Source organism: Meleagris gallopavo, chromosome 29 (genome assembly GCF_905368555.1).
Source record: "Meleagris gallopavo chromosome 29, MGAL_WU_HG_1.1, whole genome shotgun sequence".
NCBI lineage: Eukaryota > Metazoa > Chordata > Aves > Galliformes > Phasianidae > Meleagris > Meleagris gallopavo.
In genome coordinates this window covers 1427116-2003831 of record NC_139432.1, presented here as the reverse complement: position 1 = coordinate 2003831, position 576716 = coordinate 1427116, and the positions used below count along the sequence as shown (strand labels likewise).

The following is a 576716-nucleotide window of genomic DNA, read 5'->3' as shown; positions in this document are numbered from 1 at the left end:
TCTCAGCATACACCAAAACCCCCAGCTGCAGCTTATCACAACGAGAAAGCCTCTGTGGGAGCCTTGGGGCTGCGTGCCCAAAGCTGGGAGCAGCATTCTGAACTGCAAAACTCAGGGGAGCCCTGTGCCTCACTAACATCACTCAGCAGCACTGTGACCCCTTGGTTGGGATGGAAGAGAGGTGCCCAGGAGCCTCCTTCCATGCTGGGGATCCCATTTTCTGCCTGATTTTGGCACATGGGACCACAAATTGGGTGCTCTGCCCCATCACCAGAGTATGTTTATGAGGATGCAGGGCTTTTCCCCATCCTCCAGCACTGTTTTGAGCCATTCTTGGTGTGCTCAACACACAACTGGATGCAGCTCTGGCCCACTGGGAGGAGCCCAAATCCTCCAGGCGCCAGCAGTGCTTAACACAGGGCCCTTATCACTATGTGAACATGAAGGGGATTGTGGCCAGCCTCACCTCCTGCCTTGGGAAATATCCCTATTTTGTCATCTACAGCTTTGTTTGCATGGCTGGACACAGTGGGATGCGTCAAGGAGCAAAGATGCTGTGGTGCTGTGGGCACAAAAATGGGCTGGAGGAGAGCAGGAGATGCTGAAGGCTGAGCACAGCCTGCTCTCAGCCCTCAGTGCTGCCTGGCTGTGAGCAGGTTAACAAGATTCCAGCACAGCCTAAGCTAATAAACTCTGTGCATCTGATTTATTTTTTTTTCCCATTCATTTTTAGGTCTTGGCTTTTTTTTTTTTTTTTTTTTCCCCAGCCATAAAAGTGAACCAACCAAAGCACAAAAGCTGTATTTATTTGTTTTCATTACTACGAAAACAGCTGGCCTCCTAAAATGAGCTGCTCCTAATTACTCAAGCCTTCAAATAAAAAACAAGAAATCCCAACACATGGAACATGGGGTGCTGACATGAGCAGTATGGGAAGCACCGTTGAGGTCAAGGAGTGTTCAGACAGCACACTCCAAGTGATGCACTTGGAATGCCCCAACCCATGTCTGTGGCTGAGCATCCCCCTTCCCTGGCTGGGAAAAATTACTCAGACCTCAGCCTACACCCCACGTGCTGTGTGAGCCAGCTTTTCCCCCTGCTAACATGCAGAAATCTTGATAAGGATGGTTTAGAAAACTTGGTGAAGATACAAGCTGTTTTGACATCATCTCTGGGTTTTCTGCTTGACTAAGCAATAGGGAGCTTGGCTTTTTTTTGGCCGCTCCTGCTCACTCCATCCAAGGCTACGTCATTTCTTGGAATATTTCCTCATTTACCAGCATCTTCCTGCAGAGGAGATGGCCCAGGCTGGTTTTGGGATGGGTTAAATGCACAGCCCCAAAAGTGTAGCCCTACAAACTCAGACTCTCCCAGGGGTGAGCGCATCCATACAGCTGGCTCAGCACATCCCAGCCTCGGGCTGTTCCTGGGCACTCACCGAATCCAGCATTCTTTAACCAAAATAACATTGACCCAAATCCCCTCGGGTCGGGTCTCTGAAACAATGGGGCTGATTTACAGACCGGGAGCTGAACAACACCCCTTTGTGGCTGCAGGATTTGCTTTCTGGAAACTTTGAGCTCAGGAACGCACCTGGAGAGGATGTTCCCTTCCCCGGGCTGCTCCTTCACAACGCATGGAAAGTTCTGAACAAAGCAAACTGTTTTTGTGCTGGTGCCAGAAATCGGGGCTTTGAAAGACCAGCACCAAAAGAACAGGAGAAAAAAGGATGTGATACATTAATGCTGACCCTCAAAATGAGATGGATATGGAACTGCTGGCCCTGTGCGCTGCCATTGCTGCCTGCTGGCAGAGCCCACCCCAATGCTCCCACTACAAACCAGCACCACAGCCAAGCACTGCATAGGTAGAGGGGCTGAGATCACTCTGCCCAAAGTGAGAACAAAGCGGGGAGCCCCGAAAATTAGGAAAATTCAGAAATGGGGATCTGTGCTGAGGTCACCCTCTGCCCACTGCCCCTCTGAGCGATTTCCCCGACAGCGTGGGAAAGAAGAGAATCCCAGGGTTTAGGGATGACAGCATGCAACCCAAGCGCTGCATGCAGCGTCAGGGCAAACCCAGCATTCCAGCCCCACACCTACCCCAGCTGCCAGCAGCGCAGAGCACCAGGATGCTGAAAGCGACACGGAGTTCCTCCATCTCCTCCTCCGAACCCCGGCTATAGGGATGTGGGATGGCCCCGCCGTGCGATTTTGAGATGGTTTTGAGCCGTCCAAGGGATGAATCATGCGCTGGGTGTGTGTCACACACATACACACGGAGCGGGCCGGCCGGAGGAAGCTACGCTACACTGCTTCGTCACTCGAATTGGAGTCGGGCAGTGCCTCCTCCCGTCCTGTCCCCCGGGGGCTCCCGGTGCTTATTCCCTCTACTCGGTTCATAAAAGGGCTTAATGAACCTGGGCACAAAGTGCAGGGCGCTGCTGACCCGCTGTAACAGGCTTGTTCCCATAGGCTCTTCTGCTGGGTTTAATTGCTTGCAAAACCTCGCTCCCTCCCTCCCTTCGTTAACCCTTTCGGCCGCGGGGGTTTTAAACTTGCTGAGGCTGAGCTGCTTCAGAGCGTGAGGATTTGAGGGAAAACAGAGCACATGCATATTGCAATGAAAGTGGGGGTTCTCAGCAGCCTTTCAGGTGGGAAAATCCCTGCTGGAACGGCTCCGGAGCTGTGCAGGAGGATGGGTACAAACCCGACATCACGAAAGGAGGGAAATTCAGACTGGGCTGCGTGATTTGGAGCTGATTCTCTGCTGGTTGTGCTGGTTTTCTCTCAAAGCCAGCAGGCACAGATCCGCACAACCCCACCCGCTGTGCGTGCATAGGGCTCATTGCATCTGCCCGGACCCTCAGAAGGAGACAACACGGGGACCGAGGCTTTCTCTGCTCCAGGAGCGGCACTTTTCTTGGCCAGAAAAGAAATTTCTCAGCGTTCTCTCTTCCCCCCTCACCCTCCCCAAATCCCCCTCCCTCCCTGCGGAGCTGCTGCCCTCCGGCGGCCGCCAGGGCTCTGTTCTATGGGGAAATTGTCCTGCGATCTCCCCTCTGCCTCCTTGACGTGGATTTGCTATGGAGGGGCCCAGAGAAGCCCATCGGCCCACACGTCGTGTTGACAAAGTGCTGCTTTTCAATTGAAACTGGGTTGCTCACAGCCCCATCCAGCCTGGCCTTGAACACCTCCCAGAAGGGGCATCCACATCATCACTGTTCCAACGTCTCACTGCCCACACAGCAAAGGATTTCTTTCTAATATTTAGTCTAAATCTCCCCTCTTCCAGCTTAAAACCGCTTCTCCTTGTCCCATCACTACCTGCCCTTCTAAAAGGTCCCACCCCAGCTTTCCTGTCGGCTCCCTTCAGGTACTGGAAGGGCTATAAAGCCCCCATAGAGCTTTCTGTTCTCCAGCTGAAGAGCCCCAGCTCTCTCAGCCTGTCCTCATAGTGGATGTGCTCCAGCTCTCTGACCATCTTTGTGGCCCTCCTCTGGACCCTCTTCAGTAACTCCAACGTGTCCTTCTTGTGCTATGAGCTCCAAAACAATGCAGTACTTCAGGTGGGGTCTCATGAGAGCAGAGCAGAGGGGCAGAATCACCCCTCACCCTGCTGGTCACACTGATCTTGATATAACCCATGGTTGGCCTTCTGGGCTGCAAGCACAGATTGCCAGCTCATACTGAGTCTTTCATCAAATCACCCAAATCCTTCTCCTCAGGGCTGCTCTCCAAGTTGTCAGTCCCTCAGGTTCTCTTAGGGTAATAGAATTGTAAAAGTTGGGATGCACCTCTCAGATCCCCAAACCTAACCCATCCCCATCGTGCCCACTGGCTGTGTGCCTCAGTGCCACATCCCCTTGGTTCTTGGAGTCCCATCCTGCCAGGCAGCTGGGTGCCTGGCCTAGAAAAGGGACAAGGAGACTGTGCAAGGAGAGTGGTATACTCCAGGTCATGCTTCCAAAAATTTAGAAATGGGGATCTGATTCTTCTAAAAAGAAGGAAAATGATACAGAATTTTGTATTTGACTCCTTGAACCCTTTCCTGGCTGGTGCAGGAAGGTGCTGCTTGTCCTGCAAGCACTGCTGTGATGGGGATGTGGGGCACATGAGGATGGGAGGCACTGGGCAGAGTGTGGGCTCTCATTGCTGCTCTCTGGGGGTTGGGTGCTGCCTGGAGAGCTGGACAAAAACTGAGCTGGGGGGAATCAATTGTGGGATGCTCTGCATTCTTCTTGGGAAGCCCTTCTTGGGATTAAGGTGAAGTGCAGCCAAGAGCCAAGTGTTCCCATGTCCCTATGTCCCCAGGGGGGCTGTGATCCCAATGTGATGCTGCAGTGCCCAGATCCAGCATAAGAACACGTTGGAGCTGGATCTGGAGCCAGCAGAGGGAGCAGAAACTCCTCCAGCCCGGAGGCAGCAGGGAAAGGAGCTGCCCCTGGGATGCTCTGCTCTCCCAGGGGAATTTTTCATGGCCCAGGGGTTGAATGCAGGGGGTTCTGTCCCCTTGTCCCATCCAGGCTTCCTGCTTCACTCCTTCTGCTGCAAAATGCCCCTATGGAGCAGGGAGAGCAGTGCCACCAGGAGGAAAAAGCAACAAGTAAAAGTCAAAGCAAGCTGCTTTGCACCCCTAAAAGCCGCAAAAGCAAAATAGGGACTCTGCTCTCATTTGTTTAATAGCGAAATCATTGGCATGTTCCTATCAAGCCATTCTCCACCCCCAGCCAGCCGGCCTCCTGCTCGTGCCTTTAGCTGCAATTTATCAATTCTCATTTGGGTTTATTAAAATCCCCTCTGGGGGCTGTGCAAGCAAAGTGAGCTGAGACGTACACAGATCAATCAGAGCACGGTCCCCGTGTCATATTTCTTGTCCTGCAGCACCCAAACACATTTGCACCCACGTACGGTGCACGGACTATGGCTGCTGCTGCTGTAGGACCCTGAGCTGGGAATGGGGGTGGGATGCAGAGATCAGGGTGCAGCATCACTGTGCTCTCTTCTGATGGGGATAAAGGAGCACGGGAAGGGGGAGATGGAGGCGCCTGGGTGTAAACACCCCCCAGCCGGAGGATGATGATCTGGTTGTCAGTGTAGGACAGAAGAGCAGAGCAGAGCTGGGGGTGGACGGGGCTGGATTGGGCCAGCGCTGCTCTAAGGAAGGAGTGGGTGAGTGGGTGGCACAGAGCAGCAAGCAGGGATCGGTGAGAGCAGCACGGACCTGAGGCTCACAGGAGGGTGTATGGGGAAAACAGGGGAGCTGCCGGTGACCCAGGCCCAAACTGATGGGGTGGGCTGCTCTGGGAAGCAGGTGGAGGTCTAGGGGAGAGGATGCTTAGGGCAGGATCTCAGAGGTCAGCGCACAGCCAGGGGGTAGCACAGGTGAGGGTGTGGGCCCCCATAGCAGGGTGAGGGGCTACAGCACCGTGGGGAAGGGGTGGGCAGCCTGGGTGAGCTTGGAGGGGGGAGGAAGGCGGTCCTGGGGGGAGGCTGCAAGGGGGTGGAGTTGCTGGTTTTTCTTTGAACACGGGGAAGACTTAAGCTGGGAACTTGCATCCGTGGAGCTCCCAGCTAGCAGGCGTCAGCTCCCTGTTCCTGCTGAGGGTCCCCATTGCTTTGGGGTGGCAGCAGGGCAGGGAGCATGAGGCCACCTCCTGCTGCCTTTCTCTGCCCCGTGCCCCCTTCTCCTTCCCTCTCCGTGCTCGGGTGACCGCGCTGAGCTGCTGGTGGCAGCTGGCAGCCTGCCACCCCTCTCTGCACACCTTTCCTTCCCTTCCAGCCCAGACGTCGGGAGCAGGAGTTGGCACGGAGGAGCCTGCGGGATGTGAGCGCAGCAGGGGGACCGCCAGCTCCATCCCACCTTCCTCTGACGGTTGGGACCTCGCATAGACCATGAATGGATCCTTCTTCAACCAGAGCCTCCTGGATCAAGGAGCATACCCCAACAGGACCCGGGGTTTGGGACTGCTCCTGGCCTGCTGCAATGGGACCGGCTCGGTGCTGGCACCTGACGGTGGCTCCTCGGTGCTGGCACCCGACGAGCGCAGTCTGTACATCACACGCGTGGTGCAGATCGCCGTCCTCTGCGTCCTCTCCTTGACTGTGGTGTTTGGCATCTTCTTTTTGGGCTGCAACTTGCTCATCAAGTCGGAGAGCATGATTAACTTTTTGGTGAAGGACCGAAGACCTTCCAAGGACGTGGGAGCTGCAATCATGGGGCTCTACTGATGCCGTGGGGCAAGTGTAGGCAAGTGGCTGGAGCTGGTGCTGAGATGCACGTACCCATGTGTTCGGGGCAGCTGGGGGGAGTGGGGAAGGGGGGATGATGTCTTTTTGTATGTCTGTGTCCATGGGAAAGCAAATCGGTGCTTCCCAGTGAGCAAACTCAATCGTGGTGAATGGGGAGATGTCCCCAGCATTGCGTGAAGTGCAACGACCAGCATCGTGTTGCATGCAGAAATGGCTTAAGTTTTGCATGAAACTTGCAGAAACGGTGATAATGTGCAGATCTGGACTCTTGTCTGCTGTTACCTTGGATACCGCCTCTTGGGATTTAGGGCTAAAAAAAATAAAAAGTGAAGAAAATGAAAAAAGAAAAGAAAAAGCAAACTCACTACAGAATGAAAAGAAACGATGAGGGAAGTGGAGTGCGTGGCATAGACCACATCTTTGTCCATGGGGTAGGGGAAGGGAAGGGCCATGTGGGTCGGACAGCAAAGTCTGCATGCTATGAAACGTGTCAATCTGTTGTGTTCCGGACCTCAAGCATGCACCGCTGGGTGGTTTTGTAACGGGGAGAGCATGTTCCTCCTCGATTTCTGAACTGTCCTGTCAAATAAAATGCAGATTTCCTCTTTCACACTGTGCCAGAGGAAGAAAAGAAAACCCCCATAAACACCAAAACCACTCCATCCTCCCCAAAAAAGCATGTTCGATTTGTACGTAATGGCTATTTTTCCTCCCCAAGTGCTGTGTTGTTATGGTCTTTGAGGTTTTTGTAGCTTTTCTTTGAGAACTGGTGAACAGTCAGGGAGAAAAAGGGAAAAAAAAAGAACCTGTTTCAAAAGAATTTGGTGTTGTCTTCATTTTCTTTCCCTTTGTGTGCAGAGCTCAGGTATTTCAACCCCAGTTCCAGAGGTTAAATATAGCTGTCCCACCTTCCAGCTGAACTCCAATTAAAGGTTGTTATTTCAAGCAGAAACTAACATGCTTTTTGTTTTCCAAAGGCAAATATCCTCTTCCTTAGCAAATAAATTTGACAGGAACGATGTGCTCTGGGTGTGTGTTAAACACCTGCCCAGCATGAAAACACAGAGATGCGTAAGGACGCACCGAACACCTCTTGCAAAGCATCATTTCTGACTCTGATTGAAATCTCCATCTCCTCTCATCCTGGTGAGCTGTCAGAGCTAAATTGTATGAGAGGAGGAAGACTCCCAACCTTTGTTCTGTGATGGAATTACAGCCCTGTCTGTGGGTGTGAGATGGAAATAATGTGAGTTTTGTTGCGCCAACAATATCCCTGCTGGGTCTGCAGCTGTAGTGGGAAAGCACTCCCGTGTCCAGCAGAAGCTGTTGATTTGATGGACGTGGATGTGAATCCAGAAGGACAACTCTCTGCCTTTCCCAGTTGCAGGAGCAGGATTATGGCAGGGTTTGTAATTAATCAGTGTTTACTGAGCACCTTCCTCAAGGTTCCTGTGGGTTATTGGTGGGGCACAGAGTGAGATGAACGCAGTGCTGTCGCTGATTGCTCTCAATGTGCAGAGGCAATGTGGCAGCAGGACCAGATTTTGTAGGGTCACAGGAGCAGGAGGTGGAGGAGCAAAGCCCCACCAAGAGGGGAGACCTTCTCTTTGGATCCCAAGGGATGAGCCCAAATCTATGTTGGTTTATTCATTCTTACGGCCCCTTCTTAACCGTAAGGGCTATGTCTACACAACCAGGTGTTGGGAACCAGCAGAAGAGGATCTGCAGGGTGGAGCACTGCTGGACACCATCCTCGTTACCTTCCTCATAGAATCAGAAAGGTTGGAAGAGACCACTGAGGTCACCAAGTCCAACCATACCCCACAGCATGTGTCCCCACAGTGTGGCTGGGGTTCTGTCTTGCTTACAGTGAGCTGAAAGCATCTTTGAGCAAATCCCCTTCCCTTGAGATTCCCAATATAAAGATGATCGCTCCATCAAGAGGGGGAAATATTCGGGGATTCTGGAGGACTGATGTCAGCACTGAGAAAACTAGAAGGTAAGAGACACCCAGACAGCAAGGTGCTTGCTCCAGGGCTTGCATAAGGATGGCAGCCCACAGTGGCTCCTGCAGCCCTTTGCCCACAAATAGCCCTTCTTCCTCATCCCACCTCCTGCCCACCCATTTAGATGAAGCTTATGAGTGGGTATTGACTCCTACGAAATTTTTAAGCAAGTTTTTTTTTTTATTTTTTTATTTTTATATCTTCTTGAGAGAGGACATTTTAACATTATTTTGCTATTCTTTTTTTTTAATAGTTCATTAGCTGCCAAAACATCACTGGTGTGCCAGGAGTTGTGCAAGTAGGACTGAGAGACAGTGCTGGTTGTACTGTGCAGGGGAGAGGAGAGAGAGGGGACCAGCACATCAGGGGCAGAGTGAGGATCAGACATTGGGACTCATTTAAACTCATCTCCTGGCAGTAGAGCTACCACACAACCCACAGTCACACTGACCAGTGGGACTGGTGGGCTGAGCCACATGCCCTCCTGGGTGGCACCTTTTTGATGAGAACACTTTGAGTTTTATCATAGAATCATAGGATGTCCTGGGTTGAAAAGAACCACAATGATCATCTGGTCCCAACTCCCTGCTGCGTGCAGGTCACCAACCAGCAGCCCAGGCTGCCCAGAGCCACATCCAGCCTGGCCTTGAATGCCTGCAGGGATGGGGCATCCACAGCCTCCTTGGGCAACCTGTTCCACTGCCTCACCACCCTCTGGGTGAAAAACTTCCTCCTCATATCCAACCTAAACCTCCCCTGTGTCAGTTTAAAACCATTCCCCCTTGTCCTATCACCATCCACTCCCATAAATAGCCATTCCCTCCCCTGTTTAAAAGCTCCCTTCAAGTACTGGAAAGCCACAATGGCAGTGCATGGGTGATTAAGCAGTCCTGCTAATGGGAAACTGCATGAGCGATCTGCTCTGACCTTTGTGGTCCTCCTCCAGGAGCAATCCCCATCTTGGGGACTCTGTTCCAGCTGGAATTACTTATTTCTACACAACCATCGGAAGAAAGCAGGTGTGAGAGCATTTCCTCCTGCAAACAGCAAGCCTCCACCTGTTTGCACCACTGGAGAAATGAAGAGATGCCTTGACCCAGTGGTGGCAACCAGCAGCCCTGTCCATCCCATCCTGCCTACAGGTGCAAGAAACCCAAAGCAGCTCCCAGCCACAGCCCCAGCAGCTCAGCTTGGGGGCAATGAAAGAGTTAAACGAGATGAGACAGACAAACAGATTAAGGGGAGGGAGGATCCCTACCTGAGCCTGGCACCAGATGTACCAGAGCACATGCACCAAACATACACAGTATTTAATAATTCCTGCGAATTGCCATGGTAATGAAGCGCAGAGTCAGGTTGGCATGGCAACCACCTTTTTTTTTGAGGCAGGGAGGCATTACTCAGGTTGTAACCTCAATCCAGATGGAGCACATTTCTGAGAGGACCCCCACTCTCCCCCCCAAAAAAGTTAAAAAAAAAAAAAAGAAAAAAGAAAGAAGTGAAATAAAATCAAATTAGATAAGTAGCAGTTTCCTGTCTCTTGTCTGGCAGTTCTGGGCTTGTTCTGTAAGTAGGTGGAGAGGTGGAGGGAACCAGGATGCTACACAGCTCCCAGAAAAGCTTTGGAGCATTTCCACAAACAGAGTGCTGCTGGGTGCTGGGCTGGGACATTCCCGTGGGGGTCTGGGATACTCGGATACCCCCTGGTTTCCATCCCAGCCCCTGGCATGGCTTCAGGGGTCTCCCCATAGAGACATGGAAGGTCCACGAGTATCTCTCCAAGTGACAAGCCCCCATCCCAGCCAAGCCCAGTGAAGGATCCTGTGGTCCCATCTCCCTGCAGGTGAATCATAGAGTCACAGAATGGCCTGGGTTGAAAAGGACCACAATGCTCATCTGGTCCCAACCCCCTGCTGTGTGCAGGTCACCAACCAGCAGCCCAGGCTGCCCAGAGCCACATCCAGCCTGGCCTTGAATGCCTGCAGGGATGGGGCATCCACAACCTCCTTGGGCAACCTGTTCCAGTGCCTCACCACCCTCTGGCTGAAAAACTTCCTCCTAATATCCAACCTAAACCTCCCCTGTGTCAGTTTAAAACCATTCCCCCTTGTCCTGTCACTATCCACCCTCACAAACAGCCGTTCCCCCTCCTGTTTAAAAGCTCCCTTCAAGTACTGGTGCTTGCATCCCAGCACTGAAGATCTCCAAGATGGGACATGGGGGCTGGCAACTGGTAGCAGAGCACCCTCCCAAAGGCACATCTCAGAGGAAAGCACATGTTTCCTGAGCTCTGGCAAGGTCCCTGAGCTGCGGGCTCTCGGAAGAGGCACCCGTCAAGGTGGAATGGAAATCTGTGTGCTCATCCCTCCTATCAATGGGCAAACAAACGCCACCTCCACCTCCTCTCCCCAAGCTGCCACTCCATGGAATGTATTCCAGGTTTGTCCTGCCCCTCGTATTGAATTTTAACCTAGCACTGGGCAAACCAGCAGCTCTGGGAGCCTTGTTCTTATGAAAGAGGCTGAAGCAGAGTGTGCAGGGTTTACTTAGTAGGGAGATAGCCTGAAATACACAGTGTAATGACTCAGGAACATTGGTCCCTGCATCCCCACTGCTGCCCAGCGTGGTTCTCTTGTAATGTCTATGAGAGAGCCATCAGCCCCCAGACAAAGCCTCTGTGGTTCATTAGCTCTGATGAAGGGACAAGTTGATGCCACAGCAATTTGTGCCCAAGGGAGAACTGAGATCAAATGATGATAAAATTGAGGAGCCTCACTGAAGTGAAGGCTTTGAAAGGGGTTTCTCCCTCTCGCCGAAGCAGAGCCCTTCTAGAACTGCACAAGCATTCAGAAACCTCAGTGCAAAGCATGGACCTTACAGCTCACTGCTGGTCACTGGGGCTTGGCTGATGATGCTATTAACTTGTGAGGGTGGTTCAGATCCGCATTGACAGCTCTGACCCACACAGTCCCTGGGCAGTGGCAAAATAACAGATACAGAGCACAGAGCTCTCAGGGATATTGCTTTGGACAGTGCTGCCTGCGAGGAGTGAGATCTCATTAGGTTTGACGGGTTTGCAGGGGCCACATGCCAATGCAGGCATCTCCAAAGCAGTTTTTTAGCTTTCTGAATCCAAGTATGGATGAGGGGTTGGAACAAACACTGAGCCCAGTGAAGCACAAAACAGCCTCAGCATCTCTGACAATTGCCTGTTTACGGTGTGGGACGAACCTTTGGGTTTTCACCAGTTTCCCCATTAAGATAGCTTAGCCAGGCCATTCCCCAGCAGTGTGGCCAAGTTTGTTCCTCTGATTTTACAACCAGATGTCTTCTTGGACTTGTTTATTCCATAGGGACACAATGATGGAAAATGAAGTTCAGAGAAAATCAGAATATTGCCAACAATCAGTACGGTTTGGCACATCCCTGAAGATATCATATCACCATCAAAGTGCTGGAAGGAAGAAGGGGCACTGGCAGTGCTCAAAGACATGAGGAAATGTAAAGTGGCTGCCTCTGATCTGAAGAACACTGCTCTGCATGCGGTTCGGGTTGTAAGTGTAACAGAAGTCCTGCTTCAAAGATGCCTTTACAGCTCTCATCCTTCCCAGAAGCTCGTTAGCGTGGAAGGCGTTTTTGCATAGTTAATTTATGGTGGGTTAATCAACAACAAAGCAAAAACGTGGGGTTTTTGTAATGACAAAGATTTTAGAACAGCAGGGTGAGAAGCAGAGAGGTGGGTCCAAGGCAATCTCATCCACCTACTCAGGACCACAATCCTTGGCCATGGCAAAGTGCTCTCTGTTGGGGTGAAGCTATTAAATTGAGTTTCCTCATCTTGAGCTAATGGGAACAGTGCTGCTCAGGTGAATCAGTACCTAAAGGGAGCCTACAAACAGGAGGGGAATCAACTTTTGGAAAGGGTAGATAACAGTAGGACAAGGGGAAATGGTTTGAAGTTGAGGAAGGGAAGATTCAGGTTGGATGTCATGGGGAAGTTCTTTGCTATGAGAGTGGTGAGGTGCTGGAACAGCTGCCCAGAGAGGCTGTGGATGCCCCGTCCATCCCTGGAGGTGTTCAAGGCCAGGTTGGATGGGGCCCTGGGCAGCCTGGGCTGGTATTAAATGGGGAGGTTGGTGGCCCTGCCTGTGGCAGGGGGTTGGAGCTTCGTGATCCTTGAGATCTCTTCCAACCCTGGCTATTCTGTGATGCTGTGGTTCTGTGAACGAGTTCTTCCTGTCCCCAGGGATGAGCTGTGAAGGCACCATCACTGCAGGTGGGATTTCCATCCTGGTGAGGAGCTGTGGGGATGGATACAGGTGTTGATGAATAGCACAGCACCTTCCAGGAACACAAGCTCAGAGCATGCTTCCCTTTCCACGACAGCTGCCTGGCTGTGCTGGCTGCTGGATTCCTGCCCTGGCACAGCTTAGGTTTTGTGCACACAGGGTTTAATCCAGAGCCATCCTTGCTGGCAGGACCCACGAGTGTTCACATCACAGGTTTCTGTGCAGCTGTGAGCGCTCCCCTCTTGCCTCACTCAGTCCCAAAATGCGGGTTTAATGGGACAAGACAGCAGAAGAAGCGAGCAAAATGTAATTAGGCTTTAATTAGCTAACTCCGTTCTTTCAGATAATTGAAAATTGGACTAATTGGTTGCAATGAATTCCCGGTACAGCTAGCCAGCCAGCTTGGTGTGTGCTCTGCCAGCTGCCACACACTCCTGTCCCCAACAAGCACCAGCCTGGCAGCTGAACATGGCTATGACCACTCACTGCCCTGCTGCAATGGGGTGATGCATTGGCACAGGCTGCCCAGCCAGTGGGGAAGTTCCCATCCCTGGAGCTGTTCAAGGAAAGTGGAGATGTAGCACTGAGGGATGTGGTTATGGGCATAGTGGGGAGGGTTGGAGTTGGCCTTGATGATCTTAGAGGTCTTTTCCAACCTTCATGATTCCATTTTGTGCAGCCAGAGTTTTCTCAGCATCCAGGGATGGCTTGGGGAGGCTGAACAGCTCGAAACAAAGGCACAGCTACTCCCTCCATCACAGCATGTGATAATCATGCCTAGAAAAGTGCTGGACTCGTTCTGCAGCCTTGGCTCAAGTTCCACTCCTCGCCCTCTGCTAGCAGCATGCTGCGTGCCAGGTGGCTGCATTTCATTATGGAGTTTATAAAGCGCCTTGGGAAACGAGACATGGGGGGGATGAGGAATTACGCACACATTTCACTCAGCAATGACTGCTCATCATCTCCTTGTACAGCAGTGTCATAATCACTGGGGAGGAAGGAGGTACTAATCACATTTGCACCATTCCTGCAGTTCACAGCTTTTATTTTCTGTGCTTCCATCTGCCCAGGCTGAAGCACTGGGGGTATTTCTTTGCTTTGGGGACAGAACCAATTTCTGCCTAATGTGCTTCCCAAATGAATGGGAACACTGCCTGTGCTTGGAGTGCCAGCACTCCACAACTATCCCAGGTTTGTTGGCATTAGGTGCACCAGCTGAGAACCTGGGAGGAATCTGTGCTGCTCAGGAATTAGTCACAGCCCTGCTGACCCACAGGTGTCTTACAGGAGGGCTTTCAGATGGACTGCTCCATAGTCCACTGCAGCAATGTACCAGGTGATCCTCTAACAGACAGCTGAGAACACCTGGCACCAAAGCACAAAGGGACGCAGCTGGATGCACCCAGCCATAGCTCCCTACTCATCCACCAAGGCTGCTGAGATGGAGAAATCAAAGAACAGCAATGACGAGGCTCAGCATCACTGCCTCCTCTTTGTTAGAGGGCAAACACCCCTCTGAGCCCTCCAGTTGTGGCCACTGCTCAGCAAAAGCTGTAAGGCTCATGGCAGCTGCAGCACAGAGGATCCCTTGCTGTCTATTCATGCTTCCCCAGTTCAGACACACAGGAGTCATGCTGTGAAACACAGCAGGGAACCTGGAAAAAACACCATCAATTAACCATAGAATCAGATTTACACATTGGTCAGTTCGTTCTTTGCTTCACCAAAGCACAGCATATATCCTCCCTACTGCAGGGAGGAAGGGGGAAAAGCTGTTGCATTGTAAAGATGTTCCTCAAGCTCCCCAGAAAGTGGGGTTAGATGGGTGCTGGCAGGTTGGCCTCCTGCCCCACTGCCCTTGGTTAAAGCCAGCAGTGTTTTCATGTGCACCGGTGTCTCCTGGTTCAGTTCCATTTGGTCTCACACCGATGGGTAGTTTTGAAGCTTGGGAAATAAGCACAGAGACAAAACATTAAAATCCTGTGCTAAAGCTCAGCTCGCTTTGCCATAGTCCAGCTGCCACACATCACTGCCATTTCACAGTTGTTTTTTTTTTTCTCCTTCTTTTAGTCTCCATTTACTGCAACATGACATCAGAAGAGCTTCTTACAAAACAGACGTTGTTACCTTGGCTGTGTCAAAACACCCAACCTTTTCTTATGTCCCTCCCCCATTTTTTCCCCTTTTCCTTTACATGTGCTCCCCCTGCCCAGCTGGGAAAGTCTCCCCGTGAATCCAGGCTGTTCCAAGGAAATGCTTCCACTTCAATACAATCCAAAAGGCAAACGGTTCCAAGTCACCCTGCCATGGTTTGCTTTGTGTGGGTCTCCTGCAAGTTATTTCCTCTCAAAATCTCAAGCTGAATGCAAGAGAATCTCCTGCGCTTTTAAATAAGGAATAATTTCAGCTGGGTCATGAATTGCGAAAGCCCTCCAGCAGAACAGCTTCCAGTTTTGTGCTATTAATGCACCTTATGAAACTTGTCGAATCTCAGCCAGCCTTTGCTCTGGATCTGCTCTGGGGACTCTGATTCGTGACTGGGGAAATGCAAAGGCAGAGAAGGAGTGAGGAGAGCATTTCCCAAAGGGCAGACAGCGGCTGCTACACCAAAAGCAACTTCAGGGAATCCATACTTTGCTGGGGTTGCACGTTGCTGCTTTGCCTGCAAACCACCAGAAACCAACTGAGATGCTCTGAGCATCACAGCCCTTTGCACACATCAGGTCCTGAGCTGACCAGTTTTACAGGAGACACAGTCAAGGTGCTGCTGGAGCTCCTGCAGTGCCTGTATCCACCGGTGGCTCATGGCACAGAGGGTGTGATGTCCTGTCCCTGTGGTCCTGATGCTGAACATCACCCTCCTGCTTGCTCCACAGGATGCATCCTTCCACTGGGTGCTGGATGCTGAAAAACCAAAATAACTCCCTGTTTTCCCCAGCCAGTGCTGAGCTGTTTGGGAAGGCGTCTGTAACACCACAGCAGATGGCCAAGCAAGCAAACTGTTTTTTATGTCACCTCCATGTTTCCTCCTCTGCTGTCTCCTGTGCTGGAGGTGGTGTTTGGGGCTTGTGGGAGCTGTTGGCTCACGGCTGGCACCAGCACTGAGAACACAGCTTTGTGACCTCCAGCAAGGCATCCTCCTGCAGGAATCTGTGCCAAAGACAGAGCTTGGATAGGACTGGAGCTTGGGGGGGGGGGGAGGGGGGTTGCTTTCACAGGTCCCACTGCCTTCCTGCTGGCCCAGGCTTTTGGATTTTGCCTTGAAATGCCATGGGAAGTGGGCCAGGGTCTCCCTCTGCCAGCTGGTGCCTTCTCCTGGCTCCTCTTCTCACAAACCTGTCACCAACTGCACACAGAGGGCTCCAGGCTAGCCAAGGCTTTGAAAAAAGCCAATTCCTGATGCTCCTTGATCTGCCACTGTCTTTGTGCTGTCACTTTGCATCTCCAGGCAGGGGAGCTCTGAGCTCCCTTCTTAGGACTCAAATGTTTTCATTATCCAAGAAAGAGTGAGCTGGGGAGAAATGGAGCCCCACATCTCTCCACATACCATGGAAATGCAGCACATCTGTGAGAGTGAAGGGGAGTACTGAGGAGTTGGTGACATTCTGTGCTCACTGTACCTTGGAGTGGTCCAACATGGGGACACATGGTTGTGTCCTCTGTCCTATGGCAGTGACTGCAGCTTCGTGCCACCGTCCCTGCTCCCATGGCAGGAGGACGCAGCCTGGATGCCAGCTCCTTTTGCAGCCCTCCTGGTGCAGGAGGAGTGACTGACATCTCCATTTGGCCCAGTGCCCATCTGCCTCCTGCTCCTGCCTTGTTGAGCTTGGCACTTCTCCCCCTTCTCCCTCTGTTTTTCTACTTGGAGATCTCACACTCCTCTGCCTTGGCAGCAAAGAGACAGACAAGAAGGTGTGGATGGATGCACAGACCCAGAACAGCTCAGCCATAGGCTGAAATAACAGTCTCCCAACTCAAGGGCCTGGGAGGGGGAGTTTGCCTCCAAGCTCCCATCTCATGATGGTTCAGGAAAATAAAGCAAAAAGAGATGGTGGTGGGTAGACACAGGGTAGGGCAGAACGTGGGTGTGATGCTAGGTAAATTCTGTAGTGGAGAAGCAGAAGGTAGGGAGAGGCAGGGAGGAGCTGGAGGGGTCTGCACCCACACACCCAGAGCACTGCCATGGAAATAACTTGCTATTTGTGGTGCCAGCATCCTTTCTGCTCCCACAATGAGCCAGGCTGGGTATCTGCCCACCCCCAGCTGCATCTGTGCCACCAAGGTGTGCCACATCAAGGGTCCCCCTGCCCCATTGCTCGCATACTTCAGGAAGCAGCACTGCAGCTGCTAAGCCTCATTTCCTTTGAGGTGATCCTTGTTGGGTCCTCATCCCCTGCTCTGCTCCACAGCTGGGACAGACAGACAGGCCGACACCGCCTGCCTCTGCTCAGAGTTATTTTGGGACAATGTTTCCATGAATAGCTTCCCCCATCTGCCAAAACCCAGCTAAAATCTGAGCACTCCCCCCAACCCTCTGTTTTTTAATTTAGTTGTGTTTTTTTTTTTAATCAGAATTTTCTTGCATTAAGATAAACCAGGTTGTGCATTAAACACTGGCCCACGCATTCTGGGAAACAAAGAGGATGAAGGAACTGTGATTCAGACTTGTTAGCTGGTACACACTGGGACATGGCAGCTTGCAAAAGGATTTTCCAAGTCTGCAACACACGATTGTGTGAAAAAGCACTACAGCCTGCAAATGTGCAAGTCCCAGCCCCAGAGATGTCACAATGACCAAGAGCCAAAAAGGTCCCTTCCAACCCAAACCATTCCATGATTCTATGATGTGTCCATGTATAATGGAGAAGTCTGGTTAAGGACTGGAAGATCAGGGCAACACCAAAGGTCCCAGCAGCCAGCTTCAGTGCTGCTCAGGCTGCTCCTTCACTCTTCCTGTAGTAGCTATGTGCATGAATGCAAGCATCTGCAAATGAAAGGAATAATAAGAGAGCATGCAAGTGAGGAAATAAATCACACCCAGGCACTGGTGTGGGTGCTGTGTCCCAACCCCTGGCAGCTCAGCCCAGAAGGGACAGCCAGCACATCCTGCTGGGATCCATTTCCCATTACCTCCACCTGCTCTATTCTAGGAGCCTGTCTGAATTCATCCCCTGAGGCATCACACTGCTCAGCTCCGGGCCCTTCCCACGCAGAGCTCAGCCAGCAGTTTGCTTCCTTGCCATGAATAAAGCACTGCTCCCCTACCTGCCCCTCTGCACCTGGGGGCCCACAAGCAGCCCTGCTCTGAAGGATCAGCAGAGGTTACCTCCATCCCCCAGGGAGGATGAGGAAGGAAGGATCCCTGTGTAGCACCAAGTTTGCATGGCGAACCATTAACAGCATCTGGGAGCAGGGCGATATGAACATCATTAATGTCACGCTGACCTTCGGCAGCATCCTGCTTCCCACTAAGGGAAGGAAAAATGCTATACTGTTGTCTTCACCCTTTGGGTTCTGCTTCCAACCAGGGTGAGCAGGGATGGATGCTCCTGGTGGGAACACCGATGGCTTCAGTGCCCATGACTGAACTGATGATCTGGTCTCAGGCAGATCCCAGCCCTGCTCTGGGAATCACCCTGGTGCAAAGCCATAGCCAGACGCTGGTTGTGAGGAGCACGGGTTGTCTGTGGCTCTTTGGAGCAGAATCTTCACAGCCCTTCTGGCTCCTCGATGCTAAGAGAGCCAACAGTGCCCTGATGCCCTTTGTCCTGTGGGATCTGACCCAATCCCTCCTACAGTGGAAAAACTGTTTCCTGAGAGCTCCCTGTCAGCAGAACGTGACAGGGGTGGTAGAGTGGGCGAATCTCTGCTCTCCTGTGACATCTCAGAGGTAATAGAGCCCATAAGCAGGTTCAGAATGCCACCTGCTTTCAGAACTCAGGCCAGGGCTCCATTACAAAGGAGATGTAATGATACAGAACAGAGGTTTTCAAGGAAATGAATCTCCCACTTCTGGGGGACTGATAACGTGAGATGGGAAGACCCAGCAAAAAGGAAAGAGAGAAGTGGCCGCCTGGGAGGCACACACATGGAGAACTCAGCAAGCCCAGAGGCAGTGAGACATTAGCATCACCAGGACAGACTCAAGTGGTGAGATATGGAATATTCTGTCCCATTTCAAAAAACTGCACACAGATTCCTACAAGCCCCATACTCAAGGCTCAGGTGGAATTATCCAACCCATTGCCTCCTCTAAGGGCTTCATTTGTGAAACACTGAGCATTTCAGCTGCTTGTAGTGACCTGCTCACTGTCAGCAGGGCACACCACGACCTGCATCCCCATACACCTCTTTTGATGCCATTTAATTTCTGTCATTTGAGCACTGCTTTTCACAAGCAGATATCTGCATAGCCTTTCTTCTGATAGCTTCCCATTTCCCAGATCATTTCCAGACTCATGCAGTCTCATTGAGTAATTCTGTGGATTTTCCTTCCAGGAATGTCCAGTTTCCTTTTGGATTCATGTAAACTTCTGCCACCCTCACATCCTGCAACAAAGCCTTCCACAAGTCAGCTCCCCTTGTATGTAAGATGTCCCCAAGCACACATCCCTCCTCTTGTCTCCCAGCTTTGGCTCTGATGGCTGTGCCACCACTGCAATGTAAGCAGAACAAACCATGGTGGATGGTCTGGCCCAGGGTTTTTGGCAGGTGCTCCTCGAGGCAGTGTAATCACTCGTTTAAATCTCATTTATTTTTACTTTAGAAAGCTCTCCAACAGCACAAAATATTTCTTTCCTGCATCTCGTTGGAATGGTGTGCATATTGCCATGGCAACCATGCCAGAGATTTTTGTGGTCCCAGACCCATTTTATTGGTTATTAGGTATCTGTGCAATAAAAAAATATATATAGCTCTGCTCTCCCATCTGTCTGCTCCATCTGCTTATTTCCAAGTGAAATACAACCGGTTGGCTCAGCCACAGCATTCTCCCCTCCCTCATGGGAGTGGGTGAAGAAAACAGAGAGACGCATCTGTAAGCAGTCAGGTGATGGGATGGAGGAGGAACAAAGGACCTCATAGTGGACATAGACCTGACCATTGCACATCTGCAAGGCCAAACCGATCCTTTTTTGCAGTTCAAGCCTCTGCTCATGGTAACCAGACTCCCTGTTGCCTGTGATCAACCAGGTGTGAAGGAGCCCATGTGGAGCATGGCCAACACGAGGTTGGTTTGCTGCTGGTGGAGCTGCAGCCCAGCCCCAGCCGGCTGTTTGCCTACTATGGGGTCACAGGGAAAGCGAAGTCAAACATAACAGCATTGGGAAGCACAGAAAACTCATCCCAGCATCAGGACGCACAGCCAAGCTGCATCCATCAAGGTCTTTTTGCCTTTATTAAAAGGAGAGAAACCTCACTTCATTCCAATACGCCTTGCTCAAGGGAATGGGAAAATATCCATAACAAGACCTCTGTGCTGAACCGGCCAAGGTCTTCCCTATGGTCACCTGCCTTGGGCTGGGGTTCACACCAAAAGCCGTTGGATGAGTCCCACAGATTCCCAGCGGTGTCTCTCTTTCCTGCCCACCCCCACAGCCGCAGTGGGAGGGAGGACACATTCCCAGCCTCCGGTTCCCTTACATTATTTAAGCTGTCGGTGGTAATTATAGTGCTGCGTTTCAGTTTGATGCCTCCCAGGGGTCCAAACCACACTGAGAGGCTATAACAGTTCCTAAAGGAGTACTTTGGGAACCTCTGCTAGAGCTGAGTGTGTCTCCAGCAGCCAGGGCTGAGCCCCCCACTGCTCCAGCTGCTTTCCTTCTGCTGGAAGACCCTCATCTGTGCTCTCTTCCCCTACAGAATGCGCCTTTCTGCTCATCAGATGGGAGCCACAGCTTTCCTGCAAGGAGTGGCAAATTGGCATTCAGGTTCTCAGTGCCACCATTCCCTCACCTGCCTCCAAGCTCTAAATTTCTCCACTTGAAAGGAAGGGGAAAGGGCAAGGAGGATGCACAGCTGCATCTTGCTCAGGTGACCCTCAGTGTCCTCTCCCACAGCTGCATTCTGCTCCATCTGTCCTGCAGAGCAAGGCAGGGTGACCCTGTCCCACTGCTCGAGCTCCCTAATTCTTACTGGCTGTAAGAAACCTGCTGCCCTTCTCCCAGTAGGAATCAACACTTGTGGTCACAGCACCTTGACCACAGAGCCTGGAGAACCCAGTACAGCCCTCTCAGCGCAGGAGGTGTTGCTAAGCAAGTGGTCAAGCCAATGCAAAATGAGCAAATAAGCAGCTGGTTGCCTAGCTTGTAGCAGCATCCTCCAGCCAAGTTGTCCCTCAGGATAAGAAATGAAGGTCTAGCATCCTTCTGTCCATAGCACCTGCTCCAGACATTGGATCCATTTGCTGGATCCATTGCTGTTTCCATTTGCTGGTGGCAAGAGAATGGGGGAAAAAATACAAAAGAAGAAAAACAAAGATGAGTTAGATTGCATTGAGCTTAGCTATAGAAGTCTGGTGTTAAGAACAGCCTTTAGACCAGGAGATATGAGGCTGCTGCTGCTCAGCTCCTATGTGCTTTGCACAATTTACATAATAAGCCCACAGCAATTATAATTTCATCTTGAATAGGTATTATTTTAATTGCAACCGCCTTTGCAGCGCTAATTGGAGAAGTCACAAAGGACCAGCCAAGCAGGAAGGCTGCTGATGGCTTTGGCCTGTTCACACACCCTGCAGACCCCCATGCTGGCCAGCCATGCTTTGTGCAATGCAAAGCAAACCACATGGTGCCAAAACAATCTGTCCTTAAGCAAAAATGCAAAGAAACCAAACCTTTTCATGACAACTGCAGCCCTCAGAAAATCTGTTTCAAGACATAATCCCACTGCCTGACCCTACAGTTGGGCATCACAACCTTGGGTGGGTGCTGTACCACTGCCTTTCCCCAGAGCTGGGCTCACCCATGCTGGGCTCCGTGCCCCACAACTGTTTCTTCTCCCACCAAAGGAGGTCTGGGAATAACAGATGGCTGTTTGCTTTCTAACAAAAACAACCGTATCACGTTGAGTGCCTTAATTCCCATTGTTTGATAGCTTCATATCCAGCCTACACCCTTTGGGCTGCAAATGATGCTGATTTGCTCACTTGCTTTTCTGTGGGCACAGACAGCCGTTTCTCACCACCATTCCAGACACCAGCAGCCTTCTCTCCATACATTCCAACTCTGTTCTCCTGAAGCTGTTCAGGCCTTCCACGTGTCCCTGCCTGCTGTCATCTGCCCTCTCTAATTTATTATCCACTAAATCATGATGCTCCAAAGTGGACACACATCAGCCAGCAGTGAGCAAGGCACTCTAATTATCTCCTGCATCTTGGCTATGAGAGTAAGGATGTCTGTTTGGAGGAGAAGGAACAGACCAAGTTGACAGTAGTCTTTTTTTGGGCTTGAAATAAATGCTACTTAGAATTACACAGGAGTGCTTTTAATTAATTGCCTTACACTGACAGCAGTTGGCAAGACGTCCCTTTGCCCATCAGCACTCAGACAATTAGTTTGCTCTGTGCTCCACCTGAGTTGGTAGAGTGGCTCTATATTTATCCAGCTCCTGGATCAGCTCAAAGTGAATCACTTCCATGAGCGACCATCTGCAGAGAGAAAGCTTTACATTTCTTCACAGATCACATCCCCCCAGCTCAGGGAGTGGTGGCAGGGCACTCTGACCTCTAAGGAAGACTCACTGTGGCTCCTGCCTAAAGTTACCAGTCTTGCTCAATATAGGGAATCTGGGGGCTTCTCTTTATATTTATGCTCCAGCTTGCTAAGTTTTCATGCTTTGGGATGGGGCATGTTGCATGAAGCATAGGAAAGCACTCTTTCCTCACTTTGGTCACTGGTGAGTTGTGATTAAGCCCATTTTGCACCATATTAGCAGCAGAAATAGCACAATTACCCGATTAGATCTTTGCCTGCAGGCTGCTTGCCACATGTGCAGTGAACAGCTGGATCCAGGATACACCTGGATGCAGAGAATTAACACAAGACTGATGCCAAAGCATCTATCCATCCATCAGAGCAGGCAGCTTTAGCAAGAAAATCCCAGCTTCCCAAAGCAGGGCTGGCTGAAGGCTGAGATTACACCTGCAGGGAGAGGAATGGTGTTTAGAACTGACTTGCACTTACCTTGAGAGAGGAAGAACAAATACTAGGGGCTATCACAAGCAGCAGTTATTTGCTTAGTATTTTGTTCTACAGAAAAGCCTCTAGCACCAAGGGGTGACAAGATATGCTTGGGGACTGGCTTTATTGATCCATCCCGACTGGAATTATGGAAATACAAGTCCAGAATTTGGCAGTGTAACAGTCAAGTAAATCTGCATGGCTTATTTTACAGCGTGCCAACAGCAAAATAAACAGTACAAGCCTGATAATAGCACTGTTGAATTCAGCAGTGTGCTGTCATCTTAAGTGTGTGGGCAGACACACAAAACAAATACACAGAGAGAATAAAATAAACTAGCTTTAAACACAGCGACCAGAGAAGTGCTAGCAGTACTTCAGCAGGTAAAAGCTTGAAGACTTGTGTCTTAACCATGTGTGTTTGAAAGCTGGAGAGGAGAATAATGCATAATCTTATAATTGAATTGAGATGGACCTAACACTGGAAGCCACGAGTTAACGCTGTGATGCATGATTGGAAGCAATATGTGATAACAACAGGAGTCTGGGTCTGCAGAATCAGAATATAATTTTAATTGACTGCTGGCTTAAGCTGGATTAAGCTAAAGCAAGTTTGTGGTTATCAAGAAAATAAGGAGACAATGGATCTCAAGTACAGATGAGATCACAAAGTTAAACCAGAGCAGCATGATTCCAACTTAAATTTCTTAAGAAACTGTAACTTAAGATTATTAATTAATAAACTTGAGAGAAGAAGAGTGAAAATGCAGTTAGCTACAACCTTAATGTAATCAGAGATGCCTGCAGGGAATAGACACTGCTGTGGATAAGTGACATGTGAGAAGCACTGAGACACAGGTGTCCAAAACAATGAATGAACAGGCAGGAACACACAGGTCTTGAGCAGCTAAAGGGAGAAGAGCCTAGAGAGAGGAGCGAGGAGAAAAGGGGAGGTGGAAGTGGATGAGGAATGGGAAGGTGTGATGGAAGATACCTGGAGAAGGATGAAGCACAGGGAGAAGATATAGTGTCACATCTTACAGCACAGCTCTTCCACCACAGGAGCTGGGAAGGACTCCTACTTTGCCCAGAGGTGGATGGAGTAGAGCACAGCCCACTGGGAGCTGTGTGCAGGGTCAGCAAAAATCCCTTCTCAAGTGTGCAAGAGAACAGTCAGCTCCTCACCAGTGCCTTCAGGCACTGCTCTCCCCTCCCACCCACATGCACTTCTCCAAGCAGCACCATATGCTAATCAAAAGCCAGAGCTTCGTTTTTCTGCCTTTAAACACATCATCCCACCCCAGGATGTGGAGGCTGTGAGCAGTCTGGGGGCTCTCGTGTTGTTCAGCAGGATTGGTTTCTCCAGCATGAATGATTGCCTCAGAGCTGCCCCGTTACTGGAGCTGCCATACAGCATCTCCAAGACATCCAAGAGAATGACCTAATGAGACATCACAGCAGTGGTCCTGCTGGAACTGACTGAAGAAGGGAGCTGGGCTTCAAAGGATGCCACTGAGGAAATATCCCCATTTCATTAAAATCCACCAGCCCCTAAGTCTGCAGAGCTCAGGGCTGGGAGAGTAGCCTGGCCCAGAGGAGTTCATGGCAAGGATCAGTGCTGCACTGAGGGGCTTCCACACTGTCCCCATATCCTCATGGGGACAACATGATCCCTTGGTCCTCTCTCAGGTCCCAACAAGGGCTGCATCCTAGCAGAGGGTGCTCTGGTGCAGGAGAGCTTCAGCAATCACTGCCAGCAACCAGAAGTTGTCAGTTGTCATAGATACCAATATGCAAACAAGGGTCTGATCCTGCTCTGCTCATCCCTGCCCCTCCAGTTGGGTGAGATCAACAAAAAGTGAAAGCAACAGGCAGGCTGAAGCTTTGCCTTTGGGGCTGTGACTTCCAGAAGTTGTTACCAACACAGGCAGGCTTCACCAGGCTCTCATTTCCAAGGAGAAACATCTCCCCAGACATAAAGCTGAGGCATGGAGATGTTACGGATTTCCCATTTGAAATCACTTTTTCTATTTATCTTAAACCTTTTCTGGTTTTCCTTCTGGCCAATGTTTCCCATTTGGCGTTCTACTTGAACTTCAGGATTGTCAGAAAATGAGTTCTTGACCAGAATATTTTCCTTTGAAAATTGGCAATTAAAGATGGACCTTTGAAAGATGAAACTTCAATTCCCAACTTACTTCTGAAAAGCTTCCTTTACATGCACAGAATCACCCTGATTTAACTTAAGACCTTTTAGGATACAGCATAGCTGAGATCTACCACAAATAGGAATATTTTCAAGATACTGCTTGCAAACATAACATAATTAGTTATAACAATCTGGTCAAATAGCAGTGTGGGCTGATGATTACAAATGATTACACTGCTGCCATTTACTGCCTTACCACCCCACGCCAACAATCCCTTTGGTTTTCCAGAAACCCAATGACCTCTCTCTTAACTCCCAGTCCAGGGAAGCACCTAAACACATGCTGACACAAACATCCTCAAGTGTTGAGAATACCATGTGTGCTAACACACTTCTGTCCTAAATGTAGTGCAGAAGCAGCATGGTTCCCGTGTTCTCACGGAGAAGCAGTCCTAAGAAGGCAGTGGGACATGCAGAAATCCCTTGGAAGGGGCTTTTGACCAACTCCAGGACAGAGCATGTGGGCCAGACCTCTGTGCTTGATACATATGTGCTTGCAGCTGAGCCCAAACTCCCTCCATGGGGAACTCTTCGAGCCTTGCTGGAGGACCCAGACCTTGGCACAGGGAATTTTTCTCCCATGCTCCTTGCCCTTGATTGCAGGGTCAGCCCATCTCCAGAGGCAGCTCCCCCCACCTTTAGACAACCATGACTCCCACCCCCAGCCCTCAACACAGACCTGCTAATTACACTCATCTCAAGATCAGTCAGAAGGAATTTGTTCCCTCCAAGCTGGGCTGTAGAGCTAAGTTGGGCAGCAGCAGCTGCTGCCTCCTCATCCCTGACCGTGCCAAGGCAGCAGCCTCCTTACATGTTGCTGGATGTCTCTGACATGTACATAGCAGTGAGTGGGCATTAGTGTTGCCTCATTAACTTGATTGTGTTTTGGACTGCAGCCCTTCGGGTTCATTCAAAACAGGGCTGCAAATTCCTTTAGGGTTTTTCTGAGAGAAGAAGCTGAGAGTGACTGTGGTAGCTGAACGTGTCCATACTCTTAAGAACTTCAGTGATATCCTTTGACTCAGACAGCCACACACAGCCTTTCCCAGCACCTCCAGCCTGGTAGAGCAGCCTGTTCCCACCACCTCCTCCAGCTTTACTCCATGTTGCTGCTCTCCCTGCCTCGCAACCCAGTGTTCCCATCATTGTTTTTTTCCCTACCTTCAGCATGCTGACACCCAAGCTGCGTTCAGTCTCGTAGAGCATCCTAAAAGCTGGAAAAGGATCAAAGGACAACACTACTGAGCTTTATAGCTGACCAGCAGCCCTCCTGCCTGCACCTCCCAGCTGAACACTAGCAGCCTCAGCCCCACAGACATCACACACCTGTGCCCCACTTTGCCTCTTCCCTGCTGGGCTCTTCTCCCCATTCTCATCTCTAAGGCAGTATCTGATATCCCTTCCCAAGTACTGCTGGGCCAACAGGTCTGCTGGCTGTGGGCTTTCCCAGCACATTTTCTGCTAAAGAAGTTTCTTGGGATGGCTTAGTGCCCTGAAACTACTGTACAAAGCACAAGATCTGGAGTGGAACCAATGCTCCTGCTCTGAGTCTGCTGCTTCTACTCCAAGCAGCAGAGCCAGCCCCTTCTCTTGTGCGATTTTTGAATCCAGAGCTCATTTTTGTTAAAAACCACCCATTGCTGGAGCGATGCCTCTCGCACTGCATTGCTGCCCTCTCCTGGAGTACCAACAGCTGCCAGGCTCAGAAAAGTTTTAACTAATGATGATCTCTTCTCTGAGGCCATGAAGTTGGGAATCCTTTCAAAAGATCTGCATGCTGAGGTTGGCTTTGAAAATGAAGAGATCTGAGGCTGAGCTTTCTCCTATCCTAAGCCATGTAACATTGATGCCAGCAAATAATTTGGATTTTACAAGGGGTAAAGAAAGAAAGCTGAGTGCAAGGTACAAGTCTGGCTCCCTGCCTGGGGAAGGATGCTTCATAGGAGTAAAGACAAAGAGTTCCTCAATCTGTATGCTAGGTTCCCCTTTTGTAACCTCCATGTCTCTCTGTGTCTGGCACATCCAGTGTCAAAGAGAGATCTGAATAAAAGCCAATACTTATAGCAAAGGGGATAGTTGTAATCAGAACAATTTGCAAAGACAAATTAAATGAGGAGAAATGTGTCCCTCTTCTTCATTGCTGGATATGTTAGCCTGTGTGGACTGGGTGGAGGCATACGCAGAAAGCTGTAAGGATGTTCTCCCTCAATGATGTTGGCCTGCATTTGTGGAGGGAATCTCAAAAACTGAAGTTTTGTCCTCCAGTTCCAGCACAGCAGGTGTGTCATCACTCACAGCAGCAAGGCTTGGGGTCTTGGGAGGGGTGAGTTCTCCATGCAAGGACTCCTCTTCACCCTCCTGAGATGTGTCAGTTTCGCTGGTGATGCTGAGAGCTGCAGCAGAAGGGCTAGCCTGAGGGCTCTGCCTGAAGATCCCACAGAACTTGGTCATTGTCTTCACTGACTTGGTGATTTCTGCCATCTTGGAAGTCACTGGTGATGACAGCTGGTACTCTCGGTACCAGTAGCAAGAGGCACTACAAAAAGACAGAGATCCAGAGTGAAGAATGGGATCCCCATGCCAGGAACCAGCAGCAGAGCCATGCAGCCACCCAGCACCACTCTCAGGGCCAGGATTCCCCAGGGCCATATCCAACAGCCTCCTTTAGCAGGGGGTTGGAATTAGATGATCTTAGAAGTCCCTTCCAACCCAAACCATTCTATGATTCTATGAGGCTCTGTAAACTGCTGCCAATGGTTATCCCCTCTACAGGTATTCTGCACCCCTGTATTAGCATGCTGTCTTTTGCTGGTGTCACGGTGATGGGCTCAGGAACTCCATCTGTTACAAAGAGTAACATAGAGCTGGGGAACCAAAAGCAACAGAATGACTCAAAATACCTCATATTGAGAGAAGGAGACTTACAAGATGAAGAGCATGTTGGTGCCTATTACTAGTGGCAAGATGATGAGGATCAGAAGCGGGATCTTGCGAATGATGGTGTCAACTGAAGAGAAAGAGAAATGGATTGATTTACCTCAAAGGGAGAAGTCCCATTGGTGCAAGCTCTGGGAACAACCCTGGTGTTAGTCTCCCCAAGTAGCAGAGATGATGGGACCTACAGTACTCCTAGCAGTGAAGTTAGCAGAGCTCAAAGGGAAGTTGGGAACAGCAAGGTGAAGGGAGATCCGATTGCTCAGAGCCCGGTGAGAGGGGCAGTGAGGAAGATGGGGTCTCCTCAGAGATAATGATGGAAGAGACAGTAGTTTCCTGTTTCCAAAGGGAACTTTAAGGTCAGTAGAAGTTGCCGTGGCCAACATATCTGGGCATCTGCTCTGGGGTCCCACTACATTGCCTGCCCTGCATTGAGCCATCTAGTCCCCGCCCTGCCCTGCTCCAGCAGCAAATAGATGTACCCTGCTTGGTCCTTTCCTCCTTCATGCAGTCTGTCGTGGATCTGGCACCCAGTCCCCGGGTGATCATGCCATCCTTGCAGTGAGTGCAAAATGCCCTCCCGTAGCTCATACTGTAGGTTCCCATGGGGCATGGTGAGCACTGCCTATTTGTAGGAGGGCTGAATGTCCCTGGTGGGCATACAACTGAGGAGAGAACACAAAGAAAGTTCTTTCTGAGCAGCAACACCAGCTGCTCAGAAAAGTATACAGATATACTCAAACAAGAGTCAAAAAAAAACAATCCCTAATGATTTATGGCTCGGAATTATCCCTTATAGCACTTTCCCCAGGCTCAGTGTGCATAGAAGGAGCAGCAAAGACCCAGAGACAGAGATTTGCATGAGAAGGGGAAGGGGCAAGCAGGGCTGGAAAGCAGAGGGAAAATCAAAAAGGGTGGCGGACTCTTGGCTCACTGCAACACTCGAGACATTTTCGCAGTTGCTTGGTCTGCCCGTAGCCCTTGCTGCACTTCTTGATCTCCAGGAAGCCAACAAACGCAGTGGTGAAGACAATTCTGGAGATATCAGGCCCAGTGATGTGGAAGGTTATGTGCTCCGTGAAGAATTTGCTAATGGCAGGCTGGACCTGGGGAGGGGATCGAGAGAGGAGCTGAACCCTTGCTGCAGAGGTCCTCTACACTACAGCAGTTGCAGTGGTTCCAGGGCTCACCTTTTCGAGGCTCTGCTGGACTGTTTTGCGGTAGCAGTATGTGTCCACCTCCACACCTTGGGGTTTGCATTGTTCATCCCAATTGGGCCCGAAGAAGGATACTACAGTACAGAGAGTCATCAGCACAGCTCAGGCTGCTGCAGCTCCAGTAGGAGGCTGGCAAAGCCCTGAACACCTCTAAAATTTAGCCATCTCTTTCTCGCAAGAATGCGTAATTTCAGAAGCCACAGAGCTTATTTACCTTCTAGATGTACTTGGACAACAAACTCATTCGAAGAATTGTCGGCTGAGGGGAAGCAGGCGGTGGTCTCGGGATGGATTTTGCAATGCTGCTCAACCTCCAGCTGCTTCAGCCTCTCCTGTAAATCCCACAGGAACATCTTGGTCCACTCGTTTTCACAGAGCTTGCTATGGAAGATCAGCAAAACCTCCAGGCCTCCAAGCACATGGTAGCCTATAGGAAAAAGCCCTAAATGTGTCTGATTCTTCCTCCTTGTCTAGAGGGAACTCCCTCAACCAGAGAGCTGAGCTCTCTCCTCTCCCTCCATGGCTCCTCCACCCCTCCTGCCCTCACTGTGTTGCCCTCCTGCTTTTTAGCATAGGACTCACCAAACACTCTGTAGTGGAAAGTTTGGAACACAGGGAGCCCATGCTCTGTGTAGGACATGGTGCAGGAGTAGTTCCCACTGTCAGCTGCTTGGAAGTTCTGGAACAGGAGATGTCCTTCTTCAGTGACTGAGAGCAGCTTGGGGTCTAGTGCAGGAAATTGAGGGGTTGAGAGATCTCCAGGAGCTGTGCTGAGCTGTCCCAGTCCCTGGGTGGCTGTGCCATGTTCTCCTGGGCTGTCCTAGGGTTACCCTCCTCAAACCACAACAAAGACTCTACAAGAACTCCCAAAGCTGCTCGTTCCCTTCCTTCTCTGATGAGGTGTTGAAGAGTAAGGAGGAAGAAATTTAGATTCACCAGTGCTCTCTCCTCTGCTAGAGATAACCCTGTCTATAAAAGACACATCCGAAAGCCTGAAAATATTCCTAATGAAACCTGTCAGGACCTCCAACACACGCAATCTCGCGAGGTCCCAGCCCTTACTTGCTCCTCATTTGCTCCACAGAACTTTGCACAGCTCTTTCCCCTTCTACCCCTCTCTTGCCTCACAGTAGCAGAGCCCATTGTGGCTGAGGGGAGTGAGGACCTTACCTGGACTGTCCCGCACCCACTGGTAGGTGGGATTGGCCACCTCCAGCTCAATCGTGCTGCAGGGCAATGAATATAGGCTGCTGTCCATGTGGATGAAGACGTCACCTAAGCCAGAGAAAGAGAAGCAAGAGCTGGAGCATGTTTCAGGTGTTTCAGGGCATTGAGAAGAAACAGACGTGGGAATGAGGAGAGAGGAGGATCTGAAATCCTTTGAGAACCTGTGGGAGATCTGAATGGACCCAATTCCATGGAGGACCATACTGGAGGGAGACCTGAGGATGCTTGTGGGGTTAGAGCAAATTAAATACCAGGAGCTGAAGGAATAAATGGCAAGAAGTGAGGCCAGAGCTGATAGAGAAGACAGAGTCAGACTGGGATAGCTCTGCTGACTGTAACTTGGGATGCCACATCCTCTGCCCGGGTTGTTGGCAGAGCAGGCAGTGGGGAGAGGTTCCTCTCATCAGAAGTCTGAACGTGGGCTGGGAGGGGTGGCTGTTCAACCCAGGAAGGAGACCCCTGGAAGGGTCAGGGAATTCCTGCAGGAGGGCTTGGAGATCTCACCCCCATGGTACTCCCAGGTAGAGCGGGCAGGTGGGTCCTCAGACAGGAATGCTGGCTGTCCTAGGAGTGAACAGAGGGGCAGTGCTCAGTGCAGGGGGTTCTCACCTCACTGTGTTCTCCTCTCCCAAGAGTCAGAGCAGAATAAATCCACCTCCGTGCTATCCATTTACCTGAGCAGCTCCAAAGGACCAAGGTCAGGATCCCCATGGTCCCCAGCAGCCCAGGTGCTCCAATGTCTGGCCAGAAGCATGGAGAACAGAGCATCCTGCCTGGCTGTGCAGTATGGGGCATCCAGTTGCCATGGCAACGAGGAATCCAGTGCATCCTTCATCACCTTAGTGATGGTTCAGAGTATGACAGCATGAGGCCTCTTGCCCAGTGCCAAGTCTTCTGCCCACCTAGATGGCATTCTTTGTGACTGGAGTCTGCAGGAAACATGGACCTTCGTGGGATCATCAGTAGACAGGGAGCACCTGAAGGAGTACAGCTGGGAATATCCTAGAAGAAGGGCTGTGGATTTGCAGGGACGTGGCCAAGAGTGATAATCAGAGGAAGGAAGGAGGAGATAGAAGATGAGAGTGCTATGCAAAGCTTTTTTGTTTTTGGTGGAAATCCTATAAGAACAAGAGGCGAGTATGACCCAGAAAGCCTAGATCGGAGTTTGTGCTATAACTCAAAGCAATCTCTTGGTTCAGAACTGAATGTCTTAAAAGGGGTGTGTTTCCTTAGTGCTCCTGTTTGTCTTGAAAATGAGATTTAATTTCCTATGATTGTACTCTGAGAACTAAAATGAGCTGTTAAACAACATGGAAGATGGAAACTTGGGAAAAGTAGGGCTGAAATCTCCTATTCACTTGTACCGGGGTTTCTGGGGGTGAAGGGTGGGGGAGAGATAAGTGATTTTGGAAAGAAATATGTTCAGTCATCCTACTGTGGTGTGAAAAAATAGTATACTTGAGAAAACAGCACGAGTTAAAAAAATAAGAGAAACCTGAAACCCACTTCACAGACCTCCCACTTCAACTATGGCACAATAGAAGCTTGGAGCACTCATCAATTTGAAAGCAGCAGAGAGCACTGATAACTATTCTTGGGGGAAACCATGACAAGCAAAGGCGGCCTTCCTTCCCATCCTCCTCCCTGAATGATGAAATCATGAGAAAATCCTCATCCTCCCCTCCCTGTGGTTTGAGGGGTGGGGGCCAGAGCAGAGCCAAAGGGAAGGGCAGGGCTGAGCGATGGAAGCTGCTCATTTCCAGGCTGTGACAATGGAGAAATCTGCACCCTGATGAATAATGAGATGAATGGCTCCTTAGTGTTTCTAAATAAAAATTTTAAAAAATTGAAATCCCCCTACGCCCTAGAGCTCAAGTTTCTCTGACAGTTTTAGCAGAAATAAACAAAGTCTGGCATGGAATCACTTGGGATAGAGCCACATACATGTACAAGCAGTGAGATGAAACGAGGGAAGCTGCTTCTCTATGCACGGTGCTCCCTCCTGGCTGGGCTGGGTTGAGGCACAGCACTTCTCTCCCCCATCACATCTCCTTGGGAAACACATGAGAGCCCTCCACTGTGTCGCACTGGAGTGACACTTGTGAAGCAGTTAGAAAGAGGGCAAGCAGCCAAGCCAGACTCAGTACTGCTCTATGGATCTCATTTCCTGAGGAAACCAGGCTAAAAGTACGTATGATCTGAGGCAGGTGTGACATTTCTGAAATGATCCTATTATTTTTTACATTCCTCAGCTCACTGCGGGGTGTGTTTGTGAGTTCTCAGGAAACATGCTTAGCAATCACAGCAGCATCAGGAGATGGCACCTTTATTGCATAGCAAAGTGCTCCACTCCCTGTTTGAAATGCAAAATTCAGGCTCACGGATGACGCTGAGCTTGGGTCAGCCATAAAAAAGTGCCATGAATACTGATTCTCACTGTCCTGTGGCACTTGTTATTCATTTACTTATCTGGTGGAGAGTGCAACAGCCGCATCCATGAGAAGATCATTCCCTGCATTGTTCTGACTTAGAATTAACCACTGCTCCCTCCAAAATAAAAGTTGATTTTGAGTAGTTTCTGCATCCTTGCATGGCTGGAAGAAAAGAATCTGAGATTTGAGGGCGTTTTGTATCAAGAAGTTTTCCATTCGCCCTTGGTTTACATGAACTGCAGCAGTGCCCAGAGCTGGAGGAGCATCCTATCATGCTCCATCCTTTCCTCTGTCCCTCTCTGAGCCCTGCTGGCAGATGTCAGGATCTCACAGTCTGTATTTCCCCACACTGATCTCCTGCAATTAGCTTTGCATGGGAGGCCTGGATTACCGGAAAACTGAGTTTAAGCTGAATAATCATAGAATCATGAAGGTTGGAAAAGACCTCTTGGATCCCCACGTCCAACTCCAACCCACCCCCCACGCCCACAAATCACATTTCTCAGGGCCACATCTCCACATTCCATGAACACCTCCAGGTGACTCCTCCACCTCCCTGGGCAGCCTGTGCTGATGCATCACCACTCTTTTGGAGAAGTTTCTCCAAAACAATCTGGCTAATGCTGGGCATGTCTAAGTCTTCGATCCACAAAGAAAGAGAGATAACTAGCTTTAACTTTGGGAGAAATCACCATCTGTGGCACTTCATGAGAAGAAGCCGTGGTATCTTGGGGACTCCCCAAGGGAACCACGATGTGAACAAGATTTTTATGATGCTGTTTAGCAAAAAAGGAACATGCATCTTTCTGCTGCCATTGAGTGCTTATGGAAGCTCAAGAGGTGGATCTCTTGAGCTGCTTCCTAAAGAGATGCTTTGGGCTCTCAGAGCATCACCTGGACATGCTACCATCACCTCCCCATGGCACCATAGATGCTCACTTAGTCCTTTGGTTTCAGACCAGAACCCAGGCTTTGGTGAGTCTTCCGCTCTAGGAATGCAATCTTCTAAAGGCAGTGACCCTGATTATTGTAGCCAATTAGTTGTGTTAGCAAATGCAGGGTCACATCCATCTCCCTATGATGCTTCTGAAATGCAGCAATGCACATCTCCCCATAGGAGAGCTTTGCAGCTGTGATGAGAGAAAGGAGCTCTGCACTTTAGACCCTATCTAGAATCAGTTGAACATGGCTCATTAGGAAGGAATTATGCCCATACCTCTCTCCGTGATTAATAGTGTTTGTGGTGATAAATATTCAACACAGGCACCAAAGCAACACAGCTGGCATTTATCTCTTAGGTTGTTTTCTTCTATAAAGGGTCAAGGGTTGATAATAAAGGCAGGAGCTGCTCTGATGCTACCTCTGAATTAACCCCAGTGATGCCAGGCTGTTCTCTGAGACTTGCAGAAGGGCTTTGGTGCTTTGGCAGGTCAGAGCCCAGCTCTCCTCGGAGCTCTTCCTAATTTGTGAGCAATGCAGAGGGAGGAACGGCCCAAGCGTAACGGCAGGGGGAAAAGAAGAAAGGGCAGGGTGGAAAGCAGGCTGGGAGATGAAGGGAAGTTCAGCTGCTCTGTGTGTGGAGCTGATGATATTTGGGAGAAGGGGGTGGGGAGGCTGGGGGGAGCAGAGAGATGGAGAGGGCAGCAGGCTCAGCATCTCCTGATGGGAAGGATAATGATTTCTCTCTGCCAGATAGCACGGGGTCATAAAGGAAAGCAGAAAATAGTGTTGAGTTCTGCTAGAGGAAGGTGATGTAGCAGGAAGAGAACAGCAGAGGGTAGCAAATACCTGGCTTCATGAGGTTGGGGTGAGCCATAGTCATGATGGGTGGAAGAGTTTGGCACAGGATTTGTTTGAAAAAAAAAAAAAAAAAGACAGCAAAGCGTTTTGATAAGGTGGCTATGTTCTTATCACAAAGACTTGTTGTACAAGACATTTCCTTTAGAAACTTCCTGCTGAGATCTGCAGGGTGACCCCACCACTGCTAGGGAGAAGGTGAGGCAGAATGAGCTGCTTTGATTATAATCAGAATGGAAGGTTCTGATCAAATGAAAAGAATCTTCTCTGTGTGAGGATTTCACTCACCAGGAACAGAAGCATCCCTGCATCTTGATTGCTCTTTGGGTAGATTCTTTCTTGCTTTTCAGCTGTGAGCTTTGCCCAGCTCTGCCTTGGCATTGTGTCACAGTTATAAGGTCAGAGATCTCCAACTCCCAGCCCTGGGTGTCCTCCAAAGGCCACCCCTGCTCTCACTGGTTCAGAAGGACAGTGTGCAAATCAAAAGCACAGACATCCTTTTGGAAGCAATTCCCTGTGCTCACACTCCTTCAAACCAGCACAGAGACATCACCTCAGCATGTCGGGATCTTCTGCTCTAGGTGTCATTAGCACCCAAGCCTAATTAGCTGGGCAAACTGTCTCCTTCCTTGCCTGCAGATGCTGATGATGTCTTATTCTCCATACCAAACTCAAGGCTTTGGTTTGCCCTTATAGCAGCTGGGAGGCTGCCCCAGCTGCTGTTCTCTGTCATCACATCAAATGGGATCGTTTATCTTCATAAGAGAGCTGGGCTGAGAGGGCCACGTGTGCCAGGCCATTCCCAAGCTTTAGCTTGGAGCTGGAGGATGATGCTTAGGTGATGGAGAAGAGTACACAGCCCTGGCTGCTAGGAGGGGGCATAGTCATAGCATCTGGCACGTTGAGCTCAAGGAGAAGGAAAGAAGGAAATGATAGGAAATCAGCTGGGAGCAGTTTGGGCTGACAGCATCCCACTGGCTCCATATGACCCATTTAGACTGGAGGTTTACCTCTCTGCCCTCCTTGCACAGGACCCCACAAGCCACATATATACCCCCTCTTGTCACAAGCATCCCATCTGCCTGACTGGAAAAGGGACAACTTGAAATCAATGCAGGAAAATAATAGCGTTGCAGGTGATCTTCAGAGCTGATTTGTCTGAAGATTTGCCTGCCTTATTGATTTACACGCTGCATTTTACACCCCTCTGTTCTGAATAAGTGGACCAGTTCGTAGGGTGGCAGTGCTAGGACTGGGACCAGATCCTCAGGATTATTTCCTCTGCAGTTTTTATTCTGAATACGATCCAATGCTGCAGAGCTTTCAGTTCTGTTTTAGAGAAGGATACATCTCTATTTCTCTCTTGAACATAGGAAGAGGTTTTCCCCTCAGTTTTATATTTCTGAGTCATTCCACATTACAGCAAATTTCTGGCAAAGTTGCAGTTATGGCTAAATGGTCACTTCAAATTTAAGTCTCTTTTCCAACAAGTTTATACCTTTATAAAGATAACAACTGTGTTTCTGGGATGAAGATTTCTCTCCTCTTGGCCTCACCCTGAAGTCCAACTACTCCAGAACACGGAGAGCAAATCAGTCCAAACCCCTGGAAATAACTGATGGCACTTTGCCCTTTCCAGCTGATTTTCCCCATGGTGAGGGCTGAAGGAATGATACTACCTCTAATCTGAGTTGCAAGCAGGGATAATTTGGCCTCTCTTAAAACAAGAGCAAACAAAACCATGAGAGCTGGCAGAGTGAGCCATTGGATCTGCAGTTTGTTCCTCAGGGCTGGAAAGCCTGGTTTTGTGTTTCTGTTTGAGAAGAGCTGGGTGAATCCAGGCAAGCCCTTTCTCCTTCATGTCCATCCCTCCTCAACATGACAGGGATAAGGACAGTGACCTCTTCCAAAGCCACACACCAGATGTTGTCCTGGACAACATTACGCCCTGTAGCAAACCCCAGGGAGCATGGGAACAGGGAGACTTTGACCACAGGGCAACGTGGGAGCAGTGTGACCTCTGCCCATCTCAGCAGCATTGCAGTGATGCTTTCTTCCCTTCTGCTGCTCTTCATGAAGGAAAGCTGGCAGTGAAAGCAAAGGCACCTTCTCCTCTGCTGCTTGCTGCAGAGGCATCAGTCAAGAGCTCAGCTCTCTCTGGGCACTGAGGCTTTCCTTCCACAAAGCTTTTTCACATCTGGTGCTGTCCAACCACCGCCAGCCTTCAAGCTGCCCATCTCAGGATGGATGCTTTAATCCTTGAGTGTTCTGAGAAAGGCTTTGGATTATTTTCCAGCTCCCAACAGGCATCTTGCCCCAGAAACTCTGGCTCTCCTTTGCTCTTTTTCTCTTCTGTCATCCATCCCCCTGATAACACCCACGGTGCCAGAGGAAGGGTGATGCCAAACTTCTTTGCTTATTGTCCTCAGAAACTTGAGCTTGTGGTTGGTTGCCATCAATGGCAGCATGACAGCTGTGGAATCCACTGCAATGCAGGGGCTGAGCATCCCTCTTTCCTACACATAGAGTTCAACACAACAGCCCTGGGAAAAACCAATCTGGCAGGGCCATTGCAGCTGCAGTGAAAGGGAGGCAGCACACAGCCACTGGGGAAATTGGTCTAATAATTTCTAAAGTGATACCCACAGTTCTACAAGAAAACGTACTGAAAGGCAGAGGTGAGAAGGCAGGAGAGATCTGTCTCAGTTGGTGCAGGATTTCTCCCTGGAGGAAATTCATTCAGATCTTGTTTAGTGCAATTCTGAGCATCCCCAAATGATGGAGCTTCCACCTCGCCTGCACTCAGGAGGCCAAATTGACAGGCAGATACTTTTCCTTAGCGCTCAGCCTGGATCACCCCATCTCTGCTTTCACCCCCCCCACTTTTCCCACCATAAAGATTTCCTTCCATGGCACCAATATTGTTCAATATTTGTGGGTTGCAATTGTCTCCCTGAAGCAGTCATCCCAAAGCCAGCTGGGTCTGCCTTTTCTTGGCTTCCTTCACCTCCCCCCAAGCTTTTTCCTGCTCTAAACTAAGATTTCAAACGAATACATGGATGATTTTAAAGCTTTGCCAAATGTCACCTTAAAGGCAGAAATAGATGGAAGAGCCGTCTGCTCCTGGGAAAGGTTTGAATTTAAGGAGAGAAATATTGTTTGCTGAAAAAACAGGGAGGTATAAAGCTGAAGAAGGGAGAGGTGGGCATCAGTCCCAGCAGGTATCTGACCCCGATGTGAGAGCCATGGCATTTCTCTGGGATTGATTGGCTTTGAGCTTGTGGTAGAAGCACTGCTAATTTTCCTTCCTGTTTCATTATCGACTGAAGGGATGTTTATTACTGATCCCCAGGAAAGCATAAAGTGCAAGGTGAGTAACACTGCTGTTCAGAAAAGCCAGATGGGGTTGTTCAGCAAGCCAAAGCAAAGCAGGGAAGAAAAACAAGCCAAGGCACTCAAGCTCATGCATTTCAGTTTCCAGCCTTCCCTATTCAAACTCCAAGGCACATCCACCTATCCCAAACACCAATATTCACCACCTCAGGGCTGGGCTGATGACTGGACATGAGCAGCAGTGTCAGACTGGATCTTGGGATTCTTCTCACCGTGCCCTGCTGTGATGTTTGGGACCAGGTGTGCAGGTGCCAGGTTTGTTGCTTCTGGAAAGAGTTTTTGGATAACTAACCTCAAGGTTGGCAAAATGTTCATCCCACCGAGGTACACCCAGCTGTTACACATTTACAAGGGATCATCAGCTCTTCTTATTGATGTAGTGATGAGCACAGAGCAAGGAGCAGAGCTTGTCCCTGGGACAAAGCCCTCATGTATGTCCAGGACCACAACTAGATTCCACTGAACAGCAAAATAAGATGTGACAGCAGGTCCTCAGTCACTCTTGCACAGCTCCTGGGGCAATATGGGGTCAGCAGGTCTCTATATTGCCACAGTGAGCCACTGGTGATAATGCCTTCAAGCTCTGCTAGGAGGCATGACTTCCAGGCATTGGGCTTCTCACTATGCCTTCTCCCTGCAGGATGAGAAAAGCTTCTCAGATTCTGCTATTTTCACCTTTGCAGATGCTTATCCACTGTATGCAAGTCACCTCTTTGTCTTCAGTGACAACTAAATTGTTTAAATGACAATGCCTGGAACCAAAGCACTTCTGTTCACAACACCGCTTATGGAACCATCACTCTCTGAACCTGACGAGCTCTCCCAGGGACAAGTGTACAATAACAGCTTTGTGATGCGCTGGGTCTGTACCTTAACCCACAGCCCTGAGCTTCTGGTCTTCCTGGGCTCTGGGAGGTCATTCAGCCCAGGCAGAGCTGGGGGCAGAGGGACCCTCTGGGCAATTTACTTCGCTTACCTGCTAATAAAGTCAAGCAAAATACAGTATTTTCTGAACTCGGAGCATTTTCTTGTTGTCAGTAGTTGTTACTCTATTAAGCATGTGACCATAACAAGGAAACTTGTGCCAGACCATCATTACAGTGAGTAATTCTGCTTTTCTAGGTGTCTGCAGACAGCTCCTGTCTGGCAGCACGGATTTCATAACGACCCCTATTTTTCAGGGAACCTCCTGGTGGGTGGCTGTCAATGCCCTGCATGGGATGGATTCATCTTGCACAGCTGGCATCCCTATACACAACCAGGTGCCCCCAGGCCCTCTGCAGGTGGAGCAGGTCCAGTTAGTGGGCCTGCTTCATTCCCCAGGATTTTTCTTCCACTCTAAAGAGTGCCAAAGAAATCTCTCCCAGCACAAAGTATTACAGATCTACTGTGATAGGATGGGGAGGGACACTGCACTGAAACTTTGAGGATCAGAGGCGTGCTATTTGCTCAAATAATCTTTTCTTTGGCTTCAGGGAGAGCTTCATGCAATGCTTTTACCTCACTGTGGTGATCCAAGGACTGCTGTGCACAGAACAGAGCCAGCTGTCAGGGTCAGGAAGCACCAATAAATCAAAGTTGTGCACTGGAGGGGAGCCCAGCACCATCCATCCACCAGCACACCCGTGGTTAATCTGCCACAGGTAGTGAGAACTTCTCAGTCCCAGTGGGAAGCAGGTTGGTTGTGAGTGGGATATTTCTGGCTTGCAGACACAGGATGACACAGCTGGTTGGACGAGGAAGAAAACTTCATTCTTAAACTTTGCACTCACGTATTTCCACTGTGGAATCGATAGAGGCAAAGAAAGAGGGGCCTTAGTATTGAAGAAAGCCTTGCCTGATCTCAGGTTATTTTCAGTACATTTTTATAACCCGTTCCTGTAAATAATTGGATAAGCTTTGGTTCAGGAGGCATTAAAGGTGTACCCCCACAGCCTGCTTGTGCTATCAAGATCCTGACTGCACCTTAGGTGATATCAGCTGTGGGAAGGAGAGATATGCATTTGTGCTCCGCTGTTGTATAAGGCCCTGAATCCAAAAGAATGCTTGTTTCATGGCATGGAAACAGGATTGGGGTTTGCCTTAAAGCCTGGTGTGGAAGCAGGGATGGGGAGAGTGATGGGAGTGCATGGTTGGGGCTGGAGCCTGCTTGTTGCAGTAGGTGGACATGGGATCCTCACCCTTCTTGTTGGGAGCAACTTCTGCCTTTAAGTTTGAGCTGTGGAGTGGGGAAGGGGTCTGTGTGCTCTGATCTCCTCTACAACAACAGGAAATGGTCCAACAATTCACCAGTGACAGAAAGATACCCACAGACACCAAAAGGGAGAAACTGAAAACTGGAGGACACAGAGAACCTGAAACCATAGTTGCTCATACAGTGATCCATCCTTGTGCCTGTACACTTATGGAGGTTTCCCAGTCTCCGTGGTTACCTAAAACTATCCCTATACACACAGGGATCCATCCTTGTGCCTACATCTTTATGGAAGTTCCCCAGTCTCAGAGGTTTCAGAAAACCACCACTGTACATACAATTGTCCATCCTTGTGCCTAGACACATACAGAGGTTTGTTTCCAAGTTTAATACTGTAACACAAGAGAAAGCACAGCAATGACAGCAGAGCAACAAAGTCCTAGGCTGCAGCAAGCGAGGACTTGCTCAAATGCAAGACCTGTGGGCACAGAAACAAAGAAGCTCCTTACCTTCAGAAGTCCTCAGGTACACAGGGATCTCCACCAAGATCCCCTTGCCTCCACTGCCAACCCTTAAATGAGGTCTGTCAAGGGGTGGGTCCTGGCTCCAGCCCATCCAGTCACTCAGGTGCATTGCATTGCATTGCACCCAGCTGAGCTCCCCTGGGTTGGCCCTGCCTTCCCACCAGGTGCTCAATCCCTGGTTCAAGCCATGGCTTAGCATTTCTGCTACACCCAGCCTTAGTGTAAAACCATCATCATACATACAGTGATCCACCTTTGTGCCTACACATTTATGGAGGTTCCCCAGTCTTGGTAAGGTTTGTACTCCTGTCCCCCAAACACAAGCAATAGGGCAATTTCCCATCTCTTTCCCGTTTCTCCTCTCTGTGACTGCATGGGATCCCATCCAACTTTTCCCTTGTGCTGCAGCACTACCAACAAACACTGCTCTGCAGATGCTGGGCATCACCACGCTGCCAGCAATGGCTGCATTCCCCCCGGCCACTCATCCTGGTTATTGTCTGACAGTGCAGAAGCACTGAAATCTAGATGAGGGTTTACAATCACAGCATTGCTCAGGAGCTGATTGCATCAGCATATTTGGTAGTGGAGAGGTACTTTGGCTCTGAGCATTTGGGTTTTTTTGTAATGAAGTGAAATATTCCTGTTAGATGTACCCTCCCTTGCAGCAACTAGCTGCAGAGATCTCTGCAATCAAATGTATAGGAGAGCTCCCTGCTGTAGTTTTCTTTTGATCACCTTCAGCATGTCCTTGCACTGAGAAGTTGGAGAAGTTATTCTCGATGCACACCACAAAAATCTTTTTTTCCCAGCAAATTCTGCCTTGATTGGATAATTGTGTCCTTCAGCAGAGGTATATTTTTGCATTTTGTGCTGTGGAGCCAAATACACGGGACAGGACAGATCCATTGCTGATGTGAATCAGCCTTGCACCACTGACAACTCCTGGGAAACACTGATTTATTGCCTGCAACCTGGTGAAGGTACAGGATTGCAAAGAGGAATGCACAGACAAAAAAAGAAAGAAAGGCAAATGCTGCACTTCTAACGAGAAACTGCTGCTGAACTGCTGCTGCTGAACAACCTCCAGACTTTATTGCCAAGGCAGGCAAATAAAACACAGCCTTATGGCATAAAGAGCTCAATGCCGATCATCCATCCGTCTGTTGTAAGCAGCTCTGGGTCCACAGGAGGGTGTTTGCATCTAAATGACTCTTAAATGGAGATTGAAGATCCTGCAGCAGCAAGATTTCGGGGAAGTCTTGCAGCTTTTGCTGAATCAGAAGGGATGTGTTCGTTGGAAGCAGTGGAATGGCAGCTGAAATGAAGTGGGGTTGGTTTTAGGACTATGGGTGCAGGGTCAGCAGTGGGGTGTGAGGTGGTAGCTGCAGGGGAAACCGTCTCCCTTCTTCTAATACAGGCTTTGTTTGGAGCCTCTTGGCTCCCTGCAGGGGAAGGACAAAACACAGCTTAGAGAGAAAACAGCTGCAATCCCTCCTATGTCACCAGTGGGTTCCTCAGTGCCTCGCTCACCCCGGGACACACACAGCACAAGCCTGGGAAAGCTCTGGACAAACATCTGCCAGGATTTGTTGATACCTTTCAGGAAACATCTCTCTAGCCAAGCTGTGCATCTCCTCCTGGCTGTGATAATGCATTTGCCAGACAAGTCATTTTTAGAGACCATTATTTTGAGTGCAACATACCCAGCAGGCAATTGCAGGAGGATTTGGAGCATATCAATTTCCTCTTGTCTTTTCATAAAAAAAAAAACCTAAAAAACATTTTTCTGCCTTGGTTTCCAGTGTCACCTTGGGCAGCTCCTGAAGTCACCCATGTGTCCCTGCAGAACTGGGGCTGAGGATGGTTCTGCTGAGTTCTCCCCATACAGAGCATCCTCAGAGAGCTCCAGGGTTGAGCCAGCTGCATTTACTCACTTCATCCCCAAAGTCTGCTTGCTCTCTCAGGGTGTCCGGCATGGCTCAGACACAGCTCATTAGGCAGCCGGAAGGAGAAGCTAATTATTGCTCATTAGCATGGTACCTCCCTCTGGGCATCTCAGGCAGCACTCAGGTTTGGGCTGGCAGAGCAGCACTGGGCAGAATGCACTGACTCCATGGGGCACCAATATCCCTCACCTCCAGGAAGGAGTGGGCAGTGGTTTTGGCTGCTTCTCGTAATCACGCTGCTGAATTGCTTGGCTTGTGATTCATGAGCATCTCCCCGGCTCTCCTCCTCCCTGCGGCTTTGTTACCATCACTGAACTATTCTCACACATATTTGATTGATGTCAAACACAGGCTGGGGATCTTCCTGTCCCTGCTCCCCACCGTTTCCAGCCACAGAAGATTGATCCTGTCTGCCTGAGTTATCACCCAGATGCCCGAAGGCCTGTTAAGACCAGGAGAAAGATGCTGCTATCATCTGAAAGTCTAAACACGGCTGCTGGAGATGCTTCTGCATGGCATTCCTCCAACAAGCTCACGCTACTGCTCACGCTGAGCCATGAGCTCTGGTCCCCGTGTAGCAGCTGTGCTCCTGCCCAGCCTGAGAGCTTCCCAATGGGTCACACCTGGGCTCCTCACCACGTAGCATGTTGATGGAGACTGAAAGTGAGAGCTAGAGAAAGAGCAGGATGAACACATAAAGGTGTGTTCTTGGCTTCCAGCTCATCGTGTTATGAGACAGAGGTAGCTTTCTTTATTAATAACTCTCTGAATATCCCTTCCATGTGGTTACTGGGTCCCACCACTGCAGATGTAGGTGAAGCTCCTTGTCATAAGCCCTTGTGGACATCAGGTCATTCCTGGCTTCCCCAATACCAAGAAACTGTTGGGACACAGCTATTGTTAGATAAGCCTGGGCTTAACCTCTCTGCAAGCACTGGCTTTGACCCGAGGTCCAAATAATCCCTAATATTACCCCAGTTTTGAGTGATGAGAATGGGAAGCAGCAGCTGCCTCTGTAGTGATTCAAGTGGGACAGCACTGGAGAGCTTCACCCAAGAAGCACTGCAGGACTTGCAGGGCAATAGCACGTATGTGTAACCACACACTGTGAACTGGTGGGCATTTACTGCTGCAGGATCCCTCTTTAAACCTTTGGGAGTTTCTCATAGCTCTGATTACACTTCTGGAATCGATTCCAATTTAATGCAATTTATTAGCAGCTGGTGGGCTCTTTTTAGCCCCAGTGAAAAAGAATGGATAATAGTGGAAAAATTAGGTAGAAGCCATTATTGCTATAGAGTAATTAACCATGTCCAGTGAAGCGCACTGATAACAGAGTAAAGGTAAATTGAATCTCTGCAACACGCTGCTGCTGATAACCTGTAGAAAAATGCACTGCATTCAGCATATTTTGGTTTCCCCCCTTTGCAAATTACTGACTGTGAACAAAGAACCCAGGATGACAAAACACCCATAAAAAGGACATGTCACACAAAGGCCTTGGTTGGGTCTAAATAATTTCTTGTGATGGGGAGCTGCACTGCAATGGCCTCTGTGTCTGCTCCTCCTTCCTGTGTTAAAGTCTGCCCGCACAGCCCATTGTGAGATGTTTTAAAGGTAAATTAAATCTGGAAGAAATGGAGAATGGGGAATTGAAAATGAGAAGGGGTCATAAGCTAATATATTCAGTAATTACAAAGGAAGGTAGAGTTATTAGTACTATGTCCTTAAGATGATGCTGCAGGTGCTGAGTCTGGCTTTCCACTCCATCTCCAATTTATCACCTGTCCAGGAGGTGTTTTAGTGCCTTGCCATGTTCACCTGTGTATCCACACACCTATACACCATACATTTCTAAGTGGAATTTCACAGATTCTGAGCAATGGCATGTTTGGGTTTGCAGATCTTTGCACTTCTGTCACATTTAACCTTCTGCTAGGAAGAGGACAGGCTAACAAGAACAATCCTGACAATCAACATCACGCTGTCCCTCTGCAAACAACAGGACAACTGACTGCAGCAGTGATGTCTCCAGGCTGTCAGAAAGTTGTCACCATTCCCCTGCTGCACCCATCACTGATGGAGTGACAAGGCAATCTCTCTCTCTTTCTCACTGCTTGCATCCCTGCATCCCAGAGCATCCCCAGCACCCTGGCAGCGCAGGGGGATACGGATGGCTCTGCACATGATTCTGGTTTTGGTACTGCAACATGTAGCAGTTCCCTGGCTTGGTAGAAAGATGCAATTCACACTCAGTGCTTGGAATCCAGCACTCGTGGATAATCCAAGCTGGGAAGGAACATTGCAGGGCTTGTCCGACAGCTTGGGGATGCGATGCAGCAGCTTCAGCCTGCAGGGTGTAGAATCCTCCTTGCCAAAGCCCTGCTATTCTTGGGGGAAAAGATAGGCTAGTGTAACCTCGACATATTCATATGTGACAACCATGCCTGGGGTGGTGGGATCCCAATTGTGTCCCCATCCCATCCTTCTTAGGGTCATGCCAGGATTCCTGGAGTCACTGGTGCCCGCCAAGAGCCAGCAGTGGGAGCACACCACATTGCCTGCTCTGATGCTGCTGTGCAACCTGGAGGATTTTACACTGTGCTATGCTGCTCACAGATGGAAGCATCCACATCCCCCAGCACTCGGGATGCTAAATTAACACCATGGCTTTAATCTTGCAGGTGTACAAGCACAGATCCCCCAGGAGCCTGCTGCAGAGCAGGAGAGAGTTCATAGAGATTGACTTTGCATGTTAATGAAATCAGGTTAGAAAACCTGATTATTCCACAAGGAGTTAATGAGCTACCAGGATAAAAACATGGCTGGTTGTAATCCTGGTGGGGATTTCCATCTGATACCACATCCAGCTCTCCGCAGATCTCCTTTCTGTCTCCTCCATCCCTTTAGTGGGATGGGATTGCAGTGCAGGGAAAGCCATCAGCCCACTGTACTGCTGCTCTTCTCACTCCAAACCACGGGGAGTAGCTCTGGGAGCTGCCTGAGCTTGCTGAGATGTGGTGATCTGTGCAGTGCTCAGAGGAATTGAGCCAGTCTCACTGTGCTGGCAGGAGCCCAGCTGCCCATGTGCAGCCACTCGGTCTCTCTGCTGTCACTTTGAGCCTTCTACGGGGTTCTGACACCCAGAGGGCACCTATGTCTGCAGTGAAAAGGAGAGGGAGGGAGATCTCCAAGGGAGTTTTTAGCAAGCGTGTAGGAAGGGGAGATGGAATAAGAAGAAAATATTGTATTGGAATTCAATAGAAAAACAAAAAAAAACAACAAAAAAATGGAATGGGGTCACATCCGCACAGGAGAGAACTCCTTTATGGAAAGCAATGCTCTTAGAAGTTCCTTGCACACTCCAAGTTCAATAAGGAGTGTGCAAGCAAAGCTCACCTCTCCTCTCATTTCATTTTCACAAAATGAGCAGAAAAACTCCAGCAAAGGCACATTGATGGTGTCATTAGTTTTCAATTTGGATGCATTTAAGCTGTCAGTGCTGTGCGGGGAGGTGCTGTGTGTGTTGAGGGGCTGGCAGTGCCACAATTCTGGGTTCCAACCATTGCCTTCTTGTTGCAGGAGGAGAATTGGAGGGATGGGGGTCTAGGGAGAAGCTGTTTAAACTAAATCTTTCTTTCTTTGCATTCATTCTCAGGAATGAATGAGGTAAAGAAAGAAAGAGGATCCAGATGTGACCACAAGGTTCAAGATTTCAAAAGCATCCTCAGGAACCGGGGGAAAGGCAGAAGACCCTCAGCTCTCTGCATTTCTCTCTTCCCATTTTATTCTTTGGAGATTATTTTTCACTGATGTTGCAGAGAGATGCCAAGTTGAAAGCCACTTCCTCTGAGACATTGCTGCTACCTAACACGGTGCCATGCCAATATGTCCCACCCTGTGCTCTCTGCTTGGGTGTAGGGGCAATAAATTGCCCCGAGAAGGGATTGTGCAGAAGGAATCAGGGTCAGGAAGGCACTGGGGTTCTCAGCTCCAATCCTGCTGTGACCAGGAGGAGGATGCAACCTGGTGGCAGATGTGCGACACATCCCAGATCACATCTGTCCCAGTGGTTGTTAAAAATAGGACTTTTCCCCTTGGAAAATTTCAGCTGAAAACCTACACAACCACAAGCGGTTCTGAGGTTTTTAAAATGTTTCTTGGAAAGGCTTCCATGATTTTGGTTCCAGGCCAAAGTATCTTCGGTTTTCGGCAACAGCAAGTGGAAAGCTTTGCCAATAAAACAACATTTGGGGTTTTTATCTTCCAGTGGGAGAGAAAAACAAGAAAGAAATAGGTACTTTATTAAGGAAGAAAACAGCCATAAATCCCCAAATGCTTCTCAAGAAAAAAAAAAAAACAAACACAAAGAACAACAACATTTTGGATTGAGGATTTCATGAGCCTTTGCTGTAGGGAGGAAATGGTGGAGAAAAGAGAGAAAGCCTGGTCAGGGCATTAAAGGATATTGTGTGCATTTATATTGTACATAAATATTATCGAGCTGCTGGAAAAAAAAAAAAAACCCACTCCTCTGGGTGACCTGAGCATTGCAGAGGTTTTTAAAGTGCATCTCTTTGGAAAAGGAATGGCTATTGACTGGAGGGGGGAAGAGCACACGGAGCTGTGAGTATTAGGAACAGACATGGAGAACATCAGCCCAGCTCCAAAATTCCCATTAATAAAAGCTCGTACATAAATAAGGATGACAGCTATTGATTTTCCTTTGCAAGCAGCGTGCCCTGCCCTGGGTAATGAAATGCAGCCCCTTCTTTGGAGAGGTGTCAGCATGGCATGGCTGCAAAGGTTGTGATCCAGAGGGAAAAAGAATGATGTTTGGCTGAGAGGGAACCACGGCTGCTCTGCTCAGGGTGTACCTGCTGGAAAATGGCTGCTCTGGGCTGGAAATAAGAAAGCAGAGGAGAGAATGTTGAGTTACGAGCAGTGCTGGTGTGGAGTGGTGTGCATGGGGCTGCTGGTGGAATTCGTCAAACTCCCCTCAAACCCAGAGTGATTTTCTTCTCCTTTGAGACTGAAATATTTTACTGAGCTATTTCAGATGTGCACATTGAGGATCCCTCCCAGGATACGTTTGAATGGAAATCTGCTTCCAAATCCTTTTAAAAATTCTTCTTATTTATTTATTTATTTATTTATTTATTTATTTATTTATTTATTTATTTATTTATCAGTGTGTTCTAAGAGCCCAAATTGTGCTTATCATTGGGATTTGGATGATTTTTTTCCCTCCATTCCAAGCGTACTTCACTTTCCCAAACACTTTGCTTCCAGCATGGGGTCAAAGGGGCAGAGTTAAGGGTATCTGTGTTGTTTCTGTTGACTAATAGCTGTGTCTAACTATGCAAAAAGCATTTCCTGACCAACCTGCCTTTCAGTTGCAGGGTGCTGCAGGAGACTGAGCATCCTCCAACTTACTCCAATCCTAAAAGGACAGCTCATTTTCTCTAGGCTAGATTTGACACCTGGCATCCCTTTACCCAACCCTCCTATTTCCCACCCCTACTGCTGCTGCTTTGTCAACATCATCAAGTCGAGAGGCACTAATTACCTTCCAGCGAAGGGCACAGAGCCCTTGGGAAGGAACCTGCGTGACTGCCCTGCTTGCTGCCTGCTTAGCACTGGGCTGCGATGCTGTTAGGAAGAGGATGTGCTGTTGGGGCCGTGTGACATTTCCAGCTCAATTTTCATGCACTGGAGCTGGAGGAGCTGAGGGATGGGTATTAGCAAGGTGCTGTGAAGTGTGGGGCCAGACGTCAGGAAGGGGAACGCAGAGCAAAACTTGGTGTTGGGATGGTCCTCTGGCTCTTGAGCATCCCCTGAGCAGAGTTAGTGCCTTCCCCAAATACTTGGTGTTCCTTCCAGGCAGGAATAACCTATTTCCTGTCCTTTCATGGGGAATATCAGATGTATTCAGGGTGATATAACCACCTTTGGACATTCTTAGTGTGCTTCTGCTGCTGGATGCAAGCAGCACCCTTCATTATGAGTCTTGAACACATGGTCAGAGATGTCCCCGTGTTGGTGTTTCCAGGTGTGTGATGACAGCTAAACACATCTCCCAGCTAATGCCAGGGGTGTAACTTACCCCAGGAAGACTCAGGGAGTGATTCCTGCTAGGGGAATATCTGTCCCTCAGTGCAGTGATCTGCTGCAGGGCTGCCAGCAAGGTGCTCCCCAAGCGTTGCTAAGACAGACAGCTGTGTGCTGAGCCCAGTGTTGTGTCAGGTAATTAGCTCCCATTTATATCCGTTAGGTGTGCAATTAGCCTCCTATTAATGCAATTAACGCCGTGGCATTAGCTTAAGTATGTAATTGGCACAGAAGGTAGCTGCAGTTCAGCTGCTGAGTGTGGCATGGCATCTACTGTGTGGTTTCTGCAAGGATGGTGAGGAGGGATGGGGGTGGTCAGCTCCCTAAGCCAATGACAGGTTTTTTTGGTGCAGATTGTTGCACTGTGTGAGCCTGGCTGTGCACCCACTTGATAGAATCATAGAATCACAGAATACCCCGAGTTAGAAGGGACCCATCAGGATCTTTGCTTCAGCTGCAAAGTGAAGAAATTCTCCATCCTTCTTCTACCTTAAAATCCCCTGGAAATGCTTGGAGGAGCTGATGAGATGAAGCCCACCTCCTTCCCAGTGCTGTGGGACTCTGGGAGGGGGAGGGGGTTTGTCTTTTTAGGGGGTCAGATCTGATCTTGGCAGGATGCAGGACTTGTCCTGAAATCACTGCAGTTTGCTCCTGCCCTCCCTGGGACTATGCAGACGTCAGAGGTGCTGGTCCATCTGGCTGCCATTCCGGGGAGTAAGGAGTGATGGAGAGAAGAAATAACACCTCCATCCTCCCCGAGCCATTCCTGGCACCCGGCCCCTCCTGGCAGCTCTCAGACAAGAAGGTCTGACAAGCACCACGGCACAGACACAGTTGGCCTTTCAGGATGTCAGGGATGGAGAAGGGCTGTGGGGATGGGGAGGGATGGAGGCTTTGCTGGATTCTACCCTGGTAGAGATAGACACACTTCCCACGTGTCCCGCTGCCCTTTGGGTGCACAGACAAGCCACTCACCTTCAGATGGTGTCAGTGGTTAACAGCGGAGCAGAGCGAGGGGTCACACTGAGACTGGCCCCAGTGAGAGTGTTTGGCTCGGGGAAAGCTTCTGACAATCTTGATTAACAGCCCCCTCATCTGCTCACAGCAGCGGTAAGCCACGGGAGATCTGGGCTGATGCAGCTCTATAATCAAGAGGGTTTCAAAGAAGTAATTTTCTCCTCTTGCAACCCAGTTGATCCTCATTTAATTGCTGCTCGTTCTGCATAGATTTCCTAGAATTGCCACAGCACTGTCTGCACTTCATCCTCTCCAGTAAGTCTGCGGTGCTTGACTCCTGTGTTGTTTTGCCAGGCTGGGATGTGTGATGCTCTGGGGTCTTGAAATCCCTCCATACAATTTTGGCACAACACAATCAAGATGCAGCTCAGAAAACAGAAAATCTCTGTGGACAGAGCCACACTTTGCTCCGTGCCATCATGAAGCGAGTTGGGTTAAAAAAAAAGAAATAGAAAAGCACAGAAATCAGATGCTGAAACCCTGCTGTGCAGGGAGCAGGTCCCTGACGTGGTACTGGCCCACTTTGTCTTGCTGTCACTGTCACAGGCTCTGCTCAGTGTTGGCTTGACAGGTTTTGTTGCTGGGGATGGGATGAGTTTCCCTTAGCATTGCCTTGCACAGAGGAGGCGGCCAGAAGCATCCCTGCACACACAGTCCTGCAGAACACACAGCCACCTGGAGCAAAGAAGGGCCATTTCTTATCTGCTGAGCCTGCCTGTGGTCTCTGAGCACTTCTTTAACCTTATTAATGCATTAAAATATATCTCCCATTAGCCACTCAGATCATTTTCATCAGACTCATAAGCATTTCTATTACCGTGCCTTTGGCTTAGTGATACATTACTGGTCAAACTTCAGCCTGGACATCATCATTCCAGCTTATCACACAACATTTGTCCTGTATATCTCAACTTATTTTCCTTTCTATCTGGTAGACAAAGTCACACTGCTTTTTCCTGGCTTGTACCAAGCTCTTAGCACTGTCCTTGCAGTGCATTTCATTCACATTATGCTCTCATAGTGAGGTTTTCTCACCTGTGTTCGACCAGGTCTCCTGCTTTTGCTATGCCAACACTTCTGTGATTGTGAATGCTACAAATACAGCTCCAGAGGAACTCAATGGGACCATCTAGTTGCCCCACCCCTGTGCTCCTGTAAGAAGGGCTGCATGGCAGCAAGCAAAGCAGCCAGGGAGCAAGGGAGAAGGAGACCTCTGGGTCTTGAGCAGTTGTCCCCTGTCACTGCTTAGGAGAACCCACATTGGGCAGTAATCCCCACGGGCATGGTGCTGAGACCCTTCCCCTGGTGCACATAAATTAGGGTCTTCCCTTCGTTGTATCAGCAAATGGCTGGAAAAAGATGCACCTGTTGGGGCAGAAAGGGATTGTGTTTGGGGAATCGTTGGTTGGGTCTGGATGGGCACCTCTCACTGCTTCCACCAGGCGGAAGGATGCTGGGGGATGCCAAGTAGGGCACCAACCCCCATCACACTGATATCTCTTTGCCTGCTCCTGAAGCAGGGCTGGATGCAGGAGCAATGCAGCAGATCTTTCTGCAGGATGGCACTCGGCAGAGCCCAGCATCTGGTTTTGTGACACAGTGCAATCCGTGCCTCAGTTTGCCCAATTACTCCCGGGCTAACACCAAGGGTTAATGCAAGCTTGTCTGTAGAAGCTGCAACCTTGTCAAGTGCACAGGAGACAGCGATTGGCAGGTCATTCATCTTGGAATTACTTGATAACTTCGAATACAATCATGTAATCAGCGGGAACGTGTAATTATTATTTATGTGCATGGTGCTTACCAAATTACAGCACTTTCCAAGGCTCAATGAGATGAGCAAATTAATTCTGCAGCAGAAGAGCTTGACCAGAAAGAGGTGTTTGTGTCTGAATTTCACTAGTAAACACTGATGTATGAAATGAACTTGGAGTTTAATTGCACATTACCTTTACTCTAGCTCAGCTGTGAGAGGGAGCATAGGATGCTGCGTGGAAAATTTAGAGAGGTGTTTCGTTTTTCTAGGCATGGTGGTATTAGTGTGGGAGACCCATAGTGGGGGTCCTCACCTTCTTTAATGGGACGGTGCAGCATCCTCATGGAAAGCTGTATCCCTCCTCTGCCCTATGGGATGGACCTGGGGACACAAAGCCCCCAGATGGGAAGTGAAGAGGGGCCATGCTGGGGGTGCTTTCTCCAAACCATAAAGATGCCCCCAAAGTCCTTGAGAGAGGAATCAAAGTCATTTTAATCAAAGAAGGCTGAGAACACACACACACCTCTCTGTACGGAAAGCAAAGTCAGAGCAAACCACCGAGAGAAAGGAAAAACAGCAATGCAAATGCAAACACGTTTGGGTTTCTCTCTTTGCTCTTTTCAGTTTGCAGCTTCTTCCCCACCAGAAATGACAGCTTTAAAAAAAAAAAACAAAACAAAAACCCAAGGGAACATAGAGCACATCGCTTGTTGGAACACCTTTTGTATGTACAATGAAAACACACTTCTTGGGAGGTTCTCCCTTCTCTATATTGCCAGAGCATCCCATGGGGAGTCCATTCCTACAGGATGTCACCTGCTGTCACTGGGCAGAGGCCTGGGATGGGCTCTGGCTATGCCTTAAGCAGTGCTTTCTCAGCAATTTCCTTGGGGTTTGCACCATTTTTACACATCTGCCCATATGGGAATAAGGATGGGGTTGGCTGGTTTTCCCACTGTGTAACTCCAGGGTGTTTTTTGCTTCACCCACACTTGGGATTGAAGGGCACTTTCTGCTGGTGATAGGTGAACTTTGCCTGCCCCATATGAAGGAACTGTTCCAGTGGTGGTCACTGGGTGATGCTGGGAGCTGCTCCCACCATGGTACTGGGGGCACTTCTGGGTTGGGCTGCACAGTAGACATGCAAGAGGGAAATCTCTGAGGGAGAAAGAAAAATGGAAAGGCAGTTTGCTTCAAACTGCTGAATGTTGTAAATGTTTAAGGAAAGATCCTGAAGGTTTTAGCCTGAATCTTTTTTTTTTTCTCTTCTTTAACAGAAAAGAGATTTTGTTCCTTTTTGGTGGTGCACCTTGAGGAAATCACATCCTACAAATTCTACAATGCTTAAACCTCCCAAGGAGGGGAAGTACTTATAGCTGGTCTTTACAGGGGGGCGGAACTGAGGCACAGAAGTGTGAAGTGACTCCTAGCAAAGCCTGCGGGGCCTCGGAGGCAAAGTCCTGGGATGCAGGAAGCAGCCTCAGCCCACAGCCCCACTGTGTGAGCATCCCATGGGGGGTAAAGCTTGGCTCTCAGGTCAGGTATGGATCCTCCACTGCACACAGAGCTGCATTCTGTGACCACGTGAAATGGGATGCTGAGGGCAGGCCAGGGACATGGTAGAGCCCAGGAGCTGGTGTGGGGATGGAGGCTGCCACTCCTCCAAGGCACTTAATCCCAGCATGGGAGGGATTCGGCCCCGGTCTCTACATGAGGGCAGGGAGAAGCTTTGGCACTGAGCTTGGTGGGAACAGGGCAGGGAGGGACAGAGCCACACACATCTCCATAGGGCTGCTCTTCCTCACCTTTCCCCAAGCAGGAACAGGGGGCCAGGTTGAGTCCTGGGGTTCTGACTTTGCGTCCTGCCTCCCTGCCCTCTGTCTCACGTGGAGAAATCAGCTGACAGATGGGGCTCCAATAACCCCAGTGCTTTAAAAACACTGCGTTGTAAAGCAAAGTCCACAATCAGCCCCGGGCTCTCTGCCACCTCCATCAGCTCAGAGGCTTTTGCCCATCCTGAGCAGCATCCTCAGCTGAGGGATTAATCCCTGGGGCATCCCTGCCTTGGTGTCACCTCAGACAAGTGACAAACACAGGGCGAGTTGGGACACAGGGCATTGTACTGGGATGGATGCAGACAGAGCAGCTGCTGCAACCTCTCTGGATTCCTCCTGCCACCCCAGTAGGTCACACCAGGCCAAGCAGGCAACAACACATCTCAGATGTCCCACATCCTACAGATCTGTCCTGTCCATACAGGAGCTTCTGCAGAGTTTCCTATTACCCACTGCAAGTTCGTGCATCCTCTGCAAGCAGCACACCCCGCTCCTGTACCCACACAGCAGGGTCCCATCGGGCAGCTGCCTCCTCCTGCCTCACACTGCTGAGGACTGCTTGATGCTGTGGAAGCTGACCCGGGTCGGGGAGGTGGGGATGGACATGGCCCGAGCCACCCGAGCACGGATGGAGTGCTTGTCCTGCCATCGGTGCCACCGCTTCCGCACAGCCGAGCGCACCTGGGGGTGACATAGAGGAGGGGACAATTAATATCCATCTAGCTGGCCAACGCTGAGCTATGCACACTGCAGAGGGATTATCTGAGCTCTGCTTGCAAAAGGCAAGGGGAGGGTTGTGTGATTTTTCCCAAAGGAGGAACGGAGATCTCCTGATTCCTTTCTTTTTTCTGGTCCTGCTATTGAGGGTCTGGCACCAAACGGGGCTCTGAAAGCTGTTCAAAGACACAAAGATATCCTCGTGGAAGGTGTGAGGGGCTGAGAGGCAGGAAAGTGACAGCTGGGGACTTCTGTGGCTTGTCTGGTCCCCAGCTGGGATGGAAGCCATAGCAGGACCACACGCTGCATAACACAAGATGCTCACCAGCGAGTCCTCGTCCAGACCCTTTTCCTCTTCCATCAAAAATAGCAGCATCAGTGAGTTACTTAGCACATCTGAGCCTGTTATGTCAGGATGCTGCCAGCTGCCTTTTGTTGCTGAAAAGCAGTTTGAAAAATAACCCAGAGAGGGGTCTGCGTCTTCTCTGGAGCTTTAAAATACTTATGCTGCTGTTCCCTGGGGCTTTGCTGGTTGCTTTTGTGCATCACAGCCAGTGAAGGTGTGAGAACATTAAGGAGGAGGAGAAGGAAAGGATCAGCTCCTGGTCTTGTCTCCTTTGCTTGCTGCTAAGTTTTAGGTTGGACTCTGAGAGGTGCCTCTTTTCACATGCATGTGGGAATGGGATCCTGGGCTGCACCAAATCCCACACGTGCACCCCCAAAGCATCCATCTGCAGTGGTGTATTTTCCTTCCCCAAATAGGAAGAAATAGTGATTAACTGATATTTCCTATGAGATGTCCTGCTTTGGCTGAAATTCCTCCCCAAAGCCTTGCCTTGCTTGCTACATGTGAGATAGGCAGCAAAAATTCTCAGTTTCTCACATTTTTGGAGGCTGAGCATCTCTGTTAAATCCAGCACAGCGCCCAAACAAGCCATAACAAATGTAAAGTCTGGGAGGAGGAATTAGTAAAGGCTGGAGACAGTATTCCAAACAGCAAAGCCCTGGAAGCTGTCAGCTGTGTTTGATTTGCATGGAGTGCTCATGGGCAATTCTCACCAAAAACAAACAAAACAAACCCACAGAACCACAGCAAACAAAACCAGAAGGAGCTAAAACTACATTTTCTATTCCCTATGGAAGCAATTCCCATTTTCTGTCAGATCCCCCCGGCAGGACAAAGCATAGAGCCAGAGAATATCCTGTTCCCTGTGTGGGTACAATGAGAGGTTGTGGATGTGCCGCAGCTGAGGGTAACTCATCTTGCAGCCCCTCTCAAGGATGGGCACAGACCCCCCCAAGCACCCTCACCCCAGTGCTCACCTCACTGTTCAGGAAGCAGTAGAAGACAGAGACAAAGAAGCCCTGGAAGGAGACAAATGCAGAGTCACAGTAGAGTTACCCCTAGGTTGAGCATCTCTGAAGCAACCCCCAGGTCAATTTTTGGGATGGAGGAGGAGTGAAATAAGACATCAGCCACACCATGTGCTCCTCCACATCCCTTGGGCCTTGGGATGGCAGCTGGAGCTGAGAGCCATACCTGGAAGGACTCCAGGAAAGAGTTGAAGTAGATGAAGACGACCCTGGAGATTTCATCCTCCCCTGGATTGACGAAAAACAGCATGTAGGTGATTCCCAGCAAGGGCAGCAGCACCAGTGTGGCCTTGACTGCTTTTCTGAGGAGAAACCATGGAGATGAGCTGCCACCAGGCAGCGCTGAGCATGGGGACTGCCCCCATCCCACTCTCAGCACCAACACGAGCAGAGTTGGTTTCCTAAAGCAATCCCCAAATAGTTGGGCTGGCTTGAGCATTTTGTTTGGCCTCTCATACAGAAGGGGTGGTGGATTGCAGAGACCTGACCTTGAGCTGCTGAGCTGAGCTGCTTGGCTGAGCGAGGTCTTCGTTAAAAAGGAATTAAGGAGGGTAAGATAATTTACACCCATCGAGATGGGTTTATGAAAAACTTATCTCAGCTAATTAATTTGATATCTTTTCTTGATGAGATTACAAGTGTGGTTTGTGAAAAGTGATTGTGCTGATGCAAGAGAGCACGGGAAGGATAGGGGCTCACTATCTCATTTGTTTTGATTAGGGAATGAGCACAGTGCCAAGCTGACAGATTCCACCAGTAACTTAATGACAGAAAAGCCATCCTTGGTGGGTCGGGGACCTGCAGGAGGGCCCCAGCCACCAGTGTAAGCTGGCAGATGGCACGAGTGAGCTGACAATAGCTGAGGATGTGAGGCTTCAGCTGGCAAACTGGAATATAGCTGGAATATAGTAACCACAAATTGGAGACGCCATCATACTAAGGTGGTTCCTAGTTCTGCTTTACACTCCTGCTCTTACCTGTACTGGATTGTCTCTGACGTGGTTGATGCTCGGAGCTTGGTCATGAGAATCCGAACGATGTTGAACAGAAAGATGAAGTTGATCTAGAAAGCAGAGGGCAGCTGGTAAGTGTCTGCTCTCCCGTGTTCTCCTCTATTTCCACAGTAGAGGAAACGTGCTGAGGGAATTGGGAACACCTTATGAACCCAAACCAAGCCTGGGGTGAACCTCAAAACTGAGAAGCAGTGGATGCAGTATGTGTGGACTCTGTTTCTCACGAGGATTCACACTGTCTTCCTTGCCTGGGAGAAGGCATCTATGTATATATTTCAGCAGTAAGATATAGGAGCTTATTTGCAGGACCGAGGGCTGAAGGATGCATCAGAAGATGAGTGAAAAAGGGGTGTAAGCAAAAAGTGGATGGAGAGGAGGATTGTAAAGCAAACAAAGGGATGTGGGGAGATTGGTTGCCGTTGTGGCAAGGAGCTGCTCTCCTGGCTGTCAACTGCTAATGAAATTGGGGGGTGGTGCTGGGGCTGAGCACAATTGACACAGATTAGAAGTGGCCAGGCTACCTGATGGGCTGGGAAATGAAAGCAGCTCAATTATCCAGCGAGGTGCAGGGAAGGCTGCTTGGTGCCAGTGATTAATGCCCCCTTGGTTTTTCCCAGCAATGGGCATGGAAGGGGGAGAAGCTGCAGGGACCTTATGCACAGCTTTTGTCCTGCAAGTGCTGATCTGATACTGGCACTGCTGCTTGTGACCTGCCAGCTCTGCTCCTCTTTGCCCCTTCCTGAGAAAGTGAAGTCCCAGTAAATTGTTTGACCTCAGGATCAAGCGTTGCTGCTCAGCCAGTGGCCTGGAGCAAACTGCTTGAGAGCAATGAATGAGGTTGAGGCAACTCCTGATGTTTGGCAGAGCACTCACACACAGACAATGCCTCAGCAGTGATGGGGAGACTGATCAGTGCTTGTGGGGTTCTGCTAATAGAAGCATCCCTATCAGAGTCCCTTTCTAGCCCACCTCAAGTTGTCAGGATCCATGCATGATGTTTGTCATCACAGCTGGGTGCTGTGTGAGTGGGGGGAGCCAGGCTTGCAGGGCACTGCTGCCATGGGACAGCATAGCTGGCGAGACCCAGGTCCACGTACGGATGGGAAGGACCTGATATATAGCAAGCAAGGTCACTCTGCCCTTACCAGAAGCACCAGGATCATGGGACCTTGATAGATGTAGTCAGTATAAACTCCTGCTCGCTTCCCAAACCAGCACCTGCAAGGCAAAGGCAGGCAGTGTTGGGAACATGTAGTGTCAGGGACAGGAGGTGACAGGGACAAGCCTGCAGCACAAGTGACCTAGGTTGACTACTGCCCTTGCACAATGTCCCTAAGTCACTGTCATAGTATGAAGGCACTAAGACTTAAGCTGCTGTAGCTGAGAGTGGGCTGCTATGGAACAGCTTCTCTCACACACCAGACTACATGGGAAGGTTTATACTAGTCCTGCGTGAGTGTGGGAGCTGGTTACTGTGGAGCAGGGAAGGAAAACCTTACACAGATAGGTCTAGGATAGCTCTATCCCCGGCAAACCTCATGAGAGCTAATGGTAGTATCAGTGTCCTGAGAGCACCTGGTTGAATTTTAGTTAATCATTCCTTCTTCTGTGCGCAATAAGGATGCTCAAGTCACGAGGCAGAACTAGTGCTGCAAAACAAGGCGAGCTGCATTCATCGGAGGAGGCTCTTTTCAGTTCCACCATCCCCATGATGAACTCATCAGGTTCCTGTTAAGTCCTCCATTAGCAAGTCTCTGTGAAAATGGCTCAGGTGGTGGTAGTTTATATCTCTACCGGTAGATTAAATCCCAGCTCCACTTAGCAAACACTTTGTAAGAGCTGTGGCTTAATCTAGCTTTTTCCCTTCTTAAAAATCTCATTTGCAGTTTGAAAGGAAAAATACAGCAGCAGGCAGGGCTTGTGCTGAGCGAGCCTAAAGGCGGGATAAAAGAAAGAATGGAAGGATATCATTTTTCCTTGCACCATTTCCATGTCCCCCACCTCATGTGATCCCCTGCAGGCACATCCATGCCTGCTGTGTGCTGGATCCTAGCACGACCAGGGAATTGGAATAGAGAAGGAGGGGGAAGGAGAGCAGTGAGGCTCACTTCTCATTGTCGTAGTACAGCTTCCCGATGGCCCAGGCGACAATGATGGGAAAGGGGATACCTGCAGATGAACACACAGACAGGTCTCAGGAGTGCAATACTGCAACCAGTGATGGTCTTCTTGCACAGGGCAAGCTGATATGGACATGCAACTACTGTTCTCATGCTCCTGAAAGGGGCTGTTTAGAATGATAGAATCATTAAGATTGGAAAAGACCTCCAAGATCATCGAGTCCAATCATCAGCCCATTCCCACCACACCCACTAAAGCACATATTTAAATGCCATTAGGTGAAGCAAGAGCAGAGGATAGGCGTGAGTATCACTCACTGCATGTAGGGGAGGCCCTGGTACTTACACCAGCCAATACAGATGAACATCCACTTGCGGAGCTTGTCAGTGGAATAGGTGAGGACGATGGCTGTGTGCAGGTAGCAGCCCTCGCCAAACATCCAGAAGAAGTTGGTGACGTGGAAGTAATTGTAGGCAGCTGTGACCAAACGGCACCAGACCTGCCAAGAGTTTAGGAGACACAGTGAAGAGCAGAACTACTTCAAGGAGACAACAAACAGATCACCATGGCTGCTTCTTGATGATGCCACAGTAAAAATCAACATTAGCCCTGCGCTACAGTGAGGAAACTGAGCCATAATGTGACACAGACCCCAGCAGAGCAACTGAGCCCATAAGCCTTGATTGCTCTCCAGCCACCAAGCAGCACTATTTGACCTCTGAAGTAGCTTTTGTGGCCTCGTCTCTAAGATCCTTGAGCTTCCCACCTACCACGTTGCTCTCGTGCACCTCTGGGTTCATCGTGAGCTGCACCACAAACCATGTGGCATTGCGTAGGATGAAGGCTGTGATCAGGTTCCAGTGGATGATGTTCCTCAGGCACCGGATGCTCCTGCAGAATGGGGGGATTAAGGATCATCAGAGCACCATGGGTATTTGGGGACAGACCCCAGATGGGCTGCAGGGGAGGACAAGGCTCTTTGTGGAACTGATTGTTTTCAAAGGAATCTAAAACCCAGTGTTGAGATGCTGGGGCTGTGCCCTGAGTGACACAGCCAGGAGATGGAGGGCACCAAGTAGGACCCTCTGCCTCTATAAGCCATTGCTTTAAAAAGCACAGGGAAGAAAATAACTCTGAGACAGGCATTCAGACTGGAGAACAGCTGGAGAACAATGGGCTACAGAAGGGACGTAGCAAAACACCAGGTCTCCAGGTCTGTGCCCACCCAAAAGGACCTCTGTAGGCTCATCCCCCCAGCAGCAGGTCGAGTCTCTCACCGCAGGCGCATGAAGAGGACGAAGGCCACGAGGAGGGCCCCCAGTGAGACACAGTGCCCCAGGTAGTTGATGATGACTGCGATGTGGTAGTGCAGCTTGCTCTTCTTCTGTGGAGAAGAAGACAGAAGGGGGTCGGTGAAAGCCCAAACCCTCCTCCTTCACCACTCAGAGCTGCTCTGCATACTGGGGGCCTGTTTCCAGAAACCTATTGGAGCTCTCCTGGTGGAGAAGCTGCTGGAAAATGCAGATGGGGCTAACTTAGGCAGGAAATATACAAACCTGTCCAGGTAATGGGCTTGGGCACTTCACATCTTGCTCCTACATCAGCCTTGCTCAGCACTGGGGCATCCCTGACCCATCATCTGAGGGAAACCCTGCTGCAACTCAGCCAAGCTCACTGGCAGCATGATGCTTGATGTCTTTGTTCATTCCCTTTAGCCCTAGGGGCAGCTGAGAGGCTGGAATGAATTTGGGCAAAGAGAACAGGGGATCACAGGAAGGCATGAGTGATAATTAAATTAATTGATTTCTCCTGCTGTTAGGCACTCATCCAACCTGTGAATTAGCAATTAACTGAGTGAGAAAACTATTCCTGGCAAGAGATATCAGCATCCTAAATACCAGAGGTGGTTATCAACTGCAAATGAGCAGCCTGTATCTCTTCTCCTTTGCTCTGAGGGGTGGCTTGACCTACACAGAGGCTTATAATTTTTGCTATCCATCCCTCTCAGCTTCCTAAATATCTCCTTCATTTCACTGCCAGCAGGGAGATATGGAGTTTGTGTTGTAGCGTTTTCCTGGTAAGGAGCTGCAGAAGCAGAAGAGGGTAATAGATGTGGAGGATGTGCTGACCTGTACCATGCAGCCTGGGACCAGGAGACCTCACATTACAAACCCTCTTGGCCTTTTAACATGGAAGGAATCAGAAATAGTTTTGCTTTTGCAAAGGAATGAAAATGTACATCTAGTACAGAGTCAAATACGCTACCCACACCCCTATATAGAGATGGATGCTGATGCATGCCCAGCCCCAGAGTTCCCTTGGGCCCTTCCTGAACCTGGATGCTCTTGCCCTTCAAAATTCCATCATCTATTCCTCACCTTCTGCCTTGACCCCAAAGCACTACCAATGTCTTACCTCCTCACTGAGGATCTCCTGGCACTGGGAGTAGTTGACCCGTGCTGCCCAGCTCCCATTAGCGAGGCACTCCCTGTAGCCATTGTCTGAAAGAGAGGTGCACATTGAGGGGTTAACAGTGCCTGGAGTTGGGCTCAAGCCCATGGATGTGACAGATGTGACCTGATGATTGTCAGTAAGGAAGGGGTCTCTGGTATCAAGCCAGTGGCATCTTTCTCTTTGAAGTTGCCTCAGATATTTCTTCAGTTGATAGATAACACAGGATCAGATTCCTGGGGTGCCACTCCTGCTCTACAAAGCTTTAAAGTGAGAAAAGGAAGAGTAGGAGTCTTTTCCAGAAAGCATCAAGGCTTAGGAAAGTGCTTTCAAGATGATCTGTCCCTTAAGAAGCTGCCCCAAGCCTCCCAAAGCACTCATGGGCCAAAATGTGATATGGGAAAGCTCAGAAGCCCATCCTTGTGCTTCCAGACCTGGGTTGAACTTCTTTAGAAAGAGCTCCTTTGTCCTCATTTTAGCAATCTGGAAATCAGAGGCAAACAGCTTAAAACTACATAGGAATGATTCAGACCTGCTCAAAAGGGCTTTGGGTCTCACCAGTGCTGCCCCTCAGTGCCCACCAAGCAGCATGAGTCCAACTCCTCCACCTGCTCCAGCAATAACCTGCACATGCATTGTGGGGTTGGCTGCATTAGGAGCATTCTTTGCCTCTCAACAGGGATGGTGAGGGGCAAGGCTAATCAGGAAGGCACAGCTGTGCCAGGCCTGGAGCAGCCTCCGATTTGCATCAGCATAAGGCAGTGCTGGGCTTCTGATATTAACAGGAGAGACCACGGGCCTCATCAGGGCAATAGGATGAGACAGGGATGGGATGGCTCTTGGGTAGGCATGAGAGGGAATTAATGCAAACAGACTCCTGCAAGGAGGCACTGTGAAGCAGGATCTGCGTGCATACAATCTTCCACAGCAATAAAAAGGTGTGGTGCAGAAAAACTGATGCTTTCTGCATGGCATAAGATGTTTCTTTCACCGAAAGTAGTGCTCAGGTGGTCATAAACTCATCTGTGTGCTACATATTGCTCTGGGGGCATTCCAAGTGCCCTCACTTCATCCCCTGTTCCCAGCACATTGTTGGCAGTGACATCTCAGCCACCTGTGTTGGAAGGAGATAACAGTGAGGTCCCTATGTCCCTGCTCAGTTGGGGGCTATAGACCGGAGTGCCACCTCCAGCAGCAGGACAACTCCTTCTTCACTCCCTATCCTCCAGATGGGGACATCCCCTGTCACCAAGATGGGGACGTTGGCACCCTTCTCCTTCCAAGTGCCTGTCAAGAAGCACCTGCTTATACAACCGTCTTCTCCAAAATGCGAGATGCTAGATTATTTCATTTTTAGATGACATGTCCCTCAGAACACCCAAGCAAACTCTTTACCCATTGATGTTCTGTCAATTGTGCCCCATTCCACTATCCACCCCATCCCCACTGCTGCTGCTCAGCTTACTTGTGGTGTTGTACCGTACGCCGTAGAAATACTCAGGGCAGGGCCGAGCCACCAGTTGTCCCACTGCACTGCGGGGCCAGCACGTGCCAATCAGGTCCACCGAGGCGTTGCACTGAGGCCCTGGTGGGAGAAGGGTAAAGGTTTAAGTGGAGGACCTAGAGTGTTTGTGGTCCTGGTGGAGCTGTTGGGTTGCTGTGTGTTCTTCTCCTAGGAAAACTTCATGGTGGATACTAAACACTTCCTGCACTGAGGTTCTCCAAAGAGCTGGTTGATCCATCCTATTCATAATCGTTGCCCTGCACACTCAGATTAAGCCTGGTTACAGCATAAGCCTAGTTTCCTGACCCAGCCTTCCACCTGAGCCTAGGGTCCCCTGCTCTGGTCCTTCAAAAAGGGAAGTATCTCTTATTCCACATTTTGGAGAGGGTGAAGGAGGGAGAGTCATTTCCTCAGACACGACTTTGGCATCTGGTCCCACAACAGCCCTATTTTCCCATTCCCAGTGCTGGCAGGATACTTCTCAGAGCCCTCCTGGCTCCAACATCTCCTTCCCAGCCATCCCTGTTGGTCTGTTCCAGCCTTTTCAGGAAGAAAACTCCAGATTTCAAGCAGGACTTGTGTGCTTTTCTCAGCTACACAAGTGTGCTAATGTAGACATTAGGTAGGCCAGATTGCAGGCTTTTTTATGTATAATTTGTGTATATTTAGAACAACATGTACTGTAGCTAAATATGTCCTAGCTCCATCTCAAAGCGAGGTAGGAAGTGCAGTGGGTGCAATATCAACACAATGCCACCCCCAGCAGACAGCAGAGGGGTGATGGGCAGCACACCTCAGGAGGGCAGAGGTCAGTCCCAATCACTCCTGGGAATCAGAGCTGTTTGTGCTGCCAATGCAGAGCCAGACATCGCCATTCCCTAAGGCAACCTCCTCCAATTAGAAGCTCATTGGGTGTAAGAACACATTTTCCTCTCGACCAGGACTTGTCACAGTGCAGGCTGTTATTCAGAAGCCTTTCCCAAGTATGGATAGAGCTGGCTGAAAAGCAACTGAACAAAATAGCAAAGCATTGCATTATGATTGTGATAAAAGTATTTTTTTTAGGGGGGAATATTTTTTTCCATTGCTTATCTGAAGAATTGGCTCTGTGGCTTCTTGGGACATTCTCAGTGCACAATTTGAGTGTGAAGGAAAGGAGGGTTGTCTTCATTCCTCTTTTCTAGAGAAAGAAAGCTCCAAGTGTGTGAGCTGCAAAGCATCCGAGCGTGGTGAGTGCTGCCTTCTGCCTTCCATAGCTGGTAGTGAGAAATTAATTTTAACACTGACCTTTGCTTTTAGCTTTCTTCATGTGTACGGTTGCTGTAGCAACCTTTACTTTATGTTAACTGTTTTAATGTAGCTTTTCTTAGGGAAAAAAAAAAAAAGCGTTTAATCACACATGTAGAGTGCATGTCTGTCTCATCTGCATCCATTAGGAATTGCTGTGCTCCTTAGGTGTTTTGACCCAAACTTGGCAGAGAAATAGAGGGTCACAGGCAATGAAATTCCTATTTAAAATTTTATGATAATACACATCCAGATAGAGAAAAGAGAACTGGTAATTGCTTCCACTGAGGACAATGTTAAATTGTGAGTGCTCTCCCTATTAGTCACCTGGGAATCCACCCAGGTGAGAAGTCACATGAATACCTGGAGCATGAACGATTAATTTGGAATAACCCAGCATGGGAAAATGGAACTTGCACAGTGCCAATGGCAAAAACTCACTCTGGGACTCTGGGACTGGGGCTGAGCACAAGTGCTATTTTCTCTTGGTCTCTTGTGCCTCAGTTTCCCTTCCTGCATCCCAGGGGCTGTGCTGTGCTCACAAGGCTCAGCAATTACAAGTCAGCAGAGCCAGAGGCTGGCAGCAACGTATTCCACTCAGTAAAGCAAAACCACTGCAGGACCATCAATAACAAAACCCGTGACACACTCATGGAAATTATGTGGTCAGACAAAAGTGGCCCTGTTTGGTTACAGTTCTGCTCAAGTTTGGATGCAATGCCTCCACTTTTCTCCAAAGCACTTGATTCAATGTTGCTTGGCACTCCACTTTAAGTGGGAGGCTATAATATCTCTCCCACTTTCTGAATCTCAGAAACGTTGTTCTCTCCAGCATGTAGGGAAAAAAACCTCTCAATCTGGGGAAGGGTTAAGTAAAGCAGTAAGAAGGGTGCCATGGGGGCTGTGCTGTCCCCTTTGCCCATCATACTATGTGCTCCAGATGTTCCCCAGTGGCACACAGCTCCCAGCACTTAGAGCACTGTTTAGCATGGAAATGATATGCATCAGTGCTAAAGGCATTCAGATCTGCTTTGCAGCCCGTCCTATTTGCAGGGGATTATTCTCCCAGGTTCTGCAGCCGCCTGCTCCAGCTTCCTCAGCATTGTTGACTTTGGTCTTTGCAGCAAGAAAGGTCAATAAATATCCTATTTGCATCCAATTCCCCCAGTTTTGCTCCTTACTCTGTGTAGAAACACAGGGTAGGAGAGAGCTGGTCCTGCTTTAAGACAGAAAATGTGGCACTGGGGAAGCCACTCAAATCCCTTCTCATCCTATTTCCTTAAGGGTTTTTCTGCTTTGAAGCAATGTAAAGCATTTCTGAAGAAGTGCTTGTCCAGGGACTTACACTGAGACGACTACTTTACAATAACTGCATCAGGATAACTATAGCAATATCCTTGCTGCTTCTATAGAACATAGCATTATCACTGCCTGCACTGCTCACAGAAGCCTGAGACAGCTCCAAGATAAAGCCATGCAGACGTATGAAGCCTGGCAGCTAATCTATCAAAAGATTTGGAACAAATGTAAAGAGGGCAAAGCACATCTACCCTGTGCCAGCACCACCAGACGTGTGGCTGCAGTGCTACAAGCCAGTGCCAGGAGGTTTGGAACAGGTTTGTACCATCAAATCATTGCTTTGCTCAAGCAAAGACTGTGCTGATAGAGTCGTGTTGGGGAACACATCCCCATCTCACACCCCAGTAAAGCTTTGTAGCCATGCAGAGCCTCAGCTGGATGCTGCATCCCCAGCAATGCTACAGCTGCTCTGCAGATGAAGCCTTTTTCAGTTCATGCAATGCCAAAGGGGCAGGAGAGATGATGGGAGTCTGAATCACACACTTGTCCTTATGCTGAGTGATGCAGTTATTTATCTAAGGTATCTCAGGAGGCTGAGTAACAGCTGAGATGCGTTAGCTCATATCTCTACCAATCTGGAAATGTTACTCAACAACTATCTTTGTTCATCCCTGATGGCCTCAGTGGCTGTTTCTCATGCAGGCTGAAGCCCTGAGCTCCTAAGGGACGTTCCTTCTGCAGCACTTGTATTTAGCAACCTGGGCTCCATGTCTACATCTAACCAGAACGTACTCACTGCAACCAGTATCTAGGGGTACACAGCACCATAAAGCATCACTCATCCCTCCCAGGCAGCTCCACTGCACTGGTGAAACAGGAAGAGCAATTTTACACCTCACTGTCCCCAAACTAAGAGCCTTGGTGAGAATGCTCTTATGTAAAGGCTCTGACATGTCCATGAAGTGCAGGTGCCAAATGCTGGAGGCAGTGAATGAAACAGCACTGGTGGGCAATTTACTTAAACACAGGGCTGAAATTGGGGTGGTGGAGTTATTTGCCTTCCCTTTGAGTTGAGGATGAATACTTAACCAGGCTGGGGACACTGAAATTGTCTCAAAATAACCTGATCCTTGCTCATTCCCTACCTTCAGCACTGACTTGGGTGGTGTTGGATGTTCCTATTTACTTCTGTAAGTGTCCAGTCCTCAAAAAAATCCCCAGAAATCCTCCCAGGCATTCAAGTTGCATGATCCTCAATGAAAAAGTAATTAAGCGGGCCAGTTAAGTGTTATGATAGCAAAGTGCCTTTGTAATAAATTTCCAGCTTGTTGCTATTCATGCTCACTGACCACCCCCTTGGGTCTTGCTGTTATTCTGGAGAAGGATAAACAGGAGGCATCACGCCAAGCTTCTGCTATTGATGGGATGCATCCATGCTGCGTCAGCACCTGAGACAGCTCCAAGATAAACTTAGGGAGACTTTCATAGCGTGTTGGGATCATATATACGTATGGATTATGTAAAGGAGCGGGTTGGTTTGGGCCACATCTTGTTCTGATATGACACACGATGTGGTTATTGTGTTATTTCCAAGGGTAGCAGTCAGTGTTTATTCCCTACTATCCCTGGGCTTTGTGCTGGGTGAGCAAGGAAGCACAACCCCCCGCTGGCAAAGGTTTCCTCTGTAACGTGGTTAAAAGAGAGCAGAGCAGTTGGCAGGGATGTTAGAGCATCCAGTCCAAAGTGCAGTTTAACAGCACTGAGATGTGCTAACACTCTGCTTCCTACCAGAAAACCTCAAACTGTCACCATCTTCCCTCTTCCACGATGACAAACAAGTGAATAAAAGCAAGTTTCTATCGACATTCCCATTTCCCAGATGATGGAGCAGAATGGCTTTATCAATACCTGCATACACTTAAAACACTGTGATTTTTCCAAATAGGTGAGTACAAATTTATCAGCCCCAGTATCACTGCTCTCCATCAGTGCTGAGTCCCTGCCAGGATTCCCTGCTGCCTCTTTAGCCCTTTTATTAGTATTTCTGCATCGGTAGGAGAGATGCCAACCAGGCTGAAGGGAGAAGAGGCGCTGATGTTGTTAATTTGACCTTTATGAATTTAAATTCCAGTCTCTTCCCCTGGGGAGGCAGCAAGTGAATAGAAGAGCTGCAGCAGGGCAGGGATGGCTGTCGCAGTGCCACTGGTGTGGAACTGGAGAGGGTGGAAGGCTCCTGGTTCCAGTATCACCTGCTGCAAAACTTGTCCCCGCACCTGTTTTGCAAAGCACGTGCAATGAAATGTTCATATTGCTCACCGCTCTTCTGTGCTTCTCAGTCCCAGGCTTTTGCTGTATCTGTCCCAGCTCAATTTGTTTATTTGAATGCAAAGCTATGCTCCCTTCTCCCGTTGAAGAAAGCTCAAGTATTTTAAAAACAAACAAACACACATTTTTATTCAGCTCTGCCTAGCTTTGGTGTCACTTCCTTTTGCTTTAGGTGAATGTGCAGTGGCCCGAATCACTTCTTTCCTGGAAGGAATCAGCTGTGCTTCTTGCTCTCTTCTGGGCACGCACAGGGAATTAAGGATAACAATTTATTGTGATAACAATTTAACAGCTTGAAGAAGTGAATCGTGCAGCCAGAAGCACCAGAGCTATTAGCAATTGGGTGCCAACTCCTTGGGCTGATCCAAGCCTGAATGCATGAAAGGCAAAATAACCCCTCAAGCACTTGCTCTGCTCGAGTGCTTTCTGCTGGGCTGCTCTGGAAAAGCCTCACCTATTAGTTAGGAGGAGGCTTTCCCATCTACTCAGACTCCCATTTCCTTCCCAGTGCAAAGGCTGCAGTGAGAAGCATTCTTTTGACAATGGGATGCTTTGTCCCCATGGGCAAAATGACCTCATCCCTCTGCAAAAGCTTTGTGGCAAGGGGAGAAGCAGCTGTTTACAGACCTCAGGGAATTGAAATCAGGAAGGTAAATTGCTTTCTGCAGCATTCTGAAGGCTGGGCACCCTTGGGACAGGCACCTTTCAACCCCGAACAAGGTTATCTTCATTATTTCTCTTTGATTAAGTTCAATTAAGCTTAATTTTTTGGTTTCCAGGTGTTTGAAGGTGCAAGCTGACCTGACTTCTAATGCACCTTCTTGGTCTCAAGTCCAGCTTAACGATTTGGAGGAGCAAACAGAAAAACAGCCTTTGCAATAGAGCAGCCAATCTGAGTGCACGAATACCCACTGAGAGGCACTGTTGATGCCTACAATAGTAGGTTGGACCATCATGCCTATGCAGACGCCTGAATGAGGCTGAACACCAAGGGACATTGTCCAGTGAGCATCACCTGCATCTCTCTGCACCTCTCTCCTCTCAACAGAGATCTTTTCAGCTCAGTGCATGCACCTCAGAGCATGGGGGAACCACCCAACCTTGCATTCTCATTAAGAAGTATGACATTTAGTAACAAAGGGACTGGCAGTGTGAGAAGGGTGAGAACCTGGGTTGGGATGATTTTTGGAGGAGTGATGCCATACCGGAGCCTCTCTGTGCATCCAGCTGATGCCCAATGTGCTGTGCGCTGGAGGAGCCTTGGGCTCGTGTTGCCAGCATGTGCCATTTCCCAAGAGTTATGCAGACATTAACAAATTAAGTCTTGTAGCCTTGCTGCAATTCCCATTAGCATCATCCTAACAAGTCCCTGCTTCAAATAGCCTCAAAACAAAGTTGCCGGTTTTGTGAACATCGCTTCCTCAGAAATGCTGCCTAAATCAGGCAGGGCTTAAACAGACCCCAAGGATGAGGGCTGACGCTGAGCTTCACTTAGCAAACAACAGGCATAGGACAATTAGTTTCAGCTAAGCCCCCTCCCTGAGCAGGGAGCAACACTCACGTGCATCATCCCCATCCCATATCAATAGTTACCCATGCACGACAGACAGGATGGCAGAGATTTTGCAGATTTAAAGCCTGGCCTGTTGTGCTCTCCATCCAGAGTGATGGATGCATAGGTGCACTTGTTCCTGAATGGCTTTGCACTGATAAATCCCAATGGAAGGAAGTCCAGTGCCTGCAAAAAAGCAGTGACTGCTGCTTGGAAATGCTCCCTGCTCTCTACCCCAGGCTTAGGAAGTGACAGCAGAAGTGATAGGAGCCATGAGCTGAGCATAAGGAGGCCCCATACCTTGTGCCATGGGCCAGCTCCTCCATCACAGGAAGGTCTGAAGGTGCTCCCCACAATGTGTGAGTCAGAGCCAGAGACACAGAAAACCAATGCCATTTATCACTGCTTAACTTGGCCAAGGACAAATACCTCGTGGAGTAATGAAACCTTCAGGGAGCAAAGCCCATAAGTGATGGCCAGGCTTCTCCTCTGCATTGGAGAGACATGCAGACATTTCCATTTCTACCACCAACTTTGCTTTACCCTTGGTTTTCTACCCTCATGTTTCAGGTTGGGGATGCTCCTTGCCAAGGTGCCCTAGGCTCTGCCAAACATCCAGGCACTGAATTAGTCAGTGCTCACCTGGAATTGTTTAAAAAAGACTTTTTAATGTTGTTGCTAATGGGAGCGGCATGGCAGGGAGCCATCCATCACCCCAATGGAAAGATGCTCTGCTGAGCAGGGACTGGGTAAAGCTGGGCAATTGTTTGATGCACGCTCTGTTCTCTGTCAATTACAGAAAAACAAGTTCCGAAGAATCCTGGATCAGGGAGGACCTTCCTCCTGCTGCCTGAAAGTTCCTCTCCTCTCCCTCAGCCACCATTCCTCCCCCCAGATCCATCACCAACCCAGATCCATCACTGCTGTGGTGACATCTAAATCACATCTTTAATGTAGGACAACACAAAATGCTTTGTGGGCCTGACCTAGATGGATACAAACCCTTGCAGGGGTGTTGGATATGAAGGAAGTGCCCATCATCCTGCTGGTGCCACCCAGCTTGGCTGAGCCAATCCCAGCCACATCCCTAAGAGCTGCTTCCACGTCCTCAGCAGTGCTCAGTGGCACAACATAGGGAGCACTGAGGACAGAGGGCAGCTGAGCCCTGAACACACCATGGTCGTGCTGCTTTGGTGACGTGGTGTCTGCAGAAAGCCACAGCCTCTTGTTGTCACCTTTGGGCACGGATATGGTGCAGGGGTGCAGACATAGGGGACAATGGTTCCTGGTTAGCAGAGGGCAGTCAATACTGAGGACACTTTGGCTCCTGATGTCCTTGGGTGCAGTAGGGAAGGGGCAGCATGGCAGCAGGAACAGAGCAGGTGTCTCTTTGCCCACCTCTCCTCCTGCCCAAAGCACATTTATTTTTCCTATTTTTAGCTCTCCTGAGCTCTGCATCTTCCACCTGCCTCAACTGACACTCTGCAAAATGCTGATGCAGTGTTCACCACAGGGCTGCAATGCAGCCTCAGCACATTCCCACCCCCAAAAAGGGGCTCACCCTCACCTGGCCACCCCTGCCTCCGCATGCCCTGAGCATGAGCTGAGGACACAGGACACTCACCTGTGTGGTTGGTGGTGGGCAGCAGGCTCTCACAGTACTGCTCTTGGATGGAGGCTGCAACAGGACTGTCCCAGAGGAGAAACGCCTGCACGGGGAGAGAGCAGATGAGAACAGCTTTTCACAAGCAACATGCAGCTTCCTCACACCTTTGTTCCTTCCTAGATGTGGCAGCAGGTGGGTCTGATCTGAGCTTGCCCGTGTCTTGTCCCCAGATCTGCATGCACCCATTTACAGGACTGCTTTTCCAGTCTTGGGGACTCATATTATCTGTTTTTTTTCCCCACCCATTGTTCTTCTTCCCCAAATATTCCCCCAGTGACCCATGCTGCAGCCCTGCACAGCCCATGCTGAGCTTCAGTTTCTCCTGTTTAGCATTTTAATCACCATTTTTAGCATCTTTGCATCCCAAGAGCAGGCAGAGGAAACATGATGAGCCTGACACCACGTTCAGATTTGTGATACCTTATTAAAATCACAGCCTTGTAAGCTGTCAGCAGGAAGATGCTAATATGCGTCCTTAAGGGGATCTGATCCACAGGGTGGGGATGAAGCCTTCTCAAGGAGAAGGGCTTCTGCAAGCATTGCCATTACCCTTGCATGGGTAAGCATTGACCACAAACAACACCATTGGCACATGCTTCTCCAGAACAGCTCCTGGGTGGCTCTGCAGCTCCTCTAGAAGTGAGAACCACTGACTCCATCTGCCTGGGGAGCTATTTCAGATAAGTTGCTGCTGAAGGATGGTTTCTGGCAGAGATTGCGATGACCTCTTCAGCCCTGTGTGGCAGGAGCAATGAATGGATGCGATGAATGGATGGGATGAATGAGGGATGGCAGAGGCCAGTCCCCGTGCTCAGTGAATGGCCATCAGCAGTAGGTGAGGCTGAGGAGGCTCCTTCCCCATGGCCAGGCTGCTCTCCAGCGCCCCATCCCCCTTCCTGTGTGCCATTTACCTTCAAAATCAAGCTGGGTAGGGAAGACAGAAATCCCCTGCACTCTACTGAAGCATGAGCAGGATGTATTCAGATGGGGAGACGAGCTCCGCACCCACTTGCTCTTTTCCAAACAACTATTTACTGCCTTGGGAAGCTGGTTTTGACAGCAAGTGAGATGTCAGGCAGACGTACAAACAGAGCTGAGAATAGCTCCCTTGTTATGACTGCTCCAGATGGCACATGGGATCCAGCAGCACAACCCTGCCCCAAATGCATGCACTGCAAGGGCTCCCATTGCTCAGTCCTGCAGGATCCCACCACAACCAGTGATGCTCTGAGTGAGGCTGGGCTCTGGGATCAGTGTTAGTGAAGCATGACCCCAAACATGAGAGCTCCCAAGATCCAGAGATAGGGTAATTGAGCTGCAGGGGTCCATCCCCTCTGCCTTGGTGCCTGCCAGACCTGTGGTTCACTGCATGGGCAGCTGGGACTCAAGGTTTCTTCCCAAAAGGGTTTGGAATGATTTCAACTGAAATGATTTCAACTGAACAGGCCTGCAAGCGTTAATTGGATGTGATGGTGCTGATCGCAGCCTGCTCAGCCTGGCAGTGCCCATCCTCCTTCCAGACACAGGGAGAGGTCTTGGCACTGAGCTGCAGCATGGGCTGAGCTACAGCTCGAGGGGTGAGGATGGAGCGATGGAACGCAGGCTCTGGACAGGCTTTGAAAATGGACTAAAATGGCAAAAAACAAAACAAAACAAAATCCTCCAAATAAAACAAAACAAACAGCTTGTTTTCTTTTTTTTACCTGCTCCCATCAGCCACGCTGCTAGCAGGGCTAAGGTGGTGACTCCAGGTGCATTTGCACAAGCCAAAAGCATCCTAGTACCCTGCTGGTCAGGCTCTCATGTATGCTTTGTCCCCTGCAGGTTGCTTTAACCCCTCCGCAGGCTTTGCAGAAGGAAAGGTCAGAGCTCTGTCCTTGCATCCCCACTGTCAGCTGCCACATGGCACCCAGCGAGTCCCAGCCTGGCCGAGCTAGAGCCACACACACCCCAACCTCCCCTTTCCTCAGCCCTCCCGCTCTTGCTCTGACACAGAGTACAGCCAATCCTGCTCTGCAGCAAACAAAAACCTTTGTGATCTCTCTTAGGCTGCCAAAAATCACAGAGCGCTTCAGCTGAGCATTCAGCTGTGCAGGGGAAGGTAAGCAATCTGCTTTTGCAGAAGCAGTTGCTCTGCATGGAGATCCTGCTCTGCCGGGGCATGCTCCTGTGAGCATGATGCTCTGCCAGGAGTTGCATGGCTCTGTGCTGGAGCAGCTTCTCCATCACATGCAGCCAACCATGGCTTCAGCACTGCTCCCCCCAGCCTATACTAATGTCTCTGTTTCACACACCTGGAGGCATCACACTTGATGCTGAGGATACTTAGTTAAGCCTGGAGCTTGCAGGACACAGCTGAGACACCAAAAGGTGACACTGCCCCATCATTTCTGCCCCCTATGCATCGCAAACACCCTCTGTGGTCAGTGTGTCACCCCCCAACAGATCCAAATTGGGTCAGAAGGGAAACTGAGGCACTTGGGACAACTTGCCTAGGATTGTTCAGGCTTTGTTACAGGTTGTTTGCATCACATTCCACCAGCTGGGCTCTGAGCCGCACAGGTTTTTGGGGAGCCTCGGCCCAAGGATGCTCACTGCTGATACGAGCATGAGGAGCAAGCTCTGACACACACACAGGCATATGCACAGGGCATCTGTCTCTCTGACCTGCCTCTGACCTAGCAGCAAAATTCAATTAACAACAATTAGGAATTAATGTTCCCCTGCAGTGCTTTCTCTCTCCAAAGCAATCCACAGATATTAATTAATACGTTAACATCTGAGTCAAACATCACCCCCCCCCCCTTCCCCCCATCCCATACTGCCCAGGGACAGGCTTGTTCCCCCTCGAGATCTCCTTGCCTTAAACAAGATCAGATCTGCATGGCAGAAGGGCTGACAGACAGCTCAGAGCAGCGAGAGAGATGGTTTGGAGTCTAATTAGCAATCTAAGTCAGGGTTTTCCACGGCTGACAGAGCTGTAATTGGAGAGCAGAGCAATCAGCAGGATGCGAGCCAGTGGCTTTGCACAGAGAGGTCAGTGGGACTGATGGATGGGTGGTGATGGCCTCCAAGACCCCTGGGAGGGCTGGAGGGGGTTTTGTAAGGACAAAGCAGCAGGACTGGCTTGGTTGGTTTGGTCAGTGCAGGAAAATCCCTCAAGATGAGGGCAGCTGGGTGGAAGGGTGTCACATCCTCCTGCGGGTACCATCCAGTACAGGAGCTGGGCTGGAGGGACACCCCTCTGGAGACACTTTTTATGGCCTCTTCTCTCAGTCAGGTGCCTCCAAAGCTTGGTTTCTCTGCAGGCTGCCTTTCCCATGAGGATGCACCTGTGGTTGCTCACCATGGCTCAACCATGCAGCAGCCTCCCTGCAGGTGTTCCTGCTGTAGAAACCCTTTCCACCCCCGGTGCTGCTCCCCAGCCCAGCTGGGCTCCCTGCCAGGCTGCAGCAACAACTCACACTCATTCTTCAGTGAGTGTGGAAGAAGAAAATCCCTCCTGAAGGAATTCCTATGTATGGACAGACTGATGCCCAAAGCAAGAACCCCAGGAGGGGTTTTCCTATGGCTGATGTTACTGTGCTAATGTTTCCACCTGGCATTAAAACATGTGAATTGATGAGTTTAGCCATGCTAGAGGGCCAGCCCGTGTCCCCAGGCAGACAGAAGCTTCGATGTGAGTATTTATTACATTTGGAGCCTCCCTGAGCACGCTGGATGGAGAACATAACAAAAAAATATCAATCAGGGTTAAGTGAATGCCTGTAAAGCTTGATTTATGAGAAATTAAACTGTTTCCTGGATTACACTCCCATCTCTTGCTTCATGTAAATAATTTCAATTTGGGTTATCTATCACAGGGGACATGGATTTTTGGGGGATGGGTGAAAAAAAAATGAATGATACCATACAGATGTTAGAAGCTAAAAAGACAAATGAGCTGGTGTAGGGGACACTGGGAATCAAAGCAGCTCCTAAGGCATCTGAATGGGCCAGAAAAAAGGGTGCTAAAGGAGATGAGCACAGATGATGTACAGAACTGCTTTCCTGAAGTGTTTGCATTAAACTCCCTTACAAACTTTAAATATGGGAACTCTGAGAATTCAAATATTTTCACTTTGGGGCTTGGAGACTTCTTGCTTCCATCTGCCCCACAGTCCTCCCTCATGTTTTGAGGGCCATGACCTGGGCTGAGCAGCTGCCATTTAACTCACCTCTAACTTTCCATGCTTATCTCTATTCACAGCCTAAACCCCAACCACACCAAGGCAATGGACAAACTTCCGAGCCAGCTCTGTGTGGGGTATCTGGTGAGCAGGGCTGTATTTTAGGACAGGGCTGAGCCTTCTCTGCAGGCTATGCTCCCTGCATTTCTATATATTCATTCTATGGCAATAGAGCAGCTATTCTGGGAACAAGCTGTGCAATTCCTGTTCAGCTTTCCATTGAAGATGTGAAACCACAGGGGGTGAGCTCACACACACTGCATCAACTCCAGCATTTAAAGAAAGCAAGATACAGAGGAGATCCCCAGAGTCAGAAGCACATCCTACGTAGCAAAGGGTGGGAAGCTGGCTTTGGGCTTATAGCTACTAAGGAGGGTCAAGGACCCTCATCACATCTTGGCTTTCCTTTATTATCAGCCCCAGTAATGCCATCAGTTCCTGACACCACTGCAGATGAACTCATTCTTTTTCAGCCACTTGTTTGGTTTGTTTAAATGATGTGCAAGATGCCAGAGAGTATTCTGAAGCAATTTTGGCTGCCTGTCTCATTGTCTGTCCATCACCCTTGCACAGCGAGATGGACAAACCAATCAATCATAGAATGATTTGGATTGGAAGGGACCTGAGGTTCCAAACCTGTTGGCCACACTCAGGGTTGCCAGCACCTAGATTTAGGACTAGACCAGACTTCCCAGAGCCCCATGCACCCTGGCTCTGAATACCTTCAAAGATGTGACATCCATGACCTCTCTGAGCAACCCATTCCAGCACCTCACCACCCTCTCAAAGAAAAAACTTCCCCCGATATTTAATTTAAATCTCTTCCTTCCTTTAGTTTAAAACCATTCCCCCTTGTCCTATCACTACCTACCCATGTGAAAAGTTGATTTCCCTCACATTTATAAATTCCCCTTAAATACTGGAAGGCCATAATGAGGTCTCCCCACAGCCTTCTCTTCATCAGGCTGCTTTTTTTGTGATTTCAAGGTCTAGAAGGATTTGGAGGACTCAGCCCCATCTTCACAATGATACCATGCTTGGGGAGAACACATGGGAGCAGCTAGAGAAGTCCTCGAGCCTGGGGGCTCAAGGAAGGCACAGGAACCTCATTCCAGAGCCTTAGGGCTGGTTTTGAGACCCACCTTTGCTCCATACTCCCCCATCTCAGACCCTTCCCCTATAAAAGCAGGGCAGTAGCTCTGCCAATGCTGTCCCTGTGATGACAGGGGGAACCTGGGGTGGGGCGGGGAGAGGTCCCACTCTATCCCACTTTCATTTCTCACATCAGAGCCAAGCAAAACCTGCACCAGGCAACACAACTGCAGAAAGAGCTCTTATAAAACAGGACTGGGGCTGTGCACTTAAAGGAGCGAGGAGCTTTGCAACGCAGCAGCAGCTTGGTAGGGCGCTCAGCAGGCACAGATCAGCTCCTCTCACCCAGGTGAGAACTTTTCATCCCAAAGGAGAAGCCAAATTTACACAGTGAGAACCCAATCCATGGGTACGAACTGCAACGGTGCTAACAGGGTGAGCTGACTCTGTTTTTGCTGTCCTTTTAACTCTGCAGTCACAACTGGGCCACTGAGACAGCATTTTGCAGAGAGCAAGGCACATTTATTCGTTTTTTAACCCACTTGACACAGAGGTTTAACCATAATTGTGGTCACTGTTTAGCTGCCTGCTCAGGATATCACTGGAAACCTTTCCATTTCTCATTCCTGGGGTGTGGGGTCTACCCATGCTTTGGGCTGGGAGCATTTGCTTAACAGATGAGCCCTCAGGGAGAAAAAGAGTATTGCTTCTGACAAAGCATTTGCATTTTGTGCAGAGCTGCAAAATTAACAGTGGCTCCAGTTCCAAAGCAAGCAATACAGGGAGGAAAGTCTTCTGCTTTGCAGGTGGGGGGTTGGGGAGAAAGGAGAGGTTTCTTTAGGAAATCAATAAAAGAGTGGGAAGAATGAAGCTCTCCACTTGTGCTGTCCCCATCCATCACACCCCCAGCACAGTCGCCCCCTCCCACAGCCAAAGGGAAACTGATGGCACTGGGAGCATCCAGTGACGGAGGAGGACCTGGTGAAGAACCTCCGGCTCCAACCGCCAACCTCCCCGCTGTGAGCTCCTGCCGAGAGCCCACGCTGAGCTGGGGGAATCCCCGGGGGTCGTTGCGTTGCCTTTTCCCCTTTGACTTTTCCTTCATAGAAAGGGAAAAGTCGGAGACACGGAGAGGGTGGGTGCGAGGGGAGGAAGGCAGAAGAGTCCTTCTGGGATAAAGGTCTGGCGAGTATCTTACCTGCAGGAGAAAGAGGAGGAGGAGAGCAGGACGCGGACCGGGCACCATCCTTAGCTCCCTCCGCACCCAGCGACCCGGGGCATGGCCGGCTCTGCTGCCGTCGGAGCTCCAAATCCTCAGGCTCAGGTGCGTCCGCCGTTCCCCACTCACCGCCTTTTATAATCTCCTTGCGAGCCGCTCCGGCTGCCAGCCCACCCCGGAGCTCGCCGGCCGATGGGCTGCACCCCTCCCCACCGCCTCCCACTCCCCCTTCCCTCCTCCTCCTCTTCCTCCTCCCCTTTTCCTTCCTCCACCTCCCTTCAGCACCCCCCAGGATCACGGTCTCTCCTTTCTCTCCCCACCGAAGCCAGAATTCGGTGCTGCTGCTCTGGGCTCTCCTGCAGAAGCTGTGGGCACCCCTGGCTCCGTGCAAAGGGATTCGGGCTGCAGATTGCAGAAGGGCTGCTGCATTCGTAGGATTTTGTTCTGGCACACGGGTAGGGGAAAGGGAGGCTTCCCCTTCTGTCACTGCCACAGCCTGCAATCCTGTGCAAATTGGCTGGTGAATCAGCCCCTTTCTCATAGGGATGTGGGGAATGGGCTTCAAGACTCTCCTTGTGATGGAGATGCTGCAGGGCTGTGCTGGGGACATTTGACTGCAACTGGAGAAACTGAGTCACGGGGGGAAGAGTCCCTCCTGAGGGCGGTGTTCTGCATAGGGTGGGTGGTGGAAGGGGCAAAGGCAATGGGGCAGGAGTTGTGGGCTTAAATAGCCAACAAGGGTACCCTGGTTTAGGGGAAACATCCTGGGGTGGGAGGAAGCAGTGGGGTGATGTGGGGAAGCCTGGACAATGTTCCTGGGGCTAACAACACCCTTCAGCTTAAGGCTCAGTTGTGAAGGGGTCTCTGTCTTGTGCCAATCCCTGGCAGCCTCCAGTCTGAGCTTCTGGAGTGATGTACTGTAAGTCCCCATGTCTTGGGTCCACCTCTGTGCTAGATCAACCTCTGTGTGGGTGAAGCTGAGGCAGATTCTGGGCATCCCTTCTGCACCCACCTAGGGGGCCTTGGGCAGCTGTGGCTGATGAGATACTTTGGGAACTGGCAGCAGAAAACCAGGCAGTAAGCTATGGTTTGTTCTTTCCTGAAGGGAATAATGGTGTGCTGCTGGGAAGAGGACAACATGAGATGTCATCATTGGGGTGTCCATCCCGGGGGGACTAGAGACATTTACCATTCCTAATATCAGTGCATCTGCTGGCAGCAGGACTGTGCTCCCCTCTTTTTCCCAGCCACAGCCTCCAACCCCAGCTCTTTGCAGACAGATCAATAGGAGGGCAGTGTCCTCTGATGGATTCACCGCCGAAGCCTCCATCCATCTTCTCTGAGCCACTTTCTGTCTCTGAATCATGGGAGAAGGTGGTGGGGGGGGGTGAACAAGGTCCCACCAAACCACAGTGAGTGTCCAGCCAGACCTGCCCCTCGGACTCCAAAGGGTGAACCCTTCCAGCCCAATCATTAACGGGAATAAACAACACATGCATACGTCTTCCGGCATTAGCTGGATTTAATCAAGTGTGTCACTGCTTTGCCAAAGATATTTGAAAATATGTAAAGCTCTGATAAACGGAGGAAATTCTTTGTCTCTTCGGTCTCCTGATGTTCTTACCCTTGACAGTGACAGGAGACAAACTCCAGATCTACCTCTGCATTACCTTTCCCTTCAATGCTTTCTAGAAGGGTCTTGAGAAAGATCCCTCCATGTGGTGGGGGAGTGGCAGAGCGTGAGTCTGGGGCCAATGCAGGCTTTGAGCTGGGGCATCCACAGGAAGGAAAGCTCAGCCCTTCACTGAGAGCACTGTGGGGTTGGGGTACAGCTCCACGCTCTGCTTTTGGAGTCTTTTGGAGACTCACAGGGCTCACTTTTTTCCTACCAGGAGCACCAGGCACCATTTCCACACTATGCCCCAAATCAACTCAGCTGAGAAGAAAGCATCGCTTTCAGCCTCTTCCAGCCTTCGGCCATTCCTTGGCCATCTCAGCTTGCCCAGGGCTCAGATGTGAAATATTCACTGTGTTCTCAGGTGCCCAAAGTGTAGGGTGAAAACCAAAGGGAACATCAAGTATTTTTAGTTAAGGAATTGGTTGCCAGGGACATGAAGATAATTCCTTCCCTATATATCAGGGAAATGACTGTGGTGCTGTTTTAGAGGCCTAATTGAGGGGATTTATAGTAAAATGCAACTTGTCAGATGTGGTGAAGGAAAAATAAAGCAGTCCCTGAGACAAGGAAATCAGTCCATTCGTCATGGTTAATCTCAAACTCCTCGGTGCGACGCAGAGACAAACGTGGGAGATGGGTATTAGGGATGGGAAGATGAAGAGAAATATCGGAGCTCCAGGAAGGAGGAAGAGGAGCGATTTAGGCTGACTTTATCTGCCTTTGGGATGTTATTATTTTATGTAACTGCACACGGTTTGATGCTTCTGTTTCTGAGCAGCTCTGGAGCGGCTGCTTTTTGGGGCTGTTTGTGTGAGTTACGCCACTGCAGAGCTCCTCTGTCATCTTGCCCTGCTTGGGGCTGCTCTGTGTGTCCGTCCTGCATGGCACAGCCAACAGGGATGAAACCAGGGCTGGTCCTTGGGAACATGGCACACATGTCCCCCATTCACTCATGGGACATTGGTTCCAGTGGTGGCCCATTTGTTTCCAAATGGGACATAACAATCCCCAGTGCCACGGAGATACAGTTTGAGCTGGTAGAATAGTTAAGTCTGGTTTCCTGGTTGCACACAGAGCCAAGATTGGCAGTGTGCCTCTGTTTCCCTTCTGGTGAGCTGGGGATGTGTTTTTCCTGTGTCAGTCAAGCAAAACAGGATAGTTTTAGCATGGTGCTTGGGGAGGAAGGGCGTCAGAGTACGGAGCTGCTTTCAAATCCAATTGCAGGCTCTGTCTCCGGTTTCTGACCCATTTTCCCTCTTCTGGAACTGCCATGAGCGCAAGATGATGTTCTCAAATGCTTTCTTACAAAAAAAAAAAAAGTGATTGCTGGCACCACGTGTTCCTCCCCCAAGTCACCACGTTGTGTAGTTATGCCACAGATTTGGGTAGCCTTGTTTTGGGTAGCATGTTTTGTTCCTGTAAGCCTTAATGCTGCTCTGCAGGGAACAACGTCAAAGCTTAACCTATAGACCAGCTAAATGTGTTGCAGGAAGGGAGGTCAATGGCTCGTTGCTCAACCAACAACATCCCTTAGCAGTTACTGCCTTAAAGTTGTGACAGCAGAGGGGTTTGTTTGTCCTGAAGACCTCGATAAAGCCTTGGGTGACCTCCAGGCACTTCAGACACTGCTCATCCCATCCGTCTGGAAGAGATGCTGAAGTTGTCCATACAGTCATGCAGGGAGAGAAACCAGCATCCTACTGGGAGAAGGAACCCAAACAGCACACATGCTGTTCTCACTGCTCCGTGCAGCAGAAGACTGACCCTTTCAGCACACAGATAATTTCCTCCCATGCATTCTTTTTCCTTTCTCGGTACATCATGTTAACCAGAACCCTGAAACAGTGTCTGCAAATTAAAGCACGCAAACTGGAAGAAGCTGGGAAACCCACGAAGATCTGGGATCTGACTGAACATTTGATTTCTGAGTTTCTTAAAATAGCTTGTCATATTTTTCAAATTGCTTTCGGGAGGAAGTGTCAGTTTTGAATAGAACAGGAACAGAAAAGCTTTTGTTTTACAGCTAATTAAACCTCAAGGCAGAGCTCTAAACTAATCACAGTAATAGTTGTAATTATTATTTTCCTCAATCAAAACGCTTTTAGTGAAGTCAACCCAAATTTGCCAATTGCCGTGTTGGCATTTCCCATTAGACAAAATGCCACCGTTTGAGATCACGATAAAATCCCCAGTTTTATTCTGGAGTCTGATCCCATCAACCCAGCAGACCGAAGAGTTCTGCCTTTGTGAGCTGTTACTGCACTGCTGTTAGCAAAGTTGTGTGGCACTGATGGATGTGGTAGCATTGCACAGGTGCACATGATGCTGGAGATGCTTTGTGGACATAGGGACATGCCTGTGCCCCCAGGGGACACGACATCATGGGCATGGATTTGCCATTGGTGATGGAAACATCCTGTAGGGATCACAGAGAACTGTGATTTCCCCATGGCAAAAATCCCTCCCTCTTCTCCAGCCCCATAAATGCCACTCAAGGCATGTCTTTCAAATCTGGTTATTTATTCCTCTTACATTTGATGAAATATTAATCTTCTCCTCTCCAAAAGGCAATCAAATAAAACGCAGAAGGAATGACGCACAGGGTCTCTATGCAGAGAGAAAAAAAGCAGCAAAACTGAAATAAAATGAAAGTCTAAACAGCATGGAAAATTCAATAAAAAGCATCATCATGGTGGCATGAAGGATTGCCCAGTGCCCTCGGGGCAGAGAGCCCTGGGAGGCTGAACAAGGCCATGCCAGAAGGGTATGGGAAGGACCCATATCCAGCAATTGCTTGGGCAGATCTTGGGATCTCGGTGGGATTTCTTTGAAGGTGAAGCGTTGATCAGCTCTGTACCCCCTCCATCCATTTTTCTACGTCTGTGGGAATGGTGGCACATCTTTTCCTTTCAATAACCTCACAGGCAATCTCCTGATATTCAGTGGGCTCTCAGGGGTTCTCCAGCCACGGCCCGTGGACAGATGAGGTGGTTATTCTGGAAGGTGATGGGAGAGCCCACTCACCTAATCAGTTGTGGAAATGCAATAATTTGGCCACATAGGCAAAAAATTTTTTCCAACTTTATTTTTCTCCTGGAACGTGATAACTGTGATCCTGTAGGTTCCCATTGGGGAAATACAAGAAAGCCCAGCCATTTATTGGGTATTTCTTCTGTTCTGTTTTTAAAGTATGGAGAATACTGATACACCTCTAATGCTCCATTCATAGGGTTTAAGGTCTCAGCAGCCTGTTAACTTTATTCCTCATGAATGTTTTTCTCCATCGTTACTCAACTAGGAATTTGTCTTCATTAAGTAAAATTAACTGCTGAATGAGGGTCAACCAAAGGACTGCAATTTATTTAGGGGGAAAGAAATAGCGAAGGAGGTTTGCAGAAAGGGATGCAGTTTGGACAGGTGCTGTATTTCTTTCTCTGGCATCTGTTCTAGAATGTCTTCATGGTGGACAGGGTGTGTGAATGGGAAAGTTTTGTGTGGCAGCTCACTCCTCCTCCATGCACACGGGGCATTGCTGTGGCAACTGCAGCAATTGCTGCTGCGGAGCAGTTTATAACAAGGCAGAGCTGCCTTTGGAGCAGTGCAGTGCCATTTTCTGTATGAAGAAGAAAAATAGAATGGAATGGAATGGAATGGAATGGAATGGAATGGAATGGAATGGAATAGAATAGAATAGAATAGAATAGAATAGAATAGAATAGAATAGAATAGAATAGAATCACATTTCACTTTTCTTCCTTCCCCACCCCAGGCACCACTTGCAGAGGATTTCTGTTGCTCATAACCTGACTCCTCTCCCTCTCCTGTGCACATCCCAGGCTGTCTGGGATAGGGCCATGTATGAAGCCAGAAGCATTCTTCATATCCAGGCTTCTGCATGGGCAGTTTTTGACCTCAAGCAAGCAGGGATACCTTCTCCCATGGGTCTTTTACCTGTGGTTTTGTTGCATCCTGGGATGGCTCAACCCAAAACTCTGCACTCCCATTAACTTTTGCATATTTGGCTCAATTGAATTCATTTTGCAAGTTTTGGCTCCAGCTTAGCACCTTAGTACACCAGTGCTCAGAGCTATCTGCTGCTGGTATCTGGTAAGACACAAGGTGCAATTTTTGCTGTGCTTGAGCTGAGATGCTGCTGCCTTTGGCAGCACTCTGTGCTTCAAAAGCTTTGCTGCCACTCAGAAACTCATTGTGGTGGTGTTCATGAATTCCTGCCCCAATTCCTGCTGGGAAGGTTTTATTGGCATCCCTAAAATCCTGGTCTGTGTTCAGCCTCCAGGTCCTCAATGGTCACCTCCTGTTCAAACAGAGCAACTAGGAAATGATGGCTAAAAATGCAGACCCCAAAGCACAAACCTAGAAGGCTTCAAACCCCGAAGTGATTCTTTCCTAATAAAGCACCTGGAAATTTGAGCTATTTAACAGCTCAGCCCCTATAAGCAGCACAGATGCTTCTCTAATCACCGAGTGGGGTGCAGTGATGCCCAGAAATGCCCTTCAATATGTTTGGGAGATATTTTTCCCCAATCCTCCCGGGGCAGATCACAGGCACTCTGGCTGCATTGTGTGGAGGTGAAACTTCTGCTGCCCTCACAACGTCTCCAGTATTTCCCTCTGGAAATCCATGGGGAGTAGGATGGTTTCTTACAGAGTGCCTGGAGCATTCTGCAGGCTCAGCAGCCAATGAAATCCCTTTAACCTCAAATGAGCAGAGAAGCAGCAGAGAGGGGAGCAGGTCAGTCTGGGAGTATGGCATGTGCTAGGGCTGCTCCCCTGTTTCTGCTGGGTGGTTTTGCTCCATTCCTGGGGTTCTTAGCTCTGATTTTTCTCTCTTAATAGCTACTCCCAGCCTAAAAGTGCACTGGCTTGCCCTATCTCCTCGACCCGGTCGCAATTTCATTGATTTATTAAGAGGTGGGCTCCTGATGTACGAGCACCACAGGTCAGGGTGCCCTCCACTGACTCCTTTTGCTCCTACAGACCATGCCATGGTCACAGGGACCAGTGGAAAGAGCAGCTGGGCATCCACAGCAGAGGATCTGTGAGAAGATGGGAGCATGCTCCAGCCTCAGAGAGGTGCTCCAAGGCCTTGGTGCTCGGACAAAAAGGACCAAGAAATGCCTGAGCAAGAAAAAATTCTTAAAAAGCAGAGATGCATCCTTGTCCTTGACCGATATATGGCTTCTGCATCCCCAGCAAGAGGTCAGAGCTGAAGGCATTGCTGATTTGTCACTGTCTCCTGGCAGCACTTGGATGTTCATTATCCCATGCGGTGCACCCAGAGAGACTGTCCATCCCTCACTCCCTGCAGGGGAAGCAGTGCTGGTGATTTACGGCACACTACAAACCGCTGAGCCGGCGCTGCACCTCATCCCTTCCTCTGCTTCCCTAGCAAATCTGCACGTGTGCTCTGAGGGTGGGACATCCAGGACAACCTCCTGCTTTCCAGCAAGGCAATGTAGGTCACGGCTTCTCCGAGGCACCTCCATCCTTTTGACAGATCAGAGATGAGCTGACCCATCCTGTTGTTGTCTGCTCCCTGACACTCATACACAGGACCACAATGGTTGCTGTTACCAAACTTGAGCCCCAAAGTCCTTCTCATGACTCTCTCTCCTCCAGAGCAGAGATGATGAAGCCCACAACTACTTCTAGGGTGATGCAATGTGACATTGCTGTGTTTAATGCTGCAGATGTTTGCTTGAAGGGTCTGAGTTTGCCTGTGATTGGTCCAAAGGCCAGTCTCTGCATCATGAGAGGGACCTGGACCAGCATCATGCCATGTAACTTTCTCCACTCTGAAGAGCAGAGGCCATTGGGAAACCAGACCACTTTCCAGTGCTTTTCATCCTTTTGCTATCAATCTCCTTGGATCTACACCTTTGGGTATCTCTGTGTTCCTCTTTCTGTGGTTACCTCACCCATACTGCAGACAGAGTTTAACCCTCAGTTTGTAAAGGATGTCACAGAGACAAAGCAGAACATATGAATGCTTTTAACAGAGTGAGTTATTAATCAGGATCTCAACGTGATATTCATGCAGCAATTCATAGGGTGTCTCCACCAGGAGATGCAAGCATCGGGGGAGGGATGATGTCCAGCGAGAGCTGATGGAGGTGTTGGTAATCCAGAAGATGTGTCCAGGGAGGGCTGATGGCTTTTCAGAGCCTTCACTGCAGAAATAACTGCAAACCCAGAGGGAAGAGTTGTATGGGATTTTGGAAAGCAGCACCCCAAGGGAACGCTGGGGACCATCACGGCACAGTCTGTAGATGCCACCTAGGGGACACACACAAGACCTCACTCCTCTGCCTTCTTGTTTGCATGAGAATAGGGGAAAAATAATAAATAAATATCACAGCTGGCTCAAAATAGAAGGGGCAGAAGCAATCGATGTCCTTCCCCTGCCATCGATCAGTGCCTGGCTGCTGGAGGAGAGTTATTTGCTGCTCCATGCGTCTTTTGATGAGCTCTGTTTCAGCTCGGGATGCTGCTGAGCAGGTTTCACCTGGGCTGGTTGCATAATGCTGCCATGGGGTTGTCCTGCTGCACTGAAGGAGGGCAAAGAGACCGGAGAGCAAACAGCCCCCAAAGAACCTCTGCTTTGACCTTGGGATGCACTGAAAAATGTTAAAATGTACAAATGCTTCCTGAGTTGTAAAGATTGCCTGAACCAGAGAGTTTTTGACATGCTGTGGTGTTTTTTCTGCCAGCCTTCAATGCCTTTTTTCCCCTGTTCTCACTCTGTTGTCAGCATTTAGTGTGCTCCACTGGCCTGGCTTGGTGGGAAGAAAGAACTTGAGCATTTTGTTAGGGATCAGCCCTTCTTCCCTGTGACCCCATCAGATGCTGGGCTTGCTCTTGTCTCTTCAAACTGCTTTAATCTCATCTTGTGAGAGCCTGATTGTGCCCCAGATTTTATTCTAATGCAATCTTTATAGGGCTGCAGTTCCCAACAGGGGAAACCCCACTGATGTGCACCAGGGCTTGGCCATGGGATGCCAGGCCTCTGGTGATGTCTCAGCCACATTTCCATGCTTTAATGCAATGTCTGGAAGCTGAGATAATCCCCAGCCTCTTTTGGTCTTGTTTCCCAATAGCAGGATGAGCCCAGGGCCTGCATTTCACTGGGGTGTGAGGAGGAAGAAGCTTCAACCCAAAACTCAGGAAGCTAGCAGTGGTTTTCAGATGATTTCTGCTCCTTAATGCCATCCCAACCATTTCATACTGCTGTGATGAAGGTGTGTGGGGAGCTTGAGCCGCAAAAGTAATCACTGTGAAACAAGTTTGTGTGATTAACCTCGTTATTCCAGCCAAAGGACCTGGATCAGCCCCCAGTCAGCTTAATGGCAGCGCTGCGGATATTACCCAGCCCATACATCTTCCCTGTAATCACCACACTGTGGGATGAGGCAGGCTGATCTATGGGTGTCTGCCTGTCATTTCACCGGCCCTGCAATGGCCACTGGGATTATTTAATGCAAAATAAGTCGGCGGTTGGGCTGGGAAACACTGCTTGGTGGAAAAAGGCCTAAGGGCATCCTGGTTTTGGACCTGAGAGATGCTTTAAGGCACTGAAATATTCCGTAAAATAAAACCATTTCTTTCACATTTGTTCTTTGTGTTCATCTCATTTTAGCCTTTATTCGACTTGGTGGGGACGATGCTCATCTGTCACCACACCGGGGCTCAAGCTCCCTCCTTCCCACCCACATGAGGTATCAGTTAGGTCAGGTCAATTGAGCCTTCAGCAAGATAAAGCTCAAAGAGGGAAGAAAGTCATCAGATACAGGAAGATCTCAGCTCAAGACATGCATCAAAATCACCCGGTGAGGGACCAGCCTGGCTGTGTCACAGCTCTGCAAAGCAAGTCAGAGCTATTTCCTGTGCCTTGTTACAACACATAGCAAAGATTTTTAAAATATTTCCAGAAAGTGAAATGCAGTTCAGCCAATGGAAGGGAATAATCCAGAGATACCCTGCTAATGTGTTGTGACAAGCTCCCTGTTGCAGTGCATTAGATCTACACTTAAATGCAGTGACACAGAGAGAGAGTGAATGAGTGAGAGCCACAGAAAGGTTCCCTGTGTTCAGCTGTGACACCAACAAACCTCAGAGAAGGAATAAAACAAGCAAAGACGTGGGCCAGACCCATGGCAGGAGACAGCCTGGCCATGCAGGTGAATACTTTGTGTCAGCTGCTCTTGACTGGGGAGTTCAAACCAACCTGGGCTGGCTGGGCTCAGGAGAAATGAGACATGGGGTGTGGGTTAGAGAACCCAGGGACTGACTGAAGGCAGTTCCACTTCTGACAGTGATTACACACAAGCCAGGATCCACTCCATCTCTGAGAACAAATCTGGACAAGGCTGGGTTTGTCCCCCCCCACCCCTCACCAGAAGTGCTGTTGATGCAGTGGGTGAGGACAGGGCAGGTGCTCATCACTGTTTTTAGCATCTAAAGTGGCACGTGGGATTTCCAAAGACTGGACCCCACTTTTACTCTGCATGCAGCTGGTGATGCCAAACTCCCCCAGTGATGACGGGACACCACGCTGTTCCCAGGAAGACTGGGGCTGGAGGGACCCTTCCATTCAACTGATTCAACTGAGAATCAACTTTTTAATCAGGTAGACAGTGATAGGACAAGGGGAGATGGTTTTAAGCTCAAGGAGGGAAGATTTAGGTTGGATGTCAGGGGGAAGTTCTTCACAGAGAGAGTGGTGAGATGTTGGAACAGCTGCCCAGAGAGGCTGTGGATGCCCCATCCCTGAAGGTGTTCAAGACCAGGTTGGATGGATAGCCAAGTCTAGTACCAGATCTGGAGGTTGTGGCAGAGGGGTTGGAATTTGACAATCCCTGGGGTCCCTTCCAACCCAAGCCATTCTATGGTTCTGTGATATGATTCAGCTGTGGCTGCCTTGCAAGCAGTGCGGAGCTCGCTCATCTCAGCCGAGCTGACAGCACAGCCGCCGTGTGGAGGGAATTGCCAGAGGCAAAGAGCAGATCTAAAGGATCAGCTTGAAAACCCTGAGTGGTGCCAGGCTGCAGGCAGAGTGCCCAGTCCAGGTCTGCAGAGCCCTGCCTGCCTGCAGCTCTGATAAGTGTTCTGCTCCACGGGGAACTGCCTAAGGGGACCTTCGCTGGATCAGAAAGCGGAGAAATGCAGCACCTAATTGCCTTGACAAAGACACGCAGTGCCAGAGGACGTGAGAATCCCAGGTGTAGCAGATGAGTTCCATCACCCCTGCGCTGCAGCTGAGCCGCCTCACACCTCCTCGCTCCAGGCAGCGTTTCCAGCCGAGTAGTTCCTGATGGCAGCGTATGCATGGTCAGTCCATTCACACAAGCTCTATTTCTTTGGCTTTTTGGAAAGGATGTGTAGGTTAGCACAGTGCCAGCACTAAGGCTGTTCTCTCTGTTCGAGCGCACAGGGAGGGAAGCAGAGCTCTGCTCACTGCACCCCACTGACACCTCCATCCATGGACCGCTCAGCATCACCACTCTGATTTAAGATGCTATCTACTGAACACAGTGGAAACCAGTACAGCAGGTTCATAACCCAGCTCTCATTGTAGGAGGAGCGGAAAGCTTTGCTTTAATTCATAGCAGACCCCTATGATCCAAAAGGTCAAGATTTATTCATAGACAAGTCCTCCTCCAGCACCAGTACACTCACTTCTGGACATGAGTGAGCTGGCATAACACTCAGCTACATAATAAGAAAGGCACTCCTGCAAGACTATGGCTGCAAGCATTAAGCTAGGGATATCACGGAATAGTTTAAGTCAGAATTAATCTTTCAGTGACTTCTAGGGCACATCTCATCTTGTCCTAGGGTTGGAGCCTGAGACAAAGGAATTGCTCAGACCTCTCCACAAATAGGACATCCATTCTGCCCCCACTAAGCCCAGACAGAGCTGGGCTTGGGTTCACCAGCTCAGTGCACATCATGCCACTGGGAGCTGAGCAAGGAGGTGACCCCGATGTCCCCTGTGGAAAAGCCACCTACAGCTGCCTGTTCCCCAGCTGGAGATGGCCCTGCCAGACGTTTGGCTCTGTCTGTCTCTTCCATCCAAAAGGTCAACGCTTCTCCCACTGCCTTTGAATTTCTATTTCTTTTCTTTCCTCACTACATTACATTTCATCTTCAAATCCTTTAGAAATGGTATCTAGAAACATTTTGTATCTTCAGTCTTCTCTTTTTCTTTGCAGTCCGGCCATTTGCTATTCACACTTGGTGAAGATCTAATCTCATTGTCTCCTGACAACTTCCATTTTCACTTGTGCGGGTACAGAGCTCCGGTGAGGCTCACGCTTCAGCTTCAGACACGTTTCTGAAAAGCTCTTTCAATTGGAGGCAGATTCCTGGCTTTGCTGCAGTTTCAGAAGTATTTGGAGATGAAATAAAACAGGTTTCTATTCAGGGAGAAGTGCCAAAGGGCTGCAAGTGGTTAGGGCCAAGTCCTGAAAGTTGGGAGCATGTGTTCTAGGGGAAGGAAAAGAGAAGAAGGTGTTCTGGGAAGGGGGTATAGAGAGAAAGGGAATAACCAGGGAGTTAAAAAAGGCATTGATATAAGAGGCAGAGAGAAAACAGTGTGCTGCTGTGCCTCCTTTCCATCAGCTGCAGGTGAAATCTGGAGATGTGGCACTGAGGGACGTGGTCATTGGTCATGGAAGGATGGGTTGGGCTTGGAGTTGGGGATCTCAGTGGCCTTCTCCATCCTTCATGATTCTATAATTCTAAAATCCCACCCTGACTGCAAACCTGCTGAGAACTTCCAATTTATCATTCTTTCAAATAGCGTCTTCCAAATCAAGAGTCAATTGCAATACATGGGAAAGGAACAGAAATGAAAATAACCCGGGAGTGACATCACTTGGAAGCTGCTTGGAAGTCTCTTGGCCATTGCAAAGGCACTGCCATGGTTTGCTCTTTGCAGGGCTGCTCTAATCTCCCATGCTCTAATGACTGTGTTGGGTTATAATTGCTGCTTTTGTCTTCTGCACTTCTCATGCTTTTTTTTTTCTTCTTTTCCCTGAACTAAGTTTGTAGAGCAAACAGAAGCAGCTGTAAAATAAAATAATAATAATGGAAAAATTAAAGTGCTAGAGGCAGTCCCAGCACTGTCGAAGCCCCACTGGTCTAAGTGTAGCAATTAATTATAAAGCTCACTGGTATATGTGTATGCATGTGTCAGGGTTGGGATGAAGGGGAAGAGCAGTGCATGTTTGAGAATGTGACCATAAAAAAAAGCCAACAAATTTTGAGCCAGCCAGGAACAAAACACATCTTATTGCTGCTGACTGTAGCCTCAGCCCCAGTGGCACCTCTCAGTGGTGAGGGCAGTTGAGTCTCCCAGCTCCTGTTGGACATACAAAGGCTTGCAGATGTCATTTGCAGAATAGATGAGTATCTATTACATGTTCCAGCCAGATTCTTTGTAACGATTCTACAACCTCAGTGCAATCAATATGATTTTCTGCAGCTTTCCAAGCAGAGTGTCAGTCAAATAAAAGAAAGTTCCTCCTTCTGATTCCTCCCAAGTGTCAAACTGAAGTCTTCCTCCCATGGGAATCTATTAAATCCTAACATTATAAGCTACATTTGCTTAATAATGTTCCTACTTTCTCATTATGCCATGTGTGCATGGAGGAGAAACAATGGCAGCACAAAGCTTTTGTGAGTGCAAATATATTGGCATTTCTGCTCCACGTGTGCTTGGATGTGTGGGAGCAGGAGTGCATGGGGAGCACGGAGGCAGGTGGGGAAGAAGCCTTGAGCTTTCCTAGAGAGACTGTAATGGAGATTAAATTGTATTTGATCTACTATGATGAGCAATGTGAGGCAGGCCAACTGATGATGCTCATGGGAGAACCTCCTTCTGTCCCTTCTCCATATTATTTAAGTCATTTGCAGGCATCATTCCTTACCATTGATGCACTGGGTCCAGCCTTCTACCAGCACGAGTACAGAGAAATGTGTTCCTTTATGCCTTTCCTGCACCAGGGGCAGGTTTGACCGAAGGAAGTTGTCTGAATTCAGAGCAACAGCATCTCTTTATAGTTTTATTACACAAACAAAGATCCTCCGTGGCCAAAGGGTTTCTCACTACACTGAACTTGCAGAAATGCAACACTAAAACAATCATTTTGAATCCTGAGGGAACCAACTCTTAAATAATTCAGTCAGGGAGAAAAACGATTCCAGGATGTTTATGAGATGGATGAAGGGATTTTAATTAGTTGGCAAGCTTTCATTTAAACTCCACGGCACTCCAGAAGGGGGTATATTAGCTCCTTTATGAAGGTTTTTTGCTGTTCCTAGCACACACCTGGTGAACTTGCATTCAGCACTGGGCTTTCTGGGGAATGCTCAGCACTAGGAGAGGTGGTTGGGTGGCTCCTGGTGGGCAGAGCAGTGCTGGGGAGCTGTGGTTTCCCAGAACCACAGACAGGTGCTGCCTGAGGGCTGTCCTGGGCAGAGGCTGCAGGAATATCTCCATCAATCCCAGGTGCTGCTTGCAATGAAATGAAGCCGACCCTGCCCAAAGAAGGCTTCCATTCCTGCTATTTCCAGTCTGGCCCACTTTTCCTTTTCACAAACGGCTGAGAAAGGTGTAAAGTTGTGCCTGATTCATATCATCCCCCAGCTCCAGGGGCTTCACATTCCTTGCTGCCTTTGGACCTGGAGCCCCTGTTCCTGCACTGTGAGTCATTTCCCCATGCCACGCACTCAGCACGTTCTCCCACTCAGGCTGAGTCACGGCATGGTTCTGCATTCCCCTCCAGAATGGCACTCACTCAGCAGGAGTTAACGTGGTGTGTGCATTATTTGAGAGGAAATCTGGGAATAAAGTTGGGATTCAGATGAGATAAAACTAATTCTTCTTCAGCTCTCTGCAAGGGGCAGTTTCACTGTAGTTTTGGGGTAGGTGCACATATCTAAGCCTGCTTCCCCACACCTGGACCACTACAGGTCAGGCAGCCAAATGTATCACACCTGGAGGAAAAAAAACCACATAAACCAACCTTTTAGTTTTCCAATATTTTCAATTTTCTGCAGAAAGCCTATGTTTGGACAAAGGATGTGTACTGAGGACCTGCCTTTCTGGTGGACCTCCAGCTCTGCACTGCTCCATGGGCTCATCCCCATAGCAGAGCACATGATTTCCAGCTCTCCTGCTGCTGCAGGACCTGTTACATGCACACCATTTGATTTTCACCTCATGAACCCAATCATTTCCATTGGATGCAGCCAATGTGCTGGAAGGGCATCCAGCCCTGCTCTGGGAATAACAGAAGGATAGTTGTTGCATGGATTAGTCATGGTCGTTGCAAATAAAACTTGTGCCTCATTTCCAGTGCAAAGCTGCCTGGGTTCTGATCCTCACTGCAAATTCCTTCTCCTATATATTCAAGAGCACTTGAGTACCTTCTATTTTCTCTGCAGGGAAACACTTACTCCCTGTGAACAAATCACTTCTCAATCCATTTCTTTTTCTCCATTTCTGATCAGCTATCCAGACTGAGCTCTTTAAATCTCCCATGATGTCATATTTTCTTGAAGTCTCCAATCACACCTGCTCTTTGTTCTCGGTCTTCCCTTATTTTTCACCTTCTCCATGGACAGGAGTTGCAGCAACACCTGAGCTGCCTATGCAGGCACTTTGGCAGAATGGGAATAGCAGACATTTATTTGTCGACCATTTCTGGCTGTAACACAGGCATGTAGTGCCTGCAGTGTTTGCAGCCAGCCTAGCAATCAGTACTTACATAGCCCAGTCCATTTTCTTCCAAATTCCAGAATACAAACCCCCATGAGTGAGCCTGCTTTGACCTATGATGCTGGGCTTTGCTTCTGGGAAGAGCTGAAGGGAAGGAAGGGCTACAAATGCATGGATTGGAACAAGCTTATCCCAATTAACTGGATCCCATGATCAATTTCCCCATTATTTTGACTGTGATTGTGAATGTGTTGTGCGCTATGACATCCTACTTGTTCTCTCTGCACAATGCTCCATTAATTTCTGCAATTTCCTCCATAAGGAGAAGGACTCATCACTCATTAGCATTTAATATCAGGATGCTTGAGAGCCCCTTGGCCAGCTTTTGGAAGAATCCTAAAAGAAAATCATCCAGGACCACCTGTTTGAAATTATATAAACATGGTTTTGTTCATATCATACACTGCTTAACAATCTCCTCAGTTGCAAATGGACTGAAAAGTGTTTTATTTCTCTCAGGTCATATGGTCGAAGTTATTTTTCTGTTCCTTCACAAATATGGAAAACAAATATTATTGGAGATCTTTCAGGGCTGCCAGTATCCGTTCCTCAGATATGTACAACAGAATGAAACCTCATCATGGGGCAAGCCTGGAAATAACCTTGCTAATGTTCTTAGCGGAAAAAATGACCACTGGTTTTGTAAAGGAGGAAGCTATTTCTTAAAAGACTTCAAAAGAAAAAGCCAAAGGCAACCTCTGACTCCTGCTTTGAAGATAACACAATTACATGAAGCGCATTAATGCCTTGAGTGATCTTTTATAGTGGATGATGTGAGAACCTGAAACATCCAGGAAAAGCAAAATGCAAAGGGAAAAGGGAAGTGATGGCGTCCTACCAGAACTCAGGGACATGGCAACACTCAGATGCCCTCCAGCAGAGCTGGTGGATGGGCTGAGCATTCCTCACATCCAAGGCTGCCAAAATAATCCCTGTGCTTCGGGATTGTGGCTCTCACTTCCTCCTTGAAACATTTCTCAGTCAAAAATGCTGTTTGAAAAAGGAATCTGAGCTGCCCCATGCACCTCCAAGCTTTCCTCCCTGCCTCTACTGATGACTTGAGTCAGACTGAAGGGCTCAGGGTGAGACTTGAAGGACAGAGTATGAACACATCCCTCCTCCCTTTTCTCTCTGCTGTCTTTTTATCCCCTCCACCACCCCGCTGACATCCCAGCCCCATACCCTTCTCTTCCTCCCACTTCTTCACCCTGAGCAGTGCTCCTGCAGCAAGCACACACCTTGGAGCCCAGTTAGTGGAGGAGGGATGCTGGATGTGCATAGCGGGGTGGAAGGTGGAACACAAGGGAGTGGGTTCTGGTGCACAGAGAGAATAGAGGGTAGAGACTGTACCCCTTCCTAAAATACACACACATACGGGCACAGGAATAAAAGAGCTCCAAAACAAAATGGAATTTTGTCACCCAAAAAAGCGCAGTGTGACGTTTAGTGGCAGGATATCCCAGGGGTCCCTTTCCAGTTCTGTAAGCTCTGATTTCCACATTTGTGCAAAAAAAAAAAAAAAAAGACGACTTCTTTTCTACCTGTCAATGACCTGCAAATGCAGTCATGGGAAGCAAGGTGCTCTTTAGAAAAACCCTTGGTGATGGGCACAGACATGCCCCGACCCTGCAGGTCTGCAGCAAGGAGCCCCCAGCCTCACGTCCTGCTCTGTCGTTGTCAGCTTTCTCCTAGGCTTCTCACACATAGTGCTTGGAGTAGGCAACAAAATCCCATCTGTGTCGCTTCTATTCACAATCCTTGGTGGTCCCGTCAAAAAACGATCTGGGATGGTGTTGAAAATCCAGTTACATTTTAAAAGAGGGGGCTAGGATTTGTGCTTGTGGTTTTGCTTGAAATCTCTACTTTTCCAGGCTCAGAAAATCTAGAAGGAGCTTGAAAAGACACCAAAAGTTGATTACTATTTCCAAATGTTGTGACTTAAATCAGTCACCTTGATTTGATGGAGCGGGTGGAGAGGGGAAGGACGAATCCCAATTTCTCGTTTGGATGGGGGAAGGGCACTCCTGTGCTTAAGGAAACCAAAATGAGACAAGAAGGAGGATGCATCTTTGTGAGACGCAGAGCTCAGCCAATCTCTGGGTAAACTGCATCCTTATTACATATTCCACAAACAACTTTCCACTCCGCATCCAGACAGCCGCCTACCAGCCATTGAGTGTGAGGATGTTGCTTGCATGACAACCACCACTTTTGGCAGCTCAGAAGTCGTGGAGCACAAACCAAAAGGGCCATGATCACTTTGCTGGCACCTCACCCAAGGGACAGCTGAGTATGAGGTCAAGGCATCACTGGAGATGAGGGATATGCATCCAGAGCCAGGGCAATAGGTTTTTCCAACACCATGTTTGGAAGTTGGGAGGGTTCCAGTTGTAGAATTAGAGTATCTGGCAGAAAATCGGAGTACTTCAGCAAAAGCTTCAGTTGTTTTGGGTCAAGAATGCTGTCCTGGTGCCAAATGGCTTCACTAGAGGTTGCCTAAAATAGATGCCTTGAGTTCCTTTCTGCTGCCCAAACACAGGTGTCTAAAGCTGTCTGAGATGCTCCAAGCTACCTTGAATGTAGCTTGGTCTCTGACACTGGAAAACAAGACACAGAGTCATAGAATCATAGGCTGGAAGGTCTTCTGAGATCCCCAAGTACAACTCCAACCCACCCCCACCATGCCCACTAACCATGTCCCTTGGTACCACATCTCCACAGCTCTTGAACACCTCCAGGGATGGTGAACATTACGCCCTTACAAAAGAGACAGCCCAAGGCTGACAAACCCTCTGTTGCATCTACCATGGGGCTAAACACCATCATTTAGGCAACCACAAGCTGCTGCGGCTGGTAAGCTGACTCACTCCTTTTGCTCCATTCACTTTCTGCTTTTCTGCTGCTGAAGGCACGTGTGAACACAAGCATCTTGTGCCAGCAATTGGTGTTGGGGCTGCAGCAAACACTCCTTCTGCAGTAGGTTGCCCGAGGTATAAATATCACCAGGAGCTCAATGGACAAAATCCCTCGGTGTGAGTTTGGCAGCCAAGAGGAGGAGGATGACTCAGGTTTTCAAATGCTTGAATTTGTGACACAAGCAAATGCAGCAAAATACGATGGGATGGAGGTCCTCTTCCCAAGCACGCAGCTCGTATATATTCTGGTCTGTAGAGGAGGGTCTGAATGCTGCAGAGCATTCCTGCTGGAAGCTGCTGAATGTGCCATGAAAGCAAGGGCGGGTTTTGAGGTGGAATAAATAGGACTTCAGTCAGCTCCTCATCAGGGCAGTCACGGCTCTTTGTGAGTCTAATTGGGACGGAGGTACCTCTTGCCACCAGTTCTTTAAGCTGTAGCAGTGACAGAGGTCTGACAGCTGGAGGAGGTGCCAGAAATGGTGCAAATTAGCAAGGTGTGAGTGAGAAAAAGGTTGTTCTGGTAGAATTGTGCCTGAAATTGAGACTGGAGCAAAGAGCTTGGAGGACAGATAGCACTTACCATTTGATGAGCTACAATCAATGGGCAGTGCTTTTCTCTGTTCTCTGTGCAAACTCCTTTTGCCTCATCTTCTCCCTTAAGTCAGGCATCTGCAAGGGAAAGAAATGGAAAAGAACTCCTGCTTATCAAACCAGCGCATTTTCTCATCAGATATACTTGTCCTCTTATTGCAAAGTCCTGCACATTGACTGCAATTCCAAATGATAAATATTTACCCCTTCCTGCCCCATCCACCTCCTGCCAGAGAGCAACAAGAGAGAACCAGAAACATTTCAAGCATGGAGAGATGAAGCAGGGAAGTTACATCTCTGTATCGAGGTGGTGCTCAGATTTGCACTTCATCAAGAAATCCAAGGAGTATCTGCCATAGGGCTGAGCTCCTGCCCACAGATGTATGCCTATAGACTTAAGTACAAATAAAACTCTATTTGGCCTATTTGGCGAGCAGAAAAAATAAAACAAGGACAGCGAATGTTTGTTTGTTTGTTTGTTTGTTTTTTGCCTGCATAGGAATTTCCCCGTAAGCCTTCACCAGCTTCCAAAAATACCTTGATATGTTATTTTCTCCTTTCTCCTACTGATTCTCCCAGCTGTCACTTTGATAGACTGAGGAAAGTACTCTGCAAACACCCTTCTCCACAGAGAAATCTTTCAGCTGCCTTTTAATTTCGTGTTTAATTTTTATTTTCATACCTTGAATGTCTTTTCAGTACGGCTGCTTCAATTCAGAGGAGGGGATCATTAGTCTTAAGCCCAAATCTCCGACTCTCTGATTTTCTCATTATTGTACATTCCGTAATTCCTCCCTCATATTATTCCTGAAGCAGTTTTCAGCCTGAGGATTAGGCACCGAAAGCTAATAATGGGCGTTCAGAAATTAATTTGTCCTCCTTCTCAACTAAAAACAAACAAATGAATAAAACTAGCTGCTACCGAAACACTCACGTAACATATCAGTGCTTGTCTGGAAGCCTGCCTGGTGAGACAGGTATTCTGTAAGCTGCTCACATCATCTGTAGAGGTAATTTGTCAGGTTTGCTCCATATCTGTTTATACACACAGTAGAGCATTTTTCCTGTGCATCATTTACCCGTCTGCATTTGGATAAATACATTTATGAACCAATTGCAGACTGATCCTTGGTTTTACCTTTTGGCTCTGAAAGCTGCTTGATGCCTCTAAGTCCAAGCAATAAACTCTATGCTTGCGATGGTTCTGATTTGGGGTGCTTCACTTCAAGCCCAGAATGACAAATTTTGAATACAAACTGTGAGGAGCAGAGGAAAGAAGAGGGGTGAGCTGGGTGGTGGGGATTGGTAGCATAATCCAGTGTTGATTTCTTGTCTGTGTGACTGCAGCTGTTGAATGGAGCTGGATAAATTCACATGAAAAGGATCAGTGAGTATCAGAGATGTCTTGGATGGCCTGGTTAACAGTTTGTGTCCTGTGGACTTGATCCAATGTGTGCTACAAAATGAGCTGGTTTTCATTCTGGGAATAACTGTGGACTCAGTTGGATAAATTAGCAGCTTTCCTCCTTTTATTAAGACATGGCGATCAACCATTTATCCCCTCTTAACCAGCCCAGAGGAGAAATAGAATTGTCCCCTTTAGCCCCTCTTCATGGTTATTGTGGTCAAGCCCTACAGCTCAGCTGGTGGGCAGTAATGTTCTAATTCATCTTAATTCAGCCTGGGTGAAAGACCATCCCCTGCCTGAGCCTCAGCCCTTCTCCCCCTGGAGAAGGAGCCTAAAGGCAGAGTGATGGCATGGGGAGGAATGGGAGTTGGCCATTGAGATATATTGAGGTGGATGGAACAGGACCAGGGGAACAAACCAGTTGAAGCCATTCCTGCCCATAAGATATCAATGAGAGTTTCTCTTGTGGGAGCCAACCCTCAAACTAAGGATGTCCTCCAGCATCTCTCTGTCCTCTTTCCTGCAGAGCCACACTGAATGCAACGTATTTCTACAAGCACGATAAAGGGAACTTCTGAGGGACAGAAAAACAACAGTAATTTTGGGGATGTCAAAATATTTTAGTGTGTTTTGAGTGACACAGTAGACCTGAGCATTGTCAGAATGGAAACATCTCTTCTGTGTTCATTGCAAGACCACAAAGTGTTGTTTCACTTCAGCTCAGAGGAGTAATAACTATGAGATGACAGGTCCAGAAAGGATATTAAAGAGAAATGGCTCATTCCATGGGATTCTGAAATCCTGTGGATTATAAAGGGGGAATATACAATGGAGGCTTAAAGGAGCTGTGTAATTGTAGGAACGCTTTGTTCATGCATCTTTGCACAGACTGGCCACAGTGGCCTTCAGATCACAGCCTTCCAACTTGTTTTACCTCTCACAACCATGCAAGACAGACAGCTTTCAGGAATTGTGCCTCTGACCTTTCTGAAGCTCATCATGTATTTACAGAGGATCCTAAGGGGCTCACTCAAGAACCAATGGCAAGAGCATTTGCCACTGAAAGATTTTCTGGGTGGGTTTCTTGCAGAAGATGCTTTCATGTCTGAAAGGAGATTGAGCTGCTCTCCCTGCTGCCGTGCCTGTCTCTGAGAGCTCTGCAGTGTAATAACCAACAAATTACAATGCAGTGTCTTGGGCAGTGTGGATGTGGTGTCCTGGCATCAGCCCATGTGCTCAGCCTCGTATCAGCCCAAGCGAGAGCCTTGGAGAGTTAGAGAGAGGAACCAGGAAAAATGCTGCTGCCAGCAGAAGATGCCTATTGCTTGCAGATATAACCAGGCAGATGGCCTGCTGAATTTCAGTCCTTAATTAAAAGTTCTTTATTCTCTAAGCTAATTATAGTATAATCTCTGCTGTGGGAGGGGCTCCTTTAACATGGAGAGGATGGTAATGAACAGCTCCGTCTGCCTCCTCATCTGCCTTTGTCTGCTGCTTTGTGGGTAAAGATACCCCTGGCATTAGCTCTGAGGTGGGCCTGCAAAGAGGAATAAAAGGAAAGAATATGAGGTCCCAGTCAGTCCTGGTGTGATGGAACAGGATCTCTCTTTTGTGTCTACCAAAGAATGGACAACCCAGTGTTCCCATGGCACACTGGACCCCAGATCAGGCTGTGATGAGCAATGAGCTAATGCAGGTACATTATTTCCTCCATGTTTTCCCTGGGGCAAAATCAGTCTCTGGAATTTTGATGTGATCAGCACAAGCTTCACAGAAGAGGTTTCAGCCAATGCTGTGCTTCTTTTCTTTAGGATTTGCACCATAAAGTCACCCTGGCCTCCCCACTTCATATGGGGATGGACGCAACCTCACCACGCATCCCACTGCTCCATCCATGAGCCTCTGGAGATGTCCAACTCCTGCTCCACCTATGAACACCAGGATCCAAGTGTGACACACCTGTAGAATCGCTGAATAATTGAGGATGGAGGGACCTTTGCATCCATCTGGTCCAACCCCTGCTCAAGCAGGGTCACCTAGAACCACGTACCCAAGTCCATTGCCACGTTGCTTTTTAATATCTCCAAGGAGGGGACTCGCAATCTCTCTGCACACTCTGCTCCAGGACTCAGCCATGTGCACAGCTCAGAAGTGCCTCCTGGTGCTCAGACAGAACCTCCTGTGCTCCAGCTGTGCCCACTGCCTCTTGTAAACTTGTGACCGCTTTATCCCAGGGAGATAGCCTCTGCTGGTGCTTCCTGTCTCCAACCTCATCATCCATCACTGCAATGGCTCTACTAAGTACTGAAATATATAGCAGGCTTCTTGCCCTCCTTCCTCATCTGTCTACTGTGACCCTGCCTAGAATGCAAGGCAGAGAAGTTCATCCCATCTGCTCTCATCCTTTGCTGAACACTAATTCTCCTGGACAGCCTTTGTGATTTCCCCAGGTCCTTGGGTTTATTGTCCTATCTCCAGCTCAGCTTTGCAATTAAAGAAAGAAAAATCCAGTGCCTACAATGCAGTGTTTGACCCCGTGTGAGCAGCTTGGGCTGCCTTTGGTTATCTCTACAAAAGTGGGACTTATCTGGGAGTGTCAGCAGCTCTGTGCCTTGCAGGCAGAGTTCAGGGAATGGAAATGCTGCTGATCTCTATCCGCCTGGCATTTCTCCTTCTTTTCTCCTTCCAAATCAATGTAAGGGATCTTTTTCAGCCCCTTTCCAAGTTAAGGGAGATGGGGGCAGTTGGGATGGATGGAAAAATACTCAGCAGATGAGAAACTTTTCATGCGATTTCTACTGCCCGCAGCTGCTATATATAGGTTTAATTAGATGAAAGGTGCCTCAGGATTATGCCGTGAGATTTGTTTCCTTAGCCCTGTAACTAATGCCCTGTGGTTTCAATAATGCTGCCCGGACTTCGTTAGCTCCCAAGCAAATATCTGCCTACGGAAACTGCAGAACTCTCCCAGGGCTGTCCAGGCTGAGAGCACCACATGAGCTTGGGAGTGGTGGAGGCACTGCTTTAAATGCTCTCTAATTATCTTCAGCCTGGGTTATGGAGGAAGCGGTTTGGCACCTGTGAATTGAATTCTTGAGAGAGAGCATCTTGAAATGAGTTTCTTCACCTGAGACTGGAAAGTTTTGTCTCCTGCTTTCCACAACCCTCTGTGGTGGAGGCAGGTTAATTCCTCCTCACCTGCCTGGAAAATACCTGAGTCTTTTCTGATGGCTGTGGAGGGGATGCCAAATTATCCTGCTTCATTCTTGCTTGCTTTGCCTCTTTCTATTTGAGTTATGCTGGAAAAGGGACGTGGCTGCAGAGCTCAGAGCTGCTTCTAGGAGGGGACCTATTGGTTCCTGCCCAGGAGGGTTTCCAGATTGTAGGGCACAGCCCATAGCACACTGCCAGGGTCCTAGAGACCCCTGATCCCATGGGGCTGCCACTGGGCATAATCTAAATTGTTGCTAAACAGGAGCTACGTGTCACTGAGGCTTTCTGCCCTGTGTGGCATAGAACTGAGGCCAGACATCATGGGGATGGGCAGGGCTGAGCTCCCTGCTGAGACCTACACTGAATAGGTGATGCTGCCCACCAGGAAATGGGTTGGCACCTTTGGCCCCACAGCCAGCTCAAGGAACACAGATACAACTCTCCAAGAAGGCCTTCAAGAACAAAGGTATTTCAAGCTAAAACCTAACTACACTACTTTCTTTTCTTGTTGTTGATTTCAAACCACAAAACAGACCAAAATGCAAGCATCACACCATGTTACCAAAGCTTTCTGCAGCGTACTTCTTGGGGAGACAGATTCAGTTTGCACACTTTACCAAGGAACCCTCAGAGTCTGATTCCTACTACCCTTCCTTAATTACTATCATCAAAACAGAGCTTTGCAGAGAGTGGGATGGGGGAGAAAGCACAAAGCACATCCAGGCTGCTCCCTCCATCAGAGAAGCACTTAGGAAAGCTTTTTGTGGAGCAGGCGAGTGCACCCTGCTTTTCTTCCATTCCCCACCATGTTCTATTTACCCGAGCTAACTGACAAAACTGCTGCAGCAGCTTTTTTCTCCTGTCTCCCAGGATTATTATTATTTTTTTCCCCTGCCGTTATTATTAAGGGCACAACAAGATTTATTTTCTGTAAAACAAGCCATGTTATTATGAAGACAGATTTAAAGGACTGGATTAGGAAGCGGCATTACAATACATTTTGCATGAAAATGAAATATCATAAGCAGCTCCTTGGCAGACCTAATGTCTTTCAGGGTTGTTCTTTGGGAATAGCAATTCCAAGCAGGGACTCCAGAAAAAATACAGCGTGGTGGTATAATGAGAAGATGGTATTGGGATGGATATGCATGAGCTGAGCAGATTAATATTTAATGAACTCTGAAGTCTGCTATCCCCTAAATATCGAGGGCCTGGGATTTGCAAAGTGGCTAATTTTAAAGTATTTTGTAGGAAATTATTCATGCTTTAAAAAGTACATGACTCTCTTGCAGTCTAAGTCACTGAAATGGAATTAAACTCAATGAAATTTAGTCATCAAAATGTCAGGCTGAGACAACAGTGATGAGACAGGATGTAGTTTTCTTTAAGGGACCCATTGAAGGCTGGGAAAGACAAGCTTTGAGCACAGAGCCATCCCATGGGGCAGTGGTGGCCTCATCCCAATAGGGAATGTTCCCAATGGGAAAACATCCCCCTTTCAGCTTTCCAAAGCAGGGAAGAGGCAGCAGCAGAGCAAGGCAGCAAGAGCTACAGGGGAAGAAGATCACTTATAGGGATGAACTCAGCATGGGGTGCTGGTAGTGGGGCAGGAACAGAGCTGGGTCCAAACCAGCAGCCTCAGTCGAGTAGCAGTGTGTCTATTTTTATTTATATTTAATCTAGAAGGATTAATTCAAGCCTACTTGTTGACCTGGAGTCTAATAAGACTTTACTTTGGCCTGGAAAAGTGTTTTTTGGACCACAACTCAGACAGTTCTTCTGGCCTCTCTTCCAGTCTTTACCCCAATTATTTCTGATAAAATAATTATGCTCCAAAGAAAACGTTTTTACTCAGAAATTTATTTTTTAACTGGGGGGTGGGGAGGAAAAACTTTCTTCTCTGGCATCTTCTCCATCCCATTTATAAGGTTTCCACTCTATCTTGCTAGACAGCAGTTTGCTGGAGTTAATGCACCTTCTTGAAAGGCACTGCTTGACCCGACCTTGTGCTTTGTGCAAAAAGGCAGAGGAGAATGGTTCTTCACCTCGCATTCTGTGAATGCAATAAGATCACTGACTTAATGAGAGGAGATAAAAGAAACCAAGTTAAAAGCGTTTACAGCTATTTGAATGCTACTAATTATGCCAAAGAGCATTGCAGAACAGGGAGAGAAAAAATATGGCAATAACCATAAGGGAGAGGCAGAGCAGCAGAAGATTCATTTTCTTCTTGTGTGCCTGCAGTTCCTCATATAGAAGATCTACGTTGTCAGTACAAACAATAATTATGACACTGGCTCATTAGGAAGGTACAACAGGTAAACACTGCAGTCAACAGGAAAGTCACACCTACCTTAGCTGTGACCCTCGAAGCAAAATGACTCTTCTTAATAATGAAGGAGGAGGGCAGGATGTGTGTGCAGCCTCTGGTTGGATCTGCATGGAAACAGTTGGAGCGTTTTGTTTTGTTATTTTTGGAACGGAATGTTGACTCAGAAATCAATTTATCCTTTCTCTGGATAAATTAAGACAAAAGGTGAGCCTGGAAATGAGGAGAAAACATTGTGCATCAGCTTGAGGAAAATGCTTTAACCAACATAAAGTAAGCAGATATTTTTGTTTGTTGTCTTGTGAACTGAAGGAGGATTTGGCACAGGACCTGTCCAGAGATAATTGCCTCCTTCCTCAACTTTTTCGTTTGATCCCTGAAAAGATCCATTATTTGCACAGCAATTATTGTAAGTACAGCTAGAGAAAGCCACATTAAGCCCCAATTTGAATATTAAGCATAATTAAAAGGCTTTTCTACAATGTGAAGTGTTCTCTGATCTGCATACCAATAAATGTCAATGTATTGGTGGTCACAATATCTCAGGTGTAGGAAATAGCCTTTTTCTTCCAGTGCCTTTGGAAAACAAACACAGCAGGTGATGCCCACACTGCCATGCTATAAAGTTTCCAATACAGTTTTGTTTCAGCTTCAATCAAAAAGCCAATCCCTTCTTGCTACCTGATTATTTCTGTGTTAAAGCTAGCAATGCTATCTAGAGGCAGAAACAGGGAGGAGTGTATTTTAAAAGTCTCTAATTTATTAAACTCCAAGCCAGAAGAAAATTGGGAAACATAGTCCCTCTTTCTTCAGACAGCTGGAGAGATGGGGAGGTGGAAATACCCCACTTTCTAACGACATGAAGGAAAGGTTAAAATGAACATTTGTAAGCTGCTGGATTCTTTTCTTCTTATTCTTGACCAAAGCTTTTGGAAACACCGACTGCTGCCCATCACAGCTTTCCAATTCAGAGGGCTCTCGCTCCCTGTAATTGACTTCCATGGGCTTTGCACATCATTATCAGTCTGACAGCCATTCCTTATTTATTTCTTTGATTTGATTGAAAAGCCGACTCTGGTGGTGTGTGACACATTTCTATTAGCATCTACACAATGGGATGGAAACGCCACTTGCACGTTCAGTGGTTGCATCGTGCTGTTTTTTTGGGGGAAAGGTATTTCAAGAACGCCTAGGCATGCATTTCAAGAAGCCAAACACAAGCATGAACACTGGAAATAAAAGTATCAAGGACCAAAACTTGGTGATCTAAAAAAGGGAGAAGAGAAAAGAAAAGGACATGACATTTTACTCTCCATTAATGACACCCAAAGATGGTTTTGGGAAAACTGAGCATCAGTGCTCTTAGGAAAATTTGGGACAAAGTACACAAATGTTGGACCTGAGCATTGCTGTGATGCGGATGGAGACCTATGAACCTGCCCAGTTTAGTTGTGCAGGATATTTATCTGGCAAGACACTTTGCCAGGTAAGCATAGGAGTGCCTTCCTCTGCTTTCCAAAGGAGTTCCTTCTTAATTTGTACTGCTGGCTAAAGGCCCCCACTGGTTCAGCTTTCTAGCTGAAAATAAGGATTTAAAGAAACTAGAATGTGTCCCAGAATTGACTGATTTTGTCAAGAAAAATATTGAAGTGGGAATTGAAGCCTTTCCTTCTGATTATATAAAATTCATGTGGAGAGCTGAATAGCTGCTGCTGGAATGGACCCAGCTGACCACATTGAAGAGAAGCATTTGAAGGTTTGTCAATTCTTGTGACATTTCCCAGAGGCTTCATTTAGAGAGAAATTTCCACTTGTCCTCAGCACTGGAAGATTACAGGATGTGTTACAGGAGGTGTGAGTTGGAGAACACCAGATAAAGCAGTGGCCAGGATCTGAATGAGCAGAGCTGTGCCCTGAGGTCCCCCCCAGGATGATGCGGTCCATCCTTTCCTTATCCCAAACGCATTCATAGTTCATCTTCCCTTATCCTCACATCCATTTACTCACGTCCCTGTCTTAGCATCATTAAAGTTGGGGAAGCCCCCTAAAATCACCAAGTTCAACCCCCACCCACCCCCACCATGCCCACTGACCATGTCCCCAGGTGCCACATCTCCACATTCCTTGAACACCTCCAGGGACTGTGACTCCACCTCCTCCCTGGGCAACCTGTGTTGATGCATCACTACTCTTTGTGTCCCTCTACTCTGGAGATTACAGCTGTGGGCCTCCAGAACAGCTGAAATTGAGGGAGGTTTCACTGCCATGGAGCAGGGCACAGTGAGACTGTGCCAGCAGCAAGGACCTCCTCTGCTGCCTGCCCTGCAGAGCCTGGCTGCTCTCCTTCCCACCTGCCAGAGCATCTCCCCAGGAAGCTGTTTGGTTCTGCATTATCTAGATGCTGATGTTAGCCTGGCAGCAGCAACAAAAGCATGGGGGTTAATTAAAAACATAAGAACATAATTGCAATTAAACCCAAACAAACTGCTGAATCAGGATAGCAAATAGCCTGGAGACTGGAGGGAAGGCTAGTTTGCTCATTATTTATTTATTTATTTATTTATTTATTTATTTATTTATTTATCATAAGGGCTGATGAGGCACAGAGCAGTCAAGCAAACCTTGCAACATGAGACGCATCGACGGCGAAATCGTTTAGCCTGCTGAATAAAAGATAAAGCTGAGACTGGGAATGGGCAGGCTGCTCCAGCCAATTTAGGTTGGTTTCATTCTCGCGGAATCCCAGGAGTCTGCATTGAGCAAAGATCTTTTTGTCTTGGCTGGAAAACCTCTCTGGCTGCTGCTAGCCCACCGACGTACCCCACTCCAGGCTCCTCAACTGGGTGATAAAAATGCATTGGGAGCAATCTGATGGGCAACGCAACCCCTCAGTCCTCTCCAAAATCTGCTCCAGGACAGCCTCCCCAAGGGATCTATAGAGAGAAGGATGATTTCATAGAATCATAGAATGGTTGGAGTGGGAAAGGATCTTTAAAGGTCATCTCATCCAACTTTGCAGCACATCCACGCTTCAAGGAGAATCTCATGGGAACATCAAGGACCACCTGAAAATGAAGCCCGGGACATCACAATACCAGCAGTACCAACTCCAGGGTCAGTGGAGAAAGTTTTGCACCTTCCCACCTTCACTAGCTGGATTTCTGCAATACTTCTTTGCAGCAAGCCCATTTATTACTATCGCTCTGGAGTTGTGTTGTGCTGCTTCAGCATACCCCACGAAAGGCATGAAGTTGGGTAAAACCAGTGAAATATAGGGTCCCTGACAGCAGGACTCAGCAAGCAGGCCGCTGTTAATCTTCCCTTTGCTACTCTTTGTTCTGCTTGCAATAAATCCCCACAACCTTTGCTCTTGAAATTACAGCCTTGCTACTAAAAAAAAGAGAAAAAAAGCACCAGAGATGGCCATGTGCAGGAATAAAATAACGGATTCATGGCTTGGCTTGGCTTGTACTTTTGCTTGTCAAGGTCTCAGTCCTAGCACACTAAGCTGACGTTCAGTATAATGCTACAGGAACTAATGCTGGACCACAGCAGATTGGAAAAGTTGTTGGATTAATGCAAGAAATGGGACTCGCAGTGCTGAGCAGGGCTGAAGGGGCAGCAGGAGACATGATGTGGGGATGCTCCTTGCAGCTCTGGAGTTTGTTGATGGCTTTTCCCCAAATGCCAACTCTGTGGATTTAAAGATACTTGTGGGAAAAGGTCAGCTGTGATGAATTAGCTATTTGTAATAAAAGCTGGGAAAAAAAGAAGTTGTTTCTGAAGTTACTATTTGCTTTTATATGATCAAAGTAATAACTTCCGTTTTGGTTCAACATTAATTTCAGTCCATGAATTCACATAAAACAAGTGTTAAAAAATAACAACATCACTTGATAGCACTCAAAGTTCTGAAACTATTTGCAGGGTCTTTGTTGGTGTAGAACATTACGAGTTTTGACAATTCACCTCCAACTGAAGCAGGAAAAGTATGGAGAAAAATCACTGGAGCCCATTGCAGACTCATGCTGCATGGAAGAACTGCAGCAGATCTGATGGCACAAGAAGCCAAAGCTTGGTGACAGTCCAAGCCATCCCAATGTCCCTCCTGATGGTTCCACTCACAAGCTGCTGAGTTCCATTTCCTGTGGCACAACAAATCTCTAATCCCAGAACTGATTTCATGGTCAGGGGTTTAGTTAACCTGTAGCCCTGATTCCTATAGTCAACAAGATAGCTTTACATTATTTGTCAGGCAAGGTGAATTGAAGAGGGTGCAAATTTGTATTAGCTTCCAGGCAGGAGCTGTGTAAGACTGCCTTTGCATTGCTGAGAATTGCATCTCTGGGGCAGTTCCTGGGCAGTGCTTCTGCCTGATGCTATGCAACAGGCAGTCCTTCATGGTGAGACCGTAAACACTCTGACAAAGGTGGAGTGTGTTTAAAAGGGGTAATATCTTTTATTGGGCTGACAAATATAGATAGAAAATGGAAGAACTTGGCACACACCAACTTCTTTGGGTCTATAAACGTTGAACAGATCTTCACAGCCATATAATGGCAAGGGAGAGAAACAAATGCCAAGCCAGCACCATCCAGCAAAGCAACAGGCAATGCTTTCACCCTCTGGGAGAAAGAACCAAGCTAGAGGGCATGTCTGAAGAACTTAAGACCCCAGCAGTTGTGGATTTCATAGAGCAGCACAGGAGTTGTCTCTACCTGGGACTGGAAAATTCCCATCAGAATTGGTGTAAAATGAGGTTTTCAATGCCGTGCTTTCTGTCCCTACGTAAATCCCCAAGACCTACATGCCTCCCCAGCCCCAGTTGCCCCCAAGGAGGCCATCAAATCATTTTCTCTGAGGACAGCTCTATTTTGAATCATTCACGCCTGCAAAAGCTGTGCATTGGTCTGAAAACCTCAAGTTTTGGAGAAGCCTGAGTAGGTTGATTTTCACACGTTGAACTTCTCTGGAGTGAAAAACTAATTCTTTTTTGAGCAGTTCCACTGTTTAGCTCACAGCAGAAGAGAAGTCACAATGAACTAGCCTTGAGTAGGAGTCAAATATGAAAAACAGACTCTTGCAGAGGAAGGGAAGACGTGAACTCAGTGCTTCAATCATATAAAACAGAGCAAGAGAGCAATGTCATTGCTTCGCTGACAGCTGTGTTGCTGTTCCCAAATATTTTTTTTCTCATTCTGACTATGCTAGCTAATCTAATCAAATAAATGACTTTTCTCCCCAGATTTTGCCCAGTGGATGATACACAAATGCAAAATTTTATTCTTTGCTAGATGGAAAATTTAACTGGGATTGCCCCCATCTGCAAGCATGTATCTGTTGGAAACATTTTATAGTAACACACCAGGTTGGACAACACAGCACAGGGGAAGAAGATGAAAAAGAATTGGGTAGACTTTCTCCCTCAGAACGAAAATCCCTGCCCTCCATGTTCCGTTTACATTTTTGCACTGTTTTATTGATGTTGGTATTTTAGATACATTTTGTAGGAGGCACCACAGTGTGTTTTAATATACTCAGATATTTGAGAGCGCTGAAGGCTTTTTTTTTTTTTTTCTTTCCCCTTCTTTACTTAAACCTTTACCTTTAGATATTATTAAAACAAAACGATGCAATATTGCTGAGGTAAATGCCAGGAATTTTGGAATTGCAGAAACGTAATTTCAATCCGGAGTGAAAAGTTAGGGCAGAGATTTGAGACTTCTGTGCTGGAAGACATCTCTACTCTGAGTGTGGCCATAGGAACTGACCACAGTGTCATAAGGGTATTTCTGGTAGATCTTCTTCCGGTCAGTTTACATCCAAACATGACACTTTCCTCCATTTCTTCAAATGTTTGCTTTTTCCCTGTATCTCAGCAATTGCTTGTGAGTCATTTTCATGAAGAGAAAGGAAACAAGCTGGGTAAAGGCATCATCTGTGTTGTCATGGAATGCTCAGACCCAGAGACACATGAGCACCCATATTATTGCTCCTGGCCACTGCAAGCCCTGGTCTTTTCTAGATCTTCCCAGATGTTTGTTTTTGGGATTTCCATCCAGATCCTTTGGTGGGCATTAGGAATGGTACCAGGCACAGACCCACACTTCTGCCATTCCTCTGTGGGGCAGCACATTTGGGTAAAATGTCCATTTTCTTTGCAAACTGTTCATGTTAGGCAATATTATTCATTCTGTCCTCACTGGAGGCCTCAAGGCTACAGCTGATGATAAAGAGTTGAAAAGCAGAAACTTTTTAAACTGAGATTCAGCATCCACAGGAAAAAAAAAAATGGTAATGCGGGGTGACTGGGAGCCCTTTGTAGAAAAACATAGGGGAAATCTGGAAAGCAGACAATAAAATACTCTTTTCCAAGTGAATTATTAATGTCGATGTAGGAGGGGATATATCCTGGGAATTCAGCTTTGCTGATGCAAGCTTTCCTTCTTCTATCACCCCACCCCACAGCTCTTAGACAGGAGGGCTTGGGCTGAAAGGCAGCAATATCTGCTGTTCGACAGTGACTCCAGAGCAGTCTAACTCATAATTTTCAAGAGAATTTTGCCTTTCATCAGCTCCCATGTCCAAAAAACTCAGCCTGTGCTGCCAGAGTCCATCTACTCTCTTCCTTTATAAGAAACAACAGTTCATGCTGCTCTGTGTGATAGCACCAATACCTGCATCTTCAGCAGGGGATGGGTGCCTGTACTTGAGCTTTCTGTAATTGTATTTGGAGTAAACATCAGCACAGCCCAGGGACTGCCACTGGCCAACACCAGCTGCAGCTTTTCACTCACAGCTCTGCTTTGAGCCCTTTCCTACAAGAAGAAATAACTCTTTCCACCCAAAAAATCCCAAATTCCTGCACCAGCTCCAAGAAGAGCCAAAGAAAAGACAATGCAGTCCTAGATACAGTGTCAAGCAACACTTACTATTCCTCCCTTGTCCAAGCTATGCATTTCATGCTGCTAAGTCTGCTGGGATCAGGAAAAAATTCCTTCTGCATCACAGCCATCAGACAGAGCATTCCCAAGGCAATCCAGAGGACATTCCAAATGCAGCAAGACTTCAAGATGCTGCACCGATCTCCAGAAAACACACAGGACAGATTTTCATCTCCAGCAGATGCCCAGAGGACTTGCTTCTGACGAAGCTTCCTGGTGAAGGTACCAGGGGATTTGGTGCTCTGCAAAGCAGCCTTCCAACTCTCCTCCTTTCCCACCACAATGCAAAGCCAAAGCACAGAGCTGGTGACCTAGCAGGCAGAGAGAGGCCAGCAGGATCTGGGGGAGGCACATGCCTTAGTATTGTGGAACTGTAGAAACCTTTGCTCACTAGAGCCCTACATTACAACCTCATCACTTACATCCTCCCCAGGTGCCCTGCCTGTCATTGCATCACCTGCTTTGCCTCTCACCACCTGCTTTTCTTCCATTAGCAGCACCTTGCAAAATGGAAGGAGCTTGGAGAGCCTGTTTACATCAAGGATTGATCTCCCTGTCCTCCAAGAATGACAGCAGCAGCACAATCACATCCCATGGGAAGGTACCTCCCACACCTTCCTTCCCCATTCCTACAACAGAGCAGATGCTCCTGAGTGCTTTCTGAAGACCTTGTAGGTGTTCTGCTGAAAAGTGCATCCTTTCATCTAGGAATGGTTATTCTGTATTTGTGCATTGTGTGTTTTGCTGGGCAGGGTGCGGGGGGGAATATTTTGCTAGGAGGTTTCTTTTGCCTTCTCCCTAGATGCACAGGGCTATTTGCTTTCAGAATGCTGATAAATTTCTCTATAGCAATGCAGGACCAGAAGGAGAAAAACCCCATCCCCTCGCTTACAGCAGGAATGTGCCTCTCTTACACACTTTAGCTTAAATTTGAGGCAGGGACCTGGAAGAGCAAAGATGTGCTGCTCAGCACTGAGCATCCCAGAAAGCACCTTTAAGGTTTTTGCTTTGTATGCACCACCATCTAGCGCAGCACACAGGAACTTCATGTTTTCCCCTTTTATTTTATTCTGCAATTGTACTCAATCACTGGTGCTGGTGGAGTAATTAGTGCTTAATAAAGTCCCCACTTCATAGAGCTATTTATACTTCTTGATCATTGCAAGCTGCTTTCAGAGTGGGCATGGTTGCTATAGTCATGGTGATGGGAATCTCCCTGCTGGATTCAGCCTCTAAAGTGATGGTGTTGGCTTTCCTGGAAGGATGGGACTATTCTGGCTTCTGGAGCAGCAGGGCAGCATGGCCCAGAATAGGATCCACTGAGCAAGGGAAGGGAAAGCCATCACCTTGAGAGGCTGATGGGTAAACAACTTCCCAAGCAAGTTAAGAGCATGGACACTTCTCAAGAATCTCAAGAGCATCAGATGAGCACCTTCCATTGGGTCAAAGCCTTTCTCTGGGACAAGCCACTTGTCTGGGGTGGCCCTTCATCCCTGGTGGCTGCTTTGAGACAGCTGAAGTCTCAAAGAGTGGAAATAGAATTACATTATTCCAGGCAGAGCTGATTTCATGAAAAATGTATCATCTTTCCACAGCTTCAACAAAAATGTATTGGTTTCTGCCAGATTTAATTAGAAGCCATCTATTCTCAAAACCTGGGAAGAAAAGGCATGAGGGGGGGAGTGAACACAAAAGGTTTTAAATACTTCTGCTCTACATCGGCAGCTGAATTATCTGACTTTAACCCTTCGCCTGTAAATGACAATAAAGCTGTTTCCTCCTCCTGAAAGCACACTGGAAAATAATCATATGGAAACAGAGTAAAATGTTCATTTCTTTGTGATCTGAGTTCAAGAATTGCCTCTTTGCTTTGTTTTTGCTTTGAATGTATTATTTTTGTCCTGAAGGGTGAAGAAAAGCTGCTGTTTTTGTAGGATTTATGATTAAAACTGTTAACCCCATCCAATAATGGTGAGTCCAACAGAAACTCACATTCAACAAAATGCAATATTTCTGTTGAACTTGAAGGCCCTTCAAATCTTGTGGATTTTTTTTTTTGTCATTTTTATTTGTTTTGTTTTGTGTTTCCCTGCAGTATTGCATCGTGTCAGTCTTTGAGATGAAAGCCCTGCCATGGGAGAGCAAGACGTTTAATTTTGTAAATGTCAAGATGAACAGTTTCAACTTTTCCAAAACCTTTGTCCCCATTTTATATTGAGCTGAACTCAGCAAATCCATTTAGTCAAGTCTGCAAAAAACGATAGGGATTTCGGAACGGAACTGACTTCTTTTTTCAATTCTTCTTTCAGGAGAGAACTAAAGCCCTGTGTTCAGTTCATACCGGGACTGCTTTAGAAGTCATTCCCCACACTGATGAGTTTTGGTTTATTCACTGAGCACACAATTTCCTTGCCATTAAGACAAGCATCAAATTTGCTCCTGTGGACCAAAAGGAGGAGATGCAGTTATTATGTCATGCTGAAGATGCATTCATCTTGCTGACTTGCTCCCAGGCCCCAGTGCTCGGGCTTCTTCCCCACTATCTTACTCCTGCTTAAGGGATCTGAGTCCCAGCCCATTCCTGGCCAGCAGCGAACATCCCAACCTCTTATCCAAGCCAGACCTCAGCCAGCCTGAGCCATGGCAGTGAAATTGTCTGTACCCTCTTTGCCATTCCATTAAAAGTTGATTTGTTGCTGTATTAAAATGTGAATAACCAAGAAAGCAAGGGTTGGACTTTTTTCCTTCCTTGCTGTTATTAAAACTCTAAATCAGATTGCATGCTGAGCCATCTCTGTTACCTTCACAAATGAAAGCAGGGAATTGGCTTTTTTCATCTTTGACCTTCGATGCAAACAATGTAACAGTGCACATGGATTTCTCTGAGCCTGTTGTGTGAAGCTGTGTTAAAATAAACAGGATCCTGTAGGAAAAGGGCTCGGAGACTCCTCTCCTTGGGGGCATCTCTGCTGCCATTCAAGCTGCAGAGAAGGCAGTGGGCAGGCAATTGGGCTGTGCCTTTGCCTTGTTGTGCTGCTCAGATCTCATCTGATTGCAAATCAAGTGAAGGCCTTTGTAGATGATGATACTGTTATTACAGAAACTTTCATCCAGATGGACTTTATCCATAGAACTCTAACCCAGAAATGTTGGTCTAGTTGGAACATGGCTGGAAGAAGGGCAGAGAAGATGGTGGGGAAAATGAGATTTTAATCTTCTGTTACATTCAGACTAATGTAATTCTTGTTATTTGTCCCAAAATGATAATCCTGATGTTTTGTTTTTGATTGGACTTTGTACTGCTACTACACCAGGTTTATGCCTGCTGTTGTTTATTTATACTGTTTTCTTTTATTTGATTCTTCTGGCAGACGATTTTGCCCAGATATCGCTCACCAACATCACTACAAATAGCTCTGGCTGACCTGAAAACGCGTTTCCACTGATCAGATAATTCATCTTAAATGCTCTGCCAAGTGAGAGCAGTGACTCACTCATGTCTGCAGACCTGGGGACAGCCTGCTCATCATCCAGGCCAGCAAACTCACATCACACAGAGGGCTCAGCAGCTTTTATTTTGTCTGTGACACAACTAACCGGGGAAAAGCAACTCCTCTTTCATCTTCTGGAATGAATTTTCTGTCCCTCCTATGACAGGAGACCAGCAAAGACACGGGGTTGAAGCCAGAGGGTAGAAAAATGAGAATAATCAGCAGAGCACGTAGTTGGGATGCAATGCCAGCAATGGGCTCATCGAGGCGAGCTGATGAGCACTGCTGTCTGCTTGGGTCAGAGTAAACTGGCAAGGCCTTCTGCTGCTGGGTCATGAGCTGAGATTGCACAAGTGGATTTTTAATAACTGACGCCAGAGGGAGTTTTTTTCACTTCTTTGGGATGACTGAAAAATCAGATTGGAAGAGTTAACTGCAGATGGAATAGAGCAGGTTAGTTTAGGTACTGGGTCTTTCCCCTTCTGGTTTTGATTTGTGGCTTTATTTATTTATTTATCTTGTAAATTTGAATGAAGTATTTGACAAGGTAGTGATGAGCTTTGAAAAAAAAATCTAATGAGAGCACTCTGCAATAGTTTCCCCACTGAAAATAGCTTTCTCCCACAGCTTTTATGAGCCTTTCTTTGCACCCAATATTACACAGTACATCAGGGAACCTCCTTGCCTTCCCCTTCTTTATCACTGATGGAGAAAAGCAAGCAGAGCAAGTGCTGGAGTCCCTGAAGCCACCACGTCAGTGGCCATGATGTGGTTCATCACGCAGCCCATTCCAACAATGCTGTATGATGATGCCTTCAGGTGATGAGCAGTGCAAGTGCACATGATTCTTCATCCCTCCCCAGCCAACCACGACTTCTCGGCTTAGAAACTTCATGAGGTGGATTCTAGGTATTCAGTGTCCCTCAGCAGGTCTTCATACCATGAGCTTTTCCCATGTCCTGAATGCCCACACACCCCCATACAGTCCCAAAGGGTCTCTCCCTTTGCTCATCACAGATGGAGGCCATGATGAGTGAATGCAGCTTCCATGGCAAGGAGTTGTAGCCCCATTTGGTGGAAGCTCAAGAATGATTTACAGTGCTCTACACTTTGGTCAGCTTGCCCTTTGGTTTGCTAGCACCAGATGTTGAGACCCCACGAAATATCACACGTGTGAGGATTTCTGCAAGGACTGTGCAGAAAGCAGTGCACTGTAGTGATTGGTCTCCAAAGGAGCAAATGGCTCAAGGTAAGGCCCTTTTCTGTCACATACTGCATACCTGAAGGGAATCTGGGCAGTCCTGCAAAGCAATAAAGCCTGTGCTGCTCAATTCTGCAAAGGGAAACTGCTCTCTGCAGTTATTGCTGCGTCACTTTGTGCTAACTTAAATTATATTCAAATGGAATAAGGAAATTTCATGTGTTCTTCCCTCTCAGAAAGGGCAAGGATTTAGGATGAGACTTGTTCTGTTGGTGCAGGAGCAGCTCCTCTACAGAGTGGAAATAATCTTGCTGAAGAGTAAATACCATTATCTGGTATAGTTCCTGTCCCCACTGATGCTCAAACCATTAAATAAACACTAACTAACCAGCACCCCTGGGAAGAGGAAGGATTAGGCTGATTCAGCACACTGGGGGCCAGAAGCAAATTAAATGACATGTGTGCAAGCAGCAGCATCAGAGCTGGGAACCAGCCACCTCGAGCCGACTTTGCCTCTTCCTAATTCCACTGCTCTAATTTCTGTAATGAAGGGTCTACTGATGCCAGAGACACAGCCTGGGTGTACAAATCTGTCCCCACAAAGCATAGAGGCATGATCTCAGGTTCATACTGTCCTCAAGTGCATGACCAGTGCACCTAATACAGACTCAGTAGAGGCAAAGGCCAAACAAAACTCATAATATAGCCTTGGCTCAGCTCCTGGCTTTGCACCACTGGGACCAAACATCACTGCAAATGGTACATCAGCAGAGGGAAGATGTATTGGATGTCTCTGCTCCCTCTGCAGCCCTTGGAGATTTGGCTGAGTTAGCCACAGAAGCACAGAGAACAAAGCAGCTGATCTCAAAGCAAATTCTTAATGGAGCCTTTGTGTTGTCTTTTGGGATTGAGGACCCCCAGACTGGTTGGGAGCTTCATACTTGGTGCTGTGCAGTGCTCAGGCTGATGTACCTGCATTGCATTCCCAGCATCTTTTCAACCTACGTGTGCAAGCCAGCCTTGTGACCAGGGTTTTATAACCCTTGCTCATGGGAGCTAGAAAAATACTTTTTAAGGTGCTGAAGTCAAATGGGAATGGCACAGAGAGGTGTCTCTCTATGGAGTGCCAAGGATGGGCCATCCCAGCTCACATCCCAGCTCTGCTCTTTTGGCAGCAGGACAGCAATTACTTTTTAGATTGTTTTTCTCATTTTCTCAGTTCATCCACTTGAGGAAAGACAATCAGGGTTGCCATAGCAATGAAAGGCTGTCTTCTTAATTTGCAGGATTCTTTGCCTTAATTGTTCCTGGAATTATATTCCTGTGAAAACTGCCTTCTTGGGAGAGTTTGAGCTGGGAGCCACACCAGTACTGAAGGAGAAGTTAAAAAGAGGGAAAAGATGATGAAGACACTTTTGGATAAAGAATTAAAAGAAATATCTTAGCCTGTTTTGTGTGCTGGCAGGAGCAGTGCCTGCTGTTACCCAGAGAGAAGGGCCTGGAATGGGCCCTAAACTTCAATTATTTATGAATAATTTAAGATACTTTCCTAGGCTTTCCAATTAAGCAAGAGTATCAGGCAAGAACTGACACACACAAATCAAATTAAAATTGTGTGATGTTTAACGGGGAACAAGTAAGCTTTCAGGGACTATTTAAAAGGGGGTGATGGGGTGCCAGAGGAAAAAGCTTTTCTTATATCTCATTTTTCATTCCCAAATCTCTAAATCCAAGAGACACGATAGAAGCCGCGTCGCTTGCATTTGACATATAATGAAAAAACGTGTTGGATTGCTCAGGGTCACTCAGCACAGCAATGGCACATGGGGGTGGAGATGGAGGCCTTGTAACCCCCCAGCTCACTCTGTACCTGCTTGGAACATCTATAATGGGAACATCTTCAAATATCAGCTGATAAACAGAGCCCTGGAGAGAGGGCAAATAAATCTGTTATTGCAGAGATGCTGGGAATGTCAGAGCAAGTGGGACAGGCTCCGACTGCAGAAAAACACTACTGCAAATCCAATATTCCCTTTCTGTAATAAAATCTGTGCATGTAACTCAGTTGGTTTGCAGGCTCACGGCTGGTTTGAGCTGGGAGTGATCTCTGTGTTCTGGTGAAGTCTCTTCCTCTTTTGCCAGAGAGGTCTGGAAGATGGAATCTGCCGGCACAGAGGAGAAGGAGGAGAAGGAGTGGAAGGAATGTAGCCCAGAATGTCCTATTGCTCCAGGACACCTTCAAAGTGAAGCTGGATCAGGTACTGGGCAACCTAATCTAGCTGTGTTTGTCCCTGTTCATTGCAGGGGAGTTGGAATAGATGAAGGTCCCTTCCAACTCCAAAGATTCTATGATTCTATGCCAGGTATGGCTACTGGAGAAATCTGCCTCTCAGAGTAGTGCTTCAAAATGTTGATTCAATGGCATCTCTGTAAATACAGTGTTTTTACTGGCACCTTATGTGGAGCAGGAGTACTGCAAAATCACTCAGAATCACTAAATCACAGGGGTTGGAAGGGACCTCTATAGGTCATCTAGTCCAACCTCCTGCTAAAACAAGTCCTGTAGGGTAGGTTGCATAGGAAAGCGTGAGCAAACAACCTGCTATGATTTGAGTGCTTGGTATAAAAAGCAAGCCTGATGTACAGATTGCCACAAACTTGTATTGCATCCAAAAACAAACAGGAATAAAGTGTTGAAGTTTCAGAAACTGTCAACAGTTTCCAGAAGATGGATCATTGTGGAGATAGTAAATGTGCAACTTTTATTTTCCCATATGAAGGCCCAGGATGGTGCTCAAATACCTGCAGCCATGAACTGTGAGGTCACCAACTAAGGAAGGGGTTGTGACATCAGCAAGAGATGACTGTGACCTCCCTGACGCTCGTGCATCAATTGGGCACCGGTAGAGTGCAGCGAGGACTCGTGTCTGGAATCCGGTCGAGCTTGTTTGCGAGACTTGGAGCGCCGTCCGAGGACTTTGTTTGGGTCGTGCTGTGTGGCTGCCGGCAGCACTTCTGGGTGCCCAGCCCACAGCATCGCCAGTGTTTCCCCGGCCCTGCCTGGCTCAGGCAGCTGGGGCTCCGCCAAGTGCGCTCGCAGCAGCAGAGGTGAGCGGTGCAGGGACACAGCCCTGGGGTGGGATTGCTGCTCACGGACCGGGCGTCACTGCTGCCAGCCCCGGGGACAGCGAGTGACCGCAGCCTCTCTCTCTGTTTCAGTTTGTGACACCTTCTGCCTGCTGCGGCGCCTGTGAGGGGAGCAGCCTCCTGACCTCGGCTCTCCCAGCCCACAGCACAGCCCAGGGCCATGGAGGTGCCATCGCCCTGGACCTGCCCCATCTGCGGGCACGGTCGGGACGATGTGGCCTACGTGACCCCCTGTTTCCATCAGCTCTGTTATGGCTGTGCGCTCTGGTGGGCCGGCCAGAAACCGAGCTGTGTTGTATGCGGGCAGAAGATCAGGACCATCGTGTACTCGGTGAGGTCAGACGAGGATTACCTTGAGTGTGCCGTCCCACAGCCCGCAGCACGCTCAGCTTCTGGCCTGCAGGGTGAGCAGGGGCCTGCAGAGCCAGCTTTCATCGCTCCGGAGAACAACTTCCCTCCGGAGGTCTGGGCTGCCTTTTTCCAACAGCAGCCCGACCTCAGACCCCTGCTCCGGTGGCTCGATCGGGAGTTCCGGACCATCTCCAGGAGCACGTGGTGGGTGGTGCACTCCAGGCAGAGCATCGTCCTGCTCTGCCTCTGTATGTACGGGCTGGACGAGGCGGTCCTGCTGCAGGAGCTGCAGCCATCCCTGGGGAACCTCACGGAGAGCTTTGTGAGGAGGCTCATCACCATCACCGCAGCCATCTACGGCCCGCAGCTCCGCCGGCAGCAGCGCCACCAGGACAGCCGTGCTGCTGCTGGGCAGCAAGAAGAAAGATCCGCAGCCGCCCCCAGCCCCACCACTTCCCACCAGGGGCCTCCTGCCTCCAGCCCAGGCCGCTCCACCAGTCCTGCAGGCCCCAGTGCTGAGGAGCTCCCCAGTGACCTTCAGGGGGGTCCCGGGCACCGCACCACCAACGCTGCGCCCTCAGGGGAGGAAGCGGGGCAGGCGGTGGCAGCGGGCCTCTCCACCCAGGGCAGGGTCCACTCTGCTGGGGGGCACAGGCGACCTAAGAAGAGGAAGGCCAGCAGCAGCCCCCAGGGCTCGCTGCCACCCCACAAGAGGCAGCACCAACGGCAGCGCTAGGCCAGCACTGCACTGCCAGCCACAACATGGCTTGGGGCTGGGAGGCCAACATCTGCCTCTCGGTCTGCTTCTGAGAGGCCAACATCTGCCTCTCAGTCTGCTTCTGAGAAATAAAATCTATGATTAAAAAAAGAGACCAAGTTGAGCAATTGGGGTTGCTGTCCCTGCCCATGCTGGTTTCTCACTTTTCTGGTCCCACAGAAGGCCACAGAATCACGTGCTCATCTCCACAGTCAGAAAACAGCAAGCCCTGACAGTGGCAATAAAACAAGCGTGGGCCCCAACACGCACAAGATGGACCTCGTGTCTAATAATAATAATCCACTCATTGGCCTCCTCCCATTCTGCCAGCTCCAGGCCACAGATAATTCACTTATCTGCAGAAAAGATGCAATCCTTGTTGTCGTTGCTGCTGCATTTGTTGCCATTGTTTTAAGAAAGTAATGAAACCAGAGCAGCACAGAACATGAAGCTGGCCTCGTTTGTTCCTTGCTGAAGATTTAATCCTGTTGTATTTCTTGCCTAAGCAATAAGATGACCAGCAGGATGATGGCAGGCAAGGAATGCTGTGTGTTACACTGCAGAAAAGCAAACAGCTGCAGCAAAGGACCAGGAAGATAGGAAGTAAAGCATCTGTCGGAGGAACGGCCGTCAAGCAGGATCATTCAGCAGCACTTGCTGAATCAGTGTGCACAAGAAGGCCAAAAATCACTTCCCAATGGGACGGTTACAGTCCGGTGTTTCCTGCTGCCCATAGGGTTTCATGCAGTCCTTCCTGCACCTATTGGCTGGACAGAAGGTGGTTTCCCCAGTCACCTTACAAAGGAAGGCAGATAGATACTGAAGAGTGGCTTTGACAGCAATTCCTACAGCTGTGGAGTTCAACTCTCACATGTTTCATCTCTCACCTACAGTCTGCTGCCAAAACATTAAAAAAATATTTAAAATTATCTACTGAGCAGCTCTGTCATAATTCAAACCCACACCTTAGCACCCAAATAACTAACACAACTTTTGCCATTTCCCAGCAGAGTCCCAAGAGCTGCTGTCCCAGATGCTCTGTGAGCATCAGAGCCACCCTGATGAAGACCAACCTATGTGTACCAGAAAATTAAAACTAAATTAAAACTTCCTTAGAAAGCAATAACATTTCCATTTCTACCAGGATGATAAATTGAATATTTTTCTTTGAAGGATGAGCCCCGCACATATCCCAACTATATCTGCTGACAACAAGAACCTTTTTTACCCGTCATCACCATCAAGGCAGCAGCTCAAGAGCCACCATGCCCTCAGACTCAGGCACTCACAGCACACGTGTCAGCAAGTTTCTAATCCTGGAGCATTTATTGCCAGGGCTGGGGCAGGAGAAGCAGCACAGCTTGATTCATTAGCTAACATTTGTTCAGTGCTCTGAAGGCTCCAAAGTCCTGAATAAGGTCTACAAGTTACTATTACTGTTTTTCTGATCTCAGGATGAATTCCCCTTGCTGGTGGTTAGATAAATTTTGCCATGTAATTGAACAAATCCAAATGGGAATAGCAAAGATGCTCAGAGAAGGGACATGCTGGCATGCTCTTATATGCTTACATTCCCAAGCCTGCAGGCAGTTAAGAAACCTGCCCGTAAGCAATTAATTATTATCCCTCCCCAGATCTGCGCTGAATCAGAGCTCACTTTCTTCTCTGCACATTCCTGGCCTTTTTGTGCCACTGTCCGACACAGGAGTACAAGTGTAGGTGCCCACTCCTTACACAAATGCCTGCAGCAAAAGAACCTATCAAAGCACTCTCTAGGGACAATTCGGAGTAGCTGCAGCTTCTCCAGTCAGTCTGATACCTGATGGCTGAACTGACAAGTTGATGCTTCTCATCTGTTGTATCATACAGCCCGGTACAGAAAAATTGCAAAGGTCCTTCCTAGAGGACACATCCCTGTGCAGATCCATACTGCAATAACCCAGTGATGGGTCTAAATCTAATACAGAGTAAATGAAGCATCAGCGAGCAAGCACTGATACCCCACCAAAGCAGCGTGGCCTCACTAAGAGCTGCTGTGCCCTGAGGTCCTCAGCTCCAGCCGCAGCACCGCACACACAGCGTGCAGGTACCAAACAGACTGAGGAGGAGAAAGGTCTCTGTGCCCTGCTTGCCAGCCCTGATGACTCACAAGCCCATTGTCCAAAAGATTAAACAGAACTGAAAAAACCTGGTAGCACGATCAAAATATAAGCAGCCGTGGCTCAGACACACACAGAGCTCAGAGCCTGCGCGCTGCTCTGACTTCCCAGGGCTGGTAGCAAACATGGGCAGTGTCACCGGTCACATCCATCTCCTTCAATCTTTGCCCTGCCCGCAGAGTTCAGAGGCAGGTCTGCGCACCCCTAATGCTCGTGGGGACCCGAATTTCCTTTTCTTCTCACAAAGCTCTCATCCGACTCCCAGAATGAGACTGTGAATCTCAGAGGCAGCTGCCAGCTTTTGCTGGTTAATGGTAAATCTAGACTTTCCTGTTCTAGCTTTCTTGATGCTCGTTTGCCAAATTATGATTCGGTGCTTGAATTTATGTAAAATTTAAATGAGCAGAGCCCAACACACTCGTGTGCTAAAATGCTTCAAGTTAATTTGATCAGACTTCTGGGTCCAGAGTCCCAGCAGACCAGCATAGATAGACTGGGGCTCGTTTATATTCATGTACTTCAGATGGAAACAAAACAAAAATAGAAGTTAGGTCCAGCAGAAGGTGCTTTTGAGATCTCTTTGCTGGGCTCAACAAAACTAGAATATCTGAAATATTTCCACATCTCCACAGCAGCCTGCTGAGCCCTTGACTGGCTGTAGTGGGGCTCTGGGTTGCTGCCCTAGGAAGCTGCTACACAAAGATAGAAGGCTGCAGTCCCGCCGCTTCCCATCAGGGAAGGCCTCCTGCCTTTGGACCAGGCCCCTCACTGCTCTGTTGTCCTTCTCTGCACACACTCCAGGGCCTCAATGTCTTTCTTGTAACGAGGGGCCCAGAACTGAACACAGCACTGAGGTGTGGCCTCACCAGAGCTGAGTACAGAGGGACGATCACCTCATGCTCTGCTGACTGCTCTATTACTGACACAACCAGGATGCTATTGGCCTTCTTGGCCACCTGGGCACATTGCTGGCTTGTGTGCAGCCAAGCATCGACCCACACCCCCAGATCCTTATCCTTCGTGCAGCTTTCCATCCACTACATGCAGCCATTTGAATATTTCATGTTTTCTTTCAGGGAGAGTTTTTATACTCTTTAATGGCTTTCATTTTATAACCTATTAAAAATCCAAGCATAATATTAAGTACATCAAAATCCAATCATGTTTTTTTAATTTTCTTTCGGTAGTAAAAAGCCTTTTAGCCCAGCCAAAGCTATCTTGGAAGGGATCAGATTTAATTTCAAGGGAAACATCAGCATTCCACATTATGTTCCCGTTTGGAAAGGAGGACTATTTTAATTAGCCAAGGTCTCTCAGCTAAGTGGAGCTGTGTGTTCCCAGTAGCTTGGAGCTATTGACAATATGCTGATAGGTGATAAGGGTGTCCAAAATTTTAGGGAAAGGTTGAGGAATAGAGTGAGACTTAGGGGACCACAATCACCTTCAGCAAAGCCCTTGTTCCAGGTGTCAGTTTGGGCCCAGAGCAGTTCAGGCTTTGCCAGTGCAAATTGGCACATGTTTCTCAGCGGGGCTGCAAAAGTAGAGGGGCTCCCAGAGGCTGAGACCTCCCCTTTGCCTCTTTTCTTCCCAGCAAATCCATTTCCCATCTGTTTCAGGGCTCTGTGCACTGCAGCATGTTCTTGTGACACAAGAGGGCAGGCACAGGCTGTGCAATGAGACAGGGTCAGGCTCTGTTCCCTGCATCCCTTGTCACCCTGTCCTTACTGCCCCCTCCATCACCACATCTCTGTGGTCCCGATTCCCCTTGCCATCCCTCCCAACCTGTGTCCCCAACCCTGATGGTGTCACCCCCATGCAGAGCTCCAGGTGGGATCAGAGCTGCCTTTCCCAGTCCTGGGGACACCCTGGCCACCGCGGTGACAACAAGACTGCAGGCTGCCCGCATGGCACCGTTGGGCAGCATTTGTCTCCACAGTCCATCTCCAGCCCCAATGCAAAAAGCCATGAGCATTTCTGGTGCTGTGCAGCACTGCTGGAGATGCTGCTTCTTCCTCCAGACTGCACCCGCAGCGCTATACACAGTCAACTAATAAAAGGCAGCAGATGGTATATGGTATGAATTACAGAAAACAGCACTGTAAAGGCAGTGTGCATGGTGAATAAATGAAAGCATTAATGCATCAGGCCAAACAGCACAGGCGGTGGAAGAGGAGACAGATTTGGAGCTGGGATGGTGATGGGTGGGAAAGGGAGCCTATTCCTGCCAGGCATTTTTAAAGGGGGGGAAATGGTCTTATCTCTGCTCTGGAGAGATGCTTAGCGCAGGAGGAGGCAGCTATGGAGCTGCAACCACTTCTCTTAGCTGCTTTCATTCTGGTTCACACCTGGCTCTGCTCAGTGCTGTCCACCCCATCTGGAAAGCACAAGACAAGGTGCAGGAGATTTCTAAGGTGTCAGAGTGCCAGCAACCCAGAGACCAAGTGGTGTCTTCAACTCATGGCTGCAGTGCAAACTGTGTGACTGCTCACACGTCCTTCGGCTTCTCTTTGCCTCAGTTTCCCTGGTGTAGAAGAGTGAGAGCAGCACTGCATAGCCATATAGCAGTGCTGGGTTGAGTAGTTCAGCCTGAGAGATATTCTGGCTGGTTAACAGCACAAGACTTTGCCCAAGATAATCTTTGGGTCTGTTCTCAAGGTAATTTCACAGGAGGCTGATAGTCTCTGGGCATCACACCACAGACTGTGACAGCCTGTGGCTGTTCCTTGAGCCTCTGCTCTCAGCTGACTGTCACATCCATGCCACCATTGCCCCAGGGACCCTCACCTGCCATAGTGCTGTATGGAGACAGAAAGTATTTTTTCCTTCTACATCTGAGATAAAACAGATAAAAATACTGCTGTGCACAGTCAGTGTGAAGAGGAGCTACTCCTGACCCTTCTCAGACCCAGGGCTACACCTTGCTCCTTCCCACCTCCTGCAGCATGCGCTAAGAATGCTGTCACATTAGAGGCTTCAGTGTGCAGGATTTTGCAGCATCTCTTGGCTAGGAAATCTTTCCCAGTTTGCCTCCCCAACATCCCCACCCCTCCAAATCTCCCATCTGAAGACACAGCTGGGAGCACCTTCCCTGCACGCATCCATCACAGCTGCCTTCCAGCAGCACCAAACATCTGGCAGTACTGCTCTCGCCTGCCGTGGGGCTCAGATCGATGCATGACTCACAGCTCTCGGTGCTTTGCCTGCTGGAGTCCTGAAGTGCAGGGAAGCTGAGATAGAGAGAAGGAAGGAGAGACACAGCAGCCCCTCTCTCCCACTACCTCTCTTGCTTCATCCTTTTCTGTCTTAATTTTTTTTTGCTCTGGAGCTGCTGCATGGCAGATAGTCTTCATGCTATTGCTTTTTAACGCTATGTGCACACATGGAGCTGAGAAGCTTTTTTTCCCCTTTTCATTTTTTTTTTAATCCTTTTCCCTCCTTCCCCTTTTTCCTCTTTTACTTCTCTTGCATTTTCTTGCTGTATTCGCTGCCCAGCTTTCCCTGAGAGAAACTCTTGCAAAATAATACCGGTGGGGTTTTAGGGAGGGGGCTATTTCCTAAAGCCCTGCCCAAAACAGCAGGGTGGGGAGGAGAAGAGATGCCCAAATCCGGCAGCACCTTCAGAGCACGGGAAGGATGAGTCTGGAAGCCTCGCTGCCAGCCATCAGCTCTGGGTAGCGGCATCCTTGGCTTCACGCACCAGTTAACAGGCTGCGAGCTGCTCCGCTTGTTTTAAGCTCTCCCTCTCGCTTAATCTCATCTTGTTCGGCGTGTGTGTGTGTGTGTGTGCGCGCGTGTGTGCGCGTGTGTAGGGGGAGGACTTTATTTCCATTGGCTCGGCTTTTGCTTCCCACCCACATCTCTTCCACATCACCTTGGTGTCTCCCTAAATAAAACCAGCCCTTCTTATCACACCGAGGAAATCAAGAGCTAGAGTTTGAATGGATGTTTGTATAAATATTTACCCCTACGAAGCTATTGCTGAGCTGGTGGGATAAGCTCGTGGCAGCTGGTCTGAGACTGTCTTCGCTCTCTCTCCTCTTAAAGGCTCTAATTACTTTCCAAGGGGAGGGGAAGGATCCCAGTTCCGGCTACAGTCTGACCCAAAAAGCAGTGCAAGGATTTCACCAGCTACTCCCAATGGATCTGAAGGACAGCACCAGCGAGGGCAGCATGGGGAGCCTGCAGCCTTCCAGCATCCAGATTTTTGCCAACACCTCCACACTCCACGGGATCCGTCATGTCTTCGTCTATGGGCCAGTGACCATCCGGCGCCTGCTCTGGACCTTGGCCTTTGTGGGCTCCCTGGGGCTCCTCCTTGTGGAGAGCTCGGACCGGGTGGCTTTCTATTTCTCCTACCAGCATGTCACAAAAGTGGACGAGGTGGTGGCAAACAGCCTGGTGTTCCCCGCCGTCACCATCTGTAACCTCAATGAGTTCCGCTTTTCCCGGCTGACCACCAATGATCTGTACCATGCTGGGGAGCTGCTGGCTCTGCTTGACGTCAACCTGCAGATCCCCAACCCTCACCTGGCTGACCCGGCTGTCTTAGCCATCCTCCAAGAGAAGGCCAACTTTAAGCAGTATAAACCTAAAGTTTTCAACATGCAGGAGTTCCTGGCGCGGGTTGGCCACGACCTGAAGGATATGATGCTGTATTGCAAATTCAAAGGCCAAGAATGCAACCATGAGGACTTCAAAACTGTGAGTATGAGCAGATGCTCTGCTTTTCTCCACTCCGGGCATGTGGATGGTGGTGGTGCAGGACCAGGATAGCCCTGGATGTCACTGGCTGTGTTGCGTGGGCACAGTATGATGAGCATGGGTTGTGGTACAGCTGAGAAGGAGCAGGCAGCCTGTTGAGTTTCAGTTTGCTTGCTAAAGCCCTTCCTGTGCTGCTTCTCAGCATGGTGTGGGGTGATGTGGGGGCTGAGCAAAGGGCTGGCAGCAGGTCCAGCACCCACCTTACATGAGGATCTTGGAGGGTGCTTGCTGTCACACCAAGTTGAGCAACAGAGGGGACCTGGGGGTCTCTTGCTATGGTCGTTGAATTTTAGCCAGCTGAAGGAAGAAGGCAGGGCTGGAGAAAGGCCAGCAAAGAAGCACGCACTTGGGGATGGTCTGAGCAATGTCCATCAGTCGGTTGTATCTCCCTGGGTGTTTGTAGCCTTGATGAAATTGTGGCTTCTGATCAAACAGAAGGGAAATTTTTCTGCCTGTTCCTGATGGTTGTGGATCATAAATCCTAGTTAGCTGTGCAGTGTGGTCAGCGGCTGAGTGTCTTCATGGTCTTGTGTTAGAGGAAAGAAAAAAAATATAGAAAAAGGAAAGAGATCAGGCTGTGTTCTGATGATGGCAGGGAGCAGGAGCAAGCTGGGCAGCCTGAGGATCTTGCAGGAACAGACGCTGCTCAGCTCATGGCTCCTGGCTGCCACCCGAGTGGCAGCTCGGCTTGCAGACAGCATCAGAGTTAAATAGAATCAAAAAGTAGATTGTTGGAAGAGGAGATGGCACCCGTGCACTGCTGGGTAATGAGGGGCTGCAAAGGGGCTGGTGGCTGGAGTGCTGCCTGGGCAGAGCTGTGGGCACACGAGTTGGCACGGGACTAAGCTGCACTTTACTCTCAGGCCATTCTGGCTCATCCCTTCCCACCAATCTGCCACCAGTCTGCCCTGGTTGGGGGCTCAGCAGCCCTGCAGTCAGCCATGCGAACAGCTCCCAGGCAGCTGTCTGTCTGAGAGCAGTGCTGCCCGTTCTGCAGATAGGCTGGGGCTGAAGCAGACTTTGTGATGGTTTGGTTTGCCAGCTGGATTTGAGTCTGTTTTTAGGAGTATTTTGTGCCTCTGCTGCTTGTGGGTCTCCCAGCAAATGGGTCCAACTGACTCATGTTCCATAGCCATTTCCAACACCTGGACTGTGCTCTTCTTAGATGCCTAAGTAGGAAGGTTGCATTTCATGTCAGTTGTTGCCTCTGCCTGTTTTGGACTGGATACCAGGCAGACTGCTCCTTTCCTTCTGCTCTGTGGGCAGACCTCAGCAGAGGCTGCTGTAAGTTTTCAGAACGTATCAAAAAAGTTGCTAGGGGAAGAGAGAACTAAAGCAAAACCATGTGTGAGAAAGTATGGAGAATGGGATAGAAAGGGAGATGCTAAAATCCAGAGGAAAAGTAAAGATATGCTTGCCAATAATGCAGTAAACACCAGCCAGAAGCAAAAGCCCCAAAGCCTAACTAGCAGGTTCAAAACACCTGCAGGGACTCAAAAGAGCAGCTCTTGTTGTCAGGTTCGAGGGGAGCTCTGGGCAGCATCCCTGGGAAACGGGGCTGTTCGCTCCATGGCATCTTTTTCTATATAATTTCTGGGAAGACAAAACTTTCCCTGACTGCTAAATAAATCCTGGTTCTGCTAAATCAGGTTGGGGTCAGCTAGAAACAGATGGGGTACTACAGTCTGACAGCAGTTCTCTTTAGCAAGCACTGTAGAGATTCAGAAATGGGGCAACGAAACACTTCAGTCAGTTATGCAAAGCAGATGCAGGTGATCCAGGAGACAACATCTTCCCAGTGTTGCCTTCTGCACCTGATACATAGAACTGCATCAGAGGAAGTGCTGGAGGCACAGGCAGGTGTTCCAGCATCACCAACTCCAGGCAATCCCTCATGATATGGAAATCTGGGCAGCAGAACTCAAAAGGGACTCAGAAGCTTCGTTTTCCTTTCAGACTTTACCTCTAGAGACAAAAGGCAGCAAAAAGTGCCTGCTTAAATGATGAGTAGATCTTTCTACAGGGAGCATGCTGTAAAGGTCTGTTAGCTGCCTCCGGGCAGAATCAGAACCTGCAATTCTGAAGGAACGTTGTGTTTAATCATCAGCGACCTGTTGCAACTTTGCACACAGGCTCAGTGACAGCCCATCCATTCTGCTGCATTACCAGCTGGAAAAAGAAAAGCGTCGTCACTGAAAATTGATTTCTTTCCTCCCAGGAAGCAGAGGTGTAAATCCCAGAGCAGTTCTGTAATGCGTCATGCTGGTGAAGAATTCCAGTTCTCTCTGTGTTCCTTTCATGCACCTGGGAGCAGTTTTGCAGCAAAAAGCTGCATCAGTGCAGTACAATGCAATAAGACGCTGAAGAAGGTTGTGCAGCTGTCCCTTGGGGGTAATGTGTGTGTTGTGTGCAGTGCACTCCCTGAATAAAGCTGCTTGCCCCATGTGGGAAAGCAGCAGCTGACAGGGCAGTGTCCTGACACACTGAACACTTGACCATACCTTCCCTCCTACTCCTCCTCCACTCCTCTATTGCTGCTTTATTCACAGGATTTGAGCTGTGCTTCCTTGCACTCCATGTTCCTTCTCCCTGGGATAATGTCCCTGCATTATGGTCCCTAAGCTTTTCTGCAGGAATACATCCATAGGGAACAGCAAGGACTGAGCAAAATATGTGCTGATTCCTCAGTTGGCCTTGCAATGCACTGAGATAATGCCGACCTCTGCTGTAGGCGAGTTAATGAAGAATAGAAAATTGGCAGAACACTCTTTAGCAAACACATTCCTTTAGAGTATTTGGAGGAAGGAAACCTGATAACAGCAGCTGAGGAAATCCTCTCTTCTTTTGTGCATCACTCCTCCCAGGAGGTCTCAGTTGAAAACGACCTCACAGATGGCATCTTTCTGGAGGAGCTGCGCTCCTGCTGCTCAACATGATAGTAAGGTCTTCCCATCCTACGGCTGCTGAGCATGGAAAAGCTGTGGTTTGTCAGCCTTAAATACACTGCTGTAGTTTTCTGGGTTTCTCTATGGGTGTGCTGAAGCAAAGCTTTTCCCCAGGCTTGAAGCCATGGCTTGTGGTCCTTGGCTGCTCTGGAATAAAGGAACAGTAAGGAGCCTTGCAGGAGGTTTTTGTGTGTGGCACAGTAAATGCATGGAATAACAGGAGAGACAAGTCTATGAGACTCATCTGACCTCATCAGACAAATGGAGAATGACTGATGGGCAATGGGGGTATAGATACGTATAATATAAGCGGCATAGGAATGGGATATTAGAGTCCCACCTTGCTGAGAAAAGTAACCCCAGCAGCCAAGCCTTGGCTGAGATATTCAAGGTGGGGCAGTGGATGCACATTCTGGTGTGGGAGCACATCCTTCTGTCATGTCATTTGTTAAATGGGATCTGTTGTGAGAGCTTCCCCTCATAACTAGTTCATTTCTGAGGTAACACAATAACTTAGCTTGTGCCTTCTCTGCTTTTGTTGCTGGATGTCTATTTACGTATTTTCAGTGGCTGTGACAATCAAAGGATATAACTCATGTATTTTCAATACACATTTTTGCTGATAGACAGTGTCCACATAATGGAGACCATCTTATGTGAATATTTCTATTTTGAGATGCAAGTTTCCGTCGATCTATTTGTCTTTACCCATGCATACATTTTCTGCCATCCTTTTTAGTGCGCCCGAGAGGCCACTATTTAGTGAATAGCTTTTGCTTCTTGGACTGATTAGTCCATTCTCATCCCTTATTATACAACTTTCACTTTCCTCCAAACAAAAAAAGTGATAATCATGATGCTAGCTGCTGGATTCAGAATCGTATGACCTCTGTTTCATCTTTTTTTTTTTTGAATTCATGACTTTTTCCAAAGGTTGCCTCAGAATCTGTGAAATATGCCATAATGGGATCTGCCATTTTGTGATAACTTTTACACAAATAGGTTCAGTGGCAGTGTTGTATTGTTTCCTTGTTGTCTGTAGTGGATGAAAGGTAAAATCATGGGAAATATTAAAATGTGCCTGTGCACTTTCTACACGAACCAGGCTTTAATATTGCCATGCCTAAAACTCTATGTGAAGAAACATAAAAAACAATACAATACAAACCTACAAAAATAATACCCCAAAAAAGACCACCACCACCAGCGACAAAAAAACGCATGCACACATACACACAAAAACATGGTTTCCATTTGGAGAGGCAAAATTGGAGCCACATAGCTTGTCCTGACCTACTTCCATACACCTCATGGAAGTCTTCCTTCAGGACTTCATGACAAATAGAATCATAGAATCATTAAGCTTGGTAACGACCTCTGAGATCCCCAAGTCCAACCCCAACCCATCCCACCATGTCCATTAACCACGTCCCTCAGTGCCACACATCTCCACTTTCCTTGAACACCTTCAGGACAGTGACTCCATCACCCCTCTGGGCAGCCTGTGCACCACCAATGCACCACCACTCTTTCAGAGCAGAAATGTCCCTAATATCCAACTTGAGTAGAACAATAAGTAATTTCTCTGATATTCCCTTTTAAAGAGTCTTTGTGCTTATTTGACCAAGAGCAGTGATGCCCGTGCTAAAAAGCATGATGTGGTGCTGTGGTGCTTATTCAAAATGCTCCTAGCAAGGTGCTGGTGGGTATGGTTCAGTGCCTGCAATCCCCATTGAAGGCAATGGGCACAAATTGAAACTGGTGGTCATGAAATGAGGAGAAGGTCACACTTGACAAGAAGAAAAAACAGGTCTGACTTCAGCATGGGGCTGGGTGGCCTCTTGAGATACCTGACAACCTGAATTATTTCATACATATATTTACATATATAATATGTAATGTATTTCAATAACTCTTTCAACTGCATACAGTGTTCAAAAGAAAATAAAAAAAAGAAATATCAAGTGTTTTTTTCCAATTCCATTCATCTTTCTTTTAGGATTGATGAGATACCTTATGTGGCTTTCCTTAAGAAAGGCTCTTTGGGAAAACACATCCATGAAAAGCTTTCTTGCCCGAAAGCAAGCACAGCTCTGAAAAAGCTGGCACTGGGCATGCAGGTCCTCCCTGGCTTCAGAGGGATGAAAACATGAATTGTGACTATATTTGCAGGTTGCAAAAATCAGTAGATATTTTGCCACCTGCATCTGCTGAGAGGTTAAACAAAAACACAACTCTAAATGTATGCCCTGTATTGAGGGGTGAGAATAACCTGAAAAGTCTACTAAAAGCTCTTTGGGATTTCTATACTTGCAAATAGCCATGAGGAAACCTTGAAAGGTTCATAAACTCAACAACTAGGATGGGAAATGAGCTAGATGAGGTGGACAGAGCTGCCTCCACCTGCCATGGATCAATCAATGAGACCAGAAAGAAAGACTGCTCCTTGGAGGTGAAAGAGACTGCATCATTTAAACAGACTGACACCTGTGTGCTCAGAGCCCATCAAGAAACAATTTTTATCCAGCCATGAGTATTATAACTGAAGCATATTAAAAAAAAAAATAAAAATCTGAATTGTTTTGATCATTTGCTGTTGTGGTCGCTGTTGAGGAAAGGATTTATCCTGTGTGTTAAGCCAGGGAGCATGAAGGGAAGAAGTGAGTGGTGGTGGAAAATGCACGTGTGTTTGCCAAGGCTGGGATAGATGAAAGGTTTAATCTGCACTTGGTTACATTTCCAGAGAGGAGCCCAATGCAGAGGGACTTGGCCCACAGGAGTGTTTTCACCTACAACAGAAGTTGCTCATTTACTGCTCCCATCACATGAGCCAATTCTGCACAGAGATTTCCTTCCTCCTCCACAGCTGCTCTGAGGAATTTGAAAAGAAAATCAGAGCTGAAAAAGGCTGAGTCAAACTCAACCTACTCACCAGGTTCTTCCTCAGATCAGCTGAAGACTCCAGACAGAGTGAGCTTCATGGTCAGCCCTTCGGCTTTCCCACCAGTCAGCCAGGAGGTGCTCAAATCCAACTTCCAGGCTGTGTTAAGAGACAGAGTTTGTCCTGAGGGAACCTGATAGGTCTGAGTCTGTCCATATTGCACATCTGGGAAGAAAAAATACAAAAATAAGCAGTTGAAGGTCAAAAATTTTAGTGGGATGAAGTTTTAGTTGTTTTTTAGAAATTTGCATCTTTATATCTTTGTTTCAAAGATATTTGAAACTTGGAAATAAAAATGGAAGTAATAGGAAGGTAGGCATGAAATTAAAATAATTAAAAATCTGTTTCCTTTTCAAAGCTTTTGAAATTATTGGGGGAAGAAAGTCAAAACTGAAACATTGTCTTTTTTCATGTTTCATCTTGTTGCTTGCTCCGGGCTTTCTCAAACCCCACTCCATGGTGGAGGACAGTCATGACTTCACCAGACAGCCGAGTCCCACAGAAGAGACCCAAATGTTTGTGAGTCTGAACATTTAAGGGAAACAAATCCTGGTCCAGGAGATGAGAATAAATAAATGCAAGCAAATGCGCTCTGGTGACTTAGCTGCATGTACTGTAAGCAGCATAATTGAAGGGCTCCAATTTCAGCCAGCGTGAAGAATGTCTTACTTTCCCAGCTCAAGAAGATAAAGATGAGCTGAAACTCTGGTACAGCACAGGAGAAAATAATTGTCAATCATTGGGATAACTCAATGGCAGGAAAGAAAACATCTTTACAATATGCCATGGCTTGGCAGTAAGGGCTAAAATACACTCAGTTGATTGCAGAAGAGAATTAATGACCAATGGGAGGAATTAATGGAAGCTTAATCCTTAAGTCACTGAATTTTTCAAGATGATGCTCTACTGCTCTCTAGCACCAAAATGGGTGGGAAATATACAGCAGAACCGTTAAGCCTCTGTATTTCTTCCACTGCCACCTGCTATGCTTTGGGAGAGCAGCATGTGCGATCCATCTTTGCCTACCATGCATCCCAAGCAGTGTTTGCAGCACTGTGAGCTCATCAGCAGTTTTCCAGTGATGGAGAAACCTGTGACAGCTGAACAAGCATATCTGGCTTCAGTTTGACCTCAAATGGGGGACAGCATTTTGTCTGGGGAGGTGGGAGGGACTCCAGACCATCTGGAAAGTGATGATTTACTTGAGGAAGTCTTGGATTAGAACATATTTTTGCTATTGAGCTTCTATTTTTTTCTGTGAAAATATGGAACAGAAATTTATAGTGAAGTTTGCTGAGAACTGCAGTTCCAGCTCATCATCCACACGCGTCTCTTAGACACACTGGTTGGACTGTATCTCCCAGAAGGTAACACAGTGTCCTCCTCTACTAGGGAGCTGATGGCTGGTTACAGCAGTTGTACAGTTCTGATGTATTAATTTGTTTTCCTGCATTTCATATTTGGGCATTTTTCCTTTTTACACTTAAAAGGTACCAAATGTTTCCAGCAAAGCTTTCTGTAAAAGCTGCTACTGAGCTTGTTTCTCCAGCAATACTCCCACCAAACCCAATCTTTATGTGAAACATGGAGCCAGTTTTCATTAGCAGCATAACCAGAAAGGGTGTGGATAGCATGTCCTCGTTAGGAGAAGGAGTTGTTGAGCCAGATGTTAAAATTCACACTCGTTGATTGAAAAACTTTTTTTTTTTATTTGTACTCCACCCTGGTGATGAAACCCAGTGCCACCATCCGTTTTACAGCTGCTTCAGGAGCACTCTAAGTGGCCATTAACTAATGCTAAATTATGATGGAGCATCTCCTGGAATACATGTGACATCCACATGAAAAACAAATGAATTCATTCCTGTCAAGGCAACGACAACGGATTGCAGCTGAATTAACACGAGTGCTGGTTGCTGCTCTACACCAACTGCAGAGAGTTCCTTGTAGGGTGCATGTAATTACAGGGACACACACGATGTGATGCAGAGGGATGCCATCAGTGTGAAGATGTAGCAACACGAGCAGCTATAATATCAAACCAACCCAACTTCCATTGAACCTTGAATTCCTTAGGAGTTTGCTTCCTAAGGATATTGGTGCAATGAAAACCAAATTCACATCAGAAACCAGCACAGGGTTTTTAAACAAGCCTGGAGTTGGTTAGGTTATCTCCTAACAAACTTTTCATTAGAAAATGCTCTCTGAATGCACACACACAAAAAAAAAAAAAAAGAAAAGAAAAGAAAAGCCTTCTTTTCTGAAATTGCACTGACTGGAATGAGATTTCCCAGGAGAAAAATGAAAACATTTGTCATAAAGCATTTCTATTTTCCATGAAAATAATTAAAAAATTATATATCAGAACAAAACCAAATCTTGAAAGCCTGGGATGCTTCATTAAAAGCTGGTTCATTTCAGCTGGTTCTGAATTATTTGATGGGAAAAGTCCTCCTCGGGGGATTCGTCACCTCTTGGAGTCTCTGCATTTTACATTTATAGACTTGAGGCAAACCAGGGTCTATTTTAAATAAGGTTTGGGGCAAAAGCCAGTATTACCTGGTATTAGCAAAGGCTTACATCTGCCTTTCCCTGAAGGAGGGGATTTTATACACTGTGCTCAAATGAGCTCCCTATTTCAAGGGGCAGGTTTCAATGCCTTCTGATAGACCATCTCTGAGCTTTCTGGAGATGGCTCACTTGCAGCCTTATTTCCTGATAGGAGAAACCTACAGAAGATTGAAAACTGGCTAATTTTGCCTCTATTTGAAAGACTATGAGAATTCTCACAGACATTCGGTTTCTACGAGCTTCATGAAAACTGGCAGCTGAGAGAGACCCAAACTCATGTCCACTGAGGAAAATCAGGGCCACCAATGACATTATGCATTTCATCTGACAGCAACCAGCTGTCCAACAAGCATATGTGCCCCACTTTCTCCAAAGGCAGCCTAGTAGTGACAAGACAGCTTACACTTCTCTGACAGCACAGACAGCGTAACGAACTAAAAAATTAGTATACATAGGGCTGTGTTACCCTTGGGACAGAGAGAAACAACCCAGGGGTAGATGTGTGAAGGTTGGTACATGGATGAGGATGTTAGCTGCTCCTAGAATATTCTGATTTTCTCGGTGGGAGTCCATAGGGGCAGAGCAGGGAGAAGCTAGAAAACAAAATACCAGCATCCTTTGGAAAACAGGCTTCATTAATTTCTGTTTCAAAGACAATGGATTTGGGTTTTTTTTGTTTTTTTTTCTTCCACAAGTTATGTAAAGCACTCGTTCCTCCCTGGAATTTACAAAAAGAATTGCAGAGGCCAGAGCATCTCACTGATGAGAATAAGTGGGTTCAGGATGTGTTTCTACACAAAGCTCTGGTTGTGCTACAAGGGCAGATACAGCAACAGCTGCATGCTTGTTGAGATGCTCTTCTGCTGAAGTGTGAGTAGTTGAACATACATATGTCTACCTGCACATGCATGGATTGAATAGCAAGGCTGCTGCTGCAGTACCTGCTGGGAACACCAGTCCTGCATCCTCAGTTTTAACCCCCATGTTGTCCAGAAAGTCAGCAAAACTTGTATTGGCTTATTATTGCAACATGGCATTGCATGGCTTATATATATTATATATAAATATGAGCTATTATATATAAATATGAGCTATTATATATATATATATATATATAAAATATGAGCTATATAGGGATGACTGGGGGTAGATCAGAGCCTCATGGTTTTTAGAGCTTTGTTCAATAAATTCTCACACACTGATTCCTCAGAAAGAATGTAGACGAAGGACTGGAAGAGAGGAGACATTCCTTTTTTTTTATATTGAGGTCCAGACAAATGGCGTGGATCTGATTCCTCCTTCTTGAGCTTGGGAGAAGACATGGAGAGTGTGGGTTTAAACCATTTTAATACCTTTTCTTGTAGGACTCCCCAATTCTGATTAGTTCCTCACCATTCTTGAATGACTTCTTCTGCACTTTGACTCTCGTGACTCTGCCAAAGAGATGGGAAAAGGCAAAGATCTCTGCTCAGAGCCCTCCAGCCTTGTTTATCATGGTTTCTTTTCAGCCTATGTACAGGAGACTGCAAGCAGAAATATTTCTGTTTCTCTTTGATACCCTGCTTATCTACATGATCTCATTGCATCCATGGTGCTTAGCTCTTGGGCTCCAACCTGAAGTGAGCTAGCAGCTAAGGGTACGAAACATGAGTACTGATGTACTGCCTTACAGCACACACAGATGGGATGGGTGGAAGATGTCTTGCATGGTTTCTCTCAGGGACCAGAACATCACCATAGGCAGGATACATAGGACCAGCCCAGCTCTAAGCCTCCGTAATTTGGCATCAGCACAGTGTTCAGATTGACGATAACATTTGTCAGCACCGTGGGGCAAGGACTGTCTTCCTAGTTTATGTTTATTATTAAGCATTTATTTCTAATATTGATTAAAATTTAAATATGGAGGGGATTTGTTTTAGCTTGCCTCAGAGAATGGCGTGGGTTGTGATTTCGTGCAGAGACAGAAAAATATCTATTGCTCCCATTTGGAAGGTATTAAAACCAAATGCATTTTTTCTCCAAATGTCATCACTCAAAAACCATTTTGAAAGCCTGACTTGCTATATTTGCAAGTCAGGTACGCAGTGTACCTGAGCATCCACAGCTATTCCCAGCTCTGCAAACCCCAGATAGCTTCTGCAAGCGCCTGCAGGCTAAATAGCATCCCTAAGTAAAACGCTGCCTCCCTTTTCCATTCTGGAACACTGTTAAATGTGGAGGGGTATTTCTGAGCCTAAAATTATGCCTCCATTTCGTGTGCTATTAGCTGTTTGTTGGTACAATTAATTGCTGCATATTTTCCTCCCGTGTTTTTAAGCAATCTGTAATGGTCCCCCCTTGCAGGGGGTTAAAGCACAGGTAAATTCATGTGGCAGACTATTTCTAGAGCTCAAGCAAGGACAATTTAGTTAACAGAGATAGGGAAATGAGATCTACACTTAAGTTGTTGCAAATCAGATAGGTGTTTACACAGGTCCCATTTGCAGTGTAATCGAGGAAGCTGGGGAAGGGGCATCAGTGAATTGTTAGCAGTTACTGTTCATCCTTTTGGCTTGTGTATTCTGGTCCTCCTGTGTTTTTCTGTATCAGAAGAATAACTGCCTGAATCGGGTATGTTCTTGTAATCACACTTTCCTCCAAAAAAGGCTCTCACACACTTGTTTCATCAAACAATAAAACCAGAAAACAGTACACACCATCTTTGGGAAGAACATCTCCAGCCTGCCTCTCCTCTCAGCTGTGTGCCTAAGCAGTTCCATCTCACTGCAGCAGTTCATGGTTCCACTTAGAAACATGGAACAGAATATCCTGAGTCAAAATGGATTCCGTGTGCAGGTCTTGGGCTGAATCCAAATAGAAAATGTGGATTCCTCTTCTCCACTTAATAAAAGCAAGATTTGGAGCAGCAGCATCCATATCAAGCCTTTTCTTCAGCTACCACGTGTTCCTGGGACACTGGAACATTACCCCAAATGCAGCACCACATGAATGCACCTAGACTGCTTTGGGATTCCAGGTCCTTCTCTTTCTGTGCCAGCTCGTTTTGGGGTCTGTGCAAACCGTATTACATTGTTCAGCACAGGTGGCCATAGAAAAGCAAGAACAGGAGTGTTATATTCTCCCAAACCTGAGGCCAGCTGCTGCTCTCCTGCCTGTATGATCCCTCATTAATACACAATTATCTTCCTGCTTCCTGAAAATACTGGTGTTTAGCAAGTGGATAATTTATTTATGCTTCTTCAAAACTCTGCCCCAACACGGAAACAAATATTCCTTCCCTCTGAGGAAGCCATCTTTTTGCCTTTTCACTTTGAGCTCCATCATGGATGTTGCCATGCAATGGCAACGTTGTGGGAAAGGAGGTTAAGTGCTGAGGTTAAAACAGGTTCAAGCATAATCCAGAGTGCTCTTGGCAAAGACTGAAGTGTTGCTGGGCTTCACTGCCCACCTGCTTAAAGTGGTGGAGTGGCTCACTATTGTTTCTATATGTCTTTGTGAGAGATGTAAGAGTCAAAGAGAAATACAACATTTTTCTCCCCTTAACCCACATTCAATGGGGAACAATGACATTTAAGACCTCAGAGTGCATAGAAAGGTTTCCTCTGCAAAAACTGAGCTCTGCTCCATCATCCACATGTGGCTCAGGCTCAGCTATTGGTTATGGAGGTACATTCCTCCATGGCAGCATTTTGGAGTTTTCACAGAACCGTTGCCTGCCTCTAAGCCAACTGGTGGCTCCAAGGAGCCTCAGCTACACTTCTGTATTGTTAATCCTATTCGCCTTTCCTCCAGCCTCCCTCCCGATGGGATCGCAGCCCCAATTTCTGCATCAAATACCAATATCAACCAGCAATTTTCATCTTGTCTCAATCCTTTCACACCTAGCAAGGTGTCAGGGAACAGCTGCCAAACCAGGACATTCGTGAGGCCTCCTCCAGCAGTATGAGACTCCCAGGCTGCAAAGTAACTCAACATGCTTTTAGGACCACCTCTAGAAAGCAATTTAACCACCACTAGCACAAGGAAAATGATGCAAGAATGCTTTATATATTATGGGAAGGAATGATCTGCCAGGATCAAGGCAGAGGGGTTTGGTCAGCAATATATGTTTTCAGACCTGTCCTGCAGTGCCTTCCCTGTCGGCACCCTATGCTGCCAAAGGTCTCTCCTAGGAGGGAAGGGCTGAGTAAACCTCTGATGCACTCTGCAATGCAAGATGTCACACAGTCATGGAGCAGCCCAATAATAAAGGCCTGGAAGTACTGAAGAGCTCACATATCACTGAGGAAAGACCTTCCTGCTCCATTCTTGCCTACCCATCTTGCTCCCATTGATCCCACAAGTACACTCAGCGGCTCAGAGTAGTCCATAATTTTGTGCAGATTTAGTGCAGAATCATAATGCTGAAGTCCCAACTATATATTTATATTAAGTCCTACTTTAACTTTGTGCAGCTTGCCAAGGATCTTTACAAAGCTGTATCATGTAGCTGTCAGAAGATGTTCATGCCAGTGGAGAAAGATGCTAGTGTGGGGTGAAGAATCTCAGATGTTAAAAAGCAGCTGAACCCAGACTAGATCAGGTGTAGAGAGACACTACAGGGAGGATTAAAGAAAAGCACCTGTTCTAGGAGAGAAGATTATGAGAATTTAGCTTGTTTAAGCTAGCAAGGCAAAGGCTGTGCAGAGGGATGCAATTACCCTGTAGAAAATATGTCAAGGGGATAAGCACTGAGAGGGAAGTGGAGCTATTTCAGCTAAATGGTGATACTGGCTTTGGAGCAAATGGTATATATTGGTCGTGCTAGAAGTTAGAGGAGATTGTTGTGTATTTTTTTTTTTTCCTTAATGCTTGAAGTATTCATTGAAGAATGAAATCCTGAAGTAACTGCTCAGTAGGAATAATGGGGGGAAAAAGCCTGGCAGGTTTTCAAACAGGATCATCACTTGCAGGCGGGATTATACGATGCGGTTGCTGGTGATGGGAGGATGAGCTCATGGACCAGTTCAATGCACAGCAAATGTCTCCCTTACTGAAAAGGGATGGATGGGTTGTACACCTGCACCATGGATGTTATCTGGTCTGGGTTCAGTGAGCCTTGCTTACTTATGTTCTAATGCCAAGGTGAGGACAGTTGTATTGAAATAGTAGCTGTGAGTATCGTTGTATTAGATTTTGTATAAGAATGGATTGGAATGGTGGTCTCTGCTCTCTATTGCTTAAAACAATGTAATGGGTCTTTCTGATTTAAGGGATCTCTGAGCAGCAAGGGGGGAAAAGGGGAGAAAACAGTGGGCAGATTGATCCTGACCCCTATAGCTTTCCACTGCTCATAATGCAAGGAGGATAGAGAAATGGAAACCCGGTTTGAAAAGACAATAACACAGTCCATCAACAGAAATGAGTTAGTTGGTCTTGACTATATCCACCTGGGAACTCTGATTATCATCTTGTGAAACAAAGCACCTGGTCTATTATCCCGTAAATAAGAGAGAGCAAATGTACAGTGTTTTCATTACAAAGCATGGCTTCCCTGCAGGGCTGCTGCGTGTACCGGAATATGCTGCAGTAGAGGAATGAAATTTGGAAATTTGCCCTAAGGTTTCCTAGAGAGAGAAGGCAGTAGTAGCAGTTAGAGAAATTCTCGCTCTGCCTACCAGGGCTCCCCACCCACGGCTAAAAAGTGATTGTTGTTGCTGTTAATTAGAGCTGTATGGAAACATTCACAGACCAACCTGGAGTTGCATCAGATGTGCTTCTCAGGGCTGCGTTACAGGCTCAAATTGCAAGTCAGCTCCCCTAAAAGGAGCACTGAGATGCTTGAAGGGTGTGGGTGAGTGGAGATCTGGCATCAAATGCCATGGGAATATGTTTAGGACAAACCGAGGTCCAAGTGGGCGCTAATTAAGACTCATTTTCTGATGACTTGGGGGATGTTATCTAACAAATCCAGGAGTGCTGAAGGTGCAGCTCAACCTCCTTTCTTCTTAATTTTAATGTCAGCACTGGGATTTTGTACCAAGTCCATTTTGTCTCCTTTGGAATCCTAAATGTTGTGCTCAAAAGTTCCACCCGAGGCCCCTTGGCACTACAGTCTGACCTTGTGGGATTGAAACCCTTTGGTGCTTTGCAAGACATAAAAGGGATGCTATGGATCAGACCAACTATCTCACCTGGAACTGCTGCAAAAGGAGGGATGTGCTGCTTAATCAGTGCATCCAATAAGGGAGACTGAATAGTAAATCCCTGCCTGTTGCTCAGGTTAAAGTCCAATGAAGCTATTCACGTGGGTGGCTTTGCTGGAGCTCTCTGCAACATTTAAATCAGCTTTCATGGTCAGCAGTAATGGGTTCCTGCCAGTGAATATGCAGCAGGAAAGAAGTGTGAAGGATCTGCCCCAGCCAGCAGCTCAGCATCACCCCCAGTACGTGTCAGACTGGGATGTGAGAGTTTCCATCTCTCTCTGCTGTGTTCCAGATCATTTGTTTTGACTCTGTGCGTATGTTGTCAATTCACCAGCACCTCTACGCAGTCAGTTACAATTCACATTTGCTGTTTTTTTTGTTTTTTTTTTTAATGAACATTTGTTCACTGGAGCATTTTCTGGGGAGTTTGCATGGCAAGCAGAGCCAACACACATCCCAGCAGCCTCCAACACAATCCAAGGTGAGGAATCAAGCTCACAAACAGATCAAGATTATGGGACCCCTGTGGTCTTAGAGGGGGACTCTGTGAATGGGAGTCCTGCAAGGAAGTCCCGACAGCCACATGGATTAAATTCTTCTTGCTGATGCAGTGGAAAATCCCAGAGAGAAGCACTGCCAGCTGAGTCACCTGAAAAGCCAAACACAACCTCAGCCATCACTGCACTGAAGCACCACGAGGTTGTTATCCAAAATGTCCCAGGATCCCCAAAGCTTTGGAAAGAACTGAGAAACAGAAAGGATGAAGACAGAGCTGGGACTGATTGTGATACTTTTAAAGATCTAAAACTCAAGGAAAAAAGGATGCTTATGGGCTAGGTGAATCTATCAGAGACTCTGTTGATGCAGAGCAAGGCAAATCCATAACTACTGGAGATAAATGTGTTCAAATTAATTACTTCTCCCAACTGATGGCAAATGATGCAATGACTAAGTGAGACTGCTTTCCTTTCTGTACTGTGAAAGCCAAATCTGCAGCACGTGCTTGGGAAGGACATGGCAGGAAAGCTAGGGAGAAGATAGAGGAGCGGACACAAGCACTGGGTGGCTCCGAGTCCTCCTGGGATGCAAGTCCATGGCCAGGACACTGGGCTCAGACTGCAAAGTCTTTTACTTCCATCTCTTTGCCCTGGTTGGACAAAATCAGCTTGGACTTTAAGTAGGTAAGATGCTCTAGGATTGAAGTCATCTTGGGATGCTCCAGAGAGGAAGAAGTGCGGGTCAGTGTGACACTGCTTCGTGCAGCAGCTTTTAAAGGAGCTGCTCTCTGTTTACTGATCCATATGATTTAGACAGGGGGTGTAACATAGAAGAAATGCTGCATCCAGCTGGGACACACGGGTCACAGATTCTACCTTAAGGGAAGGACTAGACCAGAGATGAGGACAGTGCAGGAGAAACATGGGAGCAGAAGCCCAGCATCTCAAGGTACTTCCAAATAAGTGGACTTGGAGAAGCACCAGGGTCCCAAGCACCTTTTGAACAAATTAGGAGTCTCAAAATCAGACTTGTCCACTCATATTGAAGTGTCTCACGAAACGATCTCAGGTTTTTGGGGAGTGTTCTGTCAGCAATTCCATCTGAACTATTTTAGCAGTAGGAAAGCATCCTGGCTGCTCCTTTTAGGTCTCACACACTGATTTAGTGGTTTAGAGACTGAACTGCTCATTAGCATTTTGGGAAGCAGCAAAGCCACATCAGTGAATCACCATTTCAGGCACTTACTCAGCACCTGTGAGTTTAGGATCCTGTTAGCAGCCATAGGGAGTTTCAAACCTGTTCCCAGTGAAGCATTTCCATTAGCCCGGAGAGAAAATCACATTTTGTCTCCTGCCATTCCCCAGCAGTCAAACGCTTCTGCTTCATTTTCCTGGGAGGTGGCAGTCCCAGGGACCATGGCTGCTGAGCTGCAGTTTGCCCTGTTTGTGACATGCTCTGAAATCATTTTGTTTAGCACATTAAGCCAATCTGCTTCCCAAAGCCAGCTGCAACCACAGCCCTCTGGGAGAGCTTGGAAGCCCTGCTGAGCCCACCGAGCAGACTTTTGTGGATGGCAGCAAAGAGAGGTGAGAGGAGGAAGAAAGGAGAAGCAGATCAGCACAGCACCTCCAAGCTACTTCCCCTTTTCCCAGAGCCTCTTACCATTCAACAGAAACACAAAAGAGAATAAAAAAATAATATTTACTGACTCTCTGATGAATGCACGTCAGAGGCAGGATCCATGTGAAGGATCTCTGCATTATTTATGTCCCTCTGTGCTGTTTGCTATCCCTGGATGAGCAAGTTTTCTTGTTCAGAGAGATGCTTTTAACCGACAGCCACGTTTAACCCAAATCCCTCTTTTCTCCACTGAGCTGGGACTGTAGGACACAAAGGCATCACAGCTTTTGCTTCATCTCCCCAGGTGAGAGCAGCCAAAAGCATTTGTCAGAGCGCCTGTCGGTGGGATGCGGTCCCAGGAGCCTGCAGAGCACATCTCACCCAGGCAGGGTTTGCTGCTGGTACCCTCATCAGCTTAATTAGAGGCAGCAGAGCAGTGCTGAGCCAGGCAGCAATTAGATCTGCATCCTCTCTGTCTAGACAGGCCTTGGAAATGGTGCTTCTAAGCCGAGATCTTCCAGCTGGGGAGGTTGGATTCACAGCTTTGCTGGATGGTTTCCCTTGGAAATGGTGTTGCTCCTTGATGGGCTCCTGTCCTGTTGGACTACAGCCCATTCAGACCTGCTTGTCAAAGTCTGCTAAGCTCAATTCATGGTTTTTTTGCTCCTTCATGCAACCCATTTCCTCTGCAAGCCACAGCAGAGGCCAATGATACCTCCTTCACCCACTCCCATGTGGGTCTGGGCACTCCCTCCTGCTCATCAGCCAATGGAAGAGGTTGAGCAATGGTCCAGGCAAAGCCTCTGCAAGGTTTGGGATGGACAAACAGATCCCCTCCAAGCAGATCTACACCTGCCTCTTCCTGATCCCCACTCAAAGAGATCAGAACAAAAATCAGAGCAATATGAAAGTGGTAACCAGAACACAAAATTCACACACTGATATGGGCTTATTTGAGTTTTACTTCTGTTTTAGCATGAAATATGAATCTGTATTCTACCATTAGTTTTTTTATATTGTGCCATGCTAGGCTTCATATATTATTAAAAGTTTATGTTAAATATGATATTAAATAGGTTCCTTATGCCCATTTATTAAGTGGATATTTAGTACACATTCAATGTTTCTGTAATTATGGAATGCCATCAATATTTCAGTATTGTTAAAAAGAAAAGGGATTAAGGCTCTGCGTTGGAGCAATTGGTTTTACCTCCCTAAAACGAAATACTGCTGAAACTGCACTGCTGAAACTAAACAAGAAAATCCACGTGACTCATTCAGACCTCTGTCCTGAAGCATTAATTTGATATTTTGATGTGAAATTCTCCAGGGCTCATCTGTGTACAGCAGGAATCCCCATGGGTCCTGACTGGTGCTGTACTAGCTGGCAGCCTCTTCATGCACAGCCACCACCAATCATGCCATAAAATACCCAAATACCCATATACATGGACCCTATGGCATTAGCAGTTCTCTTTTAGGTCACATCCCTGTGCTAGAAATGGGCTTTTTTGTTGTTCTGAAAAACAAGAGTTTTCAGCTGAATGGATTCCATTTCCAGCTGTGCACATGGGCTGGGTGAGGTTGCTCTTGCACGGAAGGCATTCTACAGAGCTGGGAAGGATGTAGTAGCAGTTAAAGGTCCTTTGAACACCTGGGATCTCTCATCTTTCAATCAGTTGGGTAGTGATCCTCCCTGAAATCACAGATTCACACAGTGAGAGGAGGAACTGTGAACACAGGGGAAGGTGCCCAGACAGAAAGCCCAAGCAGGAACACCTGCGAAGGCAAGAGCAAGTGCCAAGAGCTTCCTTTTTCCTCTACACCAGCAACACTCATGCTGCCCACAGACCAGTTCTCCAGACTGGATTTGTCTAATGAGCAACAAAGCATTAGGAAATCCAGGCTAGTGGCCAGGCAATTCGGGGCCAGTGAATGGGAGAGTACTTCAAGGAAGTGATTGAGAGCTCCTCACCTTAAATCAGAGGCTCCCCCAGTGAGAGGGCTCTGGTGAAACTCCAAATCTTTACTGTGACTTCTAAAGGAGGACTAATGTGATTGTGAGCTCTTAATCGGTGGACCACAAACCTTCCTCCTCCCCTGGAGTGGGTTTCTTCTTTATTATCGGTGAGGAAAGCATGACAGAGAGATTTCTCAGGGCTCTGCAAGTGATCTGTCATCAAACAAACTGTCCCCACATCCCAGCCTGGTGGTTTAACCATGGGGAGATCCCCTGGTAGCAGCTACCCTAGGGATGCCCAACCAGAGGGATCGCTATGAAGTGCACAAAGAAATGGTGGCTCAGCTGCATGGAGGGGCTCACAGAAGGGGCAGGCAGTGTCAGAGCTGAGCACCTGGAAGGTTCACTGTCCTGAACCTCTAGAGGTTCCTCAAACACAGCTGCCCCCGGGGCTTTGGGTGAATTCATTCTGGAGGTTGGTGGCCCTGCCTGTGGCAGTGAGGTTAGAACCTGATGATCTTTAGGGTCCCTTCCAACCCAAGACATTCCATGATTCATTAAAGGCTCAGAGGCCCCTAAGAAAAGCACTGGAGATTTGTCAGCACAGCCCTGGGAAAACATCTCATAGGAAAACACAGTTCTTCCTCTCCCTTCAAGGATCCCACGCTTTTCATTCTCCCTGTATCCACACAAGCCAAGGCTCGGATATGAGGTGAAGAACACCCCCATCTCTTCTAGCAGGAGCTCAACGAGGAAGATACACCATAAATAACCTTTCCACTCACAGCTGTGGGTTTATGTTCTAGGCTGAAGAGATTAACCGTCTCCCTGCTCACAATAGAGAGCGTTTGTAGCAGTTATTTCCACCCCTCTCCCCACACACACCCACCTTCCATGGCAAATATGAGGTTGTAATTCTCAGGGAGGCATGATTTATGGGAAGCAATGCATTTTACTGTCCAAGCAGCTAAATATTATGTAGAGGTGCAGCTGATACGAGGTCTGGGCAGTATATTCTTTGGCAGACTCTCCACAATTTTCCAATTCACTGAGCTAATATGGGATGATTAAAATAAGTCTTCTTCACTGGCTACTACTCTAATTTTTCCCCTGCACCGTGTAATTGTTTCTCAATTTATTTTTGCACAAATTACTCTGGTTTTCCCTTTTCCATATAAGCCTCCAGTTTAAATTTTCTTCCCCTTGGGCACCCATGGAAGGAGCTCAGGGGATGCATTCCCACGTGTGTCTCAGTCCTGATCCATTTTGCTGCTCTCAAAACTGGGAAACCTGGAGAATGCAGCCCTGTTCTGCTGGGACTGCCATTCTTTGAGGCACCACAGCACAGACTGTCCAGAAGAACACCGTGCAGCAGAAGACCCCCAGCATCCAACACCCATTTCTTGCTTAATATTGAAGACAGACACAGTCAGTGACTGAATTGCCTACACGGTGCTTTTAAAAAAACATATGCAAGTCTCATTGATGCTATGGTTCCGTATTTGTTAACTTTGCTTTAAGCAGTTGGATTTCTTGTTTAGCTCTTCCTGCATCCTCATGCAATCTCCACTGATCCTAGCATTTAGCTAGCTGATATTGTTGTGACATAACTTGAATGCTGTCCTGCAGCTAACAGGTTATATATATGCCTGTTTTGCAGTACAGATAGAGTCCTTCTTTGGCCCTAGGAAATTACAGCTCCTGTAGGCAATGAATGGCAGCCCATTCCCAAATGTCCCAGATGCTGGCTCTGCCTTCACACTCCCTTGCTGGTGCTACCGTTATCACCAACACAACACAAACTGACTACAGTTTTGCTTCTGGTCTCAGCAAGGCACAAGGAGTACAGTAGGACTGGATGCATATCAAAGAACAGGGAATCTGTTGTCATGATTTTATTTTTTTCTTTTTTGCCCCTGGGGCAGAAAGCATTAGAGGTATTGCACTGTGTTCCCAGAAAATTAAGATTAACATGGCTATTTTCTGCTCTACTTTGAAGTGTAGCATCATTTGAAGTAATCACGTACCTTGGTTCTCCTCTAGTTTTTATTCAGTATTTACTAGAGATGCAGAGTGCAAATAAATGAAAGGGCAGGCTATGTACACTGTGTAAATTGATATGATAGTGTAGGTCTAAGTATAAATTCCCTCTGTACCACAGGAGCAGGTTAATATTCCACACCAGTGGTAATAGTAGCTACGTAGCATCTGAGATATAGAGCACCGTATTACCAGTATAGACCTGATGACTGTTGCTGAATTTAGAGATTGCATTATCCTCTTCATTTGTATTTTACGACTGTGCTTACATTAATGTTATTTCCACTATGTGATGAGAAAACACCGGTTAGAAAAGAAGAAACAGGAGCTATCATTGGTCTGGGGACAAGTGTAGGACACTGCTTGTGATTGAACCAGGATAAGGGCAAAGGCAGAGCAAGGTAAAGCATTTCAAACAGGGACAGGAGAATATTAATGCACTCCTATGCAGAGAAATTCTGGTAATGTGAACAAGAAGACACAGAAGCAATGGATTTCCCTTGACCTTCCTTGGTCCAGAGAACATAAAATTGAGAGGAGAGGAGAAAGATCTAAAAATACACCAGGAGGCCCCTGGAGAGAGGAAAGGGATGGTATGTACTCCATAGCTGCAGTGATAGAAATCATCACAGGAACAAGGTAGATTGAGACTCTCTGTGTTGGGAAAAGCAATGGAAGTACACGGAAGAATCATTTCACTAAGGTGTCTGGGAGCCTGGGAATGGTGCATTGCCTTTAAGAACAGGAGAAACAGTTGGTAGAACTGACTGAAAGAGAAAATCCCTTGTAGGCCCTGCCATTATAGCTGTGCTAACTTCCAGCTAAAGAAATGAGAAGCTTCTATCAGGTGCTTGCAGTAGCCAGGTTGTAGATTTGGAATTTCCTCCATTCATCCATTATTTTTTAAATCTTAGTGCAGGAGGACTGCTGCTGTTGAGTATGTCTGCAAACACCCAGAATACACTGCCCTGACAGCAGCAGTAAATCTTCTGCAATTGCAACACAACACAGGCGAGCAAGCTGAGCACTCTTCATGGTAGGGATGGTTTTACCACAAATAGATCTGACCCAGTGGCCCTCTGCATGTGGATGGCTGCTGCACAGCAAACTGGCCAAAGCTGGGATGGGATGGAAAACAGGAAAGTCAGGAGAGTCCTTGAGCTTTTCTGGGGAGAACCAGCCCACAAAACATCTCTGACCGTTCTTTCCCCCTGCTGGGTGGGAGCTGGGCTGATGGATGGCAGTTCGTGCAGGTCCCAGATTCTGAAGTGACTGCTCGAGGCACATCAAGCAGAGCCCTGGCAGCTGTCCCATGCAATAAATGGTCGTGACAACCTATCACCCAGTGATTTTGCTTCAAGGCCTTAGCTGATACAGAGGCAATTTATCTTTGCTATATACTGTTCTTGTAAATAGAGGGTCATCAACCCCTGTTATAAGCGTGAAAGTGGAGACAGGATCTCTTCAACCAAGGCCTTAAATCCAAAGAGAGGCCAAATCATTCCCTGGCCTTTTGGCAGTAATTAATTTTGTTGTAGGGTGTTCTGTATACTTGGCTCTGGGGATGCAAATTGCACCTGTTCAAGGAATTTGTAGCTCTGCCTCCCCGTGAGCCCCCAGGTACACCAATCACTCATCATTATTTATCAGTGCACAGAGGCTTTCTCCTCTTCAAAGTCATTTCACCAGCCAGACAGACTGCGGGTCTGCAATCAAAGCATTTTGTGATGGGAGATGAAGCTTGAGCTGAAGCTGCAGGATGAAGGCTCAACGTGTCTGTTCTCCATTTACAGTTAATCCTCTTCCACAGCACAGTGCCACAGGCCCACAGCTGCTGAACACTGGCAAGCGTTTGGGTTTGCCATTCACAAAGGGTATGAGGTGAGGCTTCAGCCCCTTGCTAGGGTTAAAACTTTAAGGATAGTACATATTAAATCAGTGCAAAGGTATCCATTGCAATGGAAAAAGGAAATACAGAGAAAACATACCTAGCTTCCTGTGGAATAAAAAGAACTGCTGCATTTTTGCCAGTATCACAGTGGAAAAGCTAGGCATCTCATTTCTGTCAACTAGAAGCCATGAGGAAGCAGAGAGAGGAGGATGAAAAGAGACAACAAACCACTAGCATAGGTTAAAAGAAAAAAAGGGAGAAAAGTATCTTCTGTCCTTGGTGTCGTGCCACGTTAACAGCATCATAGCTCTAATAGGATTCAGAAAGGTATAGATAAAGATAACAGAAGAAATGAATCCCAGCCAAGACAGGGCTATGATCATTAAGGGAATTTTAACTTAGCCTGAAGCGATGCACTGCAAACATCTTAAAACATAACCTCTCCACGACCTTGGAAAAGATTTCTCCCTGCTTGAAAATAAAATTCAGAAGGGGAGAAAGGAAAAAATTGATAGAATAAGCACTCCAGACTTTAAACACAGATATTATTGAATCCAGCCTGTGTAAAGCTTTCTCAGCTGCTGGTATGATTCCTTATGAGAAAGCTTGCGTATTGTTTCACATTATTTGCATTTGGGAGAGTGACTGACAGGTGATTAGGGGCACTTGATTAAGCACCAAGGTTTGCCATCCTTGATATGGGCAGAATGAAAAGGAGGCCCAGGATTAGGGGCCGTGCTGCTCCTTGTCTGTAATGTGGATGCATACACTGCTTTTCTTGCCAACACCTCCAAGCTAAAAATAAAAGTGTGTCTTTTATAGCTGGCCTGCAGGAAGAATCCGAGGCCTGTGAGCAAGGACAATAACATATTTCATGGGAAAATCTCATATGGCTTGTTGTACATGACTGACCAATATCAACGACAGAAGTGAGGAGCAGCATCAACTACCTTGGAGCAGAACGAAGAACAGTGTTGGCACAGAGCCTAGGGATATCACATGCAAGATCTGAGAGGGCAAGCTGAACCTCAGAGCATAGTGTCAGGCAGGAAGCACATGGCCTCTCTGCCACATGGCTTTGATTCCAGCTAAAGCCTTGGGCAGGGTCCCTTGCAGTGTCACATGTTGGGAAGCTCCATGGTGACTCCAGCTGCGTGGGTCACAACCATCTTGTCTGAGTGCTGGTGACCAGTCATCGAGACTGCTGTCTATAGAGTGAGCATCAGAAGATATCACTCACCCACATCACTTACTATGACCAAACACAGGAAAGGAACAGACTTTGTTTTAAGGTAAGTACGTCACAAGCCTCCCTGAAGAGAAGTATCCTGGGGAGGGCAAAGGGACTCCTACCCATCTGAATTTGTATAGAGAAGGGATGGTGGCGAACACTAAAGCCAACTTCTATCATTTATGTCATGAACACTCCATTCAATAGGGTCAAATCACTCATTTCTAACTCTTTGGCCTAGGATCCTGTCTCTAGGTGAGGTGATAGATGGGCTATTGTGTTCTTGAGACAAGACTACCTGCTTGGCAGTGATAGCTACTGGCATCTTGACTGCCCTCCTACTTCCTCCATCTCACTGCCAATGGCCACGTCAACATCTGGATCACTTGATCTCCAGCAGAGAAGAATGCCTTGGGGTTCTGCACACATTCTGAAGTCTTCCACACTCTTTGGAACCTCTGCTGCATAACAACAAACTGGATGACATCAGCAACCCATCAGGAAGAGCAGGAAAGCAGCTTCCTCACTCCTGGAGCTAACAAGCTATAGAAAAAGCACGAGTCCCCTCCTAACTTGCATCAATCAGCCACAAAACCTGCTCCAAAGGAGTTCTCATTGCTCTGCTCCCCTCTTGTGCCATAGGGACTGCAAAGATAGGTGATGGAAGCCTTTAAAGGGGATTGCTCTCTATGTAGTACACACTATTACAGCTTCATTACCTTCTCATATTCATTTGGGGCAAATAATTGGTTGGGAGTAAGTTTTATCCATATTTGATTTACATTAGGAGAGTCCTCTTCTTTCTGCATGCATGTTGGTGAGAAGTCACCACTTCTCAATGACATTTGTAAGCAGTGCAATCATGGTGAAATGCCTATTTACAGCCAGACTTACTCTTTTTTAACAGGTCCATGCAGAGCATCTTTTGCTTCTGGCAGGAACAGCCTAACACCCCCTCAGCAAATGCTAGAGCCAGTAGGCAGCCTACCTCTCCACTTCCTTCTGAAGGTTCAGCTATTCTGCAGCTTGAGTTCCATAAGTGAGGTCCTGACGCCCACTGAGGAGGTGAAAGGCAGTGTGTGCGGTAATGTATATCCTAGGAGTGAAGCCTTGTTATGCTTGATGCTTTCTCAATGGAGCATCTCAGGGGCATGGTTAAAGTCTGTTCTTGATGTGTTAGCCTAGAAGGTTGTGCTAGAGTCAAGCCATTAGTAAGATCAGCCCAAATCTTCTGAATGCCATTTCCTCCAGAGGGAAAGGGGGTGGTGAGGTAGAAGAGATGGAAGGGAAAAAGATCTTTTTCTGAAAAGAAAGGAGATCCTGACTCTTTATCTGTGGATACCCCCACCCTAACCAGGCAGAATGGGATGTTGGCATGGGAGGAGGAAGGATCACATCAGTGTCATATGTTTCCTTTCTCCACAGCTGCCACTGGATGGGAGTAACATGAATCACCAAACACCACAGCTATTTGGTGTGGCCATGCAGGGAGAAGGAGAAGCTTTGAACCTGATACTTGTCACCATCCCAAGCTTGGACCAGCCATCCCAAAGAGGGATGTCGCTACCCATACCATAGGCAATGCCCAGGAGGTGCCACCTTCTCAGTTATTGCCCATAAGAAGAGGACAGTGGTTCAGGAGTGACTGCATGAGGAGAACACCCACACCACTGAATACCTCATGGTCTTGTGGAGGAGAGAACGTTAGATCTTGTTTTGGACTTCAAACTGTCTTCGGATGTCACCTTTACATATTTTCTATGACAGTTGCCATCTTAGTTTTAAATAGTTCCTAAAAAGCACAGTGTCAAATCAAGACTTTCTCCAACTTCTTCCAGAAGAACTGACAGCTGCACAACAGACATAAATCCTCAGTTTCCCAAGCTGTTAGAGAAGCAGACAGACAAATACACCTTCATATTTCTGGCCCATTTGTTCCTGACCGTATCCCTCTGTTCCTCATTTCAGTGGTTGTAGTAGGATCTCTTGCACGGCAACCGTTGGTTGGGTCATAGCACATAAGCTTCAGGTGAAGTGCGTGGGAAAAAATAAATCAGGCTCTCATAGGTTATCTCCTGTGTTGCTCCAAGGTTGTGATATTTGACTGATGGCTGCAAGATGTGATGCTGTTGCAGGAATATATGGTTCCCATTCGTGTTTTCCAGTTCAGGGCATTCTCTGACTCCATAGAACATTTCTGTCTGGGCTGAGCATACAGCCTGCCGAATTAGCTAGTAAAGGTGGCTGAGAATCCTCTTCAGACATGTTAGGATGCAATCTGCTTTTCCTTTCTGCTCAGACACCTATGGTATGTGTTAAACTGGATCAATTTACTTTGCTTCAGTACAAAACAGGCTGAAAGTAGAGAGCATTTATCTATTTATAAATGTGAATGAACACTGATGATAGCTAGAAAGGACTTCACTATAATTTCTCTCCTGGATTATGTTTGTATTTCAACTCACTATATATAAGCTGCTTTTTTCCTTGAGAGCAATTAATTGGTTCCCACTGCCATTTTCAGCCATACTAGAAGATGGGGAGTGTGGTGCTTCTTTGGACGTGCAGATGTAATGCTCGTGGTCTTCTGGCACCTTCCCCCAGCTGCCAAACACACAACCAAAGGAGGATGCATCTTTGATAGCAGGATGGGGAAAACTGAGGATATTTGTCATCACCATTGCCAGTCTCTGCAAGGACCCAGGACTATGCTTGCTAGAAGGCATTGAAGAGATCTCATATTCCCATTCCCAGAAATGGAAAGCATCACCTCAACACTTCACACTTGATTCTGGAAAAGATACTGCTCTGTTTTACATCCTGATTATTTTATTATCTTCATGGAACTCACATCAAAAGAGGTGTCCTTTCATGGCCTCCACATTAGTTGGACCAGATCTGGGAAGTGACCCAAGAAGAGCCATAAGCTCTTGCTATCAACTCTTGGATTCGCAGTACCTGCAGCCAGGAGATGGGAGCACCACAAACTGCTGTGCTCAGTGGGATGCTGAGCTGTCATTCAGTGATTGAAGTATGCTACCTTGATCCCAGTTCCATGGCAATCTTCCCAGTGAAGCAGGTGGGCAGCATAACAAGAACCCAATAAGTGGGTTTGTAAGCCAGATTTGTTTGGTACTCAAAGCACTTCACAGCTTTCTGTGCAACAAGGAGGAGCCTTGGAGGGAGGCGGGGGGGGGTCATGTTAGCAGATGGAGGTGAGTGTTAACACCTTAGGGCACCAACCAACATCCTACAACCCATCTCCTCCCTGCAGGGACAGCATGGGCCAGGCAGCCCAGCAAGGCTCTGAGGAGAGGACTTCCCAGCTCTGTTAGGGAGACCATATTAAAAGTCACATAGCAAAAGCCAATGGTTCCAAAGTTCAGGGATTACCATGTGCCAGCAGGGAGAACGAGATGAGCTAGTTGGGCTTCAGAGCTGTCATCTGCAGAGCTTTCATTGGCAGAGTCCTCCAGCTCATAGGCAGAGCTGGCTCAGTTTTCCAGCCCAATTAATTGTTGTTTGTTTTATTGGAACTTTGGGCAAAAATGCCACGTGTTGCTGTTTGAGAAAAGATGCCTTTAGAAAATAAGTTTCTGTTGAGTAGGGAGGGCCTGTCTGCCCTTGGCAAAGCACAGCTCTGATGGGTTTGGTTTACTTTGGTACTAAACAGACCTTTTCTCTCTAGTAAAAAAATATTTTGGGCAAAGTCGTACTTAAAATAAAACATCTCAAAGCACCATATTCCATCTCAGAACTCTCTCTCCTCTTCTGTTCTCTTCCTCCCTCCTTTTATTTGTTTTTGTAATTAGGGTTTGGTTTTACTTTGTTCAAGTTCAGCAAGCAGATGGCATACTGGGATTTGGGGGATGACTGTAAGGCTGTATCAGCCAGAGCAGCAGCCAGCCCTCCCCTCCCCTGCTCCTCTCCTCCAGGGGCTGAGCCACTTTTTGCAGCACAGTCCATCCCACACCCACACTGAGGACACTTTCTACAGTTCCTTTTTTTTTTTTTAAGCAGGTTTTCAATTAATAGAAAGCCCAATTAAAGGATGCACTGAAACAAAAAAAGTCACCCCAAATTTTAAAATAATTTTTAAAAAAAGGATAATCAAAGCTTGCTTCTTCTCAAAGTGCCAAATTGACACAGGAATAAAGACTGAAATGTTTATGTTCTTATTTCCCAATTCACAGCTTGAGCTCACAACACATACCAGTACCAAGCTATTTTTTATTTTTCCAATTGGAAAATAAATAATATTACATCTCCCCTTCTCCAAATGAATCGAGCCCTAACTCCTATTTCTTACAGTTTTATGTTCCTGCCAAAACTCAGACATAACACAAACTTACTGCTAAAAGGTAATTGAAAGGAAGGAGCAACCAATATATGCTGTTTTCCCTGATTAAACAAGGCAGCAGCTTTGCACATGAAAGACGATGTTATAAGTAAACTTGAAAGTAACATTTCTTCCCAAGAAGCATCAAAAAGGGATCTTTCACCCAAGGTCATCTCTCCTGGATGCTGTGCAGCATGTGATGCCTGCTGTTATGGCACCTCTGCATGGACAGCCCTCAGCAGAGCCCCTTCAGCACCCTTATTAGCTCTGATAAATACTCTGCAAGTACACATTTGGGAAAGCAGAACCCTGAATTCCCATCATACTACCCTGAAACAAAACCACTATGGTGGAGAAGGAAAAGACCACAGCACCAAAGCAGGGGATTAAGGGATATCAGCTGGAGGAGGCTGTGCTACATGCAGAAGCAAACAACACACCACTTGTTTGGACTTCTGATGTTCAGGCACTTAAAATTAAGCAAAGCATTGAAAATTAAGCAAGAAACCTTGTAATATGATGGAAAGGGCAGCAATAACAGCAGAGCAGTAAAGTCCTAAGCTGCAGAAAGTGAGGACTGCTCAAATGCAACAGCCCTAGGCCCATAAACAAAGAAGCTCCTTCCAAAGGCCTCAGGGACCTGGGATCTCCAGCAAGACCCCTTTAGCTCCACTGCCAACCCTTAAATGAGGGCTGGGAAGGGGTGGGTCTTGGCTCCAGCCCTTCCAGTCACTCAGGTGCATTGCATTGCATCGCATTGCACTCAGCTGAGCTCCCCTGGGTTGGCCCTGCCTTCCCACCAGGTGCTCAATCACTGGTTCAAGCTGTGACTTAGCATTTCCACTACACACCCCAATTACAGTGCCTCTGCTCCCATCTGTTTGCTGGAGATAGTGGCAATGCTCTATTTTCCAGTGATGTTGTAAAGATAGATGCAGCCTTCAAGCACACGAGAATTGCAAAAAGGAAGGCAGTAAAGTATTCTCCTTGTCCATGGGGGATAAGATGAGAAATAATGGGTTTAAGTCGTAGGAAGAAAGATTTAGGTTAGACATTAAGAAAAGCTTCCTAATGGAAAGGAGGATGAAACCCTGCAATATGTTGCCTGGTTTTTAACAGCGTTAGATGTATATCAGAAGTGGTTTGGGGGAAAGCTGCCACAGGGGGATTGCAGGGGTGAAAATTACCTGGATGAGCTCAGACGTCTTCTGGGCTCTGTCCTGAAGGTGTTGTGTCAGCAGAAGCAGAGCAAGAGGGAGGAACCCAAGAAAACCCAGTTGAGGACAGAGCAGAACCTAAACAGAGCTGCTGTGACCATGGGGAACAACCATCTGGGAGTGAGGGGGGGGGGTCTCCTTTGCAGGAGATGCTTACTGCATTTTTATGGTTGGGCAGGAAGAGGGGTGCCAGCTCCACCTCCATGCAACCTTGTGATTTCTTCAAGAGACCACAGCCAGGGAATCTCATAGGAACACAGAGCTTGGCATATGTGGGTCCTCAACAAAATGCACTTGTGGTCTGGGTGTGGAATGGCAGCTGGTGTTTGTGTGACCATGCCCTATCGCCCTGAGCATGTGCTTGCCTGGAGATCCACTTTCCAAGGCTTTTGCAATCTGAGCTCCTCTGAATTCCTGGAGATTCTAACATTAAATCCCTTCTGAAATAGCAGGTGTCTGAGAAATGCAGCAGCCCAGAAGCTGGGATCAACACAACTGGGCACTCAGAGCTCACTGACCTGACCAGATAGATGCTGGCTGCTCAGGGATGCAGTTAGAGGGACTGAATGCAGCAGGGAAGCACAGATGAGTGCTCCCTAACCAGATCAGCAGTGCTCTGGCAGTGCTGGAGGGCTGAGCTTCCCATCCCACCCTGGGATCAGCCCAGGGCAGAGGCTCAAGCAAGCAGGTGGATGGCTATTAGCCTTTTCCCTAGCTTTGAAGGAAGGATGGGTTAAAATCCAAAGCAGAAAGATATCTTTCTAACAGTTCCTGAGGAACAAAGGGAGGAGAGGAAGGGTTAACCCACTGTGCTGCATAGGCTGCAGCATGCAGTAACTGCACAAAGACATCCAGCAAGCTTTCATGTATGATTTGAGCCAGAGCAAGCACACACTGCAGCATCCTGTAGCAGCACTGCATGCCCGTAGACATAACCCATCTGGGTGCTAACACATCCCCACAGGAGCAGAAATGCCTTTGGCTGGTTGTTGAGCAGCCCAGCTCTGAGGGAGTTAAGTGCTCAATACTTAAATCCTGGGCTGCTGCATTTTATTTCTGTTTCCCTCCAGTGGAAGCTTGTCTCGGGGATCATTTATTGGACACCAGCAGAACATTTCTTTCCCTCCTTAACATAAAAAGATTTGGGAAGTAAGGATTAATCTCGCACATAAGTCAAAGGTTTGGCACAAAAGCTCTCTAGGTAACTTTGTACTCCAAGTGCCTTTCTCAGCATTAGTCCTTGAGCTGGAAGCAATGCACAGACAGGAGTGCCAGTTTTCAGCAAGGAAAAATCTCTGAGGGTTTGATCCCTGCTTCTCATTGCAGTGACAGGCAGAGGTAGTGCTGGGCTCCCTGATGTGGTGGTTTTGGAAAGCCTAAAAGAGAAAAAAAATATCCTGGGAAATGGGAAATTTGGTGTCTCAAACTTATGGGACAGAATCACTCAGTCTTGGTCAGATAGCAGCAGCCAGGTGAAGAGCCACCCAGAGAACATAACTTTTGTGAAGCTTAGCAAACTGTACAGGCAGGGACCTCCGGGGATGCAGGAAGGAGAACAGTCTCTGCTTCCACCCTCAGGCTCCCCGAGTCCCTCTTTGTTATTAAATCTGGATCTAACTCTGCAGCCTTTAATGGGCTGAATCCCATTACCACCACCCCCCCATTTACAGCTGGGGTAATCAGACCCAACAGAGCTTGCCAGAATTTACAGGGCCTCATTCCCACCTCAGGTCTGTTTTTAAGCTTTGTTAACCATTGCACGAGCAATGTAACCATCCCTAGCCATACTAATTTGCACAGCTATGCTTCAGCCTTGCATGAGATGCTGCTAGGCCAGGCTTGTTATGTGATTATGGCCATGGTAAGGAGGTGCTGAGCTGCTGCAGCAAAGCCAAACCCAGCTGCAGCTCTCAGCACTGCATTAACTGCACAACAGCAAATAGAGAGCTGTGTCCCAGCCAGGCCCAGATGCAGCAGCAAAACACTGTGCCCTCAGCTGCCTTGCAGCTCCATCATCATAACAAGGGCTGCAGGCCTTGGAGCCCCTATAATGCAACCACTGCCATGCGGTTCTTGCAGGAGTAAGCTACAAGTGCATCTTACTGAGTCAGAGCCTCAAACCTCCCTTTTGCAACATCTCTGAGGAGAGAGAGGGCATAAGTGTGTGCAGAGCCAGGACAGACCCTCCCCTCCAGCTCCCAGCCCAGCTCTGTGTTTAGGGCAGGTCCCAAATCAGGCTATTGTACTTGTTGCTCTGTTACAGGCCTGCTCCCCCAGATCAGCCTGTTGTCTGAAGGACTATTCATGTCTGAGCAACGCAGAGATATTAAAACCCCTTCACTCTCAAGGGAAGTAAAAGGAAAGACTTTAATTATCAGCCCAGTCCAACAAAGCAAATACATCTAGGTTAATGAGCATCCCACTGGCAAGCACCTTATCTGAGCAGGTAGATGTATTCCTTGTAATAGAAAAAAGCTATTCAGTAGGTAAAAATCCTGCTACTGATCCTAGGAACTTTTTTTTTATGTAATTAAGATTTCATTGAGACTTCTTAGCCCTGCCTACTTTTCTGGTGAGGCATGTCCTGGGTATATAAGATTCAAACAGGGGCAAGTTTCATTTATTTGAGACACTGATGGGTTTGGGGCTGAGGTCCTGCAGGAAGGATGCTGGCAGGACCTGTTACCTCCTGGGGCTGAGGGTTTCAGTTGCAGGTTCTGATTTTTCAGCTCTGCCTCTTGTACTTCTGAGCCCAGCTACAGATGCTCATATCTAAGCTCTTCCTTAGAATCAACTACAGATTTTCCCGAGCTGCCTATCTCTGTTTAAGGTAACTGTTGTGGTTATCTGTGTTGGGACACATAACGCTCTTCTGCCATTCTAGACTGAAAAATAAAAAATCGCTTCCTGGCATCTGAAAAGCAGAGCCAGGATTTACAGCTCAGCTGGGCTGTGTGTTTGCTGTTCCCTCTGCAGTGAACCTCTCGCTCGCTCCAAATGTTGCTCTCAGTCCTGGTCAATGGCTTTGGGGTTCTGTGGAAGTGCATGAAAGCAGTTGCCATATTTTGAAAGGCACTGAGTCTTGCATGGATGTGACTGGGCTTGCAAGTGTTTAAGCTCCTTAGAGAAATTATATGTCATACTTGGCTGGTCTGCACCTGTAAACATAAAAACAGAAGTGTTGTAGTAATGTACTCAAATGGTAGCTGCTCACAGTAATATCTAAGAGTAGGTGGATTGCAGGGGAAATAAAAGCAGAATTCATCTGTTTTGCTTTCCTTTCTCACCTCTGACTGGCAGGGAAATGCTTTGCTGTCTGCTGCACCCATTGCTTTTAGTCAGCTGCTAAAGCACTGCAACAAAAGTGATGGCAGCACAAAACAGCCTTGACGAGACACTATTAGGATTGATTGCAGATCTAATTATAGGTTCCCTGATATCTGCATTAAAGTGCTGTGAAGCCCTGCTGAAGGGCAGAGCACAGATATACTACATACAGACCACGGCAATCTTTTGCCCAGCACCATCTTGCCAAAGGAGAGGAGGCAAGGAAAGGATGAGGACTGATTAACTGCTACCTGCCATGTGCTGCAAGAGAAGGATGGGTACAGAATGGGAGCTTGGACAGGCTGCAGGGCTGTGCCATGAGTCCATGAAGCTGCCAAGGGGAGAATCCAGCTGGCTGGCTGACGTGGTTTGCTGCGTTCTTTCTCATCAGGCATTGTCTTGGGGTGAGTTAAAACAAGAAGCAACTCCAGGCTGGTAGATGTGTTCTCCTTCACAGCTCTGGGGGACTTTGGCTGGCTGGAAAAAATGATAGACTCCCAAAAATCTGACTGCAGTATTTCCAGGAGCAGATCATACCATTCCAGGTGTCTGAATCAGTTTTGTAGGAACTGAAAGCCAGCCCACTTTGCATCCGAGTGCAGAGTCCATATAGAGATAGTGTTTACATATGCAAACGAATGTCTGCTTATGCTAATGAGCATACACATTTGCTAATAACTTCCACTTAGGAAGCAGTGAGCTACTTCCATCAGCCAGCCCTGGAGCTCCGTGCTACACTCAGTTTTTGCCGTTGCTTCATTCTCTAGAAAAGCCCATTCTGCCCTCCAAGGGAAATCTGTGCTGCATTACAGCCCTCACTTGCAGCCTATAAAGCATCTTTGTCATCTTGAATCAGGGAAGTATGAAATGCTAAGTCTGGGAAGGAGCTGCAGCTGGAGTAGGGTGAAATTCAGCTGAGCATCCCAAACAGCAAGAAGCAGGAGTTCTACACAATTTAAAGCAGATGAGTTCGGTTTGCTTTTATTCCTGAATTTTTACATAGGCACAAAATCTGCAGTACAAGGTGGCATCCTGGGAATGAATACAAAACAGGAGAAAAAAGGAGCACTTGTCCTTCCTGTCCCCCTTTGCTGTCTGAAAACACACACAGATCTCTGTGCTCAGGTCCCAGAGCTCAGGGCTGTGTGAAAATGGGGAACCATCCCCAGTACTGACCCGAGGAAAATGATGGCAGAGAAGGATGGATGAGGGGTAGAGGAGCCGCTAAGGGAATCCCTTTGATAAAAATCAGCACATCAAATCATGCACCATGGGCTTCTATCTCCTTAGCACTTCAGAGCCTGCAAATCTCCTATTGATTTTTTCCATCTCACTTGTCAGGGGATGGTGCTCACTGGAGATAAGGATTCCTCCCTAGGGCTGCACACAGCGAGGCAGGGCGCTGATGGCTGAAGGGAAGCATCCCCTGCTCAGGACTGACTGCAGAAAGGCATTGCAAAAACCTCCTTATCTGGGGATTTATTTCGACCAAGCATTGCAACAAGAAAGGCTGATCTTTGTCCTGAGCATGAGTTTGCAGGGACAGCTTGTCTTGGGGTATGGGCAGGAAAGCTCAGTGCAGGAGTCAGTGCACTGAGTTGGCTGGATTGGGATTGCAGGCGCCGTTATTGCATCTTTGATGTAATCGCTCACTTCTGCTGAATAAAGTCACTTTGACCCAAGATGAGAAAAGGAGATGGTTTTTTGTTGTTGTTTACAGAGCTTGAAAAAAATGATTTTCAATTTAAAATAAATCCTCCCATGTGCATCAGACGCTACCACTGTGATGTGAAATAAAACCTGTGGTTGGTGATGTGACGTATTTTTAATAGCCAAAAAAATGTGTTGTCAAAGGAATTGCTCTACATTCTACATCCACTCAGCAAGTCCTTGTCACTCCCTGGCTGTCAGCATTCCCCTTCCATGGCTTTGTCTCTTTGGGGTGGGAAGAGCTCCATCCAGAGCCACATCCAGCCTGGTCTTGAATGCCTGCAGGGATGGGGCATCCACAACCTCCTTGGGCAACCTGTTCCAGTGCCTCACCACCCTCTGCCTGAAAAACTTCCTCCTAATATCCAACCTAAACCTCCCCTGTGTCAGTTTAAAACCATTCCCCCTTGTCCTATCACCACCCACCCTCACAAACAGCCGTTCCCCTCCTGTTTATCCGCTCCCTTCAAGCACTGGAAGGCCACAATGAGGTCTCCTGCAGCCTTCTCTTCTCCAAGCTAAACAAGCCCAGTTCCCTCAACCTTTCCACATAGGAGAGCTGCTCCAGCCCTCTGACCATCTCAGTGCCCTCCTCTGGACCCGCTCCAAGAGCTCCACGTCCTTGCTTTTCCCTTCAGCAAAACGTGAGACAGCAAGGTGGAATATTTGTGATTAGCAGAAATTGTCTTCTCTTTAATCTACCATGAGAAAATGCAGGAATGCCCTGGAGAGGTGCAGATTAATGACATACTAAAGCAACATATAATGGGCCATGCAACAGGTGTGATGCTTTGGCCACACTCCGAGTTCTCCCCTGCAACTCAGAAGTTATTTACAACAGCATCTTATCCTGTTATGGAAATGGCTTTTTTCTCCTCCATTTGGGTATTCACAGTGTGCTGTGTTATAAGAGGCTGGCAGAAGGGCTGCCCTGTGCTGGGCAGCATGCTGGAAGACTGAGTAAAACATGGGTGAAAGCCCCATGCTATTGAAATGGAATAAAACTTCAGTCGTGTCACTGTTCTCACGAGTCTGACACACTTTCTGATGCACGATCGAAAGCATGAGTTCTGTTTAATCCTACTGCCAGAATTGCTCTTATTTACATGCCCTAAGCATGCCAGGAATAGCAAACTTGCAGTCATCCTCCGATTTCAGCTTTTTTGGATTAGTGACTTGTTTGTGGATTCTCTCCTGGAGTACTTGTGTGTATTTGTTAAATAATCTGGACAAACTTTAGCTTTGGTGGTGAGCTATCAGCATGACAGCTGTCTTTGCTAGCAAAAAGGACTGGAAATTTGCACTTCAGATTATATGGTTGTCAGCTCCAGTGATTTTATTATGGATCTTGCAAAACTTAATGCTTTCCTTAAAGCTTCTGCTCTTCTGATAAGATGTGAACTTAAGCTCTGATGTCATTGCAAAGCATGGAGAGAAAAGGTTGCAGGTGTGACTGCAAAGGCTGAAAAGCCAGCTGGTAAATGAAAGGTACTCATGTACTCTACAGCAAAATCTCATTATTTTGTGGCTAACTAGCTGCCTTGGTTAGAGCAGGGCTTCCAAAGGGGCAGTGAGCTCAGTACCTACCCAGATACACGCAGACATAATTTGCTCATATGTGCCTATAAATGCAAAAGCTGTTAGCAGGAGAAGGGTAAGGCTAGCAGGCTGCTTGACCACAAAACCTATTCAAATCCTCTGCTGCTCCTCAAGCTTCCTGCTGTTCTGCTCCTCAGCTGCTTGCTGAGATCAGTTCCCCCAACAGAAGCCACACTGCAATGCTCGTGGGGCCCTAATCTTTATGGTGCAAAAGCCAGCGTTCATCCCTAGAGATGTGGATGCTCAAGGCTCACTTTTCACTCTGCACCAGAGACTTGGAGAGCCAGACAGAGTGAATGTTTAGCAGAATAAAATGCAAACAGCTGCAAAACTCACTACCCCCAACCTTTGCCAAAGCACTGCTGCCCTCTCTAAATCATCTCTGATGCTATTTAGAGAAACTGTGAGGGCTGCATGAGAAGATGGGAGGATAAGTAACAGTTTGTGCTTTAATGCAGGCTAGTAATCACTGGATGTCATCTGAATGTGCCTTATATGTCAGCAAAGCGAGGCTCTCCTGCCCTATGCTTCTCTAAGCTGCTTCCCCATCCCCTCCAAGTGAGCTTTAGCAAGCAGTGAAAATGTTTAAGCGCTGTGTTTTTGATGTGTCACATCCATCAGTGGTTCAATCAGGAGAGATTGTGTAGATGCTGACAAGATGTTTTGTCTGTGAAACTATTTAGATTGATTTAAAGCACCAGGACTTGTGCTTCCAGGATGTGTGCGTGCCTGGAAACCGTTGTTATGGCAAACATGGGCAGTCAGCGGGGCTGTCAGAAGCAATGAGCATTGGGAACCAGGGGGGTTTTATGGGTGTCCCTTCCCAGTGACAGATTCAGCAGGGTCAGAGTCTGTGTGTTCTGGCAGAGGCAGTGTGTGGGCAGGGATGCTGCCATCCCAGTTTGGCTACGAAGGTGGCACAGAAGAGTATTTTCTTGCAGGCTCTCGTGCCAAAGAAGTGCAGTGATGCACTCAGGTGAGATCTCAAAGTCCTTCAGGCTTTGCCCAGTGATAGGACAAAGTTGAGCTGCCATGTGGGTATGGAAGTGGCTGGGGTAGGGGATCTCCAGCGTGGAAAGCGGCTCCTGAATTTCACCTCCTGGGAACAAGGGGGGATCCTGGTGCAAGTTTCTAGTGCACATGTCCTGAGATGGCTGCTTGAATTCAGCTGCTGCTTTAACCTATTGCAAAGTAAACACCAAGCTGAAGGTAGGGAGACCCCTGAAGCCAGTGGGCAAACAAGCAAACAGCCCCTCCAAAGGGGAGAGCTGGTCAAGAAGCAATTAACTTTTTGAGTCTCTTCTGCTGATGGGAGGAGCAGATATTTTTAAAAGCAGCTGGGTTTCCATAGAAACCCCAGGAAAGGGTCCTGTAATCACATGGGGGAAGGGTGCAATTGTATTCCATCCAAACAACTGCCAAGAAGTTAAATGCTGCAGGTGATGCAAAACCCCCAAACCACAGCTGAGCTGGGGTGGGGAGAGGTGGGGTGTTGCTTTCATCTTATTTACCCTCTTGCTGCTGAATTCAAGTTGTTGTGTATTTATTTGATTGTTTTAGATGACTTTCACTGTCCTGTTCCCAAAAGCAAATAACCCCCAGATGCTTTGTTGTGCCTAATGAAACAGAGTCCTATTGTGGCCCTAATGGTGTCATCACCCGTGGTTACCTGAGACTTGTTAGGTCACCAGCACAGACAGCTGCAAGCAATGGACTTTTTGGGGTACAGCACAAGGAGGAGGTGGGCACAGATTCACCCTCTGCCCCCAGGTTCACACTGCAGCTGTCACCAGACGATTCCAACCAGGAATGTACTGAACCTCACTTCCCCGTTCCCCTGTGCTGCCCCAGGCTTCAATACACACGGCCACAACTTTTCCTGGACTCGCTGTCCCTTTGCCAGAGAGCATGCTCTACTTTCATCTCCAGTTCTAAGCATTTGAAGCTGTAATTACCAGAAGAATTTGATGCAGAGCGCATCCAGGAATACGAATCAAAGCTTTTGCTCAGGCAGGCTGAGAGCTGGTAATTACAGAGAGGGAAGCTCAGTGCTTTGCAGCAACTCCAGCTGCACGGAGGGGAGCTGACCTCCAAACACATCTGAGGTGCTTCGTTATCAGAGATGGAGGGAGATGGGACGGAGCACAGAGGGATGGGTCATAAAGTGAGGGAGATCCAGATGGTACTCACCAGTAATTGCTCTGAGGTCTTTGCCCATCACTTCTGTGCTCTCCAGGCAAGCTTTTTCAAGCTGCTTTTGGGAAGTGGAATTAGAGGAAGTTTCAGCAACCTTGTCATTCCAAGGTTAAAAATCTCAACATCTGACAATATTACAGAAATCATGATAGTGCTCTAGAAGTATACTATTCCATGTTTTTTCTTCTTTTTCTGCTTTTTTTTTCTTTTCTTTTTTTTTCTGTGCAATTTATGGCATAAGAATAAAAGAATATTCTGCTTCTAATAAGAATATTCTGCAGAATATTTAACTTCAGTGAAACATTCAGTGAGAATTTGCTGTTTGTCACTTTCCCATGCAACACTACAGATATATCCAGACTAACAAACTTCCCAGGAAAGTGTTGATTACAAACACAAATATGTCTTTCCTGATGGCAGAAATTTTGTTACTGATAAGAGCGGTAGAAATATTTGCCTCTCCGTTGCCAGAACAATAAACTGAAGGTTGCCAAGAGCCAATAGACTTTGGTGCTTCTCCTGTGTTGGAGAGATGAGGATACTACAGACTATCCTTGTGTTTTGGGAGTCTTTGTATCTTCATTAGCTCCAGGGTGCTCATAAATAGCAAACCATCAGCCTGGGTGCCTTGAAACCCTTCTGTTAGCTAAGCCATCCATTAGCTAAACAGCAGTTTTAAGACCAGAGCTTCTGTTCTCCCCTGGTCAAACTGCCATAACAAGGGATCTTTCTGAAAATCAAAGGCAGACAATCCATGAAGAGATGTGCACGGTGCTCCTGGACTTCTTAAGAACAGATACGTGGCAGCATTTGTCAAGGTTAGGTAGTTCCAAGTTCCTTGAAACGCTTCAGCTGAAGCTCAGATGTAAATAAGTCGCCTGCAGGCAAACCTCAATGGGGATAGTACAGAAAATTCTTATTTCTTCTAGAGTCAGATGGAACATTCCTCACACTTGTGCTGTTTGTGGGCCATAGTTAATAGTGCTGCTTTTCAAGCAGGCCAGGCAATCCGTTCAGGCTGTCATGGAAAATACCATCAGCCCTAAAATCAGCAACATCTTTATTGCTTTGAATTCACTGCGAGCCCAAACCATTTTTGCTGTCACTCTTTAGCATCATGAAGACAATAGCAGGGCAGGGATGGATAATGCACTCTTCTGTACTTGACCCTAATAATGCAGTTTTCTGCTTTAATGAAGCGCAAGAGTCATATACTGGGGGGGAAAAAGATACTGTAGTCAAGCTATCATTGGTCTGGGAGGCCAGATACATAATGTTGAACTGCCCTAAAAAGGCTAAACCCATTGGCCCTATGTGACCAATTACTGAGCATAAATGTGTTGCACCCAAAATCCTTGCTGGATGTAGGAACAGTTTCTTGTCGATATTTTTTTAGAGATTTTGATTTATTTTTTTCCCACTCAGAGCAGACCAGAAAATGCGGAAGTCAACATTCTTCATGAAATGAAATTTCTCTTCATCCACGACAAAGCTTTTTTATTTAAATCACTGTGAAGCTTTCGATTTCAAGTTGAAATGAAAAGAGATATGGAAGGATTTGGTTTATATTCCAAAGCACTTCGATCTCAGACTGAAATTATATTTCCAAAATGCTTCACAGAAAAGTCCTTTTAAGTCCTAAATGAAATATTTGGGTTTAAAAGAGATGTTGCAAATGCTCTGTTTCAGTAGTTTCCACATTCCCGCTTTGTTTTCACCACAACCACTTCATGCATGAACACTGTTTTGAGTTCTGTGCTCAACCACCTGCTAACCAAGTATTTCACTACACTCCTGGACAGGTCTCATCATTGTAAAACGGCTTTACAGGGAAGGTATGTTTGCATTACAGCCATTGCAGAGATTTAACACTGGCAATGGTGAATAAAATCCTTTAAACACTTGTTAACTCGGGGAGAAGAAACGAGTTAAGCTCATTTGTCTCTTTCTCCAGATGAATTTTTCATTTTCTCTTCCAAGCCCATTGACGTTTGCAAAATGATCTTCTGGCATATGTTCAGTCAATAACATTGCTGCTGGTTTTCAAGTCACCACAAAGTAATGCTTGGCATAAGACGTGCGGAGGGGTATGTGCGTGTACGGAGATATGACAAAAATCCTTGATTTTTTTATCTCATTTGGATACACTTTGGGCATTGTCTTTTTGTGTCTGTCATCGTCAGAGCTGTCAGCACGGTTGGGAACTGTGTGGCTGATGGATTGCACTTGTCACCACCTCTGGAAAAGGCAACAAAGAGCGCCGTTGAAGATGTAATGAAATCATCACCATCCTGATAAAAAGTAAAAATCACCTCAGTTTAAATCCACAGCCAATAATTTATGCAAAACTCATTGTTTTGAATTCACAGCCCCAGGCACAGTGTCCTGGATGATGTTTGGAGTGACTGGCTTCAAAACGCTTGTTAAGATTCCAAAGTTTATTTGCCATGTTATAAAAGGGAGAAAAAGTATCCCTGACATCTCCAGCATCCTTTTGAATGGGGAATGTACTCTCTTCTCTTCTATGCATCTCTATTGGACACCACATGGCCTGAGATGATGGCTGGTTTTTCACAACACTTTGGGCTCTTCCTGTGAATTGAGTAAAGCAGTTATTTGTCAGAGAAACAAAGCTTTATATTGGCTCATCCTGTCAAACTGTGGAATAAATTAAAACGGAGCGTTGTTCTGAAGAGTACAGTGCTGAGAAAATGTAGAATTTGTCTCAGTGGACTTTGAAAAGGGAAGAGGGAGAGACAAAAGGGAAACCTCTTAATGACCAGCCAAAAAAGCCTAAAAATTAGTAAGCATGGATCATTTTTATTGGCCTGATCCACGGAAGTCATGGAGAGTCACATTACTGATTTCTGAGTATGTCATCTTCGGAAGAAGAGGCATAAATTGACTTTGCAAAGTCAATGGGGATATATTGACCTGTACCACTACATACCTGCCCCATCTTCTTTACTGCTTCAGGATCACGAAGCTGTGAAGTGAGCAGTCCTTAATTAAGAAGTAAGGCAGTTTGAAACTCTACGCTTCTGTCTCCCTCCTAATTAATCCCAAGATTAATTTTAAAGCTTGTTTTCCTCCTTTGAAAAGTTCTTATGCCAGAGCTGCCCTGTTCTGCAGCCAAGGAGACCCACACAACAAGCTGACTGCAAAAGGCAGCTTGGAGGAAGACAGCAGGCAGCCAAGAGAACTGAGCTGAAATTTTGATTAAAAAAAAAAAAAAAAATTGTTAAAGAACGAAGTAAATTTTACTTCAAGTCATCAGCCTGTAAAGTGGTGTCTCAATGTGTATGTGGAGAGCATTCAGGTGTTTGGGAATATATCTGTAATTAGAATGAGTAAAGCTTGCCATCTGGAGAGAAAATCTGCTTTCTTCTCGACATGGCTGGGGTCGAAGGCAGTTCCACATATGCTACCAACAGAGAATGTTCTTCAGCACTTACCACCTGCTTGGTTATCTGTGTTTAGCAATGAATGAGGGCTACGTTTGTGTCTTGGGCATCAGTTTGATATAGCTTGGGTGAGGGACTTGCTTTCGATACACGAGGAAACTCATGTTCATTGAAAAGAGTATCCAGCAACGTGCTCCAGGCGATCCAATGGCAACCCACCCCTTGTGGGCTCTCATGTTTTATTGACAGCGGGTAGTTGGTGATTTTCTGAATGTTTCTGTGAATCAGTGAGAAGCATTGCTTTTTTCCAGCAGTGAGTTTTCCGCTGCCTTCATTGCTAGGGGAAGCCTGAAACTGAGACCCAAGAATGACCTGAAAATTCAAGCACCAGCAAACAAGTAAGAGAAACCGAAACTCATTCAACAGTATTGTGTTCTGTTGATATGACTGTTGCTTGCTGCAGGTCCACGCTCTGTCTCTTGGTGCTGTGCTCTAAAGCCTTGGGAATGAGGAAAAGATGCTCTGAGTGCACGTGGGGCAGGAGGGCAGGAGCTGAGTTGCCCTTGCACAGTGCAAGAGGCTCTGAGACTTGCACCAGGAGGTTGTATACATTCTGCTCCTTGCATTCCTCCCTAGAAAATAGGAATACACTAGCTGAAGAGCTTTCACTGTAGAAAAAGGAAACCTCTTTCATGTGAAAGCAAGGAGCTTTCACATTCTGATCTTGCAGGAGTAAAATAAACTATAACATGGTCTCCTTCTCCTTGCCAAGTTTCAGGACTTGGCGTCATCATCCCCTACCATCAATATGCAACTAATGACTCGAGTCATTAAATTATCCCTGGTGCCTTTTCTTGCTGAGTAGGAGGAAAATACTTGTAATGGCTATTTTAGGGGCATGTGCCTGTTTTTCTGAAATAACTTTGAGCTTAGAGACTTTAATGCTTCCAATTAAATTATACTTGAAATTATCAGGGTGAGTTGTTGGGTGGTTTCCTTCTCTGTAATTGTGTCCTTGTGGCAGAAGTAAAGCTTCCTTGATTTCTGTCCTTCTGACCTTACTTATCACCATGCACCAGCCCTGACCTGCTGGGACATAGTGTGACACTACTGGTGTCTGCAGTGAGTATCTTGCTGAAGATGTTCAAGATTACTATGGTTGCATCTGCAATATGGATGTGCACATACCAGAGCTGTTATCCCAGAATTACTTGACAAGGACTAAACACATCCAGGAGCTGGCGTAGGTTCTTAGTCTTCATCTAATACAACAATATGTTGACAGTGCCTTCAGCTGCAAAAACGGCAGTATTTGTCAGCTGAGTCATCTAAAAGCTCGCTTTAACTTAGGGCTGGATTCTTGTTTCCTCTGCAGAAGGGACTCTTGCTCTTTTCTTGCCTTGGTTTGGGCCCAAACAACCACTTTTCAATTGAGAAGTCCATCATGAACTTGAATGTAAGTCTTTGGCTCTGAGATTTCTGACACTGTTTCAGACTCCACAGTCTGTGAATACACCCCTGGAAATCTTTGTGTGAATACACATGTTCATGTTCATACATTCACAGCTGCATGAACACAAACAGAAGATGGAAGTTCCCATCACCATTTATCTCAGCAGGGTGCTTCTGGGTTTTGTTGAAGCCTGATTTGACAAAGATCTGAGTGTTGTAGTTGTGTTTTTTTTTCACAGAATGATTTAAGGTTTCAAAATTCCTTCATGAGTCTATTTCTACGCTGATCTGAAGGCAGTCTCACCTTTTCATTTTCACACCTATGCATCACTCTGCATCTGGCAAATTTTGTTTATTTACCAATCATTCCTGGACGTCTTCCTTTGAAAATAAGCAGTGCCTGCTCTCCAGTTTTGTTTAGTGAAAACAATGGAAATTTTAAGGAAGAAAATTCTTTACATGCTTTTCTTGTGGCTTTAGGAACAGCATTTGTGTTAACATTGGGGTTCCTCTGAAAGCTTCACTGGGGAGACTCATTTTCTGTCTCAGACCGCCTCTGATGTCTTTTCTAAGAAGCACCTGAATAGCTAAAGAATAATCCAGATCTCACCGAAGCATTTGAAATGGGCTCTTATGGAAAAGAAGACAAGGATTTATGGCTGGTGAGGACTTGTTGCAATGAGCGTGGAGAACTGCGGCTCCAATAACAGCAAGATTTATGGCTTCCAATCCATCAGCGCCCAACTTGCACGAGAGATTTTTATGACAGGAACTTCATCAAGACAATGCAGGCACCTGAAGGCTAAGTCTCTATTCTCAGGAATAAAAGCCACAATTGGAAGGTTTTTTGTTATCGGAAAAGATTTCTGAGTCATCTGAAGATTAAACGTTAAAAAATAGCTCTTACAAGGGAATTTCTTGGGAGAGAAGCACAGCTGAGGGCTGCAAGGCTGGAGGGGCATAATGAAAGATGTGCTCAATCTGCTCCTTGCAAAAACTCTCCTTCAGGTTTGATATCCCCCTTTCAGTGACTGCAAAGTTTGTAAAAGTGCTGCAGTAGATTGTTTGCTCAAAGATGTCATTGACTGCCACACTGAGCCTGACAAAGGGTCCCTTTGTGTGTGACACCTTCCCCCACTACAGCTCCCTCTTTTTCCAATTAGTGTCATCATCACTTGCAGCCGTGGTTGGTAATAAATGTCACGAGAGCTAAGGATCTGTCCCATTGGCTCTGCCTGTAAGTCACCCTCTGTCCATTTAACTTACTGTCCCTCAGCCTACTCATTGACAAAGACCAGACCTATTTTTCTATTCCTACAGTGTCAAGCACAACTTCATCCTGATGACTCTTTCTACCCTGGAGGCAAGCTCTATCCCTTTTTACCTTTTAGCAAGGGTGACTTCAAAAGAAGTCTTTTGCAATGTTCTCTTTTGCAATATTCTCTTTCTACCTGTCTCTCCTATGTAGCTCCCCATTCAGGGACCGTTTCTCTGCTGGGAAAAAAAAAAAAGAAAAAAAAAAAAGAAAGCTTTGGAACAAATTTAATGGTCATCTATTCTGTCTGCCAGCTGGCCAAAAAAGTGTGTATCAGCTGGTCATAGTACATGTTCATGTCTCCAGCCCAGGAGACAAGTGGGTAGGAAAGCAGGCTATACCTCTTGTTCTTATATATATACATACATACATATATATACACATATATATGGTTCCTATTGGTAAGAGAAATAACTGATTTCAAAACTGTATGCAAGCTAGAATTCTCACTATTTTGTTGTTGTTGTTGTTGTTGTTTTTCTGCAGGTTCACTACAAACCCCCTGTTCCTCCTGACTCCATGCTCTATTTATTCCTAGAGCTAGAGCTCCTTGGCTGCCCTGGATTCTGCAGGTCTCCTCCCCACCTCAAACAAAGCTTGTTTGTGCCTGGAGGAGCTTCAAAGCTGATAACTGCTGAGGTTTTGTCTCTCCAATCTATCCACTCTTTGCTGAGGGAGATCTTCACTTTCATCCTAACCAGAAAGCACTTCCAAGAGGCAAGACTGGTGTGTACCACTCACAGATACCCCCTGTGCCTGTGCTTTCTGCTCCTGCAGCAGCTCAGTGTCACTAGTGGTATTGAAGTGGGCTACCCAGTGCTGCTGTTGCCTTTCTGCCTTGATCCTGCTTTGCTCTGACTCAAACTGAACTCTTCTTGAGTACAGGATTCATCTCATCTAGATGCAGATGTGCGAGTCTGAATGAGTCATTCTGGGCTCATTTTGGTGTTAATGAGGAAAGAGATGCTCCTGATGAGTAATTCATCTGCTCTGTCTATCTTCTATCCAATTCCCAAGAGAGGCATCTCTTGTCCTTCTGGACTGCCCTCCTCTCTCTGCTAACTACAAAGGTGGTCACTCAGACCTAGATGCTGCTTCTTGGCTCATTCAGAGCCCCCACCTGTACAATTAACCAAAAATGTCCCAAACATATTCATGACACTGAGTAAAAGGGGCTGTAAATGTACTAGTTGGATTCCCAGAGGTCCAGTTCAACAGTACACTCCACTCCACCTAAAAGTCAAAAGTTATCCTAAATAATTCCTTCTGACAGCTTAATAGTGGATATTTGACTTTAATGCTTCCTTGATGACATTTGCAGTGGCCCAGTTTGCTGTCTTTAGAAATAATAACTTGTCTTGATTTTATCTTTGAGGTGAAAAGCAAAAAAAAAAAAAAAAAAAGATAAAAAGAAAAAAAGAGGAGTGAAATCTAAACCTGGTAACCTTGTTAGATATTTTAAGTCAATAAATTATCATCATGCATAGCATAGTATTTCAGCTTCCCACTCCAGTGGATGAGGGTTCTCTAATACTTGTTAGAATAGCAGAGATAAGCGACTGCAGTCTGAAGATGGAAGACTGCAAATAATGCAAAGATCTGTGGATTTTGTGATTTTATTTGGGCTAGGGGAGAAAATCCTTGGATTCCTGAACAGTCAGAGCTAAGAAAGGCCTTCATTTCAGTTAGACTGATCCCTTCTTTTGTGCCAAAGATGGTTCTAAAGAACTAAAAATGCTGCAAGTGTGATGTCTGGGTTATGCCAAGCTGTGGACATTTCTGCCCTGTTTAAAAATTCAGGACAGAATGAGGATTTTCTGCATTTTTTCTCCTTGGGAAGCCAGGAATCCTTGTCAGAAACACCATGCAGTGCTCCTGGGTTCTGGATGGTGTTGCATGAAAAGTTGTGGTGAAAGCTGATTGATGTTGTGAGATGTAGACCTGGTTTTAAGAAGTGTTTTAAATCAGTGCTCCTTGAAGCAGAATGATACACCTCAAGAGGAAACCAAGGGTTTTAATGAGCCAGAGATGTTCATGGAACATCGCTGCTGTTTTTCGTTGTATTATTTTCTCCAGACAAATAAAAATCCTCAAAGCCACAAACTTCCTTTACAAGACATCAGAAGGTTCTGGCAAGGAACTAAAAAGCTTTTAATGAAAACTGAATTTGCTGCTTTCTGTTATTTTCATTCCTCTTTACAGTCTTCCGTGTAGGTTGGATTCTCCAGGGTCCCTTTCAGCTCAGCCGTGGCTGATGCTCCCATTTCCTAATGGAAGATTTCCACTGATCCATTTGGGTGTTACAGTGGGAGCTGTGAATGGGGCTAATTCTGTAACAGGAAATTTGGAAGTACTGTCTTAAATGAGGCCTATCCTTACAAATCTCAGTACCCCACAACCACAGCCATGGGCTCACGTTGTTTGTACTGAGGAGTCATTCCATTTCTCCTTTCTGATAAACAGGAATGTATTCAACATTTGTAATAGTTTATTCCTCTGTCAACAGATGAGAAAATAATAATTACACCCTGCTCTGCAGGACTGGGAATTATAATCAACACCAAAATCTGTACTAATTAGAAGTTTGTTTTAGATGCTTTTTTTGAATTTATTGCACAAGAAATTGCTGGTGTCAGCCAGTTTGGCTTGAAGCAGTGAATCTAACAGTGACACATCGCTGTTACAATTGCCATTGCAGCAGCAGTTAAAACATCCACCATTTCTTTTCCAAAGCAGTAAAGAACAAAAGCCATAAAACAAGTTCCACCAGTCAGCCAGAGGCACCATTCTGCTGTAGGAAAAGTTCTTTTTCTCAACCCAGACACAAGAGTTGTGATTGTCTGCAACTTGTTCTTGTGAGGTTTAACACTCTTTCATAGAATCACCAATGCTGGAAAAGACCTCTGAGATCATCCAGTCCAGCCATCCACCTATCACCAATATTTTCCACTAAACCATGTCCAGTACAACATCTGGATGTTTCTCAAACACCTCCAGGGGTGGTGACTCCACCTCATTGAGACACCTACTTTGAGCTGGCCAACCCTACTTGAGCTGGCCAACCCTTCCTCATCATCGACTCACATAATCACCAAGGTTGGAAAAGACTTCCAGGATCATCCAAGTCCAACCATCCACCTATCACTGATACTTGCCATTAAACCATGTTCCTCAGTAGAACATCTACACGTTTCTTGAACACTTCCAGAGGTGGTGATTTTACCTGGGCCATCCAAGGGTGGCATTGGGAGTGCCTAGAGCTGGAGCATGCCTGGGATCCTGCATCTGCATTCATGTAAAGGCTCAGAGCCACAGAGCAGCACTATGGGGGGTTCCATCCTCTACAGCAGAGACCAGAGAGGGAAGGAGAGGAATAACTGAGATTGCGGATTGCGTTCTCTTGATTGAGTAGCTGTTGTTCATATATGTGGCTAAGTGAAGTTTGGATAGGTTCCCTTTTGTGCCTTGGTGCTAAAAGGGGGAAAGAAAAGCTCAGGAGTCCTCTCAGGCTGTTCATGCTTCTCTGTGTCTATTGTAGAGTGCAAAGTCTATGAAGATCTGAAGGAGATTAGGGGCTTCCCTGGCTCTTGCCACTTCTGTTCATGAGAATTGCTCTTGCTCACATGGTGACTTGTGGCAAAGGTTATGGAGTGTTTCATCCATGCTGGCAGCCAGTGGGGAAAGGATTACCTCTGAGATACATGCATTGTGCCTTCTCTTGCTGTGATGTCTCCATATCCTGGCATTGCAACCTCCTGTAAATCTCAGTGCTGTGGGAGGTGTCCGTGCTCAAAGCCATCTGGACTGAAGTCTTGGTGTGCTTGGCTGTGCGCTCGCACTTCCCTAACGTAACGCAGCCGCTGAGCTGAAATAAAGGCATCAGAGATCAAAAGTCTGGAATCTCACAGTTGCTGCAGGTGGAAAAATACCTGAGATGATGCCACACAATTTATTTACAAGAAAAGGATTACACAAGGGTGCCTCAGCAGCCTTCTGTGAACTGGATGCAGTATTATGACTGAGGTCTTTTCTATCCTGGCACGTCACATATCCTCTCACTGACTTCCAGTCTTAAACGGCTGTTAATTTAAAAAGCTCCCTTGTTCACCTCTGATACAGACTCGAGAGCTTTTCAGGCTGAGATGAATTGGAATCCATGTAAGAGCTGTAAAATGCTTTGTACGGCAGTGTTTTAACTGGATGTTTCTTTCTAACTGCATGTTGCTCTGCAGCTGAGATGCAATGAACCCAGACCTCGCAGTGCTGCTCATGTGGCTGTGCTGGCTTCATTAAGTTTACACAATCAAATTGTCTTGATTTTTGATTTTTTTTAAAGCACCTGAGAAATCCAGGTGAATGCGAGACGGCAGAAAAAGGCCTTTAAAGAGCATTATGGATCCTATTTTAACTCGGGCAGTTTTAAGTAGTACACCATCATTAAAACATTGCCTGCGAAAATAAAATAATCCTACCAAACTTCAGTCCTTTGTGTATCAGCGCATTGCCATCTCCAGCCTTCCAAATTGCTGCACTCTTTTATATTTGAAGCCAGAAATACAATGGTTGCAAAGTGCAACCAGGCTGGGCTCCATGGGACCCGTTCAGCTGAGAGGAGAATGCCTCTTGTTGCTGTATACTTCTTCAACTTCTTACACTGTCTTAAAGGTAAGAATAAGCACATTCAAATGTTGGCAATTACACATCAAAATGTCACACTGGAAGAAAAATCCTCATCACATAAAATTTCTCATTTTGAATTGATTGGAAAGTTCCAGCAGGAGGAATGAGAAATGTCGAACTTGATGTCACAAGCAAAGACTTTCTTGGTTACAAGCAGCAGAACAAGCCGTCATGCCTACAAAACAAATGTAACTGTTTCAGACCAGCCCTAACTCAGTCATTCCAAGAGTAATGAGTTTGCTCGAGAAAATATTATACTGAGACTTCATTAGTCAAAGAAATGCACCACGTATGTCAAAGAAAGCTTGAGGTAATATATCTGAGATAAATATACTCACATATGCCAATCAAATTCAAGACCAAAGTTGCTGAATTACCTTGCTTAGTAGCAAGGTAGATGCTTACTGCAGAAAATGAGGGGAAGGATGGATGTTTCTTCATGTCTCTAGGTGAAGGAGCAGCACAGAGTTTGTTGGGTAGATTTCTGTGTCCTGTGTTATGCTAGAGGTCAGGCTAGGTGGTGGCTATATTTCCTTCTGGCCTTAAAAAAAATGCACCTGTGGAAATAAATACATAACTTATGAGCCACTGAATCTGTGTGCTAAGAAATTATTTCTTATTTAGCAGTATAAGTGACATCACCTGCAAGAATGAATAAGCTGCATGTACCAGAGTCAGCACTTGAGCCTGAAAATGGGAAAAGCATGAGGAGAGAATCTCAACCTCCTTAATCACCTCACAAATCAAACACATGGGCAGTAACTCTTGTTGAGAGAAAACTCAGCTGGGAAATATGCTCCCTGCTCTCTGCAGGGAAAAGACAGCAGTTTGACACAAAGAGTGCGTGGTTTTTTGTTTTCTCCCAAGTGATCCAAGTGCCAGGGTTTGACTTGCCAGAACTACTGGGGAAGGTCAAAGCATTCCCACGTTCCAGCACTTTCATGAAGGTCATGGTGTGTCTGCCAGGCAGGGCTCCAGCTGAGGCCCATCTGCCTTTCCCTGAGTATTTTTTTCAGTAGGAGAAAAAGCATGTTTTGCTTAACCTGAATATCGTGAGGCATGCATGAACCCACTGCCTACTGTGATCGGAGTGACGAAGAATCATAGAATCACAGAATGGCTTGGATTGGAAGGGATCCCAAGGATCATCAAGTTCCAACCCCACTGCTGGAGGCAGGGTCAACAACCTCCAGGTCTGCTACCAGACCAGGCTGCCCAGGTCTCCATCCAACCTGGTCCTGAACATCTCCAGGGATGGGGCATCCACAGCCTCTCTGAGCAGCCTTTCCAGCACCTCACCACTCTCTGTGTGAAGAACTTCCCCCTGATATCCAACCTAAAACTTCCCTCCTTGAGCTTAAAGCCATTCCCCCTTGTCCTATCACTATCTAGCTTTGTATGAAGTTGATTCCCCTTTGTTTAAAGTTTATTATCCCCTTTTAAATACTGGAAGGCTGCAATGAAGTCTCTTCGCAGCCTTCTCTTCTCCAGGCTGAACAAGCCCAGCTCCCTCAGCCTGTCCTCATAGGAGAGGTGCTCCAGCCCTCTGATCATCTTAGTGGCCCTCCTCTGGACCCTCTCCAATTATTCCACATCCTTCCTGTATTGGGAGCCCTAGACCTGGACACAGTACTCCAGATGGGGCCTTATGAGGGTAGAATAGGGAGGGACAATCACCTCCCAGACACTGCTGGGCACCCCTCTTCTGATGGAGCCCAAGGACTTGAAGGACATTTTATGTCATGGTCCAGGCTTTGTAGAGAAGACTTTAAGAGTTCTGACTGAGTCCATGTACCAAAGCAATCCTACATAAACATCAAGCTTAAATATTTGGATGTCTGCAGGTTTGTATGTCTTTACATAAACAGTGGGATTTGGTTTTGGCTTTTCTTGCCTTTGGCTCTACACTCGTTTCAGAGTCCATTTGCATCTGTTCAATGCACCCATGAACATAAGACCACAACATGATGGTAATTCAAGTGCTGCACACACAGTAATTAGTCTGCAGCTGTGGGTGGAAGCAGGTGCTGCACAGACCATGTATGTGTGCCAGCTCTCCACTCATTTTGCTCTGTCTTATACCTCTTTATATGTTTTTTTTTTTCCCATTCTGTACCCCAGAGTTATTTTCCTGCTGTCAGAGAGAGAAAATGCTCTATAGCTATCAGCACTCTGAACATGAGATTGGGCTTGTCTGCTGGGCAGGACAAGCTGGGCTCAGCCTGAGCCACGGGCATGGCAGAGTGGCTGCTCCAGGTCCATCATTTCTTAATTGGTGGGGCTGGACACATGCAGAGGTGAAGTTGGCTTTTGTGCAGAGGCTGGAAAGTGGCTGTGGGAGGCTAAAAGTGATGGATGGCTGCAGAGCATGAAGTACAGGGCTCAAATCCCCCCAGCAAGGCGCATAGTGCAAGAGTGGCACTGCTTAGGTCTTTGGTTTCTTTTTTTTTTTTTTTTTTCTTCCTTATTATTATTAGAGGGATTAAGTGGAATTTAATTGGTACTTTAGCCTTCAGCTGCCCTCAGTGTGGGAGCTGCTGAGCAGACAGAGCCAGCACTGACTGCAAAGCCACTGAACTCCAGCCTCTCACCTTCGTATCCTCCCAAAAGCAAACAAACAAACACTCAGCTAATTAACTGCAGTGCAACCCTGACTCAATGAGCAACGCTGCGAGACCCAGGAGAGAGAAGGCAGGAAAAGGAGGAGGATGAAAAAGTCAAAGGATCAGAATAATAAACTCCTCCCAGGTGCAAGGATGCAAAATCATTCTGGGCTGTAAATTCCTCGTTCATCATCATCCAGTGAGCACAGGCAAGGAGGACTGGCAGGGAGGCCTTCTGCTTGGATGACCCATAGGAAGGCTTTCCTGCACTTTTTTCTATTCCAGCATCTGAGCTGGAGTTAAAAGAAACTATGCTGGGCAAAAGGACTCCAACATAGCCAGTGGTAGGAAGGTTTGGACTGGTCTCTGGGTTACTTTTGAACCAGTTCCAGTGGGCTTTTCTCACAGAAATATCTGGTGCAGCTGAAGGAACAAACCTCACTATACTGCAGAAAGCAAAAGTTACGTTTTAGTAACCTGGGCTGCTGCCTGTCACCTGGCTTCAGTGTGAGACCATGGGCTGGGTTGTGACGGCTTTGCTAGTGCCATGTAGCCATGGAGCAGTGCAGGGCGAGGGCCACTCAATGAAGCCAGAATGTGTCTGGGTCATCCTGCCAGAGCAGCACAGAAAGTTGTTTTTCTCTGAGCTTCCCTTCTGCTGAGTAATTGCTTCATGTGAGTTTGTCATCTGCTGCTGCAGTGAGACAGGGCGAGCAGCCACTGAAGTGGCTTCTGTTCCTAAATCTGCCATGTGCTGAACTCGATGGCTTGAATTGATGCCTCTATTGCTCCATCTGTGAAACTGAGACAAGTGCTATGCTCCTCTACAACTTTCCAGGAGATGCAGCCATGAAATGTGTTACATGGGAATTTGCTGTTCTCATTCAGGTACAGATTAGGATGGAGTCTGTTAGGTCCCTGGTCCCAGGATGTAAACCATCAGAAGGCACAGCCAGGTAAAGCATTTCGTGTTAAATACATATTTTCGAGCTTCTTCATCTGCTGTTCTGTGCTGTCAGCAGACTTTGGCTTTGCAGAATACTTGAAGCCCACCTAGCACAGGGCACATCTCCTGCATATTCAAAGCAGGACATGCATATGTTCCTTGCTATTATGGGATGCAGAGAGGTGCTAAAGCCATACAGGTTGTGCTGAGTTCTCCCACGGTAGAGAAACATCTCAACATGCTCTGTGGGCATGAGTTGCCCAGTTAATGTATTAATATGGGAACTCTAACATACCATTTCTCACAAACATTTGGGTACACTTGCCTAGATTTTCTGGAATCTGGAATTGAAATAATTCCTGAGCCCCTTTGCAAGACCAATGTAAGCCATGTCTGAAGCAGGCAGCCCCTGGCTTCTTTTGTAACATTTCTACAGTTATATCATATTTTTTCTGCTGCTGGATTATGTCAGCTGTATAGGTCCATTGAACAAAAGAGGTTTTACAGAGTACCTGATTATTAGAGCTATTATTTTTATTCTCAATTTTGCCATCATGAAATCAATTTCAAGGTCAGCGGGAGCTGATGAGAAATGCCAACTGCCATTATACCCCTCTGGGCTTATTTTCTCAATGAGACTCGCATGGTACAATATTATTCAAGGAAATACCAAAGGTATGGAGACCAATGATACATTTAAGAGACTTAGTGGGAAATACAGCAGCCTTGTGCTGCCACAGAATTACTGATCAAGTAATGCAAGAGCCCAGTTGCCTGCAGTGTCACACCAGTCCTACTTTAAAGTCCTCTTCAAATTTGCTAAATGTTAATGGAGCTGCAGAGGGGTAAGAGCCAGGGAGAGAATGTGCTGAGAAAGACACGCAGCCCTGTGAACTGGTCAGAGTGGTTCTGGAGCTCACAGAGTGTCTCACAAGTAAAGTTCTGTCATTGTGAGTGAGACTAAATGTGCAGCTGTCTGGGTGATGGCAGTTTCATCATTATCATAGGATTATAGAGTCATAGAATGGCCTGGGCTGAAAAGGACCACAATGCTCATCTGGTATCAACTCCCTGCTGTGTGCAGGTCACCAACCAGCAGCCCAGGCTGCCCAGAGCCACATCGAACCTGGCCTTGAATGCCTGCAGGGATGGGGCATCCACAGCCTCCTTGGGCAACCTGTTCCAGTGCCTCACCACCCTCTGCATGAAAAACTTCCTCCTAATATCCAACCTAAACCTCCCCTCGCTCACTTTAAAACCATTCCCCCTTGTCCTATCACCACCCACCCTCACAAACAGCTGTTCCCCTCCTGTTTATCCGCTCCCTTCAAGCACTGGAAGGCCACAATGAGGTCTCCTGGAGCCTCCTCTTCTCCAAGCTAAACAAGCCCAGTTCCCTCAACCTTTCTTCATAAGAGAGCTGCTCCAGCCCTCTGACCATCTCAGTGCCTCCTCTGGACCCGCTCCAAGAGCTCCACATCCTTCCTGTGCTGGGGGCCCCAGGCCTGGATGCAGTGCTGCAGATGGGGCCTCACAAGAGCCAAATAGATGGGAACAGTAGATAGATAGTAGATTAGGATAAATAAGGACAACATCTTTTTTAAACACGCAGTCCTTATAGACTGTCTTTGAGTTTCTTGACATCTTCACTATAAGAATATATCATGCTGATTGCTATTTTTGAATTCACTCCAAATGCACTCTGTTAATATTAACTACAAAGATGCTCCAACAGATGATGTCAAACTAACAAGCATCAAAAGAAGCAGTAAATGCAGACTGTTGGGTCATGTGTGCTTAAAAGAAGTTGTGCCTCACATTCCCATAAGTGATTCTGAAGAGGGCTTCCATCACCAATGAAGACCTGGAAATCACTGACAGTTCCACAGGGAGCAATGGAGAAACGGCACTGAGCTGTGAGCAGCTGATAAAACATCAGCTGAAACACATTACTGGCTACAGGCCTTGAAGGGTAGGTGTGGGATTTGCACAAATAGAAAAACAATCCCAGATTTACCTCTTGACCAATTGCATCTCCTCTGCGTTGTGTCCAGCATTTAACCTTCAGGGGACAGGCCAGACAGAGGTCCAGAATTCATATGATTTTCCCCCATAGGCTTTCACAATAGCCTATTGAGTTAGCAGGGTGGCTGTTGTTTAGATGGCTCACATGAAGAGTGATTTCTTCAGCACGGAGAAGCTTTACCTGGGTTTTATCAAGAGAAGTCAACTGTTGTTGAGTTTGTAAAGAGCTCTGGACAGAGTGAAGCAGTTTTGCCAAGGTAGCAATAATCTTTCTCCCAAACGTTTATTAGCAGGCTATTGCAAATGCCATAGGTGAATTGTGGTGCAGAAGGTCGAGGGACAATTGCTTTCATCTGTCTGAAATATACTCTGAGAGCCCATTAGTACATCGTGTTTAGTGTTGTCCTGGCTCAGTTAATTCAGTCCAGCTCTGGCCAAGTGCCACTATATAAACCTCACTGGCATTTTCATTTCCATTTCCAGCAGCCTTTGCTGTCAGCAGACCCTTTGACTGCCTCCCACTCAAGTTTTTAAAACTTTGGAAGAATCCCTTCTTTGTGCAAAATTGATCTTCCTTCACCTCCCAGAGAGACATATTCTGGCAGAACACTGCTGAAAAAGCTGATGCTACTAACTGCAATGGGACTTTGGCCATTTATTCTGTGTTCTCAGCACCTCCTGCAGACAGAGACCAAACCAACAGGGAATGAGAAGTGAGCTTGTAGAGGACTTTACCCTTTTGTATACATCTAAAGTTTGGTCACCCTGAGCTGTAGGAAGAATCCTTGTATGTCTGTGGAAGCTGCTGTAATTGAGAAGAACATCTCTTACAGAAGTGGACCATCAGTCTCCATGTCTGTGGCTCGTACCACTGCTAAGTTCTTCTGGAAATCCAACTCTCTTCCTTTAGTCCTTCCTCCAATGCAGAATACCTTCATCAGCTGCGTTTGGCTCCTACCTTGTCTTCATCTCCTATACAAACACTAGGTCCATCCTCATTTTATTAGGTCAGAAACCAGGGCACAGAGTTAATTTATCTCCATTAACTTCATGGATCTATGATGACAATGTCACTGTTTGAAAGAGATGTCCCCTCTCTTTATGGTGAGAGGCAAAAATTTCCTGCCTGATTGTCTAACATTTCCCTTGCATTGTGATGAATTGTGTCCTGTGGGTGCTGGTTTTTCTCCATTAACTGTTAAGGGATCCCAGATCGCTTGTTCAGATAGAGATGTCAACACTGAGGGCATATACATTTGGGCAAAATATATCAGTCCAGAATGTCTAGGGGGCGAGATTCATCTCATCACATACTAGGTGTCCAGAGTGTGGATGTGAAAAGCTGAGCCAGACATCAAGGCTTTTTTCTCCCTTTACAGAAACAGCTCATCCTCAGATGTCAGAAACAGTGGATGACTAATCTATCCTTTGGCTATAAAAGGAGTCAATGTGGCTAGCTGAGATGTCGATACATATTTTACAGATGACTCAGGGTAGGATCTAACTGAAGTGCCTCATGCAGTTGCAGAGCCCACATACCAACATTCAGCAGCAGTTTGTCCAGCTCTTCTCTGCAATATTGATGCTTAAGGGAAGAAACATCATCCAAGGCAGGTCCTTCAAAACTTGATGGCTGCATTTCCCTAAATTCCAGCAACAGTAACACCAAAATCCACCACCTTGTTTGACTCTAATGTCCCATCGGAACAGCTTAGCAGCCAACAGATCACTCTCTTTGGGCATCTGTATCTCCAGACGTGCACATAGCTTCATCTGAAAGAAATAAGCCTCCAACTACAATGCTAGGATGAGGGGAAGCTAAAGTTGGCTGTTCCCTAAAAAGCAATCTCCATCTAGTAAGGAATTTGAAGCAGTCTGACATCTGTAAAAAAAAAAAAATGTTTGAAGGTTTAATGAGTTAAATAACTGAATAATTCTAGGCTGTTATGAAAGAGAGTAGCCCGTAGTCAGAGTTGAGCATCACTTGTAACCATAATGGGTGAAGTAAACATGGTCTCCATTTTTACATGTTTTTGTTGGTTTGCTTTTCTCTTATTGCATGTTTTGGTGAGGCTGAATACTAGATTGATGCCCTGGAGAGTTTGTATTACCCTTGAGTTTGCTCCACTGACAGTCTGTAAGAGATCTTTTGGCTGAAGCCTTGCTCAAAAGTAATAGAAAAGAATTATACAGGTCTGCCTGCTAAAAGCACACAAGCTTTATGAGATCCTCTAGAGTGCCATCTGTTGTTTCTCTACCTGCAATTAACTTAGAGAAAGATTTATGTTGGAAGGCCATTTCAGAGATCCATCTGATCTAACCTCCTGCAGAAAGTAGGACTCAAAGCAGGAGCTACAAAAGCTCTTGCCATAGGCATTCTCTTGATGAAGGTTCTTCTACCTGAACCAAAGAGCTAGCAATCCATGTTTCACTTACAAACATGATAAAACTCCTCAAGATTTCAATAATCAGTGATAAAATAAATAACATCACTGCTCCAGCAGGGAGAGGGAGGTGATTGTCTCCTGTGCTCCATCCTTGCAAGGCCTCATCTGGAGTCCATGGGGCCTCCAGTGCAGGAGGGATGTGGAGCTGCTGGAGCAGGTCCAGAGAAGGGCTAAGAAGATGATTAAAGGGCTGGAATACCTCTCCTATGAATAAGGACTGAGTGAGTTGGGCTTGTTTAGCCTAGAAAAGAGAATGATCTGAGGGGACCTCACTGTGACCTTCCAGTACTTGAAAGGAGCTTACAAGCAGGAGAGGGACCAACTTTTTACACAGTCTGATAGTGATAGGACAAGGAGGAATGGCTTTAAACTAAAAGAAGGTAGACTTAGGTTAAATGTTAGGAAGAAACATTTTATTTGGAGGATGGTGAAGTGGTGGCACAGATTGCCCAGAGAAGTTGTGGGTGCCCCATCTCTGGAGGCATTCAATACCAGGTTGGGTGGGACCCTGGGCAGCGTGATCTAATGGCTGGTAGCCCTGATCATGGCAGGGAGGTTGGAACCAGTTGATCTTCAAGGACCCCTCCAACCTAAGCCCTTGTATGACTCTATGAAAACAGGCTGTAATACCTGTTTCTCTTTGCTAACCTTCAACAGAACCCAGGGTAACTAGCTCACAAGCAAGGCCCTGCATTAAGCAACCATTTAATGCAGTGTGTCATGGAAATGGTTTCTTGAGGAACGCTTTAAGCCTCAAAGAATCCTGGCTCTGGAGCTGCCAGAGATAACTGCCAGTGCTTCTAAGATAAAAAGCACTGGGGCAACACAAAGAAAAATATACAGCTGACAGTCAAGCTGTTCCCTTGCCTCCTTTCTGTTCTGCAATTTGCAAAAGGTGAGAAGACCAAAAGTCTTGTTAAACTAGGAGTAACAGCCAACTGCCCACATCTTGATTTCCTCTATGATTTCTTTGCATCGGTGGTTCAGAAGCCCTTATTGGCCCTGATGCATTCAGGTGTGTGACATTCTCCTCACCAGTGCCCAAGCTCCAGGAAAATTATGTGGGTTGTTGTAGTTGAAGTATCTCAATTGTTCCCAAGAAGTTTGCTTTTCCATTTCATAGCTTTATAAGTCAAGTAGGATTCACATGCCAGAAGGACAGCTTTGTATGTTATGTTGTAACTGAAAGATTGTTTAGCTGGTAGAGCCATTCCTTGCCCACCTCATATATCCAGAGGCTCCTTGGAGCATCATCACTCCTTGGAGCATCATCAGGATAGTAACAGGAGGAAGAGGAGAGGTAAGGACAGCTAAATGAGGATCTCAGGATAACTTCAAGGCTTGAGAAGCCTGGATGTCCACGAAGGGGCCTGCTTCTGCATTTCATGACCTTATGAAAGACAAAGACTGAGGGTCTGGGGGACCACTGAGCTCCTCCAGGCAGCCGCCTACCTTGCCTACAGTTAGATCAAGCCCTGCCTTAGAGCTGGTGTTTGGGATACTGGTGCCTGCAAATATCTCACTTGTGCAGACAAACTCTGGCCTCAATCGCTCAGTTCAGATTTACTCCTCTCATGCTATTTATGTAGCTTTCAATTTTCTGCCACAGGTCAGTGGGAAAATTCAGAGCCTCATTTACTCCTGTAATGTAGGTTCTCCAATGCAGCATAAGGTTATCTCTAACTTTTCTGCTATTATGTGTATAAAGGCAAAAAATCAGATAAAAATCAAGATATTGAAAAGAGATTGTGACACGAAAAACCTTTATAAGAGTGTCTTTAGGAAAAAAAAGCCTCTGTTTAATACAGGTTTCACATTTATATAAGGATCAGAAAATTGAGATTTCTTTGCAGCAAGCAAATAGATGACTGTGTGGAGATAAGGCAGAGAGAAGCTGAAAAGTGGTAAATTAACTAAAAGCCTGGATCTTGCATGAGCTCTAGAGAAAGTTCCGTTGATTGAAATGAAAGAATTCTTTGCAACATTTATTTTCACTAAAACTAATCTTGGAATTAGTTTTTGGTCAAAATGATGAAATATTATCTGCATAACAAATATTTTAGCTTTTAGGGCTTGAAGATGAGAAGGGATGGCAATACATTCATCCAGTGATCCCAGGTATCCAGAACAAGGGTCTGGAGTCTCCCATTCCCCACCTGAGTGAGCTGAGACTCAGTCTGTTTGCCACTCTAGGATGGATCAGTCACTTACTGTTCTTAATGAAACTTTACAAAAGACTGACTGTTCTGATGCAAAATGAAAACAAATGTGCAAATCTCCAGGAATTTCACAATCCATCTTTCCCAGCCATGCCAAATTCTTTGAGTTAGTCATTAATCTTTTCCTACTAAGGATTTGCTTCTTGCTTCCTTTGGATCTATATGTCTCCTACTTTCTCCCATACTCAAAGACTGTGCTTCTGATCCAACTGTGTGCTGCTCCTTCTGGATAGGTTCTGCCTGCCTGGTTCCTGGTGGATGCTTAAGGGTGCTTAAGGATGCTTCCCAAACTTGTACAGCCTCATGGCTTTTACAACCTTGTTCCTGAAGGGCTGCAGATGTGGTTTTCTAAATAAGGAGAAATCTCCATCCTCAGTTGGACACAATTTTAGGTCTCTGTCAGTCCATCCTGCTTCATGGAAGATTCACATGCATCTCTAGTTAAAAACCTGTTCCAAGAGCAAAGAGATTCTTCCATATTTGCCATAACAACATGACCAGACAAAATATCCCCATGGGCATTGAAATGTTTCATGTGTATTTGTGTTAGTAATCCAGCTGTGGTCTTTGTCTAATAGGAGTAGAAATACTCCTATAAATTATCTTGGTTACCAAGAAACAGAAGGATGCTGGTACACCAGTTATTTCATTCCCAGATGATGAAGGGATGCTCAAATTGAGCATCCCATTTTTACATGGTTGTATTTCTGTACTGCAAGAACAAGAACCTCTATTTAACCTGCGCAGACAGTAAACAGTCCTGTATTTTTTTCCACATTCTGCCCTTTCAGCAAAAGTTGAGATGCATCTTTGCTTATTTAATTAGTTTTTCTCTCCCTCTGTGTTATTAAACCACATTGCCTTCAGCAGATGATGTTTTATTCTCAGTAGGAAAGAAATAATGGAAAGAAATTATTCCAGATGAAGCAAAAGTTCCCACCTTCTTTGCAGCTGAGCTTCAGAAAAGCAGCAGCACAAGTCAGAAACAGAAGCAAAGAGAGGAATCACATTTGGCAACCATGTGTGCCGGCAAGGGGTGAGCAGGGGAACACCAGATCCATTGGGCAGCTAAGGGAGAGAAGAAATCCCACTGCCTCATCCTCCATCCCTCAGACAAGCAGCAAAAGCATCCTTGGAGGGAAGCTGCCTGTTCCAGCTAACAGATCTCCTCGCTGCCTCAGTCATTTCTCCCACCTGCTGCTCTTCGTCTGATCCTTCTTGCTTTCAGACCCATTTCTTTCTCTGTGGTGAGCAGTGGTTGGGATTTCATCCCATTCAGCTGTTAATATCTGATTCTGCCTCTAGTGAAGTGAGCACTCATTAAGTTAATTTCAGCAACAATATGAACTTCAAAGGACTGAATTAGTCGTAACAGCAAAATATGATGTGTTGGCATCAATGTTTATTTATTGCTCTCGGCCGCATCCTAATGTTGCTGCTGTTGAGGACAGAGATGGCACTGGGGGAACTTTTGGTGCTGCCTTTCAACTTGACTTTACAATTCTCTTACATCAGTAGTGATTCCACTCATAGAAAAGCAGAGGTTTGCAAGACCTGGCATTAGGGCAGGGACTGACTGCCCCAAAATATGCGCTATGGAAAATAATGGACCTGGAGAAGAGTTATATTTCATTGGGTTCCTTATATCTCTCTTGGAGATTGAGAGCTGTCAGCTGCTTTGTACTCACAGGTTCAGACAAGCTCTGGAAGACTTGGAATAATTTCAGCACACCAGGAGTCTGCTGTTCTAATGGAAAGCCACGCTGTTTTGCTTTGCTTTGTTTTGCTTTCCTTTTCAAATCCATCCAATTTCCATGAGAATTATCTCAATATTAACAACAGGTTCGGGTGTTTCAGTTCTGTCCCTTTGTGCCATACTGAAATGTGCACTCCGACCTTTTGGTTTCCTCTTGCTGCTGTTTCATTGCAATCAGCAATCAGAATCACAGAATCACAGAATGGCCAGGGTTGGAAGAGATCTCAAGGATCATGAAGCTCCAACCCCCCACCACAGGCAGGGCCACCAACCTCCACATTTCATAGCAGCCCAGGCTGCCCAGGGCCCCATCCAACCTGGCCTTGAACACCTCCAGGGATGGACGGGGCATCCACAGCCTCTCTGGGCAGCTGTTCCAGCACCTCACCACTCTCATAGCAAAGAACTTCCCCATGACATCCAACTGAAATCTGCCCTCCCTCAACCATTTCCCCTTGTCCTGCTGTTATCTACCCTTTCCAAGAGTTGATTCCCCTCCTGTCTACCCTTTCAGTACCCTTTAGGTACTGAAGGCTGCAATGAGGTCACCCCACAGCCTTCTTTTCTCCAGGCTGAACAAGCCCAGCTCCCTCAGCCTGTCTTTGTAGTGGAGGTGCTCCAGTCCCCTGATCATCTTTGTGGCTCCTCTGGACCCTCTCCAACAGCTCCCTGTCTTTCTTGTGCTGGGGGCTCCAGCCCTGGACACAGCACTGCAGATGGGGCCTCACAAGAGCAGAGTAGAGGGGGACAATCCCCTCCCTGACCCTGCTGGCCACCCCTCTTTTGATGGAGCCCAGGATCCCATTTGCTTTCCGAGCTACAAGGCTTCATTCTTGTTTTGCTGAAATGATTGGCATTCTGTCAATGCCCGCTGCTGTTGATGGTGAGTGCTGCATAGTCATCACAAGCATTAACAATGCAAGCAATACTGTAACATGTAAATGTCGCCATAAGGCTTTCCTATGTAAAAAAAGTTTGAAAAGAAGCAACTGTTTCCATGGGAAATGGGAAATACTGACTTTTCAAAGCTCATTTTCATCCCAAATTGGAACCAATATTAATTACCCCTGAAAATACTATCGTTTCTGGCCATTCTTGTCATCTTCCCCTAAATAACAAACCTTTCTGTGCTTCCTCATGCTGCTTTTACTGGATTTCCCATTTGTTCATTTTGTGTCAGTTCCTGTTGCTATCCACACCGGGCAACCATTGGTCGTTCAGATTTCCAGCAGCACATTTTGCACAGCAGGGCATAGAAAGACTCTGCAATTGGCAGAACTCAGTTAATTGATTGTCTCATTTAGCTCTTTGAAGACTGAAACAAATGCACAAAAGTCTGTAGTTCAGTAACGAATGAGGATTTGGAAGCCAATCATGGTCTTTGCTTGTGTTGGGCATGACATACAGATATAAAAACTGTTGTTTTATCTCCTGTAAATATAATTACCTAGTCAGATGAGTGATTATAGCACTCGTAGCCTTTGCTGTGGAATTAAAGCACTTGGAGGGCTATGAAGCATTATATGTGCTCTGGTAAATCAAATCAACCTGAAAATGACATCATGTATTATAATGCCAAGAGCAAGAGCAGGAGGCAGGGACCCTGATTCACAAAAGATTTCAGTGGAACTTATCTGCCCTGTTGTTCTCACTGGTCTTTTCCTTGCTGGTCCCTCTCTTTGGATTTTGGATTGTTCTCATTCTTTCCAACTTGGTATTGATTCCAAGGTTAGGTCCTGTGATTTGTATGGGAGAATGGTGACAAAATCACTCTGCTTGGGCATCATGCTGCTCTACTTGTTGCCTTCGTCTGATTAGATGGTAGGGATTTCTGTTCCCTCTGTTTCACATCTGAAAGAAGGCACAGTGGGCAAAGAGAGGCAGGGAGAGCTTTGAGCTGATAAGGTGCTTACCATTAAACTGAGTAACACAAAGGAAGGTGCTCACCTGGGACAGATTGATCAGGTGGATGAAGGGAGGTGTAGCCATGCAGTCCAGCCCCCCTTCTGTGCATCCCCTCCTTGTGGTGACAGTGAGGCTGTATCTAGCTCTGAGACTTGGCACCAGCATCCAGTTCTTCCTGCACTTCCAGAAGTGCTGCGTGCACTTCTGTTCAGGGACTGGGGATGGGAAACCACCAGTATCACCAGTCTGCAATGGAGTGGGGCCCCAGCCTGGCTGCTGTCTGTTGCAGTTTTAAACTTAATGCTGAAATCAAAAATGCAATTGAAGGGCATTTCCCTTTCCCCCTGTTAGAGGGGGAAAGATACTATTTACTCCCCTTCTCTCTGTTCTTACAAATGTCTCCTTATATTTTTATTCTCCTTGAATGCATAGAAGCAATTCTTTTGAGACACTCAAAATATTGCTGGCTGTTCCAAGTATCAAGGCAAGTGTTAATGCCTTACAAACGGAACTGCCTGCTTTCTTTTGCCATCTGTAGGGAATTCCAGGAAGAATGCCTGAATGGGGGGCTGACAATGACTTGTGCATGGCTCCTGTTCCCTCTATCAGGCTATTTCCATTTCATGTCTACTGACATTTTAACAAGCCTTTGTAAAATGGTCACGCGTTTGCTATAGTCATATCTCCTGCTCATAGAACACATGTACAGAACAGCATTTTGTAATCACTGGCTTTACTGTAGACAAGCATTAAATCTTCTCTGTTAATATGTGAACTGCTGTGTACTTGACATCTCAGAAATCCCCTAAGAATGCCTGGCTCCACAGGAAAATGCTCTGAGGCAACAGAATGAGACTGAGAACAGCACCTCTTGGGTTCCTTCTTTATCCATTTTCAATTTCTTGATGCCTCAGTTTACCCATCTGAACATTAACGTATTCCTGACAAGACAATGGGATACTTTGGTTATGAAATCCTGTACAGCAAGAAGGGACAGAGATGGTTCGCTTTAGTGTCTGCCTGGCTAAGATCCTACAAAGCTGACCAAATCAATGCTTAATTATTTTCTCATTGCATGAGGTGTTGGCTTTTTCTAACAGTTTTTTGTTTGTTTGCTTTCTGAGAGGGAGATAATAAAATACAGAAAAGATGGTTGCAAAGATATATTAACTGATCCACTGTCATTAATTAAGGTCCTGCGTAAGTGGAAAGTTTGTCAGTTGAATCAACTAAAGCAGGCGCCATAAAACGCACATATTTGATCTCCTCTTCCTCCTCCTCCATCCCATCAACTATTTAACAGCAGACAGCAGGTAAGAGTGGATGCACACTGTTTGTCTCCGCTGCATTTCCAAAACACGCTCGAGGCTTTTGGATGTGCTCTGAAGTGTTAATGCTGAACTTGGCTTGATAAATGAATAAGCCTTGCTAGCTGGGGGCTGCCTCCTCCGTGTTCCCCTGATCTGGTGTGGTTCCCCAGGTGCTGAGTGATGGGGAAGAGCAGCCCCTGTTAGTTCCTATGAGTGAGTGCTAAGCCAAGGGACCTCATCAGCACTCCCACGCTGGCACTGGGATGCTGGCTGCAGAAGAAAAGCAGTTGTCGCCATGGACACCAAAACAGTGAGGACTCATCAGAAAATATCGATGGGGTAAAATGTCAGTGACTGAAATCTAGACTGGGATGTGATCTTTAAAGGAGAACAGTGAATCATCTCTTAGTTGTGAATGGTGAAGTGATCCCTGACTGCAGGGAAGCTTTGGCTCTGGGGAAATCCAAAGGGTAATTTGCATCTTTCTTGTTATTAATAGTAGTGTTACGGTACTGGGGCAGCATCCCACTGTGTTCAGATGATGGATAAACACAAAGAAGGCATCAGGTCTCACCAGTTTGCTGATTGAGTGCCAGGCAGGAGCCGGGTGGGCTGAAAAGACAGAGCTGAAACCCAGGACATCTGGAACCAATTGGAATTGGAACTAATTGGACATTGGAAGTGCCAAGCCTCAATGCATTCCATGCCAACCAAAACTTGGGTGAGGGCCAAATCTGAAATCTGGGCCCCTCTGAGCAGTGCCTGATTTGATGCAGCAAGGGAAGGTTGCAGCTTTAGGTCCTGCCTCATTTAGTCCACGCTTGCAGCTCTTAATGCAAGGGTAATATTTCACCTCTGTTGAGTAGAAGTTAAAACACTCGACAAGATCTTCCTGCCCCTAACCATGGGGCAGCTGTGATCACTGTAGTTTTGGGAACATAAAACATCCTGCTTTCCCAAAAAGCAACGAAGACCTCAGCCCATTTATCATTCCAGAGGGCAATTTTCTCATCCATTTTCAAATCAGAACTTCCTCAGATCCCAGAGCTAATCAGACACTGATTTACTGCTTCGTTTTGCTACATAATTTGCAAAAATATATCCACAGGCTTGGCTGTAATGTGCCTTTGCATTCCGTAGTTCTCTGAGTATATCTGATTACATTAGTCAGCCTACTGAAGCAGTTGTCAAATGGAAAGGATGACTTCAATAGACTCAAGTTTACTGCTTAGAGAAACTATATTAAGAGAAAAGGAATGCCAGTAATTCAGCAGCTAATGCAATTTTAGATTGTATGTATGCCAGGCATAAATAGCTACTTTGCAAACACTCCTTAATGTGTTTCTGCTTCTCTCGGAATATTTAAACGGTCTTAATTTTTTCAGATCATACACTGTCACATTGAGATTTGTCTCTTACACTACCAAGTGTCTCTGAATTGGGTTTCCAGTGATGTGAGCTGAAATTGAATGGAGATGGGATCTGATGGGTTTAAAGGCCTTACCTTGAAAGGGTGTCTTTGAGGGTCCTCTTTGCCCATGTGAATGAGCTTGGAGGTGCAGTCGGATGCTCTCTCTGTGCATCAGGTGTGAGAGATGGGGAAGGAGATGATTGCTAAAGTAGAGATCAGTTTTAGATCATTTCTTCCAGATATCTGACTAGGAAATCTCATGAGAAAAACATGCTGGAAGGATTTATTGTAACTTTGGTTGAGGACAAGAACAGAACCAGTACATTTGTAGCAATGGGTTAATCCCTCTTCTAAAACTTCCAGGTTGAAAATGGGCATTCCTGAACTCGGAAAAGATGCTTTGATTGAGATTTTTATGAAGTGCCAAAGTTTCTGTGCACTGAGGAATGAGATGAAGAAAAGGGAAACAGCAAAGAGAGGGAGGGAACGTGAGCCATCAGTTTGCCAACAGCCTCTGAGATAACTGGCCACTTAGAGACCTGTGGTGAGCAGTTTGCAATCTGACAGGCTTACTAGGCAGAGCAAACCCAAAGCATTTTATTCCTCCTATGATCCTGTTTCAGTAACTTGCTGTTGCTCATTACCACACTGTTAAGAAAGTGTGGCAGACAGGATGGCTATTTATGGTTAGAGACTTGTGCAAGGATTTCAAGCCGTTAATGATTTTAGCTCCAACTCTCATGCAGAAAAGTTGGATATTTAATCGTATCGATAAACTTTTTTTCCCATTTACCTTAATTTGGGGAGATTTTCAGATCTGTTCTTCAAATTTGTAATGCATATTTAAAACAATAGTAATCATTCTGCCTGCCAGACAGACTCTGAAATAACCCTTGAACTGCTTTAGGATTGTTGCATTATTATTGCTGCATGTTACGAAGATTATTTTTTAGAAGGAATTAAAGCAGTGAGTAGGAAGTTAGTTGCCACTAGAATATAATTAATGCAGAATACATCTGACTGTAATCAGGATGTTCTGATTGCAGTCTAGTGGGATTTCTGGATGTCCTTTTTAGCCATGACATCATGCAAACCTGATTTTGACACCATTAGAAGTGAGGAATTGAGATAGGAACTGAGGATACTGGAAGCACTCATGTGCTACTAAGCTCTGTGTGAGAAGGCTCAAACCCATCTCAGTCCAACTCTGCACACAGACAGAAGTCAAGCAACTGATGAGGCATTAAGGGACAAATTTCCATATTCAGATTGCTAGTTATTGAATTTACATTAAAGGCCAGGATGAAATGTCCAGAGGGACCTATCAGACTTGAGAGGTGGGTCCATGCCATCTTCAGGAGGTTCAACAAGGCCAAGTGCAAGGTCCTGCATCAGGGCTGGGGCAATCCCAAGCACAGATACAGGTTGGGTAGAGAATGGCTTGAGAGCAGCCCAGAGGAGAAGGATTTGGGGGTGTTGGTTGATGAAGAACTCAATATGAGCCATCAATGTGCTCTTGCAGCCCAGAAGGCCAACCATATCCTGGATTGCATCAAGGGAATTGTGACCAACAGAACAAGGGAGGTGATTCTGCCCCTCTGCTCTGCTCTCATGAGACCCCACCTCAAGTGCTGCATCCAGTTCTGAGGGCCCCAAGACAAGAAGGACATGGAGTTGCTGGAGCAGGTCCAGAGGAGGGCCACGAAGATGAGAAATGCTGTGAGGACAGGCTGAGAGAGCTGGGGCTATTCAGCCTGGAGAAGAGAATGCTTTGGAGGGATCTTGCACCCCTTCCAGTACCTGAAGGGGGAAAACTGGGGTGGGACTTTTTAGAAGGGCAGGTAGCGACAGGACAAGGTGAAATGATTTTAAACCAGAAGAGGGTAGGTTTAAACTAGATATTAGGAAGAAATTCTTTCTGTGAGGATGGAACAGGTTGCACAGTGAGGTTGTGGATGCCCTCTCCCTGGAAGCATTCAAGGCCAGGCTGGGGCTGTGAGCAACCTGATCTAGAGGGAGATGGGAACTAGATGATCTTATAGGTCCCTTCCAACCCAAACCATTCTATGATTCTATGAATTTTCTCTAATAGCATTTCCAGCACGCAACTCCAGGAGCCAATGTCAGTGTCAGAAAAGTTGGACAGGTTTGGTGGACCATCCTTTGGTGCCTTAAAAAGTTCAAGCTTTCTGCTCTCACGAAGCCTACTTTTAATAGATTGCTGTGGAGTATTTCTCTCAATCTTTGTCATCAATTCTCAAGTGTTGCAAAGGAACGAAGGGTCCTAATTATTGGTGAAACTGTTTTGAAAGAGTCTCATTTTTTGCATTAAAAAAAAGGCAGGCTAATTAATCAGTGCACTGATGAAAAAAGAAATGGTTGAGTTTTCTTAGAAAGGTAGGTCTGAGCAAAAATCCAGAATGTTCATTCAAGTCTTTTCTTCAATAATCTCTCCTCTCATCTTAAAAATGTCAGCGGGTTCTCCAGTTCTTTGTTCCTGAAGGCTTCCAACGAACTTTCCCCTTGACAGCCAAGAAACACACTGATGAAACACTAACTCTGCTTTGCTCCTTTACAAGAAGTATGCTTGGCAGCTTAATGCACCTACACGTTTTCTTGATGCATCAAGCATCAGGACTTGGGATGTAGGAGAAATCTGCATTGTTGGTACAGACTTATTCCGGACGGATTACACAGCAGCTTTTGGGTAACTTTCAATACAAAATATTTCCTAGAGGAGTAGCAATAGTTGTTCCATCTAACAGCCAGGGCAGCTGCCCCAGCTGTACAAACACAGCACAATTTGGTTCAGCTTAGCATTTGCACTGCCTCTTATTCAACCTGTTCACTTTCTCAGACAAATCCTGGCCAGTGATGTGAGGGGAATAAGGTGGGCAGGAGCTCGGCCTTTTCTGCTGAAATATCATTTAGAGACAAGTAGCCCAATTTGCCTCAAGTAGAAGAAGAAATTACTTACACGCACTGGTTGCAATGGGAGAGCAGCACGGCCATGGCAAATGGTACATTCCTTCTCAGGATGGTGATTTATCAACCACCTCTGGGCAGTCAAATTTCCCCTTCAGGGATGGCTGATCTGCTAATCAAAGGTCACAGAGCTCCTGTAGTTCACAGACTCCCCTCCTGGCATCAGGTTAATATTATGGGCTTTAAAGTGGAGGTCCAGGAGCAGCTCCCTGCATAGCTCTGCTGCACTGCTGAGAGCATTGTAAGCATGCAGTGGGGACGTGCAGCTGTAGGTTGAGCCTCATCTGTCAGTATTCATGAGCCTGTGGCCCCCTACCCTGCCAAAGGAAAGCAAATCAGCAAGCTCGCCATTTCTTACGGCAAGAAAGCCACCAACATCAGTAGCAATAGCCGGCAATCTCTCTCACTGCTTCTCTGCTGTCTGAAGAAAAGCATTTTCCACAGGGCTGAAAGAAGGAAATCTCACCTAAAGCCTTCCTCAACGACTTCAGCTCCTCCATGAATTTTGTGTAGTCTTTGATAAACAAGGACTGCTGTACTGACAAGGAATTCTGTCTTTTTTATTGCAGCGTCAGAGCATAAATGAGATCTGACAGAACATCTTCAGGTTGCCTTTGGCGTACTTTTGTGTTAAATGCTGCTGTGAAGTGAAGGTTTTCTGTATGGACAGAACACTCCATGTCTACCCTCCATTTCTGTGAAGAGGACTTTCTTTTTTACCAGTTTGGGTTGAATTTCTTTTTAAACGTCTTCTGCCCTATTTTATGTGGAAGTGCTAAGCTAAATGAGTAGGATTTAGATGACAAGAATCCTCAGTTGCACATTTGTATCTCACAGAACCATCAAGGCTGGATAAGATCTTATTTATGTCCTGAGGTCCCGTGTATGTATAACTTTATGCCATTGCTCAGATGTCTGAGTTTGTATTCCTGCACTGAGGAACACGAGTTGCACCCACCTCTGGTGCTCTGACCTACTGTCACATCTGCTTATTAGGGAAAATACTTGTTGGCATTAGAACTGTGCCATTAATGACACACACTGCTTCTCAGGGAGCTTACCCAAGACCATGGAGGAATATTCCAATCAGGGAATTTGGCTTATGGGAAAATGAGGATTTAGTTTCCAAATTACACCTCTGCTCAGGCAAGGCATTGCAGCACAGAAAACTCACAGTGCTGCTACTTTTTTTGCATGCTTGATAATCTTGACATCTATATCTTTTTTCATGTGAAGTCCCTGTGAAATGTATTAGCAATGCTGTACAAAGCCTCCATCACTTAAACAAAGCTCCTGGAGTACAATGCCTTTTTTAAAAAGCAAAGACAACCACTGAGGTCACAGATAAGAAAAGGATCTGCAGCTTCTTAGCAATTAACAAAGACAATTATGTTCTTATAATAAAGACTTTAAAAAAAAAAGCAACTCTGTGGTTATAATTATAATCAGGCAATCATACACACATCTTTTGCAGCACACTGAATTGAGTTGAACACTTGCAGTAACCTTTTCTGAATGCTTATGTGCAAAAATGTGTGAAATCATGTACCCGAATAATGACAGAATTAATTTTATTCGCTTCATTCAGTGACTTCTTTGTTGTACAACAGACCCAGAATTTAAGGCTGAAGCCATAATCTTGCAAGAAAATAAACGGAGTTTCTGATTCGACCCTGTATTGGAGAATCTGATTGTGCTGGGGAATGGCGCAGTCCTTTTGGAGCTCATGCACAGCTTCAGGAGTTGCTCTGAATGAGGGATTTATGTGGGGTGTTTGTGGAGGTTGCTTTCTTGGGAATCATAGAATTATAGAATGGCCTGGGTTGAAAAGGACCACAATGCTCATCTGGTTCCAAACCCCTGCTATGTGCAGGTCACCAACCAGCAGACCAGGCTGCCCAGAGCCACATCCAGCCTGGCCTTGAATGCCTCCAGAGATGGGGCATCCACAGCCTCCTTGGGCAACCTGTTCCAGTGCCTCACCACCCTCTGGGTGAAAAATCATATCACTGTATTGTAGGGGGAGTGGCATGAGGAAAAGAACGTTGTGGTCACTGTTGCTTCCTTTTCCATTTGCTTGAAAATGTGACTTTGAAGGAAATTTAGCTCATTTTTAGAAAAAGAATATTGCAAAAGACAAACTCTGAACTTAGGCATTTCCAGGGGAGGAGTTCCTACAATTACATGGGCTGTGATTTCTTTATAGCTTTGACCTACACAGATATCAAACATCTAATGGGGAACAACTCCAGGAAACTGGTGAGTGGAGGGATGCTCATCAGACACCCACATATTTATCCAGTGGGTACTGCTTTATGTGCTTCACAGTTGTTTCTGCCATGGATGAAATCAGTCTGGGCAAAGTTCTGCCTGCTGCATTGCCTTCCACAAGGCAAGAAGCCTACGGATTTCTTCTTTTCTTCCTATCTTTATTGTCCCTTCCTCACCTTCCAAGCCCTGAGGTCTGGAAACTTTAAGTACCAACCTGGTCCCAAAGCATTTCATCTGCTAGTAGCTCTGTGCCTGGGCATATTATTGGCCTGGCTTTCTTGGTGTCAGTATTCAGAAGGATAGTGATTATGATAGTGGTATGTTTCTGCAGACATCACTGCCCAACAAGGATTCCCTTCAGAATCCCCAGGGAAGGGCACTGGATTCAAAGCAGAGGGATGAAAAGGGATGAAAAGAGGATCTCTGGACTGAGAAGCATGCCTCACTGTCATTCCTTCTTGCTCATCCTGACGGCAGGGTCACTCACTGGGCTAACTCTGTTCATCACAGCTCCAGGCTGTTGAAGGGAGAAATAAATAACAGCTGGTTTTACAGTCAGCTGCCAGAGCTGCTACATGGGCTGTCCAGAGGGAGAAGCCATGAGACTAATGAATATTCAGCAGCTTTGTGAAATCCAGTGCATCCTCTTCAAGTTGTCCCAGAGATGAACTTGGCTCACATTGGTAGACACCCAGGAGTGACTGCACCACAAAGAGTAGGTAAGGAGACGGACAAACCGACCAGCTTAATTAAAAACCTGTGTCATTTGTGAGTACTGACATGCAGCATTTATAACTCTGATCTCAATCATTCACATGGCATGTTGGCTTGATGTATGAGAAGCAAGCCTAGCACCCAGTGCTTCCCTCCTCATAATAGTTCCCTCATATCTCACCTCAGCAGCTCTTTCTAGTACTGTTTTGTTTTTTTTTTTTTGCCAGGTGCTGACTCTGCACTTGGATTTGTTAATTGTAATTCAAATTATTCACTGCAGTTCAGATAAAGACAGATCGATCCATTAGAATGTGAAAGATCAAAGCACGTCATCCCTTGTTCGTTCTGCAAGGGGAAGAAGCATCCCAGGAGTCTCAGAGCATGCCTGAAAGGCAGCAGGAGCAGCTGACTGATAGTTGGGATCTTCCTTTCCCTGGAAGCATCAGTACTTGATCCTTGTCAAAGGACTGGGGTTTAAAAAGCTTTTAGGACTCTCCCACAAAGAAAATTTTACTTACTAATCGGTTTGATTTTTCAGGCTTTCTTCTAGACTTGATATTCTGCACCTTATTGCCACACATTCCTGCCTTGAACTCATGATTTTCTTTGAGCTGATGCATCAGTCCTGTACTGCCACGGTACAGAGAACAGAGCACGTGGTGTCCATGCTGAAATTCGTGAGGTATCTGATGGACTCAGCATCAGCCCAAGAACCCTTTCTCTATGCTGGTTTGCTTCAGCTTCCCCAGACAAAAATGAGAAATGCAACATTCCCCCCAGAAAAAATGTTGAAACATGAAAATGGAGCAAAACCACATTTTCAGACAGATATTTTTTTTCTCCTGGAATGCAAATCTACTTTGACACACAATCCCCATCCACTTCTAAGTGCTGGACTGGAAGCTCTGGAAAACAGAGTCCCTCTGGTTTTAAGCAGAGCGTTAATGGTCACAAGAGAGGAAAGAATTCCTCCATACACAGCCTCCTTACACACTGGCTGTAACAGAAGTCTCAGATGACTCTCAGCAAGGCTGTGGATGCCTACAATGTAGACATGTAGTTAGATGAATTTGTTCTCAAACTCTCTAGTTGAGCATGCTAGGAAGAAGATGCCAGATAACACCACTTTTGGGGGTGTCCATGGTGAGTTTTACAGCTTGAGTGGAGACACACACACCAATCCCAAGTGCTCCTTTTGAAAGCTTACATTACTGGACCAAAATGATGTAGAATGTCTGTCCACGAGACCACTCCTTAACTGCTTAGTTGTACGTGTCCTGGAAGCAGCACCAGTAAGAGCCAATATCAAGCTGCTGGGAGCAGCTGATTGCTGAGAAAACAACTCCAGCAGCCCAGGAATGTGTTATTTTATTAGAATAAAACAGCTCTGGTAGCAGAGTGAGCCATTTTAGTGTGGGCTACTGAAGCTCACCATCCCTACTAATAAATGTCTACTTGCATGTGAGAAGGAGGACAAATAGGAATTGGCTTTTGGCAGTCTGTAACACTGTTTTTTTCCACTGTTTGTGTAGTTTATAGCAAGGCTGATGGTTTAACAATGCATATGACTGTAATCTATCTGTTGAGCAGCAGATTGTTTGTTCTTAGCCTGTGAATTGACTGTACCTGGCCTCAGAAAACCTTCTGAAAGGCAAAATCATTCCCCGGAGGATGAGAGAGTGAATAAGAGTTAGATAGTTATTCTCTATGTTTGCTTTCACTCACTTTCTTAATAGCAATATCGTGGCTTTCAGTAATGTAAGAGACTAATGAAAGATGCACATGAAAATATCTGTCATAGAGGACTTTTACCACTACCCATCAAAACATCTAAGCTACTCCCACAGGAAATGAAGAGAAATATCTCCTGAACTAGCTTCCATCATCTACCCTTCCTCAGATCAGTTTAGCTCTTTGTCTCTAACAAAAGACAAATATCACTCTGCCAGGCTGTTCTGAACCAAGGTCAGTAAGCGCAGCTGAGGGCTGGCAGTAAGAATGATGAAAGTCTGAAAGGCTGGAATTGTGAGTGATGGAAGACAACAAAATAAAGGAGTGCATGAAATAATGCCTGTGTAAAGAAATTAGAAGAGCTGTTCCTATTTACGAAGGCTGCTCCAAAAGTAATGCCTCCTGTGGATGTCCGGACCCTAGAAGTGTTCAAGGCCAGATTGCACAGGGCCCTGGGCAGCCTGGTCTAGTATTAAAGGTGGAGGTTGGTGGCCCTGCCTGTGGTGGGGGGGTTGGAGATTCAGGTCAGGATTGAGGTCCCTTCCAACCCGGGCCATTTTATGATTCTATGAGGAGGGCCACAAAGATGATCAGAGGGCTGGAGCAGCTCTCCTATGAAGAAAGGTTGAGGGAACTGGGCTTGTTTGGCTTGGAGAAGAGGAGGCTCCAGGAGACCTCACTGTGGCCTTCCAGTGCTTGAAGGGAGCGGATAAACAGGAGGGGAACGGCTGTTTGTGAGGGTGGGTGGTGATAGGACAAGGGGGAATGGTTTTAAACTGAGACAGGGGAGGTTTAGGTTGGATATGAGGAGGAAGTTTTTCCCCCAGAGGGTGGTGAGGCACTGGAACCGGTTGCCCAAGGAGGTTGTGGATGCCCCATCCCTGCAGGCATTCAAGGCCAGGCTGGATGTGGCTCTGGGCAGCCTGGGCTGCTGGTTGGTGACCTGCACACAGCAGGGGGTTGGAACCAGATGAGCATTGTGGTCTTTTTCAACCCAGGCCGTTCTATGACTCTATAATTCTATGATTCTATGATTCTGCATTGGTTCATGACAACAGAGGTGGATGTTGGTGGTATGGCAGCAGAGGTTGAATCTTCCCAACAATATGCTGTTACATGTTGTTGCTGTGCAACAATGGATGGCAGCAAAGGGGCAATCAGAGAAAATGGAGTCTGACATGGAATGCAGATGAAGCAAAAGGGTGGCTCTGAATTCCTCCATGCAGAAAATATTGCACCTATTGACATTCACTGATGATTCCTGAATGTTTGTGGAGGCCAAATGGTGGATGTGAGCACAGAGCGGGGTGGCTGGTTGCATTTCAGCAGTGGTGACAGCAACTGTGGTCACCTCTGCTTGTGCTGATTTTGACGAGTGCTGCATGCAGGCTCCTGTTCACTGCTGGTGATAGTGCATAGCTAATGGTGGTGACTGTGTTCCAAAATACTGTTTTGTAGCTGAGAATTTGCTCTATCAAAATGTGTTATTATGCTTTTCGTATCTGTTATCATTTACATGGAAATAAATAGGATGCATTACTTTTGGAACAACCTATGTATTTTTTGTGCTACCAGATAGAGTAGGCTGCCTGAGCAAATATTTTACTCTTTTTCCTGTTGCTCTGACCAGGGAACAGCTCACATGTCATGGCCTTGGAGTGCCCTGAGGACGGATGGACTCACAGTAAGCTGCTGCTGTCCTAACTCTAGTGGTAACTCAATGTCTTCCCCCCTTCTCTGCTTCTTAAATTAAGGATTAGACCCTGCAGTGCATCATGGATACCTCTGGGCTTACCTTCTTTGTCACCAAAAGTGATGGATGGTTTTGGTCAATGATATTCTTTCTTCTGAGGATAAACCCAAGACACTTGGGGGTGAGAAGGACTGGAGATAAAGATGCTGTACCCTTGTAAGTCTGTTTGCCCCATGTCACCCTCACAGCTGCCTCCTGCTGCAACCTTGAATTGCTCAGCAGGCTGTTTACTGATGCTAGGCTTGCTGAGATGGGCTGCCTCATACCTTTTAGCTAGCGAATTTTGCAGGGAAGAAAAGAGATTGCCTTGTTTCTTTGGTCTGGGAAAACTCGCACTTCAGATGCCATAAGGGAACACACATCTCTGCTTGGCTGACTCATCTGTCATCCCAGTAAAACGGTTTGACAGCTCATGCCTGTGTGCAGACACGGTCTCCAGATCAAGGCACAGAAGGTCATTTAACACAGGGATCTCCCACATTGCTTGCTGCTTCTCCCAGCAGAGCTTTACCAAAGAGTTTCCTTTTTTTTTTCTCTTTGCTTATCTGGATTTACTTTGATATTATCTTCTTCTGAGAAAGGACATGGCAAAACAAAACAAACACACTGGCAAGACAAGCAATTGCAAAAGCAAACCTTGGATCACTGAGATGATAGCTGAGAACTTGACAGAGGAGTAGAGAAAGAAAAGGACTCAAGGACCAGACACTTATCCCAGTGCTGCACCAGTACAAATCTACAGCAATTTCTTCAGTTCCAAATGATGTGCAATACATTTCTCAGACAGCAAATCAAGTTGGGCTGAGAACTGCTGCTCTGCCAGTAGCCTAGTGGTGGCAATGAACACCCAGTGAGCAAAACTGGCAGAGAGAGGGAGAAAAGGTATATTTGGGGGTGAAATGTGTCCTCACCACTGCACAGGATGGTAACTGCCAGAAAGTGAAGGTAATACTGTTCCTTTTGCATTTTTATTTTTATTTTTTTAATATAAGCAAGGACTGCTGAGTGCATTACCCCTACGATACTAAATGTAATGGCAAGCAAACTAGAGTTCATCTAGCTGGACATCTGATCAAACCTTATACGACACACCAATCATCTAATTTCACTAGTCAAATAACCAGCTGGGTCAGTTGAAAGAAAGAATAATAAAGCATTGTATTTTTGTGCCTGAAGACAATCCCATGACAAATCATGTCTTTAAGAGATGCTAATTAGAGCCTTCCCTCTGGGGAACGCTCCTGCAGCAGAGCCTTCTCAAGTGCTTCTATTACTCTCTTCCTTGCCTCGTCCCTCACACCAGTCTATATCAGGTATTTAATTGGCTCTCCCACAAAGTGAGAGGTGTCTCTCACATCAAGTTCAGTGTTTTCAAATCTTAATGAGCCCTTGGACCTGGGTTCACTGCTAATTTTTCTTGGTTTTAGCTCAGAAATTTGACTTCCCAAAGAACAGCAGTGAATCAAGAAGTCCCACCTTCCCAGCTGCAGGCCCCACAGCTCCTGCTTTTATAACATGGGATTCAAGAGGACTTCATTTAACTCCTATGACATGATCAGTCTGATCCTCAGTGTGAAGCAGGTGCTGGAGTATGTGTTCCATGTCTGTCTGTCTGTCTGTACTGTAAGCACATTGTATCTATCATCCCAACCATCTACAACCAGAATGCAGAGGTTGGGCACCACAAAGGCACCAACTTAGAACTGCGATGATAACCATGTGGAAATATTAGGCAGATCAAGAGCAAACCTGAATTTCAGCGTGTCATTTGTGGCTATTACCAGAATTTACCCTCATCCCCAGTGCCTGGCAGCTGGCAATGCTTTCCTCCCACACTTCTGGACACTTGTGTTAGCTCCTGTGTCTGCATGGGGGAATTTAACTCAAGAAGCATATATATACCATATATATACCATATATATCCACTACTGATCTTCAGGCTCCTTTCCCACAAGACGCTCAGAAGCTCCTCATTTGGTACGCCCTTAAAAATGTCTTATCTCCTTTGTTGCACTCTTTCACCAAACCTTCATTAAATGTCCGTTCTGGTGGAAATGTAGTGCCTACCCAAGACAGAAATCTTGCTGCAATGAAAACTGCACATGGAATAAGTGCATAATTGAATTTTTATTATACACTTTGCTTGCATTTTTAATTTCTTTGCACAATTTTATTTTCCCATGAACTAGAGTCATGTTTTTTTTTTTCAAAGGCAGCTATTGTCACACTTCTACAAGGAAAACTTAAAATGTAAAATTTTGCAACCATCTAATTAACTTTCTTTTGCTCTGTAGTTAAAAGGTAGTTAAACCCTAAGCATTCATTCAACTTTAATGAGGATGGGAAAGTAATTGCATATATATTCCTGTATAATTATGACTTAATTGCATTACTAGTAGATTTATCTTTGCTTATCTAGTCTAGCTCAGGAAATAATGTATTAAAAATGTGTTGATGTTTGTTTGGGCCGTGCCAAAAACCAACATGATTAGGAACAGTACTCACACAGGAGTACATACAAGAGATGGATGTAATACAATATTTGACAGGACAGAGTCCTTCTAAAGGCTGACTTTGCATGCTTATTATTAGCTGTGGAGGTGATAAATCTCTCCAAAGATCAGCAGGAATCCAAGGTACAGATCTTTCTAGTGTCCATTTTTCTGACTCTTCCTGAACATCTCAGACAGCTTTGCAAAAGGATCTTGGTATTTATTCAAGCATCAAGGAAGTTAATTTTGCTGGGCTAAGGAAAAGCACTTCGTGTTTGAAGCTGGGAGCTGTTGAAAAATGCAACCTTTTTACATGGGCAGATAGTGATAGGACGAGGGGGAATGGTTTTAAGCTCAAGGAGGGAAGGTTTAGATTGGATGTCAGGGAAGTTCTTCACGGAGAGAGTGGTGAGGTGCTGGAACAGCTGCCCAGAGAGGCTGTGGATGCCCCATCTATGGAGGTGTTTGAGGCCAGGTTGGATGGGCCTTGTGCAGCTTGGTCTAGTCCCTGATCTGGAGGTTGGTGGCTCTGTTTGTGGCAGAGCGGTTGGAACCTGATCTTCGGGGTCCCTTCCAACTCAAGCCATTCTATGGTTCTGTGATTCTATGAGTCTATGATCCGTGCTCCTGTTTCGCTGTCGTTCCATCCTGCTGTCAAATGCATGTTTCTTTTGGGCTCAGGAAGGCACTGTATCTGTCTTGTTTAACATGGAAGTCTGAATGTCAGGGTGATGGAAATGGTCATGCTTTTCAACTGGGTGTACAAATCAAGGTGAAGAGCTGTTTTACAGGGAGATTTCTAGGGGCAATAAAAGCCATTGCCTGAGAAAGCAGGGCTGTATCCATACTGAAAGATTCAAGAGACTCACAGGAATAAGACTAATTGTTACTGAACTCATGGAATGGTCTCCGGAACAAATTTGTTCCATGTTTACTGATGCTCTTTATCTCTTGTGTGCTCTTCTGGTAATGATATTGATATTTTCTAATGCTCTTCATTATAATCCCAAGCCTTTAGCTGTTTGGGAACGCATCTGATTTTGCATTTCAGCAAGGATTTTTCATGCTAGATGCCTTCCTCACAGCTGGGCTAGTTCTTGAGGCTCTATGGGCTGACTCCTACCCAAATGCTGAGCATTTTTGCATAGCTAGGGGGAGGCAACAGGCAGCTTCAGAAGAAAATGAATCCCTCCTATCTCAGGTACCTTCAGGAGAGACATGTTTTTTATTTCCCTCTCCTATAAAAACGATAAAAAAAGGAGAACAGAATTGCTTTGGAGAATAATTGTCAAGTTCTTCTATTTTCTTGCCAGTTGTCAGTCCTTCTCAGCACATTTCCATGATATTTTCCTTTGTCCTTTGCAATACAAAGCTACAAATACCCTTCTAAGTGTAAACTGAGATTCTCACAGTTATGATTCTAAGAGCTGTGGCTGGAAAAAAAACCCATCCTGCTTTAGGCATCGTGAGTCTTATTTAAATAAGTGAAGAGTGCTAGAGACATCAACACAACTGAAATCTGAATACTGATTTAGAAACTATTTATAGGGTGAAAAAAAAAAAAAAGGAAAGAGAAAATAAAACTGAAATCAAAACACTTCGAGAGAAAGGCGAAGTTTGCACTTCAGATTACCCTTGAGGGAAATAATGGAAAAAAAAAAAATTATATTTGAGAGGAAAAAAAAATTATCTGCAGCAAATCCTGGAACTTGGCCCTTAGCAACACTCATCAGTGTGCTGAGAGCCAGAAGAAGGCCAATGTGTCTCAGCATCCTCATGCTGGGGGTGGGGTGTCAGTGATAACACAGCTCCTGAGTCACATCCCCAGAAAAGATGGGTTTCCCTCTCACTGAGCAGATGATTTCCTGGTGTCCTTTTGTCTGTGCAATTTAATTTTTTTTTTTTTCTGATTATGATTATCAGCCACCTATTTTTGTTGAAAATGGATGCTGAAGTGTGACAGCAGTTATCAGCTTGGCTGAATAGCTGTTCGCTCCCAGCTCTCTATAAATACAGAATTTCTGAAATAATCTCTAACACACGTTGCTTAAAAATTCAAGGGCAGATGAATAATGAATATCAATGGACACTCCTGCATTAAAATTTAATACTAACCAAGGAAAATGGAAATAGACGTTTTCCAGGATTCTGCAGAACAATTACAAGCACTATCATTTCTGTCTGGAACGGGCATCCTTGCTGAAGACTCGTGGATTTTACTGAGCAAAGTGAAAGCAGACATCTCAGTAGAAAAAGGTGTAGAATGCTTGGAGCAAAGCCATCTTTTCTACATGGACTTCCTAACAGTGCAGAGTGCAGTGTAGAGTGAATCGGTTTTAGGGAATTAAATAATTTAAAGCCAGCAAAGAATATCAGAGGAATACTGAATAACAGCAAATGCCAATCCATGGCTCCTCTTCTAGGCCAAAGAGCTTTTACATAGACACCTGAACTTGATGTCAGAACCTCATATGGTAACAAGCTGTGAGATCAAGAGCAACTGATTGGTACTGGCTCTGCAAATCCATGCTCTGATTAAAACAGGAACTATTTCAAGGAATTTCTCTGTCATGGAAAAAAGCCTGTTGGTTCACATAGCAGATGGAATCCCCATACAGCAAATTTAAGCCTACCTGCTAGAAGGCTTGCTGTCCTTAATGTTTCTGATGCTCTCTTTGGAGGTAGTCACAGGTTCACAGGATACTCCTCAGAATCTGGACGTCTTTAAAGTAAATTCCAAAGCAATTGCATCACTAAGGGGCATTCTTGTTCATCCTGGGTAGTGAGAAGAAATGAGTCAAAATCTGGGATTAAAGACTGTAAAATGTTAAAGGAGAGACATATTTACTCCAGTTTATTATGCAAAAGCACAAGTTAAGATTACGACAGGAGACAGCTTAATTCTCCTTTCAGTTCCTCTCTGCTGCCTGGCAGAGCAGTGGGAAGCCAGGTATTTCAATGGTACAGCTCACTTGGAAAATTGCATTTTTCCATTTACCATCTTTACCTCTTTGAAGGTAAATTTCCACTTACCCTCCTCCTCTTTGCCTAAGAAGTTTGATTCCAGCTGTCACTCAGAGCTGTTAGTACTTTTAGCTACGGATCCTAAGGAGGCTGAATGTGCCTTAATGACATTAGCATTGTTTAGCAGAGTAGATCAAACGAATGGCAGTAGCTGATTGGAATAATAATATTCCAATCTCCTACTTACAACAGATAAGCCTATTCATTGCCTTCACTTTATTATAGCCCCCTGGTAGTTGTAGCTGGTTGTACTGAGTCCCACGAAGGTGATCTAATATGGGATGTACTGGACTAATGACTTCCATGCACCAGGTCAGTTGGACACAGCTGATAGTTTTATCTGTGTACAGTACATTTCACAGTGTCCTTGTCCTATAACTTTCAAGGATCACTGATATGTTCTCTCCACGCTCTGTAATAGCAGTGACTTTGGTGCACAGGTAAGGAATACAATTTCTGCACATGGGTAAGAGGATCAGGTCCAAGAGCCTCACTAAGAATTTAATAGGTCCTCAGTGTGGGTTTTGATGCATGAATTAAGAGGAATATAACCCTGTTTTCAATTTGGACCTTCGCTTCCCTTGGGAATTTCTATCCTTGTTGTAAGGGCAGTTGATTTTGTGTAATAGATACTACACACCACAACACTCAGCTCAGTACTAAGGTAACTTTTCTTTTATGTTTTAGAGAGACAAGTTCTGAGTTTGGAGCCAGCATTATGAATGGATGTTGTCACAGAATCGTAGAACAGCTTGGGTTGGATGGGACCTCAAGGACCATGAAGCTCCAACCCCCCTGTAGCATGCAGGGCCACCAGCCTCCACATTTAATACCAGACCAGGCTGCCTGGGGCCCCATCCTTTTTTAGTCTAACAAAAGATAAAAGTTTAGGTGTCTTGGATGATGATGGTATTTGAAAGGGTCAAGAGACAACCTCGCCTCCTACCGCCATTCAGTAAACACTAGATGTCTGTTCTGCTGAAGTGTCAGTGGGTAAAAACAGTAGCAGGGTTGGTTTTCTTGGGACTTCCTAATGTGGCAAAATGAAAATGTATCACAGAGAAGGGTTTGATTTGGCTGAGTTTCTCAGGGAACCCTGAACTCTGCGGCTCACTCTGGCTGTTGGGCAGCCTGTCTTCCTGGGGCTGCCTGCCCACTTCTGCAGGCTGATGGTGCATCTTTGAGGCACTCAAAATCAGAGACTCAAAGGAAGATTAAGCTTTCAAGAAGCAGAGGAGTCTGCAAAATTTACAAAGACTGTGGCAGGATAAGTTCCTACACATCACAAAAGGAGAAATTCAGTACAGCTCAGTGGTGTGTCAAAGAGTAATAGAGATGCAAGAGACTAAGAGCGCCTAGTGCTGAGGCATGGCATCAGCTGGGTATGAAGAAAAACAGGATTCTGGGCTTCATTAACTCAGTGACTTCAGCAGCATGACACAGAAATCCAATGGGAAAAAAAAAAAAAAAAACACCTGCTTTAACTTGGCAGCAATTTTGTTTTGTTAGCAAAATATTTTCAAGGGACTCTGGTTGCTAAATGAGAAAGTAGATTGGGTGGGGGTGAAGAGGAGGGTGGAAAATGAAGTATTTCAGCAATTATACACATGAAATCAGAGACTGGCTGGATATGATGCAACACAGTCCAGCTGCCTGACTGTGTAATTAAACTCCTGCCTGTCTGGCTGAAATGCAAGCGGCATTTCTGCAGTGAGGTTAAATTACGGGTTGGTGATGACAAGCAGACATTATGAAAATGTCAAAATTAGCATCTGCTGAATGAGAGTGCTGGATGGCCCTAGCTACAGTCAGGAGGCTTGGAAGGAGCAGGGAAGAGAAAGTTTGAAGAAATAAATAGTCTCATTACTGTGGCTGCTCCTATCTGCCCTCTGCAGAGCAGTTACTCCACCATACAGACAGTTTTGTCCAGTTTCAGTACTTTTTCCAGAGGGATGACATTAGAAGACCAACACCAAAAGTTGGCTCCTGCTCTGAACTGCTCTGTGGCAGTGTCCTCTTTCCCCATTAGGTGATGGGAAGAGAAACGTCCCCTCAAAGAAGGACAGACTTTAAAGTTAAGAGGATAGGAGGGTTCCTGCAATCATTTCTAGAGATTCCTCAAAGTAGGTAGGCTTCGTGTTCGCTCACAGTGCTTTCTGAGCAGCTGCTCATTTACCATTTCCACGTTAACCTTGCCTATGTTGTTGTCAAAGCAAAATGAATGAGGCAGCTCACAGCTGGAGCAGGCATGTCTGTCTTTTTAGCTTTAGAGGGAGCCATGGAGTCCTCCCTGGGTGATTTCTTGCCTGTACAAAATGAAGCTTTGTAGAAAGATTGTGGAAGTGTTGCAGCCAAACCATGGCAGAAGTGAGGAGTCTACGTCACCTTCACTGCATTGCCTTCCTGCAATGCACTGTTTCAGATCTCTTTGGACTTGAACATGAGCCTTCAGCATATGGAAATCTGTGTGCTATTGATATGTTAACTAAGGTGGGAAAAAAGAAAAGAAAGGATGGAAAAATGGAAAAACAAGAGTATTAATTCTGGCCCAGCTTCAATATGCTTCATGAGCTGGAATTTTTTGATAAAATTCATTTTTGTTCATTCTGATGACAAATCCTAAACATAACACTATATTTGGCAATGGAATACAGGAAGAACCATCTTGGTCCCTGCTCCTCTTTAAAATACTGTCACCTTGAGTTCACTCTCAATTAGCCCTGCTTCTGGAGATAGAGCTGTTATCTCCTCTCAAGAAGAGACTTCTCAAGAAGAGACTCCAGTCTCAACACAGACTTCTTCAAACCACATTATGGAGCTACAGGGAGCACCATCATGAAGGCAAACCTCTTTTGCAGAGCTACACTATTCATATGCAGTCAAGTGAGAAGGTACCAGTAGTGCTTCCTCTGACATCTTCTTCAAGTTCATCTCCTTCATGCTAATATGGCCAAAATAAACCCAAAAGGAGAAAAAAATATTTTTATAAGTAAATTAAAAGGCTGTTTTACTCACAGAAATTGCAATGATTATCTGAAATAATAGGAGTAAACTAAACTGTGCAGATGCATATATTCCCTTAATTCTGCATTGTATTAATTTGTTTGTTACCTTCTTTCATGGGCACAAGTGAAAGCAAAGGAAGCCAGACTTGTACCTGTGGGAGAGAGATCAGTAGCAGGCTTTCAGTGAACACCTGCTTGTGTCAAACACAAACCATCTTGTTATTTCTGAATTCAGTAACCTTTGCTGTTAAGAAGATTGGGTACGAGAAGATACAGAAAAAACAGTCCTTTTCCATTCAGGAGGAGATATCCAGCTAAGCTAATATGAATTCAGGGCTGAAGTAGGAAAGTGATAAGCAAGGGATACAGCTAATTTAGCTAATTTGCCTGATGAAGTGCTAAAGGGATGAAAGGGATTTTTTTTTCTCTTGCTTTCCACTACTCTCCTTGAATCTGGATTAACATCATTAATTTCTTTATACAGCTACATTTCCCACGTGGGGCTAAAAAAGGAAGCACGGTTCTCCTCCTCCATGGCTTACTTGGGAGGGGCTGGGAAATTAATTCCTGCATGCTGTAAATTCTGAACCTTACTGGAAGCAGGGGAGGAAAAGGGAGAGGGAGAGATTAGTGAGGGAGCCCAGCACGAGGATCTGCCTCTTGATATTATAGGGAAATCACTGAGCATTTTTTAATAAGATTTTTTAACAAACTAATCAGCAATATTGGATTTTCAAGGATTTCAGAGGGAATTCTTGCTAATTGAAGTGTTTTTTTCCATTAGCATCTCCCAGCAGGAGCCTCACGCACAGGTAGAAGAGCATCACGTATCTTATAAAATCAATAGTGCAGCCAATTAAAAAAAAAACACAATTAGTGTGGTTGTTTCACATTAGAATTGCTAACTCCTAATGGATTCAGATGTCAAGGCTAGGCAAAAATGCAGGAGACCAGCGTGGTTTAATTCAGTGAAAACATTGGCACAGTCTCTGCAGTGATGTGAATTCCCATTCCTTGGCCCAAAAAAAAGCAACCCTACTCGTGCTCCTGTATTGCAGTGCATTTCAAGGGGGTTTAATTACAGCCCAGCTTCCTGCACTGCTGATAATACCATTCTCTCTCTCTCAGATGAAGGGAATAGTCAAATGTGTGATGGTGTTCTTCCTTGGGAGCAGCAAGATGATAATATGTAACTGGAAAAAGGTTCCCTTCGGTTCAGTAGCATTACAGCAACCCTCTGAGCTTCAGTGACACATCCTTCCCTCCCCAAGCTGTCTTTTGGTGTGCAGTGAGATCAAACCTGATCTCTCGGCTGGGGAGGGTGTTAAGGGGAAATTCTGTGGGCCTGGGTTTCCTAAGCCAGGACATTTCTGATAAGAACAGAGTAAGACGTCAGCTGTCAGTATCTGACAAGCTGTTGTTTCAGCATGGTCAGCACAGGTTTTTGTATTGTGGAATGCAGGAAGCCTCGAGCATCACAGGCACTTCCAGATGCTGCAGCCAAACTCAAGCCTGGCCAGAAAATGCAGGTGACTAACAGCACAGCACAGGTACATTTGGAGTATAAATTCCAGCACTGTATGAATCACAGGGAACAGGGAAGCACAGCAAGAGATGGTCTGCTGTGCTGAACGAAGAGCAGGAAGAGGAATGTGCGTTGGCTTTTTGAAGTCATACGAGGTTCATGTTTATGCTACAATCTCCTGTTGACCTGGTAAATCTTCCTCACAGAGAGTGAAAGCACCTTTCTGCACTGTGACAGTGAACAAACCAAACTATTTCTCAGGTACAATGAACAGCATTGTTGCATCTAATACAAAAATTGCAGTTACACCTATGGTCATGTTTGATTTTATCCTTATTAGCCATGAATAAAGCTTGTAGCACTTTGCAAATGAGCTCCAATCTACACCATTTGACTTATACTACCAAGGATTTAGCAAAAGTAGTTTTAAATACAGAGTTTAGTCCTTTTGAGGACATTCATTTGCCCCTGTGAGTATCTGGCAGTACCATTGTAGCAGTCTGATTTCAAGTTGAAAAATTCAATTCAGTGTTGAATTTTGGAGACCTGGCCCTATATTTTCAAGCAAGATGTTAGGTGGCAGCAAGAGCAGCTTCACTGCTGTGATTTTGCAGCAGGTTAGGATTTGCCATTGTTTCTACTTGCTCTGAAGATGGGCTATAATACTTACAGGAGCAGAAAATAATGACTGAAGGTCTGCGCTGATCACACACTGCCTTTGTACAATGCAAGTGGAAGGAATACAAAGATGTTGCATCTCTTTATTCTGTCCATTTTTATCATTTATTCCATTCACAGTCGTAAGGTCCCTCTCTTCAGCCCTCTGCATTAATTATTGATGTCGGAGGTGCTGGAAAACACAGACAAAACTGTTTTGTTAGAAAAATAGATTCACTGAAATCAAAGCATTTCATGACAGCACATTATTTTTTGATAACCGTTTGTCAGAACAAAAATCAGTACAAATGATTCCACTTATTCTTTTTAATATTACAGCATAAAAGTGTTTAATTTAAATACAGTAAAATTGCCATACGCTTCATATGGTTTCTTTTGACTTTTACCCTGTATATAATTACTTTAACCTTAGATTAATTTTGCTGCTGAATTATTTTGTTATTAGCCCATACTCATGTCTTTTTATGGCCGCTTCAGTCCAAAATCCTTAGCTTTCTGAAATAGTTGCTCTTGGGAGACTCCCAGTCTAGCAAACAGCAGAAGTGCAGCAGGTGTAGTGCCAAACTACACTCCTCTCCCTGGTGATACTTAATCCTTTAAATCTCCAAGCAGGGCTCCTGCAGGCAGGGGGCTTTTATGCTGCTGGGCTGAAAATGACAGGTGACCACAAATCAGAGCATGGAGGATGAACAGAGCGAGGTACCAAACTCATACTGCAGGAATTCAAGGTGATGGGAGTATTAAGGTGTTTTTCAGCTTCTATAAAATGACAATGAACATTTTCTGCAGGCAGTCAGAGACGGCACTGGAGCAGCTCTGCTGACAGATATGAGCAAACAACACATTCCCCTTCCAGCGAGGGACTTAGATCTGAGAGATGAGCTCCTGTTTGTTTTACTAATCCACTTGCTCATCCTGCTGGGCTGCCCATCTCCCTCTCTGCTCACGTAACTGCTGTGCCTGTCAGCCCATGCTCCCTACCACAGCCCTGGATGTGCCAAGGGCCAGCTGTGTGGGACCTTCTGTTCTGAGGGCTCAACCCCAAAGTCTGGAATTTGGAGACTTGACTTCCTTTCTGAATCCTTTTCACATCCTCCAGCCCCTTTTCTCTCTGTCCAAGTCCCCTTTCTGTCTCCCCACTTTTTCTAATTCCTATTGTGCTTCTCAGGCTGCTTTTGAAGTGGCAGCAGCCTGCTGACATACACACTGCTCAATGCACTGGCTTTTATTGCTTGTTTGATTATGCAACTGCTGTAGTAATTTGAAACTGTGACCAAGAAAATATCATCCATCCTACAAACTTGGGTCTGAATTCAAGAAATAAAGGAAGAACACTTGGAGTGAAATGGGAATTGATAAGAAGCAGAAAAGGATCTTTCTTTCCAAATATTTTTCTTTTCCTTATAGGTAGTTATTGAACTGGTGTCTCCTGTGAGCTGCATCAGTAAATACGTCAGCATGCAGCAAAAAGTCTGAACGGTGGCCATTGCTAATCTCATTCTTACAGCTAATGAAGCAGTAGGAGATTGACAGTGTGGATTGCCCAGCTACTATAGTATCCAGTATTCAGTTTTGTTGTTGTTGTTGCTTTAAGTTTGCTCTCCCTACTCCGCCACCAACAAAAAGAACTAACCTGATAGGGATAGGTAATGAAAGTAATCTTCCAATGAGTGGAATAGCTAAGGTGATAAAAAGTTTATTATAAAGGAAGAAAGGCTAATGCCTTGTCACACTGATCCCACTGTCTTTCCATACTTTCCTTTTCAAGTAATGTTTTGTTTCCTTCACCAAGGATCAATCTCACTTTTACCAAAGAGAGTTTTCTTATGAATTTGTCATTGAAAGAATAGGATTTCATTAAGTTCTTTTGTTATTCTTCCTTGTTTCCCAGTTGGGGGAAGTTTAGCTGAAATAAGTTTTTCTACCAGCACTCAACTTACTCACAACTTCTTCATTGCACAGGTCACCAGCAAAGGCAGCCTTTCTTCTCTCTACGGAGAGCTGCAGAGTCTCTTAATTGCATTTTAAATGATACCCTGCAATGTCTGGCAGTCACTGATGGTGCTCACAGCTTCCCAAAGTCTTGTCAGATCAGAGGTGTGAGACTGGCTATAGAGAAACTTCCAGGGCAGGCCAGAGGCGTTTTAAGCTGCAGGATGAGAAGCAGAATGCAGGTCTATTCCCAGAGGTACGTGCTCAAAGAGCTTTTTTCAGGGAGGAATCTGGATAGTTTTCAGGAGTATTGCTGTGACCAGGCCAGTCCCTTTAGTACCTCTGCTATAAACATCACTCAGTTCTTGAAAAATGCCCATAACAGCACTTGCCTTGTGTCCACAGCTGCAACATTCCCTTACTGCCTTCATGCTTGGGATTGCAAAGAAGGGCCATCCTTGTGTAGACTTTGAATTTGGGTCTGATTACTGTATAAATATCCATGGGGCACTGCACTACCATCATATTGCACCTTACAGGGTGACAGATCCACAGTCACTGCCACAACTAATCTTAAAGGAGGTTCTAGAAGATGGGGATGCAAGAAGAGGCCTTAGGTTTGGCTCTCCACAGGCAGTGTGAGTACAGCCATGCCATCCTTCTCACTGGCTCAGAAGTGCTTAGAACATTCTGGTAACAGCAAGGCACTACATAAACCCTGTTTCCCACTCACACATCCCACTTGTTAGACATGTGATGAAATACCCTCTGGATCTTTCTCCAAAGCAACATAGCTAGCTAGCTTAGACTAAACTAGATTCCTAGATTTCAGAAAGCTAGAATCAAGCAATATCATTGCCAGTCTATGTTAGTGTTAGGCATCATCATAGCACTTCTCCTTATGATTATCTCCTACTAAAGTGAGGGTAATAGCATTGCTCTGCTGCAAGGTTGAAAGGATACACAAAACAGTGAGTAACTGCTGCTTGAGCATTTAGGATCTATCAGATAAACAGAGCATTGCCTGTATTTGACAATCTTTTATCAAGAATCCTGGACACTTTGTAGTAACCTGATTTCGTATTTGTCTCAAATTCCTGTTTATGCATCACAGAATTAACCCATGAGCCAATTATTTTTGACCGGACGGTGTTCTTCTGAATCTGAGTTTATACTGTATGCTCCTGGAGTATTTGATTATCTGGGGAGACAGAGCTCATGCAGTATGTGCATGGGTAACCTATTAGCCTAAGTAGGAGGGAGTTGGTGAGTCATGTACACAGATTTATTTTAGGTAACATTACCCTGAGTTGTACAGATGTGGTATTGTGCATTACAATAACTTCATTTCTTTTAAATCAGAGCCTTTGGGGCATTCATCTTTTAAAAACCTCTCTTGGTGGCATTACATATTTACTGTTGATTTCTGGCACTTTGGGCTACAGATTGCTATAGACAGATCTATTCTCTTAGTGCCTTTGGGCTCTATGCAAAAGCTGCAAAGGAGAAAGAAAACTTTCCACTAAATATAAACCATGCTCACTGTTTCAAATTCTTTTCACACATACTGATTTTCAGCTTTTTGCTAGCTGATTTAATTACATTCACAAGCTGTCCTCCATCTTCCCTTCTCACTAAAGTAAAATACAACACCTGGGCTTTCTTAGTGGTTTTGTTGTTGTTATGTTTGGTTGTTTTAAAGCACAGCATACAGAAAATAAATGGCCAGGATAAAAACTTCAGAAATCTTATTGTTCAGTCTTTATTTTCAGATTGCCAAGAAGGACAAAACAATTGATGGAGTTGGGTCAAGTTATAAAAGTTTGAGTATTTACACAAGTTAGCTTGTGTAAACAGACAATAGATAAGGTGCTAAAAAACAACACCCAGAGTGCAACTGTTCTTGGAATTTTAAAGAATTGAAAACATTACTTTTTCTTACACAAATGACTTTTTGCAGCTCTTTACATTAAATCTGAGCAGGTCTTAGGTGTGGGGTTCTGAACAAGATGCGCTTGGATTCAGCATTCAGGTCTTTTCTTATGACAGCTATTGATATGTACAACAGAATTTGGCTTGCATGATTATATTAGCTAAGAAATGTGAAAGTACCAAAAAAAAAAAAAAAAAGTCAACTTCCTGGTATCAGCAAATCTGCTAGCATGGACGCTGCTATACTGGCAACAGACCACTTTTGTCAGCTCAACTCATGGCATTTAGGAGCACTGTATAATGAAGCTGGCAACAGCCATGCTACATGAGAAGAGTCTGACAGTGTGGTTATGCCAGAAATAATCTGTTATACATGAGCCACTATCTAATTCCCTGGTCTGTTCTGATCTTCCAGTTTTTTCTACTATTTACAGCCATACAATGTGTTCCCCATGAGTGGATTATCCAGCTTTAGCACAGCATGCTCTGAGGCCATGAAGAGTTTGGCCACGGGCTTCCTATGATGCTGCTGGAGCAGCATGAGGCAGCAAAACCATTATGAATTTCACTCTCTGAAAGTCTATGCACAGGAGTGGTGTCTGTTCAAAGCAGCACAGTCACAACAGAGAACAGAGTGCCCTGCCCCATAACCTAACATTTCCAGGCTGTGCAGTGATTCATTGCACGTGTATTCACTCAAGATTAAATGAAAAGGGTCAAGGCTGTCTGTGATTTCTGGCAAATTGATTTCTGGGGAATACATGGAGCCAGCATTCCCACCAGCAGGCAACACTTACGGCACTCTCTTGAAAGCTCTCCTTTGTGTTCCATGATTTTTAGACCTGGTACCATCAGCTTCAGCCCCTTCAGTATGAGCTGCAGGAGGTAGGAGAGTAGCAAGCATGAGTCTGTCCTCCTTCAGGAGGCCCTAGAAAAGACTTTCTCCGCATTGCAACTGCTGCTAGTTCTGAGATCTCCTGCAAACTCTCCACTCAGTATCAATGCATAATAACTGATGGTGACTGCTCACATTTATGATTCATTTTGCAGTTAGCTGCTTTATCTGCTAATGCTTGCAGGGAGTCACTCATGGGAATATGCAGCCCTCCATTTCTGCCCAGTTATTAATTGCTTAAGCAATTAAATGTCCCAGCAGTTACTCAGTAATGACTCTTAGCGCAGGGATGTTGACAATTAACCTGCAACCTGCGATAATACTGACTTCATTTTGCAGCCATGCTAAGAACAGGAATAACAGCGCAGCAGCTTCATAAATACATGATTTTCCCATGCAACTATATTAATTACATGGAATCTTTCATGCCGCTGAATAGCACCCCGCTCTTCAACACAAACCACACCACTCGTCTCAGATGTACAGCAACTGTGGTGTGTGAGGGAGAAGTACTGTTCTCAAGTTCTTTCCAGGTAGTGTCAATGGTGCAGGTCTCAGCAGCTGCTACATTCACAGCTCACTTCTCTCTTGCAGTGACCATGCTGGCTCCTTCAAGGGGTTTTCAGGTAACACAGAAGGGGTGAAGCACCTCTTTTGTGAACACTTGTATCAGTAGCGTGCTTACATTTTATTCAGTTTAAGGCTTTTCTTCACATTTTATTTGACTTACTTTGCTCACTAGAAAATTCCCACATCCTTTCCAGAGGAGCTGCTTTCTCAAGCTTAACCCTGGTTCCACAAAACACCACCCAAACACAAAGACTGAGAGCAGTGTCCCTATGCTCCCTGAGCTCTGGCAGTTTGGGGCTGTGCTCACTGCCCTGGGCAACCTGCTCCATGCTTACCGCCCTCAGTGGTAAGCCACCCTAACCCCTACCTGACCCCCCAGATATAGCACCGTGCCATTCCCTCAGATCCTATTGAGATCACCCACTTTAAGCGACAGGCATTAAAAAAGGTTTTTAAAAGCACTCAGGACCGATCTGAGCACAGCACAAAGGAGAAAAACTGAGCGCAGATCCAGCTCTGCATCACGCGCTAAGAGAAACACGGCTCCCACAACCGCGCTGATGTTTGAACAGCCCGCCAACCGCCTAGCGAGCGGCTCCGCCAATCATCGCGCTTCTCTTTCAATAGCTCCGCCAATCACCGCGCGGGTTGAACCGCTCCGCCAATCGCGGGGCGGCTACTTGAGCCGCCTCGTGAGCAGCCACGCGCCTGTGGTGCCGTCCTTTAACGGTCGTGCTCGTGGCGCTGAGCGGCGCCGCCGCTTCAGGCAGCGCTGTGGCAACGCCTGGTGCTGAGCCCAGCACCCTGTGCTGTGCTGGCTGACATCCTGTGATGTAAAGCTTGTGTAGAATCCGTCTATTTCAGCTCTTCTCCGAGACCTTTTTCTGTTGTAGAGTGGAAGTGCAAGTCCAGGCTGAATTTGCTGCCAAAACTGTAGTGCTTCTCAATGACCAGCAAGTGTTTTCTGAGGCAGTGTAGGACACCAATGAGCAAAGAGCTTTGCAGGGTGCTCCTGCTGTCCTTAGAGGTTTTTTCACCTCTGCAGCATCACCAGAAGGACAGCCACCCTTGCATCACCTACCTGCCACCAAATGATGTCTCATGACGGACCACAATGATCATCTGGTTCCAACCCCCTGCTATATGCAGGGTCACCAATCAGCAGACCAGGCTGCCCAGAGCCACATCCAGCCTGGCCTTGAATGTCTGCAGGGATGGGGCATCCACGACCTCCTTGGGCAACCTGTTCCAGAGTTACGTTAAAATAAGCAAGTTTTCCCAGAAGTATATTATGTATACAGTGACTGGTGCCAAGCAGGACGTCTGGTTTCCTCAGTACGAGAACGCAGCTGAACTTCTTATCTCCTTGGTTCAAAGGCACAGCTCTTTCTAAACAATTATCTAAACAATTTGCAGGGCAGGGGTGTCCGTCAGCAAACACTAGCAAGCTTAACACTGTTGTTTCATGATAAAGCAGAACAGGTTTACAACATGCTTCCACATCTGCAATGCTACAGCACAATTATCTACATGGAATCATAGAATGGAATCATTGAGTGGCCTGGATTGAAAAGGACAACAGTGATCATCTGGTTTCAACCTGCTATGTGCAAGGTCACCAACCAGCAGCCCAGGCTGCCCAGAGTCACATCCAGCATGGCCTTGAATGCCTGCAGGGATGGGGCATCCACAACCTCCTTGGGCAACCTGTTCCACTGCCTCACCACCTTCTGTGTGAAAAAGTACAGCCAGCCCTCTAGCACGGATACATCACAATTATCTACATCACAATGCTACATACAATTATAACATCTAAAGGTTACTACGGTGGTGCAAGCAACTTATTACTCATGGAACAATTCAGCTTTTAAGGATATATTAACTGAATATTTTGTGTAATTACTTCTTTAAATCAAAATCTTTGTTTTTGGCTCTCTCCCAGAGCTAATTAGAAGGTGTAATGAACTTTGGTTTGAGTTACTTTCTGAGATGCTTAATTTATCACTTCTGGCACTGCAGCTAGAAGTCATGGGGAATCTGAGGTACAATGTGTTTAGATCAGAGTGTGTTTGAAGGTCTCAACCTGATGGTTTCTTTCTTTGAAGTGGGCTGTATAACCATGCAGGAAACTCAGTGTTGCAGCAATGTATGGCACAGTTTTAATGTGAATGCCTCACAGATTGAGAGCAGGCCAGCTACAGCAAGAGGGGGCAAGCTCCAGGCTGGAACTTTAGTAAGGAGCAGACTCCAGGCTGAATGCAAATGCTTAGAAAATCCTAGAAGAAGCCTGAAATGGAACAAAATTACAGTGCTCAAATAAAAAGCAAGCTGGGGTATCACCACTGCATTCTGCACTGGAGGTGGGCTGTGGATACTTAGAGCTCTATGGGAAAAACAATCTTCCTCCCACAGAGAGTTACCTGAAGGTGCAAAGCTGGAACAACGGACGCTTGGGCTGCATTCTCCATGCTGCCTCTTCAAGAGTCAGGGTCTTTGGATTTATTTGCATGAAGAACAGTGTGTGCTGAACAAGGAAAATGGGCATTTCCACAACATCTAAAGCCCGGATCTCAAACATGTAAGCTAATCTCCTGTATATTTAAAGTGCTCAGCAATGATTTAAGAGGGCAGTAATTACTTGACACATCTCTGAAGTCTAAATGGAGTAATGTGCTGGTGTTTTAAGTATGATCCAAAGCTCATCATCTCATGTAAAGAGCAGGAAACCTAGTTCTGAAGGTTGCCAGCTGCAGAAAGATTCTCAGGACCAGTTAAAGCTGCAGGCTGTAACCTGTATTCATCCAGCCACTGGCTGTTGGTGCGAGGATGCGGAGCTGACACAGGAGGATGGCTGGATTGCTGGTATGTATTCTGGGCATGGAGTGGAACGGTGGAGGGAAAGAACAGTCTTGGGTATAGAGCTCTTCTGATGTAAACCTTTCCCTAGTGTATAGTTTACAAGCATTGGTGTTGGGGGATTGCAATTTTTGAATTTATGCATTCATCTGGGCTTTTCCAGTGCATGCTGGAGGTTCACTTTGGGACTTGAGAAATTGTTATTCAAAGATGCTATTATGCTAAATGTTTGAGAGCTTTCCAGACAGCACAGCCACTTAGTCAAACTCATTCAGGCAATGAAAGTCCATTCAAAGTCTGACAGCTTCATTTTCCCCAATAACCATTAAATAATGGTAGAAACTGCCACATGAGCAAAGTAACTGAGGGGTAGGCAGAAGGTTTGTCTGTAAGGAAACAGACAAAGAGATGAAAGCACTGATGGGCTTGTGATTTGACTGCAACGTGACAAGTGTGTGTGAGCTTTGGTAAATGACTTGGGATCCCTGGTGTTGGTTATCTGCCAAATTAGTTATACCCAAACAGCTGAAACTGTATGGGAGGAGCACATACACAATGGAGAGGGTGTAAGCTTCCAAAATGCAGTTTGAAACGTCCATATGCTAGAAAGGGGTCTAATCCCTTCTGATGTGGCCGAGAGCAATATGTTATTGTTGTAAACAATAATGAGAGCACCTCCAAGAACTTTGCCTTGAAACAGAGTGGTTATAGTTATAGTGACATGGTGTGGTGCCTCAGTGCTTGGATGGTGTAGATTCCGATGTTCTGTGTTGCTCATACCTGCAGAATAGCTGCAGTGGTGCTATTTCAAGTCTAGCTCCAGAGCCATATGTTGCATTTTCCAGACTCCAGTATCTTAAAACTTTAATGCTTGAAGGGCTTGAAATATTTAGTTTGTGTCTGCAGAGATGTATCACGAAGTGTGGCCTTACCCATTCTTTCTGTTTACCAAAAACTTCATTGTGATCTGGAACCTGAGGCTTCAGTGTCGTGGCTTCATGTTCTGGGCAGTTCACCCGAGGACACACAGAGGCACTGTCTCTTGTACTTAGCTGATCATATTCTGTGCTTGCTTTTGTGTATCTGAATCACATAAGATGAGCAGTTGATCCCAAGGAGCTCAATAAGGACATGCTGCTATGAATGCTGAGCTTGGCAGTGCCTGCACAACTTCTGCTGTTCCTCTGCCATGATGAGTTTTTTTTTCTGCTCCCATCACTGTTGGTAGAGCTTCTGGGTGTAGAATCACACTGGTGCTTTACTTGGATGACACAGGTTTAGTCTGGATATGAAAGAAGTGTATGCAGGGATGGAGGAGGAGGGCAACCAAAGGGAAGTGATGAAACATTTGCGAAAGAAATGAAGGAAATGGGTTGGTGTCCATAATATTGCAAACTCTGTCGCTATCACAGTGCCTGTAACTGGAATTGTTTCTCAGAGCAGGAAGATTGGGCTTTTCTGGTTACAGAAGTGAGCTTAAGAAAAATGAGATCTTGACTGGCTGATGATTATTAAGTAGCTCTTATTGATTCAGGATGGGTTTTGGGGGGTACTTGAGTCAAAAGGTATGCTGCAGCTTTTCTGGCCTTATTCTGAAAGCAGATAAGGGAGACCCCTCTTGACTGGATTTGTATTTCACCCTCTTCCCTTCAGAAATTTCTGCAGCAGATGTCCTCCAACATGCAATTTTAAAAAAAGAAATATTGTCTCTAATATTTTCTCAGCTCTTTTTTTTTTTTTATATTTGAAATAAAGCGACAGAAATTAAATCACATATTCTAAGTCCCAGCTGCAAAGCTTCTCCAGTATTTAATTTAGAAATGTTATCCACAGGGCCGTACAACGATAAAGCTTTGTGCTACCTGCAGAAAAAGTATTGATGCTGGCTATTTGAAATAACAAATAAATGCCTTTTTTTTTTTTTTTTTTTTTTTGCAAAAAAGGAATTGCAAGATTGAAACGAGACCTATGGCCAATTAAGGCTGGCTTGGGAGGCAGTGAGGGGGATGGAAGACTTCTGCATGTCTCAAAATAGCTTTTAGTGGTGTAAAACCTGTCTATTGCAAGGAGGAGAAACAAGGCAAATTCTTCTGTCAAAAAGAAAATGTTCTCCAAAACTTCAATACAGATGGAAAGCCAAAGGGAAGAGCAACATCATCCATGCAATCCCATCTTTTTGCTGATGATTTTTGCAGTCATTCCAAATTGTCCTGGGAGCAGACGCTATAAACTTTGTTCTATAAAAATTCAACTTTGTTCACCTTATGATAGAAAATAGCAGAGTAAATGCCCTCTTGTATCATCAGTAATTGCTGGTGCTTGGATTTAATGCCATGCCTTGGACTTTGATTGACCTTTGGATGTCAATTGAAGCAAGATTTACAAGAGCGCACAGTTCAAGTGATGCAGCCTCTCAAAAATACTGTAGGTCCAAATTCCTGTTGCTGCTGCTGGAGTGAGAATCCAGGCAAGGCTCTATAAAGTACATTTCAAGGCTGCCTTTTTGCTTTGAACTTACAGACAATGGAAAAAAAATGAACTGAGATGGACTGGGGCTGATTTAATCAGCTTTGTGAAGAATGTTCTCTGTGGGTAGAAATTTTATCTAGGAAGGGCGTAGCTTGATGTTCAGCTGTGAATTTCCAGGACTTCCATGAAAAGAGCATCTCAATTGTATGATCTTGCCTACTTGATGTTTTTGGGTAATGTTTCTTCTTAATGTTATGCTCTGCTTTATGGAGAAAATTCCTGATGTATGATCATTTAGTTTACATTCTGCAGGTGGCTGTAATGAGCCCTGCTAACCTCACATTCTACCTTTACATATTGCTTTCCTGTCAATTCACATTTCACAGTTTTATCTGGGATTTGGATAAATCTGTAATAAAAAAAGAATCCTTATTTTGTCACCTTTTGCTTGTTTCTATACACACATAAAGTTGGGGGCAGCTACTTGAATCTTCTGTTACAGTGCTCAGTCCCAGAGCAAACTTAATCTTTCTTACACACATTTCAGAACCAGCTAGCTCTGAGCAGTAAGCCGGTGGTGGAACTAATCTTTCCAAAGACATCCTTCTCAGAACAGGGGAAAGCTGTAGGGAGCACAGTAAGTAAAAAAAAGTATCTTGAGCAGATCTCTTCTCGGTAAACTTTCGAATGGACCTAGGATGAAAATAAAGGTTTGAGACAGTTCTTGCTAACAGGAGGATAAATGTTTTAGGTGAAGATTAAATCTGTCACACCCCTTCCAAAATGTCATCTTGAGGTTGGTGGTGGACCCAGAACTGCATACCAGAGCTGCAGCTCTGCCTTCAGTGCTGGGAAACCACTTCCCTGGTGGAAGTATTTCCTCCTGCTTTTCACATGGATCAGTGTTTCCTTTTCTCATTTTGCTTTAGTTGTTTTCTAGGGTCCCTACCATTCAGGAGCATATCGAGGAGAACTACCATATCTAGCAAGTTCTTTCCCTACAATGCCTACTGTAATTACTCTGCTAACTTTCTAACTTTCCTTTGCAATGGTGATAGATTTAGGAAAATAAAAATTGCATGTTTACTGTCTCAATACAATCATCTATCTTCTGTGATCTTTTGACACTTTCTGAAACTTTTTTGCCTGGCATCTTTTTTGCCTGTTCAGTTTTGGATGTGATGCAGTTTGATGGCAATCTGTTTGTCAGGCTTCCTTCTTATACCAAGTACTCACATCACAGCAGGTTGTTTGCTTAATGCTCTCCTGTGCAACCTACTCTACTTGTTTTAGCAGAGGGCTGGACTGAATGATCTCCAGAGGTTCCTTCCAACCTCTGCGATTCAATGATTCTATGTGATTCTGTGGTAAGTTCCATGGAGAGAAACCTGAGTCTCAGAATTTTGAATGGGAGAAACTGCTGGACATATGCTCTCTTTATTGAGAAAATTGACAACAAACTAGGCAGTGGCTCCCATGCCAAATACCGTCCCAAGGTAAATCATGGCTCTTTTGACTGTAATTAAAGTACCATAGGAAGCTCAATTTGAGTGGTCTGAAATAAGTGGTAGGCCTGATTCTCCTAAAGCAATTGCTTGGATCAGAAGGGGTCTCTGGATATTTATGTGTGATCTATGACCACGTGGCCTCTATTCTTGGTGATCAGACCTGGTTTAGCAGCCTCCATAGGCATCCCAGGCACCACAAGGGGAGGACAGAGTCCCACTGATGATACCAGCAGTCTCAGGGGAGTGACAAACTTGAGCTGTCACCCCCAAAGCCATCTGTGTTTGCAACTCTTTTAAGGACAAGCGCTGCAATGAAAGCATATGTGTTTTCAATTGGTAAGACAGCTCATGGTGAAAATAGACGGGTTGTTAACGAGACAGGCAGATGGCAAATTTGCTGCAATATCATGATTACTGTACTTCAAAGAGATAATCAATAATCAGGCAATTAGGTTCTTGTTAAATCAGAAGCAGACTTTGAGACACTTACAAGGATGCATTTTCAAAGCATCCTGAGATACAAGGATGGTGCTTCTGTACAGCAACAAAAATTTTTGCATGAACCTCCTACAGATCACTTAATGTCTCTTAATCATAGCTAATCATTCACAAACGTAGCTGACATTAACATTTTATGAGCTATAACTATATTTCCACGTGAATGTTTACACTTTATAGTTTTTTCCTCTTTTTTTTTTTTTTTTTGTAAGTCTCCTTATTTTGTGTTTTTAACTTTTAAAGGCAGTGATTGACTTTCAAGCGACAAGTGATAGAACATGAGGAAACAGCCTTCAGTTGTGCTGGGGAGGTGAATGGTTGGACTTTATGATCTTAATCTGTTGCATTGTCATTTCAAGAAAATTACTTAATTAAGGATAGTGACTGTTTGTAGTAGAGGGATCTGAAACCTGGAAAGGGAGTGTTTGTTACAAAGAGCGTGCTCTGAATGTCTCCAAAAATTGGACTAATGAGTTTACTAAAAGGCAGGAGGGAGAGAAAAGAAAATCCCTCTTGCAAAATGAAATGTTCAAAGCCTTGGAGATCAGTCTTCATTCTCACAAAGAAAGAAAAAGGAGGAGCCAGGACTGTAATACTCAGACACTTCAAATGATTGCTTATATTTAAGTGTTTGGAGAATGAAAGTTCAGGCTTTGGAACAGTTCACTGAGGGTAGCTTTGTATTCTCAATCACTAGCAATTTTTAAGTTAAAAAGGACTCTTTCTCCCATTAAGATATTTTGCAGTTCAAATACAAAACAATTCAGGCATATCCAATGAGTTATATTATACAGAAAATCAGATCTGATGTTCATTATGATTCATTTTGCCTTAATGTCTGTAACTTGCTTTGACAGAACTTAAAATGTGTTTCCCTGCCAGCTGTTACCTGTGAGATTTTTAGTGTGAATTATTTTTCTCCCTGGTTGGTTCTCTATAAAACCATGTTTTGTATGGACTCTCTTCTGAAAGGGTATCTTGCAATTTATTATGAATTCTGTGCATTTAAAGACTTCAGTGAGAAGAAAAATCAAGGCATCTTGCTTTTGAACAGCATCCCATAAGCAACGAGGTTTTCACAAAGATAGCAGAGATCACTGCTCGACTCATTCAGGCTATGGCATGTGAGGCAGACAAGCCTAAAACATCTTTTTTATGGATAGAATGATGGATAAAATACAGACACACAAGCACAGAATAGGGCTGAGTTGATGTTTTGAATGATGTCAATATTCCTACAAACTCAAAAATGAGAATCTGTGAGTCTTTGGTATGTAATGAGAGTCAAGGAGCAGTTCTTTTAACTTGATTAACTCATCACTGACGAGGTTTTTTCTCTGTAATACAACACATGGTCCATAATAGCAGGCTTTTGGTTAATACTAGGTGCTGTCTTGAACCTGCCATTACCAGAGTTCAGCTTGCATTTACTTTTATGAACTATGTAACATACCAGTCGGAAAATACATTAACCCTCTTAGTCCAATTATATACACAGTAGGCACATTATTGGCAACGCAAATGGATGGTGAACTTTGCATCCCCAAAGAAGCCTCTCTTCTGTCAAGTGTTCTTGATTCTTCCATATTCATCATGGATGATGTGCACTCTCACTGAGATACATTTAAACAGACTACTTGTAAATCCACAGGCAGAGTGTATGTTGATCTTCAGCCTTTAAAAAGCAATTCAGAGGCTCACCGCAAAACAGCTTTCCAGGTTCTGTGCACCCTGTCTCAGCTGCAGTAAAGCGCTGTATTACAAACTATGTGTTGAGTGGGTTGAATACTTCAGCCATAAACTGCTAACTCATGGATGTAAATCACTTCAGGCAGAGATGCTGATTTTGCTAACAGCAATAAATGACAATCTCTTTTCATTAAAGAGGTTCCCTAGCCCTGGGAGGAGGCTACTTCTATACACACATGGTTGCTTTTACCTCCGTGTGTGCAGAGATGCTCCTGTTCCTTTTGGGTGATCAGCAGTTCCTTCCCAACAGTTATTTTTGCCTTTGGGAGTGACGTAGAGCTGCCTCTGTACTGTCCTTCCTGCTGTAGGTGATTAAGGTGTCTTTGTAAATGCTTCTTGCTTGCTTTCAAAGATCCCTCCCTCCCCAGGTCAAATTCTCATATTGTCCTGTGTTTCATGACTCCAGGGACCTGGCTGCTATGAGCTCCAGATGCAGCATCTTAATGGAGATGTGGTTTTCAGGAAAAGTTTTTCTTCAATGTGAAGGGAAAGTAAACCAACAGAAGCAGTTGATTTTGCCTCTCTTAGCTATGCTGACTTCACGATCATGAAATAGAGAAGGTAATGGGTGTTTGAGGGAAGCATTACCAAGATGTACAGTGAGACAGAGCTTCAAGAGATGTCTGGTTGCCTGGTGTATTCTGGGATCTCAACCAGTTACTCAGCCAGGAAAAGGGTTTGTGCACTGGGGCCAGCTCTGACAGCTTTGGGACCTCTCAGAATGGGCCTAGCTGAATCTAGTTATTCACACAGCTTGTCTGCAGATCCTTTGTAATTTTCCTTGTTAGGCTGCTTACATTCATCGGGCACAAATGAATCTATCAAATAGGTAGTTTCTTTAATAGCTGAACATGTATTGAATAATGACCTGGCAGTGAGTTTGAGGTGTTACGCTAATGTTTACTGTCTCTGGGGGACATTCCTCTTTTAGATGTCTGATTTAATTATTTCCTTGATCTTTTGTTCCTGTCAGCTTCCACTCCAGTCAGCAAAGCCCACGCTCCAGATGGTTCTTGGAGTATCCCCTGAGTGCAGGAAGGGCTGAGGTCACCTAGCCGAGTTGTTTCTTTCATACACTTTCCCAGTTTAGAGCATAATGCTGTGTTTCATGCAGCAGTAACTAGCTGAGTGCTTTCTCCCAATGTAATAAGCTCATTCTGACCTGGAGGAAAAAATCCTGTGAGAAAATATTTTATGAATATATTGTTTTATATATGCACTGACAGTTTCACTTTTCTAGAATTATATTTTACATTTTTTTTAAATGATATTTTTCATTTCATTGTTTATCAATAGTGGGTCTTAACAGATGCTACCGTTAATGAATATGTAATATAACTATTAAAAAGTGTATAACACTTGAGATGATAAGTGCAGCAGTTACTTAGTGCTGATTGAAAATCTCTTCTACATCCAAATATCTTCTGTTTGTAAAGTGTCAAACTGTTTGATTACACCAAGCTGCAGCCATTTTCATCTAGAAAGAAATGAGACATTTCAATCAGTGCTGAATAGAAGCAGTACTTAATGATGTGAAAAAGCTAAAAAAGACCAATGCAAAACAACAACCAGACTACATTAACTGTTATATGATGTCATATTATCTCTGCCAATCAAAGCATTGTGTTTCATGAAATAATGGGGAAATTATAAAAATAATAAAAGCTGGAGCATAATTGCTATTCTGAAACCGAAGAGTATTTTTAGAAAGCAGATATTTTATAAAATTTCTGTTTAGTGAAGTATTATATCTTGAAAATAAAATGTCAAATGTCATTTTCTTATAAAATAGGGATTCTGAACTTCATAAGACTGCAATTTCTCTAGCCTAGTTTTCTAAGGAAATGAGACTGATGTGTTGGGGTTGCCTTCTCATATGCTCGTCTGTTTCTTTCCATCAGTGTGTTTTGAACCCATTAGTAAAGTTCAGGTGAATTTGGTATGAAATTAGAGATCTCAGAGATGACAAAAGTCCCATGAATTTTGTGAAAATCAGAAGCCAGATAAAGACAGGAGATTCTGAATGTGTCTCTCTACTGAGGAGATGGCATAGAAGTAAATTCATTTCTAATTAGACATAAGAAAATGCTAAAAGAGAAGAAGCTTGCATCTATGTATGCTCTGTGATTGCAAGAAAGCTCCACTGTAGGATGCATATCTATAGGGAGTAAGGCTTACACTCTTCATTTGCTTGTGAAATGGTTTTCTGCTGGAATTTAGATGTGGGAAAGGGATTCACTTTATCTTGCTTGAGATTCCATTAGTAAGGCATCTACCTCAGAAAGATGTGGAAACAGGCACTTCCAGATCCAACAATCCTTCAAACATGTTCTGGATGTATAATTAAGGAGGAGGTGATAGAATCAAGAAGTAAGTATCCAGGTCTTGCACATCTTATGAAAGGTTTTGGTCCTCTGAAAAAATAAAAGTCCTGGTATATCCAGAATGACCCCTTCCTTGCTTGCAATTTTGAGATACCCTGTGCCATCTTCCAGCACATCTCAGCAAAAATCACTCCTGGATCCCAAGCACATCTTCAGTTCTGAAGCCAAGCATGATACTTGTTTTTTTGGATGCCTACAGATAAAAGTAAGGAAAAGTTTTTTTTCATTTGTTTGTTTGTTTTTCTCCAGTAAACACTAAGCCGAGTCCTGGCAAGCTCTTGTTCGTACTAAAAGTTCTCTTGGCTTCCATCTGCTTATTCAGGGGAGAGACACTGAGCTCCAGAGACAGTAAGCTTCACTTTTCTCAGGTTGCCTAGCAGAAACAGAGATTTCTATAAAGATGTGCAAAAAATATTCCACTGGGGCAGTTTTCCGTAAGAGAAAACACCATATCTGTGTTTCATGGCACGATGTTGACATTTGTCAGCTTCTTTGGGAAATCATGAGAACATGTTTTGGCTTTATCATACAGTGACTGCATTCTCTGTAGAAGAGGAAACAAACCATGCATAATTTAGAACATTTGCACAGAACCTCTCCTGCACTGGGATTGGAGTGAATGTGGAAAGCTTTAAATTTCAGGAAAAAAATCCCACCTTTTCAAGAGGTTTACTTCAAAACCACAGTTCTTCCATTCTGGCTATAGAATCGAAGTAAACAGGTTTGTTCCTCTCCAATAATGGGCAAAGACAATCAGGAATGAATTACACAATGCAATGCTACAGATTTCCATCCACTGCAAGTGTGGACGTGAAGGCATATATCTGAGCATTGGATCAACCCACAAACACAACAGCTATTCTTTAAATGATGGATAATAGCATGCATTTTTTTCATTTGCAGTCCCTCGAGGAAGAAGACATTAGTATGATTTATAACTCACCTTCAGGGCAAGGATCTGCATCCTTTAAAGGGGAGGCAGCAAGCAGAAAGGCAGGCAGCTGTTCAAAGCATGCGTAGCTGCAGTGCCTCTTCACATCTGAGATCTTGGGTGTGGGTGGGAGCACATGCATGCATGTGTGAAGCACTTTGCCATGTTGCTTCTTAAAAGTGACCTCATGCATTCAACAACTGGAGAAATGTCTCCTGCAACAGCAAGGCTTTAAGGGTCATCTCTTGTGAATAGCTTCTGCATCCGTGGAGCATGGATGATGATCATTCAAAGCGACAGGAGCGTCTTCTAGCCCATGGCATTGTCAGCAAGCCAAACTGCTCAGAGATGACAACCCCGCTTCCTCAACAGACTCTGAGCTGTCACTCCCCATTTGGATTAAACCAGTGAGGGCTCTGATGAACTGATTTCAGTGAGAATACACAAACTGCAACTAGTGCAAAGGGCACAGTGGAAGTGAGGTTTGAGTCTGAAAACACTGTGGAGGTGGGAAGGGATTGAAGGAACCTTGTAAGCCAAAACCAGAGTGAATTGGTGGGTCATGAGACAGACCTAGCTGACTTGGAGCTGTGGAGTTACAGTATTGGGATGCTGACTGGAAGTCCTGCTGGTGAAGGTCTACCAAGAGATTGTTGTGCTCTGATTCATCTCTGACTACAGGCTGTTTGCAGCCACAACTACATTCTCACTATAGTGCACTCCTAATGGATGTCAGCACCAGTAAGCTGGGACCTCCTGCTTTAGGGTGGCAACCAGTTAAGTGGGCTTTTGAGACCACATGCCCGGATTCATACAATGTCTGTTTTATATTCAAGCAGATTTTCAGGTGTGAACTTAAACTTGGCATTTTGTAAAAAAAAGATGGGCTAGGCACAGTCATGTAAAAAGGAATCTGTGCCAGGCATACAGTTACCTAAAGGTGGTCCATCTCTTGCACTTGGTTTGTGGAACAGGGAACATAGGAGATGCAGTCTTTATATCTTGATTGTTGGGTCCACAGTCTTTGAGCTTTGGGCAGCTTTACTTTTGGGCAACATTTCCATAAGGGAAATGGTTGGATATAAAACATTTTCTTCTTAGATCATCCTCTGAGAATGCAGCCCAAAGATGTGGGCTTGTATCACAGCTGGAATGGTAACTACAAGGTTAGATTAACATCCCAGCAACTGTCAAGTGGGTAATGAGAAGGGAGAGAAGTCCCATATAAATAGGCACTTTTAATGTGCAGATTTAAGATATTTGCTTGCCTGTTCTTCCTGACATTCGAAACTCTGTACATAGATTTTGTAAATAAACAGCTTTACTTTAATTTGACAATGTGCTGAGGGGGCTTTTGAGTGACTACGGAATGCTTGTTAGTCAGAGCAGCTCAAAGTAAGAATAATTTTCACATAGAGTAGATCTCTGCATTCAGTGAGTCACATCAGACATCCCTGTTTGTTGGATCCCACCTCACTGATCAAACTCCGTTGTTGATTGTCTTTGAACAAAGCATGCTGATTTTTTTTCTTTTGCTATTTTGAGTTTCCTATATATGCAGCATTATGTGAGGTAAGACTGTTGTAGAGAAAATATGCTTCAGTAGCGAAGAAAGCAAGTGGAACTCTTGGCTGGAAGTTCTGCAGAAGTCAGAAAATCTATTCTAGTCTTCACATTTTTCAGATAACTGGAAGATTTTTGTTTGGCTTGAGAGAATCACATATTTTATGTGTTTGCTCAGTTGGTGTCTGGCTCCTTGGGAGTCACTCAAGGCAGATGTTTCAAGCAGAGACAAAAACAACTGTGAAGACCTGAATGTTGAGACAGGTTGCCCTTGCTCTGAATTCCACAGAGGAAGGTCAAACACACAGCATTAAACCAAAGAGCACAAAAACTCTTATGGGTCTAACGTTGCCTGAGATGTCTGGAGGATTTATCTCTGTTGGTTTCTGCAAGAATGTTAACACTTTTACTTGTCAAGTTTACCTGCCTCACTGAGAGCTGTACTGAAACTTATTAATTAGTCTTTTGCAAAGTGCTTTGAGGTTTTCAGATGAAAGGCAGTACAGAAGTCTGAAGGATGTAGAGCGTACATTACCAGCTGAGAGCCACACAAAGAGCTGGAGAGCGTTGAAAGGAGTCCTGCCAATTAATTTACACTTAAACAGAAGGTTTTGTTTTTCTGAGCATTAATAAAAAAATAAAAAAATAAGTATGCACTGGAAGGTTTGAGGTCCCCTGTGTAAAATGAGGTATTTATGTTTGGTTTTGTACAGTTTTGCTAATCAAAGCATTAAGACTTGAAAAATTAGTGATTTTCTGATACTCAAGAAAAATACATATGAAATATGTGAAGACTCGCTTGCTTTTGTGAAGGCTTGGTAAAGAAAGCTCTGTTAAGAACCTCAGCTTACTAAGGTGAAAGAGACTGTAAATATGAAAAGTGTTTTTGTTTTTTTTCTGTTTCTCACCTGAGCTGGCTAAAATACAAGCAGTAACCAGACAGCTTAACCCAGAAAAACATCCTTAGACTTTTTAAGATGTGCTAATGCAGTGCTACTTAAAGGTGGGGAAGTAAAAAAGGAGAGAGAGAGTAAAGACAAGGGAAAGAGATTAAACTTTAAAAAGCCAGTGAGACTTCAGAATGATTGTTGATTTTTGTGTCTTTTTAAATGATCAAGAAAAGCTGAAATTAAAGAAAACAAAATTGAGTTGCTGCTGGCATATCTGAGGTGGAACTGGCATTTGCCATTGGATTTACATCATGTCCTTTGTTTTAAGATTGTCTGCTGATTTCCTGTGATGTGACAGCTTTTAGGCTGATGATGAGACCATGTTAAGTGCCAGCATTGTGCATACCTAGAGCGTGTGGGATCCCAGCATCCAGGTGTTGATGGAGACTTTTTCTGCAGTAATCCTCAGCAGCTGCTGGATGACAATTCTGAGAGCCTCGTCCAGCCAAGAGCCCCACACAGAGGAATTGCTGGTTGCCTCGGGTGCAGAGAAGTGAGGAGCAGGGTGCTGGGCAGAGACCAGCTGGTGTGGAGGAAGACAGGACATAGATCAGCCAAAGTGAAGAAGGAACAAAGGAGCCATTAACACCTGAACACATGAATTTGGACTCTGCAATTAAAACTATAGGCCAAGCTCAGTGTAGTTAGCTGGAGAACTGTTTATCTTAATCAGCTGTCCAGAGAGAGAGGTAACTAGTTTGTGATCAGATCAGCACCTGTCTGAAATGTGCAAACTTCACTATCCTTCACAGTGTCCTTTCTTGCCTGTTGTTTTCTATTCTTAAAGAGCAAAATCCACACCATCCACACCATAATACAATGTTATATGTGAGGGGAGGAAGAGATGTTTATTTTTTTTACAATTTCCCTCTGAAAACAAAAAATCTCATCGGAATCATCTAAAGCCTCTGGCTAACCAGACCTCCTGGTTCCAAGTGTTGTGCCTTTGTTTGGATGCTGAGAGGCTTAAGAAAATTAAGCCTATTTGTCAGTAATATTAAGTCTGGGAATAAGCACATGACTCTTTCCAAAGTTTCTGTACCCACTGGTTCTACCCACCTCCTAATGCTGAATGATTTGTGGATATTCTCAAATATAATTTGGTGTTTTTCATGACAGAAAAAGTATATGGTTCCAAGGCAGTGATTTTTCATGAAATTTTTCTGCAGAATGACTTCCTTGAAGTCCCTCTGGTGAAGTTTCTTATTTCTAAGAAATCTTAAAAATAGGATAGAAGGTTTTGTTGTTTCTCTGCACATGAATTTGTGTATGATAAATTTTCAGGACAGGTTTGACTTCTGCCTATTTCTTTCTTCATGGTTGTTGTTACCAGCAGGAAACCATGAAACACTGAAAGCAAGAGCTGAAATAATGGGAAATGCTGGGAAATAGACTATTATACTTAGAATCATAGTATGGTTTGGGTTGGAAGGGGCTTCAGTGAGCATCTAGTTTCAAACCCCTGCCATGGGCAGGAACATCTTTTATTAGACCAGATTGCTCAAAGGCCCATTGTTGGCAAACGTGAGGTTGTACTCGATCTTGCTGTCCGTATCACTGACAAAATGTTAAGCAGTGGTGTCCTAATATCGATCCCTGTGGGTCACCTCCTGTCGTTGGTCTCCATCCAGACATTGGGCTATTGACCACAACTCGGAGTGCAAGCATGCAGCCAATCCATTATCCACTGAGTGGTCCATCCATCACCTCCATGCCTCTCTGATTAAGAGACAAGGATGTTGTGTAGGACAGTGTCAGACACTTTGCTTAAGTCCGAGTAAGGTATACCTTGTGTATAAAGAAATCAATCTCATTGCCCAGAATTAAACAAGGGAAATGTCCTGTTTTCTTTGTGACTTGATGGCATGAAATCTACTCAAGAATTGTCTTTATCCTGAATTCTGGTATTTAAGCTTTCACATCAGTTCATAATTACAGCAAAGGGCTTTTTTCTGATAAAGAAATTCTGATCTGAGAAAATACTGATATTGGCTTCCATCTGCCCAGTGGCCATCTGAAAAATCTGAGTTACGTGCTGCTTCCAGGTACGTCTCAGTGAACTGACTGTCTCCTCTGCTAGGTCAGCTCCTGCATATATAGTACAGATGATGTTATGCCCAGTGACATTTTCCACCAGGTTTCAAAGAGTCTTGGAAGTATCCATCAGCCCTGACCTGAAGTGTGATAGGGATCAGTTTTAAAAAAAATATGTAGGTCACTCCAAAAGTAATGCCTCCTCTTTATTTCTATGGAAACTACAACAGGTACAAAGAGCACAATTGCACTTCTTGATAGAGCAAATTCCTAGCTACAAAACAGTATTTTGCAACATAATCACTACCTATGCACTACCTATCACTTGCTATGCACTATCACCATCAGTGAATAAGAGTCTGGATGCTGCACTTGCCTAAATCTACACCATCAGAGGTGACCCACCATTGTTGTTGCCACTGTACCACCCACCACTTCACTGTGCTCACATCCACTGTTTGGTCTCCATCAAAATTCAGCAGGTGTTGATGAATGTCAGTGGGTACATTTTTTGCTGTATGGAGGAATTCATTTCCACACCTTTGCTCCATCCATACTTCCATGTCAGATGCCATTGTGTCAACCTACCCCTCTGCTGCCACCCGTCACACAGCAACTAAAAGGAATACTGTGGGAAGGTTCAACTTCTACTGCCACACCATCAACATTCACCTCTGACATTGTGGGCCAATTTGTTAAAATAGGAGGCACTACTTTTGGTGCAGCCCTCATAGCTCTATTCTGTAGATTCATAAAGAGCTGCACAGCGGGACTGAATTAAGCAGTCTTCTAACGCAGTGAATTCTGAAGGGTTGTGAACCAGCTGTTCAGCAGAAGGGACAGCAAGTGTCACATGGGAGCCACAAGGAAGCCTGCAATGGCTGGTTAACCCATTTAGCACACTTAAAGGTGAAGCACTCATGAACACACAGCAAGTTCAGTAGATCTCTGAAGCAGGAAGGTGTTTTAAAAGTTGCACAAAATTACATAGACAACTGTGGTTACTACTCCTCACTCAGCATGAATTTTGGGTGGTTATTTTGTTTGCATGCCAGCACTACTGCCCAGAGACAGAAGGGCACAGAAGGGCCATATGAGTAAATGAGCTGCAGCAGAATTTACCAACACAATTTTAATTGACTTTAAGTCCTTTATAGGAGAAAAACCTCTTTTTTTCCTGTAAATGTTTTTGCGTTTTGGGTTTTTTAATGTTTCCTGATTCACTCTTTTCAGTTGCAAGTCTGAGCTGTTTACCTGAGATTTACTGTAAAAGAGGTGCTTTGGTTATGGTGTGTGAGTACCTGCTCAGGTACTTCCCCTTAATCATCAATATTGTCATTTAAAAGGCTGGCTATCTTACTCAGTATCTTTGTTCTCCATCTTTGTGGCTGAGGATTTGGGAAACAGCACTTCATGGCAGTGACACTCAGCTGCAAAGCATGAGAATATGTCTCAATCCAGCAGCCTCAGTAATCCCCAGCTTCCACTTGTTACCGTTATTATACAGTTACATCCTATTTTTTCTTTGTTGTGTTGGACAGATTAATAAACATAACCTGATTAGCTATGGCAGAACTTGGGCAGGTTCAATCCCAGAGTTCATACAGGTGCTGCCACAGGCCATAACAAAGGAAAACAAAGCAGACCTTGCTTTTATGTATTGCCTGAGCAGCAGTATTTGTAAAAGCACAGCACCTTCTAGCTCCATTTCATAGTGTTGATCCAGCATTGATTCAGAAAAAGAGAATATATGCTTCCACTGTCCTATGGCAGCTGGAATGACCTCTTCCCACGTACAGCCATATCCAACTTGGTCCTATTTAATATAGTTTCAAAGAGCTGAAAATGCTTTGAATAAAGGTAGAAAAAGTGCTGGTAAAATGGATCTTGCAAGGCAGAAGTTTAATCCATTCCTAATATTGCCTGACTTCTTTGTACTTGTGAGCCATATAGCACACTAACACAGTCAAAACAGTTTCCTATAGAGAAGCAGAAGTGAGGGAGAGGTGCACAAGTGTGCACATCATTGTGTGCACCTCTGCAAAAGCTGGCTTTTAGAGCAAAGCTCTGACTTCATTGTGTGCTCCATGGTCTTCCCATGGATGCCTGTTATAAACTGTGCAGAACCAAAGAATACTCAAATTTTCAGCATGAAACCTCCCTCCGTCTACTCAGAAATCTGCTTAAGATATAAAGTTAGCCAAGAAAAATGGTACCTTAAAGAATGGTGATATCAGATTATTTTGCTTCTGTTTTCTGCAGATACGGAGACTTTTGTCCACGTGGTGAATCCACCCTTTGTATTCCCTGGTGGGAGCCCATTTCTGTTACAATGGATTTATGGCAATTGAAAAGTGGAGTTTTTTACTGAAAACAGAATAAAAATATTTAGAAAACGTTTTGTGCAGAATTCTGACATCAAGTAAAAACACTGGGAAGAAAGACAGCAATTTTATCTCCCAAAGAAAGAAGATGTCACGTTTCATCTTAATTTCTTAGGAGAGTTGAGTTAGCATTATTTTTGACGGAGATGTAGGATGTTGACTTCCTTTTTAAGAAACAATACTTTCACTCCCTAATCTGCAAATTCTTACTGGTATTGAGTAGTTAAAGCGTGAGAAATAACACCTAGAACTGCTGTTGAGTTTTTCCAGCTCAGGGCAAATGCAGGCTTGATGTGAGTAACAAGGGGAGCGAGAAATAAATCATTCCCCCTTCAGAGAAAGGGAAAGCTTCTGCCCTTATCACTTGTCTCATCTCTTGTCCTTATGCCATGCGACTGGTACAGCTCATAGACCTGGGAATGGTGTCAGTTCTCTGGTAAAACAAGTGGGAGTTGGGAAAAAAAAGAAATCAGAGACAAGAAGCTGCCTGCATTGCTGGGGAAGCCACATCTGTGAGCTCCAGGTGGGTAAAAATGTACAGTCCTCTCTTGCTCCAGGTGTCGTCCAGTGGAAACCCAGCTGGGAGTGGTGGCCTGAAAGCAAGTTAAGCAACCCCTTGTTAGCATTTAGTGCTGTGTTCCAGCTGGCAACAAACTGAAAAAAAAATGCAGATGGGTACATACTTTTCTCTGTGCTTTTCTGATTTGACATTTCAAGTGGGATATTGTTTCCCAGTGGGAAAATTCAGATGATAATTTCCCTGTAAGAACTTCAGAGAGAAAAGAATAATACCCCCAATCTTCAACCCAGCAATGATTCTGACTACCTAGGTTCTAGGCACAATGATCAGCTGTTTCCCAAGGGAATTGAATTAATTTTGATAAGCCTTATTTCAACTTTTAAGAGAGTTTTTATTTTTTTAAACATCTGATTGATACTTTTTATTTTGCTTCATTGTTTCACTGAATTACTTCAAAGGCTTCCTTGATTTTCACCAGAGCATGTTGTATGGAGTGCATCCCCTTGATCAGATTAAACTTTGAATTGTGATTTGCAGATATAATCAGCAAATTGCACAAGTCAACAACAAAAGTCCATGACAAATTGCAGGTTCCCCTAATAGTGAATCATTGCCAAGCATCCAGATGCTGGAGCATGCAAGCTCTTGAATGAAACAGCTTGTAAATCTTTGCATTCAGACTGAAGTTAGAGGCCAATGCCATTTTCCACTGAATATTCACGGTCAAAGATAAATGTTCCGTTAACAGGCAACATCAGGGTGTATGTGAATAAAAGTAAGTAAATAAAGATGATTAATCTAGAAGGCTAACTCTTGCATTGCAAGGAAGAGCCAAAGTTTGCATACATAAACATAGCTGGAGCAGCTTGCTTGCAGACAAAGGCAGTGGTAGAATGCAATGCTGAGGTGCCTGAGTTAATGTGCAACACTTCTCGGAAGATAAGGCATCTGAAATGGATCTGTTTCCTTACAAAAGTTTGGTCTTATTCACACACATAAGCATTGCTTGGAACACTCAAACTTAGAGCTAGTTCTTCCCTGCAGGAAACTTGAATACCTCTTTGGTCAGTTGAGGCAATGGACTGAACTCCTGACTGTGGGCTTCATGCCTGTACTGACAGCAATCACTTAAAGCCATCGCAAAAGCTCTCCTCCTAAACTGGAGGAGCACGGAGGACTGGATGAGTTCAGAGACTGTGGGAGATGTGATACTATGGCAGAAGGCTAAATGGGCCAGGTGAAAGGCAGGCATCTGGACTGAGCGCCCTGCTCAACTCTCCATCCAGATTATCATGGTCTGGCATCTCAGACTCTGGGTGTAAATACAGAGGATCCTGATTTTAGCCCGATCTTTGTTGGTGTCTTCATTTCACCATACAAAGAAAGCTACCTCCTTTGCATGGTGCTTCAAGACGGCAGAGTGCCATCTAGGAAACAGGGATTTCTTTTACTCAAAGGAAGCGCCTCTTTTCACGTGTGTTTTGTTCACACTGAAGGACAATTTGTTGGCAGTGTTTTGGTTCTCAGTTTATGGCATCTCTCTGGTTAACTTCTGCCCTGTGAGTGAATGAAACCAATGCTTTATCTCCCTGTCTACAATATGCTATTTCTGTGGAAGCAGGAGTGTAATGAACTTGCTGTTTATTATAATTAAGAACAAAAAAAATCCCTATACTTTTAAATTAGATTATAAATCTTTCAGTGAAATTCAATACTGCAGTGATTATGTTTTCTTTCCCATAAGAGATTCTTCAGTGATAGGAGCCAGGCAATTCCTGTTCCAAATAATATGACCCTGAGGACTTCTGCTGTTACATATTTGGCCTTTTTTCTGTGACTTCTTTTTTTCATAATCATCTGAGATGAAGCTTAAACACAGTAGCGCTAGGTAGTGAATTATAAAACAACTGATATTTGGAGAGAAGATTGCTTTCTTCTTTTTTAACATCTGCTTGTTTTTGGGGGTGTTGGAGAATACAAAGATTCCCAGTATGTAACGATGCAAGTACAATTTAAGACAAATCACACAGAAGCTTTATTAAATATGACTCTGTATGTCAGAGGTCTTATCCTGGGGACATTTCTCAGACTTGTCCTTTTAACCACCTTGTTTACATCTGCTTCCAAAGTAGCCATGTTTGCCTCAGTCATTTGAACTGTCTGATCCCTGCTTCTTGCAGATCTTTAAATTCTTTGGGCATCCTGGCAAGGTGATGTTTTTAACCTGGCAAAGGCTGTCAGCAACCTTTTATTTCCTTTTACCTTTCTAATGCTCCTTTGGTTTCCCTTCCTCCCTCCCACCCACCAAAAACTGTTTCCTGTCTTTAATTGGCAAATAAGTCCAACACCTTTAGGGCAGAATAAAGCTGAGATATTGCCAGCTCATAAGGAAAAAAGAACACTGCTATCCCAATAGATGAAAAATGAGGTTTGAAAGATCAGGCTGCAAAGGCAGCTAGCTTGTCTTCCCTGAAGAAGAATTTCCACTGAAGCTTCAGTGAAGGGCTGAGCACAATGCCTCTGTTTGTACCTCCCATCCTACCTGGTGATGATTTAGGAGTCAGTATTTGTCGTGTTTCTTTTTCTTTGCCCACTGTTTCAGTATTGAAATGATGTTGAGTCCTGTTTGCCATAAAAGCCAACCTTTTGCATTGCAATATTGGATGTGAAGGGGAGGGTTTTAAAAAAAAATACAGCATTCACCCCGAGACCCTTTTAGTCTTCTGAACTGGGTGCTGTGGTGGTGGGGCACATGGGATGCACAGAGCAGTTCTGCAGGTACAGGGGCTGCTTGTGGAGAGTTCAGCACACGGAAAACTCTCAGCTATGAGTTTGCTCCCCACTCCTGGCTATCATGGAGCACAGAGATGAAATTAACACCTCGTCAGTGCAACAGAACAGATGTTTTCTTCCGTCTCAGAGCTAGCCTGGCAGAATGAGGATTTGTCCTTTTTTGTTTCAGTTCCGAATAATTAAACATTTGTAAAGAGTAAATCTTCAGATGTTTGCTCTCTTCTCCCACACCACCTTGTGACCTAACTGGAAACTATGCTGAACTCTCCTTCTGAGCCAGTAGCTCCGAAATGTCAGAAAAAACCTTCTTTGAGTCGGCAAAGAGGAAGCAGCCCACCTATTTCCAGTCACTTCTGCATTTGTTTGTCACAGCTCAGTTCTCGTTTGCTTCTGTGAGCCCAGGAGCTGCAGCCTTAATAAAGAGCCCTGAAACCACTCATGAATTGAAGTTTTCCAGTGCTGAGCGCAACCCCAGGGCCTTGCGCTGGCTCTGGCCACACAGCTGACTCATGCTTTATATGACAGGAGCAAGCACAGAGAATTCTTGATCAAGTATTTTAAAAGCATTCGTGGAGGCAGCAGCTGCTGTTAGCAGAAGGAAAATTCAGGATCTTCTAAAAAGAATAGATGTCTTTTTTCTTCGAAGTGATTCCAGTGCTGATTTCCTTGCAGGGTAGAGCTGGCCTTGTTCCATCCTGTTTGTCTGGATTTCAAACCTCCTACATACCCCACCTCCTCTTCCAGTAATGCTCGATCTGCTCAAAACTAGGCCAAACCCTTTCACTTGGATTATGGAAATGTTCCAGTTCAGATGCACAGAAGTTTAAATATGAATGGTGCAATGGTGAAAAGAATCTCCACTCCCAAATGTAATGGGAGTATAAAGGGCTAAACTTTAACTCCACACCTGCACTACAACTAACAATTTGTCCTCCTTTTCTGTGGAAAAACAGCTCATATAGTCTTAATTGCAATGACTTTTCTCTCAATATTGCTCAGTTACTCTCAGTGTTGTTCATTGGATGTTCTTCTGCTTTCTCCCAATGGCAGCTTCACCTTTATCTCCTCCTGTGATGTCCAGCAAGACAATCACTTGAGAATCAGTTTGCAAACAGAGAAACTTGAAACTCACAGTAATCATAAATGCCGCTAATTAGCTACAGAGCAAGTTAAATAGTTGATCATTGCCTTTCAGCAAATGAAAGACACAATTACAATTCACAACAATAATTTAAAACAATTAAACAGTTACTGCTGGAGTTATTTTCATTTAAATTGCAGTGAAGTGAGCCTGCTCTCCAGCAAGGCTTTAGCTCACTAGTACACATTTTCCTCAAAAAAAAAAACAACCCAAAAAACAACCACAAATCAAACCAAAACAACCAAAGAAACTCAACTGTATATAGGAAAAAATCAATAACATATCATTTGCAGCCTGCAACCCCTAGAAGATTTGTAGAGTTGAGCAGGAATACTAGATTGTATTTAACAGAGCTTTAAGGAACAATGTGCTTACTAGGTGAAATTTGCAACAACCTAGATTGAGGTTTTCAGTACAGTCCAATGGGACTTTGATTCAGAACAAAGTGAATGTTTAGAAACATGGTACTTTCTCCGTCTTCTCGTGTAGTACTAATATTTGGCAGACATTCCTAACTGAAAGGTTTCAGCAGAAAGGTTAGTTTTGCTTTAAATATATAGAAGCTTTCAAGATTACAAGTTTTATCCATTTCATTATAAGATCAGAAATTTTCCAGTGACAGAATGGAGTCAGAAATGGGCCAGGAGGGGTGTATGCACTGTTTTCCTACTGGCTGCAATTCTGTTTCGCCTCTATCACTCACATCTGAAGAACTCCCTGTCCTGTGTGCTAGACTGCTTTGAAACCTTACGCAGTTCTTCCTTTGTACTTGCCTTAGAAGCAGGTAAGTGAGCTTGGCGGGAGGGATAAGAGCAATTTGCACTTTCCTTACTTTCTGTTTTTCCTGGATATAGATTTGTGATCTCAGCGTTGCAGCAGCTGGAGGTGCCAGCCTTTGTCACTGCTGCTTTGGTCATTCTGTCTGAACGCTGTCTTCTAAACCTGCTCTGGAAATTGCTTAAAGATGGTTGATTTTTTGTCATATTGAAAACAACTGTCTTTGCTCTTTGAAGGAATATACGTGCAGAGGAAGAAGAAACAAAAGACACTGTAACTTATTCCAAGGTACAAGGCTGTAAGCCTGGAAATCTTGTAGGATCCAGAAGGTGGAGAAAATTTTCCTCTCCGTTTGGTTATGAAAGGTCACAGTTGTTACACTTTAAGTCCTTGACCTTCTGTTTTATGAAGAATCTATTTAAGATTTTATAAAGAAGTCACTGAAGCGTGGTATTTAGAAGAGGTTTGAAGGCTGTGTTGGAGCTCTCCATGCTCCATAATCCCTCATAGCCCTGTCTGGTTCCTGCAAAATGGAAAATCCATGCCTCCTCAGAGGCATGTCTCAGCTGGGAAGCTCGTTCCCTCTTATGTGGAGGCATCACAGTAACAGGAATGTGCCACTTCTGTTGAACATTTCTGTTTGTCATTAATGCATGGGTCTTCCTTCAACTTTCGACTTGTCAGGCTTTCATCTTGACACAGTGAGTCTTCAGACATGACTTAATCCCAACGCAGTGCTATGTCTTTGTGCAAGTGGTCTCACAACTCTTTGATCTCTTTTTCAAAGATCTAACAGCCTTCATACTGGACAGCAAGTGTGAGATAAGGACCTAAAAGGTGAGGGAAGTGAGGTGATAAAATATTCTGTAGCCATTCCAGGATTCTATGATTGTAAAAGTCCAGTTGTAGAAGTCCCTGGGAGACTTGTGCTGGTTCACCAAGCACACACACCTTCCCCTCACCTTCCAGCATTTTTACTCAGAGCTGGTTTTTCACAAGTTGAGAGACAGAGGTGAAGACCTTGTTGTGTTATTAAAAACATTGCTACTGAAACCAATTTCAAAACACCTTGTCTATAAAAATACATGCTCCAGAGGAAGTAAAAAGAAAGTGGATGAGATAAAAGAGAACTTCACATTTCCTGGAGGTGACTGCATTTTTTTATGAGTGGATTAACTGATAACAAAATCCTTTGTAGATAGCTCACACTGCTCACTATCAGTACTATATCATCTCTCTGCACATGTGAAGAGGAGGAGGTCATGAAATGGCAAGAATTCATATCTAATTGCTCAGGAGTTGTTTGGGTAATAGGTGAAAAAGACTGAGATCAAAGCTTTTCTGTCACTTTTTAAATAAATTATTCACAAATAAATGTTTTCTTCTGTTTGGCTTTTCCTACAAGACAGGTAAATACTGTCTGCTGAAAGACATTTGCTGTTTCCTATCAAAGCTAACATTATATTTGCTGTGTTCCAGACAGTGGTCTTTGAAGGGACATTCACATTGTCATGCAGTAATACCTAAAATCCGCTACAGGATTTAAAAACTAAATGTTACAGCGTTGTTAATTTACTGCTTGAGTCGAAAACATGGAAAGAACTAGCATCAGTGGAAACTATTTCACAAAACTGAAATGCTATGAAGTGGGGAGACGAGGCTCATGGTTACTCGGATGTTACTCAAGTCATCAGTTACAAAATGAGGGCATGTTGTGGGTTATGGATGAGTAAGGGATACTGCTGCACTCTGAACTGCACAGTTGATCAGTAGATTACGTTACAAGACTAAACTGTCAAATAACCATCCATTGAGAAATGAGTGTGTAGGGATTGTGGTCAGTACTGTGGCTCTTTTCCAGCCCTGCATCGGTGCTCAGAGATGGTCAGAAAAAATGTACACACCCATGGAACAACCTCACAGCCATGACAAAGAGCAGAGAGGAAATTTCAGTCCCCAAATCCAGGCTGCAACAGCATATTGCAGTGGATAAGGCATGCCCTGGGATCTACAGCATATTCTTGCCCTTGCTGTGAGTCACATCACTGCTGTAAGCATATGTTTTCCTGCCTGCTAAATGGAAATAATGATGTTTCACCATAGATGCTGGGAGGTGTGGAGGGAAGGTGCAAATCAAAGCTGTAAGAGGTGAGGTTTGCAGTGAGAGTAACTGATAAATACCAAAAAAGCCTTGCACTCTTTCAGGCACACAGCCCTTGAAGTTTGTGCAAGAGAGAATATCTTTTATTACTTCAACTGATACAGCTGGAAGGAAACAAATCCTTGAAGGTTTGTATACCTGAAAGCTTGTCTGATATCCTCTCCCTCTCAAAATCCATTCAGATAGAAAGTATTACCTCTCTCTGCAAACTTTTCACTCTGATACCCTAAGATTATCACAGTCAGCATTGCTGTGAGAGTTCAATATTACAATGCTAACGAATAACGTTTTTATTACCTACTATCTTTAGATGAAAGACCAAGGTGAAGGCACTGAGGAGGATCTGATTTGAGTTGGAAGCAACACTCCCTGAAGTGCCAAGCTTCTCAGCATTCCACTTGCAAATTGGTGTCTCACCATCTTGGTTGTCTGAATCAGTGGCATATGGTGCCAGTTCATTTTGTAGTTGTCATAAAAGATGCTGCTGGTGCAATGCTCTCACTCCAGGTGAAACAGCATGGCACATGTTGCCAAAGAAGTCCTTGTAGTGAAATTGCTATATAATGAATATACTAATTAATCTGAGAGCCTATGCTAATGAGACCAATGCAAAGGCATCTGGAATCCCAGAGGGTCTGCCATTCTACTTCAATATGTACCATTTTAATACTAGGGAAGGAAAGATTTTGCTAGCAGAGGGAAGCATGAATAATGTATTGCTGTGGATAATGGTAAATAGTCATTACATATTCCTCCTTGCCTTTAGATGTAATGTGCATATGTTAAAGACTTTGTTCAGTGGAAAGGATTATTTTAAACAGGGAGGTGCTGTTGAGTGTCTTGCAAATTACAATCATGTGGACATGGCAGATGGTACTTCAGAGTCCGACAGTTGCCTATGACATCAAATTAGTTACCAGAGTCAAGATGGCCAATTTTTGCTGGATGTGTCTGGTTTGCAAGTAGTAAACAAAAGAGGGGATGCCTTTCTGAACGTAGGGAGCCTGTGAAGGGTTTTGAGTAAAGACCCCCACCCCAGTCTATCTCTTTGAAAAAGCTGAAGTAGCTATCAGGGTAGGGGGCTTTGGGAACATATTTGCTATTGCCAGGCAACAGCAGAGATCTGCTGCTGTCCATGGAGCTCAAAAGCAAAATATCCCTTTAAAAGTCTTGCTACTCCTGGTGAAATTAGCACTGGCCTAGAATGAGGTCAATGGAAGGAGATGCTGAAGGAGGCATCTTGTGGAACACAGATATTGCTTGTGCTCAGCTACAGCTGGCTGTGAGAGTAGTGTCTGCACTGGCACAACCACTTTGAAGTCAAAGCCAAAAGGATTTTATCCAAGTCAGGCAATATCACAGCAAGGACTGCTGTGCACTGAGATCACACTAACTGAACATGTTCAGCAGCCAGCCTGAATGGCGGTTTCTATTAGTTCAGAGTCACTTAAGGATATGCAGATAGAGTCCTACACTGACGTGCCAAGTAGTAACGGACTGGAAATCTGTCCATAACTGATTGTAAGTGCAGCTGCTGGAAAATTGTCACTTAAAAAAAAAATATCTGTCCTCACTTCTGGTTATGTACAGCCAGAAATCTGCTAATCTGCTCCTTAAAGTCTATGTGCTTCAATGCCCCATCTGCAAATAGGAAAATATCCCTTCCACATTTTCTCCTACATAGATTGTTAATTGGGTCAAGTATGTTTTGTAATATAGCCAAACTATTATTAGTCATGGTGGTGGGAGAGGCTGGACTTCCTGTGCAGTATCACCTTGCTGGGGGTCCCACAGCAAGGCTCGGGAGCTGAGTCCACTGTTCCAGTCCTGGGGAGTATGAGCTGATAGGCTTGGACTGCGCTGTGGGTATCACTGAAATATTGAATTATTCAGCCTCATGGACCAAGGGTGAATCATAACCAGAATGCTGCTGTCACCCTGATAATATCTTATAAACCCTACATTAGAATAACGTCTATGGCGTTGTTCACTGCCTTGTCACAACCACACATTCATCTCTTTGTGCTTGCTCCTGGACCACCCAGTGCAGATCTGTGGAGCAGCTGCGATTCCTGGCTGGTTAAAGATGCCTGGGCACAGGTTTGAGGGGCAAAGCAAGGTGTGTGACCTGTACTGACTCATCATATTTGGATGGAGTCATTCTGTGCTTAATTTACACGTGCTCTAGGTTTGACCCTCTCTGTGGAATACACTTTGCAGTAAACTGGGCAGCCTAGGGGATGGAAACAGACTGTCTGAGCAGCCTAGTCAGCAGCCTAGGGCTGCTTCATATTTGGGTGAGAAGTTGGAGATCTCTGCCCTTTTCCACCTGTTCACTGCTGTGCCGCTTGCCAGAGGTTAGCACATCTAGCTGATCTGACAGCTAGAATTGTTCACTAGCCCAATTCTATCAAAATGATCTGGATTAGCTTAAAACATTGCTAATAGTAGTTTTTTGTTTGTTGAATTTTTAAACCCATTTTGACAGAAACAGGTTAGACAGCAACTCTACGATCAATTATGCCAGCTGACGTCAGAGGCTGGTAAGCTCTTAACGTACCTTAGCTGAACCCAGAACAGCATATTTGACAGCAGCCACAGTGCCCACTGTATGTCAGCGTGTGGAGCAAGCAAACATGGCATGGAGGTAAGCAGATGTGTTGAGCATCACCTGACATCCTGCTTCAGGAAGACCGCTGGGGAGATGTGTTTGAAAGGAATAGGAGAGAAAAAGCAATCCAGGAAAATTCAGGCCTGCTCTCTGCCGGGTTTGCAGCTCTGTCATCACAGCCTGCTCTGAAATAACTCATCCTCATGTAGGATTTGTCCCCTCTGTTTACCTTCTTGGGGCAGGAGGGATTACTCTGGCTCTGTTCATACAGAGTAACATGGAGAATGGAAAGGGTATACTCAGTGGCATGGTGAAGTGCAGTGGTTTTAAAGCTGAAAAGAGTCTCAGTGGAGGACATTAAAAGGCCGGGTTGAAGTGCTTTCATTCAGCTGTGCTTTTCTGCTCAAAAAAATTGGACTGACAAAAAAAAGGCAATCACAAGGGAGGGACTGGGTATAGGAAAAAACATCCACCTGAAAGCTGAATTCCTCCTGAAAGGTCAGCAGGATTAACTTTTTAGTTTTGAGAGGAACTAATGCATCACAGGTGAAAACCTACAGCAATGTGTCAGAGGTGGAAGGGAAGGAAATGTAGGTATTTTTCCAGGGGCATTCTGGTTCATTAAATGCTTGATGAAATTTCTGAAAAAGAAATACACCACCCTCCAGGACGTCTCTTATTGAACAATTTGATTGTCAGAATATCCACACTCCAGAGTTATGATCAAAACCAGACTTAAGTTATTAAATTCCTACTTTTGAGCACTTTTACAAATGCCTTCGGTTATTAGATTCGCAGCCTCAGGCACTCATGGGTTGGTTTTCTGCCATAAATTTTATAACTCTGAAGGACGCTGTTCAAGAAGTTTAAAGATGAGAACCAAGGCACAAGTTTTGTTGAACAACTTTCCTCAGTTTTTTTAAGATATATATTCTTGGAGGGAACTTTGTAAGCAGGCAGTGCTCAACATGAATTTGCACATCTGGAGCTCAAGACAGTGATCTTCCAGGATGTCTGAACCCAGGGCTGATAAGCTACATCTTCTCAAACTTCAGATTTGGGCACAGCAGCAGTGGAATAAGGCCTTATTTCCTAATCTCCATCCCTTGGGTCTGACAAGACTACCAGACATTTGTAATGAAACTTTCTGGATTAAATGAACTTCTCAAACTGCATTTCTTCCCTTTGTTTATATATTTATTTTTGACAGCATTTCTTACTATTTTCTCTCTGCATCCACAATTTGCACAGGTAGGGCTGGATTTGGTGCTAAAAACACAGCAGGGCTGTGGGGCTGGCACACTAAATAAATAATGTCAATAAGATGTTTCTCCTCTGTGGAGCTGGTAATAACCCTCCCTCTATGAAGCTGTGCCAAGTTTATTTGTCTTGTTCAAACCCCAGCTCAGAGAAACCAACTCCTTTGGCTTGTTTAATCTTTTTCAGCATTGAGCTGCTACTCCCGAAGTCTCTGACGCAGGGTTTCTAGAGCACGAGGAACGGAGACAAATTTGAATAGATTAAAAAAGTGGAGAAAAAAGGTGCATGGCAGCAAAATTCAAAGCAACAGAAAAGTGGAATCTCCTCAGCTGGTCATCTGTACTTTTGAGTTTATTTTTAGGCTTGTGACTCTGAAATTCCTCATTAGAAGTCAATGGCAGATAAAGGAGATTGTGCTTCTAATCTATTCATGAGGAGATCATTCCAACCATGACCCCCTTCCATCCACTTGATGTAACATTTACTTAAATCAAAGAGGTAATTAAACTCCTGAGATGTGCAATCCCCATGGTTCATGTCCCAGATTAAGTGCAACAAATGTTCTTCAGTAGTAAAAAGACAGAACCTGCGGTTATTGCTGAACCAGACAATACCTAAGGCATAAATACAAGAGAATAATTTTGGTCGAGGTTGTTCTGCTTGCCCTAGAGCACAGTGTAGGAGTCCAGGCATGTAGGAGCCCGAGCGTTTACCTCCGTGCCAATCAGGATTACTAAATGTAGTTGATAAATGATAGAGAAAACCAAAATGATGGACATGAAATTGAACCAACAGGCATAAAATTGAACCAAGTTAACAGGAACTGCATGTTGGTTTGGTTGGTACAGAGCTGGCACAGTTACTGGTAATGACAGAGGAGCCAGAGGAAAAATCTCAATAGTAGGTGTTCAGATCTATGTAATGATTTAGAGAAGAAAAAAAAATACCCACATTTTTTTTTTATCTCATTCAGTTTTATCATCTGAGATTTCCAAGAAAAAATATCATCTCCCACTGAATTGGGCTACACTGTACCCAATCCTTTCATCCTCTCCAAATTGGCTGGTCTCTATTGTCCTGCTTCTGTCAATAAGCCCTGTGATTTCGCATATCTTAGCTTCCTGGTGCAGCTCTTCCTGGGGCTGTCTACTTGTGAACTTCCAGTTTGCTATGGGTAAAGCAGATTACTTGGAAGTGAATCGCAGTACAATGTATTCATTATTTGATTGGTTTTTTTCCAGCCCACACAGGCAGCTGTAAATGGCTGGGTCATCAGTCCCTTGCTGCTCTCCATTCAAGCATGGTTGCATTTGTACAGTTTTCTCTTGCAGTCTGGTTTTCAGCATCAGAAAATGTCACTTGTCTCTAGGGCTGCTCTGACTGCCAGGCTTATATCAGAGACTTTCCATGCCCTGGCCAGTTGTGCTTTGTGCCACCAGAAGGGAGAGCTCCTTTGGATGCCATCTGCTGATCAGCTTATGCCTCAGAGCAGAAAAACGGGGTGCCCTATTAATTATGATCCTGACTCCTGCCACAGCACATGCTCTGATTGTTTGCTGTAAATGGCCTGATCCCTTCTGAGTCTGCATTAAAATGTTGACTGTTGCATTCTTCTCCACTCCGGGTGAGGGATTTTATGCTGCCTCTGGAGGTTTCCCAGGATTTCCTGGCTGTTGAAGCAGGGTCGAGTTTCAGATGACAGGGTTTCAGTGTCTGTTGTTTCCCTAGCAATATGTTTGTTCTTCCCTTGGCAGACAGGGTCTTAAAGGGAGAGTGTCCATTAAAGGGAAAGTGTCTGAGCTTCTTTAATAAGTAAAATTGTGTTCTACCAAACAACCAAGCTACAGGTTGTGCTGTGCCTGCCTGCTCCCTTGCTCCACTTGGAATTTTTCTACTCACAGTTCCTGATAAGGGAGCAGTAGAGCAAAGTTCTGTTTCTTACTTCTTTCACTTGGATGAGGAAATTTCAGTGGGACATGCAACACGTCATGGAGACTGCAGCACAGAGAGATCTTAAAGCATCCCTAGCGTTTATGGATTAGAGCCAGGCTGGAACAAAGATAGGTCAAGCTAGCTGGAATCACAGTCAAACTTGAGGTTAGGTATTAAAACACATCACGATCGGGTTCTGCTTTCCACTGCTGCTACCCTGGCTTCTCAGAGAAGCATCCTTTGGGCTTGACTCTGCAGTCTCTTCCTTTCCTTCCTTTCCTTCCTTTCTCCCTTCCTCCCTCTCTTCCTCCCTCCGTCCCTCCCTCCCTCCCTCCCTTCCTTCCTTCTCCTTCCTTCCTTCCTTCCTTCCTTCCTTCCTTCCTTCCTCCCTCCCTCCCTCCCTTCCTTCCTTTTCCTTCCTTCCTTCCTTCCTTTTCCTTCCTTCCTTCCTTCCTTCCTTCCTTCCTTCCTTCCTTCCTTCCTTCCTTCCTTCCTTCCTTCCTTCCTTCCTTCCTTCCTTCCTTCCTTCCCTCCCTCCCTCCTTCCTTCCTTCCTTCCTTCCTTCCTTCCTTCCTTCCTTCCTTCCTTCCTTCCTTCCTTCCTTCCCTCAAGTTCAGAAATCACCAGGTGCACCCACATGTCCTTCTCAGGATATTTTTCTACAACCATGTGTTATTTCCTCATTAAACTCACGGGAATCATATATGATTTCTTTTAGCCTCAACATGGAGCTGTGATGCTGTTAGGTAACATATGTGCTAATACCATAGCCATGCCCATGCAACCAACGCAACTGGGTTCAGTTGCCTCACAGGGCAATACAGCCCGTACTCTGCTGTCATACACTGGCAGCACTCAGCTTCATGTGCTTTCTGTCAGACCTTCTACATCTCTGCCTTCCAGACAAACATTAAATACTGCCACTCCTTTTTGTGCATATAAAAACATGTAAAATTGTAGAAGTGGTGCTGTTTGGATTAGCGGAGAGATGTGGACAATCTTAAGAAACAGCCAGCTGGCTGCAAAGCCCCATTCTCTTAAACAGGAAAGAGGCAGCTAAGCCTGAAGTGCTGTTGTTTTCCCTGTGAACCTGCAGCAGAGAACGGAGCAGCCAGAGGACCAACTATCGGCTGCTTTCAAAGCAAGAACTGAGAGCTGCCTCTGCAGTCAGCAGGCCACTGCTTCCCCCTTGAGTTTCCATCATACGTTAAGGAATAATTACAATCCCCGTTGAAAGCAAAAAATGGAATGCAGGACTCAGAAGCTTAGCCTGTCACATCCATCCTTCAAAACTGAACTCTCTTGTTTTGAGAAAGAGTACTCTACCTTGGCCTCTGTATGCGACTATTTACCTGCAGAAGAGTCTTTATCCCTCATAATGACCACTTGGCTATGCTTCTCAGGCATCTCTTACATGTTTGAAGGCTGCTTTCTAAGGAGGCTTTCACAATAGACAAGGACTCCAAAGTTGTTTAAAAGATGCAGCTTGCTTCCACAAGCCACAAACCAGTAAAGTTTTTCAAAAGACTTATTGGAAAAAGCAGAATTGCTCCTAAGACAGACAAAAAAATGAAGCCTGAAATAGGAATCTGTTGGGATCTCCAAGGATGGCTGCTGTTACTTTTGATGCCTGCTGTGCCTGGCTCATGCATACCAAGCTATGCCACCAGATGAAAGTTCAGGAAGGAATTTTTTTTTCTTGGGAAATAAAATTCATCTATTTTCATGCATTTCTCTTTTAAATTCCAAACTTAAAGCAACCAGCAACTCTAATCCTTCATACTGGGAATACGAGAAGGAGCCATACTTCTTACAAGTGCAGGCACTGCTGCATCTAGTGGAAAAATTGGAATGGGATTTATTTAACATCTTGTATGTTTGCATCAGATGCTCATGGCTTAGAATCATCATCTCATCACACCATTCAGAATTAATTTTGAGTCAGCTGAGTTGTGGTAGCTGTAAATGGTCTTCTCCTGCAGCAGATACCAGGTCATGCAATGCAATTTAATCCCTTTTCATTGCAAATGACAGTAAATTTTTTCATCTTGTCTTTCCTGTGGCTTGAGAGGAGTCATGGAGAACTCCAACAGTGCTGAGCAGACAGAGGGTCTCTTGCTTAGCAGCTTGGGCTAAAGAATTGAAGTGGCCTTGATTTGCTTTATTTTAATTTGCTTTGGATAAACTCAATCACTTCAAAAAGTTCATTTTTAATAACTGTTGCGAGTGTAGCGTTGAAGAAAAACCCACAGTGTATTAAATTTGCTTTGCTTCACTCTCTAAAAGAATTTTATTTTGTAATGGATCAGCAAAGAGCAATCTGTTGAGAGTGGGTAACAGAACTCTATTTCAAAGCTCCATCTAATTTGTTTCCTCAGCTTCTATCCCGACAGCAGTTGGGCTTCTGTAGCTGTTTACATTTAGCTCCAATAACATAAGATGATGTACTATTAACTGCTAAACTAATGATCCTAGACCTAGCATTTTTATCGGGACCTTACCCCATTGAGCTGACACTCCTCAGATCATTTTCTTTCTCATTAAAGTAATTAAAGTCAACATTGTTGGAAAGGCCTTCAGGCAATCAAGGACAGGGCTGATACTAATAAGCAAAGCAACGTTCACATTTATGTTTCCTTTGATCTGCAGTTTAATTGCTGGGAAGCCAGGCGCACAGCTTTTCCAGATAGGTTTTTCTGTGTGTATGTAACCCCCCTGGGGGGAGGGCAGCAGGCAGCTGGAGCAGAGCCGTTCCCCTCCAGCCACCGTGCTGCTTTGGGGAGGCAATTCTGCCTGACAGTGCATGCCCCCAGTATCCCATTTGCCTCTAGACCTTCTTGTTCCTGCCCTGCAACAGCCAAAGGCTTCTGAGTAATTTTTTCTTCGCTGTAGTAAATGATTTTAACGGTGAAAAAGGCAGAAATTGAAAGGGAATGGAGATTCTGTTCAGCATCTGTTTTTCCTGTAAGTTCCACAAGCAAATTTACATCTGTGATCAAAGGCTGTATAACAGGGGGTGGGTGAGGGGAAGAACTTTGGGTGATCTGAGTCCAAACCTGGCTCTGCTGAGGGATCTCATTTACCTTGACCACATTTCCTCATTTGTGAAGGCTATTTTATAGGACGTTGCAGTTGGAGTGCAGTTCCAATCAGATGATGACGCCATACAAACACGTCGTAGGGCTGCTTCATATTTCTGTGGCTTTTTCCCTCCCGACTGCTGCAAACACTGTTGTTTCCCTCAGGTAATGGCAGTCCTGTTGGGCTCTGCCCTTCTCACAGTCCAGCCACAAAGATCTTGCTTCTGAATAGCAAATGGCTTATTGCAACCACTTACCTGCAGCACGGAGATAGATACTGCAGGTGATGATTAAGACCTGTCTTCTGTAAACATAAAACATAAGTTTTGAGCAGTAATAACTGCTGATGTTGCCTCATGCCTTCCATGGGGTGATCTGTCTCTCAGTTGCCTTTCAGTGTGCATTCCTCACCTCCTCCCAGCCTGTACCCCTTGCACAACAGGAGTGTGCTTCACAATCATCTGGGCTGAGCTCATGATTCCTGAGAACATCCTTTGTTTGCACTTCTTCTGGTGGTTCTTTTTGTCTGATAGGTCAATTCAGCCAACTGAAGAGAAGCTTCTTATTGCTGGGTTAATGAGCTGAACTTGATCAGGGAAGGACTGCACCAGGTTTGGAGCTGGCTTAAGATAAGGGAGAGAGCTAGGAGCAAAGAGAGATGGAGAAGCAGCACCGTTGTTAGGAGCTGTTAGATCAGCTCGGTCCCCATCTGGTGAAACAGAGATTTTCAAAGCTTTTAAGCTAAGTACTGCAATGCTGTGCTTTTCCCTGCTGTTCTTAGAAACTGTGACTGTTCTGCTACTTCTGGATCTCTTCTCTGCTAACTCTTCTGCATGCTGTTCTGTGCAGAACACGGCGGTACACTGCACTGTCTGTTTCAAACCTCAGCTCTTGTCTATCAGTTTCCTGCAGCACAGGTATATGATTGCTATGGGCACCAGGGAGATTTGAAAATTAGGTCATGCCTCTATTTATGCAAAAGCACTTGACTGACTTTACTCACCTCATACTGTTAGAGAAGTAATACACATGACAAAGCCAGAGGTTCCAGCAGCATAAAATACACTTTTAAATTACATAAAAATCTTGCAAGACTTTTTGCTGAGCTTCTTAACTGGTATAAGCAGACATCTTGAAGTGTAGTGTTACATCCTTGTCTTCCCAGAAAGGGCCCAGATTTTAATAAGAATATTGTCCTTTTGTCTGTCTTCTTTTGCTCACCTCTCTATTGAACCTGAAAGCCCAGGAGAAGCTCAGTTAATTATTTCCAGTTGTTCTTCAAGGCAGCTGATTAAAAGTGACTGAGGCCATAATGAAAGCCAACCAGCTTTCCAAGCTCCATATGAAAACCATTTGCCTTTTATTCCCTTAGGCTGGAGAGGGAAGATTGGAGTTAATACTAGGGGGGAGGGGAAGGAAACAAAAATTTTCTCAAGAGGGGCAATTATGGAAATAAAGCAGCTACTATTGCTCACGAAAAAGCTTTCTAAAGAGAGCATGGCACAGTTCATGCTGCAAAGCAGTCTGGTTTGAGGATTGTGAAGAATAGATCATCTTATTGTTGCTATTGTTTTAAAAGCAGCTTCTGAGGCAAAAGGCACTGCTCAAAGGCTCTGTTCTCAATGGATGGCTCCTGCTTAGCTTGGAAAAATGGAACTGACAGATGTATAGTTTTGTGAGAAAGGTTTAAATCAACTGATTTCAAGTTGCAAAGAGAAATCCTGCTCAAGATAGTTGGCACTTCTTATCATTGGAGATTATGTGTCTGCTGAATAATTCTTTCTGAATCTTTTGCAACTGTCTGAAATCGTGGCTCAAAGATGAGCTGCTGTCTTCTATCAAATAGAACAGGAGTTCATGGTATTTGCGATAAACATCTACAGATGTCTCCCAAACTCTGCTTGTTATCAGTCATACACAGTTCGCTTCTGCAGTGATGTGGAAAACATGCAGCTTCACATCCTACGTGTGAGGGATAATGAGAAAATGCACTGTGGCCCTTCTGGCTTCAGGAAGCAGAGAGGAAGACCACCTTGTCCTTGACTGTTTGGCCTGATGTGAGCTACCTTCTAAACTCTCCCGTGTTTCATTCCAGTATGAAAGCAGCACTTGAATAGCATGGCTGCAGTTAACAGCAGTGTCCCTAGGTCAGACCTGCCTTTCCTCCTCAGGTTGGCCACAGCCTGTGGAAAGCAGGAGAAAACTGATGCAGGTCTGGAGGTGATGGTGACCTCCCTGCCCAGCTGCTTATTCTGCTGGTTCGTTATTCCTTGGATTTAGGGAGATGTTAAGCATTCTCTTGGATGTTCCCATTAGGAAATGAAGCTTATTGCCAGGGTGTTTTTCTAATAGCTGATGTTTTTATCTTTCTCTTTCTAGTTGCTCCATAGAAATACCTTTCTTATTTTAGGAGCTTGCCTTTCTAAGACCTGCACAAAAGCAACATGAAATCAGTGTTTTGTGGAGGACTGAGAATCAGAATTACTGTACTTTCCCTTTGCCTTCTGTGTTACAATGGGAAAATTACTTAAATGCTCTGTACTTTGGTTTACCAATGGGAGAGTCAATGACCTCTGTAGTAATTACCTTCAGTAGCTGGAACTGGTGGATATTCAAGACAAAATATGTACTACATGATGACACTTGATTTACACTTCTTAGTGTTTCATTTCTCACTCCGCTTAGTGCTTTTTGGGTTAAAACTGTGTATGTGCCTATTTCCATCTAAGCTGTTTTCAACAGTTTCAGTCATTTCTGAGAATGAGACATAGAGAAAACGTATCATTTAGATAGCTGGAGAGGAAAGGGCGACCACAGTGACCTTACTGCTAGCATTTCTCAACTTTCCATGTTCTGTTTTGAAATATTAATGGTCCCTTAGTGTACTGGCTAGTATGGAATTATCCTTGTAGTATGCTGAATGCTTTGCAGAACACATCAAAAATATTCTTTGCACAGATGCGTGACGTGACTGTAAACATGAGGTTTAAGTTCCTAAAATATCACTACATGTTCATATATTTTAGAATTTTGCATGAATTGGGTGCTCTTCCCATCTCTACAATGATTGTTGTTTGTTTCTGGGGGGGGAGGATATTTGACTCTTCCTATGCTCCAGAAAATAAAAAAAAAAAGGCAGCTCAGTTGCTAGGACTGGATATAGGAAGGTAAGTGTCAGATTGGCATGTTGTAGCAGGGGTTGTGGGTGACTACTAACAATTTATTGACACACCAAAGGCAAAGTCAGTATGTCCTGAAAGGGACGATAAATCTCTTTGTTCACTGGAGCAGAATCTATTGCTCCATCTACTCAGCATTACATTAATTCCAGGAACGTGTGGACGGGGGATTTCTGTCTAACCACACAAATTCCCACTGGCACCAGGCAGAGGAGGAAAAAAGAAGAGACAGGTAGTCTGTGAGGGAGGTTAGGAGAGCAACTGAACTTCTTGATTCTACGATTCTATGATTCTTGGAGCTTGTGGTAGCCAAGTGGGATGAATCATTAGTATAGCTAGAAACAAACAAATAAAAACCAATCCTTTTAAAAGGTCTGTGGTGCCCAGGATATCATATTTTGCTAAGCAAACCAGAAAAGTACAGCAATACCAGCGACAGTATCACATTTCTAGGTAATCTGTGTTGTTTCCTGGGGTTAGAACTGAGCAGTGCTGGGTTCAAAGTATGTATTAAAAAACAAAGTAACTCTTTCCTTTTGTAGAAAAATTGCAAGGGCTGCCATTTTTCTATCTTACTGGTTTCTGAGGGGTAGTGATTAGTCTGTTAAGGACTCGTTGTGCTTCTCTCAACCAGTCATAAAGCAGACTTTCTCCTTTGATGACTATAACAGTGCTGAGCTCTCAACATGGATGTTAAGCTCAATTAATTTGTTAAGTGCTTCGCTGTAAGGATGAAAACTGAATTTTAAGTATTGCTCTGTCAAATTCCATCTTTCTTTGCTATCTGTGCAGAAGGTATGCAGATGCGTTTCATGCTGGTGTATTCTTAGGCTGTTCCTTGCTGTGCTGTTCTGTATGGATTATTTTTACATCCTCTTAATTCCAGCACTCCATGTGGCTCTTATACAGCGTATCCACAAAAGCAGTGGAGCTAAAAGGAGATTTCCTGGCTAAGTGCTGGCCTTAATTAAGGTGCCAGAGTTCTGTTTCAGTTATTCAGGGGTTTGGAGGCTACAAATTACAGCAGTGGAAGAGAAAGGGGGTCAAGCTGTTAGCAAATGAAGTTTGGCAGGCTGGGCTCAGCCCCAGCCTGTGCAATACCTCTGGTCTGACAGTGGGCAAGTCACTTCTTTGGCCTGTAATCCTCATCATACAGAGGGGAATCTCCTGCTGTTTGTTCAGATGATGTAAAGCTTTAGATAAGTGAAATATATTTGCTATTAATACGAAATTGGTTATTTAATTCTTCTGACGTTGCCTTACTATCAGGAGCAGATTTGGCAGCATTGAGGGGCTGGGGTTGTTGCAGAGGCTCGCTCTGCCTTTTCATCTTCCTCCCAGTTTTGGTGATGAAATTATTGGATGTCTGAGGATAATGCACCTCCTGTGGGTGATGAAGAGAAATAACCCATCTGGAGAGAACTTTGGACACCTCCAGACTGCTTGTCTCCCTTCATTAACTGAATATAAGGCTTCTGTGACTAGCTTAGACCTGTACAGCTGACTTTGAAACTGGAGTCTGACCTGCTGTCCCTGTTAAGACCTGTGTTAAGTTCAAGATGAGGCAGGGCCTGGCTTGATCCAACAGCTGGCCTTAGAGTTCCACAAAGACACAGGTTTGTGATGTTCGTGAGTGACGGGGAACAGGAGAGAGATGCTTCTCCAGACTTGTCTGCCCAGTGCAGGATGACTTTGTTCCAGGAGATGCTGTAGCTCCTGCTGTGCTCCCTGCATGCGCTGTGCAGGGTGCTTGCTTGGCAGACCTAATACCCTGCTACGATAGTTGGTTGGAGTCTGCCAACAGGCTGTCATCCTCATGCTAACAGATAGGACCATTCTTTTAAAAGCCATTAGGTAGACTGTCAGTTGTTCTCTCTCCCCACTGAGGCTCTGTTGGAACAGTGCTGTTTCTGGGCAAAATATCCTGAGTATTTCTTCCAGCAAGTGAGGGCTTGACAGGAAAGAACCCAAAATATGGGGAGAATCTGAATAGAGTCATCTTTTGATAACAGTAGCAATGCTTGACATCCTTGCACCAGCTGTGCCCTTCTGCTGCCTGCTGGTGCTTGTAGTGCTGCAAGGCCTAAGCATCTGGCTCTTCTCTAAATACTCAAATCCCTGGCACATCATCCACTGGAGAGCAGAGATGACCCATATCTCTGTGCATGGTAGGTGGATTTCCATATATTTACTGGCCATTAGGGATCTCAAACTCTGGGAGCATTAGGATTGACAAATCAAATCTAAGCAGTCGTGCTGTGCTTCTGTATTTTCTGCCATGCTGAGCTTCATGCCCAAGGAGACTGACAACTGGCACATTTACACAAGGCCTTCATCTTCTTTGCTGGACACAAATAGGAAAGAAATTCCCCCAAGTTTAGGTGTCTGAGTTGTCATGGGAACATCTCCTTTCAAATACTCCAATAATATCTTAATTGCAGTGGAGGGACTAGGTGTGGAAAGTGATGCAGTTTGCAGCTCCTCTCCCCATTGCAGCAGAAACTGCTCACAAGCACGTTTGCCTTCACTAAGGATCATTGTGAATGTATAAAATTGAGTGAGATCACCCCTGCCCTAAGGGTAGCAAGCAATCACTACCTGACATCTTGCATGTTTTCTCCCATCCCCAGGAGCAATTTGTAACCAGGGCTCTAATTCTGCTCACTGCTGAGTGACTCTGCTGATATCATTAGAAACAACATGTGGAAAATCTCATCCTTTGGGACTCAGATTCCTTCTATTTTTGAAGAGGGAGATGCAAACAACAGAAATAAAGAATAATAGACATAGATGTCAGAATTACAGTGCACTTGTTCAAGACCAGAATCTTGCTAGGGTGTATTCTTTGTAGAGAAAGTAAGGTGGTCACAGGATTGTCAGGTTAAATGGAACAGTCCTGAATGAAATTCCATGGAGGGAAGATATCAGTATTTCCATAGAGAAGTGAAGAATTCTGAGAACAGATATTCCACTACCCTCCTTTTATTTATTGCTTCCTTCACTTTACATCACTGCATTAACAATGTTGTCTGCCCGGGGAAAGTGGAATACATATTCTTTTTCAGATAACAAATATTTCCAGATCAGTGGTGATGTCTTAAACAGGATTCTGAAGTGCACTGGGTGGCTGAATGAGAGATTATGTTTGAAAGGTGTAAAGGGAAGCAGCATACATAGCAGTTATGGGCATGTGGTTCCCCTTAATGGACTCAAAGGGACCTTTGGTTGTGACTGAGAGAATTGGCAGTTTGCTTCACAATTCTTCCTTATTCTTGAACAGCAGAGTTTGTTTCTTATCTCATGCTGTCATCACATACTTATGCCTAATGGTGGGCAAACAAAGGGGAGAGAGAGTTGTGATCCCTGGTCATAAGCTGAACGTACCCAGCTTCATTTCAAGACTCTGGTAATTTCAGCAACTTAGCTTAAGGACCATATATTGTGAAGCATAAGCAATCCTTTGAAACTCAGAGGAGGGTTGCTCATAAACTGGTTTATTTGCAACCAGCAGGCAGGCTGAAAGCATCAGCCAGAAAACTGTCTCCCCATGGCCATTGGAAAGATGTGTAATGGAATTCCAGCAGCTCGGTACAGATGATACATGTTATTAATTTGACATCATCTTTTGCTTAACGATATATAGCTTCTACTTCCCCCATATCTTCTGAGATGGAATTCCTTGTATCCATACAAATTTTGTAATTGAACTTCCTTTCTAGATGGGCATCCTTGTGCTATTACTGAAGTCCTGCAGTGCTTTTCTTCTCTTACTCCTATGGGAAACACCTGAACATGAATAAACCAGTGAAAAAATTACCAGTTTTAACAAAAAAAAAACCCTCATGCTGGTGAAATGTCTTAATTCCAAAAGTAAATGAAATCTGTGATCACTTGAAAACATGCATGTGAATTATATCAGTGGAGATTCTAGGGAGCACCTGCCATGCACTTCTCAGATTATTTCTACACAGAACAGTTTGGGTTTCTATCTGCTCAGCTGGTGCTAGAGTTACTCTAAAGACAGAAGTTCAGCAAAAGCAGATGCCTTGTTCAGGAAGGTTCTGCTTCCTGAAGGACTATTTTTACCATGTTAATGAGCAGAAGCTTAGGTTGTGTTTTATGAACCTCTGAAACAAATCGGTGTCCATTCATTCCTTGTTGGTGTGCAAGGTTAACTCCTGAGGTCAACTGTGCTTTTTTTTTGTGGTATCTTTGCTGCTGGTGGATGCCAGGCAATTGATTTGTGTGTGCTATGAAAATGCCAACATGAGTAGAAAATATTTATTATTGTTTTAAGTGCCAAAAATTTACTTGGCTCTAGGAGAAACGAAATGAAGGCAGAGCCTGAGCAGAATAGGTTACTAGGTAATAAATAAAATGAAAGAGCACATTCTAGGAATTCAAACAAGGTCTTCAGTGGAGGAGATGTAATGCTTCACACCAAGTGTGTAGGTTCATATGTCTGCTGAAAGGGGACAGGAAAGGGTCTGTCTCTTGTAGTCGTTGCTCTGTATTCAGCAAAAGCAGAACATGATTAGGAAACGTAACTCTTTTGATAATGCCACTTAGCAGATGGCCCGATAGTGAGGCGGCTGGATCTGCCACTGCACACCTCAAACTGATTAATTTCCCATCCTCTGTGCAGGGAGACAAATTCAAGGAGCAGGTCAGAGGGGGCAGGCAAGGATGGGGAACAAAGAACGTGTTCCATTGTCTGTCACTGGGATAAAATAGGTCTGGGGGATTGCAGTGATACTGAAACCAAACCATCGAGTACGAACAATTTAAAGAAATGACAAATGGGTGGTTGGATGCTTCGCTGCAACTGACTAGTTGATTTCTCCAACAGGGCTATTTGCTTCCTTCGAAACAAAGGCATTAGGATTGCTGCTTTGAATGCTGATGCTTTCAAAGTGTGCCCAGCAAATGAAAGCTTTTGGAAACATGCCTTAAATTCAAAGATGAATGAGCAGTCAGACGGGGCCAACTAATACCTGCTGGGAGGAGACTGACTTGAAACAATGAAGCCCTGTCACAAAAAGGATGTAAATCATAGCTGGAGAATGTGCACTGTTTTAGTTTTACTCACTTCATTGTGACTGCTTCTTAGTGGCAGATGGCCCTGCAGTTTTGGGAGCGGGCTGTCTTGCATAGATATGTGTGTGTTGTAGGATGGGCTTCAGCAGAACATATCACACTTGCCAGAAATAGTCAGAAAAGCCTTTTGCAACTTCATATGTGACGAGGTTGACTTCTGAACGAAAATCAGAGCTAGCTCTGATCTTTAAGCTGTTTAACCTGAGACGTTGGTCTTGCCCTTTATCTTCGTCATGTCAAGGAGTTCTTTTGAGAGTATCATCTTCACTTCACTGTCTGCACTTTGTCATCTGATATTTGAAGAGAACTTCGGGGATAATTCATTCAGTAGTTCAGGTTATTTTAAGCTTACAAAGCTTCCATGAGAAGTAGGACTGAGTACTTTGGTTCAAGTATAAATAAGTCACTGAGTTCTTATTGTAAATATCTACTCCTACAATGCTGCGTAGAGAGCGATAGATTCAATCCTTAAAACTCTCAGTACAGATAGTTTAAACCTCAACCTAAATTGGCCTTGGCATATTGAGAGTGCTGAGGGATGGAGAAGCCAGGAACATGTTGTTGTCTTCCTTGGTGTTGAAAGAAAAAATTCGTAGATTGCAGTTGTTTACTTTGTATCAAGGGAGCAAGACAGACAAGAATAAACCACTTATTCTGATCTTCATCATTGAAAATGAATTCTAAAGGTCAGAATATTACTCACTATTGGAGTTGAAAATAATTTTTTTTTCTAGTTAAAAATCTTTAAAGTAGAGTATTGCTTTATATGAATACAAAATGACAAAAGAGGAGGATAAAGGATGAGGGGAAGAAAGAAGTGTTTGCATCAGGGAATTCTTGTTTTGGGGAAGGGAGTTTGGTTTCTTTTGATCTGAAGATAAATTTCTGTTTTTAAATCAGTCCAGAACATTCAATAAATCCATAACTGGATCCTAAATTGCCTGTTTGCTGCCAGGGACTGCAGGCAGCCAGCAAAGCTGGGACCTGCTCTGGGAGATCCAACAGGCGTGGAGGCCCCTGGATGTGAGATGTGTGCATTCTCCCTTAGTTTGGAGCACAGAGCTCACAGAATGTAACTGTCTGACAGGGCAATAATGCCTTGCAATTGCTATCCCTAAACCCTGCAGTACTGGTGACAAGGGCAACCACCTTTTATTTGGCACAACAAAGCATTTCTGAAAGAGGCACTACCATGAGTTTCTTGAAAGGAAGTCCAACGTTAACATTTTCCTTATTAAATACTCCATATTCAAAGTGAAATAAAATGCAGTAGAAAGCAGTTGCATAGCAAATGGATATATATGAGCTTCCAATTCTAAGTAGCTTCCCGTTCTTTAGGATAAAAGTTATTTGAAGAAATATTGTAGTCTCCTGAAGGTCTATTGGAAATTTCTTGTAATGGCTGAAAATTCTTTTGGGCTTGTCAGCCTGCTTTGAGCAAAGCCATTTTAAAACCCTCACAGTGATGTGGCATAAACTGCATCCAATAATAAAACATAAAACCTTTTTTCCCCCCCATGTGGACGTTTTCCCTCAGTGAGGTGTACAGTTTGAGATTTTTGTTTGCTTTTAACTTCACATTTCTCAGATCCTTCCCTAAAAACAAAACCCAACAAACAAAACAAAAACAAACCACAAACCAACCCACCAGCTCCTGAAAGTGTTCGTACTGCGTGCGATGCTGAATGCTTGCTGTTCTTTAGTCTTTTTTTACTCTTTTTTTTCACAACTGCTTTTGCTAGAGGGAAGAAATCAAAGATGGGTAGAAAATCAAGCTTAAAAATGTAGAAAACGTAACTTCCCTATTTTGTGGAAATGATGAAGGGGAAAAGAAAAAAAAGTGATGAAAACTTTCCATTTATAAACTGGAACTGCTTGTCAAAGACTCTTCAAGATGCTTTTAGACACGCTAGCTCCCTGGCAGCAAGAATTCCCACACATGTATCTATGATGAGAGGATAAAATGCTACGAAACCCATTCTTTTATTCTCACACATTGTTCCATATGCATGTCATTCACTATTTCAAAATCAGCAATTTATTCAGACTTCAGGCTGTTATTGCAGTGTACAAGTTGCACCTGTTGCTGAATATCTTGAAGAAAGGTACTTCAGAATCCCGGTTGAGATATGTTGCACTTCCATATTGCTCCAGAAATCTGTTTAGTCCACCTTTTCAGTTTAGTTACAGAAGTAGAAAGGAATTGCCTGGGGAAAACATCACAGAATTGGCTTTACCAACCCACAGTCCTGGGCATCCTGAGCAGAAGACCTGGATCTGTTCTGGGAGTGAAGGAGGTGCAAGGAGGACTGTGAAGCTGGTTATCTCCCAAGTCTTTCTTAGCTCCTAAACTAAACCGTATAAAAAGAAAGAGATTGGAAGAAACCAAAAGCAAAATCCCAACCTATTGCTTAAGGAGCAAATCTTGCCTCGCCTTTTTCAGGTAAGAGCACTTATAGGCATGCTGGGAATATCTGTTACATCCCTGCCCATGAACTCAGTCCTCAGCCAGCTTTACTGGCCCTTCTGAGCTACCCATGGTACATGCTGGAAAAACAGTTCTCGAAAGTGATGAACCAATGCAATTCAGGTGAGAAGTGAAGCAGAGTGCTGGAAATCTCCATCTTACAGCAGGCACTGCAGGGCTCCCACTTCCACAGCTGGGGCTGCTGGAGTCATTAGTGCCAATTCAGATTCCCTTGGCCTCAGGTTAAATTTCAGAAGCGGCTCACACCTGCTGGATGTTCACTGTGGTTTTGATTGCTTCTAGGAAGAATGATGCTGTATGTACTAACTTGGCATTGGGGAAAGAGACTTTTCCTTAATGTTCTATTCTGTCAGCTAATGAGGATAAATAAGGCTAGAAAGACTTCACTGCTTTCTTTTCTGTGTGTCATGGCCCTGGTAGTCTTCTTACAAATGCAGTGGAAATGCTAACTCACTGCCTGAACCAGTGATTGAGCACCTGGTGGAAGGTAGGGCTCACCCAGGGGAGCTCAGCTGCATGCAGTGCAATACACCTGAGTGACTGGAAGGGCTGGAGCCAGGATCCATCCCTTCGCAGACCTCATTTAAGGGCTGACAGTGGAGGCAAGTGCATATTCTGCACTCCTGAGGCCTTCTGAAGGTAAGCAGTTTTCTTTATTTTTGTGCCCACAGCTGTTGCATTTGAGCAAGTCTTCACTTGCTGCAGCCTAGGACCTTGCTGTTCTGCTGTTGTTGCTGTACTTTCTATTGCATTACACCAAGCACAAACACATATAGCTTTATTTTGTGCTGCTTGCTGGGATCTGGTCATAAGTGCAAGTGGCTTGGTGTAGACCAAAAGCTCATGAACTGTATTGTGCCCTTCTTTGCTATGGTAGCAGGAGACGTGAGGGAGTTTCAGGCAGCCTTATGCAGGGGAGAAGAAGAGTAATTTCAAGTCACAGCTATGCTTCTTTTCTGTGCTGTGGGTTCTGGTCCTATGCTATGGCTCCCAGCTCTTAGTCATGAAATTGAGCAGAACGTGTAATGTTAATGTTGGTTAATTGAAAGTACTTTTCCCTGGAGGCTGCTTACAGTGCAAGCCATTACATCACAATTAAAACCTGTTTGATATCCACGCCTTATGAGTATGATAGGCCATTTCTGAAAGAATGAATTGCTCTACTTACAGTTCTTACAGTTCCACTTTGTGCAAGAATGCAGGGTCTGGTTGTCTTTCTCAACCAGTGAGCTGGCTTAGCACATCCAATATCTACCACCAGCTGTGTCTGATACCTCTGATACTTCTAAGAAAGTCAATTTCTTCTCTGGAAGACTCTGCACCTTCCTAAATACCAAAGTGGTTAAGTGCAATAGATTATTTTATGCCTGCCGAAGCCAGCTGATTCTTCAAAGCATAATGCCTTAAGAAAAGCCCTTCTGACGCTATATTCTGGTGCTATGTAAGGCCACTAGCCTTGCATCAGTGTTTATATGACTTGACATTGGAGAGGAGGTTGTCCATGACCGTGTAACACTGCATCTTGATGATCCTTTATTTACTCAGCCAAAAAGTGGCCTGACATAGAAGTGCGTGCAGCCCCTTGGCTGACCTACGTTTTGTGCGTGGGAATGGACTGTTGTTTCTGCATTTGATATTAAAAAGAGCAATTGGTTTGAAGAAGTAGGACATCACGCATTTGTATTCTGTAACTTATCCTTAGAAATAGTTGATTTAAGAAGTAAAATACTGTATATGTTAGTGGCATGTTTTAGAAACATTATTACTGAATTATGTGATTAATTCTTTCTAGCAAAACTGCAGTAGTTGTTAAATGTTCCAAACAATGCAAGTATAGTGTTAGGGATTAGAAAACATATTGTAAAGTTGTTCTGTTAGGATATGAAACTCCCAGCAAAAGAAAAATAGATTTAGCAAACATCAAAGCAGCCGGGGCCTCTCCATAAGGCCGGACTGTCCCACTCCGTGAGAAGGCTGGGATGTGACAGGCAGGCACCAAGATACTGCCCTGTCTTTCTCCCCAGCTCATCTTTGTGGGAAGAAGGACAAGCAGATATCCGCAAAATAATGATCAGGTGTGGAATAAGTTAATGAATTAACTACAGATTTATGCTTATGCAGCAAAAATTTATGTTTGTCCAGTGTTTCCATGTTTGCCCAGTGTTTGTGTGTTTAATAAAGAGTTGAGAAGATTGTGAACCTAAAGTACTCAGCCAAGGAAGAACCAGGGGAGAAAGAGATCAGCGTTGGGGAATAGGGAATAAAAGATGTAACACTGTTTTTCTGGGTGCCCTCCTGCTTGCAGGAGGCCCAACATTGCAATTGCAAATAAAATCTGCTTTATCAGAGATACTGTCCTAGAATATTATTTGGATATTTCCAACATGTGGGCCTAGGGTATAAAAAAATGCACTCCAAACACATGCACTGTTACCTGCTCAGGCCAGTGACTGCTGGCAGCCAGCAGCTGGTCAGTGCTGGCTGTGGGACAGAGTAGTGAGTATGGATCGTGTACCTGGTGCAAGATGGGTTGGGTTGAACAGCAATGAATCAGCATCTCAGATGCTGCCCCAGCTGGCTTTGCTGTCACTGTACAGGAAGGTAGTGAACTTTTCTTGGAGTCTTCTAGAAAGGAGCATTAATGAGTTCCAAAACCTGAAATTCTTACTTGAATTGCAACCAACCTTTCTATTTGTGTGCTCTGATAACTGTAATTCTCTTTTCTTTTGTGTGTGAAGAGATAATTTGATGGTTGAGTATAGAAAGTTACTTGTGACATGCTGAAGAAGTAAACAGTGGCAGTGGTGATACTGCAAGCTAATTTTGCAGCAGCTGGTGAATGCGGGGCTCCAATGCAAAGGACATTTTATTTTGTATGTGTTACAAGTTTCTGAATGCAAGCCTCAGCTGTAAGAAGTTGCCAGTGACCTGTAGAACACTTTGAAACAATCTGAACCAGAGGCTGTAGAATGGCTTGGGTTGAAAGGGACCTTAAGGACCATCCAGTTCCAACTCCTGCCATGGGTAGGGACACCACCCCCAGCACAGCAGGCTGCCCATGGCCCCAGCCAGTCTGGTATTGGCCACATCTGCAGATGGTGTACTCACATCTCTCTAGGCATCCTCACTGCTCTCATACTGAATAATTTCTTCCTTGTATCTAATCCTCTTCTCTTCTAAACTTTTTATCCCTGGTCCTATCACTATAGTGCCTGACAACCCCAATTTATTGCAGAGTAGCAGCTGAGGGCTGGGACTGTTCATGTTTTCAGTGGCAATAGAAAGCAAATCCTTCCACTGAACCTGGCTAAATTTCCTAGATGGGCTCTTAGTGAATGTCAAATTGGGATGTGATTTTAATTTTCTCTGAGTAACTAACTATACTGCACTGTCACAGTGATTGCTACTAGCCAGGTAATTACAAGCACATTATGTAAAAACAGCATCTTAAATCTAGTTGAATATTAATCTATGTCAAACTTACAGTGACAACGTGCTATTCTTACTAAGGAATATTGATGTAATGATTCCCTTACAAGAATACAACCCTACAGCACAGCAAGCAGACGTTTCCTTTAGAGGAAAGGAAGGATGTAGTTTGCTCTCAGAGCCACTGCTATTTCTGTAACTTCTGTTTTATGGTGCTGCCTGCTAGCAATTATATTCCTTTATTTTCCTTTTGATGACAGAGAAGTTCAAATTTGAGAAAGAAATTTGGAGGAACGTACCAAGCTCTCAGGGATGTGCTTCAAACTAGGATTTGAGGAATTTAATTTCTGGATCTGCTCTGAGCAAAAGGAAAACGCTTAAGTGGAAATCAGTGGAACTGCCCAACTCCCCCTTCCTCTGTGTTCTGTCTTAAGGAGCCCCTTGCCCTCTTTGGCATAGAGGGTTCTTGGGGCTCTGCATACAGAGATGTGGAGTCAGCTGTGTGGTGGGGCTGAAGGGGGCTCCTCTGCTCAGTCTGGTTCTGTAAAGGAGAATTAGTTCTTGCAAAACAAGAGTTTGGAAAACAGCAAAAACTGGGGAGAAACTATACAGCCCAAACTGCAAATCCAATACAGCTTTGATTTTTCTTTTTAATTTTTTTTTTGTTGCTGTTAGAAAACAATTCAGCAAATTGTATTGTGTTGATTGCAGCATCATCCGGACCTGAATTGTCTTGGTAGTGGATGGGAGTTGTGGGGTTTTTTGTTATACCTCCAAGTTCTTGCTAAAAGAATCTCCTGCATTATGAACATGAGCCATCCGTGATGCAATTCAGTCACCAAAAGCATGGTGATGACTCTTACAGAACATGAGCAGTTCTGCTGCTGTATTTGGCAAGGGGACAAGAGGAGACATCAAAGCTGATACGCTACACACCAGCATCTCCAAACAAAAATTCTCATTTCAAGCTTCTCATCATGCCAGGGATTTTTGCATTTAAAAAATGTTAAAATACTGCTGTTCTTTCCACAGGAAGGCATTTTTGTTTCTCAGTTTACAGCTGCTTTTATGTTTGTTTCTTCAAACTTTCCCACATCCTGGTGGAATTTTCTTACGATTTTTTTCTGTGCATGGGATACATTGCAACAAGCCAGCAAGAAAAGCTGCAAATCAGTCCATATGCCATCAAATGTCCAGCTTGTATATCCAGAATTTGCACGGATCCAAAGCTTAAATACTTCATGACCATAATTGCTTTTTCCTCTCCTGAGAATTTGGTTTCGGTTTGTAAAAACTCAGCTCAATAACAACCGCAGTTCTTGATGGTCTTAACAAAAACTAGTATATATTGCTGTCTTTATCCTTTGGTATGACCTTTCTTTTTTCTTTAAAATGAAGTTGAGTTAGGCCTCATTCACCAAGTGTTCCAGGTTGCCCTATATTGAAAATTTGGAGTCATCAATATTTACCACTTCATGGGCTGCCGTGTTTTTGCCAAGTTAGCAATTATTGTGACTTTCCTCCGAGGCAGTGGTAGAGTTATTAGTAGTAGAGTTATTGACTAATGTTTGACAGAACCAGGCTGTGAGGAGATCAGGGATACAAGGGAGAACTAGAAATGTGCTGGATTTTGGCTTCTTAGTCCCATAACACTTCAATGCCTTGTGCAGCACACTGGGTTTGTGCTGTTACTGATCAGTAGATGTAATTTCTGATCAACTGTTTTTATAGCTATATAGCTATATTACCTTTGTCACCCTGCTCTGCCAGTCCTGTAGTCTCAGCAAAGGGAAAAATAAATGTACATTTGCTTGACAAGAGTGAGACCAAAGCCATGGCTGGTGACTGAGCAAGGTCTAGGCCAGCTGTGCTCTTGGTGCTGATGATATGACAAATATTAATGCAAGTATTATTCATGTTATGAATTCAGCTGCACTTTCTTGTCGTAAAGGCATTGTTTTCCATAGGAGCTCCATTGGTATTCCTAACATGTGCTGAGATCCATCCTAAGTATGATCAGTTTTCATTATGTTTCTGTCTAGTTCATAACGGGGCATAGAGCGTTCTGAGTCGTGGTGCAGGTAATGTTTCAAAATAAAAGGAATTAAATACAATGCAGATGTTACAGGATGTCAGTCTCTATTTCAGTGCCTGCCAGAAGAGAAAACGATGAATGATGGTAGGAATGAAAGGTGCTAAAAACCTGGCAACAGAGTTATTGTCTGTGATCTTTAAGGACCAGGAACCAAGGAACTGCAAATCCTGCATGTGGCAGAGCTAGAGGAGGGAAGGAGAACCAGAGATCTTAGGCAGTGCAGTTCAGGAACAACTATTTGTGTGTCAGGGATGGAATAACCAGTGTGCTGTCTCATTCTGATAGGCAGTTAGAATTAGCTTTTTTGTAGGTATGTCTGAGGGCTAACAGTAGTACAGGTTTCTTAAGAGAAAAGGAGTATGTAGGGCTTCTGATTCAGTTATGAAGCATATAAAAAGATGAGTTTACATTTTTGGTCAGCTGTTCTCCATTCAGTTAAACCTGAAATGAGATTGACTGCATTAAAGCCATTCTTTGCTGAGTTCATCCATTGTTTATAAAGGAAATTTAAGAGACATAAGGGGCATTTAAAGGTAATAACATTGGGTTAATGCTGTATTGTATTATCATGCTTTGGAAGGATGCTTCCTGGTCTGATTTTATGATATTGCAGTTAAATGAAAATGAGTTAGCATGCCAGCTTCCCTGAATTGGGTTTCTCTTTTTTTTTTTTTTTTTTTAATTTCTGCTTTTAAAAAGAGTGCCTTCTCAAAAGCAAAGAGCATCTGCCTCTGGTACCTTCCGCAGTGGATGCTGAAGAAAATGAGATGTTCCTACCCTACTATGAAATGAGGTCACCCAGGGCAAAGCGAAATCATGCTGTTGAAATACTACATGGCATTATTTTCATTAGCAGTGGCTCAACTACACAACGCTCTACTTCAGGCTTTGCTGAAAACAAGATGAGTTGGGAAGCTGTAAATATTTCCAATTGCAGGTTAAAGGGTCCCAGGTTCAATGCCTGCCACTGGAAGCTTGGTCTCAGTCTGCATCTCTGCCATCACCAAACAGGACAGTAATCCACTCAGCCTCCTGTTTGGATTGTTGTCCACTTGACTTTTTGGTTTCAAAGATGTTGTCTTGAATCTACCTGTCTGGTGGGCATCTGTGTTAACCCAAAAATCAGGCTGCTTCCTCCAGATCACAGTCTTATGCCTTGACCCATGTGATGCACAGAAAGGAATGAAGCATTACTGTTGCTTTGTGTTCCTATTGATTCTATGAATAAATGATAGGCTCTGTGTAATGATGGAGTGGTAACTATAGTTTCCTTAAGGGTGTAAGTGCCAAACTAAATATTTAAACCCTGTGTAAATAATTGAAGTATCAGCCTCTCTTCAAGGGGAGGTGATGGCGTTATAATTTCACCTCTCCCTCACTTATCTGCTTCTTGGTGCAATCCCCTCATCTGGGAAACACAGACTGTTTAGAAGGCTGCCTACAGTGTTTTTAAACTAGATTTTTCTTATTTCTGCCAGTGTGTCAGCGAAGCATTTTAGCATTGCTCTGACAGCAGCACAGGTGAGCTGGGCTCATACTCCAAGGAATATATTGCTAAGGTTTGAAAACCCAGTTCTTTAATGTTTTGTCATTTGGGCTTTTTATTCCTTTATGGATTTCACGACCAGTGAGGTAATCTGGGAGGTTCTGAGTGTCTCATCTTCATGAAACAAAAGGCAGTTACAGGATTCAGGAAAATGACCTGGAAGAAGGTGAAGGCTGGGGGAAAAAATGCAGGAAGAAGTAAAGTCAACCTGGAGCATAAATATCATTACAAGGTTACTATTTTGCAGCACTTTGCCAAGGACAGCAAGATGCTTTGTTGCAGTGGGCAAAGAAAAAAGAAAAATCGTAGATCCCTCCTTAGCACTTTGTGTAAATTCTGCAGAAGAAGCAAGAGAATTTAAACCTCTGGGTAAGGAAGTGCAGTAAACCTGTAGCAGTTTGCTGTGGCAGAGATCGGGTTGTTCTTGCTAACAAAGCACTTGCCTTTGTAGCTCATTTCTTTGTGAGCTGATTTATGTGTAACACAGGTGATAGCAATGGGTTGGTGTCTCGTGTCCTGGTGAGATGTTAATGAAGGCAGGATGCATTTTCCAAAATGTTGACTGTGTTAATCTTTAGAGTGAGCTCCTCTAGTGATACTGTAATGCAGGGTAGATAGAGCCACTAGAGGAAGATATATGAGAAATACTGCCATGTTCCCAGCCGGCAGATAGCATTTGCTGATGTGTATATAAATTCCCATACTCTGAGAGTACAAACAGTGGTTAGAGACAGGAAAACCATTCTGACACTCATCCCTTAAACAATTTCTGTCAAGCGAGAGAGAGAAACAGGTTAGAAACTGCTAAATGCGTGGCTTGGTTGAGAAACTTGTGGTGAATTATCCTGAGAGGTGCAAACGATGCATTTGGAAATTTTGAACTGTGGGAGTGTTTAATATTCCTTGTCGTAATTATTATAATTTTCATATAATTCTTAAGGATGAGTCTAATTAAAGAACAGATGTTTAACTTCTTTATCATTTTCTTAGCATATATAGATCTGAAAGTCATCAGGGAAAACATTCACATCTAAATACGTGTGGTGTTACTCGATCTCTGACTGTGTAGCAAGGGAAGAAGAGGTTAGAAGATATTTCTTACCTTAAATTAGCTACAAGCAGGCTTAATAAACCTTTAATAAGAAACAGTGGCAATTTATATAAATGCACTGAGTTACAGATTGAGGAGCTGTGCAGTGGGTAACCTGTCTGAGCTTCACTTCTCTGCGGGGCAGATCTGTGTATGGGTGAGGGATTTTGCTGGAGGTGGTGAGGGGTTGCTTGATCCCACCTAAATTTGCTGGTAAACCTGAACTGGAGGTACAAACCATTGCTGCGGGTAGAACTAAGTGGCCTCAAGAGAAGCAACTGAATGACAGAGGGACCCAGCTTTCATGTGCTGAAGGAGATAATCCTAGCACAAAGCAAGCAGAGCCTCCCATGTGGGCAGCATAAGCTTGTTTCAGGATCCTTTGTGTATGCAAAGAAAATTATGCAGTCCATAATGAAAATCTCAAAGCTGTGCCTGTGTTGGCAGCAGTAGCCAAGGCATCCTTGGGATCTAATCTGGGTTTAGCTAGCAGTAGTCATACTTCTAGTTTCAAGGGACTTGTCTACAGGTGAAGCCATTTTTGGTTAGCTAATCTGGACAAGTTGTATGTGATCTCCCTTATTTCCCTCTTTGAAAACAAACAAAAAAGAGCAATAGCTTAGTCAAGCTGTGGGGTCTACTCTCTTAGATCATCTTAGGCCTTCGAAGTACAATGCTAATGATGTGTAATTGCTTTCTGAATTGGTCTCTTAGAGAAAGTAATTGTATTATAGGAGCTGCTGAACCTCCCTGCGTGATCTTGCAAAGAAATGCTAAGTGGATAGATTCCTTTTCATGAAGTGTGCTCATCATTGAGTGTGCTGCTGCTGAATGCCCTTCCTAGCCAAGGCTTTCCACGTTTAATCCTGCATTGCTGCATTACCAATCACTTGTTCTTTCATATTGAAGTTTAACTCTTGATATCCGTATCTCCAGCTTCAGCTACAGAACGAGCACTTTTCCTGCCAACAGCCTCTTTTCTCAGAAATATTATGTTTTCTTACTTTGAACTGCTCAGTAAAGCGTATAGTGGCAAACTTGGCAAATTTCTCTGATGTTATTCAAATTATTTATTGACTCCATCAGAAATGAACAACCTCCTCTTAGTAATAGCACAGCCCAGGAACACAACATAGAAGCCCTTGGAGAATTGATTTTACTCATGGAAGTTTTGCATGCTGTGGCTGCTTCAGAGAAACAGCCCTCTTGTTCCTGCATGTTCTTGGCCAAAGTCTTAAAGGTTTGCTGTTGGTGAGTGCAGAGCTCTGTCCTGCTAGGGAGGGCCACCACAGTGCCCAGTGTTGTTTCAAGATGTGTACAGCTCTTCCTGTGTTCTCATTCATGGATTACAGTGAGCAGGTTTAAGTTCTTCTGATGAGCTGGGGCAGGATTTATATCCAAACTACATGTGATGCACGCTATTCCAAGCAGGATCCATCAGGTGCTGAGCTCTTTTGCTTTTGATTGTCTGCCATTATTTTGTGTATAGATATTTTTATGTTGCTTTGATTTGATTATTCCAGCTGACATAGAGCTGGAGCTTCTTTATTGCTCTGATTGCACGATGTTGTGTTTTCTCTTGCTTTAATAAGAAGCCTGCCAATTTGTTTTTCATGATTCATCTCTGTATGTCTTGAGGCTTCTTATTTTTGATGAGAATTTCACAGCTTATATTTTTGCAGTGTTTAGGATGAATGCTTATTAAGCTTATCATGATCCTGAGGCATCAGCTCAACAAGATACCCAAGCCTGTGCTTCATTCTTATCATGTGAGTAGTTCCAGTGATTCCGAGGGAATTTGCTGCACATCTTTTAATCTAGACATAATTATGTGCAAAGTGCTGAACTGAGGCCTTTGTTCTTTATAGAACAGCTTCTGAAAGAACTACTTGCAGCTTTGGCATTGTCTCAGGAATGGTGTTGTTTTGAGTTCAGATTTGCCAGACTCATTCAGAAACTGTGGGTTTGCACTTCTGCCATTCAAGATGTGGACTAAACAATCAAGATATATTTTTAAAGGTAAATTATTGAATTTTCTCTTTGGTTGAAGAGCTGTATTCCTTTTAAAACCGTCATGTCTAAAAATTAAGTGTTTAAAATGGAATTCATTTAATTTAGTCCCTCTGGAACCAGAAAAATACAAGCTCTGATTCTCAACAGAAGGAACTTCATTCAGGTCTCAGCTCCAGAGAGGCTTGGGGCTTTTCAGTGAAATTCTGAATTGTCAGAGGTAAACATTTCCCAGACGTGCACCCATTTTAGTGAAAGATCATCAAGTCAGAGTGGTTCCCAATGAGTCAGGGAGCTGGCTTGTCTATGTGTGTGCTATAGTTAACATAAAGGTACTGAGAGCAAACTTTCCAAACATCCGCACTCTTGAACCTCAGAAATACCTTCACAGGGTGCTTTGGGGAGCAAAATGGGCATCCGTAGGGAAACTTTAATACAGGCAAAACATCCAAGTGTGCTTAACTCTGTTCCTGCCTGCATGTAAATGTGTTTTCTCTCTGTCTTGGATAGAGAATCAGGCAGTTGCCAATTTGACATGGATATACTGTAGGACGGACCATGTATCTCATGGGGCTAGAGATGTACACAACTTGCAGCCAGAGCAGCATGATCTCAGCTGCATCCAGACCCCCCAAAACTATTGGTCACCAGGACAGCATGGTTCATTTCCAGGTTCTCAGGTGCCTTTGCCATTATAAAACACTCATGCTTGCTATGCTCAGCACAGGTGTCCTCTGGCCCTGTAAGAGAGAAGAAAATATTTTTTCCATCCTCCAGGGGGGGAGCTTAAAAACTGCCTTTTTTCTGTTGGGATGTACCTGAGTCTTTTAATTTCTTTTCTCTTAATAGTGAAATATGTTCACTGATCCCAAAATACAGCATGTTTCTTGGAGATATGGGAAGTAAAAATCTAGGACCAGAGTATTTTAACAACCCTTATCCCAGTTATTTTACAACCATTTCCTATCTTGTCTATCAGAATGAACCAATCCAAACAAATAGTGGTGGCATTTATTTGTGGTTCTTTCATGTTGACTTGAATATGCTTTTTTTCAAATTGCTTATACTTCTGTAGACAGATGTTGGATTTCCTACCATTCTCTGTGATTTTTGAAGGCTGCTGGTTTCATTTTTGCTATAGAGGGAAAACAAAAGGGGGGAAAAATGTAATCTACAAACATAAAAATATTTGTGATAGAACTTGAAGGAAAAGAAAAGAAAACAAAAGAAAAGCCAGTGGCTAAATTGTTAGTTGACTGACACCAATTAATAATATCTTTGGTGAAGGAGAAACAATTCAATGTATTGGGTTTAATTCAAATCCCCTTGGCCTGTCCTTTCTAGGGATGGAACAGTTGGAACAACCGCATCACAACAGCAGTAATAAAAACAAATCAAAACAACTTCCCCATCACAGTTCATGAAACAAAGACCTGGTAAATACAGGCATACTTTAGATGTTTCTGCAGATGGCACACAAAACATGTTCTGTGGAAGTGTTCATAGCATAGCTCATAGTGATGCTGCAAACATAGGCAGTCAGGGCATCTGGGCATTTCCAAAGATTATTTCAATCAGCACAATCTGATTCATCTGTCTCCCCTCCTCTTCCATCTCATCCAAAATGAAACAAAGCCTCCTGGGGAAACGTGTGCCAATGATCAAAGGGAGCTCCATCATAAGAATTCCACTTAGGGCTAATGAGAAGGTAATTGTGGTTTAAATAAATGCCATCTGATTGCTATCTCTGCATATTTACTGGAGGCAATGACAACTGCTAAGCTACAGCCTGTGACTTATCAGCTGGACCCAGGACTAGCCCGAGTAGCACAATTCTTGTAGTTTATTTTGTTCAGACTTAAGCTAATCAGAACAGGGTGCTTTTCCAGTGGTCTGGATATCTTACGTAATTCCCAACAGCACAGAGGTGTTGGGATTCTGGAAGACAGAACTAGTGGAAACCACCCTTTACAATCAGCTTCAGGCCTCTTGGCATTCATGAAATTGAAATTCAGTTGTAGGAGCACTGAAGAACTGGGGAGTTAGGACTATTTTTCTCGTGTTTCATGCAGAAAACAGCTCCTCCTTTGATGGCTGATTGCCCTCAGCTTGCTGCATGCTGAAGCTGGTTGGGCAATACTTGTGAGCCAACTGGGAAATACTTGTGAGCTTTAGGGTCGTGCTCCCTATCTAACTCTAATGGAAACTACAGGATTTCCTTGAACTAACCCCCGCTGGAATTACAGCAGGTTTGGTAAAAAAAACTTCCCAGCTTTATTTTAAGAACCTCAGTGATGAGGAATCCACTGCAGTTGATTGGAACCCATTGATAAATTAATTCTTTATCTTATCCCTTTGTCTAGTAAGGAAAACTTCTCTAGTATCACATCTTTCTTGCATAAATTGTTATTTTATCATATAATAAGTTATTACTTGTTATTATCAACTGCTGCCTTTGGGAGTGTAATCATGTCCAAGAATTCTACAGCAGTTGTTTGCCTGAGCTACATACACTGGTCCAGTCTACAACAGACTCAGCATGGCAGGTAGGTGTATCTAGAGAATTCAGGAGAAAGAGAAGAGGTGCACAGAGAAAATGTTCAAGTTTGTACTCTTCCTCAAATCCTTCCTTCAACTTCTACAGATGAGTCCTGAGTTCCTTTCTGGAAATTGAGATAAGAAAGCAGTGAGAGCGATCCCAAGTCCTGAGAAGGAGAAATAGGGTAAGTTAGGTCCTGCACGTCTCGTGCAGAGGGACTCCCAGGCCCATACAATCCCTTCACACCCTCACTGTTATGCTGTAAGACCTACACCTCTCAGATGTTTCCTTTTCGTGTCCTGTATGGTGGCCCTTTCCTCACTGTGTAATTGAGTGACATTCCCACCAGCAGCACTCCGTGCCCAAGCCCCTGATACCCCACTGCCAATGCACCTCTCACTTATGGAGAAGGAACCTGATGTGGGCTGGGCAGGAGGAGATGGAGCTTCAGTAAAAAGGCACAACTTCTGGAGAGTGAGGGTGGGGAGAGGTCCTGATTGCACCCACAGCTGGAATTCTTTCTCCTGTTGTGCCAAACAGACTGCTCTGTGAAATGTGACAAGTGACTTTTTTACTTCCTAGATGTCTTCCCCCATAGAGTTACAGCTCTTTTACGCTCATGGAATCTTACCTTACATTTACAGGACAGCCCCAGTCCACCTCTGCTACTGCACAGGCTGAGGATTTTCATAGCCCTGGGCGCCAGCATAGATCAGTCTCCTCCCCTCTCAAACACTACTCCATGTGAAACATTTCTCTATTGAAAAAAGCCTTTCCTGTTCTTTGTGCTGTTTTTCTATCTCATTACACACAGACCATCGATTAAGCAACAGTGGAACTCGGGAAAAGGCAAAGTGGCTTGGAAGTAATTGATCTCCATTCAGTCTTGGTGGAAGAAGTCATAATCTATAGTGGTGATGTATCTGTCCTCCCATGCATTTCTTTTTGCAAGGAAACACAAAATTACTCAAAACTTTAGGACTTGTGCATTTCAGAATATATTTGAAAAACAGCTCCTTGTCTGATTAAAAATAATGAAATTGTTGCTAAGCTACAGAATATGAAATTTCGGAACATCAAATTCAATTTCTGAGAGAGTCCTGTTTCTTCAAGCAGAGCCCATTTTCACATGGTAGGTGTCTTATGCACATACATTCTAGGCTATTTCTTTGCCATTTCTCAGCTGTGTTAGGGCTGAGCAGGGATGACCATGTTACAATGCTGTTGTGGCATTTTAGTCCTATCTGCTATGATGTCAGTGCATGGGGAAATCCTCTGAGGTCTGTATCAGAGTACATTGGTGATGGATGGATGTATCGGCTCATTCTAAATGTTCTTGAGCTGGACCCGTTGGAAGGAAGTTTAGTGTCAGTGTCGAGTGGTGGGATGGTAAGAAAGCTTTTGTGACACTGAAAATCTTTGTGGCAATTACAGAGAGAAAGTGAAGATGTGTAACAGGGCAGGATGCAAGGATGAGTACAAGGAAGACAAGGTCTGAGCAGGGACGGCAGTGCTGGGGAATGGTCTGAGAGGGCCATGAGAAGGAGAACAGAGTACTCAGTAAAATATCAGATGCTGCAGGAATAAGAAAAAAAAAAAATAGAAAAAAGATCTAATATTTGGGGATTCAGTATTTGCTGCATGACACAACCTGGAAATCACAGGCCAGTATGTAGCAGGGCTGTGTGTGAACTTAACACTGGGATGAGCTTTTCTGAGATAGTAATGGTTCAGGCATTGCGAACAGCTGTCTGTTTGGGCACTTGAATCCTTCAGTGAGCACAGGTCCTTTCTTCAGCTACGTGGGCTCTCCTGGTGCTATCTGGAAGCTGTTGATCCCAGATACTGAAAATGAGATGCGTGTACAGACTTTAGTTTACCTTTAGAATTGTCAGTGTTAGCTGAACAGCAGTGGTAGAGACAGAAAGGTGGATTGTGGCCATACTGTTAGTAGCTGCTGCTGCAAAGAGCAGGGAAATAAACAGCACCCAAACCTGAGAAGATCAGAAGTGATAAATGATTTGCAGCAGGCAGGAAAGAAAGGCAAAAAGCAAACTCAAGAAACAGAGTGGTGATCTGGAGAGAAATGTAAATAGTCTGAATTGTGGGCACTGACAGGAAAAATATAAATGCTTGTAGAATAAGAAAAGAAGCTGCTCTGCAGAGGTGTGCAATCAATTACTGGAATAGGTGAGTAAGAAGCACCAGCTGAAACTACTTCAGTGAAATGGCTTTTTGACACTGTACTGGATTTGTGGCTGAGCAGATGCCTTTGAGGAAGAAGTGGCTGCTTGCCACACACAAAAAAGAAACAACCACAACCCTTTTCTTTTTCTTATTGTAAGCCTGAACTCCTGAAAACCAAATGTTTCATATGTCTTTTAACACTAGAAATTCTGCCAAGAAAACTTCAAACATTTTTGTGGCAACTCAAGGCAAAACAGCTAAAGTTTTTCTTCCTTTCTTTCCTATTTTCTGTGAGAATAATGACCAGTGTCACAGCCGATTCGTAGTAAGAAGGATGAGCAGGTTGCATCTCTGCAGAGAGCAGCAGCATCTTATGGGCTGCTGGTGTGAGGAGGTAGAGGAGATAATTTGTGGAACTGAAACTCCGACTGTCACAAAGACTGGCGGCTCAAATGTTCCCTGTCAAACTGACAAACTGTGTAAAATGTGAGCAGTCTTAAAGGCTTCTGCAGAATTTGACAGAGTATCTGTACATAAATCACTGGAGAGCAAATCCAGGTAAAAATATCTGTGCTAGCTTATTAGCATAAAATCAGAGAATGGTTTGGGATGGAAGGGACCTCAAAATCAAGTTCCAACCCCCCTGCCACAAGGCAGGGCCACCCCTCCCTGTCTTTGTTGGCCACCCCTCTTCTGATGGAGCCCAGGATACCGTTTGCTTTCCAAGCTGCAAGAGCACACTGCTAGTCGTGGTCAGTTTGTCATCCACCAGGACCCCTGGCTCTTTCTCCGCAGGGCTGTTCTCAAGGATTTCTTCCCCCAGTCGGTATACGTACCTGGGATCACTCTAACACAAGCCTTGCTCTTTGCTGTGTTGAACTTCTTTAGCTTTACATGGACCCACCCATGCTAGCATCTCCCAGGAGTGTGAAATAGTGGAGTGGCACAGGTAGGAAGGAGAGGTTGAGGTACCTCAGGAAAGTGTCTTCTCCACCCCTGCTCAAAGCAGGCCCAGCACTGGATTCAGACCATGTTGCTTAGGTCTTGGCTCCAACTGGGTCTTAAAAATCTCCAAGATGGCACAAAGCAAATAGAGGAGAGGATGCAGTCGTGCAATGCCAGGGCTACTATTTGCCAGCCATGAGCAGAGCAAATACTCTGTCCTGCGTGGGGTGTGTTTTAGAGAACTCTGACGGCAGTTAGCCACAGAAGCAAAGCAATAATAGTAATGCTTGGTGTTAAAACAAGTTTCTTTTTAAAAATAAAGTTCAAAAGAGATTGTGTGTTGTGAATAAAACACAAGACTGACAGAATAAAACAGCAAAAGAAAAAAAAATATTACAAAAGGGACAAATTCTGCCTATTGGTTGATGGAGCATATTAAAGCTGGAGACCAGTATTCCTTGAACAGAAGAAAATTCCTGCTAACATCCACAAAGGGTTTCTGAGCTGTAACTGGCAAAAGTCACTTCGTGGTAGGAGAAGGTAAATGATTAACAGCTGGGTGAGGGCTGCAGCCTTCTATCCTTGTGTAGCAGCTTCCTAGGGCAGCAACCCAGAGCCCCACTACAGCCAGTCAAGGGCTCAGCAGGCTGCTGTGGAGATGTGGAAATATTTCAGATATTCTAGTTTTGTTGAGCCCAGCAAAGAGATCTCAAAAGCACCTTCTGCTGGACCTAACTTCTATTTTTGTTTTGTTTCCATCTGAAGTACATGAATATAAAGGAGCCCCAGTCTATCTATGCTGGTCTGCTGGGACTCTGGACCCAGAAGTCTGATCAAATTAACTTGAAGCATTTTAGCACACGAGTGTGTTGGGCTCTGCTCATTTAAATTTTACATAAATTCAAGCACCGAATCATAATTTGGCAAACGAGCATCAAGAAAGCTAGAACAGGAAAGTCTAGATTTACCATTAACCAGCAAAAGCTGGCAGCTGCCTCTGAGATTCACAGTCTCATTCTGGGAGTCGGATGAGAGCTTTGTGAGAAGAAAAGGAAATTCGGGTCGCCACGAGCATTAGGGGTGCGCAGACCTGCCTCTGAACTCTGCGGGCAGGGCAAAGATTGAAGGAGATGGATGTGACCGGTGACACTGCCCATGTTTGCTACCAGCCCTGGGAAGTCAGAGCAGCGCGCAGGCTCTGAGCTCTGTGTGTGTCTGAGCCACGGCTGCTTATATTTTGATCGTGCTACCAGGTTTTTTCAGTTCTGTTTAATCTTTTGGACAATGGGCTTGTGAGTCATCAGGGCTGGCAAGCGGGGCACAGAGACCTTTCTCCTCCTCAGTCTGTTTGGTACCTGCACGCTGTGTGTGCGGTGCTGCGGCTGGAGCTGAGGACCTCAGGGCACAGCAGCTCTTAGTGAGGCCACGCTGCTTTGGTGGGGTAGCAGTGCTTGCTCGCTGATGCTTCATTTACTCTGTGTTAGATTTAGACCCATCACTGGGTTATTGCAGTATGGATCTGCGCAGGGATGTGTCCTCTAGGAAGGACCTTTGCAATTTTTCCGTACCGGGCTGTATGATACAACAGATGAGAAGCATCAACTTGTCAGTTCAGCCACCAGGTATCAAACTGACTGACAGTCTGGGGAAGCTGCAGCTACTCCGAATTGTCCCTAGAGAGTGCTTTGATAGGTTCTTTTGCTGCAGGCATTTGTGTAAGGAGTGGGCACCTACACTTGTACTCCTGTGTCGGACAGTGGCACAAAAAGGCCGGGAATGTGCAGAGAAGAAAGTGAGCTCTGGTTCAGCGCAGATCTGGGGAGGGATAATAATTAATTGCTTACGGGCAGGTTTCTTAACTGCCTGCAGGCTTGGGAATGTAAGCATATAAGAGCATGCCAGCATGTCCCTTCTCTGAGCATCTTTGCTATTCCCATTTGGATTTGTTCAATTACACGTCAAAATTTTTCTAACCACCAGCAAGGGGAATTCATCCTGAGATCAGAAAAACAGTAATAGTAACTTGTAGACCTTATTCAGGACTTTGGAGCCTTCAGAGCACTGAACAAATGTTAGCTAATGAATCAAGCTGTGCTGCTTCTCCTGCCCCAGCCCTGGCAATAAATGCTCCAGGATTAGAAACTTGCTGACACGTGTGCTGTGAGTGCCTGAGGCTGAGGGCATGGTGGCTCTTGAGCTGCTGCCTTGATGGTGCTGACGGGTAAAAAAGGATCTTGTTGTCAGCAGATATGGTTGGCATATGTGCAGGGCTCATCCTTCAAAGAAAAATATTCCATTTATCATCCTGGTAGAAATGGAAATGTTATTGCTTTCTAAGGAAGTTTTAATTTAGTTTTAATTTTCTGGTACACATAGGTTGGTCTTCATCAGGGTGGCTCTGATGCTCACAGAGCATCTGGGACAGCAGCTCTTGGGACTCTGCTGGGAAATGGCAAAAGTTGTGTTAGTTATTTGGGTGCTAAGGTGTGGGTTTGAATTATGACAGAGCTGCTCAGTAGATAATTTTAAATATTTTTTTAATGTTTTGGCAGCAGACTGTAGGTGAGAGATGAAACATGTGAGAGTTGAACTCCACAGCTGTAGGAATTGCTGTCAAAGCCACTCTTCAGTGTCCATCTGCCTTCCTTTGTAAGGTGACTGGGGAAACCACCTTCTGTCCAGCCAATAGGTGCAGGAAGGACTGCATGAAACCCTATGGGCAGCGGGAAACACTGGAGTGTAACCGTCCCATTGGGAAGTGATTTTTAGCCTTCTTGTGCACACTGATTCAGCAAGTGCTGCTGAATGGTCCTGCTTGACGGCCGTTCCTCCGACAGATGCTTTACTTTCTATTTTCCTGGTCCTTTGCTGCAGCTGTTTGCTTTTCTGCAGTGTAACACACAGCATTCCTTGCCTGCCATCATCCTGCTGGTCATCTTATTGCTTAGGCAAGAAATACAACAGGATTAAATCTTCAGCAAGGAACAAACGAGGCCAGCTTCATGTTCTGTGCTGCTCTGGTTTCATTGCTTTCTTAAAACAATGGCAACAAATGCAGCAGCAACGACAACAAGGATTGCATCTTTTCTGCAGATAAGTGAATTATCTGTGGCCTGGAGCTGGCAGAATGGGAGGAGGCCAATGAGTGGATTATTATTATTAGACACGAGGTCCATCTTGTGCGTGTTGGGGCCCACGCTTGTTTTATTGCCACTGTCAGGGCTTGCTGTTTTCAGACTGTGGAGATGAGCACGTGATTCTGTGGCCTTCTGTGGGACCAGAAAAGTGAGAAACCAGCATGGGCAGGGACAGCAACTCCAACTGCTCAACTTGGTCTCTTTTTTTAATCATAGATTTTATTTCTCAGAAGCAGACTGAGAGGCAGATGTTGGCCTCCCAGCCCCAAGCCATGTTGTGGCTGGCAGTGCAGTGCTGGCCTAGCGCTGCCGTTGGTGCTGCCTCTTGTGGGGTGGCAGCGAGCCCTGGGGGCTGCTGCTGGCCTTCCTCTTCTTGGGCCGCCTGCGCCCCCCAGCAGAGTGGACCCTGCCCTGGGTGGAGAGGCCCGCTGCCACCGCCTGCCCCGCTTCCTCCTCTGAGGGAGCAGCGTTGGTGGTGCGGTGCCCGGGACCCCCCTGAAGGTCACTGGGGAGCTCCTCAGCGCTGGGGCCTGCAGGACTGGTGGAGCGGCCTGGGCTGGAGGCAGGAGGCCCCTGGTGGGAAGCGGTGGGGCTGGGGGCGGCTGCGGATCTTTCTTCTTGCTGCCCAGCAGCAGCACGGCTGTCCTGGTGGTGCTGCTGCCGGCGGAGCTGCGGGCCGTAGATGGCTGCGGTGATGGTGATGAGCCTCCTCACAAAGCTCTCCGTGAGGTTCCCCAGGGATGGCTGCAGCTCCTGCAGCAGGACCGCCTCGTCCAGCCCGTACATACAGAGGCAGAGCAGGACGATGCTCTGCCTGGTGTGCACCACCCACCACGTGCTCCTGGAGATGGTCCGGAACTCCCGATCGAGCCACCGGAGCAGGGGTCTGAGGTCGGGCTGCTGTTGGAAAAAGGCAGCCCAGACCTCCGGAGGGAAGTTGTTCTCCGGAGCGATGAAAGCTGGCTCTGCAGGCCCCTGCTCACCCTGCAGGCCAGAAGCTGAGCGTGCTGCGGGCTGTGGGACGGCACACTCAAGGTAATCCTCGTCTGACCTCACCGAGTACACGATGGTCCTGATCTTCTGCCCGCATACAACACAGCTCGGTTTCTGGCCGGCCCACCAGAGCGCACAGCCATAGCAGAGCTGATGGAAACAGGGGGTCACGTAGGCCACATCGTCCCGACCGTGCCCGCAGATGGGGCAGGTCCAGGGCGATGGCACCTCCATGGCCCCGGGCTGTGCTGTGGGCTGGGAGAGCCGAGGTCAGGAGGCTGCTCCCCTCACAGGCGCCGCAGCAGGCAGAAGGTGTCACAAACTGAAACAGAGAGAGAGGCTGCGGTCACTCGCTGTCCCCGGGGCTGACAGCAGTGACACCCGGTCCCTGAGCAGCAAACCCAGCCCAGGGCTGTGTCCCTGCACCGCTCACCTCTGCTGCTGCAAGCGCACTTGGCGGAGCCCCGGCTGCCTGAGCCAGGCAGGGCCGGGGAAACACTGGCGATGCTGTGGGCTGGGCACCCAGAAGTGCTGCCGGCAGCCACACAGCACGACCCAAACAAAGTCCTCGGACGGCGCTCCAAGTCTCGCAAACAAGCTCGACAGGATTCCAGACACGAGTCCTCGCTGCACTCTACTGGTGCCCAATTGATGCACGAGCGTCAGGGAGGTCACAGTCATCTCTTGCTGATGTCACAACACCTTTTTTGCCTGTTCACTTTTATGTGTGGTGCAATTTGATGGCAGTCTGTACATCAGGCTTGTTTTTTATACCAAGCACTCATATCACAGCAGGTTGTTTGCTTAACGCTTTCCTGTGCAACCTACTTTACTGGATGTGCTTTAGCATGTTTTGCCTTGAACAGCTCTTGCTGTCCTTTTCTTTGCCACTCCTAAGAGGAAGCAGAAAGTCAGTTTCAGCGCTTAATGGCAAGTGCTGAACTTTCTCTTGTTGTCAGTGATTGTGATTTGGGGGGTGTGGGGGGGTGGAGTTTATTTCAGAGCTTCCCCCACAATAGAGGTATGGGGTATGTAAATACTGTGGGGCTGTAGATGATGTTTACAGCCCAGGGGAGAGAATGAAAAGACAGCTGAGTTGTACATTCCTCTTTAATCTCATTAACTGAAGTGTTTTGTGGCTTGAAGGACTTGCTCTGTAATTACAGCAAGATTAAATGCTTGGGGTAAATAATAGTTATTAAATAGGCAGTATATAAATGCTACCAGAATGAGATAACATTGTTTATTTCTTCTATTCCTCACTTTTTTCCCTTCCAATTGCTTATACTTATAAATAGCAGAGCAAATCATTGGATCTGTAACAGCTCTTTGCTGCGTCTGGAACAGATGAAGGGAAAAGCTTACCCACATACACAGTCTACTCATGATTTTTAGGCTCCTTCCAGGAACTGTGATTCCCTAGACTGCCTAAGTGTAGTGAAGAATTTACATTGGCCAAAACAAAGCTCATCTGACTGGGCGAGACTGCAACCTGCTCTCATACTGCTCAGCTTAAGTGCTCCCCTGGTATCTTTTAATATGGATATGTGGTGTTGAGAGTGAGAAATACCGTTTAAGGTAATTATTATAATGTGCTTGCAGGGATTTAGCAGCATGTTTGTAGCCACATGCTATTTGAATTTTTAATTGAAACAAAAAACCAGGGTGGGGGAAATGGAAGAAATTATATTTTAATGGGGGTGAGTAAGTGAATAGTTTCCCAGCTGTTTTGCTTGAAAGATTTGAAACTAAGAGGAAAACTTGTGATTTACAGAGGCAGAGTTGGAGAGCAGAGACATCCAGCATCTCTGACCAGCTGCTCATGTGGCAGTAATTCAGGTGACCCAGGTCTGGGCTGGAGGAGTGAAAGAGGGCTGTGCAGAGAAAGTGCCCATGCAGGGACCTGCTTTCTGCACTGAAATCTACCAAACCCACTCTGCTCTGACAGATGGGATCTGTTCTGTTCCCAGTGGGGTCAGAGATGTTTTAGTGAAAGTGAACTGCTGGAGGTAAGCCTTCTGGTATAGCATCCAAACAGAAGATCTTTGTAGGTCTTTTGCAGCGCATCTCTATGAGAGGGAGGATGCTGACTGAGATGGGTTAAATTAGACTGAACAATTCGGAAACAAAAGAAAATTTTCTTTAGATATTCATGAGCTGATGTTTCTCATTATTTGAGTTCGAGAGAGCTTTTCACTCTAAAAATTATTCCAGTTTAATTGAGAAATAATAAGCTAAAAGCATTTTCAAGTGAATGCAAAATTTTGGTTGAACCTGAGAAGAATTTTTATTTCCAATTTGCAAAAAAAATAAAATTCAGAATGCTTCCTTTGAGGTTAAACAGAATTAAAAGCAGCTTTCTCCTCACCCTCTCCATCTCTCTGTCCATCCATTTTAGACACGCCTAATGAACCAAAATTGCTTTCATTCACTGCTCTGCCCTGATCTGAGCCCTTCGTCTGTACATAAAAGAATGTGGTCTTCTGAGCTACTCAATGTGGTTGAGCAGAGAAAAGCCTTTAGTAAGAACAGGAAGCAGGAGAGCCAGGCTGGAATGGGGATCTACAGGGAGGAGCTGTAAGCCCAGTGTTTCTCTGCTCCCTGTCCTCACGTTCACAAGGTCTCTGACTTTCATGTTGTGACAGTATCTGATTCTCTGCAGTTTGAGCCCTGGACGTTTCTTTTGCACATGTGACCCTCACAAACAGTAGCCCAGAGGCAGCCTGCAGGTTGCAGCAGAGCCAAGCTGAGTGCTTTCTGCTGTCTGGACACTTTCTGTTGCTTTAGGGAGGGCAGCAAACCTGCATCTGTGAGGAGCAGTTATCCAGTGGGTATGTACCAGAAAAGAGGGATCAGGAATTTCTCTGCATGATTATGGGGCAAGATTTAGGACACCAACAAAGTAAGACTCCTGGGGATTTACCAAGCTCTGCAAATGTCTGCAACCCACCATGAAAACCTGTCAAGAGACTTATGGTGCCTAAGAATAGGATAGTGTCACTTCTAGTTGTCTGTGTAACCAGCTTGTGGTGGGGCTCACAGCTCCCTCCAACGTGTCTGCACTACAAGGCAACCCACAAGGATACCAGTTAGTAACTGCAGACATGTGGCTTTCAATCTTTTTATGCAAGTTGCACACATTTTCAGCTCTAGAGATCTCCAGCTTAACTCTTTCTAGGGTAACCATCACAAGCAGCCTGTAGTTCAGCCAGCACTGAGCTAACCCACCTGAAACTGCATCAGGCAAACCATTGGGAGTAATTAGCAAGGTAGATCTAAAGATTGAATAACCAATTTAGCACTGCATAGATAGCCTGAGATGTACACACTCCTCTAATTTCAGGAAATGGTACGTAGTTTTATGCTAGTTTGCATGTCACGTAATACCAGTGATGTACATTAAGTCCAAGAACCACTGCATGCATTGTGCTGCACTTCCATATCGGTGGCTCCAGCCCACAGATTGCCAAGCTTTCTCCATCACCACAACACTCTTTGCTGGTTTGTTGTTCAATTAACTTCTGTCGTGACCCTTGGAACATGCTGAGAAAATCCACACCTACCACTAGGTTTTGAGAAGCCTCTTCAACCATTTCCATATCATCCAAATGCACAACACTTGCAGAATCCACTTGCATAAAGTTTGCAGCTGAGGAAAGAGAATATTTCTGGGAAAGGCTGGCTGCATGGGTGCCCTCTACAAGTGGGTGCTCTACAAGAAGGATGCTTTTAGAAATCAAGAAATAGAGAAGTGATATTAACAGTTCTTTGGAGAGACTTCATAGAACTGAATTAGGTTTCTGAAGCATATTAAGGAGACTTTTTGCATTGATTGGCTACTAAATAGATTTCATGCGTTGCTTTGCTTGGGAGCCAAGCAAGCTCTTGGTACTCAAGTCTTTCACCTCTTGGAGAACAGCAGCAGCAGGCTCCTGTAGAGGAAAGCTGCCCCTTGCTCCACCCACTTCATTTCCCCATGACCCTGTGCCTGGGCACTGCCCGGGGATCTGCTGCTTAAACCCTAGGCACAGTGCAGTACAGGCAGGGCTCAGTGTGGAGTTGCTGATCTGCTGCTTCACCTAAGCTGCAAACACTGCCTGGGGCCACAGGAGCTGAGCTGAGCATGCCATACTGCCCTGTGCCATGGCTGTCAGCTTTAATACCAGCAGGGCCTTCTAACAGCCTCACAAACCCTTGTGCCTCTTAATACCCAGCCACTGCAGCCTGTGCAGAAAGCAGCTCCTTGGCACAGTGCTGGTGCATACAGCAGATATCCCTTCCTACGGCTGCACTGAGGGAAGGGAAGGTGTTTTCCTTGAGAGGTTTAACTCACTGAGCAATTATTCATTTCAGTGGCTTTACTGCAAAACTCGTTTTGTCTCTGCTCAGATTTTAGCTGAGAGAAGCTTGAATAATTTAGAGCCACGAGTTTAGGGGTTATTTGTATTTGATCTCTCATTTTCTTCCTTTCTCTCCCATCTCATTGCAGTCATATATCTTTAAACTCAATTCCTCTTTTCTGTTATGAGTATGATCTTGCTTTCAGTGGGAGAAATATCCGTTACTTTGGGTGAAACTCATCTCTTTTAACTGCAGTCACCTGAAGGTAATGGGAGAGAGCAGCACCATCGAGGGGAGAGAATTTCACCAGATATAGGTTGGTATTTTGAGATGGGATAAAAATTCACCTGAAGAAGCTGTTCTGTTTCCATTTTCTGTGGATAAACCCTAAACAATGGGATTGGACACGATACTTTCTAGACAGATGTATCACAGGATCATTAAGGTTGGAAAAGACCTCTAAGATCCCTCAGCCCAACCCCACCCCATCCCATCCCCTCCATGCCTACTAACCATTCCCCTCAGGGCCGCATCTCTACAGTTCTTGAACACCTTCAGGGATGGTGCATCTACCACCTCCCTGGGCAGCCTGTGCCAATGCCTGACCATTCTTTCTGAGAATAAATTGTTCTTAATATCCAACCTGAATGTTCCCTGGTGCAACTTGAAGCCATTGCCTCTCATCCTATCAATGTCACCTGGGCGAAGGGGCCAACCCACCCACCTTGCCACATTTTCCTTTCAGGGAGTTGTAGAGAGCAATAAAGTCACCCCTGAGCCTCCTTTTCTCCAGACTAAACAGTCCCAGGGTTGTATTCCCATTCTGAGTTACCCATTCTGCAGTATCAGTATAGTCTAGTGATTCAAAATACAGACATAGAACTTTGTGGGTGAGGATGAGGCAGAGATGAGTCTCGTTTTTGCAGTGTGATGGGCTTGACTCTGCACTCTGGGTAAGTTGGATCTCGTCCCCACTTACTGCAGTCTCTGCTAGGAGTGGCATGAGGCAGGAGGTGGAGGAGGAAGGTGTGTGTTTGTGTGCATTGCAGAAGAGTCCCAGACCCATTCCCAAACTTGATAGTTCTGGGAGGATGAGCAGGAAGGACAGTAAATAGCTGCTCCTTTTGCTCAGAAGACTCAGGGAGGTGAGGAACGGTGCTTCCCTGGGCTGTTGGGTACTCGTGCTTCTCTCTGCTTCTCTCCTAGCTAACTGGAGTGGCTGTACCAGCACCAACATCTCTCCTCCAGCAGCAGGGCAGCAAGGAGCGCATCCAAGTGGAGCTCCTTCATGCAGGAGGCAATGAAGATGGGTAGTCCAGCCAGAACCAAACCTGTCACTCAGTGACAGAGAGGGAAGAGAGCAGCAGAGCATCACATAAGCACTGCCAAAATGTATCTAGATTAGCTAATGTGTTTTTCTCCATGTCCTGTTGTGTTTATGTGAGTGACCATGTTCCCATGAGATGGTAATAATACACCTTTCAACTCAAGAGACAGCAGCCCATGGTTTTGCTGCTGCAGATCTCAGACTCTATGCCAGTTAATTCTTTACACTGGATCCTCCAGTTTAGGGACACATTCTCAAGAGCTGAGCATGCTATTGTAAAACAGGCAGTACGAATGCTTTCTGCTAGGCTGGGCTGTCTGCTCATGGGACTGTTACTCAAGGTGCTGGCTTTAGAATGGTAGTAGAGGGCTATGCTATTTTATTGCTAGAGTAGTAAACTTAATTATTCCTAGCCAGCTTGAAATGAAAGATCTTGGCCTCAAGAAGTGAAGAAATTCTTTGCTGAGAAGAATTATCCATGTTTCCTAAGAGGCATATGAAGCAACCAGTCCTCATAGTCATTCAGCCCAGCCATGCACACAGCAGGCCGGGTGTAGGGGTCTGCATATGAGTAGAGCTGAATATTCTCTTTCTGGCTGTGCACTGCCAATCCATGGCTGCTGCTTACACCCCAGCAGTAGTTGTACATGAAGGCTGCAGCAGCACTGCCCTGGATGGAATGTGCCTTGTGCATCTTTGGGATGAAAGGCACAAGATAAATGTGAGCCTCATTCCCTGCTTGCCATGACCTTGTCGCTACATAAATACAGATTGTGCACACAGTCCTATCAGAAGACACTTAGGTTTCAACACCTGGTTTGGGGCTTTTAATCAGACTCTTAAATACTGATATACAATGGCATATGATTGAATTACTCCTGCTTATCTGTTGAACCAGAGGAAGTGACCCCATAGATTTCACTTCAACTGCAAGCCCAACTGCATTAGCTTGTTCAAGTGATTGATTTACCTTCTTCTTCAGAAGTTGGCAAATCCTTGTTTGTGTGGTGGTTCATCTGGACAGCCTCAGAGATCACAGTCTGTTGCATTTAAATTGGGGATTGATAATGAAAGCTCTTGCATTTTAACTCATTGATGTTTTATCTATCCCACACCATTTGCATCAGTTCCCCAAATGTAGAGCTTCAATGCTAAGTGCCTTTTTTGTAGGTCTGGTACGAATTCCTTCAAGCTATGTCCATGCAGACACATCTGTGCTTGAATTCATCCTCATCCTATCCCAAAAAACATGAATGGTGCCAGCATGCTGGGGCATTGCAGCTCAGCCCACATGGCTGCCCAAGCACTTGGGTTTTTGTCCTTGTTGGAACCAACTGGGTTCCAAAATATAAAATATATAATAAAATCTATAATAAAATTTATGAAAAGCTATGATAAGGAAACACAGTTTACAACACTTGCAGAAACAAGCTTTTTCTTGTTTGTAAAAGTATAAACAACTATTATGTTTCTTAATATTTGTACTACAGACTGTAGTATAGACTGTACTAATTAATTTGACTGCTCCTATGTGTTTGGCTTAATATTTAAAACAGAAGTTTTTCTGACAGCATGGCCTTATCTGCAGCCATGGGTAATCTCCATGTGGATATTGATTGAGAAATTTCCTCCCAAGCCCTGGGATTTGAAACTTGGTGCCAAGTACCTGCAGGTAAAGCAGTTTGTCACTGCTGCAGACCAAGAACACCTGACTTTGGAGTCTGTTTGAAGACAAAATTAAACAAAATATCTCTTTCAGCAAAACTCAGGTTTATGTTCTCTATTTATACGAAACAGAAGTAATGTGAACTTTGGGTATAACCTACCTGCAGTCTCTCCCAGGTCCTCATTAAGAATTCCACTCAACCTTTTCAATGGAGGAAGTCCTGAAGGAACTCACTTAGCAGCACTTTACTACTGGAACAACATCTTCTTTTACTGTTCCTTTTTTGCCTCCTGGCCACTCCAGCTATCTCTGGAAGTTATGTGAATACTGCTGCATGCAAATAGATAATGAGTGCACTTCTGTAGGACAACCTTCCCTCCCTCTCTATTACTTAAGGGAGAAGACTTATTACATGGTTGCTTTGACTTCTCTTTGTCTGCAGGAGTGCACATAAAACAATGCTAATTTGCCTCAGAATGATTCACATCAATGCAAAAATATCCTTCAATATGGGTGTTTCCTTCTTCAGGTTTATCCTTCTGCTTAGAAAATAAATTGAAATAGCTTTATGACTCCATCCTATAGCATGAAAAAATGTCATTGGCTTTATAAGACCTTGCAAATCACAGTGAATATATTTTATGACACAACAAGCTGTGTCTCAGTGTTTTTCAGAGCCTGGAAATACAGATATGACTGAGTTGGCATGTTTTGATTGTAAGTTTTCTGTCTGGGGAACTCAAGCTATCAGTTTTAATATGTTATTTCTCCAAAATGAAAACACTTGACTTTATCAAGGAGTATACTGACGTCTGTCTGTCTGAGAAAGTTCATTCTGTGAAACTTTTAAATTTTGGTTGCTGTTTTTTACTTGGAATTAAATTAATATAAAGGTCAGAATTTCCCAAGGAATGCAAATGAAGTCATGCAGTGGACTCAAGTCGATGCTTCTTCTGAAAACAAGAGACATCTGATAGGAAGAACTCGACCCCAAATGCTGAGAAGGCAGTCTTGATAACCTCCCAAAAATTACATTTCCAGTTAAAAAGTTGACATAAGTCATGCTTTTTTTAAACACTTCATTTTTGAAAAATGTAAAGCATTTCAATTTCTTCCTTATCCATGCTAAAGAAACTCTAGTTTTCCTTCAGATAAGAAAACAAGAAGCAAATATTTATTTCCTAACTTTATGCAAGTTTTGAGCTCCAGAATAGGACTGGAAGTGGGTACATTTTTAACTAATCCTCAAGAATGGGAATAAATCTTTTGCCTGGGGTGAAACAACCCAATTAAGGGCTTCTTACTGGATAGTTTAATTAAAAGATGAGATTATAGATTGTGGTGATATGTTGGAGTGCTGTTTGCTAGAGCGTATTTAAAGTCATGGCTGGAAGGTACCAAGCACTGTGTGTATAAAAGCCTAAAGACTTTGCAAGCAGCCCTTTGGCAGCTTGCATGGAGCCGTGTGCCACTGGGAAGAACCAGAGGTTTCTGCTTTCTTTGCTAACCTGCTTGTAATTCAGGACCCTCGTGTCTAATCCTGTTGTATCTACTTTATCTGATCACTTGATTTCTGTTGTTGTTTGTTTGTTTCTTTGTTTGTTTGTTTTCTTGCTGCTCCTTCTACTTTTATCCTTGGAAGCGTTTGCTTAAACCACAAGTATTGAGTGAAAATAAAGAGTGGAAGCAGCACTTACTTGAAATATTTGGGTTAGCTTGAAAAATGGATGTGCACTCACTGTCCTCTGAACCGTGTGAATAAAGCGTGGCACTGAGCAGGCTGCTTCGTGCATTGCTCACATGGCAGCAACCTTCAGTCCTCAGTCTGATTCTTGGAAATCTTCAATTCCTGGCAGTGCCATAAGGGCCACAGAGGCCATTCCTGCCTTCTGGTTTCCTCTCTTGCTTTCCCCTAATGGAAAGAGAAAGCAGATAAGTGGGTCAGAAGTGAGATTTTAGCTACAGAAACATTTAGGAAAGAAAAAGAGCAGAAAACTGATGCAAGACCAAGTTCCTGGGACATACTAGTGGAGATGCTTTGTGGGACAAGGAGGAAGAAGCAAACCAGGAAAGTTTGCTATTGGATTCTCACCAATAGGTAAAAGAACTGGTGAGAATGAAACAGAGGACAGCTGGGGTGAGAATGACTCCATTTCTTATACAGGGAAGAAAGAATAACAGTGGAATAATGATAGCTGTCAGCAACTCGGAAGCAGCAGATGAGATTTATGAGAGGCAGATACACGAGGAAGGAAACTAAGGAGAAGTCAGAGTTTTTAATTTGATAGCAGAGCTGTGAGTACAAATCATCTCAATTTAGAGGAAGAATGGAAAATTCAATTAGAATGAGCTTGACAAAATGTAAGCTCTTCCATTGATCTCTTGTTTCCTTGTTGCACATGCAGAAAATGCAAAGCAAGTTGGATGAGAAAAGCTGGGCTTTATGGATGGTCAGTGTGTGGAGGCTCACAGGCCCAAGGCTCGGTCTTGGGACCAGTGCTCTTCAACATCTGTATCCGTATGACACAGACGATGGCATCGAGTGCACCCACAGCCAGTTTGCTGATGGCACCAAGCTGAGCTGGTCGATACATTGCAGGGAAGGGAAGCCATTCAGAGGGACCTGGACAGGCTGGAGAAGTGAGCCCATGAAAACCTAATGAGGTTCAAGAAGGCCAGGTGTAAGGTGCTGCACTTACGTCGGGGCAATCCCAGGTGCTCATACAGACTGGGAGAAGAAGGAGAAGAACCTCTTGAGAGCAGCCCTGCAGAGAAAGACTTGGGGGTCCTATTGGATGAGAAGGAACAGGCTGCCCAAGCAGGTTGTGGATGCCCCATCCCTGGAGGCATTCAAGGCCAGGCTGGATGTGGCTCTGGGCAGCCTGGGCTGCTGGTTGGTGACCTGCGCACAGCAGGGGGTTGGAACCAGATGATTGTTGTGGTCCTTTTCAACCCAGGCCATTCTATGATTCCATGATACTATGAGAGGCCTCACAAAGTGCTGTTCTGCTCCTGAACAAAGATGTTTGGCTGACCTCCTCTGCTTAGCACTGATACTCTGCCAGTTTGTATTAAAACCAACCTCTGTCCACTGATGCAGTTTCCAGGAGCAAGCTGTGTCAGGCAAAGGGCTACAGCAGAACATTCAGTGGGGAAAAGGAGATTCAGAAACAAGCCGTCAAGAGAAGTTAGCTGAACCAAAGGTACTTTTCTTGTAAAAGACTTTCTTTTGGAAATAGGAGTTGTGGGTTTCAACTTGACCTCAATATCTGGAAAATACTAAGCAGCCCTCAGTATTTGTTGAGCGTAACAGAGGGAGCAAGAGGATGAGTTGCATCCAATCTGGATTAGTAAAGCATAAATCATGTCAAATAAATTGAATTTACTCCTGAAACACAGAAAGACCTTTTGGATGGTAGAAAAGCATATGTCATGGAAGGCAATGTACTTAAGTGCAAGAAACATGACATTTCCATAAGCATGTTAGAGAAATTTAGTCAAGATGAAAGTACAGCAGGGTGGGCAGGGGAGCTTGAAAGAATTAAATGAGTCAGGTTTCATTAAGAATTGTCCTGTGTCCAGTTCTGCTCAGTGCTTCCATTAACCCATCCAAACCATGCCTCAGCAGATGCACTTATTACATTTTTAGAAAGCTGGGAGGAACACTGTATGATTTTGACAGGTAAGAGTGTTGGGGAATGTTTTCATTAGGATACAAACACACAGCCAAGCAAAATAGGCAGCACTCATCAGACACACACATACAGGGGATAGAAGGGGCTAGGGCTATATGTTAAACCAGCACCGTGTCTTAAGTACAAGAAATCCAGAGTGTTCCTTCATCTCTGGGAGAGATCCCAGTACCAAGAGAAGCTGTCAGAGCAACAGCATCTCCAGGCAGAGACTAATGGCATTTGACTGCTGATTGCAGCTGCAGAAATGCCAGTTTAGCAAGCGATACATCAGCTGCAGTGCCTGCCCAGGCTCCAGTTTTATTGCCTTCCAGCCACTTAATTGCATGTCTTGTTGTTAATGGAGATCAAACTGCTCTGTGTCAGAAGTTCAGCTTCAAACATCTGCTTGCATAAATCACCTTCCTTATTTTACATCCCTTATGTATAATTTTTGGTGTATATTCCAGCCTAACTAATGCAAAAAGGTTTTTATAGCCTTCTTGTGGTCTTCACATGAAACAAATCTCTTCTCCGTGCCCCTGGTACGCAGGATAAACTGTAATGAAACAAAATTGCAGCAAGATTCAGCTTAAACAGGAGTGAAATCTTTAATACTAGGAGTGGTGATGTACTGAAATGGATTACTTGACAAATTTTCTCATCATAAGAATGGCGAATTGGTTTTGCCCTTAATGCCTCTCTGCAGACAGGCAGCTGGCTTCCAGTTCAGCACAGGCTGTCAGAAGTTGTAAACATACACTGCTCTCTCTGCTGGAGACTACTTTTGTTACTTGTTTCCATCTATTTTTGAAACAGCCATTCATGCTAAGAGGGTCTGTTGTTTGTATAGCAGAGCAATTATGCTAATAATAATGTGGAGTTATGTTTTATTTTGATGTTAATTTTAATGACTTGGGTATGGCAGCAATTTGAGTGTATGAATGACTGAAAAAAAAGGCAAAATATTTATAGAAATCCATAAAATTAATGTTATGCACTCCATTTTACAAGTAGCTTGAAATGGGCTTTGAATAAGCATTTAAGATGATATATTCCTGTCTATATAAAAATGTCATATCTCATCTTAGGAAAAGTGATTTTAAATAGCTCTTGTAATTAACTATTTATTATTATTAAATTATTTACAGTGGTATGTTATTGGAAGCATTAAATGCTTTTACATCTGAGTGTCTGATGCTACTCCTATGGTTATTCTTCATTACAGACCGTGGCTGCACCAATTCAAAATGTGTTAGAGACAAAGAGCTGTGTGCTCTGTGCTGGCTGCTCACACCCCTCCATGGCTTCTTGTTAGCATCTGCTGGCCTTGGTTATGGTGTCCATTAATTGTGGTCACAGATCCTCACCTCGCCATGCAATTGTCTGGACTATGAGGTGTGGGGGTATTCTGATTCCCAGACTTTCTATCAGATTGTTTCTTTGGTAGGTCCAAAGCAGGCTTAGACCCATAAATTAAACTCTGATATTGTTTTGTTGCTGTGATTCATCTAAAATTTGCAAGAAGACAGGCCTGGAAGAGGTCTCAAAAAGTCATTTAATCCATTCTGCTCCAAATTCAGGTCATTTTTACCCAATGTCTATGTGGTTAAACTCTCCCAGCATCATAGGCTGGTGCTGCCCTATCCTTAGCGCTGGATCCAGTTTAATTCAGCACTGAAGCTAAACCTCCTTATGTCAGACCTGGGCTTTCTAACTCTTGGGAATGGAGCACCAGAGATTCTGCTAAACCTTTGCAGAGCTCTGCTTTGCCTCTTTGAGGAATTCAGGTCCTGTTGATGGCTGACACAGGAGGAGGGGCTGGTGCTTTCAGAGAGATCTGAGCAGCAGTGCTGGAGCCACAGCCCTTCAGCACTGTTCTCCTGCTGTACTGGAGGTGGATAAAAGTGAAAGATAAGCATCCAGGCCTCCCCTGTGAGGATTTATTGAAGCGATTAAGGATAATAATTGATATTTAGTTATTTAAATGATCCTAGACAAGATGAAGTGGATGTCTGCAATACCAGTCAGATGGTGGCTGTAGCACTGGTTCCCTGCTGACAGGCTGTGAACAAACCCCCAGGGAACCCTCACAAGATAAACTAGAAGAACAGTTTGCCCTCTGGAACTCTGTTTCCATTGGGAAAAGGAATGAATTCATTTTGCCTGCACCTTTTTGTGTTTCCTAGTCAGAAATGAAACACAATAAACACAGGAGAGGTTATAGAGCAAGGGCTTTGGAGACACTCTGAGTAGGACAGAAAGATTGTAAAGTGATTTCAGCTTCTTGTAATGCTCATGCTCTTATTTCACTTTGCTATTCTTGCCGTGCTCAGCGTGCATTGACTCTGGTAGGGGTTCTTTTGTTTGTTTTTATTTAAGAATTCCCACTGGCACAACATAGACTCCTAATGAGCAGTATCTTTTGGACCTTGAAGTTCTGTTCAAAACTTTAAAATTAGACCTTAACTAGCACAGGGATTTCCAACCCGTAACAAATCTGGGCTAAGAAGCTGAGCTGCACAGACCTTCCTCCAGCATGGAGGGTCAGAGCCTCAGCTGCTGCCCACCGTGCAGCTGAACCTCAAGAGGGGAGCAGGCTCGGTCAGTGTAAGGCAGCCAGCAGTTGGATGTATTGGCAATGTATTGATTATTCGGTGATTTCTTGCACCTGGTATGGGCTGTCCACTTTATTTTTGCTGTCACCTGCTCACGAGTCCCACCTGGCTTGCAAATAAGCCTTTGTAATTCTAACAATCTGTGTTTCTTTGCCTTTTGAGGCTTTCTAACTGAATTGCACCATCTAGGGTTAGCAAGAGAACTGCAGAGCTCTACTCCTCCACTACTCATTTTGGTGATGGTGAAACGTGGAGACTGGAGGAACTTAATGCAGTCAGTAGCATCTGGAGATTCGAGGACAGGCAGCTATGAATGGAATAACCCCAGGCCAACTGGGAACCCGGGCATTACAGTGCTATTTGGGCTCTCTGTAATAATTTCACCAGCGCTTACCTGTGCAGCACTGCCTTATTTGCCTCTCCATGTTCTCCTTTAGTCTTTCTAATCCAATGCATTCTTTCCAAGGCACTGCCCTATCCACGTCAGCAAAGCCCTCTTGCACTGCCAGGCATGTGATAGAGCACCAAGCACATTCAGTTTGGCCCTCCTTCCTTGTGTATGCCTCATCCCTGCTTCCCTTACATACTGCAGCAAAAGGCAGAGAATGAATCTGGCTGGTGTTTGTGTTGGAATGAGATTTTTTGATTAATCAGCAGACTCCCGTTGGAGCATCTCCTGTCATGCTGGCAGGCTGTCTCGTCCTCAGGCAAGGTTGATGGGAACTGATCTAAGCTGAGCTGGCAGTCACCAACTCTCACAGACACATCCCATCCTTGTCTGCTTTGAGCCAGAGGGAAATGGGAGCCCAGTGGCCCCAAGTGCACTGAGGTCACAGAGCTGGACTCTGTAGGAGAGGATTCAAACACAAAGTGAGGCATCACTTCTGCCTGCTTTTTTTCTTTTTTTCTTTTCTTTTTTTTCCTTTTGGTCGCCAAGAGCTTTGTGTGACCTAAAAGGTGCAGCTGTAGAAGCTGCCTGTTTTAGGGCCCTGTTGCTGTCTTTGTTGCTGTCTTCCCCATGGCCCTGGGGAAGAGTTCCAGCTCTGGGATTGACAGCTGCTTTCCCACTTGCATGTGGAGATGATTAAACATTTGTCAAAGCAAGGATCAAAATTCGCTTCTTCCTGCAGTCCATGACCTAACCAGAAATATATTGGATTTCCAGCTTGGGAAGCCTTTCACCATCTCAGAAGTGATGGTGAAGCATCACTCTGGCGGGTTGATCCTCACTGAAGGGTTGCTTTCCTGGTAAGCTGAGATGTGAGGATGTTCTCCATGCTCCCTGTCCTGGCTGAACTTTGTCCTTCCTGCCTCAGAGCTTGGTCTAGAACGAAGAGATTTCTTTTATTAGAGAGGAAAAGGAGTGATGAAGCCTTTCAGCATCTCTTTTCATGGGCAGCAGAGAGAAATGGGTATTTTTATGGCAAGTTTTACTTCATCCCCAATTGTCTGAATTAAGCAATTTGTCTGTCTTGTCTCCCTCCATTGCCTCAGAGATGAAACTTCAGCTGGCTCTAAATACCTGCAGTGCTTATGTCTCTGGTCAAATCACGTGAGATTAATCCAGTGCACATCTTCTTGCCTTCCTACTGCAGATTGTTTTCTACCAGTGGCATTGTTAGTATCAGGAAGGGAACTGGATCTGGAAAGCCAAATTCCTGCAACATCTGCTGTGTGTGAATTTCCTAACAACTCTCTGGAAGCATTCAAGGCCAGGCTGGATGGGGCTGTGAGAAACCTGGTCTGGTGTGAGGTGTCCCTGCCTATAGCAGGGGTTGGAAAGAGCTGATATTAAAAGTCCCTTCCAACCCAACCCATTCTGTGATTCTGTGCAGAAGGGCAATGGACCACTAAGGCAGAAAAATAAACCCCAAACAGTGAAGCAGCTGCCTGGGAAAAGAAAGCAAAGGCAGGTAAATAGGCCATGTTTGTCCTTGGCTGTGCTGAAAGGATCATTACCTCGAATCGATGTTATCTCCATTCTGCAGTTTCCTGTCAAAACGCCATAGAAGAGCAAAGCAGCGGCACATTTCCCACAGAGCTCTTGAAATCATCTTTAAAGCATCTCTTGGGATGGGCTCAGCTTGGAGATGCTCCTCTATGACAAGCACAGAGCTCCCAGCCTCGATGGAAAGGCTGAGAGAAGCGGGAGGTGCATGGATGGATGGAGAGAGTGAAGAATGAAAGCACCCAAATGTCTTTGCTCTGCTCAGCTGCCAACCATGCAGGAGCAGTGCTAAACTAAAGAACCCCACAGCTGGTTCTTTGAAAAAACTGAGCAGATCAGGTCTTCATTCTTTCTTTTCAATCGTGTATAAATTATTCATTGTATCAGGAAAAAGAACAGCCCCTTGCCCCCCCCCCCCCCCCCCGCCACATACACACACCAAGTTCATTAGCTGTGATCTAAGAGTTTAGTAAGCTTAACAGCACACCCTAAGCTTTCTGTCTCTCCTGCTGTGCAGGACTGCTGACAAGTGATGAGCATCTGCCATGCAGACACTAATTGCAGAAGGGCTGCAGTAACTGAGCACACTGGGAGCTATGGGGACCCCGGGGCACATGTGCACTGATCTGTTCAGCAGCTGGATGGAGATGTACAGACAGGGTTGTGTTTTGGGGATATTTGTCTCTTTTTCTGCTTTCCCTTTTGTTCTCACTGCCACTTTTGCAGCAAATGGGCCATCTTGGGTGAATATGACTGCAGAAGAGAGGTGTAAAGATAATTATGTTGCTGCAACTGGGGAAATGAGCGGCTGAGCAAGAGGCAGAGACCTTGCATTGCTGCAGCTTTGGGAAGAACCACTCTGTGCTTGTTTCCTATGAGAACATGGAATCTAACTCCTATTTAATACAGGGAACTGGGGAGAGAAAGCATCGATTGCAGCTCTCTGTTGTTTGATGAAGAACTCAAAGGACCACACAGCAGAGGAAACCAGGCTGCTGTGCTGCAGGACATTTTTGTTTTTCAACTAAATATTCTGCAACAAAAAGCAGAACTTTTTAGAAAACGAGGAAATTCTGTTCTGCTTGGAAACCTGGCATTTTGTGATGGAAAGTAGAAAATATCAGTGGGTTTGGAATTTCAAGTCAGCTTGGACAGAAGTGGAAAAGCAAATGAATGGATCTGACCACCTGTCCCTTGGTCAAGGACAGTCCCAATCTCTGTAATGCTGTTATAGCCTTGGCAAAGGCTGTTCTCTCAATTTTGGTAACAAATAACCAGGAAAAGCCACAGTCTCTGAACTCAAAATGAACCGAGATGCTCCTGAATTTGACACTGCTTCTCCTGCTGAACTGCAGAGCCCAACAACCTGTTTTGTACAAAATGACCCATCAGTTCTAGCAAGCAGTGCTGCCTGGCACTTGCTCAGTGTGACGCTGTCTGATCGGTGTTTGCTCTTCCTGCAGCCCTTGGGGGTCTGGGAATTGATCTGTTACCGTGCAGCGGGTGCACGACTTGTAATACAAAGCAGCAGATGAAAAGACTCTGTGGTTCTGCTAATGGAAATCACCCTGTGTTGCATGTATTTCTTTGTCAAGCTGCTATTAAATGATATTGTTTCTGGCTGTGCATCCTCTTTGAGCTAAAGTGCAGGCTTTTTATGCCAGGAATCCCTGCCTCTTGACACGATCATCCTCTCAGGTTGCTCTGCCCACTGTGCATGTCCCAGGAGAAAGTGCCCTCAGAGGAGTTCTGTAATGTGAGGTGTGAAAGTGGGGCTCAGGTCCGTCCTGAGATGCTCCAAACCAGGCAGTAAATACACCCCTATTCGAAGGTGAGCTTGGCAGCCTTTCGTGCATTTGCTGTCTCTTCCATGAAATGAACTTAGCTTGTCTCTTACTTCTCATTTCACTGTTTTCCAATGGCTTTGTAGGACTGCTTGAACTAATGAGAGAGGTGAAGGGGCCTTGGGCAGAGCTGTCACTAGAGCAGAGAGAAGCACTGCAGGATGCAGAGCAAAGAACAGCCCCCCTCTGTCTGCTTCTCTGTGCGTGCACCGGGTTCCTTTCATCAGCAGGGGTCTTTAATTCATAACTTGTTGATTCCCTTTAAGGATAGATTTGAATGGAGGTGATTTGCAGCAAGAAAAATTACTTTATTACGCAATTTGCATCAAAACATCCGTTCCACAAAAAGCTGCAAACCTCGGGCCAGGTAGAACTGACAGACAATAGCCAAGCAATGAGATGAGTTTAAAATTGTCCTTATAATACATCTTTTTCCTTTTGTGTGAAAAATGGGGGGAGAATGGGAGCCTTTGCAGCTGGCTTCTATGTATCTGCCTTAGCTAAATGTCATGGATGTTGCAGGCTCAGAGGCTGCATGGAGCCTGGAGGATCCATGGCCAAAGAGGGAACCCAGGGTACAGGCAATGCTTTTTGTCCTGGAAAGAAGAATGGAAAGTGGCAGGGAGTGATGATGTGGGGAATACGGGATCAGTGCTGCAGTGCACCATGTAGAAAGACACTCCAAAGTGAATATGGGGCCCTGTCTTTTATCTTGGCTGTGTGGTACTTCTTTAATGCAAAACTGTGTTTACCAAACTGCTGTTTTCTGTTTGCTGGCTTTTGTTTCCTTTTGCAGGAAAGTATTTCCAAGTCTGCTTTGCTCAGATGTGCAGTTGAGTTTTCTGGGAGGGTTTTCTTTTCATCTTTATATCTTTTCCTGGGGCGAGAACTCCAGCTCTGCTTAATGCCCACTCCCCTGCTCCGCTTCTTGCCCAGCTCCACTTACTGCTCCTTTCTTATAGAAATGAGAGAAGACCTCCTGGCAGGCCCTCAAGCCCTTCTCTTGGATAACTCCTTACTGACAGACTGGCACTGGACGTCCTCTGCTCTCAGCTCATCCTGCCCACTGACCCTGCAATTCCTATTGCTAGCAAGACGAAATCCCTAAGGTGAGAAATCATGGGTTGCAGGTGCTCAGCTGCCTGAGCCATAAATCTCAGCGCCCAGACAGATTGCTGTCTTCCAGCCTCACCTCCTCTAATGCTTTCCCAGCTCTTTTCGGTTTTGTTTCCTTTTTTTTCCACACCTGCCTGCAAAGCCTGAAGTGCTCATCCAGCAGCAAACCCAGCTGCTAAACAATAGCACCATCCAGGGGCCGGCAGGGCTCCTTTCCATTCCTGTCTGCAGAGCTCCCTGCAGGGAGCTGGCTCCTCTGGGCCAACTTCCCAGTCTGCCTTTAATTTTCCTAGCAGTAAAGAACTGAACATGGGGAATTGAGCTTCTTCGCATTGCTGTGTTTGCCTTCTTTGTGCCATGCAGTCAGGAAAAGAATCCCTGTATGATGCTTCTTGAGGGATTTGCTGTGATGCAGACGTCTTAAGTGGCTGGATGTGTTTTCATGGAATGCTCAGAGGCTCATTTACCCATCTCTTTAAGTATAAGCAGTGCTCATGCTAAAAGTTATGCATGGCTCTACATCTCCTATTTTATTCTCAAGCTGAGTAAATATTCCCCCTCGACTGAACCACATAATTTCTAAATGAGGGTAACAGGCTATAACAAGAGTAAAGATGCAAAGGAGAAACACATCCTTATGATCAGATGGGAGTCTAAGTAGCAGAAAAATAACAAATCAATACCGATTTTTTATTTTATTTTATTTTATTTTATTTTATTTTATTTTATTTTCTAAAGTAAAGAGTGTCTCAGAAGAACTTCCTTGCATCTTTTAGAAGTGTTTGATCCCGACCGCAGCTGGAGATGGCAGTATAGCATTCCAGATGAGGTAAACGTGGAGCTCCAATCTGATCTGCCTACGAACCAGTCAGGCAAAATGGAGATAGTAAATGCATTGGGTTGGCTTCTGCTCCTTCTTTGATGTATATCTGGGCTACATCTCTCCACTCACCAGCACTTCAGTGGTGGGTGTTCAGTGCTCATATAGCTATGTTGGGGCCATGGAGGAGAATGGGAGAAGTGATGAAAACAGCAGCAATTCCTATTACAGAATCTAGTTGCATCTTATAATCACAGTATTAAAGTTGAAAACTGTTTTTTTACCCTGCTTTCTGAAGCTTGGGAAGTTATTTTGGTTTTAATTTCCTAAAGAGCACTGAAACTTTTGGCCGAAAGATTTCTTCAGTTAAAAACTGTGGTTCCTAATGAAAACCAGTTTGCCTGGGAATTTTCTGTCCCACTTTGTTCTATGGCACTGCCTGAGCACAAACATTCCTGTCAGCTGATGCATTCGTGTATGGTACTAATGAGCTGGCTGCTTTACAGCAAGATATATGTATCTACATGACCTGCTGCTATTGAAGTGCTTACCCTGGTATCCTACAGATACAAATTAAGTGTGTCTGTCACTGCAGTGAATGATGCTCTCTGCAGTGACTCCAAACCCCCAGTGCCCTGTGTTTCCTGCTATGAGCCAGAACAGTCTCCTGCACTTATTAAATTGAAAAACACACTTCCTTCTCCCAGCTTAGAATGCAGGAGGGCTGAATGGTGGTGCAGGAGCTGTGTGCTTGTAATGTACAAAGCCCTGTTAGAATGCAGCCCCTGAAGCACTTCTTAAGGCACTGAATAAATCCCGTTCATTTCCACAACACCATCAATAAATGTCAGGATGCATTTCAGAAACCAACGAACAAGAGCTGATTCCACATCTCAAAGCCAATGATGCTCCCAGAGACCTTAAGGTGCCACATATTCATGCCTTACTTTGATCAGCTCACGTTAATGTTGCTTTTAACCACCACCTTTCTACAGAGGTCTTTCTGAGTGCACATTCAGTTAAGAAAGTGCCTTTAAAAGCATTTAGGTGCTAAACTTCTTCAATGCTGTCAAGGGCTTCTGGGGGCCGAACTTCTCTTTGGCTGGGAGCTTTGTGCAGGAAGGCTTGGAGGACCAAGACAGGCTGAACCACCTTGTTTCTAGTAGGGATGGATTGGCCTCATTCCTCCCTTCTGAAATCACAGCTTGCCTTCCATATAGCTTTATTTTGGAAAGGGAACTGCCTCAACAAAGCACCAGGGGCACAGTTGGGTGGTGAGCGAGTGAGATCTCAGGAGGCAGTAAACTGGTATTCCAGCCCCCAAGGGGAAGTTTTGTGTTTGGTTTGATCTGAAGGAAGAAAGATTGCTGTGAGTTTCCAAATGGATAATTTGTAGTAAAGAGCAAAATCAACTTTGATCTTGCTGAAATAACCCAGTTATGGCAACACAGAGGAAGATTTTGCCTGAAAATTGTGGTCCTGTTTAGATCTGAGAGAAGAGCCCCTGAGAGCATTTTAGTAACAGACTCTGGAATAAAGGTTTTTTCTTATAAAGAGAATTTCTGCTGTTCTCAGCACTGCAAGGCCTCTAGCATGCCCATGTGAGCTAGGTGAGTTAAGATTTAAAAAGGACTTTTTAGAGACACTTGTAAAAGCTGTTTTATAAAACTGTGATTGCTCTTGATTTTTGGTTCCTCTTTGAAAATTCTGTACTATGAGAGTGGTGAGGTGCTGGAACAGCTGCCCAGAGAGGCTGTGGATCCCCGTCCATCGCTGGAGGTGTTCAAGGCTGGGTTGGATGGGACCCTGGGCAGCCTGGGCTGGTATGAAATGGGGAGGTTGGTGGCCCTGCCTGTGGCAGGGGGTTGGAATTTCATGATCTTTGAAGTCCAACCCTGGCCATTCTGTGATTCTGTGATTCTGTGAAAGGGGTCATCGAGATGCAATTTGTTTTCAGACAACATCCTCTGTCACCAGAGGAGTGGGTTGGCATACAACTAGCATATACCTCACTGCTCCAGCCCCCAAAGCAGACAAAGCTCAGTGGCTGTGCTTTGTCCCTGTTCCCTGTGCTCGTCCTTGTGATGGATTGGTCTCGTAATGTCTGAAGGTTTTGGGGATGGGAGTAACAAACCTCAGCACTGAGGAGTCCAAGTTTCATTTGCAGGGTGGATTGGACTCTTGAGTTTCTCAAGATGGTTTCAGGTTATGGTTTCAGTAATGGTTTCAGGTAATGGTTTCAGGCTGCGTGTTGCTGATTGGCATCCTCTAAGTGATCAGCTGAGGTGTTTTTAGGATCTTCTTCTCCCTCTTCTCATTGTTTGTTGCACATCCAAGGCACTGTGCTCTTATCTTCATCATAGAGCTGGCAGGAGTGACATTGCAATTGTCTGAAATATTTGCATCAGCTCCCTTTCTTCAGCAGTTTGAGTGAATGCACTGAGCTAAGAACAGCAAGGCCTGTAGTGGACAGACATGCTCCTGGTGGCAGCTCTGCTCTGAGATGGAAGAAAAGCCTCAAACTGATCACAGTAGAACTGCAGGAGCTCATCCTGCCACGTCCTGCAGTCACTGCAGAGCCGGATTCAGGGACCCAGCACAGCTGCCATGAGTGCTCATGACATCTGGAGCCATGGGACCAGCGAGGGACTCATTGAATGCTTTGTTTGGGCTGGTAGACGTGGCTTTGTGCAGCTGGAGGAGAGCTGTGGTGGCAGCATATTGAGCAGCTCTGGTGGGTCAAACAGGGCTCCTGCTGTGTAGGGTGGAAGTGAGGCCAAAGGCTGCTTTTATAAAGTTCTCAGAGACTTGAAAACAGCAATGGGGCTTCAAAAATTAAGTTGCCACATCTGCTCTGAACACATTTCTCTCTGGAGGTCTCTGGCTCCAATCCTTGTGTGTACTAATATACTGGCTACATTGGAAGCTCCCAACCTCTCCACTGAGACTGCAAACACAGGGAAAGGAAGCATCCAATTCTCTGCTCAGATAACACATCAAAATGGAGCTGAGCTTGCTTCTGTCTGTGGCCTTTGGCATTTGTGTTTCATTTTGTTTTACATCTCCATCCCAGCAGCTGTAGGATCTCCCTCGGAGCTCTGGTCACCCCTAAGGAAAGTTCTTCCTCAGGCTGCAGCTCCTTCTGTATCCAGAACCGAAAAAAGAAATTTCATCTGACTAGGAATTCCTTTATTTCTGCATTCATTTTTGTCTGCTGACTGGATGAAAAAACAACATACCACCATTTCAGTGGCATTAAACATTCAGGAAAACGTTGGTTTGGAAACATCAACCTGAGAAACGTTGTCTGTTTGGAGCAAAACAGATACCAAGTTTACAAGAAATGTCATTTTCGACAGATTGAAATTACAAAATGTTGATTCAGAAGCTTTAGTTTAGAGTTTTCTCATAGGCAATAGCCGTTTTGACAATATTGTATGTTTTGTCATGTAAACTTGTCAAAAGATTTCCATCATATCTACTGCTTTCCCCGCGTTGTTCACAGCTAAGCAGCCCTCTGTGGAGAGCAGCGCTCAAACCACCAAAACACAAACTTGTAAAACCTCCAGAACAGATCTGACTCTTTGGGCAGTTCTGAATGGGGTTTTTGATATGGCCATGCAAATTCCTGATTGGATTGCTTTTCAAGCTGCTAGATGGGCAGAAAATAAATAGGCAGTGGAAGTTGATGATGAAAATAACACTCGGAAGTTCCACGTTCCAACTTGCTATGGATTTCTGCATCAATTGGAGCTTTCTGGCACTTTCTGTTGTGCCTCAACTTTCATTTCTGCCTTTAAGACAGAACTGTTCATTTCCTCTCCATGGTGAGGATTTCTGAAGATGCACATCGTCTCTCACAGGATACTTACACTGCTCTTTAAGCAACAAGATTCCAGACTGCGTAGGGAGTGAAAATGAAGTTTTATCTCTGGGCTGAAACACCCTTCTGTAACTGTGTTTTTTCACATGATTTCCAGACCAAATGCATCCACACTTCCAAAATTGCTTTCATCCTCGTATTTTGTTTCCAACCTTCAGTTCATTTTACATTTTCTTTCTGCATTTCCTATTGCAATTCAAGAATAAACCCTCTCAGTTTCCACCTCCAGATCCAATGTATGACCTGAGAGCTTTTTACTTTTCACATTCATCACCACTGCATTTAATTAAAGGTGCACAAGCATTACCGAGCTCTAATATCACCAGGTGTTTTTAGGCGCTCATCTTGTCTTACCCAAATCTCCCACTAGATGGTAGAAAGAGATTGAAAGAAAATTAACTTCAAAAATGGAACGGGAATTCGCACCTACCCTCCACCCCTCAAACCCTGAATATCTGTATGATATCTAAGGAGCTAAGAATGGCAGACATAAGTTTGTGTTGGCCCCATGGAAGTCAAGATGCTAACTAATCCTGAGAATTCATCCGAGGTTCACCATTTTCTAGTGAGAGAGTGTCTGATGGACTCCAAGAGTGTCCATCTCCAGAGGACGATCTCAGTGCAAATTTGAGTTTTACCCTCAGTTTTGACCCTGGGAAGATCAGTCATCTGCTCTTTAAATTCCCTTGGCTGAATTAGGAGCCAGGGCTTCAGTGAACACCAACACTGTCAGCTCCTTGGCACACATTTCTTTAGGCCACATTAGCAAGCAGCTGTTGAACTGCACAACTAACTAAGAAGTTTGCAGAAGAAGGGCAGAATTAGAGTTTGGCTTGTTAGCTAGCAGGCATCAGATCCAATGGAGCACTCGGTGCTTTAGTGGGGACCAGCCTATTGCTGGGATTTGGGCATTTCTCATCCAGGCCTCTGGAGAAAAATGGATGCTCGTTTTTCACAAGGTCTCCAGTCACGGACAGAACTAAGAGAATAGCTGGACAACAGATGGACTCCTTTCCCCACACGTCACCCAAAAGATCTTCTCTATCTCTGAAGCCCCATTTTTAGAGACTGGGAAGTATTACTTCTGTATCTAAAATACTCTGAACTGAGCACTCTGGGGGCAGATCCAGGAAAAAGGAGAATAAGTGGTCTGAGGAAGGACAAAAAGAAATGACTTCTTTTGATCCCCAAAGTAAAGATGTGGGATTAGCTCTCAGCTCTCCTATCTCTCACTTATTCTTTTTCCTTATGAAAAATAGAGAAAGTGGAAAACGAGATGAAGGAGAAAAAAGAAAAAGCGTATTTAAATGAAGTGTGAAATACTAAAATAGAGAAAGGAAATAAGAGGTGAGATAATTCCATTTCTTTCTGCTGAAAATGCTCCCAGCGCTAGTTTCCAGGGGGGAGATAAGATGCTGCTTTGCACTTTGTGTCAAAGGCACAGTACATCTGTGTGCTGAATTTGGTACCTGATGATGAGTGCAAATTGCTTGTGAAGACAGAGATGTATAGTCTCTACCACGAACTTGGCCATCTGGTGATTAGCTGGTCTGTCGCCTGTGGCTCCTTCTGGACTCCTGGCCAGACACCCAGCTGGCTCCTGTGCTGGAAAATGCCCCATCATTGCTGCTAGTCAGCAGATTGTGTCCCACTTCCCTAGGGTAATGATCACCTTCACATCCCCATTTTGGCTGGGAGAGATGCCACAAGTCTTGAGATATGGCAGAGCCCCCAGCTTCCCTTCCTCCTCTTCTGCCAAGAGCTCCAGGGCTCTGCCAGCACACTGGGATGGATGGACATCTGCAGGATCCTGGTCCAGAGGGATCCTACAGCTTTCTGGAACATTCTCCTTATACAAAGACCTTTCACTCCCCCTGTCCCTCCTCATCCTCCCTGATGGCCTCTGTCTGGAGGCTCTTGCAAAGTAACTTTAGTTTAGAAGGGAAATGAGCTTGGGAAGTTGGAGTCTTGCAGCATGTCATGCAGCAGCCACAGGGCAGCCTGGGGGCAGAAGCAGAGCCTGGCTTGGCTCTGCTCTCAGGGACATACCTAAAGGAGGGCAGAAAGTCCAGAGGTACTTTCAGGCAGATCTCTTGGTTGGGTAAACCTTCCCTCTCCTAGAGTTTAGACATCCAGGAAAATTTCTCTTGCTTTTCTTTTTTCATTTGTTATATGGTCTAAAGGAACATTTCCCAGAGTCCTGCTGCTGGATCCACAGATGGAACCAGGAAGGAGTTATCATGGCCATTAATTCAAGGAGCAGTTAAAAATTTCTCAGTTCAAGGCTTCGATTTCAGCTTTGTGCTGCCTGGACAATTCAGTCTGAAGGAGAGCCACATCTCAGCACTTTGCTGTCAGGACTCCCCCGTGCCTCAGCAATTTTGCTGTGGACCGAGTGCACATCCTACAGGGTTGCTGAAGGAGAAAAGCAGGTCATCTCTCAACCCTCTTCTCCTTTGCCAGCCTCCCTAAGCCTGTTCCTAAAAAGATGGAGTTTTGGTGTTTAGAGAGCAAGCTGAGAGACACTGTGTTAATTAAACAAGAGGTTCTGTAACGAACAGGCCAAGCACAGAGGTTGTGTGGGACAGTGTGTAAAATGGACAGAAGCAAAAATGTCACACGTCAGCAGCAAAAAAGGTGGCTAAAAAAACACCTTATCTCCAAACCCAGCACACCTCTAAACATGCAAACACGTATTGTTAATTTCTTCCTTGTGTGTAAGAGACAGACAGCCTGTTTGCTGTGTGAGCATCCATGTCAGCCGCAGGGAATTAGCATCCTCACCTAAAAAGGAGGGAAAGGAGGGAACGTGCAAGACAGATGGGCTGCACATGGATGTGTGTGTGTATGTGAGTGTGCCAAACAGACAGTGTGTCTTATTCTGAGTGATAGTGTATGTATGGAAAATCGCTTTCTAGTATAATTTAAATCTGCAGCTATACTTAGTGCTGAGATAGAGAGGAACAATTTGAGATTTTAAGCACAGCTCTCCAACTGAGCATTGTGCTGCTCAGGATCTGTTGATGCTTCCAGGGCATTCTGTCAGCCTTACTTCTGGCACGTGTGTGGGGTGAGGCAGCCCAGAGAACCCATCCAGGCTGAAACTCAGCTGGTGCAATGCAAACTGATGGATGAATGGGAGCAGTTCTCAGCTCACTGCACCTCAGGGCCACCAGTGATGCGCTGGTTGCTGGAGGAGGGCTGTACCAGTGGGAAAGGACGAGTGGTGGGAACGTGGCTCTTTTCAGCACTGCCACGTGGCTGCTTGTTGTGACTCAGGAATGCACAGATTGTGCTTTTGTTAGCAGAGCTGAGCTGAGGCCCTATCTGGCATTAATATACATAAACTTGAATGTATGTATGCGTGTTTTGGTTTGGAAATGGAGAGGAGAGAGGCAGCAGGATCTGTTCAGCAGGTGCCGGTGTTGAAAAACAGGCATGCAGTTACCAGTGTCCTTCGTTCCCATTGTCCCTACACAAGGCAAACCCATTGCATTCAGTGTAGGATGCTACTGCATCTCCAGAATGTTTTGGCCCTCCTTGTCTTCCAGAGGATGAGGGACAGAGGGTCTTTCTGTCGCTTGTAGGAGAATGCTGTTACATTCTCCATTGGTGGCATTTTCCAAACAGTTCAATGGAATTACTGCTCCCCCTAAAAGCTCAGGGTCCAGTGCCAGGAGTCTCTTGTGTCTCTGCTGTTAGCACCAAGGAAGCCACGTAGCAGGGTGGCACCTTGAGCTCCCATAGGGCCACAGTCCTCAGCAGATGTAGGATTTGGAGCTGGAGAGAGATCCTCAAAGAGAGATGCTTTCTCGCCTGGGCTGTCCCCTCCTCCTTTATTCCAGTCACAGAAGATCCTTACCCCCCCCAGAAAAATCCCAGTGAAGTACATCACCTTGTTGTCTGTGCTGCAGGAGATGAGGGAGCTCTTGTCCCCAGGACTGCCAGCAACATCAATCACCAAGAAGATGCTTAGTGCAAAAAACCCAACCCAAACCAAAAAGAATAAAAAGGATTTATATTTTTTTCTTTCAGGGATTCAGTGCAGGATGGAGAACTGTACTGTGGCAATTTTCTTCTGTCTGTTGGCTTTTCAGTCTGCCTGGGATGCTCCCTCTTGGATCCTTTGTTTGAGATTATTATGAAATGCACACTCAGAACAGAGCTGGAAGCGTTCCTCTTGGTGCTGTGAACAGTGAGGTCATAGAGCCAGGATTACACACATTTCCTGGAGAAACAGGCAGGGTTTCAGTCAAGTTTCTATGGCCCTTGACACCCCTTCAGCTTTGAGCCACTTGTGGAGAGAAAAAAAGAATGGATAGAAAAACCCATCTGTGAGACACCCAATGCCTGTGTGTGTGTGAAAAGGTAATCTCAGTGAGCTGGCAGCATCCTGGGAGACTCTTCCCTTCCACACATTTCTATATGGTAGTGGAGAGAGCTTTGTCATCGTGAAATATGCATCCCCTAAATGTCCAGAAAGCAGATGGCGAATGTTATTAAATATCCCCTAAATCCTCATGATTTTTTCTGGGAATATCCTGGTTGCTGGGGAAGAGCTAGCCTGGCATTTTATTCCATGTATTTATGCTTGACACTGGCAGTTCTTAAACAAACCCATCCGCAACAACAATTTCTGGTGTAATCTAATCTGTGTGCCTGGGTATTTATCTCTTATTTACCTCTGAAGTCTCAGAGTGTGTATTTGCTCCTCAGGATCCGGCCACAGAGTGGTAATTGTCCTTTGGAGGCTGAGGAACATGTTTCCTAGCTATAGCCTCCTCCAATTTCAGATCCCCAGCTGGGCAAGGAACTGAAATCAATGAGAAACAATTTGTTGCTCCTGCAGCGAAGCTCTGACAAGTCATCTGCTTGGACAGCTGCCGGGTGCCAGCTCTGGTGAGTCTGTGTTTGAAGCCTGCAAAAGCAAATTGCGTTGTCTGTCATTGTCAGCATTATCAAGAGCAGACAGAAAACAAAGCATATTTGAGGATGTTAGATAGATAAGTCTTTGGAGTGAAGAAGCAGGTAGATAAAGCTGGATCTTAGAGCAAAAGAGCCAACATTATATATCATTACTGACATCAGCATCACCTTATCGTTAGGTTGTTAGACCTATCAGGGAGTCATCATTGATTAGAATGGGGAAAAAAAGAGAAGAAGAAAATGATGCACAACTGGAAACTGAAGGATGGTGTGTGGGAATGAGTGGAGAGCTGTTTGTATGCAGCTATATGGGTGATCCACAGGAAAACAGAGTTGTGTGCTCCGGAAACCTGCGTGGGTCCCAGCACACAGCAGAGGCTGGATCTCCCAGAGCTAAGCTAAACACACAGCAAGTGTCCCCTTCCCACATCAGGACTTCTCTTTTTTCAGTGCACAGTGTCACCTCTTACGATGCCTGTAGTATCCAAACCCATTCTGCTAAGCAAAGAATCTTTGGAGTCCACCTCACCACACATTTGCTGTCTGAAGGATCCATGTAGAAGTCCAGACTGCCTTCACAACCACTGGAAAGCAAAGGTGATGGGCCACAGGTGCTCTGCCTGCATCCCCACCAACAGCAGCGTGCTTTCAATCACATGGAAAGGCACTAAGAATTGTTCATTGATGGAAATGAGATGTGAAGTGGCATATAGAGGAGAAAAAGTGACAGCACAGCCAGCCTTTGGCAAATGCTGATGGCAAATGGCTTCCCACTGTGCTATTTGGGCTTGTTCAGGCAGAACCAAAGTCCCCTTCTTGGTACCTCAATCTGTTATTGACAGACAGGGTGTGTTTAGTGTGGCTCTACTTCTGCATGCTGGGTGAAATGCAGCTTGGAAAAGAAATTGGTATTATCAACAGCTATTTAAGCTCTTCTGAAGTGAGCTTCACCTGAAAAATGTCAGCACTGGTAGCATGGATGGAAACCTGGAAGCCATCCCAGGCCCAGAGTGCAAAGCAGCTTGGAGCATGTGGATATTCCCTCTGCTGCCAGGGGATGGATGCAGCACTGGGGATGGATGGATCCCTCACTGCATCCATGAATCATACAGACATGAGCAGAATTGTCATTGGGACACTGCTCAGCCACAGCTTTAATTAAGACAGCAACTTCTCTGGAACAAAAGTAAGGGCAGGAGCTGATCTCTCCCTTCCACCTCCACACCTGCTACCCTTAATTTCAGGTGTGCTTAGAAAGTAGTTGAGCCTCCTATTAACACTTTGGGAAGAAAGAAAGAAAAAAAAAAGGGAATTATTTTCTTTCAAATGCTCGGAGCGAATTACGGAGCTGCATATTACACCTCAGCATGCTGTCTCTGAGACAAACAGGCAGGTGTTCATTAGGGCTGCTTGACTTGTCCAGTGCCAGAGCTGAGAACATTTGTGTGAATAAAAAGCAATGAGTTTGCTTTTTTTTCCCCCTTTCTGTGCCTGGAGCCCTGTAACCTGCAAAGATTGGTGACAGTCTCAAGAGAGGGGAGTCATTGAATCTAAGTTTAGATGTCTATAGTGTGGGAGTTCAGTTTGCAGCAATTGTCTGGACTTAGTTGAAAGCTGAAAGGGAGAAATAGACACGTCTGCTTTCCTCTCTTGGGGTCACTGACTGAATGTGCAGAGTAAATCATGCTTTAGAGCTGCTTGTCTCTTCCAGGGGAACAGAGATAATTAGTTCAGAAGAGAGCATTTACATTTTTGGTCCACCACAACAAGGAGCTCTTATAACAATGGGCTGTAAGGCACGTCCCTAATCTGGATTTTTTCATATGTGAATAAATACAGAAAATATGCCTTGCATTTTTAACAAAGACTGGCTAAAACCTTGTTAAAACCTGGCTGCATAACCATGGGCCTGCATTTAAAATAAATGTAAGGCACAATGGTGGAGGATCTTTTATCACGAGGAAAAATAGAAGTGAAAGATTTCAGTCCACCTGGCTCAAGCATTACTTCACTAATAGAGTCAAACACTTCTGCTCTGGGATAATTGACTTGCTTGAGCTGCAAGCAAAAAGCTTCTAACTTTCACTGCAGAATGTTTTCCTTTCCTATAAATGGCCCTTTTTGAAATATCTGTTACTGTTTTACAGCCGTCCTCCTGTTCTCCCTTGGATAAAAACAAACACAGCTTCTCTAGCAGTCCGCCACGTTGTCTTCACCTCTCATATCCAACCCCTGGGCTCTACGCAGAGCAGCCCCAGATCTGTTTTTCCTCAGCATCATTCAGCAGAGCCCAGGGGGTGATGAGGAGCAGCGCATTGGGGAGGACGGATGGACACAGCATGCAGCGATTGCTGGTGCTCAGGTAGAGCACTCTGAGCTATCACACTTCTCCCAAAGCTTCTTGCCAGCAGGGCTTACAAAGAGTGTTCAGCAGCCTTGTTAATAGTGTCAGCTCTGTTCCTTCCCTCATCATTTCTGGACCACTGAGAGGCTAAAATATGAACTGAGACGCTGATGAATTTGAGGCTGAATTCTTCTAATTCGTTACTGGCTGTGTTCCTATTTGCATCCATAACTCCACTCGAGTTAATTCAGAGAATTTATAGCTTTGGCTCTGTCAGGTGCTTTGAAAAGTCTCTATTGGCTCCTCATTAATGGGACATTTTTCTGGAGCCTAATACCTAAGCAGGATTTTTTAATAGGGAGAAAATACATCAAAATAAGCGGCCTCACTGCCTTCCTCTGGGCATTCATCAGCAACAGCAGTGGGTCAGCCACAGCCACTCCTGCAAGAGAAGGTGACACCTGGCTGCATGCAACATGGGGCTTTTTTTAGCCACCAGCACTCCTGAGAGCTCGAGCTGATGATCTGAGCAAGCTTTGCTTCTTTTATCTCCATCTTCCTCCACGCTCATCTATCAGCAGATTTGACCTTGCAGCTCCTTGTCGGAGGCTCGCTGCTGCTGACAAGGGAAGAGCCTGCCTTTATTTCTTCTCCAGGTTAATAGGAATCTACATCTTGTTTTATTTTATACCTGAAAATAGTGCATCTCTCAGTCTATCTCAGCCTGTTGTTTTGGTTTTTTTTTTTTCTGTATGTCTACCTGCACTTAAACACTTCTCTGTTGTCGTATCTGAGCATCAATCTGTTACAGGCAAAAGAAGTAAAATAAACTTTCATATCAGCAAAGTAAATATCACTGCCAGTTGAGTGTGCTCTGAGCCAGGAGTGTTATGACCTCCTGTAGCTTAAAGATATGACAAACATAAGTGCAGGGCTGAGATAGAAGTGGGACTCTGTGGGCAGTATGGGCAGTGGTTTCTCACTTCTTGCACAAATTCCTGCTCACATCAGTGCTTTTTTGCCCCTCGTGAGGTGGCTCTGCTTGTGAAAGGTCATGGTTAGGGTGCTGAGTACTGATTTGATTTAGTGCTGGGAGAGGATGATCATTCATGATTAATCCCTATGTCTTTTGCTCCTCTTTGCCATTTGTAAGCAAACACATCTGTGTATTTCTCAGGAATCAGTGAAGAGTACACCTCCAATTCTGAGAAATATTTCTTACCATTAGAAGTATGTACAGGAATACAGCTTCTTTTTGAGAAGCTGAAATTATTTTGCTTTGTTGTTTTCATATTGAAGCATTTTGAATTCCCCTTAAAAGTGTCTTGTCTGGAAATTTAGCTTTTCTTAGCGATTTTCAATTATCTCAAATAGCCAAAAATTAGCTGTGTACTTAACTCAAGCATTGGCAGGAAGGACAAAGGAACAAGAATGAGCAGAAAAAAGGGTCTCAGGCGATGTTCCTTCCCTTCAGAGACACAACAATCAAGCAAACAGCAGTGCTGACAGCAGTATTCTCAAGGGGCAGCCGCAGAACCACCGGATGGTGCATCTTGCCAAGGCAGGAGCACAGAGCACAGAGCTTGTGTCTCTGCCAGTGATGTGCCCTCATTCTGAGGCTGAAATTCAAAGTAAATAATGATTTAATAGGAGAGGGTTTCATTTAAACCATTCTTTGTATTCTGAGTAAGAACCGTGGAGCATTTTGTTTGAAGCATTTGGGAGCAGCAGCCACGTGGGCCATTTATTCTGTTAAGGAATCAAAACGAGCCTCTTACCTTTTCATCTTGGCTTCCTTCCCCTCTTTAATTCTTTTGTCCTCAATGCTTTTTATTGATCCTTTCAATCCCAGAGGAGAACGAAGCAGCACTTGAAGTATGTTTTTCCTCACCTTCTCCAATGGCCATCAGGATGCTTTGCAGAGACGCACAGGAGGCAGAAATTGTTCAATTCCTCCCATCACAATGGCTTTGCCCTCGAGTCCCAGCAGGTTGCCTGGCTCTTTGGATGTATTTGTATTGGTCGGAATGAGAAGTTTAACCAACAAATGCCAAACATCAAATGCAGCACAGAAAATGATGCTGAGAATCAAGACACCGTTGCAGGATAGGGCAAAGTCACTGGTGGTTCCAGTGTCCATTCCAAGGTGGGCTGCTGTAAGCAGGCAGTGCTGGCTCACACTGCTCGAACTGCTGGAGCTGCTTGGACAGCAGGGTTGGTTTTCCATGGAACCTTTCAAAACAATTGACCAACTCCTGCCGTGCTGAGTGGGAAGGTGGGCACACAGCAGGAGGGTGGACATAACCTCGTGCCCAAGGTACACCTTCCCCATGGCAACGCCATGCATTTTCACTAGGAGGATTCCATTCCATTCTCAAATTATTTCTTTATTTTCAGAGAGTACATATCCGTGCGAGAACTGTTTTTTGGCAGCAAAGGGCAGAAGAAAAAAAGATAGCAAAATTGTATGTGGGAAGCAGACACACTTTGCAGAGATTTTTTTTAAGCACTTCCAAGTAAATATTTCCAGGAACACCCAAAATTAAGTTGGGAAAAAATAGAACTGCCTGAAAAGCAAAGGAGGGAATTTCCTAGTCCCCAAATACACATCCTTCATGGTTTCCTAGTCCCCAAGTACACATCCTTTATGATTTCAATTAGTAGGAATCAGAATTCCCTGCTTCAGCTCAGCAGCTCTGTGGGACTGCTCATCCCCATGCACTGTGTACAAACAGCCCTGAGTTCTGTACTGCTGCTTCCCACCTCCTGCTTGGTCAGCCCTGTGGTCTCGCTTCTCTAAAGCAAATTTGTGTGATTCTCTCTGGCCTCTTGCCTGAAGCCTCCTGTAGAGGAGTGTGATTGATTATTGCTGTTAGCAGTGAGGTGTGCTTAAGCCTGAACTGAGCCCCAAATGGGCTTTGCTTGAGCATGCACAGGCTGTCCCAGCTCTTTGCAGTCACCCAGGGGAATTGATAGCTGCACGAGGGAGTTAATCTCTTACTGTGAGAGTAGTGAGGTGCTGGAACAGCTTCCCAGAGAGGCTGTGGATGCCCTATCCATCCCTGGAGGTGTTCAAGGCCAGGTTGGATGGGGCCCTGGGCAGCCTGGGCTGGTATGAAATGTGGAGGTTGGTGGCCCTGCACGTGGCAGGGGGTTGGAGATTCATTGATCCTTGAGATCTCTTCCAATCTGGGCCATTCTGTGATTCTGTGAAATCTGATGGTGACAAAGCGACAGAAAGGACAGAAAGGCTGAGACCTGCCTGCAAGGCTCCCTTCCAGGAATGCACGTGGGCAAGACCTGTCTGCCAGCAAACGTTTCTTTGAAGAGATTTCATATTGCTCGTGCTTATTGATTTGGTCATCAGAATGAAAAATAATGTTTTGATTTTTGGCAACACAAAGCTGTTCTCTTTATTCTGGTTTTATTGATCTATTTGTGCCCCTCCCTCCCTCCTCTTAACACAGAGGATCAAATAAAGATGTAAAAGAACAGGGAGTTTAATGGATAGGAAAGCAATCATTTTTTACTCCATTAGGAAGTTTGATATTGAAATTGTTGCAATTTGGAGGGATAAGGAAGGGCCAGCCTCGCTCCCTTTGAAGCAGTCTGTCCTCCCAGGGCATTCTAATTGATTGTGGGATGAGAGAAATCTCCTTTGTCTACAGAGAAGAATGGCATTGGACAGAGCAATGCCCGTGGCTCTAATTAGCACTTCTGTCGGGGCAGCAATCAGCACAGCAGTGGCTCATGGATGGATGTGCTCCCCAGACACCTGAGCGTGGCAGGGGGTGTGTTAGGCAGTCCCTAGATGCCAATATCCTTTTACCTTTAAGCACTCGCAGCGCCTGTGTTCCCTCTCCCAGTCCTGCAATTGGTGAGCTGAATCCTGAGCTGGAAACCTCCAAGGGAAATAGCCATTATGTATTATGATAGCACGAGTTTAAGTGATCATTAAACAGTAGGAGTTACTATTTGAAATCTATATCCTCGCTAACCAGAGCATTCTGTTTCACCCCAGGTGAAATCCGCTCCTGAGAAGAACAAGGCCAAAGCATAATTTAAGCTCTAAGCCCTCAAAAAATAACTTCACCAATTTTGAACACATCAATCAATTTTTTATTTATTTATTTATTTTTAAGTGGAACATAAATCCTAACAAATCGTAACAGGGCTCCTGTCACTATCAATTCCCTCTGAAATCTAAGCCTGTATATCTCTGCTGATAGCGAGTTTGAGAATATACTGTGAAGGAAAATAAACACATCTTCAAGTACTCAAATAAGAAGAAAATCTCGCTTCCACAGCTGCCAGGTGCTTTGAAAGGAGAACGATAGTACCAGCCCTGCTTTGGAGATGGGGAACAGAAATGTGGTTGGGTTTTCCCACTGTCAGTGGCTGCACTGACAGCTGAGTCCCATCCTGTCCAGCAGGTCCTGCATGCTTCACTTGCAGACAGGAGGAGGTTAGAAATGGAGGCAACCTTGCACAAGGTCTAACCATCAGAAAAAGGGAAAATTCATAGTAAAAAGCACCTCTCAGTCATCTCTGTCTGCAGCCAAGGAGATCTCCAGTGATTTAGAGCAATTAATTAGCTACTCTGTCTTGTTTGTAAAGGGAAGCATGGCCTGGGCTATGGATTAATACATGCAAATGTATCAAAGTAATTTGCTTGCCTGGAGGACAGGAGCCAGAGGCATATGCAAATCCCTGCAAACATTGTGACAGACACATAAGCCCAAATTTGGGGACTGTGACAATCTCTGATGGTGAGCACCAGTTGAACAGTAGCTGATAGTGAAGCAATGTGGGAGGCTATGGAAGCCCTGCCAGCTGACTTCACTCACTGCCTTTATATGCAACCAGGGAGGAGCAGCCTGCCCTGCACCCTGAGCCACTCTCCGTTACTGATTATAGAAGGAATGGGGGAAAAACCATCTGCTTCCATTGGCAGCTGGGCTGTTGTGCTCAGCCAGGACCAGCACCAGCTCTGCAGGAGACTGGGGGCTTCTTTTCTGGGTAAGGGCTTTGTGTTGCATAGACCTAGCAGGATGCAAGCCCCGAATCCATGCTAGAAGCATTTGCTTCTCTGAATTTGAGCAGTAAAAGGGACTGAACAGACCAGGGAGCAGGATCTTAATTTCTTTGTTCCTGGAGTGATGGTGTGACACTGTTCTGTGAGCAGCCGTTGAGCAACCTATGGCTGGAAAGAGCAATCTATAAAGTCCTCGAATTGAATTTGTCCCTCTCTCAGTCTAATTTTAGAATTCAATTATGATGAAGAAAAGATCTTGAAAGAAAAATAACAATGAGAATTTGCTCCTGATATCTGGAGAAGATAGAGCATGAAGAGCAGCTGGAACGGGCTTGGCTTAACTGAGGAAAAGCAGTTTATCTTGATTTGCCTCATGTGAGGACTTGGGGACAAGAATGAAGAAGTACTTGCAAAAAGCAGGAAACTTTGTTTCTTCTTCAAGATCTAATAATTCTGACAAGTACGTTGAAAATATATCAGAGGAGAAAATCTTACTGTCCCCAGATGGAATAAGAGAGAAATTAGCAAATGGCACATTAACATATTTCTGATTATATTCCAGCCTTCCTGCAAAGGGAAATGTTAGGGGGAATTATTGAATTAATTTGTGCAGTTTACAAGTCACCTAATTTTTGCCTGAGTTTAAAGACAACGATCTGCATCTGAGACAGAATCCTTTCAAAGGAAGAGACCTTCACCCTTCTGGCTGATGTGAGCTGTCACCGGGTGTCCTCAGTCACCTGGGGTGAGGCATGGAGAAAGAATTGCAGCAATCAGGTGAGAAGTGTTTTTTGCATCCTGACTAAAGTTGCACTTTTTTCCCCAAGGAATAGTTGTGCTGCATGCAGAGTGCAGGGAAACAAAGAGAGGCACCTGGTCCTCTGGTGGCAGATGGCACAGGCAGCACTAGCTGGCCTTGTTGGATTGTAGAGCTGCTTCGAGGCAGCGATCTGCAAACATTCAGCCAAAGGGCTTCTGAGACATGAGAGAGACCCAAAGTTGCTGGAATTGTAGAAGATGTTACGTGGACAGGCAGCTCTGGGGCAGCATCATGAACCACCACAGCACCAGGGCAGCTGGATCTGATTCCTAAAAAGCTCACGTCTCCAGGAGAATGTTAAGAGTAGATTAACACAAGTCTACCACGGATGGACTCGTCCCCAGTGAGAACAGACTGAGTTTTCTTATTGTCTGCTCAAAGCTGCGCCTTCTAAGAATTTTCACCAAGAATTCCATATGGAGCTCGAGAAAGTTTTTTTTCCTAGAAAAAAAGTCAATGGAAGTTTGGTTTCTGCATAATGGCTTCTCAAAAAGACCTATTTTTAAAGTGGATCAAAAATACTTACCTAACGCTGGTGGATATAAAGCTTAGTGAATCATTAACATGAGTCTAACAGAAGTAATACTTGAAACCTGCTTCTGTGGCTCTGAATTGGAGGAATATTTATGAGTATGGCTGGCTTTGGGAAGTAGAGAGAGATGGACACAGAGGCAGGAAAGACAATCATCTGACTCGTTCTGGAAGCTTAAATTAGGTTTCCGAAGTACCTTAAGGATATGAATTCCTCCTTGAGCAGCACAGACAAAACCTCACAGTAAAGAGAATTAAAATAGAGTTTTGCCTGCAAAGAGAATGGAAAATGTCCGAAATAAATGTTTAAATATCATTATTTCAAATATGCGTTGAAGTTTGTCTCCGGAGGAAAAATAAACTGCAGAAGTCCTGTTTTACAGCAAGCCAGACCAGATGTGCTACTGCTGGACAGCTGCTCAAAACCAGAGAAAAGAGCTAATGAGATACTTAATGAGGCTCAGGTGGAGCTTTGGAAGCCATTGAGTACCACTGCAGATCAGAGGAGATACTCAGATAGTCATTACTACAACACCTATCATCCTATCCTAGTCTACACAGAACACACTTCTTCCAGCAGCTGTTCCTGGCCATTTCCAGCTGTTTCCTGGCCATTTTCTCAGCCTTTTGCAGTTCTGACCTTCCAGGTCAGTGGAAAAGAGCGTATGTTACATGTGCTGGATTTGGCATGTCAGAGAATATCACCTTTCCCTCCTGCAGCTTGGTGTGTGATATCCTTATTAGCTTACTTAGATCCAAACAGAGTCCTAACAGAATTAAGTCACACGTTTTTAAAAGTCAGGCATATTAACCTAAATGGAACAAATTAACAAGGCAGATGTAAGTCAGCGTGCCCTGAGGTTTCTCCGTTAGGACTTTGTGCACCGAAAATAAAAATGGTTCACAATTAATGCTTTTCAAAGGAAAAAAAATCATTTTTTTCTCTTTTGTGAGAAAGTAAAGTGAAAAAAAAATTATAATGTTCTCAAAAACAAAATTCACGTTTTCCATTCAAAAGATTTTTTTTTTTTTTGCTTTGACACATATAAATAGGCAAAAGCTTTTCAGAATGCTCAGAAGTTAAATGGAGCTTTACAAGTTCCTTGGTTGTAGAATGACAGACTCATAGAATCTCTTAGATTGGAAAGGACATCTAAGATCATTAGTCCAACTCACCTACCACCAGTACTGCCCACTAGCCATGTCCCTTAGTACCACATCTGCATCTTTCTTGAACGCCCCCAGGGATGGTGACTCCACCACCTCCATGGACAGCCCATTCCAGTGCCTGATCACTCTTTCGAAGAAGTTTTTCCTAATATCCAACCTGAACCTCTCCTGTCTCAACTTGAGGCCATTCTCTCTCATCCTATTACTGTTACCTGGGAGAAGAGGCTGACCTGATCTCACCACAACCTCCTTTCTAAGAGCTGTATACTGCAATAAGGTCTCCCCTGAGCCTCCTCCAGGCTGAACAATCCCAGTTCCCACTGTTGCTCCCCATAAGATTTGTGCTCACATCCCTCACGTCTCCTTTGCCCTTCTCTGCACACACTCCAGGGCCTTACTGTCTTTCTTTTAACAAGGGGCCCAGAACTGAACACAGCACCGAGGTGCAGCCTCACCAGAGCTGAGTACAGATGAATGATCATCTCCTGCTCTGCTGGCTGCACTATTGCTGACACAACCAGTTGGCCTTCTTGGCCTCCTGGGCACACTGCTGGCTCGTGTGCAGCTGAGCATTGACCAGACATCCCCAGATCCTTCCCCTCTCCAAAGCTTCCAACTACTCTGCCTCACCCCTGTAGCGTTGCCTGGGGTTGTTGTGGCCAAAGTACAGGACCGAGCACTTGGACTCATTGACCTTCATCCCATTGGCCTCAGTCCAACAATCAGCCTGTCCAGATCCCTCTGTAGGGCCCTCCTATCCTCAGCAGATAGACATTTCCTCTGCAAACTTACTGAGGGTGCACTGAATGCCCTCATCCAGTTCTTCAATTAAGATACATGAGCCCCAATACTGTCCCCTGGGTTATGTCTGAGTAACATTAAATTTGAGAGGGATATTTTATAATTCCCCCTATCTATCCATAAATTCTATTTTCCTTTCTATTTTGAAAAACAAGTTTTCTTTTTTTTATTTTGATTTTTTTTCCTGGAAATTAAATAAAATAAAATCATAATTTTAAGCGGCACCTTCCTCATCTTAAATAATTATCTGAATGAGGACGAGAAGAAATACTTCTGTCAAGCTTTTGTGGTATCTCACTCAGTGCTGGAGTTACTGACTGTATTCATAGCTGGAGTGGAGCAGAAGTTCTCATTAGATGCTATAGGGACTTGAAAAAGGAAGCAGTTTGTGAGTACAGGAGCCAACAAGGGTTAACCTGTCCGATGGGATTTGTGTGTTCATTTTTTAATTCATTTTATCGATTACTCTGTACTGAATTCACTGAATCATTCCAATTACTTATCGATCAACTGTGGGCACTTTGGAGCACCAAAATCCTTCTGTCATCACGGGTTCAGCCATTGGTGCCAGCATCCATCTGTAACACATGGGCTCCTTTGTTCTTTATCTCATGGTAGGAACCTTATCTGTCGTGAGTCCTTCATGCTGGGCATGAGCTCCAGCACATTCACCACCATTTCCCCAGATAGAAGCATTCCATCTTCTGTCTGTCCTCCATCCAAGCAATCTGTACCCTAAGAAATTATGAGGAAAACTCCGCTCTAGGAACTGATAACTGAGGTTTGAGACATTCACTGATTCATATCTCACAATCATGGTTCAGAGCTTTTGGAAACACCCTCAGCACAAATGTGGGACATCTCTGCCCTGACTACAACTTCCCTAAAAAGGTCATGGTGTGACCCCACATGGCAAATGCACCGCAGCTGGTTGTGAATCAAAATGAGTGTCCAAGGCTTCCTTCTTCTGTTAGAAACCTTGAATTATTTGTGCTGTGTTAATGAAGTTCATCTAGGTCACCTGAACTGCCTCTCAGTTGTTTAATAAATGACTCACTGAGGGCCTGAATTGCATGAAAGTATGAGATTATTTAAACATGCTGATGGCCAAGCAAGAAAAGATTCAGTGCAGCAGATGAGGAGAGAGTGGTGAGGCACTGGAACAGGTTGCCCAAGGAGGTTGTGGATGCCCCATCCCTGCAGGCATTCAAGGCCAGGCTGGATGTGGCTCTGGGCAGCCAGGTCTGCTGGTTGGTGATCCTGCACATAGCAGGGGGTTGGAACCAGATGAGTATTGTGGTCCTTTTCAACCCAGGCCATTCTATGATTCTGTGAGAGGTTGGGAGGACATAGGAGAGATGGGGTGGGATGGTGGGGAGCCAGGAAGTATTTGGCAGAGTGTGGGGAAGGACACAGGAGCGGCACAACAGCCCAGTGCACACAGAGCCCTTGAGCAGAGTGAGAGCACTGGGAATGTCTCTGGATGTTTGTGGATTAGGTTTTGTGGCCACTGGGGCTGGTAGAAATTGTCAGTTTTCTCTGGGAACCCGTTCTTAGAAATGGAGTTATGGGTGAAAAGTGAGTACACGCTGGCAATTCAGGTTCCCAATGGGTTTTTGCAGAAACCTCAGCATTCAGCTGGAAGTGCTGAAATGGATGGGTCAGCTGCAAGTGCAGAACTGGAGCAGAGTCAGGATATTCATTAACCTGGAGAAAATCTGGATGAGCCAAGCATCACCGTGGTGTTGAGGAAGAGACCTTGCTTTCCCTGGGCTAGGCTGGCAAGGGCAACGCTGGGCTCCTGGTCTGGGTTTCCTGTGCTTCCCCATCTGGACATGCCTTCCTCCAGAAACAACCTTGGTGTTCTCAGCTGCTGGATGCGGGTGTGTTGTGCCCTACCAGCCTCCCCCTGATGAGAGGTGGGAAGGCACAGCTCAACCCAGGCTGCTTTGCAGGTTTCCTCCCACCCTTGTTCATTGGGCTCTGTCCCGGGCTCATCCCTGGAGGATGCGCAGTTCCTGCAATGGCACGGCCAATGAAATGATCTATTCTGTCTGACACACAGCCCAGTCCTTTAAAAATCTATTCAGGTGCTGAAGAAAGGAGGGAAAAAAAAAAAGAGAAAAAAAGGAAGAGTGATACCAAGCAGAAAGACTGTCAGCATCACACCAGGAGAGCCAAGCATCTGCTGATTAGGGCATTCCCTCAGGAGGCTGAAAATTCAGCTTTAAATGCATCTTGTGGCTGAATCACATCTCTTCCATATACAGTTTCTCAAAAATTGTAGCAAGTTCTGGAGTGTTCCAAAGATGCTTTGCTTAATACTGCTGTATGTAGATGATCTGGAGTTGCAGGTTTTTAAATGTTTGACTTGAGTAGCTGTTGTTTAACATCCTCTTTAATTATATTGAACTCTTTCTGTGCAATCAAACATTGCTTAGGGCCATTGGAAAGCAAAGTATTTCATTATCCGTGTAGGATATGAATACATCATATGAATTCTTTTCCAAATGCAGAACTGAAATATTTATTGACACTTCTGCTTGCTCTGTGCTGTGAGGCTCATTTTCCATTCTGTCTGGTACTGGACCCACTGGAACTGATTCAATCCAAAATGTTTAGACACGAGTCACCGTGCTCTTAGCAGCAAAACAAATGTATTTGCTCTTTATGCCACATGTTTTCTTCCCTAGGAAGGAGAGAAAGTTGAGAAAACCCAGGGATTTATGGACGTTTTTCATCATTTTGCTGAAAATGCCAAACCTTACTTTTTGGGCTGCGGACTGTTGGATTGGGTGGGTAAAAGCAAAACAAATCGAAGTCTGTGGAGTTTTTATGGCAAGAAATGGTTAAACTTAACTCAGGCTTAAGGTTTAGAAGGTTCTTAGAAGTGTCTTGTATGTGCAGGTGTGACCAATTCTGTTCTGCGTGGGCTTTGCTGCCATTTGCCTGCAAAACAAGAGCTGTTTCCACACTTTCCTGCTCTGAAAATCACAAACTGCATTGTGATGGTGTTGCCCCCTCCTTTAACAGCAGATTTTCCCACTCGTTGCTTCAGCTCGGTCCCTACCCTTCTATTGGGTGAAAGAAGAGGAAAAACAAACACTTTGTATTGCTTGCAATGTCTCTTTGACACTTCTTTCAGAAGAGCCTCGGAGCTGTCAGAACCGTAACAGGCAACATCAAATTAACATTAATTTTTTTCTGAAATGGTAATTATACCCTTTTGTACTGTGCTGAGTATGTGCTTATTGAAGTGTAAATGCAACAGTGGCATCAAAGTTGTACTGCTGAGACACGGGCATGGGGCATTTGCCCAGGTGTTCTGTGCAAAGGGTTCTGGAGGGCAATGAGTGAACGTGGACCAGTTTGTGTCCTTGCAGCAAAGAAGGCCAACAGCATCCTGGCTTCATTACAAAGAGCATTGCCAGTGTGTCCAAGGAGGCATTTTCTTCCTATGTGACATTGCAAACATTTGGTGTGCAGCCCTCACATGCAGTTCAGTCCCAACAATGCAGCTCAGTTCTGCTGCTGCATCGCATCCAAGGGAATGTATGGAAACAGCTGTGAGACCTTGAGCTCAGAGCAATGTTCTCAAAGAAAAAGCGCACAGAACTGACTGCTCTGCCCTGCAGGAGACAGGGAATTTGCTGTATCTCAGCCGACATAAAGAAATTAAATAGTTGAACGGTGCCACCTCTATAGAACACACTCGATAGCATTCTCCCCTGCTATACCCTGCTGTGATGTGCTCATCCAGCTACAGGTGATGCATTAATGAAGTCAAAAAGGGATGGGACAGACATCAGTGCTGGCTAGAGGGGGATTTATCAGCCTTCAGCTGATCTGTGCACTGGCACAGAGGTGCTGCTCCTCACAGGAGCACCGTGCTCACAAACAGCTGCCGGCAGGCACGGGCATTCTGCACATCAAACTCTCCTTCCTAAATGCTGCCCTGTTATTTAGTAGCTTTTTATTTCAGGTAATTGCTTCCGCTAGGATGTTTTTAAAGCATTTTTATGAGATGAAGCAGAGTCCAAAATTAGAAGCCATACTTAGCTAATAACAATGATTGCTCCAAACCACTGAATGAAAGAACCAGTGTGGAGGTAAGAGGCACTCTGGAGCTGCTCCTTTACATCAGAATTCCCTGGATTCCTGGGGGCACCCTCCTCACACCATCATCCGTTACCTCACGCATGGCTTAATCTCTTCCACTTCCCTGCTGCCAGCTCAGGGACACAGTGACTCTGTGCCTTTTGTCACCACCTCTGTAAGCCTGGACTACACTTCATCCCACTCTCCCCTGCCACCCAGACCCCAGATTTGTTCTGTGCAGTGCTGCTTACATCCAGAAGCCAGAAGCAGCTTTGAGTAGAGAGACATGCACCCGCAAGGAATGCTCAGACTCAGACATGAGCAGACCTGACTGCTGAGTGCTCCCCATAACCCTTGAGTCTGTGAAAGCAGACCTCAGCCATGTTCTGTGAGCTGCCTTCCTCCTGCAAGGTTTGGCATAGGACTGCTGTGGTTCATGGGCAGCTGCAGCTCTAAAATCAATGGCCCTTCAAAAACAACTTCAAGCAGCTGATGGACTGCAGGGTATGGCTCTTGGCACAGCGTAAGAGAGTCTGGAAGCCAAATATTGAAGCTTGGGTGTGATAAATGGGCTGATATGGCACATTGCCTGCAGGAGCAGGAGGCTGCGTGCGGGACATGAATGCTTCCCTTCAGTCTTTGGTCTCATTAACAAGTGAGCATTGGCCTGAAATCCATCATCCGTTCCAGAAGGTGGTAGGGGACACCTGATAAGGTAGAGCAAGCAAAGCCATTAACCTGAAGGAACAGATTGATGTTCTCTTCCTGCTGAAGTCCATCAGGACAGATGACAAGTGGCACAGACATGTCCTGGCTGCAGTCTCTAATCATGCAGAAGGGAAACAACATTGGACAGCACAGGACTGGTTATTTCAGTAGCATGAGGCTTGGAGGACAGCACTCTGCCTACCTGCTGTCCCTGGACGGCCTCCATCACCTTCGTCTCCATAGTGCTGCACTCACAGCAGCTCTGTGAAACTGAGCAGTGCTGTCAGTCCTGCATCACAGTGGGTAAACGAGGTGCCTGCAGACACCTGCTGTGCTGAACACACAGTGCCATATCAGAGTCCCCATGGTGTGAACCTGAAGTCGGAATAGAAGAGGTGGGAAAACCCCTTATGTGCCACATGGTGGTGGGGAGCTGCATGCTGACCAAAGCCTATTGCTGGACAGGAAGCTGAAGGGCACAATATATCCCTCACCTGCACCCTGATATGCAGCTCATCACCAGGCTTTGAGGCATCTGCCTCCTTACATGCACTGAGTACTGACTTTGTACCTGCCCCTGTCTGCAAAGCAAGTCACAGACAGTTCTCTTTCAGGCTCTCTGCATCAATGTAAATGTTAATGTCCAAATGCATCCAAAAATTTCATCTACCGTTCCGGAGCTCATCGCAGGATTTATGAGCTGTTGGACTTCTACCCACAGAGGATATTGCCATAGCTACTAATAATTATTAACGCCCCGCAGTGAAGGCTGACAGCATGCCTCTGGAAGGAGGGAAAGGGTGCTGGGTGGCTTTTGGCTCTGTCTGCACTGGGATTTAGCATCAAACCTGAGGTTTCTTGGTCAGCCTGCAATGGAGCCAGGTTGGTCAGCTCAGGAATGCCACCACCTCTTGTACCCCTGCCCCACTCTCTTCTTCTTCTTATGGAAGCAGTTAAGCCAGTGCCTCCGGATGCCTTCAGTGCTCCCAGGGGCTGAAGTGTTCAGTCTGCTTCCTCATTCTAATCAGGCACAAAGAAAGTCATTAAGGAATAAAGATGTCTATTCGTTACAGAGATCCCCCTGGTGATGCAGACATAGCAGAGGGCTGCACAGATCCTGTTCCTAGCAGCTCTGTCTGCACGGACCTGCAGAGGGAATCTGTTCTCTCTGACTTTTAATGATCAATGCAACGGCAGAACAAGGTGCATATGGGAGTTGTAAGAAACTAGCATGGTTCAGAGGGAAAATATTGTAAAATAATTTGCCCAAGGCTGAAAGGAAAAAACATCTATTGTGAGTTCAGAGGACTGATCAAACGTTGTCTATTGAGTTGCACTTCTGACCCATCCCGTCCTCTCTCTTTCTCTCCGTTGCACTGTGATTACGGCGTCCCTGGCTCAGCGCTGTCATGTCGCAGCGAGCCCGTGATGTGACACAGGGGAATAGGAGGTGACAGGGCAGGAACAGCCTGATGGGCTGCGAGGCTGCAAGCAGAGGTGAAGTGAGTTATTTTAGGATGGGATGCCAGCAATTGACAGCTGATATAAAGCAGAGCTGACAGATGAAAGGGCCAAGCTGCTGCTTTCAGCCCTGGCAGAGGAACTCGCTGACCTTTGGAGGCGGTTTGGCACTTCCCCTCTGCTGAGTCACAGAGACCAGCAGCAAACAGGTTCCTCACTGCCTGCTGAGGGGCAACACTCCCCCATTTGGGGCACGGCATGCCAGAGGGACGGCTCAAACATGGGTTCCAACCGGGCCAGGAGCAGTGTGCTCCAGGCTGGAGTTACCTTGGTGTAGGGGCTGGGAGGATGTCTCAGGCAGGAATCTCAGCTCCTCGTTAGTTGAGAGAGACAAGTGTGCCCAGGGGTGGCCCAGCACAGCACAAGACAGACATCTGAGACACCTGGAGATGAGCTGCCCTCTGGGGCTCCCAGCTCTGTACAAACATGGGGGTTGGAGAAGGGCTGGCTGGCACAGATGCAGACATTTAACAGTGCAAAAGTTAAGTGGGGTGAATCCCACTTTTTGCATCTGCGTGCCATCAGCAAAAAGGCAGGAATAAGCTCTCCTTTCTGAGTTTCTTACAAAAACTCACCTGGAGTGACTTGTATGATGCTTGTTTGGAAGCATGGCCTGAGCCATTTCAGGTGACTTTTTTTACTTCAAGGTGAAACTTTAAGGCTTCGGATGTCTGGAGTAAATCTCTACCATCCTGGCTTGTCTCTCATCCATCCTCCACTGCCCCAGTGTCAAAGCAGCACTGTGTGAACCAGGGACCCAACTCTCTGCTTTGAGGAGCAGGGATTTCTCTGTGTCTGCAGTGAAACAAGGATTGCATCTGGCTCAGAAAGCTCCAATGCCTGGGAGAACCTGGAGGAAACTTGAATAAAGCAAAGGCATGCAGGGCCTTTATGACTTATGCTTCAAACAGGATTGCTGTCTAACACAAGCTACTCAGAACCATGGAGAATTGCTGGAAGACTTTGCAAATCTATTTGCCTTCAGGCATGAAACAACACCTTATACTGTTAGCTGTGTTTTCTGTAGAATTATAGCCATTACACAACCTCTGCAATGCTATTGGGATGTCTGCCCTGGTAAAAAAAAAGGGTTTCTCTGGATTGACAGTGTGTGGTCTTTATCCCACTGTTACTGCTAACCACGGCAGGTTTGTATTGACACATTTCTTTTCACTTGTCAGCTTAAAAGCCAAAATAACAATGAGGATTCCACCTTTGCCAGTGTCATGTTAGCCAGGGCAGAAGGTCCTATCAAATCAGCTTTGGATACTGAAGAGATTCTGTTTTGTCATCTTCTTCATACGGAGTGGTAAGGAAAGGTGAAAGAATCCAGAGTTTTTAAGGGATAGTTTTCTTTACTCGGTTTGAACTCAATCCTGTTTTGAACTCAGACATCACAGGAAATTCAAGCAGTTGTCAGAGTTTACTTTCCCCTTCCTATTTAGAACCAACTTCTTACAAATTGAGAGCTCCAGGAACTTCCCTCATGGAAGAACCCGTACTTGGATAGGGAAGATCCACACAACCCTCCCATCCCAGCCCATATGCTGTAATGCTGCTCCTCTAACAGCAAAGCAGGAACACAGCTGGACCCTGCAGCCTTCCTCCCTGCTGATTCTTCCTCACACATTACCCACAGTGGTCCAAAATGTTTACTGGATATTTATTGTTACTGTGCCTCTGGTTTTACTGGGAGATGGCACTGTGTTTTCTCTTTGAAAGATGACTGAGAAGCATTAATGACTCTCTTTAGGGACCCATATGGGACGTACCCAGGTTCAAATGCAGTTAATATGTGTTCCAAAAAGACAAAGCTTCCCGTGGGCTTCAGCAAATATTTGAAATGAGGTGGAGGAGGACCGAGGGTGTAATATTAGCTATGTTATTGCTTTGTTATATTGCTGCTGGAGGAGGCAGAACTCTTGTTGTGATGTGTGAGTGGAAAAAAACTGATAATGATGCCTGCATGGAGAAACCTCTGCTTGGGCTGTGCCATGCAGGGACCCGGCTCTACATCTCTGGAGTTAATCCAGCTCTGATCCTGGTTGTCCTTCATCCCCAGCATGGAATTTAGGTCAGTTCTTGTCACAGGCTTTGGAAGATCTGCCTTGGGAACAAGGCTTTCATCCTTTGCTCTCTGTCTCGGTGTGTCTCCAGCACCGTATCCCTGCTGACCAGTAGAGGATGCCTTCAGCATCCCAGAAAGTACTGCGCTGGCAGAGGGGTTCTTAAAATGCTGCTTACTTACTTAGAAGAAAAATAATGCTGGAAGCAGTGGATTTTTACATCCTAAGTTTGCTTCTTGATTAAACATTTAAAAGATTGTATAGGTTGAGCAGAAGACCTGACTGCCTATTAGCTTGCAATTGCACTGAATGTATCAGCTAATTTAGCCCTGGTAGCCTGCCAGGAACAAGCACGTGATTTCCTTTAGAGGCAACCTAAAATGAGGAGTTTTGAATAAAAATTCAGAATAATTACCTTTAGCTGTTGTTTTTTGTAAAGAAAATGGAGAAATTATTTTTTTTTTTCTAATTTATACCATATTGAACGAATAGGAAGCAAACACCATCCACGATGTTTCCGTTCTGCCTCTGCCTGTCCTATTCTAACAGAAAATTACGTATGGAAATGTTTTTCTCAAATCTGTAGGGGAATTTGAGCTAATTGAATGGAAACTTGAGCTAATTGATGGAAACACTGGAAGGGTGGAGGATGGAGAAGCGTTTTGGTTCAGAAAGCAGCGCTGTGCCCAGCTGTGTGGCTGCAGGCTGCTACAAGCCCTACTCCTGCCTTGCAGGCCTCCTAGCATCTAGCAGAAGGATGGACAGCATCTTGCCTGACCTGAATCCTGAGAGTACAACGCTTACTTGTTGGCATTTGCACTGTGGTATATTCTGAATGCAGTTCCTTGGGAGCTGCACTGTGCTCTGTGGTGATGCCTGGAAGGGATGGGAAGTTTTGCTGCACTTCACTACATCCAGGTGTTGGAGTGTTTTCCCCTGGCTCTCACGGTGGAGTTGTTTCTGCACTGACCTGTGACAAGCTGCCAAGCACTCCTTGCTGAGCGCCCAAGGAAAGCAGAGCACACACTGCTGTAAATCTGAGCAAAGCTTCCTGACAACACCACGAGTGTGCATTGCAGCAGCTCCTCGCTCGTGTCACACAGAGATCTCAGCCACCAACATGAACACAAAGCAGAGATCTCAGGCCATGTCCTAGCATCTGGCTGAGCAGTTCAGCAGGACTGGGAATCCTGCGGCAGAACTTCTTCCTAAGGTATCATTTTCCATTTTAGTTTTCATGCAGGGGAGAACAAGTGGGAAGTGCCTTTCCACCAGAGCAGCTCTCTTGGCCACTCTGCACACAGACCTGCTGCACTTCCCTGCTTCTGGAAGGCTGGAAGTGCACTGCATGCACAGCACACTTTTGCTGCTGGAGCTGCTGCAGGAGCCAGAGGCTCTGCACACAGCACAGTGACTCTCAGGGGTTAAAGCAAAGGCAGATCAATTCCAGTTTGTGCACAGATAAATCCCTTACCATTTCTTCCCAGGTCTTTTCTTTTTTGGGTATTGAAAGCTAGATGAATAGGAAGAGTGAACTGCATTGGTTCCTGTTGGCAATGAGAGAGTTATTTCAATTGATTTAAAGGAAGGAACAGTTTGGGTAATGATCACAGAAAAAGGCTGAAATTAGTCAATAAATAAAGGACAGGTTTCCATCCTTCTTTCACTTCCATTAGATTACATACACTTTGAGACCATCTTCTCAGGATGTAGCAGGGCCTGTGGATAGCAGCTGGGGGGCTGCCCCCCTCCTGGGTTATGTGGGGCACCTGGGCAGCATGGCTGTGCCAGAGGATGGCCTGCAATAGATGCCCTTCCTACACATTGGCTGCTCAGGAATTCATTCTAGAAAAATCATTCTGCTCACGGTTGAAATAAAGGAATGATTTTAACTGGCCTTTGCTGGTGAGTGCAGCAACAAACCGGAGCTGTGTCTAACTGATTATTTCTAATCCCATTGTACAGATGGAAGTCATTTGTGGAACAGATGAGTGAGATGAACTGCTTCAGGTGGTGGCAATTATGGGCTGGAATCCTCACATTTCCCAGGGAACCCTTCCATTGCTGTGCCATGCTTTCAGCCCTTCACCTGCTAGGGATAGGGTACCAGGAGCATGAGGAAGGTGTATGAGAAACATGCTGTCACACTGTGAATCACTTCGGGACATATCCACCTACAGGCTCAATTAGAGCTATAGGAAATCAATATTTAATATAGTTAATTTAAAATTCACAGACACTGGTGTGTTAGGAAAGGAATAGATTAACATTCACTATATGTCAGAATCACTGTTCTCCAAGATCTTTAACTCCACATCCTCTAGAGGTGGCAATTTATTATGTCAAGTGTGTGAAAGAGAAGGAGGAAGAGGTGGAAGCTGGAGATTTTAAGATTTTTAAATTTTTTATTCCATTTACTTAAGGCCTGTGGACCTTCTTCTCCATGTAGCACATGGTGCCATGAGGTGCCACGTCTGTGTGGTCAGATGGATGTGAGCTCAGATCATAGAATCATAGAATGGTTTGGGTTGGAAGGGACCTTTAAGATCATCTAGTTCCACCTCCTGCTATAGCAGGGACATCTCCCTATAGACTGGGTTGCTCACAGCCCCATCCAACCTGTCCTTCAGTGCTTCCAGGGAAAGCCACCCTCAACCTCACTGGGCAAGCTGTTCCAGTGTCTCACCACCCTCACAGTAAAGAATTTCTTCCTAATATCTACCCTAAGTCTACCCTCTTCCAGTTTAATGAATTCTGCTTGTTTTGTTCTGCTGGGCGTGAAGAGTTGGCAGTGACAGCCAAGGACATCTGCTCTTTGAATCCCAAATGTGAAGTGACCAGAGCCCCACCAGCACAACTGCTCCTGGTGCAGGGCTGGGAAAGACGGCTTCCAGCATCCCAAAGCTGCTGGGATGGGCTCTGCTTGTCCAATGGACCCAAAGAGTGGGGGCACGGTGCCCAAAGCCAGGTGCTGGGAGATGTTTTGCAGAGGGAAGAATGAGACCTGGCTTTATTTTTAGAGCTGGGTGATATTTATAGATATTTTTTTTTCTCCCTCATATTTAGGTTAACTAAGGCACTGTAAAAAAATACTGTCAGCTAAAAAGTCAGTAATGAATCATCCGGTTAAAAAAAAATCCCCAACAATGAAATAGAAAGGATTAAAGATACAATATTTTGTGTTGACATTTGAAAAACAAGAAGTTTCAATTTTTCCATTTCTATTCAAAATAGACTTCTTGTAGAAGAAAAGAAAAAAATATTGAAAAGCTGAAACCTGAAATGAAACATTTCATTTTGGACGATGTGAAATTGAATGCTTCACTTTCATGTTTTCTTGCTGTTGTTTTATTTTCCTCTCCTGATTTTGCCAGGAGCTTGGGAACGTACTTCCAATTGTAAATGATGTCCCCCACCCACGAGCAGCAATTTTATATCCGCTTTTCTTGTGGAAAGAAAAACAACCCAAAACAAAGCAGGTGTTAATCTGGCTTTGTGTAAATGCTTGACCCAACGGCTTCTTCAGGGTGGGTTGCATCTGCAGCTTCAGTGATCCCTTTACAAGAATAGCTCTTGTCATTGAAGAAACCACCAACACCACTACTGGGGGTTGTGCAGATTTATGTCCCTTCTGCTGAGCCCTTCTCCCCTACTTCCTCACTCCCTCTGGAAGCTCTCAAATACAAGCTGCATGGCTGAGCAATGCATTACAGCAAGTTGCCTCCATTTGGCCTACAAGTCTTACTGAAGCACAGAGCAGCTCTTGGGGTAATTGGGGATAACGTGGAGGGGATCTGCTTCTTCCCATGGCAGTGGTTATCCTGCAGAATCCCTGCCTTCTGCAGAAAGGCCGCTGGTGGTGCAGCTGGAAGCCGTGCAGCTGGAAGTCGTGCAGTTGTAATCCGTGGCTGCTGCCTGTTTGTCTCCCATCCAGCAGTCTTTAGCCAGGGATGGACGTGGCTCGTGGAGAACAGCAGTGCTGCTGGACTTGTAACAGCATGAACAGAAAACCTGAACTTTCCCATTTCCCGTTATCAGCTCATTTTATTTGCTTTCGTTTTCAGCAGAGCACCGTTGTCTCTCCTGAAAAGACTTGGCCCCTTTTTGTTATCTCTTTTATACATTATTGGAACCATTTTGACGTTTTTGTTCAAACAGTAATGCTGAAGTTGTTTTCAGTCCTACCAGTGGTCAAATGGCAGCCGCTGTTCAGCTCAGCCAAATCATGTCTCTTTTGCTTGCCAAATGTGTTACACACAAATCTGTTCTCTACTTGTCCCTCCACCTGTGATGTTGCCGGTGATGGAAGGAAACTTTTTTAACTCGTGCCAGGCTGGTTGCTGTCAACTTGGCCATGCTCTGCAGTGCACCCCAGGGTCCCTTTGGCCTTCTTGGCCGGAGGACACACCGCTTTACTGACACATGGTTTAAGTTTGGACACTTCTTTGCCACTTCTGAATCCCATCCATTTCCTTGGGCTTCCTTTATGTCTGCCCATACCTGTAGTGTGCAGCAGCCTATTGCCCACCTAAGCCACAACAAAGCAGTGGGATATGGCCCAGGAGGGCACAGACCTTTGGGTGCACAGAGAACACAAAGAGCAGGATCCCATGGCAGCCTGGAGAGACTTCCATGCTTGTTCCCACACCAGCCCAGCCATGCTGTGCATAGAATGATGGCAGCAATGTGTTTCATCTTCCTTCATTTCCAGCAATTGAGAATGAAGACATCGTCACTAGCACTGCAGGTGCCAGGCTGTGGCCTTGAGTTAATTTGTAACTAATTAGCTGAAGATGGTCAGAAACAGGTTTACAAAGGTTGGTTTGATCATAGCCCTCCCTCTCACTTTTTGTCCAAGCAGGGAACATTTGTGTCTCTGTGCAGGGCAGTGTGTGCAATTATACACTGCTATTAATATACAGGGAGTGACCAGGTTTGCAAATTAATTGGCAATCAATTAATGGCAGGTCAGCAAAAGATCAAGCAAAAAGAAGACTTTGCAGTGCAGGCCTTACCCTGACTGACTTTTGCATTTAATAGAAGCTCCTTAAGTAGAGACAAAATAATGGGGATGACAGAGACTCAGTGCTGCAAAATGCCACCTGGTCCTGGTGAGAAATGCTCCATGGAGAAATCAGGGCTTTGTGCTGCTTTCTTTGCTTGGCTCTTTAACAGCAACCATAGACCACGCAAGGAGATAAACACTCCCAGCCTGTCCAGCATCTCTCTTCTCCCTTAATGCAGGAAGAAGCAAGGCTGAGCCCAGCTGCTTCCAGCTGAAGAAGATGAGATCAGCTCCATAAACACCCAGCAGGACTGGCCCCAGGAGAGTAGAGAACTCCTGTAGTGATGGACAGACAGACAAATAAAGTGGGAAATGAGGGGGAGGCACGGGACCTGACCAAAGAAAGAGGGATTAAGAAATAGTCTCATTTTCAGATGAATTTTGGGAGACTCATAAAATGGTCTTAATGGTTCTCAGGGGGCACTCAGCCAGAATGTCCTTTCCTGTCCTGAATTAATCATCTTTTGTATTGCTCCCCTGAGACAGATGGTCCCTAGAACAGGTGGTTTTGTTATTATTTTTTACTGTGCTAGAATAATGTCATCGTCTTGAAAACTCCAGGCACTGAGCCAAGGAGTCACCACAAAGGTCTGAACACCTAAATGAATGCCCTCAACTGAAACTCCTCAGGCAGAAGCCTGGTGAAGATAAGGAGCCACAAATCACTGCATAACCCAAGGATGGAGCGTGGCTCTTGATGTCTGGGCTGCAGGCAGTGAGGAAGGACCTCACTCTACAGCTTGTAGCTACAGCTCAGACACCAAGTCTGAACAAGGCTCCTCATTTGTACACTTCAGTTAATGGTCTAATTCTCTGTGGAGTGCATCTAGATCAAAACACCCTTCATCCTGAGGTGAAGTAGCCATGCAGTGGGCTCTCTGTGCCCTGTTTTCCTCTTGCACTCATGGCTACAGAGAGCTTCAAAGCAGCTGTGATGTGGAGCATGCTTAATTTGCTCCAGCTCTCGCTCTGCTGACTGGTCTTTAAAGTGACTCCTGCTTGCCATGTTAAAGTCTTCAGAAGTTTTTCAAAGGTGGATGTGCTCAATCTGTTGCGGCAGCCTAATTTGCGTATGTTTTGCATAGCATAAATATTTTGCTTCGGATGTTTTGACCCACTCCCTCATTACCTGAACTAAATGCGAATTGTCTCTATCCAACTTTTTATGTAGAGACCCCTGAAAATACCAGGCTGTAAGATACCCATGAAAACAACAGGCTATAGTACACGGAAAGTGTGCAGAGGAAAAGACAGCATGAGGAAAATGGAAAATTCAGTCAAAGATTTGCAGGGAACCCAAAGAAGTTGTGTAGTTCTTTTTCCTACCTCTCACAAGACTGACTGTGGTGAATCATTACGTGTTTGTCTCGTCCATGCTTATGGACACTAACCATCTCCCCAGGCAATCTACTCCAGTACCTACTGATACAATGATTTAATGCTTTCCCCATGTTTAACTTCATATTTCTCTAGCTGGCCACACAGCAGCTTGCTCCTGTCCTCTCTGCAGCAGCTCCCTATATATTTGTCAAATGTTATTAGCTCTGCCCTTCTCTTTTTATTACGTTAGACAATCTCATTCTTTTTTTTTTTATCTCCTAGATTGGTTTGTAGAGTCTCGATAACTCATGCAGTGCTCTTCTGGATCCTCTCCAGCCTCTCCAGCTTACACAGGGGTAGGGACTTAGGTGTAAGTGCAAGTAGCAGCTGGGAGAACACAGTTGATGCATCCTTCCATTTGGAAAGTGTCACTGAAAACTGTGGCTTAAACATGAGATGTCACCCTTCTACTCAGGTTTGTCCTACACCACTTTGTAGTTTGCATCTGAGAGGTGGAAAGGCATTTCAGAAATTAATCCTGGGGACATTTTCTAGTTCAGAGTTTTGCAACCTGCTGAATGCAAGGGACGTGATTCCCCAGGGTCAAATAATACGGCAAAATGTTAATATGAGAGAATGTTGGGGGTTTTTTCTTCATTTTCTTGCATGGCCAAATTCACTGTTAGTGTAAAATGCTTTGAAGTCATACAGTTAAATCAAGGAAGAGTTTAGAAATAGTTGAAGTGAAAAATGGTGTTTCACGAGTAATTTCCAAAGTGCTTGGGCTATAACTTTAAAAAGAAATAATGATCCAGTCAGCTTGTGATGCAGAATTTGAAATGCTGTTTTGTCTTTTTCTTTTTTTTTCTTTTTCCTTCAACAGTATTCAAATTAGTTAATGTCCCATACAAGAAAGCCATTAATGGAATCACAGAAGCTCCTGAAACCTGAACAGGGCATTCCTGCCAAAGTCCCTGGCAGTAATTATCTTGTTACAACTCCAAACCACTGGAAGAATCTTGAGATATTCCAAAAAAGGAGCTTTGATCTCCTGATCTCCAACTTCATCAGCTAGGAGCTGTTCAATCTTTTATTTAAACACATGAATTAAAGGGAAAAAACAAAAAAAAAGGAAACGAAAAAGGCAGCCATCATGGCACATGAATGGTTCCAGGGCTAAGCTGGGAGTCCTGGCTTTGCTCAGAGGAGAGCATCCCTGCCAGCCCTTCTTCATGGGAACGTCGGCACTAAATGAGCTTCATAGAACAAATGATTTAAAAATGGAAGTTTTGGCCAATTGATCATAGTACCCAGAATGCACAATCACATTTTACTGCCAGTGAGCTCTCAACAGGGTAATGTTTAAACTGCTGCTAATTTAAATTGTATTTCAGACTTAGACATCTTCCTCCCCTAATTCCCCTAATGATGGATCGTGGTGGGCAGGCAGTGCTCTGCAGCCCTGTGTTGGGTTCCCTGGGCTTCCTGCGACTGCAAAGCAGTGATTGTATGGCCATAACAGGTTGATACATTAAATTAAGTAATCAAATAAATAATATAAACATATACAAACCTTCCAATATTTGAAGGGAGCATATGAACAGGAGGGAGAATGACTGTTTACGAGGGTGGATAGTGATAGGACAAGGGAGAATGGTTTTAAACTGAGACAGGGGAGGTTTAGGTTGGATATTAGGAGGAAGTTTTTCACTCAGAGGGTGGTGACACTGGAACAGGTTGCCCAAGGAGGCTGTGGATGCCTCATCCCTGCAGGCATTCAAGGCCAGGCTGGATGTGGCTCTGGGCAGCCTGGGCTGCTGGTTGGTGACCTGCACACAGCAGGGGGTTGGAACCAGATGATTGTTGTGGTCCTTTTCAACCCAGGCAATTCTGTGATTCTATAATAAAGCCACGTTGTGCAGTCACAGTATGTTAAGTGTAATATATTCCTGACTTAAGACTTAAAATAAGCACTGTTGGCTTCATCCCAGTGTGGAAATGTCACCTTTGTGTGCTGACATGACCATTGCCTGCTGTGTGCTGAGAGCACGATCCTTTGGATGGAACCCACCATGGGCTGTATGGCAACTGAAATCATCCGGCAGCCACCCAACACCAAGGGTCCTGCCTTACCCAGAAGATGAAGTAGCACTAGGGCTGTAACAACACTCATTAAACACATGCAAAGCAAAACCCAGATATTGAGGGGTGGCCCCACTGCTCCCCATGTCCTTGAGCAGAGCCCGCAGCACGATGCATCAACGCAGCCCTCGCAGTGCTGGAGGTGCAGCAGTAGCTGAGGGGGATGTTCTGCTTTTCCAGCCGACTTGCTGCTAAGGATTTGAAGTCTGGGAGGTTGTTTGCAACAAATTATCCGTTATAAAACAATACCAGAGGGGCAGGGGGAGGAGGGTGAACAAACAGCTAATTGGGAAGCTGCTCGAGGCCTGGAGCAGCTGCTTTAATTGGTTGTTCAGCTCTGGTTGGTTTAGTGGCTCACTTACAGACTTAACAAAATAAATAAGGTGAGGTGGAACACAAAGGAGACCATGAGCTGCTGGAGAGGAACCATTCTTTGCATCTCTGAACAAGCAGTGGTCTGATTTTTAAGGGCGACCTATTCATTTCTCAGTGCCTACAGGCGTGAGATTAGGGCTTGTTCTAGGAGGGGATGCACTCACATCTGCCTCCTAACCTGCTCCTTCTGATGCTGCTCTTTGTACCCAGAGAGCACCTCTGAGATTGGCACGGCTTTGGGATGAGACAGGATGCCTGCAAGTGCAGCTGCTCTTCCTTCCTTCCTCCCTGCATGCTTTTCTGATGGCACATGCCCTCAGGCTTTGCTTGTTTGGCTGCTGTGGGGTTGGGGTGGCTGTGCCTGTCAGCAGGATACCTTTAGCAGCAAAGCAGCATCAGAGCAATGTGATGTTCTCACAAGGAATCTTTCCAAAGTTTAGTTGCTGGTAATGGTGATACATCAGGAAACATCTGGAAACAACCATAAAAGAATGGTGCTCATAAAGAGGAGCTGGATGTACTCTAGATGCCTTTGTCTACTGAGACCTCATCATCAAATAGGGAGAGCAAGGCTGCGTAAGAGGAGCATGGATGTGACCTCACAGAGAGCAACTCCTGCTCTTTCAACACCTTCACCCTATAAAAATGCAAAATCTGTCATAAAACATTTCCTTGGAACGCTCCCAAGGTTCAGGTAGATTCTGAATTTTCCTTGCAGCACATTAAGCAAACTGCTTTTTCTTAATTACACAGGCATCCTCTTGCTGCAAGCACACCATTTTTCATAGGGAACATTTACTTCGAAGTGATAGCGGTGATTCATGGTCACTTGTTGGCAATCTGATGGCGAGGTGAGCCCTTGGGGTAAAGGCACAGCTGAGCAACGTTGGCTGCAGCCAGCACAGGAGAGGGCAGGCACAGAGCACGGTGGAAATGAAGAGACTAAATGTGAAGAATAATGCTGAACGCAAGAATGAAGCAAAAAGGAATGCAGCAAAAAGGAGGGAGCTGCGACAAGTTTCACCAGAGGCGGTGTGTTAAATATAGCCCTTGGATTTTCTCATTATTTGAATTGGTAGCTGAGCTAAAGACAATCAAATCTCATGCTTCAGTACATAAACTGCTGCAGGCATCTGGGACGGGCCCCCTTTCCATCTTCCATGGCACCATGCAATTAATCAGAAATGTTAGCAACAAGAAAGCAATTTCCAGTAGTTAAATCCAGGAGAGCTGGCTTCTGTCCCCTGTCCATCAATGATCCCTGCCCCAGGCAGGTCGCTCCTTCCCCTTGTACAAAAGGAGCCAGTGCTGCCCATTGGGCTTGGAAAAAGCAGCAGGAGCTGAGAGGTGGGGAGAAGCAGTGCATGTTAGAGACAGGTGAGATGTGCTCCTTGGGAAGCTCCTGGGCCATGGAGGACCTGGCACTGAGAGATCCCAGTTCATCTTCTTGCATGGAAGGGAGAATTCCCCTGGAGCAGCTGCTTGTCTACAGCTGTGCCCTCATCTTTGTGCCTGTAATCAAATCCATTCAAACAAATTAGTTTTGAATTGGGGAAAAAAAAAAAAAAAAAAAAGGAGGGGAACCCACGCTGAATGAATTGTATCAGTTTGGTGAAGGGATGATTGTGTTCTTCATCTGTCAGAAAGAGCTGACATTGGGATTTACGTGCGCTGACTCCATTTTCACCCCATAATGGTGCATCACCGTGCCTGGCTTCCCAGCAGCCCTTCCTGTAGCTGTTTTCCTCCCCTGAATGATGACTTGTGCCTGATGTGGTTTTGCTGGTAGCCCGGAACTCAGTCTGCAGGCAGCGACTGGCTTCTTATTAGGAGCAAAACTTCAAGTTGTTTCCCACTGTTTGCCTAAAAGATGTCAGGTAGCATTATTGTGCTTTCAAGGATATTAATACAATCAGCAGAGCCTGCAAGGATCGAGGCAAGGATATTGGGTCCAACCCCTGTGCATGCAGGATGCAGAGATCACAGGATGATGCTGAGCAGGCAGCAGCAGATCCAGGGCTCAGAGGAGTCCATGCAATCTTTCACCAGTGAGCTGAGCACAGGGAAAGGCTGCAAATCCTTCGATCCATGCAGATTTGTTGCAGGGTTCCCTAATGCTCTCCTATGTAAAGGGCAGAGGCAGTGTAGAAACAGGGAGAGGAACCCATAGGCTGGCAGAAAGTACATGAGAGGAAATTGAGTTCTGCAGAATCTTTCTCAATAGGTGGGTGAATTCATTACAGAAAACCTTCAGAGAGCAATTGTAAGTGGCTAATAGAGTTTGAATGAAGATGATAGCCCTGCTATGGAGTGCGTGGGAATAACAAGTCTTATTATGTTTCACAGGGCATTCCTTATATTCAAAGGGTGATACACTGAGTGCAGAGGGGTGGAGGAGTCACTGATTGAAGTGAGACAAGAAAGACTAACAGGAGAAACTTCGTGGAGTATAATTGCAAGAAAAAGAACTTCATGGAGAGAGCAATTACACCGGGTGTAACAGAAAATGCAGGAGTGCTGCTGATCCATGGTGAACCTGGGGAGCAGGGTGCGTGCAGTGGTGCTGCACCCCTTCCTTATGCCTTCAGTGTCACAGCTGCTGTCCCATTGCCATGTGGTTTTTGAAGATAAAAGCATTCTAACTAAAGCCATGGGGACAAATAGGTTGCTTTTTATGAACAATCTGATTTTCTACAGGCTTTCAGGTGCAAGTATTGTCTTTTATTGGACCGAGTGTCCTTGGATAAAGCAGAGAATCTTTTAGGCACTGAAATAGAACTATCAGATTTGAAAGCTAAATGCAAGTAGAGGATGATTGCTGGGAGTTTAATTAGAGATGTATCAGTTAGTTCATCCCTAAAAGAGAAGGAGGTGGTATGGATGTACAGAGCCAAGACAGGCGGCAGCATGCATATGTCTATGGGAGAAATATGAACATAACTCATCCTGGGTGACAGAAACATTACTGCGAGGACAGGCTTGCTTCAAACCAATATTTCCATTTGATTTTTTGTGTGGTCATATTTCCTGCTGCTGCTAGGGGCTGAGGACTTCATTTCCTCATCCTTCAGATGGTTTGGAGAATGAAGAACCCCAATTTCTGCACAGTGTATCACTTGGTTTGTTCACACCTTGGTGTCCTGCTTTATTTCGTGTTGCTGCTTTGCAGGAAACGTTTCCCCGCTGCCTTCGTGCTGCCTTAAGTACTGTTTTATCCCTGCAGTTTTACAACCACACCTCTTCGTTTATCAGCTTTCCAGTAAGACAATAACCTTCCCACCCCCTGTGCCTCAGCAGCGCTTATTTTGGGAACAGGGATTGATGGACTGTCTCGAGAAAAGAGTGACATATCCTCGAATCCTCCAAAATGTTTCATACCAACTCTCAGATGTTCTGTTCAAACTATCGCACAGCGCTTGTTGCTAATGCTCCTCAGTAAGAAAAGAAGTAATCTATCTGTGTGCTGTGCTGTGATTTGTGGAGAAAGTTTGTCTTTGTAGGGGATGCATTCCCCTGGAGCTCACGGTTGAGGCACACACTGCTCTGAGCTTTGAGCTCCAATCCACCCAATGCCAGGAGCAACAAGGAGAGAAGAGCTTCGGATGCGACTGAAGCAAACCTCTCACATCTAAAGGAATATTTGTTTGCACAAGGCCCAGCACTTGCAGGCCATTAGCTGTTTGCTTCACATTAGGCTTACTTTCTTTGCACACCAAGCTTCTGGCTTTGCTGTAAAAATTCAAAGAGTTCTGATGCATTTTTTAGCACCGTTTGGTATCTGTTGCTGAATTAAAAATGACTGCTAGGTTACTGGCTTCTCTCCTCCCCAGCATAATGAGAATGGCATTTATTTTACAGATGTTTTCTTATTCATAACTTTCTGCCTGATTTTTTAGCAAGTCCTCTCACCTTTTGTTCTCTGATTTCTCTTCTGTTGCCTCCTCAGAGCATAATCTGCCTCCCTGGGAGCTGAGCTCTCTGATGAATTCTTTTCCATGTTACCTCTTTGTCTGCCCTGAACCCAACCCTGATTCTGGGCTCATTCCTGGAACACTGAGTACAGTTCCACTAACGCAGGTCTTCATCAGGCTGGGTTTTGGGGGAAAACATCTCATTATTACTTTTCATTTTCTGCTTGTTTTTTTTTTCATTATCTTTAAGAGCACTTTCCCCAGCTTGACATCCTTTAACATCTGTTTGCAGATTGTTTCTGGTATTTAACTTCATCTCTGATCATAAAGGTGGCTTTTTCTTCTGCTATGTCTTTGCTTGTATCCCAGACTTTCACTAAACTGCATCATGACTTCAAGTCCCCTGCACACAGCTCTCACATACATCAGGTGTCCACTGATGGAGCTGATGAGGAATGTCAGGTGTCCACTGATGGGATAACTCCCAGCTCTTTGGCATCTGAATACTATCAAATGGTTCTTACCTGTCCTTGTGTGGTCCTTAGGCTCGCTTCTCCCTGTGGAACCCGTTGAGCTGCCCGCTCTTGTGTTGTCTTGAGTTCTGCCATACAACACAACACTAAAGATTGAGCACAGTCAGGCAGGACTGGATATCCTTCAGGAACTTTGCCATCCTGTGCTCATGTCTCTGTTGTATATTCCAGGCTGCCATCATTCATGGAGCCTCCAAAACACTGAGCCAAACCAAGCAGGTACCTGCTACCCCCCTGCAGCACCAGGCCTGAGTGCAGGGCAGCGAGCACAAAATGTGTGCTGGCTGAAAAGCAAGGGCTGAGTGGGGTTGGGTAAGCTTCAAGGTGACAGATCAGGGTAAATTTATTAAGATGGGGAATATATTGCAGGTTGCTGTCAGCTTATCAATTAGTTCATGCAACCCATATGGTCATGATATAAGGGATGTCGAGCATGCCTGCAGAAAATGAGGTTGAGGAAAAGTGAGGCAGGATTAAATTGCAGATGGAAAAAAAAAAAAAAATTTAAAAAAGCAACTGATAGTTTGCCCTGCTTCATGTTTAAATTTCAGTCTTTTTCTCCTGATTCCTGCATGTGCTTTAAACATTTATTACGGGTTGATGATGGTTTGCAATTTTCATTTGTGCTTTATTTCCCTGAGGAAAGCTCAAATACAGGCACGGCATGTGGCTTGCTCTAAGTTGTCTGCTGGATAGTTTTGTGCAAAGTTTTCCAGCTGGGCTCACAAAGACATAAGAAGTTAAATGATTTGTTTAAGGTCACCCATCGAACCAGGCCCTGTCGTGGTAATAAAACACAGTGGTCCTTGACTGAAACAATATCAGCTCAGCCCTACAAGGGGAAACTGCAGCACCTTCAGTTACAGCATCCGCTCAGAACCCAAGGAATGCATTTACTGGAGATTAAAGGTAGATGGTGATGGGGTTAGGTTACATATTTGCACATCCACGGTTGTAAATCTTGTTTGAATGTGAAGTGGCCTTAAGTGACCAAGGGAAGTAGTAGGAACTGCACTGGCATTGAAAACTCACACTCTCTTGTTCACAACTCTCCCTTTAAATGGTTTAAGGTACAAAAAGCAAACAAAGAGTCCATCTACTTTCAAAGGCAAGAATTTGCAGGACCAAGTGTGCATGAAGCCTATGAATATTTCAAGAAAACAGATAGAAGTCCTGCTCACATGCAGATGCCCTGACCCTGAATGCTCCTCACCAAGGCTGGGTCTGAAGCTATTACTGCTGGTGCTACTTGTGTATTTCACAACCACCAGCAGGAAGGATCCTCTGAGATCCCCAAATCCAATCCCATCCCATCCTACCATGACCAATGACCACATCCCTCAGTGCCACATCTCCACAGTTCCGAAACACCTCCAAGGATGGTGACTCCCCAACCTCCCTGGGCAGCCTGTTGATATTTTGAGAGTTCCAGCTGCCCCCCAAGGGCAAAGGGTGCCTGAGTCAGTGATGGAAGAGTGTAACCCAGGGGCTGTTCAGTGGGGTTAAGCAGTAGAACAGGTAGAGAGAAAGGAAAGAGGTCTGTGTTCCAGACAGCACGCGATGGGAAGCTGATGGTCATCAGGTATTTATCATTCCTTCGGGGTGTTCAGTGTGGCAATGTGTCCTGAGGTGAAATTCTTCATCTGCAAATATAAATAATTCAGAAATTTTGCAGAGATCAGATGGAAATGAAGGCAGAGAGCAAAGCTGAATGCAAGGCTCAAGTGTTTTGTATGTTAATCATCCAATTCCTGAACAGTTAAGTGTATTTGCAGGTTGCTATTAAATTTATCACAATCATTTCAGTGAAAAAGAAACGTAAAAGTAGAAGCTTGTCATTTCTGCCTTTTCTAAACAGCATTTTGAGTGGGTGGGGTCCGAGATGCTCCCATTCATATATGAGAAAACAAAAAGCAAGCAACAAAACTTCAATTTGAAAGCCAAATGAAATAATTCATCGCAGACAATACCGAATATTTAATCCGACTTCAAAGAAATGCTTGTTGAAGTACTTATCCCACAAAAAAAAAAAGAAAAAAGAAAAAAGAAAAAGAAAAAAAAATATTTGAACATTTTTTCCCCATTTCAGGACTTTTGTTCAGTGAACTGAAACATCAGTTATTTATGCAGCTCTAATCACAGCGCTGCAGACTCTGGTTGCCTCAATCACAGTGATCTGCTCTTTCACAGGTGATGTTACCCCCTTGGATGAAGGAGTGATCCATTTATCAGCTCAAGGTGTTGAGCAGATGTTGTTAAAATCTTGATGCCAAGTGGAAATAATGAGCCTGCTCCCGGATGCATTAGCTGCTCCTCTCACCCAAGTCAAAGGGATCATTTTGACTCATATTTGCTGCTTCATATTATTGCCCAATTACTGTAATCTTGGCTCAGCTTTTAAAGGTCATCTCTGCCTTTTCTTTCAGGTTGGTGGGTAGGGATTGAGCAGGGTTTAGCCGTGGGTAATCAAGGTAGTGTAATGGTCACTGATTAGAAACCATCTCAGTTCATTCCCCATTCAGGTGCTGTATGCCCTGTGGAAGGCATTGCTCCACCTCAGCAGTTTCTTAGGGTATATTTAACACAGAATAAAGGCATCCATATCAGGTTGTAATGGGGTCAATTTGGGAAGTGGAGCAAAATTGCCTTTTTTGTTCCTGTTCCTTGGTCCAGCAGATCCCATGCTAAGTGGCAGTCGGTGGCATTCAGTGGAGTGGTGGAAAGTCACTTGTGTCCCCATGTGGCACAGGGACAGCAGGTGTTGCCCCAGCACATCCACCATGGCTGTAGCTGAAGGTCCCTGGTGGGATTTGCTGATAGAGTTTTTCCTCTGTACTGTGTGCTTTGACTTATGAGGAGGGTGAGATCTCTCCCTCGTCCTCAGAAAGACCTTGGTACTTGTGCTCTCTGGGGAAAAGAGGTGGTAGGAGGAATCTGTTCTCTGTTCCCAGATCATTCTGAAGCACTTTCTGTTTCCAACAGCTTTCTACTCTTTCAAGCAGAATTAATGGAGAAACAGCAGTAAAAAAAAAAAAATTGAAGAATTTTTCACTCTAGGTAGAAGAAAACACATGGCTCAGATTGGCAGATGGCTGTCCTCATTTTGTCCAAGCCAGAGTAGATCACATCAGTTCACCTTCACTTACCACTATCCATAAAACATTTGCCCATGGAAAGCGAAAGGCTTTCAATGGGAGCTATGGGGAGAGAATGAGGATGTTTTGTAGGACTCTTTCTTCCTGTCCTTTCTTTTACTAATAGACTGAGATTTCAGGGTCAGGTTGGACTTTCTGGACCTGTTAGAACTTCCACAGCCTGAACTTCCTCTGACTTGGAAAATTGCCTTTATGTTTGCCTTCTTCCTCAATCATGCCACGTCCATGAGCAGCTAAAATGTCTCCACTTCACTTTACTGCGCGGTGCTATGGGAAATGGAGTGCCTTTGAAAGTGGAGAAGAAGAGTTAAGGTTGCTTTGTAGGCTCCGTGTCTTGTGAAGTGGTTGAACTGCCTTAGAAACTGTGATTTATGACAGCTTTGTCAGTATGAGGTTGGATTGAAAGACATTACACAGTGTTGAATATGCTGTCTGTACAGAAATTATTCAACTAAAATGTTGCAGCTTCCATAGAACGATGCATTTATCTCATAAAACATCCAGCAAAGAGCCATCATAACTCACAGAACTCGTGGTTTTTAGCAATAGAGAGAAAGGCTTTGCAACGAGAAAGAGATAAAGCGTATCAGTTAGAAATTATTGTAGAAATGTGTCTCTTTAAAAGAGTTGACAATAATATGAGTTTGATTATTTCTGAAGGAGCTTAACTGTCCTTTATACCCAGATTCCATTTAAAATGGGTAATTTTCCATTTAAAAACGTATTTTTTCCCCCACAGTGAGTAGGAAAGGAAACTTGACAACTCTGTATCCTTTAAAAATTATCCAGATTATCTTGGGGAAATGTAGAGAAAGAATCTCTTTGCAGCAGTGAAATTTCCAAGTCTGCTAATTTTACTGTGATGCCTTAAAATAAAAAGACAATTAAATTCTCCTGATATAACAGTGTTGTTTGGTTCTTGATTCATCTCAGGTGCTTCTAAAAGGTACTGGAAAATAATGATCGTGTTCCTTTGTAGACACATAAATCAGAATCTTCAGCAGCGTAATTTTAGATTACTCACATAAAAGTTGAGGAAGAATTTCATCTCGCTTCCCCCAGCCTGTCTGCAGCAGTGATCCCTCCAGTGATGTTTTAGTCACACCTGAGCTCACAGCTTCTTCCACCACTTTGTGTCTTCTGGGGCTGACCCTGGGTCAAAGCAAACTGCTGAGCATCATTAGAATCCTCGTGGCTTTTATGGGAGCACGTGGTACAAAATTTGAGAGCAGTGACCTTGGAGTCTCATAGTTAGTGGGTCTGGATGGATTTTTGCTTGGAGTAGCACCTTTCTGGTGATTCAGAAAGTGAGATAACACTTCAGTGATTTACCTTTTGCCTGCAATGACAAAGAGTTCCATTCAAGTCCTTGTTTTTCCCAGGACAGAGCAGAGACTTGATTTAGGGCTTTCATGTCCTAACCCTACATTATCTTCATGTATGTACTAGAAAAGCCTTGAAAAAGAAATTATCACATCTCATAGGTCTGCTCTGCTCTGAGTTCCTCCTTCCCATTCTTAGAATTTCCGAATTGCAGCAATTTCTTCAATGTGCCTCCTTTTACAATTTATTACCAAGCACTATACCCAGCAGTCAGAGAATCACAGTTCAGAATTATGCTCACACAAAGAATTTAATAAGTAATCCCAAGTAATGAAAAAACTCAGAGCTCAGCTGAGGTGCAGATCAAGCAGAAGCTTTAGAAAAGAAAAAAAAGACCTTTTAACTGGAAGGTTGTGTGAAGAGAAAAGTTAACTTGGAGGCTAATGCTTTGAGTTTATAGTGATCTTATAAGTTTCAATCTGTCTTTCATAGCCTGGCAGTGTAGATACAGGAGTTCTCACCACAGGCTGTAGCTTGGGGCCATTCACTGTTTGCTTTTTTGCCATTGTTTCTCATATTTTGCAAATAGCACATTGGCTAAAGCCAAGTGCTTTCCCAGACATAGATAGAAAATTCTGTTCGGAGACAAAATGTGGCCCACATTTAATAATAATTGTCCTCTAAGAACAATTCCATCACCACCCGTTAAGGTCTTTCTTTTCCAAAGAATGAAAGAACGCCTGCCATGAAGTGATGCTAGATGCCTTACCCACCTAAAATATGTTTCTACTTGAGTGGAATGGGGTCAACACGTTCTCGTCACTCTTGCACCCAGGTTTCTCCTCCCTCATGCAGGCACATCTCCCACTTGCAGCACGTCCTCGGACCCTCCCATCCTTGGACACCTGGAGAAGATTGCCCTTGGGGATTGTTGTGCTACTGCTCTTCCTGATTGGGAAAACTGGTGAACCTGGGAGAACTGTACAAAAAACAGTCCATGTCCAAGAGTCCCCATCTTTGCTTCTCTGCCTTGGTATTCATGCTGCAGAGCAGTCTCTTATCTCTCTCCTTTCTCTCATGAGTACCTTTCGAAGCTGCCTCAGTTGAAGCATCTTCTGACCCATTTACCCCATAAGGGTGAAATCATTCTCTGAACTTTCCAGCATCCCAGTTTGCCACTATGCTGTCAGGGCAGTTTGCATCACCAGCATTGCTTTGCACAGAATAGCAGCTACTTTGTCTTGACGATCCATTACAACACTGGCTGCCACCCAATGCTAGAGTAATTGAATTACAATTAATGACATTTCCAGCATAAGGCTTAGAACATCACGATTAAGGCTAATACTTAATTTTCAAAAGTTTCCTTTACCGTATTGAAAGCTGACTGAACAAACTCCTTTTCCCCTCTTTTTAATGAACTCATCCAGATCTTTTGGGTCAGTCTATATGTCCAACTCTGATCTGAATGAATGAATGAATGAATAAATAAATAAATAAATAAAAGCAAAAAAAATCCCAACCTCAGTACTTCATTGGAGCAGTTAGAAAATCACAATAGAAAGAAATGTGGATGACCAGGACCACTTGCACTAAGATGACAGTATGATTTCCTTGAGGCCTTGATCCTTTCCTTTTCTCTCTGAATTCACAAATGATAGAATTCATCTCAGGGAATATCAGTGTGTCTCCAACTGAGCGAGTTGTCCTGGGCTCCCTGGTTGTCACAGAATTCATGAAATGGAGAGCAGCACAAGATCCATCTACCTTAATGTTGGTGTCAGTTTTAGAAAGAGATGAAATGCACTCCTCATTGTGTCTGACATTCATACAGATGGACCCCAACATCATGAGAAGAACTCTTCATGTGTATTTTAGAAACTCTTTGGGGCAGAATAAGTGGGTTCAGCCCTCAGGAGAGGATGCCCAAATGCACACTGGCCACACGTGAGGCATATTTGATGACACAGCTAACACTGAGCCCAGTGATACCCAGGGCTTGGTTGAGTTGCCCTTTTAGTGCTATTTGAGACCAAGATATCTGCATGACGCTGCCCATTGGGCCCTATGAGCTGGGGAAGAGGAGTGTGGGTGTGAGGGATGCTGGCCATATTCAGCATGGTGCCCCAGCTCAGCAATTCAGCCAATCCCCCCAGCTCACATGTAGACAGTCGCATTTCAGTGATGTAATCTTTAAAAGAAGCACACCCCAAATGCCCTGTGTTTTTTGTATTTTTTGTAGTTCTTCAGGGCCTGATGCCACAGGGCTGTGCTCTGTGTCAGGGACATGTAGATGGTGCTGCAATACAAGTGAAAATTAATAGCAAGCAACCTTGGCTGCCTCTCTGCTAGCTGGTTAGCTGCCATTTCTCCGTTATTGTTTTACCTGCTGTATTGTGTTCCTGGTGGTTGTCACTGCAGTCCTGATCAGCGAGCTTGGAGAATTAGTTTCCATCATATTCAGCAAAATTTCCTTTAGGCTATTTCAGTTTTGCATCACAGGGGAAAAACTGACACATCAGACATATCTCAGCACAGCTTTGCTCGAGATAGCAATGCAAGAGGATGCAGAAAAAAGGATATACAGCCTTGCTGAAAAGAACCCGGGGGTACTGATGGTTGGCAAGCTGGACATGAGCCAACAGTAAGCCCTCACAGCTCAGAATTCCAAATGTACTCTGAGCTGCACCCAAAGCAGCATGGACAGCAGGGTATGGGATGGGATTTTGCCCCTCTGGTCTCCATCTGTGAGACCTCACCTGGAGCACTGCAGGGGATTTGGACTGGATGGCCTTTGAAGGTCCCTTTCAACTCAAACAATTCTATCATTCTATGAAAACAGCTCCTGGTGGCAGTCCCTGTCACCAGGCTATGAGGCAGTCTTCCATCCCCACTGCCACCTTAGCCCTGTTGGTAGCTGAGAGGTGAAAAAGTGAGAGCACAGAGGGTGTTGGGCTAGCACAGATGGGAACACACACTGTGTTCCTGCCTTTTCCATGTTAGTTTGTAATGCTTCTTTCTGGTAAATTAGTTCTTTGTGGACAAGACATATTTCAAATTTGAAGATATTTGCCTTTTCTTTAGATTTTTCCTCCTACCGGTTTTTCCTGTATCACTCATAAGAGCTGATGGCTTTGGTGGAGGTGGTGGTATGCTTCATTCACTGAAAATGTTGATACATCATCAAGAAGTAAACACCCCTTTGATTCTGAAACTACTTTTTAGCCAAGAAACGACTTTTCATTTTCCAACAGAACCTTTTCTTGGGTATAACTTGTGTTTTGTGAACATTTTTCTTCGACTAAAAAGCTCTGATTATATGCAAAAAATCATTTTGATGGATAAACTTTGACCATCGAACTTGTTGTGCCAAACCTCCTCCTTTGGCTCCTCTTGTTTTCTTCAGGGTCTTTGGAAAGCACCATTTATTGGTCTCACATCTTTAATGAAGGCATGGCAGAAGCACAGATCAAACAGACACATCCTTTCTTCTGTTTGTCAGATACTGAAATATAAATCTTTTTCTATGTCTCTTCAAAAGCTTTTAGCGACGCCGTATTTGGAAAAGCTGTTAATTCCTACCTAGCCTTCTTCACTTATATCTCCCAGAGTGAAATGGAACACCATTCCCATTTTGTAGATAAAGAAAGTGAGATGTGGAGAAATGAGGCTGAAGTCGATAGCAGACGTGAGTCATCTCCAGCCCCCAGCCCTTGCTTTGCCCTGTCTCCCACCCTCCGTGTGTGTGATGCTGTGGTCCCCTAGGAGGCTGCCAGCTCTGGCATTACACATGACTCCGTATTCACACCAACAACAGTCTACAGGTTATGGGTCAGACCGATGATGCTGCTTTCAGCAGACAGCTAAAGATTGCAACTGCAGCATGCAGGCAGGAAAAGAAGACAGAATGCTGTCACGAGAGGACTTTGGAAGCAGGGACACGTGGCAGCCCTGCTCTCTGCACCCCATCTTCCCGGCCCTGCACGCAGCAGGTACACGGGGACACGTGTGGGAACAGGGGACATCCAGAGCCACCTAACTCGAGGAGCCTTTGAAGTGGGATTACGCAGTTTATCTTGTTTCCTCTTTCTCTTTTCTTCTGATCGTATTCAGGCGTTTTTGCTCTTAGAAGGAAGGTGGAGGCAGAGGGAAGAGCTCTGCACGAGGCACTGCACTGGTCCCATTGTCCACAACTGAAAAGAGAGTTGCTGGTCTGATAAAGGGCATTAGCTCTCTCCAGGAGTCCTGCTTTGGAAAGAGAACAACAGATGTGACAAACCTACGTAGCCTGAAGGTCAGCCTCAGCCTCTAGTTGCTATTCCTCTCTCCTGAGAACTCTTTCTCTGCCCAGAGTAACAAAGCAATAGCTTTAGGGCACAGAACACACTCCCTGCCTGCCTGCCTGCTGTCATCCTTGAGCAAGCAACAAATGAAAGGTTTCCCCAAAATCCCTCTGTTTTCACCACATCAGGAAGCCTGGCTGCAACACTCCAGCCCCAAGAACGATGCTCAAAACATGGGCTGGGTGTTGAGCCCCAGAATGGGCTCAGTCAGTATATTCTGGTGTTTTTTATGAGAGTCCTGTGAAAACAGCACAGGTTGCCCAAGTTACAGCTACAAGCACAGGATCAGCCACAGCTGGGAGCATCATCAGGAGCACGTTGCACAAGGGGTGTCCCCCAGAGTGTAAGATCTCTTATCTCCCGTTCAAGCTGCAAAAGATGTAGCTATATATTGAGAAGAAAAATACCACTTAGCGAAAGGGCATTTTCTGGCAGATACAACTTCTCCCTCCAGCTACAGGAAAAATGTCACATGATAAATGGTAAGCTCGCTGTTTAATGCACTGCTGAGAGCTGCTGGGATCCTGCAGTGATGAGGAAAGAGCAGAGTGTTTGTAGAGCAGCTTGTGCTTCCTTTAGGCCTGTGCTGAAAGAGGTTGTCAGCCTATCTTGCAGGATTAAGCTTTTCTGGGGACTGTCCAGCTGGAGCTTCCACTTCAAAGCTGCAAGAACTCAGGAGGTCTGGAGCTCTCATCCTGTGCTGCACTGGGTTTTCAATGCATCTTTAAATGTGCCTATGGCTTTCTCTTTCAACATCTGCTCCATTGCACTGGCCTGATATTTGGGAGTACTCAAAACCAGACTGATATGTTCCCAGCACTGCTCCTCTCCCAGTCATTGCCTCCAATTTTGCATGAAGTGCAAAGAACAAACTGCCATTTTGTGGTGATTCACCATTCATTTCTTGGCCTTCCCAGTTTGAGAAATCAGAGCTGAAACTGAAAACCGGTGTTTTAAAAGCTCCAGATCTGTTGCCTTCTCTTGGTTTGTTTTCTCAGTTTCTTGTATCCATAGGCTGGTGGGCATTGCAGATCACACAGATAAATTTGGAAGAAACACATAGCATCTTGGCCTTAATTTGACTATGCTCTCTAGTTCCCTGTCTCCCATAAAGAGAGACAATTAAAAAGGATTGTCTCATCATCTAAAATTAAACTTCACACTGTTCAAATATCCCTAGAAATGCTTGCTTCCTGCACTTGATTTCTCTCTCCTCATCTTCTCCAGCCTGAAAAGTGTTATCTGATGGGCTGGAGCCTTGCAGGGCTCTGAATTTCACATGTGATTACCACCTCCAGAGCAAGCATTGCTGCTTAGATAGGGAGTTCCCTTAAGCATCCACTTCTCCAGACCTGAGCGCAAAATGTGATTAACGTTTGCAGCTCAGTATCTGCATGAAAATTGTTCGGAGATACTGACCTTCTCAGGACCTATTAATTAAATTTGCCCATTCTGTAAGCATGAAACATCTTAATGTAAAATAGGAGGCAATAGTCCTACACTCCTTTATTAAATTGTTCCTTATCTGGGGCAAAATACCTCTCCTTCCTCCTTCCTCCCAAAGTGTCTGCATTTGAACATATCCTATAAATTCCCATGGGGCCCTCCTATAAGTACAAATATTTCTTACCTTCTTACCAACATGGTCCTTTTTTCTTCTGTTTCCCTTAACATGCTGATGGGACGAGCAGTCTGATACCTTCCCTGGGGCCACTGCATCACAGTGCTCTTTGTCTGGGGTGACTACACAGAGCCAAAGACACTGAGATCCCTGCCCCTGGCTTTGCAATCAGACTGGAAGAGAGAGGATAAGGCTAAGAAGCCAAGGAGATTTGACCTGAATCACAGAACGTGATACTTTACGCCTGCAGCACTGGTAGGAGCAATTAGGTTGGGTCATTAGCAAGCCCCAGATTGTTTGATTACTCTAACCAGACTGTGCAAAGGAAACAAAACAGGAGGAAATTGGTCCATAGGGGCTCTGAGAGGCTTCTAGTGATGTTTCTGGTTTTATTATTTGTGTGTTGTGCTTAGAGCAAGGTTTAAACACAGCCAAGCAGGAAACATTGGTTTCATCAGCAGGACTGAATCCAGCTGTATTTTGTGCACGTGTCCACAGCATAAAATTGGATAAGGCTAAGCTAATGGGTAATAGAGGGAGATGGAAGGATAAGGTGCTTGGTTGCTTATCCCCCCTCTCAGGGCCATCACACCCTCTTTCTCTCCATAGGGTTCAGTAACATTTCTCAGCTTTATGGTGGTCTGGATCCAGCCTAGCTGCAATCCAGCCCTTGTCCAGAAGTTTTCTGAGTGGTTAGAGCCAGTGCAAGCAGCTGGTTTCAGATGACACTTATTGAATATCAGGAATAAATCAAAAAACAAATACAAATAAGCCTTTCAGTCAGGACAGATCACTGGAAACCCACAACAATCACATTCTAGTGTGATGTCTGAAACCACAAGCGTCGTATGTTTGCACTCTAGAAACAGGAGAAATACAAAGCTGATTTTGGTTTGGACAGTACCACCACACTGGGTTGGGTCGATGCCAATGTAAAAAGAATTGAGGATTTTATTTTGCTGAGCTGCACAGGACCCTGTTATCATTTTGTAAAGGAACTGAATTTAATCACATCTGGCAGACCTGCTGGGCATAATGTGTCCCAATATCCCATTACATTTTCAATTTACATGTATTACCTTTCCCTGGAAAAGTTCCCCACACTTCTGCCCATGGAACTAAACAGCTATTATGAAAACAGAGTGGGACATTTTAGTGGTCTGGATGTTTGATATTACCCTGGGAGGCAATTAGTTCTAATATGTCCCACAGCCAATGCCTCTCTTGGTTTTGTCTCAAAGTAGAGCATGTGAAGAGCCTAAAGTAGAGAAGTGGAATGAAAGTTTCATATGGCAGCTCCTCTTCCACTAAAGCCATCAGTACTGAAGCACAGAAAGGTTATGTCTGAGTTCAGGAATCAGTCAGATCCTGTAACTTTCACGGTGGGTAAGTTACCTTCAGTTACATTCAAATGAAGATGAAACATTCAAAATCAATCCTGGTTTGATCCGTGTCTTGCAACACAAACAAATGCCATCCAGATCATACTTGGGAGCTAATGATGTTAGTGTGGTAAATAATTAAAACAGAAGGGAAAAAACCAGGCATTTAAAGGCTCAGCGAAAGTAAAGGAAACACATTACAGCCCAGATTTGAAAGGAGATGAAGACTTGATCCTGTAATCTACATTGATCAAGGCATTTCCAATATGCTCATCGCCAGAATGGAAAGGCAATGAGGAAAGTGTCATTAATCACACCACAGCTCTGCCTCAGGGCTCGCTCAATCCCTTCTGCACTCCCCAGGCACAGCATTCACATGCAAAGGACACGGTGCTTGCTAAACATTTTACAGCCTGTCTACGTGTTCTACAGGTGAGATCATAAGCCCTTTGATTCCAGGCATTAGGATTTAACAGCTTGAGGCCTTCCCAGGCTGATGCTCAGCAAAAACGTGCCGTGAGGAACGTGGAAGAGGCGGCGGGGCGGAGCGGCGCGGAAGTGGAGCTGTCCGCGTCTCGAGGTGCTGAACTTGGGAGCCCCGTGAGCAGCCGTCCCCTCGCTGAAGCTGTGAGCTCAGAAACGGCTTCCGAGCTCCTAGAAAGCAGAGGGGTTTGAAGTAAGACGATCCTGCTCTGCAGCACTAATTTCAGGCCGGTTTTGCTTCCGTGAGAAACTGCAGCCCTGTGGGGGAATGTGGTGGCCGTGAGCTGCTTGTGGGAAAGGTTCTTCCTAGAAGCAGTGCTGTCCGTTGCACTATATTTAACAGACAAAAATATTCCCACATTTTTTAATTACTATGGACATCTGTTCCAGAAGCGTATTCATCACCTATAGTTTTTATAATAATTGTACCTTCTGAATGTGATATCACGCTAGGGACATAAGCAATAAAACCTTATTTTCATGCAAATATAGCTAGCAAGAAGAACCGCAATCAGGAGGAAGAAACCAAGAAGGAGGAGGAGAATATTTTTTCAGTGGAATAATGCCGAAAGCTCTCTGCAGCACCTTGATTGGTATTTAAGGAAAAGAAGACATGAAATAAAGAAAGTGGCTGTGCCTGTGGTTTCATACCCAGAAGCACAGAGCTGCACAACACTGAAACTGGAGATGCTTGATTGCTGTTCCACACCAGGTCTGCTACTATGGCAAAACAGCAACAGGGAAGTTGCATATAGAGCAAAAGTCGGGTTATGCACTTTGTTCTGTGGGTTTCTGTCTTTCATAGGACATTTTCCAAAGACAAATTTTGAGTGTGTTTCTTGTTCTTGGTTGGTTTTGTAGAGATTCCTTTAGGGAGCATACTTTGAGATCGATTCCTAATGTGTTCCAAAATCCCTCAAGATTTTGCTTTGGTAGCATTACAAATGACATCAGCATTCAGTGTACAGAGGGGAGCAGGAGGAGGGGTCAGCACAGCTGGGCTCACCCTGTGTGTGCCACCAGCTGCAGCCCAATAGGGATCTCCATATATGTGAGTACCATGGGCATGGAGCCTCTTCTGCTCTTTGTCTGCAAGCTCTGCTCACTGTCCTCATCTCAGAAAAGGTTTCTGTCACGTGTGAATTCTTTTCAGTTTCAAGTCGCTGCAGAAAGCAGTTGATAGATTAATCTATACAGATGCTGCACATAAATACAGAAGGCAACACAGGCAGTATCTTCATGTGACCTAGTGCACGTCCTCTCCCTCTCCCCCTTTCTGAAGATGTCATTAAGCATTGACTTTAGGAAATGGAGATTCTGCCATAAACACAACTTGATTTCCTTGCACCAGCCGCTGCCACACACTTGCAGAAATCTCTGGTGTGCCCCAGGTGGCTGTCGATGCTCACAGCTGCACTGCCAGGCAGCCACCAGTATTGGGTACCACCTGGAGACTTTGTTACCTGCATTTCTGCAAAATCTGTTCCTCTGTCTGGAATTTATTTATTTATTGCCTTCTGTTCTGTGTATGAGCAAAGTCATTTCTTCAAGGGCTGTATGGATTTTTTCTTGTGCTGTTTTTTTTTTTTTTTTTTTTTTTTTTTTTTTTTTGCCTGTACTTGAAGGCTTTGGGAGGAAAGGAGGGAAATGCAGTTTCTCAGACTAAAACAAACAACAACAACAAAATCGAGGGGATATTTATGCATTAATGAATTTGTACTAAAAGACTGACATGCCCATAGGTTTTCAGCTTTAGATGAATAAAATCATCTGCAAACAGAAGCAGCACAAGAGAGGCAGGTGGGAAAGTGGATACAGAGAGAAGTCCTCCTTTTTTTGCTACTGAATTTCTGTAATGTAAACTAGTATCCAGGTTTACTCAGCCTATTCATTCTAACTGAGGTTAACATGTCTTAACTCTTCTCTTCAAGCAAACTCTCCCATCAGCTTCTCTTGCTACTCGAGGTGTTTGCTTGGCAGGAGGATTTTGGGCAGAGCTGTGTCTGTCTGGGGCTCAGAACCAGCTTTAAACCCACGGTGTACATTTGTGCTGCTTTGTTGCTGCAAAACCACAGATACAGAGTCCAGCGTGATCTGTGCTAGACTGAGGAAGGATCAATGGATGCTGTTGGAACTGAGGATGGTGTACTGTGCTTAAGGAGGCAGCCCTTGTCATGGATATTGAAGTAAAAAGGAGTTTTGCCATCACATTTATGTCTGGGCTGTCCTGGCCCATGTTCTCTCCCATGTATGTGCTCCTCTTCTCATTTCAAGCATGCAGTACTTGTTTGGGCTTTGCAGGCTTCTTACACCCACCTGGGGATCTTTTCCACTCTCTCTCCTCTTCAGACATCACTGCTCTGAAAAGCCTCCATCGCTCCATCCTCATTCTTTAGTTTCTACCACACCTGGCACAGTCCAGCCATGGGCTCACAGGCCTTGATCATGTAAATAACAGAAACTGTAATAACAACTATGGTACCAGCTGAAAGCTGCTCCTTCTGGCTCTGTGAAAGCTTCAAGTCCTGCTGCTTTGGGCCTCACACTTTTTGAGCACAGCCTGTCTGCAGCGTGCAGATCTGATGCTGCTCAAGTATTGATCCCACCTCTCTTCTCTATTGAATTTCTCTCCAGGCAAACAAATGAATTAGATTCTCTATCCAAATAGCAGAGCCCAGCAGCAAATAGAGTACATCTGGGCAAAGATCTTTCTCTGTTGTTTTTCAGCAAGCAAACAAAACTGTGAATCTTCTGTGCTTGTTTAAAAAACAGAAGTCTTGGAACTGTTGTGGATGCAGTGATCTGTATTTTCATCTTGTGTTTGTATCAGTTTGTTGGCTGCTCAAACTCGTCTCCATTGTCAGAGATAGCTGACCCCTAAAGTGGCTATTTAACATTCCCAAGGTCTGAGGTGATGTTTGGACCCACAGTTCCCAATCACACACTGGTCCCACTCTCAGACTTGTCCTGCAAGGGACAAGAGGGTAAGGAAGATAATTCCTTCTCCCCAGGTATCTGTAAAGCCAATTAATTGCTTCCAGCAGCCACAACCTCCCAGTTCTACTGATTGATGCAAGACTGGAATCTAGACCAATCTAGAAGGGGAATTTCAATCCAGATCCCATTGCAGTGGAGAACAGGATATCCTGGGGTCCCTTTCCAACCTCATGCTGTAAGCCCACGGTCTATAATTCCTTTACACTTGCCCACAGTTTGTCTTTCATCACAGTGAAGTTCATTTTTTCTCCACTAGTGAAGACCTTTCAGGAGAAAGTAGAATTTTCTGTGCCGCTGTTTTCTGATGAAAATATTTCCACTGAAATCTGAAATGAAAAAACTCCATTCTCACCCAGACAGAGGTGTAGGTTTCAAACAGCTAAAACGAAACCTTTGCAGTTTTATCTTCTGTTGCATTTTTTCCACTGTTGCTTTTCAGAAAATACTTTTCTGTCCACTGAAATGTCAAAAAAACGCCTATTTCTAAATAGAAAAAACAAAAACAAAAACACATAGAATGATATTTTAAAGACATGGACTTTGATAGTACCCTTGTGAATTCTCAACAATTGTTCAACAGGTTCCCACTCATCATGGAGTAAACTCCTGACCTCCCTCCAGGGAAGCAGGCTCCTTCCCATTGCATCTTTGGCCTTTATAGGCTGCCTGGTAAAGTTTTATGTTCTCCCAAAGGAAAGATGCAGTAACATGCTACACCAATAGCATATCTTCTATTCCAGGCAGAGTGGAAGCAAACTCCTCTGAGTTATCTTCTGCTCAGGGCTGTGGGTACTATAAGGACCTCTTGAAGTAGAAAGTGAGCAGCAACTTCACACAGGAAGGAAATTATTGGAATCTGTGCTGGGGAGAACACAGCCACCCCTGGGAGACCCACACAAACCTCCTGGGTTTCCTTTAAGAAGTCATCAACTGGGGGAAAAAATAAAAAACAAAAGAAACCCAACAGCAAAGCAGGGAGAGGATGTGGAGGTGGCTGAGCTGTGTTAAGCTCAACAGCCTGCTCAGGGCTGGTGTCACCCAGCAAGGATGAGGAGACATGTCCCCAGCTTGGGGCCTGCAGGACTAGAACCATGGAAGACAGAAGGAAGAGAAGTGCTCTGAAAGTGGTTAGGAAAAATCCTACACAGCTGTAGCTCAGTCTCCTGATGGCTAATTATTGCAGAGCTTTGTAGCCAAGGCTTCGCCATGGCACTGTTTAGTGAATCTCCATTTGCTTTCTTGTCATGGATATATAAAGTACCTTTTCTTCTCCATGTAGCTTTTTGCCGTCATAAAGGGACTGCTCACAGAGATCAGGCTGAATTCTCCCTTACTGAGGGCAGAAATAGTTGCCCATGGGCAGATTTGTGGAAGAATCAGCTGATTGAAAGGGGAAACAAAAGATTCTGGTTAGGAAGCTCTCAGTGTGTTAAACAGAGTGACTCTGACTGAGGGCTTCAGGCAACATGGGCAGGGAATGCTGGAGCTGGGGCTGGGGCTGCAGTTTTGTTCCTTGTGCCATGGTCAAGTGAGCAAAAATCTGGGAGCCCAGGAAACACTTCTGCTTTGGTTGATGATTTGTTACCATTTTTCCAGCTTCCCATGCAGGATATTTGTCCATGTTCACAGAGAGAAAACTGCAGTTTCTAGGAGGCCTTGTTCTCTCCAAGGGTTTGGAAAATGTCCCTCTTGCTCCATGCCTGCTCTGTGGATTGGAGAGATAACGTGTTCCAAACAGTGTTCGACATATTCCTGTGTCTCCGTAGCAATGCTCTTGGGAAAAAGGCAGCGTGCTTTGTTAAATGGATGTCTCCCAGGCAATGCTCTTTGGAGAGGAGAAGCCAGCACCTCACTTGGAGCAAAGGAGCCCAGAGCACAAGAATGCTGATCCTGAGCTTGAGCACATTCCTGGGATCCTGACCCCTGAAGCTGCAGTCCTGCATCCCCTGTGGCTTGTGGGAAACATCTAGGGGGAAAATCTGACCTGAAGATAGTAAAAACCCCTCAAACACTATGAAAAGATACATGTCTACATGTGTGAAATGCATGCATATACCTGCAGGAAGATGATATAGAGGAAGCAGAGCCATTCCCAGGACGTGTGTGATTCCCAGAGATGCTGTAGCATTCAGCCCCTGCACAGAACCCTGCAGCACCATATTTCTCAGCAGACCACCACTGAATGATCACCATCCTTCCTTCTTTATTCTTTGCTTTGCCCTAAAGTAAAATTCAGGTGGGATTCGGGCTGCATAGGAGCTGTCTTTTCATCTTCAGAGAATCTTTATATAGTTTCCCCATTTCTAACTGGAAGCAAGAATCAAAAATCTCAGTTCTTTTATTTCTTTTATCACTAACTGAGGAATGAAAAATTTGAGCCAGTTAAAACCTTGGGTCTTCAAGCTGTTTATTTCCATCTGACCTTTAAAAAACACTCGTAGCATAAACTAAGTTACATTTATAAGCTAAAAGTTATTCCAAACAAAAAATACTGTTTTTGTCAGAAATGGCAAAATGAACTTTCAGCAGTTTTTCAACAATTGTTTTTCCTTCAGGAGGAGATTCATCAAATCGAGTCTTTTCACAGATATTTTTGGCTTCAGCAAATTGGAATTGTCTGAGGAAGAGACATTTTGTTGGAAAGAAAGGCAGATGAGAGTTTTAGACAACCTGGTGTGGCTGATCCACCGGGCAGAGACATAGAGAGGTCAAGTGGCCCAGGGGTATGGGAGCATGGCCTCTGCCATGAACCCTTCATCATCTGGGCAGGGAGCACTGGGTTAATGCCATTTACATGGTGACCCCTCATTGCCAGGTTGCTGATTTCTCCTGATGGTTGGTGCTTTCCATCCATCTCCCCTCGCCACAGTGCAGACCTGGGCACTGATGTGCACAGGAATGTTGTCTGCATGCCAGAACACATCTTCTTCTCACTTTCCCAGGCTCCATCTGTTGACACGAATGCATTACTGACACATTTCCTCCAAAATTTCTGACTGCTGCTTTATCCACTAATCAGTAATGACTTTTTATATAAACATGCGTGAGCAGCATCTTAATTTATACTCTGGGCCATTTCCTATCTCTCTATCTTTCTGTCTATGGGTCTGCCCTGTTAGCATGTATCACCTGGAGCCTCTGGCTCTTCCCCTTCTGCTCCATGTTTGCCTCTCAAGCTATGGAGTCACCTGGAGGTGTTCAAGAAACGTGTGGGTGTGGCACTGAGGGACATGTTTAGTGGGGTTGGCAGGGATGGGTTCGAGTTGGACTTATGACCTTAAGGATTCCATGATCTCTTGAACTCACCTTTTATCACATTCAGGTCCTCATCTTTCCAGCTCTGCTCTTCACACTGGCCTGTCGCAATCTCCCTGTGTTGTTCCTGTATTTTGGTTCTGTTTTCTTTCCCTTCTAACAGTGTGTTTAAGCTCCCCACCTCCGGTTTCCGACCATCCCCAGCCATTTCCATGCTCCATGCTGCTGATCTATGTTTGTAAGCAGATCTGCAAAAAGAGAGTGTGTTTGGTGCACAGAGCACAAGGCGATGCAGGAGAAATCAGTGCTATATTCAAACCTCCCATTCACAGCAAAGATGCGGGCAGAAACCCTGCTCTGTGCACACAGCACAGGGTTACAGGGTGCAGAATACCCAGCAACCAGCAGAACGAGCAGAAGTGGGGAGACAAGGCAAGGCACTGATTTATTTGTGGGATGCAATGAGGGAGCTTTGGGTACAGGTCTGAGAAAATCTGTCTCAAAGCTGACAAATGGGATGACAGCTCTCTCAAGCATTTGCTTTATTGCTGCTATTAGTTATTTTAGAAAAACCATTGTAATCTGCCATTTCTCTCATGCATTATTCAATGCACTTGTTCATTTTTCCAGCCTGTACACACGTATTCACACCCCCAAACACACTTAAGTGTGTATATGTATACACACATATGAATAAATGGACCTCTAAAATGATTTCATGAGAATGCTGAGAGCCAGCAAGACCCAGTTGTGCATTACAGCCCTCTATTTCCACTGTACTTTGTCAATGTTTGGTCATTTAGCAGGACTGCTAAATTTTCAGAAATTTGCAGAAACTGAGTGCAGGGTTTTACCCTGCTGGTAGAGCAGGGAGAACACGAGACCAGAGCAATCCCAGAATCGTTTGAATTGGAAGGGATCCTTAAAGGCCATCTAAGTCCAACTCCCCTGCGATCAACAGGGACACCCACAGCTCCATCAGTGCTCAGAGCCCCGTCCAGGCTGACCTTGGATGTCTTCAGGGATGGGGCTTCCACCACTTCTCTGGGCAGCCTGTGCCAGTGCCTCACTGCTGAGGCATATATATATTATCATAAAGAACTGACCACAGAACCTGACTGCTGTCCTGCTGTGACCAGAGCCCTCCAGCAGAAATACACAGAGAGAGGCAGTGGCAGGAGGCAAAGTCCCCTCTGCCCCCAGCTCGTGCTGCAAGGCTGATGCTCTGTACTCCTGGGTGGGTGTCCCGGGGCAAGTGGGTCCTCATTGGCTCTGTGATTCCAGGAGATTGCTCCTGCTGCAAGGAAAAGCCATATCTTGGAGATAAGCTAGCAGCAGTGACAGCTGTGTTGAAAGACAGAAGCAAGAGTGAACTCCTCTGGAAATGGAATTGCTGGAGGAATCAGCAAGCTGAGGACAGAAGCTTGGAAGCACCTTAGAGGCAAGAGAAGGTCAGACAGCCTCACAAATGGTTGTCTTTCTGCAGTAACACTGTGGCACTGTGGGAGGGAGCACTGCATGGACATTGACATGGTGAGAGCACAGTCGCAGAGGTCTACAGCATCCCAGGGCATGTCCTGGGGGTGGGACCCTGTTGTGTGATGTGATTCCATGAGCCAGGAGGTGTCACACCATCTGCAGAAGCCAGCTGAGCACCCGTGGAGAAGTGTTGAGGCAGAGCTGGCCAGCAGCAGTCACAGCACAAAGCCAAGATCTTGAAAGCACTGCAGGCGCTGAGAGATGCTTGATCGCCATATGGCTGAAGGAATAAATTGAATCTCAGCAGATACCCCACGGAGAAGAACAAACCTCTGCCAGCATTAAAGCTCCCCAAGTACGTGGAAGACCACTGTCAGGCACTGAAACAGTTCCTCTTCTGCTCTCGGTGAATGCTGGATGCCAACAAAAAGGCAGGGAGGCAGGAGCCTTGTTGCTGGCTCTGAGGCACTTAAATGTGCAGAGGTTTCCTGCTCAGGCAGACAGGGAAAGCTGAACTACCAAGTAACACGTAGAGGCTTTGATGCCTACTGCACTCCATGGAACAGGAAATCATTTCCAAGACCTGTACTGGGACATTGCTCAGCAGAATGTGTTCCTTCCCATGTCTGCCCTTGCCAGCAATTACAAGCTTCCCATTCAGGCTAGAAATCATTAGTGCTGGTGATTTAAAGGAGATGTTGTCATCATGATCCATTCCAATGGCTGAAAAATGGCTCGGGTTGCATTTAGAGAAAGGGAGAGGAATCCATCAGAGGAACTTGGTCTCATCTTCCCTTTCATTTGCTTTCATGAGCCTGGCTGTGCTTGGCAGAGAGAGATGTGTGCAAGAGAACAGGGATGCAGAGCAAACGGCAGCCTGTCTGACTAATTGCCCTCGTTCGTAATGCACTGCCTTGTGCCAGCTCACTATGGGAAGAGAGATCTGTGACAGAGGATCCTTTGCTCTCTGACTCCTCCCAACTCCAAAATGTTTCCTCCTCTCAAAGTCAGAGGGTGCCAGCAAATGCCATTGTCTCTTCAGTGCAGGATTGCTCGTTATTGCTGCACACAGGAAGGAGCAGGACAGGCATGCACTGTGCCCAGGGCTGTATGCGTCCTCCAACCTTTGCATGTCAGAATGACATAAGTACCATTAGGTAGGAATTCTTGTCTAAAAAAAATAGTCCAAAGACCGAGAAGCTCTCCAGCTCCAACCTGTCGTGCTCTCATGAGAGCTTTGCCTCAGTTTCCCAGTTCAGGAAGTGGGTGATGAAAGTCAAAGACCAAGTGCTGTGAGGTAGTTCAGCTTGCAGGAGCGACCCGAGCATCATGCTGATCATATAAATTATTTATCTGAGTCAACATTTCCTGCACAATGGGAAAAGTGGTTTGTAACTACCTCGGTGATTCCGAAGCTGTACTGTGCTGAGCTACCTTTGCAGGGTCTCTTAACTCAGCCTTGCAGAAGCGCTGGCAGTGGCGGATGTTTTTTTCTGGTTGGTGGCTTTTGCAGGATGTGACCTACAGCCTGTGAGACAAGCTTCATTTAATCACGAAATGAGATTTGTTTTAGCTAGAAATAAAATTAGGTTGAAAATCTTTTCAAGTCCCCATCCAAAACAAGAGTAAAATTATTGAATTGGAAGCGAGGTTGAATGCAAAATGCAATAACCTACTCAGAAAGCGTTGGGGGAGAGCAGTGCAGGGATGAATAGAGCTAACCCACACTACTACAGGAAATTCAGAGTGTGCTTAGATCTACAAGTAAGCTAACAGTCTGAATGTATGGGAATCAAATTTAAGACCTTCTACAACCTTTTTCTGCCCTTGAAAATCTGTCAGTCTTCAGACTTTTCACATTTGTTCCTTTAGTGCATTCAGATTTCCATGATTTTTGAAGTCTGGCAAGACCGCACAATGAGAGAAAAATAACAGCAGATGACTACAGGGAGAAGTACTGCCTTTTGAATATAGAGACTGCATGATGCCTAATTCAAGAGTTACACTTAAACTGAAATATTTGTTGAGCAACACAAGTTTTGAGCAGCAAATTTAGGAATTTTAGTATTATTTCTTTTCATGACCACTTTCTCCAGGAAAAAGGCTTAATCCACGAACTCCAGAGCTGACTGGGAGCTCTTTGGCTGGTTCTGTTTGTCATTAATTGGAATCATTGCAAAAATCTGTGCTATCAGTTGCAGATTGTGGCCTTATAGAGAAAATAATGAAGGGGGGAAAAAACATAAAGCTCCTCAAACTGCAACAGAAGCTCAGATTGTGATATAAGATGCTTCTAATAAGAGCAAAATCTCTTTGTTTGTGCCAAGAAGTGGCACAGCAGAGGCGTGGACATGTATACCGCCTGTGCATATATTAACACATCCAACTTCCACCAACCACGAAAGACCTAGGCTTTTACAGATGGCAGCTTGAATATCGAGAGCTTTTTTGGAATCTTCTGCCAGTTTCAGGAAGTTTCTCATCCGCTCGAGTGCGGCTGGATTTTGGTAGAGTTGGTTTTGCAGCCTGACTTCCAAAGGATGGGTGTGTGTGCGCCTGGCGGTTCTGCTCCTTGTTGCTGATTGCATTGACCAGTTCTGGGGAATTTGGACCTTGTTGTTGAGGACTCACTGCTATTATGGTTTAGTGGAAGCAATATTCAAGTGGATGGGCCCGTTCATGCAGTCACAGAATTAAAATTACCCCAAGCTCACCTCCTCCAAGACATCAGAGAGCCCTCACAAGAAGTACCTTTGAAAACCAAGCTTTATTTCACTGCTTTAGGAACTCATTGCTTTCTAATCAAAAGCAAGGCCCACTTTTAGATCTGAAGTCTTGAAGAGTCTAGCATCTTCCTAGAAACCACTACCTGCTTATATTAATAGGTTGTATTTTTAGCATAAGAATTAATGTTCTGCTCAGTGAGCATCCGCTCCTGCAGTGCATGAGATTATGCATCCTCAGAATAAAAGGTGAAATATAACAAAGAAAAACTTTTTTTTCAGGAGTTTTCTTCACCCAGTGTGACTGATGAAGGATTGGCCAAAGATTTTTTGCATTAAATTTCCCTTAGTTTTTCAGATAAAATTTGAGGGAAGCGTGGGATTGCCTTAGAAATGCTCAGATTTTTTCCCATGAACCAAAGCCACAATATATTCTTCTTACATGTGGACCTCCAATTTTTCCATTTCTTTAGGATTTCATTTCCAAAGTCGGATTTCAGCCAAAAACTGTTTGCCTTCAGTTACTGAGATTCAATTTATTCTCTCTCTGAGCACTTGGCTTATTCCAGCGCAAAAAGGTGCAGTAATGAACTCTTACAGATGAAAACAGGGAACAATACTTTGCATTTCATTAGCTCTTACAAGAAAGCTGAGCAAGTTAAGCAAGGGCCAGCAATATTTTAATTAGCCTTCCAGAGATTGTCTTCTGCTGCACTAGTCTCTCTTAATTACATTTGCTAAAACATCCTGTAGCACATTGGCTCTCTGCTTAAAGGTCTCTCTGCAGCGTGGTTTCAGCAGGGTGGGCACGTAAAGAAATAAATCCCAGCATTTCCCCCCACTTTGCAGCCTTCGTTGAGCACCCGGGACTGAACGTGCTCCTTGCACAAGGTTACTCCAGGTTTGGGCTGCTGAGCTGGTGGGAAGAAGTGTTAATTAGCACTGGTTGTTTTGTTGGGAGGTTTGTAGACGCTGTGTGGCCTTGCTGTCTATCAGGGAAATTATAGCCGGTTATGCTGGCAAAAGCAAGCCTGGCTCTGGGTAAAATATATTGGGGAGATTTATGGTGCAGGGCAGCAGTTGTCATTTCACAGTCTGTGCCTTCGTGACGATGCCACCCTCAGTCCCCATATCCATCACCGACGAGTCGGCTCGCTGCGCCGTGTTGCTGCCAGCAGCCTGCTAGCAGTCAGGCTCTTCTCAAGCTGCTGTCTGGGCATCTGGAGGGGATCTGGAGGTTCCACCAATGTGAGCAGAAAACCCATGTCCCCATCCAGCTGTGTGCAGGAGAAAAAGAGCAAAGTTTCTTTGGGACCATGAAGGGTGGGGAGTTATTGAGGGGCCAGGTTCACTCTGCCTTGCAGGAATGGCCCTTTTCCTGCCCTCTTGCCAGATTTGCTGAGTTATAGCCATGTCAACGGTTTACGGGCTGGTTCGGCCCGGTTCCGTGACTAGAAGGGCGGAGGGATCCGCGGATCCGCGCCCCCGGAAAAAAAAAGAAAATAAGGGACCCCGAAATAATTGAAAACAGTGGCAACAATCTGAGGTAAAACAAAGTAATTTACTAAATATGGTATCAACAGAATTTTATAAGGAGAGAGAATGTGAAATTGATAGTGGATCGGCCTTACCACAACGCTGAGATGAGAAGCGCAGGCAGAGAAGCGCAGGCGAGAAGCGCAGGCAGAGAAGCGCAAGCGAAGCAGCGCAGGCAGAGAAGCGCAAGCGAAGCAGCGCAGGCAAAGAAGAGAGCATCAGGTGACCTTGCCGGGAGTTATATCTCCTCGTTGACCGCAAAGCCCCCTGGGGAAACGTAGCTGCTCTTCTCCTCTGGACAGGCACCCGGAACTTGAGCATCAGCAGTCAAACCCCCAGTGCATTGCATGATGTTATGATGTGGAATACCGATAATGAAAAATCATGAAACCATGACATTCCACCCCTTATTCCACATCACTACATCATGCTTAATATATACAAACAAAATATAAACACACGCACTAGGAATTACTGACTGCACTCCCTCAACATCAAGTTCCCTTGCGGTACACATTGAACATCCCCGTTTTCCTGCATCACCCACCAAGTGGACCCAGGTCCCTGGGCAAAAACAGTTCCACGAAGAGGTTTGTCCTTCTCAGAGGCTGGAATAACCCAAACTGCCTTTCCCAACATATTCTTTACATGTACAACAGGGACTTTATCTCCCTCTACGGTATGTAGGGAGCTGGACTGGGTTGGACCACCACGATTGATAGATCCTCTGGTATTGACTAACCAGGTGGCTTCTGCCAAATGCTTCTCCCAGTGCTTAAATGTACCGCCTCCCATTGCTTTCAGCATAGTTTTTAACAACCCATTGTATCGTTCAATCTTACCTGAGGCCGGTGCATGGTAGGGAATATGGTAAATCCACTCAATACCATGACCTTTAGCCCAGGTACCTACAAGAGAATTTTTAAAATGAGTCCCATTATCTGACTCAATTCTTTCTGGGGTACCATGTCGCCACAGGACTTGTGTCTCAAGACCTAGTATGGTATTTCGGGCGGTAGCGTGGGGTACTGCATAGGTTTCAAGCCACCCAGTTGTTGCCTCCACCATGGTGAGCACATAACGCTTACCATTACGAGATCGTGGCAAGGTGATATAATCAACCTGCCATGCCTCCCCATATTTGTACTTTTGCCATCGCCCTTCCTCCCAGAGAGGTTTCATTCTCTTGGCTTGTTTAATTGTGGCACACGTGTCACAGTCGTGAATGATTTGCGCAATAGCATCCATAGTTAAATCCACCCCTCGGTCTCTAGCCCACTTATATGTCGCATCTCTCCCTTGATGGCCTGAGGTCTCATGGGCCCATCGGGCTAGAAATAATTCACCCTTGTTCTGCCAGTCCAGATCTGTTTGGGCCACCTCAATTCTGGCAGCTCTGTCTACCTGATGGTTATTTTGCTGCTCTTCAGTAGCCCTATTCTTGGGCACATGGGCATCTACGTGACGCACCTTTATAACCATATTCTTTATTCGGGCAGCAATATCTTTCCACAGGTCAGCAGCCCAAATAGGTTTACCCTTTCTTTGCCAGTTGTTTTGCTCCCACTGCTGTAACCACCCCCATAGAGCATTTGCCACCATCCACGAGTCAGTGTAAACATAAAGCATTGGCCACCTCTCCCGTTCAGCAACATCCAAGGCCAGTTGGACAGCCTTTACCTCTGCAAATTGGCTCGATTCTCCTTTTCCTTCAGTGGCCTCTGCAACTTGTCGTGTGGGGCTCCACACAGCGGCTTTCCATCTGCGGTGTTTCCCCACAATACAACACGATCCATCTGTGAATAGGGCATATGTCTTCTCATTTTCGGGTAGTTCATTATATGGTGGGGCCTCTTTAGCACGTGATATCTCTTCTGCTGGCGGTGTTCCAAACTTTTTGCCTTCAGGCCAGTCCATGATCACCTCTAGGATTCCTGGACGGTTGAGATTCCCCATCCGCGCTCGCTGCGTAATCAGCGCAATCCACTTACTCCAAGTGGCATCAGTAGCATGATGGGTGGAGGGACCCTTTCCCTTGAACATCCAGTTCAGCACTGGCAGTCGAGGTGCCAGAAGGAGCTGTGTTTCTGTACCGATTACTTCGGAAGCAGCCCGAACCCCCTCATACGCGGCTAAGATCTCCTTCTCAGTTGGAGTGTAGCACTCTTCAGACCCTCTGTACGCCCGACTCCAGAATCCCAGGGGTCGGCCTCGGGTCTCTCCTGAGGCTCTTTGCCACAAACTCCAAGTGGGACCTTTCTCTCCAGCAGCAGTGTAGAGGATGTTCTTCGCATCCTGTTCCATCCGTACTGGCCCCAGGGCCACGGCACGGGCTATCTCTTGTTTAATCTGCTCAAAAGCCTGCTGCTGCTCAGGACCCCACATAAAATCATTCTTCTTCCGTGTCACCTGATAAAGGGGGCTTACAATGAGGCTGTAGTTTGGAACATGCATTCTCCAAAAACCCACTACACCCAGGAACGATTGTGTCTCTTTCTTATTAGTGGGTGGAGACATGGCACTGATTTTGTTGATCACATCTGTTGGGATGTGACGACGGCCATCTTGCCACTTTATACCTAGGAACTGAATTTCCTGGGCAGGCCCTTTCACTTTGCTTCGCTTAATAGCGAAACCAGCACGCAGAAGGATCTGGATTATTTGCTCTCCTTTCTCAAAAACTTCCTTTGCTGTGTTGCCCCACACGATGATGTCATCAATATACTGTAAGTGCTCAGGAGCACCTCCCTGTTCCAGTGCAGCTTGGATCAACCCATGGCAAATGGTTGGGCTATGTTTCCACCCCTGGGGCAAACGATTCCAGGTATACTGAATGCCCCTCCAGGTGAAAGCAAACTGTGGCCTAGATTCTTTGGTCAAAGGAATGGAGAAAAAGGCGTTAGCAATATCAATGGTGGCGTACCATTTGGCTGCCTTTGACTCCAATTCATATTGGAGTTCTAACATATCTGGCACAGCAGCACTCAATGGGGGTGTGACTTCATTCAGGCCACGGTAGTCCACCGTCAGCCTCCATTCTCCACTGGCTTTACGCACTGGCCATATGGGGCTATTAAAAGGTGAGTGAGTCTTGCTAATCACTCCCTGATTCTCTAGTTGGTGAATCAGCTTCTGAATGGGGAGCAAGGAATCCCTGTTGGTGCGGTACTGCCGTCTGTGCACCGTTTTTGTAGCAATCGGTACTTGTTGCTCTTTCACTCGTAGCAACCCCACGGCAGATGGATCTTCTGACAGGCCAGGCAAAATAGACAACTGCTTAACACCTTCTGTGTCTACAGCAGCTATTCCAAAGGCCCATCGATACCCTTTGGGATCCTTAAAATATCCCCTTCTGAGGTAATCAATACCAAGTATGCATGGAGCCCCTGGGCCAGTCACAATAGGGTGTTTTTGCCAGTCTTTACCAGTGAGGCTGATTTCGGCCTCCAACATAGTCAGCTCTTGGGAACCTCCAGTCACCCCATGAATATAAACTGATTTTGTCCCTTGGTGACTCGAGGGCATTAGAGTGCACTGTGCACCAGTATCCACCAGGGCCTTATATTTTCGTGATTCTGATGTGCCAGGCCATCTAATCCACACAGTCCAATAAACTCTATTATCCCTTTCCCCCCCCTGGCTGGGGGCAGGGCCCCTCTATTTGTTACCTTCACTGTCTGCAGCAACTGGAGCAATCACCTTTTTAGAGAAGTTCACCTTGGTGGTTGATTTGTCTTGTAACTCTCTTACCCGTGCTTGAAGTACAGGAGTAGGTTGTTTATGCCACTCCTTCATATCTTCTCCATGGTCACGTAGGTAATGCCACAAGGCAAAACGTGATGTGGTCTTACTGTTGTCACTTGCTCGAGCAGGAGAACGTCTTCTTTTGATAGCTGAGACATTAGATGCCACCGGCTGGGAGGAAATCAAGTTGATCAGCCCCTCCAATAGGCTGTTTTGGGGATTCTGGTCCCCATTTGATGTATCCGTTACCTCCATGGATTTATCAGCTTCAGGCACGGTTGATAGTTTGTCTATTATATCTTCTTGTTTGTTTTCCATTCTGTCCAGCTTTTCAGCTACCTTTGTAATGGCTGAAACACAAGCTCGCAGAGGGCTTAAATGTAACTCAAAGTCTTGAAGTTTATTAACCAATTCACTTATAAGGGGTCTTCTTTCCCCTCTGCCATACATTGCTGCAAATGTGCTGGCGTACCTTTCTGGTGCGGTCTTTGTGAATGTACGCCACATGTTTGGTGTACACCTGACTCTCTCGGGATCATGCTCTTGGTCTGGCTCGTCAGGAATGAAATCGGGGTTATGTAGCATTTCCACCACAGCATATTCTCTTAAATAACAGATGCCTTCTTCCATATCAGCCCATTTCTTTTTCTCAGGCATCAGATCATCTTTGAAGGGGTATCTTTCTTTTACAGCTAACAACATCCGCTTCCAGAGGGTAAAGGCCTGGTTCTGGCATGTACTAATACCTCTGTCAATGGCTGAGTCCCTAGCAACGCCACCCAGTTGGCGAGCTTCTCTACTATCCAGCCACACACTGTTGGCCCCATTGTCCCAACATCGAAGTAACCAAGTGGCAATAGGCTCATTTGGGTGACGTGAAAAGTCTTTTCTCAGACTTCGAATTTCATTCATTTTCAGAGATCGATCAACAATGGTAACGATATCTTGCTCACCTCTTACTCTTTCGGGACTTCTTGTTGCCCTCATTGGCGCCGGTGACCGTGGTCTTACTGAGGGCCCCTCCCCTGGACTTAGGGGTGCTTCTTGTGGATCTTGGAGCCACTCCTCTGGACCTCTCTCCTCTTCTTTCTTCTCTTCTAACTGAGTCGAGATTCGTTTCATTTTCCGTCCTCTTACAGGGGCAAGTGACATCAATTGTGGTGCTTCCTGTAGTTGATCAGGTTGGTCAGTTCCAATGCTCTCATCCTCCAGTTCAGCTCGGAGCCTGTCTCGTTCGATTATGAGAGTATCTAGCTCAGATTGGAGGGTGTCTTGTTGAGATTGAAGACTGTTGAGTTTGGATTGCAGGGAGTCTCTCTCAATTCGGAGGGCATCTCTCTCAGATTGGAGGCTGTTTCTCTCGACCAGGAGACTCTCCTTTTCAATTTCACAAACTCTCTCCCTCTCCAGGATAGTATTGAATAAGGCCCGGTAAGCATTAGCCAGGCCCCAAACAATTTGGGCCTCCTCAGATCTTCCTGAGCCACGACATTCCTGTCTCAAATATCTGTTTAAATTTTCAGGGTCTTTCAGGTGTTCTGGAGTAAAGTTCCATGACACCGAAGATTTCCATCTCTCTAAAGTCTCACCCAGGCCTCTCCACATTCCCTGCCACTCAGAATTTACTGGTTTTGGGGCAGACTTCCTCAAAATATAATAAATACTAATAATAAGTGAAATGGTGAGCAGTACATTCACGGAGATTAATAACGTGATCAGGTGAGCATTGAAAATCCGCATAAAGAATTCAAAGGAGAGGCTGGAAACCTGCTTAAGAATCCCCAACCCTGTAAAATTAGCAGCTCCCTCTGGAATGGTATGCCACATAATATGCAGATGCCACATAGTTATTTCCATCCATGTTTTCAATTGGCTATATATACCTATTGCTCCATAGAGCAAAGTGGTGAACTTAATTAAGGCCCAGTATGTTTTTAGCATTAAGAAAGAAGAGACAGTGGCATGCAGCCCCTTAAAAGGCAGTTTCAGTAGAGAAAGCATTTTTTCTCTTTTTTTTTTCTTTTACAGAAACAAGATAGCAAGGCTCAAAGTTTACAAATATCCTAGAGTATTGGCCGTCCGCCTGGACTTTTCAAGGTCACGCTTTCAGACAGTACTGGTGAAACAGATAAACTTTCCCAATGAAGCTGTCTGAGAGCGGAGAGAGAGATTTGTTCAAAAAGCTAAAAAGCAACTGTTGCCCGCATTCTCCACCAAGAATGTCAACGGTTTACGGGCTGGTTCGGCCCGGTTCCGTGACTAGAAGGGCGGAGGGATCCGCGGATCCGCGCCCCCGGAAAAAAAAAAGAAAATAAGGGACCCCGAAATAATTGAAAACAGTGGCAACAATCTGAGGTAAAACAAAGTAATTTACTAAATATGGTATCAACAGAATTTTATAAGGAGAGAGAATGTGAAATTGATAGTGGATCGGCCTTACCACAACGCTGAGATGAGAAGCGCAGGCAGAGAAGCGCAGGCGAGAAGCGCAGGCAGAGAAGCGCAAGCGAAGCAGCGCAGGCAGAGAAGCGCAAGCGAAGCAGCGCAGGCAAAGAAGAGAGCATCAGGTGACCTTGCCGGGAGTTATATCTCCTCGTTGACCGCAAAGCCCCCTGGGGAAACGTAGCTGCTCTTCTCCTCTGGACAGGCACCCGGAACTTGAGCATCAGCAGTCAAACCCCCAGTGCATTGCATGATGTTATGATGTGGAATACCGATAATGAAAAATCATGAAACCATGACAAGCCACAATGTCACATTCATCCCTTTGCCTCTGTGTCTCGCATCTTCCGTAACACAGCACTGCCTCCTGCTTTGCAGAAAGCAAGTGGGATTTCCTGGGCATGCTTCATCCCAGCAAACACAGTGTGGGCATTGGTCACATTCTGATTTGCAGAGTTTTCAAAGCTCCTCACCAGACTTTCAGAGTCTTTCATAGATCTTGTATTTAACTCTTTTCCTTTTTTTTCCCTGCGTTCCCAAGAGGTAAGAGACAGAGATATTTGGTATTCACCAAGACAGAGCTCTTCAAGGCCACATGTCAGCTCGTTTGCAGACAGATGTTGGTTGCGTTGCTGAAGGCAGGAGGGCAGGAGTGCTTGGACTCAGCAATGAGGGCAGAGTGACAGCAGAACTGCAGCAAGTTATGTAGAATTTGTGCTGAAAGAAGCAAGCAGGAGTCAGTGCAGACTGCAGGACATTGCATTGGAGCAGCTTTCTCATAATGTTGGTCCTAAAGTTTCTGCCCCTGCATTGAAAACTCCTCATTTTAGCCCTGTGGATGCTGTCAGGAGCAACATTTCATCCTTCTGAGAGTCGTGCATGAACAGGATGTCAGCAAACAAATGGTGCCAGAGATGTCAAAAGTAGTGGTGTGAAAACCGTGTAGTGAGATGTGGAACTGCTGATATTCATAGTAAAATTGATATCCCCATCCAAACAATGCCTTCACCCTTGAGATTAGCAAAAGAGCATCTTTAGTTCAGGAAGAGTTTGTGGGATGTGTCTAAAGCTGTTGTCCCCATGCTGTCAAAGAACCCTGAGATGGAATCCAGTGATTTTCAGCAGCTGTTGCAAAGTTCTGTCTGGACACCTGCTGCCATTACTTCTGGTCATTAAAAAAGCTAGAGGAATTTAATCTAGACTTTGTAAATCACTGCTAAAGCTGTCTGAGGGAAATTGTCTGAGCTCCCTTTGTGGCAGGAGGCGATTGTATTGCTGGGAGGAGAGATGAGTTGTAATAAGAGATGGTGACAGCATGTTCTGTACCAGGAAGGAGTTTGAAATATGTTGGTCTTACTCTGTTGTCAGGATCTCATATGCCATTAATTTTCTCTAAGCAAAGTAAATATTGTAAGTGACATAATAGTAGGGAAAATATCGCTCTGAAATGCAGTTAATAGTCATAATCCATTCTGTTAAAGAAGCACTAATCAAGCTTGGTTCCCACTGCAGCAGGCTTTAGAAGTACAGAAGAGATGTCTCTGCTTCTAAAGCTCTGCAAAGAAAATCCTGGTATCTCTGTGTGACTTCCTTGCAGCAGGGAGCCTTGGCCAGCCCTAATTCCTGCTTTGACTGAATCCTCACTATTGCCATTCCCAAATCCCAGTGGCATGAGTCTAAACAAAAGTGAAGACCTGTATTTTTTATGTAAGGCTCCAAGTAACCAAGGAGGGGTTCAGAGTGTCCCTATAAAGTAAAACAGATTCAGGAAGGTTTGGCACACAGCCTCTGATTGAAAGCACCACTTTTTCTAGGGCTCAAAACACTATTTTATGTTTGGCATCCAAAGAACCAAGTGTTAATTTCAACGTGTGGAAGTGGCAAATCTCAGACAGTGCACATCAAAGGACCTTTATTTCTGTTTTTCACAACTTTTTCAACAATGGGAAACTTTTAACAAGCAGAGATTTTTATCGTTTTCCTCAGATTTGACATGGGTTTTTTTTTCACATTTTTTTATTTTAATGGGGAAGCATGTTTCTTTGCTTTTCCTTTAAGGTTCTGTGTGGTTTATTTTCACAGCCCCTGACTCTTTGCATAACAAGCTTGCAACGAGTGTGTGATAGAACTGCAATATGCTGCTAAGATCGCGACGGCTTCCAAAGCAAGATTTAAATTTAATCCATGGTCTAATTTACTGTGTGCCTTGATTCCCAGCCACAGCAGTGGCTTCCTTGGTGTTTAAGTCCACGGTTAAAAATATTCCATCATCAGCTGATGTCCATTTGCAGCCTGGAAATACCACCAAGCATTTTGCAGAGGAAAATGAGCCCAGTGTCGGTTTTGTTTTCTTTCTCGTGGTTAATGCTCACTTCCCCCACCGCCCACAGAAAGGCAGGAAGATCCTTTCTGCCTCAAATTGCTTTTTGCTGAGTTTGGAAAGATGAGCAAACGAAGAAGTGGGAAAGGAAAGTCTTCAGCAGAGCAGAGAAACACCATGCAACAAAACCTTGGTGTAGAAGAGAAATGACCAGCATTGTATCTAGTGCCCTTGTGCAGGGGTTAAAATCTGACGCAGTGGATGAGACTGGCTGCACAAGAAGGAGGGAAAATTGATATCCAGGGGGATGATCCCTCTCCACCATTTACAGAGCTACACAGCTCCTGGAAATGAACCCAACACCACTGTCTTTCCTCTTTTCAGAGCTGTCTTGCAGTTGGAAGCAAGCAGCTCCATTTGGATTCTCTCTTTTTTCCAGATACTTCAGGTGCCTTTGTGTCTTCCTCTTATTTTGTCTTGGAAACGGGGCTGAACGATTGACTTTTACTCGGCATGTTTCTGTAACACACGAAGCAAATTCATTAATGTGTCCTTGAGGAAGGAGATCATTAAAAATTAAGCCACTTTGAATCCCTGGATTTTTGTCTGTTTTTTTTTTTTCCTTCCAGCTCAGAAATAATTTTCTCCTATTTTCCAGAAACTTTCACCAGAGCCACATCTCCTTGAAACCTCCTCTGAGAAGCATCCATGGAAAATGTTGATTGCCAAAAATGGGCACTGTCAAATCACAACATCATCCAGTGGAAAATTCTTGATCCATCCTACACCATTGGCCTAAGTCTGGAAGGGCTGTGCTTTGCAGATATCCAAGCTGTCCCACAGTAAAGCACACAGCATTTTGGGATGAACTCGACCCTCTCTTACAATTAAAAATACAAACAACCAAGAGCAGGTGTCTGCAGTTGGCTTTGTTCTCAACATGGGCCTGAGAAAAATCCAGTTTCCAAGGACAAGAAAAGAGTAAGACAAGGGGAGGTTTCCCCGAAGGGCTCATGTCATGTTAACAGGATATTGCTTTTTGCTAGAAGCAGAGGTGTGAATGCAAACTTGTGTGAATGCAACCTTCATTTTGGCTTGAGGTCAGGGGAGGAAAAAAAAGTGAAAAAAAGAACGTGCAGGTTGTGCGTGCAGACAGTGGTGCTTAGCAGCAGGGCTGGACCTGGCTCCCTGAGCTGCTCTCATTTCCCCACGCAGAGCTCTCTCCACCTGAGCATTGCTGTGTTGTGCAGACAGGGATACCCAAGGCCTGATGGGTCATAGAACTATGGAGCATCCCGAGTTGCAAGGGATCCACGAGAACCACCAAGTCCAACCCGCAACTCCACACAACACCACCCAAAGCCAAACCCAATGGTTGAGAGTGGTGTCCCGGTGCTCCCTGAGCTCCGGCAGCTCGGGGCCATGACCACCAAGGGCCTCACAGCCCTCAAACCTTCCCCATCTCTGCAGTCCTGAATGGAACTGATATTCTCCTGCCCTCCCCCTGCACTTCCTGGCTGGCAGCTGCCTGGCTGCCTAAGTGTGGGGGTGTGAAGCAGTTGGTGCTCCCTGTTGGGACCAAAGCATCATGTTTTGAACAGGGTTTTGCATAATGCTGAAGGACAGAGGCAGCTCGAGAAGATGCCTTACTCAGCCATACCCTGCAGATGCACTCAAAGACTCTGAAAATCCTCTTTTCTATTATTGGGCCGGATCACAGCCTTTTCTTTTGTTAACTTTTCAATGAGAAAAGCCCAGTGTATTTGATGCTCTGCATCCTCTCTCCATGACAGCAGATACCGCATGGTTATAGCTGAGAAGATCTCAGTGGGAGCAGAGACATTCCTGGTGTGCACCGCTTCCAGTGAGCAGAGAATTGGTGCAAAAGCAGCTCTCTGGAGGACTTCTGCTCAATAAATGATCTCTGGTGAGGAATGCAGGCTGCTCCCAGAGCCGTCCTGGTGCAGGAACCGCTGTATTTGCTCCAGCTGAACAGCCCAAGAGGGTGGGGGGAGATTCCTGGTAACTCTGCTAATGAAGAAGGAGCAGATGAGCACTCCATGTATTTGTTGCCTGATTAGAAAGAAATGAATCAGGGAAGCACACTGAAGAGTCAATTCTCTCTTATTCAGAAAGCAGCACAATTTAATTAAGTCTAAATAGCACTTAGAATGGTGAATTCCGAATCGATTGAGGGCCGACCGTTCCGCAGAGTGTTTTATCGGAAGCTCTGATTCCCTGGATGCTTGAGCAAAAATTAAGAAAGAAAGATCTTTTGAAAAACCCATTCCTCTCAAGGCTGGAGGCTGTTAGGTTCATTTCCAAAAGTGATTTTGCTTCCAAGAGTTAATTGGTCTCCAGACTTTGCAGAGACATGAATATTTACTGCGTCTTGAGCCCCAGTCTGTTTCTGTTCACCGTGGTATAAATCAGCAGCGACGGCAATGAAGTCAGAGAGTGCACAAGAAAAGGAATGAGGGCCTTACAGGCTGGAGGTGATGGGGAGTCTATAAGAGCATCTCCATGTGAGCATCTCAGCTTGATGCAAAGACACGTCTGCACTCTGCCCCTGCAGAGAAGGACCATGGGATCAGTGCTCTGTCTCATCCAACAGACACAAAGTCTTGAACACGCTGTGTCATGGTCAGATGAAAAGAGCTGCTGGTGGTGGTGGAGGAGCTGGGTCTGAGGAGTGAGTTCCCTGCTTAGTTCTGCCCTCTTTGCTCTGCAGGAACTCTATGGGGTCAGAGGGTTCTCACAGTTGGGAGTGGAGATGCAGTGTTGTAATGGGTTTTGTGTCAGTCCCCGTGCAGCTGCACCTCATAGAGGAGTGCCAAGGTTATCTCCCCAGCCCCATGCACTGTGGGAGCAGCTGCTGTCAGTGGATGCTTTCATGTGCAGCTGCTGAATGCTGATGTTACCCAGTCTTCCTCCCCTTTTTCCCCTCCTGGTGTTTCCAAATAGCCCTGACTGCAGCAAAGCACACGAAAGCCGGAGTTAACAGATTTCAGCAAAAATCTCAAAGCAAAGAAGTTCTTTGCAAGGGATTATAGGAAGATAAGCGTGACGCCCTTCAAAGAAATCCTAACAAGCGAGGCAGTGCCTGGTTCCACTGCATCACCTGAGCTCTGTGCCAGCACAACCTCCCTACCCTGAGCCATGTCTGCGTCCTCCTGTGACCTGCTCTCGTTTGCCTCTGTAGGAACACAGGTTTTGATAGATGGGGTGAGAGAGCAGATCCCCCCATACAATGTCACTGCGGTTGAATCCAGTGTGGGCTCATCAGGGAAAATCAGTCAATTAAGTCCAAAGCCTTTGGGGCATTCCGTTGTCTGTCTGTCCTGTTTAGCTCTGCCAAGAGCTAAACTCTGGGTCAGTTTGAGGCTGTGGCTTTCAGCCTTCCACAAGCCCATGCACACACAACATGGGCAACCTGTAGCCCTGAGAATGCTCTTTACCTGGTGGGGACCCTTTAGGGACACTGGAGACAAATGTCTGGGTCCTGAAGCACAGCCCAGGGGAACCCCACACTGGACCTTAGGATTTGATGTAAGTCAGTGTATCAGTGTTGTGACACTTGAGCACAGACCCAGATCCACACAGAGCTGAGAGATCCTGAGAGCAGACTGATGGTTGGAGGAAGATGCACCATTCTCACATCAGGACTGCTGGGATATCACTCTCATTGCATCACGCACTCCTGGCTCTTTAAATCTCTCACTAGAGTTCAAACTGAACTTTCTGCATCTCCCGGCTGCCTCTATTTATCTTACAATAATGAGATTGTTGGTCTTTCTCCCTTTTAGTTTTGGCCAGAGCAATAGTAATGAGCATTACCAAGGGCAATTGATGGAGAGGGAGCTCCTGAGATAGCAATTTCTTTTTTAATTAGAGTATTCGATAGTTCCCGTTGGAAGAAAGTCTGTTAATCAGTTTGTAAATGGTGCAGTGGAGAGTTACAGCAAACACAAGTGGTGAGGATGGTGATTTTCTGAAGGGCAGGGTTTAAGTCGTGCAGGAACAAGTGCTACGGTTGGAAACTGCAAAGATGTTTGTGACTGTGATGGGAAGCCACGAAATGAAGAGCAATTCCAACAGGATCTGATTTGTATTTTAAAACTTAAAAAGAACAGAAGTGTTTCTAAGACTTCTTTTTCCTTTCTCTCTGGGGAAATTAAGTTGCACATTATGCCAATGACTTATTCATAAAAGAAGAAAATGAATTTTTTGAAGTAGCGCTTTTGGTGATTCCTTTTTGAAATCTCAGCATCAAATCCTCCTGTCCCTTCTTTTCAGGTGCAGAATTGGTGGCATTGTGCAGAATTGTGTTTTCATAAGCTACATACTGCTTCCTAGCTGGTAATTATGCTCATTTCACACACACTAATTCTATTGCTCAGTCATTCAGCTTTTAGCTATCACTTCTTCCTGTGCCTGTGTTGATTTTGTTCTTTGTAACAGCAGAAATCTCTGCATTACATTGCAGTGCCGTGATGCTCCAAGCCACAGGTCAACACCTGCAAGTTGCTTTCATGGAATTTAGCAAAAGTCCCTAATTTCCAACCCACTTTTCTAAGTTTAGCACTAAGGGAATGCTGATGCTCTGCTAAGTTCAGTGTTACCAATGGGGAACGCCAGGCACTGAATGTACCTCATCCATTTCTCAGCACAATTTGCTAGAGCAGGGCTACATGGAAGCACTACTGGCTCTGGGTGCCTGGGGATCTCTCTCTTGCACATCAGCTCCTATGTTTAATGCACAGCTTTTAAGCATGGTTCTAATGAAGAGTTCGTTTTAATAATGTATGTACTCCTGCCCATGTGAGATACTGGCTTGAAAAAAAAAAAGGAAGTGAAGCTGTAGTAGGAGAAAGTATTTTAAAAGATTGCATGAGGAAATGTTTTTGCTGTCTCTAGCAAAAGAAGGAGCAGAGAAGGACCATCTGAACTGGCTGTTAATTAAGTTTTGGAGATGCATTTTAACTGCTTATGACCTGCTTACTGGAGGGCAAGGTATGGATGAGGAAAATCTATCACAGTGGAGCAAAAGTTGAAGTGGATGGTGAATTCACACTGAATATTTGTTAGCAATGCACAGCAATGCTCCACCAGGGAAGGAGGCAGTGGTCAAATTCGCAATGATATTTTTCCCAACTTTCCAGAGATTTGACATAGGACCACAAAAAATGTTAAATTAGATTGAACCTGAGATCCATCTAAACCAATTCTGCATCTTCACTCTCAACAAAGAGATGGGAAATAATCTGCTTCCCACTTTTTTAACCCTTTATAGCCAACAATAAATTCGAGATGTGAAGTCTGTGGCTTACTCTGCCTTCTGATCTTTTCTTTTTAACCACTGTTACCTTTCTGGTTATTCCTACCTCTCCTGTAAGGATCCGTGTCCCTCTGGCTTCCCACAACTTCCAGGAGCAGTGGGGATGCACTTACAGGGTTCTGGGATGCTTTGTTCCCTGTGGAATCCCTCCTTGCAGCACCTCAACCACAGTGCTGCTTGCTGAAATTGTTTCCCAGGCTGAGGTAATAGACTCATCCCAGTCTCCTCTCTTATTTACACCACCTACTTTCTTGAAATAATGTAGGAAATCCATCATCTGTCGTAGGGTTGTTGGGACTTTGGGGTTTATTCTTATTAATAGGACCTCGTTTTACCTTCCTGCAAGTTAAGCAAGGGCTGAGCGGAACTTGGAGGGTCTGCAGAGAAGAGAGGAAAATGGAAGTGATAAATGCAGAGAATTAAAAGTGATCTAAGGTTGCTGTCACATTATAATGCAATTTTCAGGTCCAATATCTCATATTCTGCAAGATTTGGACATAGATTGCATGCACCATTGGAAAGTGAGTACTCACCCCCCATCCTCGGCACATAAAGCACCGGCAGCGTGTGGGGAGTGTTTGCAAGATCCAATAATAAATAATAATAATGGGATCTTAAATATGTCGCTAAGCAGGGCTGAATAATGCCAATCAGATATTGCAGATCAGGGCCACCAGAAAGCTTCCTCCCAGGTCATGGAAGGCAGGCATTGAGGAAAAGCAGAGGGGAACTGGCTGTGTGCTCCTGGGGCCATCAGTGGGCAGCAGGGCAGGTGAGGAGCACGAGGATCCAGTAGGACATCCTATTATTCCCATCACACAAGCAAGCGGCGTGGGCTCTGGAAAAGGAGCCAAGCTGCAGTCTTCAGCTTCACTTTCTCTCCCTCCTTGATGTACTCACTGTACCCACTTTTTTTCCGCTAGGGAAAGCTTAACATAACAGTGTGCGTTTTGGGCATGGAAAATTGGCTGCTTGCACCGCTCTCCCTGATCACTCAAGCTAATGATCACTCTGCAGTGCATAATATTTTTTCAATCTGATTTAGGAGGAAATTCAATTGATCATCACTTTCTGCCCAGACTTCTTAGTTCTCCACAGAACTCGGGGCTGCTTTGCATTCCAGACAGGCTCGCACTGCACCGAGCCGACCGACGGGAAATTAATTCAGTACCATTTTTAAAGTGCAGTAGGTTAAGGCTGACAAGCCTTTCGTCTCGTAGGACACAATGTGCGGTGTCTCGCATGTCACCCTTACAGAGACAAAGAAGGGTTGAGGCAATGTATAGCTGGGAAAATAGGATAATTACTGGCACGTGCTTCGGGCTTATTCATCTAGATCTCATTATCGAAGTATTGTGAGCTATTGATAGCGTGACAGGGAAACAGCCTTGCAGATGTACTGCTTGCAGATTAGGAGGATATGGCTAGTCCTGAAACCTCTCCCTGGGAGAGAACAGAGGAGACGTGGCTGGGGGATATGGTTGGTGGGCATGGTGGGATGGGTCGGGGTTGGGTTTGGGGATCCGAGAGGTCTTAGTGGTTCTGTGGTTCTACAAAACTTGGGTGAGCTCAGCCTGGCTGTGTGCAGGCACTACAGACTAGGTGTGTGAAGAGGGCAAAGATGGATGAGCAGGAGGGAGGGAGCAGTCCCCAGGTGATGGAGGAAAGCACCAGAAAACTCTTGAAGCAAAATGTCCTACCACTGTTCTGCCCATTGCCTGCAGAAAATCCAGCATGTCCAGCAATCCTCCATCCAACAACAATCCCCAATTGGTGCCATACAGCCCAGCCAGAGCTACAGAGGTAATGAATGCTCCAGAGTGCTACGAGCTCCAAAGCCAAGGTATTTATTCAGGGAAAATTTCCCAGCAGAGTGTGAATCTTGAACCTGTCAGAGGGACTTGTCTGAGTCTAAATAGGTGGGTGAAGTACAGAGCCCTTGAGTCAGGGTAGAATTTCACCTATGCTGTCAAACCAAGAAAATCAATATGTTGACGGCACAAGTGGCTGAGAGCTGAGTGGAGACCCATCCCCTGTGCTCCGTGCTGAGGTGGATGCCAGCACTCTGAATTGCATTAGGAAGCAGCTCAAGAGCTGGAGAAGACTTGAGCATACCCAGTATTGCAAAATGCTGGAAGTTTTTCTTGCCTCCTTGCAGAACAAGCCCCACAGCCCATCCCCACTCCCTACTTCAGATTAATTCCTTGGGCATTTGCAGCTCAATTGTACTGAAATCCAGTCTCTACTCTCCCCCAGATAAAAAAAATACCCACACCAAAACAGATGTGCATCGGGCTGAAAGCTATTGAAAATGAATGATTTCAGTGGTGAATGGGAAAAGTCCATTTTCCATCAGGAAGAAATTCCCACTGGTCTGAAGAAGGACTGTGCTCTGTGGGAACATATGAACAAATTTGCTTTTTTTTGTTGTTGTTTTCCTCTTTAATTCCATCAAAAATACAACAAACCAACAAACCCATGTATCCTATTAAGACATGTTTCTTATTAAAGCGGCAGCTGAACTCTCAGGCCTGAGGGACAAAGGACAGAAGGGTTTTCCAAGGAGAGATTGCAGCTGGGTGTGCTCTGGGGCTCTCAGGGTGCAGATGTCTGTCAAAAGGTCCATGACCCTCAGCTGAAGTTGAAGCACTAAAACCTTTCCTCGCAATAATTCAGCTGCCAGGTAACAAAACCAGGAAGGGAGAGCCAAATGTACTGAATGCAGAGGGGAAATGCTGCTCAAGTGCTTCCTCCCCAGTGAGCACGGAGCACTCAGGGCTCTGTGGATCTGTCAGCCCCAGGGATGGTGCATAACTCACAGCAACGATTTCTCTGGTAGCTGAATTTTGCTCTGGACCGCAATTTCTTCCAGTTCATGCCTTCCTTGCGTTTGACTCGTGTTTGCAGTCTGCAGTATTCAAAACTCAAGCTTTGCCTCTGAGCTACGATTGCTCTGATAAGCCCAGGGTATCATTGCCGATCCGTGCCTGGCGGTGCACATTATCCACTCACGGAGGGAATATTTGCCTGCAAAGATTTGAAGTGTGTTGTTCACACATGCTTGTTTCCAGCAGCTCTGAACCCTTCGGTCCAGAGCTGCAGCTCCCAGTGAAGCACAAGCAGTTCTGCTCTGGGGCAGACTCATCAGAGAATGGGGGGAGGCAATGGCACCAAGCCCGGGCTCACAAATGGGGAAACTGAGGCATGGAGTGGTGTGTTGGAGATCTGGAAGATCTATAGGGAATTGGGACCGGAATCATTGTTGGTACCCCAGTGTGACGTGCCAAGGCTGCTCTGCTCCTCGCTGGGCTCTCCAGAAGCAGAATCACTGCAGCAACCACAAGAGGATTTGTTAGGGCTTTTTGCTTCCACAAAAGCAGACGCTATCTCCGTGCCACTGCATATCCCTAGGTAATGGCAGAGCCTGTGCTGGTGAGGGACGTGGGGCAAGTTCTGCCCATCAGGCAAAAATGCTTTTTTTTTGCCAGCACGGAGGCAGCACCTGGAACCCCGCAGAGACAAACCTCTGTCAATGGGATAATCAAGCTGCAGAGCCAGGGCCATTTATCACTGCTCCTTCTAGAGAAAGCACCTTCCTCCTCCTGCAAGTCCTATGAGGCTTAGGGGCACAGGTCACTCTGTTCCCATTGCTGCCCATCAGAGCCCACATTATCAGGGATGCTGGAGGTGAGATATGTACATGAGCCTGCAGCATCTCTCCAGGCAGCCTTTGCCAAGGAAACAGGAATGTGCCAGCAGAAGGGCACCTATTGCTCTTAGCCTCTTCCAGATGCTGAGCTGTGCCACATCATTTCCCAAACCCGCATCCATGAACTGGACAACTCTCTTTGCTGGTGTTTAAAATGGGAAACACTTGATTGAAACTGGCAGCTTTGCTACCAGCCTGCAGGGTCATGGGCTGGAGAGTGGAGCTTGATCTCCCTGATACCCAAATTTGTGCAAGGTACAAGTGGAAATGCATGAAGATGAGTTCAATGCCAACTTCATCCCAAGGAGGTTCAGATTCCTTGGATACAACTCTTGACAACTTGCAGGCCAGGCAGCAGCCAGCAGCTTGTATCCCTTCAGACTGGATGAAGGTTTTGCAAGGAAAGCACTCACATGAGTGTGAGCACTCCCAGAAGTTCAGCTCTAAGTGATAACTCCTTAAGACCCAGTTTGTTGCTTGCTCACAACCTTATATAGGGGAAGAACATAAGGCTGAATTTCCCTCTGGCTGCTTTGCAGCAGTGGTTGTTCCGTGCAGAGATCCAGGAGCTCTCTTTGGCCAACTGCAGAGCAATGAGCATGGAGCAGCACAGCTCTGCTTCTCCCAGGTCAGCTCAACTGCTGGAGGGAATATTCAGCCTTCAGGCAGGAGGCTGAGGATGGAAAGTGATGCTATAAATTGTTTTCTCTCCTTAATAGAGTGAGGTGAGCTTGTTGAAGCAAAGTGCTTATTGAGTCCTTTCTGCCACTTTCTCTGAGCCCAGCAAATGACTTCTTTCACTGACTTGCTCACAAGCTGCTGTTATTTTGAAGTGTGGCTGATGGCAGTGCATTTCAGGTTGTGTGTGAATTCAGTTTGTGCATTTGCTTTTGGTTCCTTTCTGGTGGTTTCCTGTTTTCCCCACTCATCTCTCTATGATTCCCATGGTGTGATCGATCTCTCAAATCAATGTGAGATTGTTTCTTCCCAGTGACTGGCAAGCTCCTGTACAAAAGTATATGGACAGTGAGGATGAATAGGCTGGCTACTGAGCTGGGTAAAATAGTGATTTTGATTTGAGTCGTGATTTTCTATGCTTAAGTGATTCATAACTGAAGGTAAATGTTTATTTACAAGCTGTCTGTTCTTTGTTTCCACTTTCTTAGTTGAAAATCATTGGGGTACATGCGTACTTTGTCAGGTCTTAAATCCTAGAAAGAAGGCAGTTCCAGAACCAAGTTCACTTTCCTGCAGAGACTCTGGCTGCCTACAGACTAACATTTTACACATGAAGTGCTGCTCTCATCAGTGAAACCACTGGCTGGTGGACTCACAGCTCTCACAGAGCCTTGTCCTGGCTCCTGTCCCATGGTTGAGGCTCTCTGCAGCTCACAGCTGGGACTTGTGGCAGTCAGTGGGAGAAAAGAGCTCCATCCCCCAGTAGCACTGACTGTGGAGAGCATGGAAAATAGAGGAAGGTGAACCCAATTCTTTATGGTTTTAGTGATTAGTTCAGTTCTGGTTGGAACACATCCTGGAAGATGCCCTCTCTGCCCAGTGTCCAGGACACAGCAGTGACCCCAAAGATGCTCTCCCTCCCGTGGATCACCCTGCTGTGGGGCTGGGGTTTTTCTCTGAAGCCTGTCACTGCCCGGCGCTGGCTTTGTGGAGCAGCCATGGAACTGAGCCGGTGCAGCCATTCTGAAGGTCTGTAATTAGTCAAAGTATGAAGGTGAATTATATCCTGACAAAAGATGTGGGCAGGCAAGGTTTGAAGGCTTCATTAGTCCCAACCCTGGCAGGGTCGCTCTTTTCAGCTCAGTGGCCAGAGTATGTGATGGAGAGCAGACTCCATCATGCCTAATTAACAAGCACTGAATAATTTGACGGATTGGAGAAACATTTCAATATGTGTTCCAGCAGGGGAGTTGAGTGGCATGTGCCTTACTTCCCTGCTAAGAAACTTTCCAAGAGAGATATCAACTGTGCTCACAACGAACCCAAGATGATCAGGAAGATGTTGCCAAAGGTGCAGTGCTTGGCTGAGGTTAACCCCTTGGGTTTAATGCTGCTGCTGTGTGTTGAAGTGGGGTTGGCACAGCTGACTGTGTGCTCAAAGTCCCTGCAGCCTTTAAGGGTCTCTGGCTATGACTCTCTGTAAGACCTTAGGGTCTTACCCTGCCCTGTTTGTCTGATGCCAGCTGAGCAGTGCTGATGCTAGCAGTGTACTTCACCTTCCAGACCAACTTCACTGCACACCCAGAGTTAGGATATCATCACAAATGGAATGGAAGCTCAGGAGCAGATGTGAGCTGCCCCAATTCTGCTTTTCTGCTCTTGTTCTTCTCTCTTTTCCCCCAGAACATACCTGGGAGTGACCCACAGCTTTGCATTGAGCACATTTTGTGCTCTGCAGATCAGCAATCACATCCCCTTTACCTTCCTCCAGTGGGGGGCAACCAGCCCAGGGCAGAGGTGGGGCTGGGGGGACTGTAAGCTTCCAACACAGCCATGCCATGATTCAACATTTAACTTCATGCCGTGCAGTTAGTCCTTGCTTAACATATTACTGTCACTAGGAAATGATGCACAACTCAAACGTCACTTAACTTCCTTGCTCAATGCTGAACTCGGTGTTATCTTGTATACAAGCTTTTGTCAGACTTGCCCTGACTCACTGTACTTACAGGTGGGTTGTAACTTCTGGAGTCCTCCTTGCTATGTGTCTGAAGTGGGAGCTCTGCTCAGACAACTTCTTCCTCATTCGCAGCCCCACTGATGTCTCCTCTGTGTGCAATACAACGTCCATAGTGCCTCAGTGGCAAGGTAGGATTTGCCAGACCAGATGTGGGCATCTGCTGCACAGCCAGCTCCTACTTCATGGAACCTCTTAGCCCTGCCTGCAGTTTCACTGGTTGGCTCCCAGTTCCCCTCCAAGCCCCATCTCAGTGGAAATCAAACAGGAAAACCCTTCTGTGTGAAAACTTTGTGCTGTGCAAACCTCACTGCTGATGCCAGCTTCAGTGACAGAAGCCAGAGCTGACTGCTTGCTACAAAGTCTAATGAGCATCCATCCCTTGGCCTTTTGCTTAATGCAGTACTCCTGGGAGATTTTCAGGGCTTCTGTCTGAAGTGAACCTGGTCGCAGTTATTGTTCCTGTAAAGATGGTGACTTCAAAACACCCTGGAATATTCTCTGTAATAGCCACAGCAATGCATTTGTGCTTTGTTGGAGGGATGATGTGATGATAGTTTCCGGCACTAATGATCCTGGCACAGTGGGGAGGCACCCCGTGATGGCTGTCCCCTCTCATCACTCCAGCACAGGGTGACATCCATGCCAATCCCTCCTTGCTTTCATCGCTGTGATGAAAACCTGCAGCCTCAAGTGCCTGTGCCTGGGCTGCGCTAACTGTGCTGGAGGAAAATGAGCAATGGGACAGCTGAAAGGAAGGGTCAGCAGAGAAATTACAGCCCTGGGGGTTCTGAATGCTCCTCGCTGCTGAGGAGGAGAGAGCTGGCATTGCAGGAAGGGTGGGAGTTTCTCACTGAGAGCACTTTTTGCTTCTCTGTGACCATTAGCAACTTTGGGATGAGAAAGGGAAAAAGAAATTGCCTGCAGCCCTGGATGAAGGGAACGGATGCACAACTCTGGAGTTGTTTTCCTTACTCAAAGCTGAGCTCACAGTGTCACCTTGTACAAGAGGCTGTGCTGCTCCCTGCCTTGTGAAGGACAGGGTTGTGATGGAGGGGCCCCACTCACTTTTGATGCACAAGGGCTATGGGGAAATAGACAAGAGATGCTGTCAGTGCTCAGCTGCCTCCAGAGCCCATCTCCTGGTCCCACTGGGGGTCCTGGAGGACACACTGTGCTCAGGGCCAGCACTTAGCCCCTGCTGATTTACTTCACTGCACTGATTCCTCCAGCACAGTTCCCTGTTGGGTCCCATTTGGGCCCAAGGCTGAGGTTATTCCCACACCTCACCTGGTGTGCAGAGGGGTCCCTGGTTGAGTCTGGCACCCCAGGGGACATGGGAGAGTTACCCCAGCAGAGCCAAGTGCAGAAAGGAGGGTTTGTATGGAGAAAAGAGCATCCTTGGCGTAAAGACTGCACCAAGCCGACAAAAGTCACTTTTGAAAATGAGGATAATTATCTTTAATGGTTTATTATTTACCACTAACGATCTGTCCTCCTCTTAAAGTTGGAGAAATCAAATAGAGAAGTGGGAATAATACCAGAGGAAATGGATGACAAATTGCAGTGAAGATTAATGATTAGAAATTAAGTGAAGAGTGCTGTAGTGCTCGTGTGGCCCGGTTAACAAGTAATGAGAGAACTTGTAAGAATCAAACCATGAATTGTTTGTGACACAATAATTAAAAAAAGAAGAGTCAAACAGTTGGTTAATTTACATGCAATGAATAAATGAATCTGTTCTTTTTTCTCCAGTGGAATAAAAGCAAACAGGAGAAAGAAGCTCTCTCCGTGCACATAGCATTGTTTTCAAACCTCAGCTGCTGCAAAGCACAAAATATTTTCAATGGAGAGAGCAATTTGAGAAATTAAATCTGAGTAGGAGGGGGACCCTGCACTGCTGTTCTCCTCATGCCATGAGGAAAGCATCTTGAGAGAAAGCAATTGCTTCATTGGCTTGGAATGTTCCCACTGGGAATAGGGAACAGGAGCCACAAATCTGACCAGGATTGCCAGTCTCTGATCCCCAGTTGTACAGAGAGAAACTGGGGAGACATTATTTGTAAGACCCAACTGCTCCCCATAGGGATTTGGTGCTGAATGCTGGAATGGTAATCCTGGATTCTTGTGTTCCAAAGGTCCTGTGGGGAGAGAGTTGAACAAGGCATCAAGCAGTGCTGCTTTGCATCCAGTTTGCCTGGGATCTGATGGAAAAGGAGCTCGGGGAGCACCCCTTTGCCAGGGGGATCTGTGATGTTTCCTATGAAGCAGCAGTGGATTGTAATAGCAGCGGACAGCAGCTGACAGCTATCTCAGCTGTCTTGTTTTGTCCAGGAAAACGAACAGTAATTGCTCATCTCAGCTAACAGACTGAAACCTGAATGCTTTTTTATCTTAAATACTCTGCTGTGAAAGGAAGACGCATTAGGGGTTATTGTTCATAATGAAGCCTTAATGCTCTGCTTTGTGCTTGTGAATGTTTGGCACCTTCTGCATCTTTAATCAAAGACTGTAGCCTGTAGCATCGTGTTCTGCCTTGGATGGAAGTGGGTTGGAGCCTTTGGGTGGGGATGCTCAGCGCCTCACCGTTAGGGTCCAGCTCCTTGTGCCCCAATGGGGCTGCACTGCCTGGCCCAGGGGTAGGAGCCTTGAGTCCTGAACAAAATGAGCACTGCCCTCAGTCTCTCTCAAGGCTGTTCTTCAAATCCCACAAGAGCTGCACAGTCAGTTCCCCTCTGATATACTCTGATACCCTGAGGCTGCATCCTCCTCCTTTGCAGCCATCGCATTCTGGGCTGAGAGAGCCCCAAGCCCAACCTCAGCAAGGCTGCGTGTAAAGGAGCAGCTCCTACAAAACATCCTCTTCCAAACCCTAAGTTCTTGCTTACAAACGATGTGGATTTGCTGAGGCAGCAAAGGTATAGGGAGCCATAGGCAGCAGCGTTCCCCTTCACATCCCGCCATGCTGTACCCATCCTCCTGCTTTTTGCTGCAGCACAGGACCTGCAGCCATCTTCGTGTGATGTACACATGGTTGAAAGGCCATGACGCAGTTCCATTCTGGGGCAGAGAAGTCCTCTTTGTGTGTTGTGTATGTCCTCTATGCCCCCAATCCCCAGTCTTGCCCCACGTGAAGGGTGGAGGCAGCAGGAGCTGGACGAGTATTCAAGGGCCCATCATAGGAGAAGATGCTCCAGGCATGCAAAGATGAAAACTAATTAAAATAAATGAATTATTTTTATCTCTTTAAACAATGGCGCAATCACATTTTAATTAAAATAATTTTAAAGTGCGTGGTTTTTTTGTAACTTTGCTAATGTACGAACTTGTGCAATTATAAAAAATAGACAAAGGGACTGGAACGACTTCATTTCCTAAAAGGCTTTTATTGGCAGTGAATTAAGATATATAAATATTAGATTTAAAGGCATAAAGACAGCACTGAGAAAGCTCTGTTGGGGTGAGGGTACTTTTTCCTCCTAGCATTTAATTCATTTTTGATGTTGTAAAGGCATTCCTATGTATAATGTACTTTCCAGGTCACAAAAACCTTTACTGAAAAATAATTGGGAGACTTGATGCACCAGGGGAAGAGCATTGGATGTAACGGATGCTCTTGGCACTTATCCTGGCTCCTTTTAAGCATGTCCTGGATGGAACTTGAAACACTGCTTTTGTTCCTTCTCCATTTGGATAGTGCAAGGGTCTATTGGATGTCTGGAGTTTGGGATGGGAAGAGAAGTGCAGAGAGGATGAATGGGGAGAAAGGGCTGGTGGAAGAAGCCAGACTTGGACAACGTGAACAAAAGACCACGTGTGTTGGGGCTGAGATGAGAAGTCTTCATCCATGGATGGAGTCCAGGGAAGCATTTTCCAGGCCAGCAGCCACTGTGATGGAGTTCTCAGTCCCTTTTTTGGGACACTGACCCCCCAACCTGCCCCACTGCCACAACCCCATCCCCATCCACACCTGGGGATCCACAAAGGGCTGCGGGCAAACCCAAAATGCCAACTTTTGGATGTATTGGGATGATTGGGGCTGGTTGGTTGGTGTGTTGATGGGCTTCATGCAATCAGCACTCCCAAGTCGTTAGCTGTGTCCTGACAGGTCCCAGCACACATGTTTTGAATGCTGGTAGCTGATAATGCTTTTAAGGGACTTGAGAAGTATCTGGAAATGTCATATGACGCATGTATAGTTTATCACTAGCATGCATAGTTTGGCACGATTATTTTGCTCATTACACATGCAATTAAGTCAGTTGGAAATTATGTTACTTAAATAAAAAGGCACTACCAGAGAGGAGAATATTGCTGCTTTTATGAAGATGATAGGATTTAGAAATGTGAAATTGCTGTGCCCACAAGGAAATAGGAGTTGAAGGAAGTGCAAACTTAAGAAATGCTTCTAAGAGGTCTGAGAATAAGAGGTTGGAATGAAGACTCAGTGGTTTATTTATTTATTTGCTGGTTGCTGTAGCTAAAAAATAGAAACGTTTCCATTTGATTTTTTTTTTCTCCCCCGAAGGAAACCTTGTCTGAGCTTGAAATAAGATCATTTCTGTAAATAAAGCTGCAAGACTTCAGCCAGTCACACATGTGACAGTGCGTATTTATGTCAAACCTCGTGATAATTGCAGTGATGCCTCTCTCCAGGAAGGAAAACCACTGAAATTTCTTCTAGCAGCCAACATAATCATCCCTTTCCTGCTGCCTGAGCTGCTCCTGGATGCAGCAACATTCATCTCTCCTGTGCCACGTTTCCTATCGCATCCCTGTGTAATCTGCAGAGCCATACGTTGTAATAAAAAGATGGGAAGAGAGCAGGAACAAAAAGCAGAGATGATAAATGGCACCAGAGGAAGAGCTTCTTCAGGTGGTGGCAGAGGCTTCAGATTGGAGTAGACATCAGCAGGGAAAATTGGAGCTGAGCAGGAGGAAGAAATATTTGGGCTGTTTGAGTTTTAAGGCTCAATCGAGGCTAATGGCGGGTGTGGTGTGTGTGTAATCTCCAGGTATGTTTCTCTCTCACACCTATGTCCATCCCTGTGTGCTGCTTTAATGGCAAGAGTGGCTCAGCTGCAAGTGATGCTGAGCTGTATCCCAGCACATCTTAGCAGGACATCTATAAAATGGTGTTCAAGGGCACAGACCCTTTGCACAAGGCTCCTGCTCCCTGAGAAGTGGAGGCTGAGCAGAAAACAACCCAAATTTTGTTTCATCACTACAACCACTGTGCTCATAAATACCACCTGAAGATGCTCAAGCTCCCCACAAGCAAATCAGCAGCACACAAAGCTTTGTGATGTTCCAGTTCCCTACTGACAGCACTTTGCAGGCTCACTGCAAATCTCTCAGAATGTTTTTTTCATCAGATCTGCCTTATTTTCTCCCTGTAGATAAGCTTCTTCCTAACAAAGGGAACACAACTAGCAGGGCACCATGGGCTTCATGCCCCTCTTCCTCCCTTATGGCTGCTTTCCAAAAGTGTGCCCTGCTGACCAGAGACAAATGTGTGGTGGGTCCCTATTGAAACCCCAGCAGTGTGGGGATGGATTTAGAACTGATCTTCTCCAAATTCCCTGACAGACATAAACTCGCTTGACCTGGTGTGCAATGACTCTGAGTGGAAACAACTCTTGAGCTGCTCGCATGGCACCTCCTGGAAGAGCTGAGTCCTTATCAGCTTTCCCAGCTCCAAATTCAACACTTTACCAGAGGTAGAAGGAGAAATAATGCTTGTAAACTTTTGAAAGAAGCAAAAAAAAAAACAAAACCAACCAACCAACCAACCAAAAAAAAAATCACCAAACCAGAAAAAAAAAAGAAAAATTACACAAGGAAAGGCCCCAGATTTTTCTCTGCTGCTGGCCATTGCCTATCCCTGAAGTCTTCTTGAAGTCTCTATTCCAACTCTTGCAGTCCTACTCCAAGTTGAATAGCTTCTAAACAGTGAACCTGAGCAGTGCTCCCATCACATCACTGCACTGATTAACACTGAGTTCACTGAGAAGTAAAAGGACAGGAGAGAGAGGTCTCATTTGGAACAGCAGAATGTGAAGGGCTCCAAAGCCACGTGAACCAATTTCACTAATTGCTGCCTCCTGTGTCAGGCTGATTTCAGTTCTTAATCGCTTTTCCTCTCTGTATTGCTGTTGAGGATAGGAGAAAGAAGGGATTTTTGCTGTTGGTGCTGGGATATTTTCTTGCACAATTCAGTTCATCAGGCATGGAAAGGAAGTTACTCGGCCTTTAGATCTTCTCTCTCAGAGCGCAGTGGGTATCCCCACTTGTTGGTGACTTTTCTGGCCATGCCATCAGGTCTCTTATGTGCCAGCAGACAGGAGGAACACTGCACCTGAGAGCCACAGCGGGAGAAGGCAGTAGGGCATGAATTAGGGAAGATCACTGGATTGCTGTTACTTGCATTGTGTGGCAGCTCTGGCCCTTAATTACGGAGATTAAAGGCAAAAAATCACATAGCTGCACATCAAAGATACATAAAGGAAGCTGGTGTTGTGCCTGCTGAGATGTTTAAGCAGGGCTGTGCCAGCAAATGTAAGCAAGGAGTCTGAAGGTGAGCTCCTGTCCTGCTGAGGATGACCATGGTACCAACCTGAGCTTCAGCAGTGGGCAGACAGCAAAGGGAGTTTGGTGCAGCCCCCAGGCAAGGAGGGATCAGCTCCAGCTCACCCTCCCAGTTCTCCCAGTGCAACCAGCCTGAGAGCTTGGGCATGCAGCAAAAGTCACAAGGAGAGGCTGCCAGTATGTGATGGCAGAGTTTGTTTGTCTAGAAGCAAATCTGCTAAGGAAGAGCCTTTTCATTAGAGCAGAATGCTGGTTTCCACTGCTGCTGCCAGGCAGACTTGCTGTGTGCAGCTCGCCCTCATCTGCCTGGCCCTTGGGGCAGACCCAGACCTGTGGGTACATCCCCTGCCCTGGGCAGGAGCCATGTGCTCCTTTCTGAGAGGAAGGAAAGGACAAAGAAAGAATCAATTTGTCCAAAAACCTCCTAATGAGCTGCTGAAAACGGCTCAGCTAAGGTACTGATGACCTCTCAGGTTAATTAACCTGCGCTAAAACCTGATGTCTTTTTTCATTTTCCCCATCTAATTCTCCTCTTAGAGCCAGCCAAGCTCTCCTTCAAGCTCTGCTCATTTCATGACACCCCTGACATGGAACCACGACATCCTCAGCCAACACAGAGCAACAGAACCAGCATCCCTCCAGCTCAGTGCTCCATCTTTCATCCATCCTGTCACACAGAGCAGCACTCCTGGACCCAAACACTGCCCAAAAATCACACCAGGTGTGCTTTTTCCTTGGGAAGAGGCTGTGCCATTGGGTGAATCTATCACCCAAAGCAACACCTTTTTGCCAGGGACACACTCTGCTATTTTTAAGCTGCACGTGTGAATAGGAAAGGAGAGCAATATGTGCTGCAAGGAGCAGAGCTGCACCAACCACTTCCCATCGACAATTTATCTGGCAGCTCCCTCCTCCTCCTCCTCTGCTGCATTGACTGAAAGCCTTCCAGCACCCAGGAGTTTGTACACGCCTCGCTGTACTCCAGGTCCTGTGTTTGCACAGAAACACCATGCATGATCAGCACTTCTTTTTCTTTTTTTTTCTCCCAATAGGACGGAAAGAACGACTTCAATGATCAAAACCCCCAGATATGTTCCAAAGCTGCTGAAGCCTTGCATGCAGAGCTTGAAAAACCCTGAAATTTTTTACCTTGAAAAAGTGATACTTCCTGAGTTTCCTCACAAAGGGAGAGCTCTGTCCTGGAAATGGTGGCTGTCATTTCTTTCTAGCTTAAAGCAAACAAAATTCCTAACAGAGGTCCAGAGCCATTTTGAAAAATGGACATTTCTGAGATGTTCTTTCTTTGGTAATGACCCAGTGAAGATCACACGTTAATTATCCACATGCTTTACTAATTGCTTATGACGGCGTTGCAAATATGTTTTTCATTAGCAATAGCAATCGTATGTTAATATTATTATTTTATTTAGAAAGGAAGGTTGGACATCTGCAGTTACATAATTACAAGAGGGATCATTACATTATAATTACTGCTGTTATCCTTTACAGTGCCAAATATTATCCTCACTGGAACGGGTTGGGTTTTTTTTACACCAAACTCTGGTGCATCTGTAGTTCCTCTGATGAATTTGTTCTGGTTTTCGGGTGGGGGCTGCAGACTGTTCTGGTGCCCCCAGCCCAGCAGCTGCTGCCTGGTGACACCCCCTCCAGCATCCTCGCTGCAGTCTCCCTGCTGTCCCCCTGCACAGGAGACACAGTTCAAACAGGCACAGCTCCTGGGAAGATTTGCAAGGCTAAAAAAAATTGCCTTTGGGGCTATGAAATGCCCTGACATTAACCAGCTGTACCCTTTAGACTGCAGTTTATGCTGACCTCTCTGCACCTTCTGTTGCTATGTAAATTACAGAAATGACAAGGAAAAATTGCTTCTGCCTTTTGGAAGGAGGATTTCTCTTTTTCCTTTGTTGTTTGAAGTCACAGTGTGCACAAACCTTTCCAGGACTCTTGTTCTACAAGCTTCAGTTAACATGGAAATTGTTTTATTTGTGTTTGGGTTTTGAATCACAGCCTAATGACATGCAGGGCTTTGGGTTTTCCATTCTGTTTTATTTTATTAGTGAGGAGCTGAACATTGCTCATCCCTGCTCAGGACAAAGCTTGCTCTTAGAATCATAGAATCACAGAATGGATTGGGTTGGAGGGGACCCCAAGGATCAACAAGTTTCAGCCCCTCTACCACAGGCAGGGCCACCAACCTCCAGATCTAGGACTGGACCACGTTGCCCAGGGCCCCATCCAACCTGGTCTTGAACACCTCTCTTCTCTAGGGAGAGGAGCTCTGGTTTGTCCCTTTCTTCTCTAATCTCCAACACCAATGTCTGCTCATGCAGTGGCAACATATGGATTACAGAATGGCTTGGGATGGAAAGGAAGATCAGTGAGTTCCAACTCTGCCTGTGGATGTGTGCCTGTGTTCAGGGACAGGATCCAGGCCTGATGGGAGCATGGGAAGGAGAACCCATCAGGTTTTTGCAAACCTACAGGTAGGCAAACCTGTATGGCCCAAAATTACCCATTGGAAAGCCACCTGCAAAATACTACGACCTCTATTTCTTCACAAGAAGCATCCTAAGTAAAATCTGAAGACCTTGAAGCACATGACTTTTAAATGGAAAATTTGCCAGGTTCTCATGTTTTATCTTACCTGTGGTATCTAAAGGGAAGTGTTATTTTTAAGTCACTGGTTTTTATCAGTGGCTCTGGAGGTTACTGAACTGAAAGCTGAATCTCATCTCATGCCTTTGGGTCTTGAAACTTTCATAGGAACGCAACTACTGACAGCTCCCTGTGAAACACCTTTTCCTCAATTCCCAAATGGTACATTTCTGCCAACTTTAAGTTTTTTCCAAATACCAGGTGCAGTTCTATCCAGTAATACTGTTTTGTTGGGTGATCATTTAATCTGCCATTTTATAAGGAATTTACAGGAGTGTAAGGAGTGTGAGGACTGTAAGGTAGCCTCAGAATGCTGTCATTCTCCCAGTGTATGAGGAATATGCAGTAAGTTAGGTTTCCTGGTATGTTCATACAGAGAAATTAAGTGATGAGATGAGATAAGGTAATCACAGGGCTTAAAAAAATCTTGGCTAGAATTTAAAGTAGGTTACACTTGAAGATGGTATTATCTTCATTTTCTTATAGGGAAACTGAGGCTTCCCACATTTTTTCCATGGCCTTCTTCTCTCTATCACAGCATCCCAGAGTCCTGAGACCTTATGCACAGCTCCTTGGACAGCAGAAAGAAAACAGTGTGAGCTGTAGTACAGATATGTTTGTGTATTTGGTTCTACTGGAGGATAACCAGACCAATTTGCAAGCTTAATGCTCACTGCTGAAACACTGCATCCAAATAATACTTTGCAATTCCCAACCTGCTTTCATCTAGGGATTTCAAAGCCCTTTGCAGACATCAAATGCACCTTGCCAGCCCACCCCGATTAGTGACTGCTAGAGATGATCTCAGCCATGTCTTTTGCTTTCTCCCCTTGCAAGGCAATGGTCTGACTGGAGCTGCACCCATGCAGCCCTGAGCTCTGCAGGACTTTCTGCTGGGGGACAGCTGCTCTAATTCCCCATTCCCATCTCTTGGAGACTGCAAGTGGAGATGGTGCTGATTGCTTAGGATGGGAGGTGAAACTAGATGATGTTTAAGGTCCCTTCCAACCCAACCATGCTGTGATTCTGTGGTTCTATGATGTCCTCCCAGGGCAGATTATCTCTGCTCATGGCCTGATGTGGCCTCTGCAACTCGGGACTGGGTGGCTGCATGTCACCTCTGTTCCCCTGGGATACATCACAGCTAGGTGGGTTCTTGCTTCCAAATTCTTCAGAAACTTGGAGGAAAGGAGGGCAAGGAAGTATCAAGGAAAGAAAGAGAAAAAGAAGATGAAAGATGGCATTTCTCTCTTGAGGCAGTGCAAGAAATAAATCAGTGTCCTCTTTTTTACTTTTTTTTTCCTTGAATTAACATATTTGTTTCTTTTCATGGCCTAGAAGATGGTTTTGTGGCCAAGAAAAAGTATAATAAACTTCATTTCTAAGTGACAGTTTCTGAGGAGAGCAGGGGAGCTCTTCCTCCCAGCTCCAGCACTGATGGGTGATGCTGGCTGGCACAGCGAGACGAGGTTAAGGCAGGGCTTCTGCTCTACCTGAAAGGAGGTTGTGGTGAGGTGAGGGACAGCCTATTCCCCAAGGTAACAGTGATAGGATGAGAGGGAATGGCCTCGTGTTGTGCCAGGGGAGATTCAGTCTAGATATCAGGAAAAATTTATTCTCCGAAAGAGTGGTCAGACACTGGAATCGACTGCCAAGGGAAGTGGTTGGGTCACCATCCCTGTTCAAGAAACAAAAGATGATGTGGTAAGGGACGTAGTTTAGAGAGCAAATATTGGTGGTAGGTGGATGGTTGGACTGGATCTTGGATGTCTTTTCCAACCTTGATGATTCTATGATTCTGTGATTCTGTGATCCTAAGTATTCCCTAGGAATAGGGTATTTTGGGGAAAAAGTAATGGGGTCTTGGAGAGAAACTGGTCTGACGATAAAAGCTGTTGCAATTGGTGCTGCAGTTGATGCACTTATTCAATTTCTTGATTGTAAATAAAGCCGTGTATATTTTAGAGCCTTGATTTGTTTTAGAATAATGCATAAGACCTTACTTGCCCCAGCATCATCCCAAAACCAAGGGTTAGCAAGCACCCAGTGTCAGGACTGCTCTCACAGCTCCTCCATGGGCTACCACCTAATGTCAAGTGCAACTGCATTGAAATCTTTAAAATCACCATTTTCTGAAATTGATTCTGCTCAGGGTTGAGCCAACTGGCGAAATCTATATTCACTGGCAGCCATGGCAGCAAACTCCGAAGGATGGGACTAAATTTATCTCAGCCCTGCAGCCTCCTTCCAGTGAAGGGAGGAAAAAATAAATAAAATGGAATGAATGAGGGGACTGAGCATTCCCAAAAGTCGTTGCTTCTCTCATTATGAAATATAGACGACATTTATGAGTCTGATACCAACACTGATGTTTGCAGAAACATTTGTTCAGTGCTTGAAGTAAATACCATCACGATCAATATAAGTAAATGCAGCTGAATTTTGGTTGTATTTGGAGAAGAGCTGGAAATGCCTTTTCTTTTTTATTTCTTGCTTCCTCTTTAGAAGTGTAAGACATTAAATTGTGAGTGAACCATGGGAGGGCAGATGACAGATGAGACAAAGACAAGAACCGTTGTTTGCAAAGATTTTACTCAACCTCCTATAGTATTTTTTTTCTGCATATCCTCCCCAGCCCAATTATTGTTATAGATCAATACAGTTAGTTAGGCTCGTAATAGGGAACATACTTGTGGACGCTGACACTAAAATATGAGATTCTCTAAGTTGGGCTGAAAAAATCTACCATCTTGTTGCTGCACAAAGATGTGGTTCTGTTCCCTCAAATGCTTATCCTTTGGGTATTTGACTCAGATCCACGAATGAGCAGAAAAATAACCCAATAACAAAAAGCCTGAGAACAGAGGGGAGGTGGGAGCGGTGCTGCCTTTTTTTTTTTTGAGGCAGATAGATGTTCATGGTTGGAGCCATGGTTTAATAGAGTTCACCAGGGGTGGACTGTTACAGAAATCTGAGCTCCTTCATAACAATACAAATCAATGGGATTTAGGATGAAGGCTCAGAAACGTTGGCTGAAAAATTCAAGAGTGCTGCTTTAATACTCTGCATTTGTATGGGTTCAGATATGAGGATCCTGACTCTGAAATTCTGCAGAGCTCAGCTGGTGAACCTGAGATGCAGCAGCTCCATAAGGGTATTACTGTGCTTATGAATATTGCTTGAGGGAAACCAAATGGGAGTTTGGACAGGACAGAGGAAATAAAACTCTGCTTTCTCACATCAGTTGGCCTCATGGCTTTCCCAAGGCACTGGCAAGGTAGATGAGGCCTCATTTAAAAAAAAACACCCCAAAAATAACGGAGCCTATTCTACTGAATTTGAGACCAATAATTCGAGAGGTGGATTTTGTGTTTAGATTGCTGAAAGCTTTTCTTCGGTTTAGTTTTAAGCTTGGATTTAGTCTGTCCTAATGGGAGAGACTGGCTGGTTCAGTGCTGCTCAGCTAGGTCTGAGTCCATCCATCACCTGGAGCTATCAAACAGGGAAACCTCTGGGCTGAAGAGTCCTCAAATGAGAAACTGAACCTGGCGTTATTTTATATGCTGCTCTTGTTTGCCAGGAAGATGGTTTTACATGACCAGCATATTTGTGATACAGAGCAAAAAGGCCATCTGAAACCCAACTGTCTCTTTCTTGGTCTGAGCTCGGTCTTCCATTTGGTACAGGCAGTGAGCTGCGTAGCACTGCCACGATCAGGGGATTTTGAAGCAATCACACAGGGAGACTGAGCGCATACAAAGCAGAGATGTTTGCAGTCTACTGTACTTTGTTATTAGTGGGAATTGAACAAGTGGAAAAAATCTATAGTTTTCAGGAACCACGGTAGCCAGGGCTTTCCAGGCAGGGAGAAACAGCATATCCTGCCCTTTATGTTTGTAATATAAAGATTAATCAAATGCATAATCCTGGCTGTTTCCTTTGTATCTCAGTTTTAAGGTCTGCATGTTGTCAGTCTTGTTAGAGGGCATGACTTTGTGATAGCAGAAGAAAGAGGCTGAGAAGAACTCTTTGATCATGAAAGTCCCCAAACAGCATACAACTACTCTGCAATCCTGTCAGGGGATATGAAGCACTGGAGCACTTTTTTTTCCTTCTTTTTTCCTCTTTTTTTCCCTTTTTTTATAAGAGAGCCACTTCTCATGTCCATCAGGCTGGCACTTTACCGAGCTGTGGAGCAACCCCAGCCGTGCTCTGCTCCATCCCCATCCTCCCTTTGCTCCCTGGTGGCTGCAACCAAATCAAAGCTCCTTCGTTTCAACACACGGTGCTTGGAGGAGGTCACCAAAGCCAGCACTGTCCCATGTGCTCATGGAACCCCTTGCTTTGAGCTCAGCTTGCTCTGCAGATCTCCTGCTACAAAGGATTTATTAATTGTAAACCTGCAAGAATTGCAGTGATTGTCTTGTAGGTTTTCTGCTGGGGAAATCATCTCTCTCTATGATGTACTTACAGCATCCTCGTAGCCATAGTAACTAGGGGAATTTATAGGAAGCCACATAGTTTCTTTGGCTAAATCTGTATTGGTAAATAACACCATGCCAGGGAATGTTCTTGGTACCAAACCGTGCTCATCTCCACAATGGTGCCATCACTATTGAGGCACCACTGGGCAAACCGAGTGGAAGTGACACTGTGCTGACATCCCATAGCAACATCCCAACATGGTGATATGACCCTGTTGTTAGTGGAGCAAGAAAATGTGCTCTTTCAGCACGTGGTCCTCCTTGTAGGAAGTCTTCTCTATTTTCAGGCTACTGTTCCGTTTGTGCAATTTGCCACACACAGAAGACTGGTTTCACATGAGAAGGAGAGGCTTTGTTTCAGTTTGTGGGGATGAAACTAGCATTTAGAAGTGATTTATAGGCTGAAATGTCAGCAGGGTCTAACGGGAGTTTGAGTTCAAAAGCAAGATTGACCAAAAAAAAAAAAAAAACCAAAAAAACCCGAGCCCTATTAAAACCAGAATTTCTTAAATGAAAAATCAAGTTTGGGATTTTTCTGGACAAAGCACCTGCTTCTATTATGCTATTCAATATTCATCAGAAAGCCCTGAATTCAGAAATAAAATAACTCTTAACAGAAAAGCAGAATTCTACAGTGAGAAAAAAGGGCAGGAGGGGAACATCTTACCAGCAGCAGGATCCAAAACAAAGCATTTTTTAGATACTCGATCACAAAAAAGGATGCCAAAAGAATTAAAAGCTGTAAATATATTTTTTTTATGATCACATAACTCAAGAAGAGCTGATTAAGTTCTTCCGAAACACAGCAAACATCTGAGAAATGTCAAACCAATAAAGGTAGTTCTGGTGTGACTGTTTTAAGACAGTGACAACAAAGGTTCGGAGCAGAAGCGCTGTCTCACCACGTTGCATTGGGAGTACAAAAAGACAACAGGCAGTGAGCTGATTTTCCGTGGCTGGCAGTCATTTGGACATGTGCATTTCCCAACCTGAAAAGCTAGAAAGAGAGATGACTGATCTATTCAGACAGTGGATTTTTAATTCTGGAGGTCTTGGTGAGGACTGTAGCCTGCTCTCCTGGATGGACAATGAGATGGCATCTGAAAGCTGTGTCCTAGCTTGCCATCCAAGTGCACCCTTTGCAGCAGCTCACAAGCCCACAGTGTTGAGCATTTTGGAATAAAAGAAAAAGGTTTTCCATTCAAAAATACTCTTTTAAACCATTTTTTTCTTTCTCCTTGAAACGCATCATCTTAAGTTGCCACTCCTTATAACTACATTGGCTTTGCCAAAAAGAAAAGAGCATTGAAACCAGGTCAGGGAGCTGCTGGAGAGGGTTCAGAGGAGAGCCACAAAGATGATCAGAGGGCTGGAGCACCTCCCCTTGAAAGGCATGCTGAGGGAGCTGGGTTGTTCAGCCTGGAGAAGAGAAGCTGCAGGGTGACCTCGCTGCAGCCTTCAGTACATAAAGGGAGCCTACAGACAGGAGGGGAGTCAACTCTTGTAAAGGGGAGATAATAGCATGACAGGGGGGAATGACATTAAGTTGAAGGAAGGAAGATTTTGGTTGGATGTCAGGGGGAAGTTCTTTACTATGAGAGTGGTGAGGTGCTGGAACAGCTGCCCAGAGAGGCTGTGGATGCCCCGTCCATCCCTGGAGATGTTCAAAGCCAGGTTGGATGGGGCATGGGCTGGTATTAAACGTGGAGATTTGTGCCCTGAATGCTGAATGCGGTGAGGGGGTTGGAGCTTCATAATCCTTGAGGTTCCTTCCAACCCAAGCCATTCTATGATTCTATGAGTGGTAGAGGCTTTGCTTCCCCTGGGCAGAGGCAAACTGAGCCCATGTCCCTACATGTGGCAGTCCCTGGAAGTGTTTGGATTTACTGGTAGAGCTGTGCAGTCAAGAGCTAAGTAAAAGCAGGGTTTGAATGCAGGGAAGACATGCAATTGGCTATTTCTGGGTAAGGTGTAGAGGGAAGGGATGCTCTGTTTCTACTCTCATTGTTTTTTTCCTTTATTTTCTACTCTGAATTTCTGTCCCTGGTCCATCACTGTCCCTTAGGTTATTGCTGTGCTGTGTGTGTAAGTCATCTCATCCTATAATAGATGGTTACATTTGGTTTGATGGCTATTTTGGCCTTCTGCATAAAGTGCTTCTCCACATCCTCATGCCCTCCCAGTCATGCTAAAGTGCTGGGATTTGGGGAGATCCCCACAATTACATATGCAAGATCTGAGGCCGTTTGAATCATTGCAAAGCTGACTGCTCCTTCTCACAGACAGCTTTTCCCTCTCTCTGGTTTTCCAGGTGCTTTGTGCACAAGGAAGGCAGGGAGAGGTTAAACTCTTTGGAATAACAAATGCAGCATTTGCTACAGCCAGGAGAACGGAGCTGAGGTTTTGAGAGCTGAGCCACAGGAGGCCATTTACTTCTCCACATTCTGCATCTCAGGGCTGAAATACAGATTTTTCTCCTTTTGGATTTCAATAAGTCTCTTGGGAGCAGAGCAGAGGCTTTGGCAGAGCCACGCTTCAAACAGCCCAGCCCATCTGGCAAGCACAGCTCCATGGATGTCTGCAGGACACACCTGCTTGGCCCAGAGCATTACACCAGCTGTGTTAGCAGGTAGAATCCCTGCCTGTTCTTTCTGTGCAATTTTGCACAGCTGCTGGTGCAGAAATTGCTCTCATCCATGCTATGAAACACGCAAGGTCAGTGCCTTTGAATGGCCAGGCTGACATTGTGGTCCACAGGTTCATACTCCTCAGGGATCACTTTTATTTGCTTGGCATTAGGCACTTGCTGAATCCAGATGTACAGCAATCCTGCAGATTCATCGGCCCATTAACTGTCATAAATTCTGACCTGGTAATTTCTTCTACAACCTCATTTCTTTGACTCAAGATCAGGGGGAAAAAAAAGAAAAAAAAAGGATTTTAAAGGCACTCTGGTGCTTATTGCAATGCTGGAGTGTTAATATTTTTCTTATGGTTGTGGTGAGGGAACAGAGCATCCCAGCACAGGAACAAACAAGAGGAGCTCAGACTGATTATTTCTCCAAAAAGGTGGGGATGTGTGTTGTGCCAGCAGGTCTTTGACCCTAAACATTGATGGGTTTGTCCACAGACACCCAGTGAAGGGCCAGGGTTGGGGAGTTTTCCTCCAGCATGACCTGGGACACATGTATAAGAAAGCAGGTTATAAGCATACACCAGGATCTGCTTAATACACTGCAGAGGTAGCAAAGCTATGAGGTTTGTGCTGTATTGCTCCATGAGCAGACCCACAGAGAAGGCTGGAGATGATTCTACTGAGACTGGCTGCTTCTCAATGTCAAGAAGCCAGTGCAGGATGAGGGCAGAAGCATTGGTTGCTCCTAACTGTCACAAAACTCTTAGAAAGCCTTGGCTGGAAGGGCCTCCAGATGGCCACTGCCTTGCCAAAGGATGGAGCATCCAGGCTGGAAGCATGTCTAATCCATTCCACCCAACTCCAGCAATGGCAATGCTGCACCTTTCCAGGCAATTCATTTTGGTATTTAGTTGGTCTCGTCACTAAAACAGTGTCTAACCAAGATCTCCCTTGTTAGAAATAAAGGCCAAGTGCTTCTTGTCCTGCCTCGAAGCTCTTTCAAGCAGCTTGGGCCACTAGGAATGCATGATGTATTTCTGCAGTAACCATTCTTACACCTCTGTGCTCCTACAGCACTGAGCACAACAGGGACATAACCCTGATTGATCCTTAGGCATTCTCAAAATAACCATGATGAATAACAAGACAACCAATTCCTTTTCCTGCTTTCTTCTAGGGGAAAAAGAAACAAAACAAAACAAAGCACAGGAAAGAAAAGGAGTTGGTGTTGATCATGGCTAGTTGTAGGCAGATGGGCGGCCCTAAGCAGACTATATTCTGCAGCAGATTCTTTGGTCTAGAAATGCTGAAACGTCCCTTTTCTATCAAGAAAAACCATAGAAAATATCCTAAAGCATGTCTTGAGGCTTGAAAAGGGAAGGATTGGTTTCTACTTTCTGCACTTAGAAAAATGAAAAGCTGAAATCCCAAATTCATGATTGACGTTATCCTCCCTTTATTCGTATCTCTCACTTGCCTGGAAACTGATGAATATAAAACTCTTCAAAATACCACAAAACATCCAAAAAATAGATAAACACAAATGAGCTCTCTTCCAGCACAACCGGGATCTGTATCAGCTCCTAAATGCAGTTTTGTCATTCCCATCCTCTGAGCATGCCCATCGATTTACTGCTCCATTGTGGTCCTCCCCTATCTTCTCCCACATGTGCTAATGTATTTTGTTGCCTCTCAAAAGAAAGAAATCAAATATTTGCCTGATGTAAATCGGGATAAAAGGTTTTCAAAGAACATTAACTTCCAGAGACCATGAGCTGTGTACGGCAAAGCAGAGCAAGCAGCTCCTCCAAACAGACGTGTAATTCCAGCCATGGAGGTAACCTATTTCTTCAAGAAGAATTGTAAAGCATCTCTAAGCATCCTTTGTTACAGACATCTCCATTGCTGGACCCCAGATTTGGCTAAATCCTGTAAATTTTTCATTTTTCTGCATAAACCAATCTACTATTGCTAGCAGTTGGGGGAATCCTTTGAGGCCATGCATGGAGAAGATCCCACCCTCCCTGGAACTTGTGGTGCCTTCAGAACACACATCCAGGTGTTTGTTGTACAGAAGGCCCTTCCAACTATATCATGCTGAGATTCTGTGATTTGCAGTGCTGGGAACGGACAGCCAGGCCAGGGGCTGTGAGGGAGCTGGTGCTCCTATGGGGCAGATTTAAGGGTATTTGGGTGCCATCTGTGATGTGCAGCCTCACATATCTGCTTGTTCAGTGGTGGGATGTTGCACTTCATCCACATCCTCCTGAGCCATGATCCCAAAGCCAGGGTATCTGGGCTGCTCAGGGTGTGGGATCGCCCTTCAGGTTGGATATTAAGAACAATTTCTTCTCAGAGAGAGTGGTCAGGCATTGGCACAGCTGCCCAGGTGGGTGGTGGGGTCACTGTCCCTGGAGGTGTTCCAGAATTGTGGAGATGTGGCACTTGGGGACATGGTCAGTGGGCATGGTGGGGGTGGATTGGGGTTAAACTTGGGGATCTGAGAGGTTTTTTCCAGCCTTTATGATTCCACCATGCAGCTGCAGCATGTAGCAGCCCAGAACCCCAAACTCACACTGCAATGGTAAGACAACACCAAAGGAGGGTTTCACCTTAATGACAGCAGCTGGTGGAGAGAGGGGGATGCTCGTAAAGCCCAAGGGAGCCAGGCCCTGGCTGTGACCTGGTTCCCAGCAGAGGGTGGCAGAGCTCTGTGATGAGAGATTGCAAACCCTCCTGCTTCCTGCAGCTGCACAGCATGAACCCTGGGGGCCAATAGACCAGCACTGCCCTCATCTCATCACCCTGTGCTAGCATCACTCCAAAATGTTGCTGAGCATCCTTACATTGAAAGGTAGAGGAGCTGAAATGCAAGTCTCATGTCTCCAGGGATAAAATAACTAAATTTCTTCTGAGTTATCCCTCCAGAGGTGCTCATGACACCCTGATCATACAGAGAACAGCCTCTCAAAGGCTGCAGGAAAAGGTGAGAGTTAAAAAAACGAGAGAGAAAATCATCCTCCTGTCTTTGGGGAGGCTCGAGGTGTTGAAATTCATTTTCCCTTCACATCTGAATGAAAGGCAGAATTTAGAAATATTTCACCAAGCGGAAATTTCATTTTGGAAATGTCAGAACCTCCTTCTGGAAGTACTTCATTCTGTTAATACTAAAGCAGGATTATTTGAAAAAAAGCAAATGTAATATATAAATATTAAAAACCTGTAAAATATTTATCACATTCTATATAATTTAAATTCTTATTATGCCTCTCTGAGCTACATTAAAACAATAGGGTAAAGCCAGAGTTAAGTCAAACACAAAACTGGAAATTAAGCACCACATTTTGACTTCAGAGTATTCCCATTTCCAAGCATTCCCCAGTCTTCCCTTTTTGGAAGAAGAAGCTTCTTTTCCTGAAATGCTTTTTCATCACATCGCTGTGCTATAGAATGGGCACAGTTCTCAACGCATTCAGCAAGAGGTGTTGGAAATGCTGGGCAGTTTGGCTGAATGGAGAAGAATCACTCAAGTTTAAAGCCGAAAAGGATATTTAAGATTCAAAATCTGTAACAGTGCTCCTGCTCAGCCTGAGAAGGGCATTTACATCCTTTAAAAACAAGTGTTTTGATTATGTTTCATGTAGACTACACATAACCAATTGAAATATAACGGCCTCTGTGTTACTGAGCTCATTTCTGCATCGCTGTGGCTTATGTCTTTATGTCTTTAGGACATTAAATCATCCCAAGGGTCTCATGTTTTCTTACAACCCCCAGCACTGTTTCTTTTATGATAGACTAAGTCTCTATATGGGAGATTAAGTTTTACAGTGCAACGCCTCGATCCAGTTTTGTTCCTTGCCGTTTGTTCTGCACACTTCCACGTGCATCTGGTGCAGAGCTTGGCTCTCAGAAGTGCTGACATTGCTCCTGGTGGTCACACACCAACTCCCATCTCTCTGAATGGGACTTTTAGCTGCGAATGACCAAAGGCATCTCGTAGCGTGAAGCAGAGTATCAGGAGGAAATGGGAGGATAAGGGCATTTTTATCTATGTTTAGCATTTCTTAAGTCGTTTAAATGGCAGGATGTTCAGCAGTCAGCGGCTGGAAATGGAGTGGCCACATGGAAATGAGGGCAGTGGTCACCTGGAAATGACAGTGGCTGTATGGAAATGACAGTAGTGGCCACCAGGAATTTTTCAGTGAACTTCCTTTTGTTTGTTTGGTCAACACTGACAAATGCCAGCTTGCACACCCCAGATTCGGAGCCTTGCATGACTTGAAACCTGTTTTGAGAAAAACACTGACGTGCTCCAAGCATTTCATCTCTTAAATGAGGAGTCTCTGAGTGATTAATTGGAAGCTTTCTGGTCCAATATTTCAGTTTATTTAGGCAAGGCAAAAGTAGAAGTTGCAGCCTTTTAATGGTGGCGTGTCCCTACACCATATCAGGAGGAATTGCATTTTATTTCATTCACATTCTTGCTTTTGCTCGAGACAGAAAGATGTGTTGCTGTTCAGCAGACCTTTGTTCTGCAGCTCTCCTTTGGCTCAAGTTAATTGCACTGAGGCCCCTGGTGAGTTCATTAGCGATCAGGAGATGCTCAGGCATTATAGTAATGGGGCCTGTGAGGTATGGCAGATTGCTGTGACCTCCTGTGACTGTCACTGTTAGGATTACAGGTATGAGGGGACATTGCTGTGTTCCTGTCCAGAGAGGATGCTGCTCATTGATCCATTCTCTTTTTATACCTCTTTGCCTCTTTTCCATTCTCTACCTGCTCTGCCAACAAGCACCTCGTTATACAAGCCCACAAACATCTCCCTTAGAAAACAAAACCAAGGAAGAAAACATATTTAGTGCTAATGATGCTCACACTCTCTTTGTGTTTGAATCTACACCAGTTTAATGAGCAAAGGAGCTGCAGCAGAGCTGGGAGCTTTCTGCACGACTGCTGGTGCCCATGGGCAGAAGCAGAAGGGTGTTGGCCCTTCTTTCCAGGACTGCTGATGAGCTGACCCCAAATCCTTTCTCCCACATATCTTTGGGAGCTGGTGCATCCTGCAGACCTTAACAAGAGCCAGCAACTACCGTGGTCTGTTGCTGTGTGATTGCTGTTGTTTGACTTGGACAGGACCCATTGTCAGCAAGGGCAGCTCCCTTACATCTTTCACCCCTTTCTCCTCTCCACCCCAAATATATCTTCTCTCTGAGTATGTGCAGCCTTCAAACACACACAGAAATGTCTCTTTCCTCACCTTTCCACACTATGTGTTGCTTAAGCATGCTATAGATTTTCCATTCTTTTAATCTTCCCTCCTAACTCGCTCCCACCAATACTTTAATTATTTTTTTTTGTCCTCTTTTTCTGAACTCGCTCCAATCTTTCTGGTAATGAGGTGTTTTGAGCAGCTTGTCAAAGCAGTCTCATCACAGCTGTCCACAGTAGGACCAGACAAAAACTCTCCAGTAGAACCAAGCATCCTCATGAAAATCCCCATTTCATGCAGCACTAATTACCTCACTTAACACTTCTGAGCTTCAAATTGGTTCTGCCAAACCCAAGGCCAGGTTCTCTGAAAGCTGGAGCCAGGTGGGGATGGGATTTGGGGCTGGCAGTAGTGTGCAGGATCTTCCCCACTGTGTTCCAGTGCCATCCCCACTTCTACCAACGGGAACGGTGGCTTCACAGGAATGGCTTCAAAACCGTGGGAGTTTCTACTCAGTGATATATTTAAAAAAAATAGTATTGGTTTCAGTACAATTTGGACCAAAATCAACACGCAAAAGAGTGAAAAAAAAAAAAAGGAATTTCTTACAAACTTGCTTTTTGGCCATCCCCAGCTACTGTCTCTCTGCTCGAAGATGTGAAGAGTTTGTAAATGCTTGCTTTTCCACTCACTGCTATAGCACATTTCTCCAAGCCAAGAAAAAGGTCTGCAGAAGGAGTCTGTGAAGCAAACAAGCTTTTTTAGAGAAAGCTAAGCAGTGTGGGAGTGACTTCAAGCTCTTGATTAAAGCGTCCAAGTGTCAGGCTGTCTCCTAGTGAAAACTGCTTATTTTGGAGTAGATTATGGAAGCCAGTGTTCTTCAGGTATGGACTAACCTACAGGATGAGAAATTCTGATGGTTTTATTAATTTCCCACGCAATCTCCAAATTATGATAATGCACTGTGTTAAATATCCCTGTAACGCCGCAGAGCTGCAGCTACAACCTCTCTCCTTTCTCAGATCCCAGCTGCTTCCATGCTCACTTTTACACCCCTAAGTCTGTTCTGTGTTTGATGAGGACATCTGAACCTGCCCAGCTAGCCTGCAGGCGTGGCTGTGGCTGGCTCTGTTGATCATCAGCTCCCCACTGGTTTCACATGTCCCCTGCTGCGTGCATCCAGCAATTCCAGACGTGCTTGCTTTGAACTAAACTCAGCATTGCAAACACATTTTGAGCAAACTGCTTAGCATGGCCCTTTAAAATCCATACTTCAAACACCCCAAAGTCACCAGAGCATTTCAGCAGATTCTGGGAGGACCTAAGTCTGATCAACTCCTCTCCTAATCTCTCACGCCATTATGTACAATGAGATGTGCAAACAGATTGGAGCAGTAAATTCAAACAAACAGGAAAATGTCAGTGTATTAAATTCTTGGCTGCAGCCTAATGAAGGGAAATGGACTGCAAGGGGGAAAAAGAAACTGGGGGAAGCTGGAAGGGGTTGTTCATACAATCCTGTCACCAGCATCCCTGAAAGAGACAGGTCAATAAGGAAAGAAGGTAAAATAACCCTCCAGGCATGAAGGAGGGAGTGAAGAATGTTTCTTGCCAATCCATCCCTCTGCTCCCCAGCAATGGGAGACCTGGGACACCAAACCTGAACTGAAATGCTGAATTTCAGCAACCTGAGTGTCCTTAGTGCATTGCTGCATTACACTTAAGTTAGATTTGGGTCATTTCCTATTTCTGTTCTAATGGAACAGAATTCTAGAACAGAGTAGAAGCTGTAGAATGGAATAGGACTTCTAGGATAGGATAGAGTAGAATAGAGTGGAATGGCATAGAGTAGGGTAGGAAAGAGTAGAGTAGAGTAGAGTAGGGGAAAATAGAGTAGACTAAAGTGGAGGAGGGTAGGATAGAGTAGGGTAGGGCAGGGTAGGCTTGGATAGGGTAAAGTAGGGTAGGGTAGGGTAGAGTAGAGTGGAGTAGAGTGTTACTGTAGAATAGAAAGCATATTTATTCTCTTTACCATCTCCGCACCACTGCAGTCCTGATACCTATGTTGTCTCTATCTGCCAGGGCCATTGATCCACCTGCCCAGGGCAGAGACAAAAACAGGGTGCAACCTCATCAGAAGGGGATTTCTCCCAAGGGAGGTTACCAGTCCAACCAGAGAGAACTGAGTGGGAAAAGAAACAAAATGACAACACTCTTCTGTAGGAAAAACAACAGGAAACATTTCAGAGGGAAATTATTTGTGTTTTCCTATTGTCTAAATAATATTCTTGCCCTAATTATTGTATGAGCTCTGCTAAAACAGTATTTTTGAAGACTTTACCTAGGTTCCTCTAAAGGCCAATCATTTCATTCCCAGAATTCTTTGTATTTTGTCATCTTCTCTTAGGGAAAGAAAAAAAAAAAAAAAAAAAAAAAAAAAACCCACTGTATTTTGGTTTCCTTTTTTCCATTTCTCAGACTTTTTTAAAACAGAAGACTGAATATTTTTTTTCCTGGTAAATTGACCACTTCTACTAAATCTACACAGAGTGGACATTTACGCTGTCCAGTGAGAGTACTTGACTTATGGGAAGGGATGGCAGTGGGGAATGCTCCCATCATAAGAAATACATTTTCTTTTTATTATATAATTTTTTGGAAGGTCAAAGAAAGCTGGCATGCACTGTCTATGCACCAGGGTGTGTTTTGGCACAAGAATGCTCCTGTAGACTGCACAGGGAGTCATTCCTGCAAGGAAAATTGCACTTTGTGGTATTATTCTGATCTGTTCCAGAAGCTCTGGGGAGATGTACTCAAATATTCTCCTTCCATCTCTGCCTTTTGCCATCCTGCAGTTTGCTTAACCCAGCTCCACAGTCTCTGCTCAGCAAAAGCCTGGGGATGATGCATCCCTGGGTAAATTTGTGCACCCTGGGGCTCTTCTTGGCAGCACTCAGAGCCATTTCTGCCTCTAATGGCAGAAGCACTCCGAGTCCCTAACAGACCTGAGACTGTGTTATTTGTGGGTACTTCTGGACTCCTGGTCCCCAAGGGCTTGTAGGGCTGCATGTGCCAGTGGGGAAAAGGAGGCTGCTTTCACTTGCAAGAGGGAGGTGAGATCTGTGGGACACTCGGAGCTCCATGCTCCTATTGGAGGAGCCTGGGAGACGTGTACTGAGGGGTGACACATCCATGTCCCAGATGTACCTTTATGCGAGCTGCACACAGCTCAGAGCTGCAGCCAGCCCTTTGTTCCTCCCTTGGAGCCCCAAACTGCATGCTAGGGCTCCTCGTATTCCTCTGCCATGCATCCCCCTTTTCTCACTCATTCCTGCCATGCTCCTGGTGGATCAGAATCCTCCAGGTGAGCTTTCAGTTCCTGAGCCCCACAGTTGCAGAGCCACAGCACCTCCACATCTTCTGCAGTGACCGGTTGTGGGATCAGGACGTGGTCTCCAAGGACTTCAAGCAAGAGCTCTCTGGGCTTCACAGACTGTCATGGCTTTATGGTTTTTCATTGGTAATACCTATGACAAGGACCCTTTCAACCCAAGTTGTTTTATTATGGTTCTAAGATTCTGTGATTCTTTGTCAGAGTGGGAGCTGGCTGTTGGGGGCTACCTCCAGGCGATTGAAAGAGCAATGTCTGCACATGGAGCTGGCTCTGAGATTCCATCCCTCAGAAGGTTTTCTTTCAGTTTCATCTTGAAAAAATGAGGACCAGAACAGGGACAGAAAAACGTATATTTGGTTTAAGAAATATGACACTCCCCAAGAAATTCATCAAGATCAATAATTTACCCAGAAAGTTCATTCCTTGTGGAGAGGGGAGGAAGGCTGCAAGCTGGGAGGTAACTGACACATATCCAGCCATGCAGGTCACTGCAGACGTACTTGGAGATATTTAACACACTCCAAGTCAGATCAAAACCAAATGGAGTGGACGTAAGAAATAACAAGGGTCAGCTCAGTGGCCATGCTGTGCTTTTCTCTTCTTTTCACAGCATTTGATCCCAATTCAGTGATGTCGTTTTATCTATTTAATATAAAAATAGATTGCTTTCCGCCTCCATCTGAAAAACAAAAGGTAAAACACAGCCATTAGTTTCAGCAGGACTCGCTCTGCTTTCACCACCCATTTGGCGGAGGAAGCACATTTATCATGCATGGAGTGGCAAGAGGAAGCAGGGGAGAACATTGTCTGCACTTGTTCAAAAATATCTCCTCCATTTCAAACACGCCTTTTTTAACTTTTTTTTTTTTTTTTCCTTTTTATTTTTTCTTTTAATGCAAGAGAATCCTGCGGGCAGCAGCCTCCGCCACTGCCCAGGGCTCATCTTGTGCACTGAGTCAGAGTATGCAAGGAAAAAATAGCAAATGATGATATAATTAATGACTGTCTGCTGCAATAGGTGCAGAGGGCCTCGGATGAAGTCACCGGACCCAATGGCTCTTCATTTGCTTCTTTTGTTTTGTTATAACAACACAGGATTTTGTGCTGAGTGAAAGAAATGCAGACTGGGATTTGGACTGCAGGAAGAAGAACCCAAGGAGGGACCTTATAACAATCTGAAAATATTTAAGAGGATGCTTATAGGGCAAAGGGAACTCACATCCATCACTGTGGTGGTAGCATGGCTCATTCAAGGGCTTTCTTTGGACTGCAGCTCAACATTAGCAACAACGCTGGGGTTTATTATGTAGCTACCAGTTTAGCAGTTTGGGGCATCTACTTATCAATCCTTTTAAAAGGACTACTCCTAAGGTAGGATTCATAGGAATCCTTTGCTCTTTGCAAGTAGTAGTGTCCTTTCCATCTTTCTAGAGCTGGCTTCATCCAGAGCAAAGAAATCCGAAGTTAAACCAAGCCACTTTTGTCGAATTTTCTCTGTGAGAAAAGCATCCAGCTTGTTTTAAGTGACCCTGGAAAACTGCTGTCGTGGGACTTCGCAGATGGAAAAAGAAAACCATCAGCTTGGGCTGACAGCATGGCTTTTTCATCTTTCTAAAGCTACCTGCAGGCTAAAATTTTCTGGTGCCAATCACTACAAAGAGTTTTGCAAAGCATCTGGGTTAGGCAATGAGCTTTTAATGTTTGAAATGAGGTGGCTTGATCCCCTCTCTGCCTCACTCAGCATTTGGGGGGATTCTCCTCAGGATTTTTCATTGCTGGTTGCAGAAATCTCCCCCAGGTATTGCAACAGCAGGTGAGTGGATGGGTCTGATGAGGCCAGCCTCACACTGCTAATTTTTGGGCTTTTAGTGAGTTGTAGGGAATCTCCTACAGCACAACTGGGCTCCTTCCTCAAAGCACCACAACTCTGCATGCCAGGCTCCTGCAGTGACAATTCCTATGGGGCAGCAGCAGCCACTTGGGGTTTAAAGGAGGATAAAGAAGGACAGAGCTGAGCTCCACTGGTTGCTCTACTTCTGTTTTCTCTACTTGAGCAGTTGACCATCACTGAAGGGCAAAGACACGACCGTCCCACGTTTGGTCCTGAAATGGTTCAGCTTGTCCTTACTCAGCATGCCATCCATCTTGCTGAGCTTTGGGCAGCTGAGGGCCAGCAGCTCCCCAAGCTCATCCATCACTGTTCCAGTGCTGTTAGATTTGTCTTACTGGGGGCTGCTGCTTTCCCAGCACATATCCTCCCTCGAACACTACAGAGCCTGAATGAATCAAGAGTGAACTTACTCCTCTGCACTGCCATTAAACATTGCCCACAGAAACAGATGGGTCACTCAGTCTCTCAAACCAGCTCAGACAGACCCCCTGCTAATTTTTTATATCTAAAGAACCACTGCAATTAATTCCTTAACCTTTTTTCAAGAGAACTGTAATTGCTGCTGAGCCAACATAACAAGAGCTGCTATTTTCCACCCGATGCTTCATTAACTTGACCTTAATTGGCCAAGTAAACAAAAACAAATTGCTGCTCAATCATGGCTTGGGCTGCCTCTCTTCAAGGAACCCACATAAGACGTGCAGGGGAGGACACAGTGCTTCAGAGACTGTACAATAAGCAGGAAATACACTAGATCAAAAATAATCCTGCCCCTAGTAAGAATTATCAATCATATGCTTTCATGTCATGACCAGAGACATTAAGCAAACAGTTGCTTAAATTATACAAGGGCATTCCAGCCCCCTCTTCTTTTATTAATGATGATTGGGAATGAATTAATGTGTGCGTGGCTGCTCATTTTTCATCCCCCGCACTCTCAGACTTTTCTTGTAACACAATGGAAGGTGGAGCGTGGTTGGCAATGATGTGCACACAGTGAGCTGCTGAGACCTCCAACGTGCTGAGAATCCTCGAAAGCCTGGGGAGGGGTGAGAGCAGAACCCTGTGGGGCTCCACTGAGTGGTGGAGCATTTGGCCAAGGCCAAGGAGAGCTTTTCCATGCAGCTGGTGACATGATTGGTGGCACAGCCCTTCATCCAGAGGTGGTCTCTTTGATTGCAAGAAAAAAAGAGACATGACCAATTAAAGTGCCCACTGAACTCTCCCCCACTTCCATCCAAAGTACCTGTTTCCTCTGGGACTCTCCGTTTGTTAGTACAAAATGCCCGACAAACAACTTAGTTTGGATGTCATGTCTTGATGTAGCTGCAAGTTGGGTGTCTTAAGTATCATGACCTGGTGAGATAATCCAATAACAGCTATGTTTCTGTCCTTGATGCTTTCCTCACTTCCCCCAAAATGTCCCTAGGTAATGAGAAAAGTTCCACTGACTGTAATGGGGCCAGCACTTTGCCCTTGAGCCCATAAAAGCTTTCTTGACAGCTGCTGAAACTTGATTTGCAAGGGTTAAAGTTACATAGAAGCTTTGGAGATGAGCAATAAAATGTTTACATCTTAGATCATTAGCTTCTTTCTGGTGAAGTGCATACCATGAAATTCAAGGGCAATATTTATCAGAGGACGAAAATGGATAGGAGAGACTGCATTTGTCACCTTTGTTTATTAAATCTTTCTTGGCTCAATTTCTGGAAGTCCTCAGTGAGCCCCACACATGGATAAGTCAGGCTCATGTCGAGTTTTTCACTCTCCAGAACATCCTTCTCTGCAGGGCTGCTCTCAGTGAGTTCTTCCCCCATTCTGCACTTGAATCTGGGATTTCACCTACCCAACACATTTCACATGGCCTTGTGGAACCTCATTAGGTTGGAGTTTATTGTGGACCCATTCTTGTTGGACCCACTTTTCAAGCCTGTCCTTTGGATGACATCCCTTCCTTCTATTATATTCTGTTTCTGCAGAACAGCGTTGCCTTAGAAAAAAGGGATGTACAAAAACATCCTCTGCCCTGCTGGCTATGGTCAGAAAAACAGTAAGAATTTCATTGAAATGGTCTTGAATTTGATTCTGCAGCTGTACAGTATCCTGAAAAAAGAGGACAGTTATCCCTCCAGCTATGTTTTCCCATGTCTACTAAGAAGGGGCTGAAGCAAGCTCTGAGCTAATGCTGGAGCACAGAGGCACAACTTTGGCTGCCAGGGAAAACCATGGTCAAGCACACTGAGGGTTAAGCTAAACACCTGGCATTTTGTAATGGCAGGTTTGCATTTGCAGGTCTACCTGTCACCGGGCTCCTCCCCAGGCCCCTACACTCATCAGGAATTCTGGCTGTAAATTCCAGTTTGGCACAAACGACTCCCATGGGTTCCGTGGGTGTTGGATCAGGCTCTGTGTGCAGACCACACAGGAGAGAGGAAGTGCATAATGATTTGGTGAAAAACGACGTGTTTATGAGCATCATTTATTCCTTTAGAGATTGGTCACTGAAGCAGCGTGGATGCACTGGCCAGGCTTCCCCTGCACTAAACTGCTTAATCTCTCCACGCTGTCACCAGCCGTCTGTGGCTTCCCATCAATTACCCATAAAAACCAGTTCTGGAGTGGCGTTGAAAGCTCTCGGATCCCACAGCACCAATCCCAGATCTGGGTTTTAACGACCCAGAGCCTCTAACTGCATGATGGATGGTTTGTTCAGAGGCATCTGCAAGTGAAGGGAGGTGAGATGGGGGGGAGTGATGGAGAGAGGTTTTATACTGCCCTCATTGCTGAGAATCTTTATAGGAAGAGTAAACAGTCAGAAACAGCCTGGGAAGTGCCAGTGGTAAAAGAGCTGTGTTGGTTTTTTTTTTTCCAAACAAAAGGGAAAAGAAGAAAGAAAGAAAATGGTTGGGAGTTTATTTAGAAGGGCTTTGAGAGCCCGTGGTAAACCAGAGGAGCCTGTGTTAGATCAGTGGTTTCTAAATAAATATTTGATTGCTCTTTCCCTCTCCCACACTCGGCAAGAGGAAAGGGTGAAAGATATTTAGAATGAGCTCGTTGGTCTGGGTGTATTGAGCCCAAAGACAGAGTGTAAATTCAGAGCGGCAGAGTGGAGATTTTTTACACCAGAAATCTCTTTTGATGTACAGGCAAGCTGTCATTTGGGAAACACTGAATCCTAGAGATAAAATCTGAAAAAAAGGAAAAAAAAAAAAATGGAAAGAAAACAACCCCCCAGCACAAACAAGCAAAAATCCCAGCTCATCCCTGGAGTTCAAACCCAATGAACATTCAAAAAACAAACAAACAACAGAAAGAGAGATAGCCAGGCTTGGGATGGCAACTGCCCAGCCCAGGCAGCATCCTGAGCACTGAACTTGTTGGCTGTGCTGCAAATGGGAACCACTAGCTGGGAAATGCCATGTAATTATTAGCAGATCCCATTTCTACCCTTGCCAGTAGCCTCTAGGGATGGGTTTCCATCTGGTTTGAATGGAAGCAAAATTAAAGTGGTCATAACCAAAGTGTATCTGACTGCATCTCGGGCAGGGGAGAGGAGGAGGAAGAGCAGAACCCACATCAAGCTCTTCCAGGCAGGGACGTGATACATACATGCTAACACAAAATTGAAGTTATTAGTTAGAAATATAGATATTCTTCTTTGACGAAAAAGCAAAACCATATTGGCAGTTTTGCTGTACCACACAGGCATCACCACTGAGGCTGAAATAGCAGAGGTGCTCCTGGGGTCAGTGATGTGAGCCAGAGGGCAGCAATGCCTGGAGCTGGGGCCACTCCCAGAGCTGTTTTGTTGTTCCTATGTCTGACAAGAAGAGCAAATCAGCTCCTTGCAAAAATTGTGTTTGGGAGAAATCTGTTAAAACACAGCTGCATTCAGTGATCATGCATGTTCTTCCTCACTAGACATTTCATAGAATCATAGCATCATTAAGGTTGGAAAAGATCTCTAAGATCACCAAGTCCAACCCCAAGCCACCCCAACCATGCCCACTAACCATGGCCCTAAGCAGAGCCTACAGTTGTGTTTTGCCTTTGGGATCCAGCATTGGAACAGCTGCCCAGCCCTATCCCCTGCCTCTTCTTCCCTCCAATTCATTCACTCAGAAGACTGCAGCAAATACAAGGTGATTTGTTTTCATCTCCTGCTGAAAGAACTGATTTTCCTCTTCTTGCCTCTGGTACCTCCACATTGAAGTCCCTGGGCCAGCTCTTCAAATTCGCTGTGGAGCCAGAACATCTTTGAAAGTCTGAGTTTTAAATTTGGAGGGGAGAATCAGCTCAGAAACAGTGCAAGAGGCAGAGAAGATGATCCCTAGCAGTGCCCCTAGCAGGCAGCAGAGCGGGTGCAGGTCTCAGAGCTTTCATCCTTATTGCAGCTGAAGGCTCTGCAGCATCGCTTGTGTGGGCTCAGACACAGACATGGGAGTGAATTCCCCTTCCAGCCTCTGCTCCCTCTCTTCTCCGCATCTGCAGCCTGGTGCTACCCCTTCTACCCATGGGACACATTCAAGTGTCCTCTCCTGCAGGCACAGGTAACAGCCTCAAGTTGCCCCAGGGAAGATTCAGGTTGGATATTCAGAATTTTGTTTCAGAAAGGGTGGTGATGCATTGGTGCAGACTGCCCAAGGGATGGGGGAGACACTGTCCCTGGGAGTATTCAAGAACTGTGGAGATGTGGCATTGAGAGACAAGATCAGTGGGCATGGTGGGGTGGGTTGGGGTTGGAATTGATGATCTAGAGATTTTTTCCAGCCTTAATGATTCTGTGGAAGCACAAATCACTGTGTGCCAGCAGAGGGTCTGTTTCCAGCATCCCCACAGGTTCTGCATGCTCCCAGGACACAAAGTGATGACTTCCAGAGGTCTCCTCCAGCCCAAACCATTCTGTGATTCCATGCAAATTCCCCATTAGCAAATTCCTCCCGTGTGTGGGGCAACAATAGGCACTGTGCCTAATTAAACAAACTGTTAGTGCAGAGAAACGGAGCTTCAGCTGGGAGATGAGAGGACTTTCCTTTGGAGGTTTGCAGAGAAAAGGAGGAGGATGTAGAGGAAACTTGATGCAGACTTTTCAACTGATCTGTGGTCATACCTTCATTTTGCAACTCCAAGATCCAAAAGAGAAGTTTCATTCCTGCCAGCATGATGCAGAGCTGACCAGGTGTTACCACTTTAGCCATCCAGTCCCAGCACCTGAGCAACATCCCCATGCTTGTCCCAGCTGCAGCCCACCCCTATTTAATGGGATCCAAAGCAGTAAAAGGCTGTAAAGGTGCTGCCTTCTAGCTCCTGGTTCATTCTCCAAGGCACACTGTGTAAGGCTAATTTCTCCTTGAGGAAGGTAAATTGCTCATTTTCCTCTTTGATTTGCATAATGATGGCTTTAGGTTTGCTTTCTTTGTAAGGGAGAAGTGTACTAGCCTGCTTGGTGCTAACTCCTGAGACGTCATTAGAGCTGCAGTAATAGAAAAAGGCAGAACTTAGAATTTCTCTGGTTCCTCCATAGAAGCCTTCTAATACATTTTAATATAGATAAAAGATGCAGTAGAAGAAAAATAGGGTTGCGGAAGAGTATTGCTGACCTTGAGATGTTTGCAGTACTCCTTGTAGGTCTCTCAGCAGCACAAATCTACAGGAAGGTGGGCCAGGTTTGTCCATTGTTGTTCCATGAGTTGAGGGCTTAGCTCTCCCTTCAAGGCTTATCGCTAAATCAGCTTCAAAGCTGTGCTATAGGAGCAGTGTTCCCATCCTGTCCTTCACTCCTGGGTCACTGTGGCTTTGCTTCTGCTGAGACCTCAGCATCATTCACCACCCTGAAGGAGCCAACAGCCACACTGACCATCAGTGCCTGTACAAAGGGAGAGCAAGAAGTTTCTTTGGACCAAGAATCTGAGTTAAGAGGGTGGATTGCTGGCTCATTCAGCTGCAAAAGCAGCACTTGACTCCCAGCCTTTTTGTGTCTGGGTGTGGGGCTGCTCGCTGGCTCTGCTTGCACCCAGTTCAGTGGAAGCTGTGATTTATTCAAGCTGTCTGCTGTTTGTAGAAGAATCTTCTGTTGCTTTGGCCTTCCTGAATGTCAGCTTACAGCCCGTGTTGGAAGCAGAGGGGACCTGTGTTGCCTGAAGGTTTTTTGCAGGAAATGTTGACCTTTCTTTTTTTTTTTCTTTCTTGTTTATCCTTTGTTTCTTGCCCATTGCACTGTTCTGTTGTTGGTTTTTTTTTTTTGTATTCGCAATCCCAAAAGAAACTCTGTCATTGGTGGTACTTGGCCCTGTGTTACTGAAGACAGTAGGCTCCAAAGCTTGGCACAGTGTCAGCTGTTTCATGAGCACGGATGCAGACTGTTTGGGTGCCCTGTATGTGGTTGTCTGACAGAAGCAGCACCGAGAGGCTGCAGAGTGAAGGACGCAGATTTCTTCCCTTGCAGGGGGAAGCTGGCTCTGCCCCAGCACGAGGGACTGGGGAGCATTTCGGGTTGGTATCATACAGATGGGCAGCAGGCTGTGGGCACTGCATCTGCCTGCGGGCACTTAGCATCTATTCCTGCAAGGTGGAAAGGCAGCAAAATGCCTGGGGATGGAACTGAGTCCTCCTGTCAGATGCCATAGGTGGTTGCTGGGCGATGTGTCTGACCGCTGGAGACTGAATATAAGAGCAAGCTGTTCTTTGTTTGCAGCCACAGTTTGCTTCAATAAGTGCTGCAGCTAATGACAGGGCTGAGTGATGGTCATTGTATGCTTTGTGATTGCCGATAATTCCTCTTTTATGCCATGGAAACCATATGGCATGATGGATCATGAAGTCATTTTAATGTGCTTTATACACTAAAGAAGGGCTTTCAAACGCAACATAATGACAGCTAGTGATATTCACTTTCCTTTGGCAATTGGAAATTATTAGCTGATTAGTATCTCATTCTCATGCAGAACCGCCTCCTTTTTTCACTTTCTGGGTTGGGGGCCAAGCCTGGAGTTGTGATATTGTGCATGGCTGTTGAAAATGCTCTTTCTTTCGGTGACATGGCATCAAATGTCAGCTGGATGTGAGCAGGCAAGTGTACAGCCATCCCGGGTGTCATTTAAGCAGCCCATCGTCTTCCTGGTACAGTCTTATTTTTGTACAAGGTTGATAAATAATAGTTATGTCCACAGCATCAGAGGCTCTGCATTCCTTTTTGTACTCCCCCAAGAGGCTGAGACTGTCAGAAACACAAAGCTGACTACAAGAAATTATTAAATAAAGCATCATCTCACCAACAAAATACTTAAAACAGCAATAATGGATGGTCTGTGATATGCCCATGGGGATATGTGAATAGCATAAAGAAAGGACCTGCCGCCCTCTGGTAGGGATGGGGCTGTTGGAGACTGAGTTTGGGGTGGGCTTGCATTGAGAAGTGGGATGCTTGAGGCAGAGTCTGTTCTCTTCAATATATGAACAAAGCTGTAGGACCAGCTATGTAGGCTTGGCATCCTGTCTCCAGCACTGGCCACCAGCAGGGTAAAATCCTCTGCCCGCTCCCAGCAATTGGTAGTTCAGGAGCTGTGAACCAGCAGATGCTGCAACCAATCTTTCCAAAAGCTCTGGAATTGTTGACGTTGCTGAAGGCTTCAAACTCAAATTTGCTAACAGTTCTAATGGACCCCAAACTGTATTTGTTCAAGACGGGCGTACTCCAAAGCAAATTTGCCCAACACTGAATTGGTGTTAGTGAAGCTGTCAGCAAGGATGCTATCAATCTCAATCCCAGCAGCTGAGAGGAATTCTTAAGCACGAGTGCATGTGGGGGAAAAAGAGAAAGTATATTTAACACTTGTATTTCCCTGCATTACAGCAAATGCCTTTTTATGTCCAATAGATGAAATATATAGCACCAGTCAAACTGTTTGGAGTAACATCCGTTATGAACTCAGCCCTGTTTCTGTTTAGTAAATCATTTGCAAGTTGATCCCAACGGCGTCGTCTGCAATTCATAAATCTTTGCTGAATAACTTCTTGCAAGAGCTGATTCTCTGGAAAGAAACTTCACCTTCATGTTCACAGCTTGGTGGACACAAAAAAGGAAGGTGTTCTGTGACCTAAGTTATATGGGAGGTTGTACTGTAGGTCTGGGGTGACTGGTAGCTTGGATTTAGTACATGAACCCATGAATATGTGCTGCATAATAGCACTGAGCTTGAATAGGAGATTGAGAATAGGCTTTCTGGCTTGTAATAGCATTGCATGTTCTGCTTCAGTTTTATCATCAGTGATTGTTTGATGCTCTTGTGAATGAGCCATAAGGTGCCGTCTCCCATGAGTAAAGATGTGGAGTAATGTGGCTGGTTCATTTATATCCAATGTGACCACAGGTTTTCTTGACTCTTAAGGTATAAACAGGTAGAAAATGTGTAAACTTGACACATTTCCATCTGAATGAAATTGAGACGGATGGAAAAGTGGCTTTTGGCATCTTTGGAGAGCGTAAAGAGTTCAGGAGGTTTGGAAGCCATTTGCTCCAGTTTGATTTCTCAGCAGGGCTTTGGGAAGAGTGGCACCTTCTACAAAAGAGATTTGAAAATAGTTCTGTCTTTCATTTTTTTGAGCACTTGTGATCTGAGAGCCGCTCAAAAGAGCGGGGAGGAGGGGGAGCAGAAGAGATGGATCAAAGGCAATGGGCTGAAGCTGGCTCACAGAAAGCATCTTAGCAAGGTTTCCTAAACTCCCCGGTGTACTGGGGAGGGGAAAGTTCTGCTGCACAGGGGCTGCCCCAACCCTGGGCTTGGGGAGCTTTAAACTGGGACCTGGGCAAAGGACTTGAGCTCTGGAGCTGCAGCCGGTCCCTTAACGCCATGGGGAAAGAGCAGCTCTGAGCTCCCTGACCTCCTTCTGTGACCCAATGCTAAGGGAAAGGAAGAATCCAATGGCTAAATAACTGACAGAAGATTTGGTGCTGTGGTGGGGATGGAACACAAAGCAGTTCATGCACTGTGACCTGAGTGTGTGCACTCAGTGCATGGGAAAGGGGATGGTAATGTGGGTGTTTTTTTTTTTTGGATTGAATGACAGAAGAGCCATTGGCTTAGGAGATAGGGAACAAGGAGAGGTGAGGGAATAACCAATTTTTTTGGTTCACTGGCTCTTTTGGATGGAAAAGTCATTTGGTGTTGAATGAAGTGTTGCATTTCTTCTGAAATGAAACATTTCATTTGAGTGGCCAAGGGGCATTTTCTTTCAAAATAAAGTAAACAGAAGATGGTTTCGAAACCAAATGTTTTTCTTCTGCACCCTGATGCTGAAAAGGAACTTGACATTACTGAGGATAACTGAGGGGCTTCTGGATGTGTCACTGCCCCTAAAAAAACAAAACAAACAAACAACAACAAAAAAAGGGTTCTTCTGGCCTGGGGTCAGCTCTGTCCACCCCGACTTTAGTTACTGCCCAAGTCACCAAAGGATGGGGACCTCAACCACTTCTGCAGTGAGTCCATCTCCCCCAAATGCTACCTACAAAGACTGTTTATTAAAAATTGTTGCAGCCAATTTGCTGAGCTTTTAATTAAGCTGTCATGTTGAAACAGAACTGTCTCTTGGGAGGCGAATGCAGACTTTATGGTCATTTAGTTTTTGCTTAGGATTTAAAAATTTACTTCTGGTGTACTTAGAATTGCTAATAAGAAAGAAAGATGCTTGACCACTTGTGGTTATTACAAGGCATAAATCAGGCAGCTTAACAAGGGTGGGAAGAAAATTGCTAAGTTGGATTCTCCTGGAGAATTTGGTCTTAAATTGATATACTGGGCTTTCTCCGCTGTGGTGATTGAACACAAGCTGTCCCAAAGCCATGTGTCCACACTCAATCATAGCCTCCCAGTACAGAGTACTTGGGAGTACTAAAGTATTCTATTCCATAGTTACAAAATTATCAGCTCTTCCACCCAGCAGTCCTTCTGTCATCCCTGTGCTCTGCAGATACCCATCGCCATTCACATACTTGTGCTTCTTTCACCCTTCAGCCTTCTGGTTGATGGAAGAGGTGTGCTCTGCCAGTCCCCCATTCTCAGCATGCCAGTGGGCACAGGAAGGAGTTACTTAGGGCAGCCCAGCTTCAAGAAATGGCTTTTCTACCCTAACTTGAAGATCTGAATTGCTTCTATCTGTCATCTGGTGGTCCTGTATTGGAAGGGCTTATAGCTTAGAAGAGCAAAATGTTGGCAGCAGTCAGGACTTAGGTTAAAACTGCTAAAAATGATGGGATGTGTTGATGGAGAATCATAGCATCATAGAATGGCCTGGGTTGAAAAGGACCACAAAGATCATCTGGTTTCAACCCCCTGCTATGTGCAGGTCACCAACCAGCAGCCCAGGCTGCCCAGAGCCACATCCAGCCTGGCCTTGAATGCCTCCAGGGATGGGGCATCCACAACCTCCTTGGGCAACCTGTTCCAGTGCCTCACCACCCTCTGGGTGAGAAATGCAGGACTAATTTCCTTACGTGTGTTCCATGTTATGATAATCTCAGGGTTGCTGATCCCTATTCTTCTCAGACCCATTTCTACAGTACAAAAAAAAAAAAGAGAGAAATTAAACTGTTTTACCTTTTTCTTTTCACAGGAGGTCTTGGAGGTGTTCTTATGTAATGAGCATAAACAACTGTGAGAGCTTTTGTTGAAAAAACACATTAGAAAGGAATAGCAAAATTACTTGTGCATTCCTCTCTATCCCACTACTGCTGTAAGATCACTTTGTTTCCCTGGTTTCAGTTGGACGTAGTCATTGCCATTATAATCTCCTTTTAGATAACACGAGTGAGATTCAGATGCTCCTGAACATAAAAGGTGCTCTCAGCCCCCAGGCAGGCAGCCCTATTGACAAGATGCCTGCTCTGGGAACTTGTGCTATTTTATCTGATAATCACAAGCAGAGTTTGCAAAGCCAGGTCACTAGTAGCATGGAATTATTTTCTTTGCCTGGTAGGATTTAGTGTCTGACTCACAAGCAGAGAGCACAGTCCCAAGGACAGGACGTTGCTGGGGTGGTGAAATCCTGTGTGCTGCAGGGACCTGGAGCACCTTCCAGGAGTTGTGGGTTACATTATACAAACCCTTGTGGCTGGGAACAAGATTCCTCCTTGTTGGCATTGGAAGTGAGAAAATATTTCACCTGGCAAGTGACATTTGGCATTTCCAAATTGAAATTGTTTTTGGTACTCTGTTCCACAAAGGAAAAATAAAATGTTACAATTTCAATTCCCCACCTCACCGTTTGGGACAAACACAATACTGAAACGTCTAGATTCATCCCAAGGTGCAGATGCATGAATAGTTGGCTCTTGTATTAAGAAACTTTTTGCTTTTATATTTTCCATCCATCAAGTGGAGAACAGAGCACAGCCCATGAGCGACTCTGCTGCTGGAAAGGGAAAAAGAGGCAGTTCTTGTGACAAGCACAGATTAAATCCTGAGAGCAGCAGCATGTGAGAAGTGCAAGTATCCAGAATGTTCACTTTGGTGTTTCTGCAGCAGGAAGAAGTGACATCAATGGCTGCATGTACTCCAGTGATCTCTGCTCATTGAGATGTTTCTTGCATTTTAGAACCCTTTAGTCAGGTGTGATGGGATTATTTTGGAAATCGGGACCCTATGGCAGCACAGAAATTATGCATGGCACAAACCAGCCTTGAAAACAGCTTCTTGTAGGAAACCTGGGCTGCTCTGAGAGCAGGAATCTGGGAAGATAAATGGTTGCTCCATGCAGGAGAACCTTAGGGGTTCTCCTTAAGAGAGGGGAGGGCTGCATGAATCAAAGCACTCAGTGAAGGTCAAAGCTTCGTTTCCTATAAGCATGCAAGAAAAAAACTGAAATTCAGAACAGTTGCGAAGCAAAGGCCATTTTCTGAAAATACCAGTTTTGATGACAGCTCCATAGTAGGATTAATCTAAACAGATCTCTTTTATAAATTAAAAAAAAAAAATCTAAAAATTGCCTGCTGATATTTACTGTTAATCATTCTTTTAGTGGTATGTATTTGTAAAATGGCTTAGCAAAATAAGAGTATTTCAAAATGAGAAATTGAAATGTTCCATTATGATGTTGTCATAATGTTTCGACATCATCAAAGTGCTTTGCCTTCCTCTCTAAAAACCCCAACAGATAGTATATAATGATACCTTTCCCCAAAGCGTTTCAGTGAAATTCAGTTTTCAACAGATAAACACTCAGCCTGTCTGTTTCTTACCCAGTTCTCCCACTTATTTAGTTCTGGGGGTGGATTTATCTCGAGCACTGCAGATGTGACATCTCCGCTCCAGTATCTGCCCTCAAAAACATTGGCTTTGTCACACGTTGGGTCCAGATGTGTCCAACACTCTAGCTGTGCCCAGCCCAGGTACTCAAAGATGGGTTTGGCTCTATTGCCTGGAAGACTTTGAGCATCCAAGATGTTAGAAATTGCTTCTAGAACAGATCGCTCAACTGCTTTGCTCTGGATTTTCACCCTCTTTGGGATCACTTTAAATGCCAGTCAAAAAAAAAATCAAAAAACCTGATTTTGGAGTTTTTGAGTGTCCAGCAATTTAGCCAATAGATATTCCATGGTTTCAGCTTGGAGACATCAAGGTTTAGCACCCCATGTGGGATCTGCATTGCACCAAACTGGGTGCCCTCCATCCAGCAGCAACAGCCTCTTGAATAAAGGCCTCTCCAGAGGAGAGGGAGATTTGAGAGAAGATGGAAATCAGATTAACTCCACCAATTAACATGTCATTCAGGCCCCTTCCACTGCTAACATTTGGGTTTTTGATCTGGCACTTGAATTTATCCACACTTGGTAGTCACCTGGTGTTGGAGACCTCTGCTGAAGTTCCTCGCTGTCTTATGTCCAAAAATTCTCTCTGCTGTCATGGGATGGGATGCTCTGGGTTCTTTCCCAATGGTATCAAAGCTTTGTAAGTGTCATGGACAGACCTTGAGGTGACCTTACCTCAAATTAGTGTATTTTTTTCCTGGGGTTCCCTCTACATCCCTAAGCTCATAGTCAGACTCAAATTCAAAGCCTTTGGTGTGGAGGGCTGAGAGAGAAGGGAAGTGATAAAGCATACGTGGACACACAAGTGAAACATTCAGCATAGACACACTGGGAAAGCAGTTTTGGGACACGGTGATGAAGTGCCTTTCACAAGCAGCCTCCTCCTGCAAAGCTTAAATCAGGCAGTTCTGGAGTTCATGCCGAGACCCCGAGCTGCGTTTGTTGGGGAATGTAACGCTTCCAAGAGTGTCTGACTTGAAAAATGGGAACGCTTATTGTGATTCAGGCCTGGTGTGACATGGTGGCTGAGCTCTTTTCCATATCTCTGAGGCGTTTTGTGCTGTGCAGAAAGCACGTCTACTTCAGAAGGTTTTCCCCGTTCCCAGAGAAGTCAGGCTGGATTATTTTGCAGTCAGTGAGTACCTGCCCACAGAGTTCTTCAAAGAGTAGGGCACGGTTTCTTCAAGTGAAATCGTTGCATTAAACATAGGGTTGCTCCTTTCTGCCTCTGAGTTACTCTAAAAGAGCATTTCCAGCTTCTGTTCCAGCGTGCAGATGGGCAAAGCCTCTAATTTCTCTGTAACTGAGCTATTGACATGAGGAACAGTGCCATTAAATAAGAATTAAGAAAGCACTCCCTACCTTTGAGGGAGTTGATGATAGATTCCCCTCCTTATCTATTTCACTGCCATGTTCTGTCTTCAGTTCTTTTTTCTGCAATGCAATTGAGATTTTGATGACTCATAAAATTAATCCTTTCTTAGCAGCAAATCTCTTCCCTTCCGAGCTCAGGGAGCTGTTGGCTGGGGCCACGTGTTCGTGTTGTTCCTCTGCAGGGCTGTGTGGGTAGAGCCCAGACCCACGTTTCAGTAGAGCTGAGGGCAATCAGACTAAGCTTGATTCCTTGACCAAGATGACAGCAGAGACTTTGAACCATCATGAGCCACAAGGAACAAGGATTAGTCTCCAAATTTTCTATTAAAAAAAAAATTAAATAAAGCTGATTTTAATTCCTTTCTATGAAACTCAGTGACAGCTTCATCTAAGAAACCTTTGGGAATAGCTGCACAAATGCTGTTTAAGTCCCGTGGATTTCCAAAGCCATTTCTGAGGAGGTGATTTTGGCTTTAAGGCAACACCATCTCCTCTGGGTTGAAACAGCCCCGAACATGAAAGCTTCCCTCCAACCTTCTGCTTTCTCATTAAAAATTATATATGGTTTGTGAAAGTGGTAATTAGACAAGTTAGCAGCAGCTGCTTGTGTTGATCACTCAAACAAGGGCTTTGTTACTGATTACTGTCATGTGCTGGGGATGGTTTTGTTGTTTGCTTTAAACCACTTCTCAAGTTGCAACGGAGTCTTTTCAAGTGTTGTGCAGGCACGTGCTGTCATAACGCTATTCCTTGTGTAGATAGCTGGGTAATAGGAAGAGTTGTGTTTTGGATATAGGTGTATCCATGTGTTTGATTTAATCAGGATTTAATTAGGATCTACTCTGGCAAAATTTTGAAGCAAAGTACCGTCCTGTTTAATTTTTAATTTGTTTTCTTCCCTTAATTCATTTTATTCCCCCCTTCTGTAAAATCATTTGCTGTTTTATTGGGAATATTTGTTCTAGAGTCCCTGGAGACTACCTGGTTATCACCACTTTAGTAGCACTCATCTGATTTCCTTCCACGGATTTATCTTTCATCCAAGTAAACCAGGACAGAATTTGGTTGCACACAGAACACAGAGCTTCCCAAAAGTGTCCATGTGAGTCACAAATATTAAAATCATTGAGTGGTTGGGTTGGAAGGGACCTTAAAGATCTGAGCCAAGTCCCTGCCATATTTATGCCTGAAATATAAGAAATTAGACCTAGGAATGCTGATCTTCATGCCTATATGCTGCTCTGGTTCTGAATCATAGAAAGTTGGAAAAGATGCCTCAGATTCCCAAATCCAACCCCAGCCCAACCCCAACATGTCCACAGACCACATCTCTCAGCGCCACATCTCCTCTGTTCTGGAGCTCCTCGAGGAGTGGTGACTCCTCCACCCACTGTGCCAATGCATCACCACCATTTTGGAGAAGAAATGTTTCCTAATATCCAACCCAACCCACCCTTGGAGCAACTTGAGGCCATCACCTTTCATCCCAGCACTGAAAGATGTGACAGAGGGCTCTTCTTCCTCCTGATCCAGATGAGCTGCTATTTCCCAATGCTCCTGAAACACAGCATCCAGAGGAACTAACAACGGTACAGTAGGCTAAAGGCAGTAATATTTCATCAACTAACCCAAAATAGTAAAGCATATGCAAGGAGAAAAAGCTCTAAATAAACAAAACCACAATCTGCTCTTATAAAAATACATTTGAATAGTATGTGCACAACAGACTGGGTTCCCCTCAGGGCGTTTCCAATGTTTCTGAGAGTTCGAATGGGTAACAATTCTGAAATGTGACATATTTTCAGCCCTAAAAAGCTCAGTCATAGTCGTTATTAACTCTTTTCTTTAAGTAGGGCTGTATTGGCTTTGCATAATTTTGTATTATTTTTAAATGGCAATAAGCACAACAGCAGTTTCAGCTGGTTTTATTTTAGTTTAGTTTTAGAGACGAGAGTTGAAAGGAGGTAATGGAATCATAGAATCATAGAATGGCCTGGGTTGAAAAGGACCACAGTGATCATCCAGTTCCAACCCCCTGCTGTGTGCAGGGTCACCAACCAGCAGCCCAGGCTGCCCAGAGCCACATCCAGCCTGGCCTTGAATGCCTGCAGGGATGGGGCATCCACAACCTCCTTGGGCAACCTGTTCCACTGCCTCACCACCCTCTGGCTGAAAAACTTCCTCCTAATATCCAACCTAAACCTCCCCTCTCTCAGTTTAAAACCATTCCCCTTTGTCCTATCACTATCCAAAGTGATGCTGGTGCTCGTGGTGCCATGGAATGCCTAGTGGCTGATAATCTCTGCATAAAACTGAGCAGGTTGGGCAATCCCCATTCCTTCAGGCCTACACAGTGTTATATCAGGGTAACAGAAATGATTGGAATTATCCCATGAAATATCTCTGTAGGAATGCTGTTTGCAATAGCAGCGTAACCCAGTATTTGCAATCTAAGGAATCACAGTAAGTGCTGACTTATTTGAAGGGGAAAAAAAAACAACAAACCAGAAAAACAGAGAAATGGAGCCTGATGCTTAAGGGACATGTTCAGTTATGACTAAATTACAATACTAATTTTTTAATAAGTATGCAAAGTATGCGAGCTGCAAGGAGAGAAAGAAAAGCTAATTCCAGCAGCTCTAACTAGGGATAATGCAGTAATGTTAAGAAAAGGAGCGTCTACCCTGAGCACCAGGGAGAACTGCTTAGCTGTGAACCGTATTTCCATAAATTAATTGCTCATGGGAAACCGTAAAAACTCCATTACTTGAGTCACTGAGAATGAGCTGAGGCCAAGCAAGCTGCCCTGTGCTGAGCTCGTTGTTGCAGCCCCAGTCCTAGCTGGTGCTGCCTGGGGGGAGTTGGGGCAGTAATGGGAAATGTTGATTTGCCAAATACAGGAACTTCCCCTTTATTTTTTCTTCCAACATGAAATACGTTGGTTTTGCTTGCAACTTGGCAGGAAAATATCGAAGCAGAAATTTTGTGTGTTCAGGGCTTGCATTGGGAATACATGATGCAACTCATGGCATGGTCTCATTTGGGACCAACAGTCCTTCCAAAGCAAAAATATCAATATTTAGGATGTTGCAAGTTTTCTGCAGCCCCCAGCCTTTTTTCATATGATGCACTCTGATCATAGGATCATTTGAGTTGGAAGGGACCCTTGAAGGTCATCCAGTCCAATTCTCCTGCAGTGAACGAGGACACCTCAGCACTTCCTGCAGATTCTCCTCTTCACTTGCTCCTCTTCTAGAGGAACACCGCATCTGTACATGCAAAGCACAGCGCTTTGGACCTGGGATGAAATAGGACCGGGAGAAGCTCAGGAGTTGCATGGTGGTAGTGGGAAGACCTTGGCTGAAGCATTGAGCACATTTCTTTCCTTCTTGCATGAAATAAGTCCCCACTGATTTCTCCCCTGGGTACTCGCCCCATCACATTAAAACCCACTGTGTCTCCTTGCCAGTGCAAAGGAGTTCCTGTCAATTTCCAGCAGTGCTGTTGCCTTTCAGGGGCATCCAGCACCCACCCCACAGCCAAGGATTAGGATACAGCAGCTTGGACGTATGGAAACCATCAGCCTGGGTTAATGGCCTGCAGCCAGGCCACAGCCAGGCATGCAGGGGTGGTGTGGAGGGCTCAGCAATGGGCACGGGGCACAAATCACAGCAGTTATCATCATCATGTGTCTCCTCCCTCCATTAACAGATGAGTTTAATTAGCAAAAAGGACAGGGTGCTTGCTGAAGAATGAAGGCTGCGCTGTGGCTGGCAGCACCACAGGCTCCACCAAGCTCTGCCTTCCTTCCCTGGGGATTTTCACTTCAAGTCTTCCTGAGAGAGGGAGAGGAGACAGACCACATGAAAAGATGGATTAAATGATTCCTATTTCCACACCCTCCTCTGGTTTTGTAAGCTGAAGCTCCTATCAAGGGAAAGAGTGAGTGGATACAAAAAAAAATCAATCACTTTTCCATAGCAGAATTTGATTCTTCTTTCCTATCCCCCCACTGCTTAATGCTGCAGAAAGCTGCTATGGCATTGATGTGCTTTGAACACTCTCAGAACCTGCTTTGAGAGGAAAGGTCAGGAAGGGAACATCAGTAATACAAGGTGGAAATGGTGAGAATTTGAATCTTATTTTTCCTTGTTGAGATTACTGCAGGGCACCGAGCTTTGGGGAGATGGGAAGCAAATTTTCAGCTGAACAGGGAAGGCACAAAATCAGCACAGAACTTAGGGAAGCACCTGCTCCTTGGGGAGGGACCAGTGCCAGGCAGGAGGTGCTCACAGGAAAGGCACGGGCAGGACAGATGGTGCCATGCACAGAGCTGGAAGCCCAGAGGAGGGAAAGCACCATATGGGAGCAGTGGGTGAGCAGGGAAAGAAGTGACATTGTTTTCAGTTCTTTATGGCAGCCCAGAAGCTGTGGAATACTCACAGTGATACCCAGGGTTTGTTTCTTAGTACTGGATTGTAGCACCATGTGCTTTGTTCTACCTTAAATCTGTGCTTCCCGGTGTTGCACAAAAGTGGATCTTTCAGGCAGTCAATCGCAGTGAGTTTCAAGTGATGTGCTACAGATCTAGCAGCAGATTTATTTAGTATCTCTTATTTACTAGAGAGCTGGGCACTCTCCAGCTGGCTGTTTTCTGGTCAAGTATTGTTTTGTAGGAGCTTTGAGTTTTTGCAGCACCTGAGCTAAAACTTCTCTAGCAAGACTCCAAACAGGTAAAGCATCCCACTCCATGTTTTGACCTGGGCCTCCATGGAGTGCTGAGAGGGCTGCAGGAAGATACCAATAAAGCCCCATGAATGCAAACAGTTAAGCAACTCAAACAGCCAAGCACTGTTCCCAAGATGAAATTTGGCAGGCAGCCCCTTTTCTCTCATTGTTCTTGGGCTGTTTCAAACCCCTGGCTACACTCAGGTGAGGGCTTTGGCTCTCTATCCTCATCTATCCTGATGCCCAGGATAAACGTCCTTTGCTGAAGGGAGGTTGTGCTCAGAGGTCACCAACCTACCCCTAGGAAATGTGCGCTGGGGAGCTCAGACATTTCAGCTCACACTGCTGTGTTTTGCTCAGATCATAATTCAGGCATTCATCTGTCCAGGGTGCATGCAGCCAGGTTGGGTTTACACCAGCATTCCATTATTCAGAACAACATCTGTTGGTCAGATATTAGGAAAAATTTCTTATCAGAAAGAGTGGCAATGCATTGGCACAGGCTGCCCATAGGGGTGGTAGGGTCAGTGTCCATGGAGGTGTTCATTAACTGTGGAGATGTGGCACTGAGGGATGAGGTCAGTAGACACGGTAGGGTGGGCCAGGTTTGGACTCGAGGATCTGGAAGGTCTTTTCCAACCTTAAAGATTCTATGATCTCAACTTTGGGATGGAGCTGAAGCAGAGCAAGGATTCATGCAGCCGCAGCCCTGTGCAGACCCCACAAGCTCATGACTGCAGGGATTGGGTGGCTTTCAATTTCTTTCTGATTTGCACTGCAGGTCCAATCAATGTGTGGATTAGAGAGATTATCCTGGTTTGTCTCCTCTGATCCGAGGCCTTGTGAAATTCAGTGAGGAGGAAAGAACCCCAGCTCTGAGAGTCTTTTTAAAGAAGTGCTTAATCACTTAGCGCTGAATAATGGCTTGATTTAAGCACAGATTAATTACAGGACTTCATCTTTCTTGCAATTGTCTTTTGGAACTTGCATAGTAACTTCTACAATGAGATCTCAATCCATGACAGGACTCCAATATGCTATTAAAACACCATCACCTGTGGTTTTTGAAAAAGCAAGAGTGATTGTGCTGGAAGTAATGCTTCCAACTCCAACAGCTGCTGCTAAGGCATCCTCCAACTGCAAGGAAAAGCTCGTATCACATTCTCCGCCAAGAAGGCTGGAAACAGCCACACTTTTCACTTTGCTTTTTGGTTTTGTTTTCCCAATTCCACTGCAACTTTTTGCACAGCCTCACTGTGAGATGCAGCACTGAGCAATCCCACGTTGCTGAGTCTGTGCTCCTCCATGATGCTTGACAGAAAACATGCACCTCCAGTGCAAAGACCAAACCACATTTCTATCACCCCTTGGCAATTCATCTCAGTTCAAGGGAGCAGACCATTAGATACATGCTGGTATGCTGATTTCTAAGATAATTGTGGGATTATTGAAGTGTTTGTTTTTCCTCACTGCTGCACTTAGTAAAACTCCACTACCATTTTTGGCATGCAGCAGCAAGTTAGGGATGTTGCAGCCTTTGCAGAGAAATTCATCTGGTTTAAAAGCTGTCCTTAGAATCCCAAGATGCTTGTACCCTTCCATCTCTTGTTAGAAAGTCATTTGTGCAATCAATTATCTAACAAATATCTTTGAATAATGAATGTCCCCCTAGCAAGCACAGTAAGCAAAGTGCTACATGCTCGTGTATTCAAAGCTTCTAATTGTGAAGCGTGGACAAAAAAGCAATGAGATTCAATTTAGGGAATGTTTGTTACATTTACAAACTGTCTTGACTGAGATACGAAGGATGGCATGAGGCTGAAGGCAACACTTCAGGAGTGCCTGAGGAGGCTGTGACAATGGGACAAAGCACTCTGAGAAACAGATCCACTTTTGTCAGCACTGCACGGAGAATCTGCAATGAAAGGAAGGTTGTAGTGCTGAGCAAGAGTAGAAGTGCCTGTTTTAGAGCCCAGTGTAATGGGCTGTGGTTGTGCATGGGAAATGGGTTTGGGAATCTCATCCTGCTGCTGCGCAGGCAGCTTTGACCCAATTTTTGCTGGTGCAAAAGAGACTTGCATGGGCTGGGAGTTTTGGGGAGTGGCTGGTGTACCTATCAAGCAGGATAGATAAATTCACTGGTAATTATATGCATGCAGAAATACCTCCCTGGGAGCTGCTTGCCTTGCTTTGGGAAGCCTTCATGCTGCGGGGTGCAGGAGAGGTTGGTCTGTGGGAAAGAGGCTTTGCAAGCTGCATGCAGATGGCTGAAAAGAGGGATGGGTCAGCAGCTGGAGAGCCCTCCAGGACCATGCAGTGTTCCCAAAGTTCAGCTTCAGGTGAGGACTAAGCAAAGCATTTCCCAGGCCATGCTGATGTGACAAAGCACAATGCCATCAGTCTCCTTGCAAGCTCTCAGCAGCTTTTCTATCTTTTCAGGGGAATCTATCCCATGGTGCTGATGTCAGGAGCATCCACTGGGAAATGTCACTGTCCCCAAACAGAAGCCAGGAGCTGGCCTAGGGTGGGAGGTGTAAGATAGCATGTGATGCTTGGGTTCCTGTTTGTGCCTAAGACAGCAAATACTTTAAGGAAGGAAGAGTCAATAGGACAGAACAAAGGTCCCCCAGAAATCTGTGCTCACTCTTGCAGTAAGTGGAGTTTTATTCTTTCACCTCTGAGCTGGTTTTCTTGAAGTATAACAAAAGCTGCCCAAGTTCTGCAGTGAGACTGGGAAAAAAGCAGGAGTTTGTCTTAACATTTGTTGCTAAATGATATCCCAGCTCAAAGATCTTGAGGCAAAATAGCCAATCCTGGAGGATAGTTTGAAAGCACTGCGTCCAGGAAGGTTGGATGCTGTGTGGTCAGGCTGTAGGAGCAGTGTGAGCTCCCACTGACAGCTCTTCACCAGGGATATCCTCTCCTTTTTGATGTCCTCTGGGCTACAGCCCTCTGTAATGCTGTGACTCAGTTTCCCCAACCTGCTGCAAAGTGTCGCCATCAGACAGAGCTGAAAAAAGCAAACCCACCTCTGTTTGATGGCCGTGAGGTCTCTAAACACAAATGCTCTATGTGGGGTGAGTGCATTCTTCACCAGGAGGCTGTCGTGCTGTAATGTCCTCTTTGAATGGACGTGCTTTCAATCCTGATTGGCATTCTCACAAAGCAAACAAAATAGAGATTTTCCTCCCGCTGAAATTTTGTCTTAATGTATACAAAACCAAATATGCTCCCATGGGAAATGAGCACCAAGCTGTGACTGTATAGAATAAATGAGAGTATTTAATTCTTTGTAGTATTACAGGAGTTTGCATAGGAAGAGGTGGAAATCCTCTTTTGGGACAGAGCAAGAGACAGCTGGATCGAGAGGTAACAAAAAGGGCTTGCAGTGTTGTGTTTGGATTCCTGTATACCAAACTCTGTCTCCAAAGGCTGAGCAAATTGACCCTGGGCATGAGAAATTCTTTCTTTGTACTCATAATGGCTGTATTAAAGCCAGTCATCATCAGCATCAGCCACATCTCTGGGGTAAAGAAAGGATTATTTGGGATGTGTGGGCAACAGTAAGTCCCTTCAGGGCTTTGGTCCTCTCCAAGCTCCTGTTTCCCTGAACAGCTCTTCTCTTTTTTCCTTCCTCACTGGCTGCTGCTTAGTGCAAAGAGATTCATCTTGATTAGGCTGAGCTGTAAGATGTAATGAGAGCACTCTGCGCACGCACAACGGTGATCATGCACAAACAGAAGCATCCAAAAATGTATGCATACAATGAAGTACATACTCCAATTTGGAAGTATGGTGAACAGGTTGAATTTTCTTTGTCTTTGCTGCCATGCAATCTATCTTCATCCCCAATGGCAGGAGCTGGAGGAGGAATGTGTCTCCTGTACCATTAGAGGAGGGGAAAAGAAACTTGGGTCCAGTGCAGCTGGTTTTGTGTCCATTTGCAACAGTGGGCTTTTTATACAGACTGTAAAATTATTCCCTCCTTGCTTTGTCAAGGGAAGAAGATGACAAAGCATTCCTACATAAGGCAAAGCCCATCATTACCGAATACAAAACAAAACCTGAACACCCAGAATGGGATTTTATGTGCAGCATTTGATATTTATTTTTTTAACCTCCAAAGCAGCAGCATCAGTGTGCACGTGTTTGTGTCGTATGCTCTGCAGGCAACATTTCATGCTAATGAGTAACAAAGAATTCCTGCAATCCCAAGCTGCAAAAAGTGAGCTCAGTTGGATGTCTGTCTGGCCACGGGAAACGGACTCTATTTTCTTTGTGCTAAATACAAACAAGAGTCTTTGTCCTTTCTATACAGCATGGATGTGGAAAGCTGTAATATGCTGCTATCCAGCGTTTAATGTGCTGTTATCCAGGAATGTCACTCTTCAACAGTAGTTCTTGATAATAAAGTCCACCTTTCTCTAGTATCGTTCCTTGCATTCAAACATCATGTTGTTATTTTTATTATTGCTATAATGTGTGTGTTAGGAGCATTACAATCATTTATGTGCTGGCAACTGGCAAAAGATGTCCCTGAGCATCTCAAAAGAAAGCTGTACCCTCAAAAATCCCCAGTCCTTTCTAAAAGGAGTCTGAATCGTTTGCACCACAGAGAGGACATGATGAGGGACATGAGGAGTGCTCTAGGTTGGCTCAGTGCCCCAGGACAGTATGTCTCTCCATCACACTGGACTGGCAATAGGGTGAGAAGAGAAAGGAAATGAGATAAGGAACAGTGTCGACTCAAGAAAGTCTCTTCAGCCTCAGTTTTAATACAGATGGAGGAAGGTGAACCAGCATCTAATTCCATGTTTAACTTCTACATTATTTGATGGTAGTGTAGTATGGTTAGGTTGTGGTTGGACTTAATGATCTTTAAGGTCTTTTCCAAGCTGAGCAATTCTATGATTCTATTCTGTGATTCTGTGGGAGAAAGTGCTGCTTTGCAATGGGCATCAGAGCAGTAAGACATGCCATTGCCTACAGATTAAGACCCAGCATTGTCTTAATTCTTCGGTCTGATCTGCTGGGCTCACACATGGAACTCCTGCTGTTCATTCCCTACCTGGAACAGAAAGCTCTGAGGTGGCTCATGCCAGCTGGGCTGAATTCAGGAGAAGACAAGGGGATGTTGTGGTCTGGATTTCTTGTTGGCCAAGCAGTGCCTGTGGAGGAAATGCAGGCTCAACCATGGCCCCAAGAAAAAGTCTTGGGTTCTTCTCTTGCATCAGGACTTTCCAGTGAATGAAGAGTGAGTGAGTGCAGTGCATGGAAATGGGTTTCTGCGCTGCTGGTGGCAGAGAAGATGGAGCTCTCACGGTGGATCTCAGTGCACAGCACTCTGTAGGCTGACAGATGGTGCCTGGAATTGGTAACGGGCTGTCTGGGTTAGGGAGAGTAGAGAAGCTGGGCCATGTTCTCCATAAATGTCTATTATTTCAGCGAAATGCAGAAATCTTGAAATATTCCCCTTTAAAAACAGGGCTTTTCCAACCTTGAAAAGCCAAGTTGTCACGGGAAAACGCTGTTGTCATAGCAAGAATTTTGCCAATACATCATTTACTGCTGAAAGCAAACACAAACTGACTTGAAAAAGAACCACACGTTTTGAGCTGAAATGCTTGTTTTGCTGAGCTCGGAACACCAGCACCTCATGCTTGCTGCTTTTCCCAATGAATGGGAAGGAGTGGTGGCTGGCAAACAGTCAGGGATAGGCAAGAGGTGCCCCATCCTCTTCATCTTCTTCTTGCTCTCTCTTTCCTGAGCTATCACACAGATAAAGGATGGATGTGATGTGGGGTGGCGGCCGTACATCCCTTATTGAGGTGGGTTTCACTGATCCCATACTTAACCACCTCCTCCAGGAGCCTGGATCCAACGTTGGGTGGGATCATTAAACCTTCGGTGAGCTGAGAGTAAAGCAGAAGTTCTTCCAGCTCGGAGAATGGGACTAGCTGCCTTTAAATAAGCAAGAAGGGAGCCTGGTCTCATCCCACACAGACAGCTGGCGGAGAACAATCACAGCACGATGAGAGCTGCGTGCTCCAGCTCAGAGGTAGCTCCCATCAACACTCACATCCTTTTTGCCACTCAAGCTCAGCCATAATACGTATGCCCAAGAACACAATTTGCTGGAGCAGAAACAAATGTTCAGTAAGAGGAAGCCGGGAGCCACTTACCAAGCGAAACACTTGTAATTATCATATGCAAATGAGCTGAACTAGAGGTTGCACTGGGCACGTGTGCATAGCCTGGTTAATTCGGAAACGGTTCAGTGGTTAAAAGTGAACTATAAGGTTCTCATTACACCATTAGGACTTCAGTTGAGGGCTCATTAATCTGAGATGCAATTAGTCGGGCTGCTGCTACACAGAGTTCAAAAGGGGTTTTGTTGGTGGTGACTTTGCTGCTCACGTAGCATCTCCGAATGCTTTGATAGAATCTTCTCATTTAGGGCTTACAGAGACTCTACTTGGATAGATTCAAACACAGTAAGAATGGGGATTTTGTTCATTTGAAACAGCCAGCTGCTCTCCTACATCTGAATTTTCTGTTGCTTATAATCTCTGCTATTTTTCCCCGTGGAGAAGATTTATATCTAGTGCTCAGAAACAAAGGCTGATGTAATTGCGTTCAGATATCACCGTAACAAGGGAATTAGAAATGTTATTTCTAAGAAAAATGCAACCAGTTGGGGCTCGTGGGCTCCGTTATCAACTCCACCAGCAGCTCTTTGTGTAAGCAATGAGGCCAGCAGCAGAGGTGCATCTCAGCATCCCGAGGTTTGGTGAAGGTGTGGAAATATCAGCATGGCCCTTGCATAAGTCGTTCTTTCTACCCCAAAAACTGAGTGACAGGCACAAAATTGATTGTAAGAAACTGGGTATTATCTACAATTTTACCATGTTGTCGAGTAAATCATTCAATTTGGGACCTTCAGGAGTTTTATTTGGGAAGCTAAAGCTGTTCAAAATCTCCGTATCGCACCTAAGGCCTTTCTGACAAGAGGAAAATGAAGTTTCCCATTACTTTTATCCCAGCTTATCCCCAGAGAGCTCCTGCCCTGGCTTCCTGCCCAGGGTAAGCTTCATTTACTTTGCTCCCAAGTAAAACAAACATTTTAAAGTGTCCCAAACCCAGGGGTATAAGGTAATCGGAGTACAGAAAATAAAAGGTTCTTCAAGAGGACTTCATCTAGGTGACAGGGTTTTCCACCAAATCTTGTTGTCTCAAGAGAGCAAGCTGTTCCATGGATGACTTTCAGCCTTACAGAACTGCCCATGAGAAACACACAAAACATTAAAAAAATAATAATAATAATAATAAAAAAATCAAAATATAATAAAGACAACTCTTTGGTTTGAAACCTCCTTAGCATGTATTTGCAGAGTGATTTAAGAAAATGCTTGACTTCAAAATGAAGCATTTTATTCCAGGGTAAACAAAATGTTCCACTTAACCCAAACTTTATTTTTTGTCCAGCTTTCTGATGGACCAAAATAAAAAATTTCAAGGATTTGAATTTCAGGTTGACCCAAAGCAATTGTTTGTTTGTTTGTTTGGAAGTGCCAGTGGAGCAAGAAAAAGATCAATTATTTACACTGCTCCACCTAGGATATGCTTACCTCAAGTATGCAAGAAACAATTTGCTTGACTAGCTCCTGTTAGAAAATGCAAAGCTCTGTTGCAAAAAGGGAGTAATGATGGGGCTGAGGGAAGGACAAGACACAGTTGTTCATCATGAGACCACCAAAGGGTCACCATCCCCTGTCATGGTGCTTAGTTCCCTTGGTTTTAGGTTTAGATGTAAAAAAGTTAGATTCAGTCCTACTGCAGCGAACTTCATGTATCTGGGTAACCTGGATCCCTTCTCTGGCAGTGGATGGTAAAGGATGCTTAAGCACAGGTCAGGTGTATAAAAATGTTAATATTTTCCTCCCTGGGCAGATACAGTTCGAAGACGTTCTGTGCGAAAGGTGGTGGAGGTTATAGAGGTCAGTGCAAAATAAAGTAGGCTGTCTTTGATCACCATCTGCAGAGATTTAATTAATCTGTTGATTCTGTGCTGAAATGCATTGGGAAAATGCACGTTTCTCTTTCAGCAGTGCATGTGGCTTCCCATAACTGAGAGCAGTGAAATGCAAACTAGGAGAGTCATTTCTTGTATTACTTCAGCTCAGAGTACCAGAGCACAAAAGTAAGTATACCTTAGCTGCCTGGTAGCTGAGGGGCTGTCTATGCAGTTGGGGCACTGGTATGCAAAAAAGACCCCTTGGGGCAACCTGGTGTGATGGGAAGTGTCCCTGGCAAGACAGAGTTTGGAACTGGATCAGTTATAAGGTTCTTTCCAACCCAAACCATTGTGTGATTTAGTAGCCAACAGCCAAAGACATTTGTCTCATTTCTCTCCAATAACTTCCAACATGCACTTGCCCCCTGAGGACACCTCAAAGCCCAGCAAATACCCTTTGCTTTCCTAATCTGCATTTGTGTGTGGCTGTCCCTTTTGATGACCCATCCTTCTGTTACTGTCAGTTGCAGTTGGGCCTTGAGGAGATGTAATTTCATGCCGTATTATTTCTGTAACACCTTGGAGCAACAAGAAGATTGAAATCACCTTTATGTTTCCTCCTCAAATGCCATGCACCTCCGTGTGTGCACATGGAGTGGCTGTGAGCTCTGGGGAGAACTGGTGAGACATAAAGGGCAGCACAGGAGTGGAATTGCTGGGGAAAGTCCATAATGTGGGAGCTTTTCTGCAGCAGGATGGGGAACTGGTCCTCACAAAGGCTTCGTAAAGCTGGCTGGTGTGTTGGCATCACCTCCTGGAGATTGGGGATCTTTTCCTAAAATGTGAAGCTGTAGAGTGAAGGTTCAACACCGAAGAGGGGATGAGCCCTCTTCTCTGAGGCACCTTCCTGGCTGACATCGAGCACAGAGGCAGGGGAAAAGCATCTTGCCTTGAGCACCCATGTGCCAGTGGGTTCATACAGTGCCCTTTCAGATTGCCTGTAGGCTTTCTGCTGGGAGATGAGTGCTGCTGCTCTGGGGACCACAGAAGTACAGCATCAGCTTTGATAAAATCCATGTATCCAGCCTCAGATGGTTGGAAAGGGGCAAGCAATGCAATGAGAGCATCTGGAACTTCTCCAGTGCTCCTTGCTTGCCCTTCTCTGTGTCACTACATTTCTCTCAGAATGTGTTAGCTTATCCATCCCTGCCTTTGGAGCCACAGGTCAGGACCTCTCACTTTCCTCTTTTCTTCTGCATTAAGCTCCTGATCCTCTGGATTGTGTAGACGTGACCTCTGTGTATCCTCCAAGGCTCAGAAGCCAGATGAAAAAGAAGTGAATGTTTATGCATATTTATATGCACATCTGATGATAGCATTGTAACGTTTGGCTAGTATTACTACCCGTGGGGCAAAGGGAGCTGACTCACCACCTTCTAATTCTTGTGTTTGGCTTTGCCATGCATGGATCATCTGCAATTGCTTATGGGAGGTTTTTAAAGAGTCTTCTAATTGAGCGTTCCTTCCCTCATTATTTAACAATCTCCTCATTTTGCGCTCCTTCCAAATTATCTCTCTATTGATAATGTTCCCCACTTTTCCCTGGAGATGCTTTGCTCTTTGCAAATGGCAGTTTTGCTCTTGCTCTTTAAATCAATGTCATTTTTGCTTTGCAAGTGTCCCTTTTCACTTTTATTGCAGCACCCCTCCCTTTCCCTCTTCCATTCCACTAGCTCTACTCGTGCTATACCCAGTGGAGACAGTGTGTGTCACTGACTGGTGGATGTTAAAATTCAGGGTTTCTTATTGCTGAGGCAAATACAAATTGCCTATTGCCACCTCTTGGTAGGAGTAAAGAACGACAAGAGCATCCTGTCCCCTTGGAAAGGATAAGGTATGATTTGGAGACATCCTATGACTGCCCTTCTCTATTTCCTTCCACCTCTCATGATGACAGCAATGAGATTTGGTGGTGTGTTTTGAGACATTTTTCTTCTTGGCTATAGAGAGATCCATAGCATTGGTGTCTGAAGGTGTCTGGTGATGTACACAGAGCTATGGACCATTGGAGATAGCGTTGGCATCCACTATCTTGCTCTCAATACACCCTGAGATCCCACCCTGGGAGGATCTTGGGGACTGTCCCCATGTCACACAGGGCTCAAATGGGTGGGCAGTGCATTCCCACCCTGCTGGTTCAGCCTCTCCCTGATGCTGAGCCAAATAACTTCACTCATTACACAGCAACCCCTCCTTATGGGCTTCCTTAACACCATTTTCTTAAAGACATTAAGTTGTGTCAAGGGGCCTGGAGCACGGGGTGAATGTTTAGTTGCAGTTTATCAGCCTAAATAAATTCACTTTTCCACTTAAAGCTGCCAAAGCACTGAACTATACCTTCCCCTGAAACATCCCACACGAGTATTTAGAAATGAATAAATCATGGAGTGTGTGAGAGGTGGAAGAAAGAGCTCTGTCTGCATATACCTGTGTAAAGAGCAGTGAATCCATCCTTGTGGCACTCACACAACATGCTGTAATCCTTGAGACCCAGTGTGACAAAACAAAAGGAGCAGCAGGGAAGATCTTGCACCTTTTGGAAGACCTTGCACACTGCTGATGAAGATCTGCTTAGTGTTTCCAGCCCTCAAGGAATGGTACGTGGTAACATACAGTAATTCTCAAGGAAATATTCCCTTCACTTCTTTTTCTTCCTTTGAGCTCAAAAAGTCTGCCTAAAGATATCAGAGAAGGATTGTCTCTGCAGCTGCATCTTCAGGCTCTTAGGAGGATATGGAAAGCTGATCCCTTCACCTGCATGCAGGGTCAGGGCTTACTCTGGCTGCTTCATGACTACCAGTAGCAGAATCTGCTCCAAGGTCTGTGCCTAAGGGCTTCATAAGCCCTCATGATTCAATTGCTCTCAAGGTTGAGATTTTCACCAATGCCAAAGAATTCCATGCTTCTCTTTAAAAGGGAGGTGTATCAAACCCACGGGACTTTCTCTGCATAAAAACTGGGGGGCTTTGAGGGTCTCATTCCCCTAGTATGAGTCGAATCAACCGAATGCTGTTCGGTGCAACTTGTTTGGATTTGATTAGAGGATGTTTCCATAGAAGGGCCTGGGTTGAAAAGGACCACAATGCTCATCTGGTTCCAACCTCCTGCTATGTGCAGGTCACCAACCAGCAGCCCAGGCTGCCCAGAGCCACATCCAGCCTGGCCTTGAATGCCTGCAGGGATGGGGCATCCACAACCTCCTTGGGCAACCTGTTCCAGTGCCTCACCACCCTCTGGCTGAAAAACTTCCTCCTCATATCCAACCTAAATCTCTCCTGTCTCACTTTAAAACCACTCCCCCTTGTCTTGTCACCATCCACCCTCACAAACAGCCGTTCCCCCTCCTGTTCACACACTCCCTTCAAATATTGGAAGGCCACAATGAGGTCTCCCCAAAGTTTTCTCCAAGCTAAACAAGCCCAGTTCCCTCAACCTTTCCTCATAGGAGACGTGCTCCAGCACTCTGATCTTAGCTAGGATGTTTCAAATTAAGAATTTCAACAGCAAATTGAGTTTACTTCTGACCTGCTGTATGCTCAGCTCTGGGTTAGAGACATGCTGGGATGACTGAAGAGACCCTGCCTGCAGGATGGAGCCAGGCTGGAGGAGGCTCTGGGGATGCAGCTTTAAGCAGCTGCAGCCCTGCCTGAAAATGTTTGCCAAGTTGTATCTATAAGGCAAACTAACTGAATGCATCACAGATTTCTTGCATGAATTTTACATAAAGTTTCCGATTCTTATAGAGAGTTGCCGAGCTGTTAAAATTCTTTTGTTAGAATAGCTGGAGAAAGTACCTCCAAAATGGACCCTTGCCCAGACAAAGCAAATTCACCTGAAAAGATGAATGAACATTTGCAGAGAAGTCATTGCTTTCTCCCCACCCACACCTTGTTCCTATTCTGCCTCTCAGGGCACACAGACATGACACATCTGCAGCTGATTATATTTAAGGAGACATAGAGCAATTCGTTTTATATTGAGTTACATAGAGAGTGAAAGTGCTGCAGCAGTCTCCCAAGCCTGGTTTCACAGAGAAAACACATTCCTCAAGCACTCTGATTTCTGAACCTTTGTTCCCTGCATGGGTACGTGTTTCCTCCACATCACAGCCCCCATCCCCTCTTTATCTCTTGATTCCCTCCACATCACAGCTCCTGTCCCTTCTTTATCTCTTGATCCATTATTCATTTGTCTGCACTTCTAGGTCTGATTCTCAAAAGCTTTTTAGTTCTTGGACTTCAGCAGTGGCAGTCCAACAACATCCAGAGCCTTCCTCCTCCTCTTCCCGCTGCTGGAGCAGTGCTGGAACTCCTCCTTGTTTTGTTATGGATGAGAGAGACCCAAGGGGAAATAGTAATTCTTCCAACTCACCTAGCAGAGATTTCCTGCTCCTATATCATTCCTGGGATGTTTTTATGTTCCTGTATCAGCTGGCTGGGATTCGATTCCCCTTGCTGTCATTTTGGATATCCAGAGTCCACTTCAGATCCCATCTGTGATGCTGTCCCATCTCAGCAGCAGCTCCCAGCAATCCCTTCCTATGCTTTTTTGGAAGCTGTGTCTATCTTCAGCCAAAATATCTCTGGTACCAAGTGCCAGGAGTGGGGACAAGTGACAGCCCAAGGGCCATCCCACAACAGCCAGCAGAACGGGTTTGCACAAGATGTTAGTTGTGCGATTTTAATTGGAACAAGCAGCGCCAGTCATGCCCACCGAAAGCTTCGCTCACTGCAGTGAAGTTCATTAGCAGCAGACAGGGAGATAATGGCCATTCCCCCCACGAGCAGCAAGAAGTGTCACTTTGATGAAGATGTGTAACCATGGGCACAGTGGGCTGTGATCAGCACTGCTCTGTGCGGTACAACTCTGCTGGCTTCAGAGATCACTGAGACCCAAATCCACCATGAGCTCATTGTTAATGAGTTATAGCAGAGCTGAGGAACCCAAGCTCAGAGCATCAGCAGAGAAATGGGGGTATGCTGGAAAGCAAAGCAGCCCTGTGCCCTCCCTCCAGCTGCTGCACCCCAATTCTGCAACACACGTGAGCAAGCAGCTCCAGCTGGGGATGATCCAACACGTCCAATGCAGGCACTGTGCCCTGGACTAGTACACCAAGGGCAGGACAGGAGAATGCAGCCAGGTGCTGAGGTTCAGGGTAATATTTACTAGAAATCTCTCTGCTTGGATCTCTCCCAACTCACTCCTCATCATTTTCAGATTCATTCGTGCTGCGCTCCCATCACTGTGCATGAGTTGGCGGTGTGTTTGCAGGGCTCTGGGCTGGCAATGAGGAGGATTTACCTGTTGGATGTGCAGCCTGCACTTCTTCCTAGTCGCTAGGCAAAGATGTAGGGGGCTGCAGATTCACTGCCAGCCCCCCCAAGCCAGCCTCTCTCTTATGAATAGTACAAGTAAAAGAAAGTCCTATTAATGATCTGACATCTATCAAACAAATCAAATGCATTCTCTTTCTCTGCATGACTGATGGAAGGAGGACCGACCTTCTTCTTTTCTTGGCAACACTCTGCATGCTTATTAGATGGTTAAATACTGTATTTACAAGGAGATACATCTGCCTGTGATACCTCCACTTGTGCCTCCCTTTCTGTTTTTAATTACAGTGGTTATTTTTAGCCCAGATTCCTGGCCTGGTGGATTTCCATTATAGACATGAGCTGTGGAAGGCCCTCATCTTGGGCTATATTGAAATGAGGGCATCTAATCTGCTGTCAGCCATGCTCCCCAATTAGCACAGCTTGATGCAGACTTATTATTACGTGCTTTAGAATAGTATCCAGAGACACCTCCTGAGCAGCACCACGTGAGGATGGGCACAGCCATGGGCAGAGGGTTTTGAAGGCTGAGAGATGTACACAGGTGAGAGTGGGATTGAAGAGCAAGGACTAAAATGGGGGATGAAATGCTGGGTCTGGGGTTGGGGAGTTCAACCTCATGTCTCTGAAAAATGTGCTGCTTAACGCCACAGCAGAGTTGGATGCAAAAGGAGTTGGATCTTCGTTGGTGCAGGATGCAGACCCTAAGAGAGATGGGCTGGAAGGAAGTGCTGCTTGAGAATGTGATGAAGAGAGAGGTGTGAATGGAGACAGAGTTCCTCAAAAGTGCACTGGAATCACCTCCCCTTGACTTGCTCCTCCCCTGCCTCTCTCCTTCCCCCATCAGTATACTTTAGCAAGCAGCTGACTTACATTATTTGCCCTTTATATCTTTCTAAGCATCTACACTCACGGTGCTGTGGCAGCACGCTTTAACAAGGACTGCAGCAAGCGAAGGCTCTGAGACATGAGGCTCACTGGGAGCTTCCAGAGCCAGCAGTGGATGGCACCAGCAGCCTTCAGCCTGTGGTTGTACTGCTCTGTGTTCTGTGCTTTGGCAGTTGGGGGGGATTTTAGGGGCTGCTCTGGGTTTTGTTAACACACTGGGGCTTGCAGCCCATGTGAATGCTTTGCATTGCAGCAAGAGTTGGTGGCCCTGCTATGGAGAAAGGCAAAGATCCCCCATTTACAGAAGGACGTTAGCACGCAGCAAGAACAAATCCCCAAGGGGCAAATACAGATATTTCTGTAAGCCAGGCTCGTATCAAACCCTTCTGTGTCCCATTGAAAACTGCCCAGCAAGAGGGCACTTCAGTGGAGGACGCTGAGAAATCACTGACTACAGCAAATCCCCTATGGCCCCAACGGTACAGGGCATGCCAAGGGCTCTAGAGAACAGGATAAAAATATTGCAGATGATGTGCATGTTGTTTAGTCTGAGATATTTGCATCACCCAGAAGAACTGAGAAGGAAACACGGTTGCCTGTTGTATTTGTTACTAGAGGATCTTCATAATAAAACATTTTGCTGGAGGAGATTTGAAAAGCGAAGCGTTCAGACCTCATAACAAACTGCACAAGCTACCATGGTGCAGTCCTTCTGCTCCTCATTTGGTCGGGGGGAGCCTGGGTTGGGTCAGGGATGGACATGCACAACCAGGAAATACATTCACAGGTCAGTGAAACAGAATTAAGTTGTTTAAAATATATATATATATAAGGAGATAAAAAGAAATTAATCATGACCTTAGAAAGTATTTAATTGAATCTCACTGCCAATACCTAATCCTCCCCTCAATCCTTTCTTATTTCCTGCTTAGCCTACAAATAAGTCGATATTATTTAAGCCTTGGGCATCCCATGGTTTTATATGTAATATAGATCAGTGCTGCTTTGCTGTTTATTAGCTTCTCTCTTCAGCTGACAGCAAGTAGCTGTTATTTTCTACCTGATGCTCACTGGAGATTCTTGGCTCAGCCCTGGCTGGTTTTTGGCATTCGGGGAGCACTCAGCACATGCTTAGGGCACAGTGAAGGTGCCTAAAAAACAGCCATCACATGAGGGACAGCAGAATTTGTCCACATTTATGTGGCAGCGCTGTATTGCAAAGGCAATCTCAGGTGCTCTAGAGTAGACTTTTAGACAGGTCTCTACTGATGTCATCGATGTTTTCAGAAAACATGGAGCAGTGCTTGATTCCAAAGGGGCTGCATCACCTGGACGTGGAACAGAGGAGGCATCATAGAATCATTAAAGTTGTAAAAGACCTTTCAGATCCCCAAGTCCAACCCCAACCAACCCCACCGTGCCAACCAACCCCACCATGCCAACCAACCACATCTCCCAGTGCCAGATCCCTACAGAACACTCACATAGGCAGTGACTCCCCCACCTCCTTGGGCAGCCTGTGCCAAGCATCATCACTCTTTTGGAAAACAAATGTTTTCTTATATCCAATGTGAACCTCCCCTGGCACAATTTATGGCCATCACCTCTCATCCTATTGCTGTTTTGTGGGAGAAGAGACCGACCCCCACCTCACCATTGGTGACAGCTGCCTTTCAGGGCTTTGTAGGAGCCCTGAAAAATGCAATATTTTGTCCATCTTGTTACCAATCCCTGTTTCTTGTGTCAAATGAATCCCTGAAACAGAAGCAGAGAGCCCCTTGGGTTGCAGTTGTCTTTTCTGCACCATCACTTTTTGGGACAGAGTTACTCTTCCAATCCATGTGTTTCTAGCACATTAGCAACAAGCCCAAAAACATGTAATTAAAAGAAAAAAAAAAACACCCTGGTGTTAAATTAATACGGACTACCTTATAATTAATTTATGATTAATGGGAACAACTGAGTTAAGATTCTTTAACGATAATTAAAAAGCAAATTGCAAGAAAAGAGAAGGGAGCGACTAAAAGTAATTATAGTGTACATACACTGAGATCCCACGCTGCCTAGCAAAATAATGCATGTGTACTGAGCTAACTGCAGTGCCTCCAGCCCATGTGTACCAGTGCAACCAGCAGGGCATGAGTTTCCTCTGGCAGCTCTGCTGCTGTCACATGGTTTTGCATCTGATCGTGGTTGCTGCTTGTACTGTTAAATAGAAACCACAGCGTGGTATGCATCCGTAGTACAAAGCTGTGAAAAAAAAGAAGGGGGAGGGTGGGGGGGGATTTTATTAAAGCTGCAAAGTGACAGTGTTCTGGGTCTGGGGAACAGAAGATATGCTTTGGCTCAGCACTCTTCATTCATCATTTCCACTCTTCACGGCTCGTGTGAGTGACGACGCTGTCTTTAATTTCATGATTTCACACTGCTTTCAGGAGTTCTTCTGTCTGTGCCGCTCAAGGATGGACACAGCTCATCCAAGGGGAGCATATTTATTATATTTATTGCTTTGGCTCTGCTATTAGGCTCAGTGCTGCTCCTCAGCCCTTAGGAGCTCCTGAGGGAGCTCCTAAGCTGAGGAAAAGGACTGCAATCCTCCAAATTTTTCTTACAGTGCTCACCAGCCTCATGTCTAGCATTTCACAAACATGGGGACACACTGTGCAATGAGGTGACATCCTTACCCCTGTAGGACTGTGGGAGATGAGAGTTGGAGGCAGAGAGCAGTTTGGAGCCACCTGAGATGGCCACCTTCTGATTTTGGAGAACTTTTGCTTTGCATTACGTTGCGTTGCGTTGCGTTGTGTTGTGTTGTGTGATGGATGCTCACTCTCCCTTGTGTTTGTCTCAGCTTCCTGACTCCTGCTTATGCCCCTATACTGTCAGGAGAGGTCTATGTTCTGATCCTGAGCTACTTCTGCAGCACAAATAAAATAACAACTTACAAAGATGGAGCAATGACTCAAGGTCCAAACAAGAAGGGCAGGAAGGGCTCAGTGTGAGCAAAGGTCGGAGGAAAGGCCGGCTTGGATGGAGCCCTGAGCAGCCCAACCTTGTGCCAGATGTAGTGGCTGGCAACCCTGTCCAAGACAGGAGATTGGAACTAGATGATCTTTGAGGTCCCTTCCAACCTGCACCATTCTATGATTCCACAAAATGGTTCATGGATTGAAAGAAACCTCTGGTGCTGCTCCAGGCTTTGCACTGGGTTGAACTTGAGTTAGGAACTTCAGCAAACCCATTTGCATCTTTCAACACCTTCCAGTTGGAAAAGAAACCAAACCAGCTTGGTGCTCACCCTCCCTTGCAAACCCCCCCCAGATCCAAGGAGCCCTTTCAGCAACACGGCCCCACTGCAATGAGAGAGCAGCAGCCCCAGATGACAAAGCATCATCCCACATTCAGATTTGCAAATTACCTCTTTTGGTGCTGCTGATCACTTTGACAAATGGCTAAAGTGGCTGACATTTCAGCACAGGTCATTTGTTAGGAAAGGAGGTATCAATCCCCCCTCCTCCCCCCGGTGTTTTTTTTTGTTATTTATATGTATTTTGGTTTAGCGTTTCCAATCTTTGATTCATCGACTCAGACCACTTGAAGTACAGACAGCAGCGAGAGTTGCATTTTAACCAGGCAAACAGAGCTGTTTCAGGAGTGGCCTCTTTTGAGAGGTTAATATTATAAATGCATCTTAAATGTCTAATACGTAATCAAATGCCATAAAAATGGAAATGTTATGAGTATTGAAACCCAGAGAACAAAAATCATTGCTCACTGCCACCAAAGAATTCAACTGTGAATACAAGCTGCAAACTTGCCTGGAGTCATATTCCTGGAAATTTCATTATGGAGTGAAAAAAATGATCAGACCATGCCTAGTTTTTCTCCGCAGCAGAACTGCTGCTAAATGCAGAGCAAAGTCTTGGAATCTGGATCTCAAACCCCACAGGTTTGTACAACCAGAAGTTGCAGTGTATCTGCTAAGGACATGCTGCAACCTTCTTTCCAGCTCCTTGCACCAGAGGCTGCTTCTCTGACTATAAAAACACAGCATGTTTGGGTTGGAAGGGGCAATAAGCCCTCAGCTCCACCACTGCTGTTAGCTGATTGCCCCCCACCAGAGCAAAAAGTCACTCTCCATCTTTTTTACAGTCTTCCTATGAGTACTAGAATGTTGCAATGAGATCTCCCCAGAGCCTTCTGCTCCCCAGGCTGAGCATCCCAAGTTCTCAGCAGTTCTCCATAGTGGAGGTGCTGCAATCCCTTGGGGCCTCCTTTGGCCCTGCTCCCACAGCTCTACATCTTTCTTGTGCTTTGGCCACCATAGGCTGCCCTTTAGCACAGGATGAGGGTTTGGCATCAATCAGGAGCACGACAGGTCCCACCAAGAAGAAGAAAATCTGCCTCGTGTGTGCATAAATAATGAGAGTGCAGTCTGTCTATAGAGTGCAGGACAGAAAACGATAACAAGTGAAAGCATGATGTAGTGCCTAAGGAGCTGATTACAGCTTTGTGGAGGAGAGCTGCAGCCGGAATAACAGAGTTTCAAGCTGGGCAGCTTGATGGGCAGCTGTTCCTGCTGTGCTTCCTTCTGATCAATGGCAAAGCACAGTTATGCCTGCATTTGTTCTCCTGCCCTGATAAAGAAATGTGACTGATGGATTCAGCATTGTCACTGGGCTCTCCAACACAGTGATGCCACATTGCTGATGAGTCTTGTGCAGCCCAAGGTTCCTGTCAGCGGAACTCCAAACTTAGGGGTTCTACCTGATGTGTCGCTGTAGTACCCAACATATTGATGGGGTACCCAGTGTTTCCATGGGGTACCCAAGGTGTCCATGTGATACCCAGCATGTCCATGAGGTACTCAGTATGTCCATGGGGTAACCCACATGTCCGCGTGGTATCTAACAGGTCCATGGTGTACCCAATGTGACCATGTGGTGCTCAACACATCCATAAGGTACCCAACATGTCCACGGGATGCATGGGGTACCAAGTGTGCCCATAGGGTACTTGACACATCCCTGTAGTACTCAAAATGTTGATGGCGTACTCAATGTGTCCATGGGGTACCCAACATGTCCATGGGGTACCCAACATGTCCATGTGGTACCCAGCATTTCCATGGTGTACCCAGTGTGTCCATGGGGTACCCAACACATCACTGTGGTACCCAGCAGGTCCGTGGTGTATCCAAGTGGTACCCAACACATCTGTAGGGTACCCAAAATGTTGATGGTGTACTCAGTGTGTCCAATGAGTTCTTCCCCACATGGCCATGTGGGATGCAACATGTCTGAGGGGTACCCACTGTATCCACGTGGTACCCAACATGTCCAGACCATCTCCTTAAACTGCCTACTATTTTTTTGCTTGGTAGACTCAGCCAAGTGGTGGATCTTGTTGTGGCCTGATTTGCCAAGCAATGAAAGACTCCATGCACTCCTTTATTAATATATTAATTAATTGAATTTTTGCCATCTTGTTCCTAAGTCCTGACACTCTACACCACGCACGAGCATTTCTGCAGCAGCTCACAACAGTAACAAATAACTTAGAGGTAGCAAGGAGTTCTGAACAAGACGAGTCAATCCTGACTTATTGTTATTATCTCCTAATAGTTTGCCCAGTATTATTCTGTAATTACTCAATGAATCACACTGACAGTTTGCATGTTTGCTGCTCCCATGCCTCATGTGCTCCTGCACACAAGGATGCTGCCCGTAGCTCGTGCCATCCTGCTTCCCAGCACTGAGACAACATGGACACACTGTTTGCTTAGGTTTAGTAACAGTTCCTTATCTCTGTAAATAATTCCTTTCTAATTAAGCTTTGACTGGCTGGTACTTATTGCCCAGCCCTATGAATAATAGAACGGGGAGTAAATCCTTATTTTAATAAGCCCAAGAAATATTCAATTCAGCCACGGTGCACTAAATTGAACGAGCCCTTACCAAGTGTCTGATTTGCTGAGCTCCGTTCCTGCAGGGATTGCTTTGTCACCGTATTTCTATACGGCACGATGTTTTTATTGTGCAGATGTGGAGTTTCTTGGGGCCATTCCCAGCGCTTTGCTCTGGGAACCCATTAGATTCGGATGCTAAAGGAAAGTGCTGCTTCCCTGATGCCATCTGAAAGCCTCAGTCGTGTTGATAAAGCATGGAGTACCCAGAGACAGTTCTCTGTCTGAGTCAGCCCCTCACTTCTTTCAGTGACACTGGCTTGTTTCCCAAGCAAAGAGAGTTTTGCCCTGTAGAGCACACTACAGCAGGGCAGCACTTTGCTTCACGTTATTGCAACTGCTTTTCTCCTTGCTACAATTCCCCAGCTGCTCTTCACCAAGTGTTACGAAGCACTGCTCTACAACTCCCAGCAGGATTTTACCCCTCCAGCTGCTAAGATGCATGACAGCTTTGGGCACGCGTGCCGAGCATCTCCCTGACTGCTGCCCTTTGCCAATTCCTGGATAAGCTGATAGCAAAGAGCTGATAGCCCTCATGTCTGGGGACATGGGTAGCATCTGAGAGCCCAGTGTGCATTGCCTGCTCTCTGCCAGTTCTCCACCATCACTGCATCACCACCAGCCACTTTTCTTCATTGGTATATTTTGGTTTGTTGGAGCTATTCCTATGCATAAAAGCATCCTTTTTTTCTTCTTCTTTTCTTCTGCGCCAGGTTTAACCTTGCTGCCTTGTCAGAGGGCTTTTCTGCAGTTGTTAAACAGCTCAACCAGAACGACCCAGCAGTGCCCTGCTAATTGCACGCACTTTTCTTGGATAATTGGGTCTGCTCTGACGTCACACTGAGCTCCTGCTTGGCCGTGCTGTGGAGGCAGTGCTCTGTGCATGGTGTGAACAATTTGGCCTCAGCATCCCTGAGCTTCTCACCACAATGTAATTGGGACACTGGGAGCAGTGGAACAGAGTGCTCTGTGTCATTATTCAAAGCCATCAGTGATCCATGCTCTGCTCTGGGCACTCCCTGCAGAACCAGGGCTAGGACACTGCTCTCTGAGCTACAATTCCCCCTTTATCAGAACCAGCAAAGCTGCAAGGAGGTCCAGCTTGAGCCATGCCCACAAACCCACATCTCATCACTGTCCCAGCTCAATACCTCGTACCCCATCCCCATTCCCTGCCCAAACCAGCCCTTCTTTCTTTGACAGCACAAACCCATGTAAATTGATGCAACTGTGATCATCGCAGTCAATTTTATCAGCAGCAAAATCAGTGCACGGTGGGAAGCAGCTTGCTTTCAAGCCAGACAGAATGTTGCAGTGTTTGATCTTGCTGTCTAGTTTCGTGGTAGCAGCACTGCCTTCTCTACCCATTGTGGATCAGGAGATACCAATCTAGCCCATGCCAGTCACAGTTCTCAGCAGGGGTTTCTCATTGAAAGCAGCATGCCTGCTAACACGGTAGTTACATAAAAGTTCACATTTTAGGAGACTTCCATCTATTTATTTAAGATGTTTCAAGTAGGAAGTACTTGGGGAGATAATGATTATTTATGACCACGTGTCACACCTTCTTCAAACACTGAAGACATCAGGCAAACAAGAAAAAGACAAAGAGTTGGAAGCAGAGGAAATCTTTGATTTCCATCCATCTCGTTCCCAGCTCCTGCCTCTAACATCTCCTGGAAGCACTCAGTACATCCAGCTCACAAGAGCCCAAAGCAGTGCTGCTGCCGTTGCATGGGTGCATGCAGACACATTGATCCTGAGACCAAACATTTCTAAGAATAATTCCAGCATAAGACAGTGCTTTCCTGCCCAGCCCTGCCTGCTCTCCTTTTCCCTCAGCAGTGCCAGACTTCTTGTTGCTGCTCAATGTGAGGACGTAGCTCTTGGCTACAGAATGGCCAAGCCACCAAATTGCCTTGAGGTCTTGGGGTGCTTAGGATTGAGCTGAGCTGTGATTTGATGTCTGGCTTTTAGTAGAGTTAGGGTGAGATCCCTACTGCTGCTCTCAAGCAGCAATCTGGCAGTCATCCCAGCATTGTGCAATTGGAAATGAGACCAAAAACTCCTTTGGATGATTTCAGCACTTGCATTTCTGTGCTGCTCTGCAGGCCTCACAGCCTCACGTGTCGCAGGTTGCCCCAGCCCTCCAGCACAGCGTGGTAAGCAGCAAGTTGTTAATTCCCAGAGAACCTCATCTCCTTTTGGCAAGGTTCTACTTTTGGGTTCATCCTGGAAAATGATTAAAAATGCATTGTCACTGCCCAACCTTTCTTCTTATCACTCTCCCCAGCGGTTTAGTATCTGTAGAACACCCTTGAAAGCAGTGGGTTAATCTGGTTTAGCAGTAGGTGCATTTCAGCCTGAATCAGGCCCACACTGTTTTCTTAACAAACAAGGGAATTTGCTCAGGGTATCACCCTTAAGGTGACCAGTGTTTGCGAGATAACAAGGGATTACAATTACAAAAGCAAGCACGGTGTGTGTACATAGAGCTGATCCAGTGATGGATCTGGGCAGGTATGGGGTGTGTCTGCGTGGATAAGGAAACCCCAAGTTATTCCGGTATTTGGTTCTGTCCCTTCCAGGATGCACCAAGCTGTTACTCACCATAGCAGCTCTGAGCCAAGTGCTCAGCTGCATTTCCCCAGCAGAGTGGGTGCAGACCCCTGAGGGGTCACCTGTGGGCACTGCTGTACCATGACCTGCTCTGCTTGCAGCAAATCCAGTACAGTAGAAAGCTTTAGGATTGCTCTGGATGCTGGCTGAGTTCTAAGCAAGCAGCTGCTCCTTGGCATTTCCCAAAAATTCATTGCTATGTACCTTTACATAATATCAACTTTAAAGGACACAGGTCTTTGTAATGCTTGCACAGTGTGATTGATGCTGGGTTATTCATGAGCTCTCCATTTGCAGTCGTGCCTATGAAACCTTTGCCAAACTGTGCAACATGAATTGTGAGCATGGACACAGCTGTGTTCATTCATAGGAGGTGACTGAAATCACAGGATGATGGCATCTCAGAATCCTAGAGTCATGGAATCCTGAAGTCATAGCATCATGGCATATGGATCATGGGATCAGAGCATCACAGATTGAGCTGGGCTGGAAGGGGCCATCATGCATGTCCATATGTGCTGTACTACAACCCGAGCAGCCCTCAGGGAAACGTGTGCAGTGCAAAGTAATGCAGTGTGCATTGTGTTTCCTGCATTATCACCAAGCCAGGTTTGCTTTTGGAGCTGGTTGGCCCAGGGATGCCCTGCTTGGAAAAGTCAGGAGGTTGGTAGCAGCGTAATGTTGTTCTGTAAGGACAACAACAGGGAGTGGGATGGCTTCATCCTCTCCAATATCCTGTCTGTGGTCACAACATATGCCTAGGGAAGAGGATAAGAACAGGTGGAGGGCAGAACACTGCTTCCCCAAATACTCTGCTCATCTCCATCAGTCTATTGAAGGCAGGGGTGGCATTCAGTATTAATAATCATTTTTCCCCAGTATCATAGTGTTACACTGCCTCCACCCCAGGCTGAGCTCCCCAAGCACAGGATGCCCATTCTTCCTCTCAGTTGGCTCTAAGTTCAGTATTTTCAATCCTTTCCCCTTTTCTTAAGGTCAGCATCAGGCTTTTGCCATTATCAAAGAGAAGGACTGCACTGCTTCATCCGGAAGAGCAGGAGAAAAAAATGAAATGGAAATAGTGATTATTTGCTTTGTGCTATTATTCTGGGAACGGTGCCCTGGGGACTCACTGTATAATGCAATGTCAATGAACGTGAGAAAAAAAATACCCATAGCCATGAAAAAAAAACCTCTAAAAGGAAGACACTCGAGGAGTCTTAGCAGCCACATGAAAATGTCTCATCTCAATCCCTTCCCATCCCTTTTGGAGCTTCACATCTCCATCCTCAGAGGCTGAACATGGAACCTGGGAGGATGCTGCATTAGTACGTAGGAATGGTGAGGACATTCAGCCCTCCTGCTTTTCCTCTGGAAGATTTGGAGCATGATTTGCAAGCTGGCAGATTCCAGCTGCTGCTTCCTGCTTTGCTGCCATCACTTTTCCTTGCACCAAAATATCGAGCCTTGCAAAGGGAAGAAGGAAGATGGGAGCTGGGATTTGAAAGCCAGGTCCATTGGCAGAAGAGAAATTGCTTCCTAGGAGAGTCTTGTTTACGAGATGAATGCTGAAATTAAAGCAGCTCATGCAGTGCAGGAGGAATTTCTTGCTGACTGCTCCAAAGGAGAACACACAGCAGCTCTGTGTTTCCTTCTGGAAGTGTTTGGTAAGTTCCTTTCAAATCCAAACCATGCCCCACCAAACCACGTGCACAAGTTTTGCTCACCCAACCGCATCTGATGGCTTTAGGACAAGTATCAGGAACACAAATGTGTGCAATATTAATGGGGATTGCCATACAGGGAAAAAAATATAGGAAAACCAAAACCAGGAATCTTCACCTTTGTGCATTCCTGGAGCAAAAGTGCTCATCTTGGAGGGGTAAGAAAACCGACCCAAAAAAAGCACTGACGATGTTTCTTCATGTGAAGTGAATTCTGACGTCTTTTCATGTCAAGGCAGAGTCAGCCCCAGGAGGAACTTTCTGCTATGATTTTGTGTCTTTGGGGCTTCTCCTGTCATAGAGCTCCCTTTGGTTTAGCATCCCGTGGGACTGTATTGAAGAAGAAAAGAAGGTATGAATAGCTCAAAAAGGCACTGAGTTCTGGAGAGCATCTCACTGCTCAGAGCCCTGTGAGCACAGCAGGGCTGTTGGGAGCTCCCATCTCCCATTCCCCCCCACTCCTAAATTCAGTTCAAGGGTGGGAACCCAAACTTCAGAGTGGGCACAGTCTTCAAAGTTCGCCGGTAACGCCTTTTTTTTTTTTTCTTCTTCTTTTTTTTGCCTTAAATCAAAGTCATCTCAAAATTGTATAACTGCAAAAAAGCATCACTGGGGAAATAAAATAAAATAAAATAAAATAAAATAAAATAAAATAAAATAAAATAAAATAACCTCAGAGATGGCACTTCTATTTTGTCAAACCTTTTCTCCATTAGTCTGCCCACACAACTGCTGTCACCCATTAGCTGCCAGAGAGATGTCACACAGATCCCTTCTGCCTGGAGCTGCGCAGGTAGCGCTCACCTGTCCCCCAGGGAAAGGATGGAGGACAGTGTTGGGACCATTGTGGCCAAAGCGCAGCAAAGAGCTGAGAGCTCAGATGTACAAAAGCTACACAGGAACTGCAGTTTGCAGTCAGGAGGGTTTGAAGGCAGCGGTGGTTTCCTCCTCTGGGGAATCATTGTGCTGAGTTTGCAAGGAGTTGAAGCAGCTTCAGGACCATCAAAACGTTTCCAAATGGGAATTCAGTTTTTGTGTTCAGGTGAAGCAAGGGGAAGCTTTTCATCCTACAGAAAGTGGTCATTTTCTTGGGGAAATGCCCCTTGATACTCGCCAACACCGGGCAGCTTTTCTGCCATGCCAGCTGCTGCACCCTGGGAATGGGTTGTCCCCAGTGCTTCAGGAGCAGCCAGGTCACAGCTGAGCTGCTGGAGCTTTGCCCTCTGCAGCTTTCAGATGCATCCCTCAGGTAGAGCAACAATTTTTGTAATAATTGCATGTATTGATTTCTTCCAATGTGACCCCTGCTCTCAGCTAGAAGTGCACAGGGAGGGTTTGCGTGCATTCTCAGCACACAGGCACCGGCCACGAGCACTACCTTCTGGTCCCCAAAACAAGCAAGGAGATTTGGGGACTCCTGGGGCTCAGATCCTGGCTGTGTGACCAGTCCAATCTCAATCTGTTCAGTTTTCCAGTAGAAAATTGCAGCAAATAAAGCAGATGCCAAGCAGTAGAAATGGCTGTGCTGCTTCTTTGCAAGAGGTGACTGTCCGCTTAGGGCTGGGCTCCTCTCTGCTCTTGTTGCATTGACTGAGGAATGACTTTTCCCCCTTCCCTCACTGACCTCATAAGGTTTGACATCTCTTAGGCTCTGGCTTGTCTTTGGAACAGCAGCAACAGGTTTAAGGGGAAGAAGAGCTGCTTCCAACCCAGCTCCCAGAAACGTCTTCAAACACATCAACAAGACAAAGAATAAATATTAACTTAAGAAATTGCTCCCTTGAATTGATTTAGAAGCAAAACTCCCTGAGAGATATATAATTTTCAGTCCCCTTCAGCATCTAAACAAAGAGCAGCTCTCTCTGTGTTTGCTATATCCTGTGCATTTAACCTGAGCAAAACGGTTTCAGTGGAGGTAGGGAGGGTGGAGCGAAGACAGCAGCAGGTTTTCTATCCAGACAGAGGGTGTGACATGAAATATTCACCATGATCTTTTGGTGAGCCCATCCCTGCCCTGGATCAGGCACTGCAGTGCCCCCATTCAGCCCCACATTTCTACTGGGAGCCCCAGGCTGCCGTCCTCCAGGTGCTTGGGGTGGGAGCTGATGGCAGATGAAGCTCAGGATGGATTCCATAACCACTTTTGGCACTCCAGGCTCGTGCCCAGGGCTGCCACCCCAATATGTTGGAGCTGAGACGTCCCTCCCATGTACAGCTCTATCACATCCCTCTGCCACATCTGAAGGCTGAAATTCACACAGATCCACTCACACTGCTCACAGCCCCACTCCAAAGCCCCGAATTACACAGATTTCAGTAGCAAGGCAAGCTTCGTGTTTGGGGTTTTTTTTTTCTGTTCTTTTATTTTTGTCCCCCCTGATTCTTCTTTAATTAAGCCAGAACATCTCCTGTGGCAGTGCACACGGAGCACTGAAAAGCTGTGGAGTGTGATTAAACACCCAAGCAAAGCAACAACAGCGTCGTTCCTGTGCTGCACAGCCCATCAGGAACAAAGACAGCAGCTCTATAGCAGGAGCTCGCCCAGCAAAACAGCTCCAAGGAAACTTCAGCCCTTTGTAGACCAAGAAAATTAAAAAAAAAAAAAAAAGGAGAAAAAGAAAAGTCAACATAAATATACAGCTGCAGAACCGCTGTGGGAAAAAGCATCCTCAAGGCTCAAAGTTCAGGGACACAAGCTTCCTCTCTCTGGAAAAGAGATAATATTCTATTTTCTTTTTCGTCCTCCTGAATGCATCTCATGCATCTCCCTGCAGCCCTGCAGGGCTTCTTTGTGAAGGCGCTGCTTTCTGCTCTCTCCTCTCTGTGTTTCATCTTGCAACGGGTGGACCCTGAGTGCTTCCAGCAGGGACTGGGGAAACATCCCAGATACTCAAAGCATTGGGTGCCCATGTCCTTCCCTCAATGTTTCACCGTGGCTGGGCTGAAACTTTGCAACCCAGAGGTGGAGGGGAGGCTCCTGCTTGTCCCTGGCCAACAGGGAGGTGGCCACAGGGCCACCAAAATGCACAGAGGGCACTGCAACAGGATGGGTGCCCAACGCTGATGGCATTTTTCTTAGTGCCACCAAAAAGAAAAAGAGTTAGTTGATGTTCAGAGGCTGTGAGATCTTGGATATGGGATTTGCTCAGCAGGATCCATGTTATAATTAGATCTAAAGAAAGCCAGAGGTATTTTCATTTGTTTCGCTCCCTCTCCTCTTTTCTTTGGTAGTGAAGTGGAAAACGGGGGGAAAAAAATGTGAGATAACTGGGAGAGTGCCAGCTGAGGAGTTTAAACAGATTAAAATCATTCCTTCTTTCCACCTGCAGAAGAAATCTGCATGTGTACACACATATGTATGGTGTCCATTCTTACTGTTTTACTCCTTCTACGAAAGTTCATGAATAACAGTTGTGTTGGAAGTGCCCATTTAACTACGCCCTTGGAGAATACTGGTCAGCCCTGCAACACATGGCATTGTGCAGAACTTTTGAAAACGCATTTCCAAATGGATTTGAAGCCCATTGCCAGCTGTGTGGCTCAGCATCCCCTCCAAAAATGTGGGCAGAAGGAGCTCAGTATGCCTTTCCAATGCACCAGCTGCTGTAAGGCCAATATGACACCTCTGCAGGACAGACCCAGCCATGTCCCCATGCTAGCAAGGCTGTGCCACCTCCTAAAGTCTTTCTAATTAATCCTTAGCAGCTGGCTGTCACCTAGAAAATCCTACTTGTATCTACTCTTCTATCAGTCCCAGCATAATTCCTGAAAGAACAGCAGCATCATTGCTCTCTTGGGCATTTATTTCATTTCTCATGGGTTTTGAGTCTGATGCGTTTTGGTTTTTAGGGTTTTGGATTATTATTATGTACACACACAAGGCGTAGAAAATGAGATATCAGAGTATTCCCATATTTCTGAATCTGAAAGCAGTTGTAAATTCAAGCAGTTTTACTACTCTACTTGTGCCATAATGCACGCAGCAGATGAAGAAAGAGTTTACAGACATGCTATTTATGTGCCTTCAATGTTTTATTATGGAACAAATATCTTGCCTCCCCCTGATGAAACCATGCACAGCCCCATAACACTGCAAAGCCCCCCCCAGACCCCTATAGCAGACACAGGGCTGCACCTAGTTCTGCTCTGAGCATCCTCAATTAATACAGAGAGTCTCATAGCTGGCAGCTCAATGATTTGCTTGCAAGGCAACAAAACAAAACATCATACCAAAGAAAATGAAACCAGTTTGGAATAAGAGCAGCATTTTTGGGACCCAGAGCTGTGCTGGTCTCAGATAGCACTGGAGTGGGTTTGTTGTATGCTACAGGATTTGAGGCAGCAGTAATAGAATTAACTCTGAGATGACAGCTTCCATGGAAACCCCTATTTCCAAGTGTTTTATGACTTTCTCATAACATGGTGGCTTCAGCAGGAAATTTTTTTGTAGCAGCAGCAGTTAGGCAAAGCAGCACATTATTCTGGAGAGATGGGTGCTTAAGGAACAGAAGAGCATGATTTTATTTTGACATACCAAGCTGGTCCACCAAATCTGCCCCATGGTGCCCAGCTGTGCTTGACCTCTTGCATTCAGTGGTGCCCAGCTGTATGCAGTTTGTTCCATCCAGCTGTGCCAAGATGTGCCCAGCCTTTTACATCCAGCAGGCCAGCTGTGCTTGGCCCCTTCCATCCAGCTGTGCCAGATGTACACAACTATGCTTGGCCTTTTCCATCCAGTGGTGCCAAATTGTGCTCAGCCTCTTTCATCCAGCTGTGCTCAGCCTTTTACATGCAGCAGTGCCCAGCTGTGCACAGCTTCTCCCATCCAGCTATGCCCAGACGTGCATGGCCTCTTCCATCCAGCTGTTCCCAGCTGTGCCCAGCCTCATTCTCCTTAGGGGCTGCAGGACTCTGGGCATGCTTTAGTTGGTTGTCCAGCTTGCCAGAGGAAGCATTTGGGCTGGAGCTTTCCCTCCTTTTGCTCCCTTATGAGATAAATTAAATCACAATACTCAGAAAGTTCAGGTGGAAGAAAGCATTACGATTTACTTTTCAGGGCTTTTAAAGCTTTTATTTAATCTTTTTGTCTTAACTCGAGTTGATGTTTGAAATGAAAATGTAGTTTCAAAAGAAGGAAATGCTTTCAGTTCCAAAAAATGTCAGACTATTCGTCTTTTGTGTATCTTTTGAGGACATGCCAGTTATGTCCCGAGGGAGAATGGTGGGATTCACCTGAAATTGATGTTTGAATTCCTCCAATGTCATTTAGTTTCCACCCAAATTGTGGTTTTCAACAGAAGTAGACGTCTTTTCTAACCTTAGTGATGCTATGATTCTGTCCTTCCATGCATGGAGCTCAGTGGGCTTTTGAAGCTGCTCTGGAGGAGTCAAGAACCAGGGCTTACACAGGGGTGAATGGGAAAATAACTGGAAATGATTTCCAGTAGATGGGCACTGAGGAGGGGGGGTGCTGTGCCATGGCAGCTGATGGAGGCTTTGCATTTCATGGTCAGGTTTTGTCTTGAGAAAGTTTTCATGAAGAGAACCGCTGCAGGATAGCAGCAATGCTGGGGCAGGAGGGGTCGTTTGAAGATGTTCGTAGCCCAATGCTTTTTTTTTTTTTTTCTCCTCGGGTTTGTGTCAATATATCATGGGAATAACAATCTCAGACTGCCTCATAGCAAAGCTATTTGGATCTTTATTATCCTGTGAGTGAGCCAAGGGGAAGAACTCCCACTGATTCCAACAGGAGAGAGCTGAGATGCAGGCGAAATGCTTAATGGGAGCCACTCGATAGCAAGTTATTACAAACATACTAACTGCTGGCCTTGTTTCATTTCGTTTAAGAAAGGTCACAGCCACCTTCCCAGGCTTGAAAGGGATTTCAGATTTATGGGAAGTGGTTAAAAAAAAAAAAAAAAAAAAAAAAAAAGGTAAAACTGCAGAGCGCGGACAGGAGCACACTGTGAACTGAGGCACTGCAAATCACCCAGGCTGGAAAACTCAGCCTGTGGTTACATGCTTGCGTGTGCCTGCTTGTGCAAATCCCTGCTGCAGCAACTCCAGCATGGGGTCCCCCCTAAAAATGGTTTTCCCCCATGGTCTTAGAGCTGGGAGTGGGATTTTCTTTGGGGGATGGGGTGGTTTGTGTGTTTGCAGCTCTCGCCACGAAGGGAAGAAACTCTGTGAAAGGGGCTGGAGGCAGCCAGGCTCTAACGGCACCATCTATCGGGTAAAAATGCACAGCAGATCAAAACGCAAATGGCAAATGAATGGAGAGCAGAAATATCAGATGGGATTCGAAGCAGTTATCGCCACTTAGAGCTTAATTGGACGCAATGATAGGAATGCTTCCTAGTACTATTCTAAATCAAAATGAAGGTAACACTGAGTGCTATTCAAAGATCCGAGTTAAGCAAATCCATTGAGGTGTCAATATGTATCACAAGTATTTCTTTCTCCTCAGGGCATCGGGGAAAGGGTTTTTCTGTGTGTGTCCGGGAAGATGTGGTGCAAAAGGAGCCCGGTGTCCCCCACACAGCTCCTGTAAACGAGTACCGGGGCTCGAGGAGGTGATGGGGAGGGGATGCTTTTTGGAGTTGCGTTTTTCCGTGTACTGGTGGAACAGGCAGCACTTTGCTACAAAGCTGCGAGCTTCGTCTGCGCTTCCAGAGGCTGTGCCGGTGTCGGTGCGATAGTGTCTTCCCCCGGGGCAGCTGGAAACCAGAAAAACAAACTCCGGCTGAAGGAGGAGGAGGAAGGGAAGCACCCCGCAATCCCACCTCCACGCCCAGAGCCCGGCGGGACCCGAGAGCGGCCGGCGGAGCCGCGTTCCCCCCTCTCGGCCGGGAATAAAGCCGGGGAGGAGGAGGGGGCTCCGGCGGGCGGCGGGGCCGAGCGGAGCTCCGTCCCTCCCTCCCTCCCTCCGCCTCCCCAGCGCGGCTGGCGCCGAGCGGCGCGGCTGCCGCCACCGCAGCCCCGGAGCCGGGACGCGAACCGCGGGGAAGCGTCGCTTTTCTCTCCCTCCCTCTCCTCTTCTTCATCATCCGCCCAGCGGGGCGCGGACGGCTTTTCCCTGGGAGAACGGGCACGAGAACGGCGCGGGGTCGGCGCTGAACGTCTGCACGGAAAGGGGCTGGGACCGGGATCGGGACCGTAGGGAGTGGTGGTGACAGCGCTCGCCTCGAGGCTCGGAACCGCCGGCCGGACACGGAGCGCGGAGCTCGGAGGTGCCGGAACGAGGAGCCGATCGCGGAGCTCGGAGGTCCCGCGGGCGGAGCGGCAGCAGGAGCGCACCCAGCAGCGGGCCATGCCGGCTCGGCGCCACCGCGTGTGAGCGGCTCCCCCGGCCGAGCGGCAGCCTCGCCGAGCCGCCCCGTTGCCCCCCGCGGGGGTGCGGTCGCGGCAGGGAGGAGGCGGCGGCGGCGGCGGCGGCGGCATCACCACCGGCATCACCAGCAGCGGCGGCGGGGCCCGGCATGCAGCTCTCCCCGAGCACCGCGAGCTCGGGGCCGGTGCGGCGGGCCGACCGCTGCGGCTCCCCCCGCCGCTCGGGGCCGCTGCGGGCCGCGGCGCGGGGGCCGAGCATGGCGCGGGGCTGCTCGCACTGAGCCCGCGGCGGCGGCGGCGGCGGCGGCGGCGGAGGGGAGCGGCGGGGAGCGCCCATGGCGCGGGGCCGCCGGGTGCCGGCGCTGCGCACGCGGCTGCACGGGCTGCGGCACATGTGCTCGCGGCGGGCGGCGCTGCCGCGGCGGGCGCTGTGGGTGCTCGCCTTCTGCACGGCGCTGGGTCTGCTGCTCTCCTGGTCCTCCAACCGCCTGCTGCACTGGCTTTCCTTCCCGTCGCACACGCAGGTGCGCACCGAGTGGAGCCGGCAGTTGGCTTTCCCCGCCGTTACCCTGTGTAACAACAACCCGCTGCGTTTCCCCCGCCTCTCCAAGGGGGATTTGTACTACGCGGGGCATTGGTTGGGGTTGCTGCTGCCCAACCGCACCGCCCGGCCGCTGCTCACCGAGTTGCTGCGCGGCGACGAGGCGAGGTTGCGGTGGTTCGCCAAGCTGGCCGATTTCCGCCTCTTCCTGCCGCCCCGCCACTACGAGGGCATCAGCGCCGACTTCATGGACCGCCTGGGCCACCAGCTGGAGGACATGCTGCTCTCCTGCAAGTACCGCGGCGAGCTCTGCGGGCCCCACAACTTCTCCGCGGTGAGTGCGCCCAGGGACCCCCCATCCCCCCAGACCCCATCCCTGCCCGGCCGGGGCGCTCCTCGGGGAGAGCTTCATCGACGTGCGCGTCTTTATCCCACGGTTTCCGCGTTTCTTCCACTCTTTGCGTGTTTTTCCCACGATGTGCGTCTTTTCCCTACACTTTGCGTGTGTTTTTTTTCCCAGTTCTGCGTGTTTTCCCCCCCATCTGCGTGTTTTCCCCACGGTGTGTGCGTCTTTTTCCCATACTTGGCACGTCGCGGCTGTGCCGTTTTGGAGGGGGGGTGCGTGGAGGTCACAAACAGGCACCGTTTGTTGGCACTGCAGAGCGTGAGACACGGGCTGTGAGTGGGATGGGTGGGACAGCGGTTCTCAGTGCTGGCATTGCTGAAGTGCAGCGTTTCAAACACCGAATGGCAGCGGTGGCCACGAAGTCCCCATTGCAGAGCACTCAGTTCTCTCCCCAGCGAATGACAACTGTTTCTCTCAATGCTTCTCACTCTCCTCCGGAGCAGAGCTGATGCTTTCTGTTTTAAAGGCTACCTCAGGCCATCAGCAGTGGGAAGCGGAGACTCACGCTCACTGCTGCTATTTTTAATTGAAAAAAAAAAGAAAAAAAAAAAAGAAAAAAAAAACAACAAACCAACATTGCTGCCATCTGAGGTACTTCATGACATTTTTTCCTGTTGCTTCCAGCTCTGTGGCATCTCAACTCTTTCTATCCACAGCTGGGAAGCAAAGTTTCCTCAGGTGAACTCTGTCTGCAGCCACAGGCTGAGGCTCAGCTCAGCTCCTTTGCCTGCTGGATGCTGAATGAATCCCTCCTGGGTCAGCAGAGCTGCACCCTGCAGCTGCGTGCTGTTGCACGGCGTGCTTTGCTTTGCAAATGATGAGCTGCTGTGGCAGGAGTCTGCATGGGGCTCTGCTGTGGAGTCAAGCCCCTAAAATTAAGGCTCTGCTTTGCAAGCTGTCACCGGTGTATCCCTGCTTAAATAACCCCTGTTGGACTCTTTGCAGTATAGAGTGCAGTGAGAGGAGTTGGTGGGTTGGAGTAGTTCTAAAAGAGAGCTCGGAGTGGACTCGTAAATGAACTCCGTTGGTGGCAGCTGGATGTTTATTGTGCTGGAATAATGTGCTGGAATTTTGTGTTGGGTTATTCTCCTCTTCCCATCTCTGTAGATACACAGGAGGGAGGGAGATGAGCTGTGGCTGGTGCTGGTAGTGGGGCTGCTATCTGCAGGGAGAGGGGAGTTCTGAGCCGCTGCTGCTCTGCACGCAGGAGACGAGCTGAATTCCCACCTGATACACAGCACAGAAAATCAAAGTGGTCTCTTTGGAGCTGCCCCAACAACCTGGCAGCTGCTGGAATGTGGAGGGAGAAGAGAAAATCCTCCAGGACGGAGCACCCAGGGCTGCTGTTAGCAGATGCTGTTGCAAAGTCAAGCAGCAAGGGGTGATGTGGGAGCTCTGGGTGTGACTTTCACTGGGTAAAAAACCCCAAACCAAGGTACTTTGGAACAAACAAATCTTCCCTTAGATCCGAAGCAGAAGAAAGCAAGCTGTGCATGAGAGCTGCTTCTCTTTCCTTCCAGCTCTGTACATCTCACACACGAGGTTATCACCTCTCCTTTCAATCCTCCCTTGGTGTGATGCTGGAACACCGTGGATACTGCGCTTCTCCAGCACCAAAAGGGAAGGATTGCATGAGGATAAGAGCAGCGAAAGCACGGCATGGCTGTGATGTTACTTCTTTTTTTCCCAGTATGTGCACCTGTGGAGTGGGTTGCGGAGTGGGGATTTGTGGAAACTCACTGCTACGGAACAGGTGGGAAGAGCAGTTGAGTTGGGCAAATTGAGCTTACTTATGGTAAAAATAATTTAGTTGGGCACGCTGAGGCTGTGTGTGAGCGCTTGGTTTTTGTTCTACCTGTACAAGTTGGTTTTTGTCACCCATACACAGCATTAAAGGGCGTCAGGATGTGTAAGGTGAGCTGGGATCTCGTGCTTTGGGGTCAGGGTGTTCAGTTCCTCTATTTCCATGAGCTGGACCTGGAAGCCCAGCCTTAAGATACAGCGATGGCAATGCCTTTGCTGGCTCTGATACACATCTCCAAGGGAAGCAGATGTGGAGCAGTTGGTGTCCTTCAGAAACACCTTCTGAGCTGTAATGTGGAACTGTCAGAACTGGGCAGTGCGGTGATGAAAGGCAGTGTTTGCTCTGCCTTGCAGGAAGGAGCTTCTCTCTGTAACTGAGCATCAGGATTGAGCAGCCAATCCCTTTGCTCTGTATCACTTCAGTTTGGGTGTAGATTTATTTCAGTGACTTCTTTTGTCTCCAAAATTTGTCTTGGTTACCTTTTCCTCTGCATATGGACTTCAGTCTATTTATTTGCACTAACATGAATGTTCAACACACCCCCACGGGCTGGGATTAAGGGCTGCTGACCTCATCCTGGTTAAAGAACCCTCAGAATAAAACCTGCCTGTTGAAGTGGGGAGAGACAGCAGAAGGAAGCTTTGAATGACGGGGTTGTTTTGGAGGCTCCTTGTCCCTATCCCTGAGTGCTTCTGTGTGAGTTGAATCATTTCTTGTTTATTCCCGGGACATGGGGTTTTGCTCTCTGTACTCCCAGTCCCATTTCAGACTGCTATTCTGCTCTATGTATACATATATTTCTCTTCTTTCATACTACTGCAAATCTGCTTGCTGCTGCTGTCCTTTTGGAAGGGGAGCAGGTTGGGTTAATTATGCTGATGTGGAGCTGAAGATTTAAAGTTCCCAGTTTGTACAGGTGCTGTGGAAGGGCCAATGTGTGGAGCCAGTTGGATTCAGTCTTACTCATTAAATCCCATGCTCTCATCGTCAGGCTGCAGTGACATTAAGTAATATCACTAATTGTGTGTTAGTTAGCATCAGAGGATCCAAGACAGAATTGCTGGGTGCTGCCTGAGTACAGCAAGCAATGAAACTTGCTGTGAAGATGGGCTTGCTCCCTCCTTTGGGAGCATCCATCAGGAGCTGTGGAACTCCTGCAGCTCCACAGGGCTTCTCATTATCACAGAAATTTGATTTCAGGCTATGAAATGGGGCTGGAGTATAGGAACCCATGTCCCTTTTATTACTATTGGAGTGGGGTTTTTGTCTGTTTCTGTTTTGGTTGGTTGGTTTGGTTTGGCTTTATTGGGTGCTCACCAACACAGAGACGTGCTGCTGTGGGTGATTCAGGATGAGGGGTTCAGGGCAGCCCAGAGACCCCACTCTGCACAGTTAATTTATTTAAAAATGAGAAATTTGCAATAATTAATGCTTTTATCACCTCCCCATTGATTTTTCTGCATAGTGCTGGCCCATAAGACCTTACCATGGAAGGTGTATGTCATTTGGGTTGCTGTTTCTCTAGGTGTGAGAACAAAAGCCCTGCAACAAGAGGCAACCCTGGTGTTGGAGCTCCCTGTTGGGCATGACTGTGGGGGCTGAGTGCCAGGCAAAGGGACACAGTGGGTTTTAATGTGATGGGGTGAGCACTTGGGAGGAAATCAATGGGGACTTATTTCATGCAGGAAGGAAAGAAACGTGCTCAGTGCTTCAGCCAAGGTCTTCCCACTGCCACCATGCAACTCTTGAGCTTCTCCCAATCCTATTTCACCCCAGGTCCAAAGCGCTGTGCTTTGGATGTATGGATGTGTTCCTCAAGAGGAAGGGCAAGTGAAGAGAGGAATCTGCAGGAGGAGCTGTAGGTATCTCCATTCATTGCAGGGGAGTTGGACTGGATGGCCTTCAAGGGTCCCTTCCAACTCAAATGATCCTGTGATGATTCTGTGATGGAGATTAGGTTTGGGCAGGGCTTTCTTGCACACTTTTTCCCCTCAAGATGCTCTTTTTGCTTTTTGCTTATGCCAGAGCCATCAGTGAGGAGATGGAATACCAGTTAGTTGCATGCTAAATGTATAATCATCAACATAGGTTTGTTTTACTTATGTAATAGATTCCAACTAATTGCCTGCTGCCCTACAGCAGAATTAATATAATTAGGGGCATAATTTTGGTTACCTACCACTCAGGAATTCTGCTAAGGCTTAATTAATATTTGCAAACTGCTTCAGGATCCTCCAACCATCTACTAATGTGTACAGAAGGCAAAGAATAACAATCCTGGTGTTGTTATGTAGGCGTGGAACCAAATGGGGTGGGGAGGTGGAATAAATCCAGTGGGAATCCAGGGGGGGGATAAGTCAGGGATGCTGAAGCTTGCTTCAGAGCTGGAAGGACAGTGGTGCTGTATAGCAAGGTATTGCCAAATTGCATTTATCCCAGGATAGGGCTGCGTGTGGGGCTATCAGCAGCATCATCACCTGTCTGTAAGTTTGGGTCCTGGCTCTGTCTGAGGTCATGTTTTCCATTCCCAGAGGTTGCAGGCAGCGGGTCAGGGCTCTGTGCTCATGCTGTCTGCAGGGCTGGAGGGATGCAGGGGTCTCCTTTCTTATTGAAGGGACAGAGATTGCCATGGCTGCACGTGGGGCCAGGAAATCCTTCTGTGATGGATTGCACATGCCGGGAAAAAAAAAAAAAAAACACCTAGGAGAAAATGGCTTGAGAAAGCTTAAAACCACAGAGGGTGTTAGCAGTGGGACACCTCTACATGCTTTGCCTTCCTCTGCCCATTTGCTTGGAAGCAATTCCTTTATTTCCCCTTGCATTTCTGCTCTCTCTCACCTTTGCAGTTTTCACCACTTGTTTAATCCTTTTTTCTCATTTCCTTTATTTCCCCCCTGCTGTTTTTCTCTCTCTGCCACTCATTCCTCCCAGTCAGTTGTGGGAGTTCTTCCCCATGTTTTACCATCTCCCCAAGTGCTATAATTTCAATGGCAGGAGGTATTTGCCATTTGTTCCCCATCACCGTGATCCAGTTCTGTGATTTACTTCTGAAATCAAACAAACTCCAGCAAAACGTCCCCATCAGCACCCTTGTGCTTTAATTATTTTTTTCATTAATAAAATTAAAACATAAATTAAGAACTAGAGCTGTTACTAATCTGATGACCACACTTGCTCACATACGGATTTTCATATGGTGGTATTAAATCAAGAAGAATGGCCTATTATAATATAATTAGCTGTGATTCACAAGCAGGAATTACTGTTGCCAATGTGGGGAGGGGTGGAAATTGCATAATACAGTTGGAAAATATTGAAACCTTTGTAGTTTGGGTTTGTTTTTTTTTGTTCCTCTTTGCCTTTTGGGAGCTGGAATGAAGGAGAAGCTGCTTTAGGGAACTCACAATGGATTTTGTAATAAATTTATGTAATGAGCAAAAGTGTCTTATTGTGGGCATGTAAATCTTCATATGCTCCCAACATATGTTCCCAACAGAAATAAATAACCTCATCCTGTGGCTTTATTAGGCTTAATGCATCAGTGCTTCCCAGCCCACTCTTGCAGAAGGACCTCAATCTGTCTGAACACTGGGCAGGGGCAAAAGCAACAGCAACTTCACCATAGAGCTGGACTCCCATGGCTACACACCTCTATAAAAACTGCATCAATTCAATTTGACATTTAATTATAATTTTTTTTTTTTTTGCAAGCATATAGAGCAGTGGAGAAGTTGGGTTGAGGATGCTCACTAGGAGCATCTCCATGGCAGTGCTGTGTGTCTGCACTGGGTTTGGGCTTTGGGGTCTCATACAGATGTTGCTTGGGGCTGTGGACCCTATGCTGTGTTTCTGATGGGAGGATGCTTCAGATTTCATCCGAAGTCAGAAGCAGCATGAGGTCCTTTGGACTCTGAGTGGGTTTTTGCTCTTTCAAATCTTCTTGTTCCAACAAGAATTCTTCAGATTTCGCCATCCAGGTGGCAGCGTCAATGAGAGATGCTTCAAATAGATCCTTCTGCATCTTTTGCTTTCAAGTGAGGTGGCTGAAAATTTCCTTCTGCATGTGAGGAGAACCCCTCCATCCCTCCTCCTGTCCTGCAATCAGGCAAAGGGAAGAGATGGAGCTACCAGGGCTTGTCTGGAGTGACCCCAATACCAGAAAAACAGGGCTGAAATCCCTGATGAAATGACAAAGTAAAGTACAAATGGATTTTTCTCACCAGAGCTTTCTCAAGGTACTGGGAGGGAAGCATCCCCTTCTGTAGAGGACAAATCTTGATCAGGAGGGCAAGGATGAAATAATGGAGCTGCAAAACACTCGGGCTGCACAAACACTGCTCTATAAGGAGAAAAAACAACAGATTTTTTTATTCTAAGTCCAGGTACCTCACAATGTTGTGGCTCTGTTTATTTTCTTAGCAGAACCACTGAGAGGTTTTTTTGGGCAAGACCTGAGATAACGCCTGAAGCAGATTAATGCAAAACTGCACTTTGCTGGAGGCTACCAGTAAAAGGATACGACATAGAGCCCCATCTCCTCTTGTGTCAGCCAGCACTCTTCCAGGGATGCTCCATCCTTTGAGACCTCCAAAGTTCCATGCTGCTTTCTCATCCCCTTCTCTGGGATCCCCGAGGTGCCCATGGTGCTGTAACAAGAAGTTCCCAATTGCAATGGGATTTTTCTAAGGAATGAAGCAATCTGTGCCCCCTCTGCTCTCCCCGTTGTGTCCACCATCCCTAGCACAATGCATGGATTTGTGGGGTGGGTTTGGGGTCTTCAGCTCATGGCCATCTCTGTGTCTGTCGTGGGAACAGTGGCTCTGGGGAGCCACTGAGGTTGCTTAAACTGGTTGATGCTCTACTTAATGTGTCATTCTGGCATACAAACGCAGAAAATCCTTCCTTCCAGGAGGATATTTTCAGCATAAGGTATTACTCTGCCTTGAGGCATTCACTGCAAAACAACACTTAAAATATTTACTGTGTACTCTGACAAATCCAGACGTTGCATGCACACAGTGCCAGATACCTCAACCACCCTGCAATCAGCACGCACCGTAGTATCAGACACATCCATCATTCTGTTTCTAATGATGCTTGCATCCCTATCCTCTCTCTGTCAAAGCTTCCTACAGGCCTTGGGTGACTTACTGCACCCGGGATTGGGTGCTGCAGCAACACTTGCATCCAGCAGCAGGTTTCAGCTAGCAGCCAGCTGAGGGGGGACGGTTGGGCTGGCATGAGCCATGCGTGCAAAGCTGATGGTTTTCTTCTGAAAAATACAATTACTTGTTGTCTTTGCAAGCTTTGCTTCTTCTTCAGTGCACTGATTTCCCTTAGATTTGCTTGTATTCTCCCTCCATCCATGCTTATCGATCTCCAGATGCAGTTGGAATTGATTCCCCATTGCCTTCTCTACTCTCAGCTGCCCTTTCCAGCTCAGTGCTGGGGCTGGGGATACAAATGTCCACGACCTTTTGATGAGATGATGGCCCCGTGCCTTCTGGGGTGGCTTTGTGGCTGCAGGAAGCCATTTACCTGTCATAGTTTCTGCTTGCTCCTCTTACATCAAATTATTAAAGTGCCATTCCCAGGCGTTACAAGTATGATCTCCTTGACTCTCCAGTCATGTGTTCCATGGGGTGCTGGAGGGGTTCACTGTGGCTTCATTGCTCCCTCTTGAGCTCCCAGCCCCAAATACACCCCTGGCTGGAAAAGATTCTGCAGTGCCCTGTGTGGCTGCAGGTGCTGACCCTGGTCTTGTTTCCATTGGAGTCCTGTGCCTTTGATTTCTCAGTTGATGGGCAATTCCCTATTGCTTGTGTTGAACAAGAACACTTAATTGCAGGTTTTATGGTATTGCATACCCTATTGAAGCAGTTCAGTTGCAGTTGTTATGCATCAGCACAGGGGAGGGCATTGCTACACGTCAGTGCACTGAAGGAAAGGATCCCAATACCAATGCTGAAGGTTAGTAAAAAAAAATACCATTTTAAGAGGGTTGAAGTTTTGTTGTGTTTTTGTGCTTTGCCTTCTGGCATGGGCAGCACAAGAGATGAGATTCCCAAGCTTTCTTTTGTAGCCATTAGGCACCCTGATTAAAAGAAACCCAGAACGAAGGTTTGCATGGGTGTCCTTAGTGCTTGCCTTTAAATATCAAGTACCATGAGATGGCACGGGCCAAGGGTTTGGCTCAGGGGGATTTTATGATGTCTGAATGTGTTGTTAATGATGCTGTCACCTAAGAAAACCCACTGATTTCAAGGTTGAATATGAGAAGTGTAGGAGTTAGTAAGGGATTATAGGCAGTGTATTTGTCTTACTAGAAGGGAGTGTATGCATTTGATGGTTTGATCTGTTGGGATGTCTCTCCAAATGCTGGAAACACCTGGAGAGGTTTGCAGATGGGCAGACAGAAAGATGCCAAGTGCTGGAGAAGGCTCTGAGTTCATGGTAGGTGCTGTGGAGACGTGGGTGGTGGTACTTGTGCTATCCAGGCATTAAATATAGTGCACAACGCATCCTCTTTGCATTTCTTTCCCTACCTGAGTCATCAGTCTGCCTTTCTATTAGCATCACAGGCACTGCTGGTTTTGGGGTTTTCCTTATTGTCTTCCCCATTCTTGGGTGGCGATGGAGATGTGGGGGTGGTGCCCCAATCCTTGCACTCCTGGATCCAACGATGGAAAGGAGGTTTCGGGAAGGGAGGGATTTTTCTGTCCAGCACCCTACGTATCATAACAACTAATATATATATAGGGGAAATGGAAAATGACTCCCTGTGGGGAATTGGGTGCAGAGCTGGTAGTTACATAGGGTTAATGCAGGGGTTTGTTTTATCAAAACTCCTGCTGGTTCATAGTGAACATCTGCATTGACTTTTGGAGGTGTTCCCTCCCTGCTGACGGAGCTCAGTGCCAAGTTTTTTTATTAAAAAGGGGTGGATTAGGAAAAAAAGAATGCATACAGGGAAGAAAAAGAGAGAGAGGAAGCAGGAGAACAACTTTGCAACATGCACATGTCCTGGAGTGACTCTGGACAGGTTGTGCAAAGGGCAGGGAAGGAGCTGAAATGTTTCTGTATGACAGAATCTGTATGATAGAAGTGCATGGAAGTTTTGTGCCCTGCTAACCCAAAACACTTAATATGTCATTTCCAGGAGGAGGGTTTTGAGGAGATAAAATAAAAAGCTTGAGGACAGCTCTTCTGTCTCCTAAACCAGTTATTAGTGGCTGCAGTGCTGCCACAAGGGATGCTCCAGGGCAGGGATGGAGCTCCCGGATGGTTCATGTGAAGAAATGGGGAAAAATGAATAACTAAAGCAGAAATCGTCAAGAGAGGGTGGAGGTATCAGCCTTTCCAAGCTGATGCAAGCTCCTTCCATGGGAAATCCTGCCTTTTGTTTGGATTTACTTGCACTTTTTCAAAGCCTTTTTGCCTTTTTGCCCTCCGTTGTTGCTTTCCTGCCTCGTTAGAGATGGACTCTGGAAGAGATGAAGGGATGATTTAACCTCCAGTGCCAAGCGTGAGCCTTGCGTTCAGGCAAGCAGTTTATTAGTGGGGCTGCTGACGTTGGGTCTTTCAAAGCACCGGGGGGTGTTCAGGGCTCTCTCCTCCTCACTGACGCGAGCGCAGCGCTCCGACCTCTGTTGGGGAGCACTCAACAAGTGTAGGGAGCGTGAGCTGCCTCGCAGAGGTGGTTTCCCAGCAACTAGACAGGAGAGAGAGACAAAACACAGAGCAAACAGTTGCTATCTGGCAACCTGTTTGTTTTAGAAGTGGTTCCTGAGACATCGGGGCTTGTTAGCACGAAGCTGACACTTGCTCGGTTTTCATCTTGCCCTCCTCCAGGTTTGTGAATGCAATACCCTTTTTTGATGTTAGATGTCAGGAAAATAGGCTCCGGGTGCCGATGCTGAGCAGGAGCAGGGGGATGCAGCCCGCCTGCTGCAGGCTGATTGCATTATGCACGCCACTCTGCCGCTAATTGCTGGTCTTTTAAATATGTACAAAGCAGCAGCGACTGAATAATAGGTGGATGGAGAGCTCATACACAACGCCGGTGTGGAAGCCGTCAGAGCAGGATGCTTTGTTGTCCCTTTGTGTGGTTGAGAAGGGAGCTGTTTGAGGGGTACAAAAGCTGAGCAAAAGCCGGCTGCAAGCTGGCAGCATTGCAGCCTGCAAAATCCCGGTTAAACAAATGTTGTAAAACCCGGCCCTGGAGGGAAGGAACGCTCATAAACTTTGCAAAACAAATTGCTTGCGTTACGATAAAGCAGGTGAATTCTTGGCTGCTCATGAACTGTAATGAGGGATCAGGGATGCTGCAAAGCTCTCTCTCGGGTGCTGCGGGCGGTGGGGTTGCACAGAGGCTCAGCTCTGCTCGGGTTGATGAGCTGTAGATTCACCCATGGTTTTCTTGTGTTGTCTCTGCTCCTGTTTGCTTTTCACAGCTGGAGATGGAGGAGCTGCTTTCCTGCTCCTTCTCACCCTGTGTGCATCCATCACGCAGCTCAGAGATGTGCTGCAGGAGGGTGGAAGGGACAGGACCCAAGGGTCCTCACCTTGCACAAAGGGACCTTTCCCCAGACCTGCTGTGCTCAAAGGCTGCTGCCTCACATCCCCTTCCTTCTCTGCTGAAGGTGCTGGGGGTACATGAGGCAAATGTACCCCCATGATCCCAATGTCCAGTATGATGGGTGGAGAGAGTGGAGAGTGATAGGACGAGGGGGAATGGTTTTAAACTGAGACAGGAGAGATTTAGGTTGGATATGAGGAGGAAGTTTTTCAGCCAGAGGGTGGTGAGGCACTGGAACAGGTTGCCCAAGGAGGCTGTGGATGCCCCATCCCTGGAGGCTTTCAAGGCCAGGCTGGATGTGGCTCTGGGCAGCCTGGGCTGCTGGTTGGTGACCCTGCACACAGCAGGGTGTTGGAACCAGATGAGCACTGTGGTCCTTTTCAACCCAGGCCATTCTATGATTCTATGATTATGATGCAGAGCAAAGCAAACAGCAAATAAATGGCAAAGACTGAGTAAGAGCGTTGCTAACAGAAGGAGCTGTATTTCAAACATCAGCACTGTGCAGTCCCTATATTTTCTGGCAACCTTCATCCAAAGCCACACTTCACACCAACCCACCCCATCTCCTTGTCCTTGCAGTAAGGTGGTGTCTGCTGTCCCCCAACCCTCACCTCATCTGTGCAGCGCAGAGCTGAGCTCCCATCCTGCATCCTCCACTCCTCCCCAAGTGCAGGGCTTGGAGATACCTTCAGAATGGCCAAAGCTATGATGAACTCTGAGGAGGGGACGTTTTGCACCCACCTGGTGCTTTTCTGCCATTGATGTCGGGGTTTTTTTTGCTGCTGTTTAATTAGATTAGTCTTCTAAGTTTGGTGGCCAGCTGTTTGCTTTGCAGACGAGCAGAAAAAATCCGGCATTGCGCTCCTGCTGCTTTCTTCTTGTAATGAGCTTGTTAGCAATTAGTTGCTATTGGAGCAGGCTGCCGTGTGTGGAGAGGCAGTGCAATGAGCTCAGCACCTGGAGAGTGGCTTTGAGGTGGGAACAGGGTGGAAAAGGGAACTGGGATGAGTGGTTTCAAGGCTGACGGGCTGGGTGCATTGGTGCAGTTGTCTTTGCTCATTTGTGGATAGCTTAGCTGAGTTTGGGATTATTATTATTATATATAATATTAAAGAAATAATACTTAGAGCATAGGAATTTTCCCTTCTCTCCTAGTAGGGGGAATTCATTGGAGAAACTTTCTCTAAAACCTTTTTTATTCTTTTCCTGTCGTTCATCCCTGCCATCAGCAGCAAGGAAACGTGGATGGCACAGCACGTCCTGGGCAGAGCAGGCTGTGCAAGGTCCAAGGCGGCCGTTGGCTTTGGCAGAGATGCAGCTGAGCCCCGTGGAAGCAGGAGGGGTGCCCACAGCACGGAGCTTTTCCCAGTTGTTGACTCAGAGCCTGGATTTCTGCCAGCCCGGCGGGTGGGAACGGAGCCTCAGGCTGCAGATTTCGGCTGCCGTCTGATGGATCTCCGCCTGCAGATGAGCTGAAGGGCTCTTTCGGGGGTCTTGGAGTTCACACATCTCGTTTTCTAGCTTGCAGAAGATTTTCCGTGCGTTGTTGCTGATATTTTTGACAGCTTTGCCTTGCAGGTGGGTGCTGGCATGCCCACACTGGGGCTCCTTGCTGCATTTTTCTTAGTGGGATTAATAACCAGAGCTGTGGGATTTGAACCCTCGCAGTTCAGCTGAGGAAGACTCAATTTCTCTGCAGGCAACTTCGGGCATCTGTGCTTAAATAACCTTTTAAATAACCTATTACTTGGCCAAACAGCACACTTTGGAGCTGAGCTCTGTCCCTGGCAGCCCTTCTAAAATGGGTCTTTTTTATTAAAAGAAAAAAAGCAAAGAAGAACTGGGAGAAGGGTCTGTGCTTTTGCACAGAGTTTCTGTCACTCCCTCCCCCCTGTGTGTATCATTTCTCTTCCTTTCCAGAAGCCACCAAGCTATAATGACTCAAATACTCCACACTAATTAATCTTTGGAAGGCCCACAAGTGAAAAAGAAAAAAAAAAGGGAATTGGCTTTTATGAATGTCCTAAGGAAAGGACAAACTGAGGGCTAGAGGAAGCTCATTTTCACCAGCTGCCCTGCCTCTGCAGAGCTGTGGGAAGATGGTGAGCTCCCAGCTCCAGCCTTGCAAACAGGGTGCTCCTCACATCCTTCCTCCATCCAGACTTGCATTTGACATGTGCCACATGTGTGCAGGTCTGGCTTCTTTGCCACCGTCCCCATTTGCAGAGACGAATTGCTGTTTGCTTTCCTTGGTGGCTAAGAGGCACAAAACGAAGCTGGAGGCTGTACTGACATCTGAACCTGCATGCAAAGGAGAGCAATGGGAAACCCACTGAGATTTGCTCAGTGCGTGTCATAAAAGCAGTGCATTTGGACCAGGGATGGGTTTTCCTGCAGGCTCTGCTCTTTGTAGCTGAGGGTTAATGAGACTACAGGGGTTATAAAAGCTATGAGGGGCTTTTCTTGCTGCTGCCTGTGCAAAGCAAAAGCTCTCAGCCCCTCTGTGCCTGGTGAGTAACAGGAACAGAAAACACTGTCTCTGGGGAAACAGCTCCAGGTTCTTCCACTTAAGTGTGTCATTTGATCTGCTCTTACATCTACTTTGCAAATTCACATCCTTCAATCCTTTAAACAAGCCCTCTGGTTTACATAGCTGTTCCGTAGCGCTGGGATGTTGTTATAACCCGGCCTTGCAGACTCCTTATCCAACACGCTGAAGTGAGCGGGGATTTAATCTAGCAGCAATCAAACAAAACACCTGTGCATCTGCTCCCTGGTTGCCTTGAAGTCGGCCGTTATTTTGCTGTTAACACAAGGCTGTGCAGCATTTGCCTTTCCAAGCAAACTCCTACACACGTCGCCTTGTGCACCAGCTCTCAGTGATGCTGAGTGCCAGAGCCACAGATTGGCTCCATCCTCTCTCCTCTCTCCCCATTGTCCTCATCCTCTCTCTGCCATTCCCATTATCCTCATCCTCTCTCCAGTATTCCTGCTGGCCCCCACCTCTTTTCACTGATACTATTCTCTCTCTAGTGCCCTGAACATCCCCCCCTTCTCCCCACTGTCCCCATCCTCTCTCCACTGTCCCTGCTGTCCCCATCCTCTCTTCAATGTCACCATTCTCTCTCTCTACTGTTCTAATAATCTCTGTATTCTCCCTGCCGTCACCATCCTCTCTCTGCCATTCCCATCATTCTCATCCTCTCTCCACTGTCCTTGTTGTCCCCATCCTCTTGCCCCAGGCATCCCTTTCTCCTCCCCACCATCCCCATCCTCTCTCTGCTATCCTCACTGTCCCCATCTTCTCTCCACTGTCCACATCCTCTATCTGCCATCCCTGTCATCCCTGTTCTCTCACCATTGTCCCCATCCTCTCTTTCTGTCTCCACCATCCCTGACCTCTCTCTGCAGTCCCCTCTATCTCCATCAGCTCTTGCTGTGTCCATCCTTACCATCCCAATCCTCTCTTCCCTGCCATCCCCACTCTCTCCCTGTTTCTCCTCTTGCCCTGAGCTGGGAGCTGCACTGATGGAGGACTTCCAAGGCCAGGGGCTGGGTGGGGGCTGCAGGCTGTGCAGAGCCCTGTGAGCACACACAGCTCCAGAGATGTTGCACCATTACTTCATCACCCCACATCCATGCAGCAATGATATAGCTACAAGAAGCCAAATCAAAATGCTCTTTCCCATGTATAATAAACATAATACATCATTTTTTGTTTCCCCCTCACTTCTCTCACCTGTCTACGAGAAGAAAAAAAATAAATCAGTTTCCTAGCAAGGAAGAGTGACATTTCTATTTTTAAAGGGCCATTTATAAATAGTGGCATTACTTCAGTCTTTTGCAGTGTGAGGGTGCAAACTGCCTCCCCGCAGAGCCCGGGGCTGTGCTGCAGCCCTCAGCCCACAGCCCTATTTGTGCTGCTCAGCCATGTTTCCTCCTGACCTATTTCTGTGCATGTTTGTGATAAGCCCCAGATGTAACGGCACTCTGACGAGCTGCCAGACTAATAGATTTGCAAGGGAGGTTTTGACTTGTTTGCTAATAGCTCACCTGCGCCGTTGTTTGATACCTCTGTGAGCTCACCCTGTGCTGTGTGCAGCTGGGAATTCACCGCTTTTAATAACAGCAGGCTGAGAGCTGCTGCTTTCAGTCCCCAAAGCTTTCCTCTTGCCCTTGCTGTCAGGACAGAGCTGCTGTTTGGCTCTGCACACTGCGGTGCTGCTAAGGGGTGAATTTATGGCAGCACAAGGAGCTTTGCAAGGTGCTGCATGGGAGCAATGGGATGCAGCTCTGGGTGATGGGTGGCAGTGCTGGGGGTTGGGGATACGGTGAGGGGCACACAGAGCATCGCCCTCCCACCTCTGCTGCCACCACCCACAGCTGGATGTCTTCTTTCCAACTGCTGTGAGGTCTCGGTGCAATTTATTTGGCTGATTAAAAAGCACAAGCAGTGAGCATGTATCCGAGCTGTAGAAATACAGAGCTGAGCGTGCTGTAGTGCTGGCTATGCCACCAGTTCCTGCTGGCTGGAGGGAAACGTGGAGTCAGGGCCAGATCCTGCCCAAGGGACACGGTATCTGGGCATGGTGAGGGTGGTGTGGGGTAGGACTTGGGGATCTTAGTGGTATTTTTCAAACTTAATGATTCTGTGGGTCTCTGCACAGACAGGGTGAGGTGTCAGGCTGGCAGGGCCAACATGGACAGGGTCCAAACTTTACCCCTTTCTGTATAACAAAATAGATGTGCACTTTCTCTCTCTGGAGTATTGATTTCCTATGGGAAATAAAAGCCTGCCGTTGGGTCTGGGCATGGCTGGTACCTATAGCATCGATGTGCCACAAGCAGTGATTTGCCAGGAGCATTAGATGGATACATGGACAAAAGGATGTCCCAGACCTCAGCTGCTGTCTGAGCTTTGTGCGCTTTCCTTAAATTATTTTGGCCGTTGTTAAAGTAAAAATAACAACCTCCCAGTCTTTATCAGTCCTCACAGATGCCAGAAGTCTCCTGCGAATTGTGACTGTGTCACGGCTTAACCTGCCTTAATAACAGGCTGCAGTGATAAGGGAGGAAATTCCTCCCATTTGTTTATTCTCTTTTTGGCTTCTTTTCTGCCTGTTCTGTGGCCGAGTTTAACCCAGGTGGGTGATTGAGCGCTGTGACTCGTACAGAAACCACGTGCTGCAAGAGCAGAAGATTGATTCCCATCATTTCTGGCTCTTCTGGAAAGTCATTTCCATTTCCAGGTATCATCGCAGGGACACAGAGAAACTCTCCTGGAACAATAGAGAATGACCAGGAGAATGAGATGCAAATCTCTGGGGTTAACGTGGGAGGGATTCGCATTTGTGCAGAGCAGAATATCAGAGGGAGAGGGCAAAGTGGAAAAAAATGCAGTCTAGGAGAGGCTTTTGTAATTACATACTGGAGCTAAAGGTGTTGCTTGGGCGTGGGAATGGGGAGTTTGGGCCCTTGAGCACATCGCAGTGGGGACATGGGTATGTCACGGACACGACATCCAGGGCTGGATCACCAGACATGGTCTTTCCTCTCCATCAGACCATGTACAGCAGCTCTCTGCTGGGCTGGGTTCTGAGCCATCGTGCATGATCCTAAATGCAAGGTGATTTCAGGGCATTGCCCTAAATCCATGTACTTTATTATTGCTGTTTTTTGTTCTGGGCTGGGTGGCACACATTGAGCCGCATTTGCTTTCACAATGTAATTTCCTACCCAGGGCAGCTGAGCTGCTGCTTGGTGCTGATTGCCCACCAGTCACATCCCATAGTAATTGTTTGATGTTCTGCAAACACGCTCATCCCACCACAGGGTTGGGGATGGATGAGAAGGAGCAGCCCAGCCCTGCACTGCAGTTTTTGGTGCTTCAGTGCAGAAGGGGAAAATGATGCTGCTTCGAGCTTATTGACCTTTACTGAAATTGTGATTTCCTACTAAATCATGTTGAACAACGTTGAAAAACAGCTCTGTTTTATATTGAAGGAACTCTGTCCCATCTAAAAGGCTGCAGCTCTGTTCTGCCTTTTTTTTACTGGAGCATCTGTGTGGCTTAGAGCGTACTTACTAATTTTCATTTGCTTGTGCATCATATAATCATCAGTACTTAAAACAGTAAACACAGACACGGTTGTGGCTAAGTGACTCAATTAATCATAGGCTTCCTGTCCGGCTGTGGTTTACCAACATGACTTTCTTCACCTGCATTAAAATTTATTTTGAGGCAATTTTCAGACAGAGACTAGTTGAAGATTGAGTTGAATGGAGGAGATCATGTCCTAATGGTGCTAATGTAGGTCATTAGCCTCCGTGGTCACAGAATCATAGAACCATAGAATAGTTGGTTGGAAGGGATGCACAGAACAGGGATGCGATGGAGAAGAGAACTTTGAGCTGAGGATAGTGGAATTCACACTTTGCATTGCAAGAGCTTGCAAGTGTGTTTATCATTTGAGCTTAGGTTAAAAATAAGCAGAAAACAAAACTTGATTCAGCGTGAAAACCTGAGCGGCAAGCTGAAGCATTGCATTTTGGGCTCACAGTATGGTTTTGGATTAACCATTCATGGTGTGGTTATGTCTTTCAGAATTCTCTTTGCAAAGAAAAAGAAGAGGAAGAAAAATGCCAGTTGTCCCCCCCAAAACCCTACGTGGTGTTGAACATTTTGCTTTTCCTCTGCGAGCCAAAAAGAAGGAGCCTTCCTTCACTGCCAGGTTATGTGATTGGCCAAATAAAGTAACTGCCTGAAATCCCTTGTGTCCATGTAGGATCAGAGATGAGTGATGGACAGACTGTCATTTACTTCATTTTCATTAAAAAAAAAAAAAAAAAGTGGGAAAAAGAGGAATAGCAATTGCAGGCTCTGGTGTACCCCACTGCTGCACAAATGTTTTGCCCTGAGTTGCTGCAGAGTTGGGTGCGTCGTGTTTTATGGCTGTGGTTGTATGGGAAGGTTGTGGGCAAAAAGTGCCTCAAAGTGTGGGAGAGAGCAAAAAGGGAGATATCATTACAAGTAGAAAGCAGGAATGGGAGCGGCTTGGGCTCGTGTTCTCCTGAGTTATAGGAGAATTTCTGCAGAAATTACTGTAATGTTCCGCAATATGGAGACTCTGTCCTATATGTCAAAGGCAGAGAAAGACTGGGCTCCATCCAGAAGGCAACCCCTGCCTGCAGGGCTTTGCATGTTGCAGAGGAGCTGTAGAGCAATCCTGTGGGGCTGTTCTTGGTAAGACACGTGCTCAATCTGGGGCAGAGTAAGGCTTTATGGAGCTGCTCTCTGTGCAGTTCTTTGCATTGCTTGTTGTGCTGAACCTGGCTGGCACGACATCTTGTTGTGTGTGAGAGCAGCCACTGAAGCCCCAAACATTGATGTTACAAGGGTGAATCTTTGCAATGCAAAGCACGAGGGCATTCACGTTTTGCTTTGTGCCATCGGCAGCAGCAGGAAGCATTGAGCTATAGGGTATCCTGGCTGCTTTTGCAAGATGACCTCCCTGTCTCTGGGGGTAATCATCTCTCTGGACTCCTCACTAGATGAGAATTTTGTCTGGGTTCCATTAAGAGGTGATTCATGGGAGTGCTGGGTATGCTCTCCTCTGGGAACCTGCAGTGCTTCCCCCACACAGAACCCAGGAACTTCTTAAATATGAAATTTGCCTTAATCTCACTGCAATTTGTCTTGATCTCAATGCAACTCTCCCTTTTTTTGCCTCTCATTCCCAAATTTGCAGCTCAGCTGCCTTGGAGTCATGCAACCCTAAGCCAGGTCAACGCAAACCTGCCTGTGATGCTCTGAGATGCTTTGGTTTGCTCAGGGCTCCAAAACCCCATTCAAGCAATTTGTGCCTTATTGAGAGTCTGAGTAACTCGTGCAAAGTTCTTTTTTTTTTTTTTTTTTTTTTTTGCCTTCATCACTACCTTTCAGTTGCATTAAATGCTGCAAAAAAGAAAAGGAAAAAGCACACATCACTCATTCATTACTTTCCAAGTCACCACCTCTTTGAATTTTGTCCAGAAACTGGGGCTGCAATGACACTCCAGCCTTGCCATTAGAAATAAATGTGAGGTTTGAGAAAAAACCCTCTTTGGACCCTTGATAATTTCCAGTGACGGGTTTGTAAGAGGCTCCCTTTCATACAGGAGGTTTGGGGCACCAAATATCTGTCTGAACTGTCAGCAATGCTGCAAGACAGAAAGAAAATAAACAGCAAATGTGAATCCTGCAGGTGCTGCAGATACAGGTGCTTCAGGTGCATGAGTTGGTTGGGAAAAATCAATCCCTTAATTTTCAAGCAACGCTGGAGAAGGTTTTGAGCTTTAGAGAGAAGGATGCAGAAAGCTGCAGATGCCAGGGGTTGTTTGCATTTGGAAACTGATACTTTAATCATCTCTGGTGTTCTCCTTTGAATTCTGATTTAAACTCAGTGCTGAGGGAACTGGCAGCTACAGTGCTGAATAGAGCAAGGGGAGCAGGTTTGTGGCATGAAAATGGGGTTATTTACTTTTGAAGGTTTCTCTTCAGGATGGCATCAGTCTTTCCTTAGTGGGAGGAACCTGCATGCTTTTGTTAAAGCATTCCTCAGCTGAAATCTCAGCTGAAGCCTCAGGCTGTCCCACATCTGCTGCTGAGCCATTGCTGTAGGACAGTGACAGTGTCAGGTTGGGAAATTTGGGACTGGGTGCAGAAATGGTCTGTGATGGTTTGGGGATCAAGTGGAATGCTGCCTTCACTAAAAGATATTGAAGAGCTGAATGTAAAGCGTTTGTAAAGCAGAGATCTTGAGGGGCTGAAGGAGGGTCAGGAGAGCAGCTCGAGTATAGAGAGGGGATTGTCATAGAGTCATGGAACGTCCCCAGTTCGAAGGGTCCTGTAAGTAACATTGAGTTCAACTCCTTCTCAGTGAGCTCCCTGTCAATGGTCTCAAAGGCAGTGTGGCAAAGAGGAAAGGTGGGAGATGAAGCATGGATAGATACGATGATACCTGGTTTTGGGTCAAAGTGACATTTCTCAGTACATCCACACCCAGGGTTTGGCTTCAGGAGGGGACTGAAGGAGCTGCTGGAATCCAGGGGGATCCACAGCCCAATGCAGACAGTGCTGCAAGGCTGTGGACACATTTGGGCCATTGATCTCAATCTGTCCATGGAGAGCAACCACCGATGAGAAATTCCAAATGCCCTCACCTACCTCTCAGCCTTGCTGCTACAGGGAGACCTCCATGTCCTGTAAGACCAATAGATCCAAACCTGTTCCTCGGTGGGAAAATGAATCCTTTTCTTCAGCCACAGGGTCCTGAAGCTGGGGGCTAAATGTGCTCCTCCTGCAGCTTGGAGCTCAGATGCCAGGCAGAAAATTGCTTATCCCCCAACACTCTCACTTCTCCCCTCCTCACCCTCTCCCGTGGGAAGCTGTTGCTTGCTCAGTGAGTTTTGGTGCTGTTTTTTCTTCCTTTTTTTTCCCCCCAAACGCATCGTTCACTCATGCAAAAATCTATCACCCTGTTTTCCCACGACGCCTTGCCGTGCAGCTTTCAATCACCCCAAAGACAAGCTGCAGTATTAATATATCTCCGCAGACTTTGTGGATCCACGTCTCATGTAGGGAAATGAATTTACTCTGCCTCTTGCCCAGCTCGTGCTTTTAAACTGCAGATTAAATGCAGAGATGTCACAGACCCGACCTGATGTCTGCCAGCCCGGGGTGGGAATTTTGGCTGCTTCTGGAGGGTGTTTTGCTGGGATTGTTGACAACTCAAGATAATAATAATAAGCTTCATTTTTGTACCATATTCTCTCCCATCCACAGGGCAATTTCATGCATTATTATGATTTCAGTGTTTGAGTTCATGCTGCAAGTGGAGAATTATGTTAGGATTCAGAGAAGCTCATTAGAGCCCATTAAAGCTCTCTGCGAGACGGTTCTCCAGAATTAGAGGCTTTAACCTTGTTTAGTTAAAATTCAGAGCCAAGGGTGGCCGTTGACGGACTGGAAGGGATGGTTCACTCTGAGGTTAATGCACTTTATCCGTTTGCTCTAAATTCCCATCACTTCTTTGCTGGTTGATGGAGCTGTGCATGATGGAGCAATGGGGTGCTGTCACCAGGGATGGGACCAAGAGCTGCTTGGAGGAGTTTGGCCATCCTGTACCTGTATCCTGTATTCTGCCTCCACCCTACAATCTCTTTAAAACCTAAATCTCCACCCCAGGCAATGTCATGAGCTGTGTCACTTCTCATTTTGTGGTTATGCCCAGCTTTTAGCCTCAGCAAATCAGAGCTTTTCTTCCCCTACCAGCCACCTTTTAAAGACCTTTAAAGACCCTATAAATCTCAGCTGGAAAACTGCAATGATCCCACATCCTTGGAGGCAGCCATTGGTCCCATTCAAGCTCTTGCACCCACACTCACAAGGCGTCTTTCCATCATGGAATCATTATTTACAGAGATGGTTTGGCTGTTGGGTGGTGATACTTCCCCAGCGCTACCCAGGGGCTGCACCACTCAGCATCATTTATACTGCCAGGAACATAACTGGCGTAAATATATAAGCAGATTTGGGCAGTGATTGTAGTTGCTGTATTTTTAGCATACATTGAAAAAGGATTTGGGATTAAAAGCCTCGTCCTGTGGGCACCCAGGCAGCAGCAGATGGGGGTGACCGGAGCTGCAGCAGAAGGTTACTGTGGGGGTGGGATCATGCAAAATGAGTGACATGGCTGAGGTCACGGGGAGGCAGAAATGGAGGTAGGTGACAGTCTCGTGGCTTTTAAGACCGTGTTCAGGTGGATTAGGGTGACATCAGGTGTCTGTGTCAGTTGAGTTCAACTTCCAAGGCTGCTTTGCATGGCCTCAAAGTCTCTGCCTGCTTGCTGCCCCAAGGGGAAGCTGGCAGTAGTCTCACTCCTACATTTGAAGGAGGGGAAAGAATTCAAAAAGAAGCAAAACAACTTCTTTTTGCCCAATGATAAAGAAGATCAGGGCTTGAGTTTGCTCTAAGGTGCTGAAATGAGTATCCGAAATTTGGCAAGGAAAATAATGGAAGGAAAATGATACATCCTCAAGAGACCTGCCTTCAGAGGAACGGCCCAGAGAGCTTCTGAGATGCTCCTGCTGGTGTGTAAGTGGTGGGACAGCAGGAGGGCTCCGTGTTCCCATGTTCCTGAGCTTTGGGGCTTCATTTTGGGACTGCTTCCCAGCAGTATGCATACGAAACATTGGCAGCCCTGCTTGTCACCTTGCTTAGAGGAATCTCAGGTGAGGAGCAGGAAAGCAAGAAACAGCAAGATAGCTGCTTATCTGGAGCATTAATCACGGCTGTGCCAGAAGGGATGATTTGTCAGCGGGCTGAGCAGCCATGGAGAGGAGCCATGTGCTCACCTGTAAGGGGGAACATCAGTTCTTGGACTCGAGTCACTGTCAAGACCTATGGGGACAGTGGCGTTGGTGCCCTTTTGGGGTTCTGTCCATCCCCAGCTGTGCTTTAGGCAGGGTGGTTTGGTCCAACAGACTGTCCAACAGCAGATCTCATCCAAAATGAGGATAAATATGGATTCATAGGTGCTGTTAAGAGGGATGGGGCACATAGCAGTCTAGGGGTGGCGTTGGGGTGGATAAAATGAAGTTTCACGTGTCTCCTATAAAAGCATTCAGATTTATTAGGATTTTATATTATAAATTGTATTATATTATTTATATTTTATTAAGATTTTATTGGTGTGTAAGGAAAGCTTTTCTACCTCTCAAAGAAAGCCTCAGACACACTGAATGTTGCAGTATGGTTACAGCCCAGCTTTCCTTTTCCAGGGACAATAAACTCCCCGTGCTGAGAAGGAAAAGTATGCTGGCTGTTTCCTCTGCACCTGGGAACTGCTGCTGGGGTGCTTACAAGGCCGTGATGTGCAAAATCACTTCCTAAGAGAATAACAACCAAGAGGCCGGGGTGCCAGTGCACCCCGATTATCTTTCTGCATTAACTCACTGGTGTATGGGGTTAGCAAAGGAGCTGAGACTTGAGTTCTAAAGCAGGTTGACTCATTCCCAGTGCTTCTGGCAATAATTTGGCTGACAAAAGCCAGGCATTGCCTTGGCAGAGGGTCCGGCTCTGAGGTCCCCACCCCATGGCTCAGTGTTGGGCCTTAGTTCAAGTCAAGGGCAATGGGAATAGAAGCAGAGCATGGACATGGTGGGGATGGGTTGGGGTTGGACTTGGTGATCTTAGAGGCCTTTTCCAATGTGAATGATTCTATGATTCTATGCTTTTCTTGCTCGTGTCTGGTTGAAGAGCTTCGTGTTGTGTATCTTGCAACTGTGGGGCAGAGTGGAGGCCATGAAGGACCTACACACTGTAGGGGTACAGGGCAACAAGTTCTCAAGGTTTGTGGTTCTTGGTTGTGAGACAATAAAACGCTGAATCTATCCCATACCCACCCAGCGCATGCGCATGAGGGTTATGAAAAGGTCCTTAGACATCAATATGCTTATCTCAAAATCCACTGACCCAGATAAGGTGGTCATTAACACTGATTAGCTAATGAGATCTGTCTGAGCTCATCAGTGTCACAGAGAATGGGCAGTGTGATCCTAACACCGAGGAGCAGTGTCTGGGGGCCCTCTGGCAGCAAGCATCCCATTATTAAAATGAGAACACCAAGTTAAACTTTCTGGACAGAAAGTCTCCTAATTAGTAGCCTTATTTTTAATTATTGTTGTTATTAATAGGTGAATGATAATTAAGATGTTTATTTTTTCCCAGTAAGGCAGCAAACTGTGGAAGAACTGAAGTGAAATGCAATAGCAGGGCACCAAGTTGTAAGGGAATTGCTTTTTCCACAAAGGGCAGCAAAAAGCCTTTAAGGTAATTGCAAATTCTGTAAACCTCACAGAGTCTGATCCCAGCCCTGGAGGAGAGCTGTAGTTTTCAGGGGGTCTGCATGGTTTGGGGGATCCTTTCCTATGGGATGGCTGTGTTGTGCTGAGGACACAGCGTACAGGATCATCTCTGCAAAGAGCTGTAGATTTAGGAGTGGGGCAGCTGGCCAGTTTTATGGAGGGGAGCTGCTGGAGCTGGAGGCTTGCACATCCTTGATCACAGAAATGCAGATTTTGGGGAAGGAAAGCTAAAAAAATCAGCATTAGCACTGGTAGGCCTCTATTCCCTCATCGTGTATTGAAAAATCTCCTTTCCCTACAACTTGGCATTCTGCCTCAAAGATGATGCAGCGCCGAGTGGAATTGATTGCAGAACTTGGCATGAGATGAAGGGTGCAGGATTTCACACTTGATGTGCATGCTTGAAGTCTCACGAGATTTCCACACTGAAAAGCAAGCAAAATAAATGCAAAAAGCAGAGATTTCTTCAACAGGGAGCCCTTGTGAGTCCCATCTCAGCTGCGGGAGAGCAGTGGCTGCTCATAGAATCATAGAATCATAGGATGGCCTGGGTTGAAAAGAACCACAATCTGGTCCCAACCCCCTGCTGTGTGTGGGTCACCAACCAGCAGCCCAGGCTGCCCAGAGCCACATCCAGCCTGGCCTTGAATGCCTGCAGGGATGGGGCATCCACAGCCTCCTTGGGCAACCTGTTTCAGTGCCTCACCACCCTCTGGCTGAAAAACTTCCTCCTCATATCCAACCTAAACTTCCCCTGGCTCACTTTAAAACCATTCCCCCTTGTCCTATCACTGTCCACCCTCGTGGATAGTGGAGCTGTTCCTCCTCCTGTCTACACATCTCAGCATGTGTTGCCATCATCCTGCAGCCTGCTGTAAAGCAAATGGTCATGGAGCACTGATAAACCCAGCAGCAACCCCAACAATGGTATATATGTTTTCTGGAGCAATCAAACCATCACTGCAGCCCTAACTGACAAGGCAGAGGGATAAAATACAACTCCCAACCAGCCCAACAGGCTCTTGAAAAGCAAGACTTGAGAAATCATATTGCTCTTATGGCGTTTGGCAGTTTTCTGCATGTGCTCTGCAGGTTGCACAAGAGAGGCTGATGTCTGATGTCCCTCCACTGTCCCCATCCGCTCTGCTGCTGGTTGTTATCTGATTGATTCTCTTGAAGTGGAGCTCTTTGTGTTGTTCTCTGCTTGTGTGTAGCTTCATTGCATTGCATCACGCAGAAACTGGAGCTTGAGTCCTCCTGAGCTTAGGGCTCAGTGTTAATTTCCTCATCCTTAGTTAAAAAGCAGTGTTGAAAAAAAAAGAAAGACAAATAAAGGAGAAGCAAACATCATTACCGTGTCCTTTGTTAATTTAAATTGCATGCTTCACTTCCAAGCATCAGTCAGACCGTCTGCTTGATTGAGACAGTTTTGGAGCTGCTGTGCATCGTGTCCATCTCCCAGTGTCGTCGATTTTCACTTTATTCTCCAGATAGTCACCTTAATGCACTGATTTCAAGAGAGAAACCCGTCCTTCACCCCCCTGCTTGAGTTGCAGTCACCCCATGTCCCAGCAGGCGCAGGCTCAGCTCTGCTTGCTTTCCAGTTCAGTTTTACTCGTGTGGGCTCGGCTGGCTGCCTCTGCAATTTGTAATTTGCTTCAGCGCCGGCTCTGTTATCACGTTACCAACAATAAGCTTTCAAGCTGTCAGCCCCTGCTTTGCTAGTAATAAAGTATGTTGCAAATAAGGCAGCCTTGCAGGGCGGCCACACAGTCTGAGAAATAACCCAACACGATACCTAACAGAATTACAAGGTGTGGAGGGAATTGTGACCCGAGATATTTCTCTGGGGAAGCTTATTTTTTAGCATTTGCAATGGCTGCTCTTAGCTCATGCTACTTTACTTTTAATTGGCTAATAATCAATCCCTGAAGCTGGCTGTGAGCGGGGAATACATGACATATCCTTATGCTTGAGTACTATGGGGAGTTCCCATTTAGTTTCATCTCCAGGAATCCCTCTTTCCTGCATCACTTTTGGCTCACACTGTTGTTGATGAGCAGGACACTTGTCCTCTGTGCCCCGGAGCCAATCCTTTCCCTTCTCATTGTTCTTTCAGCCCTCCTTGGTGAACGGTACCTGTTTTCAATGTCTGTTGGTGTGCCAGTGTGTTACTTGGGGCAGTTTGTCTCCTAGTGGCTCCTGGCTGATGCTGGACCTGCTCAGAGGGAGTGGGACAGATTTCTTCTTCGAAAGTGTTGATGCAGTGGCACAGCTGCCCAGGGGGTTGGGAGAGCCCCATCCGTGGAGGTGTTCAAGGAACGTGGAGATGTGGCACTGAGGGATGTGGTCAGTGGGCACAGTGATGTGGGGTTGGTGATCTTGGAGGTCTTTTCCAACCTTCATGGTTCAATGACATGTTGGCCAAGACCCACGAAGCTGCTGAGCTCCTTCTGGAAGAGATGTTCAGGCACATGTGAAATGAGGAGGTGATCCGAGACAGCTAGAACAGCTTCACCAAGGGCAGAGCATGCGTGACCAATCTGATGGCCTTCTGTGATGGAGCAACAGCATCGGTGGGCAAAGGAAGAACAACTGATGTCATCTACGTGGATGTCTGCAAGACCTTCAGCATGATCTTGCACCACATCCTTATCTCTTTATCTTGCAGTGAAGTTCTGCAGGTGGCCATGAATACAGGGGGTGATAGCAGCAAGTGGTTTGGGATGGAAGAATGAGCTATCATTGGTGCAGCCCACAGCTAGATTAGTGAAGCTGCCTTGATGGAGAATTGCACCTAGGTAAGCAATGGGAAATCTTTAAAATGTGACATCTTATGGACATTGCCACATCCTCCCTTTGCTCCAAAGGAGGGTTTGGGAAGGTTTAGCCACTTGTGTGAGGCTCATTTTTCCTCTCATTTTCCTATATTTTGGGTCTGGGTTGGCTTACTGGGATTCACTTTGCCAGTGTTCGTAAGAAGTTCTTTCTTGAAGCATTTTAGGTTTCCCATTGTTCATCATTAGTCTGACATGTGAGTTGGGTAATAGTTCCTTACTTCCAAGTGCAACATCCCTTGGAACCCTCCTTTCATCCCCGTTTTGCTGCTGGAAACATTTCTGCTGCAGTCAAGCTTTACCTCCTTCTGCAGGAAACCCCTCACTGCAGCAACTTTGCAACCCAGGAGTGTCAGATGCTGCAAATGCAAACCTTGCAGCATGCTGACCTGCAGCAATATTGCAAACCCTGTGGCACATCTGCTTCTTGCAGCTGCCAGCCTTATGCTTGCTCAACTCCAGATCCCCTTTTTGGTGGGTCTGATGTAAAAATACCTTGAAAGCTCCCTGAAAATAGCTGTGAAATAGCTTTTCTTATTGATGCTGCTAAGGAAATAGACCTGCCTGCATTTGTATGCTGGATGTGCAGGGTGCCGTCAGGAATGCAAAGTGCTTTGGATAAGTTCCTTGGAATGATGAGAAGAAAAATCTTTATCCCATGAGTGGTAAAGATCCAGGCCTTTTAGTAGTTAGTGTCAAATTAATTACGAAGTAAAGCCTTTACATTTCAGAACAGCTGGTTTTTACATTTTTAGAGCTGAATTTTGTTCCTGATTACTGTAGGCTTACTCCTGCGAAGCGAACCATAAAATAAGACCAAGGGAAAGTTGTTAAGGGAGTCATGATATCTGTAATTCCAGGCGTTGTGCACACTGAGAGAGCTGTTCCTCTTCTAGTTTTCCTGTAGTTGGTATTTCCTCCTAGCTGAAACTTCTCTCTTGTGCTTTAGGAGGACAGGAGCCAATGCACACTGCCAGTGCGAAGAGGGGGTAGATACGGAGATGTCGTTCCATGGAGTTGCTTTTGGAAGCCTTTGCACTGTGCTTTTGGGCTCGTTTATGCTTGGCTGAATGGATACTGCCATCGTTGATGGCATCTGGGCTTTGTCAGAACACTTTTGGTTGCTGTTCTGGGAATTGATGCTGAGCTAAATTGGAGTGAGGCCAAAGTGATGCTGCTGAGGGACACCCCAGGAATTGTTTGAGTATAAAAATACTGGTATGCTGAATGCAAGTTCTCAACATTTTGCATTATTACAATCCTCTGGCTCTGTGGGCTGGTGGGTTTTTGCTTGTATAACGCTGCAGCATTTGATGAAATTAATCACTGGTAAATTTGAAACAAAATAAGAATAGAAATAGAATCATAGAGCCATTAAGGCTGGAAAAGACCTCTAAGATCACCCAGTGCAACCACTGACCATCATCACCATGCCCACTAAGCCATGCCCACTAACCATGTCCCATTTGTTCTCCAATGGCTCTGGTTTGTCTCTGGTTCAGACTGTCAGGTTTGTGTCTGAAGTGAACCACAGAGCTGGTGGGGCATAATTGGAATAGGTTTTACACTAATTAAAGAAATAAGAGCCCAGCTTTTAAATGTAAAAGATCATCCGATGTAGTGGTGGGTTGTTAGAGTTAGGGTAGTATGGTTAGGTTGCATTTGAACTTGATGATCTTGAAGATCTTTTCCAACCCGGGCAGTTCTGTGATTCTATGATCCCATCCATCATCGTGGAAGCAATTGGAAAAGCTCCATGAGGACAAAACCCAGACAGTTGGTTGCCCTGGGATGTTTATGTTGGAGCCTGAAACTGCAATTGAAAAGTCAGAGCACACCAAATTGTTGTGCATGATAACCAGCATGGAGCCATGGGCTCCTCGGGGCAGCCCAGCACTGTGGGCTGGGAAATGTGTGTTTGGGTGCTGCAGCTCCCATCCCTTGGACTGGGAAATTGTATGAACCCATAAAGAGCTTCGAGTCCCCCTCGATTTGCTTCATAAAGAATTAGCTGTCAGACACCGAAGCATTTTGGTAGCAAGTGATCGTAAATAGACTCCTTGGAGGGCTGCACCATAAATATGTGTGTGTTGTTGTTAAGGATGGATGCAGAATGAGCTGCCTGATCCCTTGTGCCCTGTTACACGGTGTGTTGGATGTGGTGAAGTGGTCTCCCTGCCTTCCTCCTGCCCTGCTGCAGTGATGGAGCTGGATGGCTCTGGAGCAGTGCTTATAAATTCTTCATTTCTGCAGTTGCAATTCTGTTGCAGCCACTTTCCTTGGTTTCTAAGGCATCAAACTGCTTGATTTTCGTTTGTTTTTGTTTTCCTTTGCACTTTCTCTGCATTTTGCATCTTTTTATCACTGTCTTTTTTTTTTTTTTTTTTTTTTTCCTTTAACATGCCCCAGGTCATTGCTGCAGCTGCATGCATGTGATCTGGGAGTTTTGATTGATTCCCTTGGCTGTGGTTATCAGAGTTCTCATGGCCCCACACAGTGCTGTGCTTGGGCAAATAACAAATAGCGGCTATCAAACCTCTTGCTGAATCAGCTGTTTCAGCAGTAATTTAAATTAATGGCCTAAATGAGGTTAATCCTCGTGCCAAAGGATGCCTGCACTGTGGATGTTGGGTGAGGGTGGAGGGTACAAAATAGCAAATCATTTATTTGCTGTTGAATTTGTTAAGCAGTGGTGCTAAGGCAGAAATGCAGTTGCGTCACTGGTTGTGTTGGCTCTGCCAAACTCCTTAGAAGTTCAGAGAAGAAAGATTTGACTTCTTCTAGGAAGAGCAGAAAGATTTTACTTCCTACAGATAGCAAAGAGGAGCGATGATTGCTAATTTTTCTTTTCACAACAAATTTCACTCTGGGCTTCAAGCATGGGATTTTGTATATCTTTCTAGCAACAAGTGTCTGTGCAGTGCTGTGCTTCTCTGCAGTGTCCCGTGCAGTTTAGATGGACAGATCCACCCCTGAGAAATAGATGTTTGGGTGCAATAAATCTTGCCCATGATCAACCGTAGGCTTAAAACAAACTTAATCTTGTCCTACATCTATCTGCGCCAATGCATGTCATTTGCTTTAGAAGATGTGTCGGTGGCCAAGCAGGTTGTAACTGTACTGATTACAGATTGAAAGCAATCACATTTTGCCTAATTACCGGCCTGATTCATCTCACTCCCATAGCCCTTTTTTACCAATCCACATGCTATGTTTTCCCATGGGAGGTGAGACACAAGGACTGCCCATCCTGCCCATCACTTTACATGTGCGATGGGAGTTGCTTTGCTGCTGTGAGTGAATGGTTTTGCAGGCATGAGTGATGGAGAATCACTTTACTTACTGTGTCTATCTGCACTGGAGAGCACTGGGGCATTGCCAGTGGGTCTACATGCAGCCAGTGAGTGTGAAAAAAAGCACACCATGCACACAGCTGCTCTGAAGTTTGCTCTTCTGAATAATGCAGCCATCACAAGGGAGCCAAAAAGAGCGCTTGTGCTAACTTTTGAGTATTGCTAACTAAAGTGCTTGGGATTGCATGGCGGAAACATCTTTCTCAATTGACTGTAGAGGACATTTGAGATCCTGAACAGTCGTGTTCTGAATTACAACTTGATTGTATGGCAGGGAAAAACTACAGTGCAGATCCCTTGGTGCCTGGTGAGCATCAAGTGATGTGGGGCATAGAGCCATGTAGCCATGGAAGGTCTTTATCCTTGTCTCAGCCCCGGATGGGGATACTTTGCTTTTCCTCATGCCCCAAATACTTCACTTCAGGCAGAAGTTGTAAATACTCAGGGCTCTAAGTGGTAGATGCCTCCCGGGGCTTCAAGCTTCACTGGTACAGAGAAATGCTGTTTTCAGTCTGGCATTTAGTGCTTATCTCCCTTGCCTGGGGATGAGGGAGTGGTTTCTGCTTTTTCTTCAGAAGAAGCATGATATGAGGTGGTCCCACTGGCAGCATTTGAACTTTTTGTCCTTTTCATGTGGCTGGCGCTTCCCTTCCATGCACTTTGCAGACAGCAGTTGTAACTGCGTGATCCTTAAGTTCCTTTCCAACCCAACAAACTCCATGATTCTATGGTTCTGCAATTTTTACGGTCCCTTCCAAACCAACCACGCCATGATCCCATGATTCTATAATCCTTAAGGTCCCTTCCAACCCAAACATGCCTTGATTCCATGGTTCTGTGATCCTTAAGGTCTCTTCCAACCCAACCATTCTGTAATTCTATGGTTCTGCAATCCTTAAGGTACTCAACCATGCTGTGATTCCATGGTTCTGTGATGCTTAAGGTCCCTTCATACTCAACCATGCCATGATTCCATGGTTCTATGATCTTTAAGGTCACTTCCAACTCAACCATGCTGTGGTTCTATGGTTGCCATCGGTTATAGCTGCATTTCAATCCTGGAGTTGCAGCTGCTTCCATACTGGGGACTGAGTTGTGCTGCAGCTCAGGAGGGAGTTCAGCAAGGCTAATGAAGAACTATTCATTAAATGAATCAGTAGGGAGAAATTAGGAAGACAGATTGCAATTATTATCCAAATGAATCCTGGCCTTCAAGCCATCTGCTGGCACCTGCTGAAAGACCCTGGGGCTCCCAGTGCTGAGCTGCTGGTGCAGGAACGGACAGCACTGCTGAGATGGTGCTCCCAAGGAGGAGCGGGTGCACCGAGGCATCCACTTTTCTCCTCTTTCCACACCATCTGCTGCTTCCCGAGGGCATTGGCCAGGTTTTTCCTGTTGTCTGACCTCGCTCAACCCGAATCCAACGCTATCACCATCCCAGTCTGGCATGTCTCAGGCTGCTGACCTCAATTCACCCACACATTCCTGCACACTGATGGCCCCGTGGCTCTGCTGGGGCAGTGATTTTCATAAGATGTGAAAATTTTATTTTATTTTTTTTAAGTAGAAATCGAGTAATACTGCAGTCTTTTAAAACAAAGCTGAAGACCTAGCGCTCTGCAGGAAGGATCTGGATATTATTCTGCAAAATGGGTCTCAGAAGGTGGTATTTAAGAGAAATTCATGGTCTGATTGGTGCTCGTGTGGAAGATGAGCTTTTCTGGAAGCATGCAAATGTTGTTCTATATTGCTGACAAATTATGGTCCGGTGGGACATAGCTCCTCTCGCATTGTTGTGCTTTGGTTGTTAGGGTGGAAGTAATCAGAGTTTGATGGGGATCAGAGAGAGGGTAACAGTTTCCTCAGTTTATGGACCAGCATAATTCTCAAATATTTGGAGCTTCACCATTATAGTTTATTACAGCACTATATTTCTTTTTAAATATCCACTCAACTAGTGCTAAATTTCAGTGATTGCTATGGAGGTGATTTATGCCAGCTATAAGGACCCTCCATAAGTACTCACCATTCAAACAAATGCTTGCACCAATATGCCGTTACAGGGAGATGCTGATTGCACAAATATGAAGGAAATGACAACATCTCGTAGTGAATGCAACATGCCAGCCTGCAATGCCTCTGTTTAACTGTTTTTGAAGGGTAGAATATAGGGGTATGATCTACCATCCGCTGGGTAACATGTAATGCCATCCTATAAAATAAATTTTAAAAAGAACTGGTCCTGCCCAGTAGCAAAAGCTGGTTTTGAAAGCAGAGATCTTTGCATTAGGAGTGTTATATGTTGTATAGTGGCTTGTCAGCAACCATTACATTTGGGTTACCGGCTCCTAGTTTGTAAAAGGAATAGCACTAATGCTCACACAAGACCATCATAGCCTCAGGCAGTATCTAGGACTTCAATAACTTCTTCTTTAAAAACAGCAGCCTTGTAGAAGAGCAGAGCTGACATCCCTGCTGCTCCTGTACAGCTGGATGGGAACAGCGCCCAGAGGGGTGTGGGCAGACATGGAACCCATTTCCACAACGCATCTCCCTGCCTCGCCTGGCAGAGCTGCTTGACAGCCCCTCTGGGATGTCACAGTCTTGGAGGCCGAAAGGAAAACCCTGTCCTTGTAAACACATCTCTGACAGCTTCTGTGGTGCTGCTTCCCAGAGCTCCGTCCCCATCACTCTTGGCTGCTGCGAGATTAAACCTGACACCACGAAGGATGTATGATATTTTTTGCTTGTCTGACATACTTCTCTGCCAGCTTTCTGATAATACAAAACAAACACAGATTTAAAGAGAAATCCACGTCTGCTCTTAAAAGGGGGGAAGAGGACAAAATATTTAATTATTTCTCCGCCCCACCCCCCCCTCCGAGTTTGTGTTAATCTTTTAGCTGCACCTTGTGGTTGACCATCTAAATCTTATTCTGAATATTGGTTCTGTGTTTTTTTTTGTATTCCTCTGGAGTTTTTATAAACATCACCCTCCCTCTCCCCGCCCCCCAGTGAAGAGAGTGCTGAAATATGTCTCCAGCTGAAATGAGCCTCGTGTGTCCTCTGCCCTCCTGGCATCTTCAGGACCTGAAGGTTTCTCTGCAGGTCTCTGAGACACAGTGAGAGACTTTGCTGTAAAACCCAATTTTAGAGCACAGTTTGTTGGGTGGCTGGAATAGTGCAAGCTTGTCTTTCTGCTGTGTCCCAGTGTTGTTCCCAGCTGTAAGGCCATGCTTTTGGCATGGGAGTTGAGGTGCCCTGAAGAACATCCTTGGAAACACCACCAAGGACAAGAGGTAATGGCTTTGTGTTGCCAAGGGAGGGTCATGTTGAATATTTGGAAAAATTTATTCTCCTAAAGAGTAGTAATTCATTGGCACAGGCTTCCCAGGGAGGTGGGGGAGTCACTGACCCTGGTGGTGGTGTTCAAGGAATGTTGAGATATGGCACTGAGGGATATGGTTAGTGGACATGGTGGGGTGGGTTGGAATTGGACTATATAATTTTAGTGCTCTTTTCCAACCTACTGATGGAGCGTGGAGGAACCCATGGTTCCCAAAAGTGCATGCAGTTCACCATTTGAAACCTTAAGATCCTTCACAAACCACATGGATGTGGCAGCCTGCTCCAGGTGACCCTGCTTGAGCAGGGAGTTGGATGAGGCCCAATGGTTTTCCCATCAGGACCCACGCAAGTTGTGTGTCCTGCTCTGGGAAGGGACGCTGGGCTGGGTGGATGTTGAGGCTGGATGTTGCCTTGTCGTTGTGGCTTTCATCTGTTTGTTGAGTGACATCTGCAAACAGTGGACCAAATTTGCCCATTTCACCTATCTGTCTGCTTCCTCTATCAGTACTTGCTATTTTTTCACCTTCCAAGTGAAATTTAGGGCAGTTTTAGGGTCCTCATTTAATTTTTCTTTTCCTACCAGATATGTTGTCTCCGCTCAGGATCAGAATTTTATTCCTTCAGTCTTTCTGCACTTAAGGCTAGAAGGGAGATGAAGTCTTTTCTGTCCACTAGGTGGGAGTTACCTCCACACCAAGCCATCACTGCAATCTGTCTTTTGGAAGGAGATCCCCTTGGGATGTGACGCTTCAGAAACCTGTTTGATGTAGGCATTCCTTGCAATTTGCAATTTGCAGCCACACGGTTTCATTTTAAAGAATGTACCGCAGCCTCCTGCCTAAGAGTGAGCAAATGGACCATTGCAAAGCACCTTCACAGAGCCAACTGGGCCAGGTCATTCCTCACACCTCCAGTGACATGCTGATGTGGCTCGGTGGGTGCCACAGGAGAGCTGTGCTGTGTGCATGGACCAAAAGCTCAGAAATAAAGCCATCTTTCCTCCTAAACGTGATCTTTTCCACCATCTCTTGTAGGTTCCTACTCAAACCCATCCCCGTGCTCCCCTTTCGATGCTCCTGTTCTCCTGGACCTGTTGGAAAGTCCCTTCGTTTTTTCTTTATTCTCTGTTGTCTGTTGTGCTGTTAGGAGTGACTGGAAAAGATATGTCTCTAAATCTTCGTGTCCCACAATTGCAGGGAAAATGATTGTGAAGGATGCTAATTCACCCTCCTTTCAGTGGTCATTGCCTTAATCTAACAAATAACATCTTGCCTCGTCAGTGAGCTCTTCGCTGCGTCTTTGTCTGATGTAGAAAAGTAATTTACAGACTTCAAATTACTTGCTTTTACCATCATTTTGCTCCATATTGAAAGGATAATTTATCATCAGATATGCTTGTCCTGTCTGTGCTGATTATAAACTATGAAATACCTTTTTCTCTATTACTCTGGTCAGGCTTGCTTGCGTTTTGGATATGAGTCCTTTTCGGACTGTTGGTTTGACACGCAGCAGGATACACATTTCTGCCTCTGAGCTCTTGATTGTGTCTTCATTTCTGTACAAGGAGTGAGTTTGAGATGTCCATGCTCTGCCTTTTAATCCACAAGAGATAAGGTTTTCTCCTTCGATGTGTCAGCACGAGGAAGGGATCCTTATGGCACTCAAATATTGTTTCACGTGTTTCGATCTGTTTACCTTTGCACTTAGTGGGTGCAGAGGCAAAAGCCAAAGCAATCCATCAAAGGGGAAATTTGGTGTTTTCATAGGTAACTCTCAAAGCACAGGTCTGTGTTTTTTTCCTGGTTTGTGCTGGGCTTCCTTTCCATTTTCAGTTAAAGCATTAATAACAGCAAGCACTGCTGCTTTCCCCTAAGACAAATACATTGAGGTTAAATCATTCTGGTTTGCCTCGTGTTTACCATCTCAGATGTACCACAGCAGCTAGTAAGCTCTGCTGTTACCCTTTCCAAACAGCTCCATCCTTTTATCTTGATGATTTGATAATGGTCTGACTCCCCCCAAAGCCATGCCCTGTTATCAGGGAGCCCAAAAGATCCTGAAACTGAGGAAATGTACTGAAAAAGCTTTATCTTCCTGAACAGTCATTCATAGCAGAAGTGAGAAGGTCGGGAACAGCGCAGCCCCGTTGAATGTGAATTGAAATGAATGTGCTTGGTTTTGGAACTTGGCAATGCTTTTTAAAATGCTGTTATAAATAGAGTTTTATAGCTGCTTAGGGAAAGATGGAAGGCCTTGTGGTACGGATGGTGGAAAGCAGGAGCCAGCAGTGGGGTGTGGGCATCAATCAGAGCTGTACCACAGAGGAAGATATAAACCCTCAGAGGCTCTGTTTAATGTCTGCTGCTCTCCACAGTTCCATTCCAAGGAGAGCTGTTGGCCTCAACGCCTTCATTGCTCAGAAACCAGTGCTGATGTGTGAGGTTCAACTCAATGCCCGTGCTTGGGCTTGTCAACACGGCTTAGGGCTGCCTTTTCCTCTGGGTAGCTTAACCTGCAGGGAATGGCTCTCAGTTCTCCACTCTCACTTTGTCCTCTTTGATTTTCAGACCTTTGTGGTGCTCTCCCAACGATGGCTGCTGGATGTCAGCAGTGGGAGCAGCACAAGCCAGCCTGGACCCCAATGGAGGCATCTTCGTGGGGTTTGCTTGGATCAAGAGGGAGCTGTGGGAGCAAATCTCCCAGCTGTCCCCACTTAGAATGGTTTGCTTTGCATCGAGGAGCTGTTTACTCCTTGTGTAGGAAAGACATGCTGCAGCCCAAAATGGGCACCTGGTCCCAGAGGAGTGAAGTCTTAGCATCAGCTCCTCCTCTCCACTTCTTCTGCTCTGTACATCTCTTGCTTCATGCTGTTTGCTGATGTATCCCTTGTTGGAGTCTGCTTGAGCACCAGTTCTTTGCTTAGCTGTTAAGCCTAGTGGTGACCCTAAGATTTTTACATTCTAGGATTTGAGCAGAGATGCATGATTACTTGTTGGGGTGGGTTCTCCGTATTACCATCATTTCCCTGGTGCACTCTTGGCTATAGAAAACCACACGTAACTGCCTGATTTGCAGAGATGGGAGGGCAGATAGACACCAGGATCTTTCATGAGGTTTGATGCTCAGTGCTGGCAGCAGAAAATAATGGGTCTTCCCAGGAAAACATTTCCTTGCAGAGTCCCAGAGGAGACATAGATGATGGAGGTAAGGTTGTCCCCTGGGCTCGCTGTTTCTCATCTTCTACCCTACAAGAAAATATCCACTGTGGCTGTGGTAGGCAGACTGGTGGCCATTGCCATCAGCCTTTGGTGGTCCCTTGCTGAGAGTGGAGAGGAGGTCTCTCACTTTGCAGCTCACTGTTAGATTGAGTTTTCTGTGGTGGGGATCCAAGAAGTACACTCAAAGTGAGCCTCAGGCCACCATCACTTGTTTATTGGGTAAAAATGTCCGAAGTGGAGGTTTTACACTTGAAGTTTTACAGCTGCAAAGGGCAATATAAAAAGCCCTGTAAAATTGCCTGGATTTATTTGGCTAAGGGCTGCACTGGGTGCGTCAGCGTTTAAATCCTTACTTGGCATTTACAGCGTGCTGTTGCTTTATATATAAGCTTACTAGTTTTCCTGTGATTTTCACTCATATAGGTTCTCTTCTTGACACATTTTAAACCATCCTAATTAGACATTTTTGACTTCTGCCTTCAAAGCCTATCTGGAAAACCCATCTACGGGCACTGGCTGCTAACACAGGCTTACTGTTGTTCAGATTATCTTTCCAGCCTGAATGGTTTAATGGGTCACTCAAGTATTAAAAAGGGATTTTCACTTGGATAAAATCTTTTTTAAAAGGACATCATTTTTCCTGCAAGTGCTTTGTATGCTCTGCATCCCTTTTGCACCGATTGGAGGTTCGTAACTCAAATATGATTTCCTGCCCCAGAAGATTCTTTTATTTTTTTTTTTTTTTATTCAACCGGTTCCCTGATGCTGTGCTTTATAATATATGTCAATATTTGATGGGAATAAATTGCTGATGACTCTGGCTTTTGTGTTGCTTTATGAATCATCTCAGGGTCGTGTGATCTCAGCAGACGTGTTAGTGCCTGGCGATTTGTGCCGAGGCTGCTGGTGGGACTGCAGCCAGCTCTTGTGCTCCCTTTGCTCTGAATATTCATTAGTGCCCTTTGCCAGTTGCTTACTGATTGCCAAGACGGATTCTCTGTGACCACAAAGAGCGGCTCGAGGCGCTTCGTGCCCTCTGTTAGAATCATAGAAACACAGAATGGTTGGGTTGTAAGGAACCTTAAAGTCATATCACTATCAGAGCACGACCCAGCAGTGGTGATGTCCCTTGCAACTCTAGACAAGCCAGGAACGAGCTCTGAGAGATGAATGGATGCAGAAAGGCAAGCTTGTGATACTATACTGGTGGATACTTGCTATTGGAAGTTGTGGTACCCCATCCCTAGAGATGCCCAAGGCCATGAATAGGCCAGTCTGAGCCCATGATGGGGGATCGGAAATAGATGGGCATTAAGCTCCCTTCCTTCCCAGCTGTGCTGTGATTCCATGGTTCTACGATCATTAGGATCCCTTCCAACCCAACCATGCTGTGACTGTATGGTTCTATCTTTGAGGTCCCTTCCAACCCAACCATGCTGTGATTCCATGGTTCTACGATCATTAGGATCCCTTCCAACCCAACCATGCTGTGACTGTGTGGTTCTATCTTTGAGGTCCCTTCCAACCCAACCATGCTGTGATTCCATGGTTCTACGATCATTAGGACCCTTCCAACCCAACCATGCTGTGATTCCATGGTTCTACGATCATTAGGATCCCTTCCAACCCAACCATGCTGTGATTCCATAGTTCTACGATCATTTAGATCCCTTCCTAACCCAACCATGCTGAAGTTCTATGATTCTATGACTTTACAAGTGAGCTCCAGTGCCAATGCACAAGAGAGAGCATTGCACTGAGTTTTGGTACAAGCTCAAGTACAGCCTGTACCTGTGTTTCTTGGAAAGTGAACACAGTGTGGATCAGGCAAGCTGCTAAAGACATTTGTTCACTGCTCTGAAACACCTTTCCTTCCCTTTTCTCTTTTATTTTCTGTAAGGAGAACACAGTATGCTGAATTATTAAACTAGATTAGATTTATCTGCAGACATTTCCCTTTGAGCTGCAATGCATGGGTGTTTCACATCACTCTACCTTTGTTCAGGTGCAAAGAAGCATTTGTTACATGGCACTTTCTCTCTTTTCTTTTCACAGGTGTTTACAAAATATGGGAAATGCTATATGTTTAACTCAGGAGAAGAAGGACGGCCTCTTCTTACCACAGTTAAGGGTGGGACAGGCAATGGATTGGAAATCATGCTAGACATCCAGCAGGATGAATATTTGCCAATATGGGGAGAAACAGGTAAGAAAGGCCTTTTTCTTCCTGCAGATATGAATGTAGCGTTTTCTTGGTTTTATTTTTGAAAAGATCATCCCATCCCATCCTCCTCAGTCAACGCCCCTCATGCTTAGGAAGGTGTTTTTGGACAGCCACATCTGAGGCGGACCTCTTTGTAGTTTCCTCTTTGACATTTAGGAACACTTGCTGCCTTTTGTGTGGGTTACTGCTGCATGGGTGGTCCAAGGACTCTGTGCTCTTGCAAGTCTCCTTTTGAGCACTTTTCAATCTCCTGTTGAGATCTGGCTACATTCATTCAAAACTTTATTTGTGTGGTGCAATTGCACAGTCCTTTATAGCACGAGCGTTGCCTTCCAGTTTGCATCTCATGCTGAAAGTCATTTTCTCTGCTCTGGGTGGAGATGGTGATGTGGAGGCTCATTTCTGACTTGTTGCATGTGTCTGAAGGCAAAACAGGCTCACAGAAAATGTGGAGATGAAGTGCATCTCCCACCCATGATGCTGTGTTGCTCACAGACTGCCTGCCTTGGGGCAGGAGACAACAGCATTAATGGCTCATGGATGTAGCAGGCTTGGAGAAGCACACCATCAGCTGCCTATGTTTAGCCTTGTTGGGTTTTTGGACCCATCTGAAGTTCCCAAAGTGACACAAACCCTGTCCTTGTGTTAGGGTTGCTTTTGACAGCTGATTTTAGTACTGTGCTTTCCTAATGCTGCAGAGATGGGAAAGGTGGCTTAGTCACAGCTGGGTAGAGCAGGCTGTCGTTATACAGAAGGTGAAGAAAAGAAAGAAATGTAAGTGGAAAAAGAAACTGGGAGGACAAAGGAATGAGGGAAGCCCACAGGAGAGCCTGTGGTGGTGGAGATGTTTCCAGCCTGATTCCTCCACAATCTGTGAGCATCTCCATCATCCTGAGCTTGGGAGGGGTGATAGTTTTTGCTCTGGTTGCTCTTTTCAGGAAAGTTCAAGCAGAGGTGCTTTGTAATCTGGCTCTGGTTGCAGACTTGAAATGTGAAGGAGAAAAAAAAAACCCACACAAATGCATTCATTTTTTCCAAAAATCTTACGGGATTTAGGGTCTCTTGAGTACATCCTTGACTTTTGATCACGTGTAAACCAGTGCAAGGTACCCCGTTGTTGTGCAAGACGCCCCAATGATCTCCTGCCCCACTGCCGCCCTCACACATATTTAACATAAATTTGTACTCAGCTGAAGACCAGAAACTTGGGGAAGATCCTCATGTCCTTGGAACTGGACTGATGTTGCAGGTGCTGGATTGAGTTGGATTATCAATTAAAGTCAATACCTGACCACAAAATGCAGTAGGACTCGAAGCCATATAAATAGGGCTCTTTGTTTAATTAAATGGTGTGGGTAAAGCAGCTGGACTTGTTGCAAACCCATTTGGCCATTTGTTACAGGTCCGGGTAGAACTGGTGCTTGTCATTGAAGCTCATAAAACACAATCTTTGCCTTTCAACAAGGGACTTTTTCATCCTCCGCATTCATACAGCTCCTTGCACAAGCTGTCTTCAATCTTCATTGGGCTCTCTGGACACTACCAGAATAAAAATATTAACTATACTGGTTAACAGTTGCTGTTACCATGGAAACACTTAACTCAGCTCTTCGCAGGTAAGTGAAAGAGTTGATCATTTCCAAATATTTGCATAATAACATAAATGTGTTTGGAATTAAATCTCTTCAGCTGCTACCACTGGGACTGTGCAAAGTTGGCTCTCCAGTGGGAAGCATTGTCAAGGACACTCAGGTCATGGCAGTGGGCTTCAGCCCTTACCAAGGAGAGGGATAAGGATGGATGTGGAGTGGAATCTTTGCACTGCAGTGCCATATCCATAGGTAGGGATGAGGATACTTCTGGGATTGAAGGAGTTCCTTCTTCCCAGTGAGTTATTATCTCTGTTATAACCTAAACTTCCCTACTCTATCCTTATGTTCAACTCTTCACACATTCCTACAGTCTGGTTTTGTTGCTCCATTTCCCCCATAGCCCCTCCTGTACTCAGCAGCTCTCTTCATTGCCTCTTGGGCAGTAATTTTTGTGGGGTTGAGATGCTCAACCTTTTATCTCCATATTCCAGCTTCTGCAGCATCCCTCCAGGGGGGCTGCTCAAACCCAGAGCCATCAGCACTGGCAGCCTCCTGTGCTGCTCCTTGTCCCAGACGTGGCATTGGCATTTCTTGAAGGACTTCGTGGATGCTGAGGGTTGGCCATCTTCCATCACATCAGGGAGATATCTACCTTGAAAAAGATGTGTTTATCTTGCCCATCATGGTGGCCTTGGTTTGTGCATCTTGTGATTGTCTTCCTCATAGAAAACAGCCACCCAGAAGAACCCCAGTTCAGTCAAACCATGGCCAGAGCACCCTGCAGGACCTTTCCCATTCATCTCAGATGCCTCAGACCCTCACTGACATGGAGTTTGGGTTCTCTTGGGTGCTGGGCTGATCTTTATTAAAGCAAACTTATAACAATGGTGTCATACTCTGTATTTGGTCACGTAGCCCCTCTGGTTTTTGCTCCAGATTTGGAGGTGCCATAAAAATGTATTTTGACTGGTGTGCAGTCAAAAACCCTCATTTTGCTGCTGGTTGTATGCCTCAGGATCTCTGTTTTTAAGGAAAAAAAACAAACAAAAAAAAGCCATTGCCATCGTTCTTTGCAATTCGAGTAAGAAACTAAGATGGAAAATATTGCTTCATAGTTTGGGATATGGCTGCTCTGGAAGCTGCTGCTGCCATGTCACGTTGGCACAGGCTTTGTAATACAAAAAGTGATTTAATTGTTACCGACTCGGCAAACAAAGTGAAGTGTATTATCATTCTAAAAAAGACCTTTGCTGAGTATCCATTAATATCTTGGGAAGCTGAAATATCCTGTCTAACAAGTTCTTTGCGTTGGAATAATACACCTTTTGCTCAACTGTGTGCATATGCAAGCCCATTATTTGAGCATGTTAAATTTATATGCAGTCTAATTTTGGAATAGTGAGCACCCAGACTGCTTCAGTCTTGATTTTCCAGTGCAAAGAAAGGGTGTTTTGACTGCCTGGGTGCCATGGCATCTAGCAGCTTTGGGGGCGCAAAATACTGTGTCAGGATTGTCAAAGTCATGGGACAGGTGGAAGAAAAATGACGACAGAAAAGAAAAAGAGCTTGAAAAAAAGAGCTGGAAATCCTCGTCTTCTGAATTTTGCACCTCTGGGATTGATATTTTCTAGCATTTTACTTTAATCATGAGAAGATTAGGAAAATAACCTGTGTCTGAAGCCTTCACATCACCCGTGTGCTTTGCAGAAGGCTTTAAACATTCCAGGTGTCACGATATCCGCATGGGAATTAAGATCCAAACAGACAAAACCCACAGCAGAACAGCTTGCACAGCTGTGCTACGTGAGATGGAAGAATGCTTACCAGAGAAAACTCATTCCAGTAACCAATGGAGAAGCAGCAAGCCATGGGCTGCAAGTGGCATGGGTGAGTTCCCCAAGCCCACCCAACCCACCATGCCCACTGCCCATGGCCTTCAATGCCACATCTCCACATTCCTTGAACACCTCCAGGGATGGTGATTCCCCCACCTCCTTGAGCCTGTGCCAATGCTTGACCACTCTTCTGTAGAATTCTTTCCTAATATCCAACCTGACCCTCCCCTGGTGCAACTTAAGGCCGTTCCCTCTCATCCTTTTGCTGTTATCTGGGAGAAGAGACCGACCCCCACCTCAGTGCAACCTTCCTTCAGGCAACTGTAGGGAGCAAAATGACACCGTGTCCCCCAAATTCTGCAGTTGCTCATCTTTGTCACAACAGAGTGGCAGGGATGCGGGGGGGGGGTTGTTTTATTGCAGTGTGAGGAAAGTGGCAGAAATGCAATCAAACATAGTAAAGGAAACTGTAATTTACAGCAGGGACTATTTGATTGGAAAGGGAATCCACTTGTGGTTAATCTTTCTGGAGTGGCCCAAGGTATTATGTATTGACCTAATATAACGGTGCAGTAAATTGGAAATCACTCAGGCTACAGGGCTGTAAATAAGAAATACAATCAGAGAGTTCTGCATTTGTGTTTCAGGAATTGTCGGATAACGATGAACATTTCATAGCAATTAATCAAGCAACACGCTGAAGAGAAAAAAAAAGAGCGATGAGAAACGCACTATAAAATTGCACTAAAAAGAAGCATGAAATCTATAAAGCTTGAGGCTTCAATCCACTTAGGAGATGTACACGTTGTGTTATGGGCTGCCGTTATTTAATTCAGTATAAAACACAGGCTACAGGCGAGACTCTGGATCTAGGTCATGCAGAGGAAAGATCTCAAGCCTGTTTCCCTGCACATCCCACAGTATTGCAATGCATTTTTTGGGTTCTCAGTGGGGTCTTCTGTTGCTGTTATAGACCAGAGGATGCCTGATTTCCAGCTCCTGACATCCAGGGATGGATGGAAGCTTGGATGCACTGTACTCAGTGCATTGGATGCTCACTCTGTGCTCTAAGATCCATCCAGGTCAATCAGAAGTGCAGGTGATTTCAGTGGCATCAAATTTCTGTGCCTCTGCTTTTCTGCTTCATTGAAGCCACCTTAATTCAGCAGATCTCTTTCCGCTTCCCAACTGAATTTCAATAAATTAATGTAGCATGGCTTTAATGTTGATTTTTGGGGTCTTCACGCAAGCCTTGATGCTTTAGGAGGTGGCTCAGACACATTTTCTGCCACTGGCTGCTCTGAGAACTGCTTTGGTCCCCTTGGAGTTGTTAAAGTGGGGGAAATAGGATGGGAAAAATGTCCCATGCTGCGACAAGCAGCAGCACCCACCTTCCTCTGGCATCTCTAGGACCTGCCAGAGGTTTGGGATCTGCCCAAAGGGCTGCCCAGCAGAAATCATTCGCATTTCCTCCTTTCAGGCAGCACCACAATGATGCTTCTGGCCCTGCTCTCAGCTCACAGATGCCCTGATCCTTCATGCACTGTCCTGCTGCAGATGGGTTGAGGGCAGCTCTGGGTTCTGAAGGCCGCTGCTGCAAACCCTGAAAAATTCTTTTTGCAAAGTTCACCAAAGCTGGCGCAACTGGAGAGCGTTTCCATGGTTTCTTTGATTTCTCTGCCCCTCCGGATTTCCTGCCAGGCACCTCAGATTTAAGCAGCAGCTCCGTGCTGCAGAGAGCAGCCTGTGAAGCACTGCTGCTGCTGCTGCTGCGCTGCAAAGTTTCCTTCAGCAAGGAGGGGAAGCTGGCAACACACTCCCAGGGTTGGGTATCCCCATGCCCTTTTGCCAAAGCCTCCAACCTCTGACTCTTGGCCTCCAGCCGTACAACCTCTGTGCATGGTGCATCAGCAAGCCCAAGCCCTGCAGTGCTGCGTTTGCCAGCTGTGCAGAGGCACAAAGCAATCACTGTAATTTACTTCTGCATATTAATATGGTCAGCAGCGGTTCCTGGTCAATTCAGCCTGCTTTGCTTGCAAGATGTCTGAATCCAAACATGCTGCAGGAGGAGGCAGCCCGTGCAGCCCCAGGTCACGCTGCAGACTGCATCATCATGGATTTACACTGTGGGGAACCGTCTGCAGGCTCTGAGCCAGCAGCGTGCACTGCAGGGCTTGGGGGATGGAAGGAGGCAAAGGGTTTGTGCATCATTGTGGAGTTTGAATTGGAGTGGTTATTAGCAATGGAGAGCAGATCTGTAAGTGCAGAATAAGTAGGAGATGGCCCAGCAGTGGGGGAAGTGATGGTAGCAGCAGGTGTGCACCGTGGGAGGAAGGAGTGCTCTGGTACTGCGTGGGCAGCATTGCACAGGGCTATCGAGTAGGCACGTGCATGCCAAACCTTTGGTGTATTTTAAAACAGGAATGCTCTTCCTCTAAGCCTTGTGTGGTTAGTGCTGACCACAGGACTTCCCAGAGCCTTCCTAATTTCCTTTCCATCACAGGAGGCTGCGAGCAGTCATGCCCTGGAACAGCTTTGTTGCAGGTGAAACCTTGCTGCAGAATGGCAGTTCTCAATATAAGTTGGCTATCAATTAGAAAATTAAAAGAAAAGAGAGGGAGAAAGGCAAGGCAAGCTGTGCACAGGACTAACTTGCCTTCCTGCAGCATTTTGCAGCTTTCTCCAACATACCCCATGTATGGGGTGACTCTTCTGCGTGGGCAGATGAAAAGTGCTCCCTCTGGGAGGAGGAAGGAACAAAAAAGCATTTGAAATTCACACCGGTTTAAGGCAAGTGAATGATACTGAATTCATTTGGTAAAAAACTTCAGGAGGGACTTTGGGATTTGGAGGGGGATGGCTTTGCTCAGAGGCTGACCGGGTTAATGCAGTGTTAGTGCAAAGGGAGCATCCCGGGGCCCTGCGTAGCACAGCCCCTTGAAACTCGTTTTCCATCTCATGCAGAATGCTTCCTTGGAGCTGCAGGGGCTGAGACATGCGATAGGAACTTCTGGCATCTGGCACAGCAGGAGTGCACTGTGTAGCACAGAGGTGCTTGTGGTGCTGCTCCGATTCTGGCTTTTCCTCTGCATCCTAGCAGAGAGGAGAGGCTTGTTCCTAATGCGAGAGTGTTGAGCACAAGAAAGGCACAAAATCAAAGGGTGGGTGCTGCCACAAACGGCGCACAAGCTGCAAGGTTGACATCTGCCCATATGTGAAGGAGAACCTTGTGTATCAGCTCCCTATCGAGCAACTGGGTTTGACAGCTCCTGGTAGGTGTGCTCAGAGCCTACAGACACGTCTCTGTGCCAGAAGTACTTCAGATTACGACCTGCAGTGAAAGCATGCAAAAGCAGTGGGGAAAACAGAGAGAGGGAGCACCTCCTGTCTGTGCTGGGATGGTCATCGGTTGTGTGACAGCAGGTCCTTAAGGAGCTGAGTTGTCCTGGCTGCTCTCGAGCCTTCCTGCTACATGAGGTAGAGCACACAAATCTCACCTTGCTTTGTGTGATCTATTAAATGCTGCCATAAAACTGCTGCTGCTGAACTGCAGTTGGTGCTGCAGAGGGGGAAAGCTGCTCTATGTGAAGTGATGATGGGGGTTTGGCTGCACCAGGTGGCAATATGGAGCCAAGGCAATAGAAGAGCACCCCAAGCCTCATTGGCACAAGGTTGGTTCATTCTCCTGAGGATTCAAACATAGAATCATAAAACGAAGGAAGGTTGGAAAAAACAGATCTCTCAGATCCCCAAGCCCAAGCCCAACCCACCCCACCATGCCCACTGACCATGTCCGTCAGTGCCACATCTCTACTGTTCTCGAACATCTCAGGGATGGTGATTCCCACCTCCCAACATCAAAGAAACAAATGGTACCTATAAGTATAAATAGCCTTTAGCATAAAGAACACTGGGGATTTGGGCAGGACTTGCTGCAATAGGAAACAAGCTCAGATCCAATCTTACATCTGCTCATCAAGAGGCAACTTGACCTTTAGGAGGCAGTCGGTGTCACCTGGAGGGTGTTGTAAATGTGCTGTGTTTGGCTGCATCCTGGGACCTTTTGCTAATGAAAGTGAGAATTCATTCAATTAGCCAGGTTTCCCAGGGAGAAAAGGTCAGCATTATTTCCATCTGCGCCAGCCCCCTGACAACCAGAGCATCCACGAAATTAGGCTGCCACTAAAAATTAATTACGTTTGCCTGAGCACCCTTATCAATAGTGCAGGAGCATAGAGGGGAAGCTCAAAGGTTGCTCAGGTTCTCATGTCCAATGGTGTCATTAAAACTGTCGAGTTCACAACATGCTCCAGTTTGTTGTGAGCTGCTCTTTGGGACCTCTCAGTGCAGTGCTGGAAAGATCAATCCCAGCTGGTGCAAATGCTATTTGTTCATCTCATGCAGTGGAGCATGTTCTGCTGTTTCCCAGCAGGTTGTCCAGGGGTTGATCCACCTCAGCTTGCCCCAAGGACTGGTGCTGGCCATGCAACATGGCTAGAGGAGAGAGGAAACTATTTTGGGAAGGAGAGATTTTGACTTGATGTTAAAATGAAATGGTAGTAGGCATTGACAGTTGGGAGAAATGTTTATTGGTAGCCAGTCTAGGACTGTGGAGCCAAAACCAGTGCTCTGCACCTGTCAAGAAGAACATCTTAGCTGCTTTGGCTGCCAGTGAGCAAGCATGAGCTTGAAATGTGTGGGCTGTTTGTAAAGGATTTTCTCACTGGGCAGCACCAGAGAGCGCAGAGCATCCCTGTACTTCATCCATCTGTCCCTCTGGTCCTCAGTGTGAGCCTGGTGCTGAAGTCCTGCCTCATGAATGTGGTTTTAGCCCTTCCCAGTGCAGTCAGTACACCACACAGTGTCCAGGAGGTCCAGTTTGTGCTGGTGTGGTTACACACACACACAAAATCACGGTGCAAGGCAAAGTGCATATATGCTGCAGGTATTGCATCCCTTCCTTCCCCAGCACCACATCCCCCTTACAAACACGTATGTGCAGAATTCAGATGTGGATGGGAAAGCTGCTGCTGTTGCTGTTCTCCTGCTTAAAAAGAGGAGAAGGGTTTGTCCTCAGTGGGACTGGAGTCTGTAAGCACACCCAGGTGTCCCCAGTCACATCATGAAGATTGTAAATGTATCTCAGTGACTTAACAAGGAAATCCTTCAAAGGATGCAGGTCCTTCAAAAGCTTCTCTTAAAAGGAAACGAGAAAACACCCCAAAGTCCGGAAGTGTTCATTTAAGGCAAAGCTAAAGGAATAAAGACTAGAAGCTGGCTTTGGGAAGTCTGGCAAAGCAGAGATAACACACCTCGCATCGCAGCTCCGTGTTACAAAGCAGTGTCATGCAGCATTACAATTAAACACTCATTTCATGCTGCTGCTTTCATTTGAGCCTTTGTGGCTGGCGTGTGAAGTTAAGTGTCCTTAGCCCAGAGAGATGCTCAGAATAACAGGAATTTGTTATTGGGAGTGAGGAGACAGGAGAGGAGCTGGGAATGTGTGGTGCTGTGGCCATGGGGCAGTGCCCATAGCTCCAGCCAAGGCAGCAAGGTTCAGGGGCTGCTGTCTGCAGGCTGAGCCCCACCAGCCACAGATGTGCCTCCCAATATCTGTATTATTATTATTATTATTATTATTATTATTATTATTATTATTATTATTATTATTTTCTGTGCTCTGGCCCTGTGGTATCAGTGACTCTGGTGAGGTTTGGGGATGCTCCTTGGCGTGTTTTAGGTGAATATAATCCATGTCATTATCTCTGGGTAATTACCTCCTCTTTGGGCTTTACCATTGCCTGAGTATTTTCGTTTCCCTCCTGGAAGATGAAAAGCTCAGCACATGTTAATCAATCTCATGGAAGCACCGGGAGACTTTGTGGCTATGAAGCACTTTGAAGATAAAAATCTCTTGCAAGTGCTAATTAAATTTAATTTCATTAATCTCTTTGGTGCAGGGATCATCCTCTTGCTCCGACTTTGTCCCATCCCATAGCAGCAGGGGCTCTGTCAACGTTTGAGACCTCCCAGGCACTTCCTGAGAGCAATTTTAGTAATCTTTGCATGGTGGATGTGGATAGCAGTGGGAGGATTATTCCCCTCCTGTAGAAGCATTTCCATCATTCTAAGGGTATCCTCCAATTTTTGGTGTCCATACCTAACTCTTCATTTCACCATCACCACATTTTCATTGTCCAGCATCACCAAATTCTCAGTCTTTCAGTGACTCTCTTGCTCATTTACAAAACAAAAAAGCCAGTGGTCCATGCTGAGCATCTCTAAGAGCACAGCGCTGTCTTCACTGTGTCTCGTTGCAAGAATACAAAGTGCTTGGGGGAGTCATGGATGGCAAAGAGCATCCAGAGAGCTGTGCTGGGTGGCTGGAGAGCAGGCAAAGACTGTCTGAGCAGAACAGAAGAGTGGAAGAAGAAAGCGTGATTAATTATTCAGCCTTTATAGAGGTTGAAAGGAGGGCAGAGAGAGACAGAGCTGATGTCTCATCAGCTGGAAGAGCATCATTTGTAGCTCTGCATTCATGGATCCCTAATGGTCGAATGTGCAGAGGGATGATGGAATGGGAGAGAAAATCTTCAGTGCTGTGAGGTCTTCATTCGCTCAGATGGGTCTTGGGGGGCTTTGGTTGGAGCTCCAGGCATCACAGAGGCACAGCCATTGCCCCTTACTGCCATGTGGGGTCTTCTGCTGAATGTCTTCTTCTGTTGTCCCTTGCGTCCATGGAGGAGTGAGGGAAACCAAACCCACCTCTACTGGAGAGTTAGGGACAGGGTAAATGGCAATCCTGCAGAGTTTGGCAATGGCTTGGTGCATCCCTGGGGCAAGAGTGGGCCTGGGTCTCCCATGCGATGGAGCTGGGTGACTTTCCTGCTCAGTGGACAGCAGAGTGAGATTGCAAAGCCATGTAGCAATACAAATGAGCTGTTAGAGAGATGTGTGACACGCAGAACCATCACTACCTGTGGAAAAAAAAAAAAAGAAAAGAAAAAACAAAGCATTTGGGGGCTATTTAGGGTTGTGTTTGGCATGCAGCCACTGGGACGAGTAGTTTGCTACCAAATACACTGAAAAACTGGGGAGCTTTGTGAGAGAGAGGGCTGCGACTGTGTTTTGTTTTATCGGATTTAATATTTTTGTTGTAGTTATTACTTCCACAACTACTATTTAAGTAGAAGCTTATAAAGATTAGAAAGGGAAATGCCATCTGCGAAACTTGGCCGAGTGACAAATTATATTACATGATGTCGTTACTCAAATATTTTGGAGAGCGTGAGCAGCGGAGAAGGGAAGCGATTGCCATTGCCTTCTGTCAGATGTGTGTGTACAAATGGGAAGGCCTCTTCTCTTTCCAGTGTAAGGTCAGCATGAGAAAAGCCAGGCAGCAATTCCTCCAGCATTGGCCTCATGCACTGCTGTGGTTCACTCCATGGGGTAGTCATAGAATCATAGAATCATAGAATGGGTTGAAAAGGACCACAGTGCTCATCTGGTTCCAACCCCCTGCTGTGCGCAGGGTCACCAACCAGCAGCCCAGGCTGCCCAGAGCCACATCCAGCCTGGCCTTGAATGCCTGCAAGGATGGGGCATCCACAAACTCCTTGGGCAGCCTGTGCCAGTGTGTCACTACCCACTGAGTCTTCCCAAAGGCTCCTAATTAGGTGCAGTGCTCCTTGCTTTTCTGCAATCTCTAGTTTTCTCAGAGCCAGGGACCTCTCTCCATCACTTTTCCAACCTCCAGGATATCCAGGTCACATAGGTCTTACTCCAATGTAATTCAAGGGGAGAGCTAAACCAGCTCCACATTGCAGCCCCAGTGTGAGCAGTATCAGAGCCAATTCTGGAAGAGAGGAGATGGCAAAAAATCCTGTCTATTTCAGTGATAGTCTGATGGAGATGCATTTGTCATGCTGCGAGTTCTTATCTGAGCATGTTCCCAAGGGAAAAATTGACACATTTTAAGGATACACAGCAGTTTGTTATACTCTGTCCCAGGAGCCAGCAGCAATTTATCTTCAGTGTCTCATACTCATGCCCTCCAGTGCAGATATTTATTTCTGTAGATAGCAATGGCCTCATGGGCTTGTTAGTATGGATGTTCTGTGGGCTGCCATAAATACTGCAATAATAAAAACAATAATTAAGCATTATTACAGCAATACAACTTCATACTGAGCTTAAGAAAGCCACAAGCTCATAAGCAGGATCCCTCTCACCTCTGGCTTCTGGCTCTAACCCATCCCATTGCAGCCAAGGGAGGGGACCAAGTTGTTGGGGGTTGGGTTTGGCCATTTTGCTTCCCCACCATAGGCTGTGGATACACAAGAACCCATGTGAGCCGTTGATGTAATAAGAATAATGGGCAGCGGTGCAGGGACTCTCTTTCTGTACCCCAGTACAGGGCCAGAACTAAGCTTTCCAGGGGCAAAATTTTCTCTTGGGGTTGGAATTGGGGTCTGTAAGATGCTGTCATGGTGCAGATCATTGGGGTCAGGTGAGACAGGGGGATGTGGAAGGCAGCTTTTGCATCTTCATGACCCAAGGGTCTTCTCGACCACCTGGCTTTGCTTATGAAGAGCTGCCTCTCTGGACCCACAAAACCTTGTTGTTTCCAGACCATTTGATTTCCATACTGAGCTTCTTCACCATCGGCTTATCTAGCTTGGATTTTATTTTCTTTTATTTTATTTACTTTTTGCAAACATTTTCCTGTTGATGGAAATGCTCCCTTCTGGTGTTTGCCTTGGGTGTATTCAGAGAGGACTCGTATCCACATTCAGCCTTTGTCTCACCAAACACTGCACAACCCAACCTGTGCTGGACTCCTCCCAAACTTCAGGCTCTGCCCATCCCAGCTCCTATGGTGTGTTCCTCTCATCACCCCATCCATCCTGCAACCAGAACCCAAGATGGAATTTCCGATGTGCTTTCACTACCAAAGCTCTCTTAGATCGTTTTGGTTGGAAAAGGCCTTTGAGGTCATCAGCTGCAGTCTTCACCCAGACCTGCCAATTCCCCTATTTTAAGGTCCATTCCAACCCATCCATGCTGTGATTCAGTGATTTTATGAACCCAAGCAACCGTGGTCAGCTCTGAGATGTCAAAAAAACAGAGCTGAGCACTCTCCTTGCTCTGCCTCTTTGCAAACCCCACCTCACCTGTCCAAAATCTGGTTCAAGCCACATCTCATGCTCCATCCAGCTGCTCTAATTCACCTCTCTCCTGCTACCCCTTCCTCACCATGCCTTGTGAAAGCTCAGAGGTAACTTCTGACATCAACCCACCATTTGTCAACTTAAACCTCCAGGTTAGCAGTGATGGATTTTCTTTTTCCACCCCCTCCAGCAAACTTCCTGGCAGCTCAGTGGGCTGCCCCGCTTCCCCAGCAGCGCCACACAAGATGTGATTTTCACAGGTTATTTTTATCTGAAGGAAATATTAGACTGCCTGCTGCCATACAAGATCCGTCCGTGCCCTGCTGGCCTCGCCGTGGGCAGCAACACAATGCAAATATTTTTATATATAGCATCCTCCATATGTGCTGGTGCGAGAGGAGAGGGCTGGGGGACAGCAAGGGTATGGCAGTTTGGGGGCTGGAGGTGCTGATGTTGCAAGGAAGCAGCAAGGCTTTTTCAGTAAGATGGGGCAAGCCTTGACTGTGCAAAATAAGGAAGAATGATTGTCTGGACAGCAAGGGCTCAGTGGAGTCTGAATGATGGGAGTGGGGAACGTGTGCGAGTGGGGAGCTGAGATTGGAGGAGCCCCCATCCTGACAAACTGTTGGGGTAAAGAGTGGGGAATGTTCTAAGGAAATGGGGAGGAACCAGAACTCAGTGTGGGAATGTATGAAGGAGAGTCGCTGGGATTCAAGTGTAGGGTTGAAAAGCAAAGTCCTAAATATCCCCAGCATGACCTGCAGCTGAAGCATTATTTTAGATGTGAGATCTACGCTTACCTGCTTTTCTCCCTCTCATCAAGCAGGGATCTGGGGGCTCTTTTTTTATTTTTCTGCCCCTTCCTCACTTCTGAAAAAAATCATCTGTCGACTTTGGGTCCTTCCTGGCCGACACTCACACAAATGCATGAGCAAGAGAAGCATTTCCCTTGCTGATGTACCTTAAATACTTAGTTAATCTGGTTATTTTTTCCCCAATTGGGCTGATAGTGTAGCTCTTTCCTGGCATTTTGTAATCAAAAAACACATCTGATGTGCATCCTTTTCCATTAAAAGAAGTGTTTACTTAGTCACCGAGTTCACTGAAGTGCTTGGAAATTACATCATTCAAAACACTGACATTTATAGACAATGCAGATTAAACAGACATAACCAGAGATGTCAGAGCATGCCAAGTCAAGGTTTCTCCAGGCAGTGTGACCTGCTCTGCCCGTGCCTTTCTTCAAATGTCCTTGCTCCAGAGCTGGTTTTATTGAATGCCTCTCTAATTCTGGAGCCTTCCCACCCAGCCTGGCTCTGTCTTGAGAAATTGCTTCTCTCCAAAAGGATGCAAAATGAATAGAGCTGTCCCCCAGGTGGGGGTGTGGCTGCAGGGTCTGGTGGGGAGTTTCTTCCTGGAGATGGGCTGGTAGAAAATGAACAGTTGTAAGCAGTTATTATCATCAGAGCGGCTGCAAAGTGATAAAATCAGGCAGGTGCTGGGGAGGTGCATGCTCAGCCAGAGAGGGAACTCACATCCCTGCAGGATGAAGAAGCAGCAGGAGTAAATCCCAGCTGGGTGGCTCTTGTGCCAACCTGAGAAGCATCCCTTGGCATGGACAATTCAGCACTGGTGCTATGTATCAGTCCAGCAACCTCTGTACCTTGGTGGCACGCACCTTGTAGATCCTCATTGCACACGAGGTTGTCCCTTGCTTATGCCCACCCCCATTTCTCTATTTCTTCTTATTCTGTCCCACTTTGTTGCACCCTCCCACAGGACCACATTCCCAGGGAGGTGTCCCCATCCCATCTGGGATGTAGAGGTGTTCCCCATGCACCAGTGATGCTCAAGGCTGGCAGATCTCCCTGGTACCTCCCAGAACCTCCAGCTTGCTAAACCAGATCTCACAATAGCTCTGCCTAATGCAGCTGGGATGGCATCTCCTTCCCATGTGCCCGAGGACAGCAGCATTGCCAGGACCCAGCCTGGGCGCTGGGAGATCTGCTTCCATCTGACTCCTCATGAGCTGAAATTAGCAGCAGCTTTCAGACTGTTTAATATTTCAAGATGTTCTGGGCAAAGCAGCGAGGCTCCTGGGGAGGGGGGATGGAAGGATGTGCAAGAACTGCTTCTGTGCCTTTAAAGTGTGGCCTTTGTCAGTATTATTATTGTTATATATATATATTTTTAGCTCCTTTCTGTTCCTTGCTGGGGTGCAGTTGGCAGATGGGAAGCCCTGGGGGGAGCTCCCTCTGTGTGGGATGCAGGCAGCAGCCGGAGGGAGCAGTTCTCCCCTCCTCGCTTCAGCTTTCGGGCAGCATTTCAGCTCCGGGGACCCCATCCCATTTTCAGCTCTCCTCCCGGGCTCACATTTTTCCTGTGGTGGCTGCTCAGGACCTGGACATAGGCAGCAATGACATCCAGGCTTACATCTTCCATCCCTGCAATATGCAAATCCTATAGGATGTGGAGGTGGGAAGTGAGTATTTGTCCCTTCCCCCTGAAAAAAACAGCCCTAAAAGCAGCATCACCCAGCAGGACTGACCCTCCCTGCCCTGCTGTGAGGATACAGGTTAGGAGATGTTTGTTTTGTTTGTTAAACTTAACAGGGGTTGAAACAAGGAACTGAAATATTCATTGCGGGCTCCACGCCGTCCATTGAAACCACTTTAACATCCTCGGTCTCGGCTTGCTCCTTATATTATGTAAGAGGCTTTTTAATAATATACTTCGAGACATATGGCCCCTCAGATTTAGTATGCAAATGCAATATGCTTAACTAAAAATAGCTGCTATGCTTAATGTAGTTTATTATAACACCTTCTGTTACTTGGTGAGTAATGGAGCGCGGCTGCGCGGTGCGGAGCTCGTAATGCAGGGAGCAGGGGAGCAGCCCCCAGCCCTGAGCTCCTGCCCTCCCCCACCACAGACACTGGTCATGGAGCAAAAATCACCCCAGTAAGTGTTCACTGGGGGGTTAAGGTAAGGAATGGTAGGAAAAGTTTTGCATCCCACCAAGGTAGAATGTTGCCTTACATCCCGGAGCATTACCTCGTGTTTTGGAGTCTATCTCCTGCATGACTTCTTATCTCAGTTTATCATGTAGGAGTCATGCAGTGGCCAAATCCCACCACGGTGATGGTTTTGCGCAGCCTCATGTGGGATGCAGTACTCTCCTCACAGGCACAGAGCTCCTTTTCCTTTTCCTTTTCCTTTTCCTTTTCCTTTTCCTTTTCCCTTCCCTTTCCCTTTTCCCTTTCCGTTTCCCTTTCCCTTTTCTTTTCCCTTTTCCCCTTCCCTTCACCTTCCCCTTCCTCTTCCCCTTCCCCTCACCTTTAAAGGTCCCTTCCAATGATTCTATGATTATTTTGGCCTCTCTGTGCAAACCCCTACTTGCTGAAGCCAAGAGCAGCACCAGCCAGGTGTCATCTCATGGTGATGAATATATCTGGATCACAGTGATGCTCCTGTCCCCTCCACAAAGCCACTGAGGACAGTGAGCCCTCTGTGCTCCCATCACAGCCCCAGGAACGTTCCAGATGCAAGATTTCTGAACGTATTTACCAAAGGTGTGATTTCTTAGTTGGGGGAATGATTTAATAGAGATGCTGTATTCCTATTGGTTTCTCAGCTCTGGAAGGGAGCAGCTGAATTTCCCATTGGGTTTCTGTAGTGTGTATCGTAGCTGCTGGGGGGATGAAGGAATTGCCTGGCTCAGTGGGCTGTGGGAAGCTGCAATGTGTTGGCTGTGACTCATCCTGTTGTAGGCATTGCCCTGGGATGGGATGAATCACTCTGGGGCTGTCACTTCGCTCCTGCGATGGAGGGAGATTCAGCAGGGTACAAACTGAGCCCGGATCAATGCAGCAGCAGCACAGCCCCCTGCCATGCCTCCAAGCATAGAAAACAGAGAAAACAGCCCCATTCCTTAAAGGGCTGCATGGAGGGAGCAGGGGGTGAAGCTGGAGGTGATGTCCTTGTCCAAGTGGAAGGAACAAGGTTGAGGAACCTGTGGCAATAACCAAAGGGCTGAGTGGCCTCCAGCAGTCCTCTATATAGAACCCACTGAATGCAACACCATCCATCCCATCATGCTTCCCCAGAAGGCCACACACAGGGGGTTGGGTTTTCCCTCTCCTCCAGCCCCTACAGGGACATTTTTCTCTTCTCAAGCATCACCCCCTTCCCACCCAGCCCCATCAGACAACACCCCAATGGGCACTTTGTCCCTAGGTCACTCCAGGGAAATTCCTCATCCCCACTTCCTCCCAAGCAGCCCAAGCAGAGCCCAGAATAGCAAAACATGCAGGACAAATGTTTAGAGATTGTTTTCAGTGGGAAAGTTGTGTTGGCTCCATCGCCTGTCAGGCGGATGTTGTCAACCCCCCCCTCCCCAAAACCCTACTGTAAATACTCTTATTTCAGCCTCACTTCATCTTGTTACCAAGCAACTTTAGCTGCAGAAAAACACAACACATCCACGGGAACAAGAGCATGCACAAGGGATCAGGGCTGGTTTTGCTGTAGTTAAATGGGTTTCAGTGTAATTCCATATTTTCTCCTGTTGAGCTTAGCTGAGTACAGCTTTCCAGGACTTACCTTCCCATGACTTTTTGTTTAAGTATATGTAATCAATAAATTTTTGTCTAGCAAAAAATGTGAGAGTGTTATGCATTTGCCGGAGCTTTGTGCACAGTCACAATGTGTTTGTGGCAGCAAAACCCCTACAAGCTGCTCCATGGGTGCAATGAGCCCAGTATGCTCAGCCAGTGCCCTTGAGCCTCCCAGATGCATTTCACCTCCACGGCATCACTGTGCCATCAACCCAACCAGAAATACAACAACCACAAGCAATCAGCATCTTTGCTCCGACCCATCCCAGCAATCAGGTTTATGTGCTGCTCTGCTCCATGAAAGAAGCTCTTGAGCAAAATTGCTCACTGTGCACATGCTCCCCTTTTATTTTTATTTTCTCCTCCTTTTCCTACTGCCATGTTTCTGTGTTGTCTGACAAAGGTTTGGAGGGATTTATGGGGACAATAGGCTGGTGGTGACAGGGACATGGCCATGCAACGTGAATTGTGCTTTACAGAGTGTAGAAGAGGCACTGGAGAATATTCCAGCCCACCAACCTACAGACTGGAGAGTTGGGTGGAGAGGAACCTGTTGAGTTTTAACCAGAGCAAGCGTAGAGTCTTGTACCAGAGGAGGAATAACTGCATACATCAGTACAGTTTTGGGGATAACCTGAAGAGCGAAGCTCTGGGGGTCCTGGTGGATGACAGGTTGGCCATGAGCCATCAATGTGCCCTGGTGGCCAAGAGGCCAATGGGATCCTGGGTTACATTCAAAAGAGTGTGGCCAGGAGGTCAAGAGAGGTGATCCTCCTCCTCTGCTCTGCCCTGGTGAGCCCACATTGAGTGTACTGTGTCCAGTTTGGAGCTCCCCAGTTCCAAAAAGACAGGGATCTCCTAGAAGGAGTCCAGCAGAGGGCCACAAAGATGGTAAAGGGCCCAGAGCATCATCTGTATGAAGAAAGACTGAGTGACCTGGGTCTGGTCAACCTGAGAGGATGGGTTTATAAATATCTGAAGGGAGGTGGGAGGCAAATGGATGAGCCCAGGCTCTTCTTGACGGTGTGTAGAGACAGCACAAGGAGTACTGTCCTCAAAGTAGTTCTCAAAGTAGTGCATAGGAACTTCTGTACTAACATGCAGAAGAACTTCTTTATGGTAAGGGTGATGGAACGCTGGAACAGGCTGCCCAGAGAGGTGCTGGAATCCCCTTCTATGAAGATAGTCAAGACCCCTCTGGATGCCAACCTGTGTGACCTATTGTAAGGAACCTGCTTTAGCAGGGGGGATGGACTCAATGATCTCTTGAGGTCCCTTCCAACCCCTTTGATTCTGTCATTCTGTGACTTCAGTAGCAACACTGCACCCATTCTACAGATGGGGAAACTGAGGCAAAGTACGAGGAGCATCCAAGGGAAACCAAACCTCCTAGCTCTGTGCTCTATCCAAACTAAACCTCCAGGTCACCTAATACAGACATGGTTGAGAAACCATGGACCAGGCTGAGCCGGGTGGGATCTGCTTTGTTTTTCTCCAAGCAGTGGTCACTTCCAAAGCTGTGCACCTTGCAGCATGCAGTGCTCTGCAGCCAGCCTGAAGCACGTGCTGAATTCATCCCCACTTTAATTAACGCTACTGTAATCCTTCAACAAAAAGAGCAGCTCAGTATTTGTTTGGAAACACTGCCCTGTGTATAGTAATATGTATTTATGTATTTTAAAAGGCAGTCATTAAGGGGATTTTCTCTATTTCCCATATGGGCTGCATGAAGAAATAAATGTGTATGTGCTGCTCTCTGAAAAAAAGGAGTAGATATTGGATGAAGATCTCTGCTTGGGCTTCCCAAAATCACGAAATTGGTCTAAAAATGATATGGTACAAACCAAACCTCAGTTCCCTTGAATTTATCTTTAAAATCTCTCTGGCACCTGAGCCAGACAAAGGTTTTCAGTAGTTTCATCTCACCTGTGTTTCCTGCAGAAGGAGCAATGAGGTGGGGAATATTGATGACAGGTGGACGGTTGGGTTGGGTGATGTTGGAGGTCTTTTCCAACCGTGGTGATGCTATGATTTTATGAATGCTCTCGTGCTTCTGGCAGCCTTTCTAAACTGTGCTGTTTATTTTGCTCTTCTTGTTTTTATCAGCGACGAAAATTAATAACTGTTTGTTTTAAAACCAGACTTTGTTCTACAATGTAGTAAATCCATTCCCTTCCCCGTGTGTGATGGTTTCCAGCCAGGATTTTCTATGTTAAATTGGAAAGCCTGTCACTTAAGTCTTTTGCAGATACTTGCAGGCCATATCTTGTTTGCTTGCTCATGTTCTGGACGCACAGTGGTTTATCCACGGAGACAGAGCAGTGCACAGCACTTGGGGAAATGCCTGGGATTCAGTCAGAGCTGACCCTGGGAAATGCGAGGCAGATGCAGAAATGGGCAGAATAATTTCGGACCGAAAGTGTTTCGACAAAACAGCTCCCGTTGCCCAACAAGTGCAGCTAAATACAAGCTTTCTCCTCCAACTTGTCAGGTAATTAGTGAAGGAAGCATATGGCATCGCCTGGAAGTGTTGGAAGGGGATCAACACCAGACAAAGCTGGGGAGGGTTGGGTGAGTGGGCGTCATGTGGAAATAATGGGATAGGGAGAAGTGGGAGGCGGCGATGGGAAGGGGTGGAAGCCCGTGGTTCTGGCATATGGCTGCCTTGGCAGTGATGGGGTGGATGAGGATGCTGGGTGTTCCCAAAGGCTCGGTGGGAATGCTCTTTTCCTCTCACTGTTTTGGGGAGCTGCTGCTGAGGAGGTGGTAGTAGGGAGGGGATCTTCAGTGAGGATTGTGTGTGTGGGCAAGTGTAGGGCTTGAGCAGCCGGACAGGGAGCCTGGGCATGCCAACATCCACCCAGTGTCCACCCATCACCTTGGAGGGAGATTAGCCAAATTATGGGAGAACAAGGCAAAGGCAAATACAACGGGTTTTTATTGTGGTTGTTGGTAATAGGCTTCATAGAACCACAGCATGGTTGGTTTGGAAGGGATCTCAAAGCCCCCACAGCCCCACCCCTGATGTGGACTGGCTGCCCCCCACCAGCTCAGGCTGCCCAGAGTCCCACTCATGGCCATGGGAACCTCCAGGGATGGGGCACCCACAGCTCTGGGCAGCAGTGCCAGGGCATCAGCACCCTCTGAGTAAAGAATTTCCTCCTAACTCTCTCACCTTTTAGTTTAGAACCATTCTCCCATATCTTCTCTTATCCTGTCTTTACCTTGTCTTGGTAATAGGGCTGTGTTGTTTACAACAACTCCCATCACGAGAGGTTGGCAGAGATAATTCAGATCATGGTCACTGTGTCTTGGGCAAAAGTGGAGGCAATTGTGGTTACATCCAATCTTGCTCCATGAGTCTTCAGTTCAGCAATATCCAAAACAAACTCATCCTTTCTATGCCGTTATTGCGCTGATGTGGCATTTTACATAGGAAACACCTGCAGCTTGCTCATCCACCCCAGCGTGCAGCAGTGATGCTGCCATGCCCCCGTCATGACACTGTTTACTACTAAAAGCAATTTTGTCACATGGAAGTAAAAATACACAATTAGCTTGCAGAGGAGTATTGCAAAGCCGATGCCAGGATTAGCACAAATGCTGGAGGTGTTGATCAATGGGAATGTGTGATAAAGAGTGAGTGGTGATGCAGATAATACACCTCCAGCTGGTTCAGAGTCCAACTCCAAATGGTTGGAGCCAGGCACACGGACAGCTTGCTGACCACCTGGGTTTAGCAGGAGTATGAGAGACCTGGGGAGGTAACTGATTTAATAAATCCTATTTATCTTCAAATTGTTTTGGAGGTAGGAAAGCTGAGCTTTAAAAAGGTCAAATGCTAATAAATACTAATAGCTTGCTCCAGCTGCTCGGTTGGTAAAGGATGCTGAGATAAAATGCCAGAGAGCAGCGCTGGATGCTGTGGGCACAGAGTGTTAAGATTCAAGTGGCCAATGAGTAAAGCAACCTCACAGTCACAGCAGGGCTTTTTGATGCTGATTGTTCCCAAAAGGCGAATGAAGTTGTTTGTGTTTGGACTGGGAAGTTCAGTGGCACAGGAGTGGCTTCCCGGATCAGTTTGGCCATGGCTTTGTGTAGCTGAGTGCTGAAACCTTGAGGGATGGGCAGCTATCAAAGAGGTCTGGGGCTGACATTCCTTCCTTCTGGTTTTGTTTTGGATCAAATACAGTGCTGGTAAAAAGTTGGAAAGCATAATAAAATAGTAGAAAAATACCAAGAGATAGTAAGCAAAGAAAATAAAGAGTGATTCATCACCAAACAGAAGTTCTTCAGATGCTTAGGCGGCATTTGTTGGCCCTGGGCATGGATTCCTATTAGTGGGTTGCTGTGTGTTTAGACCATACTATGCATAACTGATGAGTTCCTTTGCCAGTGAGCCCCCACCTCTTAAACCCACATGCTCCCTGTAGTTGGTTTGGATGTGAGGCTGTAGCAGCAAAGCCGAAGAGAGAAGTGTTCTGTGCCCCTGTGGGGGAAGATGCCTGTGTGATAGAGGAGCCAAAGTGCTGGATCAGCCCAGTCAGGTCTGACTTGCATCCTTTAACTCAGCTTCAGAAAGCCTGTTATCAGTTTGGTGCAAGAGTAGCTCAAGATGTGAGGATGTCACATAAGCCAAGTGAGGAAACCCATAACAGGGTCATGAGTTTGAGCCCGTGAGCTGCAAAGGGCCTTTGTGCATGGAGCAACTGAAGCTTGGGATTTTACACTTGTTTCATTGCCCATGTTATGTTGCAATAGGCTTCAGGTGTGTCAGTGCCAGAGGTGAGGCTGCGGGGCAGCAGAGGTGGGTGCACCTGTGCTTTTGGTATCAGAGACCATACGGATACTAGAACTGACTTTTTGGGAAGGAGAAGTGTATTTGTTTTAGTCGTGTGGGAGTGCATTTAAAGTTCTGCAAATAAGCAGCCAGAAAATGGATGTCACCTCCTGGTTTTTGTCTTGAAAGTATGGAGAAATCACAGCTCTCTGACATATGCTGACATCAAGCCCTTGGGATAGAAAGCAGTGAAGGACCAGGAGCCAGCAGATGGTTGTGATCCCAACAGGGAGAAGCATCCCTTGGTGCTTCCCTCCATCGTGCCCAGCCCCTCATCAGCCCAGCGATGCTCTCCTGCCTGCATATCTCCTTTTGAGCAGTATTGACCAGACAAAAGTCCCCAGTGGCATCATCCCACCAATCCCAGCTTAATCCCCTGCCTTCTTCTTCCAGAAGAGACGACATTCGAGGCTGGAGTCAAAGTTCAGATCCACAGCCAGTCGGAGCCGCCGTTTGTCCAGGAGCTCGGCTTCGGGGTGGCCCCTGGATTCCAGACCTTTGTGGCCACCCAAGAGCAAAGGGTAAGTCCCACATTTCGTCTGCACACCGAGGTGCCTCCGCTGGGTCTCATCTATGTGCTGATTGCTCCCTGAGAAGTGATGTGTGGTTTTTTTTCACTCCTTGCTCCAGATTGGGAAGAGGACAGCTCTTCTTGTTTCCAATACATTACCCACAACCCTCACAGTTTGGGTCACAGAAGGGATTCCATCCCTGGTAATATCCCTGATTGGCTTTTTGGTGTTTGTGGTTCCCCTATGGCAGTCTCTAAATGTGCTGAGTACCATCCAACCCAGTGTGACAGGTTGCTTTTTTACAAAAATCTCTCATGCTCCAAGGAGATTAAATGAGACCAGAGGAACGCGTTTCATTAAGCAGAGCAGCACGAATCCTTTCAGGTTGGCACCAAAACAGTCACGTTATTTATGCTGACCAGTGGTGGGAAGCTCGTGGCCCAGGGTGCATCACCATCCCTGCATCCCAGCAGTGGCACTTCACAGTGCAGATGGATGCGATGTGACACGGCGTCATTAGACCCAAATCCTGGGTAGGTATTTGGAAAGCTAGGGAGCAAAATAATTTTCTCCCTACTGTTTTTGGCCACAATGCCTTTGCTCCTGACCTTCCTGCCTCATTGCCTCTCTTTTTCCTCCCTGTTCTCTTGCCTCCTCTCAATGCAGCATGGTGGGTCGATGGCTGGAGTAGATGATCTCAGTGCTCTTGTCCAACATTCTTTATCCTATGAATCAAACTGAGGAGAGCGAGCAGACTCTCATGGAGGGTTTGCTGTGATCAAACCTCAGCAGAGATCAAGGCTGCAGAACTTCAGCTCTAAGCATCTCAGCAAAGTCGCCACCAAATATATCTTTAAGCCAAGGCATCTCTCCAGGTCCCCGGGTACCAAAATACACCTGGAGGCTGCAGCATTTCAGTGAGGCTCATTCATTACGACGTGCTTGTGTGTGCTCATCCCAGAGATAACGAAGGGTGTGGGTTCCTGGTGGGCGGGCGCCAGGTGGAGACTTCTCAATTAAAGCAGAGCAGTGTTTTGCTGTGTCTTGTGAGAAGTCTGGTGGGCTGGAGAAAATGAGCAGCTCTATTAGCACTCGTTTGGAGTGTAACACCTCGGTGACAGTGAAGGCAAAGGGATCTTCAGGGGCACAGTGAGCACCTGCTGAAGTCCAGAACAGCTCCTGCCCCATCTATGTCCCAACCACAGGCCAAGCCCTGTCCTCGTGCTGCTCAACCTCCCCAGACTCACTCTTGAGATGCTGCGTGGCCTGGGCACACTTTGCTGTGGGTTTGGATGCATCAGCTATTGGAGGAAATGGCCTTGGAGACCCATGGGGGGCATTCTTCATCCCCTACCCTTCCATAAATCCATTGACAGTCATTTTGTGCTGCCCCAGAGCACCTATTGGGTTACAGCCAGCAGCCAGTCGGTTGGGTGAGCCCACTCACAGCCTGCAGCAAGGACCTCGAGGACTTTATTTTAGGTAGGAAGAAGCATAAATGCTGAGATTTGCTCTAAATCTTCCCAAATGCTACCCTTCCTACTGCCAACCTTAATTATTTTTCATTCTTCCTATTATAAAAAGCAATTGCAAAGGACTGTGTTAGGAAGACAACTAGCTGAGAGAAAAGAAATGAAATAAAAACCCTCCCTCTTCACATCCCTCCTTCAGGAAAGAAGATGACAGTGAAGCAGAATTTGGGAGGCTCTTTGCTAAAGCATGTCTCCCCTTCTGTGGGCTTTGCCCCAGTTTCAGTGCTGGCAGAGGGCAGGGCTCATTGCTGCTCAGTGCCAGCCATTCTGGAACAGGTTTAAGATTGTACCACAAAGCCTTAGCCCATGAGACACAATAAGGTCACTTTATAGCCTAATTACAACTACTAATTACAACCACTGCAGCACAAGCATACTACTGCCTTGTCTAATTACCCCCCAGGGCACACCTACCTCCTCCCAGCCCAAATGAGCATCTCTGATTCAGGGCCCAGATTGAGTCTTTTCTTAATACCTCATCTCCACGGCTGGGGTGGGCATGTGCTATTCCTGCCATAAGTCAGAGCAAAAGGAGGAAAACCCCATGAACATCACCCAGAGGACTGAGTCCAGCCCATTATTGCAGTCCTAAACTGCATGTTTTATATCACCATGGTCAAAAGCAAACCATGACGGTGTGATTTCCTTCAATGTTGTTTGAAAATGAGCTGTCAGTCGAAAGAAGCAACAAAAAAAATCACTTTTTCTCCTCCTTCTGCAGCAGCTGAGCCTTCCAGCAGAGTGACTTCTAAGAAACATTTTCCAGGTTGGTGGTGTTAACGCAGAGTAGTGTTGGAAGCACCCAGGGAGCACTGCAGATGGGGACACTGCAAGCAAGCTGTGCTTGCTGAGTCAGCAAAAGCAAAGGCAGTGCTAGCAGGGGGTTCTCCATAAAAGCTGTTTGTGCCGTGTTTTTCTGCTGTGGACATGTCAGACTGAAGCAATTTCATCTAATTACTTGGAGTTTAGGAGCTAGGACAGAGCTCCCCAAAGCTCAGGCACTGCTGGAGGCAGTGCGGTGGCAATTAAAATGGGAGTGGTTTGATGGAGGACGTCAAAAATCCTCTCTGAGTGATTTAGGAAGGGAGCTGGGGCAGTTCACACGGAGACGTGAGACTGGCTGCTGTCTTCCGGGGATCTTACACTGTGTTACATGAGGAGGGGAGCTGGAAGAACTGGGGCAGAGCAGAGATGCTCTGGCCATGCAGGAGAGCTGTTTCTATGGCAATCCGTGAGCCTAATGAGTAAGGTTTGTTTTCTCATGAATGAGCCAAATGTGGAGCAGCAGCACAGGAGCTGGCTGCAGGCACAGGCAGGCTGGTACCAAGCAGGGCAGGAGCACCATGCACAGGGCTGTGCCCTCCTGCTGCTAGATTTGTGGGAGCGCATCCCCAAATTTCCCTTTTCCCAGCACTTTTGGGTGAGCCTGCAAAAAAACCTTGCGTTGTGCATACCATAGGATCAAGGAGTCATCAAGGTTGGAAAAAACTTCTAATATCACGTGGCCATAATAGCATTAGAAAGGCTGTAATGCACACTGGCATTCATATTTTGGAATATCCATTAAAAATAAAACAGATTCCTCCTGGATTTGCCATCTTTTTATCCTATTTTCCCAGCTGTGCTTTATGGCATCATTGCTGGTGGATGGGATGGGTAACTGCTGCTCCCTGCCACGCCACCGGCACCGTGTGTTAGGGAAGATGAAAAGCACACTAAAATGGCAATTTCTGCCAACTTGGCAATAAAAATTTAAGAGGCTTCAATTAAGCAACAGGTTCGAAGACGGAGCAATATTGTTTTATAGGGCTCTAGTGCGCCTTGGAGACTCATCCCCTTGTAATGTTTGCACGGGACAGAGAGCATCAGCTACCAACAACTGCAGGATCATGAAGTGTAATTACAGAGCCAGGAAAATGGGGCTCAGGGTCCGGCAGTGCTCACTCCTATTTTCAAACAGGGCGTACGTAGGCTGTTGCATTTGAAAATCGGGAGCAATTAAGTGACGTTTCCCTGGTTTGCCAACGCTCACTCAGAGCATCTTCTACCTACAGTCTTACACCTCCTCCTGGAAATGTTAGCTCTCAGTTTCCCTCAGTCCCACACACTCTCCCTGTTGATTTCCTCCGGTCTGTCATTGGGCTCTAATTAATTAAACAGCAAGAAGCCAGCCAGCAGCCAGCGGTGGCAAAAACATCAGCACATGGGTTCAAGGGGGGATGAATGGAAGCCATTGCAAGGATGTTTTTCTCGGTCAACTGTGTGGTTTTGCTTGGAAAATTTCATTTGGAGTTGGCCTAAAAGGATACAAGGGGAAATGGGCTTGGAGCAAGCAGTGGAAATGAGTCCGACTGAGGAGCAATGAAGATAGAGAGAGATTTGAAAGGGCTGCTTTGGGAAGGAAGTTGGTAAGAGAAACTCCTCAAGCACATCATGGGTGTGTATGGGATGATGGGCAACAGTGTTCTGTTAACCATTTGCTTTGTGACAGGGATAGCAGATAGATTTTATTTTAAAAGATGGAAAGCCACTTTCTGAGCATAGCAGACCTCCAGAAAATCCAACGCACCCCCAGCTTGGGCACCTATGTGAGGCTGGCCAACGTGGTCCAACAAGTAGAGCCCACATTGACCAGTGGAATGTGAGATGGTACTTCTACTGACAAAGGAGGTAGCCAAGGGGGAAAAGGCAGAGCTAATTGCCATTTGATTGCAGAGTTAATTGCCATCCCATCCATGGAGGGTTTCAAGGCTGGATGGGATTCTGGGCAGCCTGGCCTGGTGGGGGGCAACCAGCCTACAGTATGGGGTTGGAGCTTGAGGTCTTTCAGGTTGCTTCCAACTAAACCATTCTATGATTCTGTGATTTAAAATACAAGCAGAAGGCACAGTTCATTGAGCACGGGCGAAAAACACGTGGAGCTGCCACCCAACGACTTTTGCTTTGCAAAATCATTCCCAGGGAAAAGGGAACCTGGAGGGGCTCACAAATCACAGCGTGCCCAAATGAATGTTTTCTCCCGGTGATTATTCAAATCCAGGGCTGTGTACCCTTGCCAAGCACCGCAGGCTGCTGGAAGGGTTAAGCTCTTGTCAGTCAAGATAATTTTATTGGTGCAAATGGGAAAGAACAGCTGCATGGCACACAGCACACCCCGCCTGGGCAGGGAGGCGATAAATAGAGAAATTCCAGCATCATTAACTGGGAGATGGAGACAGGAACCTGCAGCGTGTACACTGAGCTTTTTAAGCATTTTACAAGTGCTAAAGCTGTCTGGGATTGAAAATCTATTAAGTTGATGCCATTTGATGTCTCATTAAAGAACATAGGTTTCTGGTCATTATTTCATTTGCAGCAAAAGCAGACACACCTTGCCTTGAGGCTATAAGCTCCAGTGGTGGGCTGGTGGCTCTGGATGTGCCTGGAGCACGATGACATCGGGTGGTGCTGAGCCAAAGCAGATTTATGGCAGAGCACAGCTGCAAACAGGGCTGGAAGCAGCTTTGCCACGTTCCCACACTGCAACCGCTCATTGTAATCCCCTAATAGCAGGAATCAAGGCAATTTAACGAGCACTTAATTAATTAATTAAGTATTAATGACGGCGAATGTGAGGGGATGCGTTTGTCGGCCTCAATTAGGGGCTGACGCTGAACTCCAGCTATTGGGAAAGCAGATCAAAATGATGGATCAGTGCCACTGAACTGAGGGCAGAAACTGTTCCTGCTTTGCTCTTTTCATCCTTTCCTTCCAGCTTCTAAGGGACGTCACTCATTGCTGGTGGTGAGGAGCAGCTCAGCATCCTCGGGCAGCATCTGGTCCAGCACCAAATCCCACTGCTTACTGCATTTGGGGCAAAAATTAGCACTGCACAAAAGAGGGGAAAGCAAAGCAAGTGAGGCAGGCAGCATGGTGTGATGGCTTTGTTAACTTTGTTAGCTCTGTGCACTGGAGATTCAGGTGTCTGCACTGCACAGCCCAGGCAGACCCCAGGGTCAGGTGTTGTGCATACAAAGGCTTTGCATGAATTTGCAGCCCTGAGAATGCACCAGTTGCATCAATGAGAGGGTTACAGGGGCTTGCAGGGAAGGATGCTTTTGCAGACAGGTTCACCGTTGCACTAACCCCTGAGTTTGCACTGACCACAGAGCTTGCAGTGCTCACGGGAGCACGGATAGGGCCATGCAATGGGAGAAACTTCAGATTTTGCTCCATTGCTTTTTAGTGCAGGGATTCAGCTGTGGGCTGCAGAAGTGTTTGCCCTCTTGCTCTGAGCCTTCCCCTGCAAAGGGCACTCTTGCAAAAGCACAGCATGGCTGTGGGTCTGAACAGGCTCCTCTCGGGGAACGTTTCTGAGGATATGCCTTGCCTGGAAGCAGCACAGAGCTGAGTCCCTGGGGATGCACTTGCCCCCTCCTGAGAGGTCCCACACCCACATGTAGTGCTGTTCAGTTGAGGATTCACTTCTGATTACAAATTACAGAACACAGGGGAAGCAACGTGCCTCTGAAACTGTAATTACAATGGAAGCTCCACTAATAGCCCTTGATGAGTCCCTCAGAGAGGGAGAAGTTCGTTGACTTGCACAAGGGAGGGGGGAGTCTTAACACTGAGAGCAAAAAATGGGACGTATGGTGGCACGTGGTTCTGTGTGCTGCATGTTGGGGAAGCTGGAAAGGAGTAAACTGTGGGCAAAGCAAATGGAACCCCGTGATTGGAGGGAGAAGCAAGCCAGCTTTGCTTCACTGCATGGGGTCTGTGCTAATGCAGGTCATGGGCGGATAGTGCTCGTGGTCCTGGATCTGGAACAAGACTTAACTCTGTTAATGATGCTGGCTTTAATTAAGCATTCAGCCCGTGCAGCTCCTGCAGACGCGGTGCTGGTTCACAAACACCATGGCTCACATCCAGTGCTGGCTGAGCAAAAGCTGTGTAAGCTCAGTGTCTGATGGCGACTCCGTCATCTCCTGCTCCTGTCACCTGCATCTCAGAATAAAATTTACAGGGCTTAAAAGATTTGTGTATAGCGGTGCTCAGAAGAAAGCTGATTCCATCTGAGCCTGTGATTATTTATTCTCCTTTATCATACAACGTGCAACATATGGGCCCCTTTCTCCGCTGCAGATGACTAAATGATGGCATCTGGTACTCTATTATGCAGCAAGTGTAAAGCAAATGAGAAAAGATCCTCTTCAAACAACACTTTGCTATTGTTGCAGAGACGCTCTCGGTATTTTCATTCAAAGGTGTTGCTTTGCAGACTTCCAACACCACCCGGTTCAGAGCCAGCCCTGTTTCTTGGAGATGCTGCAAATGTCTGGGAGCTGCTTTTATTCTCAGTTCTTCTGCTGGTTCCACAGATGGGAACAGCCTCCACCGGCTGCACCTCCGCACCTGGGAGCTGTCTGTGGCTCAGATGGGACCTGCAGGGTGCGGAGATCTCTGCATGTTGTGCTGAGCTGCTCTCACTGCTGTTGCCCTGAAGTGAGCAGCAGCGTGGATTTGGGAGGATTTGGGGAACTCCAGTGCCCATGGGCGATGCTGCAAAGTTATTTTTTTTGTCAGCACTTAAATAGCAGCATCGATGCTCACAGGAGTAGGGAAGGGAGCTGGTGATTCTGTGCTTGCCTGGCTAGTGGGCAACCAGAGCCTGGGAGGGTTCACTGTTACACCGAAACCCCTTCACCTTCATGTTGAGCTTTCCTAGGGTCTCTCCTTGGTCCCATGCAGGGGAAGACCTGGAACTGCCATCTTATCATGGCTGGGAGCCTTGGCTTGGCTGGGAGATGGATGTTCTGCAGGGCTACCTTGAGCATGGTTCCATCTGGTCCTGCAAACCTGCAGCAGGTTAGAGGCTGAAACAACTGGGAACCATCAAAGTGGTGAGCAAAGCACCTCCACGTTCCTAGGTGGGAACTTTTTGTGGCAAAATTATTCATAGAGAAGGAATTAATTCAGCTTGGCTGAGCTGTGAGCCCAGGGGCCCAGGGCCATGGGGCAGGATGGATTTGGAGAGGGCAGGATTCACCCCCCAAGCCTGGCCTTTTCTCCAAGCTCTACCTTACTTCCACCCTCACCATCAGTCAAGTTCTTCACGACATCTCCTCTTTCTCTCCCTATCTGCAATTGAAGCCCAACATAGAATATAACTGGTGATTGGTTACGAAGCCAAAGCCACAGGCATTTTACCTTCTCCCAAGCACTACAGGCTGATGCAGAAAGGGAGCAAATGTTCTGAAGGTGCTTTGGAGGTGAGCTGGAGCTCTGCTCTCACCAGAGATCTCACAAATCATAGAATCATTATGGTTGACAAAGACCACTAAGATCATCCAGTCCAACAAAAGAGACTTGGAGCACAGTATGGGCTTCAAGTGGCTCATGTCATGTCAACTTTGTTGTAATCAACCCAGGTCCATACCTGAAGGGTTTCTGGGCTTGTTATTCATCCTACAGGGTCCACAACGTGCTTCTACTTTGTGACTCATCCCTTTTCAGGTTCCTCAGAGAAGTGTGGGTGCCCCATCACTGGAGGTCCCAAGGCCATGGATGGGACCCTGAGCAGCCTGAGCTGGTGGGAGGCACCCAGCACATGGCAAGGGGTGGAACTAGATGGGCTTTAAGATCCCTTCTAGCCCAACCATGCAATGATTCTATGGTTCTGCAACCTTTATGGTCCCTTCCAACACAACCATGCTGTGATTCTATGGTTCTGCAATCTCTGTGATCCCTTCCAACACAGCCACACTGAGTTCTACGATCCCATGGTTCTACGTTCTTTAAAGTCCCTTCCAACCCAATCGAGCCATGATATCATGATTCTGTGATCTTTGAGGTCCTTTCCAACCCAAACCATGGTTCTATGACTCTCTTTCCCCTTCATCTCCAAAAGACCCCAGATACCCCCAAAGGAAGCAACTCACACCTAGCCCCTAGGTCCTAGACTCGTAGTCCATCACCATACGTTTACATATTTATTTTAGAACATGATTAATGTTGCTACATATTTAAACGAATGTTTCTCTTCAACCAACATGCTTTGCCAGCACAATGCGTTCAGTGTTTCGAGCAAAGCATGGCAAATTGGATGCTGCTTTAAAACACAGAGAAGGAGGGGTTAGGGAAGTGCTATTTTCTGCTCTCTAGCAAAAAGTATTGCAGAGCATTTAGCGAAGATAAAGAGAAATAAGAAAGCCTGCCAAGCTTCAGACAGAAGGCAAACAAGGTAGATTTGGCCGTGGGGGCCAGAGAGTGACTGTTTTTCCTCCAGCATGTTCTGGGCTTGCAATTAAGGTTTCTGGTGGATTGCAGTGTTCTGCTTTTCTTATCTTTGCGTTTATGCTAAATAAAGTGGTAACAACAGAAGGGTTTGCATTGCACTACTACTGAGCAGTCCTGGTTACTTCGTGCAAGGTGACATGTGAAGATGGGTCGTCAGCAGCATGTGTGCAAGGAGAGTGGATGGCTGAGGTCACTGTATCTTGCTGCAGAGGTGTTTGGAAAGGGCGTTGCTGACTTGTCCTCAAAGCTGGTGCTGCTGTCTAAGGGCTGTCACCTGGTGCATTTCGTGTCACTGGAAAAAGTGCCTATGTGAGGAAGGGAACAGTGCAAACCTAGGTTTGTTCACACCACAGCAATCACATTTCCTTTGCTGGAATTTTGCTGTTTCCATTATCTGCTCCTTCATGTCACCAGCACTGCCTGCATTGTCCCCATGAGATCAGCATAAGGCTGAGCCAGGAGCTGTCACACCCCGCTGCTGATTACCCTGTGTTTGTTCTGACCAAATTGGAGCCAATTTGTAAGTCACAGCCTCCCCAGCAGTCCCTACACGAGCAACATTTTCCCAGAGGTGCAAGAGAAAGGACCAAGTGCTCCTTTAAAGCTAGTCCTGCAGAATGCCTGGTGCTGCACATCCCCTGTGCACCATCCTGCTGGGTGTGCACCGTTCTGCTGGGCTCTGCTGCTGGACTGGAGGGGAGCTCTGCAGCACAAGGACTTGCTTACAGTAAAAAAGAATCGCTGGAAGGGTGAGGATGGGTATGAGAAACCGATTCATGCAATTGCTTAATGCCATTTCCAAGATCATGATAAAGAGTTGGACCACTAGGCGTCACCTGGCCGGGTTTGGGAATTGGAGTTGAGAGTGACTCATATTGGGATTTTTGGGGTTGGGCTGGACTAGGCAAGCTGAGTTGCCCCTCTCCCCAACCAGCATGGTCCTTTTCCTTCCTATCGGTGGGGGGGAGGAGATGCTGCGTCCCCTGACACCCCCTCCTCCCTCTCTTGCAGCTGACCTACCTGCCTCCGCCGTGGGGTGAATGTCGCTCGTCAGACATGGGCTTAGACTTCTTTCCCGTTTACAGCATCACGGCTTGCAGGATCGACTGCGAGACACGGTATATTGTGGAAAACTGCAACTGCAAAATGGTTCACATGCCAGGTCAGTGTTCCCCTCCCTCCATCCAGCCTCCACCAGCCAAGGGACCTGGGACTAGAGGAGCTGGGAATATCTTGTCCTAAAGGGAAGAGGGCGCTAAAAATGTTTGCAAAATGCCCTGAAATAGGGGCAGGACTGGCAGAGGGCCATGGTTCTGGTAATGACACCTCTTTGTACCTGGATTAGCACCCTTGGGTGATGTTTGCTGTGACTCTCTGATTTGGAAAAAAGGCCCCCAGAGCCAGCAGAGGTGGGATGGGTCCTGCAGTCCCTCCATTGCCCAACCCATCCTTGGCTTGCTTTGCAAATGTCAAGTCAGTGGTGGCATTTCCTTGTTGTCCCCACCCTGCCCTCAGTTCATTCTGGGACTGAAAAGGGGGACAGGACAGGGCTGAAAAGCTTCCATGTCACCAGTCCCTAGCAACACTGGTGTATGTGTCCTTTCCTGCAGGGGATGCTCCCTTCTGTACCCCAGAGCAGTACAAGGAATGTGCAGAGCCTGCGCTCGGTGAGTACCAGGAGATGTCTCTGGGTGTCACAGGAGTCCCGAGCTGGGGGGACTTCCAGCAGCCTATGTTCTTCTGGATGGGGTCATTAGGAACAGCTGCAGCCCAGCAATGGCTTTTGATAAGACCTGGGGGAGGGCAGGATATTCCCTGGGATAAAGGTCCCTCTGTCCTATGGTTCCATCGAGGCAGCAGGAATCAGGATAACAAGCACCCTTGACGTGTAGGAGGGGAGCACTTCTAGGTCTGGGTCTGTGTTTGGGTCTGGATTTGGAGCTGGATTTGAGTTTGGATTTGGATTTGGGATTGGATTTCCATTTGGGTTTGAGCTTGGATTTGGAGTTGGGGTTGGGGTTTAGAGAGAGCAACCCATTCTAGTTTGGCATTTAGGAGACTCTTGGGTTGAGTGCTGTTGGCAGGATCAGATGCATGCTGTTGGCATGTTACCAACATGAGATGAGTTACAGCCCCAGGCAGATGCTGGTAACAGAGCATGGCCTCCAGTGAAGAGCCTGTCTTCAATCTGCTATGAATGGCGTGCAATAAAATGGAAAAGAAATGGCCAGGATTTCTTGCAGCTCTTTTCATTTGAGATCTGACTGCTTGGCTCCTTTCTGGGCTGTGTGACTTCTGGGTCCACATCTGCTGCATATTTCCAACTCTTGAGATCGAACTTTGTCACCTTCTCCAGGTTTGCTTGCTGAAAAAGACAGCAATTACTGCATCTGCAGGACACCCTGTAACCTGACCAGGTACAACAAAGAGCTCTCCATGGTCAAGATCCCCAGCAAGACTTCGGCCAAGTACCTGGAGAAGAAATTTAACAAATCAGAAAAATATATCTCGTGAGTGTTGCAGAAAACAAAACTCCTTCGTTTGGAAGGGGGGGATGAAAAGTAAAGATGTGTTTGCCATTTAAACCACCAGTGCTTAGACCTTGCCAATATGGGTCTATGTCCTCCATGGGAGATTAGGCTGAGCCCTCAAAGAGATGAGGTATGGGTTGCTTTCATCCCAGGAGAGCTATTGGGACACTTTGGGCCTCTACCAGTCCTGGGCACATTGTTATCTGTATGGAGACAGCAAGAGTTATTCCTTATTAATCATCATTCAGACTTCTGCTCTTACCATAAAAGTGAGATCCAGCACTCACGTCCTGAGCAGAGATCTTGGAGAGAAGTTCTCCAGCTTGTGCTGAGGCTCCCAGAGTACAGCCTTGGCATCCAAGTGTGTCAGCAGGTCACCAGAAAGAGTGATGAGGACAGGGGGTGGGGGAAAAGCCCCCAGACCCCTTTATCTTTTCCTTGTCCCAGAGTGGTGGCTGATGGGCTGGTGCTGTTGTTCTTTTTCTACAGAGAAAATATTCTTGTCTTGGACATATTTTTTGAAGCACTCAACTATGAGACGATTGAGCAGAAGAAAGCCTATGAAGTGGCAGCCTTACTTGGTAAGGAGGTGTGAGGATATATTATCAGGTCTGTCTGAGCTGGGTGTATTTGTGGGACAGGGAGATGCCACAAGTGAGTGCATCCTGTGAAATCCCAGCAAAATCCAACCACATTTCTGGCCACCACGCTTTCAATCCCTTCTCTTCTTTTCCTTCTGACACCAAGCCGGGGAATGTCCGGGGGCCACGATCTGATGGACCACAGCTAATCCGTGTGTCACCCATGAGAGATTAATGTGAGCTGCTCCATCTTTGCTGGATACCAGAGCCCTGATATTCGGGTTGAGCAGGCAATGGATGCTCTCAGTGGTGATTCTCATGCTGGAAGGCAGTATATGGAGAAAGTCATCTCTTAAAACCTTCTACCCATCACCTCTTACCTGCTCCTAATCCATCTTAATCTCCAACAGGGCCATCCAGGACCCCAGGCTCTTTGCCTTTGGGTGCTGCCCCACAGCTCAATGGGGAATGTCAAGGAGCTGTTGGGCTGCTTAGCTTCAAATTGGGTCAAGCTTTGTTGGTGATGGCTAAAGATTAAAGTGCTTGAGACCCATCAGGTTGGGCAGTGGAGGTGTTCGGTCGAGGAAAGGGCTGGTGATGAAGCTGCTCTGGTAAAACCATTGGCGTGTTGTTCTCTCTCCTAGGTGACATTGGAGGCCAGATGGGGCTATTTATTGGTGCTAGTATCCTCACTATACTAGAGCTCTTTGATTATATATACGAGGTAAGTGCCTTGCCTTCACCTCATTCCTGGCAGGGATTGGGCTTGAAAACCTTGATGCCAGCTGGGGCCACCACAGATCACAACCCTCCGTGCCCAAGGTGCTCAACTAATGCTATAATTAATTATAAATGACTATAATATAAGAATTATAAGTTAATTACACCACATAATTCACCTCCAGTAGACCTCAAGCCAAACAAACCCTCCCTGGAGCATTCTCTCCTCCAGGATCTCATTTCCCACCCTTCTTTAAAAAAAAGAATTAATGTTGGGGGTCAGGTTCATGGCTTTCGATTGTAAAGAGGAAACTGAGCATCTGGGGAGGCTGCAACAAACCTCTGGAATTTAGCTCCCTGTTTGCAATGAGATGAGTCCAAGAACCCAAACCTGCAGGCCCTATTTTATAGCAAGAAAGAATGAGTTTATGGCATAGTTACAAGTGGGATGTGACACCTCTGGGGAGAGGCAGTTCCCAGCAAATCTGTCACTTCCCATCCCAAGCTGGGGGTTTAATGCAATATTTTTAGTCTCTCTGTACCGAAATCTGCAATCATTTGGACCTCCATCATCCAGCTCTTATCATGATGGCACTGGGGAATTTTAATCCTATGGGATATTGTATTTAGAGGTTGTTTGTGGCAGTTGCCACAACAATGTGTGCCGAGCCAGCTGGGTGCACGGGGATGTTGCCTGCTTCAATCTTGCTGGAACATCCTTAAAAAAAACCCTTCAATTTTATTAAAGTATAGATGCTGGCTCTGCATTTTAAGGCAGTCACTCCCCATCGCAGCTCCTTTTGGGTGGCTGTTAGCACTTGGTGGCATTATCCTGCAGTAAAATAGATAGAAAATTACAAGCATGAAGCTAATAATGGCTTGGGTGTGCAAACAGAGCCGGGTGCCTTGGTTTATATCTCAGTCTGAATTCACACCATATTTCATTAAAATCTCCTATTCTCAGCTATCTTGGGCTTCTTTCATAAGAATAATAAGGTTATAAGAAACCTTGCCAAGTCTGGATTTTTTTCTTCTCTTTTTCTTTCCTTTGTTTGATATCTGCTTATGGAACTTGTCTGATAGTTTCCTCATGCTGTATTTTTTTTGTTTCTTTCATTCTTTTTTTGGGCAAACATGGCTTAAGAGAGCATCCCATCTCCTGATGCACACCTGGGGCTGCACAGCGAGTTCAGCTTCATGATCATGATGGATCTTTGACCCACACTGGGCAGAAAGAGCAGGAATAAAATGCCTCGAATAGCTCTGATCTGCTCAGGGCTTCAGCAAGGCAGGGCTCAAAGCACCTTAAACTCACTGCATTCTCAACCAAAGTATTTGCAAACTCTCTGAGATTGCCAGCAAACGGATGCGCCTGTTGTTTTCTATTAGCTTACCCAAAATCAAAAGGGTTGAACCTAGGAATGACTTTTCACATTGGTCACGCTGCTCAATCCTGGACCAGGGCAGAATGTGCAGCCAGTCCTGCGTCCCACCAAGCATCTCCTGCCGACATCAGGAGGATGCCTTAGGAACTGCTTCCTTAGGAGCTGACCCAATTGCTCACATTTTTAGCTTGCTTCTTTGGGTTGTTGTTTATTTTTTCTTCCCTGTGGAAGGTTTTCAGTAAAAAAAAATGCACTCCCTTCTCATCCTTTGTGGGATTTCCCTTGAAAACCAAATCGGCTTTTCAGCAGCAGCTCCTGAGGAGCCATAGCTGCAAGGGGAAGCTGTGTTCACATAGCTGACATTTTCAATAAACTCCCAAATAGATATTTTTAAATTGAGGTCTGGGAGCTTTTTGTTGTTTTTCTTGTGAAAAAAAGTCAGGTTTGACACATGGGCTAGTTTTCTCTGGAAGATTTTCTCCTTCCTGTTGATTCTGGGTCCTCCAAGCCCAGTGCCCCTCCAGCTCTGGAGGTGGCCACAGCTTGCACCATGCTTTTAGGCGTTGTACTGAAGGATATGATTTAGTAGGGAAATACTGGTGGTAGGTGGATGGTTGGATTGGAAGATCTTGGAAGTCTTTTCCAACCGTGGTGCTTCTATGATTCTATGGTAAATCTCAAAAATTCAAGGGGGGGTTGGCCAGCTCTATGAGGTGGAGTCACTGCCTCTAGAGGTGTTCAGGAGACGTTTAGATGTTGTACTCTGGGACATAGCTGGATGGATGGACTGGATGATCTTGGAGGTCTTTTCCAACCTTGGTGATTCTGTGATTCCATGCCTTGCTGATGTCAGAAGGCACTCTGCTCACCTCCTCCTGCCCAGCTTAGAACCATAGAATCACCGAATTCTATGATTAACCAACCCTCCCTCTTTTGCAGCTGATCAAGGAGAAATTATTAGACCTACTTGGCAAGGAGGAAGAGGAAGGGAGCCATGATGAAAACGTGGTAAGGAGCCCCATCACCGCGTTATTTCCCAAGGACTGATCGTGCTTCCATAGCAAAGGAATTTAGCGGTGCCAACGAGGAGAGGCAGTGGGTGGAGAGCAGCCCCGGGGTAACCCCGTCCCGTTTCTCCATCGCAGAGCACTTGTGACCCCATGCCAAACCATTCGGAAACCATCAGCCACACTGTGAACGTGCCACTGCAGGCCACCCTGGGAACACTGGAGGAGATCGCCTGCTGACACCGCCCGACCTCTGCACAGTGCCAACACCTAAGGAAGGGAAACTGCACGGGAAAGCAGGGACCGAGCTCAGGTTTGCAACGGGGGCAAAAATAAATAAATAAAATAAAAATAAATAAATTAATTAAAAAATAATAATTAAAAAAAAAAAAAAAACAGGAAGAAAATCACTATGCATTAAAAAAATAATAATAATAAATATATATATTATATATATACTCTGCCAAAACCAAGCGAGAGGCGCCTTGGACTTGACTTGTGTTGTCCTTTCCTCTGGGGGGGTTGTCTCCAAGCTGTGAAGGCAGCAGCTCCTTTTTGAACTGTACAAAACACAGAGACCAGCACCACAAACACAGAGAAGCCCCGCCACCTCACATACTGCCAAATGTACAAAGCACTTGCATGCCAGTTCTTTTTACGGCAATATATCCCTAGCTGTCTTTATAAGCTCTGTTCCTCTTTACAGTCTCTGATTTTCACTACAAGAAGGAACTCGCGGGCCCAGCCATCCCCTGAAATCACCATTACTAACGTCGTAGGCTGAATTAGAATAAAGAAACAAAAAGTCGCAGCTCTTGGATTCTTCTTACGTTCTTGTCCTTCGTGTCAGTCTGTGATGAATCTTAAGCTAAGCCAGGTCCCCGAGGCCGGGCCACCTCAGCGCTGCCCGACACCCCCAGGTGAGCATCCCTGCATCCCTGCGGAGGGGCAACCGTGTGGCTCTCGGTGGATCGTCCCCACCCGGCTGCTGTGTCGTGCTCCTCCATCTGCAGTGCCTGGACAGTCCTTGGGGGGGGGGAGGTGTGTGGGAGGGGTGGGCACGGGGAGGTGGGTTTCTGAAGTTTTCTTTTTTAATTTTTTTGTTGTGTGTGTGCGTGTTTAATTTTTTTTTTTTTAATTTTATTTTATTTTATTTCTGTTAATGGATTCTGTGCTTTCTCCTCGTTCTCATGACTGATATTAAAGCTGGTCTTGTGGAAATGGCCGGGCTGTGTCATTTCTGCCTTGCCCCCAACCCAAGCTGGATCCCCCAGCACAGTCTGGGCGAGAGGCAGGCACGAGGATGAGCCCACCCTGTTCCCTCGCCCCTTCCCTCTCCATCTTAGTGCATAGTGGGCACCAAGTCCCTTTAGTCCCCCACTACAACCCCATCTGCACTGGCTGTGCATCCTGCTCTTGGAGTATTGCTGACCAAGAGGTGGAAGGGAACTGGGTCAAAATGATGCAGTTCTCCCCTCAAAAAAGAGGGAAAGCAAATTTCGGGAAGCTCCCAATCCTGCTGGTTTTGTAGCCTGGAGGTGTGGTGGTTGGGTCTGCAGCTGGCTGTGGTACTGACAGCATCGCTTTGCCCTGGGAAAAGTGCGGAGCCACCATAAAATCAAAGAGTCGTGAAGGCTGGAAAAGACCTGTCAGTTCCCCAAGTCCAACCCCAATCCATCCCACCATGCCCACAGACCATGTTCCCAAGTGCCACATCTCCACGTTCCATGAACACCTCCAGGGATGGTGACTCCCCCATGGGCAGCCTGTGCCAATGCATCACCACTTCTTGAGAGAAGAAATTGTTTCTAATATCCAACCACCTCGCAAGCAAGCAAGAAACCAACCAAGGGTGTTCAAGGTGGGTCTGTCTTGGGAATAATTGCCCCTTTCTTCCAGCCCCATCATCCGTCCTGGCTTTGTGGGACCAACATGAAGAGCTTCTGACACAGGGCTGGGCTTACATGGACAGCTCTCCTGGCTGATGTGACTGCCATTTCCAGGCCACAGGAGACACAAAACCCTCCATATTGTCTCTAAAATCTGCTATGATGAGTGTATGACTAATGGGGAATGAAGGCAGCCGGTGCCCAGCCCAGGTCACCACTGGTGGCACTGACCTCAGTGCAATGACTCAGGATAGCCAAGTTCTGTCTCTGCAAGCCCCAAGCCACGTTCTCCCATCATACCCTACCACACTTGGCACCGTTTTGACTCCTGCCCCTGATTTTGGTGTGGCTTTGACCGGTTGAATGGTAAATAGGAGCTTTGCTTGGATGAACACAGGGGCAGAATTGCAGCCCAGCCCCTTGCTCTACTTACCAGCCAGTGAATAACCCCAAGTCATGGCACCAAGGATCCTTACAATACATCTCCACACACATTTGGGTTGAATTTTCCTTCACCTTCTCTTGCCCTACAGCCAAAGTTAGGCACCAGTCCCCTCAATGTTTTGCTCCCATACACAAAAAATAAGGCTCCCAACAAAATATACAGCTTGTGAGCCTCAGCACCCCTAAAAACAACATCACCATGAAAAGGGTCAGGCAAAGTCCTTTCAGATCTGGAGATTCCAATTCAATCTCTTCCAGCCCGCCAGGCAAGTGTTCAGAGGATATTGCCTCCTAAGGGTTAATGGCAGCAGTGACTCCTGGAGTCATTTGGATGGATATAAATATCCCCACTTGGCAATTTAATCTCTTATAAGAGTTTTTGGTAAAGAGCCATTGGAAGTCGTTGCTGAAGCTTGATGAGATGGGACACCTCAGGGCTGCCCAGAGGTGCTGTGGAGAGTTTTGCTGATCCACCCTAGAGAGAAAAACCACTTGAGCGTGCAGGCTGGCATGGAACAGCAGCTGATTGCTCACAAAGAGCACAGTCTCTGAGGGGTGTGCTGAAGAGCCCATTTGGTCTTATCAGTTTCATTATCTCCTGAGATTTGGACTCGGGCCACACAGTCATTATCCATGGGATGCCCAGCAGCCATTAGCTGCTAACAAGTGCTCAACAACAGCACAGCTGTGAAGCTGCACAGATGCCAAGCTCCATCTCCTGTTGCAAAACCCCTGTGGTCCCTTCTAGGCCAGTGGAGGGAATTTGTGCCACTTTGACCCAAGGAGACTCGTTGTGACATCTCCAGGCCCTTATACGTGCATACGGTTGAAGCAGCCATTATAGCACAGTCTGGTCTGAGCTCCTTGTATGAACTGGTCTTTCTATCCCTTAAACTCATTACTGGCTGGGAAGAGGGTTGGCCATACAAGCATAGTGGTCTTACATCCTTGGTGGCCTTACATCTGTGGTGGCCGTAGAATCATGGTAGCCTTACAACCATGGTGGCCTTATATCCATGGTGGCCTTATCCATGTTGTCTTATATCCATGTTGTCTTACATCCATCGTGGCCTTATATCTATGGTGACCTTACATCCATGGTGGCCTTACAGCCACGGTGGCCCTTTGCACTATATCTCTGTGCTTGAAGGCCCATGGGCATCTCCTGCTTTGGTTTGGAATCCACAGGAGAAATGGGAACATTATAGGATCCAGACCCCAAATGCAAAAGCAGCTCACAAAGTGGCACCCAGGGAGGATGGAGAGATAAGTGAGATGCTGCCAGTGGGCTCCAGCAGATAAACTGTCATCAGCTGACAGCTAAGCCTGGACGAGGGTACCTCCAGACCAGGCAGACTGAGAAACCTCAGCTCCTGGGCTTCTGTGCTGAATACCTGAGGTAGCCATTTCCTAAAAGATGTGTTTGATTACTCAGTCTGTATCTCAACCCACAGCAGCTTGAACACTGATGGTTTCCCACAAGTTGTCCCCATTCCCATCTCCCATCATGAGCTTTGCCCCAAAACCACAACCAAGATTTCTTCATTGGTGGTGCTGATGGTCTGGAGGAGTCCAAACACAGCATCTCACTGGTGGCCAACATATCCCAGACCGAAGAGCCTCGTGCTCTGCTGGGTTCCTGCAGAATGCAGCAATCCTAAACAAGAAACCTGGGGCAGGCAGCAGCTCAAAGGGAGGCAGGACTGTGAATTGCAAAGCCTTGGTCTGAGAGCTGCAGGGGAGGGCTGAGCCTTGGCAAGCCGCTTGCCAGGACACAAAAGTTCAAGTCATTTCGTTTAACAGAGGGAAGGTGAAAAGGTGGCTCCCTTAGTCCATAAATTCCACTGTAGTGAGATTTCTAATAAAAGGTTCTTTAATTTGGCAGACAAAGCCACAACAGGAGGTCATGGCAGAGGGGAAGCTGAATGCAATCAAATAAGAGCCTGCCAGGGAGTGAGGATGCTCCCTTAGCCCCGCCAGCCTTTCAATACATTCCCAGCACATTCCCAGAGCACTGCCCCATCCCTGCAGCACTCAGAGCTGGCTGATGGAGAAGAACATGCAAAGAGCATTAAAGGAGCTTCACTTCGAAGTGAAGACCCCCACACTTTGCTGGTGTCACCCTGCCCCCTTGCAAGCTGGATTGGTACCCAGTTTTTCCAACCATAGGCACCCACAAATCCTTTTCATCTCCAGGGCATTCATACCAGATCTTGGCCAGGTCTTTGGGTCTTTGCAGCAATGTCACTCTTCCACTTACAGCTGTTTGATAGCTTTGACTTTCATCCACTGAGGGATAGTTCATAAAAAAAAGTCCCATATTTCATCTGTTTATCACACTGAAAGTGCTGTGATCTCCAAGACAGGCAGGGAACAAATAATTACCACTGGGTACAAAGTGTTTTTCTGTCAAGGATCTAGCATGTCAATTGATTAAAGGCAATGCATATTGTGTTGACTCTGATGGTCTTATCTATTAGCTGCAAAGCCAAATTCATATTGGAAGAAAGAGAATGTTCTGCCATGTCTTGGGGTGGCTGAGGACTTAACTGCCTGCTCTCTACAGCATTATTAAGCTCTGATAAAGAGCTCAGCTTTTAGGTGATGCTCAGTGGCATCTCAATGGCAGCAGGCAGCAGAGTTGTGCTGGCTTGACCTGATCCTGGCATTGCTGCAGGAGCCCATGGGGGTTTGTGAGTGATGCCCATCTGCCCACAGCTCTCATCCAAGTTGTAAAACAGGAATCCACCCCTCCTGTGAAGCTTCCAACAGGAGCTGCCTTCAGGAGGTGACTCAGGACCTGCAGGACTTGGGTGCAGCCCAAGGGAAAATTAACTTCAATCCTGCCTTAAAATCTCAGATTGGGTGCTGGCATCATGCTGGAAGTACTCTTTGCCCTCTCTTTGCTCTTCCCATCCTCTTCCTTTCTCTTCACATTCGTTTTTCCTATTTTTACCTCCTTTTCTCCTGGGACAATACCCAGTCTGTCGTACATCAGTGGTGTTGGAAAATTCAGGAGCTGGTTTGTTCCTCTGGGTTCTCCTCAGCAGATGGTAGAGTTGTTTCCTGATGCTTCCCTGTTTGTGCTCCAGGTGATAAATCCAGCATTAGCTCTCCCAGTGCCACCAGTCATTCCCATTTAGGACCAAGATCACAATCCCTGCCCAGTAAGTGGGGACACCTATTTGTCCTGCGTCACCACTCTGCAGGGTGAGCATTGCATTGGTCCACCTGCTGCAGAAGGCTGGGACACAGAATGATGCTCTCACCTTCACCCTGATGCTTTCACCATTCTCCTGATGTTCTCACACACCTCCTGATTCTGCCAACCACCTCCTTGATCTATAAATCATCTCCTGATGCTCTCACCCATATCCCCTCTCCTGATTTCCCAGTGTTTCTTTATGCAGACCTTATGGAGTCCCAAAGCAAGTAAGAGGAAAGGAACTCCATGAGGAGGTGCTCATCCCATGAGGGCTCAAACACTTCCATGGGAAAGCTCTCAGAAGGAATACAGTGTCCTCCCCAGGATTTGTTTTGGGTGCTGCTGTGCCGGGTAGGGTCTGACCTGCCCAGCCCCTTGTCTGTCCCACCCCTCCCCGACCTCAACAGTACTTTCCATGAGGGAGATGCTGGCACATCATCGACCTTCTCCCAGTCACACCAAGCCAAGGTTTTTCCCCAGCTGTTCAACACCTGGGCACTCTTCCATGCTCATCACTGTTCTGTAACCCAGCAGCAAGCCTCCCCAAAAACACAAGATTGCTTTTAACAATCACCAGATTTTTCTTCTTACATACCCCTCCATACTGGGCTCCTCCTGTTCCTCCCACCTCCCAAGCAAGGAAGGTGACATTCACTTCACAGCTTCGAACGCTCAGGAGGAAGCCTGGAAACGTGCAAAGAAAACTGAGATTCTCACACAAATCTGCTCCCACCACCTGCATGGCAAAGAGATGGAGAGACATGGGATCTGCTCACTGGTGCTGCTACCACGGTCCTGCCACTCCAAAAGCCCCAAGGGACATCCCCAGGAGGGGGTCCCCACTGGAGGATGCTCTAAACCCAATAACCAGCCTCTTGCTCTCCTCTAGCTCTAACTCATCCCCACTGAGCTCTGTAAGCAGGTGTGGCTCACACAGACGTGCTGCGCCTGGATGGAGTGAGGAAACTGGGAATCATTGCTGCATTATTATTATTTTTTAAGATGCAATAGAAAATAATGACTTTGACCCCCTCTCTGGAGGAGAGATGAGTTGTGAGAGCTCGTTGTCTGTTGGTGCATCACCCCTGGCAGCTTTCGAATTCATGAGCCACTTCCACTTCCAGGAAAATTCAGCAGTGGGCTCTCAGAAATAACTCAGATCATTGCACAAGTGCTGCCATTGAGTAGAGGAGAAGAGATAAGGCTGAGGCTGTGCTGGAACGAATGCAAGCAAACTAGCAAGGCTGAAAGACCATGCACATGGCTCCAAGCAGCCCTTACTTGTGCCTGGGAGCTTGTCCTAGGACATGGCAGATGCTCATGCATTGCTGGTGGCAAAGAGGGTTTGGAGGGCTAGAGGGCAGGGAGCCACAAAATATCGGGTTTCTTTCATTAATGCTGCTCAGGGAGCAGTTATTTCCCTCCAAGAGGGAGGTTTCAGCATCTGGGGAGAGCAGCTTTATGAAACTCCATGCAGATGGGGCTGGGAGTTTTGAAGCATTGCTGCACTGGCAGCTCATTCCACCTTGTCCTCCACTGATCATTTTGAAATGGCTCAAGAGAGTAATGAAAGAATAAAGTGACAAGCAAGCCAACAAGCCAAGCCTTCCCTTAAAAAGGACATTGGTAGTGTCTTCATCCCTGGGTCCTGAGGCCAAGTGGCAGCTCTCAGTAGAAGACTAACTTCACATAACCAGCTCAATGAGCCAGCTGAGTGCTCCAGGATGTCCCTGGAGAAAGGGTCAGGGGAGAGGTTGCAGTGCCAATGCAAAGCCCCATTGCCCCATTGTATGGGGCTCATTTGTGATTAGAAACCAGGACAAGCAATGACAATTATTTGAGAAAATGAATGAAACATCAAACCTGCTCAGCAATCTCAGACAGCAGCGATGCTGAAGCGGAAGAGGATCTACCAAGCAGAACAGGCAGCTCTAAGCATTTGGTAAATTATTTGCTGTAAATTATCCCTGTGCTGGCTTGGAGCACGGTCCAACAAGAGGAAAGAAAAGGGATGTAAAAGACATGGCCCCACTGTCTGCTTGTGATGCAAGACAGTGTGCATGTCTGGAGAACAGGGCCAGACGTGATGGGGACACACAGCAGCTCCATGCATGCAGTCATTCTGCAGATTTCTATTCTGGGTGGCTGTGCCTTTTTTTGGCAATCTTATCCTTTCACTGAAAAACAGCTTTCCTGATTATTTATTAATAGTTGATACAGCATAGAAAAACCTCTATTGGGAAAATCTGTGGGCACCAGCCTTCTGCTGCCTGGACCCAGTAAAACTTTTCCTGGGCCAGTTTTTGTTTTGAAGAACGTGGGGATTTAGTAACCTTTTCTGGTTCTGCTTCTTCCTGAGCTGGTTCCATCAGCATCATTTCTATGGGCTCTTCTCACCTGTTAGCTTTGCATGGAAGAGTGGACACTGCAGCCATCAGGAGGCTTGGTCATGGAAAAGGAGTTTGGACCAGACCCAACCTCCTTACAGCCCACCCTACAATGCAGTGGTCTCACAGATTGGGTGTAGACTTTGCAAGGTTCTCCATCAGCCCTAAAGAAGGCTTTGAGAACCATCTTGAAGGCATCTGGGGGACTTGGAATGGCTCACCAAGCTCCCACCTCCACCATGGGTAGAGGTGCTGTTTGCTGTAGCTGCTGTTCCCTGATGCTTTGCATAAGTTGCATCTTCTGGACTGAGTCTGGCCTCCAATCTACAGCTCCATCAGATACAGCAGCATGAGTTGGGGCTGGTTTTACTCTCAGCTTGCCCATGCTTCAGGTGGATTTCAGGCCAGAAGGATCTGCTGTCTCCTGGAGGATATGTCCCACCTTAGTCTCACCACTTTCTGTGCTGTGTCTCCTTCCTCTGAGATTCCCCTTGCGTGTAGACAACATCCCTTACCCCAGAGGCAAAGTGGGCAACACGAACTCAAGGGGAAAAAAATGACATCTAAAAAAGGAGTATTGAAATCTAAGAGACATCTGAATACATGCCTGGGGTCCTCAAGGGCCCAGAGTCAATGGTAGGATTGCATGTAAAAAGGGAAAAGAGCAGGATTTTCAGTGCACAAATCAAAGAACACTAAGGAAAAACACACTCCCAAAGTCACCAAAATGAGACCTCACGGGCTGAAGCTGAAGTGTGTAAAGGATGGAATCAGAGAAATCTGTGGAGATGAGCACAAGAAAGTGGCTGAAAACAAACCCCAGCCAAAGCCCATCGACAAACTCATGGAAGATGAATTCGGACCCTCCAGGTCCAAATTTTGAGCATGAAAGGATTGAATCACAAAAGAAGATCAACGACATTTCCATGTCCCAAGTTAAATATGAATAAATAAATGCGGAAGGAAAGAAAAGAAAGCATTGCTTTCATAATTTGACTTTGATGGGATATTTTTTTCCCAATCAACATCCCAGCCAGTTCAGTACTCGGGGAAAGCCCAGGAAGCATTAAACTTTTAAGAAGGCAGATTTCATGCTTCGTGTAGAGAACGGTTTCTGCCAGAAGCCTGGTCCTTGCTATCCCTGCAGTGCCTGAAAGCTGTGTCTCCACGCAAGGCTTGGTTTTCAGAGCAGACCATGCTTGGAGGCAGCATGCGTCCTACCATCCTGAGCCAGTTTAACTCCTAATGGTGACCAGAGCCAAGAAAAAGAGCTACGTTCCCTAAAAGTGTTTGCCCAGCTCCTTCCGGATGGCATCAGACAGTGAAAAGATAATTTAGAGGTTTTGTACGGTCACAGCCCATGGGGTCAGGACCTGCTGCATGCCCTTTGGGACACAAGGCAGTTGATGCACTTGTAGTTCCCATGCAATCCTTTCCTGGGAGCCTTGCTGCAGAATTATGAAAGCAGAGAAAACACAGAGATGATAAACCCTCATAATTCCCACAATGAGTGAAAGGATGCAGAAAAAAAAAGATCAAAATCAAAAAATAAGAAGGAAATGTCCTGTACAGCCCAGCTGGGGCAATCAGAGCTCACACCCTGGGCAGACACCAGGGGTTGCAGCCCAGCAGAGCTGAGCTTTGTGCATCCAGCTGCTCACACGAGGGCTGCTTTCCACAAAGCAAGCAAAGATCTTTCTTCTTGCCTTACAACAGCAGAAACAAAGGTACAGTGTGCAAGCTGCAGGCAGTCTCAGTGCTTACCAGGAGGAATTTGTTATTGAGAGATGCCTGGAGCCTGGAATCGCTGGAAGAAAAGCTCTAGGAGTAGGAATTCAAACAGAAAAATAGCTTTCTACTTGGCTCATCCCATGGCCAGAGAGGACAGGTTGTGAATGTCTGAGGATTGCTGCTTTTGGAGGTGGCACAAGGACGCAGGGTGCAGAGCACAGCCCGCAGGAGTGCACCAGCAGCGATAACAAGGCTCAAACCAATGGGGTCAACCAGCACGAAACCTTTGGGGCTGCAGTAAGAAAAGAGGAATCGTGCACTATTCTTATGATAGCATTTCTTGGGGCTTTCGAGTGATGCTGGGGGTGTAGGGAGGGTGATTTGCCCCCTAGTAGAGGATGCATTGCTTTTTGCACGGTTCTTGCAAGAATGCAAACGAGAACTTAAAAAACCCTCTGTCCTTTCCCATCAGGATCAAAACTAACAAGGGCAGATCTCGTGGCTGTGCCCTGATCCAGCTGTTTGCTGGCTGCGTGGATGCTGCTGCAGCTCCCCACGGCTGTGGGAGGAGAGGGAACAGGAGATGAAGAACTACTGAGAATCAAAGAGAGGAGGACATAAATTGAGCCATGGAATGGCATGGTGAAGTTGCACCCAGCTGCGATCTGCAAATATCCTGAAAGCACCAGGATGTGGCAGGATTTCCCATTCCCTTTTACAACTGTGTGCTGCAAAAATAATAATAATAAAAAAAAACCCTCCCTGCATGGCTTCCTTTCCAGCAAGAGGAAGAGATGGATGGAATTATCATCCTGAGCTGCTCATCCAAACATGCACTGTTGCTGCAATGTGGCAGCACATCAGAAAGCCTCTTCACCAGCACAGCCCCGCAGGAAGGCACACCGATGGGTCTCACCTTCAAATCTCAGCTTTGCCCTCCCCAGCACCCACTATTGCATACAGGCATGTCTTCCAGCAGTGCACCTCCCAGGGGATTTTCCTTCTGCAGCCAGCCTGTTTGCTCACATGCAGCCTTCTCCACTGCATGAAGCAGAACCAGCCCCTCTTGGGACTCAGTGTATGACGGAGATGTGCTGTTTGTCTGATGAAATTAAAATAGAGGGTCACTGCTGCGATAAAGGAACACGACGAAGCTATTACATCTCCCAACCTTCCCTTCAAAGCTGACAAGTCCTGAAAAATTAAAAAGCACATGCGCACATGTGCGGCTGTCACATCTTTCCCTCTGGCGTCTGTGTGCAAGGCAGAGCTCAGCATGGCAAAGTGATGGCACCCAGATCCAGATAGGTGTGAAAACATGCTCAGGTTTGTTGTTCCCTGTTGTTTTTCCCTTCTCTGACTCAAGGCAGCGCTCTGAGGTTCTAGGTGCACCAAATCAAAATGGGCTCCGCTTTGGAATCTCTCTCTTGTGGTGGAGAGGAAACCAAATGTGTCATGGCTCTTCCCTCCTGCTCTCTACCACTGTGGCCATTCAAATGAGTTAAGTCCAGTAAAACCATGGTGATGAGCAATGACCCCCTGGGGTCCGTCTTGGCATCAGTGCTCTTCAACATCTTTATCAGCAGTATAGATGATGGCATCGAGAGCACTTTTTGCACTGAGCTGAGTGGTGCAGCTGACCCAGCAGGAGGAAGGAAGACCATCCAGAGGGACCTGGTGGGTGGCAACCCTGCCTATTGCAACTGGGTCAGAACTGGGTGATCTTTAAGTTCCTCTCCATCCTAAGCCACTTTGGGATTCAATGATTCTATGTTTGCTAAGAGCAGACATCCAAACTGCCTCTTTTTTTCCCAGGAACTACACTGTTCTGTCTCAAGAAGAACCTACCAGGCACTTTCTTCACCATTTATCTCCAGCAAACCTTCGGAGAGCATTTTATCTCCCTCCCTCCAACAGCCAGCCCTGCAGGCTCTCCCATCCCATCTTTCTGTCAGTACTGCTTTTGTAGTACCCGCCAAAACGGCAAGTGATTTTCCAGGAGAGGTGAATTCTCTCCCTATCTCACACAACCAGCTTGTCTACAGGAAGCCCAAGGTTTCCTCCCACTAATTTCAGTTGCTGAAACTTTTTTTTCTCGTGTTGTAAAAAGCCTTAATTCGTTTTGATCCTGATCATACCCATCCAGTCAAATTCAGCTCTCCTCTCATCTTTTTAATATCCTCTGCTGCTGCTGTCTCTCCTTCTGCTTCGATAGCATCAAAAAGCCCCTTCCTTGTCACCGTGGTGCTCGTGCTCCCTCCCGGCACATCACTTTTATTAATTTGTGCTTTCAGAGTTCTTCTCATCTCCATGTCGGGAGGCATTAACTTCAAGCACTGCTTGGCATGGGGGCTGACAGGCGGCTGCCAGCTTCTCAGGAGCCCCCGATGCTAAACGTACATCTGACGTTTTCCCTGGTGAGGGTTTTTCTGTGCTGTGTTTGCTTCCTGAGGCAGGAGGGACTGGGTCCCAAAGGAGCTGATGTGTGTGCTTGCAGCAGCCAGACCCCAAGGCCTAAATGGTGCTCCACCATGAGGATGGAAGGGCTGGTGCATACAGATCAGAGAGAAGTGGCTCCAACGCACAGCTCTGCTCCATGCTCCAGCATCCTGCTCAGCAAACACCCCGGTGCAGACGCTCACGCAGGCAGCATCTCTCTACTGTCCGCTGGGGAGGGCTCTGTGATTGTGACATTTGGCATCAATTTCTCCGGGCAACGTCTGGTGTTGGCGCTTGCACAGATGGCGTGGAGCAGGCAGGGGGGTGGCACATGCCCAGGTCCATCCAGGTCTCCTCACCCACGCTCACACAAAGCCCTGCCAGGTCCTGACGCTCTGCTGCAGTGCAGTGTGAGCAGTTTGCACCGCCCAGCTCGCTCCAGGCTCTATTTGCTAATGACACGTGGCCACGTTCCTACCATAAAACGCTCTTATTGGCACATTAATGCAGCAGGCAGCAGCTCCAGCACACTCTATCCACCACAACCATCACGTTTACCCACACATTAAATAAATAGACTGATGTCAGGAATTGGAAATGGCCATTTGTCCCACCAACACCCATCAGTTCCCATATCTTTCTTCCCCCAGGACAATTCCTAATTGCCTGCTGAGCAACCCCAGTGTTCTCTTCACAGCTTTCCCTCCTAGGCCCACAGTGGAAATTAATTACAGAGGCAAAAAGTGCATCTCCAGGTTTTCCCAGAAAGTAAATTTTAGCTTGTGTTCGTGTCTCTTGGTCTCCCAGCCAAAGGCTGAACTCACTTGGAGGACACTCCAGATAATGGTGGTGGTGGCTGAAGCTAATTCTTTTTCAGCACTCTGAGTGGAGATGGCACCTCCCAGAAAGTAGGAGAGAACTCATTGCACCCAATTCTTGTTGTGTAGAAGTCCACCCTCTAGTTTTGAGGTTGTCTTGTTCTGAAGTCCAGAAATGTCTCTGTGAAGATTCATTGGTAGAATCATAGGATAGAATCATAGAATAGTTGGAGTTGGAAGGGACCCTTAATGGCCATCTGGTCCAACTCCCCTGCAGTGAGCAGGGACCCCCACAGCTCCATCAGGTGCTCAGAGCCACCTCCATCCTGATCTTGATTGCCTCCAGGGATGATGCCATTTTCTGACAAGGTGACTAATGAGCAGTTGGACCAACTGACTATTTGAAGGACTGCTCTTCATAAGCCAGGTGGGATGGCATCTCTGGAAGAACTGAACTGAAAATGAAATTATTGGCTTGTAACAGGTGTAATAACTGTTAGAAATGTCTTGGCTTGCCCTGAAGACAGAAAAAAATAAATTCTCTGCATTTTTTTTTTTTTTTTTTGAGCCAACAGCCAGAATCAAATAAAAGACAGGGAGTACATCACAGGGAGGACCATCACCTCGTACACAACTGGCTCTGCCCTGTGCAGAGCTCAGTACGGCAGTCATCCAGTTTCAGGCCTGCTGAGAGCTCAGCTGTGGCTGCTGCACATGTTCATGTCAAAGTTCTCAAACCTCAGAGTCAATTCCACCTTCTGTAGCACAGTGGTTAAGGGAAAACCATCCTGCCAACGAAGAGGCCCTGGCAGTTCACCTCGACACAAGTGCCCAGCAAAGCCAGTAAGCAGCAGTGCCAACCAAACCAGCAGGAGAGCAGAGCCTTCCATCTGAACGGCAGTGATGAGACACACGGATGGGCTTCTTCCATCCGCCATCTCTCCCTTCCCCCAGCAGAGCTCATCATCAAGATGCAATGTCTGGGATGGATCTATTGGAAGCTGATCAGTTCTCTCACAGTAGAAAACAGTGGAAATGTGCTGAGGGGCAGCCAGGGATGACTCACAGCCAACCAGGACACCCAGGTCTACCTCCACAGAGCTTTCCAGCAGGTCAGTCCATTGCCCGTACAGATGTGTGTGGAGGACCCTATATTGCTGAACCTCATAAGGATTCCTCATAAGGAGCCTGTGCTTAACTCTCAGCCTGTCCAGGTTTGGCTGATTGGCAGCACAGCCTTCTGCTGTGTCAACCACTCCTCCCAGCTTCGTGCCATCACCAAACTTGGGTCATGAGCCTGTTTTCATCCCCACAATCCCATCCTCAACTCCTGAAGACTGGGACACTGCCTGTGAGGGCACTGCTGGGTGACAAAGACAACACACTCAAGAAATAGCTAACCTCCCCATCCAAAATGAGAACCCATCCATCAGAATGAAGGATGGAGTGTGGACTCTCATCCTTCAACAGTGCATTAATCACAGTTTCCTGCAGCCCCTTCAGCACAGGCTTGCAGAGCCCTGACTGTATGTAGGTCTTTTTCGACAGATCAGGTGAGTCAGCATCGATGTTTTGTTTTCTTCCTCCAAATTTTGTGTCTGAGGGAGAAGCTGAAGGAAAGAGAGAGGGAACAGCAAGCATTTTGTCTGTAGGGCTGTCCCAAGTCTCTTGCTGTCCTTGATAAATTATGCAGGCTCTGTGCTCTGCATTTCAAATGAGGAGCTGCCTGTCCGGTTTCCACTCAAAAAGAAGCTTTCAGAAGGTGACAGTCTTTGCTCACAAGCTCAGTGCTAAGCTTGCATCTGTAATTTTTTTCTTCTAGTTTGTGAGGCTACATAGGAGACATCCCAGGGAGAGCAAAGTGGAGAGACCCTGCCAGGCAGCTCTGCAAAGCTGTGGCTTCTGAGACACCTGAAATCTTGTCAGGAATGACAGGCTCCTCTCAGCAAGCATGGCTGTGGGAGATGGAACTCCCATGCAAGAGCTGGGGACAACTGAAGTTCAATGGGACTGACATAGGGGTTGGCCCTTTTGGAGCTCAGTGAAGCCATCCTCCAGGCAGAGGCTCAGAAAGCAAAGTTGGAATTGGTATCCAAGGCAGGCAGTTCTCCTCGAAGCCCATGAGGAGATGGATTGCTGTCACCTCCACTTGACAGCCGCTCCCCCAAGGTCACCCACCCACCCAAGCCCAAAATGGAGAGTAGCCCACCTCTGCCCTACACCAGCTGGGTTTCCAGGATACTCAAAGCTCCTCTGCCCCTTCGATGCGCTGAGGACCAACGCTTTATCCCTCCTGATAATCACCAACTGTGAAGAACGCATTCATGGTTCATTCAACACGAGCCTCCCTCCAGCAACTGCCAGCAAGGAGATCAATTAGAAGCAATTAGACTGATGTTTTTAGCAGAACGATTGTCCTTCTTTTGTGTTCGGTTGGACGGAAAGAGCCAATTCCTAATTCCAGCCGTATGGGAAATGATTGTTACGGTGCTTCGCCCACAGTCTGGTGGCTTCTGAAGGTTCCATTGCTTTCTTCTCCCCACAGCGGCTGTCAGCAGTCCTGGAGCTCAGAGCATTGCTGGAGAACAGCACTGTTGCTTTTTTTGCTGAATCTGAGCATGAATATTAATGTATTTCATGTTTGACTTGAGGTTTGCTCTATCAGAAGCTGCTATTTTCCCACTCCTCCTCTGTATGTGTGCGTGTTTTCCTGCCTCTCTGCCTCTGCATTATTATTCCAGATTTAGAAATATGTCTCACCCTTCTTAAAAAAATAAATAGATATTGATGCTGTGCAGAGTTCCTGCTCTCCCTCAAGAAGCAGTGAGTTGCCACAAGGATGCTGAGAGCTCTGCACACGCTGCGTTTTCCATGGCCCTAAGCTGGCCAGCACCACTGCATTGCACCTGAAAACGTTGCACAGGGGTTTTAGCACTGCTACAGCTCTGTAATCTGACTGTCCCTAAGGGGCTGTAGCACCATAGTGGTGTTTGAGAAGAGCCTTCAGGTTTGCTCTGGGGTAAGCAGTGGTGGTGGGTCCCATGCAGGCAAGATGAACTCTCACAAGACACTGTTTTTTAATCTTTCTTTGCTCTTCCACAGACCTCAACAACTGTGGTTTGACACTGTTTTTTTCCCCAAAGCACTGCAGATGCTTGGTGCCTGCTGGGCCCTCCACAATACAGGCAGAGCAGCTGGGCCAGGGGCTTCCCTGAGACCCACTGGGGCCACAAGTGCCAGCAGAGGGGCACCCAGCCATGGCACCACACATCACCATCTGGCAGAGGGAATGGGATTTCCCACTGCAAACACCAGCAGGGACTGCTCAGCTTCTGCTCTTCTGTATCAAAGGTCCATTTCCTACACTGGAGACCCCCAGTGCTGGTGGGCTGTGTCATTCCAGGGACTATGCAAAGAACAGAGGAAACACGACCAAAACAGAGAGGCTCTCTAGGAGAAGAAATCCTTTTTTTTCCTACTAAACTCCCCCAGGAAAACACCACAGAAGAGCAAACTGGAACACAACCTGTGTGCAAATGCATGTGGTTGCCAACCAGTCCCAGGCAGCATTTGCAGCTGCTGTGCCCAAGCTCACCCACCCAGCATAGAAGAGTAGATCAATCCCACATGGCAATCTCCCTGTCTAGGATCTGTCAGTCTGTCTGTCAAGTGGAATGTTTGAAGCACTCAGAAGTGATGGGCTCACGCAGCGTGGCTGGCAGAAAACCCAGTGCAAGGCATTAATCTGTGCCCATTAAAGCAGGGGACACGGAGCATGCCACACCAGGGAGGGCTGTGCTGCAAGACCTGGACTGACCAAATGAACAAGACAGGATGGATGGGGCTGGTGGAAAAAGGGTCTAAGTGGCTCTGTGCATGTAAGTGAGTGCGAATTGATGCTTAGGCTCTGTGGGGTGGTGAGAAGGGGCCATGGATGCCAGCCTTGGCTCCTCTACTCTTCCCATCTGCAAAAGCAAAAGTGCTTTCATGGTTCATAGAAACACCAGCACTGGAAGATCTGTCTCTTTAACCAATGCCTTAGCCCATTTGCAGGGCTGGGACTTGGCTGGTGCAGTTGGTTGCCGTGATGCTGCCACAGAGATGGAGGGCATTGCTCAGCCAAAGGCTTCTCTGTGCTTTGGTGAGCCTTCCTGGTGGGTCTCTGGGTGGATTTTTTTCATCAGAGTGATTAACAGCAGTACTACAATGCCTGAATGACATACCTGTGCATGCCTGTGCTTGTTGCTCTTCTCCAAACCTCTGCAATCCCCTGGGATATACCTCCAAGCCTCCCCAGGACACTGGAACTTCATGCAGAGTGAGATGACCCCACCTGAGCATGGTGTACTTCCAAGCCAGACCCCAAGAACTCATGGGTGTAATTGAAAGTGTTCCTTCCAACACACTCGGTTTCCACTTGATAAGCATGAATTTCATTTTCCTTCCCCTTTTCCATCCGCTTGCCTTGAGAAAGCACTTCCTAAGCTCCCCAGAGCCTGTTTCAGTCATGATTCATGTAAATCCGTGATAGCAGATACAAAGCTTTCCACCTTCCTGCTCACCTCCTCTGGCTCATTAATGAACAAAGGGCTGGGCTGCCAGAAGGTGAAGCAACCTCAAAGGTCACCCAGAACGCACTGAGGATGCCAAGGTGTCCTGCAGACTTGGGAGGAGGAGCGCTGGATCTCATTTCTGTGGTGAAACAACAGATAGGGGATGGGGCAGCAGCCCAAAGCTCAGAGAAGCAAAGTGCCACGGGCGGTGGGGTTGCCTTGGTTGCAAACTCAGGCACAGAGCTGTGAGCAGGGCCTATTCTTAGTGCAGTCGTGCTCATTTGCAAAAAATAAAAGCAAGAGAGCAGCTCCAGGCCTTGGTGAGTGGATGTGGGAGGCAGAAGCTAGGAGGAATGGGAGCAGGACCCTGGGAGAAGGGCAGAGCCTGGTGGGGGTCATCAACAGATGGCTCCAATGGGGACTGCCCAATGGGGATCCCACCACTGCCCACCTGTGGGGACAGAAGATGCTATGGGGCCTGGATGGATCCAGGGGAAACCATCCCTGTGATCTATGTGTTTGTTTTCTGCTTGCCGATCCAGCAATTCAATTATGCATAACAGAATAAGGCATAATAGCTGTATTTGACAAAGCAGCACTTTGTCATGTGGGTCACAGATTAAATATTTAGAAGCAAAACAACTGCCTTTTCGCCTGGACAGGATTTCTGGCCTTCCACCTCATCCTCAAGTTTAGAAATGCTGTGATGGGACCTGGGAGAAGCATTAAAACCCCATAGTGGCACCCAGCTTGGAGATAAGTGACACATGAAATGTTTTCCATCTGTACTTGAGGGCTTATGGCAGGCATGCCTACGTGGGGCTGCAGAGGGGTAACAGGGCAAATGATGCTCAGAAAGTGGGACCCAGAGGGGAAGAGGACAAGGCAAGGTGGGAAGTGGACCAGAGCCCCCAGCTGTTCTGCCACAGAACACATCTCAAAGGCTGGAGAGGCAGGAAAACTTTGCACTCCAAGCTTTAAGATGCATAAACAGGAATAAGCAGCACATTAGAGAAGATGAATCTTGTCCGGGCTGATACGATCCATCTCTCAGAGTCTGCTCCGTGTGAAATTTCATTAGCATCTGGAGGGGAGTTGCTCTGTTTACAATAATTGATAATTACCCTGCGTGATGCACGGCTTGGTGGTGTTGAATGATTGCTGCCCTCCGCACCAGTGACTTCATCATTTCGTCTGCTTTAAGACTTGTTTTTATGCTCACATCATTCTTAAGGGAGAAATTTTGGAGAGTAATTCAGACTTTTATGGCTTCCATTCATCGTGGCTTATGACAGCGTCCAGTGTATAAGACAAGACCTGGCCAGGAGGATTTTTCTAACTGTCACACGAAGAGCTGAGGTGCTCACACAGCAGTGAAGGTCATCAATCTACAGCAAAAGTCATTTGTCTTCCTTTGTTTGCCTCAGGGACAAGCTCTAAAGCCCTTCCTTGTGTCCACTGGGAAGAGGAATGTGAGAAAGTCCTGTAAGGTTGTGAGTCCCTCCACAGATTGACTTCCCAGTGAAACCATAGGGCTGGTCCTTGTGTCCTACCCTGACCTATGTAGAAGGACGTGCTGCAAGGCAGAGCTGGGTAAAGTGAGAGCGGATGGATGGGAAATTGGGTCTGTGAAGAAGAAGAGACAGCATCACTAAGTCAGCTAGGGAAAGATCTTGTGGGTGCCCCCACGATCCCCATTAACCTGCCCAGTTCTAACTCTGTTGGTTCCACACAGCACCTTGCCAAGATCTGCCCCAAATATCAGCCTGGGACCAGTCACTGGAGATCATTTGATAAAACCAGGGAAATCATTTGCATCATTGAGATCACCGGAGGGAGCTTCTCAACTTGGACTCTTCTGCTGTTGTCACAGTCCTGCCAAGGCGGAGTTAAATATATAAATTAAATCCAGCTCTGTCCCTCTTCTCCCGAGCCCCAGTGCAAATAGAATAAATCAGATTCATTTAGAAGATCAAACCAGGCATCACTCACAGACGGGTTTAAAAATAAACTCCTTCACTGCATGCATTAAAAAACAACAAGCAATTTATCTTCCCCATCACTCTTCAATTCCTTCCTTGCGAGCAGAGCGGGCAGTTACGCAGGGCACCGCATTTCTCCGGTGCCTTGAATACGGGAACAGGATGAGAGCTGTTGTGAAAAGGTGTGAAGAGGTGGTAGTTCCCAAGCTTATCATAGGATGGTGGAGCCCAGGTTGGAAGGGACCTCCAGAGATCACCCCACCATCCCGAAATCTTTACAACCCCTCCTATAAATAGAAATGAATGGCGTCCCACCTCCTCCTGAGCCGTGGGACTGGGGACCAAGCCTCAAAGTGACAGCTCAGATCCCCAGAGCATGAGGAGCCTCAATCCCTCTGCAAGCAGGAGAAAGGACCACCCTAAAGCCTCCAAAGACGCATTGGCCACCTCCCAAAAACAAAACCCACCTCCTGACCCCACAGCACCCCATGGCCAGAGTGGAGGAGCCCCTCTATGGCAGTGAGGACAGGAAGAGGGGACACAAATATGGGGAAAACCAGAGAGAATTGGTTGTTGGAGAGCCCTTGGCTATGCTCAGCCATAACTTGTCCCCACGATGGTGGCATGCAGGGACCCACACGCAGGACTCTCCCCATCACCCCATAGAGGTCGGCTCCGAGCAAAGCGGGATCTTCTGATTTGCTTTTAATGACATTGTTTACTGCTAGCTAAAACTCCCGGAGCCAAAACTTGTCTTTCCTAATAATAAACAAGCAAATAACAATGAGAAGGAGAAGGGAGAACATTTTTAAGCCATCAGGGTCTGATTTGATTGATCCTGGTAATAAACAGCAGCAAAAAGAAGTTGTTAAGCTAGAATGGAGGCTGTAGATCTCCATCAATAATTTAAGTAGGAAAGCAAGAATGAGAGCAGTGCATTTAAGCGTGCAAAAGCCCCACCAGCTTCTGAGAGCCCAGAAGGCCGAGGCTGGAAAACGTGGAAGAGCCCCAGTGGAAGGTTTCCTGGATGCTGAGGAGCCTGCAAGCTGGGGAAATGCACACAGGACACCCCAGTCCCCGTGGGATGGTGCAAATCCAGAGGCTGAAGTCTTTTTTCTGCACATGAGACCTCACCTGCTTCTGCTCATCCTCCTTGACTATAATTGTGTGTTTTCTTGCTCTCTCTTCCTTGCCTGCACATCACCAGCCCACACACAACCGAGCCGACAGGGGAAGGGATGAAGATGTAAGAGCTGCGGGCACAGCACCAAGCATGCACCATCCTCAGGGCCTTTCTCCTGCACAGAGGAGGGTGAGGGGACGTGGGGAGGGAGGAAGCCTTGCTCTCACCTGTCTGCAGGGGGGCCTTCATGCAAACGGTGCTGTATAAACAGGGGATGCAGGAGGCAGAGCTGCTCTTTACAAACTGCAGGGAAAGAGGTGAGACGAAAGCTTAATCCCTTAAAGGCAAGCTGGGTAGCTTTGGGAAGTCGATACAAGCTATACAAGGAACACTCCATCAGCCTGATTCTTATTTAAAACAGTAAATGGAAGACGCTTCTGCTACTGTAGGATTTAAAGGCAATAAGGCGTGACTAATACCCCCTCGCTGAGCTGCAGCAGTAGCATGTCATCAGCCATGCAGATGGGAGATACTGGAAGGGGCCCTTTGATTTGCTCTCCCCAAAAAGAAGGTGATTGAAGAAGTTTTATGCACTTGGAGAAGAGGTGCTCACAGTTCTGTGTTGCTGGCGAGGAAGACTTGCAGCCTGGGCCATGGTCTTAGACAAATCCCACTTTCCAGCTCCTCCATGACCTTCTTTCCAGTTTGTGTTGGTCCATCAACATCTTCCCCTGGTAGCACAGGGTTGCCTGAGAGCTGACTGCTGCAGAGCACGTGTGAGCTTGCTGCAGGACATCATCTGCAAAGCCATCAGAAGGATTCCCTGAGGATGGTGTGGGTCTTCTGGACGTGGCCACCCTAGGGTAGGTCACAGCTCCTTTGAGGGAGACCTTGCTGTGCCAGGACCATGGGATTGTGAAGAGCAGGACTGGTTGGTTCTACCAACCCACCCCTCTCTCGTGTGGGTCCAGATTAATCTGAGCTTTTTGTTCAGTGAGGACCAGAAAACTCCCCTCCTCCTGTCAGAGGCTGCAGGGACCTGGAGCAGCCTATCTATCCAGGGAAGGGGAGATCAGCTCAGAACCCTCCACCAATCATCAGTGAATCCAAAAGGCAGACCCCATCCTACACCCACCTCTCTGTAAAGTTTCCCACTCCTAATTATCAAATCTCAAGCAAGCAGTGTTGACTGTGAGAACATCCTAATCCTGATCACATGAGGGACCAGAGTAAGCGTGGGACAGAAGTTAAAGGAGGAATAATTTCCTCCTTTTTGCCACCCTGCCAGGATTTGGGCATGGACAACAGGAGCAGCATGGGTTGCAGCTGAGCACTGCAGAAACACGCTGGCCCCTGCCAGCTCTTCAAGAGCTCCTGATTTAATTGCATTATCTGCCCTTCAGTGCCATGCAAGGCCACCAATCGGGCAAGAGATAGGTGCAGTGCATCCATGTCACTGCTCCAGGGCTGCAGCAGGACCACAGTCCATGGAAATCTGAAATGCAGAGCCACGCTGCTTTCCAGGAACAGCTGTGTTGTCGTCACCAGCATGAATTATGGTTAATGATAAGTTACGCTTATTAAAAATGTCAATAATTTACTCTCTTAGAGACAGGAAGGATGTGTTTTATCTCGTGCTTGGAAACTGCTTTAAGTCCAGTGAAACAGAGCAGAAAGCAGATGATTGCAGAGCAAAACATCCCCGTGGTGCAAAGTGCCCCAGGGCAATGCAGAGCCATGCAAAACCCATTCCCAGCCTTGAGTGCATCACTGGGGATACAGCAGTCTGGGTGTGCTGCCCTTCCTTGAGAGCACGCAGGTCACAAGGCATAGGCTGGGTGTGTAAAAAGACCCCTAGAAACATCACAATGTGCAGCTTTAAAAACACACTTTCTGAGTGGTGATAGGTCACATTTTTAATTGAAAAATGAAGGGTTTGATGACACGAAGATGTCTGCCCCAAACATCTGTTTTCTCTGACACGCTGCGCCATGAGACCATCATTCCCATTTCCCCTTATGGTGCTGTGGTCAGAACATGTCCTCCTCTCTCACTGAAGGATTCACTCTGCAGCTCTGCCCTCACCCACATCACCTTCTGCCTCCTTAAGGCCCGGGTTAACCCAGCTCCTTTCCCATCTTCCAACATACCCACAAAGATCTCTTGCATCTCCCAGGACACAAAATTATGCTTCCTAACACAAGACCAAAGGGTTGGGCTTGGAGGGAAATGAAAGAGCCATTTCTTCCCCACTTCCTTGTTTTCTGAACACATTCCTCCCAACAAACAATGGCTTTTTCCAGTGATGTTGGGTGACGGCAGCTATCTCCTTCTCCAGCCTATCTCCACTGAAAGAAACTTCCCTTTCTTAAAACTTCATATGTATTTTTTTTTGCACTTGGGCATTTTCCACATGCATCCTTCATTTCTTCAAGCTCTCCACCCAGACATCCTGCTGTGAAGCCAGCTGGCATCTCTCTGGCAGTCACACACCTCTTGCTGACTCCAAAGCCATTGGTATTCCGGCGCTCTGCGAGGTTTAATTTGGATGAAAACAAGAGCAGGCAGCTACCTCCATCCTCCTGCAGGCTGGGAGAGCCCCAGTGATGCTGATTGAGAGCCCTTGGGCTGCGTGCTTGTTTCTTGCTACCTTGCAGGTCAATGAGAACAAGCTACACGTGGCCCCATCGCAGGTCATTAGCACTGCATTGATCCTCCCAGGCTTTATGCTTTTTTAATTAAACTCCTTTAAAGGTTTATTGAAGTCTCAGAGGACCCGACTTCATTTCAGGAAGAATCATGTTCTGCTGTAGTGAAGAATCAATGCTTAATGTGGGTATACACACAACCAGGATTTGCTGGTGGTTGGGTCGCAGAGCCATGCAGAAATCAGGGCTATGGAGCATCCATTGGTGGGGATAGGGAACGTGATCTGCCAACCCTCTGGGCAGTTTTGGAACCTTCAGTACAAGAGAGATATGGAGTTACAGGAGCATCTCTACAAGGAGGAAAGGCTGAGAGCTGGGGCTGCTTGGTCTGGAGATGGGGGATCCCATCCATGGCCACAAATCCCTGCAGGGAGATGCCAGGGGATAGAACAGTGGTGACCAGAGTCAGCACCAAAGGGATTGGGTGCAACATGGAACACAAGCTCTGAAAATCAGCAATCACTCCTTCCAGAGATATGTGAGGTCTCCTCCTTGGAGATCCTCAAATCCCACCTGGGCACCAGCTCTGGCTGGCCCTACTGGAGCCAGAGGTCCCTTCATCCTCACCCATCCTGAAGAATCATAGAATGGCCCAGGTTGGAAGGGACCTCAAGGATCATGAAGTTCCAACACCCCTGCCACATGCAAGGCCACCAACCTCCAGACCTGGTACTAGACCAGGCTGTCCAGGGCCCCATCCAACCTGGCTTTGAACACCTCCAGGGATGGACGGGGCATCCACAGCCTCTCTGGGCAGCTGTTCCAGCACCTCACCACTTTCACAGGGAAGAACTTCCCCCTGACATCCAACCTAAATCTTCCCTCCTTGAGCTTAAGAGGTTCCATGTGGTTCTGCAAAGGGCTTTGCTCTGGGGACAGACAGCCCTGTGCTCAGCAGCAATGGGATCTGCACTCATCTGAGCCCAGTGGTGCCCAACCTGGTTCTCTGCTACTGGATGGGCTGCTGGAGCATCACCATCACCAGTCACACCCCAGCTGCTGTGGAGGTTTTCTTGGCAAGCAAGGATGGCGTGAGACCTGGCAGATAATAATGACTGGAACGTAATTGATTTTACAAGGAAAACAGAGTTTCCAGAACATCTACTCAACAATAAAGAGATGCAAGGGCAGTAATTGGGAGAAGGTACAGGCATGACTCACAGTATTATTAAATCACAAGCAAACACGTTCCCAGCACTCAAACACAGCCCATATGCTCGGCTCCAAAAGCAGCTCAATCTGCATTCACTTCCAACAACACAAACAGTGTTTTGTTTACTAGGGACAGCTGGGTGAGCTACACAGAGAATTTCCATCATGGGAAAGTTTCAGAGAGTTGAATGCACAAACTTGTTGCAAATGGGTGCATATCGTGGCATCCAGGGGGAAACGTGGCCCAGAATCAAGTCTGTTAGCACTGCTTTGGGTTTCTTGGCACAAGAGGTAATGGCTTCAGTTGCACCAGGGAGGGCCAGGTTGGATATTAGGAATAATTTCTTCTATGAAAGAGTGGTGATGCATTGGCACAGCCATGCTCTTTGTGGGCAGCAGCATGGTGTTCACACCATGCCCGTGATGCCCAGTGCTGCAAGATGCGTAACCTCAAGAAGTGATGGACAAATTCATGGGGAAAAAAAACCCACTGAAAAAATCCAAATGCAAAGAGAGCAGGTTTGTCCTGAAAAGCTGGAAAAAAAGTGTTGCAAGCTGGAAAGTACATCAGAAAGGCACCACAGGTTGCTCTACAACCATTATACACTTCCTAAAGTGCTGGGAAGATGCCCACACAGGCTCAAACAGCTTGGGCTGTCCCAAGGACATATCCCAGCCTCTCTCTCCATCCACTCTGCCATGTACTTCCTGTGCACCTCTCAGTTACAGCATGTCCTGCCCACCAAGAAACTGCTCTGGGTGATTCACTGCCTTTGCTTTCCTTACCAGCTGAGATTAATGAGGAAATGCAGCTCTTTAAACTTGGCATTTGGGTTGAAAGCAAATGGTGGAGTGTCAACGGTTTACGGGCTGGTTCGGCCCGGTTCCGTGACTAGAGGGGCGGAGGGATCCGCGGATCCGCGCCCCCGAAAAAAAAAAAAAAAGAAAATAAGGGACCCCGAAATAATTGAAAACAGTGGCAACAATCTGAGGTAAAACAAAGTAATTTACTAAATATGGTATCAACAGAATTTTATAAGGAGAGAGAATGTGAAATTGATGGTGGATCGGCCTTACCACAACGCTGAGATGAGAAGCGCAGGCAGAGAAGCGCAGGCGAGAAGCGCAGGCAGAGAAGCGCAAGCGAAGCAGCGCAGGCAGAGAAGCGCAAGCGAAGCAGCGCAGGCAGAGAAAAGAGAGCATCAGGTGACCTTGCCGGGAGTTATATCTCCTCGCTGACCGCAAAGCCCCCTGGGGAAACGTAGCTGCTCTTCTCCGCTGGACAGGCACCCGGAACTTGAGCATCAGCAGTCAAACCCCCAGTACATTGCATGATGTTATGATGTGGAATACCGATAATGAAAAATCATGAAACCATGACATTCTCCATTCTCCACTGGCTTTACGCACTGGCCATATGGGGCTGTTAAAAGGTGAGTGAGTCTTGCTAATCACTCCCTGATTCTCTAGTTGGTGAATCAGCTTCTGAATGGGGAGCAAGGAATCCCTGTTGGTGCGGTACTGCCGTCTGTGCACCGTTTTTGTAGCAATCGGTACTTGTTGCTCTTTCACTCGTAGCAACCCCACGGCAGATGGATCTTCTGACAGGCCAGGCAAAATAGACAACTGCTTAACACCTTCTGTGTCTACAGCAGCTATTCCAAAGGCCCATCGATACCCTTTGGGATCCTTAAAATATCCCCTTCTGAGGTAATCAATACCAAGTATGCATGGAGCCCCTGGGCCAGTCACAATAGGGTGCTTTTGCCAGTCTTTACCAGTGAGGCTGATTTCGGCCTCCAACATAGTTAGCTCTTGGGAACCTCCAGTCACCCCATGAATATAAATTGATTTTGTCCCTTGGTGACTCGAGGGCATTAGAGTGCACTGTGCACCAGTATCCACCAGGGCCTTATATTTTCGTGATTCTGATGTGCCAGGCCATCTAATCCACACAGTCCAATAAACTCTATTATCCCTTTCCCCCCCCTGGCTGGGGGCAGGGCCCCTCTATTTGTTACCTTCATTGTCTGCAGCAACTGGAGCAATCACCTTTTTGGAGAAGTTCACCTTGGTGGTTGATTTGTCTTGTAACTCTCTTACCCGTGCTTGAAGTACAGGAGTAGGTTGTTTATGCCACTCCTTCATATCTTCTCCATGGTCACGTAGGTAATGCCACAAGGCAAAACGTGATGTGGTCTTACTGTTGTCACTTGCTCGAGCAGGAGAACGTCTTCTTTTGATGGCTGAGACATTAGATGCCACCGGCTGGGAGGAAATCAAGTTGATGAGCCCCTCCAATAGGCTGTTTTGGGAATTCTGGTCCCCATTTGATGTATCCGTTACCTCCATGGATTTATCAGCTTCAGGCACGGTTGATAGTTTGTCTATTATATCTTCTTGTTTGTTTTCCATTCTGTCCAGCTTTTCAGCTACCTTTGTAATGGCTGAAACACAAGCTCGCAGAGGGCTTAAATGTAACTCAAAGTCTTGAAGTTTATTAACCAATTCACTTATAAGGGGTCTTCTTTCCCCTCTGCCATACATTGCTGCAAATGTGCTGGCGTACCTTTCTGGTGCGGTCTTTGTGAATGTACGCCACATGTTTGGTGTACACCTGACTCTCTCGGGATCATGCTCTTGGTCTGGCTCGTCAGGAATGAAATCGGGGCTATGTAGCATTTCCACCACAGCATATTCTCTTAAATAACAGATGCCTTCTTCCATATCAGCCCATTTCTTTTTCTCAGGCATCAGATCATCTTTGAAGGGGTATCTTTCTTTTACAGCTAACAACATCCGCTTCCAGAGGGTAAAGGCCTGGTTCTGGCATGTACTAATACCTCTGTCAATGGCTGAGTCCCTAGCAACGCCACCCAGTTGGCGAGCTTCTCTACTATCCAGCCACACACTGTTGGCCCCATTGTCCCAACATCGAAGTAACCAAGTGGCAATAGGCTCATTTGGGTGACGTGAAAAGTCTTTTCTCAGACTTCGAATTTCATTCATTTTCAGAGATCGATCAACAATGGTAACGATATCTTGCTCACCTCTTACTCTTTCGGGACTTCTTGTTGCCCTCATTGGCGCCGGTGACCGTGGTCTTACTGAGGGCCCCTCCCCTGGACTTAGGGGTGCTTCTTGTGGATCTTGGAGCCACTCCTCTGGACCTCTCTCCTCTTCTTTCTTCTCTTCTAACTGAGTCGAGATTCGTTTCATTTTCCGTCCTCTTACAGGGGCAAGTGACATCAATTGTGGTGCTTCTTGTAGTTGATCAGGTTGGTCAGTTCCAATGCTCTCATCCTCCAGTTCAGCTCGGAGCCTGTCTCGTTCGATGATGAGAGTATCTAGCTCAGATTGGAGGGTGTCTTGTTGAGATTGAAGACTGTTGAGTTTGGATTGCAGGGAGTCTCTCTCAATTCGGAGGGCATCTCTCTCAGATTGGAGGCTGTTTCTCTCGACCAGGATACTCTCTCGCTCATTTTGCACTGTTTCCCTGAGACTCTCCTTTTCAATTTCACAAACTCTCTCCCTCTCCAGGATAGTATTGAATAAGGCCCGGTAAGCATTAGCCAGGCCCCAAATAATTTGGGCCTCCTCAGATCTTCCTGAGCCGCGACATTCCTGTCTCAAATATCTGTTTAAATTTTCAGGGTCTTTCAGGTGTTCTGGAGTAAAGTTCCATGACACCGAAGATTTCCATCTCTCTAAAGTCTCACCCAGGCCTCTCCACATTCCCTGCCACTCAGTATTTACTGGTTTTGGGGCAGACTTCCTCAAAATATAATAAATACTAATAATAAGTGAAATGGTGAGCAGTACATTCACGGAGATTAATAACGTGATCAGGTGAGCATTGAAAATCCGCATAAAGAATTCAAAGGAGAGGCTGGAAACCTGCTTAAAAATCCCCAACCCTGTAAAATTAGCAGCTCCCTCTGGAATGGTATGCCACATAATATGCAGATGCCACATAGTTATTTCCATCCATGTTTTCAATTGGCTATATATACCTATTGCTCCATAGAGCAAAGTGGTGAACTTAATTAAGGCCCAGTATGTTTTTAGCATTAAGAAAGAAGAGACAGTGGCATGCAGCCCCTTAAAAGGCAGTTTCAGTAGAGAAAGCATTTTTTTCTCTTTTTTTTTTTCTTTTACAGAAACAAGATAGCAAGGCTCAAAGTTTACAAATATCCTAGAGTATTGGCCGTCCGCCTGGACTTTTCAAGGTCACGCTTTCAGACAGTACTGGTGAAACAGATAAACTTTCCCAATGAAGCTGTCTGAGAGCGGAGAGAGAGATTTGTTCAAAAAGCTAAAAAGCAACTGTTGCCCGCATTCTCCACCAAGAATGTCAACGGTTTACGGGCTGGTTCGGCCCGGTTCCGTGACTAGAGGGGCGGAGGGATCCGCGGATCCGCGCCCCCGAAAAAAAAAAAAAAAGAAAATAAGGGACCCCGAAATAATTGAAAACAGTGGCAACAATCTGAGGTAAAACAAAGTAATTTACTAAATATGGTATCAACAGAATTTTATAAGGAGAGAGAATGTGAAATTGATGGTGGATCGGCCTTACCACAACGCTGAGATGAGAAGCGCAGGCAGAGAAGCGCAGGCGAGAAGCGCAGGCAGAGAAGCGCAAGCGAAGCAGCGCAGGCAGAGAAGCGCAAGCGAAGCAGCGCAGGCAGAGAAAAGAGAGCATCAGGTGACCTTGCCGGGAGTTATATCTCCTCGCTGACCGCAAAGCCCCCTGGGGAAACGTAGCTGCTCTTCTCCGCTGGACAGGCACCCGGAACTTGAGCATCAGCAGTCAAACCCCCAGTACATTGCATGATGTTATGATGTGGAATACCGATAATGAAAAATCATGAAACCATGACATGGAGTGCAGTGGAGCAGATGCTCCTTGGTGCATCTTGGGGTGGTGAGGAATGGGGGAGGATTTGGGCTCCCAAAGGTCTGCAAGGGCACTGAGGTGGGAATGTCCACGATGCAGAGCCTGAATGTGGGTATTTGGAGACCCCAGGGAAGTCACTGGGGTGGTGCTTAAGTTGACCCAAAGTTCTGCATCTTGGCCTCAGCTTCTCTCCCATCTGCATTAGAGTAGGGTAGGCCCTCCATAGCCCACCCAAGGGTGCAAGATGAAGCACGCAGAGTACAGGGGAGAAGTGTGGGTATGTCTCAAAATGATGATTGAGCTCTAAAGTCATTATGTTTTCTCACTGAGCAGAGATGACAACGGTTATTACCTGCACCATATCATAGCAGAAGAGCAATCGTGCGGCTGGAAATAGATAAAATCCCAAGTCATTACATTAGCAAATTATCTGTTTGGGTCTGTTTCCTATTGACAGTATTAAGCCTATTCCCATTAATATTTCACTCTTCGGGGAAATTAAACTTTAATGAATGTACGGCACTCACAAAGCTGGTCTGACGACTCAGAAGGGAAAGTAACAGCCAGGCTGTCTGAGTTAGCCCTTGCAAACAAGTCATCGAGGAATGGAATCCTCTTTAGCCAAAAATTAGGCACAAGCTCAGACCCAGCTGCTAAGGTGAAGCTCTGTGACAACGTGGTGGCCTCAGAGGGGACAAGATGAGGAAGTACATGGAGGCTGTGTCCCCCTGGAGCAAAGCTTCGTGCTCTGCTCCCCATCCATCTCCCCAAATTCTGCCTTTGGGTCCTCTGGGGCATAATTTCCTTGCTTTGCTCCCTGCCCCCTTCACTTCCTTAATTCCCCATCCAAAATACAACGGTCACCCCATCACCACGTCCAGTGTGGAGGGAGCACATCCTGGAACCACCAAGTGAACTCGGAGCCCTACGCCTTGGTGTCCACATGACAGTGATGTATGGCGTAACACACTGTGTGTGAAGCCTCATTTGGAGCCTGAATTAATCTTGTGCTGTCCCACTTGCTTCCCTCCCAGCTTCCCCCATTACCCAGCACTCTGGAAAACCAGTTACTGCTCAGCATTAAAAGAATATTTTTCTCTGTCGCCGCTTGACATTTCATTTTTGCTAAGACAAAGTAACTATCACCGTAACTTGGTGGGGGGGTTCTGGGGAGCTGCTGCTGCAAAACAGCAGTGCTTTCCCGTCTCCTCCAGACTCAGCTTGCTGGCACAACGGCTGCTGATCAGAGAAAATTAATTAACTTCTTGGGCGGCAGTAGAGAGGGAAGCCTTGCAGAGAGCACGCAGTGAGCCCAGCTCTGCCCTCTGCCTCCTCCCAGCACCCCTCCTTCTCACTCAGCATTGGCTCCCAGGCAGGCTGACCCCTCTGCAGCAGCAACAGGAGGACTTTTCTCACTTATCATGATATGTTGCAGCTCTGGGCCCACGTGATTGACAGCACCAGAGCAAGCTCAGAGGTCAGCCTTTGCTGTGTGCTGATGGAGGGAGCATCGTGCTGAAGGAGGGCGAGCTGCTTGTGCTGGCTGGGAGCAGGAGGCCTCTGCTTGCAGCACAAAGGCTGAAAGTACTCACAGCCATCAAGCAGAAGGCAGTGCTGCTCCTCTGCCCCACGCAGCCCTGCCGGCACCCACTGTGCCTTTGGGATGCTCCTGCATCTCTCCATCCCACTGGGGCTGCGCTGAGGTCTCTGTACAGGGCACAGGCAAAGGTAAGGAGCTCAGGATCTTGAAATCTCATCCCCAGGGTGAAAACCCATTCCCCTGACCCTGACCCCCCACCACAGAGGGCACCTGCAGAAGGCAACGTTGGGGCTGGGGCTGCCAAGACCCCCTGCTTCCCTCAGCCCAGCCCCGGAGGATTCCAAGGGAAAAGTTTTTCTATCTTAAGATTCTATACAAACATTTGTAGAAATCAAGTTTCATGCAGGGGCACAAAACTCAGTTGGCAAGAGATAAGAAAGTTGATGAATGTGTAACTAAGAGGGGATGCTGACAACCCCACAGCTACAGCCCACAGCTGGAGAGGATGGGACCAAAGGCCTCTCTCAGTGATTCCTCCTTTCTGTAGGGATGTGCAGAAAGAAACACTGCTGCCTGGGCGACCACTGGTGGTGCCTGGAGAACCTAAAACAGGAGAGGAATCAACTCTTGGAAAGGGTAGAGAACTGCAGGACAAGGGGAAATGGCTTTAAGTTGAGGGAGGGAAGATTGAGGTTGGATGTCAGGGGAAGTTGTTTGCTGTGAGAGTGGGGAGGTGCTGGAACAGCTGCCCAGAGAGGCTGTGGATGCCCCGTCCACCCCTGGAGGTGTTCAAGGCCAGGTTGGATGGGGCCCTGGGCAGCCTGGGCTGCTGTGAGATGTGGAGGTTGGTGGCCCTGCGTGTGGCAGGGGGTTGGAGCTTCGTGATCCTTGAGGTCCCTTCCAACCCTGGCCGTTCTGTGATTGTGTGATTCTGTGACTTCACCCCAAAGATACCACCATCCCTGCACTGCATCTTCTTAATGAGAAAGGCTCAATGTAAAGAAAAACTTGCAAGAACAACAACAACAAAAAAAATTAAATCCCCATTTTTTCTTATGAGGAGCAGCCAGAATTGTTTTTTTCCACCCTTCCATGCTCCTCACCTCTCCCCATCAGCAATGACTTCATTAAAGCTCTATGTGAAGTTTGGCTTGCTCTTAAAATCAAACCAAGTGTGTTTTCTTCTTCTCCTATATTGATTAGTGAGTGAACACCAGCAGGCCAACCGATGCTTAGCGATGGCATTTGGAGTAACTCTGAGTGATTTAATGGTCATGGCCCGAAATGGGGCTGGTTGGGATGTGCTGGAGCTCAGTGTTCAGCACTGTGGAGGAGCAGAAGGGGTTGCTTGCTCTCAGAGGGCATTTTCAGCCAACAGTGGGTGACAGCAGCATCGGGGGAGGGGGGGGGGGATGGGAAAGAGACAAAAAAAAAGAGAAAAGGAAAGGGAAGGGAAGGGAAGGGAAGGAAGGGAAGGGAAGGGAAGGGAAGGGAAGGGAAGGGAAGGGAAGGGAAGGGAAGGGAAGGGAAGGGAAGGGAAGGGAAGGGAAGGAAGGGAAGGGAAGGGAAGGGAAGGGAAGGGAAGGGAAGGGAAGGGAAGGGAAGGGAAGGGAAGGGAAGGGAAGGGAAGGGAAGGGAAGGGAAGGGAAGGGAAGGGAAGGAAAAAATAAAGAGAAAGAAGAAAAAAGAAAGAAGAATAAAAGAAAAAAGAAAAATGAAAAAAATGAAAAGAAGAAAGAAGAAAGACGAAAAAAGAAGAAGAAAGAAAGCAGAAAAAAAAAGCAGAAACAAGAAACAAGAAACAAGAAAAAAGAAAGAATAAAAAAGGAAAAAAGAAACAAGAACAAAGAAAGAATAAAAAAGGAAAAAAAGAAAAAAGAAAAAAGAAATAAATGAAAAAATGAAAAAGTGAAAAAGAAAAAAAGGAAATTAAAAAAAAAGAAAAAAAAAGAAAAAAGAAAAAAGAAAGAAAAAGAAAACAGAAGAAAAATTGAAAAGGGGAAAAAGATGGGAAAAGAAAAAGAAAGAAAAAAAGAAAGAGGAAGAAAAAAAAAGGGGGGGTGGGGAGGGGAAAAAAAAAGAAAGCTATGATTTTGTTCCCGAAGAACGCAGAGCATGCTGTTGGCATGCCAAAGACGTGCCCTGCAATGCCGCTCAGCTCCGCCTGAACTCCTCCGGTGCGCGCATCCTTCCCTCTAGTGACCGAACCCAGCACCTACAGCATCAGGGGCTTTCCGAGCCTGGAAGCGCGGCTGACAACAGAAGGACACGGGCACGGTGGGTGCCTCCCCCCTCCCCCCCACCATGGGGGCTCCGGGTGGCTGGGGGCAGCCCTCAGTCTTGGAATCCGAAATAAAGACCTTAACCAGAAATCCTTGAACGGATCTTGAGGACTTGAACGGTCCTACTGCAGAGCGCTCAAACCAAGAATCTGTGCTCAGTGCTCACGTCTCCTTGCCACCCCACCCGGAGCCCCAGCACAGCTGAATCCCGAGGCAAACAGCCTCGGTTATCCACAGCATCCGAGCCACGAGCTCGTGCTGTCCATCAGCCATGCCCAGCTGCAGTTCGGTGCGATTTAAAATCGTGCCCCCGTCCCAGCTGGCAGCACCTCAGGAACCCCCACTGCAGCACTGAGCTGTTTGAGCACTTGAGCACTGCTATGGGCTCAGTGCAAGCATAGATGCAGGGCTTGCTTTGTTTGATAAAGGGGAGCAGAAGAGAACGCAAACCCCCCCACACCCCAAAATCCATGCAGTCCCTTAACTGAGCAGGGATGATAAAATCAAAACAGCTCTGCGTAGGGTGGTGCAGGAGCAGAAGGGAATCACTGGGATCATATCTCATTTCTTGGCTCGATGTCCAGACCAATGCCCCAGGTCACTGCTCTAGTCAGGAAGAGGAGAAAATCACAGCATGGGAAGGATGAGGGCAGAGTGCACGTCCTCATCATTTGTGATAGCAGAGATCTGTTCTCGGAGGCAGCCCTGGGAAAACACAGCTCGTTAAGTCCTGTAATCAGCACCACTCCTCCCATCCCTCGTGGGCAAGGAGCTCCAAGCCTGCAGCAAAGCAGGGCTGCAATCCAAGCTGCTGGGCTGGATGCTGCTGCCCCAAAACTTTGTTCACTCCATTCCACCGATGAGTGATGCTGCTCACAC

General features: G+C 46.1%; 7 protein-coding genes and 3 long non-coding RNA genes across 15 annotated transcripts in view; 4 read left to right on the top strand and 6 right to left on the bottom strand.

The window, feature by feature from the left end:
* The window catches only part of ITGB3 (integrin subunit beta 3), a 17287-nt gene extending 14801 nt beyond the window's left edge, over positions 1-2486 (bottom strand). For both annotated transcript variants that reach the window (XM_010724492.4, XM_085211057.1), the window contains exon 1: positions 2103-2486. In XM_010724492.4, coding sequence (XP_010722794.2) covers positions 2103-2160 — 58 coding nt within the window. In that variant the 5' untranslated portion in view covers positions 2161-2486. The remainder of the gene's footprint in view (positions 1-2102) is intronic.
* A 3102-nt stretch (positions 2487-5588) lies between these two features.
* Positions 5589-6241, top strand: RPRML (reprimo like). The gene has a single exon (XM_085211172.1). It carries the CDS (start codon positions 5895-5897, stop codon positions 6228-6230), a length of 336 nt encoding a protein of 111 aa, XP_085067298.1. The 5' UTR covers positions 5589-5894; the 3' UTR covers positions 6231-6241.
* A 20897-nt stretch (positions 6242-27138) lies between these two features.
* Positions 27139-31022, bottom strand: LOC109371099 (zona pellucida-binding protein 2-like). Its single transcript, XM_019623359.2, has 10 exons — positions 30986-31022; positions 30816-30875; positions 30255-30359; positions 29667-29810; positions 29299-29511; positions 29058-29158; positions 28802-28973; positions 28350-28532; positions 27859-27940; positions 27139-27469 (listed from the first exon to the last, which is right to left on the bottom strand). Exons 1-10 carry the CDS (start codon positions 31020-31022, stop codon positions 27139-27141), a joined length of 1428 nt encoding a protein of 475 aa, XP_019478904.2.
* Positions 31023-51956: 20934 nt separating this feature from the next.
* LOC100540152 (corticotropin-releasing factor receptor 1) lies at positions 51957-77210 on the bottom strand. The gene is made up of 13 exons (XM_003213020.5): positions 77148-77210; positions 70587-70671; positions 62461-62580; positions 60960-61045; positions 59822-59928; positions 59315-59435; positions 58890-59043; positions 58532-58592; positions 57569-57641; positions 56388-56473; positions 55577-55712; positions 55360-55401; positions 51957-54000 (listed from the first exon to the last, which is right to left on the bottom strand). Exons 1-13 carry the CDS (start codon positions 77193-77195, stop codon positions 53860-53862), a joined length of 1260 nt encoding a protein of 419 aa, XP_003213068.2. The 5' UTR covers positions 77196-77210; the 3' UTR covers positions 51957-53859.
* Positions 77211-118049: 40839 nt separating this feature from the next.
* Positions 118050-118976, top strand: LOC146542575 (uncharacterized). Its single transcript, XM_085211303.1, has one exon. The coding sequence runs from the start codon at positions 118050-118052 to the stop codon at positions 118974-118976; it is 927 nt and encodes a 308-aa protein (XP_085067429.1).
* A 5518-nt stretch (positions 118977-124494) lies between these two features.
* Positions 124495-543908, top strand: ASIC2 (acid sensing ion channel subunit 2). 4 transcript variants are annotated; one of them, XR_014879982.1, is made up of 11 exons: positions 124541-125857; positions 504920-505070; positions 527535-527662; positions 537475-537625; positions 538074-538130; positions 538820-538973; positions 539484-539575; positions 540220-540299; positions 542620-542688; positions 542826-543000; positions 543394-543908. XR_014879982.1 is itself a non-coding variant. In XM_085210764.1 (10 exons), the coding sequence occupies exons 1-10, from the start codon at positions 125294-125296 to the stop codon at positions 542925-542927; spliced, it is 1545 nt and encodes a 514-aa protein (XP_085066890.1). In that variant the 5' UTR covers positions 124495-125293; the 3' UTR covers positions 542928-543908. The 4 variants fall into 4 exon arrangements, 3 of the variants coding, with proteins under 3 accessions (XP_085066890.1, XP_085066889.1, XP_085066892.1); XM_085210764.1 differs by having other exon boundaries at positions 124495-125857; positions 527538-527662; positions 542826-543908; XM_085210763.1 differs by having other exon boundaries at positions 542826-543908.
* On the bottom strand, positions 282814-283740 carry LOC146542574 (uncharacterized). Its single transcript, XM_085210767.1, has one exon. It carries the CDS (start codon positions 283738-283740, stop codon positions 282814-282816), a length of 927 nt encoding a protein of 308 aa, XP_085066893.1.
* On the bottom strand, positions 464450-467593 carry LOC146542573 (uncharacterized). Its single transcript, XR_014879986.1, has 2 exons — positions 466553-467593; positions 464450-465257 (listed from the first exon to the last, which is right to left on the bottom strand). It is a non-coding gene; the product is annotated as an uncharacterized LOC146542573 (long non-coding RNA).
* On the bottom strand, positions 471002-478108 carry LOC146542572 (uncharacterized). 2 transcript variants are annotated; one of them, XR_014879984.1, is made up of 4 exons: positions 477814-478108; positions 473141-473267; positions 472842-472955; positions 471002-472716 (listed from the first exon to the last, which is right to left on the bottom strand). It is a non-coding gene; the product is annotated as an uncharacterized LOC146542572 (long non-coding RNA). The 2 variants fall into 2 exon arrangements; XR_014879985.1 differs by having other exon boundaries at positions 477944-478108.
* LOC146542571 (uncharacterized) lies at positions 476269-491451 on the top strand. Its single transcript, XR_014879983.1, has 3 exons — positions 476269-476472; positions 478435-482451; positions 483807-491451. It is a non-coding gene; the product is annotated as an uncharacterized LOC146542571 (long non-coding RNA).
* Positions 543909-576716: the final 32808 nt, after the last annotated feature.

Excerpts from the sequence above, each read along its gene's own strand:
- RPRML (XM_085211172.1), top strand. The coding sequence starts at position 5,895 with ATGAATGGATCCTTCTTCAACCAGAGCCTCCTGGATCAAGGAGCATAC.
- LOC109371099 (XM_019623359.2), bottom strand. The coding sequence starts at position 31,022 with ATGGGGATCCTGACCTTGGTCCTTTGGAGCTGCTCAG. Across the intron at positions 30,360-30,815 it reads TACCTGGGAGTACCATGGGG|GTGACGTCTTCATCCACATG; the intron begins GTGAGATCTCCA and ends TCTCTGGCTTAG. Across the intron at positions 28,533-28,801 it reads AAAATGTCTCGAGTGTTGCA|TTGTATGCCCACCAGGGACA; the intron begins GTGAGCCAAGAG and ends TTCTCTCCTCAG.
- LOC100540152 (XM_003213020.5), bottom strand. The coding sequence starts at position 77,195 with ATGGTGCCCGGTCCGCGTCCTGCTCTCCTCCTCCTCTTTCTCCTGCAG. Across the intron at positions 59,436-59,821 it reads GTCCTCTTCATGCGCCTGCG|GAGCATCCGGTGCCTGAGGA; the intron begins GTGAGAGACTCG and ends CCCATTCTGCAG. Across the intron at positions 57,642-58,531 it reads CTGTACTACGACAATGAGAA|GTGCTGGTTTGGGAAGCGAG; the intron begins GTGAGCCTCACT and ends TTTGCCTTGCAG.
- LOC146542575 (XM_085211303.1), top strand. The coding sequence starts at position 118,050 with ATGGAGGTGCCATCGCCCTGGACCTGCCCCATCTGCGGGCACGGTCGG.
- ASIC2 (XM_085210763.1), top strand. The coding sequence starts at position 125,294 with ATGGATCTGAAGGACAGCACCAGCGAGGGCAGCATGGGGAGCCTGCAG. Across the intron at positions 505,071-527,534 it reads GCCAATATGGGGAGAAACAG|AAGAGACGACATTCGAGGCT; the intron begins GTAAGAAAGGCC and ends TTCTTCTTCCAG. Across the intron at positions 538,131-538,819 it reads ATGTGCAGAGCCTGCGCTCG|GTTTGCTTGCTGAAAAAGAC; the intron begins GTGAGTACCAGG and ends CACCTTCTCCAG.
- LOC146542574 (XM_085210767.1), bottom strand. The coding sequence starts at position 283,740 with ATGGAGGTGCCATCGCCCTGGACCTGCCCCATCTGCGGGCACGGTCGG.